The sequence below is a fragment of the Podarcis liolepis genome, assembly GCF_965112155.1.
Source record: "Podarcis liolepis genome assembly, chromosome: 4".
Taxonomy (NCBI): Eukaryota; Metazoa; Chordata; class Lepidosauria; order Squamata; family Lacertidae; genus Podarcis; species Podarcis liolepis.
In genome coordinates, this window is record NC_139558.1 from 62,391,469 (window position 1) to 62,940,818 (window position 549,350).

The following is a 549,350-nucleotide window of genomic DNA, read 5'->3' on the forward strand; positions in this document are numbered from 1 at the left end:
TAATGTGTGTGTGTATCAAACTGCATCAAACACTCTTTTAAAAAATCCCCCCTCTCTCTGTAATTTAAACCTGGGGCCTCTGAACCTTGCTGTGAATCTTGTCCCTCCTTCACATCTGAAATGGCACCCTCAAAGACATTTCCTCAATGAATTGAGGTTTTAAAAATACTGAGTCAGCTACAAGCCAGACGTTTGGCTTGGCCATGAATTTCATGCCCATTAAAACAACCAGCCTTCCAAAGCTAGAAAATTGCTGAGCTATAATTTTCTGGCTGTCTTGTTCATGGTACAACTTTCCTCAAGATTAACAGCCCCTTCCAAGTCAGGGCTAAGTGAAGCTATGCTTCTCACAGGCACCTTAACTAATTTACAAATAATAGATATTGAGCTAGTGAAATACACTTCAGTCAGACATTACCCCAATAAAGAACATGAGGGCGAACACCAAAGCACTCCAGCTTGTGCATAATGGAATTCCTGGTGGGTTGTCTGAGGAATCTATATAAATATCCAATGAAGTGATAATAATGATAATGACAAAGGGGATAAATATGGTGAATGTAGCTAGCAGAAAAAAATGTAATGAAGATTTACTGGCCTTCACATTAGGAAAAGGGAAGCTACTGTAGAGCTATAGATTTCATTCTAAATTTACCATCGTCATTAACTTGTATTAAGCTCATTAACATTAAGTGTATATTACTTGGAACAACATTGTGGGGAATGGAGCAGCAGCAGCATGTGTTATGCACATACTTGGAAGCTGACCCTGCCTTCAGCTAGCCCAGAGAAATACAGGATATGTACTTGATTGTAGTAATCATGGAAACAGAGAATCTACACAATTGCAGTTCTTCTGTAAAGCAAGGGATCTGGCTGCAAAAGTGGAATGTGATTCCTGAAGTTCTCAACCTTTGCTTTATTGCTTCTTTGGAGTGACTATAATGAGAACCAGGAAGAAATAATGAAAAAGCCAAACTGAATCATTCAGTGGAATTCATTGTGTGAACCACAAGTATCAGTTTCCTGAACTTTTTAAAGGTACTGAAATAGCACCTAAAAGATGAAGGTGGATAGTGGTGAAGGAGGGGGGGGGGAAGACCCAGTCTTTCAGTACATCTGTTATTTGGACTTCAAAAGCTGCAATTTCAGAAGGATATAGAAACTCACTTACCCAAGTGAGTTTATGGGCAGTGGCTTCAGTCTAGAATAATGTTGAACTTAGTTCCTATTGAAGTCCTATACATGCCCACTCTGAAGCAAGTCCTAGTGAGGTTAGTGGGGTTTACTGTCAGGTTCGGTGTGTATAGGACTGTAGCATAATATAAAACTGGAATTCATTTAGTTTTGATCTAAGTCAGTTACCTTGTTTGGTATAGCTCCATATGTTTCATGCATCATTGCAGTAAAATTTCAAATTGTGGTGAATAAAATTGGCAAAAACAAAACAAAAACCCTCAACAAATTCTGTAATGTTGAACTTGTGTCAAGTCTGTTACATTCCCTTCTACGTACATTGCCAAATGAAGGGTATAGGAATTTCCCTTCTTTTGGTTTATGGCTGGGATAATCACTAATGCAGCAACATATTTTAGCCAAGGAGTGAATGTATTCTATGTTAATGTCCAATGGTAAGTTCATACATGAGCCATTGCACAATGTGAAAATATATTTCTGGTGACACTGGGGGAAAACTTGTTGCTCAAATAAGCTATAAATGAGACAGGATTTCTTTAATGATGAGAAAACATGGATTAAGATCTCTAGGGATGTAATGGCAGAATCAATGATAACAGTCTCGGATAGAAAAGCCTATTAGGCAGATGGTATCATGCATGAAAAAGTGATCAAGCTGAGAGAAGGAAGGCCAAATCTGCTTATTGTGATAATTAGAGAAGAAAGAGCCCCCAAGGAATAGGAAGACAGTGAAATGCAACATCACAGCTAGAGAGCCAGTGGAGATGATAATATGAATCCAAGAGAAGGTCAGATTACCATAGGATGGATGAAGGCGTATGAAAATGAGTTGTCAGAACTTTGAAAGAGTTTGGTGTCACACTGTGGGACTTCAATTTGCTCTCTGTACGTCTGATCAATAAGATGCTTGATTGGCTGCCTTTTTATTTCCAGTGATAGACTAGTATTCCAATCTGTAGGAAAATGACACACAGGGCAAGATAGCATTTTCAAGGAAAAAATATGTAATTTCATCTGAAGAAATATCAGTTCCCTAGCAGGAACAACAAAATAAATAATGAGTGTGAAAAATAAGCTACTGTAAATAAGCATGGAGTTAGATACCTGCCTGTAAAAAATAATTAAATATATTCTGGGCCTGTTCAACTCCTGGGGTCCCTACTTTCTACCTCTGTGATTCTCTTTCTTCCTGAATACAATGGCAGGAAATCTGTTTTAATTTTAAACCAAACAAAATAACTTAAGAGTGGGGGAAACATACCCTGCAACTCCAGTATAACAGTTGCCAATTTATTGCTCATTCATAAGCAGCCTGTTAGATTAAAAGTTGTGAAAAAACCTAAGGGCATGATCCAGCCAAAGTTAAACAATTTAAATCTCATTACAGTAGAGATTTAAATGTGTGTTTTATTTCCCCACTGAAATCAATGGGGCTTAAAGCAGTTTAAGTCTATTTGGATTGTGCCCCATTTGTTCAAATTCTGCAGATTTATTATCTATAGTTATGTGAAATTAAATGAGCTATTTGTCCCAGAATAGTGTTAAAAAATCACACATTTTCTTACATTTAGCATGCCATTCTACCCCTTGTTATCACACATAAACTAATTTGGCTGTTAGAGTGAAATCCTTCAGATTGCTTTTATAGAAACACAGTGCAACTGTGATATAGGTGAGCTCAGTCATGGCAAAATATCTGTTGTGTGCTGTGTGAAAATGGAAGATTTGAAATATTGGGTTTTACCCAATGCTAATCCTACTCAGAGTTAACACATTGAGATTAATGGCCATGACTAGCGTAAATTTATTAATCTCAGTGTGTTTTCTCTATGGGATGTCCAAAACGTACTGGACTGGAAGGGAAGAAAAAGGTGCTGAAATTTACTTGGAGTCCTGCAGTGATTTCATGCTCTTTATTGCAGCTTGTAAAACAGTGATTGAATCCCCCCCCCCCAAACCTCAGGCTTTTATATACATTATTTACACAATGAGTCCCGTCTGATTGGCTGATTCTGCTTCCGTCCTGGAGCCTGATTGGTCTTCTCCTGCAGGCCAATCAGTTGTTGCATTCTACAATCCTACCAGCCTAATAGGCTGATTAACTTCCTCCTGGAGCCTGATTGGTCTTCTCCAGCAAGCCAATCAGTTGTTGCATTCTACAATCCTACCTGCCTATTGTTCTAGGGTCCAAGCTTAGTACATAACAGGTGCTAACTTGAGCAGGGTACTCAGCTTCCCCACAAGTCCTACAGTCGCTCTACCTGAATGAAACATGTGACTTTCCAATCCTGTTATTCCACCTTTCTCCCAGTCAGTCTGATGGTTTTACATAGACAAATAGGGACCGTGAGTAACCCTTACAGAGCTTCATCAAGAACTAAAGTGTAGACATACACCTATGTTTCCTGACCTCATGTATAAGGTTAGGACCAAACTATATGTGACATTGTAGCTTGCCATGAGTGCAAGGTTTCCCAGCTCCCAAATGCCAGTATGGGGCCCTGATGTGAAATGGGAGCATAGCATGGAGAGTAGGGGACTTTAATCCTTTGCCCTTATGCTAGGGTTTCATTGGAAAAAATAAGCTTTTTATGAAGTAAATGTTACATGTACATTTCAACATGTATGTATAGTTCTACAACATTTATGAAGAGCAGAAATGGTAACATAAGCTATTTGTCCTTATGCGGGACAATAATTATTTTATTGTAAATTACCCTGAAAAAATTATTAAAGGACAGTATACAAATACTGAAAATAAACTAGTGAGTGCTGATAGTTTCATACATATAGCAGCAGTTGAAAGAAGGTTTCTGCTTTGATTTTAGCCAGCTAACAAAGGAAATTAAAAGAAATGTAGCTCCTGATTTCATCAAAGCTGAGTTCAGAGTAATCTGAAACTATTTCTAATTCTCGTCAAAGGTACTGAATACTCATCTCTAGTTTGAGTGAGTTTCCTCTAAATTGTTAAGTGGGATGCCATCAAATTCTGTATTGTACTTAATACATGCAGTGTAATTAATTTCCCCAACATTGTAAATGCCCTGTATAATTAATCATGCAAAAGAATTCATAATCTAATGTAGTTTAAGAGGAACTGTCCTTTCATAATGGAGCTGTACAGCATAAAACAATGATCAGACTGATTAGTTAGAGAAGTCATGACCCAATGTAGGATTACTGTGATTCTTCTTTATGAACCCAGCATTGTAAATAATTTAGTATTCTCTCTAAATCAACTGAATGTGAATGACTACACAAAGGACAGTAAACAAAAAGCTATGTAAACACCATTATTTCCTTATATGTGAGCATAAATCTGAAATGTGTTTTGTTCCTGTTATATAATGTGCATTCATAGGTAAGTAAGAAATGAAAGTCAAATATAAAGACCACAAATTTGGAAGTAGCATAACGTATTAAATGTTAATCTTTTGTTTCAGTCCTACCTTACTGAGGCAGAATTTCCTCTGAAATGTGGATGTATTCAGTGAGATATTTTGCTTTCTCCATGAGACCTCAGATAAAAACATTAGAATGGATCAATTTTTCTGCTACCGACAAAAATACACAACATAGTAACAAACAAAACCAATTGTAATGAACAAAGCCCACTGTTTAAAAGGCCATAGATTGTTTAATTAGCCAAAAGCCCGGGAGAAGTAGGATAAAAATATGGAACTCTTCATGAATTTGTGTGCCATCCTTGTACAGGAGCCATGCTATTCTTCTCTGTATCATTCCAATTTTAGTTTATATGCTGCCGGAGTGAGTTTGCAGCCTTAGCCACTAATAGTACTTGTCTACCCAGAAACAAATGAGATCAGCAAACAACCTATGTTCCTATCCTGATCACACAGGGTAATCACCACTCCATCTATCACAGGAAGAACCACACCTTTCAGACCACTGGGATTACTTACCATGCTTTCTCTGGATTAATTTTCACCTCCTAAACTCATAGCCATCAAAAACTGGTTTAGAAGCACAACAGTAGTTTCTGGATGTTTTGATAATAATATGAGAGCGCTTTTCTTTTTCTTAAGGGAAAATATGCTTATTTTTATTCCTTATCACTTCTTTAAACATTTTAAGAAATTACTCAGAATATGCAACGACTCATACAGCTGTTTTACCTTATGTTGACTTTTCCATCTGTTTTCAATGACTTGTTTTGTGTCTAGATTATAGATGTTCCCTACTTTTGTGTATAATTATGGAACTGTGTTGCCAGATATCTCATATTTAGGCATTCCAGTGCACAATAGCTCTGGCAGTAAAAGATGCAACTCACTTTAGAACAGTACAGCTTGAAAGGAAACAAGAGAACGACATTCACTACTCTGATTAATGTTTTCATATATATTCATATTCATTCACAAGAGATGCTCATGTAAGCTAAAGGGTTTAATACAGTTCTTCAGTTTGCATAATTCAGTTCAGTGTAAGTGAATAAAACTAGGCTTTGATTCTTGAGAATTGTGTTCTTCAGCTTTAGATGAAACTTCTGTTTATAGGCTTCAAATAGACACAATATAACTAGTCAATCATTTCCCTTTGCACTACTGCTCCCATGTAATAATTAGAATTCTCTTTCATGTCAGTATATTTGTACTGTGTGCATTCCTCATGTTTCACCTGGCTGACTCCAACTCCCACATTTCATTTGGGAAGCACTAATATTTTTAATTTATGATGCTTACACCATCGCCTCTTACCCCTTTTATTCCTCATATGTTATTTCCATCATAGGCTTGTCTATTAAAATCTTGTCAAAGTTGTCTTGGTAAATTGAGATATTTGCCTTTTGTCTTTCTGTTAGGTACAATCTATGGATGGCATCTACAACCTTGCCCACAAAATGACACGTGTTTTTATTCTCTGCTCTTTCCCCTCTTCAAATCCATCATCTTCATCTATATTCAATTGTCTTTGCCATCCATTTATTCTCAGGAGACTGATTTTCAAAGTGCTCCTTAGGAAATATGCGCCTCCATACCACTATTTATTAATATGATTTAGACCCGTTCTGCAGAGTACTTTCATGCCATTTTCTGAAAACATTCTTCTCTATGTGCTGCGTGTTTGCATATAGACCTAAAGATTGTTCTCCACTTAATGAAATTTGGCACAGTTCCTTTGAAGTCTTTATGATGAGTGACTGTGCTTTATTCTGTCAACTGAAACTTATTTCTCCTTCATATTATCATTCACATCACCTCCAAATACCTAGATGAGTAATAATTTATTAACATTTTGCTTTTTTGCTTTTGATTAGAATATAAATAAGACTAAAACAAAAGGAATTCAGGACACATTACTTTTGTCATCTCTGACAAATGCAGCCTTCTAACCCTCAGGTAATTAGAATACACTAATTAATTTAATGGGTACCAATTATGAATTTAGTCATTGCTTAGGTTACCAAAAATAGTCCCGTGATAGACAATAAAGCTAGAAAGCCAACTTAGCAAGCTTTATCATCAGTTCTCTGATGTTATTTATATATTTTAATTGACAGTAAAATGCTTTTTTACATTTCTCATAGCGAATGATGAATTTTGGGCTATTCTTTTTATTAATTCTGAATTGCACTTTTAGTGCAACCCCATACATGTCTACTCAGAAGCAAACCTAACTGAGTTCCATGGGATGTATTCTCAGATAAGTGGGGATAGCGATGTGACTTTACTCCTTATCTTATATTTATAATGGAACATACTGTTATAAAAAGCTGTTATGCACCAATGCATTGCTAAAAACCACCATAATACCCCCATTTTCCACATGCTGTTTCTCACAATCTTGGACAGCATAAAGTAAAAAATAAAATAAGATGCACACATGAAGCTTCTTTCTTTCTGACATTTAAAAGGATCTTATGCATAGGTGAAGAATATTTCCACTACTCCAGAACAGGATCCTGCTGCATCTACCACACCTTACTCAAGATATCTAGTGTGGCAGCTTTTATGGTAGACTCCATGAAGGACGCATCAAAGTTTTCAGCATGCTCCATGGCTGCAGGTGTCATAGCAAGCTGAACCTTATGGCTTAAACAGTGAGAAGCAAAGACGGCTTCAAAAATCAACTTTTCTACAGTGTCTTTCTAAGGATTGATGCTCTTTGGGGGAAAAGCACTCAAAGACATTCTTATTGAATCTAAAGACAAAAGAAAAGTTATTGTCACCCAGTGGGACGAACAGGCTTTATACCCTGCATCAGAAAAGAAGTCCTTTTGTCCCTACAGACAGCAAGGCACTCCAAATAAATACAGGCTAAAACAAATCTGGAACAACTGGGATTCTTTTTTCCTCCAAAGGGACATCAGGGAGACAAGTTCAACACCTCCAAGCCCCCACACCAAACTGAAAACCACCAATGACTCCTTCACGTTTCAAGAGGGGGGTCACCTACAAGCATTCATACATACTTGGCGGCACTCAACAATGGATCAATGGGTCCTCTATACCATCTCCTATGGTTACTGCATAGAATTCACCAGTCACCCTCAACATTGGTTCATCGATCTCCACGTCACCCTCCAAACACTAGATTGTGGTGGAATGTGTCCCTCATCTCCTCAACATTGCAGCAATAGAGCCAGTACCCATAGAAGAACACTTATTAGGCATCTACCTGATCTCCATTGTAGTTCCCCCACAAAGCCTGGAGAGTAGTATTCTATCTGAGGTGTGACAGGGGGAGAGGGAATGCTGTTATGGAGGAAATGTGATCTGGGAAGAGTACCATGGGCTATGGTGGTCTGAGAAAACTTCCAAGTGCCATGTGACCATGTTCTTCCTCAGAAGGTTTTCCATAATGCTCTGCACACAACATATTTTCTAAGCATTGCCGTTTCTTCCTTTGCCTGCTGATTTGTCCCATAGCAGTTCTTTACCCTAGATTGAGTCTTCTGAAGAGCATCTAATGTTGCCATGTCATTGTCACAGGCTAAAATAAATAAAATGGTTTGTAAACAGCACCATTTATCTTGGAGTGTTATGCTATATGAAGATTTCAGTGTCTAGCCATCTGCTTGGTAAGTTTGGCCACAATCTGTGTGTAGAATCTTCATGTGTATGTTGCAAAGGTTATAAATTTTATCACCTTGATATGGCTAAGTCATGATAACTGTCATGTAGTAATGGCTCTGTTTCTGGTCTCAGCAAGACTCCAATCTGTTTAGGCCTAATGGTTTAGTGATTACTGCAACGATACATTTATAAGTAGCTCTTCAGCTGCTATGTGGAAATACCTACAACACTTTTCCTAACCAGTATAATATAAAGTTGGTCAACGTTTACAATCCTATAAAGTCCTATAAATTGTTTGTGTCTCTTCAGCAAATGTATCTTGATGTCTTAAAAGTACAGATCATTCTTCACTTTGTTGCTGCTGTTTTCACACAAAGCAATGCCTGGTAATACAACAAAGCATATATAAGCTGTTTAAATTATCTCAGAATTGTCCTTGAGAATCTGAATATGTCCTTAAATTGTATTGTTGTCCCTAATGGACAGTGATACAGCTAAATGCCAAATGTGAGCAGTACATGCAAGAGTGTTTTAATAAATCATGTTATTAGGATAGAGTATACATAACCATGTATTTTTATTGAAAGAAATATAGATTTTATTTACTTTGTATTTTTCAACAGTATTTTTCTAATACTATTAGGCAGCAAAACTTTCAAGTCATTTACAAGGAGACCATTAACCAAGGTGAAATATAAAGTACTCTAGTAGATCTGTTTGGCTTGTCTCCATCTGTGCATTTTTGTCCTTTGTGCTATTTTTATTTAGTTCAGTTTGTCCTTCTATTTTATTCAGCATGTCCTTTTCTCAATGAACACTTGTGAGTGGGTTCAGATGAATAGCTGATATGGGGACTGATGTGGTAAAGCACTATAGGGTGATTTGGGGGAGGATGTATGTTGAGATCATTTGTTTGAATGTTCTAAGGTATCACAGACTTGTAGTGAAATTTCAGCCCTCCATTTTCTGGTGGGGTGGGGGACGGGAATGAAATTTGGATTGATCCAGGAGTTGGTGAGCTACATCATACTACTTCTAGGTTGCATCAACAGAAGTACAGTGGTACCTTGGGTTACATACGCTTCAGGTTACATACGCTTCAGGTTACAGACTCTGCTAACCCGGTAATAGTACCTCAGGTTAAGAACTTTGCTTCAGGATGAAAACAGAAATTGTGCTCCAGCGGTGAGGCGGCAGCAGGAGGCCCCATTAGCTAAAGTGGTGCTTCAGGTTAAGAACATCCAGAACGAATTAAGTACTTAACCCGAGCTGGGCATGTTTAGCCTGGAGAAGAGGAGGTTAAGGGGTGATATGATAGCCATGTTCAAATATATAAAAGGATGTCACATAGAGGAGGGAGAAAGGTTGTTTTCTGCTGCTCCAGAGAAGCGGACACTGAGCAATGGATCCAAACTACAAGAAAGAAGATTCCACCTAAACATTAGGAAGAACTTCCTGACAGTAAGAGCTGTTCGACAGTGGAATTTGCTGCCCAGGAGTGTGGTGGAGTCTCCTTCTTTGGAGGTCTTTAAGCAGAGGCTTGACAACCATATGTCAGGAGTGCTCTGATGGTGTTTCCTGCTTGGCAGGGGGTTGGACTCGATGGCCCTTGTGGTCTCTTCCAACTCTATGATTCTATGATTCTATGATTCTACCACTGTATAGTGTCCATATCAAAGGAAGTAATAGTTTCACTCGATTCTGCCTTGGTCAGACCTGGAGAACTGTGTCGTGCTCTTGGGTCCTTCTAACTATACAGTTCCATGATTCTATTTGGTTGTGCCTTCACATCATTCAAGTGAACTATCACAAAAATATTCTTGCTCAGCTGCCACCACTGCTATTTAGTCTTGTTGGCCGCATGACCCAGAAAGCTGTCTGTGAACAAACACCGGTTCCTTTGGCCTGAATCTAGATGAGCGCCTCACCCCATAGTCGCCTTTGACTGGACTTAACCATCCAGGAGTCCTATACCCCTCCTTTTTTACCACCAAAGAATCCCTAAGAAAGTATCTTAACATCATTTGATGTCTCATGCAGGCCTCCAATGCCTGAAGAAAGACATTGAAAAGCAAATCACTCTTCACTGACACTTTACTAGGGAGGGAGGTAACCTAGAGTGATGATGGCATCCACCCACCCTAAGTGAAACTAGTTCAATGTCAAAATGCTGTGATTACACACTTTACCTTGATGGCCCAACTTAGAGTAGCAACCATTGTCTGACATCATTTTTTATTTTTTCAATTCCCCAAAGTTGGCTTTGCTTTGAAGATATACCAAGCCTGTTTAGCATACCTCTAGACAGCTCCTTCTCAGAACTCGTAATACTGAAGGAAGTATCATATCCCATATCAGCATGGAACATCAGCCGTGGGTCAGTTGAAGACTTCCTGCTTAACAGTACAGTGAGCATGTAAGGGAAATAGGCTGTTGTTGGGATCCTCAGAGAAGATAGAACTGTTATAAAACCTCAAATGCCCTACTTGAGTTGAATCTGTGCTATACATAGGTTAACAATGATGGCAGTACAAGCAAAGGGTGAAAGTGCAACTTTTACTGCAAAAAATGTAACGATTTTAGCTTTCAGCTTAACCCTTTACTGAGTGGGCAAAATGAAGAGGTGCATATGACCAGGAGGAGGAAAAAAGATGAAGAAGTTTGAGTTTTATATATTGATTTGAATCAGCCAAGCAAATTTTTGTTATCAGGCTTCTAGCATTTAAAGTGACATATTCAGTACTGATATTATAGTGCTGAAATGGGTAGAAGGTGGTGGGCGCATCTCTTTCTATGACCTGTTACACATTTCTGCATGCATTGCTTTCTCACGAAAGAAAGACTTAATGTATAGCTTCAGGTTATGTGAAAAATCCCTTGTCTCACTGCTAAATGAGGGTGAACCAAAGAACTGCTATATTTATGCACTTTTATATTATGGATGTCTACAGTGATTCAATTTTCATTTGTGACATTGTGTGCAAGGTTTAATTTTTATTAGCTCCCAAATGCAAAACAAGACATGATTGATATATTTGTGATAAAATCATATTCCCTTTGCTAGAAGTTGCCTTCAGCAATCTTTCTTGTAGTTTTAGATTTTCATAGGTATGTCCAAATGTTACCTTGGTACAGAGGAGAGCATTAATGGGTGTACTTCAGTAGTGATGTACACAAATTTCCTACAACAGTTCAATTCACCCAAAAGATCCTAAAACCCAATAGCACCCGGAATTTGGAATGTTGAAAAAAAATGGTTTCAGAGAATATAATTTTAAAAAGATACATTATTAGGAAATGTATGTTAGAATTTCTTTGAGAATTTCTCTCAAACCAGCTCTAATGTACTCTTTATTGTTATTTAGGCTGCAAGTCCGCTCCACTTCCTCATTGGGGAGGGGGTTGCAGTCAGGCCACATGGCCTCTCGCACCCAGCGGGGGCTGGGCTTAGCCCCCATGTCAATGGAGATACCTTGGCTGTGTCATGGAATCTGGCCAGCCAATCCTGGTGGCCGGGGGGCATGCCTTGGTGGATTTAAGCTGCCTCACGGCTGATCTCCCTTGTAGTCCAGATCCCAGTTGAGGTTATTCCTGAGCAGATGAACAGTATAGGATTGCACTGTTAGTAACAATCATTACTGAACCATGTAATTGTTGAAGACAGGGTTGTATGACTTGTTCAGGCAAATGGGATCCATATATTGTGCAAGAGAATTGGATGTAATTTTTGGTTATTAGTTCTATGCAAATCAACACAGTTTTCATTGACGTTGGATGTTTAACCACAGGATGTATTTTATTTATTGTGTGGTGTGGTTTTGGATTTATGTACCACCAGGGTAAGATTAATTAACTCCTAACATATTTTAAAACCATAATGTATACTTTTAACTTGAGATATTGAAAGTTTTTGGATTTTAAAAAAAATCCTTATGAAATTTACATTTTGAAGCATTATGTTCCACCACAATATTTATAATAAATTTAACAAAATTATATCTAGTTACAAGTACAAGCTAGGATACCATGGGATTTTTTGGGTTCTCTCTGCCTCTGCCATCTACGGTAATTGTTTCTGTGTCACTACACAACATTCAGACATAAAGATAGTGGGATCATTTTGGTTGTGTCAGCCTTCCTAAGTACACTGTTTGAATGTTGAAGAGAATAAAGAGGCTGCCTGAATTCACAGGCTGAGGAAGAATTAATTACTGAGATGGTTTCTCAGAAACACCATAGTTTATTTGGGCAGAAGCTTTTTCTCGTGGCGTAGGAAAGTAGGTCCAGAGATGGATTTCTTGCCTTCTTGGATTCCTTCCATGGTTATATTCTACCTTGCTTTAAGAATGTTCTGAATGGCTTTGGTTGGTTCTCTTATGACCTTGGTTGACGGTTTTTAGTGAGTAATTGTTGGGAATAATTGACCTTATAAGCATGCATGGCAACCATGCAAGCAGTATTGTGTGATTGGTGTAATCGTGAGGGGGGGGGGAGTTAGTGATGATTCTAAATGATCTTTGTCCTTTCTCTTGTTCAGACAACAACTGGATAGGAAAGACCCACATGGTTACTTCAACCTTGAACAGAGACAAATGGAAATGGATTGTTCAGGGGGAAGCATTTCTGTTTCCATTGTGCGTGAATATGAACAGGAACAACTGTACTATATCGATCATGCAACTTCATCGTCTATTTATTTATTTTATTTGACTTTTTAATTATTATTCTTCCTCAGTGTGGCACACAGTACAATTAAAACCATCAACATAAAATATTGCACAGTACCATTGATGGTTTTAATGCCATTGATAGTTACATGTTAATCTTGTGGCAGTGTCTTTTGGCATGTTCATATTCAAGGAGTGTTGGACAAAATGATAACTATTTTTTTCTAAGAACCAAACTTTCTTTAAATATATAATCCCTAAAGTTTCCTTACACATGCATTTTTCTTCATAGGTATAACCACCATGCAGGAGTATACAAGTGGAAAATATGCATGCACTGTGCATGATAAGGCACATGCATTCATCTTGCACATACTGTATATGGCAAAATACCAATGTGAGCAAAATCTATGCATGCAGTAAAGCAGATGTCCAATCTTTGCTCCCGATATTATACACATTTTGTGTCTTTTAATACATCCATGTAGAGAAAGCAATGTGTGAGAAACAGCTCTAAAATTCCCAGGCTTTTCAATGTATGTATTTTATTTTTGTAAATGGCCCTGAAAGCTCTGTTAAATGACATTATATGAATCTTTCAACTAAATATGTGAACTTGACAATGTGGTTGAAACACTGGTGTGCATTCTTCTCACCAGGATCTTCATCTTATTCTGTACCTCATCAACGGAAGAAACAAAACGGTATTTCATCAGGAAGGCAACATCAATCAATTAATTGTTCTTGGAACCATTATGTTCTCTGTAAATTGATTAGAGAGAATTGCCAGATGTGCATCTAACCTGGCATTATAACAAGATCACCCCTCTTTGTATTATGTATTTGTATTTCTTTTGGAAAAGAAAATGTTATTCATGTTTTTAGGGGAAAAGAACAAACAATTTGGAAAGAGTAAGTTAATTAGCCAAAAACAGAAGAGCAAATAGATCCCATTAACTGTAAGAGCTATTCAAGGGACAGATGGATAAACAAAGCATTCCCCCCCCCCCCACCTTGGCTTTAATTTGAAATATATGGGAGAAAATGTGCACCCTCTTCCAACACACCATAATTTAGGGTGATATTCAAAATGGAAGAGTAGCACACAATGATGAAACTTTGGCTCCAGCTCCTGTGTACTTTGCCCCATTCTATATACTTATTACTACTGTTAGTATCAAATGTTTATACATGCCAATAGCATGCTTGGCAGCAGAAGACAGTCTCCTCGTGGAATGTGGTGCTGTTTTTTCATTCCTGAAGGAACACATTTCTAAAATGAATATATATTCGTACATATTTTTTTGGTTGGAGAACAGCATTGCAAATGTTGAAGAAATGCAAATTTCAAAGTATAGCTGCTTTTTGCTTAATGTATTGTTTCAGAAAGTGAAAACCAAACTGAATTTCTGCCTCATCTCTAGCATTCAGTAAATATGTGAGAGGAATCACTATCTTCTCCCACATTATCATCCACAAGTTGGAGGGTGGTGACTGAAGTTGGGTGCGTCCTGTAGCTTTGAGGATCTTCATATTTTAGGGTCCAGGAAAATCAGAGTTCTAAAACATGGAGAGTCTCCACAACTACAGGACTACAGAAGAGCACTGGTAAAGATAACCAGAAGTGGGGCAGGGTTGAAGCTAATGTGCTTGTCTCCACAGCCATCCCTCACATGTTTATTGATTGAAAATACAAAATGTCTGAAAGGGCCTAGAAAGAGAAATTCTTTATGCATAGATGAACACCAAGTCTGTGGAATGCGGGAGAATAAGCTTGAATCGCTATAATTTTCCTTAACGTGAAGTCGCCCTTGTAGTTATCCTGTCTCCCTGTGGAGAGAATCCAATAAATGTCCTTAAAGGGTTGGGAAAATTGGTTGTTCTCATTGTTTGCACAGTGATGTAGAAAAGCCTTATGTGTCTAAGTTGAATTAGTGTGTAATTGCAAATAAGTGCTTTACATATTTGAAATGGCAAAATATACCTTTGATATAAGTGCATAGTTTTATGTAGTGCTTTGTTTATACTTGAATTCTGATTAAAGTTGCATGAAATATTAATGGGTGGAAAGGGAGAGATTAGTTCATTAACTATAAATTAAAAGTTGGCATCCATTATTTAGTATGGCAGTTCAGGCTCCCAGTTGATGTCATTTATGTTGCTTTAATTACTATTCCAGTTTGCTAGTCTTACCACACAGGTCAATCAAAACTACATGCAATTAGAGTAAGTTTTAAAATCTTAGCTTAGATCATCAGGCCTGACCCTGATGCATGCCAGTTTTTTTGGTGTGTGTGTGTAGTGTTTTTTTCAGATGGAAAACTCTGGTGTGGGGACAGAAGGCACAGTAGGGGTATCCATGCATGCTCAGGCCTGGTGGGCACCTTCCTCAACCAGTGCTGGGGCTTGTTTTAAACTTTAAAAAGGAGGGAGGGAGGGAGGGAGGGAGGGAGGGAGGGAGGCATGGACAGGGGTGTGTGCTTCCTTTGCTCCAGAGAAGAGATTTTCTGAATGGAATGGAAATAAATGTCCAAGTAGCATGTGTGTGTGTCAGGGCTGGAGTCAGATGCAGGTCAGCACAAAGAGGAAGAGTCCGTTGTCAGGGAAGTTAACTCTTTATTTAAGGAACCAGCCTACAACTCAGCAACACTTTTTAAATCCTATTGCCAAAAGCAGGCAATAGGAACAGAAGATGTGGAACTGGTTGCATATCAATGAATACATTATAAGAAAAGAATTGTGGAATATTATTTTACTATATGATCACAGTGGAGAAATCCTTGTGTGGTCAAAGATGGAAGGACTTATTGTTTAACATGGAGGAATGATTGTTGAAGTTTTTAGAGACAAAGTTGACATGTTTACTTAAAGAAAAACTATTTCTGAAATTTATTAATAACAATAATTAGAGAACCCCCTTTTGACTTCATGTGTAAAAAGGAAAATTAATTAATCTGAGACATTTGGGTTGGGAGAGTGGGAAAATATTGCCCAACAGAAAGGAGGTTAGTTGGATGTAATTTTAGAGTGAATATATTGAATAATTTCTTTTATGTTATGGATGGACAGAAAATTGGAGGTCCTTGTAATTTTTTCTCTTCTTCTGTTTCTTTTTTGTTTTCTTTTTGGGTCATTGGTTGACAGGGCCAGAAATGATTCCCCCCCAACCTGATTGGCACTTGGTTGGGTTTTTTTTCTGCCTTTCCCTCAGTGAAATCATGGCTTTCCTTTGTTAGGCAGAAGAACATTGTTTTATGAGGGTGGAAATGGCACTGGTCAGGATCAACATAGTATAGAGGGGCCCCCAGAAGGTGCCTGAGGGGAGGATTGACCACAGCAAACCCAAGCCTGGGTTTGATATCTGCCTGGTTGGAATCTGTGCCCTGGTACCCCAGTGCGACCCTGCTTGCTTGGCTTGCACCATGGCAAAGTTCAACACTGGCTGACTCTTGTCATACAGGTTTGGAGCAATCCAAACCCAGCAGATCCATTCCATCAACATGGGGCTTGAGGAATGATGAACTGATCCTTGGACCCAATGCCAACCCTTGCCCTGCCTGCTGCTGCCAATAAAGATTTGGCCTGATTTTATTCCATCACCATTGTACAATCTGCTTATTTTGCTGCTCTCATGGGTCACATAATGCACCTGCCTGGGCAAAATAAGATTAAAGGTGTTCATAGCCAAACCAAGATAATATGGCAAATGGGGGCAGGGGGATTGGCAGTAAACGTACCTCTCTGAAACTGCCCATATTTGCAATCTTGCTCCAGGAGTGGGCAAAGTCACACATACATGAGCTTGGATCTTCGTCTGTTTTAAACTGCCATAGTTTCAGTAAAAAGCAGTCATTTACAACTGGAAATTGACTCTAGATTTCCTCAGAAAGTCACAACAGAAAACCTTTTTTATCTAAAATAAAAGGTCTTTTTTTTTTAGTTCTATCATTTACAGGGATTGCCAAAATGTAATTTGGAACATGCAGCATTTATTGAATCATTCCATGGGCATATGGGGGAAATGTAATATTCTTATACAAAAGGTTAAGATTATTCCTTCTGTGTTCTTTCCTAGTGCCTTAAGTAACACAATATGCTCAGAGTTCAGCCTAAAGTAATCAGATGCAATCATTACATTAAAGAAAAGAAGATCAATAGGTTTGACGACAGCTATTCTTTCTCCAAATGAGAAGGAGGCTTATAGGAGCGCATCATGTGGTGGAATGTTCTTGGACTTTAAAGTATCAACATATCTCTTTTATGTAATGCTAATTATACTTTGTCCAGCTGTACAATGGAAAGCCTATCAATAGAAGCAGCATTGCTCATGCATGACCAGCTAATTCCTCCTGTATCAGTAGGTAGACTTTGAAATATCCTGGGGCACGAAAGGTGAAGACTGTTGTCACTTCATTAGCTGGTGGAAACATACGGCACGTTTCTTGGGTCACACTTTTGGTTCTGCATATTCATCTACTTCATAAATGCAGACGTGTCTTCATCATAAATAATGGGGCAATTGTTTGGATTTCAACAGGCTGTTTGCATAGGAAAATGCAGCAGAGAACACAATTCTTCCATTCACTTTTCCTGACTCTTTTTTTAAAAAGCTTATTGGATTAGTTGTATTGCTCATGTTTTCAGTGCAGCATAAATTTCTGATTACCAATTCCCTACTAGTTACTGAATAACGAAGCTTATTGGACAGCATGTATTGTAGCAAAATGTTTATTCTTTTCTTAACCTTAATTTAAATGTAATATAAATTCCTATCTATTTTTACAATGATCTGATGGAAAATTATGATGACTCTAAATTTCCCAATTAGCTTTACAACCACCCTCAAGTAGTTGCGTAACTCACATCAACAATTAATCAGTGTGCTGTTGTTAAAGCTGCAGGCTCTGAGCTATAAATGGTCCTAACACAATCTAGTTGGCTGATGAGGCTTATCAAGGGGAAATCTTATTCTGGTTAAAGCTGGTTTCATGGATGGCCCTTTCTCAAAAACTGTCAGAATGTGACTCATGCAGAATGCTTGGCCCCATCTTCTGATGGGACACAATGTTTTTGTGAGTCTTGCCACACCAGTTTTCCTTGCAACCTTACAGACATAACCAAATATATTTTTATCAACACAAGTAGATGTCACATGTAGAAAGAAGCAGGATCCAGAAAGCACCTTGCGCATATTCCTAACTGAATGAGAAAATGGGTGCTACACACATGATTCTTCAGATTGGTCTGGCAAGTTGAGCTGCATGTGTGAGGTCCTGGCCTGCAAAATACAAGTTGCAATTGACCAGTCATCTTGTCTAAATAAGCAACAGAAGCTCCTTCCTGAAGTCTCCCTGACAATTCTCCCTGTGGAGGATCATCCCTGACAACAGGCCTGAGAGTGCTCCAATTGGAGAACAGTCTTTACCAAAGGTGTCACGGACTTTGAAGATGCTCAAACTCAGGAAGAAAAGGAGAAATGTGCTAAGAGGAAGGCATGTTTGGCAAATCCTCACCGTGATCCACTCTGCCTGGAAACCTATTTCCCCGCTGTGGAAGGACGTGTTGATCCAAAATTGGCTTCCACAGCTACTTACAGACTCACTGTTCAGACCGTGTTCATGGAAGACAATCTTACTCAGCTACGAGTGATTGCCAAAGTAGACGAAGAGGATTGAAGCTTATTTTACGGGACTGGCTGCTTCACATTTGCATAATTGGATTGCAACTCCTGTTTCTTTCAGGAGTGGCTCCTTACTTGTGGAATGTCCTCCTTAGGAAGGCTTGCCTGGTGCCTACTTTAATGTAGTTTTGATACCTGACAAATAGGTTTCCTCACAGATCTTTTAAATTGCAACATTTTACCTTAAGACTATTTTAGGCTGTGATCATCTGCTGTTGGTTTGTTCCTCTCTCTTTTTTATTGGTCTCCCAGGTCCTAGAGAGCCAGTGTGGTGTAGTGGTTAAGAGCGGTAGTCTCGTAATCTGGGGAACCGGGTTCGCGTCTCCGCTCCTCCACATGCAGCTGCTGGGTGACCTTGGGCCAGTCACACTTCTGTGAAGTCTCTCAGCCCCACTCACCTCACAGAGTGTTTGTTGTGGGGGAGGAAGGGAAAGGAGAATGTTAGCCACTTTGAGACTCCTGAAGGGGAGTGAAAGGCAGGATATCAAATCCAAACTCTTCTTCTTCTTCTTCTAGTACCACTGATTCATTTCAAAACATAATGCAACAATACAAATAATAACATATAATTTCAACAATGCCAACATTATAATATTTTGAATTGTACTACAATGGCTGTCATCCAGACACTAAGTGTATTTCATTAGCTGGTGTATTAGCTGGTCAGTCTTTCTTGAGAGGAAGTTCCTTTTCAACACGAAATAGGCAATGTGTGGACAGTATATGGGTATATCCAATGGGAATCTTTTTCTTGGCATACTGTTCTCCCAATGGTCAAGCAAATGGCTGTGGGAAATCTGCAAGAGCAACAGCACTCTCCTAGCAACTTGGGATTCCCGGTAACTGGTATTCAGAAATGATCCAGATTACAGCTTCTTGTAGTGTCATTCTTAAAACTCCAGAGGAAAAGAGGGCTGAACCAAATAATAGGCCCCCAAAACCTTCATAATACAAATGATACAACTGTTTTTGAAAACAATAGTTTGCATATCTAACCATAATGACGTTTAAGGGCTATTTTACATTATGTAAATAGAAAATCCATTTCTCCATTAAACTAAAAGCTAAAAAAACACATTTTCTATTAAAATCAAAGGAGTTACACTGATATAAAATTCATGTAAAAAATGGAAAAATCCACCAAAACTAACCCTGCTTTACAATAATTCCAGGAAATGACGCTTCAAAATTATATATGTTGTTTTAATACAGGCTGAAGAGTAGGTTTTGTATCCCTTGTTTTTGCCCTACTGAGGATTCATATCAGAACTTTTATTTTATTTTATTTTATTTTATTTATATACTGTCCTACACCCGCAGGTCTCTGGGCAGTTCACAGAATAAATTTATCACACATCTCTTCTTCCCCTGAATGACATTTTGAAATTGTAGTACATTAAAAATTACCAATCAGTATCAATCTGAAATTGCTTCCAGGGTGTGGTAGGAGTCCATTAATATCTTCCATATGGACATAAATCCAAAGGCTTTCATTGCCAGAATCATTTTTGGCACAACTCTTAGGTGTGTGTGTGATAATTAATTATTCTCATCATCCCTTTTCTTTTTTCCTGCTTGTTTCCCATTCCTGATTTTTAATTATTTCTGGTTATGAGGTGAATTTTTTCACTGCCCAGCATATTGGAGGGTACATAATATAAGTAATGTGTGGGGAAGGAATAGTAGTTCACACCCACATCAAGGGCAGACTTTGGTAAATTGACCCCATGAATGAAGACAAAATTTGGTACCCCCCCCAAAAAAATTATTTCTTATTTTCACAATAATTTATTTGGGTATAGTTACTTTTATGGATTTTCTCAGTAGGTAGCCAGATAAATACAGTTGTTGCTGCTGTTATTATTGTTGTAGTAGCAGTGGTAGTTATTTTGTGCCCCCTCAGCTCTGTGCCCAGTTCAGGGGAACCACCTTCATTTCCCTAAATCTGGCACTGCACACACACACACACACACACACACACACACACACACACACACACACACTGTATTCTGTATCCTATATGTGCAAACCTTTCCATTCTAAAGAATTTGTGTGTTCTCTACTCCCACCCTCCATGTTCTACCTTGCATGGTCATAAAAGACACTTGAAAAATACTATTACAGAATATGCAATGTATAGTGATGGGTATCATGGGAAGAATATGGGATTATTATACCCAACTGTACTCACATCTAAACAAAATCAATTTTATTTTATACCAATCTTCAGAACAGTATCCTAATTACTGCAGTGGTAATAGTTCTGCTAATTGCATGAGTGCTGTTATGAACACAACATAACTTAGACAAAAAAACAACTCAGTTTACAACTCAGTAGAGAATCACCATGCACACAATACAAAATTTAATTGGAAATTAATAAACAAATTAGTGGCACCTTTCTTCATAATAAGCCAGCTAGCCTGCAGGCAACCAAACTAAGCACAAAAGTACCCATCCAATTATGCAAATGAGTGCTGTCTAAATAGAGAAATAGTAAATTCAGATATTTAATTCCTGTGAGATTGCAATCCTAAATATATTTACTAGGAAGTAAGCTCCATGGTATTTACTTCTTTACTGTAAGTCTGCTATTTCTCCTGTAATTTATAACATGCAAAATGTATGATATATGCTCTGGATGGTAATTGTTTGCAGTTCCACTTTTTTTTGAGAAACCCTCCTCCAATAATAATGAAACTGTAGTTTTGTATGTAGTAATTCATTTTAAACAAATGAATGAATAAATAAATAAAAGCATAAAACATGCATTCAAATTTTATTGCTATGTGTTAAGCATCAGTGAATCTCTGTAGTGGCTAGGATCAAAATAATACTGGAGAGATTCACAGACAGAGAAAGACAGTCATTCCACAGCTATAGGTATTTGTGCTGGAAGCCTACATTGCTTTACTTAGCTGGTCTGTATGACTTGTATTTTTGGTAAATCTCGTTGCCCATTTGTATGAGTAATTGGCCATGTGTTGTGAAATTTATGGCCAATAATAAAATATAGAGTTGGAAAAGATCTTTTAGGTCCTCTAGTCCAGCCCCTGCCCCATACAGGTTGTGCAAGTCAGGATGCAACTACACTACCCTTGACAAATGATGGACTAGCCTCTGCTTGAATATCTCCAGGAAATGAAGGCCCATCACTTTCTGAAGCAATCAGTTCTATTGTTAGGCAAATTTTCCCTATGGTTACCTCAAAACTGCACCCTTTCAATTATCCAAACATTTTTTCTGCTCCATCTTCTACATGACAACCTTTATAGTATATGTGAAGACTACTGTCTTGTCTTTCGTTAACGTCTCTTCTCCAGGTAAAACATGCCCAGTTCTTCTAACTATGTGCCTTACAGGACTTGGTTTCCACACATCTCACAATCCTGGTTGCCCTCCAGTTGGTCAGTGTCTTTGTTAAAATGTGGTACCTAGAATACATCACAATATTCTAGAACAGTGGTTCTAAATACTGTAAACCATCTGTTTTGCAAAAGCAAAGCTATGGACCACCTACTTTTAGAATTGTTGATATTTCTATGGTAGTTTTGGTTATGTGAATGGTGCCATGGATCCCCTGAGTGGCTTACGAGGAACTCCTGGGGTTCATGGACCACCAACTTGGAACTTCTGCTCTAGAGGCAATCTGACCAGTGCAGAATAAACTGGAACTTTTACTTCTGATGGTCTGGAGACTGTGTTCCTGTTAATGCATTCTGAGATTGCATTGACTTCTTTAGCAACTGCATTGCACTGCTGGCTCATGCTCAATTTATGATCAACTAAGACACCTACATCCTTTTCATATGTCCTGCTGTCAAGCCAGATATCTCCCATCCAGTGCCTTTGATTGTTGGTACCTTAATGGAGGACTTTATACTTATTTCTGTTGAATTTCATCTTGTTGGTTTCAGCTCAGTGTACCAACCTGTCAAGAATATTTTGAATCTTGCTTCTGTGTTGCAGCTCCATTGTATGATAAATGAAAGCTACTAGAGTGTCATGACATAGTTGTTTTTCAACTTGTGATCTCTGTCAATTGCATAAAGCACTGATTGTCATTAGGCTGATGGATAGATACATTTTGGAATTAACAGGTCAATGTCTTTTCTCTATGTATGCTTCTAAAATATTCCTCATCTAATTCCCCCCCCTAGATTTTGCAGTTTCCAAATTCCCTTATCATATTTCATAAAGCCATTGCACTGAGCAGCTTCCATTAAACAAAACATACACACTTGTACCAGGCATACTGCATGCAGAGTTTACCAGCTTTTTCTGTCCCTTCATGTCTTTCCTTAGCCCTCCTAAATTAAATATGTGCATATGTGCATTGATTAAATACTGCCAATGAGCAATCCTTGTGTAATTGCACGTAAGGCTTTATCAAGATATGTGTGTGACATTTCACCAATGAGCAGTAGCAGACATGCACTTCAGTAGAACATCGAACAAAATATAATCTTGATGGAATTATACACATGGAGATTGCTTTTCCTCCCAGGTGTTTTATCAATGCACACATTTGCATTGGTAATGCAGAAGGGGAAAAGATGCAAATGAACTGAAGAAATGGAAGGCAGTGTCTAGCAGCTCATGACCGAACTTCAGAACTAACATTAGAACATCTTAATTAAACTAGAATTCAGAACGCATAGAACACAGTACAGAATGTTTCACAGAATAATTAAGGAATGGAATGGGGAACATATGTTATTCTCAAGCTTTCTCTATACTAATTAGACAAGCCACCTTATTGCTTCTTCTCAAAGCTCTTCTTTTTGTTCTGCTTCCTCCCTCTATCATACAGCCCCGATTGCATCCTTGCCCTCATCTGCTTTACTGACGTGCCTAAGGGCCCATATCCACTGGCTTTGATTTCTAAACATGGCAGCCCATCATGTATCTAAATGTGCTGTTTCTTGATTTGACAGTCTTTGCCATGGCCTATCAAAAGTCCGTATGAAGGCTGACTTGCATTTTTCTCTTGGGGTATTAGATTGGAAGTCATGAATCTGTCATTAGTGGTAGTCACCTGCTGTAGATTGAATATGGGTGACAATTTGCTAAGTAGTAACTTAATATGTTGTGATTAAAATTACTTGCATGCCAAACAGTGAAAAAAACCTCACTACTTTTCTGAAGGTGATGCAAGAGACTAGCAAGAATAAGAACACCCTTACTACTCGGCAGGACAATACAGATGACAAATGATAGTTTATCATGGAATTGCATGCATACTATGGAATGTTACTGCTTAGCAAATTGTTGTTTTGCATTGTCTGGTGTTCACACTATGGTTTATAGAAGCCTTCCACAACCAGGTGCCCTCTAGGTGTTTGGGAATACAACTCATCCAAGTCCAAGCCATCATGATCAAGCCTCCCATGACAATGGGAATTCTAGTCCAAAATATCTGGAGGGCTCCAGGTTGGGGAGGGCTAGTTTACAGGAAAAAGCTGAGGTACGTGTGTGCTACGATGGGGTAAGAAGGTCAGAAATTCCTTTCTTAATAAGTAATTTGCTATTGTGTTAGTATGTCAGATTTCAGAGACCCATGTCTCCCATACACAGAGGTGACATTTAGAATTCAATATATCAGGTATACAAATATGAATGCTAGGTAAAAATGAATACTGCTGGTGATCACTAATGTGAGAGACTTTTCTTATGGCAGATCATTCATAGGGAAATCTAAGAACATTTATTAGATTTAAGAGTAGGTAACTTAATAGACTCAACCAGTCCTGAAATATTTGGTAATCAGTTTTTAAAATTTATAGTTACTTTAATATAACAGATTTTCTAAAAATAGAAAATAGCATGGAGACACAATGTGTGTGTATATAATCAAGTTCCATGCCAACTAACGTGATAGAGCTTATTAAAAATAGTGGCCCCAAACTGCCAGAATTAACTTGGCATTTATTAGATGTCTAGGAATAAGCTAAAATGTAGAGTATAAGAGTGAGATTTTTGACTTCCAAAAGCTCTTGGCATCCATCAAAATGAATGAATGGGAATCTGGCAAAATAATGATATCAAGTGTATTGCTGTTGGAAGGGGGGGAAAGAATTTAAAATGTTTGTGAGAAGAAATTTGACCTTTCATATAAAAGACATGATAGTTTTCTATGGAAAATTGGCCCATGAACCTGAATTTAAGGCACACACAGATCCTCCCTAAAATACACCTTCCCATTCTATTGAGAAACAATTTCAAGTTATGGTGCAGTGAAACGTTTCCTTACCTTACTTAGGTTATAATTTTGTGTGCCTGGAAAAGCACCTGGAATCAATTATGCACATAGACACTTAAGTCCAGGGTTGGTTATCTTCACAATTGTTTTTCTTTCTCTAAAAAGTAGTCTAATATCCTGATCACAGACTGATTTCACTGCCCGTATTGTTATGTACCCTTTCTCCACCTCTTTATCTCCCTGTTGTTGTTTTTTAAAAAAATAGGAGATAGAGAAGTGGAAATGGAATTCTTTTGTTTCTGCATTTCCCAAATATGCTGGGCGTGTGGAAGAAATCCTCATGTAAGAAATAGGGCTGTGCACAGCCTCCAGATCTGAGTCAGGGCCTAATCTATTACTTGGAATTAGCCCTGATCTGACTGGGGCCAACCTGACCTGGATCTGGGCCCCGAAGCAATTCAGGGGCTAGCACTAATGTGTAATTAGAGTTTAGGGTTTAATATGCAGACAGGAAGGCATGGGGGAAAGAAAGACCTCTGTGTTTGGGAGGCAAACACAACTGGGTAGTCCCGGTTTAAATAGGGTTGCCATATAAGACCCCATACTGATTTTAAGCTTTTGGAGCTGTTTCCACTGCTTTTTCCATCGCGTTGTCATACTTCTGGGTTTTCTCTGGCATTTTGCTGATTTGGCAAAATTCCTCCCTGACACCATTTTTGCACCTGAATACCAGGACTGTCAGGAATTTTCCTGATATATGGCAAGCCTAGGTTTAAGGGGGAAGAGAGAAAGCAAGCGGAGCACAGTAGTAGCTGCCCCCCCCCTTGACACCTCCTCCCTTCCTTCCCTACTTTCCGCTCTATTCATTATTAGGCTCCTGCCATCTCTGCCTCCATCTTGTGTTCCCTTGCTCTCTCCATCCTGCAGCCAGAGTTGTGCAAAGCTGGTAATAGGCCCAGGCCAGATGGGAAATGTAGGTCCCATTTTAATAATCTTTACCAAAGGGCCCCTTCTCCTTTGCCTCTAGCAAGGGAACTGTGAGTAGGCCCCCTCAAAATTGTAGGCCCATGCCAATTGGACCCCTGCCCCCCTCTCTGTTCTGTCCTGCAATGGGAACCACAATGGAAGGACTCAAGGCAATGGCAGTGGCGCCAAACAGATTAGGAGCCATGGGTATGAGATGATAGAGCCAAGGAATAAGTTGAGCCAACATATTCTCTGTGGTCAATGGTACAAGCCCATCTGTTGCACAGAGGATCTGCCTCTACCCAGGAGGGGGAGGAGACAGCCTAGGTAACATATGATACTTCCTCTCCCTCTGCCCTGCCTCCTTTTTGACAGCCCCAGATAACTCTTGATACCAGGCAGGTTATTGTACCGTCTTCCAGACTTAATAGCACAAACTGGTGAGGTTGGCATGATGTTTCTTTGCTTAAAACAACAAATCACCCAGGCTTCCAGTTTCCCTGTTTTTGAAACAAGGAGTGAGTGATTCAATCAGGTCACAAATTCATTTCCTGGCATCTCCAGTTAAAAGGATCTGATATAGCAGGGATGGGATAGACCATGGCTCAAAATGTTGGAGAGCCAAGCAGTTCTCTGAAAAGCCACCAAAAGTCATGCAATTGAGAAGGTCCCACCACAACTGAATCCCATATTTGAACAGTCTCTGGCACACTGCTGCTGTGTGTAGGATTATGGCATAAAGCAGAAATTTATTCAGAGCTGAAGGATATTCATATTAAGGTAACCCATGAATAAAAAGACTAGTGCAGGGAATGGAAAAGAAGCATGGTAGACTAATGTAATACAACAATGAAGAAATTGTATAGGGCAAAGTTGGTTGTGTGGGAGTGTATGATGAAGATAAGGAGGTGTGAGAAGTACATGTGAGCTTTCTATAGGAAGACTGGGGTCCAAGTATAAAACCCAAATAATACAAAATATCAGAAGGTGAAGAAAGATATACTGAGTCTGAAAAAGGCAAATGAATTGTGGTGTATAAGTATAAAAGTGTTGAAAGAGCAACCAAGATTTTCATATACTCTGGAAAGTATGTGGGATAAAGATACCTCTCTCTGATCATGTGGTTTTTCTTCTCTTATTTTCTTTCAGAAAGGAGTGCAGTAATTTTCACAGCGCTGTGGTTTATAATAGAAGGGATTTATTAGAGAAGGTGTCCAGGAATAGCCTATTACATTACCATCTAATCTGACTCAATTAAAAGTACCAGGGAAAAATACTTCAGCTTTTCCCTCTCTAAGCCTTTTCTTTCTGATTTGCAAATGAGTTACTAAAAAATCACATCTGCAGGCATTAATGTAAAACTGTCATTTATGCTGTACCTTGCAATTATGTTGAAATTCAATGGAATGAATTTATGTTAATGTTATTTGAAAAATAATGCACACAGGTCTTTCTCTTCTTGTTTTTGTGCCATCTTGACATAGTCTGCCAATCTGGGGTAAATGTGGTCATCTTGAAGTGGTGTAGTAGAGCAGGAATTCAGGGAAACACAGCTCTTACATTTTTCACAGCAGGAGTAATGACATAATCTTCAGGAGCAGTCTTGCCAGTATTGCTGCTGGTTGAAGGAAAGCTCTGGCCTGGCACATAGCCCTTTTGTTAGATAGACTAGGCTGACAAGGTCTACTACTGAGCGTCATGCTTGATCAGAGATGTGAACCCATATCTCCTCAGCTGAGAAGTCCAACATGCTAATTGCTAAGTTGGATCCTCCTAATTGAGGGTCCGTGTTGTGCGTGGGCCTGAGGCACACCCCCATCCATGGGGTGGGGTGGGGATGAGCTCAAGCCTTGTGGTGCCCCATGGTCGCGCCACGGCATATTGGCCAATCAGAGTGTTGTGGAGTGATCGTGTGGGCCATTAAAAGCCAGTGGCGTGTCACTGGGGCTTTACCTGGCTTCACGCTGCCGAACCCCCCCCCCCAGTGTTTTAGGTTTCTGCTTTGGCCTTGCTCTGGACTTCGGCTGGTCGCCTGTTTTGGAACAGGGGCTAGGTAGGGATTTTTCCCATTTGGCAGATTGGCACTGTCCATTTTCACCTACCTCTTAGCAATTGTCATAACTTTGTAAGGTTTGGCAGTTAGGCATTGGCTTAGTGAGCTGTGGGGGAGGGGAGGTGTGGCCATCACCTGCCCCTCCAGGTACAAGGGTATTCTGTTAAAGGAATCTACGGGTCTGAATTTTGTCCAAAGTCTGCTTGTGGGGCTAGGGCTATGCCAGGACCCTGCGGGTGAGCTTCAGTTGGTCGCCATCAATGGAGCTCCCTCTGTTGGTGGTTTGCCCTTCTAGACTTCCTGCAAGGCGGGCAGGAGTCAGATATAGTTATTGCCAATGCGTAAGCCAATACCACTCACATTGCTGTTATCAATAAAGTTGTGACCTAAATTTTGCCCATTAACCTTAAACTAAAATTCTGTGTCAATGTGTTTTTATTATTTTATTAGGGGTGCGTTGGGCCTTGTCGCGCAAATCAGCCTTTGCCAGTTGATGCCTTTTCCAACTCTTTTGGGGACTGCAGTTATGGACTCTCTATTGGTATGTGGCTCTGGAAGCCATTATGATAGGCTCCTGCACTTCAAAATTAAACACAACATCACTGGTGATCAATTAAGTGGTTCAGGTTTTTCCTAACTCTCCAATCAGTTAAGTTGAACGGAATAGCCTTTTTCAATTTCTATAAGATAAGAAACTTAAAAGAAATGGAACTTAAACAATGGCTTTACTCCTTGAAGGGCACAATTCCCCCACATAGTGCATGCCATTTAAATTTATACATTCTTGACATCTTGTTGGATTAATTGAATTGTATTCTATTTAAACAAAGTGGCAGCCCTGTTTCTTGGCCTGATTAAAGTTATTGAGTTTACAGCATCGTATTCTTTGGCTCTGGTGAAGGAAGCATTTCTTTAATTGCTTCCTTAATGCACCCTGCCTGTCTCCTTCCAGAATAAATGGGTGAGATTGTCAGGTTTCACTCTATGTGTGTTTTAGAGAAATTTATATAATAGTCAATTTTGTATTAAAAGTGATTAGATCACAGGATACAGCTGTCCACAGATATTACTGCCATAATTTAAAACACGGAGTATCAGCAGAATTCTAACACTTATATTTTGAGGTGATAACAGTGTGAACTACTATTTCAGGAAGAAAAGAAAAGAAAGAGACTACTAAATGACATTGATATCACATAAAAAATTTTTTAGCTTTTCAACTGAATCCAATAATACAGTTCTACCAAATAGCCCTTTTATTAAATCTAATTATATTCAATTATAATGTTCACATTAACTCTTTTATTTTCTAGATCCTTGACTTTAAAGACAAACCCATATTCCCATTACAATACATCCCCCAAAGAAATGTGTTTACATGGTGTACAATTATTTTATTTTCATAAAAATTGAGTATTGTATTCCTTTACAGCTGTTATTGTAAAAAAAGAAAAGAAAGAAAGCCTCTTTATTTTAACCACAGTTGCCCTTGAAACGTGGTTGTGAAATGTGTCTTTATTAAATCTGTCTGGTCTAAGTGTCAAAGCTATCTTTTATTTAGAGCACTTCATAGCAACATTTGTAACAATCTTTTTTCTTCTTCAATTGGTTAAAAGTGTCAACTTTCTCCTCAGTCAAGGCAGTCTTAAATTTGCACATAATCTTTCAAATGTTAGTGACTGCTTTTGCAACCAGAACTTGTGGCATGGCATGTTGGCAAACTTATAACTCAGATTTGTCATAAAACCACAGCGGTAGACATAAAACGCTATCATGATTCTTACTGCAAAACTTAAAACTGTGCATTTGGAAGAAGCAAATACGCTATTCATAAGAGTGGTAAATGGCTGTACTGTTTTAAGATTCCAAATTAATTTCACAAAGCAGAAAGCATTCTGGTACTCTGGCTGAGCTCCAGTTCCCCAATCTCCTTTGAAGTTTTGATTGGATAAAGTGTTTTTAACTTCCTTTGCCAAAAACGCTTGCAGAATGTTGCTTAGTATTGTTAAGTGCACCACTGTGCTCTGTTCCAAGGATGGCTGCCTTTCACCTGCAGTGGAAGTCACTCTTCTGTATGAATAGTTTATAATTAGCTAAAGTGCTCTTGGCTTTGTGGCTTTATTATATAGTTCTTATGTTTAGTTCATGAGTGATTCAGTTATATTGGAAAAAGAAATATTTTATTCTTTCAGTTAACATAAGTGCTACTATTGTTTCTTTCTCTCGTTATATATTTCTTTATTATGATGAGCAATTTAGCCTGCCCCTCATTTTAGGATCCCAAGTCAGGGTTCAAGATACAAATCACATAAAATTACACAAAACAGCCATAAATCATACAAAATAAGAAGTAAAATCACAGAGCAGGCCCCCTACCACAGTTAATGCTAAAAGGTAAAGGTAAAAAGATAAAGGACCCCTGGATGGTAAAGTCCAGTCAAATTTGACTATGGGGTGCGGTGCTCATCTCCTCTTTCAGGCCAAGGGCGTTTGTCCACAGACAGCTTTCTGGGTCATGTAGCTAGCATGACCAAACTGCTTCTGGCTCAGCAGAACACTGTGACAGAAGCCAGAGTGCACGGAAACGCCGTTTAGCTTCCTGCTGAAGCAGTACCTATTTATCTACTTGCGCTGGTATGCTTTTGAACTGCTAGGTTGGCAGGAGCTGGGACAAAGCGACAGCAGCTCACCCCATTGTGTGGATCTGAACTGCTCAAGAGGCTCAGTAGTTTAGACCACAGTGCCACCTGTGTCCCACTAAAACACTAAATATATCAAGGCAAACACATACACTTGGGATCACAAGGACAAAATAATTGATGACAGGTGGGGACAAATTCCACAGATGGGGCACCATTGCAGGGAAAGCTTAAACATTTTCCAAATTAAGTCAGCAGTAATAGGCAAGTGCTTGCAGATGCATTTTCATTTTCAAATGAACCCCTCACTTCATTAACTGGTAGACAACATCCAAATGCAAATTCTGTTATGTGTCCTTACCTGTAGATATGCTTATTGCAACATGGCTCCCCATGTTGTTGGCCTCCCACTCCCATTAGTCCCAACCAGCATGTTCAATGGTCAGGGATGGTGAGAGATGTAGTTCAGTGGCATCTGGAGGGCCACAGATTTCCCCACCCCAATGCCTAGGCTATACACTGAAACCCGAATTGAGATATTCATTTGTTCTTCATTTTTCTCCACTAAGATATTTTTTTTTTCAAAAAGCAACCGCTTCAGAGATCTCTGGGTGTATCTGTGTCCATTACAGTTGAATCTGGCATCTAGAGTACTAATGGCTGCCATTAAGACATAGCCCTTGCTTCCAGTTTAAGGTAAAGGAATAGATGATGATGATGATGATTTTCCGCCCTTAATCCACAGGTTGCAGGGCAGTTCGCAAGATAAAAATACAGGATAAAAGCACAAAATGAATAGGTTTTTAAAAAAATCAATCCACTCCCACAAAGGATGAAGAGGAACATTTTTGCCTAGTGCCTAAAGATGCATTATGAAGGTGCGAGATGAAACTCCCTGGGGGAGAGCATTCCACAAATGGGGAGCCTGCAGAAAAGGCCTGTTTTCATGTTGCCACTCTCTGGACCTGTTATGGAGGAGGCACGTGAAGAAGGGCCTCAGATGATGATCACAGAGTCCAGGTCAGTTTATATCCGGAGTAGCGGTCCCTGAGGTATTGCAGTCCTGAGCTATTTAGGTACACCCACCCATAGATTTGAAGGCAGAAAAGCAAAAACCTGCTTTTCTCTTTTTGCCCAACAAAAATGAATTAATGCAACTGAAAGCAAGGAAACCATATTCTGTTATACTCCTATGACTTTGATGCATATGCAGTTTGTTGTTTTCACTAGGCTTTGGACAGCTAATGAAGGTTTGGATGATCAGAAATTTAAGAATCTATCTCTGTTTTGTTGACATGGTTGGTAAGACAGCAGGATTATCGGTTATATTCATGAAGATTGTTCTTGTGAATATCAGCCACCAAGCTGTCTCAGAAATGATTACACTTATTATTTGTTTTCAGTTTTGCCCTGACAGTTTTTCACAAAATTACTGATGCTGGAAGGTTTGAAAAACATACTGTATCACTGACAATACATGGAGGAATAGCAACCCACTCCTGCTGTCTTTTTTTTTTTTTAAAAAAAAGGATATTACCACTGTCTGGTAGGCTGTAGGGAAAGGAATAAAGCAGTGTTTGAAAACAAAAGAATAGCACAGAAAGGTAGGTGGAAAAGATGCTAGGGGGAACAAAAACTGCTGCAAGCAAGACTTACCATAATCATTCAAGGAGGGCTTACAAAAGGATATTAAAACTACCTGGGAGACCACAGCCTAGGGCCATTTTTTGGCAAGGAAAGGAGTAAAGAGAGACTGTAATGCAATAATAGTGGAGGATTTGATCACAGACAAACATTTAGAAAGGAAAATGGGAGGGAATAGCTTAAATTCATTGAATCAACCTCACTCTGTTTGGGTTTCCCTGCCTTCTTTTTGCCTATTGTTTGTGCAGGTTTCTTTTGTCAAATGCAGATATTCTCCCCCGCCCCCACCGGAATATCTAAAATTGCTTTAATACTTAGAAACACAATGCATTAAATCTTTTTTAAAAAATATAATTTATATTTTCAATGGAAAAAGGGGCGAGGGGGAGCACCTTTCTCCCATTAATTTTTTTCTGTTTTGCCATATTGACCACAGCCAACATTGACCAGGTGTGTTTCTTGGACCTCACAGGCTTTTAGCAAATCTGTTGTCTTTGTTTTAAGGGAAAACTCCACTGTTCCATACTAAATGTTGCTAGTCCTTGCCTTACAAGCTTCTGTGTATTGTTTTCCCTATGTGTTTTTCATTGTGACTCTTCTAAATATATATAGAGAAAGCAGCTCATCAGACAGTACATTAAATTTGTTATTATGCTGTAAATAACCAGAGGTTACTGAAAGCTCAGTTGCATACATGCACAGTGTGAACAAAGGTTTTCCCCCCATCTATTTCAGTACCAGGGACAGTGAACACAAAAGTGAAGGGAAAGTCTTGATCACATGGGAGCTCTGTGCATATTCAACTGCTTTCTGCTCTAGGAGATACTGATAGAACAAATAAATAAATATGAAGTTGTGTAAGTTCTTTTCACACATAAATTCAGGAATGTCTTCAGTCGAAGTATTGCTATAGGTGAAATGAATAACCACTTTATGTATTTAAGCTATAGAATTTAATATTGTTTCCTTTTATGATTACTTTCAAATATGATATTCCTATACCTGTGCACAGCATATACTCTGGATCAGATAGTAGTCTTGAGTGCAGTTGTGAATATTGTATCTGTTCTGTACTGATGCAGAAAGAAGTACCGGTAGTTTTGGAATATTATTTGCTTTGTCTTAGATGATATCCAGAGGTCACCTTTATGTAAGTTCTAGATTCAAAGGCACTGTAAAAGAATTGTGCCTGCTTGCACTAGGAATGGGAGCCTTATCTATGTTGCCATAAAGGTGCTCCAGTCAGTGGAAATTTGCAATCTTTAAATTTCAAAAACCCTCATACACCTATTGATATTTGTGGTGTGACCAGATTACCTGTGAAGCTACACATGAACCTTGGGCATGTGGAAGTGACCACTGGCCATTTTGACCAACATTAGCATACAGTTCTCAAGAGAGTTAGCCAATATTCAATATTTCCAAAACTTTAGCCACCCCATCTTAATGGTTGATGGAGCATTAGAAAGAAGACAAATCAAATACGTCCATTTTGGGGAGGATTTCATAGGCCATAATTTGAGCCACAGATTCTATCTGAAAGATAATAAGTACCTTGTACAGAGATTGGACGGCTAGCCATCATATTTTGTACCCAGGGTTGTCCCTATGGTCATGGGGGATCCAAGACAAATCATACTGTGAATTTTTCCATCTTTCTAACTTGCACACTGTGTATCACAAAAAAGTTCATTGCAAAACTCGCTAAACACTAGTTGGCTGAATCGGGTGTTTTCAACTTTCCTTCCTTTTGTGGTGCCTTTTTACATTAATTCTAAATTGACCTTGGTTCTTTCAGCTTAGTCTGTATTTAATTCTTTGTTTGAGCTCCACATTTATTCAATCTAATAGTGCTACTATCTTAACATTGCCATGAATGTTCAAATTGAATAAAAGCTCCATCTAGGTTTTTTTATATATATAATGCAGTGTAAAACAAAGGGTATCTTTTTTCAGAACTTCATCTCTGATTTTTTTCTAATTCTGAGCTGAGCTACTGTATTCAGTGTTTTAAATGTCTACACTAATTAACTTTCTAGCTCAGCTTCTATCATAGACTACTCAAAGATTTATAACATTGAGGATCAGAAGGTTGAATCAAGGATTTAATAAAATGTGTTGGACAAAGAACAAGTTGTATAGCTGCACAGAATAATAAGAGTTCATTAAAGCATTGCTGATGTGGACATAATGATAATTGCTATTCATCTATTGAAATTGATTTAGTGCTTAGCCTTACTTAAGCATGTCATTAAGTAATTACTTTAACTAAACAGACTTTGCTGACAAACCTTTGAGTAACATACATTGCTAAATGTTTAAAGAGTAGCTTTGCTGAAACAGATTATAACATGTCAAAATGGAAGCTGATTCTAGAGATTCTGTGTTCCTTTCTCAAAAGAGTATCAGGGGTCCCTAATAAGGGTGTGTGTACATACAGTTTTTTCATGTATTAGATTTAACTCTGCTCAGCGGCGTAGCGTGGGTTGTCAGCACCCGGGGCAAGGCAAGTAATTTGCGCCCCCTAACCCGGGGCAAGGCAAGTAATTTGCGCCCCCTAACCCGGGGCAAGGCAAGTAATTTGCACCCCCTAACCCGGGGCAAGGCAAGTAATTTGCGCCCCTTAACCCCTAAGCTGCCGCCGCTGCCAGCTTCTTCTTGCTGCTGCCTGGTCTGGTGTGGTTCTCTCCCGCGCTCAGCGCTGCGCTGGGTGGCTGCTGCACTGTCCCTCCCCCAGATAGTCCCTCGCTCTCTCTCCGCACCGCACGCCTGGCACCCACCCCCTCCACAGTGGGCAGTGACCTGGCGGCTCGGATCGGATTCGCACAGCCAGCACTGCAGTTAGAGAGAGTGAGCCAGGTAGGGGCAGAGAGCTGAGAGTGCGAGCGCCCCCCCCCAGATGTTGCGCCCGGTGTGGCCGGCCCCCCTGCACCCCCACGCTACGCCACTGCCTATTACGCTGTCAGTGAGCCTGCAAGTAGAGCTTATCGCTAAATCTCTAATTCTAGGAAGACTCCTCTACCCTATAGGGGGAAGACCTGAAAAGGCAGCTAGGCGGGAGGGAGCCACACATCCCCCCACACCTCCCCAGAGCCACTTGCCCCCCTTTCTGCTGTGGGCAAAACCAGTCTGGAAATCACTCACTAAGTGACTTTGGATCACATACGAGTCACATTCATCTTTGATCTGCACCTCAGCATTGGTTTTTCCAGGTGCAAAGGAAGAATCCTGCAATGCACACACCACCCCCACCTCCTGGCATCTCCGGAGCAGGGTGTGGGGTATGGGATGGAGAGAGAGGAGAGCCTGTCTGGACAAGGTGCCACCAGGGTGGGGGCAGGTGCCAGTCCAGATGTCTTCCTACCTTCCCCTGGTCCTCAGGGGGGAAGTCTCTAGGGCTGAAGGTGAAGGAGTCCGGGCTGGTGTTGGACTCGTGGCTTTTGGTACCCCCCCCCAGGTGGTTTTGCTGGTGGGCAGCGGCTGAGTGCTGGGCTCTGGGGCTGAGGTTCGAGAGTTGGGGTGAGTCTGGCTGCTGTTGCTGGCTGGCCAGGTGCTGGATGCCGACTTGGGGCTGCTCGGCGGATGGCGGGGAGTGCCGAGTTCTGGCCTGGTCCCAAGGAATGACTGGATGTCAGCGGTGGTCGGCTGGCGAACTGTGCTGCTTCCTGGAGGAGCACTGGGCGGCGGAGGAGTCGCGGCGGAGGGCTGGGCGCTCAGAGGAGCAGTCGCCGTCGGCTCTTCGGTGAGAATGGGCGTCGCCTCCGTCAGGCCGCACGTCAAATGCTGGCAGGTCGTTCTCTGGGAGACAGGGAGAGAGAGTCACCAGGGCCGGCTGCTCGGTGGTGCGCTGCAGTCAGCCCAGGGGGCGCTGCGCAGCGACGGCGGCCTAGAGAGCCTTCGCCCGTTCCTGTTCGACGGCTGCGCAGGCACCTGCTTTGGCGGGAACTTACCACCCAGGGCGTGGAAGTCTTTGGGGAGCGCAGGGCGCGGCGAGGCCCGGCGGCGCGTCGGGGTGCGGAGGCTGCCCGTGCCGGCCAGGCGTCGGTGGCGGCGTCGGCGCTGCTGCAGCGGCTGCTCCTCCTGCAAGCAGTGAGTGGAGCGCAGCCGCAGCGGCGGCGGGGAGCGCGCGCGCGCTAGGGCGCAAGGCTGGCGGTGGCAGCGGGGAGCCCGTCGGAGGAAGGAACTTGTCCCTTCCCTCTGGACTCGCGCCCCCCGCAGATGTTGCGCCCGGTGCGGCTGGCACCCTGGCACCCCCCACGCTACGCCACTGACTCTGCTTTCCTCACTAGCAACCCCTTGTTGTGGACAGAACAATGGGATCTCGGTTCAAAATGTAGCAGCATGAATAAAGGGGGAGAATGTCAGGGTCTCAAAATAGCACAGTGCTTCCAGTTTACCTGACCACAGGTTTCCTGCAGGATTATTGTTCAAAAGCCAATGGGAAACTTAATAGAATAGGAAAAAAAACCTTGCTTTCCAAAGGGAAAGCAAGAGGAACAACTTAGATAATTATGCACTTTAAAGTAAGTATCTATAGAAAAAAAAGGAAAGCAAAAAATGAATTAGTTTATTCCAATAAAATAATCCAGTCCCTGGCTACACAGTCCCATTCACATTCTAGCTTTGGAGCTTAGGCTCTTTTTCCTCTATCAAATATTCATCTCTCCATTTCTGAATTTCTTCAAACAATTCTTCTTATAATTTTTTCAGAACTCTGCAAAAACTTTCTAAGAAAAACAAAGCCTTTGGTCTCCTATGGACCCATTGCTTCTAATTGCCAAAAAGGGCTTGGTTCCATGTGAATTTGTTCCCCTGATCTTTAACCAAAAGGCTTTCAGAACAGTTTCCACTTAAAACATCAAAATAAATTACTGTATTACATGAGGAGCACCAGCACAATCTCGGATTAAGCAAATAAAGCTGCAGATTAAAATAATTCTACAAATTGAAGCTAAAAGGACTGAGTGAATTAAAAAGGTCTTCATCTGAACTAGAAAGGCATCAGGATCAACAGCAGGCAACATTCCTGGGGAAAGCCTTCTACAGCAGGGCCCCATGAAAAATACATTTTCTTTGGTTACTTTTCACCTTACTTCAGAAGATGGAGGAAGTTTGCGGGTGAAGAGCCCTTAAGGATTATCTTAGTCCTATATCAGTCCACATTCAAGCCTTTCTAATTAGTAATGGGTCCAATTAATTAATCCTATGTGTCATGGAGAGCGAGTTATTATATATGTAAAATTATAATAGGGAGCACCAGAAGTGAGAAGAGGTGTGTGAGAGAGCATGAGAATGAAAGAGAGTGCTGTTATAAGACTGCTGTTATAGTAGCACAGGAAAGTACAGAAGCCAGATTTGCTGGGAATATAAGGAAGAAATCATGCAGGGGCTAGGCTATAGGATCCCTGTAAGTATGTCCAGTGAGCTTTCTGTTTTGGGTGTAGCATAAGATTTAGTAAGAGATGCAACATTGCATTTCCATAGAGTTGTGAAGTTTCAGGAACCCCTGACAGGCCTCTGGCCACTAGAAGTTACTGAGGTACCGTAAATATCCCAGCCTGTCTCCCTTAACTTCTTCCAAAATACACTGTAGCCACCACCTACTGAGTGAGAGAGAGTAGTAATAATCTCTTCTTATAGGTTTGACTGCATAAGCCAAAACAAGCACATGGGATGATAGGTGCTCCTCTCCTATAATGTTCCAGTCTAGAAGATGTTTAAAAACAACAACATTCAGATCAAGTAGTCATTTGAAACAAAATAAGAGATAATGGTTCTTTTCAACACCTTAACACAGATTTCCCTCTTCATCATTTTGTGCCTAGCATGAAAAGTATAAATGGCAAGTGGCTGAAATTTGGGGGAAATTACCTTATATGTATGTGATATGTCCTAGAACAGGTGTGATGAACTCATGACCCTCCAGATGTTGCTGGACTACAAACTGCTTCACTCATGATAATCCCTGATTAGCCTGGGGCTGATGGAACCCAACAAAATTGGAGAGCCATGGGTTCACCATGTATCTCCTAGAAGGAATGTGCTATAGTTTTACACCTGAGTAAATTCTGTGGTGATGTACTGAGGTGTAATTTTGCCCATCAACTTTTGAGAGTGGGCAAAAATTGATCAAAAGGGGAAAGTGAATAAGGCACCACTTGTAGAGGGTGCAAGCAGGGGCGTAGTAACGTGGGGGCGTGGGGAGTGGTGTCATGCCTAAGGAGGGTGACAAAAACCCGGGTGGATTGCAGTTGTGGCGCTTGCACGCCCCCGGCGGGCGTATTTTTGCGATCAGCACAATCGTTGCCGTGAAAATCTGCCTGCAATCGCGCAAATACACCCAGCAGGTGGCACTTTCACCCCCTGGTGGTGGGCGCTTGCATCCCCGGCAGTGTACAGTTGCACCCCTTGTGGGCACTCCCCCAGTGCTGCGCGAGGATTGCGGCGGTAGTCCCTGCGCAAGGATCGTGGCAGCCGCCTTGTGGGCGGGTCGCTCTGCCCCATGGTTGAGTCGCCCAGCCCCCACTGCACCGGGTACCGGAGGAGCTAGCTACGCCCCTTGGTACAAGTGTTTGTATTACCATGTTCATTTATTTGATACCCAGTGTATGGGAGAGGGGGGATTCATTACGGCAATTTAACCAGACAACCCCTCTATCTTTCTGTGTGTATGTAACATAGTCCTTAGGCTTGAGATGGAACAAAAAATGGTTTTTATCTTTTGTAGGAAAATAAAAAAAAATTAAAAATAGATTTGATTTGAAATAATTAAAATAAAGAAAAAATAGAAAAAACCATAATTTGTAAGAAGGCAGAAGGAGAATTATAAATTAACAAATGTACAGTTTTTTCAGATGACAGCTGCATTATAGGAGAAATAATTACTTGAAATATTGCTGCGTGTTCCCTTAAATACGATATTGATTTTTGTTTCTCTTTTTGGTGTATTTTTAATAATGCTAACAGTTATTTCCCCCCCCCTCATGCTCAGAAAATGCAATAATAGTTGCAGTAGCTGGATAAATGACCTCTGTATTATGAGAAAAAGAAAATATTTTTGTATTGTGAGGAGGCTAGTAAAAATGTGACTTGTATGCCTTCCTGCAGCCTGTAGCTGAGGTCAATACAGTCATGCTAACATTGAGGCAGCTGTGTGGAATAGTTCACTTGCTCTATTTAGATTCCATTTAGATAGAGAGTCACTGAAGATGACAGAGATAATTGCTATAGCATACATGGAGACAAATTCATTCTTTTTCTTCCATTCACACTAGATGAACTAATCACAAAAAGGCCACACACTCTGTGTTGAGCAAGTGCTGAGTCTAACCTTGGGATGGACAGATCAGTCTATATCCCATCTGGATCACTTTCACATCTGTTCACTCATTCAAATCTGTTTCCTTACTTATTAGTCAGCTATAATCCACACAGAAATGTGACTTAAAAGATGTGTTTGAATACATAATGTTACACTATTTTCTCTCATAATACACATTTTAAATGCATGTTGACACATATTTTTGAGTCAAGGAGTGTGTCTCAATGTTCAGAGGAGTGAACTATCTAATTGATAGCTGCTTTCAGATCCACACTTGAGCGTGGGATGTGCGGATTAGGTCAGGTCATATCACGAATTCACAGAACTGAATTCCTCAAGCACCCCATACTAATCCATCACAAAACATTAACAAATTACAACAGGTACAAAGTGAAAGCAATTTCCAAAAATTGTTCACACTACAAAACACACTGGGGTCTCTTGCATCCCTTAAAGGAGCCTTGAATCTGAATCACACATTCTAAATCTGACAAAAGTGAAATATTTAATTGAATAATATGTGCATTGGTTGTATTATTTCTACATACTGGCAAACAGTGTGCTCATGTATCAAGTAAAGCCTTTCTTAGAGGCTCACAGTCTTCACAAACTGCCACAGACTATCCGACCCTGAACCCTAGAGAGTCTTATCCCTGCCACAGACAAATGTACAGTACCCAAATAATGACGCCTATGAAGGGGAGGCCCTCTGTCTTCCATATATCAAAAGCAATCCCAGAGAACATGACCAACCATTTCCTTGATCCTACAAAATGCACAACATCCAGAGTCAATCCTTCCAGTCCTAAGAGCAGAATGCCGTGTCAAAACTCTGAACATATTCAGAGTGGAGGTATGGGATATGGCATTAGAATATAGAATTGCAACTAATGGGTCTTTTTGTTTTGTTGGGTTCCAGCTCATGTGCACATTTTGGGGAATGAGATGACTAGGAAGGCTCTAGATCAGAGGGTCATTTATCTTGTGCTGTTGTCTCATTCAGAAGTTAAGCATTTTAGTTTGTGATATGATGCATTTACTGTAACCTATTTTGAGTAAAGCTTTAACCTTATTACAAGATCACCACATGTGAAAAAGGTGCCTTCTTTTTCTTTACATTTCCAGCACTTATTTGACTTTGGTTTATACATTTTTGCCTATCTACTAGGTGTTAGGTACCATTTATATAGCCCATGGGTAGGCAGACTAAGGCCCGGGAGCTGGATCTGGCCCAATCGCCTTCTAAATCCAGCCCGCAGACAGTCCGGGAATCAGTGTGTTTTTACATGAGTAGAATGTGTGCTTTTATTTAAAATGAATCTCTGGGTTATTTGTGGGGCCTGCCTGGTGTTTTTACATTAGTATAATGTGTACTTTTATTTAAAATGCGTCTCTGGGTTATTTGTGGGGCATAGGAATTCATTCATTCCCCCCAAAAAAATATAGTCCAGCCCCCCACAAGGTCTGAGAGACAGTGGACCGCCCCCCTGCTGAAAAAGCTTGCTGACCCCTGATATAGCCTTTTCATATAATTTTCTCTTAAACCATAACATGTTTATATCCATATTCCATAATTGTTCCCATGCTTCCATTCCTATATTATGACTAATGAAGATTTCACTTGTTCATCCTTTGTCTGCCATTCCAATAACATCTTGTACATTTTAGAAATCACTTTAACACCACAATTTAACAGGTCTCTCTCTAAGTGTGATAGTTGTTCCCCAAACCCCTTCTTCATTTTCTTTTTAAATATTTCATTCAAATGATGATATTATAATCATGTTGTTAAGATTCCTGGTACATCCTTAAATTCTTTTAATTTAAATTCTCTGCCCTCCAGTTAATCCACACTTTAATAATAGCCACAAAACCATAAAGTCCAGTCCCATACATGTCTAAAAAAGAGGATAAACAAGCGAAATACATCCACAAGAAAGAAAAAGAAAGGAAAGCTTCAAAAGTTTTATTTGCTTACTGTTAGACCCGATAAAAATAGTTGTTTTCAAGGTTTTTAGAATTAATCCCAGGCAATTCAGGGAAATTAAAACTATAAAGCCCACTCTTTCAATATCTACGTCTTTTAACTCCCAGAGACAAAAGAAAAATAAAAGAGAGAGAAAAAAGAGGAAAAGCATTCACAAGAACCCGATTCGGCTTTCCCTCCTTCTTTCTAGAGTTCAAGTTTAATTTAAATGCTTTTGCAGCTAAGCAAACTTACTGGAAATAATCATAAAGGTGAAAATAAAAATATCACATCCAGATCTCCAATTCATGGTCTTAACTCAGTTCATTTACTGGTGTGCTAATATTTAAACACATTAGTAGTTATTTGTTCTTTTATTTCCCCTGCAGATTACCTTCCATGCAGTTGAGTGCCTGTGTCCAGGGGGGCACCTCCTTTTTTCCTTCCTGGTGTGGATCCAATTAAATCATAAACAGGAATTTAAAAATGTAAGTCCTTTTACCTTTTCCAGATTGGTCCCAAATCCTTTTATTTTAGGGAGGTTGCCGCTTTAATGACGGATCTCAAGGCTTCTTGCCGTGGGGTAGTGATTGTGCCGTGTGTCTGTGCTCAATCTTGGAGCCTCCCCTGGCTCTCCCTGGAGCTTGGGGGACTCCATGAGAACATCTACTAACACCGCTGGACTCTCCAGAACCTGAACTAAAACCCTCAGATTTTTAAAGAGAAGGTGTGTTGCCCTCACTGCCTTCCCATCTCCTCACTGCTCAGTGCTACCTATCTCTGCTGTCCGCCATTGCCCACGGCAGACCCAGAAGCTTGTGGATGTAATCTCACAGCTTCTGTCTATAATCTTTGAGAATTTTTGGAGAACAGGTGAGGGCCCTGTGGACTCTGCTTCCTTGGAGGTTTTTAAGCATAGGTTGTATGTGTTGATTTAAAGCAGAGTCCCGTGCCCAGCGGAAGGATGAGGAGTACGTGCTGCATACTCAAAGTTGCTTTTATTATTTACAGTTCAAAGCTGGTATATTACAGAAAGACATCTTGCCTCTGCCGGAGCAGAAAAATGCATCCACTCTCCTCAACAGCTCGGAGAGAATCACACAGAGAAAAACAGGAAACCAGTGTACGTCACATCCAGCCTCCCTTTCCCGTGAGAAACTCCAACAGTACAGACTGTGGAATGTAAACACCTGTCTCGTGACAAGCCCTTTCGCTGCACAGTGAAGGAAAGCAGAAACCAACATCCTCCCCCTTTCTGTGAACATCACTGGGCAGCGTGTTCGTACAATATCAGTACAAACCCAACTTCTGCACATAGGTACAGTGTTGATCCCTTGATACAATCTTGGACAATACATCAGCAGGAATTTCATTACCTGGCATATAGGACACCGTTACGAGTCCCTTCTGAATACATTCCCTAGCATGCTGCAACTTTAATTGCAAGTGTTTCGTGCTTTGCTTACAACCTTCAGATTTCAGCAAAGCCAAACATGCTTTGTTGTCCTGGTAAACCTGGATTGGACATTTGACAGGAATTTTCATATCTTTGCACAATTGTACTAACCATTCACAATCCTTAAGTGAATAAGACAGTGCATTCAGTTCAGCTTCACAAGTACTTAAGCTAACTGTTGTTTGCTTCTTACATGACCAATCAAACAGACCCTGATTGTACATGTAGCAAACTCCAGATGTACTTTTCCTGTCTGTAGTGTCACTTCCAAAACTTGCATCTGCAAATATCTCAAGACCACCAGACTTCTGATTGTTAAGTCTCAGTCTGTAATGCATAGTGCCTTTCAAATACCGCGCTATGCGTTTCAGAGCTTTCCAATCCTTGACACTAGGATTGTTGACTTGTCTGCTTAGCAAATTACAGCTAACAGCAATGTCTGGTCTTGAACATCTGGCAATGAAGTTTAGCTTGCCTAGCACACTTCTGTACAGTGTAGTGTCAGAAAATGCTTCTTCAGTGTCATCTACCTGATAACCTGTTGTCATCGGTGTGTCTACAGGGTTAGCATCCATCAGGTTTAGTTTGCTTAACACATCAGCAATTTTCCGTGACTGGTGTACTAGAATGTTACCATCTTGATCTTTCTCTATTTCCAGAGATAGGTAGTTGTTTACCTCACCAAGATCTTTCATGTCAAAGTGCTCTTTCAGTTGAGCTAGGGCGTTATTGTACATTGCGACATCTTTCCAAAAGAATAATAAATCATCAACATAAAACAAACAGTACAGTTTCTTTTGCCCCTCCTCTTTGACAAATACACATGGATCAGCTTTCCCTTGCTGAAAACCTAGAGAAAACAATACTTCAGTGAGTTTTGTGTGCCAACACCGTGCACTTTGTTTGAGACCATAAAGGGATTTCTTCAGAGCACAAACAAATCCCTGTTTTACCTGTACGCCATCAGGTGGAAGCATATAAAGTGATTCATCCAGAGATCCGTACAGAAAAGCTGTATTAATATCATGGTGACTTATGTGTAGATTTTCCTCTGCAGCTAGCTTGAGCATAAGCCTAATGCTCTCATATCTCACTGTGGGTGAGTAGGTCTCGTGATAGTCTTCACCTGGTACCTGTGCAAAACCTCTGGCTACCAATCTGGCTTTGTGTCTGACTATCTTGCCATTTTGATCTGTCTTCGCTTTGAAGACCCATTTGCTTCCAAGCAGTTTCATTCCTGGAACTACTGGAACTAGTTCCCATGTTTTGTTCCTTTCTAAGGAATCAAGCTCAGCCTTCATGGCATTTAACCATGGCTCAGCTTCCTTTGAATCCAAACCCTGGATTTCTTGGAAACTTGAAGGTTCAAATACCTTCTTGGAGCTTTTAACAGCTGTTACTGCTATTGTAGCAAACTCATCAGCAAATCTCTTTGGAGGTTTGCCTTTTGTGGCTCTCTGTGACCTACGAATTAGCCTTAAGTCTTCAACACTCTCCTCTTCCTTTTTAGGAGAAAAACGACCTATTGTGAACAATGGTTCCTCCAATTCCTGATCAGAGCTTTCAGAGGGTCGCATAGAGGCTTTCGCACTCTTGAAATCCTCTGAATCACCCGATTTAGTTTCAGATTCAGACTCAGAACCTTCATCAGTGGGTTGTTGTGGTTGCTTTTGATTATCCTCAGTCTCATCACCGTCATCAGGATAACATTGGAAAATTCCCACATTCTCCCCCCACTTTGCATTGTACTCAACACTTCTCGTGAGCTTAATTGTCTTAGAGTCAGTCATCATTATTCTGTAAGACCCTTTCTGATAACCTAGAAAGATACCATGCAATCCACGCTTGTCTAACTTGGAGTTTTGTGGTGAGTGAACCCACATGTCAGAACCAAAAATCTTCATGTGTTTGATGTATGGCTTCTTGCCAAACATCTTCTCATAGGGGGTACAACCAATCGCTGAAGATAACCTGCGATTGTAACTGTAAACAAAACATGAGAGAGCTTCGGCCCAATAACTCTCTGGAAGATTGGCATCATGCAGCAAGGTTTTTAACCCTTGAAGCAATGTCTGATTTGCCCGTTCCGCAAGTCCATTCTGCCATGGCGAGCGAGGACTAGACAAATCGTGTTGAATTCCTTTCTCAGTCAGAAAAGCTTCAAACTGCTGAGAAGTGAATTCTCCCCCGCGATCACTGAAAAGAGTCTTTATCTTCTTACCATGCACATTTTCCAACCAAGCACAGAATTCCTTGAACCTAGGAAAAGCCTCTGATTTCTGCTTGAGATTATACACAAAAATATATCTAGAAAATGCATCAATGAGAACCATGAAGTACCTATTGCCACCCAAAGAGGGCGCTAGTGGTCCAACCAAATCAGCATGAACAACCTGGTATGGTTCCGTAGCTTGCCTACTAGACACCTTACCTTTCGCAGCCATTTTCACCTTGTTTGCTGCGCATGCTTTGCACTTCATGTGGTACCTGCAGGGTTTAATAGTCATACCTTCAACCAAGGCAGGCATTTTAGATACTGCCTCAAAATGCAAATGACCAAATTTTCGGTGAAAATCATGAATACATTCTGCATGCAAACTTTTGTTAGAACCTGCAATGCAACAAGTGTCATCCTGCACAACATCATCATAATACAAAACAAACAAACGATCAATATATTCAGCATGCAATACATAATCATTTTTCTTTGTGATGATGCACTTCTTGTTCTTGAAGGACACGTCAATGTTCCGCTCATTCAGCTGTCCAACACTGAGGAGATTATGTTTGGCGTCTGGCACGTAAAGCACATTCTGTATCGATAAGTCCAAACTGTGAAGAACAACAGTTCCGTAGCCTTTACTGGGAATAGTGTGGTCATCCGCCTGGTGAATCGCACCTTCCTGCGGTGTAAAAGACACAAACAGTCTCTTATCGTTGCACATGTGGTGAGTTGCCGCTGAATCAACAACGAAGAAAGATCTAGACGTCTTCTGGACCTCTGCAACCTTTGGAGTGAAGCGTGAAACCATAGCCTTGTGCTGCGTTGTCCTAGACACCGGACCTTTGCCTTTGCCTCGGCCTTTTCCACGCGATGAGCTTTCGCTGCGCTGCTCTGTCTTGGCCCTGGGATATCTGCATTCCCTCTTCATATGGCCTAGACGTCCACACGAGTAGCATTTCACTGCCTTCAAAGCTTTGGCGCCATCTGGTGGTTCCACTGCACTATGGGATGACGTCTGTGAAGACTCCCCCTTGCCCATGCAGCTAGCACCCCGGCGATCTGCTTCATTCAATATCACGGCAGTTACATAGTCCACTGTCAGCTGAGCGGTTGGCTGCACAGCAATCTGGGTTGCAACAGACTCCCAACCTGAACCCAAAGATTGTAGTATCATGAAAGAATACACAGCCTCTGGAAAGTTGAGTCCTCTCTGTTGCAGCTCATGTCTCAGATTTTGCATCTCCATCAGATGTAAACGCACATCTCCACCTTCAGCAAGAGCCATATTATGCAGCTTGTTAAAGTAAAACATAGTAGATCCAGCTTCTGTCCTTAAGTGAGCCTCTCTCAAAGCGTCCCAAATTTCTCTGGCTGAGGTCTTATCACGCAATAGACAGAGCTCTTCTGGGGATACTATCAATGTAAGAGTTCCCCTTGCTTTGGAATCTTTAGCTTCCCATGCATCTGTTACTGGAACTGGGGGGGTGTCTGTAATCACCTCAAACAAACCCTCTTTCCGCAGAATTGCCTCTGCATACAGAACCCAGTCTGCGTAATTATTCTTGTTGAGCTTAGGAATCCCACAAGCATCCTGAAGGGCCATCATGACTCTGGCATTAGCCTTCAGCGTCATATATGCTGCTTTAAATCTTGCTGCGTCACTGCTGCAGCTGCTTTATTCCAAAAGCGCACTTAAAAGTTACTTTCGATTTCCCCAGCATAGTGACTTGTGCCTGGGAGCCTTTTGCCTGTTCCCGGCAAAACGGCTTTAAAAGTTCAAAGTCCAGCCATAAAGCAATTAACTAGAAGCTGGCAGGCTGCCCGGAGCAGTAGCACATACCTCATCAATCACTTTTACGCGCAGAGCAGATTCCGATCTGATCTGTCCCTCTGCTTTCCGATCCTTTGCCGGCACTCCGATTCGACTTCTGGAGCCCATAACCACATGTTGATTTAAAGCAGAGTCCCGTGCCCAGCGGAAGGATGAGGAGTACGTGCTGCATACTCAAAGTTGCTTTTATTATTTACAGTTCAAAGCTGGTATATTACAGAAAGACATCTTGCCTCTGCCGGAGCAGAAAAATGCATCCACTCTCCTCAACAGCTCGGAGAGAATCACACAGAGAAAAACAGGAAACCAGTGTACGTCACATCCAGCCTCCCTTTCCCGTGAGAAACTCCAACAGTACAGACTGTGGAATGTAAACACCTGTCTCGTGACAAGCCCTTTCGCTGCACAGTGAAGGAAAGCAGAAACCAACAGTATGGCCATCTGTCATATGATCTAGTTGAGATTCTTGCATTGCAGGGGGTTGGACTAGATGACTCTACAATTCAATGATTCTGTTATCATTGTATTTGCTTGCTTCACCTTGCCTCACCCAATCCTTTAGGAATATAAACTGTCATCTTTGTTTTTTCTTCTGTGTGATTCCTTCACTCCAGCAAGGGTGTTCACCCAGAGCCTAGAAACAGGCTTCCATGCATATATTCTGCTTTACGGTATTATCCTGTACATGGGAATGGGTGCTTCATGGCAGTAACAACACATGTATCCTACAGCAAAGTGTTGTGCGGATGCCTGATTATCATCTTCCAAAGCAGCTAATCTATTCTGAACTTAAAAATGGAAAGCGTAATGCTGGTGGTCAACAAAAGAGGTTTAAAGATTGTCTCAAGTCAAATATTAAAAAAATGTAGTATAAACACCAACAACTGGGAAACACTGACCTGCGAGTGCTCCAGTTGGTGAACAGCTTTTACCAAAGGTGTCATGGGCTTTGAAGACACTCAAACTCAGGATGCAAGGGAGAAACGTTCTAAGAGGAAGGCACGTTTAGCAAATGCACACCGTGATCAACTCCCGGCCCAGAAACCAATGTCCCCACTATGGAAGGACATGTGGATCCAGAATTGGCCTCCACAGTCACCTAAGGACTCATTGTTAAAACTGTGTTTATGGAAGACAATCTTGCTCGGCTACGAGTGATCGCCAAAGAAGAAGAGGAAGAATAGAAACACCCACATGTAAAATGATTAATCATAAATACTTAGACATCTCTGATTAGCTTTGTGAAGGAAAAGAATTGATTGTGTTTGTTTCCCAAGAAATAGTAAGCTCAACCAATGAACAATGAACAAGTGCTCACCACCTTTTCAGATGGGATATTTCTCTCATGCAGCACTCTGGTGCACGTGAGGCTCTCTGGATAGGGGACAGTTTTTATATTGAGAATAATGCTCTAAGATATTATGATGCTAACATTGCTACTGCTGGACTCCAGTACTGGTGGGGTCAGAGAGGGATAAAGATGGGTCTTAAAAGCCCCATCACACTCACATTTCCCCCCTCCAAGGTGATGCAGCTTTGAACTGTGTAGGTAAGCCAGAATTGCTTGACTATTCTGTATTTCTCTAAGGCTATTTCTGTTACTGAGTGAGCTATCCCTTCCTACAACACATTCAGTTGGATCATTATGGCCTGTCTGGAACACCATGTGGACCTACTATTGAACAAATATTGGATTATACTATGCTTATAAACCCCAGGCATACCGCAATTTTGTCAGTTATTCACACATAAGCACTCTGGGGGATTGTACTGTAGGTTGATGGGAAAATGCCTTAAAGCATACAACCATGAAGTACTTTTATCTTTCAGTGGTGCTTTTAGACTAGATTTGCTTTGAAGCCACTGAAGTTTAATCCTAAAATATATAGTAAGTTTTGTCTTTTACAAAATTTGCGCCACATCACAAAGTTTATAAACTGCTCAAAAATTGCTAGAAGAGAATTTATGTTTTCCTTAGTGGCTGTATTCCTTCAGGAAACACAAGCAGTCATTTTTTTGACCACAGGAAAGCTCTATCATAAATAATGATGGCTTCAAATTAGATTCCTTAAACTACTAGTATTCTATTACTATTGCTAATAACACCATTTTTGCTTTGAGAAACTGTGGTGTGCCTCTGACAGACTGAAAGATGATCTGAAAGAAACAGAATATGTTGATATACATACTTCTTTTTATGTATGTGATGAACATTTAGTGATTATAGGTATATTAAAAATAAGGATAAAGGAATAGTCTATCATTGTCCAACATGGATGATCTATTTGTTCAATGCAAAGAATTAATGCAGACACAAGTTATAGACATGCTGATTTAATTATGGATACATTTTCCAAATACTCAAATACCTAATACCTAATTATGTATCAGGTGCAGAACCATGTATCAGGTCCAACCCAATTTGGTATAAGGTTCCTCACACTAAAAAAAAGAAAAGAAAAGCCCTCTAACTGGTCTTCTCTAGTTTTCACCAAGATTGCCTCTTAAGCACAACTCAGATAGTGGCTTAAAACCTGGTCCATTTTGTACTGTCATCAATAGGGCTGCAGTACAGACTTTCTGTAATAACTGGTGTTAGCTCACAGAGGAAACAGGACATCTTTGGACACCATTTGGTATTATTTTGGGGTGTTTGTGGTCTCAAGGGTTCCTCTTGATATAATATAGTCTGTGCTAGACCCTAGTTGGTTCTGCTGCTTGTTCCCTCTAACAGTGACCTCAGATGTGAAGTGCCAACAGAATTGTAACCAAAACAAAGTTGTGAAAAGAATAGGAAAATGTTATCATGCTGAGGAGAATCTGAAAGTTTGCAGTACAAAACAAATTTTGAAGGGAAAAGATCAAGGGCTAAACCTTCACCCCAAAAGCCTAATGGGAACTGAGCATGTTCAGGCAATCTGGTGGAGCACATGGCTAGCTGGCTGGAATCCTAAACAGAAAGCACTCTACAGTGCAACATTTTTGGCAGGCCTCACTTGGTGAAAGTTCTGTCCCAGCAGTTACTACAAATATTCAGTTCCAGGAAGGCAACACTCAATTGCCTTTGAAAAAGATGTTCATCGGTAGAAGGAGAAATGCAATGTCATTCTACACTTGCCTGAACTTGCTTTGTCTGTCTTTTGGGGGTCACTGACTGGGTCCTGTGGGCATCAGTAAGGTGACAGACCACCAGCTGCTGTGATGTGGGAGGTGGAGATGACTTCACCCAGGGTTCATAGTAGATGCATAAATATATCCTGTGTCTTGTGAAATGATACGCCTGGATGCAGATGTCATTTGTGTCATATATTCTGCTATTTGAACAGCATATTTGTTTTTTTAACCTGAGATAGAAATGCTAAAGATGATTCTAAATAAAGAATATATGACTTTAGAAGATTTTTAGCCTGATGCTGCAAAAATACACAGCTAAACATACTAAGGGCACAGCCCAATCCCAGAGAATATAATATATAGATATATAGTAGATAAGATAATAGATAATATGAAAATATTAAAACATAAGTTAAAAAAATAATATTAATTAAGACAGGGCTAAAAACCTTCAATGGCGTTAAATAGACATTAAATTTGCAAAGGGCTAGATCCATTTTAAATTAAAAATCCTGACTGACTACAATGCTGCCTTGTGAGCACATTCTACAAGCATTAATAAAAGCATGATGAGTACAGATTTGTGTCAGTAGTTTTGTGAACACATCCACCAAGCCTCAATGGCTGTGTCATCCCATCTCCTAAACCTAGAAATAGCAGATCGTATTTAACTGGACAGCCACAAGTTACATTTTGCTGCCTATCAAAAGAAGTCATGTTGTCCAGAAATAAAAGAGGAGCAAGACAGGTCAAGATAGCTGCCTTTCCCCCAAAAACCCTCAAGCAAGAGAGTAATTCATTGGTGATAAAGGCCATTAAAAGCACTGTGCCCACAATTTTCTTAGGCTGACAAGGTTAAGGGGATGGTTCCAGGCTTGTTGGATTCCATAATTACATTCCAGTATTAAGTTATAAAGCCCCACAGGAAACTGTGAGATCAAAACCATCCAATATCTGCTTAAATGACTTGACACATGGATGCTATGGAGAGCTATGGCATAAATGCCTGGAGAGAATGCTGGACAAATTTAAATATTCAGGCTGCTCTGTGGTAATTCTACACAGACTATTACGGTGACTGCTTGGACAGCTACTTTTAGCCAGTGAAACAAGAGAGCATACAAAATTAGTAAAGCGACTGAGTGGAATACTTTGGCAATGCAGCCCTTTTCATGTTTCTGAGTAAATAATCATCAGTGAGAATGCCAGCCATTGAAGAAATACCTTAATAAATAAATAACTAGATTTAGGCCTTTTCTCTCCCCATTCTCAGAACATATTATTTCCTTTTTGTGTGCAGGGCCGTGTCATAAATGACTTTAAATGTCAAATGTTTTTAAAATAGTGTGTTGTATTTCCTTGGGGGGGGGGGAGACCAAATAAGCATGATAAATAAATTAGAGTTTTGCATAAATTCTTTTGCAAATACTTTGCGAGCCAAAGAGCTAAGAAGACACAAGTCACTTATGTGCAGAAATAAAAAAATAAAATAAGTAAATAAAATAAAATATTAAAACTATTTCTAAGTAGGATTCATTTGTCAAGAAGATCCAGGCAAACATAATGAATGTTTGATCAACATTAGCTGTGCTCTCTCTCTCTCTCTCTCTCTCTCTCTCTCTCTCTCTGTGTGTGTGTGTGTGTCTAATAACGGAAAACCTTTCAATGCAGGGAGCTGAGATAACTGGAGCCAATGTGAATGAATGACCTTGACTTTCTCTACATCCTCATTTTAATTCCAAAGGCACCAAGACCGCTAGAACTTTTGAAGCACAGGTTAATGCTACCATTCACAATCATTTTTGCAGGTTATAAGGGGAGAATAAAAAGTAACTCTTTACCATGCTGGCAAAAGGCTCACTGGTATCTTTCAGCAAAGATTCCATAAGCGAAACTTAAGTGGTGACAAGTCTGGTTTATTTCAGTCATTTACAAGCTTCAAGAATCCTCACACAGTTGCACCATTTAAATAATTAAGTATGACTATTCTAGTTATCGTGTCTTCCTTGTATTACATCAACCACTGTTTTTACACAGAACTATGTGTTATAAATCAGGGTTGGAGAACTTTAGCCCTGCAAATAGAATCATAGAATCATAAAATTTTAGAGTTGCATGGAACCCCAAGGGTCATCTAGTCCAACCCCTTGCAATGTAGGAATCTCATCTAAAGAAACTATGAACCTCTGCTTTAAAATCTCCATTGATGGAGAACCCACCACCTTCTGAGGGATGCTGTTCCACTGTCAATCAGCTCTTACTGTCATAAAGTTTTCCCTGATGCTTAGTCAGAATCTCAGAAAACAAGCTTGCTCCATCTTCCATTTGCCAGCCCTTTAGATATTTGAAGATGGCTATCATATCTCCTCTCAGTCTCCCCCTTTCCAGGTTAAACATACCCAACTCCTTCAACCATTCCTGATAATGAAAGCTAATTTCTGAATAAGCTCCTGAACTGTTGTGAGAAAGGTTAGTTTTATCCTACTGATGATGGGCTGCTGCAATTATAATCCTCTGCACACATTGTAGCTGGTCAATATCCTTCTGAAAATGTGGGGCCTGAAACTGGACACAGTTCTCCAGATGTGGCATGACCCAGGCAAAATAGAGTGGGACTATTACTTCCCATGATTAGGACACAAGATTTTTGTTGTCTTAGAAGAGCATTAGCCCTTTTTTTTGCTGCTGCTTCACACACTGTTGACTCATGTTAAGATTGTGGACCTTTTCACATTTACTACTGGCAAGCTAGGTGTTCCCCATCTTATATTAGTGCAGCTGGTTCTTCCTGCCTAAGTGCAGAACTTTACTTTTGTCCCTATGGAAATTCATTTTGTTAGTTTTAGCCCAGTTCTCCAATCTGTTATGGTCATATTAAATCCTGATTCTGTGGCATTAGCTGCCCCTCCCAGTTTGGTCTCATCTGCAAATTTGAGGAGCATTCCCTCAGTTCCTTCATTCAAATCATTTATGCAGATGTTGAACAACAACGGGCCCAGGACAGGACCCTGCAGCATCGCACTTGTCACTTTTCCCCCAGGATGATGAGGAACTATTAATGAGCACTTTTTGGGTATGGTCAGTCAACCAGCTACAAATTCATCTAACATTTACCTCATGCAGCCTACATTTAAACAGCTTCTCTGCAATAACATTGTGGGGGGCTTTGTGAAAAGCCTTACTGAAATCAAGATCCAGCCTGATCCACCAGGCTTGTCAATATTTCAGAAAAAGATCATCATGCTCAGAAAGGACCCATTGAAATCAGTGGATTTCAATAAATCAAGCCTCTTTGTTTCAATGGGTCCATTCTTTTCCTCAAATGGTGTTGTAATATGTTAGGTCTTGCTTTAAAGTAAAGTTCTGATTAAGCTGAGCAGATTGTTCCTATGAACACTTGCAGAGAAGTATCAGACTTTTTTTACTTGTCCTACAATAAATCTTCTGCCTGTGATGCTTTGAAAGAAAATTACTGCAGCATAGTAATTGAAGACTGTGCTACTATAACTTGTGAACTATACAAGGAATATAATTGCAGTACATGAAGAGCAAAAAGCAAATCTGTTCTAGAAATAATTTTACTACAAAAGAATTAATGCAACGGCCAATTAAAGTGTGCATTTGAGTGTGGTTATTACACTGTTTGTCATGCAGAAGTACATCAGCTTAGGTTAAAGGTGTTATTAAAAACATTAATTTAATTCCTTATACCTAACATAGATAATTGTAATAAAATACTGCAAATGATAATGAGAAGCACTATAATGAAGTCTTGGCTTAATTAGAGAGAGCTATAATGTATCCCCAGTAAAATTGCAGACAATATATTTTATTTTCATTATGGCACATTTAAAATGGTTTATTTAACAATTTCCAGAAAAACATTTGTTGTAATTTGCAGTACTTGCTATGTGCAGATGTGACAAATTACATAAATACATGAGAAAAATTACAGTGGACCACAAACAGAAACCCAATTTAAGTGGTGCATGTACAAACCAAAGGCTACTGATCCTTTTGTAGTCACTGGCAGCTAGTCTCAGGAAGAATCAAAAGGAGTCCTAGTTGTGTGTACATTTTAATGCAAACCTACCAGATTCACACTTCCCAAAGCAATATGCTATCCTTCAAATCACGCACTTCTTTCAATTTTGTGATGTAGTTCTCCAACCAAAAAGCATATTTTAGAGGAAAGTGTGCTAAAAAAATGTGTATACAGTTGTACCTTGGTTTTCAAACAGCTTAGTTCATGAACTTGGAACTTGAACACCACAAAACCAGAAGTGCCATATTGGTCCGAATATAAGCTGCACCCACATATAAGCTGCACCTTTAAAATTCAAGGGAGAAAAAGGGAAAAAATACAACACCCAATATAAGCCACTCCCTTAAAATTCCTCAGGAAATTTTCCACAGGAAAATCCTGTTCCATTTTACCATATGTCTGTTTCAGCAGCGATGTCGTAAAAGCCAATTTTTGTAAGGTCACGAATTTAAGCTACACTTTAACATTTCATGGTCGGAATTTGGGGGAAAAGTGAGGCTTATATTCAGGCAAATACAGTAGGTGCAAACTTTGCCTTGGAAGCCGAATGTCCGGTGTGGCTTCCGCATGCTCCTGCAGCCAATCGGAAGCCACGCTTTGGTTTCTGAATGTTTCAGAAGTCGAATGGACTTCCGGAACGCATTCTGTTCGAAAACCAAGGTATGACTGTAATAGTGAAAATACCACCCCAAAATGCATTAAATACAGAGAAATTGCTTGCAAAAGTGTATATGGTTGAGGAAGTGCACTTTAAAATGTATATGAATTTTCATGCTAAGAGTGGTTTAGAAACTGATAGGGAAATGGGAAACAACTGAACTCCAAGAGGAAAAAGAGAGAAACGGAGAGAAACCAACACTGAGAGATTTGTCCATCCTTGTGCATGTTTATTTCATTTTCATCATATAATGCATGAAGCTAGTTCAGTTAGCATCTCACTGTGGATGGGTAGGTGTGCCAAAATGCACATTATGATTATCCACACATTTCCCTCCCTATTAGGTTGGAACACTTTTAATTAACAACCAAGAAGGTGTTCTCATGAAGGTGTTCAATGCATGAAGCGTAATGTGAATCTGTGTGCATGTAATAATTATAAATAAATAAAAACTGCTGTACACATTCTCTTGGTTGAAAAATGAAGGCATGCTGTTGCATGCTATACTTGATATGTCAAATTTCAAAAAAGAGAGAAGAAAGTAGAATAATATCTAAGAAAGAAGTGCATTGTACCATTCTATTGGTGTCTGTCAACAGTTTAGACGCTTAGTAACAATGAGGTGTTTTGAGAAACATAGCCCTTTACTGAAAAGCCTAATGTATCAGGCTTAATTAATGAATTGCCAAATACATTGCTGAATAAGGAACATAGAGTATTGGCATCTACAATGTATTTTCATTATTAATTCAGATGCATTCTGTGAGTGCTACAGAACAAAGTTAAGTGGGTACACAGATATAGTGAAGTTGAATAACTCTCAATCCTGCTCATTCATGCTTCCTTTAATCTAGATGCTACATATTGTTAAGCCATCCTCGTCTCCTCCTGAACTACCTGCTGATTAATATAAAACCTACTCAGTATTTCCAAATGCCCCATTTTTGCAGACCGTGGAAAATGAGTGATTCCATGGTTCCTAGCAGGAAATGATGCTCCATCTTTCATTTGCAGGCAACAGATGCTTTCAAGAAACACTCAAAATCCTAAATTTGCTTTTAGGATAAGGGAATACGTGAGCCACATTCCTAATTTCAAACCCAGCTACCCATGTTAGTTGTTTAGCACCCACAGGGTAATGCAGCTGGCTTTTTTTTTAAAAAAAAAAAGTACTTACTTAAGGTAATACCCAACTAAATGTCCTATCAGTGCAATAATCTATGCTTGTGCAATGAAACTCACCCTCTACCCCAGGCTTCCTCAACCTCGGCCCTCTAGATGTTTTGAGACTACAGTTCCCATCATCCCTGACCACTGGTCCTGCTCGCTAGGGATCATGGGAGTTGTAGACCAAAAACACCTGGAAGGCCAAGGTTGAGGAAACCTGCCCTACCCCTGCAGGAGCCCCATACCCTTTCCAATCTGCTCTGGAGGGTTCGGGAAATCCCTTGAAGAGATTCAGGGAGCATGTAAGAAAGGAAGGTATGAGAGTTTCATAGTGCAGGTGGAAATCCTTGCACTGATGGGACATATTTGTTGGATAACTCCATATTTCTACCCATATTTCTTCCTTGCAAAGACTTCTAGGCAAAACATTTCTTTTTGTTGTTGTTCAAAGTTTAGTCCCACTTTGGCAGTTGTGGACAATGAAAAAATCTTAAAGGTATTGTTATGAAAGTTAATTCAACCCATCATTACAATTCCAGAGACAAGTAGAGCTGACCCAAAACTTCTTAGAAAAGTTTTTTTATGGTAAAACCTGAGCATTGTTTTCACTGCACCTAAATTGCTGGGAAATTTCAGATCCTCTGGAGAATATTCAATGAAATGCCCCTTCTCCATTTTGTCACTCATTAACAAGGTACAGAATAATATTGTTTAATTTAATTTTAACATTATTTCAGGAAGCAACTGGTTTGAATCCTAGTGCTCCCGGTCCCCTTCTCTTAGTTAATTTCTCCAATTATTCACCAGCAAAAACTTGTGATTCAGTATTAACTGAGTTGACTTTTTTTTCCAGAAAGTTAATTTTTTTGAGAATTGTTCTGTTGATTTTTTTCCTCCATCCTCCCCTTCCCAGAATATATGGCAAATCACTGTCTAAAGTCTATTCAGTAAACTAGACACATATTTCACTGCCCACAAATAGAGTGGACAACCATAGTCTGTGGGGTGGACCTGTGTTACTCAACTGGCTTCCCAACATTGAGATCACTGCTGGTAAGCAAGAGGAGAAGTGGTAAGACAGTGGGTGGAGCCACACACTAGTGGAGCCAATCTGATGCTCTTGCCATTGCACCCACACCATACTGACCTGCCTGCTGCCTCCCACTTTCCCTGTCAGTTGCTGCCAGTGACTTCTGCATTGAACAGCCAGAGAAGCAACCTTTCTGATCTGCCCTGGTAACCATTCCCGGTGGAGAATTTTGAGAGGCTATTTTTTCCTGTAATGTAACAAAAGGTTTGATCCCGGTCAGATTCCTTTATGGGAAAGGAGGCAATTTCTCCATTGACAGAAGCCTTCCTGTGCTGGAGGAAGTGTCTTTCTTTGAAGAACACCTATGAATCTAACTCACAATTCACTAAACCACATACCTCTAAACAAATTAATTTGTATCATCAAGAGCTTACTGTACTGATTATGAGAAAAGTATTTTGTTAATGCTATTTGTGATGTACTTATGTTGCTATATGTGACACATGCTGACTAAACCTCCACTATTATCGCTAGCTGTTTGCGAATCAGGAATTCTGGACTGGAGGGACATACCTGTCTCTGCCAATGAGGCAATTCCTGTGTTCCTGTCAATGTTCCCTTACCAGAGGGTGTGCGTTTTTATATATACTTAGTTTAACAGTTCTCTTCTAAAACATCTCTTGATGTTGACATCCCAGTCAATTACTACCCATTGTCAGATTCAAAGGTGAGACACACAGCAGTGCATATAATACTTTTGTCAGTAAGCAATACGGTATAATTTTTGTGGCACATGGTTTTGAAAACATAGAACATATAAGAACAGGATGCTGACCAGAGATGGAGTGGATAGGCCAGGGAACCTTAATACAAACTATTTTTGTAGGTCAATAAGAAATCATATCTTTGTTTATCTGTGTGATGTTAAGTCAGAAATGAATATGGATTTTTGGGTTATCCCATTGAGTTGGTCATCAACACAAGGCATTATGTGTATCCCTTTCCTAAAACATTATTATTTAAAATATTAATTCTCTGAAAGCATCATAGGCTATTCCTATGGTAGCTGTCATTATATTACGGTGTCTTGAGTTTACTGGGTCAGAGATTTATCATAGATATTTCTGCTGCTTTGATTTTTCTGTGGTCCAGACTCATATTTGGCCTAGACAAGGATGTGGATTCTGCATGCTTATTACTTCCACCTTGTACAGCAGCTCAGTCTCCATCTGTAACAGTGGATCCCTCTGTCACAGCAGATCATGATCTGATTTTTAATTCCGAGATTCACTCCTTGACATATATTTGCTGTTTTAACAACCATCATTGAGTAGGTGTTTTCCTATTGTGTATTTGGAAGATTTACATATATAATTTCCATTATAGCTAATGGGATTTAAATACATTAATGTGATAAGCTAGTTAGAAAAAAAGGACTATTATTTGTAAAGTGGCCATTTAAAAACCTGCATGTAAAATGTAGACATAGAATACTTGCCAATTTGTATATACTTAATAATTTTTGGATTTATTATTTGACCAACAATTACAAGCATGATCTTTTTATTGTATTTTAACAACTAGTCAGTGGGGGGATCTAATAAATTACAGACCACTTATAATTATAGGAAACTGACAGAACCTATGCCTGTTTAAATTAAGATGTCATAAATTATACCTATTCCAAATTCTACTTAGGAGTGGCCTAAATAGGACTTGGAAAGGGGAAAACAAGCATTTAAAATAGAGTTTGATATACATCACTCTTTTTGGTGGCCTAAGATTAGTTGGCTATAATCTCTCACTGCCTCTTTTTGATGACTACCCCCCTACCTGTCTTCTCAGGAGCTTTCCTCTCCATCTCTCTCATGCTGACTTGACATTGTTGCTGCTCTGACAGCAGTGGAAAGGCATTTTCTGATGCTATAGTAGCATGCAAGGTGTCAGATAAGGGAAGGCAGGGAAAGAGCCCCTCCTTCATATTCCCATCACCACTGGAGCAGAAGAAAAGTAAGTGGGTTGGAAGGTTGGCAGCAGGAAGGCTTAAGTACCTCCTCAGGTTTGGATTTTAATTCAACATTGAGGAAAGCTTTCAGGATGTAACTGTTTCTTTGTGTTGAGGGAACCACTATGAACTTGTCAAAATCACTATTTCTCAAGCAAAATATGATTTTTAGTTGTATCGGTAGGCATTGGTCATATTTGACAATATTCTCACAAGAGACACTGGAAACATTCACATGGACATTTATCTGGTGTGTTCTGTTGGATAACTGACTGAACACAAGGGTTAAGATTCTGACTGCAGTTGAGGGATTCAAAGCAGATGAGGGTCTGACTGAAAATGGCAATGATTCAGAGGTACTGATGTGAACATTCCCAGGATTTAGGTTCTTCCCTTTGTGGCCTCTCACATAGATGGTTTATCTTTGTAAACAGTATCCTCAATGCACAGTTAGTGAGACACAGAACTTTCCCCCAATAATTATATTTGAAACATGCAATTTATGTGTGGATGGAAGGGAAATAGGATGCTGACATCTGTGTTAAGAATTGCATCTGCTAGATGTTAGAACTAGATAAACTGTGCAACCTGTTACGTGATATATAATTAACTTAGCAGCTTGACCTGATCTGGAGCACTAGAAAGCAATTTTCTACAGAAAGGCTGAAAAAAATCCATATTGATCAGTGCTAAGTAGTAAAAATTTATTGCAATGTTGTCAGTTGCCTTATTCCAAATCGATATAAACTTCACCCAAAGCTTCTTAAATTCAATAAGAGTCTGACAAGGCATTTTTTGCGTGTCACAGATTAGTGTTAGAACAATGGAAAGCCCCCTCTCAGGAAAACTGCCCATCTGACCAGAATGCTTTTTGTGTTTCTGTTGTTTCACGAGTACCTCATTTTGGAACAGAACATTTTTACTGGCAATTTGGAATTGGGAAGAGAAGCTCTGAAGTTTTATCTGTTATCCGATGCAAATGCCCCAGGAGCGTTTGCCAAGCTAGATAGAAAGCATAAGTAAAGAGATTTAGCTTTACAAAGAAAAATGTCTGTTAGCAATCAAAAGGAAAGAAATGAGAAGCATATATATTCATTTTCCAGTCTGGTGTGCTAATGAATAAAAAAATATGATCACAAAAAACCATGCGAATATAATTCAAGAAACAGAATCCTCTGCCCCATATTTCTATGTATTTGCTTCACACCAGAATGAGAAAATAATTGTCCTCTTTCTTGAGGCATGGGGAATAGATTTCAGTAGTCCGGCTGTGCTGTGTGCTGCATTCGGAATGATTTCAATTCAGCCGCAATCTAAATGTAGATTGTACAACACGAAGCAGCTACCTAAAGTCGTGAAATCTAATTTGAAGCTACAACAGGAGCAAAACAGAAGCCCTTAGACCTTTGAGACAAGTGATGTTTCATGAATCCTGATCCTGCCAAAATTTAATAAACTTGGCAGCTCTGACATGCTAGTTTGCATAAATGTGTCCCAGGGAGACTTCCTGTTCTGATGGTCATTTTAATAGCTTTTTAATTATTAGGGCAGAAAATGAAGACATATGTCTTCATAAAAACTGTACAACTGAAAATATGGCAATGCATTCAGGAAAATCAAATTTTCCCACCAAACATCAACAAAACAAATAGGTGTACAGATTAATTAATCATATAATAGTGTCAATGAGATAATTAACGAACACAAATCTTAATAATTGTCCATGCCAGTTTCTTGTAATATGGACAAAGAATAAGTAAACATATCTGATATTTCTTCTAGAGTAATTGACTATGGAAGCTATTTGTGCTTTTCAAAACTGGCTTCTTAAGGCATTCAGAATGTGCCGAGTGATATGCATGGCAAGTGCAAAAGATAATGCCTAATGAGAAAAACTGCTATCCATGCAGTGGGCAAGTACTGGTTGTAAAACAGAATTAAATGAGGATAATTTTGAATGGATTTCTAATTAGTTATTAAGCATTTATTTATTGATTGCATTATATCCCATGATAAGTATATTTCATACTCAAAACAACCCTGTTAGTTAGGTTGGGCTGAAAAGCAGAGATCTGAGAGAGGATTTGAACGTGGAGCTTCCCAGTACTCTTGCAATACTCTAACCGCTACACCACACTGGCTCTCTGTAGCAAAGTTTGATTTTCAAAAGATTCTTCATACATATCTCTATCATGACATAATAGCTGCAAAATTGAGCTTACACGTTTGAACAAGAATCTCCCTTAAGTTTAAATTACCTTGAATTTTCTGATTACCATATCAAATTTAAAACCTTGTAGCTAGGACAAGAATGATGAGCATAAAGTGTGATGTGAACCTGGCTTTATGTTTGTACCTCCAACAAAGGTGTCCTCATCTGTACATGAAAAGCTATCAGAAATTTGTTTAGCTTGAAAATACATCACATCTCAATTGGGGAAAATAAATTACGTGGAAGGCGCAGTGTATATTCAGTGTACACTGAGTTTCCTACATGACATATAATTGATTTTCATGTCAAACAAATTTCCTAATATTTTCTGTTTGTTTATTTATTTTATAAAATTTATACACCACTTGGTTGTTTTTTTAAAAACCCCTCAAAGTGGTTTACAAAAGGATTAAACGATAAAATGCCATCTCTATAGGAGGCGTAAACTGTCTGGGTTCTCAGAATTCCCACAAAAGTTGTGCTTAGGTTCTGTCTTACTTTAGTGTTTGGGGATTTATACCATAAAGGATTTATTGGCCCAAGCCCTCTTCTTAGTTGTGACTGCTGCTAGTCATATTTCCAAGCATATGAAGCGTATGGCTGTGCCCATTACTTTTAGTCCCTGTAGAAATTTATGCTGGAACAATATGTGTTCTTGCATATTTGCATGAATCTGAAGATGGCACAGGTTGCCCTTGTCCAATCTGCTACCTGAATGTTCCCCATAGTGCAAGTGCACTGCTTTTTGAAGCTCATGGTTCTGCAGAACGTAAGGAAAGGTAACTTGCTTTTGCGTGAAAGAAAAAATGGATGCATGGCTTTGTTATCAGGCATCTGCAAGCCCTTGCCATCTCTTTAGATAGTTTACTTACTTTACACATCAGATTACAGAAACATCCTTATGTTCTGTGAGGAATAAAAGGAAGATTTGCAGCCTTGGACAAAGGGAGTCATGCAGCCCAATACTAAGCAACATCTGCTGTTTACTTTAATGCTCCTTGTACATTGTAAAACACATCTCAGGGATCCATTAGAAAGGAGAAAGATTTCAAGGTCCAGAATGTAAGAACAGATAACAGATGTCCAGGTCAGATGGTTAAGCTAAAATATGTGATTTGTAACAAAGCGTATAAAATATTTATGACAAACTTTTTACTCTGTGCTGGGTTTGGGAAGTTTAGCTGGAGCGGATGCAAAAATACATGTTTATTTTTCCTGCTCAATTTGATTAAGCTACAAATTAATCTCGTGTTTTAGTTTGAGCAATACCAAGATTTTTGGTGCATATTTTGACTTCCAAGGACATCCATATTTGCTTTAGATATCAAGAACATACAAAGCTACAGTATGTTGGATCAACGGCATGCATCTATAGAGTACAGCATCCTATTCTCACAAGATGCCTGTGGGAATCCTGCAAGGAGAACCTGAATTCAACAGCACCCTCCCCATGTGTGAGTTCCATGCAATTTTTTTCTCTGCTTCTCAAACTTCAGGCTAAGATCAAGCATATTTCATCAAATGATATTCAGAGGCATACCACCTCCAACACAGGAGGTAGAACATAATGTACTAGTCATCAGAGCTAGTAGCTGTAGATAGCCTTGTTGTTGTTTAGTCGTTTAGTCGTGTCCGACTCTTCGTGGCCCCATGGACCAGGGCACGCTCCATTAATTTGTCCAATCCTCTTTCAAAGCTGTCCAAATTGATGGTTATCAGTTGGAAGCAAATTCCATAGTTTGCACTATGTAAAGAAGTTTCTCCTTTTGTGATCTAAGTTTTGCAATACTGACCGGTAAGGGCAGGCAGAGTGTATGTTGGGTGGTGGGGAACTGACTGGAAAGTCCAGGTTGGATGGCAATGACTAGAGAACTCTTCTCTTGAGCAGGACAAGAATTTTGGATTTTTAAAAACTTGTGTCTTGCTTGAGTACACTTTAAAGAACTCCTGAAGTTCATTTCTAAGCTCAGCTTAGAAAAACTTTGCTAACCACTCTTAACATATCCACTAGTAGTGTCTGCTTCTCCCAAGCTATTATTTCTCTTCCTTGGCAGTGTAGTTCCCACCATGCTGTTTATCTGTCCTATCAGGCTGGGGCATTAGCAGGCTTTTCCATAGACCCTGCCTAAAGTCTAACAGGACAGTGGATTTTATGAGTGTTTTGCTTCATGCAGCACTTACTTCTGGGGAAAAGTATCTGGTCCAGGTGGGACACAGCTGGGTCCCTTTTCCCGGTGAGTGAAATGTCAAACACATCCACATCTAGGGTCCGATGAAGAGAGTCCAAGTAGGAGTGGAATAAGCAAAGACAGACCTTTTTTTCTTAAAGCTGTCATCTATACAAAAATAATTACATCTAATATTTCAGATTTCATTTGAACTCTGTCAGGGAAGAAGACAGGGTATGAATAAACACATAATAATAATCACAATAATAATATGATGGATTGTGAAGAGGAAGGGAGATATGCATTTGTTAACAGCAAAACCGTAAAACATATTTAAGATACAGTTGAAAATGTTGATGTGTTTTAATCAAAAACCATTCTGACTTTTAAATTTAAATTAAGAAACATTTTTAAGGTTAAAATTAATGACATTCAATTCCTTGTATTGTTGTCTGTCTTTCTGTCTTGCACATCATGCCCTAGTAATAATTCATTTATGTCTGGTGTTAGACAACAACACTCTCTTACCTGGTGACAGCATGCTAACTCAGTGTCCATTATAATGTTAACATTACTGAGAATCTCTCACAAATAGATGAAGTCTTCTCCCTTTATTAGCTTTTTGATCTCACAGACTAAGTGCAGTCAGTAAAGGTGTCATTCTTGTTCTTCAGAAAGAAGTAGATTAGTCCATTTCCTCATGGGGGCTTGCAAAGTCCTTCAGTAGACGTGACTGGAAGAGGAAGAGGCTGGAGATGGTGGCCTAAGGGAATAAACTGCTGACTTGATAAATCTTTAGGTCTTAAGAGGTCATCTCTTGATGTCTGGAAGAAAGATTGACTTACCAGCAAATATGAACAAGAGCTTCTACTACTATGTGCATTTAAAACAGACAGAGTGAGTGAGGTGGGGGAGAGAGGAGTAAGCGAACATCTTTTTTCGAGATGAACAGTAAAAAAAACCCACACAAGTGGAAGTAACTTCATAAAGGAAGGCAGCATTATTGTCTGACTTAATGTTAAATGGCATAATCTATTGGAGGTTTTCCTGAGCCATTGAGATAAATGGGAGAGCACTATTCATTTAAATCAGGCTTGAACTGGAAAGACTTCTAGTGGAACATTTTGCGTTTTGCTTGCTCATCCTTTGGTGGAATAGTGGGAAGGGAAACTCTAGTCCTAAGTTCTGCTCTAGGTTTGAGTCTTAATATGAAGCCAGTGTAGATACTTACCATCAAGTTGCATGTTTTTCTCTTTCTCAACTTGATGTTCAGCTTATTCAAAGTCTAGTTCTGGGTTTTTGCATATTTCACTGGGAACCTTTTCTCTGTGTAATTGAGAAGGCACTCATTTCTTGCCTTATAATGAAATATTGTACCACAGCCATGGCTGGAGTAGAGAAATAGGGATCTAAAGCACATCCCCAGCTTCCAAACTAATACTAATACAACATCCCTGGGTAGCAAGACCAGTGCTTAACTTCCTTATTATGGCTCTTGTTTATATGGATCTCAGCAAGAACCCAGTGTTGCAACTGGACATGCAGCTATGAGTCTGCAGCTCATAGTGTCTTTTACCAACTTTGGATTGTGTGCCAGCTGTGCCTGGAGATGATTGGGCCACAATTATTAATTGGGAACAATTAATGTTCTAGTCATATTACTCTAGTTAAATGTACATACTGCTCTGGTGTTATGTACATAGGGCTGCCTTTGAAAAGTTTTCCAAAACTGCAACTGGTATAGAAAACCAGTGTGAAAACATCTTACCTGGCTGCCAATTTATTTCCTGAGTCAATTCAAAGTGCCAGTTTGTCTTGACCTTGAAAGCCCTAAGTGGCCTGGGAATGAGGTGTCTACACAGCTGTCTTTTCCCACAAGAACCTGCCTGCCAATTAAGGTCTTTGTCAAAGGCTTTTTTCTGGTTGCTCTGATCCTTAGATGTGACATGAGCAGGTATCAGAGAGAGGTCTTGGTGGTGACCAAATTGTGGAACTCCCTTCTAGACATGCTTACCTAATGACTTTCTTGGTATTCTTATCGGAGAAATCCACTATGTTTTCTTGTACTGTAATGGCATTAGAGTTTTTTTAATTGCATGATTTTTTAATCTGAACTTTTATTTGCTAGCTCAGTATATTATCTGCTGTTTTTATCCACTATTCTTATCATTTGTTTTTACTGAATTTGTAAGTTTGTGATCTACCTTGAAATTATCTGTCAAAAAGTGGGCTACAAATGCTATGCACAGAAAACAAATACATTTTTAAAAAGTCTTGCCAATAATCCTTCAAGACAAATGGGACTATTTTGTTCAAAGTTTTGTTCCTTATATATGTGATATGACATCCCCTTGCTTGATGTCATGCCACAGAGAAAGAATTTTACATTTTCCAATGTACAGGTCTTTAAACTGAACTTTGCCTGTAAGCATCAGTCCATCTAGAAAATGTTGGCTTACATCAAAATCTCACCTGCTACAAGATTATTTTCAATAAAGGTAAAGATATAATTTGAGTGATAATGAAATAACATTTTACTGAAAATCTCCAGAGAATCTGTATAATTTTTTTTTGGGGGGGGGGGGGCGAGTGCCATGTGCACCAATCTCCAAACTAACACTCTCAGCTATCAGCTGTATATATGTTTGAAATCCACTAGGAAGAAAATAGTAATATAATCAATAAGAGTAGGAAGCTAGAAGAATACAGTCTGCAGTAGTTGCAATAGGACTACATGAATCCAAATAATGTGTTTGTGCCATGGCTTAGTGGATATCCAATAATTTGTTTGTAGCTTTTGAAGCAAAGTTGTAGGAAAGGAGGGAAAGCTTTCTGAAGAATACTGAATTTATATGAGTTTGGGTTCTTTTTCATTTGGAAGAAACAAAATTATGCTTTATATGCTTTATGTTCAGGACCACAATACCTCAAGGACCACCTCTTTCCATATGAACCTACCCGGACCCTGAGATCATCTTCTGAGGACCTTCTTCATGTCCCCCCTCCTTGAGAGGTCCAGAGGGTGGTTACATGAAAAAGGCTTCCCATTCTCTGTAGCGGCTTCCCATCTGTGGAATGCTCTGCCCAGGGAAGTTCACCTGGTGCTTTCATTATATACCTTTAGTCACCAGGCAAAAATGTTCATTTTTAACCAGGCCTTTGGTTGATCCGATTTACATCCTATGCCCTTTTAAAATGTGATGGGGGGGGGGCTATTGGGTCGTTGTTTCATTTTTATTAGGTATTTTATTTCATGAACTGCCCTGAGACCCCCAGGTATAGGACGGTATATAAGTTCAATAAATATAGGAGTATATATAGGAGTAGTGTAAATTTATTAACAGTTTGCCATTTCTACAAAACTTGTGAAGTTGTTTGAACTACAAAAATTATAACAAAAGCAATGTTCTCAGTTGGTTGAACAGTATGGAAAGAGAGACCCGGTTCTGGGCATCTCTCACACTCTGAAGCAAACGCCTGAAGTAAGGCTGGGAAGGAGAAACTGCTGATCTTCCCCGGGCTGCTCCATCAATTGGATGCGAGAAGGGGAAAAGACATGCAAATCCCCCTTCACTTAGATTTATAAACTATTATATATATATATAGCAATAAAATACAACCCAGAAGCAAAATAACAATTAAGGTTAGTTTAAAATTTAAGTCCAAATTGGGAAATCTCTGAACAGAGGCTGTTGAATCAAATATTATGCTTTACTGAATCTGCAAATGAATGGAGGCTTCCCAGAAACAGGCACTGCTTTACAGATTTCCTCTTCAGTATCCATCTGAGTGTCTTCTAATTTAAAGTGAACTCTGATCTCATTTGCTGAGAAAATAAACATGTAGGATGGCACCTGCATAGTGATTTGCAACGATAACAGCTGTAAAATACTGCAGTTGGTGAGAAAAAGCTTGACAACTAATCGATGTGGACATTAGCAACCAGGAAGGACAAAAGGGACAAAAGGTGGCAAGCAGTTGAGAGTAAAGGGGGCAGTAGAATGTGTTCTGGTAAGCCAGAGATGTGGAAACTATGGCCCTCCAGATACTGCCTAACTTTCATCAGCCCTAGCCAGCATAACCAGTGGTTAAGGAAGATGGGAGTTACAGTTCTGCAGTATCTGGAAGGCCACAGGTTCTGCACCCCTGTGGTAGACCTATTAGACACTAAAAAATTGTTACATTTAACTGTGACATTTGGATACACTCAGGCTGCATTCAGACAGCACTTTATTCTGCTGTCCCAACATTTCCATACCTGATAATTTCCATGTTTTATGTGATCTTTCACACAATGTGAAAGCCATTTCTGGAAAACTAGCAGAATTTAGTGCAAGTTTAGTGCTCATTTCCATGTTATTTGCTTTCAGTAAAAAAAAATAAAATGCAACTTTGTTAAACCTGGAAGATTGTGGCAACATTTAAGGGAGTATTCCAGCATACACTTATTTCCCACAATTGAAAATTTAGTGTGACATGGTGGTACATTGCTCTGAAAGCCCCAGTTCTGTAACACAACCGGTAATGTAATGTAAAAGGAATGTTAGATTATGGGATAGAAGAGCTAGCATTGTAACCAGGAAAGCTAACATAACAATCCCCATATCTGAATGTATCCTAAGTAATACATTATCTCTTAAATGACTGAATGTGTTCTCTTTCATTATGGCTTCAGAAACTGGGAACTCAGGCCAACTATCCTTTCAGGAAAATGGAAATGAGGCAGCACTGTTTCAGTTAATGCCTCCCTAGCTCTAAGAATTATATCCACCCCACCCGATCATGATTAGTCTAGATTACAGGCACCACCATAATAAAGCAAAGTATGGGGGAGTATAATGCTTCATTTCAATTATACCCTACAGTAAGTTTGTCATAAATTGGATTCACTGCTGTGAGCCTATGACTGCAGTTACTATGCATTTTCAGTAAAATATTTTTTGGGCCGTGTGTAGAAAAGGATGTGGTCCAATTTCATTCCTGTAATAATCTCCATAGGAAAAGAATGGTTCTTACACCAGGAAAAGAGCTGGCCCAAGGAACTGACACAGTTGCTTTAAAGAGAGATGACTTTTATAAAAAGCTATTTTCCTCTTTGTTGCTCTAGTACTTACATATGTCTGAATAGAGAACACAGACAAGGACCAGCTGCATCTTAATGGAAATATGATGTGAAGTAATGTTAAATAACTCTGAAGCTTTCAACCCAAATGATTTGTAATGCAAAATATATCCCCCCCCCTTCCCATATGAGTAAGAAAGTGCAGATGCATAGTCTACAGGAAATATGTCAGACTACAGATGTCAATCACCAGGCCTGTATCAAATGCCAAATACACAAGTTGATGCCTTTCCCCTCCAGATTAATGCATATGATAACTATCATTCCTTGGCACACACCAGTGCAAATTAAAACTGCTCCACTCATACTCAAAAGGGTGACACCTATCCTTTTCTTCCCCATTCTGTAATGAGCACTTGACTATAAGTAGTACATGGTTGTTGAAGTGGGTTTAAGGCAACATACCTCTCTTGTCAATATGTGTATGGGGGGGGGGATGTGACTATATGAAGTGATCTTGGGAATGCACATATAAAAAGTGAAATCAATGCACTGCCCCATCTGCATATTTTGCTTTTCACAGGCTGGCTGCAAATTTTGTGCCTTACCTCTAATTACTGCACAAACATAACCAACTGACGGATCTGATCAACGCTCAAGGTTGACGGGGAAATGGGAAATGCCTAATTGTACATTCTTTCCTTTACTTCTACTCTACAAACAAGTTTTGTATTGGAAAGTGCTCATCATGTGTATGGTGTCAGGAAAACACAAAGCGTCACCAGATGCTAAATGCAGGACATTTCATCCTGAAGCCCCCATTGGCATGAATGAAGGATATAACAAACAGGTGATCTATGTACAAAAATCAGTTTTGATTTTGTTGGGTTGGTCGAGTTCATTTAATTTATCTATATGAACAGTGGGGTGTACAGGAATGTATAACGTATAGTACGGGTGTGCTTCAGCTCTGTGTGTTCCCAAAATAAATGAGGTGTATTAGGGTAGTATTTCATGTTGCTGAGGCTAGGGGAAAATGTCCCTTAAGTTAAATGCATAGCTGTCATTATATCCCTCTTCACATTTCTCAGCTCAAACCAATATAGCTATGGAATACTAAGCCGGGATGAGTAGAAAGGTTGGGGTATTTTCTGATTTGATTGACAGGTCTAGCTTTTAATCACAGTGAATCATTCCCTTCCTCTCTGCCAGTGCAGTAAGACTTAGACCATTTTCTGTGATCTTCAGGTATCTGAATAGTTTCTGTAGGATTGCTGCCTAAATAACTTTTGATCAGAATGGGGAATATGTAGCCCTCCAGATGTTATTGGGCTCCAGCTCCCATCAGCCCCTGCCACTATGGGGGGGGGGGCACAGTTTCCCCATTCCTGTCTTACATATATTATTGAGTATTTAGTAACGGGACTTCCTTTTCATTCCAACAAGTTTATCAGATTTTCCTGCATAGATTTAGAATTATACTTGTATGCAGAGTGCATAAATCCTGCAAGAGACCTTTCTAATACCTTTTAATTATGGTCATAAACAATATTATTTCAATCTTGCAGGGTTTTCTCTCTCCACCTATTCATTTTACAAGTTGTGTGTGAAGAATTCACAAAAATTAAAAAGGGGGTAATTATCTCAATCCCAAATTGAAATAAATGGGGCTTAAATCTGGTCTTCATTATACAGTGGTACCTTGGTTTAAGAACAGTCCTGTTTATGAAAGATTTAGTTTATGAACTCTGCAAAACTAGAAGTAGTGTCCCAGTTTGTGAACTATACCTTGGTCTAAGAACGGAATCCGAACGGTGGAAGGGCACTGGCGGTGGGAGGCCTCATTAGGAAAAGCATGCCTTGGTTTAAGAATGGTTTTGGTTTAAGAATGGACTTCCAGAACGGATTAAGTTCGTAAACTGAGGTACTACTGTACAATATGCTAGCCTGAGCCTTGTGAGAGTTTGGACCCTAAGGATGTGGAAATCAGCTGTGGGAATTTGAACTTCAGCTGCTTTAAACTGGGCACATTTTTGTTAGCTGGCCTCTTTGTCACTGTTTTCTATTCATCTTCATTCCTTTCACGCTATTGTCAGCATTGTATCAAGATAAGATTTCTTTATCTCTGATATCAATCATTCACACACTTGGATACTTTCTCCTAGCAGATAGCTCTTTAAGGTTTCTTTCTCAAATTTATCTTCCTCTGTATAGTCCTAGAGTCATGCTGACACAATTGCTTCACACAAGGAACAGGAGGTTTGGCTATTTAAACATCTTACAATTGTGTATCAATATTTACCTAACTAGGAATGTTAATGAAACTGGTTCCAGGTTGTAGAGGCCTTCCTCCTGTGTCCTAAAAAAGCCCAATTGACTATTTTGCATGGAACTAACCCTAGGTCATATGTATTTTGCGATCAGTACCATAGTGAAAAAGAACAGTCTTTTGGCACTTCACATACTAAAAAGAAAAATGTGGGGAGAAAGACTGTAAAAGATCATGGCATAAACTCTTGTGGACTAGAGCCCAATATGGTAATATGCATGGAGTATTATCCTCAGAAGTTGAGAATATATTGTAGACATGTGGATTTAAATCAGCAGGGTGGCAGGGGGAAGATAAAGGAAAGGCTGGAATTAAATGGCAGTGGAATTCAGAAGTGCACTCTGTGATAACAGAACTCACAGCTCCTACTGCTGCACCTTTCTCATTTCCTAGTTTTATCCCAGAATATTTTTCCAGTTTCTTCTGTTGACCTTCATGCATTTTACATTGTCTTTTCTTTTGAACATTTACAGTATAATCCTAATTCTTGGGCGGCAGCCATGGTGTTTGATGAAACTTGCAACAGCCAGGTCAGAAGGTGGGAGGACAAGGGAAAATGTCCACTCACTGTTGCAGTTCCCATGCTGGCACAGTGAAAAGCCTGCACAATATACAGGGTATCCTCTGCCACCGCTGTCAACAACACCCTGTCTGGCTACTGATCTGCCAGCCATTTGTATGGGTACATTCAGACACTCACTGGCAGCACTTACCTGCTGATGATGGAATTCCCAGTAGAACCAGGCAGGGCTAGACAGAGGGACACCTTCATTTAATTCAAACAATCTTCAGCATGTTGGATTGAGGATTTGTATTGTTCTGTTACTTACTTCTTTAAGAGAGCTTCCACAGAGCTTCCAGGGCAGTTTACAAAAACAATATAAAGTTCATGAAGAAAACCTGAACAACATGTTTTTTTTTTAAATAATAAAAAATACATTAAAATATTGAAAACATGGAATAATATGGATTTGCTTGATGCTGAAAGGATAAGGATGTTGGTGCTGGGTGCACCTCTCTTTGGAGGGAATTCCACAAAAGTGGCACTACTTCCTTTAAGGCTCTTCCTCTGGACTCCACCTGCCATATCAAAGATGGCTTAGACACTTGGAGAAGACACTCTGAAGATGACCTCAGTGCTTGGACAGATAGAGGTGGGAACAGACCTTCCTTCAAGTACCTGAATCCTAACCTCGATAAAGCCTTAAATGTGAGCACCAGAAATTGACTGAATGCCTGTGAAGTTATTTCAATACTGATAATTTTCTATCGACCAGTTCCAGTCATCTGCCTAGCAGCTGGATTTTGAATTAGCCGAAGTTTCTGAACATTCTTCATATCTCTTTGCTATGATTAACTTGTCATATCCTGGGGCGGTCCATGCATCATCTTATGTAGGGCCTCTTCCATCAGTCCTCTTACTGATGTGAGAATCTTGTTTTCAGTTGATATTCTGATTGTTCAGTGATGGGTGTTATCAGCAGACACTAGCACAGTTTGTAATCTATTTTAAGTTGCTTCAAAAAAATAATCTCAACTAATGACCTCTTACAAGAGTGAGCCACTCACACATCACAACATCCTCTCCCCTACAATGCATATGTGTATTGTGCAAATGTTTGTAGAGACAGCAATATGCTTTTTGTAGGTGCAAATGCTCCTCCTTGTAGACATCTATGCTCTACTTTCAGGCACCAGGGGCCAGGGCTACTTGGAGTGCACTATGCCAAGGGTGGGGATGGTCTGTGCAGCACCACTTCCTGTTCATCCATTAAATTAATTCATGGATCAGTTCCCCTGAACATGGCAATAACCACTATTTGCATTATTACCTGTTCACTCAAATTACTTATTATTTCTCCTGTCCTTCTCCTTTTCTTCTTTTTCTCAAAGAACATTTGCCCCATAACTGTGGAAGCCTCCCCCACCCACCACCAGCATCTAATATTTATCAAAGTGCAATGTATAGCAGCATGCAAGATTCCATATAACCCAAAGGAGTAATTAAACATTGAGAGATAGGAAGATCAACAAATACTTGAGCATAGGTTCTGATGCTTAAGAGTCTCAGTGCTGTATATTAAACAGACCTTAGGATACTGACCAGCCTTTAGAATAGTAGCCCAACACAGATTTAGTGCTGGCAGATCTCTGCTTATTGTGTACAATCATGCTCCAGTATGCATCATTACACTCTTATTTCATGTTTCCCATTTAGTGACATTCTGTTTCACTCTGTTGCATCACTGTTTATCCCTCCTTTAAATTATAGTATCATCCTAATCTTTCCTATTTGGAAGAAAGTATAAATGATTTCAAATGTGGGAACAAATCAGTATATTTAGGACCGAATCCTAGATATAATATTCTATGCCAAAGAGCTGCTGCAGCAGATTGTATGCCCTGGTATAACCAGAGATGTTCAGGTTAAAAAGCTGCCAAGTTTGGGATGCAAGCATTTGTAATAATCTAGTGTGTAATCTGGTGCTTCAGTAATGCAATTACTGGCTCAGAAAGGTTGACTTGTTCTTTTCTGTGTTGTAGGCCCAATACATAACTGCAACAAGCTGGCCAGAGGGGAATTGTGTCTACCTTCTCTGACCTCAACCCTGACAACCTCCAAATCTCTGAAAACCAGCCTCAATTTATCAGTTATCCTGTTGGGTGGTGAATTTTGCAGAAACACAGTGTGTTGTTCTGTGTTTTGGAGAACTGCCAAGGTAAAAGTAAAATCTAATGCCAGATTTCGGCACAAGGCTACTTTGAATGACAGACTGAAGTGTGCATAAAAATGGGAAAACAGGTGCTTGGGGATGTCTGATATCAGCAGAGCATCTGGTCAATGAAGTGTGACTACATTATACTTTGCCTTGGTTATCCAAACCAGCATTAGGCAGTGAGCGAAATAGCTGCTACTGTCTCAGCCCTTTCATTTTTGAATATATTTTGGATATTAAAAATGGCATATATCACAAAAATATTTCAACCAATAATTTCTCCACATGATGTGGGTTTTTGGGGGTCTTTTTTTTTAAGGTGGTAGAAGCTTTAACATATTTGCATATGCCACACTATCTGACTAACCTGGTTCCAGTTTTATCTGCAAGTGGTACTTGCTGTGTTATTATTCTCTTAATCTATTTGTTCCACTGTGAGTGACAAACATGATTGGCACATCTCAGGCCTGGAGGCCAAACATGCCTCTGCAGTCCTCTCTATCTGCCCACAGGGCTTTCTCCAAGTCAGTCCTTAAGTGAATTGGCTGAAACATGCCCTTGAACTTGCTTCTTGCTTGTGTGCTGGGGGCAGACGTAGAAACCTCAGGTTTTTGACTGGGTAGAATGTAGCCCACAATGCAAATGTAAAAGTCACAATCATGCCCACCCACATTTGCCTCTGGTCCTACTTTGCATCTGGTCCTGCCCACTGCAGGTATATGACTTCCAGAAAGCTGCAGCAAGGAGGTTTGACCCTTGGACTGAAACACAGTCCTATCCCACCCCAAGATAAGGCAAAGTACATTTATTCCAGTTTAATGTTAAATGACTCTGCATTAGAAGATTTTTTTTAAAAAAACCACAACCTTTTTTTTACTTTGCAACTAGTGGTCACAAAAAGCAGAATGAAGTAAGAGCCTAGTAATCATATGTTATGTTTGCTGACAAATGAAATAGTTGTGAAACAGTTCAAAAGGAAGGCAAGTTGTATTTCCCTTAGAATACTTGTACATGCCTGGCATGTTTTGATCCTCTGCAGGAAAAGTAATGAACTTCTGGACATAGAAAAATGCTGATGGCGCATGTATCCTTTGGAAACATCTGTTAGCGCTAATTTTATGTTCAGCAACTTGATCCAACAGACTGGTCCTAGTACAAAGCAGTTTCTTAGCTCCATTGGCAAAAATTATAGAAATATACATGAGCATCACTGACACATTGATATTGAAATTAATGTACTTACACAGTACCTAGACATTGGGTATGTGGAGGAAGAAACCCGCTTAATGTAACATCAGATTAGATTTGTTTGAGAGGTACCTGTAATGAATATGGGTTGCTCGTGCATAAGTTGCCGCCTCTCCTGGCTTTGTTGCCTTGTTAAACCCTTCAGTCTGGATAGCCCTTCACTTCGTGGCTGCCTCAGTTGCTAGCAGAATCCGTCAGTGGGCGTTTCTTAAACCTTTTCCAACATAAAAGTTGTTTGACACCCAGTCTCCTCCTACTCTCTCTGCATGGAAGTCTTCTGCGCAGGGAGGGCGTGGGTAGCGGAGGACCCGTGCTCTCCCCGCTGGTGTCCGGTGATGAGTCTGGGAGCCCTCTCTCCGATTCCCCCATCTGCCCCCCTTTATTCCTGGTGTTGCGCTGAATTGCTTCCCCATCTGCTGAGCTGCCTCTCTCCCTGCTGGGCCCTTCTCCAGCATCATTTGAGAGCCTTCCCTCCGCCTCTAGCTCCGATGTCAGTTCCCTGACAGTACCCAAAGATGAGGAGGAACTTGGAGGAAACTATAGTGTGATAGAGGGCAAAGACTTTACTTCTGTTATCATATATTCCCCAACATGATGAGTCCCAAACTGGGACACACATCTGTCCAGCCGTGCTCCTGCAGGAGTCACGTGACCAGCGCACGCTCATGAAGCACAAAAGACACACTTTGGGAGAGACACACATGCTCTTGAAAGAAAGCGCTGCACTGCAAAATGTGTAATTAAGGACACCGTGTGAGATTGTGGCCCCAAAAAGTGGTTCCACGGGGCTAGATCTTGGTGTGAGATCATGGCATCCAAAATGGCATTTTGTGAAAAAACAGGATGTCCCGTTTTCCCAGCACATTTGCAGGGTATGTTATGGCATGGAGAGAAGAGATGGAGCACAGCACACAGCCAACAACATATAGCACAAGGTTGATGAGTAGATTATAGTCCTGCCATGAATATAAGCAACTAAATTCAGCAGGGATCCACTCAAAGCACCTGTGCTATTTGGCAGCCCACATTTTCACAGAAACTTCCCAGTCTGTATAAACAGCATCAAGAAGGCCTCTTGCCCTTCTGTGGCAACTTCACCTGTCATACTGCCTCATTGGTCACCATAGTAACAGAGTTCACACTACTATATATTTGTCATGGAGGTGCTACAACTAGTAGGCTCGAAAATACAAGCTGGAGAAACAAAAATTGTTACATATTAAGCGCTTGTTCTCCTGAAAAGTAAATGATCCTAGACTCCCCCCCTAATATTAAATGTTCTCTTTTCATAAATAAATTGCCATACTTTTTTCATCTAAGAGCAGCAGATAAAGTTCAACATCAAGATCATGAAGTAAAATTAGCATAAAGTGGTCTCCATTAATTTTGCTAGAACTGGAAAAAAAAGAATTAATCCTTACAAAGAAATTTCACATTGAGAGTAATAAAAGACTGAACCAGAATCTATTTTAGTTTCTAAATGAGATTTTTATAATAAATGCTAAATTGTAATGTCATTACAAAAAGGTTACCATCTTTTATTACACAAAGTTGGGAACTTAAATTTTACTAATGGTGCAATTTTCTCCCTAATTTATCTTCTACTTAATAGTGCATAATTGTTTCAATAATGTTTTAGTCCTTATAAAAAAAGAAGGCATTATTGGCATAGAAAATTCATGTTGCAGATGATGTAAAAAAAGTATAGTTAAAAAAAATGGGTTGCCTTACTGTTTCTGGAAATACTGTATTTTATTTACAGAGCACACCTGGTCTATTTTGATGTTCTATTTTCACATACATAAGTGTGTTGACTCTAAATGTATACTGAAATGTTTTCCACAGTGATTTTCCCCCCATGGACTTTTCCAGTGGAGTCATTGGTGCTAAGGAATGCTCTCCATGCCTACTTTACTCACCAAGGTACTTGTACTGTATGATTCACCCACTCCTATTTTTCACTGATTGTGCTACCTTGAGCTCATTCATGTAATAAATAATTTTATTATTATTTATTTCAGTATTTTATATTTCACCCTGTTGATAGTCCAGGGAGACATATGTAAAACTTTTTTTTGGGGGGGGCAATAAAACACCCCAAAAGGTAGCTGTGTTAACCTATTGGAGCAGAAACAACAAAGAGTCTTGTGGCACCTTAATGTCGGAAATCAAACCTTATCAGAAGAAACTGGCCACTCTCCAGGCACCCGGCTTGATCTCCTGGTTGACCTCCCTGTCTGCATTTCCCGGCAGGATACAGGCTAGGTCATGATCGGCGATCCTCCTCAAGCGTGAGAAGAACACACCACTCTTCCCTGCTCCCTGCTCCCCCCAGGGAGGGGAAAGAGATAGACAGAAATGTATTTACATGCCTTTATTTCTGTCCTTGCAGCATTACAGAGAAACGCGTCTGCACTCTCAAAACACCAACAGCAGAGAGACAAAACTCCACCTCCTGTACTTCCTGTACAGGTCAAATGACACTCTGAGCTAACATCCGGTGCTCAGCACAGTGAATAGACTGTCCCTTTGTTCCCATGGTCCAGTCCCAAACATCAACATCCTGTTTTGCATTCCAGCCAGCTGCAGCTCGTTGCTGCATTGCTCCTTTTCCGTAACACTTAACACCCAACCCATATATGTTTTTGTGGGCCAAAATCTGATTACAGCTGTATCTTGAATCCCAAACTCCTTGGTACTTGGACATTTTGGCTCCTGGACGCCGCAAACCCAGAAGTGAGTGTTCCGGTTTGTGAATGTTCTTTGGAACCTGAACATTCGACAGGGCTTCCATAGCTTCCGATTGGCTGCAGGAGCTTCCTGCAGCCAATCAGAAGCCGTGTTTTGGTTTCCAAATGTTTTGGAAGTCAAACGGACTTCCAGAACGGATTCCATTCGACTTCCAAGGTACGACTGTACTTATATACATGCATCACAACAGTTACACAAGATTCTGAGATACTATGAGGTACGAGGAAATGGTGCTCACTATCAGAATGTGGAAATGTTAAATATATGCACATTTCTTGAATATAACAGCATTTCTACGCCATGTGCCTTTTGCTGGCATAGTTGCTGAGGATCATGGCAATCAAATCTTATGTTGTGCTGGCATAGCTGTTGTTGCATTCCAGCCTAAGTCTGCATGTCATTAGAACAAATCTCGGCACAAGCAATACTAACACAGAAAATGTTGCTTTCTGGATGTTAGAGCTTTACCTTGTGTTCCTTAAAGAGGAGCTGTTAAAATGATTCATCAGAGTGTAGGCTTTCGTGACTGGTGGACTATTTGCTTCATCAGCAGAAGCGCAGATGGAATCAATCACGCTTGTGGTCGAAGAGTACCCTGAGGCTTGTGTTGCTTAATTCCTACAGAATTCCTTAAATCACGTCCTAGATAGAGTGTTGGGGAATAGAGATCATACAGAGTGCCAATTTGTGATGTTTATTTCCCTGTTATTGAGTTTGGATTGCTTGAGAACAAGACATAATTCAAGTGCTTATGCAGAAAGGAAGATGGGAAGTTGCCTTTGATTGAATCAGATCAGGTAATTCAGTGTTTGCACTGACTGGAAGCAGATCTCCAGGTTTCAGACGAGTCTTTCCCAGCTTGACCTGGAGATACCAAGGATTAAACCTGGAAAATTCTACTTTTAAAGCATGCAATAACTCCCCATGTCAATGGTTGGGGTAGATCTGCAGCATATGATAAAAGCTCTACAAAGAGGGTGCCAGGCATACCTCTGTGAAGAGGAAATTCCAGAACTTAGGAATGCCCTCTCTTGTGTCACATTGTCACCAAACCTCTGAAGGCGGTGGAACAACCCAGAGCCCTACCTTCAGATCTTAACACCCAAGCGGGTAGGGAAGAAGACAGCCTTTCAACTAGAAGGGTCTGTATCCACCTTGAATTGTGGCTGCTCTAATTCAAGCAGGGGTTCTCACATTCTTGAGCATTGGCACTTGGAATAATCACAGCATCTTGGTTTCTAGCATGGCTGACACTTCTGTCAATATGGATATGTTGCCAAAGAAATTTGGAAGACATTTGTTTTGGGTCACATATGTTAGGCACGTCCAACAGGTAGATTGTGATCTACCGGTAGACCACTGGACGCCTGTAGTAGATCACTGGTAGATCACTCACTGGCTCCCCTCCCAAAGAAGCTCAACAACTTTGGCTCTCCTAAAAAAATCACAACATCTTTGACCTGAACTCCCTGTGAGTAGATCGCAGTCTCTTGGGAGTTGGCCACCCCTGATAAATATAATCGCTCATATGCAAAATATTTCTAAAGTACACACGTATGAATTGTTTCTTGTTAAGGTTTTTAAAATGTGTCTTTAATTGACTTGAAATGTCTCTGTACCCTAATTTGGTAGAGTGTTCTCTCTCTCTCTGTGTGTGTGTGTGTGTGTGTGTGGTATGAGAGCGAGAGAGCGAGAGCACTCTTCAGCTTTACAGAACTGATGGGGAATTGAGCAGATACAGTGCTGTGTAGCTTCTTTTGTTGTTCAGTTTTGAGGTGGCAAAAGAAAACCTACCCTTACCTGAAAAACTTTTAAGATGCCTCAACTTGGAATGTAGGCAATTAAAGCTGGTCCTACCAACAGGCAGGCTGAGTTGGTCAGCTGAGGCAGTTGATTTTGGGTGCCAGCAAATAGTTAGTTATTTAATTTATTATCATTGTGTTTTTAGTGGCTGGCAGGGGGAGAGGAGCTTGTGGGAGCACTGGCATTCAGTGTTATGCAACTTACTTTTGTGGAAGAGGGGACACAATTTGTTGCCCCACCTCAGGCAGCAAATAATCTTGGACCTGCCCTCTAGGTCATGACCATCTGATAAATCCTGAACAAGAATGTCACAGACAGGATAAGCAGGTAAGTGTCTTCTTAGGGTTTTGAGTGACTGCTTAATATCCAAAGCAAATATTGGATGGTCACTGATCTTGAATATAAAAGCATATTCCTCTTGCTGACTCCCTCAGTTAAACTGCTCAGTTTTCAGCTCCGTCTCCTTCCAAGTCATTTTTCTCACAAGGGTGATAAATCAAAAAGGAAAGACACCTTCTTTGGTTTCATAAGCTCTTAATAATTGTTGCTGGAGGTGCTGCCACTTGAAGGTTCACTTGTTATTTTAAATTTCCTTTAAGTCTTGCCTCTCTATGTGGTATGAAAAGTCAATTCAGTAACTTCCTTCATTTATCGGTAACTGTCTGACACTTTGTCTCTGCCATGCATTCCTTTATTCTACTCTCTACTCAATCACATTGTTGGATGGATGGTGTACTCAAGGCAGACCAGGCAATGGAAATGTATTGAATCAGGCTTGGTAAGTGAAGATAATTAACAAACAAACCGAAAACTTGACCTGAACTCAAGTCACCACTTGTGTAATAAAAGAGATGGTTCATTGCCCTAATATAGTTATTTGCGTTTCAAATTACCTGAGATTATTTGGTATATCACCAATACAGTCTTTATCAGACCTAACACAATGATATTGCTCTGCTTTCAGACATACAGTGGCAACTCCTTAGTGATTACTTCAGCTACTATAGAATCAATGGACCAGTTATTAAACACATATACAATTATGTTTAGAGAATATCAACAGATATTGAATAACTTATTCTCTCATACATTACCCATATCTATTTTTCTCTCGTACATTAATAGCCTTAATATACAATTAAGCTTGCAGATGTAATTCCAGAGCCTCTGTCTTTGAGAATTCTTGGAGAACAAGTGAAGTCCCTGTGGACTGGAGATAGACAAATGTTGTCCCAATCTTCAAGGGGGGGGGGGAGAAGACTACGGGAACCACTGACTGGTGAGCTTGACATCAATACCAGGAAAGGTCCTAGAACAGATAATTCAACAGTTGGTCTGTGAGCACTTAGAAAAGGATGTTGTGATCACTAAGATCTCACACGGCTTTCTGAAAAACAAGTTATGCCAGATGAATCTCATTTTGTTTTGATAAAGTTACAAGCTTGTTGGATCGGAGGATGCTGTGGACATAGTGTATCTTGATTTCAGTAAAGACAAGTTAACTGTTAGGTGGATTTGTAGCTGGCTGACTGACCGAACCTGACAATGTTGGATGGTCATCTGTCATAGATAGTTTAGTTGAGATTTATGCATTGCATGGTGTTGAAGGGGCTTGGGATCCCTTCAAACTCTACAATTCAATGATGTTTCTTTATAGCCATGGCCACACCAATGGGAATATGCAGCTCTTCATTATTATCTTCTAAAAACATAGGAGAAAATATTAGGATGTGATCGGACTCCTCTTGGATATATATGGTTTCCTTGAGTTTATCAGGGAAGCACTTCATAATGTTGGACTGTGTCTCTAGTACACTGACTAGAGAGCAAACCTCATTGAAGAGATGAGACTCTCAGAGGAGAGTAAATATGCATAAGACTGTGCTTCAGATTACTTCTTTTTTTATTCCCAATACTATAGAATAAGCTCACTGTGCAGCACCAACAATTTTTTAAAGAGAGTTAAAAGTAGCTGTGAAGGGAATCCTTTCCCATCACTCACACAGACACTTTTGTCCCAGTGTCACCTCTGGACAAAAAGGATTTTTGTGGGGTTTTGAAACAATTAAAATAACCCCCAGGAAATGCTGTTTATGATAGGTATATAAGTATATGCACCATAGGAAGTAACCTCTTTTTCAACCTGGCATCACCTCTCTGAAATAAAGCTCATCTATCTCCAGCCATAATTAAGGGCTGAAAAGCAGTTAATGATTATTAAAGAATTTGTGTGCATTCATGTGAATAGCAAATAATGATCACAGGAGAAGAGTAAAAGAGAACATTTCAAAGGTGCACCGTCAACTTTATTTCATTAAAGGGGGATGGGGAACAACTTTCCCATTCAGCTAGATTTAAGTCCCTTTCAATAGCATATTGGACCAATTGTATAACTATCCTAACAAGTGCAAAATGACTAGGCTCTACAGCAGACGCTGCCAATTTTTCACTTCCTGTTTGTTACTCCAGTCCCAGAGTTACTAGATACAAAATCTAAATTAGGCTTGAGAAAGAGGATTAACCTTTCCAATCACATTTGAGGTGAAATTGCTTAACTACAATACACAATGTCATGCTGCAGATAATCCATGTCCTTGATTAATGCTTTTATAATCAATTGCTGTCTGGAAGTGACTCCTTCCCATCACCCTCTTCGCAAAAAGAGCAGATGGTATTTAAAAGGTTATGGCAAGAGGGCATCCCAGAGGTCAAATAGAACATCAATCAAGTGGGCAGAAAAATTGCTTTTTTCCTTCCCTTTCCCCTTATCCTCAGATTCCATCTATATACTTCGAGCACTAAAATGTTTTCTTGTTTCAAATTTCTGTGTTGTTTTGGGTAATGAACCTGGAAATTGAATTCCTTTTGTGCCAATAAAAAATGTGCCAATACAAGCATCTCGGCAGAATAATTCTTAGACCAAAAAAGGCTTTCTGGCCTCTATCCTTAAAGTGGCCAGGATACTGAAACTTAACAGATATTTTATATGGGACATAGATTAATTTTAGGAATGACGAGGGCATATTTATGAAAAAGTTGCATGCCATTTTGAAGATCTCTTCTACACACCCATAGAAAGTGCATTTGGAGATATTTTTAATAATCTCTGGTTGCTATTCTGTAATGCAATTCAATAATTTATTTCCATGTATGTATTTGTGAACTTTTACAGACTACTTCTAGGTATCTCAAGTTAGATATACAGTCATACCTCGGGTTACAGACGCTTCAGGTTTCACGATTTTGGGTTGCGCACTATGCCGAACCTGGAAGTACTGGAATGGGTTACTTCCGGGTTTTTGTGCTTGTGCATGCACAGAAGTGCAGGATCGCAACCCGTGTGTGCGCAGACACGGCACTGCGGGTTGCGGACGCTGCGGGTTGCAAACGTGCTTCCCGCACGGATCACGTTTGCAACCCGAACGTCCACTGTAAATCCAAATAGTTGAACTGAGTATGTTAACTAATAAGCAAGGGAGCTTACAAACTGGCCAAAGAAAGATCTACTTGCAAATCTCAGAATTTTACAAACCATTCTGAAAATGCAGTGTCATCTTTCCTTTCTTTCTTTTTGTCTAATTCAGGCTGCAATCCTGGAGACATTTTGTTAGAAGTAACTGGGACTTGCTATAAGCAAATATAAATCAGATCAGGCTGATAGGTAAAAAAAGGAACTGGTGTTGAGTACACAATTAACATGGTTGAAATATCAAAGAATTTCATTATTAACAATTGTATTTATCCTTGCTCTGGTTTTTAAGAGATAAAGTGTTAGACAGATCCCTGAGGCAGTATAACTATTGTAGGCTTTTTATGAGACAACTAAAGCTGGGTGATTGACTCACAACCAAGTCAATAATAGGGTGCAACATAATGACAAGGCATAAAATTATGGCCACTTTTATTGACTAACTTTGGTCAGGATATTTTATGAGCTACAAATTATATATCAGGGTCAAACTTGCCAGACCTAAGCTTATGTAACTCATAAGAAACAACACCAAAGTCTTATCATGATGGGAATGCATAAGTTTCCAAAATTAAGATCTTTTAGCTACTACAGTGATTACCAACTACCCTGTGTCATAATGTTGAAACAGTGAATCACTGACAACAATAAACCCAAGACAATTTCAAGTCCAACAGACTCTAATGATCATGCCAAAGTTATGTTTGAATGATATAAAAAACCTAGAAGACTTTGGAGACTAGAGTTTGGTACATCCTGTTTTTAAACCAATGCTAACTTACAATATAACATTGCACAATTGTGACCTAGGGCTGTTCAGCCTCAAATATTCCTTGGAGACATTATCCCATGCCTATAGCACATAGCTTCATGCAATCTAGACCAAGTGATACAAGATGTAGAGAGAAGGGCTCACCCCAGGAGCCACCTAAATCTGCAATGAGGTACCTATTGCCCAATTCACCTGGACTGGAGCCCACCACATAATTTCTCTAATGTTCTCCTGCCCTGTCCCAGAACAACAATTTTTAATGGTCTTCCCAAAGCACACAAGTATTCCTTTCCACCTCTTTCACACAAAGCCAGGGGCACCATCACCTAGGGGCCCAGCCCTTTTGGATCCCTCCAATATTTGGGGGTGGGCACCCCAATTTTCTGATCAGTGACTGTGGAGCTGAGTGTGGCACAGCTTTAGTGGCTGGCTTTTCCTTGTTCTCCTCCTGCCAAGGAAGAAAAGACGGGTGAAGCCAGTGGCTGCGGCAGGAGGAGGAAGAGGAGACTGATCATGGAGTTGAGCATGGCACAGCTTCAGTGGCTGGCGGCTCCTCCACTATCACTCAGCCTCCTCTTCCTCCTCCTGCTGCTGTCACTGGCCAGGCACTGCTACCCAAGTCTTTCCCGGTACCGGCAACAGGAAGAGGATGAGGAGGCCGAGTGTTATGTACTGAGTTGAATAGGATCCAAACTGCAGCAGTCTGATTGGTCCTAGAACAATAGGATCCAAATTGCAGCAGTCTGATTAGTCCTAGAACAATAGGATTCAGAATGCGGCAGTCTGATTGGTCCTAGAACAATACAGCAGTATGATTGGTTGGCAGGAACCACCCAATCATGCTCCAGATAGAAGTGAATCCACAACCTGATTGGCTTACAGTAGAATTCCGGAATTAGCCAATCATGTGCAGCCCATTGTGTAAATAGTGTATATAAAGCAGATACTGTGAGGGGACTTTTATTCATTCCTCCTCACCACTATGAGCTGAATAAAGAGCATGAAATCACTTTGCGACTCTGAGTATATTTCACTGGCGACGAGGATGGGATCCCGCTGAGCTGACTGCCACACACAGCACCGCAGTACCGCCACCTGCCGCACCGCTGCCTCGCACCGTGTATCCAGGCTTCAGCTCCGGGACACAAGGAACTCAGAATGGCAACCGACAGCAGCTTCTCACCGTTCAACCCAGCATCTGGAGACTGGGAAGCGTACGCCTCCCGTTTCACCTTCCTTCTAGAAGCCAAAGGGGTCACCGATGAAGAAGACGCCAAGAAGAGGGCAATATTCTTCAGCATCTGCGGAGAGGAGACATTTGAAATCGCCCGGGCTCTCCTTGCACCTGAAGACGTCGCTACTGTTCCATACAAAACAATAATGGAACAGCTGAAGGGGCACTTTTCGCCACAGCCCTCAGTGGTGGCTCGTCGAAATGCCTTCTACGCAAAGCGGCAAGCCCCTGGGGAAACCATAACTGGGTTTGTGACCTCTCTCCGCCAAGCTGCCCGGTTCTGCAACTTCTCAGAGGTGGAGAACATGCTTCGTGACCGCCTCGTCGGTGGCCTGAAGGATGAGAAGCTGCAACGACGCCTCTACGCCAAGAAGGACCTAACGTTCCAGGTCGCTCTGGATGAGGCCCTGGCAACGGAAGCTGCCGAGAGGTCGACGCAAGAGGCACGGCCAAGTCTGCCACCCCAACCAAGGGTCCACCATGAAGACCTCACCGACGACTCAGGATCTGACAGGGAGGAGGTGCACCGAGTACAGCAGCACACTCAAGCAGCGCACAGAACACAGCTGCCTCGACGAGAAGGAGGGAACTGCGCAAGCTGCGGGGAAAGTCACGAGAGGAGGACCTGCCGTTTCCGCAACGCAGAGTGCAGGCAGTGCAGAAAATTGGGACACATCGCCCGGGTGTGTCGAGCTCGGCCCACCCGACGCCAGGCATCAGATGACCAATCCAAGAGCCCCAGGTCCCAAGGCCCAACGCACCAAGGCAACTCTATGGAGCTCACGGACTTCCAGGTATACCAGTTGCCCCACCCCAACGTAGAGAAAATTTATGTAGAGGTACAGATAGAGGGGGCCCCATGCCGCATGGAGCTTGACACGGGTTCAACTCTATCCATAATCTCGGCAAGGACCTTAAGGAAACTGTGTCCTACTGGGGGTCCCAAACTCAGGCCGGCTCCATTCACCCTCCGGGACTTCCAGAAACGTAAGGTCCCCACAATGGGGGTGGGGACCTTCAGGGTGCAATACCGAGGGCGGACGCGGCAACTGGACTTGCTCGTGGTCAAGGGCCCCTACATTAGCTTACTGGGATTGGCATGGTTTGGACCACTGGGGCTAGCCATCACCGGGGTGAACCACACCACCTTACAAGTGGACGTGGACGCCATCTGCAAGGAATTTCCAGGGGTTTTCGATGGGAAATTGGGACAGTATACGGGCCCCCCCATTGCTCTACAGCTTGACCCCGCAGTACGACCGGTCAGGCTCAAGGCCCGCCAGGTCCCGTTCGCCCTGAAACCCCGTATAGACGAGGAATTGGACCGGCTCGTGGAGCAAGGAGTGCTGGAGCCGGTGCCTAATGCCCCCTGGGAAACCCCAATCGTCACACCTGTCAAGCCTAATGGTTCGGTCCGCATCTGCGCAGACTACAAATGTACCATAAACAAGGCCCTCACGGCCCATGCATACCCAGTGCCAGTAGTCAGCCATGTCCTTGCCACCCTGGCTGGGTCGAAAATTTTTGGCAAGCTGGACTTGGCAGAAACATATCAACAGCTGCCAGTAGATGAGGCCACAGCAGAGGCACAGACAATTGTGACGCACAGAGGAGCGTTCAGGGTAAAGCGGCTGCAATTCGGTGTCAGTGTGGCACCAGGCATATTCCAGAATCTAATGGACTCGCTCCTTAAAGGGATTCCTGGCGTCACCCCCTTCTTCGATGATGTGCTGATTGCCGGGCCCACACCAGAGGAGTTTGAGGACCGCCTCCGCACCGTTCTGCACCGTTTCCAGACGGCAGGTCTCAAGGTGAAGCGGGAAAAATGTCTACTAGGAGTGCCTCAGGTGGACTTTCTGGGATTTATGGTGGACGCAGAAGGGGTCCACCCGACTGGGGACAAGGTACGGGCCATTTGTGATGCCCCAGCGCCCAAGAGCAAGACTGAACTTCAGGCCTTCTTGGGACTATTGAACTTTTACCATTCCTTCCTTCCCCACAAGGCAGCGGTAGCAGAGCCCCTACACAGACTCCTGGACAAGCGGGCCACTTGGGTGTGGGGCCAGCGCCAGGAGGCTGCATTCCAGGCAGTCAAGGACTTGCTTGTCTCAAACTCAGTCTTGGCACACTTCGACGAGAGGCTGCCGGTGGTGCTAGCATGCGACGCCTCACCCTATGGCATTGGCGCTGTCCTGGGACACCAACTCCCGGATGGAAGAGAGGTACCAGTGGCATACTTTTCCCAGACACTCAATGCAACCGAGCGGAACTACTCGCAAATAGACAAGGAGGGTCTGGCAATCGTGAAGGGAGTAAAAAAATTCCATGATTTCTTGTACGGGCGGCCCTTCACCGTGGTGACTGACCACAAGCCGTTGCTTGGCTTGTTTGCCCCCGAAAAGCAGACCCCCCAAGTGCTGTCTCCTCGCGTCCTCAGGTGGTCAATTTTCCTTGCCAGCTACCAGTATGCACTGATTCACCGCCCAGGGAAGGCAATGGGCCATGCGGACGCCCTCAGCAGGCTACCACTACCGGAAACAGGCCCTGACCCAGCACCTGCACAAGAGGTTATGAGCCTGGAGCTGCTTCCCAATCGCCCCATTCAGGCACAAGAAGTTGCACACCATTCCAAGAAAGATAGGGTCATCTCCCAGGTCCTGGACTGGGTGTGGAGGGGATGGCCCAGCAGCAGCCCTGGGCCAGAATTCGCTGGCTACACAACCCGCAAACATGAACTGTCAGCCCACAAGGGGTGCCTGTTATGGGGAAGCAGGGTCGTTGTTCCCCAGCCCCTCCGCAAAAGGGTCCTCACAGCCCTACACGAGACACACCCAGGGGTAGTAAGAATGAAGGCCCTTGCCAGGAGTTATGTGTGGTGGCCAGGGATCGACGGAGAGATAGAGGCCTGGGTCAAACACTGCCAGGCCTGCCAAGAATCACGCCCAGATCCCCCAAGGGCCCCAGTCCAGTCCTGGGAGTCCGCCCGAGCACCATGGTCACGCCTGCATGTGGACTTCGCTGGCCCCTTTCAGGGGAAAACATTCTTCATAGTGGTGGACTCCTACACCAAATGGCTGGAAGTCGCACTGGTTCCGTCCACTTCTACATCCGCAGCCATCCGGGTACTACGCAGGCTGTTTGCAACCCACGGGCTCCCTGACACTCTCGTCTCAGACAACGGGACTGCATTTACGTCAGGAGAATTCCAAACCTTCACAGCACAGAACGCCATCCGCCACATCCGTTCGGCGCCGTTCCACCCTGCCACCAATGGCCAAGCAGAACGCATGGTGCGGACCACCAAGGACACCCTTCGCCGCATGACGCAAGGGGACTGGGAGTACCGCCTTGCCACATTCCTTCTAGCACAGCACAGCACCCCCAGCTCAATGACTGGCCGGAGCCCCGCTGAACTACTAATGGGTCGGCGCCTTGCAATCAGATTGGACCGCCTTCACCCCGATAGAGCTCAGGATGAGGTAGTGGTGGGGGAAGGCAGGAACCCCCGGACCTTTGAGGCCCAGGACCCAGTGTACGCAAAGAATTTTGGGGCAGGCCCAGCATGGGTACCCGCCACAGTCACCAGGGTCACTGGCCCCGTGTCGTACGAGGTGCTAACGGATGGGGGACAATGCTGGCGCCGCCACTGCGACCAGATACGGCGACGATTCCCGGGAGAAACCCAGGAGGAGGACAGGTCAGAGGAGTCCCAAGGGAACAGCGGGGCAGTGAGGCCCATAGAGCAGGAGGGGCCAGCAGGAGAGGCAGAATCAGTAAATACAGAGAGGACCCGCGAGGCCGAAAGGACACCGGAACCAGAACCATGCCTGAGCGAGCCGGTTGCACCAGACCAAACAGCCCCATCACAGCCAGCATCCTTGGAACACGAGCCAGAACCTGGAGCCCGGACCAGGGAACACCCCAGGCCGCAACGCACACGTAGGCCGCCGGCATACCTTGAGGACTATGAATGTGACCTCCCGGGCAGGACTGGAACTTAGAGGGGAGGGGTGTTATGTACTGAGTTGAATAGGATCCAAACTGCAGCAGTCTGATTGGTCCTAGAACAATAGGATCCAAATTGCAGCAGTCTGATTAGTCCTAGAACAATAGGATTCAGAATGCGGCAGTCTGATTGGTCCTAGAACAATACAGCAGTATGATTGGTTGGCAGGAACCACCCAATCATGCTCCAGATAGAAGTGAATCCACAACCTGATTGGCTTACAGTAGAATTCCGGAATTAGCCAATCATGTGCAGCCCATTGTGTAAATAGTGTATATAAAGCAGATACTGTGAGGGGACTTTTATTCATTCCTCCTCACCACTATGAGCTGAATAAAGAGCATGAAATCACTTTGCGACTCTGAGTATATTTCACCGAGCATGGAGCCAAGTGTGGTACAGCATGGCTTTAGTGGCCTGTGGCTCCGGCTCCTTCTCTCCTGTTGTCACTACCAGGAAAGACAGGGAAAGCAGCCCTGGACTGGCAGCAACAGGAAAAAGAGGCTGAGCGTGCAAGAGGAGGAGCCATTGGCCATTTAAGCTCTACTGCTGCCACATTCGGTTCTGCCTCCTGGCTTCTCCCAATGTTGTGATGTCATGCATACAATGTGACCCCTTCTAATCTTCAGTGCAGGTTGGCACCTATGAACAAAGCCCAATGATACAACAGGTCTTCCTTAGTGGTTTGTTAGGATTCGATGCTTCTGTTTGGTACCTGAAAACATGGTATGCAACATGCCCACCTAGGAAAAAGTAAGAAGGATTTTGGCTCAGATATTCAGTGCATGGCCAGGTGTGCTCTTTCATTTGTTGCTTCAGAGTCATTCGTAAGTACTAAAATGCTGCTGTTGATTTGTATGTGTGTTGCCTTGATTAGAAAAGAGAATAAAAGGGCATGCATTTCAAAGCAAACCTGGGAAGCAACCAGCTTTCCTTTCTGGCTTTTTATTAAGGTAGTGTGTGTGTGTTTGTATGTATGCAGTTTACGGAACTAAAACACAAACACAAACATGGGTGGTTCAGAGGCATACATTGTGAAATATGCTTATAAATGACAACCTTCATTTCTCCTTTACACATTTCAAGGTACCCACCATACAAAAGTAAGTAGATTGTACCTTGCCAGGTGTTTTTTTTTTGTAGTAAAGAAAGATATCTCCGCTTCCTTTCTTAATGTATTAAGTGGCATTTTGACTCCATCCCCCATCCAACTATGTTTTAGATTTTCAATAGAAAGTGTAAATAGCATTTTATAGTGAAGGGAGACAGGGCAAAATAAGAGCATCATTTACCATCAATCAAAAAATGAGAGCAGAAAACACAGAGAACATTAAAGGAGTCTTCCAACTATCGTTTTGCAGCTGAACCTATTACACCCCAGCACTCTCCCTTCTATCACTTTATCTCCACTCTGTCACTTCCCAAGCCATACTTCATTGTTATCTTTCATTACCTTTCATAACCATTCACAATCAGCCCACTCTTATTTCTGCCTCACAGCATAGTGCATGCAGACTTTTCACTCCCAACAGCTTAGGTTCCTGTTGTTCTTAGACACAGTATCAATCATAAGCTCTATTGCATATATCTGCCAGGCGATCATTCTTCTACACCCTGAGAGTATTTTCTTGGCCCAATTATATTCCTGGTTTAGCTGTCTGTCTCTTTCTCAGAAATCTATGACACCCAGTGTCCATTGGGGGGGACGGGACGCCTGAGGCTGCTTTGTTGTTGTTGTATTACAAAGTTTACATTGATACTAACCTCATAAATGTAACACTAAAATGAATCTATAGCACCAATGTATACATGACTATTAAAGTGCACAATGTTCTGGTGCGATCAATAACTTATAAGGAAACAACGCATTATGTTCCAGCTGTATAGAAACGCTTGGCTAATAAAGTTCCATATTTTCAAAGCAGACAGTTACCAGTCTGTGCAAGCAGGCATAGATCTTGCATATGTAAATACCTGACTCTGGAAACCCGAGTCACTTGTACAAAGACAATAAATTTTATACCAATAATATCATTAAACATACAAGTAATTGTTTGCAAGACTATAAGTCCAAACTTCTGCAATAGTAGCCTAGTTTGCACATCACATTAAGCCATAGTGTAAAACAAATGATGGCTTAATTTGAATGAGCAGTGTGCTGGTGCATGCTACTCAGAACTTCCTACAGCACTCTTTCCTTACACCCACCATTCCACAAACAGAACCAGCCAGAGTTTGTTATGTTATTGGAGCTGGTCATGCGTGGTAATCAAGATTTGTTCTTGGCTTGCCACTCATGGGTTGTTTAAGGGAAACCAACCACAGGCCTGCATTGAGGTGACACAAGAAACCAGATTGACTTGTGTCATTCATGGCATGGAAGCAGCAGGAGGAGCACCATGGGAACTTTTGAGTAGTGTGGACCAGCATACTACTCAATCACAATAAACCATAGCTTGTTTTAAAATATGGCTTATGTGATGTGCAAACTGCACCAGTATGCTTGTACACATCTAATATATGGAATTGTCAGAAGTTAACCTGAACTGATTTGGTATTGTTGCTGCTGGCTGAAGAGCAGCAGAGTAAGACAACTTTTTGCCCATTCAAGTTTCTGTGTTTGTGGCCAATAACTGGCAATGTCCAATGTACTGCAAATAAAAAGTGATACAAAATCCTAAAGACCAAATTGAAAATGGGCATGTCATGTCGATGAAGAACAAGAAAACATTACTGCCACTAAGGTTGTCAAGTGGCTGGAAAATTACCGGCTCAATTAGTTCTTAAGATACTTTTCTTGTAGCCTATTGCTTGAAGTGGGAGATAAATTAAGCATTTTCTGCCTTTTAAATTTCTAAATGTAAGAACATAATATGGACAGCATTCCTATTCTTGTAACTTCCAGATCACTCTTCTGTACATGTGCTGAATGACAACTACAAAATATCACATCAAAATATCATGTGATCTTGATGGTTTCAAATAAGTCACAAGCTTCTATAACTTAAGTTTAGGTCATATGCACACAGTTCATGGGAATGTTCATGTGCACTTAGTTCATGGGAATGTAGTGCAGAAAAATACCCAGACTCCTATGGGGAAATTCGTGCTCAGAAGCTTTCCTAATTGGCCTGTGTAGGTAGAGGCAGCTTTTCTGACAGGTTTTCCAACTCAAATACCAGATGTAGCCTACAGATTCAGCTCGGTGATATGAAGCCCTTGACATCTACCTTTTTCTTTTTCTTTTGGTACATACAGTCACTCCTATTAACAGGGGCCTGCAGAGTGCTTATACAAGGTTTGCTGGTCAAGAGTGCGCACTTAGCTTCTTGGTATGGACCTGCACAACAGAGTTGTTCTTTTGCTGCTCCTGAACACAAAGTGCTTACAGCATATCATTTGAGATATACCATCCTTTTCTTACTATTGCTTCAGAATTCCCCCACCTCCAGATACAGCTTTCAGCAATGACATTTGATTCTGATCCAGTTTAAATTAAAAAAGAGAGAATGCAATAACTGCCATGTCGACTGATAGAATATTGGCCGTCATTGCTGGTGGAGTCACTTGTAATGGCATACAAGAGTTTGGTGCTGTTCTCTCAGAAGAGCTTTTGAATGTCACTGATGTATGTTATCTACACAGCATGCTGCTATTTTGCAATTCCGTTTGAAATTGTCTGTCAGCAGTTTAAAAGGCAGCAATGGGATGTGTGGAAATAGTACACTGACAAGCCCCTATTTAGCCTTATTAATACTTTATTGAGCCTACGAAAATATCACAATGATTTCAGTGGCATGTAGCTATTCTTTTCTCTGAGATACCAAACTCCTGATGTGGCCAACATATTCCTCGCACAGCAATGAATGTTTTTCACTGAGAACAGTGACAGTGATACTGAAAAGAAAATGAAATTTTATACGACAATCTAGCCCAGTTTCCTTGCATAGTTGTAGGCAAGCAAATTCCACTCTGGTGACCAACTGGGCTTTGCTTCCAGCAAATGTGTTTTGGATGAATGTGTTAAGATGAGAGCATATTCAATTTCCAGCCATCTTGTAGGATCTCACACCTTCCTCAGTGTTATATAGTGAAACCTTCAAACCCATTCTTGTGTCATCAAAACCACTTCATTATATTGTCGCACCTAACTTTCCACATGGAAAAAAAAAGAAAGACATGTCTGTATTTGCTACTTTGTTATCTGGTCTGTCAATTCACACACTGTTGTTCCTGAAACAAAGCTAACTTTCATCTGTTCTGACTGGTCTTTGCTTTCATTAACATTGTAGATTCATTTTGTATATAGTCAGTGATCTTCTAACCTGCCACAGATTTCTTTTTAAAGTAAGTTATTATATATATGAATGGAAATGTTTGGAATGGGTCTCAGGTGTTGCAATAACTGTTGACCCCCAGGGGTAGTAGCATCTCCCTGCTTCACCTTTATTGCTATTTCCATCACATCATTCTATCAATGCCCATATTGACTGGCCAGTTATATCCCCCAAGGGGTGGGTCTCCTTGTCTACCAACCAATAGTGTGTGACTTATACAACATTCTTAATTAGCCTCAGAACCTTATTGCCACAACAAAATTTGAACTAGAGATGTTAAATGCATCTCAAAGTCCAGCCTGGATAGCTGTTGGACATACGTGACATGAAAACATCGTTGTTAACAAGAGAGGTCACTTCATGTTTATATTGTTTGCAATATACCCCTTTCTTATTAAACATTTTAAAGGCCTTTTAGTGAGCTTGTATAATTTGCACCATAAATCTTCAAAATTAGAGATTGTTTGGACAGCATGCATTTATGAACTAAAGAAATGTTTGGATTTTATACTGGAACATATATATATATATTCCATTGGCTATAAAATTAGTCACATTGTGTAGTTCTATGCTTTGATGATGTGAGATAGTTTAATAAGAACATAGATGTTAACACATCACTTAACTTTGTATACACCATCTGGGCTTATAATGCTGGCTATCTTGAGTAATGCACTTGAGAAGCCAATTGATCCCAATTACTTACTTTCAAGCATATCACCCAAGTTACCCCAGGAACCAGTTCATATGACCTTTACTTTCAGCCAACATACTTTTATCTAAATTTCTTCAATTGGCATAGAAGGGGAGATGGGAAGCATAGCCACTTGATTGAGTCTGCTGCAAGGCTGGCTCTTCCTCTCCCCGAACTGTTTAGATCTCAGCTGGTCATCATCAGAAATTTGTAACTTTAAAAAAATAGCGCTGCCATATGTCCCAGATGCTACTGGGATTTCAAAGGCGGAATTGACATTGGGGGGGGGGCAGGATTTCCGAAAGGTGGTGCTGTCATGGCTAAAAATTGGCCGCAGTTTCTTTAATGCTAAAAGAACTAAGTCAGCATGAGTCAGCGGCCTACAATGACTCATGCAACCTTTCACCAAATTTTACCTGTATATATAGAGTGGTCAATGGTAGTGTGTGGTGTGGGTTGGTTGGATGGTAGAAAGCTGGTTGCGTTTGGTGTGTGTAAAAGCTGTTGGTCGTGGTTGGAGAAGGCTTTTTAAGAATAAAAGCAGCAACACTCTGTGCCAACTAAGGTCTGAGGACAAGGCAAAGAAGTAAAAAGGAGGTCAGAACCTTTTCTTTTTCAAACACTGACAGGTACTTTGTCCTGGAGCTTAGGCACGTCAATCGAAAAATTGTGGGTTTTTTTGGTGTTCAACAATTTTGGCAGTTTCCTTTAAAAAAAAGCTTTTTGAAATATGGCAACCCTTTAAAAAGGGTGTTTGTGTTTGCTTTTGTCCCTCCTTCTGCTGTACTTCTGTGCCCTCTGAGGGCAGAGACTCTCTTTTTTAAAAACAGTAACCTGTAAGCCATCCTGGGAGCCTTTTTTGGTAGAAGAATAGGGGGGAATTATTTTAAATAGTAAATAACAATTAATTGGTAACAAACCTTCAAATAGCATTCTATGGGTAGAACTAGAAAAGTTAGTGTAAATGTTCTTAAAAAGACTTAGACATCCAAAGTATAGAATTTGGTTTCAACATTTGTGGTATGTAAACACAAAATTTCACTAGAATGTTCATTAGAGGCAAAAAATCCCATGTACTTCTGGGTGACTAATGTAAATACTTTCAGGTCAGTGAACAGGTGAACTCTGTTGGTTTAAGTATATGACACCCATCTTGTTTCAATGTAAAATTAATCAAGTTTTTAATTTGCCCATAAGTAGCATGCACGTCCACTGTGCATAACATTGCAAGATGAGCAAAAATTTGAAATTACTTTCTTAAGGGTCAGTTCTCACAAATACCTCTTTATTCATGGGCTCTCCATCCTTCATTCCCAACAGCAATACCATAGTGTGAGTTGCAACTGAACTGACTCTTATGCAGTAGTTCAACAAGCACCAAAGGATATCACACTGAAGTAGATGTTCGGGTCCCATTGGCATAAAGTATAATAAGCTGCTTTGGAAACTAGGCTTTGAAACATTAAACTTTTAAATAAATAAATAAGTGAAACCTCTCCTCCACCATGTTGGAGGGGGTTTGGATAGAATGGAGGTGCTCCTTCACCCAGACTTACTGGCTCTGCCAGCTTCTGATGGCAGGGGAGCTCTTTCCTTGGTGGGGAAGTCCATCCAAATGGTGGGTGACAACTACCACCCGCGACACTCCAGCATTTCAGGAGTGGAGCTGAGCCAGCACAGGATGGGTCTTGTGATGACAATGGGTCCAGTTTGGGCTTATTCACTGTACCAGTCTGGGATCTGGCTAGTGGAGGAGTATTTTTTCAGACCCATTCTTCAGCTCTGGGTGGAGGGAGCGCTGGGGTTGTAGGTGCAGTCCTGGCACCAGCGCCATTCCACTGAGTCCCACTGATGCCAGCCTATGGAATTGGAGTGGGCTGGCTTTCAAAGGGGAAGCAAATGTAGAATAGAGTAAAGTGGCATTATTTATAATGTAACATTGTACCTCTTAACATAAATATTTTCATATGTTGTTCCTTTATTCTATTTTCCCCCTCACATTACATGTATGTGAAGTTCTGGAAAGGTGTCACTTGCACATGCTTTCCCTGTATGCATCAGCATGGAACAGCAAGTCATAAATTGTGATTAAAATTCACAATATGTTCCCACAAATAAAATGAATGGTAGCATATGGTCCTAAGTGATCATTTGGACAGGTTATATAAAGCAGAGGTTCCCATGAGAGCAATGGCTGTAGAGTGTAATAGCATGAATGCTGATCAGGAATGCAGGGCTGGTTGATATGTTTGGACTTATAGCACACAGTGGTGGTTAAGGCAGGAAATTATTATAGATCCCTTTGTAGACTTGCTATTGAGCTTCTGTGTGACTTTCTTTAAATAGCCCCACCAAACTAGTTTGCCAGTTTTCAAAGAGGAAGTAATAGCAATTGATCCCTTCAAGATCAACCGAGGTGTTTTACAGGTGCCACCAAGTTTCACCTAAACTAAAAGTTGACTTTTGAGGGTCTTTCACAGGTAGAACATCTGTAGGGATTCTAAATTTGGAGGGCCTAGTGTGCTCTGGTCCATGGGGTCATGAAGAGTCGGACACGACTAAATGACTAAACAACAACAACAATTTTTGGAAAGGCTAGCAAAAAATTCCCATATCTTTCTCATATCTCTGTGGACTCAGATAAGTGTATTTTAGGCAATCTGGTGTGTGTGTGTGTGTGAGTGAGTGAGTGAGTGAGAGAGAGAGAGAATGCTAGTTACTTTACTGCCTCTGCTCACTATTTTAGGAAAGATGGAAAATATAAATTGTTAAAGGATTAGAGGTTTTGCTGGATGACCTCTCAGAGTCTTTTCCAATGCTTTGCTACTTTGACTGTTAAAAAGAGATGGTTATCATGGGTCAATAGGACAAGTTTAGCTTGGCAGACCCCCCCCCCCTTTGGATAATCATAGACCAGTGTCTTATCAATGACCAGCAAAGATATGTATGGGATTGTTCTTTTCCCCCATTCTCTCAGCAGTGTTTGTGAAGCAGATGGCACAAGAATAGATGGAGAAGAGAGCCAAAGAGCTGAGTTTGAAGAGGGCCATATCTTCCTACTCTACTCTTTTTATCTTTTGGAAGGGGTATGATATGAGAAATAAAATAGCAGTTTCTGCTGTGCTCAGAGTACAACCACCTCTGTAGAATCATAGAATTGTAGACTTAGAAGGGACCGTGAGAGTCATCTAGTCCAACCCTCTGCAATACAGGAATCTAAATTAAAGCAACCATGACAGATGGTCATCCAACCTCTGCTTAAAAACCTGTAAGGAATTAGAGTCCACAACCTCCAGAGGGTGATATAGAATACAAAGGAATTAACCCACCAGAATACAACCTCAAATTTTGCTCAAGCCTAATCCCTGTCTCTCACCCAGTGAGAGCTTTACAGTTGTACCCACATTGTGCTTGACCAAGCTGCAGTGCCAGACTCTTACTCTAGTCCACCTCTATCTTTTCCTGTTAAGACTATCTACCACAACCACATGCCTGGGTTCATGCCCCCGTCTCTATGGCACTCCCAAGCAGTGACCCCCCCCCAACCCATGTCTGGCTATGTTTTTATCCGTCTTACCCTAACTAGCTAGTAGTCACTGGAAACTGGGATTAGATATTCCCAGTAAGTCTCTCTGCCAGGTGCTCCTCCACAACTCTTTCTCTTAGGTTTTTATGTGACATTTTATTTTATTTTCCTGATATTTCCCTAACTGTTAATTTCTACATTATATAACACTTTCGCATGGTGTAAAAGCCACTACCAGAAATCTAGCACAATACAATACAATACAATACAATACAATACAATACAATACAATACAATACAATACAATACAATGCTCACTTCTGTGTTACTTGCATCTAGAAAAAAAATCCATTTGCAACCCCATTAGCCCCTAAAATCACAGGAGTAAAGTGAGGAAATTTGGGGCAGTATACTGGCATTTGGCTTTTTCCTGATGTTTTCATGGGTGAATCATGGGGGAACAGAAGCATGCTTGTGTGGAAAGGGTAGGGTGTAGCAATGTTATCCTATTATGTTCATTGATGTGTTACACCATAGCCAATGGTGTGAATGAAATGACATGCTGGTATATCAGTCAAAAAGCTAAGTTACATAAGGCAACAGGTAGTGTGAAAGGAATGTCAGAAAGCAGGGCAGAAGCATTAACCTTATAATGAGGAAACCTAATGCAGTATTTCCCTTGTCTGATTGCACCCTTTCTCTCAAGTGGACCAGGTGGCAATGACTGTTACTCAGGAGCTCCACAAATGCCACAGGCCCCCTGCCCTGACACTAGAAGAAGAAAAAGAAGAGTTTGGATTTGATATCCCGCCTTTCACTCCCTTTAAGGAGTCTCAGAGCGGCTAACATTCTCCTTTCCCTTCCTCCCCCACCACAAACACTCTGTGAGGTGAGCGAGGCTGAGAGACTTCAAAGAAGTGTGACTGGCCCAAGGTCACCCAGCAGCTGCATGTGGAGGAGCGGAGACACGAACCCAGTTCCTCAGATTACGAGACTACCGCTCTTAACCACTACACCACACTGGCTCTCACCACTACTGACTCCCTTTTGATCTGTCCCACCCCAGCTGGTTTGCAGATCTTGGGTAAGCTACACATGTTTGCCCTCTGCATCCTTGGCATTTATGGAGTAACTGCAGAGCTAGAAAATGCTTGGCAGAATTATACACCATTCATTTCCCCTTGGTTTTTATTAATCCGTGATGGAATTTCAAAACACTTTGAATCAGTGAATAAACACTACGTCTCCTGTGCTCCCTTTCTACCTGAGCTTCTAGTCTTCCACCAATGTTGAAGATAAGATTGAAAACCCTGCCAGTATGCGTTATCTAGCTTGCCTATTATGTGCTATAAAACAAAGTTATCTTTCATATTTCCTTTCCATTAAAATGGAAACAGGTGATGATCAAGTGTGCATGAGCATTGTTTTTCTGCCTGCATTCCCACTTCCCAGTTTCTCCAAGAACAATGGATTTTACTCAGTGAACAGAGACTCAGAATAAAGAAAGAAGAAAAGATTGATGTCTTTGCTCCATGTGTTGGGGCTTTAAAAATGCTCGAGTTTCCTTCTTATTAGTTTGAGATGTTGTCACAAAGTCAGGCACTCATTGCTCTCCATTTCTCACTGTCCTTGGGAAAGGTGGATAGATAACTTATAAACATAATTATGCCCACTCACAGGCCTAATGAAGAGAATTAGAGAAAGTGTATACAATAGCAGGGTGGGGAGGATCCATAATTTGTAACTATTAATCTAAGGGTGAGAGGCAGAGACAGGTAGGATGATTAAAACATGCCACACTTAGTGATCATTTGTGATAAAGATGTTGGAAATGATGGTGACAATACTTAGTTTGTCTCGACAAGAGGCAAATTATACAATTGCAAGAGCAAATAAACTCAGTTATGATTAAAATTAAATACTGGATGTAGCAATATATTAATCTACCTCACAGCCTGAAGAAATACTTTATAGTTTCCGTTATTTCTATTCTTTTCTTTTTGATTTCCAACTCCCACACATATTTTAAATATCATCATCATCATCATTTTATTTGTATGCAACCTTTCCACTCTTAAAAACAATGCTCAAGGTGGCTTACAACATTTTGGAGCACTTTATTAACAGTGTTGGGATACAAAATCTTATTATTTCAACAGTGCTAACTGCTTGGCTTCACTGAGTTTAATAAATTAAAATGTTATACTGATTCAACAGGACACTTGTTGCATCTCTTTCGTGGCAGGGACTTAACTTCTTTCTTGGGGAGCAGCTCTGTAATACTGATATTTTAAGAGCAGGAAGAGCTGAGCAGTGGTTTACATGTGAATAAAGCTTGTGTCTTCCTTTTTGCAGAATCCACAATTTGCAATCTTATAATGAAAATTCTTGCACGGGACAGTAGCAGCACCTGCATCAGCAGGGCCACCACTGATCCAATCCTGCCTGAGTGCCTATCCACTGTCATGGATTAGGGTCACCCTGTAGTCTTATCCGAGAGCATCACAATTGATCCTTTGAAAGCTGAACACTTGCTCAGCATTGATTGGTGCCAATTGACTCTCATCACTTAACATCCCATAATGCAATGCTTTCGAGTGCCTGACACATGAGACGTACATCAGAAGTTCCAGATGAGGCTGTAGGGTAGGGAAGCTGATCATTGGCAGCAGCAAGAGACTTTTTTCTGAGGATGCACTCAAGACTGATGCATGCTATGGATGACCTAGAGCAGACTTTGCCAACCTGCTGCCCTTGAGGAATTTTGGACTACAACTCCCATTAACCTGATGGGACTGTGTACAGCAGTGGCAAAGCTGGACCACAACCATACAAGAAAAATCTACATGTTTGTTCTGTTCTGTTTGTCAGCCTTCCCCCCCCCCAACATTTTCATCTCTCCGCTTTCTGGTATATTCTTCACTAATGCTGTCACTGCCTCCAGTTCTTGTTTGTCATGGTGGGTTTTTAAATAAATATATAAAAACAATTGCAGAATGGAGGAGATACTCAGAAAGGACTTTAGATGGCAACTATCATTACGCAGTGGTGATCACAAAAAAATAATGGAGGAAAAAATCTGTCATGTAAGCCGTTTCTGGTTCTTTGCAGGGAGAATATTTACTCCTGTGAAAATAGGGAGAAAGTCATGAAACAAGAAGTCACATCTGCTGCTTTCAGATCATCAGCACCTTTCAGAATGAGTTGTGTGTATTATTCAGGCCACAGTGGCTGCACCTATATTTAGATAGAGAAATGGCTCTTGGGAATACACCTGTTTCTCTTAATTTTAATGCAAGAAAGCAGTCCATCTCCATGAGCTATACCTACAATGGCAGGTAGCCATCTGTGATCCAGGTGCATAGATCATAGGATAAAATGAAAGAAGCAGCTGAGTCAAGCGATGAAAGCAAAGGCAGCATGCACAAGGTGTAGGCAGGTGCAAGCACCAAACAGTTGCAGTGTAGTAAGATGAGGATATATACCTGCATTGCCAAGTCTCTGTAGAACACTTCCATGTCTTTCTACATTGCGAAGGAAGGCAGGGAAGTGTCCACAGGTTGCCAAGTGTAGTATCTTCCAATACTTTGCTTTATTGAAGCACAGAAAGACAACATAATTTTTTTTAAATGACGCCCCACTCTAGTTTTGTTGTCACTTTGGAAAGAAGCAAGCATAGCCCACATTGCCTAGGTATCTGGGTGACTCTTCTAATCCACCACTGAAGAAAAAAATAAGGTTATTGTGGCTGTGAACTGTGGTCTGCTCAGGTTGCAATTGTACACTCACCTGGGAGTAGATGTGTCTGATCCAGCAGTGCTCTTACATTTTTTAACCAGGAGATTGGTCTGTGCACATCAGGTTGCATTCAACTAAATATTACTCATGGCTAAGTTAGGTCTTTTAATTTCAGAGTCTACTCAAAGTAATACTTAATTTTATACTATCCTTGGTTCTTCTCCCTTCTGCCACTTGACATACCGATAGCTCTTGCTGTCATGAACACAGACTTAGGCTCCCTAAAGTGCAGCCATACATTCCCACAACACTGCCTAGTTGTATGCCTCATGTACAGTTTCCAGAGTAATTCTTTTCAGACTTGACGCTTTTATGTTAAAAGCATCAACCTTAGTATACTGAAGGCTCAAGCTAAATTCAGTTTTGTACAGTTGAAATTACAATGTTGTTATTCCCCACCAACTGGAAAGGAATAGCAGATAGAATGACAAACACAATCCCTTAATCTCTTCTTCCTTCCCAATGGGTTTTTGTATCGAGTTCAGCTTTTAAAACCCATAAAAATAGCTGTGCATGTCCCAGAAATGGACGTGCGATAGCAGTTCTGATGAAGAGAATGCTGCAAAAATTCAAAAATAGCTCCACCAAAAAGAAATCTACAAAGTCTGATGTAAGCTCTAGACATCCAAAAGTACATGCTGTAATAATAATGTTAATAATGATGCTAACACTGTAAGTAATGATCTAATCTCTAGGATAACTCTTGCCATGTATTGTAACATGAATCATGAGGAACCCAAACACTCACAGAATAAATCTATTTGGCTCTTGTATGGATTGCTGATGAGTTTGAAACATAAAACCCATGCTGGGAATGAAATGAGATTGCTAGGTGTTGGAAGGCTGCTGCTCCCCTCCTTCCTTCGACCCAGAGTTGGCTGTCATTTTGAACTCTTCTTTCTTTTCTATTAAATGGCAGGTACAAATAGAAGAATTATTTTTGTCAGTCTTATTCTATTTCCTTGGATCTCTTTGTTGTACAGAAGAGAGCAAAACAGGTGCTAAAGCTCTGGCTAAATGAAAAGTAGACTAATTTAAGTACAGTTTTGTGCTTTTTCTTACAACTGTGCACATAAAAGAACCTGCCTCTAATTAAACACATTCATAACACAGATTTAAAGTACATCCAATGCACCTTTAAAACACATGACTTTCCTCAAAGCTTCTGGGTGGGGGGGGGGATGGCATCTTTGTGAAGGGGAAAGTAAAGTTCCCAGGATTATTTGGGAAAACCATGGACTTTAAATTTTGCCAGAGTAAACAGTGAGCCAAATTCCATAGTTTTGGGCAGAAAATGAACTGCAATAGAAAGGAAACATTGCTGCATGCAAGAAACGTGGCAGAAAGCAAAACATTGCTGTTTACATACCCAGTTGCACCATAGACTTGTATAATACCATTATGATGCTGGCAGCTTTATTATCAATCCCATCCTAATAAATTTCCCTTTTTCAGAGCTGCCCCACACTGGTTCAATATCTTCATCAATTATTATTATTAATAATAAAATTAATAATAATAATAATAATAATAATAATAATAATAATAATAATAATAACAACAACAATAATAATTTATTATTTATACGCCGCCCATCTAGCTGGGTTTCCCCAGCCACTCTGGCAGGCTTCCAGACTTCAAACTCTCAAGGCTCCCATTGCAAATTATCTCCTAATACGTTTCTGATTTTACCAACCAACAAGATCAAGATCGAAACAATATTATTTTGATCCGTTGTCACGGGACCCCTAAAAGGCATGGGTCCCATAGGCCAGTGCCTACTCTGCCCATTTGGACACTGCATTTTACACTTGTGTACCTTGAATAACGGCGTTTCCATGCACTGCGCTAGTGCTGGCTTGCCAGAACAGCTTCGTCACGCTGGCCACATGACCCGGAAGTGTCTGTGGACAGCGCTGGTTCCCGGCCTCTTAAGCGAGATGAGCACGCAACCCCAGAGTTGGACACGACTGGCCCGTACGGGCAGGGGTACCTTTACCTTTACTTACCTTGAATCACACTTGTTTTGTTAATGCCCACTCAGTTTGGAAACATTCTTTTGGAGCTCCTCAAAATCCTCCCCCCGCTTAGCACCCGAATAATTGGATGTGATGCTCCTCAATGGAGAGGCTATGCTTATGAATGCTTTCTTGTAGAGAGAGATTTGTGAATGATCACATGGTTTTCCTCCATTATTATTTAGTGAGGTTTTACCCATTTTAATTATTACTCTTTTATCAACATGCTGTGTTCTTGACATCATGAGCCCAGACCTGTTATCTGTATTTAAATTATGCCAAATAGAGTTATGCATCAGCATGTTTAAGACATTGTTTCCATTGTTTCTACGGTTGGTGCTGAGAATAGTGTAATCCTTTGCAGTTAGACTTTTCATTCAAACCTCTTTTTTATTTTTTAAAAAAACCGCTCACAAAATTAGCTCTCTGCTTAGCCACTGAAAGGTGACAATAATCTCTCCTATAGAAAGTCTCATCTGCATATCTTAACATATAATATACCTCCCTGATTGACATTCCCATTAATCTTGACATTATAAAAGACTGCCTGTTAAACAAGGTAAACAGTGCTTAATGTAACTGCTACTGATACTCGGGCTTTAAAGGACAGAATATTTAATAGCTGCTGTTTGTGGAGATGAATTCTTAAAATGAAATCGCCTCACTATGAAATTGATAGGAAGCCATTGTTAAAGTGTATGAAAGAACAAAAGTAATGATTCAAACTGAGATGAGCTCAGTACAAAGTAGATTCAAATTAAGGAACCATATACTTAAACTGGATCCCTCTAGCCCCACTTCTCCACACAATTCTTGTGGGATCTTGGTGACTTGGGGGCAGGCTAATCCGAAGGATTCTCAGTCAACTCGTTTCTTTTCCTCTTCAACAACAATGAAATACCTGCTGCCACTTCAGGAATTCCTGGGACAATGTCCCATGGAAACTATGTCGGCTGCTAGCCATGATAGCTAAGCTCTGCTCCTACAGTTGGAGGAAGCAATGCTTCTGAATACCATTTGTAAAAACCACAGGAGGGTTTTCCACAGGCATCTGGTTGGTCACTGTGAGAACAGGTTGCTGGATTAGATAAGCAATTGGCCTGATCATCAGGCTTTTCTTATGTTTTTATGCTATGGCAAAATGCATGGCAACCCCTATTGGCCTACTGGTTATTCCCAAGGGGGATTCTGAATCAGGAATGTAGCTGGGCTGCTGAGGATAGCCAAATTACTTCCTGAAGCAGTGACAAGGCTTGTTATAATAGAAAAAGAATGAATCTGTCACCTCATCTTAAAACAGAAGACTGCATCCAGAAAACAATATTAAAATTTGCATGCCCCACAGATAAAATATTAATGCTACTCTTATCACACACTGAAACTTTTAATATACTGATTCAGAAAATGCTATGCTTATTTTTTGTAAGCAGCGCTTCCAAAATTCTCCTCATCCCCAGATTTTGGACTTCCAAAATGCCTAGTATTGTTTCCAAAATGAAACCAATGCCCCAGGAATTGTTTTGTGTTCATTTATATACAAAACATTGTGCATAGTTTGCTGCAGCTTTCTGTTCCTTAGTTCACTGATATCTGTTCACTCTTCTTTTTTCTGGTAGCGTGCCTAAAGTTCTATCAACATTTTTTATCAATATTCTTCATTTGTGATATTTTCTTAATATGCTGCAGCATGACTGAAATGCATGCTTCTTTCACTAATATTTTCATCTTTCTGCACGTTTTCCTAGTTTATGCATTTTCTACACATTACTTGACTGTAGAACTGCATTGCAAATTTCAGGGACGTGCAAATTTCGGGTGTGTTTCATTTTGTATATTGTTACAGAAACTGCAAATTATGTAGGCTCACCTTTAAACAGGAAGTGAACTTTAGTTAAATACAACTGTGGAGAGAACCTTTATTTCTGGATTGCCTGTAGATCTTGTTGTACATAGAAATCCTTCAGTTTATCATTTATTTGTTTTTGAATCTGCACTCAGGAACAGTTCTTAACAGCCTGGGGAATTATATAAAAAACTATCATTTGCTGCTCACAGTTTGCTACCCAAGAAATCTCCCTTAATGGTTTCAGTCATTCCATAAAACATTTTTTTTTATTTCTGCAACCTTCCATATTAAGAGGTTTAATATAGTACATGTAAAACCGTTAAATATGAAACTATACTGACATAGTTTCAGTCTCTGATCAAATACAAGCTGCAGGTGTGGTGGAGAGTAAACCAAGTAGTATTCTGAGGAATTTCTTTTGAGTAATTTGACTTATCTTAGCCAAACCCCAGATTTCTCTCCCATAAATCAACTGTAGCAGTACCTTACTAATATATGTTCTCAGAGAAGGGGCAATCCTATTGCCACTTTAGTTCTGGTAAGACAAAGAATTGCTTGTGTAGGTGTGCTGTGAGGATAAAATGGGGATAGAAGGAGCCATGTATGCCCTGAGGTCCTTGGAGGAAAGATGGAAAACAAATGATAATGATGGTGATGATCATAATGTATACTTGTGAAACTCCTTTCCTATAGCAGTCTTCCAAAAATCAGAACTTGGACCCGTTCCAGAACTGTTGTAAACTGGCATTCAATACCCAAGGATGAGCTGGAAAGGAGTTTAATTTTAATTTCTATATAATTTACATGTTAATTAGGTTTTCTGCTTTTCTTTTAAGCTCAGGAGCTCTTGGGAATGAATGGGATAGACATTGAACTAAGCAAATATACTAAGAACTCTGAATTCATGAGCACAACATTTGCAGTGCCTGATGGTGTTTCTAAGGAGTCTCTGAACTTGGCAGCTGCCAAATCCACAGTGAATGCAAGGGAGAGGGGGGGGGGAATCCAATATGGTAAAGGAAATCCAATATAAGAATACAGAACAAGTCAGAACACCTTAAAGGAAGTGCACTGTTCTCCAAAAATAACTTTTCTCTGAAAAACTTATATAGGTCTACTCAGAAGTATATCATATTGAGTTCAATGGTTAATCCCAGATTAGTGTGTACAGGACTTCATCCCTAATGCCAAAATAATTCAGTTGTGAAGGTAAAAATGAGATTAGCAATCACGCCATGTGTTAATTAAATTAGACCCCAAGCATGGATAGGGGATTGTTATTAATATCAGATGCGGGGGAGGTAGGTTTAAACCTTCCCAGCTACAATCTCCCTACTGCCAGCAATAGGGGGAAAATATTATATTGGCATTGAGAGAATTTCCCGGAGATTGCTGCTAGGAAGAAATGGCTTCAATCTGCCTTCTTCACATGCTGCAATCTTGATAACAATTGTATTTATTTATTTTAAAAAGCAATGGCATGATTCCTGATGACATCATTAACTTCAGTTAGGCCCTTGATCTATTAAAGTACCATTCATTCAAGTCTATGAAAACATGAATCAAAAACTGATACCTCTGAACCATGAATCATGACTTTGGAAGGTCTTGTTTGGGTCTAAAAGTCTTATCTTCAAGCAAGAGGTTGGGGAGTGCCATAGGTGCCAACTCCCTGGGGCCCTGGGTGCCCGAACACCCACAAAATCCACCCTGAAGGGGATGGGCACTCACAAATTTCAGTGCCAGTGCCCTGCATGCTGCATGGCACCCACAGCCCCGGGCACCCACAGTCATGGGACCAGGTTAGCACTCCTGGAGTGTGCTACTGGGGAAGACAGGCAGCACAACTGGAATTTTTGTTTGGCAAGGCCTGCTGCATATGAATCAAGTTACAGTATGAAGGAACTACTCACCCCTTGATGATGTTACAGGTGCTTCCAGACCACCGGTGGTGAATCGACTCAAGCAGGTAAATCTGTGCACAGAATTTAGGGAAGAGTGGTTGCCTGCCACAGCACTCATGTTCAGGCTTCCTATCCCAACCACTATTAAAGCTAGATGAATCGAGGGCACCAGGCATAGCTGTAAACTGTAGCTGGTTGCTCAGTCACAGGACTGAGAAGCAACCTATATAGTGGTACCTCGGGTTAAGTACTTAATTCGTTCTGGAGGTCCGTTCTTAACCTGAAACTGTTCTTAACCTGAAGCACCACTTTAGCTAATGGGGCCTCCTCCTGCCGCTGCGCTGCGCTGCCAGAGCACAATTTCTGTTCTTATCCTGAAGCAAAGTTCTTAACCTGAGGTAATATTTCTGGGTTAGCGGAGTCTGTAACCTGAAGCGTATGTGAGCCGAGGTACCACTGTACCAACAAATGTTGACCTTCTCTTTTTAATTATTTAGTTTGTAAGATTTCTTACCTGCCTTACATCCTAAGAGCCCAGGGTGCATTATAACATATTCAATCACAAGATGGAGGGAGTGAAGGGCTTTGTATTATAGCCAATGAAGTTAATCTGAGGCATGATTATTGCTAATTGGGGAAAAAACAGGTGGTATTTGAGATTTAATAGCTATTTATAGAAGATGCAGCCATGGTCATCAAAGGAGAATTTGTCTCTTTGAGAGGCTTTGGGAGCTAAAGCAACTCAAACTGAAAAGTTTCTGGAGAAAGAACTCCAAACTGCACTTCAAAGGGCTGGTAAAGAACAGGTTCAAAAGGTGTTACGTATCTAAATGCTGCAATCTGCAGGCAAGGCCTTAGCTCCAACATGTCCATCACAGCAACCCTTTCCGCAGAACCTTCCAGCTTCATCTATTATGTGTTGAAGTGTGGAAACAATGGGAGCAAGCTGGAGAATGCAGTTCTGGCTGTAGATTACTGTGTGTTGCGGGTAGTGACAGCTGAGTCCTCATGTCAATAAGAGAGAAGAACTAGTGAAATAGCTATTGATGTTACGCTCCCAGTTATGGCATAACCAGACCAAGCTCCTTCAAGCAATCCCAGAAACTATCCATTCCATTCCATTTTTATTATTGTTAGTATTATTATTACTACTACTACTACTACTATTTTGCTCAATCACCTACTCATCTCAAGCATATTTGTTCATGTATTGAAGTCTTTAGTCATAGGATTAATATAATTTTTAACTGTTTGAAAATTGTATTTATATTAACTCAGCTACATTATAAGCCACTTTATGAAGGCTTTCTTGCCTTGAAAAGCACGGTATAAACCCGTAAACCAGCAACTCAATAACATGTGTTAGGCTTTTCTGACGCATCCCTTGCTTTGGGGAACTAAACAGCATGCAGGCTGCAAGGTAGTTTGCAGCTATGGAAGGTCATGCCACATCCTGTCTTGTGGTTATGAAGCTTTCAACATCTACTGTACATGCTATTTGCAGTAAAATTGTTGATGTGGTTCATCCCACTTTAGTGTGTATCTCTATTTGTGTGCCCCCTCTCTCATCTTCCTCTCTTTTCATTTTTGCTCCAGGCACAATTGACTTTCCCTTGCAAGGGTACTCTTATAAGCAGGGGATGTAACTTTCAAAGGAAAGGAAGAAATTGGATGCCCATGCGTGGGCAATCTCACCTGTACGCTAATAAATGAGCACATATATTTTGTCTGGTGAGTGATTCTAGAGATGGCAAGACAGTGCCAAGTAGCAGCTATTACAGCACGGTACTCATGACATTGGGAGTTCAGGGTCAGTTGTTTCCATTATAAACCCCATTTTTCAGAATTGATAATTTGGCTGCCTTTAAATCATATCCATCTGAAACTGGCAGATCACTTGTCAAGGCAGATGCAAGAGTTCCCTCCCCATTTCATCTAAAAAGTAGCTGCTGCGTTTAAGCAATTTTTCTTGAGTTTTAAGGCAGCCAGGAAGACTGTCAAGAGATTTACAGTTACTTTAGGGAAGACAAAGCAATAGATTTAAAGAAGAATTGATATTCCTGAAATAGTTTCTTCTAAATGCATACAACAGCTGAAATGTATATACACATATCCCAGGCTGGCACATACTCAAGAGGAATCAATGAACTCATGTGAACACTCTTGTTTCAAATATCAGGAAAGTAGGGTTTCAAATCAGCTACGACTGTGCATTAAGTAGCATCTGACCACCTGATCTTATTTGTAAGCAAATGCCTTCAGCTGAATTCAAACTGAGCTCCATATCTGCATATTAGACCTATAGATTCGTTCTGTGTCTTGCACAGACACTAAAGTCAATGTAGCTTGCACAGGAACTGCCTTTCACGGAATGTGCCCGTCATCTAATTCCAGGGTGTTTGCTTCACTCTGATGGGCAGTACACAGGGAAGCTGCTTGATAATCAGATGGTTTTCTACCTACATGAAACCATTCTTTTACAATCACACATATTTGACACGTATGAAAAATAATAAAGTCGAGCTACTTTGGGCAGAAATTCTATGCATACTGATTTGGGAGTCAGCACCATTGAACACAGCAGGACTTACCTTCTGAGGAAACATGCATAGGACTGGGTGAAATGATTGCAATACTGTTAAAGATGATGCTCTCTCCATTTTCACCAGCCCACTCTAGGTAGCAAAACTTGAGTGTTTTTGGGGGGAGGCAGGAGTGGGTGGTGAAAGGGTACAAAAAGTAAGTCTTTCTGCTGGAGTTCTATCATTACAAAGGTAATTATGAGAAAGAGGTTTTCTGTCATCTAGAAGGATTTGCAGCATTTTAAGAGATGTTAAAACAACCCTATACAATTAATGGGTTTTTACTGTCTTTATGAGGATATTGCAAACAGGCAGCAGCTGAAAGTTCTGTAGAATGCTATTAGAGACATACACTCAAGACTTCGGAGCCTGAAGGATATCCTCTGTGAAAATATATTTGGGCCCCTTCAGACAGGTGGTTGTAATCTTGACGTTATAGGTAAGAAATCCCCGGAGATGGCATCCCTAAAGTCTCTCTTTAATATTGTTCAGGTTTATTAGAGAATCGCTGAGCTATGTATAATAAAAGGCCAGAACCCAAGGCAACAAAACAGACCAAATATATGAAGATTAGAGTATATGAAGAAAAGGTGAGAATTTTCTATTTCAATGCCCGTTTTTCTCATTATATGGCAATATCACAGCAATAACGTCTAAGGAAAATCCACTGACTTTTGTCTGACTTCTGTTTTTTGTTTTAATGGCATAACTGGACTCTAGGATGCTTATTCATAGGGATCACTTTCTGGTGAGTTTTGTATATAGATACCTGTCAGAAAACAGACAATATGAAGGTTAGGGCTTGTATTTATTCCAGCATCTCATGTATTTTACTCCATTGTCTCCTACAATGTATTGTTTGTAAATCCTACCGTATCCAAGGTATTAGTTATGTTAACATCTCCTGTGCCTAAGTGGAGAAAAACACTGGCATCTTTCTTCTCACTGTTCTTATTTATATAATTCCTACTCATATAAAATACCAAGGCAGTGCATGACAGCATATACAAATACTATGAGATGCACAAAAACAATATAAAATAATAACCAAAATGACTGGTTATACTAAAAAAATGTAAACAATTGAACAGACCTGCCTGCTGAATCTGCTGGAAGAGGATTCCACAATATGGGACCAGTAACATTAAATGTTCAGCTTGTAGTTGAGGCCAGTTGGACCTCTGTAACAGGGGAGACAAGTAACAGCACTCCTTTGGATGATCTCAGTGATGCAGCCAAGCTATATGGGCTCAGGTGGTCCTTAACATATCCTGAACCACCAAGCCGGGTCAGCCAAAGATACACTGCCATAACTTGTTTACCCCAGTCAGCTGATCCAAAGGTGGCTGAGGTTGGTATAAGTCACAAAAAGGGGCCTTCTTGGGGGTGAGACGGGGGGAAGCTTAGGCCTGTACAGTTTGGTTATATGACCTGGAAATCTGGTATTGAAAACTATATTAAAGGTTTATTTTCCCTGTGCCAGGCTTACACAGAGCTGCAGCATCTGTACCAACTGCTGAATGAGGTTTGGATTTGGTGTAACTTATGCTGACTTAATTTACAGCAGAGACACCACCTTGCTGACAAAGGTCTGTATAGTTAAAGCTATGGTTTCCCCAGTAGTGATCTATGGAAGTGAGAGCTGGACCATAAAGAAGGCTGATTGCCAAAGAAGTGATGCTTTTGAATTATGGTGCTGGAGGAGACTCTTGCGAGTCCCATGGACTGCAAGAAGATCAAATCTATCCATTCTTAAGGAAATTAGCCCTGAGTGCTCACTGGAAGGACAGATCCTGAAGCTGAGGCTCCAATACTTTGGACACCTCATGAAAAGACCCTGGAAAAGACCCTGATGCTGGGAAAGATGGAGGGCACAAGGAGAAGGGGACGACAGAGGACGAGATGGTTGGACAGTGTTCTTGAAGCTACGAACATGAGTTTGACCAAACTTCAAGAGGCAGTGGAAGACAGGTGTGCCTGGTGTGCTCTGGTCCATGGGGTCACAAAGAGTCGGACATGACTAAATGACTAAACAACAACAAAACAACAAAATTTACACCGGCATGCTTTCTGCTAGCTTCCTGTGCACAGGATTAATCCCTAAATATGCAACTGTGGCCGATTTTCATAGTAGACATGTCCTGCTATGGAGCAGAAAGCCAGATAAATGCAATAATTGCTTTGAAGAATCACATTTGGAAGAGAAAGTTTATCTGGAAGGCTTAATTCTAAAAATAGTGCTGTTAAGCACTAGGATTTGGCCTCATTTATGCAGATTTCTGTAGCTATGTATATGTGGAATCACAAACCAAAACCTAAATACCCTCAACATAATGATTTAACCACTACCAAAATAAACATGAATAAATATTTTAACTTTTAATTCCCTCCTTAAAATTATTATGCATCAGAGATTTGCCTGAAATTATTATCTAGGCAAAACAAAATATCTATTGTGAACAAAGGAGCTCCAACCAAACATAGCAATTTCACATATAGTAAAATGAGTGTCAGATATAATTTGCAGTCATATGGGAAACTGGGATCAGTAGGGAATATTTCTCGACCATTTCTTACATTTCAAAGAAACATAGCTGTTAATTGTAAAACTCTACCATTCCAATCTTAATAAAAGTATCCCCAGTGGTCATGTTAATTTTTACTTCACAGTAAAAAATAAAATAAAATAGAGAGGATGAGAGGGAGAAGCAGTACCAAGTTGTAATTTGCTTAGAGAGGCAGCAACGCCATTTTGAAGACTAGGTCATTAAAACTTTGTGTCCAGAAGATCTAGAGATTTCAAATATGTACTATAAAATATTATGTGTGAATACTGGTGACATAAACCCAACAGACCTAATATTGCAACTATGAACTAATGAGGAGCTTACCATAAAATGGCTATGTTTAAGAATCGTGCCCTAAATTAAAATTTGGGATTATCACCACCGTTGAATTCCTTTCTATATGCTACAAACATCTGCACGTATGATCTCGAGAAGATGCAGTTTACTTCAGTGCATGAATTAAATCATTTTTGCACTGCCTGTAGGCTACTAGCAATCCAGTTTACTTCCACACTAAGCATATTAGGGTAGAATGCCCTCTAAAACTGAAGTGACTCTGACAAGAAGCTATTGCTGTGTGAGAGTATAGGCGCAAATGCATCCATTATTTCTCCAACATGATTAGCTATTCATCTCCTACCAAATGCAATCTTTCCAAATGAACAGTGGTATAGCATTGTAACAATCATGTACATAGCAATTTTATGCTGCTTGTGGTGGGGGGACCCTGTTACTCTCCCAAAAGAAACTGTAAGGACTATATTTGAACCCAATTAAGAATCACTGAAATAAGGGTTTTGTGATGGGTCTCTTGGGGGACTTGTCTTTTGCATCTATGATAAATACATGATTATAAGGACAAATTATATGAGCAGCAATAATTCCCCAGTAATGTGATCATTAAAAGCCTTGCAACTGCAATGCATCAATATTAATTGGGAACAGATGATCACTTTAGCAACATGTTGAAGTCATTATCCATATATCACTATGCCATGAATGAAGTGATTATTTTTTCCACTAAGATTCTTTATCCATTGATCCTAATACAATTGTTTATTTATTTCAATAATGATGGTGATGATGATAATAATAATGGCGTACTGGTGCAGCATTTGAGTGCTTATTTTACAAAAGCTTTAGGAAGTATACTTCCAAAACTATACCTGCTGGTAATATTTTAATTGAAATATTTGTTTTGTGACAGGAAATTTTTGTTGCTTCATTTTTAGCATTTTTAGCAAACATATTCATAAAGTTCCTGGCAACTCTAATTCCTATGAAAAGTATCTGTTTTAGTTGTGTTTCATATGCAGAACAACCTTCTCTACTAGATTTCTGTAGTAGGCCAGTTTCTTGATTGAGATTTCCCTATAGGTAACTTGGCCTTTTTTGTGAATCATATTACTGCACATACTAATTCAAAATGCAGGAAGTGCTACTCTTCCAGTTTCTACACCCTAGGGGACTCCTATAGTGAGTTTTCCAGCAAGGCAAAAGGCAATTCTTACATTCATTTATTCATATAAAGGTGCGGAATAAAGCCTACTCTGTAACCAAGATCTGAACTGTGTGGTTCTCTAAAGCAGTTTTATTCTAGCAGGCAACTGCATTTTTATTTTAATATTTATACTGTAACTCAGTATCTTTAATTACACTATTTGGATCATTTTTTTTATTAGATACTTTGTATAATGCTGGTATTTCTCACACATATTTCCTCACTAGTCATTTCAGTATTTACTTTGTAGTGCATAATTCTGTGCTGTTTACTGTTCAGGTAATAATGATTTTTCAGTTATTAATGGCTAAAATTACTTTTATATCCCAGTCTAACTAATCCTTAAGATGCAAGCATAACTAAAGACATGTTACATAACTCCCCAAGACAATTTATAAATAGATTATAGATAGATAATGTTCATTAAAATGAATGTATTCAGGTTCAATCCTCTGTTATGTGACAGGTACATGTAAACAAGCTACTCTTAGGGAGAAGGTAGATTGGGATCTACTAGGAGATCTTTGAATGATTTGTATGAGATCTGCAAGGCTTACTGAGTGTCTAATTGTTTAATAACAATGCTTTTCTCCTTGCTAAATTAGGCTGATAAAATGAAGAAAGCTGGGGGGTAGAGGAGCAGGCATGGTTTTTGTGAAAAGGACTGGGAACTTGGTTCTGAAAATGGAAATAAAATTAGTCTCTGGCCTGTATTCAGAGGCTTCCTGTTCCTTAACTTTAGGTGTAGGTATGCCATCCTGAGCCACTATTTTGCCCCCGGCTCCATTTGGTGGTCCTTGAGGTTCTAGTAATAAGCAAAGTAAATCCCACAAGTCTAAAGACTGCCCAGCCCTGCTCTGTAGGTGTTTTTCACCGAATAACATCACTGCCTCCCTTTTGAGTACATACACAGCTCCAAATCTAGGTTTTCCTCCGCGTAGTGTATAAAATAGCTCATGTTTATTCACGCAGTGGGTCCTAGCAGCATCCCCTAGGACCATCCATCAATCCTTCCTTTGTCATATCTTCCCACCTTGCTGTATGACTTTATAGACTGTCTCTTGCTTGTTCTATTGCAATTACATTTAGGGAAGCTTATATAATTGTTTCCCTAACTTAGGAAGGTTCAAATGGTATAATTCATCCTCTGTAGTTAAGGCATTATCAAATATGAATATACAAACTTTGTGATCAGGAAAATCATGAAGGCTACATAGACCCCATGCATTTAAAGCACCCCCACCTGGAAATCTAGGAAACTGCCATTTTTTAAGAGTGCAGGGAATTCTAGCCGTTAGGGGCAAATTACAGTTTTCAAGATTGTTTGGGTGTGTGTTTTAAATGTGTTTTAATTTATGATCTGTACAGCCATAAAGTGCATGGAAAAGGCTGCAAAGGAGTGTCTAGAGGTGCTGTCCCTTATGCTTCAGCTTCTGTCCCACATTCAGAGTGGACCAAGGCCATGTCTCCATTGCTTGCCCCAACTTAAATGTCACCCATTCCACAGTCTTCAGCCTCTTTGACATTTGGGAGTTCAGCATGTGTTTGCATGGGACACTTCCTCATGTTCAAGAACCAGAGGGAATATGAAACCCATCAGATCTCCTCTAAGGGATCATCCACACTTCCTGTTTATCATCCTGTGGTAGTCTGCTAGTGGTTTGTACCAAATTTAATTCTGAAAATTCAGTTACACTGTTGTGTTCTATGCACACACAATTCTGAATGTGCTAGTAAAATCAAAGCCTCACTTCATTTATCCACTTATTTATAAGGAAGTATCCGTAAGTAATCATTTATTTATCTCCCACTCTTCAGCAATTAGACTCAGAGTGGTTTACATATAAAGAAACAAACAAATGCAACACCATTGAACACTCAGGAAGCCTGCTATATTCTATATTGTAAAATACATTAGATGCCATCTCAGCATGAAACTTACAAGAACAAAATAAAAAAGACTGACCTCCTTGTTGAGTGCTCCTCAAATACCCTCATACTCAATCACTGCTTCAAGCTTCATCTCTGAATAAAAGTTTACATTGAACTTACTAGAAAAAAATTATTTAGTTAGAGTCAGAACTAAAGAAGCCATCACTCTAGTAACAAAAAGAAGTTGATGGTTAAAGTCTATGTGATGTCTCCATATGCTTAATGCTGAACGATTCAGCTTAGCATTGTTGTTGTTGTTGTTGTTAAATTTATATACAGTGGTACCTCGGGTTAAGTACTTAATTCATTCTGGAGGTCCGTTCTTAACCTGAAGCTGTTCTTAACCTGAAGCACCACTTTAGCTAATGGGGCCTCCCGCTGCCGCTGTGCCGGCAGAGCACAATTTCTGTTTTCATCCTGAAGCAAAGTTCTTAACCCGAGGTACTATTTCTGGGTTAGCGGAAACTGTAACCTGAAGCGTATGTAACCCGAGGTAGCACTGTACTGCCCTATACCCAGGGTCTCAAGGCGGTTCACAGAATTACTATCATTTGATAGATTTTATCTGTTTGTGTTTTATATTTTGTTGCATTGAACCTTAACAAAAGGAAACTAAAAATGTGATTAATAGCAATACTTTCTAAATAAATATTTTCTAAATCAACTTTCTGGAACCATCCCCAATGAATGTCTCTGTAGTTTTAAAACAAAGCACCTTTTCTAGGAAGGCTAGAAATTCAGAATAATGGAAATATGAGAGGTGCAACTGGTTGCAAAGAGAAAACATATATACTTCCTGCAGTGAAGAGAGGCCCACATTTTCACACAACTGCTGCGCATTTGCAGTTTATGTAACTGGAATGCAATTTTCAAACTTTCAAAAAGCATGTTTTGCTTTTCAGTTCCAGCTGAGAACATGTTTGTTCATTCCGGCATTTGCAGGATTTTCGTGCCTAGACCATGCATCAAAAGGTGGTCATCTGTGTTTTATAGGCTGTTGTTTTATTGATCTGTTTTATCTGCTTTTGTTTTATTGTATTATTATATCTATTGATGCTGTTGTTATGGTTTTAAATTGTTTATTATAAACCATGGATTGGTTGCAATGAAGAGGCATTTTATAAATAGTTTCAATACATAAATAGAAATAGAAATAAATCACAAAATTAGGCACCTTTCCATTTTTGAAAAGTAATAAGTGAGATGATAAGCTCTTGAGCCCTTTCGTCTAATAAAACAGAACACTTTGCTTCAAAGATAGATGTATATGAAATGTTAACATTTATTATAATCTAAACTATATAACATATAACGTAATATTCTAGAATGAAGGTCAAGGAAACATTGGCCTATGAGAAGAGGAGAGAGTTAAAACATAATATTTGCATACAGAAAGCATAACAATAATATAGACTTCATGGGGGAAAGACAAGTGAATAGCACTATACACATTTTCATAATATTGTCTAATTTAAATAGGGTCCACAGGGTGCTGAATCTTTGCCATTGGTGTCACAGAAGCCTTAGATTAGCTGATGGGCAGGTAGAAGTGTGCAACAAACAGGAGCCCATTTCAACTTCTGACTGTTCCTTGGAAAACATGTCATTACCTGCCCCACAACTGGTGTCAAGGGTAGGAAGTGTGGGCTTGACTTTTCCAAAATGGCTTGATGGGCTAAATGGAGAAGACTGGTGGGCCAAGTTTGACCTATGGGCTGGAGGTTTCCCACACCTGCTTAAAGTCAGAAAGCTAGACAGTAACTTTATTATCACTCTTAACAAGAACAAAATATATGGAGACAGCTCCTGACCAATCAGATACAATTCCACCTAGTGACTAAGTATATAATGACATTGTCCACACAGTTGTTAAGGTGGAGCAAATAATGTGACTTATGTTCATGATTTCTAGCCTTTCATCACTGGTTCTGTTGAAAAGCAGAATATGTTTTGAAAGAACAGCAATAGTCTGATGTATACTGTCCATTTATAGAAATTTACTTTCTACAGTATTCCTTCATTGCTTATTGGAGTTCAAAATTCACATGTAGGAAGGCATTGGTTAACAGAAGAAGAAGAGACCAAAAATGCCACAGAGCCCAACCCCTTGCTTAGGACCATCCGCTTAGCAGCTCCTACAGATTAATGTATGCAAATCTATGCTATGAACGAAGAGCCAGACCACTGCCAAAAAATATCTGCGAATAGGTTCTAGAAAGGATCACTTCTGACAGGTGGGATCAAGTCTCCTAGGAGCACTAACAAGAAGCAAGCCAAACTGCTTCCACCTTCATTTAGAACCTGCACATTCTGCTCTGCTCTGACATACTAACCATCAATGCCAATATATATAAATACTACTGTGCGTGCTATTTAATCAAAGGAGAGTTAAATGTGGCTTTTCATTAAACTTCTTTTATTTCTTCTTTTAAAAACAAAAATCAGATAGGTATTTCTAGCATTTTATTTGTGGGAAATCCATGTATTGCAATATTGTCACCATACTGTGAGATTACTAATGGTTATTCTGGACTGCCTTATTATTAAGGAGGACCAGCAAGAAAGAATTATAAAAGACAAACACTGCTGTTAAATATATGATTCAGCATCACTGACTATTAGAAAATATTGTCCTGTTTTAATTAAACAACATTAAAGCCAGATTAATGCAGAACAATTTTTATCTCGTAACAATATGAACATTGTAAGATCATTGTTCTCTACAGATATCATCAATTTATTTCTATCAAGTTCTCTTTTTGTTGTAAGACTAATACAAGCAGTGATTAAAACAGGGTCCCCTATGCTTTTTGAAGGAGCTAATGGCCCCCTTTGGAGATGCTAATTGGCAAATGCTGTATCTGTAGGCTTTTGAGGTATAGTTGCCATGGAAAATTTGCTTTGAAGTTGTCAGTTGTGAATATTTGACCACAGGTTTTCCTAGTTTTGAGTGTGGATGAAAAGCACAGTGTTCTGTCCCACAGGGCAGGAAAAATCCTGAGAAAGTCTGCAAAATGATAACCCATTATAGTGGGCAGAGCTGAGATGGATAGAAAAAGAAAAAGCAGGACTATCCAGCCTTTTATTATTTTTCAACCATCTTTGATGCACGTATTGGTGCCATGTTAGAAAAATATTAATAGGATCCGTTTAACTAAAAATCTGTGAAGAAAAAGCTGCTGTATTTTATTTTTTGACCCACTGACATTCAATTTAGAATTGTAAATATACAGTGTTATGTGACATTCCATTCCTATGTAATAATAATGCTGAAATAATACTGATCATTCTTATCTATATCTACATCTACACACATACGCATTCACACATTCAGATACACACATGCACACACTGCAAATGCAGGATGATAGGAACAAACTCTGCATTCAAGATGTTATGAAGGAAGAAAACAGCATCACAAAACAAGTATTTTATATGTGGTTCCTTAAACAGAAACTATAAGAAATACTGGTATCATTATCAAATGGAAGCATTTACATGCATCAACAGAGAACATTTTTTTAATTGGGTAGGGATCAACTATCAAAGGCAGCAGGATGATTTGATAGGATTTGCAAGCAAGACCCCCACACTGTGGGGCTGCATGCAAAAGCCCTGTGAGAAGGACTCCATCAGACTGAAACTACAGTGGTAATTCTGAGAATTTAAAAACCCCTGATGTAATATACATGTGAGACCTTCCAATGCATATTTATTTCAGTTCCTGTGTACACCAGCTAATTCTAGAAGATCAGTGTGTTTACCATCTTGAAGATTTCAGTGTGTGTGAGCATGAAATACAGACAAGAGTTGCAAAAATGGCTCCAGTACAAAGAGCAGAATATGTACACATTCTGATGGTTATGAACACTACTACAGTTAAGATTTTTTTATGGTAGAATGATTGTGTTTACGTCTCTTGTTGCTTCAACTGTAATTCAAGGCAAGACATAATGGGTCAGTCTGAAATTAGTGTGCAGGAGGCACAGGGTCGCAAAATAACATAAGCCCTATTGATTTTTCTTAAGTGCTATAGCTTTTAAGTGAATTCAACTAAGATGCATACTTACTGAATGGAAGAGGACTCTGTGCTTTTATCAATTTAGCTCACCGCTGAAAAGCAGAAAGTGACTGGGAAAAGTGAACAAATAGAGGGACCTCTGGGGTTAATAAAAGTGAAGGCGAATTTCTACAGAATCACTTTGCCAGCAATTGGAAAGGCATCACAACTGTTCAGCCTCACTCCAGTGGAGCACCATGTGCTGAGGACATTATCAACTCTCGTCATCAAGGGTAACAAAGAGAGGCTCAGATAGCTTGCAGGTAATGTTACGCTCCAATAATCCACAAACACAGGAGATATGGCCAGCTCACCAATCATGTTCATAACCTCGAGATCCACATCAAACATATGCATGACAAGAATATCACACACGACTGTGTGTTCACAAATACTGTCACGGAGCTAAATGATCAGATGCAGCTTTCCATTACTATTGCTGTTTCCTTCCTGACAGATTACTGTTTACAGCATCCAACACAGCCTAAAACCCATACATTTCCAAAGCTATTAATGGATCTGGATGGCAGGTCCATTAATGATTTCAAAAAAGTACTGTGATCTGATTATTTTTTTATTTACTTTGTTGGTTAAGGGGAAAAAACAATTATTGAATTGATTCAAAATCAATTCATAAAACATAAATTTCAGATGGAAGAGTTGCCTCTAAACTCTGGTAGGAACAGCCTAACAATGAGGAAAGGTTGACTTTCAGCAGCTAATGATAAAACCCCATGAAATGAGAGGTGTCCAGGTTGATATATTCATAAAATATCAATTATGAAAGCTCATTATGCAAAGAAGTACTTTCTTTTATTCTTCTTGAATCTGCTGCCAATCGGTGTCAATAGTTACTGCTAATTCTAATTTATTATTATTATTTGCATTGTTAGTTGTTTTATCTTGCCCAGGGTAACCCAAAGCAATTTACAACCAGCCAACCAAGCAAGCAGACAGACAGACAGACAGACAGACAGACAGACAGACAGACAAAAAGCCCCCCATTTAGACATTAGAACCGGGGGGGGGGGGGAGAGAAATATATTAAAAACATTCAGCCACTTCTAAAAGGCCACAAGTGGTTGAAGGTGAAAGGCTTGGTCATAGAGGAAAATTTTGCCTGGCGCATGAAGATATATAATGATGGTGCCAGGCGATCCCCCCTAGGGAGAGCATTCCACAAGCAGGGAGCCACTACAGAAAAGGCCTGTTCTCCGATTGCCACCCTATGGACCTCATGTGGAGGAGGCACATGGAGAAGGGCCTCAGATGATGATTGTAGGGCCCGCGTCAGTTCATATGGGGAGAGATGGTCTTTGAGGTATTGCGGTTTTGAGCCATTTAAGGCTTTATAGGTCAAAAACAGCACTTTAAATTGGGCATGGTAACTAGAGTAATTGGCAGCCAGTGCAGTCTGGGAAGTATTTAATGACAAAAGGAAAATGTTCTCTTTATTCATTTTTCCATATCATTAACACTATGTTAATAGGTTTATCATGTAGTCCCCTGACCAACTTTTTTCTAAACTACCACGCTGCCTTTCACCATTCATTATGGGATGTTGCTTTATTCCTTTATCAGTTGTGCACTCCCCTTTCTGATCCCCTTTTCTAGCTCTATGACAGGGTTAACCAAATTTTTGCTCACTAGATGTTTTGGACTACAACGGTCATCAATCCTATTGGTCATGCAGGTTGAGAGTGGATGAAGGGCACCAGGTTGGTGACCTCTGCTCCATGGTATAATTCCTCAGTTTGATTGGTTAAACGCCGCACAGGATGATGGTGGGATGTTGGGTCCTATGTATACCCATTATCAAAACGATGATAAACAGATAATGCTTATTAGACGTTGTATCTAATACAGACTACCTTTCTTTCATAAACATCTCTCATATACTGTATGATAAACACTCACGTTGCCATGAAGATGGCAGCAGTTATGGTAATAGTGTTACTATATCTATATATTTTCAAATCCATTTCCTCATATATTTGGATCTGGCTTGGATTTAGTCTTGGTCTCTCACCAAATGTATTTTATTGCTCCTCTCCTTCCTTTGGACATTAATGCTTAACGGAATTCTTCAATATGATATCATTAAAATATGCTAAGTAAGGTAAATGCAGGAGTGGAGGAAGCAATGGCTTTTCTTTACAAAAAGAAAAAGGTTATGATCTGTGATAATGCTTTTTGGCTTTAAGCTGGCTTAACTGAATTAATTGTAGCACTGAAGAAACTAAAGAACAAAGAGCACCCTGACTCTGAATGTTTTAATGGAAGAGTTGTGACCTTTTCAATATGTTAGCTTTTGATTGGCAGACCATGCTATTGGTCTCCCGGAATTGTCATTTTAGGATGATTGGGCTTTTTTTTTTTTCACTCTTGGAAAGAGCAGGGCCAAAATGCTGAACTACAGCTGATATGCTTGAATGTATGAAAGAGTGAGAGAGAAAGAGAGAGCGGACACACTATTCCCAGAAGGTGTTCTTATTCACATCAAAATATTTTTTAAACAGAAACTTTTTTTGAAAAAAAAGACAATTACAATATGTATTCTCAATATTGTTTAAAGCCAGCAGACTTTGCAGGCATCCAACTGGCTCCATACATTTGAAGTGAGTTTACAGTGGTGTTTACACAACTGGGCCAGGGCTCAGTGGTGAAGCATTGTTTGCAAGCAGATGCTGCTTTCGGTCCCTGGCATCTCCAGGTACGTATGTCCCCTGTCTGAAACCCTGGTGAGCCACAACCAGTCAGGGTAGACAAAACTCTCGTTCAGAGTAGATGAACTAAAGGTCTGACTTAATATATGGCTTCTTCCTATTTCCCCCTCTATACCAGTTTTTTTCATCTCCAGTTGTTACCTCTAAGAATTAGAGATTATTCAGAAAATAAGGTTTTTTTAAAAAATTGTATTGGTATCATGCCTTTCATCCAAGGAGTTCAAGACAGTGTGGATGATGTTGTCTGATTTTATCGTACCAAGACCACTGTGTTAAGTTTTGGCTAAAAGGCACAACTTGGCCAAGACTACCAACTGTGCTTCAAGGCTTTTTCCAGTGCAAGTCTAAAATCAATCCTATCCTTCAAGCTCACTTTTCAAACACACACATCTCTTTGTTAAAAGCTATTGAAGTTATATGTTTTATGTGAGCAACTCTTTTCTCATTAATTGATCTTGAATGGTTTTAAATAACCACCACCATCACCCAGGACCACTTTTCTTTTACACATTACTAATTAGTGGAGGGCACCTCATGAGAAGAGAAGACTCCCTGGAAAAGACCCTGATGCTGGGAGAGAGAAGGGGACGGCACAAGGAGAAGGGGGCGGCAGAGGACGAGATGGTTGGATAGTGTTATCAAAGCTACCAGCATGAGTTTGACCAAACTGCAGTGGAAGACAGGAGTGCCTGGCATGCTCTGGTCCAGGGGGTCACGAAGAGTTGGACACAACTAAATGTCTAAACAACAACAACAATTAGTGGAGGCAGGAAAATGCTGGCTTGTTATGATTGTAAGCCACTGCCATCAGTAAGGGTGCTAGTCACTTAGCAATAATGTGCTTGCATGGTGCTAACTGAATTGTCCTCTGCATCCATCAGTTCCTCAAGGTGGCCAGTGAGGATCTGGTTTGCTTAGTCCAGTCAACCAATTCACAGCAGCAATTACTATTGGCAAGGTACTTCACTGGCCGCTATTGTTCACCACTAGATTGTTTGCCTTGCTTATTCAGTTTTTCAACTATATAATCCAGCAATTATATTCAGCAACAGTGTCTAGAGTAAGGCTGATATCTTCTCTTGCCCAGTTTATATTAGGGCAGTCTTCATTTTCGTTATCTAAGTCTGGTGATTTAGAAACTGACTTCAAATATTAAATTAAGCCCCTAGTACAAATTTTACTCCTGAGACACAATGCCAACCGCTCTGCTGCCACCCTGTCCATATCCTTCCTACTAATATAACGTATAATTTCTTTTTGTTTATATGTTTTCTTTCCTAGCACAGAATTTGGTAGTGCACTGGTTAAAAGTGAGATGAATTAGCTCTGGAGAGAAATGCATTATGTCTGAAGACAGGACAGTGAATATAAATGGGGAGAAACCTCACATTCTTCCACTATACTATTTTGGCCTGAAATCATATGAATTGTTGTGTGAGTATAAATAAATTGAATCCAAAGCAGCATCAGTTTATGGCCTTGTGAATGTATGACTTTCTTCAGGAAGAATACATGGCAAAATGAAAGAGTATGAAATATGGATTAGATGGCCTTAAAGGCTCTTTCTTCCCCAAGGATTTACCTGCATACCTTTATTTATATTCTGATGTAACAGACATCTGGGGGAGGATCATCTGATTATTGGACAGAGGGGGTTAAATCAATTTGAGAATTTAATGCTCATTCAGATTTAAATAGAAATCTGTGAGTTTAATGGCTTTTTATTTTGTATGCTACAGTAAACCAATGCAGTTATGTTATCGCTTCATTTTTGCCCATATTGCTTTTCATTCATAATACCCTTAGGGGAGCTCCTGCTGCCCAACATACCATTCAGAGTCCTAGAAATGTGATTTATTTGCTAAGATCTACTGTGATTTATTTACTTTTTTAAGCATAAGAGCATACTCCTAGTGCCTTAGCTAATAAAACCACTTCAAAATGAAATAAGAAAAAAAATAGTCTCAGTAAAGTGTAATCTGTTCAAAATTACAGAACTATGACAACCATTCTGAACAGTTAATTACCAGTTACTTTGAAGAATGAAATATTTAATATTATATTGCGCTCCAAAAGTCTAAACATGCTTACTTAGAGACAAGTTTGATTAATTTGAATGGAATTGATTTGAATGTTGAGGATTTCAAACACAGAGGGATTTAGATCAGGTATGAAATAATTCCATTGCATTCTGCACTGACCTTTGTTAACTCAGTGTTCATGCTAGAAATTAAAACAAAACAATGCCGTTTATCCTTCCCGCCTCATAGGAATTCCTCATCTTCTGTTCTTATAGGTATGAATTCTTCAACCCCTATTTGACCCATGTAAATTCTTCTTCTTCTTTTTACTGCTCCTTTCTCCTTTTATGTTATATCTTTATTCTTACAGCTACAGGCTGTCAAATCCATGTTCAGCTTTGCCTTGAAGCAAGATGCCCTGACACAACCTTGAAGGTGAGAGGCAAGTCGCCGAAGTTATAAAAGTAGCACAAATAAGTGGCGAGAGGTAGGTGACGGAAATGAAGGCTTGATTGATAGCTAGGCAGTGGGAGAATCCAATTGCTAGGAAGTGAGGAGAATCCAAGCTCATTAGGAAAGTAGGAAGACACTTGTAGACAAGCAGATTTTATTAACTGGAACCTCATACATTATGTATACTGTACTGTGCTTATTAATACTACAGTGGCTGTTATCAAAGAGCTACCAGGCAGACCTTCATGGTCTCTTCTCTACCTTCTTGGGTGAAAGGATATTTACAATATCACAGGCAATCTCTGTTCACAACACTATACAGATATTGAGTTATATAATAGATATGTTATGGTGAAAGTCAGAATGGTTTGGAGTACCAAAAGTTATGTGCGAGTGTTGACAATTGCTGGAAAATTTGGGGAATATCAGAATATGTGCACGTAGACCGATAAATGTTTACCATTGTCAAAAAGTGATTTTTCAGCACCCAGTTACAGAAGAACGGAAAGGTAGGTAAGATTGAGTATATTAGCATGAATGCTGATGTGTGTAGAAGGTTGGGTGTATTGAAACCATCTCCAGCATCTGTTGTATGCTGGGAATGCCACCTCTACTCAGCCTTCATGTGTCAAGCATGAAGATCTACATGGGGCTTCTAACCACATAAAGCTGATTTCTGGTAGCCAAGGGTTCTTATTCACCTGGAGGCTTCCCATTTCCTTCCCTCATGTGAATATCATTGCATGGTTATGAACACCTGAAGAGGGCTTTGACTTCAACTCAGGATCTTTGGGAACCTTACATTTTGTGCTTTCCCCATTGCACCATCTCTATGCACAACCGAAGGAACAGATCATAGATAGGTGTGTGATAGCGAATCAGACCATTGCTCCATCTAAGCTCAATATACTGTCTATGATGGCAGACAGTAGCTCTGCAGGTTTTCAGACGGTAGGGTTTCCATCCACCACAGAATATGCAGGATATGCTAGGGTTGGAACCAAGGCCAGATTTAGGTATGATGAGGCCCTAAGTTACTGAAGATAATGGGGCCCTTTATATGTCCAGCTTTGTCAACAATAAATGTCGCTGTTTTTTGTGTTGAATATATGCTATATGGTAATTTATTGACCTAATAGGTATCTAAAGCCATTTGCACATAACAAAATATGTATTTATCAAAGTAATTGTTGAACTGAAATACAATTAAGAAGATGTATATGGGGGGGCAAGAGAGTGGGGGTCTAAGCTATAGCTTGTTTAGCTTATATGTAAATCTGGCACTGGATGGAACCTGAAACCTTTGGAATGAAAAAATGAGCTATTCCATGTAGCTCCAGCACTTTCCTACCAATCATTCCACTTGGCCTCAGGGCTGCTGTGGCAAAAGCAATGCTCATCCATAATAAGTGAAAACAAAACAAAACAAAAAACAGTTTCTGAAGGAATAACTAAAGCAATAAAAGAAAACACAAAGTCAAGATACTGAAAGAAAATGTGTACTGTATACTTTTTTTTAAAAAAAAAGTATTTTGAGATTTCTGCAGTATGTTTGTACAGCCAGGGCCTCAGCTACTCTAAAGCTGTGTACTTTTAAGTGGCTTTGAGGGAAAGAGACTGAGGCACAGATCAATTGAAGACTTACTCTTGGATGTAATTCCAAATAAGATATGAGAGAGATATGGGAAGTACTCATCTCACCACCAGTCTGTCTCTACAAACCAGTTTTTATTCATATGTAATATCTGCAGTGAATCTAGAGTAATCCTCTTGGCTTTAAAAAATTCATTCAGAATGGACACATGGCTCCCAGAAACCCAAGACATTTTTAAAATAAATGATAGGCTCTTCTCCAAACCCTTATAATTGTCACTCCCAGAAACCCAAGACATTTTTAAAATAAATGATAGGCTCTTCTCCAAACCCTTATAATTGTCACTCCAGCAAGACAGGGCAGCATTTGGTAAAAGCTATAAAGCAAGTCTAAGGTAAATAAAACTTAGCAAGTGTTTCACAAGGTGAACTGGTTTTTATTTTAGTGGGATACAAGAACAGTTCCTTCCCTTTTGATGGAACTTTAAATCATAACTTGGATATAATCTGACACAAAATGAAATAAAAAGTACATAAAGAAACTTTTTATCTAGTGATTCTTCTGGGGGAAATGAAGTATTTGGTTCTTGCTATGCCCTGTGAAGACATCAGTAGGAGGCAACAGTGTTTCCAAATTTTAGAATTACATGCAGAAAACCAAGCTATTTTTTAATTATTATTTTTATGCAAATTCTGAATTGAACCAAGGAGAGTTTGCCCATTACTAGAATGCCACTTTTGGTTTGGAAATGTTTAATATACATGGTATGCCAGTATTTTGATGTGGATTGAAACTCCAGTCCAGTAATCGGTTTTGGGTGAAGGAACTTCAGTGTTCAATCGGAGTTCCCCAGCCTATTAACAGCTTCCCCATTCACTGAAACTAAAGAGCTGGTTTATGTTCTCCTTCCTCTGAAATGAATAGGAACCTCAATTCATGAGCCACTAAGCCAAGATGGATATCTGGGTAGGTCTATCAGGATTCAGTCAAAATGTCAATTCCATTTTCCTGTACATATTAGCCAGTATCTGTGAGTTCTTTGTGATTCTTCCTCCTCTTCCATTTCCAAACACAATACTATTGTGAACATCATGGCTTTTTAGGAAACCAAAGCCTATTTTAAAAATAATGGAGTACTTCATCACTCTTATATGTCTCTGCTTGCACTTAGCAACTTCTGAGTCGCGTCACTTGGGGCACACTTGCAATCCAAATACCAGTTAGTGAAACAGAAGTTGATGCAGTTATATCTGAAAGGCTGGCCTGAGAAATTTAAATAGCTCTTTATATTCCAGGTTCATAATATTATGCAGTTTTATGCTCAGTATATTTAAGCACTGAAACCTGAGACATAAGGCATATCTGAAAAATTAACAACATCCTGTAAGGTAATGATCACTGGCAAGGGCTATTAAACTCTAAAATGATCTGTGTGGATATTATTATGGTTAAAATGTTTGAGGATTATTGCATTTCTCCTTACAATTACATTTGGAATAGCATTAGTAGGATTGTTTTAGAAGCCTTCTACTCTCATTCGAGAGAACTCATTCAGAGGCGGCTGGCAGTGTGTACACTGCTTTACATAATATCCTGCCTTGCAAAACACATGGTCAGCACTGTCAGCTTTGATCATTTGCTGTGGAAGGTATGTTGCATATATGGCAACATGTCACAGCAAGTTTTCACAGTATTGCTAGTACAATATTATACAGTAAAACCACCCAACAACCAGACTGGTTGCTGGTGACCACCATGTGGAAAAAAACACAAGCCCATTTGAAGGAAATCTAGGGTTGTAGAAACTAGAGGGTGATGCAGAGGTTCTCTGAACTCTTTTGGGCCTCATATGGTCTAGGAGTGATAAACAATGCATTAATAGCTGTAGGTTAGCAAGTCTCATGCAGGTACTATACACTGATGGAAGAATCTATATCACCTTTAAGTTCTCAAACTACTGAGAGCAAAATGCTCCTGGTTCAATTCTAAATGGGCCCAGTTGAAATGAAGTATTTGAAAGAATATTCATTAGTTTTCCAAAAAACTAATCTTGCAATCTCTCCCTGCTATGGAATTGTGCAATACTAGGATCAAATAACTTGAAGGGATTCCATGGATCATTCGTGGCATATGACTCTTACAATCATCTCACTAAGACAAGATGAAGTCTATGGTTACAGTGCACAGAGTAGACCTAGTGATTTTATCAGCTTTCAGCATGCTTACCTCTGCAAAACCAGCGTAGTGTGTGCAGGGTGTGTGTGCATGCAGTGATGCTATTGAAAGTGGAACTCCTCCTCTGAAATGTCTCCTTTTGCCATTTTTGGCTCTTTTGGTATTATTTGCCTGTAGTGGAGAATCTAAAATGACTGAGCTCAGAAAATAGTGAAGGCATATCTCAGCTTTAGAACAGCTGGTGTTCAAGGGCAAGTAGACTTTAGGTTGTATCCACTAGGGAACGAAGAAAGGAGGGACAATAGGCTTTATCGTAAGAATGGGATGAATCGACAAGCTTTATGTAAGAATCCTTGGAATGAGTTGAGCAACCAGGGAAAAATAAATGCTTGAGACAAAAAATGATCAATAAGGTCAAACACTGGATAACCTTGTGCTTTTGCATATCAATTCTCTGCTTATCCTTCCCATCTCTTAGCATCTCTCTTCTTAAACTGCTTCTCTCTTATTTTGCTTTCACAGGCTTGCAGAGAACGGTGGCACACTGTGAATAAAGGCAGAAGGAATGTGCTCGCAGGGCTAAACTGTCATGATGCATAATCAGGCAATTAAGATATTAAGAGAAAGTAAACAGTCACAGTCCTGATCTCCTGATCATTGCTCTTCAGGCTGTGATGCTGAGTACAGGGAGGAAAAATGAGTTCATCTTTCCCCTTATGTGAAAAATTGTTTGGAGAGAGATGGTGGTGGTGATGGAGTTCTGGTCTGCAAGTTAATCTTACTTCCTGGAGATGTTGTTCAGCTGAAAAAGAAGAACAAGGAATGAAGCACCACAAAGAGTTTATTTCATGAGTCTATCCCACTGTTGAGAGCTGAAGTACAGAGTAAACATTGGCTGTTACTAACAAATAATTTACTAGTGTTAGATGGTGTATCTGGCCCAGACTTTGTTACTAGTTCTCCGGGGTGGGGTGGGGGGATGGACCCCTGATGATTGGCGTAATCTTAACGGGCTTGCCAGTACTGTACACATGTGGGAGAGGGATAGTTCCAACAAGGTGACTGAGGGTTTTTTTCTCCCTCCCATAATTAAAAACCACTTTTGCTGCTGCTTCAGGCAGTGACAGATCAGTGTTATATCTTCATTTTCATTAGAACACACCAATGCTGTTTTTTATTTTAGTAAAGGTAAAGGACCGCCTGGACAGTTAAGTCCAGTCAAAGGTGACTATAGGGTTGTGCCGCTCATCTCGCTTTTCGGGCCAAGGGAACTGGCGTTTGTCCGGGTCATGTGGCCAGCATGACTAAACCGCTACTGGTACAACAGAACACTGTGACAGAAACCAGAGCGCATGGAAACACCGTTTATCTTCCCGTCACAGCAGTACCTATTTATTTACTTGCACTGGTGTGCTTTAGAACTGCTAGATTGGCAGGAGCCGGGACAGAGCAGCGGGAGCTCACCCCGTTGCAGGCATTAGAATCGCCAACCTTCCAGTCAGCAAGCCCAAGAGATTCAGTGGTTCAGACCATAGCACCACCCGCATCCCTTTTTATTTTAGTATTTATAAATGGCTCTACATTTTTTTAAAAAGTAGCCAGACGGTATACAAAAAAAGACTATATAAAGCCTACGTATTACAAATCATAAAACAATGTTAAAAACATGAAGCTAACAAGAATTAAAAGCTGCAGAAACAACATTTGTCATGACATAGCACAGCTTTTGCCAAACAGTTTTGTTGACTACAACTCCCATCAGCATGCTAACATAGCGTCACCCCTGGGAGCATTCTTGGGGGGAAAGATTGCTATCTCATTTAACAGGCAGGAGTTGAAATGTCCTAAACAAACCAATGAATAAATAAAACTTTCTGGAATGTGTAAAATTCTTCCACCTTCAACCATTTGGCTTTTGACATGATCACTTTTGTTCTCATATTTGGACTCACAGAAAAAATGAAACATATATTTGAAATAAACCGAGCATTAATACTAGACACAACATATTTTATAGTCAAAAATGCTTCTGTTCAGCCACATGCAAGGTTATGCCTAGTGGTTCACATAAAAATGTCCTGTGTGTAAATTGTAGTCTTAATTTCTATTCATAGTACAAATAGCATATATTTTACCTAATATATAAAATACCAAACCTTGAAGACATGTTTGAAAGGACGTTAGGGAAAGATAAGCAGCTCCAAATCCCAGCAATTTTATGGAGACTCATAAAGAACAAATGAGTGCATATATTTTTGCATTGATTATTGTTGCTCACTGGCCTTATCTGTAAAAGTTTCATATCAGAAAAGCTGGAACACAGCTCAAAAGGAAAGCCACATTGCTTTATTGTCACAGAAAAGCAACAGAGAACATAATTTTCTGTGTTATCTCTGACTTATAATTAATTTTGCAAATAAATTGAAATTAAATTGTACATTATACTTGGATAAAGGTTTCCTGCAGACTCTGAAAAAAGGTTTTGCTTGTTTTCTGTTTTGCTTTTGAAGGGCATAGATGCACCACTGCATGTGAACAGATCCCAATTTGAAGAAAAGACATGAAATTCCATCTCAATATAACACAATGAGAAAAGGTACAAAAGCAGAAATGGCCGTGGAGACCACCTGCCTTCTTCCACTTTTGCTGCCTTCTGTGCACAAGCATTTCATAATTCACCAATTCATCAAATACAAACAAATCCCTTTTGATTTCTCCACAGGTTCCCAAGCATTTTTGTGATTTTAAGTTGTTTTAAGACGTTTTTAATATTGTGTAATATTGTGTTTTCATATCAATGTATTTTAAGTGTTGTAACCTGCTAACAACAACTACTACTTTGGGACAGTTCATTTCACTGCCTGAGATGAAATGGGAAAGTGCCATTGCTGGTACTCCACCACAGAATCATAGAGTTGGAATCTCAACTAAAGTATTGGTGGCCATGCAACCTCTGCTTAAAACCAGAACCTCACATACTGGGGTTGTATAGTGGTGGCTTCTAATGAGATCTCACTGGAAACTTCTTCTTCTTCTTGCTTTGCTGGCAGGCACTCAACAGGGCATTGCCTCATGTGATCCTGCTACCCGAGGTGACTGCCTCAGTCTGTCTCATGGGTGGGCCAGCCCTGATAGGCATCAACATTAGGCAAAGCTCTCAAAATCGACTCTCACACTTTCAAAATAAAACAAATTCCCAATTCTCCAAACTTCTGCTCACCAAAACATGCACCTCTCTGTTTAATACAGAGCATCATAATCCTAAAGAAAAACATAAATAGGCACCTGCAGTCATAGATCTTCCAGGTGGCTGTATCTCCTAAGTTACAGCTTTGCACCGATGACAGAAACATGGTTTCTAAGAAACAGAATGTATAAAAGCGATCTGCAACAAAACTAAACTGAAATGTTGCAGCCTATTTCTATACCTAAGAGAACTGTCTTTGGTCATGATTCCAGGCATTCTGGTAGAGGCTAGTGGAGTTTAGGAGCTGAAGAGGTTGGGGAAAATACAGGGTTTCCTCCCCTTTCCTGTTCCGGAGGTCTTCTAATGTGCTCTATCATACTAGAGGGTTTAGGTGCGGAGATGGTGCCCAGGCTGCAACTTTAGTGTTTTATTGCTGGTAGAGTATGTGTGAGGGAGTATGTTTCTGGATAAAATGGGGAAATAACACTCAGTGCTCCTACCAGAACTCTCCCTCTTTAGTGCTTGGAGGAGTTTATTTTTTATTTCCTGAGACACATCCCCATGTGCCTAGTTCTCCCCCCAGGATGCTTATAAACTGGATTTTTTTTTGGAAAATTCAGGACAGACCAATGAAAGTGCTTCTTCACACAGCACATAGTTAAACTACAGAATTGCCTCCCAGAGTAGGCAGTGGTGGCCACCAACATGGATACTTTAAAAGAGGATTAGGCAGATTCCTGGAGGTATACCAATAGCTACTGGCCACAATGGCTATGCTCTGCCTTTATGGTAGAAGAAGTATGCTTCTGAATGCCAGTTGCTGGAATTCATGCCCACATCTTGCTTGAGGGTGAGAATAGGACGCTGGACCAGATGGCTCACTGGCCTGATCCAGCAGGCTCTTCTTAATAGCTAAAGGACTGAAGAGAAGAAGAGTTCAGGAGCATTTCCTCCCTTCACTCAAATAATTTCTTTAATAAAGAAAAATTCAAATGCAAAGATATAGCACAGCCATAGTAAAAGTACAAGAAACAAACAAAGCAAAATGAAGGATTTATAAACAACTTACTGTGAAAGAAGAGGGATCAACATTGTTAAAGCAATTCTCAAGTTTGGTTGTTGTATAGAAAATGCAATTTTTGTTTTGTTCTAACTCTGAATAGATTCATGATTTTTTAAGGTCTTTACACAGAATGTCAGGATGTAATGAGACTGTTATAATAAATTATAATAGAGGTATTAGTCTGGAAGTAATATGGATTTTAAAATGCTTGGATTGCTCAAAGCTGTCACCGGTAATTCAGTATTTTGTTAGTTGCCAGCTAGAAGGAACTTGAGAATCTCTTGCATGGCATTGTTTGTGAAATAGCACCATTTTCTTACATTTTCTTTTAGTGTGATATGAAAGCACATCACACCTATTATTAAAACGGATAAATGAAAAGGTATATTTCCTTCTTTAACTATGGATTACAAATGAGGGCTTAGAAGATTCATGGAGCAGAATGGACAATGGTGTTCTAAGTTATTTTCTATAGCTCTGTGTAACTTCCCCACTCTCAGTGCTTTTACTCATTGACTGCAGATACCTTAAATATATTTCCATGTGCATTATGGCTTGGATCTGGCCACATTAGTTTTTTTTAATAGAACTTTGGATCCAAACTATATAGGAAATAATATTCTTTGATTATTTTTATCTGAGCACTTTTACAGGTGGCAGCAAACACACCTGTAATAAAACTGGTTGTTATTTTAAAATAAATCTCTTACCTATACCTCATTCTAGCTGGAAAGGGTATAGGCATTGTATTCAGCCTAGTGGAGAGCCAGGACTCACCAACATATAGCCACCCTGAGCCCGGGTTCGGCTGGGGAGGGCGGGATATAAATAAAATTTATTATTGTTAAATAAATAAATTTATTATAGCACCCTTGGCCAGGCTGCTCACTCCTTTTATGGTACCCACCCACTTGTGCCTGGGTACAATGCAGACTTTGTCTTCTTGCTTACAGGCCAAGTAGGATTTTTTTTGTTTTGCCACGTGAACTGACTGGCTGATATTCTGATATTTGTGGAGTTGCTGTTTCTGTTGGCTATTCTGCATTACAAGCCAGGCAGGTGGTAGGGTATATTCCATATACAGTGGGTTATGTTAGTCAACTTTTGAAGAAAAGTTCAGGAAAAAAGATATACAAGCAGGGTCAGGAAAACACTGAGGCACATTGGGGAGGTGGGATTCTTGACATTTGCAACTCAAGGCTGCAAGACCCAGGATAAGGCCCCTATTTATGTCCAACGTATGTCAGAGGTTTAGGAGCAGGGCGGGAGTAAATCAGCAAGGCTTTACTTAATATCTGACCAGCACCTTAACACCCAGCTAAGTGGAGGGATTAAGGAGTCACACTACCCCCAGGTCAGGCTTGGCCTAATTTTGAAGGAGCATTTGTGTTGCACTGTAGCACCCTGCTTGTGGTTAACGCTTAGCTGGAATGAAATATTCAACGCAGCAATAGAGAAATTAAAATAATTATTTATTTGTCAGACAAATAAATGAGAGGCACAGTGGTATATGGTTACCAAGCTCTGGCCTGGCCTCCTGCCATTATGGCCAGCCCTTATATTCCCTTAATCCAGCCCCCTTTGCTCCTCCTGTGGCTGCCTCTGTCCAATCAGCCTGGTTGGATTTCCTATTGGCTGATTGCTAGAACCAATCACAAAAAGATACACCCATATTCTCCTGTCCTTATATGGAACACAAAGAGCTATATATTGTTACATCTATAAATGACAAATAAGTAGTAATATATCTTACATGTGTCTCAACAAGGAATCTTAATTACCAGCTCACCTCTTGCCCTCCTTGCCCTATTGCCTTCTAAAACAAATGGTTAATCTTAAATTTTTATCTTAAACATATGTCAAGGATCTTGAGTTTCACATCAACATTGAAAGATCTCCTTCATTTGAAGGTTTCCAAACAAATGTCTGACAGCCATATATCAGGACCGCTTGGATGGCGTCTTCCTGTCTGGCAAGAGGGCTGGGCTGGTGGCTGACTTAATTCCAGGATAAATACTCTTACAACTATATGAAATCTAGCATTTCTTAAATCCTTTGCATAATTACATTTAAGCCAATATATTTAATACACAACACAAGTAGCCTCTTAAAAGGAATAAGGTCTTTGTAAAGAAGGAACTCAGTTTAAAACAGTTTCAGAAGAAACCTCTTTAGTTTACATCCCCCCCTTCAGCCAGCTGCTTTCCCCTTAGCTCTTCCCAACATTTATTGCCCTTAAACTCTCTCAGTTTAAGAAAGAAACAGCTTTAAAAAGACTTCCCAAAAATGCTTTAAAAAGACTTCCCAAAAATGCTTTCTCCATTTGGCCTTTAACCTTGGAAAGAAGATATGGCTCATTTTACTGGGAGGCACATTGGCATTATTTTACTATTTACTCATTCCTAATTATATTTATCTCTGCCTTTGTTATCTTCTGTAACATGTAGGGTCAGTGTCCTTACTCAGTCTGTAATTTCAGCTTTTACGACTTTGAGAATTGTTTTCTGCTATCAATCAAAAAGGGGCCCCTTGTCTTGGAGGAAAACACTGTCGGTGTTTTCTTAAGCAGCTGGTCTGCCTGGCATGAAACTTTTGAAAATTAAGCTCTCTCTTTAATATACAAGTCCTGATCAAACATTAATAAAATGCAGGCTTATGCCTGATGCCTCATTCCCCCCTTTCAAGCTCAAGGACCTTCGTCCCAAGTGTCCTTGATAGCTTGACCTTCATCATATTCCTGAGGTAAAGCTCTGTATAGGGCCATGATATGAGGTAGAGTTTCATTTGAAACCATCTTGCTAATTGTACTTCTAAAACATGAAATGATACATGGCATCATACATAAAACCATTACCACTACTGTCAAGAAAAACAAGCAAGACAATAGTATCCCTTTGAGTCCTGTGACATTAGGTAACCAATTGGTGAGCCATCCCATATCCCATCCTTCCCATGTTTGTACTGGGACATGTGCTATATTCTCCATCTTTGTGGCCAACACACGGATTGCCTCACCATTATCTGAAATGTTAAAGCAACAGGCATTCCCTGTCAAGTTCAAGACTCCACATAGGCCTCCCTGCTTGGCAAGTACATAATCCATTCCCATTTTCAGCTGCAAAATGGCGGCTCTACTTTCATCCAACTGTTGTGCAATAAGTCTCAAACTCTGGGCCGTTGCATTGGTTACAAGCTCCACTACTGCTTGCAATCGAATTATTCTGTTTAGATTATAGATAGGATCCCGTGCCCCTTGTATGAGCTCACCAGGATTCCAGGAGGCAGGATCATAATAGGCTATAATGCGCTCTGGTGGCCAATCATCAGTACCGCTCCAACTTTGGGTACTTCCTCCTGCTATATGAGAAATATCAGCGTTTCTTCGTGTACGCTTGGCCAAATTAGTGGGCATAATCCACATTGGTGGTAATACCCATCCCAGGAAACAAGTCCCACTCCATTTGGAGGGGAGTTTCTTGTATGCCCATTCTCCACATATCCACCACAACCATCGGGTCTGAGGTTTTTGGTACGTGGAGTACAGAAGGCGAAATAGCAAAAGCGGTAGAGAGTTCACAGTGCAGTATGTTAGATTGCCTTTTTCTGTCACAGTTATGTTCCATACCACTTTCCATGCATGAATAAAAGGAGGTGCACAGGGCAAGGCATTCCGAGTTCGATAGGTAGTATCGTGTGCCCAGGTATTCTTAATATTATCCCAAGTATAGTGACAATGAGAAGAGCCTATCATGGTAGAATCAGCTGCATCTGATGATTTATGTACACAGAATTCCCCTTGTACAGGTATAACTCATAATGGTTTAGTTGAGTTCCATCCGGGGAAATTCTGTACTTCTGTTTGGTGTGGTATTTCGCTTACCATACCAATGGCATCTAATGGTATCGGTAATAAGGGCATACCTCCCTCTGAATCATCTGGCCCAAGAGAGCAAACAAGGCAATTGGTCCTATTTGCAACATTGGCTACCATTTCAGCTAAACCTACCCACATATTGTGGTCATGGCGGAATCCATATTTAGTCAATTTGGCCAGATTCAAGGACCCTTCCCCTTCCCAAGGGATCAGGATTAATAATAAAATCATGTTGATGTCTAGCATATGCATTCCTTCCACAAAAGATTACCTTATTGTGATAGCAAATAAATATTAGTCCCAATATAATTCCCCCAGTGACAGGAATGGGGAACCACCAAGACCAAAACATATATCCCGAGGATCCCCAATGAGTAATATCTCTGATAATTGTTCCACAAGGGGGGGGCATTCAATTAATTGTATAAGAGAATCTTTCCTTTCACAATCGCTGGTTCAGATGCTCCTCAAGCTTCAGGCGTGCGCAGGTCAGCCAGCTTCCAGGTTGTGGCTGCAGCAGGCTGGTCGTCTAATGTTGCCCGTGACCTAGCCCGTTCCCGGTAGGGCTAGATACAGGGGTTTTTGGAGAGAGTCAGTTTAAGAGGATTAGAGGGGTCACCTTTGCACGTCCAACTGCCTTCGGACTTCTTCAAACGGGAGTGATGAATCCAGGGGGTCACCTCAGCTACCTTCACCGCTGTTGGAGTAGAGAGCAAGACGGTGTAAGGTCCACGCCACTTAGGTGCAAGTGGATCACGTTTCCACTCTTTCACCCATACGCTATCGCCAGCCTGGAACTGATGAATCGGCTCGGCAATGCTGCACGGCGTGCGCTCGAGGGCCCACCTGTTAAGAGAAACAAAAACACGGGAGAGAGATTGCACTTGTCCCTGTGTCACATGGTCTCCTATTTGTTTAAGATCAGCTGGAATATCCTGAACAAAGGAGGGCGGTCTCCCATACAGGAGCTCAAAAGGTGACAACTTAAGTCTTTTTGTGGGTGCACACCGAACACGAAACAGTGTTATGGGTAACACATCACTGCTGTGGCTAGCATCACCATCTTTTCCTTCTGCCACTTCTTCTTCTCTTGTTTCTCAGCCTCATCCCTATTCCGATAAACTCGGCGTGCAATGGCCATAATTTGGCTCATCAGCATCCCTTCCCATCCTTCTGATTTCTGAATTTTCTTACGAATGTCAGAAGCGCACTGGGCCACAAATGTAGCAGTAATCATTCTGCTGTTTTCAGGGGCTTCAGGGTCAAAAGGAGTCCATATACGATAGGCTTCTTGCAGCCTCTCTAAAAAGTCTCCTGGACTCTCATTTGGTTTCTGTTCTACTTCTGAGACTTTAGACATATTAGTGGGCTTCTGGCATGCCCTGCGGATACCTTGCACAAGCGTCTGGCGATAGGTGGTAAGTCTGGCCAGGTGAATTACATTGTTTGGATCCCAATTAGGATCTTCCAAGGGAAAGTTGTCTTGGAGATGACGGTCAATATTATAAATATTTCCCACTCTGGCCTGCTCACGCAAATATATCTGTGCCTTTTCAATTATGTCTCTCCTTTCCTCAGTAGTGAACAGAGTATTCAGGAGCTGGCGGCAATCTGTCCAAGTAGGACTATGAGTATTTATTATTGAAGTCACCAAGTCCATCATAGCCTGAGGTTTTTCTGCAAAAGATGGGGTGTGTGTTTTCCAATTCATCAGATCCGTAGTTGTGAATGGAATGTACTGGAGGGTCGAAGTTCGAGGTGGCCGTGGTCCGAGTTGCCCGTTAACCAGCACAGGCTCCTCAAGTGCATCAAATACTCTTCTGAGAGGGGCTACTACGTGATCTTTCTCTTCGCTTTGCTCTAGGGGCCTCAAATCATAGGGGATGGTATTTGTCCCAAGGCGTTCTTTTAGCAGCTTTATACGCCTGGCTGTATTGCTTGCTGACCGATTAAGGTCTCCCTGTAACTTCTGTAATAATTCTCTAGGACTTGGATGTACAGGAGTTTGGGGTAGGCAATCAGTTGTTCCACTAAAAGAGACTGTAGATGGAGTTCTACTGGGACTCACAGATGGAATAACCGCTTCTGCTTGGGCTTTATTATAGGACTCCAATGCCTCCTGAAGATATTTTTCATAATCTATCAAGGAATCAAGTTCTGTGACTCCAGCCCCATTATTCATTCCACTTTCTTGCCTTGGGGTTACAACTGGTGGAGTGTTTGGATTAGGCTCCCTTCGATGTGGAGCATAGGGTGGAGGTGGAAGCAGCTCTTCCTCTGGTCCCTCAAAAATGGGTTTGAGTTTATTTGGCAAGATTCCTTTCCTAGCTTCGGCTTTTACAGCCAATAATTTGCATCGTTGGACTTTGCATTCCCTTATCCATGGAGGATTTTTATTTAATGTGCTCAGCCAGGAATCTATATATGAAAATTGTTCTGGGCACCCTCCAGTTTCTTTGGCGATGTTAGACCAAAGTTTGCTTACTAAATTTATATCAAAGGTTCCCTGAGATGGCCATTCAGTATTTTGTTTTGGCCATTCTAGTTCACATAACGTTCTCAGGCGCTCTGGCGTCATTTTGACTCCATACGCCCCTGAGAAGGCTTTCTTAAAATTATTTAACATACATTCAAGAGGTGTATTTTCCCCTTTTGAACTCCCAACTCCCATTGTATGGCCCTGTGAAGTATCCACTCAGTCACTCACACACACGCTTCGTGGATTTCCTTGCCTGGTGAAGTCGCCTTACCAGGAACCGAAGTACTGCCCACTCCACACTCAGGTCAGCTACAGATTGCTCTGTACTTTCTCACACATACAATGCGCTAGATACTTCACCACACACTACCTCCCATTCTTCCCTTTTCCCCCACCAGATCACCATCTGATGTATCCAACCACCTAGCGTACTCAGTTCCCACTTACTGAGACGCAGAAGTTTGATCAAGACTTCTCTTCCTCCCAATTAATTGGAGGGCCAAAAATCCCTTTGTGCACTTACCCTTGGTTGGTTCCGTTTCCCCCCGGTCCGTCGCCGCCAGTGAGCAGGGTATCAGACAGACGAGACTGCTGCGTTCCCCTGGAAAAATTTTTTCCCAGTGCGCGCTGGGTAGGCAATCAGTTGTCTTCTCTCTTGTACCCCGCCCAGTGAGGCGAAGGGGCTGCGTTCCAGCAGACCACTTATCCGAGTCACAGGGGCACCATAAAATGTAGCACCCTGCTTGTGGTTAACGCTTAGCTGGAATGAAATATTCAACGCAGCAATAGAGAAATTAAAATAATTATTTATTTGTCAGACAAATAAATGAGAGGCACAGTGGTATATGGTTACCAAGCTCTGGCCTGGCCTCCTGCCATTATGGCCAGCCCTTATATTCCCTTAATCCAGCCCCTTTGCTCCTCCTGTGGCTGCCTCTGTCCAATCAGCCTGGTTGGATTTCCTATTGGCTGATTGCTAGAACCAATCACAAAAAGATACACCCATATTCTCCTGTCCTTATATGGAACACAAAGAGCTATATATTGTTACATCTATAAATGACAAATAAGTAGTAATATATCTTACATGTGTCTCAACAAGGAATCTTAATTACCAGCTCACCTCTTGCCCTCCTTGCCCTATTGCCTTCTAAAACAAATGGTTAATCTTAAATTTTTATCTTAAACATATGTCAAGGATCTTGAGTTTCACATCAACATTGAAAGATCTCCTTCATTTGAAGGTTTCCAAACAAATGTCTGACAGCCATATATCAGGACCGCTTGGATGGCGTCTTCCTGTCTGGCAAGAGGGCTGGGCTGGTGGCTGACTTAATTCCAGGATAAATACTCTTACAACTATATGAAATCTAGCATTTCTTAAATCCTTTGCATAATTACATTTAAGCCAATATATTTAATACACAACACAAGTAGCCTCTTAAAAGGAATAAGGTCTTTGTAAAGAAGGAACTCAGTTTAAAACAGTTTCAGAAGAAACCTCTTTAGTTTACATCCCCCCCTTCAGCCAGCTGCTTTCCCCTTAGCTCTTCCCAACATTTATTGCCCTTAAACTCTCTCAGTTTAAGAAAGAAACAGCTTTAAAAAGACTTCCCAAAAATGCTTTAAAAAGACTTCCCAAAAATGCTTTCTCCATTTGGCCTTTAACCTTGGAAAGAAGATATGGCTCATTTTACTGGGAGGCACATTGGCATTATTTTACTATTTACTCATTCCTAATTATATTTATCTCTGCCTTTGTTATCTTCTGTAACATGTAGGGTCAGTGTCCTTACTCAGTCTGTAATTTCAGCTTTTACGACTTTGAGAATTGTTTTCTGCTATCAATCAAAAAGGGGCCCCTTGTCTAGGAGGAAAACACTGTCAGTGTTTTCTTAAGCAGCTGGTCTGCCTGGCATGAAACTTTTGAAAATTAAGCTCTCTCTTTAATATACAAGTCCTGATCAAACATTAATAAAATGCAGGCTTATGCCTGATGCCTCAGCACCTCTCGTTTGTTGAAATGTTGAACAAAAGGCGAATGAATTGTGGCCATTCAGCCAATCTGCACGTCTCATATCTATTTTAGTTGTTACAGGAAACTGCAAACAAATCATACAGGAAGGTTCAGAAATAGGTGTGGTGTATGTTTAAAATCAGAATCAATTGTTAATTTCATATATGGCTCTGTTGAAGTTAAATAAATTGGAAAAGAATGTCACACACTCTTTTGAATTCCACTTAAAATGCAAGTTGGTCTAGAGTTCAGTTCAGATAATCATCTGCAGTTTGTGGTCTAGAAGGCATGAAGTGTCTAATGTGTTATAACGCTAATGATTAATGAGGCTGGCCATGATTCCAGATTCTTCCAGTGGGTCTGTACAGTGCATAGACTCTTTTATTGTCATTTGGAATTCTGCTACTGAAAACGATGATGATACATTGACATTTATTTTAAGGAAAAGCCAACCGGCCTTCTGAAACAAATTACCGCAGAACATTTGGAACACTACCACTTATGCTTCTAAATGACACAAAGCTTTGCCAATACCATTTAAAATGCAGGGACAATTACAATTCACTGTTATCAGCCACCTCAGTCTCTTCACGTTTTGCATTCACATTAGGGTGAACACCACACATCATCTCTTTATACTTCCAGCAGATACATGTAATGCTGGTTTAAAATATGGGTATTAAATGCACCCAACCCAAGATGATAATCACTTTTCACTGGGTTGGATCCCAGTGAAAGTGTCACTTGTGTGAATAGAAGGGCTACTCTGTTCATAGTAGCGACTGAAATCCAGTAGAAGGAGTGCAAAGGGGTGCAAAGGCAATTTTTGCATATCCCCCCCCCATCTCGTGCCCCCTCTTATGATGTTCTGGAAGGCCCTCAATCTTCCAAGGCAGATTGTGAGGAGGCACAAGTGACTGTAGGGAGAACAAAGAATTAGTAAATATCACCCCCCCCCCCACTTCCTTCAGCATCAGCAGAACTCTGGATCAAACCCATTACCTCTATTCCTGTAAATATGATACCTTTGAATAACTAATGTTCTTTTTTTAAAAAAAATATTTGTAATAATAATGTTCCAGATGCCTTCAAGTGAGTGAGTCCATTCATAACTGTCTCTTGAACTGCCTCACTGCTGAGAGCAACTGAAGCACCATCACAAAACTGAAAGGGTGAAAACAGATATTGCAGCAACCTGTGATTTTTACACAGGGGGAAAAAAACCCAATTGCATCTGTTCCCTATGGACAGCAGCAAGGAAAGGTGTTTTAGCACCAGCAAGCAGTAAACCAATAGCCTTTGTATGACTTGCTCCCTCTTTGCATGCTTGAAAATTCCACTTGAGGGCACATTCCAATGAAGGGTATATACTATATTAGTTTTCCTAATTATAATGCTAGTGCTTCTGTCCTGTTTTCTAAAGTTCCCTTCACACAGCAGAATATATTGTATTAGGGAGCTATGGCTTTTTCACCGATACACCAGCATGTCATACTAAATTTCATTCACACCAGTGAACATCCTTCGACAACGTTGCTACTCTCCCAGCCTTTCTGCACATACATGATTCCCCCATGAAAACACCTGGAAAGAACTATATTCTCCTATGCCACCTCAAATTTTGTCACTTTACTCCCACGATTTCCCAAGTGAATAGGACTAAAGATACCCCCCCCCCCCCGAATCAAATAACATGGAAATGAGTTCTAGATATTTGCTTCTTTCCATTAGTTTTCTGGAAGTGACTTTTACATAATGTGAAAGTTCAAATATAATGTGAAAATTAAGTTTGGGAAACATTGGGGGGGGGTGGAATAAAGGTCCATGTCAATGCTGCTGAACAATATCAATTTGGGCTATACTCAGAATTTGCATAGAGAGGCATCAAAATATAGTTTTTATATAGAGAGAAAGAGTGTGTGTTTTTGGTGCCATAGTTTTCTCTGGCTGCTTTTACTTAGATACATTTCTCTGCTCTATATTTTTTGTGAGTTCTTTATTATTTTTAAAAATTGCATCCTTCCTTTCCACCAAATGATGCTCCTTTCTTCTTTGGATTGATCACATACAGGCAATCTTCTGCAATGGTGCTTTATAGGGCATAATAGGGAGCTGCAGTTTGGTACGCCACCTTCCTCATGCAATCAGGTGCCCTTCCTCTCATAGACTTCCGATGCACGCTCTCCCTGCTTTCTCAGCTGAAGACACTGGATATTGTTATTGTGGCATGAACTTTCATGGAAAAGAAAAGTGTCAATAGTTTTAGGATTCATAGAGCAGTGATGGACCTCCGCGGATAGCACATGCTTTTAAAAAATTTATTTTATACTGAAGTACTCAGGAGAGAAATTCAAGGAGATGATTGGCTACTCTTGGGGATTCAGACTTCTAAAAGCACAGCGGGATAAAATGACAGTATCCCAGCATGTCTCTGATCAGTTTCAGCAGCATCTCAATAGATTCAAAGAGCATTCTTCTTTTGCCAGACCAATTGGCTTTTTGAAGTACTGATAGCAAGTTGGGAATTGCTGGAGTTGAAGGAGAAGGACATATTTAGAGCTTCAGGAAATGAAACAGTATTTTTTATGAGGAATAAATCATCATCGCCCAAAGTAGATGTTTCATTAGTTGTTAGCAAAGGTCAATAAGATAAAATAGCCTTGTAAATATGAACTGTTGAATGTAAAATCTGATCCTACTAGGAGCTTAATTTGGTAATGTGAAATGAATGGCTGCACCTATAGTCATTTATATGAGTGATTTATACATATAGAGTGAGATTTCAGTCTGCTGTTTTAATTAGTATCAGAAATATTTCACCACAGATTCTAAGATTCTATGAGTTGTAGAAATGTAAGAGAAAGGAAGGGTTGTGGAGAAAATTATTAGAATACTTAAAGTTGGTGTGGCAATGCTCTCTTGATGGTAAAAAATGCATGAAGTTCGTGTTAGATCAAACTTGCCACAGGGTTGCTTTGACTGCAACCCTCTAGTATTTTAAAGAGGTAGAAGATCGTAAAGTAATATTACTGAAAGGTTGTAATACTTCAGAAACAGCTCTGTGCTCATTTGCCCTGAATATGCAGAATATACTCCTCTACTGAAGAACATTACTAAATATGCCACATACCCTATGTCCATACATTTGAATGCAGTTTAAAATGATGAGCCTCCTTATTCTTGCCTATTGCTCATTCCAAAAACCTTTAAATTACTGCTGATGGTGTCATTCTTAACCTCATCAGTCTGCATTGTTCCTTAAGAGCATGTGATCGGTCCATTGACATATTTGTCTATATCCAAAACAAGGATGGCTTGGACTGGATAAGGAATTTTAATCTAGTGCAGATAACCATGCAAGTATATTTGCTAGATTTTTTTATTTTTTTATTTTTTGCATAGGATTTGTTTATTCAGTAGGAAAGAGAGAAGCCATATCAGACACCTACTATAAAGTCAGGGGGGGTATCTTTCTGCATTTCTGATTCAGAACCTCTTATTGACTTTTTGAAGGTTAGGGTTTGGAGGCAGGTGTCAGAAAGGTTTACCTGAGAGACTTCATTTCTCCAGATCATGGTTTTGTTTTTTGTTTTTTTCTCCTTGTGCTTTTTTCTATCATCTGTGTAGTGTGTGCATTTTAAATAACAAAAGAGGCATAGTTTAAATGATCCAGAATTGTAAAGGATGACCTCTTACCTACAATGTTGCAAATGGGGATTCCTTTCAGAGTGAAATAAGTTGTTCAAGCCAAAGAATGCCAAGGCATTCTGACCTGCAATACCTCTGCCATTCCAACACTACCTTCCTTTTAATTAAACTGCCACTCATTGCAAATTAGGTACTAAAGTCAGACTAACACAGTCTTTCACTTTTGATCTAATTAGGATTTGAATGTAGATGTCCACTGGTGAAGCACTAATGCATCAACCCATCAGGGGCCCTGTAACCAGTACTCCGATAAAAAGTCTTCATTTCTGCCAGGTTCCTATTGACCTATATAAAATTAGATCTGAGTTATGCATCCGATTCCTAACCTCTATTAACCCATCCTGGGGAAAAATAGACACCAATATGCAGAGAGATGGCTGACATTCATTGAGCCTGACAATGTGAAAAAAAAAAACAACCTATGTTACAGAGATGTTTTCTAAGGGCTTGAACACTTTTATTAGCAATATGCCACCCATCTGTTTCAATAAGGCATGGTGTTGGTGGCAACATACACACGTAGCAGATAAAGATAGTGATGCCATTAGAGAATCCATAAAATGCTGAAGTCATATGCCACTGAGAGTGCAATTTAATAGTTTTCAAGAAAAGTAATTACTTGCTGTAGAAGTGAAAATTAAGAGAAAGGGCATCTTGTAGAAGAATTAATATCTGTGTGTCATGGCTGATCGCTACATGGGATTTTGTTGCTACTGATACTACTTACCTATGGCAGTGTAAAATACCCTTCTAATCTTAAGGGTATTTCTGAAATTCATTAATGGACCAAATATTTGGTTCTTCTTTATCTAAAAATTCACAATAGAAATAAATTGTTGCAAATATGCTTATTCTCATTTCCCATTAGTGCCCAATAAATGGCTTATCATCATCATCATCATCACCACTACTGAGTACTATTTCTGTCTGATTTGAAGGATATTTAGAAAAGCCATCACAGTATTCAGTGTTCATAAAATTAAATGATCCACAATTGTACTTGTAAATGCTGACCTCTTTCCTATAAGGTAGGAAAGACTTAATACATGATAGGTAAAGGTAAAGGTACCCCTGCCCGTACGGGCCAGTCTTGACAGACTCTAGGGTTGTGCGCTCATCTCACTCTATAGGCTGGGAGCCAGCACTGTCCGCAGACACTTCCGGGTCACGTGGCCAGCGTGACAAGCTGCATCTGGCGAGCCAGCGCAGCACACGGAAGGCCGTTTACCTTCCCGCTGGTAAGCGGTCCCTATTTATCTTCTTGCACCCAGGGGGGGGGGTTTAAACTGCTAGGTTGGCAGGCGCTGGGACCGAATGACGGGAGCGCACCCCGCCGCGGGGATTCGAACCACCAACCATGCGATCGGCAAGTCCTAGGCGCTGAGGTTTTACCCACAGCGCCACCTGCGTCCCTTAATACATGATACCCATAGCTAAAAACAATATACAAAAAAATCAGTATGTTGTAAGGATTGATTACAATATGCATTATATAGAATTGAATTGTGGTTACATTATATAACTTGTGCTGTGTCCAAACTAAGAATATTGTGAAAAATATCTAGGGTCAACTACAAGTTTAACATGATTCAACAGCTAATGCTATTCTAGACTGCATCAACAAAAGTATAGAGTCCAGATCAAGTGAAGTGGAAACCAAACCTTATAAGGAATGGTTGATGGGGTTGGGTATGTTTAGCCTGGAAAAGAGGAGGCTGAGAGGAGATATGATAGCCATCTTGAAATATCTAAAGGGTTGTCCCATGGAAGATGAAGCAAGTTTGTTTTCTCCTGCTCCAGAGGCTAGCACCTGAACCAATGGTTTCAAGTTAAAAGAAAAGAGATTCTGACTAAACATTATTCATAACTTTTTGACAGCAAGAGCTGTTCAGCTCTCCTTCCTTGGAGGTTTTTAAGCAGAGGTTAGATAGTCATCTGTCATGGATGTTTTAGTTAAGATTCCTGCATTGCAGGAGATTGAACTAGATGACCCTTGGTATCCCTACCATTCTACTAGTCTATGACCTAATTCAAAAAATGGAATATAAACAGGTAAATCTGCACACTACAATCCACCTCTTTTAGGCAAGATACAATGCTGTTCCCCACACTTATTCTAGGATTTGGGGAAGGCAATGCATTAATACAATTAATGCCATCTCTGTTTTGTCCTTGATTTGAACAGTTTAAGATACAAAAGAAAAAAAAGGTGTTTGCAATGTTTGTATGCATGCTCAAAGAACTGACAATGTGGGACTGAAATGAAACAGACTCATAGATGCCCTTGTTGTTCTTATTTGGATAACATTTATGGACTGTTTTCAAAAGTTCTTTGAACAACATGTTTTCTGAAAAATTGTGTGATTTTTTATTTTTTTGCATTATGGCAGCAGGACTGTGGGTGGTGTAAAGATACCACAGTTTTCACTGGGTGCCCATATGTTTTTTTCATTCTTGCTAAGCCATATTTTGGCTTAGTGGTATGTGCAAACCAGGCCTTATTCATCAGATTACAGTTGCATTTAAAGAAGGTGACCTCAGTAAGTAACCAAGAATGACTGAGATATGCATTTTGTGAATTGACATCATTTTGATGCAACAGTTAAGCCAGAAAAAAAGAAATGTATACCCTTCCTTTACAGGAATATTCCAAACCCATTCTGCTTATGTAATAAGCATAACATACATATTTACTATTAAATAAAACAGGTCTGTTATCCATAAAATTACTTGAATTAGTTCAAAAATTATATTCTTAAACTAGTAAAAACAGCAGAGCATAATATACTGACATAGCAAATGCTTTAAAAAGGATAGACAGTTGCAAAGTGGCTGTCAACTTAATATTTCACTTGGAAGAATTAAATCCTTATGTGTGTGTATCTGCTGAAGGATTATGATTTATTCTCAATTTCAAGAGGGCATTAAGGTTACTCATGGTCTAGAATTGATGTCAGTGGTGATAATATCCAAAATTATATTCAAAGTGTTCTATCATTTCCTATCATAAGCCGATTGAAACTCATTAATGTTCTTCTTTCTCGCAAGACACAGCTGGGCAAGAGGGATGCCCAGAAGACTCTTAACAGCAGAAATATCTGCATCATTAACAGAGGTATGAGTCTTCATAGTTTCTTGGAACATTCTAACTGGAAAATGAGAAAAGGAAAATCACAATATGTTTTCTGTAACTCAGTTGGGATATATTTTGCGGAAAGTTTGGATATGTTCAGTAACATAAACAGAGTTGTAAAGAAATTGTGTTCATTTTAACAAGACAGTCGTATTTATGTGACTGTGTCCCCAGGTTTATCACTATCAAGATTTCATGCAGAGACTAAGGATAAGTTACTGAGTTATATGTAGTTCTCAAGGATATACTTCTCAGAGTGGTTTAACAGTCCATCCCTATTCCAATGGAATTCTGGGAACTGAAGGTCTGTGAGGGTAACAGGTAAAGATAAAGGGACCCCTGACCATTAGGTCCAGTCGTGACCGACTCTGGGGCTGCAGCGCTTATCTCACTTTATTGGCCGAGGGAGCCGGCGTACAGCTTCCGGGTCATGTGGCCAGCATGACTAAGCTGCTTCTGGCAAACCAGAGCAGCGCATGGAAACACCATTTACCTTCCCGCCAGAGCGGTACCTATTTATCTACTTGTACTTTGACATGCTTTCGAACTGCTAGGTTGGCAGGAGCAGGGACCGAGCAACGGGAGCTCACTCCGTCACGGGGATTCGAACCACCGACCTTCTGATCAGCAAGTCCTAGGCTCTGTGGTTTAACCCACAGCGCCACCCGCGTCCCATGAGGGTAACAGGGGTCTCCTAAAACTCTGCACATCTCAAGCCTCCATTGTGCCCACATTACACAGCCTGAATGCAGCCTTTCAAATCATCAATGAATAAAATGACTCAGCTGGTCTGCCTAATGGGTGGCTTGAATGCTGTCCTTGGAAAAAGCACACACCATGCAGCATGGACTTCTGACTTGTCACTTTATAATGCTTATAGCCTTTATCTTGATAAAATTTTATTCATTGCTGACTCCTTATCTCATGTTGCTGTTTGAAACAAGAGGAAGATGGCAGGTTTTCATGGTGTTTTCAGGGATTTGAAAGTTCCAGTGTGTCTCATAAAAATATCCTATACGTAGATGCATTCAAAGGTGCTTCTAACTTGTGACAAGAGATTGTGCCCATGGCATATGCACTAAAACAATTTCAAATATCGATATAATTCAATTTGGTGTTAAACAGGATTGAATTATTGATTAGTTTAGTATAGAATTTCTACAAAGAATGAGATTCCTTAGACAACTGTTATTAAAGCAACATCTATCTTTTCTTTCAATGAATATTTGTTCTGTAGGACTGCCACTGTCCCAGAGGGGGAAATTTTTATGTGCATGGTTCTCATTGATTTAAATATGTTCCATTACAACCTTAAATCAGTTCTGGTATAGAGTTTAAAATAAGTTGAAAAATTGAAATGTCTGGGAAGGTAGGAAATCAGCAAACAGAACTTGTATGGCCAAAAAGGAAAAGAAAAGAAAGTAAACAAAAAGGTTTAGTTAAAAGCAGCATTTTTTCTCTGTTGACAATGAACTGCTAACAGGTGTTACACTTTTTCCAGCTGCAATATACTTCTAAGTTCTAAGCAGTTTGCTATGATTTCTTCATTTTTCCACATGGATATTTACTTCAGAAATTCTAGCCAAAAGGAGTAAAGAGCTGAGTAAATAAGAGAACAGGCAACAATCCTATATGCTTACCTGGAATAGTTCAGTTAGTAGAGTACGAGACACTTAATCTCAGGGTGGTGGGTTTGAATGGCACATTGGGCAAAAAGATTCCTGCACTGCAGGGGGTTGGACTAGATGATTCTTGTGGTTCCTTCCAACTCTACAATTCTATGAATTAAGCCCCATAAAACTCAATAGAACTTACTTCTGAATAAACCTTAGCTAGTGCTACATATGCCTCTCCTGGATTATGCACATCAAATAATAGCTGGTAATCCTAAATTTTACTTCAACCTCCAGCTGTTTTCTTTGGTACTTGTACTGCTAACAGACTTTATAGATACTCAACTGATACATGTTCTAAATCTGATTTTACTCATAAGGGAGCTGAGGATGAAAGCCATTTAAGGGTCAAGGTCAGAGATTATTTGTGGCAAAATGAAGATTAAAATCCAATCAAGGGCAGCTAGAAATAGCTACCTGGTTACAGTGCCTTCCAGGAGCATAGTTTAACCCTTTTATGTATAGCCATTGCTTTGTGCATGTATGAAAATAATATATAACTATGCCTGACCACAGCTTGGCTCTTGAATATTTTCAAAACATTACTTACAGAGCAGATAAAGGTTTGTATACAAAACACCACAATTCTGTCAGATTATCCACCGAGTTAAACATGGTAGTTTCAAAAACATTTAAAACTCAAGAGAAAAAACAATACCTAAAATTCTGGATACTTTAAGAGCTGCCTGTCATATGATATTTCTTGAACAAATGAGAACAAAATCCTCATGTACCACATTTGTTTTGAAGGACAAACTGTGTTTTCACTCCCCTCATGGGAGCAGTATTAGAGGCTACAGGGAAAGAGAACCATTATGGCACCGGGTCTGATCCCTTTGTATATGTCTGATGGACTTGCAGCTTCCCCTCTGGTAGAGGTGCCTAGCTTCAGGTATCCACATGACAGGTGATGTTTTGCTTTGCTTTCAAAAGATGAGCTTCCTAGGGCATCCTGGAACCATTTCTGGAAACACTTTGGGTGTTTGGGACCATCATACAGGTAGTACTGAATTTGGTCACCCCAGCCACCTCCCAATCTTATATCACAGAAATTGAGTCATTTTCCTGTTTTTTGCCAAGACGACATTCACCTCTTACAGTTGAACAATGATATTTGGCTGACTGATATCCAGAATTGCCTGCAGAGGTGGTTGAAGAGGTTAGGCGGTAAGTCAAACAGTGAAGCTGCCTGTTTTTTGTGGCAGGGGAGGTCACTAGCTTACAGGGGTCTTAGGGTGGCACTTCAAGAACTCACCACAGTTCAGGAGCCAGGAGTGGCTGCCACATACCCAGGCTGCTGGCAGGTGTCAGGTGCAACCTGTGCCATATTGGGGCTAAGAGTCTAGTGACTCCCTCCTGGATTCTGAACAGGAAAGCTGGGAGAGGTATAGGCAAGCAGACAGGCTGCCTGATAGGCATATCCTTGCCTGATCCTATGTCAAACATGATACACTGTAATCAATAAAGCTGTATCCATGTTTAACTCCAAGTGTGTCTTCATATATTCATTGTGTTCCTGAGCATCACGCTTAGGTGGTACATGATGAAATATCATTCTAACGAGGACCTGTACTTCATGAATCACATTCATATCTGTTCAGAAATTCAAGGATCAATGTGAATGTTTATTGCTTTAAGTAATACAACATTACACACACAAGAACTGTATATAAAAGAGCAAAGAGTGTGTAACTTTCAACTTAATGATCTGTCAGATCTGTCACTAAGCCATTTGGTTTGAAAGGAAAGCAATACAGCAATCAGAACTGTATCTGACAAGAGCCACGAAGTGTGTGTGTGTGTGTGTGTGTGTGTGTGTGTGTGTGTATAACATACATAGCTCTGAAAACACCAGAATATGAAATAACTAGTTTATGTGGCCTGTGACATTACCATGTGATGAGCTCCTGTCTCAATACCTCCTCATTTTATGACTGGAGGGGTCTTAGCTCTAAAGTATTTATTGTCTGGAAGCAAACTAAAGAATTTAATCTGTCAAAGTGTATATAAGTATCTCTTATCTTTCTCCATAAGTACTTCAAAACATTACAAATCCTATTTGAGATATATGCTACAAATGAAAGTTCAGGTTCAGGCCGAATTTATTCTTTCATAAAACAAAATGTGAGAAAAGCCATTTTTACACAGAGTTGAATCCAAAAGTTACCATCCACATAAGGATGAACAAATCTGTCAATTTTTGTTATCTCAGTTTCTCATATTTCCACTCTGAAATTCAGTTTTCCACATTCCCACAGCAATTTGCTGATTAAAAAAAATCCTCATGAAAATTCACCAGCATTTTTGTGCAGTGGGAAGCAGCCCAAGGTGAGTCGGGGTTAAGAACTATGAATTAGGTCAGTGGTGAGGACCAATGAACAAAACAGGCAATGGGACAAACCAGGAGTTAGGACCATAGAGCAAGGCATGACTAGAGGACAAACCAGGATGCTGGGCCAAAGAGCAACCAGAACTATAGAAACACTGTAGGTGACCTTGTTGCTCAAGCAAGGCTTAGCTAGAACATGAAGTTCTATACTCCTGCCTGTCCAGAAGGATCCAATGATCAGTCTGGGTGGGTAGAGCCAGTCTGAAAGGTTCCCCCATGGAGTTGGGTGCCAGCTGCAGTTCAGTGATCTGCCACACAGGTGAGACAGATCTCACTGCTTGGGGAAGTTGGAACAAAAGTAGCAATATTTTAAGCACTCCTACAAAAAAATTAAACAATTTCTTATCTAGAAAAGATACACTTCCTTTTTCATGGGTTTGCCTAAAAAAAATTCTTCTTTGGTAATTTTATTTCTTCACATAATTCTTTATAGAACACTTTATATATTACACGATCCTTCCCTGAAGACCTTGCAGCCTAAATTTTATCTGTGGAGGAGATGAGAAAGGTAAGGAAAAGGGACAGAGGAACACATCTGTGTTTTCAAAACCTAACATTTCAGAGGGACTTCATTTGCATTTTAGTTAGTGCTATATGTTGTGATCTGAATACGAAGGTAATTTTGAGCATCCATATGTGTTCCACTGCAAGTACAACTGGCGTAAATACTTTTTAAAGCTGCAACACATTGTAGCTTTCCAGTACACAGAATAATATCTAGGTAAGTGATAATCAAACATGATATACTACACATGAGTTACTATGATTTCACACACAAAAATGGCTTTTGTTTCTTAATTTCTGGATATGCTATTGCTCCTGAGTCTGTAGTCATTTTTAAAATATATTCCTAATAAATTAGCACTCCATAATTTTTTTTCTTAATTATACTTTGAACACTGTTTTAAACTAGCTCTCGTGTAGTAAAGCTGCACCATATATGTAAGTGTCCAATTTTCTGCAGTAGCAGAACAAGAGAGCTCAAAAGTCTTCATTCCCTTTGCCATGAAAACTCAAAGGGTGTAGATTTTCATTTCATTATTACCGTGCAACCTTCATATGCCACGGGAGTCCTGAAATGTGAATTTAATACTGGTTGGATGAGTAGTGAAGTCATCATGAATTTTCATGACTAGTTCTTAAGCCCAGTTCCCTAGAGGGCCAGAGGCTAATGTACTGGTAAAGTACTGGAGCAAGGAGTTATGCTAAAAGCTAACTTTCTGCTATAATATTTTGTAGAGTTTATATTCCCACCCCCACGATGGAGCTGAAATGTTTTCTTTGGGTTTCACAAAGGAACACTCGCCATTATTAAAGCATTTTAATGTTTTGAGCCTCCCTTGGCTAGAAGATATATGTGCTGGCAATCTCAGATGCTTATTTTGACATGTTACAAGTTTAACTAGTACCTAGCCATACTGCAATTAGGATGGGAAAATCCACAGAGTAAGAGAAGGATATGTGAAAATAGAAGCAGTTTGTTTTGTTTGGTTGTAATTTACAGCAAATTCATTACATTGTGTGCTTTCTTTGTTATTCTAGGATAACGCCAAATAATAGATACAGTTTTCCTGTCCATTGCTTCTAAGCTGTTCCTTGATTTTGTATACATTGCTGAAGAAGTAATAGGCAACCTTTATGGCATATTGGACGAACTTTTACAGGTACCTCTGCACAATTACCTCCTCTTAGGTAAAGGGACCCCTGACCATTAGGTCCAGTTGTGACCAACTCTGGGGTTGTGGCGCTCATCTCGCTTTATTGGCCGAGGGAGCCAGCATACAGCTTCCGGGTCATGTGGCCAGCATGACTAAGCCGCTTCTGGCGAACCAGAGCAGCGCACGGAAACGCCGTTTACCTTCCCGCTGGAGCGGTACCTATTTATCTACTTGCACTTTGACGTGCTTTCGAACTGCTAGGTTGGCAGGAGCAGGGACCGAGCAACGGGAGCTCACCCCGTCACAGGGATTCGAACCGCTGACCTTCTGATCGACAAGTCCGTGGCTCTGTGGTTTAACCCACAGCGCCACCCGCGTCCCTTACCTCCTCTTATATATATATTTTAAAAATATTTTGATTTATTTAACTGTTTCTGTCTTGACAATTTCTCCAAATAGACTCAAGGCAGCTAATGAACAGCTGTTAGCAGCTGGTGGGACTGTACTGCTCTCCAATGTTGCATATCACTGTTGTTTACTGAGTTGGAGAGCAAGAGGGTCATGTCAGCATGGAGCTCAGACGCGGAGCAAATTTAATGCTTCCAACACTGTGACTATACTGTGCTGAGCTCCCTGCTGCCTTGCTCCTCGCCCGCTCACCCTCTAGGTTTTGCTTCAGCTCCTGACCTTGCTATGGACTTCGGTTGGTCGCCTTAGTTGTCCAAGGGGCCTGGTAGGATTTTTTTTCCACTTGGCAGATTGGCACCAGCCACTTGGTTTTTCACCTACCTCATAGCAAATCATCACAACTTTTTAAGGTTTGGCGGTTAGACATTGGAAAATGTGTTGTGTGTTGGAGGGGAGGTTGTGGCCAACACCTACCCCTTCCCTTGAAGGGTATTCTGTTAAAGGAATCCGGCAGTCATGGTTCTTGTATGATGCCTAGGTGGTGGGAAGGGCCATGGCTTGGTTCCCAGTGACTCTAGGGGAAAGCTTCCATTGATTAGCATCAGCAAGCACCCCCTACAGGTTGTTAACCCTTGTGTGACTCCCTGCAGAGTGGGCAGGAGTCAAGTATAATCTGTTCGGATCCAATGCCTAAGCCAATACCACTCACATTCTGTAACCAATACAGTTGTGGCCTTTTGTAGCCAATTAACCCAAAATGCTTGTGTCCATGTGTCTTATTTCATCATAAAGCAGGGAGCGGGGCCTCGACTCACAACTGGCAGTGACACATGATGATGTCAGAAGAGCAATGCAGCCCTACCTGTACTGCCTCACCCACCACTACTACGAACAATAATAAAAACAGAATAAAACAAAGCTTTAAAAGTTTAATATATGCTCAGCTCAAAAAGCTAACAATATCCAACCAATTTAACAAATTTCAGCTTCACAAGTATAACATAACTGAGTCAGCAAATTTTCCACCACAATCAACCAAGAGTCTTTTTTTTTTTTTAAGTCAGTGTTTGTCAGACATCTGAATCAGTATAGTAATAAGGTGGGTGCCCCAGCAGAAAAGGCCCTACCTTCAACTGACACAAGTATTGCCTCCTAAGGTCAAGGGTTTTGGAGCAGGGCTAAAGAGGATTATCAGAGCGTGTGGAGGAGCACACAGGAAATGGCACTTTAAAAAGTACTGGGGTCCTAGGGTAACAAGGTTCTTTTTCCTTCGAAAATAGTTGTTCCATAATCCTTACTTGTGACCCTCCTTTCTATGCCTTAGGTTTTGTCACTCTTCCCCCTCTCTTTCTCAGGAAAGACTTCCAGAATTGTACTTGGAATACAGATGTGTCATTTGGACATGATAATGGAAAATCCAGAAAATAGCAAGAAATTACACTGAGTTGAGTAATCCAGTTTAATAAATTCATGCATCAAGATCTTTTAAGGCATAACATGGGCATAGCCAGGCTTTTTGTTGGGGGGGGCAGGCCTTTTGTTGGGGGGCAGAACCTCAGTTAGCTATGTATTTTTATTGAATTGGGGGGTAGCTGCGATGCCCATGAGGCCTGACATCATATTTGTGACTATTTTAGATTTGAATCTAAAATATTGTAAAAGACATGCTATTTATAGCAGTGTCAGATGAAATTTAAAATGAATATAGAAATTGGAAAATGGATGTGAAATTCTGAAATTAGCTCACAGTGGCTTTTCAGAACTGTTTTTTAAAATGTCCCAAATAGAATGAAGTGAGAATCGTTTTATAGTAAGAAGTATACTGTAATATGATCATATTCCTACAAAATATGTTAGCTATCTTATCTTTCTCCCCACCCCCCACCCCATGATCCTTGGGAACATCAAGTTATTTAAGGAAGGCATTCAGAGAATTGTCATCACCCTAATAATATTGAAATCTGTTGGGTTTCTTGAATGCAGCCCCATTAATTGTAGTTTCAGGGAGTAGGGCAGGAAGGTTGAGGTTTGCACTGTAGATTCCTCCATATTGCAGGACAAGAAATGACCATTTCATTTCCTTGTTTCCAAGTTAGCAAATAGCTCAGAGTGAGATTAGCAAGTGGCATTAAGCCTTCTAGCCTAGGCTGCTGTGCCTAGTGTAATAGTAGAAAGTCTTGAATCAGCCAGCCCTGTGTGAGTGAGCTCCGTGCCTCAATCATTGGTCTTGTAATGGCAGGAAATGGGACATTGCACACCAGTGTGCTTCATTTGTCTCCTGCATGCTGGGATTGATCTGGCTGTGTGCTTCATTTCCACAAGCATATGAAAAAGCCTTCCATTTCCTAGGACCATAAATCTATCTTGAGGTTCTGTATCTTGTTGCTGATAAGGAAGACCCTGTAGGCAATATTTGAACACAAGCAAGTTATTTGTTTATTCATATCTTACAGCTTTTGTCCTGTCTCTCTTCTCTCTGTTTCCTTTGTTCTACACACACACACACACACACACACACACACACACACACACCCCTTCCCTTTTTCCTACTAGGGCTTCCTAGGGACAAATGCCTGAAAGTAAAACTGGGAAAGAGTTGCAGCTCTAAGGATACAACCAGAGGGTTTCAGTGCTGCTGTGTGAAATAACGTGGTTCCAAACCACCAACTGAGAAGGCAAGCTGAATTTATTTTTAGCAACAGGTTTCCTCTCAATTCCCCAAAGCTTCCATTTCCCTAAGTGATAAAAATGTATAGAGCCAAGTGAGGGGCTGAAATGGGAAAGATACAAAATATAATTACTGCAGCAATGAGGCTGTCAAGTTGCTAACTTCAGGAATGTTTTCTTTTTGTCACTATCACATAACCATTTCAAACCATCATGAGAAATAAGAACAAGTCTTAAATCTTAAACACAGTGGTGCAGAGTCTTCAAAGGTCCATTTTGCAATACCCTCAGAATGACGGGAAGTGCTATTTTTAGTTGGCATATTATCCAGCGGAATTATCCATTCATCAGCTCGAAATAGTTGGGGAGAGGGGAGGAATCACTTTGCGTGTGATGTAAAGAAAATCTTTTTTTCATATTGGTAAAAAGCTTCAGCGAGCCTCCTGAGATGGATTAAATGTCTCAATCTATTAAGTAAAATGGCATTTAAAGTGATGAATACCAAATGAGACCGGGAAAAATCAGACACACACACAAAAAAAGCCCTACAAATCCATCTCTGAGATTACTGACACACCTTCTACAGCTCCAGAGAGTACTGTGAGTTCAACTTAGGCTTTCACCAATGCTTGAGTCATTTGGGATGTCGAACAACATTTGCAATTTAGAATAGCTACAACATTGATCTAACTTTTACTGGATGAAATGGTTCTCAGGAACTGAGCACCAGTCCCTCACAGTGCTCAAAGCCCACTTTTAATTAAACATCAGAGGCTGTAATCTGCCTAGGACTCTGCAGAGGCCTCTGGCCATCACCTCTATGTAGTGGGTCACCAAAGTGCCATCTCCCAGGAGCAGTCCTTTCCCCATGCCTCGCTTCCACGCTGGTTCTTTCACCTCACCCTGCTCAGAGCCCGAGGCCCTGGTACATACAGGTCACCACAGATTACACAAATGGTGTATGCACTGCATTCGGGCTTATTTACCAAGGATCCAGAAAAGCTGTTTAAGTTGGGCTTGGTTTAGTGTGCCTTCCTGGAAAATGTGTTCTATCTTTCCATCTCACTTCTGAAGGAGAATTGCATCCTTAAAGTAATGGGAGTTTTCAATATAGAAGTTGAAAAATTGTCACTTCCTTAGGAACTCGAAAATCTTTTTTAAATGTACATTCAAAATAAAACAGCCTGCCATAAAACCAGGACAGGAAGGCTGTATAAACTGAAAATCCCTATTCCTTGGGATCCCATTTCTGTTTGTGTTTAAAATATAGCCATGTGTGTCAGCCGTGAATAGGATGTAAAATCCAGAGGCTGTCATAGTCATGGGCTGCAAAATCTTGCATGCCCACTGGAAAGTTACAGGAAAGGCATTCTCTTCACATCAAATGCTAGGCGTGAATAGATACTTTCATTCCCATCTATAATGCATTGAATAACAGGAATTCTGATCGAGGGGATGTAGCTAATGCTCACTGTGAAATGTATAGGCCAGCTTCCCCAATGCACAGTGTATTCACAGGCAGAAGAAAGATAATTGAATCTGCCTTTCCTCCCCTGTGCAGGTTTTTGTGTGAGTGAATAAGGCTGTATTGCAAGCAGAAACTCCTACTATGTGAGCAAATGGGTGCAAGCATTGTGCTTAATTCTTCATTACCTTCTGATTGTGGCATTAGCTAGAATCTTAACCTAATCTTCTGGCAGCCTGGCCACAACACTAATAAAGATTGATATTTGACATTTGTGGTGTGCTCTCCCTATTGACTGCTCATTATTCTGGTATGCTAAATAACACAGTCGCTCACACACCATTTCTTAACTGCTTATGCTTTTTTTACCAGCTTGCTTTCCCCCTCCTCTCTTCAGGGCTATGCTCAAGCCTATATACTCCTGAGTGCTGACATTTAAATCTTTCTATAGTTCAGCACATCCTATCTGCCCGATCATTTCTCAGATCCTGCAGTCCCCCTAGACACTATCTCGGCTCTTTTGTTCTCAGTCAGCAGGTCTCTGATGTGTTACTAAAGCTGGAATAAAATATCAGGAGGATAGCGTTTGCTTCTTGATGAACATGTCTGCAGCCATAATAAGTTCAAAATGACTCCCTGCCCTACATTCCATCATGACATCTACAGTCCACTAAGAGCAATACCTTGAAGCTGTGCTGTGCATGACAAGGACACATCTGACAGTACTTGTGGTAACTACTTACTGGTTCAGTAATACCTTTTCACCTGAACCTCAGCCTCAGCTGGTGACAACCAGTGAGCATACTGCTAAACAGTGGACTTCATGGATAGGAAAAGGGTGTGTGCTTAGTGGTTAGAGTTGGACAAAGGAATGTAGAGTCCAAATCTCCACTCAGTGAAGAAGCTCACTGGGTGCTCTAAGGTCTCATGTACACCATCCTAGGCTCATTGGAGAATGGGTGGCCCTAGCTGTGACTTTAACAATGGAAGGTGGGAGCAAGCTCACTTATTAAGAAGCTGTTGGTCAGGACACTTCCAGCACATTTTGTCTCATATATCTGATTCCACTACAGGTAGAGACTTACTTATTTTTAAATTGAAAGCTGGGGATCTAGGTCCAAAGATGCGCTAGGTGATAGGTCCAAAATGCAGACAAAACCTAGAAAACTGGGTCAAATTGCAATTTGAAAAAAGAGAGTCTGGGTTCCCCACTAACCAAATCAAAGTAATGACTATACCACCTTGGTGCTGTGCTGAGAAAGCAAGTGAGCAACTATAATGTAAACTGTTCCGGCTGCTTGAGATAGAAGGGCATAGAATCTCGATAATATGCCTCAAGCCTAGTTTCAAAACCTGGTTTATTACAGCTCTATACAGTTTTTCTGTGCAATCTGTATTATGGTCTCTTTTGGGATGTGAGCCAAGTTAGCAATGCTTGAAACCTTCACTGCATCAGCCTTCTGAAGTGTTGCTGCTGGCTCAAGCAGTAAGACACTTAATTTAATTAGAAGAGTCTGCCATAGTTGAAACTGCTGAATATACTATTTTTCCAGTGGAGCCAAGGTAAATCTAATTTATTAGAAGTTTTAAACTGTGTTGTATCATTGTTACTGTGCTCTTTGGCTCTCAGCAGCTGCATCATTGAATGAAATGTCCAAGTCCCACTGAAAGCAGTATTTCATCTTTCCGACCTGCATGTACTGCTAATGTGCTTGGCAACTTTTCTTCTGCTGAAGTGATGGTGTACATTGCATTATTCTCCTCCTGCATGGTGACGTGATTTTCCACCTGTGGAACCACGCCAGGTTACTGGTTTATGGGACATTTGTAGATGCACTAGGGTCTTTTTGTGATGCGGTTATGAAGAGGCATAGTAGTCCTGCAGTTTGTAGCAGTCCTTATTGGTGCCCTGTACATGGTTGCATGGGGCACCCCATCCCATTCAGGTTGTCATCCCATTGAGAGCTGAGTTGTTGTTTTTGGATTTCAGCCAGTGTGTGAACTGTTTCACATCAGCACCCTGTTCTCACAGTGGCCAATCTGATGCCCATGGGAAACTGGCTAGCAGGACCCAAGCACAATAACACTCCCCTCCTGTGGCTTCCACCAACTGGTATTCAGAAATATCCTGCATAGTCTGCAACACATAGCAAGGGACTGTGAGACACTGGGCAGGGAGCTGAAGAGACTTGGGGCACAGGTAGTCCTTCCTTTTGAAGGTCGTGGCCGAAGAAGAGAGAGGAAAATACTTGAGGTAAATCACTGACTGCGCAGGTGGTGTCGTCAGGAAGAATTTGGATTATTAGATCATGGTCTCCACTTCCTTGAGGTGGGACTTCTGCCAAGACATGGGCTGCACCTCAGCAATGAAATGCTGATTGACAGTTATGGAGGTGGCAGAGAAATCCGAAAATAGAGTGAGGAATGGGAATACAATGTCCCAGAGGAGGTGAGCTGACTTGAGGAGGAACACGGTGGCTCCACACTTCAACATTTTCTTGCAAGTGTCCCAGGACATTCAGGATTAAGATAATTACACCGGTTACACAGATTACGGTAAATTCTGGCTTTCTTTTTTCAGTGGAACTTCCACTATTTTTTAAGGTCCATATTTTGGCTTGCTTTGTGCTATGCACTGTGACTACTTCAGAAATTGTAATGAATGAAGCTAAAACATGATGTTTTGTCCATCACACAAGAATACCTTATTCAAATACTCTACCTGCCATGGGATGCTCATCTTTTCCTGTTATTATCTTACAAAAGTGGCTGGACTTTTTCTCTCAGCACAGCGTGAACTCATCAGTGGATAAGCTTATTACAGATAATCTTATTTACTTTACTGCCTCTCTCCAGAATAATCCTGTTATAGTTCTCTCAAGGGCTTATCACCTTGAATCCATCATGCCACCATCACTGCATAGGTATACAAAAACCTGTATATATACTGCAACGGGCAAGCGGTATTGTTGTTTAACATTCATTCTGTCATTTCTAAAGAGAACTATATAAGGAGGTGGCAACTTGGATAGCTTTAAAAGCAGATTAGGCAAATTCATGGAGGGTAAGGCTATCAATGACTATAGGCTATGCTCCTCCACAGTCAGAGGCTGTATATGTCTGAACACCAGTTGCTGGAAATCCCAGGGTGGGAGACTACTCTTATGTTCAGGTCCTGCTTACAGCTTTCACATGGGCACCTTGTTGGACCCTAGGAGAACAGGAGACTGGACTAGATGGGCCATTGGCCTGAGCCAACCCGCTCGTCTCATGTTCCTTTGTTCTTTATGACATTATTTTACCTGAACTGTTTGCCATGGTACCCGTATGACAAGCATTCTATTAATATGAATTTTCCTTTTCAACTGAGCTCCTATTCAGGTGGGTGTGTTCCATGCCTCCTTAATGCATTTGCAAAAGTTAACTTTAAAAAAGTAGTATCCATAAGATCTTGCTACAGGAATGCAGTATTGCAGTAGAGACATGCATGGTGGGATGGAGCTGCCCTCCTGACACCACCAGCCCTGCAGCTTACCTGGAAAGGACTGGGGTGGGACAGGGTGATAGCGATGTTCTGGCTGCAGGGGCATCCATTGTGGTGTTCCTGCCCGCCTTCCCGTGCAGCCAGGACCTCACTGCTGCCCTGCCTCACCTCACCCATATCTAAGTATCAGGAGAAGCAACAAGGTGTTGCAGGAGCCCTTGAAAGAATTACAGTTCCCATGATCCTATTGGACCTTGAACTCTTGCATGCTGCTATTCAGTGTATCAGGACAATGAAACAGGCAACAGGGAAGGGACAAAACTCACTTCTTACTTCTCTCCTTCCCTAGTGCACTGCTGCAGTTACTGCCACCTGCCAGGTAAGGAAAGCAAAGGCATGGGGTGTTTTGAAAGTGGGGCCTGTCGCAGAAAGCATTGGTGACATGTGGAAATGGAGGAGAAAAGGCATCAAGCCGGTGCAGAATCTGGGGGCTTTAAAAGGTAAGTAGGTGTATAGGGTGGAATCTACACACGTTAAAAACATTGTGAAAATGGGGCACCATTTGCGCCCCCCTCCGACCCGTGAAGGAGCCTTTTTAAAGGCTTCGGAACGGGGGACGGGGTGAGAGGCGCGGTGCTGAGAGTCGACTGCTTCTCCTGCGGAGTGAAGCCGCATGCCATGGTCGGAGAGCACTGACTTCTTCTTGTGAACAATTGGATTTTAAAGCAGCAACCCGTGAGTAGTACGGAAATTGGACTTCTAAAGAATTATTATTTTGTTTAATTAGGCACGATCGGGGAAGGCGCAAACAGGAAGTCCATCTCCCCATCTTATAAATAACCTAAAGCAAGGACTAGCTAACTAAGGTCGAGAGGATTTTTTCTTTCTTATTGGGTAAAAGATATTAATTTCACGAATTGGCAGTTTAAGCAACTTTACTGGAGGATAAGAGCTAATTTTTGGAGCTGAGGTACCACCCTCCCGGACCCAGGAGTGATCCGTGAGAGAGCCTGTTGGAGAGACATTGAGGAGTCTGACAGCTGTCAAATTAGCTGTCAAGACGGAAAAAGCGAACTTTGTTTTTTATTGTCTCTGCTGGTTATATTTGTTACAATTTAGCTATACTTTGTTGAAAACAAGGAAGAACTGACACAAACTAACTTGATTGTTGGATTTGAACTTGAAGGAATACTAAGTAACCAAAATCCCCCTAGAGGGGGTTTTGGGACATTACAAGAATGGCTGAAGGAGGGAAAACTCAAGCTCAATTGGAGAGAGTTTTCTTTCTCTTGGGAAAGTTACAAGGCCAAATTGATGTTTTGGCTATCAACGTTGCAACTCTGGACTTAGCAGTAAATAAGTTCATTGGAATTGATAAGGATTTGACCCAGGAAGCTCCTGCAGCTGGACAAGAGGAGAAATTTGAGAACTTTGAGAGTGTGGAGAAAGAGACACATGTTGTTTTTGAGGAAATGGAAGGAGGAGATGTAATGCTTCAGATGACAAAGGAGAGCCAGAGGCCTGACATGATGGAGATAAAGGAAAATAAGAACTTGATGATGAAAATCTGGTCTGAGAATTGGAGATTGAAGAATGGTGAGATCTCCCTCTGTGGAGATCTGAAGACCCAAGGATTTCAAATTTGATTAAGGTGAAAGTTGGAGCTTTGGGAACATTTGGACTTGAAAGGAGTAAGAAACAAGATCTGGGCTCCACTTTTAACTATGGAGGTCTGGCTGCAAGAAACATTGTTCCCATTGGGCCAGAGCATCTCCGAGATCTGGTGTTTATTATTAAGGACTATCAAAAAAACCGGCAGAGAGGAACTGAGAGACAATTAAGAGCCTCGGACGTGAGATCCCCAGGCTGATAGTAGATTAAGACTGTTGGACATATGTTGGGGATTGCAATCGGGAAAGGGGATGGGGTGGGGTTTGGGGATCCAAAGGGTGTATAACTATAATTCGTCTTTTTATTTCTAATTTGTCTGGTTATTTGTAAGAAAAGTGGGGAATTCGTCGAAGGGAACTTGGGTCGACTTTAGAAAAAGGATTTAAGAGTGAGTATTGAGGTATAAATTTTGATGTTTATAAGGTAAAATCGGATTTTATAATGAATTAAATATAAAAAGGTTAAAAAAATGGGGATAAGAACTTGTTGAATTAACAATTTGAATTGGAATATAAGAAGGGGAGGTGTGGGGAAGTCAGGGAAATATGTTATTGAAAATAAGGATTACAAACTGTATATGTTTTTAACTTTTCTTTTTGTTTCTTCTTTTTGGCTTTTTAATGTAATAAAATGGAAAATCTTTAATAAATATCTATTTAAAAAAAACATTGTGAAAATGCTTTTTAAAAAAACCACCGTTTTGAAAAATGCCTTGAATTTGCTATCGCTTACTGTTGCCCTCTGGTGTCACAATTGTATATTGCACTTTACAAAACATTTCATTTGCAGCTGTATAGTTGAGCGGCTCAACTTGAGCCCCAGGATTGGTTTAGGTTTATTAAACTGATATACTGCTTCCTACTACCCAAGGTCCATTCTCTTATTCCCTTAAAAATCTTGTGAAGGGAGTTGCATAGGCAGTATTTCATGTGATGCTGTTAGATGAAATATGGCCCTACCATTTAAAAGTACTGTTATTTTCTCTTAGATCATGTTTAGTTTGGGACGTGTATTGTAAACCACTACAAACAAACAAACAAACAAGAAAACCCTCTTTTTCTCCAACGCATTTTTATATGGTTTTCTCAAAAAAGTTACATATAAAACTCATTTAAGAGTCAGCATGGGCACATTACTTAAGACACAAATTCTCATTCATATATGGAGTGCATTAACTATATTAAAATAGTCTTTTAAGGTATTGCTCAGTTAAAAAAAAACACCTGACAGCAGGAATAAACAAATCTTCAGCACTTTAATTTAATTAATTGTAGCAAAAATGCTGTATTAACTGCTGATCTATTGAGAAACATTGAGCCAGAAGGAAATGTGGCCATTCAGTAAAAACCTGGGCAGTTTCCCACTAAGTTCTGACACCCAACATATATACATCAAACAACCACTAATTTATTAGGCCATTCATTAAAAACTATAACAACTTAAAGAGAGTGGCAATTGTATGCACTAAAGATTTTTGTGTGTGATGTAATAAATAAAACCACAGAAGGAAATTCATCCAATAAAAATTGGCTCCATATTCCTGCTTCCTGAAGAAGGTGCTCTCTTAAGTATTGCCAACCATTTTTCTTTGTTTCTCTCTAGTCATTAAAAAAACCTGGACATTTACAAGTCAAGCAACATTATGCACTCCATGAAATAAATTACTTCCCCTCCTGACTGCATGCTGTGTTGGCATAAAACTTGCACACTGTACAAACAGGTAAAAGTAAGTCTGGCAAGTGCCTTTCGTGGGCATCTTTTGCAGCGCTGAAAAATGCTTCCCTTGTTTGGATTTTTTTCTGCATTCCGTTCAACATGTCATGTAGATTGCCCTCATTCTCTTTCACTCTTAATTAATTGAATTTGTTCTCTGCAATGTTAATTTGATTATGGGATCATCTTGCTTACTACATGGTCCTGATTTCATGTGATTTCCTTTGTTAACTGATGTACAAAGCATCATTGTGAGTGATATGGTTATATACCCAGCTTTGATTGGCTTTATAACATCATTACACTATCCAATTGACTGTAGGAACCCTTCCTGACTACTCCAGGAAGAGAAAAGGCTACTTCCCCTTTCCCAGTGGGATCTCTCCACTGGATCAAAAGCCTTTTGGGGTCACTAGTCAAAGCCTGAATCCAACTCATATGACCCAAGCAGTCTGAGATTTTGGACACTAACAATTGAGTCTAGTGATAATATTTTGTAGGTAGACCTTCATCTTGGTATTTGTCAAGGCAGGAGCTGGGAGCTGGTGAGCAATAACTCACAAGGTATCAGTTAAGTTAACTCTTTATTCAAGGAAACAAAACAGCTCAGGCCTTGTGAACACAGCAACTATTCCCAGCAAGTCTTGCCCCAGAAAGTGTGAACCGGGTGAGTTTAACAGTAAATGCAGACTTAATCAAATTTATACCCTATGTCTACTTGTGAGGCTATAACTGAAGCAATGGATAGATGAAAGATAAGCAGACTTTGCAGTAAGAAACTAGACTGTAAGGCCTAAGAATCATAGCTCAAATTCTTGAGTACCACTCTTACCTTATGTATAGAATATTTAGATAATAATTTGTAAGTATCATTATGTGAAAGGGTCACATTTAAATGAGAATTCTTATCTTTCTTGTGCTCAAGGGTCAGTTGCTAGCAATTTTGCCACATCTTATGAAATATCTTACTGTATTGATTTAAAGCCTTGATTACAACAACCATATCCTCAAGTAGAAAAATCTTTTTTTTTATTGTGTTTTCCTTAGAGGACAAGTAACAATTATTTTGAAGATTTATATCTTTGGTAAGAGCACCTTGCCAAGAGAATTTTTTAAAGGAAACCTCTCCATTGCTAAATTGATGTTTACAACCTTTCTACTCTTTTCACTTCTAGATTTAAAAAATGGTCTTTGAAAACCATAAATTAGCTGAAGAAAAAGATGCACTTTTCTGTGAGTAGGTCATAATTTTTACTTAAATTTGCATTAATAATTTCTGCAGATCTGTTTCTAATATTGAAGAAACCCTTTTACAGCGTTATTTATGAGTTGGCAAATAAATACCAATGACTTTTACCCACACTGATCTCCAGAATGTGAAAGCAAGGAGGAAACACACAGTTGTGTCCATGAATATGTGCAAGAGTTTCTTCTTCAAAAACCTGACTCCAATCCATTGCCATTTTGAATTTGTCCAGTTGTATTTTATCTCTACAACAAATGTAAACTTATATTCATTACACATTTCATTAAACACTAATAGAAAATGCCTCTCTTCACGTTATATCTTTTCCCCCACAACAACAACACCCCAAAGTAGTTTTGACTGTCCCCCTTCCATTTTTCAAGCTCGGGTGCTCTTCCTCTCTCTCTTTGCTCCTTCCTCCCATTCTCAAATTGCATTGCTTGGCTTGAGCAATCTGTAGTTTGCTGTTAAATCCAAACTGGCAAACTATGGTTTGTGCAAACAGAATATGCCTGTAAAATGAAAACTAATATTTGATGCCACAGTATATTCTTCATGGGTGAATTGCCTTCAATAATAGAACAGGTTGCCCAGAAAGATAATGGAGTTGTCTTTCCAGATGCTTATGAAGGGGTTAGTCATTACCATGAGTGACTTCAGCTTTATGGCGGTGTATCTTATACAGGTTTGGGCTAGATAAAGCACTGGGTTCCTTTCAACTCTTACGGTTTTTACAACACAAGGAGTACCTGAATTATGCATGTATATTCATCATGTGTTTTCTCTCTAGCATGCTTTGAAAAATAGAAGTGGATAGACTTTTTATATCACTTTGCATATAAAGACAGGTTCTGGAATATCGTGTCCTCCCTAAAAGTGGGCACGTGTTGCGGTGAGACCTGGAGACTGACCTTCTGTGTTGTGGGTGGGTAAATTGGACAGCCACAACACCCGATTGGTAGGTCACTCAATGTTGGGTTTAATCTGGCCAATGGGGTGCAGTACAAACAGATCGAGGGACCTATATATACCCATGCACGTGACCCAGAGTTTCCTCTTTCGGCTCGTGCATTCGGAACACCTGCCCACCTATCCCTATTTTTATGACATTTTACGATTGACCGTGCTATGCCGTCGTGTGTCGTCTGTTGTTGCGGCAGGGGCACGGCAGGAATTTCCCCCACTTGGCTGATTGGCTGTTGCCATTTGGGTTTCGCCTGCCGTGTAGTAAATCGTCACAACTTGTAAGGTTGCGGACAGGCACTGGTTCAGGTGATAGGGATGGGATAACGGTCTCACCATCCCTATGTGAAGGGTATTCCGTTAAAGGAATCCAGGGACTAAACTGATTTGGTCAACACCTGTAAGGGGGTTGTGCCCATGCCTGAGTCCAGGTGAGCATCTGGGTGGTGAACAGAGTCTGTTCCCAGCTTTTCACCTTCCCAGGTATTCACCCTTGGCTGACCTATGCTAGTGCCCTGGGTCAGCGCTGCCTGCAAGGGTGCAGGGAGCTAGTCGAACCAGAGCCTATGCAACCACTCACCTTCTGTAATCAATAAATATGTGGCCTAAATTCTGCCAAAAACCAGAACTAAAATTTTAGTCAAATGTGTCTTTATTTAGGGGGGAGGTCTCTGGGTCTGAACACGCAAAATGTGCAACTTGCAGAAATCTATTTTATAGCCCCTGTCTTTAGGTTTACCATGGAAATATCTTCAGAATATGCTTGATGATGATAGATGAGAGAAATTATGTTCTAATGATACTGTTTCTAAATCATAATTTATAAAATTTAGAGGTTACCACAGCAATTGAACCATCCATCTGATGCATACTCATTTGACCTTTCTTCATATTTGCAAAATGTGTGCACCTTTCAGATTTTCATCTTTTCATACACTTCATATCTTATTCTTTGAAAAGTTGCTTACATAAATCATTCTTCTTGGGTTTAGTCATCATACAGAAGACACAAGCAATTTTATGGCAATCTAATCCTATTTTGCAAGAATATGGAAGGCAGGTATCTTTGAAATCTGCCTGACCTCATTTAATTTGCCTCATATCAAATTTGACCTAATCAAACCTCCTTTATGCAACTAAGTATCAAACTGCTGCTCTTAATAGATGTTCACATCATGTGCATATTTGAAGCTGTTGTTTGATCTCGAAAGCTCTGCACTTTCTAATTTTGAGTCTTCCAGTCAAGTAATTGCATTATGAACTGCATAAGTAAATGGGAAATTCCTGCTTAGCACATGAAAAATTATTACCTATGGTCAATCTGTGGCCAATTTTAATTGACATTGTGAAATCAAGGATCCAGGTAGATCGTAACAGATCAACATTAAGGTTAAATGGTGAAGAACCTTGGTTCCTCATCCAATTTCAAGACTCTGCCTACTACCTAATACTTTCAAAACTTCAATAAAACTAAGATAAACATAATACTCACAGCTGTTTTTCTAACAAGTTAAAACTTAGCAAGCATATCATATTATTCAGTCTAAAAATAATTATATACTCTTTCCCCCACTGCTTCTGGCATCTTAATGTTAGGAAAAAACAGCCCCTCAATTTGCAATGAATTATTTTATTTGAGGTTGACAATGATGAAACAGAAGGGCTCACGCTACAAATTCTGTGCCTCCATTTGTCTTTGTTGATAAAGAGAGCACTGTCAGACGCTAGGGAGGTCAGGCTCACAGCAAATTTAATGTGACTGTTTATCTGTGCATTGAATAAGTTTGCACAGAAATGATAAATGCAGACATCACCATGACTTCTCTTAGCATAGTAACTTAAGAAGAAAGAAGGTTACATCCTAGCATTTCTTGATTACACCCCCCCCCCCACTCTGAGCCCGGTTTTGGCAGGGGAGGGCAGGGAATAAATTATCATCATCATCATCATCATTATTAAAAACTTTCAAATATAGTATTTCCAGTTCAACACATTGTCAATAACCTCTCTTCAAAATCCTACAGTGCTGAATTCTGCAAACAACACAGAAGTATTATGTGATTCCATTTTGTCAAATCTTGATGAGCTTGAGGATAATTCTGGTTGAAACAAATTTGCCTGTGGAGATTCAGTGCTACTGGTGCTGACACCACCTCTGCCACTCCCAAATCCATATGCTCTCCCTCCAGCGATTTGCTGCCAGAACCACGTATGTGCTTCATGATTTATGTGCCTACAATTCAAGACTGGGTAGGAGTGTGACTGTATCATTACATACTGCTTTGCTGTTTAGTGAGCACTGAGGCACACACACGATCACTATTGCAACCCAATTACAGACAATAGTGTGTGTGCAGTCCAGTAACAAAAACTTGCCTAGTGCATCTGAGAAATGGGCACACCACAGGTGTGCAGTGACAATAAGAATAGTAATAATCAGGGCTTTTTTTCCAGGTGGAACTCACCAGAACTCAGTTCCAGCACCTCTCAGGTGGGCACCATTGCCATTCTAAGAGAACAAGGGAGTTGTAGCACCTCTTTTTCTAGAAAAATAGCACTGGTAATACAGTGGTACCTCGGGTTACATACGCTTCAGGTTACATACGCTTCAGGTTACAGACTCCCCTAACCCAGCAATAGTACCTCGGGTTAAGAACTTTACTTCAGGATGAGAACAGGAATCATGTGGCAGCAGCGCGGCAGCAGTGGGAGGTCCCATTAGCTAAGGTGGTGCTTCAGGTTAAGAACCGTTTCAGGTTAAGAACGGACCTCCGAAATGAATTAAGTATGTAACCAGAGGTACCACTGTAATAGACTGATGAGGCTGATGACAATAGATTGATGAGAAGTGAAACAAAAATACTCAGCACATACACCAAGCTATAATAATTTACAATGCTAAGTAAAAAATAAATTTAAAACACTCTCTCAAATTAATTTTAAAAGTCTCTCATGCACATCTCTCAGACCTGAAATGATTTCTAAAGGGAAGGAGCTAACACTGAAGTCTAATTTAAGACAAAATGAAAGAGCGGCAAGAAAACAAAATCAAACAGGATGAAAAGAAGGATTACTAGAAACATAGAATCATAGAGTTGGAATAGACCACAAGGGCCATCGAGTCCAACCCCCTGCCAAGCAGGAAATGCCATCAGAGCACTCCTGACATATGGTTGTCAAGCCTCTGCTTAAAGACCTCCAAAGTAGGAGACTCCACCACACTCCTTGGCAGCAAATTCCACTGTCGAACAGCTCTTACTGTCAGGAAGTTCTTCCTAATGTTTAGGTGGAATCTTCTTTCTTGTAGTTTGGATCCATTGCTCCGTGTCCGCTTCTCCGGAGCAGCAGAAAACAACCTTTCTCCCTCCTCTATGTGACATCCTTTTATATATTTGAACATGGCTATCATATCACCCCTTAACCTCCTCTTCTCCAGGCTAAACATGCCCAGCTCCCTTAGCCGTTCCTCATAAGGCATCGTTTCCAGGCCTTTGACCATTTTGGTTGCCCTCCTCTGGACACGTTCCAGTTTGTCAGTGTCCTTCTTGAACTGTGGTGCCCAGAACTGGACACAGTACTCCAGGTGAGGTCTCATCAGAGCAGAATACAGTGGCACTATTACTTCCCTTGATCTAGATGCTATACTCCTATTGATGCAGCCCAGAATTACATTGGCTTTTTTAGCTGCCGCGTCACACTGTTGGCTCATGTCAAGTTTGTGGTCAACCAAGACTCCTAGATCCTTTTCACATGTACTGCTCTCAAGCCAGGTGTCACCCATCTTGTATTTGTGCCTCTCATTTTTTTTGCCCATGTGCAATAGCTTACATTTCTCCCTGTTAAAGTTCATCTTGTGTGTTTTGGCCCAGTTCTCTAATCCGCCAAGGTCGTTTTGAAGTGTGATCCTGTCCTCTGGGGTGTTAGCCACCCCTCCCAGTTTGGTGTCATCTGCAAATTTGATCAGGATGCCCTTGAGTCCATCATCCAAGTCGTTGATAAAGATGTTGAATAAGACCGGGCCCAAGACAGAACCCTGTGGCACCCTGCTAGTCACTCTTCTCCAGGATGAAGAGGAACCATTGATGAGCACCCTTTGGGTTCAGTCAGTTAGCCAGTTACAAATCCACTGAGTGGTAGCATAGTCAAGACCGCATTTTACCAGCTTCTTTACAAGAATATCATGGGGCACCTTGTCGAATGCCTTGCTGAAATCAAGGTAGGCTACATCCACTGCGTTCCCTTCATCTACCAGGCTTGTAATTCTGTCAAAAAACGAGATCAGGTTAGTCTGACATGACTTATTTTTCAGAAATCCATGCTGACTATTGGTGATCACAGCATTCCTTTCTAGGTGCTCACAGACTGTTTGCTTAATGATCTGCTCCAGAATCTTCCCTGGTATTGATGTCAGACTGACTAGGCGATAATTATTTGGGTCCTCTCTTTTCCCCTTTTTGAAAATAGGGACAACATTTGCCCTCCTCCAGTCTGCCGGGACTTCGCCTGTTCTCGAGGAATTCTCATGATGACTGCCAGTGGTTCTGAGATCACATCTGCCAGTTCTTTTAATACTCTTGGATGCAGTTCATCTGGCCCTCGAGACTTGAATACATCTAAACTAGCCAAGTATTCTTGTACTATCTCCTTAGTTATTCTGGGCTGTGTTTTCTCTGCTGAATCATTTGCTCCAAATTCTTCAGGTCGGGCGTTGTTTTCTTTATTGGAGAAGACTGAGGCAAAGAAGGCATTGAGGAGTTCAGCCCTTTCTGTGTCCCCTGTTTGCATTTCACCATCTTCTCCTCTGAGTGACCCCACTGTTTCTTTGTTCTTCCTTTTGCTGCGGACATACCCATAAAAGCCTTTTTTGTTGCTTTTAACCTCTCTAGCAAGCCTGAGTTCATTCTGTGCTTTAGCTTTTCTGACTTTGTGTCTACATGTGCTGGCTATTTGTTTGAATTGCTCTTTGGTGGTTTCCCCCCCTTTTCCATTTTTTGTACACATCCTTTTTAAATCTTAACTCAGTTAAAAGTTATTTAGATAGCCACCCTGGCTTCTTTAGGCACCTTCCATGTTTCCATCTCATTGGTATTGCCTGAAGTTGTGCTTTTACTATCTCCCTCTTAACAAACTCCCAGCCATCATGAACTCCCTTTCCTTTTAGTATTACTGTCCATGGGATCTCACCCAGCACTTCCTTAAGTTTTATGAAGTCGGCTTTCTTAAAGTCAAGAAATTGAGTCCTAGTATGCTTGGCTGCTCCTTTCCGCTGTGTAGTAAACTTCAGAAGAGCATGATCACTCGTGCCTAATGATCCTTCCACTTCTACCCCACTAACCAGGTCATCAACATTGGTTAGGACCAGATCAAAAATGGCTGTTCCTTTTGTTGCTTCTCCCACTTTCTGGACAATGAAGTTGTCTGCAAGGCCAGTGAGGAATCTGTTTGACCTTATGCTCTTGGTTGAGTTTGACATCCAACAAATATCCGGGTAATTGAAGTCCCCCATTACTATCTCCCTTCCTTTTGCAAGCTTGGCCATCTGTTCCAGGAAGGCATCGTCCGTTTGGCTTGGGGATCTATAGTAAACTCCCACAATGAGGTCTCTGTTATTCTTCTCTCCCTTAATTTTGACCCAAATGCTCTCACTTTGGCTTTGAGGTTCTAAATCTTGGATCTCTTCACAGGTATACACATCCCTGACATAACGCCACTCCTCCTCCTTTCTTGTCTGGTCTGTTTCTCTGAAATAGATTGTATCCCTCCATTATTGCATTCCAATCGTGGGACTTATCCCACCAGGTTTCAGTGATGCCTATTATGTCATATTTAGTTTGCTGTACCAAGAGCTCAAGCTCATCTTGTTTATTTCCCATGCTTTGCACATTAGTGTACAGACATTGAAGTTCAATAATCATTCCCCCGTGTCTCTTATTTAAGGATTTTCTCCTCCCACCACTAGATAATGAATGACTGGAAATACTAGATAATGAATGACTGGAAATAAAACACTAAATGGAAAAGAATGACAATAAAAGAGAATGACAGAAAATATGATTGGACAGGAAGTTCATCAGAATTGGTGCTCACCAGAACTCTTTCTATAACATGCTGTTCTGGAGAAGCAACTTGCAAAAGACCAAGGAATATTATTATTTCTATGAACATCCCATCCCCAAAGCACTGGGATTCAACAGCCCTTGTGAAATCATTCACTCTTATTACAAGCTACACCTGTCAATCACAATGATGTTATCCATCCCACCACTCCCATGGGTGCTTTGGGAGGTTCCTGCTTTGACTTAGGTTGCTTTTTTACAACACAGTGGGTGGTGCTGTGGTCTAAATCAATGTTCCCCAACCTTGGGCCTCCAGCTGTTTTTGGACTACAATTCCCATCATCCTTGACCACTGGTCTTGCTAGCAAGGGATGATGGGAGTTGTAGTCCAAAAACAGCGCAAGGTCGGGGAACACTGGTCTAAACCACTGAGCCGCTTGGGCCTGCCACTCAGAAGGTTGGCAGTTTAAATCCCTGCAACAGGGTGAGCTCCCGTTGCTCTGTCCCAGCTCCTGCCAACCTAGCAGTTCAAAAGCATGCCAGTGCAAGTAGATAAATAGGTACTACTGCGGCGGGAAGGTAAATGGCATTTCCGTGTGCTCTGGTTTCCGTCACAGTGTTCTGTTGAGCCAGAAGTGGTATAGTCATGTGGACCACATGACCCAGAAAACTGTCTGTGGACAAAAGCTGGCTCCCTTGGCCTGAAAGTGAGTTGAGCGCCGCAACCCCATAGTCACCTTTGACTTAACCATCCAGGGGTCCTTTAACTTTTACCTTTTTACAGCTCAGCAACCAGGAATCTGTCTGAAACAGCCTACTTCTTCTTTGAAGGATTTGTCTGAGCATACATAATATTTTGAATACATGCTTTTAACTATTTTTATTGAAAATTGCAATGTTTTTGTAAACTACTTCTTTTTCACAATCAAGTGGTATATAAATCTTGTCGAATTAAATTAAATTAAATACTGATTTGCCTCTGAGTCTTTATTTGAGGTTGTTTGGAGACACTTTTTAGAAACACATTTTGGGAATGCTAAGTCACACCTTTTATTTAACAACCTCTGACTACCTCCTTTTTGGGGAATAGCCAGTGAAGTTTCATTACTGTGAACCTCCTACTTCACACAGTTGAGGCACCTCTATTTTATTACTAATACCTCAGATGCTATTACAAGAATGGTTTTGAGAGGTTTCTCATCACTGCTTAGATGGTAGCAATCTCTCACACTCTATTGGCGATAAATCAAAATTATTTCACAGATCAACCCTATTCCACTTTTGATTCTGAAAATGTGCCTCAGATAATACTTTTTGAACAAGCTGAAGAGAATAATCATTTCTGAAATCTATAATATCCTTCTGAAGTGTGTTGAGTGCTTTTCTCCATTGTTCAGTGTTATTCTTTCTAAACAATCAATTTGCTCTATATTGTGGGTGGGGCATATGGGACTGTACAAATTTATATTTACATAAGATAATGACTATGGCAGCTCTGCTGCCACATTTTGATGTTCATTTTTAAACATGTGTGGGCCTTTAATCAATCAATTTGTTTGTTTGTTTCACAACATTTATATAGCACTTGCTTGCAGTAGCACCTCAAAGCAGTTTCCAAAAAGAATAAAACAATAAAATTATAAGTTAAAAACAAGCATTCAAAACATTAAAAAAAGAATTAAAATCAACAATAAGCTAAAGCCAGATTAAAAGACATGACAACTTCTATATATCTGAATATGTTTGCCAATTCAAACATGTTTTAGCAGCCACCAAAAAGAGAATGGAACTGGTGTTAGTAAAAGATTTATTTCTTACAAGTATGGAACAAGTATTATGTGGCATCTCTAATAGGACCAGTTCCTACTCAAGTGGACATATATGAGTAAAAATTATCTCAGAAGTTCCACTTTGTCCTTAATCAAGATGCTTAAATGGTGTTGTTTTTAATGTTGTTCTTTAAATATGGTTCAAGAGAGGCCAGAGGGAAAACCCAAAGTTCATTAATCCCATTAACATTAGGCCGTAAACCACATGTAGCCAACATGGTGTTGTGCAGAGATTGTTGGACCACAACTCCCATCAATCCCAGTCAGTTTGCCCAACCACCAGAGATCATGGGAGATGTGGTCCAACACCTAAAGGGTATCAACATTGCCTGCCCTGCCTTAACCCTTTCACCCAGCAATCTCTTCCAGGTCAATCTAAAGAGAAGCTGAAGGAGGGAGGGGGAAACTCTCTGAGCCACTCTCTGAAGAACTGACCATATTAATGCACTTAATGCAAGCACCAAGGTAGTCCTTCTAACACCTATGAGAAGAAAATCCAGCCCAGTAGCCAACCAGGACTAGCAACCCTAACCAATACACAGTGGTACCTCGGGTTACATATGCTTCAGATTACATACGCTTCAGGTTACAGACTCCGCTAACCCAGAAATAGTGCTTCTGGTTAAGAACTTTGCTTCAGGATGAGAACAGTAATCGTGCTCCGGCGGCACGGCAGCAGCAGGAGGCCCCATTAGCTAAAGTGGTGCTTCAGGTTAAGAACAGTTTCAGGTTAAGTACGGACCTCTGGAACGAATTAAGTACTTAACCCAAGGTGCCACTGTACCTTGGTTCCCATGAATACTGACTAGTCAGAGATGGTGCATGTGCCTCACTCACAGGGGTAGGCTGTGATTCCTGCTTCCCCACGGATAATGCAGAATAGCAAAGAGGGTGATAATTCACTTACTAACATTAGCCTGTAACTGACCTTAATGTGGCCATCCTTGAACAAAGGAATTTTAAACCAGTGAATAACAGTACACCAATAGGTTCGATGTCGTAACCTTTGGATTGTATTAGCACTTTAAAAAAAATAATCATATTTCATGTGCTAAGTGTGCTTTGCAGTCCACAAAAGCTTATGCCATAATAAATGTGTTCATCATTCAGGTGCCATGAGACTGTTGTTGTTTTCTCAGTAAGAACATTTTTGGGGGTGGTGGACTGGTCTCATCTTGGTCTACTTATGAGGCACTCTACGAGGGTACTCTAGTAGAAGAGTTTGGATTTGGATTTGATATCCCGCCTTTCACTCCCTTTAAGGAGTCTCAAAGCGGCTAACATTCTCCTTTCCCTTCCTCCCCCACAACAAACACTCTGTGAGGTGAGTGGGGCTGAGAGACTTCAGAGAAGTGCGACTGGCCCAAGGTCACCCAGCAGCTGCATGTGGAGGAGCGGAGACGCGAACCCGGTTCCCCAGATTACGAGACTTAACCACTACACCACGCCGGGCTTTGATTAAAGGTTATTCCTGCTGCAATCATTTTGCTGTGTACTTTGGCAAACTTGCTACTTTCTGGACCAGTTCTACCTGACAAACAGCTAGCTGCCTTTCTTCTGGCAGAATAGAGTGAGTGTCACAGTAGAAAATAGGTCCCTTAACACATTTGAACTAATTCTTCTCAGGCATTCATATTCTAGAAGAGCTTATTCCCAGAGAGAGTAGTTTGCAGAGGCACACATCTTGCGCAAGTGGGGTTCGAACACTTAAATGCTAGTAAGCACTTGTTGAATCTGATAATCTACCAGCTGGCAGGTTTGAGTCCATCTGAAGTCTTGATTAAGCAACACATAATTGTCCACTCACACACTCTGTTTTGCTTCTTTGTATTCATTTTGTGCCTTAACATCAGTCCAGTTGCTGGACTTCCCAAGTCTCATTGACAGTCATGTCAATTACTATTGGAGTGAACGTGACTCCATGATATTTTTAGGTCAGGCATGGATTCTCTACTGTGCTTCAGCTTAGCTTGTGTCAATTGTTACAAACAGTTAAAATGATGAACTATTCATTGCTATTCCAGACTTCTCCTTTAAGGTACACACAGGATATAAGATCTGTGATTCAGGAAGCGAGACACATGTTAATTCCTGTACAATGGAAAAATCAATATTAAAATCAGAACTTCACTGCTGCAGAGACTGTGCTGTGGTGATAGCAAAATATTGACTTACCACTCTCAGCCTGGAGCACAAAAAGGCAAGCATTTGAACTTTAATTAATATGCGCATAATACGACTGCAGATGAACCTGACTGGCTTTCAAAGATGTTCTAAAAGCTTTGCCAAACAGCAACCTTGATTTGAACTTTAGGGGAATATTAAATTAAGTTGCAAGCTCCTTGTGGCCTGAACCTTGCCTTATCTTCTGTCTATGGAGCATCATGCCGTTTTACGGCAATGTATAAATAACAATCATACTGTAAGCAGAGATGAGCCAGGAGTGCCGGGAACAATATCAAGGGCTTTTAGAGGTGAGAAGTCTAAAAGAGCAGAGTGCTGAATTAGGCTGCTATCTTGTGCGCATTTTCCTGAGAGTAAATTTCACCAAACATAGCAGAGCTTGCTTCTGAGTAAACAATTGGTAACGTAGTTAGATCAAGAGTTCCCAGACTGTGGTCCTTGGACGACTAGTGGCCCATCAATGTCAAGTCACGTGGCCTGTGGCCTGTCTGCATTAAATAGGTTTAATTAATATTGGGTTAATTGTATTTTAATTGCTTCTTTTATTTCTTGTATTGTATTTTAATGCATTGCAATTTGAATTCTATGGAATGAAAACTGCAATACAATACAAGAAGTATAAATATTTCTTATACATGATACAATATTAAGAAGCAATAAAATACAATTTAAAATTTAAAACCATGCAGCATCAAAGGGGGCAATCCTCTTGCAAGATCTGGCAGGATGGACAGCTTAGGCTACAGGAGATCTCTGGCTCAGCTGGCTGATTCCTGGCTTAGTCAGGCTCAGCTGGCATTAAGTCTCCAATCACAGATATGCCAGTGTAACTTTCTCAGCTGGGGTTCAATTGGTTGAGCCAGGGCTAATTTAGAACACTGTTTTAAAGGCTTCTTTTCCCTCTGCTAGATTTGGGCAGAGCAGCAGCAAAGTCTTACTTCTGAGCAGGATTTGGGACTAGTCTAACTTATGCTGGCATAATTTATACTGGTGTGTTTTACACCAGCTTGTTGTGCATAGGACTGCTTCCTGGCACAGTACATTACAGTTGCTACAGCAAGCAGGAAAATCATTAAGAGGTATACCATGACCCTCAGCAATTGTCAGGTGGTCCTTGGGGGGGTGGGATTTAGGGAAACACCAAATTACATAACTGTAGACTCCTTCCTAAGTAGTCCTACTGGGGTGGGTTAGAGCTTTTTAGGTAGTTATACTCATTAGGTAAAGGTAAAGGGACCACTGACCATTAGGTCCAGTCGTGACCGACTCTGGGGTTGCGGTGCTCATCTTGCTTTATTGGCTGAGGGAACCGGTGTACAGCTTCCGGGTCATGTGGCCAGCATGACTAATCCGCTTCTGGCGAACCAGAGCAGCGCACGGAAACGCCATTTACCTTCCCGCCAGAACGGTACCTATTTATCTACTTTGTGCTTTCGTCCCTGCTCCTGCCAATCTAGTTACACTCATTACTTCACTTCAAAATATGGTTACCCAGATCTGTTGTGTTTGGGGCATTTCCTGATCTTCTGCCCCAATACACGTTCTTACCGGGGGGGGGGGGCGGGCTTCTTCTAATAAGATTAAATGTTTATAGTTGTCCTAATCTTTACACTTGATAATGAAAGTAGTTTTCAATGTGTCCCCTTTCACTTTTATTTGTATTTTTTTGTTCTTTCTTAAACCTTTCTTCTACTATCATATTAGGTAGCAGAATTTTTGTAGTCTGATAGCTTGAGTATTATTATTTTAATAAACGATTAACTCAGAAAATATGCCATTGCTAAAGGGTAGCTTCTCCACATACTGCCCCCCTTGCTAGTAACATTTAAAGGCTACCAAGAAATAGAGAAAGAGAGAGACTAAAATATATTGAAATGTAACATTTAAAATAAAATAAAAAGGTGGCCAGAAATAATTGATGAACTCAGTAATTGTGAATAGTGAGGGGGAGGGAATGTTTTCCAATTCAGCAGCTCTGAACTGTGCCTGAGACACTGTACTTCTGGAAAACATTAATGCAGACATTGCATTAAGATGTCTGCTGTCACCAGACCAGATGATTGATAAAAATGATTCTGGGTGCAGACAGCCATTGTACAGTGCAGAAAAAGGGAAAAAAGTGGAGAGGGCAGGACCTCTTTTAGACTGACCTTTAACTGATAAATTGATGATGTCCTCATTAACAGCAACCCTGCTGCTTGCCCTCAATAAAAGATAATGTCCCGCTGTTAACACTATTCCCATTTCTGTGATTTAATACTACTATTACAGTACAGATACTATTTAAATGGATTAAGGTTTAAATTAAGATAAAATATTATTGTGGCCAGCAGTGTTTGTCTCCAAAGCCAACTGTATCCTTCCAATACAAGCATTCAGCAATGGGGAAGATGCAGTGACAGCCATCAGTTGATGGAAATTGTGGAACTCTAACTATGTGCAGTCTGCACAACAACAAAGCTTTTTCACCCTTGATATATAGCAAGAGATGAGGGTTTTTTGTTTCTTAAGGTTTGGGCTGCTTACTGTAGTTTAAAGGGACTCGCAGTGGTGGAAAAATCTCACCATTTAAATGATGAATCTCAGATCTTTAATTCTTTTGTTACAGGTTGTTACACTTAGAAAGACTATGCAAATACGGAACAAGAGCAGATTAGTCAGAGTTGCTTATATAACTTCCTTTTCTAGCTTCCAATGAGTGCTTAGAACAAAAAGGGGGGTTGGCAAATTATCTACCCCGCCCTTCAAATTCAGGAAAATGAAATTTCAAACTTTTTCACATGTGTTCCTTTCTGTATACCAATATACAGATTTGTGTGTTGCATTTATTGCTATTCAAAATTAACCATTTCTTCAACAATATAACTCAAGGCTACACACAAAAGTCTCCCAAGGCAATCTCCCATCCAGGTGTTGACTTGACGCAGACTTTTTTTAAACCTTCAGATCATGTCCTGGTCTATAAAAACTAAGAACTCTGAATTTTGCCTCAGTCTAGCAAAAATTATTGGTAATAAATCAAATGGATTGCATTTCCAATGTCCCATGTAGGTATTGTAAGTAATCTGATGGATAAGAGTTATTTTATTTCTGATATTTGTATCTGGTTCTGTTGGTTATATGAATTGAGACATAATGTTTTATGATTTTAATCCGCCCTGGGATTGTTAATCGATGAAAGGTAGGCTAGAAATTTAATTAACAATGATATTTCCAGATTAAAACTAATAGGATTCATTCATCCACAATAACAGTGTGATTTCCCTACATGAAAACATTGCTAGTATAGCGAGAGAGACATTCCAAAGTTATTTATTTAAAAAATTATATCCTGCTTTTTGAATAACTACCTCCAAAAAGCAGCTTACCATCTCCAATAAAAACAAAGTCTGCCTGAAAATAAAATGTAAGCATGCAGTGCAACTAAACAATAAATGAAAAAGATGTAATTTGGGAAGGCTTGGAGGGAAAGTGTTCAACAAACACAGAAAACCAAGCAATGTTGGAGCTTGCTTCCCTTCTAAGGTAAGAACTTCTGAGAACTGGAGATGATCTACAAGCAGCTAATGTAGTGAGTGGAAGAAAGTGTACTATATATCCTCTATCTGGGTCTGTTGGATGGTGGCATCTCCAAACAGTGGGGAAAATTATATATACCTTGCCTTCTTTTCATCTCTAGCTCTTTTTATCTCTCAACTAGGGTTGCTCACAGGTTCCACTCCCACATCTTTGTTCCCAATGAAGCTGTACCAGCAGAAGAAGGGCAGAGAAGTCATTTGAGTTTTTGAATGTGGGGTAGTGGATGCACTTAGTACCTAAAACTCAAGAGGTGGCTCAATGACTTTTTATCTCTTCCTTCTTCTTTTCAAAGATTACTGAAAGAGGAACACTGATTTAACCCGCTCCATCATTTCCAAAGGGGACTAGAACATGCCTGGAAATCATGCTGCATGATAACATGCTGTTGTTTCCAGGATATTGAACAGAAAAAGATGATTGTCTCCATGATGCAACCCAACCTTATGCTGCTGTTGTAGATGCAGCAGGGAAACCAGGTGGCATGCAGCTCTTTCTCCTTGAACCTATTTCTACTCATGATGTTTCTGAAGTTTATAACTCCGTGGCTTGAAATACAAACTATGGCAGTTCATAATGCTTGCTTTCAATAGTGAAGAATACGTCATGCTTCTGAAGTTTTAATCTGAGCAACAGGTGCCCCTGCTCCAGTTCTTCCTGTCCTTTCCTGCCCTTACTTGGTGGTGGTCACTGCTGGTATGACCGCACCCCTAGCCATAGCAGCAGGGAGGAAATTTGGAGTAAGGGATAAAGACCCCGTCTTCTCTTCCTGCCATGGTAGCTGCTGTAGTCATTGTGGACTAGGCATGCAGGGAAAACCAGCCTACTTGTTTCCTCTCATTTTGTTTTGAAACTATTAATTCTTCTCCATGAAGCAAAAGTGGCTGGAAGCAAATACTGTGCCCAAAGTGTCAAAATCATATTAGATGAAATATAATTACTCATTTCATTATTTTTTTTAGTATCTTTGACTTAATGGAATTAATGGCAAGAGCTCAAATGATCATTTACACACTGATGACTTCCTTCTGATCATATTTAACAGTAGGAGGCTATTTTATGATGTTACTAACTTACCAGGAGGGAGAAAACATGTTTTCTTTATATTAATATTATAATCACCTAATCCATCATATATATTATTTAAACTTCATTTGGTAAGTGAAACCCCTCACAGAATAGATTTGAAATCCATACTTGCTTCGTAATTAAGACTGCAGTCATTTTATTGTTGTTTAAACTTTTTAAATGAATTATCTGATCCAGTTTCCCATATTCGGTCAATATATTTTTAGATCCTCAGCTCTGCAGTGAATCCAGAAAAAGGTAAACACACATCAGTTCCAGCAGTTTCACATTTCTTAACTTTCTCTAGATTATGGCTTGAATATTTTTCATTCCTTGTTCTGTTGCAATGGTTTCACTTGCACGGTTTCTTTTATTTCCATTCATTTGTCAGTCTGGTTTCATATAGTAATTTCCTGGGGTATCCTTGGCAGAAAGTGCTCAAGGCAGCTAGATGACTGGTCTACAGGACAGAAATAATTGTGGCGTGAAATCTGAAAAATTGGGCTAGTTGCTTCCTGGATTTCTAAATGAACTCCAAATGAAAGTTCCCCCAGGAAAATCGCCTGTTGCTTTAAATGTTGGTTAAATCCATTTGGACCCATAACAAGCTTAGCCTCAAATATTAAGCCAAATCAAGATGAGTGTCCTGATATTCTACCTGTCCAGAATGATTATCATAAATTATTCATGGAACAAGGAGTGTATGGACCACAATCTGACATTATGACGAATTGTATGCAGGGAATACCAAAGAGATGCTCAGATCATTTTCATTGTCCATGAGGTATTATTTTGGTAGGAAATGTTGATGTGGAGGTCAAAAGGTTCATATTTTAATAAAACTGCCTTTAATAACATTAAAAAGCCACACACAATTCACATATGCTCATGGAAAACTCCACACCTTATCTAAGAAAAATCTCCTAAGGGAAACTCAGTTATTTCACATTGCTATAATGATAGCTTGCCAGGCTCAAATTAATGACTTCCTTGGGGAAAAAAGTAATAACATTTTCTCTGATTAACCAACTGGCTGGAGGACTCTGCTATAGTTCTGCTCAGATTCATTGGCAAAACCATTTTTTCTTGAATTGGAGATTTTTTGAGTCAGAGAGCCAAGGGGGAAAGATGGCAATAGCTGGTGTTCTGCAGGCTTCTGTAATTAACTATGATCACAAAATGGATTTGCTCTCATAAGATTTAGCAAAGATATAAAAGTCAGTGATATGCAATAAAACCTCAAGCTTCATGATACAGTCTTGACTCTACTAAAACCAGGAAGAGTTTAGCATGTAATGCATTGACTGTAATGCATACAGGAAAGTTCAGACCTAAACTTTGTTTTTTCCTGAGAATTTACACTGTATACCTTTTCATGAAAAGGTGTCCCCTTTATTAGTCTAGTAAAATAATGATAATCCTACATTCTAAGAAATAAATTAATGGGTGTAGAGTGGAGATACATCTCAAGAGCAGCGGGCAAGCTATTTATTCATAGTTGTCTATATCACCTTTACCTTTACCAAAACCCCATCAAAAAGAACTGAACAAAAATCACCTTGAATATTTTGCAGAAAGGCAGCATAGTATTTTCATCTGTGAACAGAATTTTTAACACCAGAATTAAAGGACAGAGCTGAATGTAAAACAGTTCAACTACAGGGCAGAAATCCGGACTGTCAGTTTCCCACACAAGATGAGGGAAAGGTGTGATTTGCCAAGGGAAGTATTGGCAGGTACTGTCCATACCCAGTCTTCCAATATTCCCCTGCAGCTATGCTCCTAGCCACCTCTTCCTCTGAATTCCATACACTGCCCTGTAATTCTTGAGCTGTCGCTCATCTTGTGCTGTCACTCATTACTTAGAAAAGAGAGAACTGGTGTGTGTGTGTGTGTGTGTGTGTGTGTGTGTGTTTGTTGGTGGTGGTTGCACCAAAACATCAATTGTGCTGTGGGCTCAGTTTGCAATCTGGTTTAGAGTGGGGGAATTCACTTTTGAGTCTGCAATCCATTCTGAACCTTGAAAGCATCACTAAACTACACAGCATTATCCTGTCCCCTGACCCCATGGTTAGGCTTCAGACTAGTTTAGAGTTCTGCGTTGTCAAATAGGAAGCAGTGTGAGCAGGCCAAATTCCACTTTCCTCCTTCCAGTGAGCTTACACCATGTTGTTTACACATTAACTCTGCATGCTAGGTTAGGCTTGTTAAGGTCAAATGGACACTCCAAGGCCAAGTATGAGTTTAATGGGTTCTCTCAATTCTGTGTCCTGTGCAAGTAGTATTACGTTTATTTACCATTTATCGGAGTATAGACTGCCCAATGCCAAATTAGGCTTCTTAGTGGTTAAAAGGAGAGGAAACGGAGAGGGAAATTTGTCTAGATAAGCATGAAGCCCTTATTCGTTGCATTTGTCAAAGATTTTGGAGAAAACTCTTTCCCCCCTATTGCTCTCTCTCTCTCTCTCTCTCTCTCTCTCTCTCTCTCTCTCTCTCTCGGCTTCAGTTCATATCCAACTATCCCACAAATGGTGGGAAAAGAGCTGGTGAAAATGTTGGGCACATCTCTATTTGAATTTCACGATAGTATTTCAGACTGTAAAATTCTATCTGTTCAAAATGGAAAATGGCAGTTGTAGAAAAAGCTTGTGATGATTATTTTCCTTGCTCTTTTAATGGAATTACCACACATAGCAAAATACATTATTTTTTCATTACTCTTTTGCTAACATACTTTACCTTCTATTGGCTTTCTTTATAAGCAGGTATTATGGCAATCCAGTAGGATTTGTAAAGTGCAAATACAACCGTAAATCATTTCAAGTATCAAACCATTTACATAACCTGAAAGCAGTCTAGATGGAAATCATTCCAATTCTACCTGCTTAATTTAAAACACTTCATTCTCCTAAACTAATACAAAGGTGAGTTAAAAAATATGAAATTGCTGTCCTTCTAATGGAATCGCCATCGAAATAAGGCTATTTCAGCAAAGAATCATTAAGTTGGGAATCCATGCTGAGGGGGGAAAGTGAATTACATATTTCTTGATAAATCATTCCCTGAGCTGTTATTATACCAGAGTCTTTCTATCCAACAGACTCATCATTTATAGCTCTACTATCACTCCAAGATCATAATCTTACTCCAGTTCAATTCTATAAAGAGTTTTGATTGAGGAAAAATAAAGAAGCATCAATATGAGCAGCCAGTTTCTGAAAAGGAAAAAAAAAGGCAGTGAAACCTAATAGCTTGTATACTCTGCCCAATAGATTTTGTGTAAAATAATAATAATAAACCTTACTGCTATATTCCCTATTTCTAGCACCAAGAGGACAACACTCTGCTAAAACCTCTAAAGGGCTGTGAGTAGAAGAAAAATTACCACTTGCAGAGCTACATGCATGGATGAGCAAGTATTACTGCAAGATGAGGCAATGGAAGGAATAGCCTCTACATTTGATGAGGTAGATTTTGTTAGTGGGAACAAAAATTCTGTATAAGGCTTTATTTTTCTTAGCTTGCAGGAAGTAGGGGAGGGGCCTGCCATAGGAGTGGAGCATGGTATTGCAAGTAGAACGTATGTGGATCATAACCACCCATACACATAAGTTTAATTTTAGTATTAAAATGCCAATGAAAAGTTATTTTAAAATAAATTCAGCATGATACTAAATGGTACTCAGAATGTACACCATGAAATAAACGTAATTAAATAAAATGTACCTACATTAAAAAATCAACAAGATATTAAATGGTACTCACTATGTTTAATTAAATAATTTTCTTCTTCTTTACTATTTTGTTTCATGGCTATCCTGCAATATTTTTCTGTATATCTAAGTAAGAAAAATACAGCTTTGAATTTAGATTATATTTTTAACAAGACTGTTAGTTCTAGCAGCAGCTTCAGTGACAGCGTTATTAGCTATTGATCATTCATTACCTCAGCAAACAAACTAAAGCAGATTGATTTAAGGGTAGGAATGGTAAACAGCTTTATGAGATAAAGGAAAGGAGAGAAAAATAAAGAATCAGACTTTAAATACAGGTTTTCTTGGCTCAAGAGACAATCAATGAATGTATCTCAAAGCATTAAGCCTATGTTGCTTTGTCTGGATTTTGACCACTGGGCAAGCACTGAATCAAAGTTGCAATTAATCTATGCCACTAATGAATATTGTAACAAATAGCTATGATTACATATAGATTCAAACAAGTTTGCTGCTCAAGTCTCAACACAGTCAGAGGTATGGTCAATAAGTAGTTAAGAAAACCGGGTGAAACTGAGCTATTGACTTAATGTACGTATTGTTAGCCTATAGAAAAAATTGCAGCTAGTGATGCTGCCAGGGTTCAGACTGGGATAATTAGCAATACTGAACTCAGAGAGTTCACTCCAAAAGTATTATGAGCTGAGTGCTATATACTGATGACATCCACCTCTATAGCCTTATGTGGGCATTCACTAACCTCCCCAGGATCAGGAACACTGCATGGGAATGCTTTAATAGCATTAAGTTGATTTCGCTTACAGTCCTCTTTCAAACCTTACAATATGGTAGAGGACATGGTCAGCATACATGGACCAATGGTCCCTTCATAGATAAAATTAACCAACACCTCATTTTTACTTTCCATCTGATTCAGTGTAAATGTTGAACTAATGTCTGGAATCTATACTGGGCTGGATGAGCACCAATCAAATTAAGGTCAATATAAACAAGATGAAGCTGCTGTTGGCCAGTGGTTTCCCTGCTTTAGATTATGCTGTTCAACCACTTTGGAATGAGATCACACTCCCATTGAAGTTTGCTGCACTCACTGATCCAGCTTCGTCACTTGACATCCAAATGGTCTCTAGAGCCAGAGGCATGGAAAGCGTTCTATCAGCTTATGCTGGTGCGCCATCTACAATTCTCTTTGTAGAGAGGTAGCCTAGGCATGGTTGCCAGTGTTCTGGGAAACATAGCTGCTACTTGGAACTGGGAACTGGGAGCATATCTTCCCAATCCTTAAACAGCTAAAATAGCTTCCAATTCATTCCCAGGCACAGTTCAAAGTGCTAGTGCTGAGCTTAAATACTTTTGTCCCAGATGAATCCTGTACTGCAAGTAGAATACGTAGAAGGTCCTCTTGGTGGTGGTGCTCCTTTTCTGGAATGATCTTCATTGGGAAGGATACCTACCTTATTATTTTTTCAGCATCAGGCAAATCTCTCACCAAACCCTCACAAGCCAGGCATAAAGAGCCTTTGAAAGAATTTTAATCTCAAAACGGATTGGTTTTATTGTGCTTGAATCTGATTCTTTTAATGTCATTATTATTTTATTATATTTAATCCCATTGCAACTGGGATGTTTTGACAATTGTAGTTTCCTTCTACAAAGGTTACAAAGGCAGGGAGGACTGGCAGGAAGTTTCCATGATTCCAAGCCTCCCTTGGCTGTTTTAAGCTGAAAATAGTTTTCCCACTTCAATAAAATTCTGAAAACCTGAGCTAATTACAAGATGAGCCAAGAACAGTTCTTCCCAAACAAAATATGATGCTAAAAAGAACAATGGCAGTGGAACTTAAAGATAAACTATAGCACATAGCACCAATATTCCATGCCCAGACACTCCTTTCCCAAACTCATCTTTACTTGGTTCATATTAAGTACTGTGTTATATAGTACATACTCATTAGTCACATGTACCTTAATTTCCCCCTTAATTGTGTTATTTGTAACAAAATTAGTGCAGATAAGAAAGTATTCTGCAACTTACCAATGTAAAAAGAGCATTATTATAAAGCAGTTTGCACAAATTGCCACCCCTGAGCTTTCTCTGCAGAAATGTGCTATTGAAGAGCATCAGCTGAACACCCAGACTGTCAAAATGGCTTCAAAATAATAGCGCTTTTGTAACAAGAGTTGTATTAACTGTTGGGATATGAGTACTACGCAGCTGCGAACAAGCAGTTCGATGTTTACATCGCATGATGGGTCTAACCGTGGGACAGGATGTTCCAGGCAATTCTCAGAGATTTGTTCTTTGTGTAATATGAGACCTTCCTGTTGTTTGTGTCAGGGAAGTCTGATGCAGTCGCTCGGTGGAATCTGAGTGAGCAGACATGCTTTTTGTACAGTGCACAGTCACGAATAAAGTAGAGATGAAACAGAATACTTTCTGACTGTTTTCTTTCTCCTGCTGCTATGCAAGGGGGAAGGGGGTGTGCACCTTTCATCAGGGAGGTGTCGCCTATCAAGATCTCCCTGGGCTGCCGGGATGCCAGCCAGGGTAGGTCACCGGAAACAGGCCCCGACAAGCCTGGGAAGAGGAGTCAGCCTTACCCGAGGGGGCCAGTTTCCAACATTAACAACAAGGCAGTTATGGTATTTTCCTAATCTTATACAGTGGAACTTACTCTTATATTATACATGTTTATAGGACTGTAGTTTTGCAGTGTGAGTCTATTTATTCAGAATTACGGTAAGTCCCATTAAGGTCAATTATTCCACAGTAGTAAGCAGTTAGGATAGCACGGTGAGACCTAAATACCGTATTTTTCGCTCTATAACACGCAGATTTTTGCTCCTAAAAAGGAAGGGGAAATGTCTGTGCGTGTTATGGAGCGAATGTGTGCTCCCTGGAGCCGAAAAATGAGGCAAAAATCAAACCGCGCTTCAGGGAGAAGGGAGCTCCGTGAGACAGGAAGCTGCTGCTTTCCTTCATTCTGCCTCAGGCTCTTACTGCCCACCCTGCTCTGTTTGGTTACTGTGTTTGCTCAAACGGAACAAAGAGCAGGGAAAGCCCCTCCCCTCCAGGCAAGTAGAGAGGAGAGCAGAGCGTCGCTCTATCCTGTCCCTGCTCCGGAGGGAACAATGTATGTGAAGGGAAGAGAGATTACAGGTTCGGCTTAAAATTCTGATTTGACTTCCTACTTTTTGTTTTTGGAGACACACAGCATTCAAATATGCTTTCTTCCATTTAAAAGGATGAAATCCTTAAACAGTGTTTTGCCTGTAAATTCATGCGATCTGGAAGATTACAGTGTCTGTACCTCTTAAGGGATGGCAAAGCTTAGGTTTCGCTGCTAAATAGTTCTTAATGCAGTTAAAATGCTTTCTTCTGTCATGCTGGTGGGAGGGAGAGAGAGAGAGAGAGAGCGCACGCTGGCTGGCTTGGGTGGGTGGGTGGGGGGAACTTTTGCCTTCCTTTCCTCACGTTATAGCCCTCTCCTGCATTCTTAGCCTTCTGTGTTTTTCCTTCCCTCCCCACTTAAAATGTGGTTACAAAGCATGGATCCACATGGATCCTCAGGATCTTTGCATTGGGTCACCCCAAATTCACTATCAGAGCACACAGCATGTCCATGGCTACAGCCTGCCCCCCCAAAATCACACACCCATTGTTGCCTGGGGCTGCAATGGTGCAAAAACGTGGTTACAAAGCATGGATCCACATGGATCCTCAGGATCTTTGCATTGGGTCAGCCAAAATTCACCATCAGAGCACATAGCATGTCCATGGCTACAGCCTGTCCCCCCCCCCAAAAAAATCACGCACCCACTGTTGCCTGGGGCTGCAATGGTGCAAAAACGTGGTTACAAAGCATGGATCCACAGGGATTCTCAGGATTTTTGCATTGGGTCACCCCAAATTCACCATCAGATCACATGTCTGTGGCCACAGCATGAAGCACAAAAATGATACGTCCACTGTTTCATTCAGAATATTTTTTCCCTTGTTTTCCTCCTCTAAAAACGATGTGCGTGTTATGGTCAGGTGCGTGTTATAGAGCGAAAAATACGGTACATAACAATCATTATTCAAGAATGGAACCAAACTGCTTTGGTTAAAAAAAAACACAATTATTTGTGGGGGTTTTTAAAAAAGTAATTTAAATACCAAATAGTTAAAAAGCAATTTTTTTCTTATTAATGCAGGCAGCCCCTATTTACACTGGGACTATGTTCCTAGGCACCTCGCCTTTAAATGTAATCAATTTGAAGCACCATTGAAAAAACCTGCAAACATGTTGTTCTGCTCCCTCCACACCTCACCCCTTTCTGGTGACATTTTTGTCACTTTTGGGGTTACTTCCAGGTTTGGCACATATGTGCGGTCGTGCACATATAGAACATGTGTAAATGGGGGAGTTGTCTACATGATCGCTTAATGTTGGATAGCCAAAAAAGAACAAAGGACACAATAAAGTTTTGATTTAAAAGTTGGATCCTCCCACCCAAGGGTCCATGTTGTACACAGCCCCTGGACTCCCCCCAAACCGGCCTGGAGGTGAGGCTTTATCCTGCAACTGGCCAGTAGTGCTGGAACCACGACAGGGGCCTTGGGGCCAATCAGCAGTGCTGACGTGATTGCAAAGTAAGTATATATATGGCAGCATGACATGTGCATGTCTCTTGCTTCGCACTGCCAAACACCCGCCCACCCACCGGTTGTTAGATCAGTGTCTGGCCTTGCTTTGTACTTCGGTTGGTCGCTTGTTTTGGAATAGGGGCTGGGTAGGAATTTTTTCCAGCATGGCAGATTGGCAGTGGCCACTTGGTTTTTGTCTACCTCTTAGCAATCGTCACAACTTTGTAAGATTTGGCAGTTAGGCATTGGTTTAGGGGAATGTGGGGAGGGGAGGTACAGCCATCACCTGCCCCTCCATTTGATCAGGTATTCCTTTAAAGGAATCCAGGGGTCTGGATCTCGTCTGAAGCCCGGGAGGGGCTAGGGCCATGCCAGGACCCCCGGTAACCCCAGGGGTGACACCAGTCAATAGCCATTGTTGGAGCTCCCTCTGCTACTAGTTTACCCTTTGCAGGCTTCCTGCTGGGTGAACAGGAGCCAGTTATAGTCATTAGATACCAATGCCTAAGCCAATACCAGCCACACTTGTGTATTCAATAAAGTTGTGGCCTAAATTTGCCCATTAACCTTTAAACTAATTTCTGTCTCCTTTGTGTCTATTTCCATGGGGGCGGGTTTCGGGGCTTGACGGGCAACTAGCCACAACTTGAACAAGTGAATCTGTTTATGAACTGGAAAATCCCTCCTGTGGCCAGCAAAACAGACACAAAAAACAGATTGGGGGAATACATACAATAACTATGGTGTATGTGTGGTGAAGATGGGCCATTAAATAAGAAGATGGGCCTAAAAATAAAAATAATATTCACATCTAAACCTAGATAAAGGAAGAGATGAAATTTCCTTACAAGGGATTAAATCATATTTCTTCCACAGTCCTTCCTTTGTCTGCAATGAGTGAAACAGGGAAAGGGAGAAAGCCCCTCTCATCAAGGTCTTTCCTCTCACATTGTTAAATGCTCACTCAGGAAAAAGAACGTGTCAAAAATAAAAATCCATGCCATATTGTTCCAGTTTCAGATAAGTATTTTTACTAAGATGGAAACTTGCCCTTGAATCTCTCACATTTTATATACTTCCAGACCTTTATGATTTCATCCACTTGACCTGTTGGCCCCAAGCTCTTCTTGCAATTGAACTTAAGGTGAGATGTAGCTCCTGTTTATAGTTTAACTTCCATTTATAGTGGCAATTCTTCCATTGGCCCTGAAATTTATGAAAGGAGCACTCAAAACAATAAAGTAGTAGGACTCACTATCTAAGAATACTCTATCGAAAGGTCAGAAGAAAGGTGGTGGCTTGATATTATTGGTCTAGACAGAATCAAAATGATTGTGTTTCTTTGTATAAGAGAGAGAATCTTACATTCATCGTGGATCTTCATAGCAAGTTTGCCAAGGGACTTTCCACCAGAAATATTGGCTGCATGAACATAGCATAGGAAGAAAGGCCCCAACCAAACCCTTATTCACACAAACCTTTTGTCTCATTTGATCTTTACTATTTTTTATGACTCATTTGCTATTTTACTTACTGCTGTTTCTGTTTGGGTTTTGTTTTTACTGTAATGGGTAGTGTTTTTTAAGAGAGAGGAGGCGTTCCAGCTTCGCCACTCTACTTCTCCAAAATGTAGCGTTCCCAATTGTGTGAAGGCTTGTAAATGGGTTCAAATGAGCACACTCACAAGCCCCTTCAGATCTTGCTGCTGAAGGCAAGGACTGAAGAGGGCTACAATAATTAACTTAGCATCTGGTGCTGAAAAACATGAGGAGAAACTTTAGCTTTAGAGTTAAGACTTGTGGTATTGCCTCTCTGTAGCTCTGGAAAGTTAACTACAAATACTGTTGTACTAAAAGAGAGAGAGAGAGCATCATATTTTTCAATTAGCCAAAGTTCAAATGTTATAGATTTCACATTAAAACTCAAATAACACTATTTCTCTCCTTAGCAGAAATGCTGAGCTGATTGTAATTCCCTGATGTACAACTTCCAGAAGGGGAGATATTTGAAACTTTCAGTTTAGATGCTGTATATTAAGAAGCACACTGTTGAACAAAATTTATTATTCCTCCTGGTTACCCGCTCAGTGCATGGATGTTGAAGCTATTGCTACACAGAGACATTTCTGTCATCAATAGGCTATATCTGGACACATATACATTAACAGCTTTTTTATCTTGGTTATGAGATAATTTAAAAAGAAATCCTAATTTCCTCAGCATTAGTTTCTTATTGATATAAAGCTGGAGAGTATTTTTGGGAAGTGTTTACACACAATAAAATTCTGCATTAATTACCCACTACTCATCTTCAGTCAATGGACACCTGAGTGGTAGTTCTTTGTTTCATCTCTCTGAACAGATGCTGGAACATTGTAACAGGAAATTTGCTGAGCAGGAAATGATATACAAATGTTAACGAAGCATTCATTTGTGATACAAATTGCAAAGACTCCAGGAACAGCCTGCTTTTTGTGTGAGACGACCATGATATTTTAACATCTTTATTCTTGATTAAAAATGAAACTAGTGTTTGATCTGAAATAACTGTAGATACACTCCCTGCCCCCTGAATAATCTTTTTAAAATTTCATAATTTGATATTTACTCGGATAGGATTTCTGAAAGTATATACTGTACTTTTTTTGACAGGGTGAAGGGAGGAAAAGCAGAAATAGTAACGGAAATCTTAGTTTGATTAAGGAGCTTCCCCCATAAGTTAAGTCCTCCATTCCATGGTATATGGAACCCTGCAGGACACTTGGTAACCTCCAAGCTGGATTACAGCAATGCAGTTTATGTGGGGCTGCCCTTGAAGTTTGTCTGGAAGCTGCAGCTAGTGAAAAATATGGCAGCTTGACTGCTCACTGGGGCAGGATATTGCCAACATAGCTGGCATTGACTGCCAAATCAGAAGAACCAGCTGCAGTCCTCTCCTCATCCTCATGATGATCTCCCTTTTCAAGTAGGAGGGGGTGATTCAAAAGATCCTATGCCTCCTAGGATGTCTTCCCAGAGACCACAGGATTGCAACTTCACCTGTTTTATTCTTTATATAAACTGCTTGGGAATGTGATTCAAGGGTGGTATAGACATACCGTATTTTTCGCTCTATAACACGCACCCGACCATAACACGCACGTAGTTTTTAGAGGAGGAAAATCCGTAGGCATGCCACCCGTAGGCATTTCCTCCATAACATGCACAGACATTTCCCCTTACTTTCTAGGAGGAAAAAAGTGAGTGTTATGGTGCAAAAAATACGGTAGTTTTAGCAAGGAAACAAAGAAGAGAGAAATTCATAGATTCAATCAGCACACTAGAAGAATGAGACACTAATTTTGGTGGACTAAAATACTGCTACATTTTGTCTGAAAAGCCATATAGCACATTGTGTTTTCAAGATGTTCCAAACAGACAGCATGAATAATAAGGAAAAAAATGTACTCCACAAGCTCTGCCTGTTCTTGCAGCCGTTGTAATGAAACTTCAACTCTCATCATAATTATAAAATGTATTACCATGCAAAATTAGTTGATGAATCTTGCACCAGTGATCCATAACAATGCAAAGACGATCTAAATATTTATTTATTCCATGATAAATAAATAATGTTGGTTACCATTATGCATTTATAAAAGATATATTAAATGAACCAAAACAAATTATTGCAAGATCCTGCCAACTTCCAGCTAGGGCACAATTAGCATTTAATTTGTTAGCCATAGAAACAAATATATAATTATTTTGTTAAGAATTGCTAGCTGCCAAACAATATCTGAAAAGTAATTCTAGATTAATTAGCAGCTGATAACATTCAGATCAGCCTGTCTCTGGGGTGGGAAAAAATGCCCTTTTATCATTAAGTTGTTATTTTTTTCTCAACAGTGAATTCATTTTAACCATATTGTGCAGACAATGCAAGGCAGAATATTATGATCAGTATGCACATTTAATCTTTGCAGCACTGAATTTGGTTACATAAATGAAATAAATGCCAGTGGGGGAAAAATAAGCACATTCTTCTTTCCTGTGCTTGGAGTATGTTCATTTCTTTCACATTTAAAAGAAAAACCATATCCATTAATCAAAATAAAGTTCCCCCTGCAAAACATCATATCTAGTTTAGCTTTATTTGGAATATATTCACTTACCCGTCACTTCAATCTTATTGGCTTCCATGGAACTTCTTGCCAGTACAATTTGTCCTAAAGAAAAGGACAACGTTAATATTATCTATAGGTTAAAAGAAAGTGGGATTTCAACGGCAGATACTCAATGAGACCAATGAAATGTCTCAGGGAGCTTCAAGACATTTCTTCAAGACATTTCTCATTTCTTAATCCATAGGTACTTGTTACAGTAAAATTCTATGCATGGGTCCAATGGACTTACTTCCAAATAAGTACATAGAGGATTGCAGCCTGAGGCAGTAGAAAATGGGGCTTCCTTCAAGTGTTAGAAACTGAGAAATGAACACTAGGAGCTAAATGGCACCTTAAACCTAGGTTTGTGGGCACAACAAGTGATGTTAAATTCTCGAGAATAATCTTTTGGAGAATATTCTCAAGAATATTCTCTATTAATGAGAATATTGAATGGCACTGCAAAAACCAGTAAAAGGTCCAGCCGTGACCGACTCTGGGGTTGTGGTGCTATCTCGCTTTATTGGCTGAGGGAGCCGGCGTACTGCTTCCGGGTCATGTGGCCAGCATGACTAAGCCACTTCTGGAGAACCAGAGCAGCGCACGGAAATGCCGTTTACCTTCCCACTGGAGCAGTACCTATTTATCTACTTGCACTTTGACGTGTTTTCGAACTGCGAGGTTGGCAGGAGCTGGGACCGAGCAATGGGAGCTCACCCCGTTGCGGGAATTCGAACTGCCGACCTTTTGATCGGCAAGTCCTAGGCTCTGTTGTTTAACCCACAGCGCCACACTAAATAAAAATATGGAAATGTCAAATGTTTAAATCAAGGCCACCTCACATGCTGTTACACATAATTGTATACGCTTAGGTACTTTAAGTGTATAAAGCATTAAAGCTACTTTCTGGGGGGTAAAATCGCACTGTATGGCCAAGGGTGTAGAATTGCTATGAATAAGATCACACCAAAATAGAAAAAAGGCTATTATATATAGTTGAAATAAATACGATTCAAATGTTCATCAAATTAAATGAATAGCACTTTAAAAACTAAATATACAGTGGTACCTCGGGTTAAGAACTTAATTTGTTCTGGAGGTCTGTTCTTAACCTGAAACTGTTCTTAACCTGAAGCACCACTTTAGCTAATGGGGCCTCCCACTGCTGCCGCGCCACCGAAGCACGATTTCTGTTCTCATCCTGAAGCAAAGTTCTTAACCTGAAGCACTATTTCTGGGTTAGCGGAGTCTGTAACCTGCGGAGTCTGTAACCTGAAGCGTATGTAACCCGAGGTACCACTGTGTATATATATATGTGTGTGTGTGTGTGTTTTCTGAAGCTCACATTTCAGAACTGCCAGTGGTGAATAACACAGTGCTCAGTAATGCAACTAGATCAAAAAAATCATTGTTCATTACTTACACTGGCAAAATCACAGCTTTACTTATTATTTACTAGATTTTTAAAATGTGGGTTGTAAAACTGGTTCTTACATTAGAATTTACTGTTTGTGGAGAATATTCTCCGGAGAATTTTCTAGCAGAGAATATTCTTGAGAATATTCGCATTCTCGAGAATATTCTTGAGAATATTCGCATTCTCGAGAATATTCTTCAGAGAATATTCTCACCTCAAGCACAACAAGCTGAAAATGAATGAACTGCAGCTAAACTATTATGTTCAATTTTAACATGGTCTAGTCCTTCCCCTGCCCACCCCTGTAGAAATGAAAAATCACGGGAGACGAGAGAGGCAGGTGTAACATGAGGCGTCTGTCTGGGCGGACCCTGAGAGCCTCTTTTATTGAATATTACAAGCATTGCCAAAGTGTGCCTGTGGCTGATTGGTTGATACATACACACAGAAACTTGTGATTGGTTAACATAAGTACTAAGGCGGGAATTTACATGTGAAAGGTGGGGATTACATGTGATCATTTATCATTGATGGAGAGAAGGCTGAGAAATGAAGCCTCCTAATTGAATTGTAACTAGGGATTAATTGGCACAAACAATATAACAATCAGGTTCTGTAGATATGGTCAGCTAGGCATGGAGAGCAAGTACAGTTTGTTTTCCATGAGCTTGGGATGTCTGTTACTTAATGATTGATCATAGCATGTTAACAATGTAATCAGGTTCTGTAGTCAGCTAGGTGTGAAGAGCAGGTTCGCACAGTGTATGCAAAAGCAGGGAAAAACCTAGAGCAAGACTTCTCAGAAAGCAAGAGAAAAGGAGGAGCAAAACTTCCCCAAAATGGAGCAGTTTTATGCAGAAAGAGACTAACAGTTATGTGCAGAAAGAAGACTTCCCTTTACACCCCCCCTATTATTCTTAAGAGAGTCTCTTCTCCAGTCTTTAAAGAGTAGTTGGGGAGGCAGAAAAAGGTCCTTCTTTTCTTCCACTCTGCAGTTTTAATCTGAAATCTTAGGTGCAGTACTGTGCCCAGAACTCAGAAACCGCTTGCACTAATGAAATTCCATGTCGCAAAATGCGCCTAGAACAATGCTTCCTCCTGAGTAGACATGCTTAGATTAAACTATAGGATTATTTTACACGCCATAGTAGAGATCGGCAAATCAGTCTATTTCTGGTCCATGTCACTTCTGCATTTATTTTCTTTTTGACATTTATAACCCATCTTTTCCTCCCAGGACCTCAGGGTAGCGCATATGGTCGTCCCCCCCATTTAATCCTCACAACAACCATGTGAGGTGGGTTTGGCTGAGAGGCAGTGACTGGCTCAAGGTTGCCCAGTGTGCTTTTTTTATGGAGATTTGAAGTCTGGTCTTGCAGGTCCTGTTCTGTTTCTGCTTAATCTGTGGCTATTAATCATGCACTAACTAAAGCATCCAACATGTTGCATATCATTGTTCTATTCTCTGTCTCTGTTTCTCACACACATCACTATATACTTTTCATATTTGTTAACTCTAATGGTATTTTCTCGGGTCCATGATATACTTTTCATATTTGTTAACTCTAATGGTATTTTCTCGGGTCCATGTAAATATGCACCGATAGCATCTGCAGGCCATAACACTTGTTGTCCCTTTCCCGTGAGCAGGGGCTATACACAAGGGGTCAGGCGTAACAACACTGAAATGTGCTAAGATTTTAAAATCTCTGGTGCCAGTTTTCTAAGCATGATGGAAGGCGATGGTCTAATGAATTATTTATGCAGTAACCTGTTGCTGTACGCCATGGTGTTGCAGAACAGGTTGCCAACACTTCAGGTTATGCATGCAAAAGTCAATTTTGAAGTTGAGATTTTAAGGGCAGATATTTGGCTAATGCTCAGAGTCTCTCTGTGTGTCTTGACATAACCATTTCAAAAGCTAAGAAATTATTTCTATGCTGATCTTTACCCACCAATCTTCAGAAGGATCTCACATCAAACTCTGATCCGAAAGGAACTGTATTTACATTTTTCAGCCGTATTTTGCAAAACAAGAAATCTACTAAAGATCAGAGAAGGTTAAATTAAATATTGATGATTATTGATATACAATAAAGGAGGTCAGGTTTCATTTCAATAGATTAAAAAAATTAAGAGGGTGGAAAAGTGATTTCCCCAAAGCCAAAACGCATTTAATATTCTCTTCATCTTATTTTCAAATGGATAATAATTCCCTGAAAAATTTCAAACAGCTTATATTCACCCAGAATAGTCTGATTATTCTGCCAGGTCATGAATGCTTAAGGATAATGTTGACAATGTTTGAAGCTTATTTTATTAGATACATATATAAAAAAATCATTAATTATATTTAGTTTAAGATTGTAATCTGAATGCCACAATCTTTTTAAGGTATATTTTCATCTGTTTTACAGAAGCAAGGCAAACAACAAATCACTAGTGAATTGTGAACACAAAGCAATAAACAACTGATGAGTAGAACAATAATGTGTATGCATGAGGCAACTATTGAGCTTTCCCTCATACATATTCATATGGGGAGAGAAAGAGAGAGAGAGAGAGAGAGGTTATTTTCTGTACAGTGTATATTAAGATGGTGTCTCTTTGATGGAAACTTTAAGCTGCAAGTCAAAGCATACCTACTCACAAGTACATCACTCTAAGCTAAGTAAAGCTCAGACCACAGATCAGAGTGCACGTACATCTCATGCACACCGTATATTAAAGTGCTCATGCCACTTTAAAACTCACTGCTTTCCTCAAAGAATCCTGGGAACTGTAGTTTGTTGAGGGTGCAGAGAGTTGTTAGGAGACCCCTCACAGTTCTATGGTCTCCAGCACCTTTAACAAACCATTGTCTCCAGGATTGTTTGTGGGGAGCTATGACTATTAAAGCTGTATAAGAATGTTTTAAACATATGGTATATATGTGTCCATAATCACCTCAGTATAGCTGTTGTTGTTGTTGTTTAGTCGAGCTAAGTTCCAACAACTCCATCTGCACTCTTTTCAATTGGAGCCAAAGAATATCAGGCTGTTCAAAACTCTTTGTTATCCAAACTCTGTAAGTGTCCATATCTGTACTGCTCTATGAAAATAGTGGTTTAAAAGGAAAAAAAGAGAGGAGTATTTCATGTCTGCTCCAGTGCTGAGGTTCTTTTCATTTGAGGTCTAATATAAATGTAACGCCCGGTATGTGTAAAAAGCTAACATGCAAAGCAGAGTACTTGAATTTGGTGCCATGTCTAAACCAAGTCACCTATGCATGTATGCTAGAGATTCATCCTCGGGTGTGTGTGTGTGTGTGTGTGTGTGTGTGTGTGTGTGTTGTGTCAGCATGCTAATGCTGCATGTGTAGTAGGCAGTGTCAACAACACGGCTTAGACATTACATGATACTAGAGGTGTGGGATTTGCATAGGTAGGATTTTTTAAACAGGTTTCAATAAAGCAGAACAACTAATGCATAGGACCATTTAGAAGTAAATTCCACTGGATTAGTCTCAGGGATATGGTGAAGTCTACAGCCTAAATGAATATATTGTGGAGCTGTTTGTACAATGCAGTGGTACCTTGACTAGCTGTGTGTAGGCAATATCAGGCCTTATATCAGCAGAGATGACCCGTAAAGCAACATAAGATTTAAATGTAACTATTAGCACTTTGAATTGGTCCCAGAAGCCAACAGTCAGCCAGTGCAGATTCCATAACACATTTCTCTATCTGTCAGGAGATGAGCTTTGTCTGCTAATTACTACTTCAGAGTCATCTTCAAATGCTGCCCCACATAATGCGCATTGCAGAAGTCAAGCTTGTAGGTTACAAAAGTATTCATAAGTGTGATTCTTTAAAAAAGAGCAGAACATAAACAATAAAAGGCATACCTGGCCACTGCTGCTACAGTACCTAGAATTCTTCTCCCTGAAATATTTGCCGTCATTGGAAAGCTAAATACAGAACTATGCCGAAAGAGAAGACATTCAGAAGCAGTGCAGATTAATATGATTATGGAAAAAGAAGACATGCACAAGTCCACACTTGTTATGCGTTCAGTGCAGAGTTGTTACTAATTTGTTGTAGCAAATCCAGGCACCTATTCTCCAGAAGTACTTCAGTTTTGGGGACTGCACATTTTCTAAAGTATTATTTTGCTGTTGGAAACATGCAATTTTCCTCTCAGTCAAGCACATCAATTGTGACTCTTCATGCTGTGTGGAGTGTGATTGTATGACTGTCATGGGTACCTATTATACTTTGCCTGTGACATTGCAAGTGACCAATGACCTAGTCTTTTTCTTTTGCCAGCATCCTTTAAAAATGTTTTATTTTACTTTTGCTTTAGTTTCCTATAAATTTCAGACAGTGGGTGCTCTCTTGCCAATTAAGTACAAGGGCACTCATGTAAAACACAGCAAAAAGAAGGATAGTAATGCTACTGCCTTCCTTTCTAGAATTCCCCATGAGCCTTTTGTTTTCTCCTATTTTTTGTTTTGTTTTTCCAAAAATGTACATGTTTCTTTTTCCAGTACTAAAATCTAAATATCTCCTGGTTTAAACAACAGCAAACATCAGTACACCTGCCCTTCACAGGAAAATTAAGTCCTGCATTTAGGTATAAACATAAACATAGATCAATGGAACAAGTATAGAATGAGGTTGGCAGCAGTACACACGAAAAGGATCTAAGGCTCTTAGGTGATCATAAAGCAAACATGAACCAGTACTGTGATGTGGCTGCTAAAAGGGCTAATGCTATAGTTCGGCTTAGTGTTACGTGCAAACTGAATTCCTGGAACAATAAAAGCCACGTTTTGTTATTTTTATGTTTATTATTTGATGTGTATAGTTTATATCAGGACATTATTTTTGTGCACATGCAAACACACTTGCACACATACATATATAGCCTCTCATCAAATCTGCATATAGGGAATTCTTCCATTGACCTTAATAAATCCACTATTTTATGTTAAGGATGGGATACGAAGACTGATATGCTCATTTAATACCAAATGAAAGTTTAGCCAGTGGCTTTTATTAAATCAGGCTAATGAATATTCTCAAAGAACTGGAGAGTGAGAGACTTGAAGAGAAATGTTAGAAACTGACTTTAAATAATTCAGCATGAATACATTCCTTGGTAGGGAATGTTTGATTATGAGATACACCTTTTATACAGCAGAATCATTGCAGATGAAAGCAGAATTCAGGCCAGTTTTCCAGAATATGATTCTTTTTAACCAATGGAGCAATAAGGGAACTTCTGTGTAAACAGCGTACAACCCATATTTTCTTTCATGTATATCTGAAATGCTAGATTCAGGAGCCTTCAGTTAAATGGAATCACAATGTCCTGGAACTGCATCACTATACAAGTTAAAGGTGTGTTATGCTCTTCTACTCCTTCTTGGCAAGTTACAGATCTATGAATATGAATAAACATGGTTGCAGAAGCATGCAGATATGCTAACACTAAAACATGAATATTTTAACACCCACTGGTACAAATTATAAGGGGGAGCACCTGCCACTGATGGCATAATACAATATTTTTTTCCCTTTCTCTGGAGCTGTTAAATCCCAAACTAAGTAAAGTACTGTCTGGCAAGTTGTCCCCAAAGAAATCAATTTATATAACTATACAGTTTCTATGAAAGGAACTTGGCTGAAATCCTTAAGCTCACTTTGAAACTATGGCAGTTGACTGCTTGAGCCCTTCCTTGAGGTCATTTTAATCCTTTAGATTAGCTGAGTGCTTCGAAATGCAAGTATGGATTTTGCCTGCGAGACAACTTTTTTAAAAACTGAGTTAGCATCTATCTTTCCCCCCCTTTGTAACTCAGCAGAAGTTAAGGAGATAGCAACGTAACATCTATTAATTAGAAACAATTAGTTTATGTGTGCCATATAATTGCCTAACATAGTTAGAAAGATAGTCAATCCAAAAATATTTCTGTACAGTGCTTTGTACACATCTTTTCAGAGCCTCCAAAGAGATACCCAGTTTTCATAAGGCCTTAGTCCCATTTACCTCCCCACTGCCAGAGTAACTTGCACTGTATAACCTAAAGGCACTATTATTCTGTTGGTGGTGGTGGTGTTGTTGGTGTTCACCGCTCAGAACTAAACGCTTGGCGATATAATGAAAACTTCACATTGTCTACAGGTTTATAATATAAGCCACTGGTTCCCAATCTCCCCACCCCAAAAGACCACTTCAAAATTGCTGAGGATCTTGATGTACCACTGTATTTCTTATATATTGTATTTTCTTGTATTACAAGTTGAATTCTATAGAATTCAGTAGAATTAAAATTGTAGCTTAATAATATAAAATATAAGACATAAAAGAAGCACTACACATATAATTAAAAATAAATATGGATATTAAACAAATGCAGTTTGGTTGTGTGTGTGTGTACATCAAGTCTTGGAACTTCTTATCTACTTCCACATAGTGAAGAATGGAAAAGTTCAGAAGAGACTATAGAAATGCTGAAGTGCAGAACGAAGAACCTTTTTCTGTTTGATGGAATAACAATGTTATTGGAACTGAAAATAAAGTATATTTGTGTGACCAGGTGGAGCCCCCCCCCCAGTCCACAGGGACCACCAGAATGAATAATGATCCATGATAATGCGTTATGGAAATTTTGGGCACAACTTTATTAAACTTTCAAATGTAGGAAGACCTTGGCTTAGGCACTGGGCATGTATCCCTCCCAGCCCCCCAATTGGGGGAACTGGAGCACATCAGGGTAAATGGGATATGGGGGAGCACTGCAAGACGTAAGTGTACACAGGCAGCCCAGCCCATATCTCTGCACGCAGGGTAGTTCACTGACAACCTTTCAGTGTATGGCCAGAGACACCCATTTACAACCCCTTTAAGAGGGGACTCTGGAATCGCCACCGTGGGGGGGGGGGCGATGAGTCACCACTTCATCCCCCCCCCCCATTTTAGGGTAGAAAAGATGCAGGAAAATTTTTTCCCGGCTCTTCAACAGCAACCAGTCAAAAGACCGTAGTAGTGCCCGCTAAACAGGAAGAAAAAGGTTAACCTGCAAAAAGAACATTAAACTAAGGGAGGGTTGGGTGGGTGGAACTCCTGAGCTGACTGCCTGGCTGCTCCCGGCTCCACCTCCTATTTATGCAACTGGCCCCACCTCTAGCAGTGCTAAATGACTAACTGAGGTTTAGTGGGAACCTCCAAAGAATAGCACTGAGAGGCAGGCCAGCCCAATCAGCCAGTAGGTCCTCAGGAGCCCGAGGCGCCGCATGCGATCCCACAAAGGGCGCCCACAGTGTAAGGTGTGAGTGCTCATTTGCAGCATGCCTAATGAATGTTTCCTCAGAAATAAGTCTAACATTCTTCTGTGGAACTTGGGGTCAAACTCGATGTGGCATTAAATGTATCTTTGGAAGTCTGTTTGGGTTTTAGAAAATGAAAATAAAAAGCAGGTACGAATGCAATGCGCAAGTTCCTATTAGCATCAATGATAGCTTTGAATGCAAGGAGGCTAGCAGCAGTACAGGGTAACATTTTCATGAGTACCATGAGTACCATGGCCAGAGAGGAAATAGTTAAACATACATGTGCACACTCCTCCCACCTGTTGTTGTTTTTTTACTGCATGACATTTTTTATTGTGTCGTTTGGCCCTTAGGGTTGTATCTAACTAAAGCTTCAATCCTCCTAATCCTAGTTACCTGGGAGTAAGCTGCATTGAATTCAGTGTGACTTACTTCTGAGTTGACAGGGTTAGAATTGCACATGTAAGTCATATTTAGAGCAGACCCTCTCAAATCAATGGACTTAGGCATGAAAGCGTGTTCTCATTAACAGAGAGCACGTGTTGCGGTTGGGGAAACAAGCCACCTTTCCGTGATTAGGCAGATTTGTGAGAAACCCAAGCCTCCTAAGGGGTTAAGATTGGGTTGCTGGGGAGTTCGGATTGTTGCTAAATTTGGAGGAGGGGTCAGAGGCTTTAAATACAGGGGCCAGACGTTGTACTTCCTCTTGGCCGTTTTGCATCGGATCATGAATAGCAATTTGCTGTTAAACACCTTATTTAACATACAGTGGTACTTCTGGTTAAGAACTTAATTCGTTCTGGAGGTCCGTTCTTAACCTGAAACTGTTCTTAACCTGAGGTACCACTTTAGCTAATTGAGCCTCCTGCTGCTGCCGAACCGCCGGAACACGATTTCTGTTCTCATCCTGAAGCAAAGTTCTTAACCCGAGGTACTGTTTCTGGGTTAGTGGAGTCTGCAACCTGAAGCGTCTGTAACCTGAAGCGTCTGTAACCCGAGGTACCACTGTACTCTAATGCATTAACTCTTACAATTTCTAAAATAATCAACAACAATTAAAACCCACAAAACCCACCAAAGCTGTCAGTTTCATCATATAATTGAGTCTAACAAGTATGATGGATTAATAATAATAATAATATCAATCCAGGGGTTGGAAGGAGGAGGTGTTGGTTGGCTTTTGAAAAGTTGCAAGCCAGACAAAATTATTTTGCCAGGGCCATATTTCAAGGAGGAATCAATTAATCAATATCTACTAGTTTCCATCATATATATTCTTTGATGTCTCTAAAAGCAGATATAAACTTTTGCCAGTTGGAAATTTTAAAATGGATGAAACTTATGCTAATATTAAAGCTACCAAATAGTTTGAAAACTATGCTTGCATGGGAGAAGAAAATGCTATAATGTTTCATAGGTAACTGAGATCATACACACAATTTCTTGATACTTTTTAAAAATAGGTGAATTAAGGATGCTATGAACTGGACATGTACTGCTTGGCTGGCAATATGTCAAGGTGGCAGACTATGCTGTCAAATTTAATGGTTTTGTTATAAGCCAAGGTATTAAGCTCTGATATCCTCTAGTGAGAGAATGGGATTTGAAAGCACTGAACACGTTACAGCATCAAGCACATAATGCCAATGCCTTCAAATATATCTTAATAATTTAGAAGCATGGAAGTCCTTTCCATGCAAGTTTTTGTGAAATTAATTGGCTTTGTACTGGCAGGACAGCTTAACATCAGCCAGATACCCCTTTTAAGATGGCATAAGCATTCAAAGCCAAAGCCATGATCCTACACACTGCTTCTATTGAAAGCAGTGATATTTGCATTTATGCAATGGGTTTCGGAGCCGAGTGCTGCCAGTGGAATTGATGAGCGATACTCAAAAATTCCAATCTGATTTTCATTCAGGTTGTATGGAGCGCACTCCCATGTGCATCAGTTCATGTTACTAACAGGAGAGAGGTCTTGATCTCCCTATCTCCTCACATACTGCCTGTTGGTTTTCAGTTTCCCATTTTTCTAATCTTACATACAGTTCTTCACATTTCCACACCAGTTTTCTCTTTTCCAAAAATCTTAATGAAAATCCATCAGAATTTTAGTCTACATTTCTCCTAATATGCACATCCGTATGCAATTTCCCCCAATATACATGTTTAGCAAAGCATTTCCCCCCTGACATAGTGGAATTTGCTATTTTTGCTAATATACTGGCATCTCCCCACTTACCTGGGGCTACATTCCCGGGTACCATATGTATACCATCTTAAAAGCCTGTGAACATCCTCAACGCCAAACTGCCAAAAATCCGCTAAACTCCACCATAATTGCTCCCTCTAAACCTCCTTTCTCAAACTCCAACTCTCCACAGGAGTCAAAGGTCAGTGCAAAAGCTCATGGGATTGCAGTTGCAAAGGCTTCTGTGATTGCTAGCAGTTTCCCCACTCTTTCCCCATATTTTTTTTGCAGTTTTCCCACTCTTTTCGGGCAGTTTTTGCCCTTTTCGCACCATTTTGCAGTTTAAACTGATTTATTTAATTATTTCCTGGTGTCATGCGTATACACAGCCATGCGCAAAGTGAAAGTGCAGGAGTGCGGAAATGCCAGTATGCATTTTTTACGTAAACATTACCTTAGCGTATGCATTTTTTTGTACACATTTAGGCTGAAGATGTATTGCAATATTTGTAGAAGTGTGAACTTTGAAGGATGGCTGTGTTTCTGTATGTGTACTATTGCGTATCGAGGCCCCATGACCAACTTTTTCCCTAAGGTGCGAATAACTAGACAACACATGGCTTATTGGTTTTGGGATCAAATAAGGCCACAATTTTATTGGTTACAGATGTAAGGTTTGACCATAGGCATTGTGGTAAGCAATGGCACATGTCATTCCTGTCCGCTGGGAGTGTTTCTAAGGGTGAAGCTAGAGGGGATTCCCCATGACCTACGTCAAATCAGGGCATCCCCCGAGCAGTCCCCTTTGGAGGAGTGGTATGGCTCTTTCCCCTGTCTGGCCATTGGACAGGACCCACTCCTTTGGGATCCTTTTAACAGAATACCCTTATCCATGGAGAGGCAGGAAGAGGCTACAACCTCCCCTCCAACCAAGGCTAGGTTTACCCAATGCATATCTGCCTTGCAAAGTTGAGATGACTGCTATGAGGTAGGCAAAAACCCCAATGGCAGTGCCAATTAGCCAAGTGGGAAAAAATTCTGCCCAGCCCATTAAAATTAGGTGACCAATATTGTCCACATTCGTGGAAAAACCCCTGATCTGAGGGAGGGTGGGTGGGAGATCCGACATGGTGAGATAGAGGCCGAAAGGCCCTGCAGGCCAGGCATTTAAAACATCCCCCTGACATGGTGGCAAGGACTACAATGTTTCAGTTGGTCATGTGCCCAGGGGAGTGCCCCCTAACTCCTGCTGCCATTGGCTGATTTGGTGGCAGGAAGATGATCCAGCCTGTGATAGGTTGGCTTACCAGGGAGGCCCGGGCCCACCTGCAAAGGTGCCTGCCCAGTAAGGGGGTGAATGGATTCTGTAAAGTGTGAATTAGGTGTGTTGGCCTATAAAAGTGAACTGAATTAAATTGCCCCCTCCTACACCTTCTGCTTTACAAAAATCTGAGAGTAGCACCTGTGGCTGCTGCCGGCTGCCAATGATTTGAAGGCAGTGTAAAGCAGTGTTCCCCAACCTTGGGCCTCCAGCTGTTTTTGGACTACAATTCCCATCATCCTTGACCACTGGTCTTGCTAGCGAGGGATGATGGGAGTTGTAGTCCAAAAACAGCTGGAGGCCCAAGGTTGGGGAACACTGGTGTAAAGGATGTGCAGCTCTCAGTCTCTGCTCAGCTGGGGAGGCTTTGCCTGGATGCTGTGGCTTCCCCCAGAAAAACACAATCTTCCTGCATACCTCAGTGGTCCTAGAACCTCTGAAAGTCTCCTTGTGCCCTTCATGATGCTCAGAATATCTGCATGAAGGTCTTTGTGCAGAAGTCCTCTTTCTGAAGCAGTGTCCACTTTAAGTCCAGTTTGAAAACAAAGAACCTTAAGAGGGGACGAAAGGGACCCATGGGCAGTAAGCACCTGACCAGCAGACAGAGCAGACTCTTTGATCACCTGTTCACAGTCTTCCCTGCCATGGTGATATATATTGATTAATAAATTTGCATCACATATAAATTGTCTAGGCCCTCTCTTTTGGTAGAATACCTACCCTACAAGCAGCAGAGTGATGGGCTGATTGCACTTACTCATTTGATGAAATGTCATAAGAGGAACAGACTGTTCAGAAGTGTTTCTGAGGCTCGCAGACAAAAGCACACAGGTTGGTGTCTGCATTTTCAGTGGTACATGTGCTTGCGGTGAACACAAAATGAACACAAAAGACTGTCTAGGGTGTTGCTTCATACAGATCTGCCTCTTAAAAAGAAACAGCCCTGATTTTGAGGGAGAGTGCGGTACAGGAATACCTGTATACATAAATAAATAATTTTTACTCTCTTGTAAGAGTTTATAGCAGCCTTAATCCACACTGTGGTGTAATGAATAAAGTATGGATATGAATGAAAAGTCCTACACCAAAGATACATGCACATTGTTTATGTGCACAGAACTGAAGAGAAAGGGGAGAATTAGTCGGGCTAGCATTTTTTTCTTATAGCTTTTCAGAATAAAATGTTAAATACAATTTTAATTATTGCAATGTTGCTTGTATCCACTTTATAGTTGGATGAATGCCTTTACACTCATGCCTATGTCTGGCATTAAATCTATTTGTTAATCCATTCATGTTCTGCAGCTTCATTTTTTTCTGTTACAAAAGTAGTGAACTAACATATGTGCATTTTTCATTCTTTTAAACCTAAAACCTGCAAATACTTTTTTAAAATACAGAATTATTCTTCAGCATTCATGTCCCTGAGACTGAATCCAAATGATGATAATTTTGAAAACAAGAATGAAGCAAAGCAGTAGAGAGAAAAACTAATAGAATTGTTAAAATTCACAACCTGCACTAGTGGACATGGCTTAAATATTCATACATGCTTCCATATGACCTTCAGTTGTAAACAAAGAATATTAAGCATTGTTATTTATCTTCTGGTAATGAATATATATTAGTCTGGAATCTAATGAATAAGTAGAACAACTTTTTCATTAAATATTTATTAAAGTAATATTTTCTAGGCTTACCAATTACAGAGGGCATCATATTAGAACAGCTCACTTTGAGAATTCCTGGAAGTTCAAGCCATGAATGTGCTAAACAATTAAGGAAGGTCTTAGATCAATATACCCTATTGACTCAATATAAATAACAGCAACGAAAGTAAACATAGGGCTATAATAAAGCAACATTTGTGATGGAATAAATAACCAGTCGACGTACTAATTTGGAAGAGTTATTGTCACTTTCTTTCTCTTTGTGTGATTATATTAGTCATTTTCCTAAATATATGCAATGCATGCAGTGGGCTTGATTCAGATACCTGGAAAGCAATAAATATATTATCTTAAGAGCAACAGCTCTGAGTGTAGCCCACCAGAATGTTCTCATATATGATCCCCACCGAAACAAATTGGAAAGGTGCAAGAGCACAAAGGTTCCAGTTTTTTTCACTGGGCTTATGCAGGAGGTAGGGCTATGTCTACAATGAACAGTAGGGTTGCTTGTAAAGATATATATTAGGGGTGAGCTGAAGCATCGCCTACAAATTATTTCAGAATGAAAAATGCACATTTGGTGGTTTGGGTGGTGCAAACATGCCTTTGGAGCATCCACTCCCATGAAAAGAAAAATCCTGTGTCTGTTCATAACCACAGTGTCATGTTTCCCCCCTATAACTTTTGTGCCACCATGTTATCCTTTTCCTTACTGTAAGATCTTGGCTAATCAGGTAGGAAGTGAGATTTCATATTACTTTATAGATAGTACAGCGGCATGAAGATAGGGGGAGTGCTATCCTTCCCTAGTGATGAGGAAGCATAATCCATTTCCCAAGGGTAAGCACCATGGCTCAAAGGTAGAGCATCTAATTTGCATGCAGAAGGTCCTAGGTCCATTCCCCAGCATCTCCAGGTTGGGCTAGCAGAGATCCTTATCTGGAACCTTGACAGAGCAACTGTTGGACTGTGTCAAGACACTACTGAGCTACATGTTCCTCCACTGTCCTGTAAAGGAAAGCAATTAAACTGCCACAGTGTAACTCAGGAAGAGAGGGGACACTTTGTATTTGGGCATTGCACTGAGGTTGTTCTGCACAATGTTCAGTGCCGGAAGAGAAAGAAAATGTTTTCCAGTTTCTAAAATGTTCTTTTCTCCTTTACATGTATGAACTTCATTCTTGTTCACGTAACTCCACCATCAGTGCTTTTTTCTGGGGGTACGCAGGGGTACGCATACCCCTAGACATTTTGTGAATCTAATGGGAGAAGAAACTAAAATTTTAAATAAATTAGTTTCTTCTCTAGCACGGTGAATCTTATTTCCTGTCACAGTGTTTCCTGAGTTGCAGATGGAATGAGAGTACCCCTAAACTTTTTTTTAGCAAAAAAAGCACTGCCCACCAAGTATCACCAACAGATGGATCATTTCACAGGAACTGTAGTGTTATGTGGCTAATGTGGCCCAGCCCTAGTATTTTCCTCCCAGATAGGTCATTGACAATATGAAAGTGAATGCTATTCAGCCAGCACACAGGCATGCAAATGAAGGCAAATCTATCTATTCTTAATGAGAGGGGGGCATTGAAGTTGTGAGACAACATTCACAGAATGCATCTAGAGGAGTGGGGGGGGAGCGCACCGCCCCTGGCAGCGTGATCCTGGTGGGGTGCAATCACGGCTGCCCCCCCGCCCACGCTGGGCGCCATGCCCACACCTGCTCTCTGCCCCCCGGTGCCAGAGCATGAAGCTCCGCCACTGCCCTCAACACCTGGGAACGCTGTTGCATTATGCTCACTTCAAGGGGAAGGTATTAGATCTCTGCCGCATCGTTTGGATTTTCAAGATACTGGTCAGACAGAACTAGAATTGCCTCACTAATTTCAGCTGAGACATTTTTGTTGGCCCTGAAAGATATTGGCCCTGAAAAGTGGCATGGGATAGAATAATTTCAATGATGGGGGCGTTGAATAATAATTAATGCTACATGGTGGTTGAGAGACATGGGTGTTCTTTTTTTTAAGCACACTCTGAGGACGCTTTACAAAGACTCGTCAACCATTTTGCCCAAGCCTGGGTGGAGTTTGGCCTCACCATCAGCCTAATGAAGACCAACATTTTATATCGCCAGCTGAAGAAGGATGTGAGCAATTGATAGGTCTCTTAGCAGTGATTGGCAAAATTGAGCTTCCTGCTCAGATGCAGTGTACCTCTGAATATTATCTGCTGGGGATAACCAGGCAAGGGTTGTTGCCTTCACGCTCTGCTTATGGCCTTCTGAGTCTGTTAGAATAATTATATTGATGAGATTGACTCTCCTTGTGCCCTTCTGAAATCTTTAGAAATTGAAAGAGAAGTTTAAAGGATTTCAATAAGGTTAACTTGGGAAATTTGATTTCTGTAAATTCCAATGTGGCCTGTTCTGCATCTCCCAGACATGTAAGGACTGCAACTAAGATTTCTCCAAGATCTGTGCTATGATCTTTGCCTCAAAAGCATACAAAAATGCAATAAAATGTGTATTTTAGAATAAATTCCATTTAGAAATGCATACACTAGCATAACATACATATGACAATACACATTTTGTGATATTATTGAAATTAAGAGAAATATTTAAATACAAATGTTCATGATCCCCACCCTACCCCCAGGCAGATTAATGCAGAAATGGGATGGAACAAATTTACGAAGGAGCACATGGGAAATTGATACAGATTGGAAACAAATTGATCTCCATTCCAAGATTAACATTATTTCTCAGAAATTATGAGTTCCGGGTAAAAAAAATGCACATTTCTTATTTAAACCTACCTTCTGATTATTACAGACCAAAGGCTTTACAACAGGAGAAACATTTCTGTTCATGTGAACACTACCACTGATATCCTGGGTCTTTCTAAAAAGTTTCCAGAATGTATATGCCACCAATGCCAATAATTGGGCAGCTGCTGTGCTAAACTACTTTTTTAGTCAATTTCAGAGAGATAAGTAATGTTTTAAAGCAAGGCTTCCATGAACATTTTCTTCCGTACTATTAAGTTTGACTTTTTGTAAGTGATTGCTTTCAAATAATAGGTTTTCATTGTTGCTTCAGATCTATGACTCACAAGGGGGATTACTGTATAAAAGATAAGTATAATTTGACAGTGCAGTAATTATATTTCAAAAATAACATGCAACATTAAGTCCTTATCATTAGGGATGTGTGTTTCGTGACTGTATGGCATAGCATGCTAGGAATCCCATTTCCATAAGAAATATGCAGGAGCACTATGCAAAATATTCAGCCTTACAAATATTTTTAAATACCTTTTACTGTAGTATTCTTGCATTATTTCAGGAATCAGAAATGAGGATTTAATGTTACAATTTACACAAAAGCTGCATGCTTGTTCTGCATTGTAGGTTACGGGTGCCCTCTGCTGTCTGGAAAATGCCTTTCAATTCCATTTGCTTTCTAAACTGTGGCAGCTTCCATTGTGCAATGATTTGTTTGATCTGAAATATATTTGTGCTTCTGTTAACAACTGGATAACATGCATATTCATTTATTTGTTTAATTTATATTCATTTGGTCAGTATGTTATTTTTAGGTATGACTTACACAATTTGTGTTGCCATTTGCAAATTGAAGACTATACAAGGTTTATTTTCCAGTTGTTTTTGGAGGATAGGTTTACTGCATTTTCAGCACCAAAGTGACTGCTCTGGGGTTCAAGCCTGGACAGTGTGTATTAAGGTCCCGGGCTACCCAGATGACAAGACTCACTGATGAGGTCGAAAGGGAAGCAGAGCAATACGTTTTGCACCAACTTGGCTACAGGAGTTGCCAAAAGGAGGTGTACAAGGTACCATGCAACTGTCTTAGGGACTTCACTCTTGATTTGTGTAGGGTTTACTCCTTAGCCTTTTCTTCTCTAGAAGATATCCTGCAATGCAGCAGGTACAGATTGTTTCTCAACGCTTTTCTCATGAATGAATGAATGAATGAATGAATGAGTACAGCCACAAGGCAGTGTAGATTTTGGATCAGAGTTTTCCTTCTCCTAGATGGGCTACCTTCCCAGGTTGACAAACCCTATCTACCCCTATCTACCCCTCATTTCCCTCTAAGGCAGGCATCCACAAACTTGGCCCTCCAGATGTTTTGGGACTCCCATCATCCCTGACCACTGGTCCTGTTAGCTAGGGATGATGGGAGTTGTAGTCCCAAAACATCTGGAGGGCTGAGTTTGTGGATGCCTGCTCTAAGGCATATGCAGTAACTGCCTTCCTGACCATTGGACCCACTATTGGTCTTGTCCACTCAGTCTGCCAGAGTCTTGCATCAAGGCTCATCAAGAATTTCAGACTTTACCCTCACCTGATTTTGTCCACCAGTCAAAACCATTGCCTGGGTTGTGGCCACTGTGGTGTGCTGACAGCTTCTAGCAGCCACAGATGAGAGCTGGGTGCAGCGTGGGGGCCATTGGTGGAGGAACTACCCAGAGGGAGCACAATGTCCCAAACCAGAGATACTGCCGCTCCCCTAATACCTCATACACCCGAGAGTAGGGTAGCAGAATGAAAAAAGCACTTGTCAGTTAAACGTTTCAATGCATATTTGTCTATTTATCACACCCTTGCCCAAACAACTTTCTGAAGTCTCTGCAGCTGAACATTTTTACACAAGTGAGGGCACTGAAAAGACTGGCATTTTATACTGTGGATTCTTGCTGAAAACATCAGGAAACATGAATTAGATCTCATATGTAGATCCCTGAAAAGGGATTTTGAGCAGCTTGAGCAAGGAAATCCACTTCAGGAGATCCAGGCAGGTAGGAAACTGGATGCATATTGGAAAAAGCTCTGACAAACAGTCTCTATATACCACTAGGGGCAAAAGCTTCAAAGCAAATTCCAAAATTGATTGGATATAGCCATCAGCTTTACCGTTTTCTATAACCTAGTATAGCCCTGTGAGTACTCAGCAGGATGGGCCAGTTCCCATCCTGATAGGATCTTGTTACTTTTGTGGAGACCGTTTTACACTGTATAATTCTCAGGCCGATATAATTAAATTAGACTCTTGATTAGTGAGCACATCTCTGCAGGGGCACCCTATAGTAGTATTGGATTGATTGGATTACATGCTAAAGCCTGTGACATCACCTCTGTTGAGGTAATCCATTTAACTAGTTTGACATTTTTTTCATGATGTTTCTAGCCTTTCTACTTTCCTTGCAGAGGAAATAATAATGAAGCCATTTAAAAAGTATAAAGGCAATTCTGGAGTGGAGCACCCTCCAGGTTATTGTAACTAGCAGCCCAACAATAGGTTGTGGAATGGATAACCCTTCCCTGATCTTTTCCGGGAAAAGCTATATTATCTTGGCTTCTTGGTTTGAAACATTACGCTAAGAGTTTGTAGCTATCTTTCTTGGTGTTGGGTGATAGAAAAAAGTACAGTGGTATCTTGGTTGTTGAACTTAATCGATTCTGGGAGTCTGTTCAACTCCTGAAATGGTTCAAAAACCAAGGTGCGGCTTCCAATTGTCTGCAGGAGCTTCCTGAATTCAATCGGAAGCCTCGGCTTCTGAAAAATATTAGCAAACCGGAACACTCGCTTCTGGGTTTGTGGCATTGAGGAGGCAAGACGTTCGACTACCAAGGTACCAATGTACTCCACTGTCCCATAGATATCAAGTGCAGCTCCTAGCTTCAGGTGCCAAGAAGTGCCTCCAGAATCTCATTATTTTGCAGGATAGATGCCAGCACATTCCAGAAATTCAGGTTTGTGTGGATTACAGTATTCTGTTATCCTAGGGGAACAAATCCAGTCTTTATTTTTTTAAAAGTAAAGTGACAGAATTGCAGTGAAAAGTTAGGCATGAATAAATGATTAATTGGAAGGGGTATAAACACCCCACAAGCAAATCATTATGAATGTTCATTGTCATCTAACTACCCACAAACAAATCAGAACAAGTGCTCAATTAAGACTAGACATGGTCTAACCTCCATGTAAGCATTGTGCAAGCAAATCAGAATGAATTGCTTAGAGTCAACTGGCCCCTAATCACCATACTCCTCACTCTGTGGTTCACCATTGGGAGATGTAGGTCAGTGCAAGCCAAGTAATGGAAAAGTGTCAAGTTCAAACATACATGTTAGGAATAAAGCATTCTTTCATCAGTCTCCCCTGCTCATAGTTCCCAATGGCATTATGAGAATGTCATTTTAGCAAGGAAAATTGGCAATCCCGTATTCAATTTCTCTGACTACAGGTGCCTGAAGAACTTGCATGAGTTTAAGCATCTGCTTAGAAAAGAAGGGGGGAAGCAGTCCCTCCCCTTATCAAAAAAATATAGCATACCTGTTGCTCCACTTATACTGGAGCTCCTATTTTTGCTATGAAGACCATATCACATTATATATGCAAAGCATGCAGTTACTGATATAAGACAACTGGGAAGTATCTGCTTGCTTATTGATCTCTTTGAGTGCTTAAATGTTGTTAAGGCTGAATCTATTAGCTCCTCATTAAAATATCTGGTATGTGAACAGCTTACTGGTTGTGCTGTTTAAGGTTGATTACTTGCATACAGCTATACATATACTGGTATGGAACTCAGATACCCATTACTTTCACCACCATATCATAGTACCTATTTAAAACAAATACACAAACACTAAGTACTCACATGCAAATATGCTGCCCATGGCAGATACTGGTTAGCAGCTTGAAGCTTTCCAGTGGAACAACAATAGTGGCATACTGTTAATTTTCCTTTATGCTGAAAGAAGAAGAAAAGATAAATAGCCGTGTGTGATTTTCTTGCTATTGAACCATATTTCCCAATATGTCAAATAAAATGTATACACCATGCCTCTTAATATGTTACATCACTGAGTGAGGCAAATAAAAGCTGTAATGAAAATAAAGCTATCTTTTGCTATTGATTCTTTCAGGCCATTTCACTCTGGCTTTTCATTTACAAGCCACAGCATTTGTTAATGCACTATTTGTTTTCATCACTCAGATATTGAATTCCCCAAGACATCCCACCTAAAAGAAGGTCGGTGCCATTTTTTTGTATTTGTACAAGTATCGCAAAGACACTTGTCTTGCTTTGTCCATAATATAAAGTACATTACAATGCCCTGCGCCTATTTCGCTTGAAGATGTACAGAAACAAAAATTATTCTCTGGCTTTTAGACAGAGGCACAATATGTCGTCATCTGCTTCCATTAGAAGGGGAAGAGACTCTGAATTCAAAACACATCTAATGGCTGTGGGAGCCATTCTAACTGTCTTTGTCTATCAGCAAAACTAATTAATGCTTTCTCATATAAAGGCATTTAAGAATCTATTTGGAGACACACATATTCTCTCAAACTATTCAAGAGGCAGAATACACACAAAGAGACATCATGTATTGCTATATTTTGTACCCAGAAATCCATATCAAGTGTCATATTCTTTAGTTTTCATGTTAATTTGAACTGAAAGATATCTAACTCTGAAGGATACCTAGGTATTCCCACTTTCGCCTGAGCAGACCAGGTTTTCCCTTGCTCCTTATTTTGCATAACAACCAAGTGCCAGAAGAATTAAAAGTAGGTATTAATCAGCTGACATATCCTTAAACATTAAAGCTGATCAAACTTGGCACTAAATTATCATCATTTTATCTGTAGAATGTGCTTCAGTGTTTATACTTCCAGTATCTGTTGATAGTTGATCTCGTATGAAGGGATGAAGGCAACAGCAGGTGGTTTAATATGTGGTTTAAATAAAGCAGCAGAAAACTGGATCCTGTCATGGGCCAGGTGTGAAAGGTGAGAATGGAGGCAAAAAAGTGTGTCTGTGCTTCCCAATCAGCATATTATTGGCAAATGGACTTTGCAGGCACTGTCAGTCCACTGAGCTCTGGTGCTGGCAAACCCCCTCTTGTTCAAGCCCCATTATTTACCCTACACCTGTGGAGTATAGCTGTAGAGCACACTTTATCTGCAGGACAGATGCATGTGGTTTGTCCAAAATAACCCCCCACACCAAATGAGGAGAGCTAGTGGGCCTAATTAGGTGAGAGGTACGTCTGGCCCAATTTCAGGTTCCTTCTATAGATGCAAGATGCATACATACTTTTGTTACTGCCCTGATGTTCCTGCTTATGAGCCACACTTACATTTAGCTACTCTTTCCAGGCATGGTCTGCAATTTAAAGCTCCGTGTCCAAGTGTGCTCGCTCTCTCTCTCTCTCTCTCTCTCTCTCTCTCTCTCTCTCTCTCCCTTCCTTGCTCTTGCTCTGGAGCTTTCCCCGGAGAAATCCCAAATTGAGATCTGCTCTGATTTGTTGGGAAAGCTCAGACCAACATGCCCCACCCCAAAAAACACCACTTGGACACAGAGCATTAAAGCATGGAGCTCTGCCTGGAAAGAGCAGAACAAAAAGCAAGTGTGGACAAACCCTTCTATTGTTTGTGCCTCTTGGAAGAAGGAATCAGTTACTAAAAGCTAGATAGTGGTTGAGACTGCCACCTTGTGGACATCTCCACAAACCCCCAAAAGCACTTTATATTCTCATCTTTAAATGAATGAGAATGTGAAGAGATTAGGTAATCCACTTAAAATAATGATTAAGTAGTCATAATTTGTTTGTCTATAGTAAACTGATAATAAATGTACAGTAGATTAATTGTTAACTCTTTCCTGGTATAGGGTTTGTTATTTGATGGTTCTTCCAAATCAAGAAAGGCTGCATCCCTAATACATTTCTCTTGCATTCACAGTCAGAATGCGGAGAAGCAATGAGAGAATTATGCAAGTATAAGAAGTATAATAACTATTGCCTCCCCATTCCCTTATCCTTTTATGCTATATAATTTAGATTGTTTTTCATTGATCTGTAAAACTGCTCTGGGGATCTTTGTGTGTGTGTGTGCGCACGCGCGCGCACGCTAATGTTGGAAAAAACAAACACTATATAAATAAATAAGCTGGTGTACTGTGCATATATTCCTAGTATGACCAAGTCTTCATCTGCTACTTTTAGAAAAGTCACGAATTAAAAACAAAATATTTTTAGCTCTGTCACTAATGGTGAGGTGAGAAAAGGAGTAAGAGAAGGTAGAAATAAGTGATGTAGAAAGAGTAATGCATCCAGTAATATTCTTATAGCTCATGTCCTCATCACGGAGGGCACGTGTTGTGGTGAAATCACCAAGACTGATCTCACCGTTTGTGTAGGTGGGATCATTTGGATAGCCACAACAACCCGATTGGGTCCCTCAGATGCTGGGGTAATTCTGGCCAATGGGGTTGAGAGAATTTGCAGGTGGGGGACCTATTTAGACTGCTGCACGTTTTGCTGAGCTTCCTCTTAGTGCCTCATGCATTGGATCACCCGCCCACCCTCCCTATATTTAGGGTCTTGCTATGACCTTGCTATGCCACCGTGGGTTGTCTGGCTTTTGGGACAGGGGCCCGGTAGGAATTTTCCCATTTGGCTGATTGGCTGGTGCCACTTGGGTTTCGCCTGCCGCGTAGCAAATCATTACAACCGTAAGGTTTGGCGGTTAGACATTGGTTCAAGGTGTGGTGGATCCCAATGTGCGATAGGATATTCTGTTAAAGGAATCCAGGTCCTTGCCATGCTTTTGTCTGATCCCCTTCCAGGGGTTAGGGCCACGCCAGAGCACCTGGGAACTTTGTGGGGTGAGGTTGAGTCTGTGGTAGGACCAATGCTCCCCCAGTATGTTTACCCTTACTGACTTCTGCCAGTGTCCAGTTGTCAGTGCTGCCCTGCCAGAGGTGTAGGTGCAGCTAGTCGAACCAATGCCTAAGCAAACCACTCACATGTCAGGAGCTCAGCCTACTCTTGAGTAGGACCCTGGCAGAGACACATGCCTGACTGGCATGTTCTCTCCCTCCTGGTCGATCGTTCGGGAGCATCAAAAGCTTTCTTCAGCCAGAACATCACAGCGACTGATGCCAACAGACACCGGCACACTTAGGGATCCGCAGAGTCTTTGCAGCTTGCGTAACAGACCTCAGCAACTCAGCATTTTGGCTAATCTACTTTATTTACATATAAACACACACAAAGCACTGCAACATGGCTACCTCTCTCCCTAGCATCAGACAGCAAAGAGAAAAAGAACAAAGGACAATAGTCCCACTTCACGGAACACAGTAACACAAACATCCTGTCTCCATCATGTTCCACTCTGTGGAGTCAAAACATACACCATCATGTGAGAGACAAAAATCCCATGACTGCAATCATGGAGCAGGAATTCTAACATCACATTCTGTAATCAATAGAGTTGTGGCCAAAATTATGACAATAACCTTAAACTAATATTGGTGTCAACTGTGTCTTTCTTTGCGAAGTCTTCCCAGGCAGCAATGGGAAAAATATCCACATCAGCATAGATCCTCTGAAATCAATAATTGTGACTAAGGGGTGGTACAGGGACGCGGGTGGCGCTGTGGGTAAAACCTCAGCGCCTAGGAATTGCCGATCACATGGTCAGTGGTTCGAATCCCCGCGGCGGGGTGCGCTCCCATCATTCGGTCCCAGCGCCTGCCAACCTAGCAGTTCGAAAGGACCCCCGGGTGCAAGTAGATAAATAGGGACCGCTTACCAGCGGGAAGGTAAACAGCGTTCCGCGTGCTGCGCTGGCTCGCCAGATGCAGCTTGTCACGCTGGCCACGTGACCCGGAAGTGTCTGCGGACAGCGCTGGCTCCCGGCCTATAGAGTGAGATGAGCGCACAACCCTAGAGTCTGGCAAGACTGGCCCGTACGGGCAGGGGTACCTTTACCTTTACCTTTAAGGGGTGGTACACCGGCTACAGTACTAGCTCAAAACCCTTCTCAGACATTAAATTCAGGGAATTTAGAAGGTTGCGCCAGAGTGCTGGATTTTCAGCATTTTGGCATAACCTCTGACAAACCAGGAACACCAGTGGCAGATGAGAAGGCGCACTGAGTTCGTCAGCACTCTGGTCCAGCACTCTACTGAAGAGCACAGCATGTCCTCCCATCTGTAGCTGGTACTTTGGGTTCGTTCATGGAGGAGGTCAATGGTTGAAAAGGCTGAGCATCAGAGGCCTCCTCCATCCCCACAACATTGAGAGGGCCGGCCCCTCTTACCCAGAGATTTTGAGGGGGCCAAAGACACCTCGGCTCCCAGGAGTTGGCACTCCTACTTATTGGGGTGTTTGGGGTTTTCACCCCTGTAGGCTAGGAGCTAGAGAGATCCACTCTTGCAGAATTAGTTTACTATTTTTCTGTTTTTAAAAAGTTGCTGTTTATACCAAGTTATTCTGGCACAGTCTGATGTGGAAATTTGATAGTTTGCTCCCAAGGAGAGTGGGAAATCAAAATAATGAGTTCAGGCTGTTTTGTTTTCTCTTTGTAAGGTTCTCCATCTGAACGCAGCTCTCTTTGCCGAGAGCACATGTATGTTAGAGGCTTTATTTAATAAAGCAGTGTGCGCGCGTTCACCAGGCTTTCCCCTGAAGCTTTTCATAGTTCTAAATGCATCTGTTAGAAGGAGGTGACACAGATGGCCTAGTGGGGAACAGCAAGCACATCAATTGCAGAGACAGCTGTTTGCCTCCTTTCGTAGACAGCGGAAAAAAGTTTAATAGCAGCTGTCAAACAAAGATAAAACAAATGAAAGCCAATAGAAGAAACAAACACAGGGTGCAATTATACAAAAAGCCACCAAAGAACAATCTTTTTATCTTGCATAAAGATTCATTTGTTTTCAAAGACTGTAGCTGTTTGATAATACAGTTTTGGTTTCTATTGGCCAATTTAAGTATGCATTCTTGAAACTGCAAAATCTCTCTCTTTTTTAAGGCTATGGAAATGATTGAGCCAAAGTTAAGCATCCTTGTCTTATTGATTGCATTGGAGAGAGTTAAATCCACAAGTAGACTTCTCATTGAAATGCTAACATCTCGCTGCATCATATCTAACAATTAAGGAATATTTGGCATGTGAGCCATCTCATATGAGTTTTGAGTCCTGCCCTGAAGTATAGGTTCCTACATCCCAGGTCAAAGCCCCATTCAGCAGCAAGTGAAAAAACATCAGGGACAGTGAAAGCAGAAGAATAGATTTATTTACACATCCATAATATATGTAGGCACATAGCTCCAGAAGTGGAAGAACTGGGGAGAGGTATAGAATCCCAGTTCTAAGGCAATTAACACATGGCAACCTAGTAAAGTATTAATCCTCAAATACCACTGAATAATGCACCTGATCATTCACAATGCAAATGAATGTTTGAGATCTTATGCACATTCCACATCACCTGACTCCTTGATTAGGATAAAGAAGCAATAATGCTGAATTACTTAACATGTCACTTTTTTTTTTCTTAGAAGGAAGAGCTTTGCCCCTACAGTATTAATAAACACAGGTTCTCACTTATAATAAAGCTCTTTCCGACCCTTTCCCCCAATGTTATTTTTGTTCTAAAGATCAAAACAGGATAAAAATTTCTTGCAGCTCTGGTTAATTTAAGACTAACTTGTTCCATTGATTTCAATGGGATTTAGTCACTGTAGTCTGATTGGCACCTCCGGTCTGCTGTAGATGAAGGATAATGATATCACTATCCTGTTTAACTAAGGATGGGTGAATCTGTCAATCTCAGTTTCTCTTTGCTTCTCATTTTTCCACTCAAGTCCAGTCATCAATTGCAGACCAGTTTGCATTTTTTATAATAAAAAACTCAAAAAAATTCTCCCAGTTTTTGCATGCAATTTTGCCTAATACATACATTTTTGCAAAACACCTTCCCAAATATAATGCATTTTTGTATGTTATTTTCAACAACATATGCATTCAGATACACACCTGCCTCTAATATAGACATTTTTGTACACATTTTTAATTGGGGAACTGTATAGCTAAATTTGGAGATGTGTTAATTTTGAAAAAGAGATATATTTGGGTTCACATATTGTTCAGGTTAGCTTTCATTAAAATGTGAACCAAACCAAATTCTTCTTCCATCCTTGAAAAATAGGCAATCAAGCTTCGATTTGCAATAATGTCACTAATGGCCAATGGACTCAGTTGAGAGTACAGCTACAACAATTAGTCACACGGGTGCCAATTGCACCAAATGGTCAATAAACGTTAGTGGCAGGATATCACTGAGAACAAATGGAGTAGACAGAGAGTGCAACCTTCAGAAGTTGGGGAAATAGACAGGTAAATTAATATTGCTGGGAAATTGTCCAGAATGTGAGGCATACTTTGACACTGCTGTAATGTTGCTGGAAAACAGTGAGTCATTTTGGTTGAGTCCCAATAATGATAAACAGTAGGACAAGCAGTCTACTTCTAGGCATGAAAGCCCCCTTAGATTTAATGGGGTTTGCTCCCAGATAAATGTGCATAGGGATTCATCAGTAACATTTGTTGGGTATTTGCAACAGAAGAACATGTCAGTAAACATGACAGTGTCATCAAATATGTGGTAGACAATGGTGTAGACAGAACGTCCTATTTTGTATTTTAAAAATCTAAATGTTAATCATTCTCTGTAATATGATTAAGGCTGCAGTCCTATGCATACCCCATTGAGCCAAATTACATGTATAGAATTTCACTGTATGTGGTGTTTTAAAATTTTTCTGAGATGCTGGAACTCAAATATTGATAAAACTGCCATGGGTACCAGCACAAAATGGTTGCTATGGGCACCAAAATAACAGACGTGTCAGTATTCCATACTGGTATGTTCTGTCAGAAAAAAGCCCTGGTTTCTGCATGTAATTTTGATTGAAGTTTACAGTTGTTCTCACTTTACAACAGGGAATTCAGTCTGAGGGACTATGAATTGCCTAAGGGTATAAAATGACGTATATGACTGAGCAAGGAGTAAGTAGCATAACCTGATTTATTGCTCCCTTCAGCTGAACAGATTAAGTGAATCATTATATATATATATATATATATATATATATATATATATATACACATACCACAATCTTATAATAAATGATGAGGACTTGTCTCTGCAATCAGCTCTTGGTCCAACATTTTTTCCATCAAAACTTTCATTAAAAAAATGTTACATGTCTGGGATTTAACAATAGGGTGCAAATGCCTTACCTGTAGCCTTCCAGGTGTTACCCCCCCCCCAATAGGCTGCAGAGAACATGGCCAACACTTAGGGATCATGGAAATGGTAGTCCAGCCTTTTGGAGGGCCACCTGTGCAATAGAGGAGGAATTTCACCTTTCAAAAGATCCACCCTGGGGGCTACCCAGCATTAGGGATAAAGTAAAAATCAATTTTAAGGATCCATCCAAGTGTGCACAAAAATTATATGCAAAATATGTATATTTATTTCTGAAGAAATTTTATACTATTTTATTAAAATATTTTATTTTTTAAATAAATGTTATTATATTATTTTATAATATTTAAATATATCTTATACACATATATGCATTTATGTATGTATCTGTTTTTTTACATGTTCAATAAGCCAATAATATATGTGTGTCATATGCATATAATATGTATAATAATGAATTGTTAGCATTTTTATTCAAACCTGAAAAAAGGGGTGATGTTGGGATTAGGGGGAAAAACACATGCAAATAAGTTTGTTACTGAAATATGCAGAAAATTCCATTCCCTATCCATCATATTGCATCATCGTTGGTGGGGTGACACTGAGATTAATATTCATTAGAAATGTAGAGTAACCTTAAACCGAAGCTATATTTTGTTAATCTGCTGGGTTCCCATATTAAACATTTAAAAGCGTATGATTTATTCTTTATTTTCTGCATTAGTAATAGAATTTAAATGAAAAGTGAAAATAAGAGGATAACATGCATATTAATAAAGTACATTTGCATATACATGACAGCTTCTAAACTATAACAACGATAAGCTCTAATAACAATAATAAACACATCTAATTAATGTGGGAAAACACATCTATGTTTGCATCAGGAGCATAATCTAAATGGTTTGTTAGAATCTTTATCTTTTTTTCTCACCTTGTCTTATCCTTCCTTATAAGCTATTTAAGTGGGGAAAATATACATTAATCTGCTATAGCAAGCAATTATCAAGAAGAGGGAAAGTGGAAACCTAATTGTTTCAAACTGCCCAGAACACATTTCTAGTCTTATTTTGTAAATAAAAGTGTTCACATTCTAAAAATATAGACAAAGTGTGATATCCAACATTACCCAGACTTGGAGTAGACCCATGGAAATTAATGAATTTCAGAAATGTGTTCATTGATTTAAATGGGTCTGTTCTGAGTATAATTTAGTTAGACATCACACATAAAATGGACTTCATTAAAATGAATCTAATTGCAAATCAATCACATTCTATTGTTTTTCATTGCATTGTTTGACATATTGTGATGTTACCCTAGCAACAGGAGGTAATTAAAGGTTTTTTGTAAGTGAGAAAATGCTTTTCTTGCAACTTTTATTGAAACTGTGCACTGCTAACCAAAGTCATCAGAAGAGATGGACAAAATAGCAGTTTTAGCACATGAAAATACAATATTTTGCCAATCTTTTCAGATGACTTTTATTGGCTTTCCACATTTAGTTTTGGGGCTTCCTTTGAGAACTACCAAAGCAGGCCCAAACCATGCAGCAAAATAAATGTGTACAACATTCTGTTGTGTCTTTTCTTAACATACTAGGTTGGATAGAGACTAGCACTGGCCAAAGTATTTGGCCCACCCAGATTGCCTTAGTTTGTGATTTGGAGCAAAAGTATCTCCTGACTGGTGTGTGTGTGTCTGTACGCAAATATCAAGAATCAAGTACAGTGGTACCTCGGTTTTCGAACGTCTCCGTTAACGAATGTTTCGGTTTTCAAACACCGAAAACCTGGAAGTAAATGCTTCAGTTTTCAAACGCGCCTTGGAAGTTGAACTTCTGAGGCAGCTTCCGCTGAGTGCAAGATCCTGTCAGCTGTGGAGTCCTGTCGGCTGGAAAATCGCACCTCAGTTTTTGAACGTTTCAGGACTCGAACAGTCTTCCAGAACGGATTACATTCGAAAACCAAGGTACCACAGTATTATTATTTTTGTGGGGAGGTGTCCTGCATTAAGATACAAAGATGGCAAGGGTTTTTTCTTCTTTCTCACACACCTCTCCCATCCAAAAAAACACTTCACCACTGTGTTCCTGGGGGAAAACGTGTTGGGAAGATGAGAGAATAACCAAGCTGCTGCTTAAATAAAAAATAAAAATCTTTTGCCACCTCAGATTTTAACGAAAGACCTGTTGGCTTTTCCTAAGTACTTAAAAGATTTAGGGGATCATGGACTCCTAGTGGAGCCTCATTTTGAGTGAAAGCTATTTCAAAAGTAACTAATTTGAGCCCATTATTTTCTGAACTGGTAAACCCCCTCTCCCAAAAGAATTGAGATGGTTCAGAACCTCTTACTGAGTCATACTGAGAAAATCAGTCACAAAATTTGTAATCTTACTTCTTTGGTTCTGACCCGGTAAGGCAGCTCTATGTGCAAACAAACAGTAGTGTATTCTGCTTCCATCTTTCGTGAGCTGGAAAAGGAAGGAAGGAAGGAAGGTGAGCCAGTAATTCTAACAACCTAAGGCAATTGCATTTGCCAGGAACATAAAGTTGGAATGAGCTTCTGAGGCTTCATGAGAATACTTTAATGCACTACATAATCTTACAGAGCTTACCTAAGTAGGTCTGAAACCATTTTTGCGTATAGCATCACTTCAGAAATAGAGGTTATTCAGTAGATGAAATTATCGTATTTAGTATGGAGCCATTTTTTATTGAAATAAAAAGCATATTCAAACCCCTGGAGTGTGGCATTAAGGGCATTAATGCAGCTGGTTAACATGCATCATATGTCACAGATTAACAGGCATGTACCAGAGGCAATGAGTTGGCCCATGCTTGCTTGGAAGCAAGTTTACTTAGAATCAATAGCCCTTACTTTCAGTTAAAGTAGTTTAGCCCAGTTCTAAGTCATTTGATTTCAATTTGACATAAAAGTGTTCAACTTCCTGTGGGTTGTGTCCTATGGCTTTGCATAATGTTGAAAACAAACAGTTATGACATTTAATAAAACAGTACCCAAATACACCAGAATAAATGCTGAGCATCTACTTTGACAAAGCTGAATTTGAGAGTGTTTTTTTAAAGTGTGCAGTTGGACACAAATTGCACAAATGGGAAAAGGTTTGTGCAATTGGAAAAACGGGAGGAAAACACGATACATTATATGTATACAGTGGTACCTTGGGTTACATACGCTTCAGGTTACATACGCTTCAGGTTACACACTCTGCTAACCCAGAAATAGTGCTTCAGGTTAAGAACTTTGCTTCAGGATAAGAACAGAAATCGTGCTCCGGCAGCGCGGCAGCAGCAGGAGGCCCCATTACCTAAAGTGGTGCTTCAGGTCAAGAACAGTTTCAGGTTAAGTACAGACCTCCAGAACGAATTAAGTACGTAACCAGAGGTACCACTGTATGTTTAAAAATGTCTGAGTTGAAAATGACAGGAAATGTCAGGGACATTATATATACAAATCATATTTAATGTGCCAGGGGTAGCCTGAGGCATTTCGACATCTGAGGTGAAACGCCCCACTGCTGCCCATGCTGGAGTGAGGAGGCATTTCACAGAGCTTTGCCACCAGTCCTTCTCTGCCCCTAGAAGCCAAGGAGACAGGGGGCACAGCTGGGTGGCAGAATGGGTGTGCTGCTGAGGTGACTGTGTCAGACAGCCTCATGGGTGGGCCAGCTCTGTAATGTGCTCAGTTTCCATGGTTAAACTGCCCAAAGCATAATAAGCCACTTTTTTATTTTTGGCCAAGACTTCTACTTTACCTTCACCTTTAGGCAGGTAACACTATGTCGTTATCCTTAAAGTACTCCTTTTTTTTTGCACCTTAGGTCTGTCTTGCACCCTATGACACTTCTTCTGCAGCCAATGCAAAACAGCTGGTCTGCGGCTGCACTCAGCCTAACGTAAATGGAATTAAAAATCTCCCACATCCATAATCAAGCGAAGTGTGATAGGAATTTTGAGGTCTTAGATATATGTTAAATGTTCATAAGTGTACCAACCAAGCACTTACATAGATCAGCACAGGAGGACCAACCTGAAATCATTTTTGATTCCCAAATGTTTTTTCTGCAAGGGAGGGTGTCAGGGAGCCTTCCCATTGTCTCAGGAATTGAGTAATCAGCATTTTAATGGGTGACGGACTATTAGGAAAGGCAATCAGGAAAGGCAGTCAGATAACCTGGCAGACAGAAAAACAACACCTTTTTTGTGATGTAGGTGTGATGTATCTGGGGTGGTGTGGTGGTCTTGAGCTACACCCCTTCTGTGATGTATGTATGATGTATGGAGGGGTGGTCTTGAGCTTCAGGGCAGGGAATTTTAAATGTCTATATAAAGCCTTGTGCGCCATTGTTCTGGGTTCCTCCTCCCTCCTGCGTGTGGTAAGCGAGGACCCTATTGCAACAGATCAATAAAGATCAGGCTTACTAGCTGCTTTGCTTCTCAATATTCTCTGGTTGGCCTCTGTTATTTTCTCCTACCAATAGGGAACCTACGTAAGGACTCTATATGGGCTCTTGGATACCCCATAAGGGAAAAGGGCAGATTTTTGTTTACAACAGAAGGCACTGTGGAGTATCTTTGGATTTTTGCTTCAATTTTCATTTAGGGTTTGTTCAATTCTGGCAGCTGATATCAATGAGAGCAAGGCTGGGATCTTGACAAGGAAGGGAAATCTCTAAATACACTTTCTTTAGACACTGTCAAGAGACCAAGCAGACTCAGCATGACCTGAAAAGGCCTGAGTATGTTTTCTGAATGAGAAAACTCAAGAGCCTCTATTGGGAAAACCTGAGAAGACTTCTAAAAATTTAAGGGAACTAAGTGAGGCATGAATGCTTTGGAAACTGGGACAAATGTGTTTTCCCACAGATAAACCTTTACACTGCTCATTATATTGCTGCAAATGCCTTCATATTCCATCCCCTTTCCCCTCATGATTACCTAGCAGTGAGGCAAACAATCACATTGTTTATTGGATTCCATGAAGGTTTTATTATCCTTTTGTCCCCACCCCCCCAGTTTCTGACCTGCAATTATCTCCAAACTTCAGCCATGGAGGGGAATATTATCCAAAATGAGACTAGGCTAGTACAAGTTAAAAATAGATGGGAATAACATCCACACCAGAGAACGAGAGACAACAAAAGTGCCACCATGTAAATAAATGGAAGCCCATATGCCAAGAGCCCTGTCACTTACAGCAGTAACAAAGGAAGCAGTCAAAGTAGGGAGGAGAGTCAAACTTCCTTGATTGTCTTTTAAAGAAGACGAGAACAAAAGTAGCTTAAAATCTGTCAAGCACATCATAGACAGAAGTAATAGCAGCTTGGTATCAGCCACACCACAGGGAAGCCAACTGGTAAATTGCTCATCAGCGAAGAGTGAGCAGTGGAAGAGAGAATGATAGGGAAGAGTAGACTGAACTAAAAGCATTAACATCCAAATAAAAGTAATGTCATTTAATGAGTGACATTAATGAGTCCTACTGCTAAATGACAGGGGTTATTATGACATATGCATAAGAATGTGCATTACTCTCTGTATTTTAAGGATATGACTGACTAATAAGATGAATGCTAACACACACACAAATGTGCACACACAAAGTTTCTCTTAAATTTATTAAAACTGAAATTTTATCCTAATTATCTTATCAGTTTCAAGGAAGTAGGGGGTGTTTTCCTTTGTTAGAAGTATTTGTATTCCTCCCCTGCTGTGCCTATTAAGTATGTTGATGTTGCCTCAAACCTAATTTGTTGTTGTTGTTGTTGTTGTTGTTGTTGTTGTTGTTGTTGTTGTGTTGTTGTGAGCAGGGAATAAGCTTTTCTTTCCAAACCAGAGATACTGTGCTCATCAGAATTAGCAACATGCAGCTCCCTCTGTCATGCAATCTCTAGAGTCCCATAATGCAAGTCACACCTTTATAGCTATGGGCCCTGTAGCACTTTGGTTTTTAGAGGTTTACCCACTGAGGGCCACAGTAAACAGAACAAAGGGGAAAAGAAGACGAGAGAGGGGCAGGAATGAGAAAACAAGCAAAAAGTTGAAGAAAGGATATGCCTTCCTGATTAGTCTCCTTGCTGTGTGGAGTACATTGTCCTTCCAGCCCAATTTCAGGTGTGCAGAACTGAAGTTCATGATGTGCACTTGAGCCTAAAGTCCTGAAGCAAGTTACCAGTAAGCGTTCTGAGAGGACAAATGTCATGGGAACACAGGAGCTCCCTTATTATTCACCAGGCATATTGTCTATCTAGCCTAGTATTGTCTTCTATGACTGGCAGAAAAACACCGTCGTCTTAGGCAAAGGACTTTCACATTGTTTGCTACCAGATCCTTTTAACTGGGTATGGATTGAACCAGTAACCTTCTGGGTACAATGCATGTATTCCTCAGTGTAAAAGCATTCCTATCCTACCAAGCAGACATAATTCACAATAGGACTAATATCTTGGGTATTGGGTCTGTAGAGGTTTGAGGGTGAGGTTATGTGTTTTTATTTAGTTTCTAGGTGCAATATGTGATGGTATGTGCTTCAGTTCACAATATCATTTCCCATAAGGAGACGGAGCCAGTTTGCAGATATCAAGCCAGGCTTGCTTGTCTAGACCAGGGGTCACCAATGTGGAGCCTGCAAAGGCTTTCCATGATGCCACAAGGTCTCCCCACCCTAAAATTAGGGCTGAAAGAAGCATTCTGTTATAGCCAGTACAATAGTCTGTAGTGTGTAGTTTGCTGCAGTCTCTGTCTGATGCTTACAACCCGTTTCTCTGGCTTGCAAATGTGGCCACAGGCTGCAAAAGGGTGGTAACTCCTGGTCTAGGACATGACTCCTGACTTAGGCTTGATTTCCTGGCAATCCTGAAGGAGAAAGGCTATAGGTTTTAGACTGCCCATTTTGTATGTACCAGGACCCTATCTCAGTCCCTGGAAACCCCAGCAATAGGTCTGGAGACACTTCTGCCATTCAAAGTAAAAAGTATCACACGCCATTGCAAACTGTAGATTAGAGAAAAGGTATTCAGTTTTCCATTATTTGGCTACATGTACTGCATACACTATCTGGAGAGAACTCGCTAGGTTCCCAGGTGGGATGCCATTGCTAAAATCTGCAGGAAAACTGTTAAGAACACTTCCCTCTTCAAGATGGAAAAGCCCTGCTCTGTTTGACCTGGCCATCTATCGTATGCCAGATTGATTTTATTTCGTTGCAAAAAACACAAACTTGTCTTTTCACCACGTTGTTGAGCCTATCCTAGGCACCTGCTGCCATCGTAAAGCAGCAACTGACTGGCTTGAAAGCCATGTTAATGTACAAGTGCTGCAAAACTAGTTTTGCAGCTGTGAAGAGGCAAAGATAACAGCTGAAAAAGGCAGCAAGACACACTAGACTTGGGTTTCATAAAGCACAAAGTGGCAGCAGGTGCCACACTCATGCCGTTAAGGATCACAGATTTAGATTTCTATGCATATAAGAAATACTTAACTGCAAAAGAAAAATCTCACTAGGAGAAAGAAACAAATACTTTGCCTTTGCCTTCATGTTATTTGCTGTCCTGAGAAGCCTCACCCATCAGTAGCGGTGTAGATTTTGCTGTGCAACATGTCTGATGTTGAATTCAGGGTATGTTTATACTGCTGGAGATAAATAAGAAGTGTAGATTCAAAGAAGCAAACTGTTGCAGCTTAAATATCTATCCAGTTTTATAGCCGTTTTCTAGCAGAACTGCAAAATGCAGTGTTTATGATATCCTCCTTTTCCTGAAAGATGTTCAATTTTTTAAAAAAGGCAATAGAGGGCACCAGCAGGCTGCTTTCTGTGTAATTCTCCACAGAGAATGCTTTTCCTGCTGAAATGGCATTTAACATGGCAGGCTTTTTACTATTTTACTTTCAAATTTGAGAGGAAAGGAATGGTGAGGGGCAATCCATAGGAGAAGAATACATCAGTAATGCTTTAGGAGAAATAGGCAAGTAAATCTCAGCTTTAGGGAAATCTGTATTGTTATATAATTCTGGATCATTGAACATGCTTATTCAAAATAAGCACAATTACATTTTATACTTTAGACTCATCCAATGTAGTGTATCACTAGGGTTGATTTTTATCCCCAGTGCTGTTTAACATTTACATGAAATCTCATCCAGAGATTTGGTGTGTCTTGTCATCAATATACTGATGACACACATCTCTGCTTCTCCTTTACATTGGCAGGTGTCGCAGTGGATGTGTTAGACCGGTGTCTGGCTCAGTAATGGACTGGATGAGAGCCAGTAAACAAACTCAATCCAGATAAGGCCGAGGCACTGTTCGTGTATGGTTCCCTAAATTGGGTTGGTGGAGTTCAGGCTGTTTTGGGTGGGGCTGCACTTCCCTTAAAGGAGCAAGTATACAGTCTGGGAGTGCATCTGGATCCACTACTGTCTCTGGAGGCACAAGCTGATGGTGGCATGGAGTGCCTTTCACCAGCTTTGGCTGGTGGCCCAGCTGTGACTCTTATCTGGACAACGGATAGCCTAGCTTCTGTCGTCCACACTCAGCTAACCTCTAGGTTAGATTACTGCAATGCATTTTATCTGGGATATGCCTTGCAATACAGTCCATAAACTGCAGCTGGTGCAGAATTCAGTGGCCAGATTAATAACTGGTACCAGGAGGTCTGAACATATAACACAGATCCTGGCTAGACTGCATTGGCTGACAATTAGTTCAATATACGGATAAAGGTAAAGGGACTCCTGACCATTAGGTCTAGTCGTGGCCAACTCTGGGGTTGCGGCGCTCATATCGCTTTATTGGCCGATGGAGTGGGCGTACAGCTTCCGGGTCATGTGGCCAGCATGACTAAGCCGCTTCTGGTGAACCAGAGCAGCGCATGGAAACGCTGTTTACCTTCCTGCTGGAGTGGTACCTATTTATCTACTTGCACTTTGATGTGCTTTCGAACTGCTAGGTTGGCAGGAGCAGGGACCGAGCAACAGGAGCTCACCCCGTCGCAGGGATCCGAACCGCCAACCTTTTGATCGGCAAGTCCTAGGCTCTGTGGTTTAACCCACAGCGCCACCCGTGTCCCTTAGTCAATATATGGATACCATTACTCTATTATACAATTTTGTCGTGCAACCACATTTGGAATACTAGCTGTGATGGTTGTGCTCTACCTCCATGGTTGGAGGCAGTATGCTTCTGAACATTAGTTGCTGGAAACCGCAAGAAGGGAGCGTGCTCTTATGCCCAGCTCCTGCTTTTGGGTTCCTCACAGGCATCTGGTAGGCCGCCATAGGAACAGGATGCTGCACTAGATATGCAGTTGTTCTGATCCAGCAGCCTCTTCTTATGCTCTTTTGTCTGTTTGTGGCTTTTAGCTATAATTGCTATTATTGGGAGAGTGTGTTTCTGTTTTTAGCTATCACTAGCATACTCTCCTTCTGGGCTTTCCATAGGTGTTTAGTTAGCCCCTGGTGGAGACTGAATGCTGAGCTCAGTTTAACCATTGGTCTTATTGTTAGTATTACAAATATTCATAAACAAGCCTCTCTACTGAGATGCCCTGCTTATTAATGTTAACAGCTGACCTAGCTTTTTGTTTTGTGAATAAATTGTTCAATCAAATTATCTCCGTTTGCAAATTGTCCACTAAAAAAAAGAGCTTACTGGCTTTTGCACATCTGTTTGCTGTTGACATCTCCCCCACCCACCCAATGAATAGCATATGCATATAATCTGAACAATGTTTTTGGTGAACTGAGCATTGAGTAGTAATTGTGTCTGCCGCATAAGAAGCCACATTGTAACCTTTCTGTTTTGTGATTAGGTGAGCAAATGCTGATAATTTTCACACAGAAAAGGGAACCCTGCAGTTTGTCTGTGATAAACAAAATTAGACAAAATGGAATAGACTAGTCTGGACATCCTTTCATTCTGCTATTATACATATATTTGCAGGCGTCTCTCTCTTTTGTTTTTGTTTAAATCCTGATGAATGTTCTTGAAAATAAACCCATTTATCTTAGTATTCATGAATAACAGAATTGGAGAGATAATGAAAACAGACAGAATTGGCAAGTCTATTCAGAAGCGCCATTTTATTGTTAACCACTATGGGAAAGCACTGCCGTGGAAAACACTCAGATTTTACTACCGTTAGTACATTTATGCACCTATATTAGTCTTGCTTTGACTCTCAGTCCTTTATCTAGGATGTTATAGTGTTGTTTAACAGTTTAAACACAGTGGGTGGAACTGGTGCCCTTGCACTCATGGAAGGACCTTTGAGGCACTTGAGGGCTCAAATTATCAGCTAACAGACAAGGAGAGGGTGTGATTCCCTCCCCCTCCCCATTTCCCCTCTTCGTTGTAGCCATCAGAGCCCCCTGACAACCTGTGAGTTGGGGCACCAACCAGAACAAGGTGGGAAATGGTGTGGTGGGCATGCCTGTTAAATTGGCATGAAAAATGCTAAATGGCTCCAGCTGCCAATGCTGGTAAAGGAACTGTCCTGCTTGTTTCTACCACTGTAACAAATTACTTAGATGGGCCTTTGTGATCTTCTTGCAGCAGGGATCTTCTCATGGCCAAAACACTGCTTCTATATCAATTTCAAAGATGTGAGGAAACAGCTTGCTATTGTGTTTGGCTCTGTGCTTTAGCTCTGTTCGAGAAGTGGCTATGCAGGCCTCCCTGGGCAATACATGCCAAAGCTGCAGTTCTGCCAAAGACAGAGCCCTGCACCAGATCATGCAAGTTTTCACTTCAAGTAGGCAAAGGAACCCAAAACAATGCCTCCTTGGCAGGTATCAGTGGGGAACTGCTATGAGAGGCCTTCAAGACTCAGGCATCTCCTGCTGCAGAGGTGCATTGCAGAATTGCTTGTGTAGTTCCACAAAAAATAATGGCGGCTCATATCAGCAACCTCACTGTCAAGTACCAGGGGAGTAGAATCATATACACTGCAGATCCAGCCCAGCTCTCCTATTCCCCACAACACAAGAACTGTTAGACAGAAGAGATGTTGCAGGATATTAACAGGATGAAAAATAAGACCAGGGTTGGACCCATTGTTGAGCAACTCCAAAGCAAAGTGCAACCCTGTGGGCCTCTCCCACCCCTCATGCCTGACCTGAGTTCCCTTTTCAAAAATGTTTATTATTGTCTTGGACTCCAACAGTGCCTGGCTTTTAGCTATGGTGTTGGATTTGCATCCCCATCAATGCCCCAGAAGTTAAGTAAGCCTGGGGGTAGGGTGGAGAGCAGCTGTTGATGGCCACCACTATTACTCAACTCTAGACAGTACTCAGCTAAAGGGATGAACACTTATCTCCAAGAATTAATGGACAGCACAAAGTAGGAAAAGACGGCTGTATAGTTAGAGCATTCCCCCCACCTCTGCATTGATACAAATGCCCAGGGGCAGCTCTTTCCAAGTGCTGCCATAATCCTTTGTATAGTGATGCCTCTTCATTCTATCATTCATGCTGTAGTGGGCAACTACATTTTCATTATATGAGGGCTGGGATTTTGGTCACTGCTTCGTTGTCATACAATGAAATGCAACAAGCTATTTTCCCAAGGACTGTGATAGGTAATTAATCACACGGAAACATTCTCAAATGGAAACATATATTTACTGATAATGAGCTTGGCTGAAGTCTCGGAGGTGATTCACACAAGCAAGCATGTCACTTGGTAATGCATCCTGGAAGGCTTATCATGCAGGGTCAGTTCCAAGGATATGTGAATGGCAAGCTTGCACAAAACCACAGCTCATGTGAACAGATAAAGGCAGGGTAGCAAACCCATGTGAGTTCACCTGCTCAGTTGAAGGACCTGCTCACTGACATGGAAAATGGCAACATGGAAGGGAGGAGAAAATTGTCAAAAGCAACAGTGACCCACAACTTTCAGGACCTTCTGCTCCAGTGTTTGATCTGTGGTGACACATAGATGTTGCCACCTTACATTGCGGTCACCAAGCATGTCTGTTTGACTCCTTTTTATAAGTGGTTAATCAGCCCTCCATTATGAAACACACCCATTTCAATATACAGTGGTACCTCGGTTTTCAAATGCAATCCATTCTGGAAGACTGTTCGAATTCCGAAACCAAAAACTCAATACGGAAGCCTCAATATGGAAAACTCAATACGGAAAATTCAACATGGAAGCTGCGTGGCATGTTCGACTTCCGAGGCATGATTCAAAAACTGAAACATTTACTTCCGGCTTTACAGCATTCGGAAACTGAAATGTTCATCAACGGAGACGTTCGAAAACCAAGGTACCATTGTACGTAGATATAAGGTGCATATTTTTGTACTTAATATATTTCAGCCACTCGATTTCCCCCCTTTCATCTGTTGGAAATTCAAACTAAAATAAAAAACACACTGGTTTGAAGCATGGATCAGACTGACACCCCAAAGTGAAGGGGAAGTAAATTACCTCCTGCACTTATGTTGCAATATATAATTTTTTATATTTACAGTGATAATTCAGAGGGTTTTTTTAAAGATGCTTAAATTATTAATTTATCAGGCATACACAGAGTGTGAGCTGGAGTGTTAAAAGTACCACAACAGTAGGAGGTCAAAGCAATAAAAAAGAGTAGCCTTTTTATACACCTCGGTTAATAGCTTTCCCTTCCTATCTGTTTCACTATGAGACATCACTGCTCTAAGCTGGCTAGGTTTCTTTATTTTTTTATTTTTTTACCCCAAGTCCTACAGCTCCCTATGTCATGCAGTAAGTCCAGGAGATAAAATTTGAGGATTCATTCATTAAGCCCTTTCCTCTGAGGGATATAAGCAATTTTTATAATCTCCAAGGGGAGTTCAGTGATGATATTTTGTCAAACTGTGATAAGGGAGGGTTAAACTGCTTTCCTCTTCAGACTGTATTCATTTGTAGCACACAGCAATAGCTAAAGGGTTATTACTCAAACTTGGGAGAAATGGGGCCAAAAGGAAATCCATCATTCCAAGACCAAAGGCAAAAAAAAAAAAGCAGAGGAAAAAAGAACTCCACACACATGCACACACGCACGTGCGGAAGTCACAGACAATTGTATTAAAATAGGTTGTTTTTAATTACGAAACAAAATACAGTTAGAGAAAACAGAGCCAAAAGCATATATGGTTTTTAAAGGAAGGGCCTAGATGATACATTTGTTAAAAGACAAAAGCAAAGCAACAGAAATTCTAGTGTATCATTTGGGAAAGTAGAAATATTGTAATCACTACAATTCCTCCACTAAATAGAAAGTGCCATGGAAAGTGTGATAAAAAAAAAGAACAAAATACTGTTTGCTGTTTTCCATATTCTAACATAGTTACTGAACATATTCTAACATGGCTTGTTTTGTATTTCTATTACAAAATCTGATTATATGCTAGTACAGAGATACCTTGGTTTACAACCATAATCTGTTCTGGAGGTCTGGTTGTAAACCAAAACAGGTTGTAACCCAAGGCGCTCTTTCACCAATGGGGCCTCCCGTAAAAAATGGGTTGTAATCCAAAAAAAGGGACACACTTCTGGGTTTGATATGGTTGTAATCCAAAGCGGTTGTAATCCAAAGCGGTTGCAAACTAAGGTACCACTGTAGCAGACATTGTTTGAGAGATCTCCCTTCAGATAAAACACTAACAACTTTTACAGTGGTGCCCTGCAAGACGAATGCCTCACAAGACTGAAAACTCGCTAGACGAAAGGGTTTTCCGTTTTTTGAGCTGCTTCGCAAGACGATTTTCCCTATGGGCTTGCTTCGCAAGACGAAAAATGAAAACGTCTTGCAAGTTTGTTTCCTTTTTCTTAACACCGTTAATACAGTTGCGACTTGACTTCGAGGAGCAACTCATAGAACGCGGTGTGGTAGCCTTTTTTGAGGTTTTTGAAGCCTTTGGTGATTTTTGAAGCTTTTCCAAAACTTCTTTTAAACTTTTAAAACTTTTTTGGGGGGTTTTTGGATTTTGGGTTGGGGTGTTTGGAATTCAAGGACTTGGTGTTGGGGAGGGGTTTGCAAGAATCTGGAAGCTTGTGTTTCCCCCCCTGCATTTTTATGATTTTCTGTGACCATTGGGGCACTCTGCTGTTTTTTTAAAAAAATTCTGGATTTGAATTTCTGTGTGGTGGGTGACTGGGGGAACAGTTGAGGAGGGGTTTGCAAGAATCTGGAAGCTTGTGTGTTTTTTTCTGCATTTTTATGATTTTCCGTGACCATTGGGCCACTCTGCTGTTTTTTTAAAGAAAATCTGGATTTGAATTTCTGTGTGGTGGGCGGCTGGGGGAACAGTTGGGGAGGGGGTTCTTCAGCAAGAAGCAAAGAGTGGAAGAGGAACCTTCTTCGAGTTGTCCCCCAGAGTCTTAGAAAATGTACTGTACACTTTGTTGATTTTTAAATGTTTTTCTGTCATGTTTAGAAACTTTATTGTTCCTTCAATTTTTGAAATGCACTTTACAGTATGTGTGACTTTAAAGAGCACTTAATAAACTCTTGTTGTACCAAATTTGGCTTTGTTTGGACTTTTTTTTACCATAGGAACGCATTAATTGAATTTCAATGCATTCCTATGGGATTTCGTGCTTCGCAAGAGGAAAAATTCGCTAGACGAAAAAACTCGCGGAATGAATTAATTTCGTCTTGCGAGGCACCACTGTACACTGAATCTAATAAACATTAAAACATTAATACCTATTTGAGAGGACAATTGCTTGGAAATTTACTGATGAAGGCAGTAAATGGTCTCCAGGAGGGCATCCTCATGGAATCTGACAAGTCTCCCCCTGCAAGAGCAGAGAGGTCATTTTTCAGAAAGGGGTGCCTGGTGTCAGATGCCTCCTCCATAAGACTACAGAAAGATCCGCAGCTCTGAGATCAGAGATGGTGAAGAGGAGGCATTCCATAGGGAAGTTGGGGGCATTCCAGGAGATTCCATCAATCCATAATTCCATAGTTCTCCTGTTTCCCCAATATGCCTCTGGAAAGTATTTCCCTCCAATTGATTCCAATGGGAGCGAACTCATTTTAAGAAAACAACAACCCAGAAGAGAAAACAAACAAAAAACAAAATCCCTACTTGAATAAAATATAGAGGGGGGCAGGCAATCCCCACCCCACATAATAAATCACATGCACACCATTTGAATGCTGATGCCCATCAACTTTGGGGAAGGGCAGCCCCCGCAAATATTTTTTTGGGTGGATGAAGGGACTTTGACTCCTAGGAGTTGACTCCTATGCCACATGGCCATGCTGGGGTGAGCTTGGCAGGGCATAGAATTGGGTGGTTTGTCAGCCTTCACTTCTCTCTTTTCTATTCAAATCCCAAAAGCTTGAGTTAACAACAGATCTTAATCTTAAACACTCACCCATCCACTACAAAACCTCACTGAAAATAAAATCAAGATTAGTCAACTAATTTTTCCCCAAACAAAACACAAAAATCCTCTGTTGTCTTAACCACCTTCTATCCCCAGCCCAATGAAACATTGTACCCACTAATATTTATTGTGTATGGACAATTTTCATGTGCAAAATGAAACAACATGTTCCAAAAATGACAATAATAGGGTTTTCTTTCAATAGAGAAATGTAGGTGCATTTATTTACCCAGTGGAAATTCTTAGAAAAGGATTGCTGGGGATCTGAATACATGTACTGAATCTCATTTTATATATTTTGGGATGCTGAATCCAATGTTTGATAAGAAACAGGTCATCCAAGATGACTTTCATTGGCAATAGGGCCAACCTGGAAAAAATGTGCAAAAAGTAAATAGGACTTTCCATGTGTAAATAAAAAAATTCCTTCCAGTAGCACCTTAAAGACCAACTAAGTTAGTTCTTGGTATGAGCTTTCGTGTGCATGCAATATTTACCATTTATTATGTGGGGTGGGGATTGCCTGCCCCCCTCTATATTTTATTCAAGTAGGGATTTTGTTTTTTGTTTGTTTTCTCTTCTGGGTTGTTGTTTTCTTAAAATGAGTTCGCTCCCATTGGAATCAATTGGAGGGAAATACAATTGGAGGGATACATACATCTGTGTATCTGAAGAAGTGTGCATGCACACGAAAGCTCATACCAAGAACTAACTTAGTTGGTCTTTAAGGTGCTACTGGAAGGAATTTTTTTATTTTGACTATGGCAGACCAACACGGCTACCTATCTACTACTGTTTCCATGTGTAGTTAGTAGTCATCATCATCTGCAATTTATGATTGCAGATGTAGTTATGATTGCTTCGCTGCCATTATAACACACTATAATATCACTGTCATGAATATTGTCACTACTTCTGTAGTCACAAATAAAATCACTTGGGTAAGAATGTGGCGTCTTCTTTTCACAGTCATCAGTATGATATATATTTCCATTGCAAGTAATCTTGTGAAATCATCAAGATATGAATTTTTCACCTTTTAGGTTATCATTCTGAGTCTATAGTATGTGTTTTGTTCTACAGACTCAACAGACCTACTGTTGTAGAAAATGGACAAAGCCTAGCACAGATCTGAACCAAAAGATCCAGGTTTTTGAAGACTTGCCGTAGAGCAGACAAGTCATTTTTTTCTTTTGTAAAAGTTAATCCCAAATTTGTTCTGGTTGTAGTAATCTTTCTAATGCTTTTCTATCTAGAAATGTTGGAGAAATTAAGTTTGGTCTGCATTTCAGGGCATACCTTCCCAACTCACACCACCCAAAATAATAAGTGAACAAAACACAGATTATCCTTTGAAATGAGCATGTGTCCAAATTTTGCAATTTTCCAACAAAAAATAATGAGGGAAAGTGTGTATAAAATTGCATATTTCTGTGCTTGCAAAAATGAGTATGTTTGGCCAAATCACATGCAAATTGTGTGTATTAAGGAAAATGTGCATCAAAATGCTGGTAAATATTTGTCAGGACTTAAAAAATATTGCAAAGTGATGCTGAAGTGTGGTGAATTTAAGATTGTAAAACAAAGAGTAACTGAGCAAAAGCAGAAATTGCCAGATTGATCCAGCCCTGCTTCTATACATACACTGCACGGACAAAGCTTTCTAGGATGTTGCAAGCCATACAGCCTTTTCTCCATGATAATCAACATGGAACAAAAATTCCTTAGCAACATGTAATTCTTTGACATTTGTATCTCTCTCTCATGCAGACTTAACACAGAAATAGATGTCTTCCTGCCTATTCTTGAGTGCACACCCAGGCATACAACTGTTGGTTTCTTAATGCAGGCATTCCCTTTAGCTACCATGTGAGCTAAATCTTCAGAACATTTTGGTTCTTGCTGTTCCTGTTGTTTATTGCTACTATGGCCAAGAGCATGATCATAAAATTATCACACCACATTGGGAGACAGCTTGTCAGGTAAATCAAAGTTATCTGATGTCAGAGGGCATGGTAAAGGTACAGAAACCTTTGACAGCTGTGGGATATCCCTTCTCAAGACATTAGCTGCTCATTTCAAAGAATTTAAATCATAGCAAACCAATTTATTCTAATACAGACCGACTCATTCCCACCTGTGGCTTATATTTTGCCCAACAGTTACAAATGCTTATCACCATATGTTTGAACCAGATGATGTTTGAGTTTACAAATGTCCTCTTGTCCCCCAAGCCTGAACCATATGTTGAATTCAATACGTGCAGTGATAACTATTGTCCTTGAGAGATGATATTTCATCTGCTACTCTGCATTTCAGTAAGTAACTTGTTTATAAATTCTATCATTGTTTATAAATTTGGCACTATATTTAGTATTATATTTCCCACTAAAACTGCCTTTATTTTAATGCTTATTTGGCTTCTGGAAACTCATTTACCATTAAGTAAACTTATATTTGAGTTTTAACTTTAAGTTTCTCCTTCTGCTTCTGCTTCTTCCTCAGTTGGTAGAGCATGAAACTCTTACTCTCAGGGTCATGGATTCAAGTCCCATGTTGGACAAAAAGATTCCTGCATTTCAAGGAGTTGGACTAGATGACCCTTGTTTTCCCTTCCAACTGTACAATTCTATAATTCTTTTATTATATATTTTTTCCTTTGTAACTGTGTTTGCAGCTGTTTCAGTAACAACTGCATTTGGCTTTAAAATTTCCCAGTAATGCTGATAATATACCGTAGTTGCCACAAATGTAATAGCAAGGTTTACAACCAGGGAGATGCTGAGGCCCACTAATGATGGTAAATCTTGCTGGGACCACTACTGACAGTGATACCTGCAAGGGCCTCCATTCTGAGTCATATTCTTGTGGCATTCACCTTTTTTTACCCACAATGCCATAGAACAATAAAAAACCAGGGCAGTGTATTTTTGAAAAACCAGTATGGCCACCACAATTATTGAGAGCCAATTTTATGACAAACACCTTGCTACATGTCCTTATATCCCTGGAATCAGCACATTCTGCATCCTTTGAGTACAGAATCTTCTATTATTATTATTATTATTATTATTATTATTATTTAGTGTCAAGACACCCCTTTTTTAAAAAAACAATCTTTCGTTAAATGCTAACATCACTGTATGTGATATCTATGGATTTTAGTGTAAAACAGAGATATTGGAATAGTCGGACATTGCTTAAAATGTTCATTCCTTCCTGCAGTGAAAAGTCTTTCTATGCCTTCAGCAACTTCTTTGTGTCTTTTTTCATTGAGGAGTTAGTGGTGTTCAGATTCCACATGTCAGTGAACACATATCTGAAACTTTCCTCTTGTTTGCCATTGCTGCACACTTCTCATATTCAAATTTGCATTGAACCCAAAAGGGTGCAAAAGAAAAATAAAACTTTAGAATTGTGCTGCCACTGAAAATATGATCTTATCAAAAATACAGCAAAGTCACAAATATGAACATCTCAAAGTAAATAAAATGATATGATTACTTTATAATACTGACAGTAACACTTCATGGAAACTGGCAAGTTACATTGCATGGCACCCAATAAACCTGATTTTCTCTCTTCAAATATGGCAAGACCAGCTATTTTGACAGCCAATTAACACTGAGAATCATATGTAGCACCAGAAAGTCTATAACTTAAGATGGGTGACTATACCAAAGATGACCCTAGTTTTCACTTGTCATATGTTCAGATTGCTCTTCTGAGGGAGCATAAGTGCGTACATTTTCCAGCTCACTTCACTGAATTCTGAGTGATGGTGAGTGACAGAGCTATCACACCTTCTGCCAGAGCTGAATAAGTATTTACTCAGCCTTCATCTGGCAGCAGCCAGGAGATCTTGTGAATGGCAGGAGGGTCTGCTTTAAGACTTGCCTTTCCTGTCCACTAGTCTTTACAAGATCAAATTAAATGATACACAACAGTATAGAAAGTGTGCGCTGCATCTTGTTTGGCATCAGTTGCGGCTAGTTTAAGTCATAAGGATCCTTCAAGATGATGCTTGAAGTCTCTTACCAATTCTTGGATTCTGCTGGACCATCATTTTGCATAAGGACTTAGAACTTTGCTAGTGTATTGCTTCCCTATTCGCTATAAGCCTCTCATTACCTCAGGGTTTTTTTGTTATAAAAAATAGAAGAAAACAAAATTTGAAACCATGATTTGTTAATTAGGATCTCTCTAAACTAAGTGAACAGGCAATAAAATTGTAAATATAATTCAATCTAAATAAGTGTAAAGTGGTTCAAAATCTTAATTTCACATAAACACTCCAGAGCTCTGAACTAGTCATGACTGACCAGGAATGAGAACTTGGGGTCATAGTGAACAGCTCAATGAAGATGTCAGCCCAGTGTGCAGGAGCTGTGAAAAAGGGCTTGAAAACAAGACTGCCAAAATCATAATGCCATTTTATAAAGCTGTCCACAGTTATGGATGCCTCACATCACAAAGGATATTGTAGAGCTGGAAAGGATCCAGAAAAGGGCAACTAAATGATAAAGGGATGGAGCAACTCCCCTTTGAGAAAATATTTGGGCCTTTTTTATCTTAGGGAAAACATGAGTAAGAAGGAATATCATGCAGGTGTATACATGATGTGGAGAAAGTAGAGAGAGAGGAAGAGCTGTCTCTCCCTCTCTTATAACATTAGAACCTGGTGACCTTCACATGTCTCTGGAAAGCCCACAAATGGGACAAGGAGACAATAGCCCTCTCCTAATGTTTATCTTCTGCAGCTGGAACTTTGAGGTATACTGCCTCTGAACCCTGGATATTGCATGTAGCTAATATGACTAATAGATATGTCTTCCATGAATTGTTCTAATCCCACCAACTTCCTTCAGTGGTCCAAGCTAGTGACCATCAAATGATATTATGACAGCAAATTATTTTCTTTATTTTTCTGTGTCTGTCCTGAATCTTATTCCAATCACACTTAGCAGATGATCTCAAACCACTCTGGGACATTCTTTTTATTGGCTGAGGAGCATGATAAAAAAATTATTTAAATAAAATAAAAGTAAATACTGTATTATGAAAGAGATTAAAACTTTCCCTCTGTTTACGCTCTCCATATCATGCATCATTTTATGAGCCTCTATCACCTTTCTCCCCCTCTGTAATCACCTTTTCTGTAAATAAAGGAACCGCTGTACGCCGGCTCCCTCAGCCAATAAAGCGAGTTGAGCGCCACAACCCCAGAGTCGGCCACGACTGGACCTAATGGTCAGGGGTCCCTTTACCTTTTAATTGTGTAACATTGAAAGTCCCCAGGATTGCTTGCCTTCTTCCACACCTCTTACAGCTCTGTGAGTTTCAGACTTGGTTACAAGATCTGTTCACAGTAGCCCATGGCAGCTCATTCAGCTGTTCCATGGTCCAGAATTCAGACACTCCAAGTGGAAAATTACTTCAAGGAGCCAATTAGCTCTTCTTTTACACCATATATTGTTAACCTGACTTCTAAGTTTCTGTGTGAATTTTCTTTTCCCAAACAGTTGCTCACTTCCATATATTTGCTAGCAGCTGTCAGGATACACTAAAGAATCCCTGTTCCTTTCTCTGAAATTAGATTTACAATCTAATTGAGAGATAACTGAGAGCTTTTGCTGTCCTACATAAATGAGCAGAAGCTGTGACAATCTAACTCATGTCTTTTATAGCTGATGTCTATGATGTCTCAGTACATTCATAGTTTATAGCTTTTGTTTTCAAATATCATCACTATCCTCAAATCATTAACCAAACAGATTTTTTTAATATAAAAAACAGCTCTGAAAATGTGATAGCACCATTAAGTTGGCAATATAGATTAGACGGTTGTTTGTGCTGTATAAACTCCAGTGTTATTTCCTTGCTTCTGTTCTGCTTCACAAAATGTACATAGTGTCAATGCCTTAGAAAATACCTCTGGGGGGAGACAAAGTCCAAAAAGTGTCTGGTGTCTAATGCAAAAGGAGAGTTTTTGCATTTCCCAAAATGCTGCAAAGATTATTTTAACGCTGATATTGACACACAGTAGTGTAACCTAGTTATAATGTGATATTCCTGCAACCCTTCATTTACTCTTCTTACAGTGTGAGACCTGGAAGGAAACATCAGCAAGTCGGAGAAAAACCCCACAAGGTTTCACATTAGCCATTGAAGTGGTTACTTCAACTGCAAAGATAAACCAAGTGATTTGAAAGATCTGTACAGTGGTACCTCGGGTTAAGTACTTAATTCGTTCTGGAGGTTCATTCTTAACCTGAAACTGTTCTTAACCTGAAGCACCACTTTAGCTAATGGGGCCTCCTGCAGCTGTCATGCTGCTGGAGCACGATTTCTGTTCTCATCCTGAAGCAAAGTTCTTAACCAGAGGTACTATTTCTGGGTTAGCGGAGTCTGCAACCTGAAACATATGTAACCTGAAGCGTATGTAACCCGAGGTACCACTGTATTAGTGTCAAATCATTCAAGACTAACCAAAAATTACCAAATACATATTTAATGAGAATACTTAAGTTCTGATAAGAAAACCAGATGGAACTCGATTTCTTAAAAAGAAAAACAAGCAAACTTCTTTTAACCTGCTCTGAATCGCAATAAGCCATAGCAAGACTAAACCCTTTATTACAAACTACTGTACTCAATAGCATATCATGGTACATTTGGGTTTTCATTGCTAAATGTAGAGAGAGCCCTGATCATATTTGCACATAGTTCAGTCTATGATCACCACCCTCAGGACCACATTTAAAACCTGCTTGGACCTCATTCAAATGCTCATTAATATTCTAAAGCTTCCCACAAATCTCTTATGTAACTTTGACATTTTACCAGATTTTATTCTGGTTTTCCAATAAAAATGGATTACATTTATAAAACTCACTGTCCACTACATTGCTGTCTTGCTCCTGATTTTTTTTATATAAAAAATAGCCTATGATTGATCTTCAGATTACTACTACAGTGGTGCCCCGCAAGACGAAATTAATTCTTTCCGCAATTTTTGTTGTCTAGCGAATTTTTCGTCTTGCGAAGCACGAAATCCCATAGGAATGCATTGAAAATCAATTAATGCGTTCCTATGGTCAAAAAAAGTCCAAACAAAGCCAAATTTGGTACAACAACAGTTTATTAACTGCTCTTTAAAGTCACACATACTGTAAAGAGCAGTTCAAAAATTTAAGGGAAAATAAATTAACTTTATAAACAAAACATGTCTTTGTTTTTAGTCAAAGAAAAAAAGTCGCGAGACGTTTTCGTCTTGCGAAGCAAGCCCATAGGGGAAATTCGTCTTGCGAGGCAAATCGTGAACGGAAAAACCTTTCGTCTAGCGAGTTTTTTGTCTTGCGAGGCATTCGTCTTGCGGGGCACCACTGTATATGTTAAGCAAGTAATATATTTATATTTCAGAAGTTTGAAACACACCACATTTCAGTAAATATCTACAACAGCTCCTTCATAAACATCTGTGATTGCGTCAAACCAGGATTCTTGTTTTTTTTGAATGACTTTGTGTAATGCTGTGTGGATTTTTAGAAAAAGAGATACTGATACTTAGAAAATGCATAAATATATCAGGTCATTTGCAATGCTGACTTATTAAATAAAGTATTCCATTAGGAATGTTTCGTAGATTTAAGAGCATTTACATAGAAGATAAAATCATTCTTCTCAGTCTATGCTGTGCCAACTGTATGTTGAGAACAAAAATAAAGTACAGCATTCAACTAGTAAGTTAGAATCTTGTGAACAAAGGTATATTAGCAGACCTTTCTTTTGAAGAGGCCAGTCTTGAGCCAGTGAGAGCTGCAAACTCAAATTTTATAATAACCCAAGCAAATTTTTGATTTTCAAAAGAAAATAGGAAAGTACTTCAAAATGGGAGAAGGTGATGCAGGACATTCCTAACCCAGATGGATGTACTCTTCACATTATAAGATAACAAGACAGAATCCATCTCAGAAGTTATCTTACTTATCCTCAAATAAGAGAGCTCTTATGGCATGTACTTGAAGTAGTTTGTCTCTCCTTTTCTTTTTGTGTCATATTTTTGATAGAAAAGGGGAGAAATATAGAGACATACCAGAAGCCCATTGTCTAACACCACTTACCTATAGTACATGGGACTCTTCAGTACAAAATATGATGAATAAGACTATATGTGTAAAGTCATTTTTTTTTATAAAAAAAACCAACACCACTGCCACCCAAACCTTAGTATTCAGTAGTAGATAGGTAGCCGTGTTGGTCTGCCATAGTCAAAATAAAAAAAATTCCTTCCAGTAGCACCTTAAAGACCAACTAAGTAGGTTCTTGGTATGAGCTTTCGTGTGCATGCACACTTCTTCAGATACACATCTGAAGAAGTGTGCATGCACATGAAAGCTCATACCAAGAACCTACTTAGTTGGTCTTTAAGGTGCTACTGGAAGGAATTTTTCTTAGTATTCAGGAATGGCTGAGTGTGGTTCAGAACATAGAAGAGGTAAGCACTACATGACTAAGTACTGTATCCTGCCCCCGCCCCCCGGAGATACAAGGCAATCGTGCCCTCCCATCTCACCAATATATTCCACTATTTTGTGCATAGTTTCCTTGCACAAGTTTTAGTTGCTTGAGAACTGTGCATTTTCTCTTGAATAATAATAATAATTTTATTATTTGTACTCTGCCCATCTGACTGGGTTGCCTTAGCCACTCATGGCAGCTTCCAGCATATACAAAAATAATAAAACATTAAAAAATTCCCTATACACAGCTGCCTTCAGATGTCTTCTAAAGGTTGACACTTGAGTGTCAGGACTTAGCCTATGTCTGAAGGAAAAGATCGCATCCCTCCCTAGTTCGCAGACAGAAGCCAACTGGACTGACAGTTGAATCCTACTTCAACACTGATGATGGAATAGCATCCTCATCACATGCTGTTTAGGTCCCCAGAAAAGGCTGAGTAACATGTCAGCTCCATCTTCTAACACAACACAATGGCTGGGAGGCTCAGAAGCAACAACAGGTAGCTGCCAGTGCTGTCTGCCCAGCAGCAGGTGTTCCCTTCATTCTACCAAATGGTACGGTGAGTCCTGCTGAGCACTAAGCTCCCCTAATTTCCTGTGAAATATGTGTGGCTATTCCCATATAGGAGACAATCTCTCCACCACCACCATATGGGGATAGAAAAGAAATGTGGCCTTGATTGCAGCTACTTCAGATACATCACTAAGGAACAAAACTTTTTAAAGCCTCTTACATAACCTCAACAACTTCAGATTTTTGCAACAACTTTTTCAGAACTAATGTCCACAAGTAGGGCAACTATAGGGTGTGTGTGTGTGTGTGTGTGTGTGTCCCAACTTGGTGCCTTCCAGTGGTTTTGTAACCACAACTTGTATCATCCCTCATCAAGCTGGCTCCGACTGATGAGAGTTATAGTAAAAAACCACAGGTTGTTTTAAAAGCCAGTTTAAAATATTGTGGTTAAGCTGCTAACATTTAATATACACCACTAGGTTATTTTCTTATCTTTTCAGACCCAGTATTATGAGTGCTTATTTTGCTTTCCATGAAAACATAAAGTAGGTTTGAATTCATATGTGGGGCCATTTGCCTCAGACATGTTGCTCTTCAGTTGCATGAGATCAGAATGAGATCTAGAAAATATTATTACTTCTGATTTGTCACAGGGAAGCAATATTTGCCGGAATTTATTACTAGCACTTAAACCTGACAGGGGATCAGATTCTAGCATTGGTTATACCTGGGAAACCCTATTAACTTCATGTTAATGAATTTTTCATGAACGAATTTTGAAAAATTATCACACACACAGATAGGAGAAAAAAAACTTCTTTGTAAACTTGATCTAGAAACTCAAGAAGATTATTGAAACAAAATTAAGATACATATGCTGGCAAGTGTGTCTAAGGATAGTTAGCACTTAGCTCAGGAATCCATAGTCTTCAGACACAGAAAAGGGTTGCAAAAATGGTTTCTTTGGGATATATAACATTTTGTAGATCACTTAATCAAAAAATGGCCCTAAGAAATAAAATCAGTATTACCAAACTATAGCTAAAATACACTTAAATTACCAAACTATAAATAAAATAAACAGCATCCATAATAAAATGACATGTCTAGGTAGGTTTTCCTAAATTAAATGTTTTAGGAGGTATCAATATTAATAGTCAAGGAGTTCTAGAGTTTAGGTTATGCTGAAGAATATTTTCAGATTCATTGGAAATAACAGCTGGGTGTCTGGGACTTTAGCCTGAAGATTTAGAACATCCTAGTAGAGGGGCTTAGAACAGCGGAATCAAAAAGGTCAGGTAATTTTACATTTATCTGCTACCCTCTAGGTTCTTTATCCACATGCTAACCTAGTTAATAATAATACAATTATCAGTATATTGTGAGGGTGCTGTTTGTAGTGAATGACAAACAGGTGGAACCTGTGGCAGGTGTAGAAATGCAATTAATTCCACCCTATTAAAATATCCCATTAGCAACAGTCACATCAATCCTAGCCTACTGATTTTCACCATGTTGAGTAGGGATGGATAGGCAATATGGTATTCTCTGGATGTTGTGGAATACAACTGCCATCAGCCTTAAACAGTGTGGCCAGGGATGATATATAGCCCATAACACCTGGATAGCAGCACATTGCTGTCCCGATACAGAGTTAAAAATGTTTTCTCTGAAGAAGCCCCGCTCCTTGCCCAATAAGCACGGGACGCCTTTGCCTGTTGGTACTGTGGCCCATAGATTACAGCAAAATACTGGGCAAGGTTTTGGTCTAGTATCTTCTCTGTGTGATAGGCTCATGGGGAAAAGCTGTCCCATGAGCCCTTGCTGCAGAAGGGAGGGGAAAGCCTATATAAGGCTGCTTGCTTGGGAGCTCACAGCCATTCTGCTTTGAGAGCTTCCTGCCCACCTACTATCAGGTTAGAGCTTTCACTGAGCAATTGGGGATCAACTGGGGGCCGGAAGGATTATTTTCTTCTTCTCTTCTCAACCTCATTGGTACTTGGTTGGGTTTTTTCCTGCCTTTCCCTCAGTGAAATGATGGCTTTCCTTTGTTAGGCAGAAGAACATTGTTTTATGAGGGTGGAAATGCCACTGGTCAGGATCAACATAGTATAGAGGGCCCCCCAGAAGGTGCCTGAGGGGAGGATTGGCCATGGCAAACCCAAGCGTGGGTTTGATATCTGCCTGGTTGGAATCTGCACCCTGAGAGACCTTGCTTGCTTGGCATCTACCACGGCAAGGTTCAACACTGGCCAACTCCCGTCATACAGGTTTGGACCAATCCAAACCCAGCGGATCCATTACATCAACATGGGGCTTGGGGAATGATGAACTGATCCTGGGACCTAATGTCATGCCAACCCTTGACCTGCCTGCTGCTGTCAATAAAGATTTGGCCTGATTTTATCCCATCACTGTTTTACAGTCTGGTTATTCTGCTGTTCTCCTAATGCGCCTGCCTGAGCAATGATTCTTCATAAGACGGTAACTTGCTTTCTGTTTTTCTGGTGGATCGATGCTGTCCTTTTGCTCTCATCTGTTAATTTAATCAGCATATTGCCTAGATTTTGAAAGTGGGTGGATGGTGAAGCATGCTTCAGCAACATATGAAATCATGTATGTCTGTTCCTGTATTGGGATATTAATAACATCAATAATTCTCCCTATTTTCTTGTCTCTAATGAACGCCTCTCTGTCCCACCACTCATTTTGATAACAGAATGCTCTTTCATTAAATCTCACCACATGGAACAAAATCCACCAGCGTGGAAGGGAAGCAGCTGCTTTTCAGGGCTGCATCATCACTACTGATCCAACAGTTTCACACCATTTCACACACCAAGCTGAGACTCTCCCTGATGTCCTAAAGAGAAGAGACAGAGAAGAGAAGCAAAAAGCCATCCTTCCCCTGACAGCCTCTGCTATCCAGTGGTAACAGCTAATTGAAATCTCCAGGAACATGTAACACTGCTACTGTTTCTCAAGATGTTCAGTTTGTGGAGAGAGAAAAGTATATATACCACCGGACTGTAACTCCTTCCTTGCCAAAAGTGAAAGAATAACTAAAATACAAAACAAACAGGAAAAAAATAGTCCAAAAGGGAGAAATAATGGAGCAATCAGATCTAAAGAAAAGGGTTACAAGGTATCTGCTCTATGCTTTTCAAGCTCCCAAAGTATCAGGACCTCACCTGTTACATCCACAAGGTCCTTTAGTATCATTGGGTGCAGCACATCAGGCCCTAGAGATTTGAATTCATTTAAAGTAACTAGGTATTCCCACACCATCTATTTTCCTATCTTGGGCTGCAGCTCCCTCCTTGCATCATTTATTCTGTTATTACCAGGTTGGTGATAACCACCTGGAAGTTCTGTGAAGTGATTTCTCCCTGACAATCAAAATGGTGAGACTGCAGGCTTACAAAACCAGGAGGTTCAATTACTCTCAGTCATTAGAATTCTCAGGAGAGGTGGGGTTTGTAGATGCTTGGGAAGATAGTAATGTCTACCGTCCTCTCACTAGCTGCTATTGCCACCTCACTTTCATGTAGGAAATAACACATTCCCTCAACACAGGATGCAAGAGGCGATTTGAAAAGGGTAGCATTGGGGGCATATGTTCCTCAGAGTTCACTTCCTAGTCCTTCAGGTATTCTTGCTGTCAGTGGAGAAAGAAACTGAAACAAATTGGTTTCTGACTCTTGTCCAGGAATATGGGATCATATTATACTGTAACGTTTAATACAAAAATACTAAAAACTCTTTCCATTGCATGAAACACAAATTGTGATTACAAAGCTCAACAGCAAGCAAATATATATTTCAGGGAAGCAGGAGTCATTTTATTACTCAGTGGGATTAAATTACTGTATTTTTCTTACTAATGAACAAATTACTGAACTAATTTGGAATTATGGACAACTCCAGGTTCAATTACATTTGGTCATTAACAATCCCAGGGCACAATTCATGGACAAAAGATTAGTAGCCTTCCTGCTCTTGCCAAATTCCACCTCAAGTGATATTTAAATGTTACTTATTAATATAAATCATATAGTTCAGGCTGTTAGTGTTCTCTGTGTTGCTTTTGTGCCTTGTTAACAACACATTTTAGGGGTGGATTGTTGTTTTCTTCTACTACAGTGTATATTGTCAGACTGCCATAACAGTGTGGCTATTTGAAGTTGTCCACCTATAGGGTTGTATCCAATGCTGCCTTCTATTCATGGAAGACTCTTTGATCCAGAGGAAGCTTCTATAGAAAGATGAGGGAAGGAGGTGGATTTCACAAAACCTCTCAATTTCTGGAGCTCCCAAAACAAAGGGTCTCCCACAGTGTTTCAGAGGTTCCCCAGTCCTCAGGAGCACTCCCATCCCCAGGTATTGAGAACTTCAGAGGGAAGGAGCCAAACAATCACTTCTTCCCATTTTTTTGTTCACAGAATTCTATGCTGCATCAAGAGACCTTCTACAATTCATTATAATTCATTTTACCAGACAGTCATTTGCACTTAGTGTTAACAGCCATGACATATCTACACACTGAAAACAAGGAAGCTAGACTAGAACCCTACCCCAGTTAATTAATTTTATTTGTGGAGGAAATGTGTATGGGGAAACATTCAATCATGTAAACCATTATCTATAATTTGAAATAGTATAGTCCAGACCCAGGTTTACCATCATGATAAGAACTAGCTAAAGGCAAAAGAGTACTCTAGAGATATGTTGATTATGTTTTATGTTCACCAAACAAGATTTTAAGCATCTAATTGTTGCATATGTTTTTCTTACCCAAATCTGTAAACAGTGATGTTGCCTTTACTGGTTGAAGTGCAATGTTTCAGGTCACTGTGGAAAACTTCAGCAGAGTACATTAGCTAGCTGGTATTTAACCAAATGTATTTCAGTTCTAACGCAGGATTACAGAAGGCCACCATCTTACATGTTTCTTGGGGGGGGGGGGAGAGCAAATTAATATTACCCATGTATCAAATACTTCAAACAAAAGAAAAAGGAACAACATTCCATTTTTTAAATGATTCTTGTTTGGTAACTAATTTTTAATCTAGTTTACATTGCAGGTATAAACACCTGAACTATGTGGCTTAATTAAGATTAAACTAATGATCACTTACAGATACTGTTCCCATAGATCTGTGGAGTTGAGATAAATTCTTAGCATCACAGTGTGGAAAATCAATAGCATAAATAAATACCTTTCCTCGCTTCAGTTACAGGCCATACACATTATTGATCAAAGTAAAAAAGATTATATTTGACAAAACAAACTAATTAGTTTTTTTAAAAAACCCTCGGAAGGACAAGAGAGGCCATTTGTCTGCCATGCAACAGTTCCAGTATAGACCATAGAACTCTTATAGAGATATTAATACCTCATATTTTATAGACACCCAGTTATAGATTATTTATTCTAGTAGAAGAGATCTCTTTTCTTTACTGTGTTTATATAATTTCTCTCTTTCCACTGGCAGAAACAAAACATTTTTTAATTTATTTTTTACATTTCACATGTTAAAATTACGTAAATCATAACACCCTCATGACTGGCAGAAAATATGTGGTTTGCTTCAACTGCGCTGATGCTAAACAAATTAGTTTGGATATAAGCCGCTAGTTTCTTGTAGAAAAAGATGATAAGTGATTTTAAAGTAAAAATTATAAAATGAGTATCCGTAGAATACTAATTTTCTCTGTTGATGGATGGCCGCCCTGACTCGGCCCCGGACACACTGACCAGATGCTTGGAAGCTTTGGCTGGATGGCTGCGTGGGAGCCAGTTGAAGTTAAATCCTTTGAAGACAGAGGTCCTCTGGCTGGGACAATTCCCATCTCTTGCAGGGGCTCAACTAGTGCCAGCACCTTCTGTCAAGAGCTTGGTTATAACCTTCAACGCCTCCCGTTCCAAGGAGGCGCAGTTTGCAGCCGCAGCAAAGGTGGCATTTTTCCATCTCCTCTGTATCAAGCAGTTGTTCCTTTACCTTTCTTGCCCTGATCTAGCCACAGTGATCCATGCAACAGTCACCTCCAGGCTTGATTATTGTAACTCGCTCTACGCGGGGCTGCCCTTGAAGCTGACCCAGAAACTCCAGCGGGTGCAGAATGCCGTGGCGAGGCTCCTTAGGGGGTCCTTGCCATGGGACCACATTCATCCAGTGCTTTACCAGCTGCCCTGGCTCCCAGTGGAGTACAGGGTCAAGTTTAAGGTGCTGGGTTTGACCTTTAAAGCCCTATGCGGCCTAGGACTCACGTACCTACGGGACCACCTCTCCTGGTATGCCCCGCGGAGGACCTTAAGGTCCGCAAATAACAATACTTTGGAGGTCCTGAGTCACAAGGTGGTTAGATTGATCTTACCTAGGGCTAGGGCCTTTTCAGTACTGGCCCTGACTTGGTGGAATGCTCTGTCACAAGAGACCAGGGCCCTGCGGGATTTGACATCTTTCCACACGGCCTGCAAGATGGAGCTGTTCCGCCTAGCCTTTGGTTTGGACTCAGTCTGACCCTTATGTTTCCCTCCCCTTATAGTTTTGATTTATAGGCTACTACTAAAATAAGGCTGCATTTTAAATTGTATTTTAACCCGTATTTTAACCCATATTTAAATTAACGGGTTTTTTTTTCTTTTACGTTTTATTGTAATTTTATGGGTGTTAGCCACCCCGAGCCCGGTCCTGGCCGGGAAGGGCGGGGTATAAATAAAAATTATATTGTTATTGTTGTTGTTGTTGAATGTACATGCCCCAGCTACCTGCTGACTATAGAATTGTTTTTAAAGGAGGGGGGCAGAATGGTATAGAGTGTAGTGTCAGCTGTGGTAACTAATGGTGTGTCAGTGCTGGTCCAGGTGATGATGCTGAGACTCTTGGGGGGAGGGTGTCTCTGGGCTGCAGAATTCTGAACTTCAGTCCAAAGATTTGGTGCAATCACATTAATGAAACATTATTCAGGGGGGGGGAGCATTTAAAACAAAACAAGAAAACCTGAACCACAATTTTGCACATAGATGTGTGAAATAAATGCTCCAAATACACAAGAAATTAGATCTGGAACAAAAGTTAAGTGAAATTAACTTTAAATATCACTTAGGGTCCACTTTCTAGATTCTAAGGAGGCTATTTTTAAAAGAAAAATCAGTCATGCATTAGACTACATCCAACACACAGCAGTAAAGATCCTCCTCCTTAATATTTCATATACATAGGACAACTGCTAAATGTTCTGTCCCACTTAATAGTGGCTGAGAAGTCAAGCTTGGCTTGGCACAGTGTGATGCAGGAAGGCTTTGCAAATGCAAAGCAGGAAAATTATTCTGGGGGCAAATTATGGGCTACTGCTATAAATCTGAACCATATAAGTGATTGATTGTAAAGCAACAGAAGTACAGGAAAGAAAATTGTTTTCTCAGAGCTTTCATTAACACCCCCCAAAAGCTTCTTTAAAAAGAGAGAGAGAGAATGAAATCTAGAAATACCTGATAATAACTGTGATGAGAAATTGTCTTACACCAATAAATGCTTTAGCAACTCTCCCAAGAGATATGCCATGAACTAAATGATTAGAAGCATTTCATACATTATACTTATCCTTGCTTGACAAAAATGCACAAAATACCACGTTTGACACAGATGCAAATTATGATCTAAGTTACAAGCTGCAGCCAAATCAAGGAAATTACAAAGTCTAGTTGTGGATCCATCCTATATTGTACTTATTGGGGTGCTAGAATGTGTAGAAAAGAAAACAGCATTATTCAAATACTTCACAGACTTCTTCCATTCCGTTAATAAACTTATTATTAGTGGAGGCCAGAAAGAATTCTCTAAAATGTAATTTATAAAAATGATTTAACTATACCTTCTGCATGTCTGGAAATGTATGTAACTGCCAGGAAACAAAGTGGATAGGGAAAATAATAATAATCCTCTCTTATAATAGCACTCAGCATCATCCAGTGAAGCTGCATGGTGAAAGTTTAAGGGCAGATAAAAGGAAACATACCTTTGCAAAGTGCATCCTTCAACCATCTTGGCTGTCTCTTAGGGTAGACCCAGATCATCATGACTGGGATTCCACAGCTGCCCCCTACCATTTAACCACCATTGGAAGGATTAGAAGCAACAGCAGCAGATATGTTCTGTGCTTATGATTATATTCTCTTGCTAATTATGCTATTTTAAATGCACATTTTCTATTTGGCTTCCTTTAGTAATGTTTTCTTTTGAAATGCTTAATATAATACTTTAGTTTCCTGTTAATTATGTTGCTCGGTAAATATACTTCATATTTAATAACAATAATTTTATTATTTATACGTACCCATATTTGACTTTCTTTATTCTAGATTGCTTTTACTTGATGTTTTAATGCAATGAGATTTTTCTTCCTTAAAAATACAAAGTGGTATAGAAATTAAATGAACAACAACAAAAAAACTATGGAGGAGGTAGTGATGGCCACCAACTTGGCTGGCTTTAAAAAGGGATTATACAAATTCATGGAGAATAAGGCTATCAATGACTACTAGCCATGAAGACAATGTTATCTCCAGTACCATAGACAAAAGTCCTTGAATACCACTTGCTGGGGGGCATGCGAGGAAAAATGCTATTGCCAGAAGCATCTGTCTGACCATTGTGGGAACATAGTTGGCCTTTGGCCTGATGTCACAGGGCTCTTTTTACCTCTTAAAAAAATGATATTACATTGTCCACTTTTCAGTCCTCAGGTATGGAGACCAATAGTAGGGATAAGTTAAATATTCTGCTTAGAAGATCATTAATTTCTCATTCTTTAGGAACTCTTAGGTAGATACTGTCTAGACCTGGTGATCTGTTTTTAATTCACTGACAAGGCCCTCAGATCATGCATTTATTTAACATTTTAATTTACATCCTGCATTTTTACACCTGGCATTCAAGGCAGCTGAGTACAGTAAAATATGCTCTAAAACATTACAAACCTACATAGCAACATAAACATAAAAGAATAGCTAAAAACCATTTAAAGAGTCAGAACAAGAAAAAGAATAAAACACAGAACAGTGGCCAATTAAAATATATTGAGCAGCAGTACTGAGACCATTGGCCTTAATTATTCAAGACCAATGAATCCCTTGCCTTTTCTTTTGCAGAAAGGCTGGATAATCACCACATTCAAAGCCCTTGGCATTACAGTCTCATTTTAGGAGGTTTTTACTACTACATCTGAGTTTTGCCACAAATTCTGCATATAGAATCAGAACAAAATTATAATGAATACATATGCACACTCATTAATACAGATTTTTCCACAAATCACGTCCTCCAAATCATGGAGAGCCACATGTTGCAGTGAGATCACCAAACTGCCTTCTTGTTGTAGGGCGGGCCCGTTTGGATGACCTCCACACCTCATTGGTCGCCCCTTTGTTACTGGGGCAGGTTTTTGTCGGTTGGGGTTTGATTGGCACATAAGGGGCTATTTAAGGGACTGCACATGGCGAAGTACTTCCTCTTTCGCATCGTGTAGCGGATCTCCTGCCCTCCCTCCCTATAATTTTAGGTTGTGTTTTTGACCTTGCTATGCCTGTCTAGGGGTCATCTGTTTTTGGAGCAAGGGCCCGGTAGGAATTTTGCCACTTGGCTGATCGGCTGGTGCCATTTGGTTTTTGCCTACCATGTAGCAAATTGTCACAACTTTGTAAGGTTGGCGATTAGGCATTGGTTCATTCTTTGGTGGAGGAGGTTATGGATTGGCTTTGCCTGCCCCTCAATGTTGTTACTGCTGCTAGGGAATTCCGTTAAAGGAATCCAGGGGCTCAATTTGCTCTGTCCAATCCCCTTTCAGGGGTAGGGCCATGCCAGAGTTCCTGGGAGCATCTGGGGTGAACTAAGAGGCAGAAATCCACCTCTGTGATCTCCCAGTATGTTTTCCCTTACTGACCTCTGGAGGTTCCAGTTGTCAGCCCTGTTGCTGCCGGTGCAGGTTCAGGTAGTCCGAACCAATGCCTAAGCAACCACTCATGTGCTGTAAACAATAAAGTTGTGGCCAAATTAATGCCAAAAATCCTAAACAAATATTCTGTTTCCTGTTTGATTTTTTTTTGGAGGGGGTTTGGGGTTTCTTCACATGCAACAGAAGACCACCATGTCCATTACTGAATTTACTGTGACCTAGTAGCGTGCTCCAAGTAAAGTGTTGTAAAAGAGCAATCCTAAGCATGCTTTCTCAGAAATATACTACTGAGATCAATTGCACCTCCTTCTAGTAAATATACTTATTATTTCAGTCTAAAAAGAGGCTACAGTACATGCTTAATGAAACATATAACGGAAGCCTATCTTTCTAGAGCTGCAGGAAGATCCAATAATATTTCCTTGTCATAGAGGCTGTACTAAGTCAAGTTTGAAAGTCTTTGCAGTTGCTTGGGTAATAGCAAAATTCTGTAATTGACAGTTTCCTTGTGAGGCAATACATTTTTAAAGCTTTAAACTGTTAGCACACTTTCCATCTGAAAGGTGCAAGCACCCATGCTTGGTGGAACACACTGTTAACTGGGAAAATAATTACCTTTTTCTAACTGCCAGTGCTATAATAACAGCCCTAAACTCTTTGCCAAATTTGTTTTCTAGGGATTTAACTTTCTGTTCATTAGTTCTATGCAAATTGATTAAAGCAAATTCTTTGTCAGCTTACAGCTTGTCTGACTAGAAGACAATGTCTTTGTTACATTGTTTTCAAGGAATATTTTCAGTTTAAAAAACATTCCCCCCTAAAAAACTAGGTTTTTAAAAGCCCTATAATTTGTGGTTAGCTGTGGGATATGGGGAGGTTATAATCTCTCTCTCTCTCTCTCTCTCTCTCTCTCTCTCTCTTTTACACACACACACACACACTCACACTCACTCCTGTACCATTCTCAGGGCTGATCCAATACATTTTAGCATCTGAGACAGATCCCAAAATGGCATCCCTCTCCCTGCCAAGGAAGGATGGATGAGGGAAGAGCTACACCAGGAACATCAGACACCATTCTTGGTGTCTTCCAGCTGAAGGAGGGTATCTCTGTGAAGCAGAAAGCCTTGTGACTCCATAAAGTTAGGGGTTAGAATTCAAAGTAAGAGGAGTCTTCAGGAGAAGCAGGAGGCCCCCTGCTTCACAAAGTCACCCTCAATAAGTTGGGGGTGAGGAGGTGTTGTTATTGTTCTTGTCTTCACTTGCATTATAAGTTTACCCTAAGTAATGTAGTAATTTCAGAAAAGAGCTGCTGCCCCAATTCGTGTGATTCTTCCCCTCAGATAAATAGAAGATGCCATGCTATTTGGGGCACAAATATGTACTAATTTATTGTGCAGAACAGGCACCAATGCCACCCTTCCAACATGTAAATTCTGATTTGTCAGAACTGATCGGCACTTCCTGCTGTGACACATGACACAAGCTAGGTGGTTAGAAAGAAACCTTTTTATTAACACTGAGGTCTTTGTGCATTGATTGGCTTTTTCCAGAATGATTGATTACTAAGTGTGTTCAACTGAGGCAATGCCAGTCCTAACATTTCTAGGATAAAAGCTGCATCGTGTGTGTGTGTGTGTGTGTGTGTTTACAGTTCAACTTTATTATGATAATTTCTTAGTAAAACTAATGCACTTCATCTTTAGCATACCATGCAAGCACATATACCCAACCTGCTTGAGGAATAGGAGTTTCCTTCATAATTGGAATTTTAACTTTATAATTATTTAGGGATAGCTTTTAATTTACGATAGTGTTATATTTTCTGAGAATCCTCCGGAAAAACAATCTCTCAAAGGACCTGTTGATGGCATTTTACCATTGCACTGTGGAGAGCGTACTAACATATGGTCTGTGTGTGTGGTTTGGGAGCTTCACGGCCAGGGAAAAAACAATGCTATCCAGGGTTGTAAAGACTGCAGAGAGAATAATTGGGTGCACTCTTCCCATCTTAGATCAAATCTATGCTGCCAGGTGCCATAAGAAAGCGGCAGAGATAGCACAGGATAGTACGCACCCCGGAAATGATCTTTTTAAGCTTCTGCCTTCTGGAAGAAGGTATAGGGTTATAAAGGCCAGGACTAGCCGCCTGAGAAACAGTTTCTATGTAAATGCAATTCTGGTTCTAAATGCAGCATAAGGGGTCTCTATAGTATAGTGTATTTTAAAATGGGGTTTTAGAGTTTTTAGGGGTTTTTGAATGTTTTATGTAGTTTTGTAGTAGTTTTATGTAGTTTTGTAGTAGTTTTATGTAGTTTTGTAGTAGTTTTATGTAGTTTTGTGGTAGTTTTATGTAGTTTTTCAATTTCATTGTTCTGCATGGGACAATGACAATAAAGATATCGTAATCGTAATGTTATATTTAATATCACCGTAACTCTCTATGACTCATAGATATAAAATGCAACAGGAGATGTAAGCTTTCATTTCCTCCCAGAGCCACAACCATTTCCCACATTGAGCCTTGTGCATCATGTGTATTTAATCAAATATTATTGTGACACCACCCTGTCTAATAAATCACATAGATATGTCATCTGGAACCGATTGTGTTTCAAATGTAAATAAGAGTAATAACTGTACATTTTATTATTGTCAAAATAATTAATTCAGAAAACAAATATCAGAATAGAAATCCAATGAAGGCTTTATGAATAATAAACCTTGCAAATATGGTAATGTTATTAACATTGCAAAAGGCAAAGTTGTTATTCCATAGAGGAAGAAATTAGAGGGAATTATATTCAGAATTCAATTAAATAAATATGATTCTTTTTTATTTAGCTCATCTATACATAGATTCATCTAGACCTAGCTATATACATAATTAATCTGTGACCACTAAAGCCTTACGGCCTGATGCTATGCATGTTCCTCAGAAGTAAGCATTTTGTTATTATTATCTGGAAAAAAAGTTGAAAACCAGGCACTAAGAACATACAGTGGACGCTCGGGTTGTGAACGTGATCCGTGTGGGATGCACGTTCACAACCCGCAGTGGTGCATCTGCGCATGCGCAGGCTGTGATTCGTCACTTCTGCGCATGTGCAACCACCAAAACCCAGAAGTAACCCGTTCTGGTGCTTCCGGGTTTTGGCAGTCTGTGACCCGAAGAAACACAACCTGAAGCATCTGTAACCCGAGGTCTGACTGTACTATTAACAGTATAGCATAAATCATCACTTGCTGATCCTAATCATGATTTTCAACATTGATAAAATAGTTTGGAGAAATAAATATTGAGATAAATTAAGTGTTGAGGTTTTAAATGAATGTACTTTTCTCCCACAACAGTAGTTAAGTCTTCTGACATCAGAGGTAAGGTTCACATAGAGTTAATATCAGAATGATTAAGAATTCCCAGCATAAAGTTGGCAATCTTCATTTGTTATCCCTATTTTAGGCATATTGCAGTGAAAGTGTGGTGCATGGTTTCCATGAGTGGGACCAGGGCTTTTTTTACACCTGGAACTCACAGGAACTCTGTTCTGGCACCTCTCGGGTGGGTACCATTGCCATTATAAGAGAAGGCATTCATGGTGAGGTCCAGTACCTCTTTTCTCAGAAAAAATATCACCAAGTGGGATCTAGTCATGAAGTTATTTATACATGTAGGTCCCAGTTGTCCTGACCATCTCTGTCCAACAAACTCGAACTCCGAATACCATTTCTGTGAAAGATCAAATCAGATCAGTATGTAAGGCAAGTTAAAGGTTAGGAGGATAGGCAACTACGTAAGAGGCTAAATGTATGCATAAGCTAAGGAGTTGCTCCATCAAGTGATATCCCCCCCCCCCACCTTCTTATTGAAACATGTGGCAGGAACAGTCCTTAGCGTAGCACACAGCTGGAGTCCCAGGACTTGGCATGCAAATGGGTATTTCTCCTAGTGGGTTGGTTAAATGACATTTGCCTGTGCCAGCATCTCTGTGTATGTGATCATGGAGGTGGAATCAAGGTTGGCTTGGCATTAGAGTCACTTCCATCTACCTCCCACAAAGGGGAAGGCTCCCAAGTGACAGGAGGAAGTGCTGAAGGTGGCTCATCAACAGAAGGCAGTGGACTAGGCATATCTGATGTTAGAAGAGTGCAACAGTCTTCTAATAATTTGCTTGAGCCCTTCTCATCCATCCCCCAGATCACTGGGTCCCTCTCTAGGATCAGACATATGGTGACACTCAGAACCGATAATCAACAGCCCACCAGAACTCTCATGATCTTCCAGCACCAGCTCTCCAAGCTTCTCCTACTTCTCCTGATCCAACCATTCATGACACCTTCACAGAATTGATGACACCAGTTCATTTCCTACACATAGCAGGGAAAGCACATGGGCTAAAGTCTTGTACAGACTAAATTTTATGCCTGAAGTGGCCCATATTCTTAACTGTACTGACCAATACATGGTCACTTCTTCTATTGATCCAGATCACGCTATATTTTTCTAAGAGGAGGTGTTCACTTGTGAGATGAATTAGGAATATGTTTGTTTTGAAGGGTAGTTTCTCAAAGTGGGACAGAGAACAAGCTTACACAAGTCTGCCTTATAACATGGCACAGAGAGAGTGAGAGAAAAATAAAAGAGAAAGAGAAAGAGAAAATACGTACTAAATCTTCACTTCATTTCCAGAGGGAGTCTATCTAGCAATACAACTCTGTGGTGCTTTACCCCTTCAAGCACTAACTAGCCGTCATACAAGGTATGTTTGACTGCAATTTCCCATAAGTCCCAGCCCCAAATGCATGCAGATACAGCACTCAATCACCTCACCCTCTCCCATGTTGAGCAGGGAGTTTTGAAAGTGATTTCTAAGCCATAGCTGTCAGCTTACAGATTTGAAAACAAGGGACCAACAGCCAAAATAAGGGACCTGCAGCCTCACCTGTTCCAGGCACTCCAGTCTTCCTGTCCTCCTGCAGTCTGGTCAAACTCATGCTAGTAGCTTCGAGAACACTGTCCAACCAACTTTGTAACCAGAGGTTCAACTGAATAGAATCTGAATCACATGCACCACAAGGCCTATGCAGCCTCAACTTAAGATGGCTCCCCAGCCTGGCTTTGCACTGCAAAGTTTGCAGCAGCACATGCACCAAAATGGCGTCCAGCATTCAAAACCCCCCTCAGCTTGCATTAACTAGCCACACACAAGTCATGCAAGCTCCACCCCCCAGTCATTCTTAGACTTCTTATTGGGTGAGCAACACAGCCAAGCAACACAGTTGGAGCCTCCCTCCTCCCTGGCCAGCATGGAGGGAGGGAGGGAGAGGAGCTGCTTCCTTTGAAATTTAAGGGATATCATTTAAGGGACATCCATCAATAAGGGACAGCAGTGGGACATGGCGCTGGAATAAGGGACTGTCCCTTCAAATAAGGGACACTTGACAGCTATGTTCTAAGCATGTTGTAGTCAAACTGAAAACAATGTGAGAGCATACAGGACACCACATTGTGTCTTTGAGAAATGCAGGATCAATAATTTTGCTGCTTAGTTGGTCTTTAAGGTGCTACTGGAAGGAATTTTTTTATTTTGACTATGGCAGACCAACACGGCTACCTATCTGTAACTGTTTGCTGCTTTACGTTTAGAAACCTTCCTTTTCTTGATAGGCTCCATTTGTAAAGAAAACAAATACATTGACAGCATAAGTCTGTCTGAAAGGAAACCCAAACTCTCTTGCTAGGCTTTGGACCCTTTGCTTATTGGAGTAAATGAGGAGCTTATCTGATGCTTATATGTCATAGTAGTTAGCTTAAAAAGCAACCATCCTAAGTAGTGCATCTACATTTGTCTCTGTTCTTTTATGATGTTAGATAGTGCGTACTCTAACAATGACACAATTACTGGTAAGTGTATTCTTAACTATCATTTGACAAAGAATCTCATTTTCATAATGCCTTTAGTCCTTTGAGTATTTGAAGATTGTGCACTGAGGGTGGGATGGGGAATCCAAAGCTTAAGAACTAATGACTTGAAATAGTAAAAGATTTAGAGAGGATTTTAGCATGCAAAATAAAAGTGCAGAATTCTAACAAGATTAGTGCTCCAGTTTTTCAATCTGTTCTCTAAATACAGGAAGGAGTTACAAATAAAATTAATCCAGGAATTGAAATATGCCATGTTACCACATGCCACGGCCCTTTAGTAAGCCAAAAGCAATGCGTGCCAGCTCTCATGCTGCCGTAAGCCAGTCCTTTCTACTGTCTAGCAGAATGTAGTATCGTGAAAAAGCCATTTTCTCATTGCGAGCTCAACAGTCAGGCTGTGCACTCTGACCCAATCAACAAAGTGGGTCAGAGCTGACAGACTCATTTATGAGTTAATTGCTCAGCAGCAGCTTTTTAGGGCATCGTAACAGCTTCTGCCTCCTGTCATAAGATTGTCACAAGCCTTGGCTGTAGAAGTTGCTGAGAAAACTGACCATTTGTCTATTCCTTACATGCATACCCAATGAATAGAAAACTATATTCCCCCTTTTGTAGTGTGTGTGTGTTTTGTAGCATATATATGGTACTGTGTATGAAAGTCTTTCCTAGAAATATTTTTGCATATTGATCTAAAGTTGTATACATAAATATTACACTTCTTCCCACATTTATATCTTTAAAAAGGTCATCTGTTCTACTGGAACTGTTTTACCTGTTTTATAATTGTAATGAGGTGTTACACACACACACACACACACACACACACACACACACACACACGAACCCCTGGTTATGTACTTAATTCGTTCCGGAGGTCCGTTCTTAACCTGAAACTGTTCTTAACCTGAAGCACCACTTTAGCTAAAGGGGCCTCCCGCTGCCACCGCCGCGCGATTTCTGTTCTCATCCTGAAGCAAAGTTCTTAACCTGAGGTACTATTTCTGGGTTAGCGGAGTCTGTAACCTGAAGCATATGTAACCTTAAGCGTATGTAACCCGAAGTACCACTGTGTGTGTGTGTGTGTGTAGTATATTCTGTTGTAACTTGCCTTAGACCTTATGGTGAAGGGTGAGTAAAAGATCTTATAAACCTATATGCCAAGGCACTATTCACTAAGAATGACCATTGCTATCCACTTCCCTGGTGTTGCAGATCAGTAAATATTTGTCAAATACTTTAAGAGGCTGTACTAGGGATGGATGAATCAATCAATCAATTCCTGGTCCATATTGATTTCATGTGTTTATGACTGTTCCATCCTGTTTCCACATTAATCTGTTATATCCATATTTTAAAAACATATTTAAATACATACTTTAATACATTTTTAACACAAATACATATTTAAATGCACATTTTATCTCAATGTCTGCATTTCTGAACTATTCTAAAATATTATTTTTATGCATTTTGATACCTTCTTCTCCTTAGCCAAGAATTATATTGCAAAATCTTGAGAAGTACAAAATTCTGAATGGTAATTGTGTCCTGATTCATGTATTTTTCTAGGAGTGTGTATTAGGTCAGTTCCCTTAAAAATGTAAACCAAATAATACTGTCTTATGCCTCCCTAGATGTAACAGGAAGGACTTACAAAAAGCCAATGAGGAACTTTTGCCCAGTAGCAGGTTTGAGATTTCAGATGGGAAGGGGGAGTCCGAAAAAGGAACCCAGAAAATACCCCCAGCAGATTAAGGAGGTGATATATAGCTACCAATTACTGACTGTTACAGATGGAAATGCACAAGAAAGTTGATCACACACATATAGTAGAAAGCAGTTGCTTAAAATAAAGAGGGTTATATTTCAGGTGCAGTTAAGATGACTAAACCAGAGCCCAGCACTTAGCAGAGCCTGTACTATCACTGTGACCTAATTGATAACTGAAAGGACAACTTCTTGCTCTGCTTGAGCAACGAAAGTATGAGAAAGAAAAACTATAAAGAGTGATGGATGAAAACAATAAAGGGAAGAACATTTTTTTAAAGGAACAAGGGGGCTAAAACCACCACACCGAAGATCAAGGAGAGAGATTTAATGAGACAGAACTGACAAGGAAGTTAATTATTTATTTGATGGGCCACTCAGACATGACCTGCTTCATTATCCCTCATTAAGGCTTGTACAGTGCTAAGATCAGCCCTGTTGCTCAGTATATTCCCACACCTCCATCTCTATCCAGCAGGGCCTCCTGATCAAATAGGTAACAAACTAATTAAAAGGAGCTGGGTTTCTCACCCCACCCCCGCCACATTTTACACATATTGGTATTTTGCTGCTTTTTCAACTACACTAAGGTATCCTGCTGTTTTTGGCTTCCTTCCTTCCATAGGTCAGCCCTTCAGCCACAGCCACAACTTTCACCACTTCAACGGAAACAGATGCATAGCATTGGCACATAAAACTGTTAAATGTTCCATGTCTAATCTTCTACCTTGCTGTAGAAATGTACAAATATATTGGCTGAACTACATGGTTCCAGAAATGGATTCCAAATGCTAGGTCCTTTGTATTATGAGACTAAGTTCTTTGAACAGTAGGAAAACATTCATTTTTAAGCTAGAAACAAGCATATCTCACTTGATTATATAGATTTTTCATAAAGGCATTATCCAGTTCTTTGGTTAAACACTCTGAAATGAGTCAAAATAAATCAGTATGTTTGTTGTGTGTTGATTCCCGTCATAATGTGCACAGAATTGAAACCTAGCAGTGCAATTCTATATATTGTCCCATCTGCACTATATTTTTTAAAGCATTATCATACTACTTCAGCTTCCTCCAAAGAATGCTGAGAACTGTAACTTGTGAAGGATACTGAATGATGTTAGGAGACTCCCATTTCCCTCACAGAACTATAGTTTTCAGAGTGGTTTAACAGTAAATTTCTTTTCACGGGCAACTCAGGACTGGGAGGAGGAAAAGGCAATCTTAACAAACTACAGTTCCCAGCATTCTTAGGGGGGGGAGCCGTTATGCTGAAGCAAGTATATGCTTAAAGGCATGTTTCTCTATATGTGGTGGGAGTGTCCTTTGCTTAAGGTTTTCTGGACCAGATCCCTGGTGTCAAAGAAAAACGATATCAATCCATATGCTAAGCATAAAGAGTTGGTCTTCTTATGACAGCAGCAGGAAAAATAGCTGCTTCCAGTTGGGAAAGGATACCACCACAGAAACCCAATATGTGTGGAAAATAGCATTTATGGAATACTTAACTCACCATCAGAGGGTGAGAAGAGGAAAACAAAGAAAGATGGGTTTGACTCTGCATGATATTGATTTATATCATTTATTAACAATACTAATCTCCCTTCCATCTTGGTCACAGCAGCCATGATGCGGAATTTATCTTAACGTTTTAGATTGAAGTTACTCTGTAACGTAAAATATTTCCCAAGTTTATTTTGATGCTATGTGGATGACTGTATACAAAACTTAACATCTGTACATGCATTTCTCTTGGAAGACAACACTTCATATTTGGTAATTGTTTTTAAATTTTCCAACAAAGTTTGTAAATGAATAAATAATAATGTTTTAAACAGTGTTTACATTTGAAAGCGTAGTTCACATGTTGATATAGAAGTTGCAGATCATTTAATTTTCTTTTGCTTCCTAACAACCTAATAAGATGTTGAATCCCATAATTTTCTGGAGTCCAGTAAAAGTCTTATGTAGCAAAACAGAATATGTGAGTGCCTCTGAGCGTGAATGCTGCCACCAGCAATGCTCATGGCCAATGCAGTCACTTAAATAACACCTCAGTGCTGTTGCTGAAATCTAGAAACAATAATGTAACTATTTGCAGGGTTTTATAAATAGCACAATTTATTCTTGAGAATTTGCTGGAACTATTTAGACATACAGATCTTATCACTTCTTTTCCTCTCAGCCAGAGAAGAAACATTACATTGCTTTACTGGTGATCAATCATATCAGTGATACTTTGGGAAAGTCTAATCGCCTTTCTTTGTACAGTTACTATGCTAGGTTTGAAAATGGATTTTTGTGACTGATCTTTTGTCCAGAATTGTCTATGGCTATATACTCCACCCCCCACTGTACGGATAAGATACTTTCCCCTTATGCAGATCCTTTGTATCTAACCCCACAAAGATGTTGCTTTTTTCTGTGCTTTCTTTATAACAGAAAGTTTGTTTCCAGTTTTGCATGATTCTCTCCATTCTCCTGCAATACTTGCATAGTAATTTGACACTGAATGTCTATTTTTCTGGAGGACAGGGATTCCAAATTACAGAGGTTGCATAAATTATGGAACTGGGGCTTAAAAGTCTTCAGCACAAGAAGAGGGATTAATCATGGCTGAGCACTCAAGGCACTGCTGTTGTTTTTGTGGCACAGTGGGCACAAGCAACACCACCAAGCATAGTCTTCAAGAGTTCAACAGAAATATGGAGTAGGTCAATTATATTTGGCTTTTTGTAGAACGTTTTCCATAAAATGGTGAGAAGGCAAAACTAGATCTGAACTTAATACACAGTAGGCTTTTAAGCCAATTTAGAACTCATTTTGGCAAATAAGATACACACCCACCCCTACATATTGTTATAAGTTTGGTCAAGGGGTGGGGGGAGGAAGTAGACTGTATGCAAGATCCTTCTAACTCCTGGATCCAGCAAGTGTTAAAATATAAGGCAGACTAGCTTCCTGTGTTGAGGTGATCACCTAGGTGATGGGCCATTGAAAGTGCAAAGGAAAGGAGGCTCTGTGTGAGATGACACAACTTCAGAGAGCAATGTTTTATTTCTGTTTTAACTTCTTCATTGTAGGCTCAGGTTATATATGTGTGTAAATAAATCACATATCATAAAGACAGTTTATGACCCTGGAATGTTGCCCCCCCAACCTGATGAATTTTAGGTAGACTGTTAACTTTCAACACACAGTTTTAAATTCTTGTCTGCAGTTTCTTATCTACTGTTATTCCAGTAGTAGATAGGTAGCCGTGTTGGTCTGCCTGAAGAAGTGTGCATGCACACGAAAGCTCATACCAAGAACTAACTTAGTTGGTCTTTAAGGTGCTACTGGAAGGAATTTTTTTATTTTATCTACTGTTTATCTAGTTTTTGCATTGTATGATTTTTACACTGTGAGCAACCTCAGGAGGTCTTTCTGTTGGCTGAAAAGCAGGATTCAAATAACCAAATAAAGTTGAGGGCTGCTTCAAGGCATTTTTAGAAGACCAAAAGTGGAAGGAAAGCTTCAGGTGGAAAATAGATTATTTTTCCCTCAGGGGCACTCCTAAGCAGAACTAATTTCAGCCTTAGTCACTTTATACAGTTGCAAAAAACAATAAATAATAAAACAACCAATTATTTCTCAGTCTCATGCAGAATTTATTGCAGCCTCATCTTGTTGTCTCCCACACTATGCCTCTGCTACCATTGGAGGTGGATGGATCAAGACCACATCTTTGCTTAATATAGGACAGTGTATTAAGGGCCAAATTCTGAATTTACTTCATATGAACTAGATAAACATGTGCTATCTCTCCAAGACATATTTCCTGCTTGCAGATACTTCAGAACAGCTTTATAGATGCTTACATTATTTAACTTACTTTGATTAATTGAGAAGAGTTACCGTATTGTCAAACTAAGTGCCACATTGTAGATAGTTTATTGACAGTGATGTTGTCAATGGAATATGTCGTTCTACGCAAGGTTATGCTGCTTAATATTCTGAAAGGAGATACTTCTGCTGTGAGATGTATTCTATTCACATTTTGTAGTTTGAGGAAGATTCCTGTACAAAAACATCCCCCCCAAGTCATACAAACTGTATCTTCAACATTCAATATCCCAGCTATAAAAATCAATTACCTTGCCTGTAAATAAAGTCTCTCAATGGTCTAAATAATTTAAAATACGAACAGTATGCTACACCATGCTAACAGCAGCAAGATTGATTTCACCTGGTAGTATCTCTGCTCTACAGAAATGGCCTCTTTAGTTAAGTTTCCCAAAGTTATCACAATACAGCATGAGTCCAAACTGTGCAATGCAGGAAACATCTGTAATTCTCAAGTCTGATACATGACTCATTAGTCAAAGTAAAAATGGAGAAAACACTGTTTGGCTTCTTTTTATTTTTGTTCTGTTTTTCAGAACAGACCAGGGATGCATTGACAAAATGCAAAATTCCATTTAGACACTGCTGTCTGAAGAAAGAAATACATATTTAAAAAATCTGTTTTAGATATTAATGGAGCAACTTTGAGCAACATGATGGTTAAGGTTGTTTAGTATCTTGAAAATACCTATCTTAAGGTGTAGTGCTCTGAGACAAATTTAAGAAGTACTTTGTGGATTAAAAAACCCCCAACTTATTCATTCCATTTTAGGGAGGGCATTAGAGTATATAGCAGAGTAGTTCAGAGCCTGATACCTGCAGCTTTTGAAATATGGATTGAAGCCTTTCACGCTACAATTTTTCCTGTTCAATATTTTTCCACATTATCTTGGCTTGTTAAAAGGCCAAGAAGTTATTCATTTTATCTGGGAAATTCTCGATGTACTTACTATACATGGGAGTTTAGATTAGACAAATTCATGAACTATAAGTCTGTCAATTTCTTCTAGTGACTATACACTCTAAGATCAGAAGTAGTATGTCTCTGTACACCAGTTGTTGGCGAATCACAGCAGGAGAAGGCTGTTGTGTTCATAACCTGTCCTCCCATGGACATTTAGTTGACCACTGGGAAACGAGATGTTGGATTAGATTGGCCTTTGGTCTCATCCATCAATGCTCTTCTTACATTCTTACATCTTTTTATGTGGAAAGCAATGTCCTTAGACAAAGTCACACATCTGCAAACTCCTGCAAATCACATAATCTAGGCTTTCAGTGCTTTAAAGATTTTATTGTGAGACCTGTTTTTCTGTGCTCAATTAGAAATTGCTCAAAAAAACTATAGAATTTTCTTTCATCTGCTTGAATGCCCAATTCAGATGTGTGATATATATATATATATATATATATATATATATATATATATATGTCATGACATGACTGTGGGAAGACTGCGGGAGGCAGTGGAAGACAGGAGTGCCTGACGTACTCTGGTCCATGGGGTCATGAAGAGTCAGACACGACTAAACAACAACTATACACACACACACACACACACACACACACACACAGATATATATATATAATTGCCTTCAAGTGCATTCTATAAATATTACAAATTTGACACAAATGCTCTGCAACAGCTACATTTATACTATTGGTTGCTGCTGAGAAATTGATCAAAAAGTGATAAGAACAGTTCACTTAGGACATTTGTATCTTGAAACTTGCTTTATTTTCCTACTCTGAAGCCCCAGGTCACAACAGTCATTCTCGCTGCTTGTGGTGCAAAATAAAAGGTTTTGTTTGCTGGTATATTTTTAAATCAATACCTAGCTATTCTTAGCACAAGTGGGATCATTCAGATTCCTTGTGACTGGAATTGTGCCATTTCAGGCCCATTTAAACTTAATATCTCACTATCTAAAATACTTTACTTATTGAACTGGGTTCCATTTAAAGTCATACTTGCCCCTCACTCCCCATCCGCATGTCCTTCAATTTTGAGAGCTACAGCATTGTTAACATTTTCCCTCAAGACTTTCTCTGTTTTAAGGAACAAAGGAAACATCAAAACTAAACAAACATGCATTAAATTCTGATCTGCCACAGCTACAGATGTGCAAATTTGTCTATTTTAGTTTCTCATTTTTGCAGCCTTAAGTTCTCCACAGTTCCACTCAGTTTTCAATTCCCTGCCTCCTGCCTGACCCAAAAAGATCCTAATGAAAATCCATTAATTTCTCATAACATTTTAAAAGTTTGAATGCCATTTTGCCTAATGTACACCTCCCCCCCCTCAAGACTGATATAATGCAATTTTGTATGTTGTTTCCAGCAATATATGCATTTTTATTTTGTATGTAATACTTGGAGAACTGCAACTGCAAAATTCAGAGAAGTGTGGAATTTTGAAGGATGGCCATATTTTGGTTCTTGAATGTTTCAGAAAGTGTGTATTAGGTTGGTTCGCCTTTAAATATGATCTGAATTAGGTTTCTTCCCCCATCCCTAGCCACAGCACAATCACTCAGAAAATGGGTGGAAGGACCTGGTTTCAGAAGCAAAAGCATTGCAAGTGAGGGGACGTGACTCATCTTCCTCCTGCTGCAGCTTGCTTTCTCTAGGCCCTCTTCCCAGCTATGATTCTCTTAGCCAGACCAATTTTCAGTATCACAGCTACAACTGGGAAAAGGTGCTTGAGAAGAAGCCAGAAGAAAGGTAAACTATGGTTCATTTGGAATGTTCAGCAACCCTCACTTTCACATACCCTTTCTTCCTAAACTCAGAGCCCCAGTCCACTCTTTTCTACACGATTGTGGCATATCCAGGTTTTTAAGTAAGGCTGAGCTAAAGTATCATCCATGAAAATAATGGGTGTATATCTTTTTATTTTATCTGGCAGTCTTATGGTATTGCACATGTCTTGGTGCTACCCATTTCCCCTTCACCATTGGTGACATCTTGTGATCTATGTCTCTGCACTGAAAAATTTCAGCAAAAGTATGACTAAAGGGGAGGGGAGCATGCAACACCCCTTCAAAAAGAATAATCCCTCAACCAAACAACTAAATGGGCAATGCACTGCCCTCAATGGCAAATAAAAGAAAAAACAGCAATGCCTCACAAACAGCTGAACAAAACATCAACTGAGCCACACCATTGAATACCCCATTAGACATCATTTTTAATTAGGATGCCTATGTCTTTTGACTCAGCCTTGTGCTGGTCACCCCTCACTTCTTAAATGTCAGTTGCCAGGGATGTGAATTAATGCACAGATGAATAATGATCATTCGTCTTTATCATTATATTAATAAAAAAAGGCTTTGTAGCAGAAAACAGTGGTAAGATCAGAGAAGTGTGAAGCACCCAGAACCTCTACAGCAGGACTTTCCTAAGGGGACAAGTTAATTGCTAGTCCAAGATGAATTAGTGTAACAGAGAGATGATACCACTTGAAGAAGAAAAAAAGAAATTGCGTACTAAGAAAAGTTCTGTTGGCTTTTTAAGGAAAGTCCTGATGATACATCAGAAGCATAAAATAAGAATAAGAATTATAACATTATTATTAAAACAGCATAGATTTTTAAGCGTAAAAGAGGTGTCGAAAATAATATGCACAATGTACTAATATTCCCATATCAACAAATATTTTCCCCCAGATCAGTTCATAAATAAGACACTGCAGAAATAGCTTGGCATTGTTCTGACTGAGTGTTCCCAGGCATCAAATTTGTATCTAAAGCTATAGAAGATCATTTATATTGTAAAATTTTAATGGACTGATTAATGAGCAAAGTTCTGATGAGAACAAATTATTATTATGTATGGCCTTACTGTGGAATTATTCGGTCACTGTGTTCAGGGCCAGGTAGGAATTCACAAGTAATTATTTAGATTTTCCAAATCCAGGAAGGGTTTCTTGAGGAGTGGTTTTACCACTGCCTCCTTCAAGCAGGCAGGAACCACCCCCTCTCATAAGGAGGCATTCATCACCTCCCTGCTGGTTTTTATCAGCCAAGAGGAGCAAGGTTGAATATGCACATGGGATTAGGCCATGAAAGTGGAGTTTATACAGAAAACTTTTCAATTTAAAAATGGCTATTTGTGGATTTTGTGGTGCAAAAATGTCTGTCTTAGGCATCTTTGAGACTCTGATGTGTACCATTTATGAACATCTATTTGAAGGCACCCTCACGAAGCAGTTCATTTGAATATGAATTGATGGGCATTTCAAAAGCTTTCAGCTTTACCTTGTTTCTGATCTCTGCCTATAGGGATTTTTGGGGTGGGTTGTTTTTTTTTTTTTTGCAGATTTCCATTAATTTCACGTCTATTATTAAACTGGGCTTGGGCCTCAGTCTGCTGTGCATTCAGCTGTATAATTGCAAGAAACATCTGGTATCAATCAGAGCTCTTCAGTGTTAAATTCCAATAATGACAATGTCAGCAGTATGAACTTAGTAGAAAATGTATGATACTTGCGGTTCGGTTGATGAGGAGTCCTCTCTGCAGGGTAATCCCCACTTACTGAATCCCATTCTGATGATCTCATAAATTCTTTCAGGCACTCACTTGGCGTTTATTTTTTGATTAATTGGCAATGGCTCTTCATTATTGTTTTATTAGGACTGTAATGTTGTCATATAAAATAGTGTGATATATATGGAACAATAAATTACTTTGCACTTTAGAGGACAAAACACACAAAGCACTATAATTTAAGACACTGAAAATAAAGAAATCTTTCTATTTTGGTTTTTTGTAAGGAAGTAAGACCAATTTGATGTACCTAGGAGGTAATGGGATTCAGCAGCTGGATGGTACTTAAAAAGAACTTCTGAGATGTGAAGAGATTCATGCTCTGTAATAACATACGTCTGTAATGCAGCTAGCAATATAAAATTACATATATAGAAATAATGCAGTAAAGTATTATTAGGGTCATGATTTATTCATATCTGCTTTCCAAATAGACAAAATGTTTTAATTTTCAGTTTACAGTCACCAGAGTCCACTTATATTCAGGAACATGAGACTATGAAAACCTCTCACATAAGCAATGACCCAATAAGGGCTCCCTTGTGATTAAAGTATTATTTCTTCATATTACAACAAATACAGTGGTAATAATAATATCCAGGATGCTTGTAGAAAGAGGCAGAAAGAACACAGAGTAATGAAATACAACACATAAAAGCAGTCTGAGTTCAGGGAATGACAATGAGGTTCCTTTAATGTTCTCAAGGTGTCTTGACTAGCAGAACACTTAATCACATTGTTCTAACATCTTGCCCCCACCTTTGGTAACAAGCGGTGCTCTGTGCCCTCCAGATGTTAAGCAACTGAGCATTATAGCAGCCAATGCTACAAAACAAAGAGAGGGCGCATGTCAAAATGGAAAACAAACAAGAATGAGACACTGTAGGGGAAAAACCATCCTTGAAAAAAAGAAGTTTGTTTTTAAAAACTGAAGTGAGCAATTTTTGTGTGTGTGCACGCACACACACAAGTAGTTAACTTTGCTTAGGGCACAACATAGCCTTGCCCCGGTGCGACTTCTATGTCTTCCAAAATTTTGTTCTGGATTAGTGGAGAACCCTATGGAATTTGGGAGGTGGCACAAAGAACTATAGGGGGGAATGGTAATAATCACCCCTGCTCCTTTCCTGCAGTAGACTCACCCGGAAAGGAACTCCACTTTGGAGCTGCTAGTGGGAAGAAAGTCAGATTCCAACCCAAACATTTCTGCAGAATCTTCATGTCAAGGTGTTTGGATTGTTTCTTTGTCTAATCCTTACAACAATCCTGTGAGGAAGGACATAATTATTTCCATTTTACACATGGAAGAGGACAGGGGCTAAGAAATGCTGAGCCCCCACGTCATTCTACAATTGAAATTACAGTTTCAGTTGAATTGCTGCCCTTGTCCCCCCCCCCTTTCTAACCAGAATGTGCTGAAAGAAAGGGCAAGGTCTAGACCCTGAGGGTTAAGGGAAGAACAAGGCTTTCTTGTGCCTTGTGAGAATCGTCTAAGTATGAGTACTATTGCTTTCAGTAGGCCTGGACTGGGTGCTATTTGGGAAACCAGGCAATCAGCACCTGAGATTTATTAGCTGGGAGAAGACTGAGAGGTGATATGATAGGTAAAGGTAAAGGGGCCCCTGACCGTGAGGTCCAATCGTGGACAACTCTGGGGTTGCGGTGCTCATCTTGCTTTACTGGCCGAAGGAGCGGACATTTGTCTGCAGACAGTTTTTCCAGGTCATGTGGCCAGCATGACTAAGCCGCTTCTGGTAAAACCAGAGCAGCACACAGAAATGCCATTTATCTTCCTGCTGGAGCAGTACCTATTTATCTACTTGCACTTTGACGTGCTTTTGAACTGCTAGGTTGGCAGGAGCAGGGACTGAATAACAGGAGCTCACCCCATCACGGGGATTTGAACTGCCGACCTTCTGATCAGCAAGCCCTAGGCTCTGTGGTTTAGACCACAGTGGCACCCACATTGATATGATAGCCATCTTCAAATATATGAAGATGGAGCAAGCTTGTTTTCTGCTGCTCCAGAGGGTACAACTTGAACCAATGCATTCAAAGGACAAGATTGGGATTCTGATAAAATCTTAGAAAGATCTTTCTGACACTATGAGTTTTTGACAGTGCAATGAACTACCAAGCAGAGGTAGGCTGTGATTCCTGCATTGCGGGGGTTGGACTAGATTACCCTCAGGGTCCCTTCCAACTCTTCGATTCTATGATTCTATGAGTGATGTGTGGTAGAACCAGACTAAATAAATTGAGTCATTAGAAAGCAGTATTACCAGGGGTATATGAAGGTTAGTAGTTGCAGTCAGCATCAACCTCTGTGAGAACAGCTAGACAGCTGGGGTGATTTATTTCAGGGAAAAAGGGAATTTAATATGAGTAGGCAGAGAGTTTTAGGTATCCCTGTAATGCTTTCCTGGACAGGGGATGGCCACTGTGGAATAGAAGTAAATAGGTAAAGGGCTACGAATAGTTCTTTGCCTTTGGAAGCAGACACACATACTCCTGTAATCTCTTCGTTATATTAGCTTCTTCATATAGCCTGGAAGGTGTCATGTTATTTATATGGAAGGTCAACCAGTTCACCCAAATGCTCATATAAATTGGTTATGTTTGATTATTACACATTGCACTTACTGCTCTCATCAGCATTCTGCACCTTACGGTGAATAGAAATGAAGAGAGAAGGGGGGGGGGCGAAGAATAGGGAATAAAAGCAAAATGCTGAGCAGAGCAGATATATGTTGCTTTCTCCATCAGTGCCCTCAGAGGACTCTCATCTTACCTTTAGCAAAGTATCTTTCAAGCTAATTAAAAAAAACACAACAACCATAGATATATTGGCTGGCCCCAAAGTACCTGACGAGTTGGGATATGCACTAGTTAGCAAGCAGTTCAATCATTTTACTATGCTGCTTTCTGAACTCTGAGCTTCTGAAGGGATGCAGGAGAGAGATGGTTCCAATTTTACCTTGCATTGCTTTGTTTGAAACAAATATAGAAGTCCACAAGGCCAGATTGGTTCCCAATCTCCTTTCTTGTGGTTTCTGTGTTTCGTGGGTTCAATACACCTGTCCTACTCTTGCGCTTCTTTAACAGGAAACCTTAAGGCACTGGAAGATGGGTGAAAGAATACAGCCATCACACATGACACATTTCAGGTGTAGCAACAATGCTCCAGCCTCATTTTCCTTTGTGCTTTGGTACTGTATATATCCTGTTTTCGAGCCAAATGATTTTTCAGCTCTGTGACATTTCAGCTCATGCTGGAAATGATGGGAACAGAATTAATTTGAATACGCTTCAATTCACATGATGCATTGCCACCGTATACACACACAACAAAAGATATGTATATAAATTGTCATCTGCAAATGCACTACCTGGACGGTGTTCCCGCACTTTGTCGAGGGTGCGCGCTTCACAAATCATGTTTCACAGTTGGGGTTGATTTCATCTGTTGTGATGGGGCATATCAATGAATCATCTTGATGGCCTGTTTTGATATTGGATGGCAAGTGATGCACTTGCAGGAGAAGCTGGGCTGAAATGGCTAAGCCTGTTTATATCTCAGAGGAAGAACTGGTGTGGCATTGTCTCACCACCCTATCTGCTCAATGAAATATAAATTGAGTCTAATGAGTTAGCAGGCAGTGGGCTAAATCTAAGCCTGGAGCACTGAATTTAGTGTAATGGTTAGTCTGGTAGAGTAGCACTCACAAGGACCAGGTTCAGCTCCCCCTCACACATAAACCAGTTACTATCTCAGTCTCACATACCTCACAGGGTTGTTCTGAGGATAAAATAGGCAGCAGTGTCCTGTGTGGTAGGACAGAGCTGTCATCCCTTCATTGCAACTTAGCTGGATGGAGCAAGACAGTAGCAAAGGTGTGGCCGTATCCTCTGATGTACTCAGCACTCTCCTCAGTGTGCTAACACAGTCCCAGCTATTTTCTACCACAGCCCTGACTAGGTAACCTGCAACAACCTGTGCTCCACCACACAGGCTGTTATTGGACAAGGTCCCAGTCTTCCATTTCTTAAAGAGGGAAGTAGCTGTTGGCAGCAAAAGGAATCAGACTGCAAGCAGGTTGTAGCTTAGTGGTAGAGCACCTGCTTTTCATGTTCGTTTACAGAACATCTCTCATCTGGCTCAAAAGATCATCTGGTTTCTCTCCATTTCATGCACATGTATGTATTACAGCTTTCCTAGCTGGCATGGAGGAAGAAATACACACATGCCCCCTTCCCAGTGTGTCCTGGCCATTTATGAAGCATCCACTGGTTATTAAACTAGCAATTTCCCTAACAAAAGAAAGGTATAGACACACTTGGCAGTCAGTCTAAAACAAGTCTAAATAGCCCTTCTGGTTCCATTAAACCTCTACTGTCCAAATCACCAATCTTATAGCAGGAAAACAGACAGGTGATGCTTATATTCTGGAGCATTTGTGACATCTCTGTGTGAGCACCTCTTCCACTATGACAGCTCTATCTCCAATCTTTCAGGGTGGATTTAGATGACTACACTATGTATATATTATCTTTGCAAAGTGTCCTTCAAACAGCACTGACAGTTGCAATCCTCTCGAGAGGTTTAACGCGCCAATCTTGGACTTCACTATATTCACTAAAGTGGTATATAAAACCAGTTGTGTGTTAATACAACCGTGCATGTTTGCCTCAGTAAGTTCGCTCTCAAACTTCTCTCATTGGAGAATTACTGCTTGTGAATTCTTATTGTCAGAGGGCATAAGTGTCCAACAGGACTGAAGCCTAGCATGCCAGAAAGAAAGAAAGAAAGAAAGAAAGAAAGAAAGAAAGAAAGAAAGAAAGAAAGAAAAGGTTGTTTAGTAATGACTCTCCATTTTAGTCAGAAAATTCATATTGAATCATTTTCCTTCTCCAAATGACTCCTAAGAAGGATCATCATAGCTGCAGAGACTAAGCCAGTGAAACACTTGCAGAACAGCCCTGGCTGAGCTAGAAATGGGATTAACTAATAATAATAATCTGGTCCATGCATGCATTGATGATTACAGCCATGGGAATTGCACAATTGGAGGGTAATCAGTGAGCTCAATTGAATTTAAAGCGCTTTACAGAATTAGAGTTAGCTGCTCACTAAAACAGGCATATATGTTTTCTTTTATTTGTGTTCATAAATGGGGAAAATGATGGCAAGACAAAGAAGGCAAAGCAGCAGGTGGTTATCATTTGGTGGTTATCCTTTTGATCTATCATTTATTACGGTTTTCACATTGTTTCAATAAAACAGTACAGCTTCTTTTTCCCTGCCCCTCCTGATTATTCTCACTCCCTTAGCACTCATGCCCTGTTATTAGTGTTACATTACTTTTCCTTCCTGATGTCCAATTGTTTTGAATATTATACAGGGTTCAGGCTCATGTGCTCAGAGAAGGGTTAGGATACGAGTGTCAATGCTTTGCTTGAGTCTCACATTAAAAGCCATTAAACTGGAGAAGTTCCCATGACTGCAATGAACCTCCCATTTCTTCTAGTTGTGGGTATTATGCAGTGAAGACTTCCAAAAATCCACTCCAAATCTCTTGGAAACTTGTCTTTTAATGTAGTTTATAGAGCAGGATTTGCTCATGGGCTGCTAGCTGCAGGAGGTCTTGTATGCAGTTTTCCATACTTCATGTGGCCTGGGCTTTCCCCCCATTGTGCAGATGTTACATGGGCTTCTAATTCTTGTTTGTAAGTGGCAGAAGACTTACTATCAGATTCTTAGAGAAAGAATTAATTATCTTGGATTAGATGGGTTGGGAAAGTATCCCAATAATCTTGAGTAGTTTTGACTTCTGTTGTAACATTTTATGAGCACAGTTACAGCTTGAATTCATTCTAAATCCTTCTCTTGTATGTGCACACCCACCCACACCCCATGGTTTGTAAATGATTTCCTATCCTCGTTAATGCCTGAAATAATTCTGCAGTTTTCTTCTTAAATGATCACCACAGTGTTGTTTTTTTAAGAGTCTAGATTTTCATAAGCCACAGGGTGGGTTTGTTTGTCCACTAGGAACATATGAAACTGCCTTATACCATTGGGCCATCCATCTCAGTATTGTCTACATCGAATGGCAGCAGCTTTCCAGGGTTTCAGACAGGATTTCTACCCTATCTGGAGATGCTGGTAATTGAACCTGGAAACATCTGCATGCAAAAAAGATGGTCTGCTACTGAGCTATGGTCCAACAGATAAAAAAAAAATTATACAGTGGTACCTTGGGTTACATACACTTCAGGTTACAGACTCTGTTAACCCAGAAATAGTACCTCGGGTTAAGAACTTTGCTTCAGGATGAGAACAGAAAATCGTGCAGCAGCGGCATGGCAGCAGTAGGAGGCCCCATTAGCTAAAATGGTGCTTCAGGTTAAGAACAGTTTCAGGTTAAGAACGGACCTCCGGAACGAATTAAGTACTTAACCCGAGGTACCTGAAATGTTTGAGACCACAAAAAATTCACTAAATGAAAAGGGAAAAACATAACTTCACAAAAACTGCAGAAGCTTTACCCCAAATTAATATTTTTATATGTAATGTGACATCCATTTAGCTTCTGCAGCTTTCCTACAAATAACCTTGAATGATCCACAGTTGCCTAGTGTTCTCTAGGTTGCAACACTTTTATCTCAACAACTGCAGTAGCAGTGCATAGACATTGATTGCCCCATACAGATTTGGGGTGGATTACTGAAATCAACAGGACTATGGTAATTCTGATAACTTTTCTCTCAAGTGATATTGGAAGTAAAATTCTTGTATAGGGTTTATTGTAGCTCTGGTACCTTAGCTTGAAATAAAATACAATTTAAAATCTAATTCAATATAAACCAATTTCCTGTCACTAGCTGGTAGGAAAAGCTACAATGTTTACAACCAAAAAGAGAGGTGATTCTTTCTCTTTTTTGGTCATTTCTACTTACTTGGGGGGGAGGTGAGGGACACAAATAAATTTGCTAACCACTATGGACCCAATTAAGAGTGGATGTTCTAATGATAGCCATAAAATCACCATTATGCAATTGGCAATACATTAGTTGAGTTATGTGGTCTAACTTGCAAAACTGTACTCTCATCATTTATTTTAATGCTAATTGAGGGTCAAAGCCAAATTCATTTGGAGTATTGCAAACCCTTTCTAAAATTGTGAAATTAAACCAGCTATTTAGTTGGCCAACTGCCTGGCTCATACAGAACACAGAATATCTGTAATCTGTCTAGACCAAGCATCTAATTTGATAACTTTACAGATGCAATAGGTTACTATGTAATGTTCTATGAAATCTAAGGGGAAGTTCTAATTTCCTTGTCAGATGAGCTACACCATTAGGGAGGTAAATCTTAGCAATTATATTACCTACAATCTAATATATTACCCATAGCCTAACATCTCCTAGCACAGGGATGCATTGAATTACTGATAAACCTTGTCCAATAAACCCCTACCAGGTTGTACTTTTATTGATCGGTATTATGCCATCCATATCTCTAATAGCCCAAATTAAACAGAGACATTTTTGTCTACTTTCCTCCCTAACCTTCATTAAGTAAGCTAAAACCTATACTTGCCAGGTTGTTTTTCTCATAATTTGCATTGTACTTGTTATGTTAAGCCTGTCCTTCTAAACTGAGTGTTTTGTCATTGAAGAATAAACACTATTCAAGTTCCTTTACAGATGGCTAGATTTCATCTTAGTTTGTAGAATGCAAATAGAGGTTGGTGTTGTAATAGCAGTCAACAAATCATTCTCATACATTTCCTTTTTTTTACCTAGTAAACTTTTATATCATGTGTATAAGCTCTGTGTTGGGATAGCCAATCATTCTGCATTTGGATTTCCTGATTTTTTTCAATCTCATCAACACTAGAACAATGAACAAGAGCTAGAAATGTCCCAAGGCAAACTGTATTACTCCATAATAATAATCTTCTACCACCTGCCAACTCTGTGCCCCTGATTTTGGTGGCATTCGTCTGAAAAGAAGGCATCTTTCTTTTGTTGCTCTTGTGGGTCTTTGAAGTAGCAAATCCATTACGCAGCCTTCACCAACCTAGTGCCCGCCATGTGTTTTTAGATATAACTTCTATCAGGCCCAGTCAGAAAGCTGTAGTTGGAAACACCTGAATAACTTCAGTTTGGGGAAGACTGCAATGATGCCATCTTTTTTCCTTGCCTGTCGGTCCAAAAAATAGGACCTTAGGAGGTCCTCCCATCAATCATATTACATCTCATTGTCTCTAGCTGCAAGTTAATAATGTAATAATCATTAAATAAGATCTTGAAGAGGAGAAAAATGACTTTTACCTCATTATACCTTCCAGGAGATGAACCTTGTGCAAGTGACAAGCAGAGCTCCACTGGTGCAAGATCCTGCAAGCTAATTCAAGCAACCTCCTCCCTCCAACCCCATATGGCACAGCCCACAATGTTAGTGGGTCCCCTTTGTTAAGGATAATTATTTAATTGCACACTAAAATGGATAATGGCTGTATGTATATTGCTGAAAGGGTTTAACATTGAAAAAAATTCCATTGAAGCATACTGAAGCTCTCTCTGAGCTCTAACTGAATTGATAATTACAGTAACTGTTGATGTTTTCTGCTAGCACTCATCTGAATGTTTAACCTTAGATCACATGATGGCATTCAGTTGAAAATCTCCATCTTGAAGGAGATTGGCTGTTAGTCTTACCAGGGGCTGCAATAGGGAGGAGGGAAAGATGTGTGTGCCTGCTTCATCTCATGAAACCATTGGATCCATCCCTCAATACTCCGGGAAGATTCCATCCTGTCTTCTCCCAAAACACATAAGAGTCCTACAACTCTTGTAACTCAGTTTGTGGCAGCAGGCTTTTAAATAAAAGCAAAACCAAATGGGCTGTTTTAAGGTAAGTTTAAGGTGGTGAACTAATGCAACTAAACACCCATTTAGTTCAGTGTGCTACATACATCCAGGGCTAAGGAAAGATAAGAACTCTCTGAAAGACCCAAGGGGTCACAGAGCTGAAACTTTTTTGATAAACAGTATATATATTTTAAAGAAAACAAATAAAAAACAGAAATTCAGCCAGTCCCCCCCTTTCTTTTTTGCTATGCTAGCTCCAGACTGCTGAACAGTAGCTCTTGGAGATCTTAAACCTCCCAATAATTAAGGCATTAAGGCAGTGGCTCCTTCCTCTCAGCCTGCCCTTTGTACAACTCCTCAGAACAACCCCCATTTACCTCTTCTTCTTTTGTTTTACCTCATGAAATACTCCACCCTTTCTAACCAACCCATTAACCTCTTTCACATACCTGTACCCACTCTGTACCCACTCTAAATCCCTTTCATGACATTGCATGAAAGGTGCATTGCAGCATCCACCTGACTGTGTCTCACCCTGCTGCCACTATTTATGGCAAAGCCCAGAAGAAACCAATATACTAATGATACCAACAACAGTAAAATGTCTGGTAAGCAAACATGCTTGGCAAAAACACCCTGTAAAGAACATTGCTGAAATTAGGCCAAGATCATCTTGAATCATCACATTGTTTTAAAGGACAAAGACAAGGAAATCGACAATGTGCTCATTTAGTGCACTGATAGTTACCACCATATTCTTCCTATTATTCAATTTAATTTCATGATGTTTCTACATTAAAAGGAAACTAGTTTGCAAATGCAACATGGTAAATATTGTTTCCAACGTTTAACTGCCAGGGGAGAAAGGGGTTTCATTGTCTTGATCATATTTGTGAATGAAACAATGACCCACATTAGCAAGATAGCATGTTGCTGTTTGTTTTGTTTTTCAAAATCCATGGTCCTCATTTCATAGTAGCAATATGCATTTTAGTATGGATAACAATTCAGGGGTCAGCAAACTTTTTCAGCAGGGGGCTGGTCCACTGTCCCTCAGACCTTGTGGGGGGGCTGGACTATATTTTTTGGGGGGAAATGATGCAAGAGCACCACGAGCCCCGGTGACTGCTTACTTGTGTCTTGCAAGTGGCAGGGGTTGGTGGGACAATGAGTGGCGCGTGAAAGGGCTCCGGAGAGGGGCAGCATAAAATGGCGGCTGCTCAAGCGCTGCTGCTGCTGGCACCAACAAAGCCCAGTCCCCTTCCTCTTCTAGGCAGGGTGGGGAGAAGCCAGGAGGAGGGAGGGAGGAGACGCTGCTGCTGTGTGAGGGAGAGGGAAAGAACGTGAGTGCTGGCAATCCACGCGGCGATTCCTGGACCATCCGCAGGCCAGATGTAGAAGGCAATTGGACCTGATCCGGCCCTTGGGCCTTATTTTGCCGACCCATGGATAACATCATCATGAAACAAAAAGAGATCACAACCTTTTGGAAACAGGTGTGTTCTTTTCTTCCGTCCTGCAACATCCCGTGCCTCAAAATGTCTCCAGAGGATTAGGCTGCTCTTGAATGGTGGAGGTGTTTTGTATCAGGCAGCAGTTTTTAGCAGCTTAAAGCTCTTAACACTTCAGCCTTCTATATCAAGAAGCCACACCCTGTCTAGAGAGGGGTTTTTTTGGGGGGGGGTTGTTGTAAGATAAGTCTAAAGTTAAATTTCAAACCCATCAAGCATTTCACCTAGTGTGGAGATTTTTGAATGCTTCTAAAGAGTTTAGGAAAGAAAATCTCCCTGACGCACAGCATGATTGGTGCTCTTAAATCCCTTAGGCGCTTAAAAAAAAAGTCTTCCTTGTTTCCTAGACATGGAAATGAAAACAATGAAACAGAAAATAAATAAATAACCAGGAGTAAGAAATCATGTTTGTGCTTTTTTTATAATCCAATATCCAGCCAAAGCCATGCAGCAGAAGAGAAGTTAACAAGCCTTGAGGTAACCCAATGAAAGAGCAGGTAAACAATTAATACAACTTGTCAAACAAGGAGCCTGTAGAGACTGCCTAAGAATGGAGCAAGAGAAGTAAACAATTTGCTGTTCATTAAAAGTATAGCCAATTAAGTCCATGGAAATTAGAGACAATTTAGAGAAATAGCAGAAAGACCACTCAAGATGAATTGTACTGTTTCACTCTGGAAGACATGGGGTTGTCTGTGTGCTGACAGGGAGGGTTGGTGTAGTAGTACAGTGATATGTAAGGAGGATTCTTTTATTAATGGTTTGAAGCTGAGATGATAGGCATTAGAATAGCAATTATTAAGTTTTTAATTTTTTTTTACCACATATATTGAACATTAATTTCCAAGAGTACAATTGGGGACGCGGGGGGGGGGGGGGAGGCAACAGATTAATAATTTTCTTAAATAAGGACTCTAAATTAAATTCAAATACTGAAATTGGTTTCTATTCCACTACAACCTTTTTGTTTCAACTGAAGAATTTTGTATTTGCCTCAGAATTCACATGTAGTAATAACCATTTATTTGAAAGTATTTCCTCAGCAAAATCCTGCACTTGGAAATATAGATCTACAGATCTTGCATTTGCAAAGCTAATACTATCTAAGGTGCTAGTTTTCTGATGGGGGGGATGACAGGAACAACCTTAGCATTCCATGTGGCTAAAGTCACACATGGAGATTGTGCCATATCAGACACTTTCTGTTCGAATGGGCTCTTAGGGCCTAAATGATTTACCATGTTCCAACTCCACTACCAGAGTCAATCTGCCTTTAAATACCAGTTGATAGGAATCACAGGTGCGTAGTATCATAGCATTCGGGTCCTATCCTCATGCTGAGCAACAGTCTCCTAGTACTACTTTCTGGTAGCAGCCCTGCTGGTAGCAACTACCATAATACTGTACAATACCTCCAGCTCTCACCCCTCTGAGTTATTCCAGAAGGACAACATGGCCAATGGTGTCAAAAATTGATGAGAAGTCAAAGAAATCAAACAGGGTTGCACTCCCTTTGTCTCCCAATTAGGATCATCTGGGAAGGTGATTAAGGATGTTACTGGGCCTGAAACCAGTCTGGAATGGATCCAAACAGTGTGAATGCTCTAGGCATAGCTGCATATGACTGGCCACCACTCTCTCAATCAAACGCCCTGGAAGGAAATATTAGAGACTGGATAGCATAGCGCTTCTCTCTTATTTCATAAGATTTTGCTGAACATGAGAATATTCATGGTCCTGTCAAGCAGCCGAATTAAAAGTTCATAATTCATTTGCTTAAGAAGACACAAGATTTGAATGGAATGTATTGTCACTTTATACTGATTAACACATAGAGTCATGTGAGCAACTACAAAGTAAGGAATGCTTGGTTTGTGGTCTACTCATGAGCACTGATGGAAATGACAACAATCTGGTTTTTGCTGTGTTCCATGTGTGTATCAGTGCTCATGCAGAGGACATTTGTTGGTCTTTTTCTTCTAAAATGTAATTTAATGAACATCAAACCATTTACTTCTTTTTTATTTATAAAAGATGCATTCAATTGTTTTTTAAAATGTTCTTCAGATATGAAGAACAAAAAATATTGATATTTTGCCATTGGCTTCAATGAGGACAAAATAATCATAATAAATCTTCAAGCCTGTCCAATCCTTCTTTTGTGAATGGAAGCACCGACATAAAGTGTGATATGAAGAAGATTAGCTGTGTCTCAGGTTCCCCTGGCAGGACTTTATGTTCATGTCATGTTTCTGAATTTCATTTACTGATAAGCACTGTTGAGTAATTGTAACATACATCTCAAAATTGTAATCTGCTTTTGATGCATGGAAACAGAGGAAATGAGATTGAGAGCATCTTTCAAGTGACTTTGTATTATGTTTGACTTTAGTTTAGTAAAGCAGAGCTGTTTTCTAAATCATATGTAATTAGCATCATGTGATATCAACATATAATTCTCTTATTTTTAGTTTGTCAGTAGACAGACAAAACAGTGCTGATTTGTTAAATGACCAGGCATATTTCTTTAATTTAAAAAAGAAAACAAAAAATATTAATTATCCTTAATATTAATTTGTTATCTGATAAGCATGATGACTACCAGTACTTCCCCTTAAATGACTGCAATTACACTTTAACTGACAGTCAGCCCAAGAACAACTTTCCTTCCTTCCCCCTTACCAGTGTTGCAAATCAATTCATTCTTCACTAGTTCTTCAAGTAGGTCTGAAGTGTTGAAACTAAATGTAACAACACATGTTAATTTACTATCTCTAAGAGAGGCTGCAGAATAATGATTGACAGAATGCTACAATATGATACACTTTCTGATAGGATGTCATGAACTGGCTGGACGCAGAGGAATGGTGGGATGCCCCAGCTGGGAAACCTGCAAGTGGAGAAGGCTCAGAGCCATGGACTGGTGGTGGGACAACAATCAGTGGTCAGAGGGAAAAGAGGGGATGAACTAGGAAGAGGAAATGTTGGAAGCTGAAGCGGTAACAGGATTTAGTGAGCAGGAAGAGTCTGTGGCAGAGAGCAGTCCAGAACCAGAAGCAGAAGAGGAAGCTGGAAAGGAGAAGGGCCAAGAGGCAGCAATGAGTCAGGCTGGTGAGGAAGCCAAGCTGTTTTCCCCATCTGCAACGACCAGCTCCCCTCCTTCCTGGTCTCCCAGAGTCTGAAGAGCTATGAAGAGGGTGGAGCAAAGACAGACAAGACTAAGGAGCCTCAAATTGTGTGGGAAGGTACCAGGAGAGGAAAAGACTCAGGGAGCTATGTGAAGTTGGGACCATCAATCCTCACAACTGCCTCATAGGGGCAAGTTCTACCGAGAGAGGTTGCTGTGCTCTCTAGCCCTGGCCTCCTGAGTTTTCCTGTTTCTTTGAATAAAGCATTAGCTTCACTGAAGCCATGTGAGTTATCACTGATCTGTTTTGGCACTCACTGCTGTCACAGGCTTAGGTTTGGGTTAGATTTATTACATTTATATATCATTGCCCCACTACAAAAAATAGAAGTACAGCCAGAGGTGCTGACTCACACCCCAGATTGCATTGTGCAACATGACGTCATGATGTCACACACGCACAATGCTGGGCTCCATGCTTGGCCTCCTGCTGATGCATGTGCAACATGGTCTGCTGCCTCTGCCCCCCTATCTGCAAACAACACTCTCCAGACCACCACCGCCCACCCTCTTCCTTACCTCCACTGCTGCTGCTGCAAGTCCTCCATTGAGGCCCGCTGTGGCCACAGACATACTTCTGGAAGCTGGGCCTCACTGAGTGTTATACAACAATATCAGGACTACCGTCTCCGAGAACCCTTGCGGTTTACAAACACCCTTCCACGCTCACTCTGCCCATTATAATGAAGGGCATTAATATATGTTAGTTTTTACAGAGGTTAATGGGAGTGTTCTGCTGCATTCTGAAGTGCTAATTTCCTCCCGTCTCACTGCAGTAGGCAAAGTCTGAGAGCACTCAGTATTGTGCTAGGTAAGACCTCCATAATCAACTAAGCAGGGTAGCATTTTTTCTTGTTGTCAAACACAATTCAAGGTTTAAATTCAAATGGTTCTCCAAGCATTGTGAAACGAATCGCAAGCTGATGTGAACCCTTAATGGCATTAGAAATGATGCTATGCAATGTGCATCTGAAATTCCAAATCTCATGCTGCATAACAAGCAGCATGGATGGTTTTGTTGAACCGGAATAGCAAGGAAATATCTGAGATGCTGCATTTATATAATTTTGTACAGAAATCCAGTAATGACTAGTCTTACACCTTTCTCCTTTTTCAACAGTTGGGTTGTTGATCTCCCAAATTATATTTCTCTTGGTAATGAAAGGTGTCCCACTCCCAGCATTTTCTTAGAAATAATGACACACTTAACTACCTCTAAGTGCTGACTGAGTGCTTCTGTCTTTTCTTCCCAAGGTGACTGTAACACAGATTGATGAAAGATTCCACAGGCCTGCAAAGGTTAAAGAAGCAGGCCCAGAGCAAAGTAGGCAGCCTTGACACTGATGGAATACAGTACAATGAGAGTGCCCACATTATTGTCCTCTCCTCTGATAACGGATGTAATATAAAAACTGACTACAGAAGAAAAGAACAAATTAAATCCATTAATCAAACATATCTGTGCTAAACAGTTGTTGTAAAGAGATGAACAAATGAAAAATTTACTGTTTGTTTTCATGCTGGCCAGGATTCAGGAAGAAAATTAATTATAAGACTGCTGCTACGCTATTAGTTAAATTTTTCTTGAGGAAACTATTTATTGCTTTGTCAAAGAACAAATGAACCTCATTAGTGAGATTAGTTTCCGTCAGTAGTTTTGCATTAGGAGAGACTAATAATATATACTTCAAAAGATATGTTGTGGAAAATAACTTCAAAGAACCCCAAGTCCATTTGTTACTTCTTAATTTATTAGACTGCACTGAAAAAAATCACCACTATACGGTTTGTCAACCAGTTTAAAAAAAGTCTTCCACATATGTAATAGCTCACTAAGCTGTAGAAACATTTGGCGAGGTATAGGAAAAGAGCCTGGACGTCACACAGAACTTCTGCTAAATTCAGATGATTTTGTAAGTTTTGAAGTTGAACCACCATGTTCTTGGTGTGTATCTCTCTGATATCACAAGGGAGATAGATCTCTAAGAATAAATTATGATATAAGACTTATAGTGATTTTACACCATCTGGTGACATTTCCCTCTTTTAAAAATGTAACAGGACAGCCATATGTTTATTTCAATGCAGGCATAATCTATAGAACCCTGGTCATATTCTATACTGTATTCTTTACTTTATAGAATTAGCACATTAGTTTTCTAATGACATATCTTGATTATTATGGTACTTTAAAAAATTTAAACTATCATTGACATTTTTTTTACAATCAGAGGCACTAATACTTTATAAAAATATACAATTTCCTATCTTTACCTTTATAAGAGCTAGGAGTTAAGTATTTATATTGCTTTATAAATCTGATTGCATTTTTTAAAGTGCAAAGTTATACATTCTGAAATAAAGTCTACTGAGTTCAAGTGCGAATGAGACTGCAGTCTTATGCAACAATGTTTAGGAATAATGTTGCTAGGTTTTTTTTTAGTTCATAGCATTCTTTGTGGTAACTCAACAGAACCTTCTGAACAGGAAAAAAGTTGCAAAAAATGACAGCATCCTCCCAATGTACTCATGCTTGTAATGAAGTTATAGTTCATTATTCTCAGTTTAGGCTCAGGTCAAGCATCACTGTGCCCCTAGCTAATATTATTTTCTGCCATTGGCTCAATACTGACTCACAGTCAAAATACCAATTTATTTAAAATTTATTTAATCTCTATCTCCTCCTAAAGTGTTCTTGGCACTTTCCTTTCAAAGTATTATTCCACTCAGACACTGCTTGCCTTTTGAAAGCTAAGAGCAGGGGTCAGCAAACTTTTTCAGCAGGGGACTGGTCCACTGTCCCTCAGACCTTGTGGGGGCCGAGCTATATTTTTTATGGGGGGGGGGGATGAACGAATTCCTATGCCTGCCCCACAAATAACCCAGAGGTGCATTTTAAATAAAAGCACACATTCTACTCATGTAAAAACACACTGATTCCTGGACTGTCTGCAGGCCAGATTTAGAAGGTGATTGGGCCAGATCCGGCCCCCTGGCCTTAGTTTGCCTACCCATGGCTAAGAGGATGAAATATTACATGGCTACTGATTAAAAGACAGCCTTATCCTCTATACCCTCCTCCTGTAATAGCTGTCCCTACTTAAGAAAACATCTCTCCTCAAGCATCTTACGTTCACAGTTCTGGTATCTGAAATTTGTTGTATCCAGTGGTGTCCCTTTGTTGATGGGAGGTACTTTGATTGAGTGGACTTTTATGTCAGTGGGAGGACTGTGTCTCAGTGGTGGAACATCTTATTTGCATTCAGATGGTCCCAGCGTCAATCCCCGGCATCTCCACATAGAGCTGCAAATTGCCTCCTCATAGAATCATAGAATCATAGAGTTGGAATAGACCACAAGGGCCATTGAGTCCAACCCCCTGCCAAGCAGGAAACACCATCAGAGCACTCCTGACATATGGTTGTCAAGCCTCTGCTTAAAGACCTCCAAAGTAGGAGACTCCACTACACTCCTTGGCAGCAAATTCCACTGTCGAACAGCTCTTACTGTCAGGAAGTTCTTCCTAATGTTTAGGTGGAATCTTCTTTCTTGTAGTTTGGATCCATTGCTCCGTGTCCGCTTCTCTGGAGCAGCAGAAAACAACCTTTCTCCCTCCTCTATGTGACATCCTTTTATATATTTGAACATGGCTATCATATCACCCCTTAACCTCCTCTTCTCCAGGCTAAACATGCCCAGCTCCCTTAGCCATTCCTCATAAGGCATCGTTTCCAGGCCTTTGACCATTTTGGTTGCCCTCCTCTGGACACATTCCAGTTTGTCAGTGTCCTTCTTGAATTGTGGTGCCCAGAACTGGACACAGTACTCCAGGTGAGGTCTGACCAGAGCAGAATACAGTGGCACTATTACTTCCCTTGATCTAGATGCTATACTCCTATTGATGAGGCCCAGAATTGCATTGGCTTTTTTAGCTGCCACGTCACACTGTTGGCTCATGTCAAGTTTGTGGTCAACCAAGACTCCTAGATCCTTTTCACATGTACTGCTCTCAAGCCAGGTGTCACCCATCTTGTATTTGTGCCTCTCATTTTTTTTGCCCAAGTGCAATACTTTACATTTCTCCCTGTTAAAATTCATCTTGTTTGTTTTGGCCCAGTTTTCTAATCTGTCAAGGTCGTTTTGAAGTGTGATCCTGTCCTCTGGGGTGTTAGCCACCCCTCCCAGTTTGGTGTCATCTGTAAATTTGATCAGGATGCCCTTGAGTCCATCATCCAAGTCGTTGATAAAGATGTTGAATAAGACCGGGCCCAAGACAGAACCCTGTGGCACCCCACTAGTCACTCTTCTCCAGGATGAAGAGGAACCATTGATGAGCACCCTTTGGGTTCGGTCAGTCAGCCAGTTACAAATCCACTGAGTGGTAGCATAGTCAAGACCGCATTTTACCAGCTTCTTTACAAGAATATCATGGGGCACCTTGTCAAATGCCTTACTGAAATCAAGGTAGGCTATATCCACTGAGTTCCCTTCATCTACCAGGCTTGTAATTCTGTCAAAAAACGAGATCAGGTTAGTCTGACATGACTTATTTTTCAGAAATCCATGCTGACTATTGGTGATCACAGCATTCCTTTCTAGGTGCTCACAGACTGTTTGCTTAATGATCTGCTCCAGAATCTTCCCTGGTATTGATGCCAGACTGACTGGGCGGTAATTATTTGGGTCCTCTCTTTTCCCCTTTTTGAAAATAGGGACAACATTTGCCCTCCTCCAGTCTGCCGGGACTTCGCCTGTTCTCCAGGAATTCTCAAAGATGACTGCCAGTGGTTCTGAGATCACATCTGCCAGTTCTTTTAATACTCTTGGATGCAGTTCATCTGGCCCTGGAGACTTGAATACATCTAAACTAGCCAAGTATTCTTGTACTATCTCCTTAGTTATTCTGGGCTGTGTTTCCTTTGCTGAATCATTTGCTCCAAATTCTTCAGGTCGGGCATTGTTTTCTTTATCGGAGAAGACTGAGGCAAAGAAGGCATTGAGGAGTTCAGCCCTTTCTGTGTCCCCTGTTTGCATTTCACCATCTTCTCCTCTGAGTGACCCCACTGTTTCTTTGTTCTTCCTTTTGCTACGAACATACCCATAAAAGCCCTTTTTGTTGCTTTTAACCTCTCTAGCAAGCCTGAGTTCATTCTGTGCTTTAGCTTTTCTGACTTTGTGTCTACACGTGCTGGCTACTCCTGCTGCTGTCAATCAGATTATGAAGCTAAATGGCATCCCTGCCATCATAAAGGGACTGCACCAGGCTTCATATATGCCACTTTCCTGGGTGTTAGATACCACTTGCAAAAGTCATTTCCTACCACACTACCATTGCTTGAGTTTAAAATCCATCAGTTCCCAATAACATCTGATACAAAGAGGCTATCTTGCCTTTATCCACTCCACCAGCATACTAGTGACACCTTTCTTCAAACTCCATGTTGACTGCTCGCAATGGCTTCAAGTAAATGTTAAAAAGCATTGGGGACAAGAAGGTACCCTAAAGGACTCCATAGTGCAAATGTCAGGAAAGTCACCCAGACACTCTCTATGAACAGTCTTGCAGTTAGAATGGAACCACTAAAGTGCAGTGCCACCAGTTCACATCTCAGAGAAACAGTCTAGGAGGATACCATGGCCAATGGTATTGAATGGTGCTGAAAGGTCAAGTAGCTACAGTAGGGTCATTCTCCCCCTGTCCCCTTCCTGATAAAGGGCATCCATCAGGGTAACTAAGGCTACTTCAGTCCCCAAACCACCCCTGAAGAAATGGGGTATGATAATCAGTATCTTCCAAGAATGCCTGTACTTGCGCTGCTGCTGTTCTCTCAACTGTCACATAATAGCATCTTCTAAAGCCAGATTCATCACCTCCTCTCATAATGAGGCCTTCACTACTGCCTCAACTCACACTGTGAAATCCCTCCAGCTAGCTTTAATCAGTCAAGATGGGCAAAAGTCAAGAACATACACTGTGGACAGACACAATGAGCAAGGACCTTGTCCATGTTCTTAGATCGTATCGACTGAACCTGATCCCATAAAAATCAACTTAGCTGGAGTATTGAACATCTTACCCGAACTTACTGTAACAATAGGGTCAATGCCATTGTGTGGGCAAGCAATTCTACCTTCAACATACCCTGGAAACAGGTTACAGCAGGTGACTGAAGGATCTACTGCTTCACTGATTGAGGTACAATTCAAGATGACCCCGGCTACCTTAAAAAACTCCACTCAAGGATGTGGTGGTGGTGAAGTTTCCCTACTTTCCCCCTGCTTTTTGTTCTTTTAAAAAACCCTTATAAATATTAGTGACTGCTATCTACAATTCACTCTACAACTATGCACCTTTTCAGACCATACTGAAATATCCCCATAATGCTTCCATATAAACTAAAATTCATAGACAAATAGGAAGTTAGATCTCTCTGTTTTTGCCCCCAGGCATTCAATTAACTGAGCTATGCCCTCAGCTTATCAAGGGGTGATAATGAATATTTCCCCAAACACACACACACACTAGTTAGTGAAACCTTCTACAACATAATTTTCACTATTAACTGCCAGAAATATGACTTGAAACACCAGGGTTCATTTTTTCAACACATAAAGATTTTCCGAAATCTGGTTCATTTGTCATGGGAAAGCAGAATATGTAGAAAGCATATTCTCATGCATGTGTCCTCAGAAGTGTGTTCTGTGGAAACAAGACCCTGGGTGAGTGTCAGGAACCCCTGAAACCTTGCTAACACTCGGCAGAGATTGGGGTAGCATGTAGCATTATTAATATTATTATTAATCATTTCATTTCCATACCACCTTATATTTTTAAGAAAATCTCAAAGCAGCTTACATCACATTAAACCAACATCCTACATTAGTGGTTTCATATTCTGCTTTTGATGTAACACCTAGACCAATTTCCCGGTTCAGATTTCATGGGAAACTGTACTTTCAGCATGACATTCAATGTAGTGCTAAGGAGATTGCAACAATTTGCCCTCTCCTTCCCACTATAAGCTATTCTGTGGGTTCATCTGGCCCTACAGAGTAGATTCAGGTGGAGTGTGGGGTGTAAAGGGTTGGCCAGGAGAATACTTGTGCTGGCTTCCTTTAGCAGAATGGGTTAGGACATCTTAGCTGACTGTGTGAGGGAAGGAAGGGAAGAAGGAAAGGGGTAGGTAAGCTGTCTTTTGGTAGCTACAATAAAGCTTTTAATTTATCCAAAATGTCAGGGTGCATCCTTTCTTACTCTGGTTGTATCTTAAGGTGTCATTTTAAAATCCAAGTATATTAATTGTATTGCACTTGCAAAAATACCTGATCAATCAAGTCTTGACTAGATTCTGGAAGATAAATATGTTACAAGATCGGAAGGGGGGGATGACTGCATAAGGAAAGGTAGGGGAAAATAACACTATGATATGTTTAAGAGAGAGGACTTCAGGTGCTGACAAATGGCAATTTCTGGAATAACTGGATCAGTTTCATAATTATGTTCAGAATGTGTAGGTATCATCCAACATATTGACAAGTGTTTTATAGATAAGAGAAGAAAAAATGTGCTTAATATACTCTCTCTCTCTCTCTCTCTCTCTCTCTGTGTGTGTACACACCCATTTTTTTTAAAAAAATAATCAAGTTAAGCCATCCTACAGTATATATTCTGTGCTTCTTTTCCAGTTGCAACACTTAAGCAGCAGCAAGCAGTAGAAAGAAAAGAGGTCTAGTGATGAGACAGCAGACAATATTCTTATATCTTTTTATATTTCCGCTCCACTTCCAAGTATGCTCCGATTTCTAATCTCACTGAATAAAATCTCTGAATTTCAGCATGTAGCCATAAAGCCTTAGGCATCTCAATGGGAATCCAAAGAGCCCTAAGGATTTATTCACACCCACTGATCTCATCTTCATTCACATGCTATACAGACAGCAAGGAAGTCTGCAGTATAAAAATCAAGGAGTTATGATGCATCTTTAGCATTTACCAGTTCTTGTTTACTTCTATCAAGAGGAGAATCTCTTTTCAGGAGACAAAACTAAATGTGAAATCTAACAACAGCTAATATAGGTGGGAATGTGTATGATTAATTGCTTATTTCAAAAGCAATCCATCCAAAAAAAAAGGATTAGATGCAGTCATGTAACTATATGAAACCACACAGAGAAATTGTATTTACATTTACAGTGTAATACAAGAGGTAGTGTGTGCCTAGGTAAACTATACCCTTCCCCACAACTGTTTTTCTACAAATCCCCATCTATATTTGGGAACAGACATAAGTGTATGGTTTATTATTGTAGATTTCCCCAATTAATATAAAGCTATTCCCCCCCCTTTCTTTTCCGCCTGTCATTCAGTTTTATTAAACTGCCTAAAGCAGGATATCCTAACAGCACATGCATTTGACTATTAATGACTTCCCAGTGTGAAAAGTGGTACTGATGCTGTCTCTAACCTGTAAGCAAAGGATTCCCCCCTCCCCAATCATCTTGCTTATGGTTAGAAACAATTTCTTTTAGGACCCATTAATATGGAGATTGTGGGTTTCAATTTCATACTGATAAGTGTTACTATCAGTGGCCAGTGCCAAGATCCAGAGCCTAACAAAGAACCAACTGCACACCCCTGTAGCCCTCAAGGCCTGAATTGTTCCTATGCCTTGGGGCCTGCTCATGTGCCTTCTCTGAGCACTTAGACAGTTGCAAGAGTGAGGGAGAGGGGAAGCAGTAGCCGCCATCTTAGGGCTGCCATATGTCCACATTGCCCCAGACACTACCGGGATTTCAAAGGAATTGATGTCCTGGGGGAATTTTCAAACTTTGGGGTGTCCTGGTTTTTACTTTTTGAAATATGGCAACCCTACTCCACCTGCCTTTCCCTCTCCCTCTGATTGGTTGTGTGGATTTGGCCCAAAGGGCATGTGCAAGTGAATGTGCAAAGGTGGACCCACTCATGGATGAGAACACACTGAGGGCATCTTGCCTAATGGTGCTTGAGCTTTGAAAACGTCCAATAACTCCCAGACTATTGAGCAGACTGGAACTTAGTTATCCACTGCTTTTTAAAATTCCCAAATGTTCTGACACAGTTTCCAGCTTAATAAACATATTGAAACATGGTTAGAAATGCATATTGCCAAATGCATATTGCCAACATACCCAAGAAGATTTGTGACAAGAAAGATGGGTAACAGGCTATATTTATTAAAATATAACAACTATAGAATCTGTGATCAGAATAATTCAACCAAATTGACCAAAACAAATGAGATCCAGGCTATGAGGTGGATTAAATAGAGGCTTTCAACTCTCCCATCTTAGCCAGCTGCCAGCCGCATGCTGTAATCATACTAATGAACCTCCCCCCCCCCATCACTGTGTGTTCCCTGGGTATATGAACCAGACATGCACACCATGGCTGCATAGGCCAATGTTCACCTCCATGTGCCTGACAGGCCCAAAGACCACTCTGGCTCCAATATCAGTCAGATATTTTCCAAAATCCACTCATCCATTTGGAGCAACCAAAAGGCAAAGGACGTGATCAACTTCTCCTAATTCAACTCCACATGCAAACACACAAAAGCTTGAAAAGAGCTCTTTGCAGATCCTCTAGAAAAATAGTGAAACAGGCAGATGAATACCATCATCCTTATATAACGTTGAATGTCAAACTTAATGTGACTGTGTGGAACGTAAGTATTTCCATGCCCCAGAACCAAAGCTTTAATGGTACAGTTGATCTTCCATCATGCCCCATCAACCTTCTTTGGGCCATCCTGCCACCACGAGACCTGCCTCACCAAAAGCCCTGACCACAAAAACATTAATTCTGGGACGTGGAACTGAAGGCAAAAAAAATAATTCTTAAGGATTTGTGCTAGCAGCTCCAAGCCCGTCCACTGAAACAAACCATTCTTTACCAAATGAATTATAAAAATATATGGAAAGGAACCCTTCTCACACAGGCGGTGCATGATGGGCAAAAACTCACCCCATAGCATTCTCCTTCTGGTCAGCCATTGACAGGTAGCACTGTTGGGCAACTGCACCCCAAACACAGACATGGAAGCTTGCTTGTGGGCCCAAACCCAAACTGAATGGGCAAAGAACAGTATACTGGCAGGGTTCATCAGCTGCCACAGATGAGATGAAGAGAAGAAGATTGTTAACAGAAGTAGACCTATAAAAAATGTAACTTGAAGGCTGCTGACTGCCAACGGCCAATAGCCCGAATCCCCTCCAGGCAATACAGAAAGATGTTCAGCCTGATTATCACAACAGAACTTTACAGATCTGTTAATACCTTGACCCAGAGTGTGACTGCCACCAGCAAGGGAGAAAAATCCAAGAACGTGAGAGCCATTTTTCTACAAATCATTGATCTTGGAATATTACCCCAGTACTACATCCACATGCAGTGCCTGTCATAATGTGTAGCTTGGCTTCAAGGAAGAGGTCCTGCCTCCAAAATGGCACGGCATTATAGTCAGAGAGTAATTCAAGCCACATTTGTATGTCACCCCGAATGCCCATGGAGACCCGAACATGATGAAACTTTTTCCTGACTGCTACCATAGCATCACAAAAGTGGCACAAAAATGCCCTGGTTGGAGAGATAACCTTCAATGAAAAAGATTTTTTCCTCCACGAGGCTGGTTCTTCTGACTTCTCAGAGGCCAAAGGCACTCTGTTCGATTATTATACCTTTACAGAAGTACAACTGAAGCAGAACTACATCTTGTCTAATCCAGTATCCTGTTCCCATAGTGGACAATCAGAAGTCCGTGGGAAGCCCACAAACAGGAGAGTGCAAGTGCACCCTCCCAGGTGGTTGGGCTATAGTGCAGCTAGTGCCTGAAGCCTACCAAATATGAAAAGTAGCATAAGGCCTTTTTGACAACTTAAACCCAGGCACAGCCACACTTTTCTTCCAGCCAGCCCTGTATGGAAGAGTCCCCTAGAGTAGGGTTCGGGTATCTGTGACCCTCCGGATGTTGCTGGACTACAGCTCCGTTCATCCCTGACTCTTGCCCATGGGACTAATGGGAATTGGATTCTAAGAACATCTGGAGGGCCACAGGTTTCTCATTGCTGCCTCGTGTTCCCAGTCCTAGTGTGAGCTCCAGTTCACAAAGGCTGAACATGTTTGCAAGCCTCTGTGCAATTGAGCACCATCATAAAGCAAACTAGATTACGTATTCACTTCAGAGCTCCCTGCTTATATTGCTGGCAAGGTCAAGGGTGGAGCAGTTGCAGCGGTGTGAACCCACACCCGTCACCCAGTTTAAGCCCCAACATCTTCTTCTGAAGGATTGCAGTGTTGCTTTGGTTCAATTAGGAATGAAGAAAGCTTGCTCATTAACCATGGCAGGAAGCCCCATGCCACCATATAGAGGTGGAAACACTCCTTTGTCCATTTCAACAAAGGTTCAACAAGAATTTCCAAGTGTATTTTGTCCTAGTTTGATCCATCCTTGGCAGCTTGCCTTTTCAGACAAAATGGAACTTTTGGAGCCAGACGGAGATGAAATATGCCAGTGCCAGGCAAGTTGTGACGCTTCCCTATAGAATTGTCTGCAATGCTGGAAGGACGGACAAATGTTGTCTAGCCTTTTTATACATTTCAGAAATACAACTCATAAAACGGGGTAATAAGATTGCTTCTTAATAGTGCACTTTGTGTGTGTGTGTGTGTGTGTGTGTGTGTGTGTGTGTGTGTGTCCTAGATCCTTCAATGGATAAGTAGAAAGCTTTGAGCTGAGCTTGAAGATAGCAGTCGAATCTGTAGGGCAAGGGTAGCTTAAATTCCCACCTTGCTGGTTTGCACTAAGTGTAATATTTCCTTGGAAAACTACTTTGACTAATGGGCTCATATAAGCCAGCCTCATGTTAGGAAGGCCAGAACTTTAAATCCATCAAGAAAGAGCTAGCAAAAATATTTTATAGAAGTCGAACCATTACCGCAGTACACTATTATTTCATTTTTAAAAGACAGACACTAAGCCAAGGACAGGAGTACTAGAGGGAAGAAAGAAATAATGTGAATGGCTGTTAAATATGGGAGAAAAATAGCAGACAAAAACCTTATCTAAAAGAAACAAGGCATGTGGCATAGCATACATAATGAGCAGGCTATGCTACAAGAAACATATTGATGGCAATGTCAATATTTATTCACTCATTCACCAAAACAAACTAAAAAACATTCTACAAAAGCATAGCCACTGGCAATCTTATATATATTTCCTTGACTGCTTTTGAGATGACCCAGACAGTGCTATTTTGAAGAAAAAAAAGAATTCATTTGCAAATACTGCAGACACAGTTTGCCTATTTGAGGTGTATTAACTACATCATAAAGCTCAGTGGCATCTGAAATCTGATAGACCTGGACTGGAGAGAAAATAAACATATTGGGCTGTATCCAGCCATGTTCTACTCAGAGTAAATCCACTTAAATTAGTAGAACTAAGTTAGCCCTGCTCTTTAATTTCAGTGGGTCCATTGAATAGATTTTATTCTGAATATGACTCAGATATAATTCATTGTTTTCTGAAATAAAGAGACGAACAGCATACATTTTTAAAGAAATAAAAGCATTTTCCCTGATAACAATCAATCTTGGTAATCAGTGAAGCCTAGCTTTATGTAATTTACTGATCTGTTTGTCATTTGGATCACCCGGATACAAGTGTGAAAAGACTGGAGCATTGGAGACAATTTGGAATATTATTTTGACCCTACTAAAATAATCATGGGGAGGGTTGGGGAGCAGGGTGGAAATTAGTCTCCAAAACAAAAGTTAGTTGATGGTGGTATTTGTGTGGTCATGATACTGGATAATCATTTTATTTTATTTTATTTTATTTTATTTTATTTTTTTATTTTATTTTAAACAGATTTAGGGGGATTTGGGGGAAATGAAGAGGGAAGTCCTGTCGCACAAGCAGAAATCCTTGCACTAACAGGACACATTGCTCAGTGCTACTCTGGATACAAGAATGGAATAAATCGTGTTAATTTTTTCATAACAGAGGTGGGGATAGGTGTTATTGGAATACATAATCTCTGACTGTTGGGCAGGCTGGCTGAGACTGACAGGAGTTGGAGTCTGCCTCCACCCCTGCTATATATAATAAACTATCTCTGAACACCTGTGGATATCCTCTCTTCTCTCATTTTTTATTCCAGAAGTGCTCATTCAAGAAAAATTCTGAAGCTATAAGATCTACTACTTGATTAATGAGGTGGATGAATTAGTTTTGTGAACAAAAGCAAAGATTCTAGCACGCTAGGCTAGTGAGTGAGAGAAGGCCTCAAATCTTTTGCTGGTTATTTTCCTGGTTACAGCACCAAATTTTTTTCTTTGTCTTGATTCTCATTTCAAAAATCACTGATGGGGGAAAAAAAAACAAATTAGTTACTGAACACAATCTCTCTCCTTAATAAGAGGAACAAAGCCTTTTCATTGAAATGCACACTTACCCTGTATGGCTTTGAATCTACCTCTAGATATGGTTACTTATAATTTCCATCATTAAACCTAATTTCATCTTCTCCTTTGTATGGAAATCAAATAATGTATTTAAATTCTGAAGAGTTTCTAAAGCCAAAAAGCAGAAGCTGAGACTTTGAGATAAAAATGAAACTCCTAAGACTTTTTAATGACAAAAAGGTTGGGGGTTTTTTTTTCTTAAAGGAAAGCATTCAGTCTAAATGATTCTGAGATCTGCAGCAGTGGAAAAAGAAGGCAAAGGACAGATTTATGGCTTCAAAAGAGACAGTTTTAAAGCACTCCATTCATTTTGAGGGAAGGTAGTTATTAAAAAGTAATCTAAACAAAATTGCAAACAAATGTCGAACAAGTTCATTTGTAGGCTTCAGTGGGGTTTCATGAAGGGGAGAAACAAGTGGTTATTCCAGAACACCCTGGGATATGATCATGGCGTGGGATAGACATGTGATTCCTGCCTTCCCCATTTCAGCATCCTTTCACCTTGCCTTAAGTTCCTGAAGGTGGCTGAGTTAATAATGTGAAAGAAAAGTGCAGGTGTTGAGAGGTTCTAAGTGCTAAGGGTTTTTTGTCATTTGGGATACGGCAAAGGTGCTATCTTGGTGATTTTGTAGTTTCACAGAATGTGTGTTTTGCCTGTTTAGTATTGTCAGTATTCTCTCTCTCTCTCTCTCTCTCTCTCTCTCTCTGTGTGTGTGTGTGTGTGTCTCACACACAAATGGATCCGAAGAAAACCCAGCATTGCTACCAGGATGTAATTAGAATCATAGAATCATAGAGTTGGAATAGACCACAAGGGCCATCGAGTCCAACCCCCTGCCAAGCAGGAAACACCATCAGAGCACTCCTGACATATGGTTGTCAAGCCTCTGCTGAAAGACCTCCAAAGACCAAAGAAGGAGACTCCACCACACTCCTTGGCAGCAAATTCCACTTAAACTCAGGTTAAGGAAGTTAAAAAAGGAACATTGTCATGGACTGGCTGGATGCAGAGGAGTGGTGTTGAAGAATCCAGGGAGTGTCCCCCCCCCCTATAATCAGCTTCCCTCCTCCCTGGTCTCCCAGAACATGCAGAGAGATGAAGGTGGTGGAGCAAAGAGAAACAAGAGGAAGAAGCCTTAGGCTGCTGGGGAAGGAACTGGGGAGGAGCCTTTGAGAGCAGTGGGAAGGTGGGGACTTTCAATCCTTGCAACTGCCTCATTGGGACAAGACCCACTGGGAAGTGTTGCTGTGACCACTAGGACTGAGCTGTTTTGTTTCCTTTAATGAAGTGTTAACTTTGCTGACATTGGGTGCTGTATTTGCTGACTTCAACTCCTGACAAACATATTTAAACAAATGGGAGACTACCTTACACTAAGTCAAACCACTGGTCCTTCTAGCATGGCATTATCTGGGCCAGAGGTAGCCAAGATGATGCTCTCCAGATCTTGTCTGTCTGCAGCTCCAATTAGTCTCTGGCAGCATAGATTTTACAGATATTTGAATCTGCACTCAACTTCGGGAGGGCACAAAGTTGGCTACCCCTCGTGTCCGCTGACTGGCAGAGGCTCTCTAAGGTTTCCATCTTAGCCTTACCTAAAAATGCCAGAGATTGAAACTAGGATTTTCTGCATGTGAAGTATGGCCTCTACTACTGAGCTAGAGTTCTTCCCAAATAAGAAAGAAACAATAGAGATTTTTTCACTGCACAATGGTATGCACAAATGTGATCTTGCAGCAAATCCTAGTGAAGATAAAATGCCTCATCAATGAATAAATGCGCACACACCCTTTGGGGGCTTAGTTTGCAACATTTGCCTTTTTTAGGTTCTCCCTGCTTCTGTATGTGTGGTGGTACTGAAACAGCACAGCAGGGCTTCAATATGTTATCTTATGTCCTGCTGAGTATGCAAAGTGCTGATTACTCTTTCAACATTCCTACTCTGGGTGGGCTAGGAAATCCTACAGGTAATCTGCTAATTTGCGAGGAGTCAAGCAATGATCTCTTTCAGGCTCACTCCTCTGCTTTGATGGTTAGAGCTCTGAAGCAAACTCTGAAGCAGAAAAAGTCAAGTGTCATCAAAGAGCATCCCAAAATTAAGACCGACCATTTCAAAAAGGTTAAAACATCCTGTGCTGATTGAGGTTTTTGTTTTCAAAGGTTGAACTTTAAAAGGAGTAGAACGTTAAATCATGATTATGATATTGAAAAATTCTGAAGCAATGTTAGATCCTTCAATAAAACGTGGGATAGAATGGATAATCACAATCATTTGCAATGTATGTGGTGAGCAAATGTTTCGGCTCTGCTAGCAAATGACTTCACTTGCTCACCCCAGTTGACTGTGAGCAATATTGATTGAACCCTTGTGTGTAGAAATGATTTACATGTAGACACACTCAGAATAAGATTCAGTTCTACATTCATAAGTGTTTTGACTTGAAACAAGCTTATTTGATTGCTAATCAATGGGCTGAACTTTGGGAGAGACCAGGTGTGCTAAGAGATTCTGAAGAACAGTCCCACAGGAGGGGGGAGTGTTGTAAACTACATAAAACTAGAATGTTAAAAGGGACCAGCACAGAATTTCAATTAAGGCGTGCATTCGGAGGTCAAGGTTTAGGTTCAAGTTGGACACGGAACCTAGGAATTCGGGTACATTGTGGGGAGTTGGGGAGCAGTAGCCACCTCTTGTATGTGTCTGCTGTCACTAATTAGAGCATTATCAGATGGCTGACAAAGTTCACACCTAGGTGCCAAGGGTGTGGATGCCTTGAATCAGGCCCTCAAGTAGCTAGATTCTGCCATATGACCTCTTACACCAGCAGACTATACTTAGGTGGAAGGATGCCTTTGAGTTTAGAACTCCAGTTTGAAGAGAGTCATCTAACACATACACCCACACCTTGTATGCATGCATAGCAACAGCAAATTGTTGGGATTCAGCTATATTAGTTAAAATAAAACGTTATGTGTTATAAAACTGTGACACCAGATGGTGCTGAAGACCCAAAATCAGAATTCTATGAAATTGTCCATTGTGAGCTTTAAAACGGTTTCCTCCCGGGAGCGTTTTTTAATAGCTGTGTAGCTGCAGCCCTGGCCTGCTTCATCCAGTTCCTAATCACAGCCTGTCTCTGACTATATCCATTGCTTCTGGTTCTCACTTTCAAACAACCCCTAGTTGGAGCCTGTCTCAGAGCTAGGTCAATTTTATCCAGAGGTTATTTTCTAGGGTAGCCAATACATAGAATAGTAATATATTTGAAGGGCTCACCCATACAAGTTCACTTTAAAGATAAAGAATCAAAAGAAGGGAGAGCAGGCCCTTGAAGTTGTCCATCAATACTGGACAGGAGACTGAGTGGGCACGGAGCTCGCCTGCTAATAGTATTGTTTTCCAGTATGGTTTAATGTATTCTATTTCTATTTAAATCATAATAAGGATTTTTAAATTTGCACTGACACATAAAAATTAGCACATGCAATTTTTTAAGGCAAATCTGGGTGAGATTTTTTTCCATTCTTTGGTAAGGCCATTCTTCCTTTTCAGTGAACTATAAGTGTCCACTCTACTGCTCTCTTTCACCATCTTTTATAGTGCCTTCATCTTTTACAGCAGACACTGAGCAAGGCAGTTTCTGAATGCAGATTTCTGGTGGGCTGTTCAGTAATTTTAAATATGCAGACAGTGTGATTCTAATCTCTGCTCTACCAAGGGGTCTGTATTGCCTCACAGAAAGATTAATTACAGCTCACATCAATTTTGGCCTCTAGATGCCATGTAAAGAACATAGCATAGACAAGGAAGCTGAGGAATTTTGATTTTGTCCATCAGCAAAAAGAGTGAGAGGGAGGGAGTAGAATTTTAAAAGGGTTAGTTTTAATAAGTTGAGCACTTAAAGCAAAATACAGACACAGAGGAGAATAAAAATGGATCCTTGCTGAATAGGCAATCATTTCTATAGGTCAGTTTATAAGATTAAGAGAAAATAGATAGAGAACTAATGTGCTTCCCATCACTAGCCTTCAGCATTAGAAACTATATCAATCATAAAAGAGCAGTGAAGATGGTAACAGCAAAAATGTTTGCATTATTTTTCCATTTGTGCAATATTTTATCCTGCTTTTGCAGAGGATTTCCAACCCACCCCTATTTTCTGGTGCAACATTTTCTGAACACACACACACATTGGAAACATGTATTGAAATAATAGGCTATAAGGGTGGGCTATTGTCTGTGCATGACTTTAGGCCACAGCAGTTCAGGGCAAAGGCTCAGCCTGACCTGGAAATTTTTATAGTCCCTTCCCAGATCAGGTGGGGTGAATGGGGTGAGAGTGGGCAAAATCACAGCAGAGTGTAAGAACACAGAACAGGAAATCTTCTAAAATGGAATCCCAGTGGCTCACTAGAAAGATATGTAGCTCTGAAGGTTCCTAGTTTTTACCTAGGTGCCTCATTACAGCCACAGCTAAGTAGGGGGTCAAGTAGCAACCTTCCTTCCATTTTAACCTTGCACCATCTTTTTCTTTTTCTTTAACATTCCTTCCACCAACTCTGTTTTAAGGATACCCTACTTTGTCTCTATTTTCATTGCTCTTTTCCCCTCTGTTTGCCCAGTCATTTTCATTTTTGAAAGCCCTAAATGATTCAGAAAGGTCTTCCAGTGGTCCATGCACTGATCAAACTGATGCCTACCTGCTCCGTTTAAACAATACTGCAACATCAGGTATTCCCAGAGCATTTGCTGAGCCCATCCTAACCCTTGAAATCTACAAATAGTCGCAAAAGTCTCGTTTCAGTAAAATAAATAGAATTTCTGTAGGGGCCAACATTCTTTTCTGAAGGAACTCAGATAACCCTAAAATGTCTAATATCTTCATTAGTAACTGAGAGGAAGAAATCACCTTATAGCATACAGATATTATAACTCTTCGTGTGTGAGGATACATAGTGAAGTTTCAAAAGGCACATAAATAAACATTACTTTAAAAGTTGTAATTTTTTTTATTTAATCTGAGAGCACTTTTCATTTCAATGTAAACTGAATAATAAATGTAATTCTGAAAACTTTGGTCACCATTTATGTCTGGAAATTAATCAAATTAAAATCGATTTTGGACCTACATGATGCCTTTACACAGTTTAATCATTGGTTAATTTGATACCCCATTTAATTTGATCAAGACCTGAGGAATCAAATCTGTTATATTAAAACAGCAAAACTTTCACCCATTATTTTGATTAACTTTTATCACCTTAGGCAGGTAATATTGGATAATTCAATCACTGGTTATAGAAATTTGCCATTTTAATTAATTACGAAGATGAAAATTTTGAATTATGTGAGAAAGAGAAAGCCCAAGACAGAAAATCCATTTGATAATAGGAGCATGATTGCAGTTTAATATATTCCAAAGACAATGCTTGTAATAATGTTGGCGGACTTCATTTTTCTAATACAATGGACAAGTCTTTTAAAATATCATACCTTTTTATTCTGCAAACTTGGCTGTTAAAACTGTTGCCCCTGCACAGGAGACTGGAAAAACAATGTTACATTATTGTGTAGTTGGTTTTATTCATTTTTCCTGAATTCTCTTGTATCTTTATTATTTTCCTTCCTTCTTTCCATGTTCAAAGTAGATCCACTGAAATAAATCCATTTATTTCAATGGGTCTACTCTGAGTATGACATCACCCTATAATAATCCTGCCCTTCACCGTACTGATTCCCATGGCAGGTTACAATCAAATGCAGCCTGTTCAACCCTGAATAAACATCGGAACATAAAACGAGCCTGCTGGATCACAATGACCCACTAGTCCAGCATCCTGCTCTCTCGGTGCCCAACCAGATGGATGCCTTTGGGAAGCCTGAAAGCTGGACAGGAGCACAACAGCACTCTGCCTGTCATTCCCAGTAACTGGTATTCGTTTTTTCCTTACATGATTTTTTAAATTAAATGTGTGTGGTTCTTTTATACAGCAACTGGTATTCAGAGGCATGATATGTCTGACAATGGAGGCAGAACATAGTCCTTGTGACTAGTAGCTGTTGGTAGCCTTCTCCTCCATGAATTTGTCTTACCATCTTCTAAAGCCATCACAGTTTGCACCTAATACTGCCTTCTATGGGAGTGAGTTCTATAGTTTGTGTGCTGTGTGAATAAATATTTCCTCTTATCTGTCCTGAATCTTCCAACCATCAGCTTTGCTGGATATCCTTGAGTTCTCGTGTGGGGGGGTTTCTCTAGCAACTTTCTCCGTATTAAGCATGTACGAACATAGAAAGCTGCCTTGTATTGAGTCAGACCATTGGCTCATCTCTGTCTGCACTGATTGGCAGTGGCTGCTTGGGATTCCAGAAAGGGAGTCTTTCCCATCCCTAACCAGAGATGCCAAGGATTGGCACCTTCTGTGTGCAAAGGAGATGCTATACCACAGAGCCACAGCCCTCTGCTATCCTGGTTGTGGAGTTCGAAAAGAGAACAGGTTGCTTTCAAAGAAGTGTGAAAGGTTCCCTCTCTATGCTACAGGTAAACCCTGACAACTGGCTGAGCACCGCTGAGCACCAGTGTGCCTGTGGCTAAAGAGTGGGCAAGTTTGGAACAAATAGGAATGATTTTATTTCTTTTCGGCCATCGATGACTGTCGTTTTCCAACACCCAACTTCTAAATGCCTCACACCGTATTGCATGAATTGTACTTCAAGGTCTACCTGCAGAAACTTGTTATGGCAGACTGAACTAGACATTGTGACTTATGCGCATGCAAGTATCTTAACATTTGTCTTACCAACTCAGTGCCTACGGACCAAGTTCATGTATCTCATATAAAGAAATGGTTGTTATAAGAACTTGTGTCTGATTTTCCTGCTTTCCTCCTCCCTTTGTATCCCCCGTTCCTTTTGTGTAGTGCAAGGACTGTCTTCTCTTAGAAGCCCTTCTAGGAACATTTTTGGCTGAAAGGCATAGTATACTATAAATAACAAATAAAAATTGAATAATTACTGTATGATTAAATAGCTAGCATTGTCGTCTTTTTTCTTTCTTTTTTACTGACCTTTACTGGCACTTAGAGTGATGCACCAAACACTTCAGCTGTGAAACGGCATTCATTTCAAGAGCATATCCTTTCAAAATGAATGTTGGATGTGCAGCTGTAGCACTTAATGGATTGTCCCCTAAGCCTCAGCCTTAAATGCACTTACATGTATATAAGTTCCAGTGAACTCAGATAAACAGTCCTGAAATCAATGGGACTTACAAGAAAGTTATTGTCTTTCGAAATAGAGCTTTAAGATCCCTGTTTGTGCAGTGTCTCATTGATCCTAATGAGTCAGGAAGACTGTGCCTTCAGTATACACCAAAATATTTTCAGGACTGTTATTGCTAACATTTGGATTTGGATTTTTTTTTTTAAGGACAATTAAAATTGGTTGCCTGGAAACTATTTTAAGATTTTTCCTTTGAAGCTGTTTTTATGAGCTAAAATGCCACCTAGGTGTAATTTACACCTTCTAAAATATATCTTTATTGCTTTCAAATCTCATTATTCTCAGCACACTATCACTATATTAAGCATAATTACCTTCCAGTCATTTGGATTTCGTGGCAAATGTTTGTTAAAAAAACCCCTTAATATTCATGCAACATGCTACCTCCCCCTCTAATATCATCATATTTCTGGAAAGAAATTGTAATCCTCTTTCCTGGTTCAGGTTAATTCCAATAAAATATTAAATCCATTTTCTAATCTAAATGAGTTCATTAGGAGAGGCCTGGTATGGAGAATACCATACTCTCTATAGAGTTCAGCTTCATTACGTTTCAGCACTGTGCATCTCCAGAGCTGTTGTACTACATTTATGAGGATTTATCTGTACTGTTCCAAAAACATTCATCCTAATTCTGCTCCTTCTGTGTATGCTAATCATGAATATGTTAAGTGGAAACACTAAGCTTGCAGCCAGCCTCATCCCCAGATGGGTTCAAGGTATGATTACAGAAGCAAAATTGCCATAAGCACTCTTAAAGCAGTGCCAGTGAAGAGGAAATGAAGGTTTGAAGCAACACTAAAACAAATCTTCACAAAACAGCACAGGTAGAGAGGAATGGCATGTGATGCTTGAGGGCCTGGAGTCTTCAGTCTGCTTGAAAACAGTTATCGTTGACTAAGGACCAAAAGCACACACCACCACAGCAGCAGCAACGCATACATCAACAACGGGGACAAATAAATCAGAAACTTATCAAAGCCTAGGGTGCTTTCAGCTGACATTCACTGAAAGCACATCCAGAATCTGGCACCAGCTGACTTGGGTTGCTGTCGCCCAGCAGAGACCATTTAGGGGTAGTAAATGAAATTAATTTTAATAAGCATTGGGGCATATCCTTAAGCCCCTTTTGGGCACCTAAAATCATATGAGTAAATCACTTGGAGAATGGGACTGGAAGAATCCTGAGTGGTCTTCACCTCATATTTCAACTGGTGTCAAAGCAGCATGCTCAAGCTCTCTTGGCAGCCCTGATGACGGCCTCCCCCATGTGTATATACTGTAAGCTGAGGGTAAATTTTAAACCCAGGGTGGATAACCTATGGCCCTCTGGTTGTTGTTGGATTCAAGCTCCCATCAGCCCAACCAGCATGTTCAGTGGTCAGGGATGACAGGAGTTGTAGTCTGACAACATCAGAAGAACCAGAGGATAGCCACTTTGAGCATTACTATATCAGTATGTGCTGTGTTAATGTCAGTGCACTCCCTTTTGTGGAGTAAATAATATTTTAATATAATATTATACTTCAAGCAACTTACAATAAGATTCTTAGATGTTTAGCCAGAAATTAGCCTTACTGAGTTCACCGTGATTTCCTACTAAGTATGATTAGGAATGAAGTCAAAGAATCATTACAATTAGCCATACTCAGGTAGCCATTGCTTACAGTAATTGTGCATAGGGTACAAAGGGCTGTAAGATCTTCCACCCCCAATTATACTGTGTAGCTCCTGAATTTGAGATAAGTAAGTAGCTAAGCTATGTAAATGCTGCAGTACTGCTACTCTGTCAAAATGAATGAAGTCTGAGATGACATGTATGTTCTTCATCAAATCCCATTCATCTCAAGGGAGATTAATCAAAAGACCTACAGAGTAAACCAGTTCCATAGAGAGTAATTCATTGTGTAGGGTGGGGTGAAGTAAAAACTAGCCACTGGTTGTCACTGTTGCTTCACAAAATATAGCCATTTAGGTCCCTAGCTAACAGGACCAGTGGTCAGGGATGATGGGAATTGTAGTCCCAAAACAGTTGGAGGGCCAAGTTTGGCCATCACTGCTTTAAAACAGTATACGCTCATAAAAAGTATCATAGTGAGACAAATGTATCAAGAACCGAAGATTAAAACTATCCAATCAATTCATCCCATTAGGTAGAATTCCACCTGCACAACCAGACTTCCTCTCCTTCCCTGTGTCCTGATTGCCTCCTGTGTGCCCCTCAAATAATAATTTATTATTTATACCCCGTCCATCTGCCTGGGTTTCCCCAGCCACTCTGGGTGGCTTCCAACAAAATATTAAAATACAGTGGTCTCTTAAACATTAAAAGCTTCCCTAAACAGGGCTGCCTTCAGATGTCTTCTAAAAGTCTGGTAGTTGTTCTTCTCTTTGACATCTGGTGGGAAGGCGTTCCGCAGGGCGGGTGCCACTACTTAGAAGGCCCTCTGCCTGGTTCCCTGTAACTTGGCTTCTTGCAGTGAGGGAACTGCCAGAAGGCCCTCGGCGCTGGACCTCAGTGTCCAGGCAGAACGATGGGGGTGGAGACATTCCTTCAGGTATACTGGACCCAGGCCATTTAGGGCTTTAAAGGTCAGTACCAACACTTTGAATTGTGCTCGGAAACGTACTGGGAGCTAATGTAGATCTTTCAAGACGGGTGTTATATGGTCTTGGCGGCCACTCCTAGTCACCAGTCTAGCTGCTGCATTCTGGATTAGTTGTAGTTTCTGGGTGACCTTCAAAGGTAGCCCCACATAGAGTGCATTGCAGTAATCGAAGTGAGAGATAACTAGAGCACGCACCACTCTGGTGAGACAGTCCACTGGCAGGTAGGGTCTCAGCCTGTATACCAAGTGTTCCGCATGTCCCTTGGAGCAGATTTGGGGTGGAAGGCATGTGAGGAGAGGAACTCCTTGCACTAACAAGGTTACTTTGTTAGATGAAACCCTATGTGAGAGTTGTGTTCCTGTTGTAGTTGAGATATTCTGCTGCTGTTGCAAGTTAAGGAATAAAAACTGATTAATTGACTGGTGTCCCATGTGCTTTTGACTTATTAACTTCCATTAGCACCAGCCAATGTGACCAGTGGTGAGGGCTGATGGAGATGAAGTTCAGCAACATCTGGGTACCACCTCTGCTCAATAAACCAGGAGCAGCACACCTAGCTGGAGCAAAAGGCTCTCAGAAGCTGAATGAATGGAAAGGGTGAGGTGGTGGCAAAGTCATCCTTTTAGTTAATTCTGTGCAAAAGGATATTGTAGTTTAAATGAAAGTATTACTGTAGAACAAATGCCAGTGATTAATTCATGAATAGGCAACACATCGAGTCTGTTTAATTGTGATCCCTAATCCCAGCCAGTGCTGGGACCTTGTTCACTTATTGCTACATAGCTTTTATTGTAGACTGGGTTCTCTCCTGACTCCATCTTTCTGGTTATTTATTTATTTATTTATTTGCTAAAAAGTCTAGACCACCAGCATGAAGAAGAAAATATATCATGGTGGTAACCAGTATCAAAACAACAATAAAACTGTTTTCTTAAAATAAATTCAGAATACATCACAAATCAGTAGATTGTGTACGCCAAACATTTTTTTCCTGTTCTGATGTAGAGTTTATTTTTCAAGCAGTTTATTCCTTTGTACTATGCTCATTTTTCAAAAGCAATTTAATCAGTAAAACGGGAAATTTGCTCTTGCATTGTATCTCTATGAGCCCAGAGGATCATTTGATTGACACTATTATTTCTGTTTCTATTGAAAAGTGCCAATTAGCCAGATTCCTCAGTGAGAAATTCTCATTCTGAAAACACTGCAGCCTCCTTTCAATAAGCCTACAGGTCACAGAGGTAAGAAATGAATTTATAACATAAAAAACTCAACCAAAATAAATACAACAGGTCTAACAAGATGTTTGGATCCTGAAAATGCCGAGGGACCAGAAGAAAACAAGCATCCCTTTCCATCAAACAGAGTTCTGCCCTAGGACAAAATGTCAGCAGTAGTTTATGGTAGGGATGTAGCTCCCTCCAGAACCCAGACTAAGTAGAAGGGATGGGAGTTGTTGCTTATTAGGAAGCTGTCTAATACATTCTGCAGAAAATGTTCATGCTCATAGGAGACAACAACTCATTATTAGAACTGTCATGAAAATCACCCCAAATAATTTTGCAACTCAGGCTCAAATTTTGATGTGGTGTTTTATCACTTACACAAAGTTTTCATGGAACTGGAAAGTTAGAAGGCAAGAAAATGATTCTGTGGTGCTACACGATCTACATTATTTTGGAACATAATGGAAATAAAACAGTTACACACACAACTGTATCTTCATTCATTTATAGGGAAAGATACAGTAGAAGCTCTACTTACGACCGCCTCTTCTTGGGCCCGATCCAAGTTGCAACCTCGGCAAACCCGGAAGTAAATATTGGGTTTGCCATGATTCACGCAGAAGCAGCTTCTGCTGTTTGTGCATGTGCAGAAGTGGCTGCCGCTGTCTGCACATGCACAGAAGCGGGCTGCCGCCAAATGCACCTGCGCACAACGGCACTTCTACCAGCAACCCAGATCGACTTATGGACGGACCTCCAGAACTGATTATGTCCGTAAGTAGAGGTTCCACTGTACTGGTGTGGGAAGGCACACATGTATCCATGCATAAAGACACAGGGGCAGGTATGCAGCACAATGAGTTATCTCATAGAACTGTTCCCATTCTAGCTGCAATGCAGATAAGCAAGCATTTATTAAAGGGCAGTTGTTGTGTTCTTAGTTCCATCCTGTGTTGACCAAGCCCTACTACTAGATTGCAACCTCAAATCCTACCATTGCCCGTCTGCTAATATATTACAAACAGGGGAACCAGTCATGCTGCCCTAAATCCGTCTCTGGCTATCTTATTCTTCCATCTGGTCACTTATCCATCCTGCAGCTCAGAAGGAGAGAGTAATTAAGTAACAACGCCAGCAAGTACCTGCTCCTACATGTTTGCTCACCAGCTGACAGCAGTGGTTATAATGAGAATGGGGACTATGAAAGGATGAGATCTACCTTGAGGGTGTTGGGCTTGAAAGCTTCTGTGGAGTCAGCATCCAGCGGACAGGTATAAAAATGATACTATTATAACCAGAATGCTATGGTGTGGTTACTAAGCTTTATACAGATAATCACTAACAAAATTTCCTTGAAGTCTATTAGCTGCTGGACAGAGGCATGTGCAGCAACCATAATATTTGCCTAGCATCTTTATCTATAGCATTTGAAAGCAACCAATCTGTTTTAGATAAGCTCAGTTCTGTCCCATTTAATACATTTATTTGGGTATGAATCTGATCTGCTTTGTCCCCTTTGACTATAATGGGGAATCTAAAAACACACATAGCTCCCCCCCCCCGCTTTCTACATAAACAGATGACTCTTGTAGTCAAAGGGGTGGGATGTAATTCACATCTTCTGTTTGCCCTGCCTGCTTCCTGCATGACCTGGACTGGACTGATGGCTGCTAACCAACAGTCTCCCCCAGGTTATCTCCCATATGGAGTAAACCTGTTTGTACATGTTTGTAATTTTAAGCCTAAAGCCTGCCTTCAGGAATCACACTGTGCTCTGCCTGAGTGTGAGTAAAACTACTTTTTGTTACTTATGAATAAGACTGTGATGTCTTTATTCTTTTAGGAGGGATTCAAAGGGGTCTTACCAGGAGTATTAGAACATATCTCAATCTGGGCAAGTCAGATCGAATTGTTTATTGTCTTAAGAAACCCACACAAGTTTGCAAACAGCTTTCTGCCATGTAAGAAGAGGAATGCACTCTGCTAAGTAAAGAAACTTGCTAGTGCAAGTTAGGAAGGATATTAATAATCAATATATCCTCTCCTGCCAACCTCAACATTCCCACAAAAGGATACCCTCTCTTCCAAAGTGGATTAAGCTTGCCAGTGTTTTTGTGCAAATTTCTTTGAAAGTTTTAACTTTTTTATTTTCTGCCACAATTGGATACAAATTGTGGGCATGGCTGCCTCATCAAGCTAGCTAAAGTTTATATAAGTGAAGTTTTCCTACAAGGGCAGGCTTTACCTCTTGGGGTGGAAAAGAAAACTCACATTCTCTAGTTTTTTTGTGGGCAATCAATCTAAAAACTGGAGACATGAGAGAGGTTTCCCTGGCTAAGAAACTTGCCAAAGTTCAGGCAAACAAGTTCAGAGGCTACCATGCATGGTAAGTTTACCTTCAGTTTAAAAACTAGAGAAGTCACCATTGTGGGGGTTTTTCAAGGCCTCTCCCCCTTCTTGGACATATTCTCCATGAAAAAGAAAGAGAGAGCGCTATGATTTTTAATTGTTTGTCAGGAAAAAGAAAAATTCCAATAGTCTAACTCTGCTGCTTACACCCTCAGGGGAGAATGGCACAATATGTGAAGAACAACTCTGTTTATTCCTCAAATCACTGTGATTGGAGTACTCTGGAGAAAGAATTAACTATGATTGAAAGTTAGATATGTCCATCAAACCTCCACCTCTTTGCTTCTTACTTCTCTCCTTTATGCCCCCTCGCCTTGTGAGATCTGTACATTTCTCCAGTTGGGAAGTTGTGAAAAACAAAAACAAGAACTAGCAACATAATATATAATAAAGATCAATAAATCTGATACCTTTTTCAGGACTAAAGTATTCTTCACTTGGCATTTGAAGGACAATAATGTCGTTTGTCTAGGGAGGGTGTTCCATAATGGTGGTGTCACAGGCAGGTAAGATCATTGTAGCTACCTAACTTCTCAAAGTGGGGACACCTCATGTTTGTATTGAAGAAGACAGCCCTTCAGATAAGTTGGCTGCATGTCCTGTATGGTTCAAGATCATCACTATGAATTGTGCCCAGAAAGGAATTAGAGGTCAACAAAGATCTTACACGCATACAAAACCCGGGAAAATTTTAAAAGCATTTAGTAACTGGGACGCTGTTTTCTGAATCAGCTGAAATTCTGAACCCTTTTCATAGCCATATCTACACATGCATTGAATTATTCTATCCTGTACATTACAAAGGCATAGGAAAAAATGTGGGTGTACTGATCCATCCACAGCAGGTACCCACAAAAGTAAGTAAGTTGGTGGTGTCAGCACCACATAAAGCCCCAAATAGTCCTCTGAGCTGTGACAGTGTCAAGGCCATTTTGTCCATGAAAGGTCACAGCAGGCGCACCAACCAAGTTGGTGAAAGGTGCTCTAAGCATCCATCATTAAAGGTATTGCACACACTATGCTATGTCACTCTTCTCCCACAATAATTCAGATGACCTTTTCATTTTAGAGACAGACTTGGTATTTATTTCTTTATGTGCCAATTTCTTTCTTGCTTCAAAAAACAAAATGGGCAAAGATGGACAAGCAGCCAAATATCCTAGGGTGTGCAAAACCTTGAGGAGGAGGAAAGCAACTTTGAAAAAAATCTTTTAGCAAAACAGGCAGTCAACCCCCTGCTGTGCTGCTTATCTACATCAAATCAAACCAACCCAAATTGTCAACGTCCTGATTATGAAATTGTTTCCACTCTGGAAACAGTTTGCCGTAGTCGAGAATGGTTCACTCAAAATTGGGGTTATGTTTCATTTGAGTCTACAGAATGGTATCTGGAGAGCCCAGTCAGCAGAAGCTGAGCTGCAGGATGTGCATGAAAGTACCATTGCAGGTTAACAGGATAGACAGCGGAAATTGAACTAGTGCACACTGGAGCCCATGCTTCATCATTCAGGCAATGATTTGCTAAATAGGACTAGTCATTCTTGCTATCAATTAAAGGAGAAACTAATTTACAGTAGTTAAGAATGAAATCCCAAAGGATTCTTGATAGGGCTGGGGCTTGATTAGCTATAAAACAAAGATTCATTTGATAGGGATGCAGTGCATTATAGTTTTTTGAACATTGTTAAAGATCTTTCCCCCATCAACTCCACTGGGGTTGTCGAGGAAAGGCTTCAAATCTGTGGAAAGAGGCCCAAGACACAGCACACATTAATTGGCAAAGACCCAGGGCTAGTAGTCATTTTAATTGAGTGTTCAACCATAGTCCAGTGTGTATTTTAATATATATTCTCTTTGTGAGTAAATGCTAAAAAGTCATTTATGTCTATATTTTAATTCTTAAAGGCAGTTATTCTCTCTCTCTCTCTCTCTCTCTCTGTGTGTGTGTGTGTGTGTGTGTGTGTCCCCAAAACCTGTTTCTCGTTTCATTGTTCACAAAACAGGCGAGGTACGACTTCAAATATCCTGCTGCCTCTATCTGCCTCGGTAGAGTGTCACCTACCACCAGCACATGTCTCTTCTTCCGGGAAGCAGTAGGAATCATTCTGTACACTGTACCTTCCATAGCCTCCTTGATGTACTCTGAGTTCTGTAACTGCTGCCCTTGCTCCTCTGGCCCATAATCAGTGTCTGTGTGTCATGTTCATCCAGGGGTTCATCTCCTGCAATGGAAGAGCTTCCTCCTCCCTAGGGGCAGCCCAGCTGTGTCACTGTTCCAGGACAGTCCACTCTGCTTAGTCAAGAAATCCCTCATCTTGCTCAATAGCTTGAAGTGTGAATAGGTGGGCCTCAAGTCACTGTACCTTCTTTTCCAGCAAGGCAACCAGCTCACACTTGCTGCAAGTCTAGTTTTGCACATTCTCAGGCAGGAAGACAAACATGGACTAAGTGTTGAAATAAGCAGCTCCCTCACTGTTTATGTCTCTTGGCCCTATGTACACTGTGAAACAGCACTCCAAGCTTCCCCCTCAAAATGTCCTCACAAACCCCCATTTACAAATGCTGGTCACAAGCTCCCAGAGGTTGCAGTCAGCTAAACAGCACCGCTGATATAGCTGCTTATGAAGACTGGTGTTGGGACTGATGGCAGCTTCAAATGGTACACCCACCACAGATGATTTTCTTCCTTAATGTTATAGTTTTTATAACTCAGTGGTCACACTCAGTGGTCCTTGTCTAAGCAACTAAGAGAGATTGCTAGAGGATGGAAATGGGTGAATGTAGCATAGCAATTTAAATCCCTCGTTCCCTGAGCATTTGGAATCACAGCATAAGGCCTGGGCTCTGATTCTGAAATCTTTCTTTGACTTTCAGTAATTCAATGAGTAAAATTCAGAAAGCTTACTCTGCAGCCCATGCAGCTTAATAATAATTGTGAGGAACTAGGGCCAAGGTGAACTAAAATGGAGATATTGCTGGTTTCAATTCACATGCTTCTTTTCTTGAAAAGAAAAAAGAAAAACCCAGAAAGCAACCTTTGTGGGAAGCATCAGGAAACTTGCACAGCTCTGATAAGAAAAGACATATCATAAATATTCATTAAAAATTACCTTTTCTGGATCATGAATTTTTCAAACAGGCACTGATTTGACCTCTGCAGAGAAGAAAATCCAGACTATAAGGTCCAGTTTCAGCTTTTTGAGACATGCAAATGCTCCCCAAATCATGTTATTCTAGTTAAACATCTATTCAAATATTGTGTGGAAACTATTCACTTCAGTTCCGAGATCCAGATTTAGCATTCATTTTAATACAAGCTGTAATTTTACATTCTCAAAGCATTGCCTACTGTGGTTTGTGAACTGCCATTAATAACCATGGTTTGCATACTAAATAGTTTCGTAAACTACTATGCTTGGCCTTCTAAATGTCTTTGTTACTCTAGCCATTTTACTATATCAGTAATGTATTTATTTTCATTTTGTAATTATTTCAACTGTAGGGGTCTGGATTTTGAAAGCTATGGGATTACTTATCTGATTTTTTTGAACATATACCCTTCATTTATGGCATTTCGTCAGAAATTAGAAGAAAGCTTACTTTATTGAACCAAACATTTAAAGAAAAACTTGAGTACTCCTTCCAGCCCTTTCATATAGGTAAATGAGCAGCTAATAAAAAAAAAGATTAATGGTTTATATATTAAGTCTCTATTTGACTCATACAAAATTGATAAAATATGCAGTTTGGGGTTTAAAGTCACTGGTACAGCTGTTATTTCAGAAATTCACATTATTAGCTCTTCCCCAAATTTGTACATGACAACAGGTACCTCTTTTGTTTCATCCCCTCCACATAGGGGAACAGACTCTAATTATATGTGCAAAATGAACTGGCGTCAAGAACTGTCAATAGACTATTTTTAAGAAGTTTTATTGGATATTGCATGTATATAAAAGGGGCAGTAAACCATAGTTTTTCCTCACTGCAGATTATCCAATACACTTCCAAGATCCATCTCTCAAAGAAGAGAAGGGAGAAAACTGAAGGTGTAACAGCTAAGAGCATATGAGACAATTCTTCTGCACGTTCAAGATCTAACCAAAGGCCAAAAGAACTCATATTCCTAGTGGCTGCCTCCCTTATCTTAGACATACTTAGAAAGCTCCATCTGGGTGATAAGGTCTACTTCCAGTGAGAAATCATCTTCAGTTAATGTGTCCCAGCCTGTTTCATTAGCCATTAACTCTGACCATAGCTCAGCTGGGTCTTCTGGAATGGAGCCTGAGGAGAGCAACACTAATTTTTCAGAATGGAGAGCTGCTGGCAAAATGAGATTCTCTTTTTCTGGAGCTTCTGAGTAAATGGGGAGATCTTAGTCCAGCTTTGAGGGCAAATACTTCCCCATTAGCATATTTTCTCCAAATCCCCAATCTAGTCCTCTGAAGACAGGGAGTCAGATCCCAGGGACATGATGTTAACTGGCATCCAATAACGTTCTAATATCTCCAGCCCACAACAAATAAAGGTTTCATGTCAACATTATTCTCTCAATTCGTCTTTTTATGATGGACGATACATGTTATATAGGAAATGGAATTCTACATTTTGTAATGAAACAGGTTCACCAGCAATTCTGGGGCTGGGTTGTAGTCAAACTCTTACTCCCTGCTGTTTTTTGCCCAAGGCATGGAAGATACATGGCTGTAGTAAAAGGGTATTTTTGCTCATTCAAGGTGAGCAAAATTCCACCAGGAATTCTAACTTGACCAGGTCCTCCCCTCCTGTTGCTGCGCCCATCCCAAGCTGTCACAGGGGCTCCCATACTTCATTTTCAGGTGTTCACAACACATATACTAAAGAGCAGGCAGGTTGCTGGGAAAACTCCATTGTATGAGCCTGATAGCTTCTGCACTTTGCTGGCTCGAACAGAGTGTCAACAGCCTGTTCCTTTAGCTTTCTTTGGTTTTCTTTGAAAACTCATTCTTGAAATGCTTGCAATATCTACTCACCTTGCAGTGTTTTGCTTAAGACAACTCTGTACAGGAGATATGAAAAGCTGAGAATATCACTTTGAAAACGACTGTCCAGTTTGATTCCTGCTGGTAGCCTTTGTAAATGGATTTTGAAATGTGAAGCGACTGTGACTAACAGGGAAAAAATGGGATCCGGAATCTCTAGATTTTTGTTATGTATAACACTCTGTTGACCACAGTGGTTTTCAAACCTTGATAATTCACTTAAGCACCTCCATGATTTGTTGGTCAAGATAAACATAAAACCCTTCTAGTGTGGAAATGTAAAAAAGAAATCTTAGCATGATTTAAACCCAGGCAGTGAGACATCTTTAGCATCAGGAATTGCATTAGAAAGCAGCTATCTTAGTTCATGAAGTGTACCCTTCCTAGGTTGTCAGGGGCTTAGGGCTGCTGCAGTCTGCAATGAATGAAGGGCAATAATAGCTACATTTAATCAAACACTAAAGCCAAATGATAAATATTAAATGCGTCCTTTAAAAATGTTAATCTTCCTTTTAGGCTTTGTTTTTACATGACATTTTAAATTACCTTCTGACAGATAAATTCTATATGCCTCAGACACTAAAGTAAGCCCATTTGTTTGGTTGGGAAGGCAGAAATCTGACAGTGACTTTTATTATGTTTTACATTTTAATGCACACATCCAGCACAGAGCTGAAGCAAGCTGCTTTCTGGAGATTTGAGATGTGGCATATAGTGTGCCCTTACCCCCAAAAGCAAGGTATATGCACACATACAAGCCATTCTTTATGAACAACATGATTGCTATTTGCCTATTTCAAATAGAATCCAAACGTGCCAAGCACAGCAAGAATATTGAGAGCAAAGAATGCTTAATATTCTAGCCCAGCTCACTAAAAGAAGAAGAAGGGGGGAAATTGAAGCATTGAAGTGACAGAGCAGTGTTCTGTAGAGCAACATGATGTGTCTGCTTTAAATGGAGAATAATGGATTTAAGTTTAGTGCAGAACTAAAGGGCTCAATTACTATTCATGAATTCTGAAATGTTCTACTTCAGAAACTCTTTTTGCATGAAATGTTCATCAGAATCAATGTGTGAAACTACAAGAAAGTAAACCTTTTCCACCCTTCGCACAATGCAGTTCTTAACTAGACCGGTACATTTACAAAAGAGCATTTCATTGGAATTCCTGAGTCGGTAAAACTAGCTACCTAAAATAAATACAGCGGATTGCAATGGCGGTTGTAGGTGAAGAACCCCTGCTAGCTCCATTTGGAACATGTGCGTTTCCTGTGCTAAATGGACTACCATTTGTCTTGAGGCTTCCGTACTTTGGAGGAGTCGTTGCCATGGGGACAGGAGGTAATCTTTTTGTTAGTGGAGACATTAATTTGTCACTCTTTAAAGGCAGCAGTAATGATTTTACTATTGAAGGAGCCCCAGAGATATTTTGTTTCATGTTCCGGGAACATTATTCACCATGAAACCAACACTGACACTCATCTTCCTACCCTTCAGCATTTCATTTGGACTACACAGTATAATCCTGTAGCTCTGAAGTCCCAGAAAATGCTATCAGGATTTTGCATGACTGAGGCTGCAATCCTAAGCACACTGACTTGGATGTAGGTTCCACTGAAATCAATTGGACTTTGTCAGCTCAATGTGCTTAGGACTGAGGTGCTGGGTCTGAGAGCATTACAGATAAAGCACAGCAGGTTTAAAGAACTCTGTAAGTGCAAGTTGAAAATACTGTGCACTTGCATTTTAGAAGTAGTAAGATGTGTGATGCACACACACACAAATCTGCACACATATATTCTTCAAATATCAAGTACGGCATATGCTTCTTGATAGAAGAGATGGACCAAACTTTGCCAAACTGGTCCTTCCAGATGTTTTGTACTAGCAAGTCCCACCAGCCCCTGATAGTATAAAATGTAGTCTTATTTATTATTTTTTGAGAGTCTTTATATATATATCCCACCCTTTAGTTGAAAAATCTAGGGTGGTTCACAACCCTATAGATACAATCTCCATAAAATCAATACATTAAAAACAATGAATACATCTACTTTCACAGTCGATCCAGTAGCACCTCAGAGACGAAACTAAGTTTGTTCTTGGTATAAGTTTTTGTGTGCATGCACACTTCTTCAGATACACTGAAACAGAAGTCATCAGACCCTTATATAACTTCTGTTTCAGTGTATCTGAAGAAGTGTGCGTGCACACGGAAGCTTATATCGAGAACAAACTTAGTTGTTCTCTAAGGTAAAAGCCTCAGTGCCTAGGACTTGCCAATCGAAAGGTCGGCAGTTCGAATCCCCGCGGCAGGGTGCGCTCCCGTTGGTCGGTCCCAGCGCTTGCCAACCTAGCAGTTCGAAAGCACCCCTGGGTGCAAGTAGATAAATAGGGACCGCTTACTGGCGGGAAGGTAAACGGCGTTTCCGTGTGTTGTGCTGGCTCACCAGATGCAGCTTGTCACACTGGCCACGTGACCCGGAAGTGTCTCCGGACAGCGCTGGCCCCCGGCCTCTTAAGTGAGATGGGCGCACAACCCTAGAGTCGGACACGACTGACTCGTACGGGCAGGGGTACCTTTACCTTTACCTTTAAGGTGCTACTGGACATTTTTTAAAAATGTTTTTATATATTTTGAATGTGCCAGACCAACACGGCTACCTGCCTGAATCTACTTCCACAGTAAGCCAGAGAATAAATACTACAAGGCTGGTATTATTACCAACAAATGCTTGGGCAAACAAAGTCTTTAGCTAGTACCAAAAACACAACGCCATAAATTCCTGCTATTGAGCCTTGCTGTCATTTTAAGTATGCCACTATGTCCAGTTTGCCCAGGAAGGAATGCAGTGTGCCTAAGTATATAATGCAAAAAAGCGTTAGCATGTAATTGATCACCTCCAACCACATTCATTCATAATAAGGAAACCTCTTGCTTGTTATACACGTCAACATGAGAATTCCAGAAAATGCAGACCTCTTCTGCCCCAGCTGACCTACTCAGACCACCCAAGAAACATCCTAATTTGGCTGGCTTAGAGCCCAGACAGAGCAAATACCATGCCTGAGGTGCTGCTACCACTCAGACAAATTAGCATTACATAAAAATTAGGACTCTCCACTGGATATATGCACAAAAGATCCTCTCTTGCTCACCACATACCTTTGAACTTATTACCTTAGGCAGAAAACTGAATCCTCAATGGATTGAGCACTTCAATTCCCAAATATTATAGACCGTTCCACCTTATTTGTTCTAGAAAAACTGTCACTCAGGTTACCAAGTGCTATCATCTTCAAAATGTCATTCTTTTCAGGGGATCTTTCCTAGCCTAAATTGACCCATTGCAGCCTGCAAGTTTGGGGCAGAATCTAGTGGATAACTACAAAGGGAATGTGACCTTGTTGCTTCTCCAGGATATCTCAGAGGCTTTTCTAACCATTGATCACAGTATCCTGTGGGGCACCATTTTATGGTGGTTTAGCTCCTGTTCAGGGTTGGTTTCAGAGGAGAGAACTAGGTAGCTTTGCCTCAGTCCTCTAGCAATGGAACTGTAGAGTACGACAGAGTATGATGTGTCCCCAATTTTATTCCATATCTGTATGAATTTTATTCATATCTATGTGAAGGTGCTGAGAGAAGGCATTAGGAAATTTGGGGCAAGGTGTCACCAGCATAATACTGCATGAACTTTACTCACACTCACACCCACTTATGTTTACTTGGAAACGCAGGGAGCAATTCTCCATACTGTTAAGTAAATCATCCCACCAGCACAAGAATTTCTATGGAATTATCCTCCCCTTCCCTGCTGCACTGATCGGGGGAGGGGGTGTCCACTGACCCCCATGAGCCAATTTGGGGGATGTGGGACATGCAAGGGGTATAGAAGCAACAAAAAGACCTGTTGTGTTAGCAGAAGAGCTTGTGCTGGCTTCCATTAGCAGGACTCAATGGTTGAATCCAGCCCACAATCATGCCATTTCTCAATATAATATTCCAGTTCTCTAAACTCTACAACTTTCTTTTTTCTTTTTTTCTAGTGCATAACTATTAAGTATTCAAGACTTGGAGAGAAGCAAGTAACTCTACTTTCAAACCATAAACTTATACTTTCACATGAATTGAGAAACAGATGCAGAGCCATGCACTGTTATATATGGACATACGAAGTTGTCTTATACTGAGTCAGGGCATTGCTGCATCTAACCCACACTTATCTCCTCTGACTGGCAGAAGGTCTCCAGAGTCTCTGGCAGAGGTTATTTCCATTACCTGCTAGCTGAGCACTTCACTGAAGATGCCGGGGACTGAACTTGGAAACTTCTACATGCAAAGCACTTGATCTTTATATTGAGCTTTGGCCTTTCCTCTGCTGCTGAAACATCAGAAAATGGAGCAGTACAGCTCAACAACCTGAGACACCTTTTGCTACGTTCTCAGGAAATAAAGCAGAACAGATGAGAGAGGAATTACATTTCTTCCTAGCACAATCAAGTCGTCAGGTATGATCTTTCCTTAACTTTGTTGTGGTACCTGCCAGGAGTAGACAAGGAACCGCTGGCTTAAAAAAATAATTAATGTGCTTAATGATATCTATAATTAATAAATATATTTGCATAATGTTCAAATGAGACTTTCTGGATTGGTGGACTGGGTTGTAGTGATGCTGTTTATTTTGGATGTTAGACTTCCGTGTTTAATAGATTAAGCATGTGAACTTGTGTCCCTTTTTCGATATTGCAAATTTAAGCTTGTACTTAGAGTGGTAAATCAGAAATTTTAATGAATCAACAGTGGCCAAGCTGCCCCCCCTTTTTGGTGGGGGGGCAGGTAATAGAGAAATTTGTGAAGGTGATTTCTAAAGCCTCAGAAAACAAAGTTCTTTTGTTTGCATAGCCAATCCCTCAAAACAGCATATGCATAATTTTATCATCAGTGTGTGCCATCTGGAGTGTATTGAATGAACTACAATTTCAAAATGAGGTGAATGGTATCATTTAATTTCATGCCTTTGGAGCAAGAAACAGATATTACTCAAACAGATATTAGGTTTATTTGAAGTGAGGACAATCATTAAAAGATTCATTGTGAAAAATACAGCCATTATTGCTTTACCAGAAAGGAGAAAGATTGCAAAGAGTCCACCGTTATATAATTAAAATAGATATTATATTTAAGTAAACACTCCTCTAAATAGATCTTTAAATAGATAAATAATAAAATAACAAGGAATGTTTTGGGAAAGATTGCACTGGTTTTAATAAAGGGTATTGTTGACAAGGGACCACTTTGCTGTTTTTCACAGAGCTTTTATTTCATAGGGGGAGACAGTAACAAAGAGATGCAGTTAAGACTCCAGTCAAGAGCTCACAAAGTGGGAAATAGCATTATGAGCACCTGGGAATTGTACTGCTGCCAGAACATAGAATTTGTGGTTCACTTCAACTCGAGCGTTGACCAGTGGTGACCAATAAAAGAATCTGTAAGGAAACGTAAATATTGCAGTTCAGTCCTCCAAGCTGCAGAGATGTCATAAATTTCTACTAGACTTCCTGCAGTAGACTTCCAGGAAGAATGCAGGGGGAACATACCAGTATTAAACTGGCCTTTGAAACAGAGAATAATGCAAATGCATTGTCAAAGAAGTAAGAGGCTTCCACAATAGCTTTTCACTCCTTTATATAACTCTCTCCTAAAAATTTTTTTTAAGGAAGTTATAAAAACTGCTTTATCAAAGAGCTATCTAAGCAGGGTACATAATAAAATTGTAGATCAAACACAGCTAAAATCCACAAAACTATTAAAAACAACATATATAAAATACTGATCATTAAAACACAAATAATGATCATTAAAACACATATAAAACCAGTAAAATCTTTGCAAGGATATAGGTAACTATATGTGGGCAGACTGGCTGAAATAAAAACAAAGTTTTCAGCAGGAATCATAAATATAGTGAGGGCACCTGTCTAATGTCATTATTCAGGGAGTCTGAACCCCAGGTGCTGGCACACAAATATACTGACTCCTCGCAAACACAGAACTTACATTGTGTATCACTTGGAAAAGTGCAAGTTCCATAGTATCTGCCAAATACGCACGGATGAGGTACATATATTTCAGCAGACTTGCAGCATATCTATCTTTTTATACAGATTTAGACAACCCACAAAAGAAACCATACTATAAGAAAGGAGTCTCTATACAAAGCATGGAACAGTGTGATGTTACCACGTGGCAAGTTTTTAGTGTGTAGAAGAACTTAGCACAGAATTTCCTGTGGGATTTTCCTCCACACTATTACTGCTTCCTTCCTTCTCTAGAGATTTGTGACAGTGTGGAGATTGCTGTGCATACCCACCCACACCTGGTCAGCAACAGGACACACTTTGCTATAAAGAGACAACTAATTCATGATAACCCTAGAAAAATATAGTGCAACTGTGGTGCACTATTTCATGATGACAATCCCACAGGGACATTTAGGGATAGGCGAATTGTCAATTTTCGTTTCCCTCAGTTTCTCATTTTTCGAATCCTAAATCCAGTCCTCAGTTTGTAACTGTCTTTTTCCCAGAAAAAGTTTTCACGAAAATCCATCGCCATCTTAGTGTAAATTTCCCCTAATATATACATTTTTGCAAAGCAATTTTCACTTATATAATTCATTGCACATATGTATGCAAGTTTATGCACACTTTATCTGGGTATACACATTTTTTTTTAACCCATTACTTGGTAGGAGAACTGCAGTGCAAAATTCATGGGAATGCGAACTTGAAGGGTATGCTTGTATATTGTTTTGGAAATCATGAATCAGCTATGGTCACCTTTAAGTGCAAACTGAATCCAATTTCTGCCCCGTCCCTAGTGGCATGTTACAGCAATTAGTGTCTCTTATTGTGGCAACTGGATTAATTTGTAAGCGCTTACCATGACTTCTAATACCAAAGTTCATTATTAGCTTGGAAGACTTTCCCAACAAGGAAAGGCTAAAGGATTTGAGGTAGGGATACTGTGGTAATCTGACAAATTCAATTTATACAAATTTATACAAATTCAGTATTACATTTCCACTGGTATAGACAATTATAATCATTCATTGCTGAGTCTATCCTATTTACTTTCTATCGGCAAAAAATATCTGCCACTGAATGACCAAATTTTTGTGCAACCTGATAAGAAGCAAAAACAGTGGCTGAGTGTACGAAAAATTCTGGCACAAACTAGATTCTTATTTATTAAGAATGTTCCCACTTCCCTATACAGCAAAGATCAATGAAATGCACTGACGAGTTTTCAGGAATTAATGTTGTTGATGATGATGATGATGTATCAGTCACTTTATACAATAAAAATGGTAAAATACAACACATAAAAGGAATTTTAAACCAGAAAAATTAGAACAATTAACAAACAATCAAAAATACAAAAAAAAGCTCATCCAGCAATATATTAATCAGGACAAGTTCTACCTCCCTACTAAAAGATAAGCACCACCATAGGATACAACATTAAGTAACCAAAGGCCTGCGAAACAAAAAGGTCTTAGTGTAGCATCAAAAGATTGATAAGGTTGGTGCCACCTGCATCTCCCTAAGACGGCATTCCACAGATGGGAGGACACCACTGAAAAGGCCCGTTCTCCTTCATGTTGGTGCACAGAGAAGGGCCTCTGATGAAGACCACAGAGATATCTGAGATGGTGTGGTGAAAAACTAGAAAACTGCAGGAATAAAGAGACAGGTTTTGCTTGGCCTAAATTGGAGATTTAGTGAGGGCTTTGGGGGGGGGCTAAGATTAAAGGGACACATGATAGAAGTTTATAAAATTATGAATGATGTAGAGAGATCGTGCAACATTTTCCTTTGATTTATAATACTGGAACTTACGGTTACTTTCTGCAACTTGGTGCCCTCCAGATTTTTTGGACTCCAGTTTTCATGATCCGTGATGTGGCGATCATACAGGGTCCCCGGACGTTTCACCGTCTATTGATCCCTGTGCCACCACTTTATTTCTCACTGCCACCACCCAGGCCCTACCTGGTACAATACTGAGTCCAGTCAGGGTTAAATTGGAACATAATCTTCTGTTTATTTATTGCAGTTTAACAATCGTGTGGTTTCCTAAACTGTATTGGTCAATTACATTCATGGGGTGCCTATCCAGACCTATAACTTCCGCTACCTGCTCTCACTCACTAAACCACCTCTCAGATATGTATTTGTCTTCCTAGCCCCTAACTGTTCCTGACTCAGCTTATTTCGCTACACTAACTCAACCTGCTCACAGACTCTATCCCAATTCACTCCCACTCCAACCACCCACCCAACTCCCACCCAACTCCCAATGAACTCCTCCCTTCGCCCCTCCCAGAGCTGGTTTTATACTCCCTCTGACTCCACCCCCTGGGTTCTGATTGGGTAACCTGTTTAACTATTTCACCTCCAGCACTCCCCTATGTTAACGTCACACATGACCACTGGAACTCAATCCAAAACAACTCCAGGGCACCTGTTTGTAGAATGCTGACTAGGGCTGCAATCCTAAGCCCACTTCTGTACTAACATTGTTAGGATTGCAGCCTTAGAGCCACCCAAATTATTTGATTGCCTGTAGATTCAAGACAATGAAAATAAAGTTTTCTCTCATGCAATGTTTAATTAAAATATGGAAATCACAACCGCAAGACATGCTGATGATCAATAGCACTTTTTAAAAGAGGTAAACAATTTAACAGAGGAGAAAGCCAACCAACAGCTATTAGCCAATGAAAACTAAATGAAACTGCCACAATCAGAAATTGATACGGGTAGCTAAAGGGCAAAGCAAGGGAAGGCTAAGGGTGTCCTGGAGGCATCTGGCTGGCCATTCTTAAAAAGCAGAATGATGAAACTAAATTGACTTGGGGTGCTCAGGCATAACTGTTTATATTCTAATTTATGCCAAATGTAATGTCTATAATCATGTCCAAGTTGGATATAATTATTTTATACCAAGGTTTTGTCAAAGCTTCTGCAAAGGATCGTTAAAAGAAGAGTCAGCAACATAAAGCATTATCTTTTTCGCATTCTTACTGAAATATTCTGACAAATTATTATTCCCATATGCCAAGCAACATATATAATACTTAAAATATGAAGGAAAACATCATTATTTTTGAAGACACAAGCTGTTTCTGTTAATGCGCTTCTCAGCACAATTGGTAGTCTATAGGAACAATAAAAATAAGTCCTTGGTATCTTATAAAAATAATAATAATAAATAAATAGCACCTCATTTTCTGACAGCTTCTTTGTCCTTGAGAATCTGACTTTAGATAATAGTCTGTGCTATGAAAAATACAAAGATGTAACATATGTAGATTAGTTAAGTTGTTGTTGTTTAAGAAAAACCTCACTCTGTCAGCTTGTCTTTGCTATTGAGTATAGATTTCTGTAATTGTATATCTGTTATACTCAGAAGTTCCAGCTTATGCAGCTTGTCAACTGAGTCATGAAGAATATGTCAGTGTACTACTCACATTGGTTACATTCAAGCTCTAGGTTTCAAGGGCAGCAACCTTCTCAGAACCAGGTATGGAGGAGCAACAAGAGAAGACTGTTGTCTCATGAGCATCTGGTTTCCCATGACTTTCGTGGGAAGCAGGATAGGAGCACCCACTCCTAGGAGCTGAAACCCCTTGGGGCCCCCAATATTTGTTAGTGGGGAGGCTATCAACCTTGATGTTTGTCTGGACATCATGCATGATGTCACGATGCCATGTGTGATGTCACAATGTTGTGTATGACGCCTAGATGCAGCGCTGTCACACAGGATACCTGGATGCGGCACTGTAGCGCAAGCCAGCAACACTGTGGCTTGTTCTCCTCCGCCTTCTCCTGCTGTGGAGAGGAAGCAGCCCCTGGCCCATGGCAGCAGCAGGAGGCAGAGGAACTGCCAGCCATGGAAGCTGAACTGCCACGCAACACCCAGACATTGTGTGCAACAGCACGTCTGGGCATCGCGTCCAACATCCAGGTGTCACGCACGATGTGACATCATGCACAATGCCTGGATGTAATGCTGTGACATCACACACAATCTTAGCCCCCTCAATTGCTTTCCTGAGTTGGCAGACCTGTAGCAGGACCTTTGATCTGATGTAGCAGGCTGTGATCCAGCAATTGGCTCTCATTTCAGTTCTGGTCTATGAATAGAATTGTTGTGCTGGGGCTCCTCTGTATCCTCTGTGGTGAGGACTGCAGGGCCTGCTCCCTTCCAAGGCCTTTTCCAACTGGCCTAGGGGGCGGGGTCCAGGTCCTAACATTCCCAGCTACGAAAGGACTCCTGTGGCAGTGCCTAGAGAATGGGGCTGGACTCATTTGGAACAAACTCTTGGGGAAGTGTGGGGTTGTTCTGCTATTGCTTCCCTGTTTCAAGTGTCTAATGTGTTTTAAAATGTCCTTAAGGAGTTGGTGGCATTTTAAGCTTTTCCTTCTCCCCCCTTTTTGATTTGTTGGGGGGGAGGGGGGATGGATATCTGGTTGGTGATTAATTTTAGTATAACTGTTCTGTTTTTGTTTTTTGTTATTTTATTGGTTATTGTATAGTTTGCATTTTGTTTTTAAGGGGCGGGATCAGGGCTGCCTGGGAGTGGGCCCCAGCCAACAGAATGGCTGGGACAAGTTCCACAGGGGGGGGGATGCACTGGGACATCCGATCTCAGTGATCATGGGCAGGAGGAGGAGTTACGCTAAGACCAGACCATGTCATCACTGAGGAGGCAGGCTTAGTCATTGTTTGAAGACTATCCCTGCCTCCGGGTCTGGTCTTGACTGGATGGATACTGGAATCAACAAGGGAAACCCACATGACCTGAAGGTATTGCTGTGCAATGCCAGGTCAATGATGAATAAAACCACTGCCATCCATGGCTTGATCGTGGATGGAGCATTTGACCTGGCATGTGTAACAGAGACTTGGTTGGATGAAGCAGATGGACCTGTCTTAGCTGCTGCTTGTCCACCAGGTTTCTCTTACGCACAGCAACCCAGGTCATGTGGGAGGGGAGGGGGGTTGCAGTGATTTTTAGGAAGTCACTAGCTTGCATCAGGCATCCTACTGGGAAGACCCAGTTCTCTGAGTGCATGTTCTGGAAGTTGGACAATAGGGGCGGTACAGGATTCCTTTTGGTGTACTGACCTCCCCGCTGCACCAAGGATTCCCTGCCTGAGCTGCTTCAGGTCATGGCGGATGTTCTCCTGGAAACACCTAGTTTGGTTGTCCTAGGGGATTTTAACATCCACGCTAACATGACCTTACAAGGGGCCGCTCGGGACTTCGTGGAAAGCATGGCCTCTATGGAGCTGTCCCTGAATAAGTTTGGCCCAACTCATAGTCACAGACATGCCTTAGACCTGGTGTTCACCTCTAATGATGTGGGTGATCTGACACTAAGTAAAAGCGAAACGAAAGAAGTGCCATGGTCAGATCACTTCCTGGTGCAACAGGACTTCTCCATGACCCTTCCCCTCTGCAGGGAGGTGGGACCAATTCAGATGGTTCGCCCCCACCACTTAATGGATCCAAATGGTTTCCAGAGAGTGGTAGGGGATGCTTTATCCCATGTTGATGGCCTTTCAGCTGATTCCCTGGTGGCTCGCTGGAAGGCGGAGTTAACCAGGGCTTTCGACTGCCTGGCTCCGAAGCGCCCTCTCCGATTGCATGGAGCCCAGACATCCCCGTGGTTTTCTTCGGAGGTGAGGGTGAGGAAACAATCGCTGAGATGGCTAGAGTGCCAGTGGCAGAAAACTCATTCTGAATCAGACTGGACACGGGTTAGAGCTCAACGTCGAGCCTACAAAGTGGCGATAGAGATGGCAAAAAAGACTTTCTTCACCGCTTCTATTGCATCTGCAGAAAATAGTAGCAGGAGATTCTTTCAGGTGGTTTGCTGTTTAACAGAACCACCTTTACCATCGGGGCCTTGTAAAGACCCCAAGATCTCCTGCAACTAGTTCGCCGCCTCCATTGCATCTGCAGAAAACAGCAGCAGGAGACTTTTTCAGGTGGTTCGCAATCTCTCAGAACCACCTGTACTACCGGGGCTTGGTAGGGACCCCAAGATCTCCTGCAATGCTTTTGCAAAGTTTTTTGCAGATAAAGTCGTTCATATTCGGAAGGAGGCAGACACCATCGTGGGAGGAGGGACAGGGCGGGAGAGTGCTAGAGCCCTGTCTGGTCGAGTTGCATGGAATCAATTTCAATCCATTACTCCCGAGGATGTGGACAGGCTGCTTGGACAAGTGAAACCGACCACCTGCCTCCTTGATCCTTGCCCATCCTGGCTGATAAAAGCGAGCTGGGAAGGGCTGGGTGATGGGCTCTGTGGGGTGGTGAATGCTTCCCTCTGTGAGGGAGCCTTCTCAGACCCACTGAAAGAGGCGGTCATTGAACTGCATTTTTTTAAAAAATAATCTTTAGACCCGGCCAGTATGGCCAACTATTGCCCAGTCTCAAATCTTCCATTCTTGGGCAAGGTGATTGAGCGGGTGGTTTCTGAACAACTCCAGGCACGCCTGGAGGATGCGGACCATTTGGATCCCTTCCAATCGGGATTCAGGCCTCATCATGAGACTGAAACTGCCTTGGACGCGCTGGTTGATGATCTCCGGCAGGCTAGGGACAAAGGTGAGAGTTGTTTCCTAGTTCTGCTGGATTGCTCAGTGCCTTTTGATACCATCAACCATAACATCCATCTGGACCGTCTAGAGCAGCTGGGAGCTGGGGGCACTGTTATGCAGTGGTTCTGCTCCTTCCTCCTGGGCCATGTCCAGAAAGTGGTGGTCGGGGATGAGTGTTCAGACCCCTGGGCCCTCTCCCCCATGCTTTTTAACATCTACATGAAGCCGCTTGGAGAGATCATCAGGGGGTTTAAGCTGGGTGTCCATCAATATGTGGATGATACCCACAATTCAAAGCGTTGGGGTTGACCTTTAAAGCCCTAAATGGCCTCGGCTCAGTATACCTGAAGGAGCATCTCCACCCCCATCGTTCAGCCCGGACACTGAGGTCCAGTGCCAAGGGCCATCTGGTAGTTCCCTCACTGTGAGAAGCAAAGCTACAGGGAATCAGGCAGAGGGCCTTCTCGGTAGTGGCGCCCACCCTGTGGAACACCCTCCCATCAGATGTCCAAGAGATAAACAACTATATGGCATTTAGAAGACATCTGAAGGCAGCCCTGTTTAGGGAAGTTTTTAATGTGTGACATTTTAATGTATTTTTAATCTTTATTGGAAGCCACCCAGAATGGTTGGGGAAACCCAGCCAGATGGGCGGGATACAAATAAATTATTATTATTATTATTATTATTATTATTATTATTATTATTATTCTGATTAACAAAGTAGCAAATTCCAAGGGATTCCAAGCAAATTCCAATTTCTGATGTGTTATACGCCTATCAACAGGCTTCTAAATTTTCCCACCAAGTCATGTATTGTTTTCAGATAATGCAATGAACTAGTGGATGTATTAATTTATATACTGTCACAAAAACATGGTTCTGTGAAAAGAGCTATGCATTAAACCAAAAGGCTTCCCTGCATTACAGCTTCCAGAGCTCAAACTTGCATGCTGTTCCTTTGTAAAGTTTCTACTAAGCCACAACACTTTAATATATTGTTAAATAAGTATTTTTATGGGGGGGGCAGTAGGCTATTATTATTACTATCATTGTCATCATTTTGTATAGAAGCTAAAACAAAACAAAACAAGATATAACTGAGTAACAACAAACACCAAAAGAGAAAGAAAAAGATTTCCAGGACTAGAATGGGATTTCTACATTTTTAAGCATTTTTAAGCATTTTATTAGATACCTCAAAATGATTATAACACGATTCACACACAGACATACACTAATATAGAATTATTGGGTATATAATTGTTTTGTGTACCAGCAATCGCTGACAAAAGCAGAAGGGAAAAGCCGAAGGAGAGCTTAAGGATAGAGCAATTCAACCAAAAACTCATCATGTTTCTAGTTTAAAAATATATTCACCACCGAGTCTGTGATAAATTGAACTGTGCTGCTCTATTCCAAAACACAGCATGTTAGTATTAAGAGCCAGAAAATAATACAAAAGCAGTCCTGGATGTGAGTACGGTTTACATGCGAAGAGTTAATAAATTGTTAAATTTCTTACTTAGATTCTGACCTATACTTGCAAAGTATTTTAAAAAGGCACCATAAAAGAAATGCCATAAAATCCATAATGCCACAGAAATCCTAAGTCCACAGTCTGTCTCTTTAGCAGTTTTAGAGGCATTAAGGATGAAGAAGAAAGTCAAAGGGATTGGCCTGCGATATAGAAGTCAAATGAGTGGAAAATTCCCTCAACCATGGCTTTCGTTCAGAAATGGGAGCAGTATCTTGTTCAACCATGAAGTATCATGGGGATTATCTCTTTGAATGTTGTCGACTTTTTTTTTTAAACGGGGTTCTATACTCCAGTGCAGTTTGCCATAATTATTTTTCAGGTAAGCCATGGGGAGATGAGATGTGACTCAGATAATGCTATTGTTTTAGTCCAAAGGGGATTCTTGATTACAAAAGTGGCCTGATAGTGGGTGAAATGGAACATTCACTTATTTATAAAGAAGTTTGTTTGTTTGCTTGCTTGCTTGGTTGGTTGCAAAACCTTTTATGTCCTGAACTTCATATAGTTCTGATCCTCTTGGGTTTCTAACACAGGCAGCAAAGCAAGCATTAAGTTTTCATACTATATTATAAAACTTTGATCATTAAGACTTAACATAGCTTTAAAGGCGTTATCTCAGCTTTAATAACTTACTCACGTCCTTGTCATTTAAGCATTTTTTAGTTTGGGCATGTATATTCTAGCACCAAATTACAACCAATAAACTATGAAAAGAAGTACCAAATTGAAAAAAAAGGGTTTGATTTAACATTCAACAAAGACAACCCACATTATAAGGGTAGTATCACTTTGGTTATTATAATAAAGGCTGAGAAAAATAGAATGAACTGGGATTGCAGGGAAGGAAGCAATAGTCCCTGAGTGAAACTATCCTCTGCTTTTTATCAATGCTAATAGAAAACAGTACATTTTGCCTTTCTTGCCAGGCATAGAATATAGGTCAATCCAGACGATACAGGAAATGTGTTTGCATTTCTTAAGGAAAAATGGCAGCAGCGAGGTGGGGCTCCATTTCAGACAATGCCATGGCATGAAGAAGAGGCTTCTTCCCCATATGCCATTTTTTCTAATGAAAATGTTGTCCCTCAGAACTGCTTCTTTCACCTTCACTGGCATTAAGATTATGGTCTCTCTATGGGTCACCAGTCAGTGTTCAGTGAGCTAGGCACAATGGCAAAATGGTTTCTCTGAATAGAGTCGAGCAATAGACTACATGAATATCCTATATTTTGATAATAAATCCACAGTATCTGAATGTAATGGTGATTTTGAGCAATATGGCAACTCCTCACTTATATTTAAGAAGGATATAAATGTTCAGGAAAAATATGACTGCTCAATCAAATAAGGATATGTATTATACGGATTGTACTGCATTCTGCGCGTCTTAAATATATTGCATCATCAAAATTCATTTGCCTATATGTTATGCAACTAGAAGAATGATATATTCCCTACTGTGAAATATTCCCTACTAGGACTGTATTCCTACTTGGACTACTGCAGCGCACTCTGCATAGGGCTATCTTTGAAGATGACTTAATTAATCCAGAATGTGGCTGCTAGACTGATGACTGGGAGCAGTTGCCAGGACCACATAACACCAGAGCTAAAAGATTTACATGGGCTCCCAGTACATTTCCAAGCACAATTCAAATTGTTGGTGTTGAACTTTAAATCCCTACATGACTTCTGCCCAGTATACCTGAAGGACCATCTCCACCCCCTTGAGGTCCAGCTCCAAGGACCTTCTGGTGCAGGCATCCCCAACCTGCGGCCCTCTAGGTGTTTTGGCCTACAACTCCCATGATCCCTAGCTAACAGGACCAGTGGTCAGGGATGATGGGTATTCTGTCCAAAACATCTGGAGGGCTGAAGGTTGGGGGTGCCTGTTCTGGTGGTTCCCTCACTGTGAGAAGTGAAACTACAGGGAACCAGACAGAAGGTATTTTCAGTAGTTGCACCCACCCTGTGGAAAGCCCACCCAGCAGATATCAACCACTGGTTCTTAACCCCAGTCCTACTAACTCATATTCTTAGATCTGGTTCCCCCTTATGCTGGCAGAATTGTAAGGTATGAGGAACATATTGGCGTATGTGGTGGGGATGTGATTACATAAGTTTTGGAATCAGGTTGTAATAGAGATTGGTTTTATTGCTGGCAAACAGGTCACTTTGGACACTAAGCTATGTCTCATCCATTTTTGATGATACTATTGCTGACTTTACTTCTCAACAATTAATTCTATATCTATTGGTTGCCGCTTGTCTAGAGATCTCTCAAGGGTGGAAGGATACGTATTGTTATTCTATGGATCTATGGTTTAAAAAAGTCATGTTCATACTGTTTCTAAAAAAACCTGATTCATAAAATATCATCCTCTGACTTTGCTTCTGCTTGGGTGCAGTTTATGATTTATATGACCAAACAATCTCATGGTCAAGACATTCCCATTAAATTTGAGTTTATTTCACAACATTCATGAATATTTGGTATGTTTAGTACATATATGAGCCTTGTATTCCATTGCGGAATATATTTTATATGTGGAATATATTTTATATATATTCAGTCTTTTAAAGCTTTCTGTTATTATTGTGATTATTATTTGTTGTCATGACTGTTTTTAAGAATAGATCGTGTAAACCTAAAAAAAAAATCAGCTTGCTGCTGCAATCAAACCTTTGGAACTTTCCATATCACATGCCCATACTAGCATATAATGAAGTCAAGTTAAAATGACATTTGAAAGGATGAATTTGCTGTTTTTATTCTTCAAACCGCAGGCTTTTGAATAACTTTTCCACTATTCTCATGGATATGATATGTTTGAAATTTATTGTAACAGAAGCCTTATAATCAATGTGGAAAGGTTTATGCCTTGAGAAAACTAAGGCTTATTTAAAGAGAGGGCTCATACCAAAATCACAGAGCAGTAATTGGAATTGAACTTTGATGGCCTCAGAATCAGACAGTAGAGGCACTGAGGCAGCTGCATTTTCCCTTGTAAGTAGACCCATAATATAACCAACACCAATTGCTTATTAGTAGATAAAGGTGAGAATAACAAGCCTTTAAGAACACTAAGGAGTCTTTGGAAAGCTAGAACCTCAAGTATGAAGAGGTGGCAGGAAATAAGGTGGGACATAAGAAATCCCTGATGAGTAAAATGGAAAGCCCATCATTACTTTGCTCAATAGTCTCATCATTTGCAGAGCTGCATAGTGAATATTTCGAAAATGTTATAAATTTTACACAACTGCCCTCCCTTCTTAATTCAGAAACAATATATGTAATTTTAGGCTGGATCTAGACACATCAAAGAAGCATTTCAGAAAAATGCATTGTAACCTTTATAATGAGAAATCGTGTGGGCAAAAATGGAACTCCACAATGCCATCTGGTGTCACCGTGTTGTTGTTGTTTAGTCATTTAGTCGTGTCCGACTCTTCGTGACCCCATGGACCAGAGCACGCCAGGCACTTCTGTTTTCCACTGCCTCCCGCAGTTTGGTCAAAGTCACTGTGTTATATCGCATAAAAAACGCTTTTTCTTTACCAGTCTGAGTCCTTAGTTCCCAACCCACACATACAAACACAGTTTTTTATTACTGTTTCCACATTTAAAGTCCAGAATACATACTGAAACTTTGCCCACAAAAAAGAGAGATAAAGTCTACATTTAAAATGCTACTTAATTATTTACCTGTTTTAATGGAAGTTTTTGGTCACTAGATTCTTTTTGGGGGGGGGGGCGGACAAATAACTCATCTTCAAACTTTCTATGCATGAGAATATTGGCTTCCATCCATTTTTAAACAAAAATTGTCTGGGTTGAACAGCATTCCATTTGATCAAAAACATACCTTGGAACTCCTACCTAAATAGTTATGAATGACCATCAAGGGAGTGTGTGCAGGGTGGCATTGGACTCCTGGCTCCCCAATGCTGCTTGTTGCTGTCAGTTAAGGAGAGAGGGAAGCAGTGGGGAGCCTGGCACTGTGCAGAAGCAGTTTCAGGAGCACAGGATTGGTTGCACCTGCACAATGCCAGGTTCCCCACTGCTTTGCCCCTCCCCTTCTCCCTCTTTGTAATCAGTAGCTGGTATAAGATACAGTAGTGTATCTTACAAGTCCCTTACAAAAATGATATAGCAGAGCTTTAGAAGCTTGGATTTCATTCTGCACATTATAATTTTTTTAGGCATTCTAAGGCAGTGTTTCCCAACCTTTTTTGGGCAAAGGCACACTTGTTTCATGAAAAAAATCTTGAGGCACACCACCATTACAGCCCCGTGACGTCAGCGCGCAGCGTCACGCCGGGAGGGACATGAATTGCTAGCAAATTACATAATCACCTCCTTGAGGGCTGGCTAGAACCCCATTAATTAACAGCACAGACTCACACCATAGCCAAGACGAGGGGGGAAAACCTCAGTCATGCACAGTCATGCACATGTGGGGGCTAAATGAGGACGAAGACCGGGCAGAGAGCAGGGTTCAAATCACCCCACCTGGCCAGGACAATCCCTGGGTGCTCCCTTGGGCCACTCGCCTGACCCACCTCGCAGGGCTGTTGTTGCGAGGATAACACGGGGAGAACCACGCGCACCCCCGGGAGCTCCTTGGAGGAGAAAGCGGGCGATGAATGCAATGCACGAAATATATGAGAGGCGACCAGGTTTTGCAGGTGAGGGGCCCCCGCCAGCCTCCGCTTCCAACACCCGGCGCAACGACGCCGAAGTTTCCCCCCGGGCTCGGCTCGGGGAGCAGCACTGCTCCCCCCCGGCTCCCCTTCGCCCTCCCGGCTCTCTCTGCCGCCCACTGGGGACCCCCCTCACCTGCCAAGTCCGGAGCGCCGGTGGAAGTTGCATGCATGCATGCAGGGCGCCGCATTGCCATTGCATTGCACTGCACTCCATGCAACGCCTGCACGCATGCATTGCCTTGCACGCCCGCTAAGGGGTCTCCCCGCGGTCCGATGCGTCCCCTCCGGCGCGGATGCAGCATTGCAAAAATAAACCCCCCCGACGCAGCCCTACCTGGGGGGCAGCCTCCGCCGCTCCGCCTCCGCGGGGATCCCCGGGCTCCATCCTGCCGCCCGATCTCCGCGGGGGCGCAGGCAGGCTGCGCGGGGTCTGCGCGGAAGAGCCCCTGCCCGCCCGGCCGCTGCCGCTGCGCTCATTCCATGGCCGGGAGAAGAGCGCTTCAAACAAAACGCCCGGCCCGCCAGGCCACGCTGGGAAACATAGTTCGCGCACCCCGCGTGGGCGCAGAGCCCAAGGGTGAGGGGACTACGGATCCCGGCAGCCCCCGCGCCGGGGACGGAGGGGGAGAGGCCGGGTGCAGGGATGGAGGGACGGGTGGGCGAGCGAGTGAGTGAGTGGCAGCCGCCAAGCCTTGGCCGAGAGCCAGGAAGGGCCTCCCCGGAGGAGGAGGAGGGAGGCGCAGAGCGGGAGGGAGGGAGGGAACCCCAGGGGTCATCTAGTGACGGCGCCCCAATCGAAAATTTGACTTTTTTTAAAAAAAAATCTTTCGAATTTTTTAATTTTTCCCGCGGCACACCAGGCAACATCTCGCGGCACACTAGTGTGCCGCAGAACAGTGGTTGGGAAACACTGTTCTAAGGGAAAGGGCGGGGCATGGGTGGCACTGTGGTCTAAACCACTGAGCCTAGAGCTTGTAGATCGGAAGGTCGGTGGTTCGAATCCCCGCGACGGGATGAGCTCCTGTTGCTCGGTCCCAGCACCTAGCAGTTCGAAAGCACATCCAAATGCAAGTAGATTAATAAGTACCGCTCCGGCGGGAAGGTAAATGGCGGGAAGGTAAATGGCGTTTCCGTGCGCTGCTCTGGTTTCACCAGAAGCAGCTTAGTTATGCTGGCCTGGAAAAACTGTCTGCGGACAAACGTTGGCTCCCTCGGCCAGTAAAGCGAGATGAGCGCTGCAACCCCAGAGTCGTTCGCGACTGGACTTAATGTCGGGGGTCCTTCACCTTTAAGGGAAAGGAGTGCTTTGTTGACTTTGCAGTTTAGACATAATTGAGGGAAGGATCACTTTAGACCCAGTTTAGTTATAAGCATTCTCTGTCTAGAGCTGGTCCCTCTCTAGAGTTAGTCAAGGCATGGACTTCTTTTGGAAGGAATAGATAAGATCATGTTGACAACAAATTAGGTTTCCTTGGGTAATTTCCAGCTCTGTCACACTCAGAGCAAATCCACTGAAATCAATGAACTTGACCATTGTTTCCAAAGAGTACACTCTGATATGACTGACATTGAAGATCACCTACTGGAAAGTTTATGGGATATGGAGTGAAGTGCCCCAAAACCTTTGGTCATTCTTGTGACATTGGCAAAGGGCAGAAATATCAACCTAGGGAAGGAACAGGAGCCTAGGAAGCTGCCTTATAGCATTGCTCCATACAGTTCAATATTGTACACTAACTGGCAGAAATTCTCAGTGTTTTTGGACTAGTGTCCATCCTGTGTATGCTGGACGTTGCATTTGGGACTTTCTGCATGCAGAGAAGATGCTCTCCCCAATGAGATGGCCCTCCCCTAAATCCCATCACTATTAGTTTCTAGTTTTGTTTTTCATATCAACCTATTACTCAACTGTGGGGGGTTTTTAGAACTAGGGAGTTGAAATGCAATTCTATGGCGTCAAGTGAGTGAAAACATTTAATAGATAACTATACTATCCAGGCAATCTCATATGTGCTAGTCAGACTGCAACTGGGGCGGCTTATGTGATCTATATGTAGCAGTCCTTGTTTGTTTCTTTTTTAAATAGTACAGTATAAGATGCTTTGTATTACCTCTACTTAAGGTATATTATAATGGAGAATAGGTATATTAGATATATAGATGTAAATTCAATTCAAGTTATATGGAAGCAAAGGTCAAATCAGATTAGTGAATGAATATAACAAGTAAAACTGAAATTGCAAACAAGAAGAAAAATTGAAATTTGTTGAACACATTATTATCCTGTGAAGTCACATCCATCTTTGTTTTCTGGAAATCTGATTTGTTGGAGCTCTTACTGAAGATTTTATCAGTCTAAGTGAAATTTGGAGAGGGTTTGCCCATTTGTTTATCTGTCACTGTTACTGTTCCATGCTATCCCTTCTCTAACCCCATATCTCTTAAGATAATCAATCAACCTAGTCATTTGAAGCCTGATGCTGCAAAGACTCTCCTCAAGATGGCAGCAACAGTCTGCAACCAGTATATCAGCTATAGAACCAAGAATTCATGCTGCCTTTTCCTCTTGTGAGCTTGGTGTCTCACCTCATTGGCATGCCCAGCCTTTGCTTGATTACAGAATTATACTAACATCTGGAATATGGCAACTAATTCATACACCAGGCCAAGAAGATGTCCCATATGATCACCACCTTCAAAAATGCCATCCAGAGTGAAGCTTAAATAAATATCCCAGCTGCATCACTTTGTACCCTGATGACTTAATTAATATGAATGATGTGCACAAGGTAATAAAAATTACCCAAAAGGGAATCCACTCCCACAAGCTACACAAACGAATGAGATTTCTGCAGTCCTTGCAGATGCAAAAAAAGGGGGGGATTGTACAAGAAGAAATTATATACTTACAAATTATACACACAGTCCTGCTGACAGCAGTGATTCAGTAGTGCTAGGCAGTAACTCTGCAAAATCATTCTGGATAAGCAGTAGAATCAAGTGAAAACTTCCCATATTTATTGCAGGATCCCCCAAAAATGATAAGACATACTATATAGGCTGGTGGCTCTCAATCTTTTCAGACCTGGGACCTACTTTCAACCCAAATATGGATTTGATTACCGTTTTATTCTTAATTTTTGCCATATATTTGTATGGTGGTAGTGCTGGTCTTACAAACCAACTTAGATCAGGCCCCAAACTGGCAGTGGTTCCAATTTTCAAGTTCTCCATGAGGCAAAAAGTTTGGAAATCACTGGAATAAGAAGTTCTGGTTTAATACAAAAATAGGCATGTCTTATTTTTGTTTTGTTTTTAATAAAAAGAGGTGCCGGAACTCACAATGAACACCTCCCTCATTCTCTTAGAATGCAAATGGCGCCCACCTGAGAGGTGCCAGAACTGAGTTCCAGAGAGTTCTGGCTGAAAAAGAGCCCTGGACATGTCCACTTGATGTTGTAGGATCTTTGTTTGTATAAAAGTACTGAAGTCAAACTAACAAGCTATTCAGAGAATGATACACACAAATCCACTGAATATATGTCTTCTCATAATGGCATAAATACATTAAAGTGTAGGGATGGATGATAAATACCACAGTTAGAAATGTTCACATATTCAGTACCCTTCCATATCTCAACCCTTGTAAGCAAAAAGGAAAACAGCCCAAACAGCTGATTGGAGGTAGAAAATACCGTATTTTTCACCCCATAGTACGCACCGGCCCATAGGATGCACCTAATTTTTTGGGGGGGAAATAAAGAAAAAATTTCCCCCTTTATTTCCTCCCCAAAACCAGGTCAGGGAATCCAAACCAGGTCGGGGAACAGCGGGATGGCGGTGCCCTGCCTCCCTGCTGTCCCCCGAGCTTGTGGGGCTGCCCGATGTCTGCCCGAAGTGTGGGGCACTCTGCTTCAGCGCGCCCCGCGCTCCGGGCAGCAGGCTGCTATCCGCAGCCTAGGGAGCCCTGCGGGAACTCCTGCGGGCTCCCCAGGCTTGCTGATAGCTTCCTGAAGCCTGGAGAGTGAGAGGGGTCATTGCACACTGACCCTTCTCACTCTCCAAGCTTCAGCAAAAGCCTGCATTCGCCCCATAGGACGCACACACATTTCCCCTTCATTTTTGGAGGGGGGAAAGTGCGTCCTATAGGGCGAAAAATACGGTATATGGTCTTAAAGCACAATTCTTCACAGACTCCTTAGTGACTCAGATCACAAGGCCTACATGAGTGTAGTTCTCACACTTGCATGAACAATGAACACCACTGGGCAAATCATCCACTCATCAAGTAGTATCATTAAGTTAGAGACAAGGAAGTCAACATACTAGCAGAGGGATTATTCAGCAAACAATATTCTGGTTCTTGACAAGAGGAAGTCAAGTGATGCAACAAAATACTATGTGTCCAGGGAATAAAAGAAACAACAAAGCATGCAGGAAACCAGATAAAATTCCAGAGGAATGCCTAACATTATAGAATATATGATCAGTCACTTTCCATTGATGCAAGGTTTTGGTGTCCCTAATCAGGCAAATTGCATCTTGGGGTCACATTTTGTCATTGGAAAAAGGCCACATGTCATAAAAGTCATTCAATGAGTCAAGGAAAATTCAGAATGCATTCTGCAAGCTACCATCTGTACTCATACAGAATTGTAACATGAAATTTTGTTTTCTTCATTGAAACGTCTTACCTTTATGGTTTTCAACAGGCAGCCCATGGGTCACATCAAGGCCACAGAACTTCTGTCATTGTTTTCTTTCATGTTCCTGGTGCCAGCTCTTTTGGTTTCCCTCTTCTGGTTCGTAAGAGCGCAGCACAGACATCCGTGTTACCTTCTGAACTTCTCTGTGCGCTGGGCTGTTGTTTCTTAAAGGCTACGCAGTGATGGATATTAATAAATATCCTTCATCACTACCATATTTGTTTATCATGAAGTTTTATGGAAGCTAAGTTACTTTCCCAATGACTAGTTAATTCTAAGTGACCCATGGGCAATAATACTGCAACCAAATCCTTTTGTTTGAACCCTTGATTACTCCCAGTTGAAAAGACTGCTATCAGCTGGGCCCAGGTGGAATGGCTAATTGGGAATGCAAGTTAACTCTGAGAATACCTCCTCCCAGAACATTTACACAAAACAGCAGCTCCACCACATATGAAGCAAAAATCCCTTTTCTCCACAGCGCCTCCAACATTATGGTGAAACATTCTTTGCCATATCTCCTGTGCTATCTCAGAATTAATTTCAGAGTGGCCTCTTGTGTTTTCAGAGATGTATTAACCACTTCAGCTGTATTTTACAGACATTCCTAGGCCTGTTTGTATGTATTTATAAAAAGTGTGTACAATTTCATATTGTTGCACGCCACCCATATGGTTCCAAGGGTCCCAGGCACTTACCCGGAGTTCCTTTTGAAAATGAGACTGTGGTGTCTTTAGGATATATGGTTTATTTACACATATATGCAACCTGAGCCTATGATGGAGGGGTTCACAGCCTTAACACCCAAAGAGGGTATCATTTCTCCCATAGCCACTGCCTTGGATTCAAGCAGAAATCAGCCATGGCTTTTCTTTCTGCCCTTCCAGCCTGCAGCTTTTTGCACCCGCTTTCAGCTCACACAACAACAAAACTCTCTCCTCAAACTCCTGCTTATTCTTGCTAACTATTTGAGAGATAGAGTAGGGACCAAACCCAGCACAGGGCCTCTTTCCTTGGTTCTCTCAATAGTCCATCCCCTTTCATTTTGTTCTCTTAATGGGTCATTGCCCCAGGCGATTACCTCATCAAAATATAAGCCAGGCTAGCTTCTTATAACACTTGCTTGATTTAAAGGTTAAAACATGGGTAGGTAAACTAAGGCCTGGGGGCCGGATCCAGCCCAATCGCCTTCTAAATCTGGCCCACGGACGGTCCAGGAATCAGTGTGTTTTTACATGCATAGAATGTGTCCTTTAATTTAAAATGCATCTGTGGGGCATAGGAATTCACTGATTCCCCCCCCCAAAAAAAATATAGTCCGGCCCCCCACAAGGTCCGAGGGACAGTGGACCAGCCCCCTGCTGAAAAAGTTGGCTGACCCCTGGGTTAAAAGGTCTGGCACCCACAAACTCATAACAGTATAATAAAAATGTCTAAGTGGTTTACGCAATAACAAGTTTAAGACAAATCATTGTGAGGATGAGCACCAAGTCACTCTTGGCCTGCATTAATATTTTCCTCACACACAGATAGAAAAATGCAGATCAGTTCCCAGCTGTGCTCAGTTTTTGTCCTGTAAGCACATACTTAGCTTAGGATCTTGACATACTGGGAATTGATCTTTTTTTGCCATCTATGAGCTGTCAAACTTTTAAAGAGACTGTGGAAGGAAAAAAAAAAGACATGGCAAAGGAGGTGGGGAGAGACCTGACCCAGCAAACAGCTATAAGGCATCATCTGTAACGGATACACAAGAGCCCTCGATGCTGAACTGAAATCCCCAAATCCTCCCTCCCCTTTTTCATCTGCTTCCCACCCGTTTGCTCTCCCCTCTGTTCTCCCATCTGGTGGCAGCTGTGTAGATCTGACAAATGCTTGGAAACTTTCAACTCGGCATTCTGCTTTGCTTTCCAAATTCATTTACTGTTAACTTCTTAAAAGCTTTTCCCCCCAAAAGCAGTCACTTCAGGTGACATGTTTTCAGATTTCCCCGATGTTAAGGAGGCAACGTTGCTACTATTTATGTTACTTGCCCTCCCCTAATGCATATCTTTATTGCTTCCAGATTACACTGATCGGCAGGCACTTTATAGAGTAATATTCATAAATGACCCCATTGTTCAGCATGGTGCAGCCCATGCCTTTACTCATGGCAATAAATTCAATCACATTACTCTGGCCATGGCAGATTTACACTGGCTTCCTATCAGTCAACGCATTGACTTTTAAATTTTGCTCTGAGTTTTTCATTACCTATCTGAAACTTCCCTTTCACACCTATCAGAATTGGTCTCCATTTATAGATGCCCTCAGTTCTTACTTTCTAATAATAAATCTCAAATTCATCAACCCCCTTGTCAGGTCTCTCATCCATGGGCAACAGAGCATTCACCTGTTATGCCCCTGAGCTGTGGAATTCCCTGAACTGAACTCTCATCTCTAAATCCCCTGAGCTTTTTAAATCCTTCTTTGATTCTCACTTATTAAAATTTGCTTTTAATATTTGATCCACTGCTGACATATGCTGGAGGCTTGACTGGTATAAAAATTATTATTATTTTTTACTGTATAGTCAGTGAAATGAAAGTTGCTAGTGCTAAGTGTGTGTGTGTGTGTGTGTGTGTGTGTGTATAATGTATAACCTATATAATATAAAGACCTTTTTACCTCAGTGAAATCAAACTAACAACAAGCTCTGATGTAACATTTTGCTTCCATAGGGTATATGTAATGTGAAAATACTATGTCAAAATAAGATATCCATGCAACTTCAAATATTAGCTCATGAGTTAATACTGCTACAGTAGATTTATCGAGTAAATTGCCTGATTGATTCTCATAGAGCAAAGGCTATCCGGTGGATTCAAAATGTGAGGTCAGAACTAATCCTCAGTGCTTTGAGGTGATCCTGCAAACATGTGTGTGTCTAAAGATTACATACAGATAATATAAAGAAAAAGAATTTTAGTACAACAATATTTCTAAAATAGAATGATAAGTAGAATATTAATATTTAAATAATTACATCAGTGAAAAATATGACTTTACTATTCAAATGAAACATTGATAATTTTATAACATTAAGCTTCCCCCAACAAAAAAGATGGATTTGCAAAATTTTACACTTTATTATTCCAATAAAAGATAAACTCCTTTTTCTTGATAAATTTATTTTCTCATTGCCTATTAGTTGAGTTATTTTTATGATTATCTACATTCATCGTTGTTATTTTTAGCTTTCATTCAGAGCCTCATTTATATACATACATAATATACCGTATTTTTCGCCCTATAGGACGCACTTTTTCCCCTCCAAAAATGAAGGGGAAATGTGTGTGCATCCTATGGGGTGAATGCAGCCTTTCGCTGAAGCCTGGAGAGCGAGAGGGGTCAGTGCACACTTCGCGCAGCTCTCCCATGGCTTGCAGATAGCAGCCTGTTCTGGGGGCTGGGGTCAGGGGAAGCTCAGGCTTCCCCCGCCCCAGCCCCCACCTGAGGGGGAAAATAATTTCTTTATTTCCCCCCCAAAAAACTAGGTGCGCCCTATGGGCCGGTGCGCCCTATGAGGCGAAAAATATGGTATTTCTCTTAAAAGTGAGACACAGAGAACACCATCTACTGACAACCTTGATTTAAGGGCAGGTTGGTACATGAGCATAGCCAGGGGAGCGGGGGGCAGTTGCCCCCCTAATTCAATAAAAATCAATACAACCATGAGGTTCTGTCCCCTAACAAAAGCTTGCCCCCCCAAAAAAAAATCCTGGTTACGCCCATGGGCTGGTATAGGAGAAGACACGCCTACAGCTTAGGGCTTTAAAGGCAAGCATCTTGAACTGGTTCAGTTGTGAACAGGAAGCCACTGCAATTTCTTTAGAAGCAATGTAAAATGGCTTTATACAGGTAAACCAGCCAGAATCCTGGCAGCTGGAGTTTGTATTAGTTGACCATTTTCAAGGGCAGCCCCACATAAAATGCCTTAGAGTAAGCCAACCTAGAGGTTATATTCCTGATAAGGAATCAGCTATGGAAGAGGAGATGAAACCACCTTCTTGTATTTTTCTGGATAAATTTCTACATGAATAGTCTACAGCAGAAGCCCATTTTGAGGAACTGTGTGAGATGGATTCAGGACATAATAGGAAAGTGTCTACCCTTAGGAAGACCAACTGCAGTTTGAGGCTCAAGGTTAATATCAGAGTACAGTGTTCTATGAAATTTAAACAGCAGGTGAAGCACAGCAGAATGCATTTTTAGATAGTAGGGTTTTCCTACTCCCTTAAGCCTGGCTTCTTGAAGGAGCTGCTTTTTAAGATCTCCTTAGAAAATGAGTACAAACTGAAAGTAAGTTTTAGTAATTAAATCAAGAAATGCACAGCTTATTTCAATAAAAAAGAATTCTCATAGAATATATAGGTAAAATTCAAAGCGTTTGAAAAATTCTTAATGTTATCCTCATTTTCAACATAAGAGCAGTAAAATATTTTAAATGGATGACTCCTGATTAATGGAAAGCAAAGTAGGGTTGAAATGTAGTGTCCAGTTGGGAGCTGGCTCTTCTAAATTCCTGAGGTTCAAATCTCAGCTAGACTCAGATGAAATCTCATGTTATCCTTAAAAATAATCCATTTCTCCTAGGAATAGAGCAGAGCTAGGGAAGCATTTTATGCCTGGCAGGCCAGATAGAAAAACAGCTACCCTCTATGGAGGCCACTTTTGATAGATGGGTGGGTCTACTTGATTGGCAAATCACCTGATCAGATTTGAACCCCAGTTCAGCCCCATTTGGAGCTGAATTAAAACATAGAAATATCAGGAACCTACTCTCAGCTGTTGATCCTGATTGTTCCTTGGAAGTGGGGTTTGCATTCAGCCCTGTTTAAATTCAGCACCAAAGGCAAGTCCTGCTGCTTTCAGCAAGAATTGAGAGCTTCCAATCAGAGTTCCTGCGTGGATCCGATCCTGCTCAAACCAGTTGACTTGCATTTGGCACCAAATTTAAACTTCATAAACCAAGTCCTATTGCTAAGGGGCAATTGGAAAGGTACTCTTGCACTCTTGATTGTCCCTTAGCAGTTGTGACTTATTTCTTAGCAGCTCTGGCCTTACCTGTCCTACACCTGCTGTCATGATTTTAGGTGAGTGACATATAGGAGTGGCTTGCCAAAAATAATCACACAGGGCAAATTGGCCAGCCTGGTGGGGATAATTTGGCCCATGAGCTGGAGGTTTCCCAATCCTGGACGAAATGAAGACCATTTTAAATCACTTCCTCTGGTGACTGTCTCTACAGGAGAAGCCATTTGTGTTCAACAACTCACTAAACACATTTGGAAATGTCCTTCACAAGAGCTAAAAATGAAAGTCTGAACTGCTATGCAGAAAACTACTTAACTTGCACGCAGAGGCCGCCTGCACAAACTATTCATTACTAGTAAGCGTATCATTATTTCACAAATAGGATTTCTCAGATATGTTAGTGAATAATGTTATGTAATATGGCTCTGAGAAAAGACAGCATTTGGTTACTCAGTCATTTCTTCTAGATAGTTGTGAAACAGGTGTATTTTGCTGGCACAGACTTCCTTCCTTCCATCTAAACCTGTAACAATCTGGTATTGGCTATGTCTCTCAAAAAAGGAGTATATATTGTGCAATCCAATATTGTATTTATCCAGTACCTCTTACTTTTATTCATAGTTAATTTAAATACTTTAGCCTCAAATCAGCATCAGGAGTCATGTGTGTGTGTGTGTGTGTGTGTGTGTAGACGATTAACCATGACAAGTTTCAGTACTACCACTACTACTGGTGCTGCTAATAACATGCATTTTGATGCCAGCTTTCTATCAACAAGCTAACAAAGACAGCTAATAAAAAGATAGCTATAAAACATCAGATCACAGAATATATTACACCTGGTGAAACTAGGTCAGAAAAGAATATATTAAGAACATCTATATACCAGAAGCATTAAAAGAAGAAAACAAAACAGGAAAATAATTTAAAACAACAAATAGCAGCTGAATCACTAGACCACAGCAAGCAATAAACAGATAAACTATGCTATTTCACAATCTCTTATGGGTTGTTCCCAAAGGTGGCAATAGCCCTCTTCAGGAATTCACATCAAGTGTGAAGTAAACATACAAGGGAGGTTTGGGGAATAGCCTAGTCATTCCATCCAATCACTGTTCTCATCTCCCCCCATAAACTGGGTCTCAAGTTGGAAGACTTGCGTGGAGAGTTTCTCCAAGTACATATCTTAGAAGCCTTGAAAATCGCAATTTGCATGTGGTCAAAACGTAAACTCTAAAACAATGTGTAACATGGTCAAGAAAGCTTTGGAGCAGGGTTTTCTCCACCATTGCTGCAGCCATGGTCTTTTTCATGAAAATAAGTGGTTTTAGTTTGCATGAGAGGAGAAGGAGTATCAAACATCTTCTGGTAAGCTAGTTATGGGCAGACATAAGGTGGAGATTGTAATTGGAAGGATGACATAAGAATACCTCATGAAGGTGAGTGTTCGGTTTGCTGTGTGGTTGATCTGTAATGTAGTTTGCAGCCCTGTGCAGCTGCTTTGAAGTTTCAAAAATCCAAAACCAGAGAAGTTTGGAATCAAAACTCTCTCACACTGTGTTTTGTTTGGGGGCACAGAGTACCCTGACAGATCTGAGAACTGCAGTGAGTTTCCTGTCATGTCATAGATGAGTTTGAGTATGAGTTCATCAGATACCTGGCAACAACAAAAATGCTCTGTCTTACAAAATAAGATAGAAAAGAGGTGAATACAGCCAAAACAAATAAACCAACAGCCAAATAAATCTCTTAGAAATCTTTCGCTGAAGAGTGTTAGACGAATACAAATATTTCACAGGACAGCTTTCCTACTGCATTCCAGCTATAAGAATTTAGCTTCCTACTGTCTTTGGTCTAGACTTCAACAGCAGAAGGAACAGCCTGCAAAATTGCTATGACGTGTTTCTGCATTCATTCTGCTAAACTGCCTACCTGCTGTGGAGGTTTAAAAGTGATTGTACCTTCCTTTATTCCACCCATGTTTAGATTAACCAAAGAATCCTGGAGCCACAGATCATGTTTAAGAAAAATTCAGGGAGGTGGGGTTGCTCAGGTTTTCAGCAAAACCATTTTAAGATTGTTTAGAGTGATTTTTGTTTTGTTTTGTTTTTTAAAAAGCAAATGAACAAACAAAAGGAAACATATTGGAATAAGCTGCGTCGTCTTAACAACACTGTCAGACAAATAAAAAGACAGGCACTTAAATAGCTCTGTTCCACGGACAATACCTGCTTAAAACAATGCAGAAAATACAGACAGTTTTTAACACAATCATTTTCCTTCTTGCCGTGGCTAACAATTCTATGATAATTTGTGTGGCAGGCGGTGGGATGAATTTTTCTCCTGCAAATATCAAAAAGAAAAGAGGGAGCGGGTGCAGGGGTGTATAAGGCAACAGAATTGCAATGCAGTCTTAACCTCCTGATTTATGTTTCTGAAGGGGATGAGGATATGTTGGAGGTAACCCTTTGGGTGTGGGTGGGTGGCTGTTTTCGGGGGCAGGGATGATCCAGCACTGCAGAGAACCCTTGCTGCAGCCAGTTGTTTTCCCACAGTGGTAGCCTGCAGAAACCCCCAAACTGAGACATTTGGGGTGAGGAAACTGCATCAATGGATCTGGATCTACTGGACATTTGTTCCTGTATATAGATTCTAGCCATGTCTGTTGGATCCAAAGTCCCACACTTTGGCCCAAACCTTCAGGTTCCACAGCTGTGCCAGCCTGGAGACAGTGAAGCTATTTAATTATTATTATTATTATTATTATTTAAAAAATTACAGAGCTTCAGATGCTGTGGTTGTTCAACCACCATTCCTCACTGCTCACTAGATGGGGTTAGGAAAGCACTGTTAACAGCTGAAATGGAGACTGAGGAAAAGCTCAATAATTGTCTTGTTGCTTTTTCTAGAACTCTCGCCAGACAATCTCTTGACTATATTGTGCTTTGAATACTGGAAATATACAAGATCTCATGAGCACAAGTGCCACATTGAGAAAGATGTATGGACCTCACACAGCTAACGGGAGTGACAAGTATATACCGTATTTTTTGCACCATAACACTCACTTTTTTCCTCCTAGAAAGTAAGGGGAAATGTCTGTGCGTGTTATGGAGGGCATGCCTACGGGTGGCATGCCTACGGATTTTCCTCCTCTAAAAACTACGTGCGTGTTATGGTATGCTCTAAAACCGATGGTTTCTCCCTTTCACAAGTACTTCTGATGAATCTCTGTGGCTTAACACGTTAGCTCCATGTTAGCTGATACGCTATGCTTAAACATTAGCCTTAACTTGCATTTGGTAAACACATACAATCACTTTGCAGCACACATTCCTGAATTAGGCCATGTTCCCTAAATTGAAAAAGTGAATCTAAACTCTAAGAGTATGAACTTCAATGTCAAGCTGTGAATCTAAACTTTTAAAAAGTAGAAACAATTAGTAGACTCAATTTTAGCCGCCTGGAGGTGATTAGGGAGGGGAAAAACAACTAGAGCAAATAGAAAGAAAATCACCATGAACTCCATTAGGGGCAGATTAAAACACTTTCACATTACGTTTTCTGTCTCTGTCTCTCTCTGCCTGTTGCCATATTAACCATGAGAGACCCAACTCAGTGTGTTGCAGCAAGACCCTATAAGCACCATGCATTTGCAAAGATGAAAGGTGGAAAAGAAACAACCCAATAACCACTAGTATTTTTCCCTTCTAAAGATACTTGGGTCCTTATAGTTAATTTTAGATGAGTCTATACCCCTACCCAAATCAGCCCTTGTTGTTGTATAATCAACTCTAACAAGGACTGCTGTTTTATATTATGATGCTCTGCACAGCCAGGATGGCTTTCATAATTCGGGATTACGCTTGGAAAATTGAGACACTTGGAGGGCATGATATAAGGCTTGAGATGTTTTCTTAGAAATAAGTCCCGCTGAGTTTTATGAATTTACTCTGAAACAAATATGCTTATCCCTGCACAAAGGCAGAGTAATACCATATCAGTAGCAGATACACCAAGATCAATGCCAAAAAAATGTAATCTCAGGTGCCAGCAACTGATCCCACAAGATTAGACAATATTTTAGTTGGGCATATCACCTTGGCTCTGTGGTAATGGTGGCATAGGGGGGAAGTGGTTTTATCCCCAATGTGCCTGGCAAACTTGTCACAGCAGGCCAGAGTTAGCATATGCATAGCCAACTGAGCAGGCAAACAGGCCATCTGGTCACACTCTTCTCCACTATGGCGTGTTATATTTCTATTTTATTACAAAATATACATTTATACATATAAATTAGAATGCAAATTAATATGTTTGTGCTCTGCTTCCCTCCTCCTGCCCGCCGCAATGCATTTCTTCTTTTGGGGTAAACCACATCTAGTCACCCTAATTATACCCTGTCCTGCTCTGCTCCTGGTTCTCTTAATGGCAACAAAGCGAAGCTTAAGTTTCCCATGAGATCACAATCACCTTTTTGTACAAAATCTACTTTTCCTGGGCTTGTTCCAGGTTTGTTAATACATGTAAAAATAATGAGTTGATGGCTACTTCTTGTTCCAGTTGCTTCTCAGAAGCCTGATGAATTTGTAATTCTCAAGGCCTCTGTTGAATAGTTTAATGTGTCAAATGCAATCAATCTATTGTATGTTAGCAGTCATGTATAATTTCATTAGGACCAACTAGAAAACCCAAGGGAACATCATGTACAAACTGATCATCTCCCATAAATAACTTGCCACAGGTTAGTGCATGGACATTAAGGATCTTGACATCTTAGACTGTTCATTACCAGATTTTAAAGTCAGGAGCTATTACTTCTTTTAAGTGCCTTAAAAAACACCCAGTGCCTAAATACATGGCTGTAGCTAAGTCTTCAAAAAATGTATTTTATATATATGTATGTGTGTGTGTGTGTGTGTGTGTGTGTGTGTGTGTATATATATATATATATATATATATATATATATATATATATATGGAAAAATTACAAAAGCTACATTTGAAACTCATTCACCCAAATAAATGATTAAAGGGGAAGGAAAAGAGAGGAGAAACCTCAGCCCAAATGTATTTGTGAAACTTTCATTATTGCCACAAATAATTAGCACACGCAAAACTGGTCAAGGTTAAAAGTAATAGAGAAGCTATTCATTTAGTAAACCAGAGTGGATGGTAAAATGTAATTATCACAACAGCAAACTTTACTAAGGGGATAACTGTCAGAACTGCTACAGTAAAAGGTCTCTGCAATTTTAATCCGACAGGCTAAGAGTTCCCTGGAGAAAACCAGGCTTAATAAAACCACAAATGTAAGAGTTCTTTTCAGCCTCCATTCCCTGCTGTGCCCTCCTATAACAGACTTATAATTATAAAGCAAATTAAACCAACTTGTTTGCCATACTGACCATGTGTAGAAAATGAACAATGGTTTCACTTGGGTATTATTTTACTAAATAATTAGATCATGGGTTTTTAGAGGATGAATTATGTTCTGCTTACAGGGTGAACCACTAAAGCAGATTTTTTGACGGCTTCCTTTTTGTGTTCTTTGAACATGGAAATGCTTCTAAGCTTACTTTCAGTAAATAATTTTAAAAGAGAATCATAACAAAACAATGCATTGCGTAATCAGTTCTCTACCCACAATATATCTACAGTGTCCACAGTAACATGCAAAACGCTGTTAAATCAAAAGTTCGAATTTGTGGGAAGCAACTTTCCTAGTTTAGAGTTCCTGAGCTATGTTCAAAAGCTTGTTGATGTTTAAGGCCAAGAACGTAAGGAGATCCCTCTGGATCAGGCCAGTGGCCCATTTAGTCCAGTATCCTGTTCTCACAGTAGCTAGTCAGATGCCTATTGGGAGCCCACGATTCGTAGCTTATTCACAGACTTGTATATAAAGTTGCCAGACCTCCAGGGTTGACCTGAATTCTCCAGGTTTGCCTGGTTCTCTCCAGGTGGCAGGTGGAGGATTTGAATCTCCAGGTGGGCAAATGTGCCTTTAATTTTATTGATTTATTAAGGAGACTGTGCATATAGCTTGCAACATTAGTCCAGCAGGAGCTGACATCAAATTATACCTAGATTCTCTAGGTAGCCCGCCCCCCTTTATCCCCTCCTCCTCTATTCTCATAAACCTCTGCCTCTACAGCTCTGTGGGTTGGGCTCAAGAGAAGGGTAGGGTTATGAGTTTGCATGCACATCTGGTGTGTGGTGCTGGGCTGCAGAAGCAAGCAGAGCACATGAAGAGCAGCACAGGGGGCTGCCTCCAGCACTCGCAGCAACTCCTGGATAGCCTTTGTTCTTTTCAAAAGTGTTCGAGGAGGTGAGGAGTGGAGACTGGAGGACCTGGACTGCAGGAAGTATTTATTATTTACCTGGAGTGGAGACTAGGTGGATCATTTCGTTGTGGTGGTGTGGGGGCAGCCTCAAAGGCACAGGAAAATAACATAGTCCAATTTGGAATGGGCATAAGAAATCACTTCATGGACATCAGTCTGTGCCTTGACATCCTGACTACGAGTATCTCCATCTAAAATCACCATGCTAGGCTCCTCTCTTCCTACAACAGTCTTCTCAAGAGGTGCCTGGCCTGGTGGCCTTTAAACCCTTCTGGCTAGATACAAGTCAGCCCGATTAAATTTTTCTTGAGAAGGTTCCCTAAGCAGGTGGGAAGAAATGGTCCTCTCAGTTTAGTGGAACATGGGAACACCTGCTTTAGATAACATTTATATATTTTCAGTCAGTGACGTATTTGCTTATTTGTTAGACCAGTTTTTCATTTGAATGACATGCTGTCCATGACTGTGGTTAATGCTTAATGTGTCATGCCTAATGACATCATCTGTGAAGTCACCAGGGGCTCCTCCCATGACGTCACTGGGTCCTACTTCCATGGCATCACCAGGGTCTGACCCTATGTCTCAGGTTTGGCCCCTGACCGGGCAACCCTATTTGTATATTACTCCAGAAAAGGCAGTTAAGAAACATTTAAATAAATAAGTAAAATAACTGCTCATCATTGTAATTGCCCCTCCGCCTTACTACAGTTGGACTACAGCAGAGAGGAGTCTGGAGACGGGATAACCTTAGGCTTGTTCACCCATTTCACTGAACATAGGCATAAGCTGTCTATACACACAACAAGTGTTTGCATGAAAGAGTTTATTTGTACAGCTCAGCTATTATTTATACAGACTGCATATCCATTGAATCTCAGGGTTCTTTGCAAGGAACATTTAGAACTGCTCTGTGATGTGCGAGTATAATTTGCAAACAAAGCGCACACCACTACACTAGACCTGTGCATTTTCTTGCTTTGAGTCACAGTCCATGACATTTAGAAGCCTACATAGAGTTGGAGAAAATCCTCAAAACTGGGAATTTGACAGCACTAAGGCAGAAGAGTGTTAAGCTTCACACAAGAGGCACCAAGAACTCCAAGAAAGCTTTATTTGGAGTATTAGATATTAAAAACTAAGAAGGCATGGTGGGAGGGGGAGAGACAGGAGTATTAACACAGCATAACAGGCCTGCACACCCCAGGAGACACCACAGACCTTTCAAACTCTGCAGCTTTAGGACTGATGCAGTTTTCATTAGTGTAGATTTCCATGTAGAAACTTGCATTATTATTTTTTTTGCTAGGAAGGATGTGCTGTTGAAGAACTAAGCAACTTGCTTGAACATCAAAAGTCAAGGGTGTGCCCCCCCCCCATGCTTAACAACTTCAGAAGAACAAACATGGTCAAACTTGAAGCTTTCACTGTTGGGCCGTATTGCTGTGATTAAAATGAATTGCCTAGAATTCCAGTTACAGATAGGTAGCCGTGTTGGTCTGCCATAGTCAAAACAAAAAAATTCCTTCCAGTAGCACCTTAAAGACCAACTAAGTTAGTTCTTGGTATGAGCTTTCGTGTGCAAGCACACTTCTTCAGATACACACACAGATACATATCTGAAGAAGTGTGCTTGCACACGAAAGCTCATACCAAGAACTAACTTAGTTGGTCTTTAAGGTGCTACTGGAAGGAATTTTTTTGTATTGCCTAGAATGTTATTTTTGTTTCAAACATTGCAAATTGTGGACAAAATGGACTGTTTCAAGAAGTGGCAGAAAGATATTTCGAAATTTGTCTGGCAGGGCAAGAAACCCAGAATAAAATTTAAGATTTTAACTGATACAAAGGAAAGAGGGGGATTTGCCCTGCCAGACTTTAAACTTTACTATGAATCAGCAGCTTTCTGCTGGTTGAAAGACTGGCTGCTTCTGGAAAACACAGACATTTAGGATTTGGAAAGTTTTAACAATATATTTGGGTGGCATGCATATCTGTGGAACGCAAGGTTAAAGCGCATAAAGGTTTCAAAAATCATATTGTCAGGAAAGCATTATGCAATGTTTGGATTAGATATAAAGACCTATTGGAAAATAAAATTCCAAGGTGGCTGTCGCCAATGGAAGCTAAGGCCATGAAAAAACTCAATATGGAGGCCAAATGGCTGAAATATTGGGAAATTTTGGAACAAGAGGGAGATAAACTGAGATTGCAGAGTTTTGAGAAATTAAAAGACAAAGTGAGAGATTGGCTCCATTATTACCAAATAGTGGAGGTTTTTAAGTTGGACAGGAAAATTGGCTTCCAGGTGGAAAAATCAAAATTAGAAACAGAACTGTTAGAACCCAATACTAAGAACTTGTCAAAAATTTATAACTTGCTGTTGAAATGGAATACACAAGATGAAACAGTGAAATCAGCTATGATAAGGTGGGCACAAGATATTGGTCATAACATTATGTTTGCTGACTGGGAACAGTTGTGGACCACCGGTATGAAATTTACGGCATATAATGCCTTAAAGGAAAATATTATGAAAATGATTTATAGGTGGTACATGACCCCAGTCAAGCTTGCAAAAATTTACCACTTACCTGATAATAAATGTTGGAAATGTAAAGAAATTGAAGGTACTTTTTTTCACCTCTGGTGGACATGCTCAAGGATTAAGGCTTTCTGGGAAATGATATATAATGAAATGAAAAAGGTATTTAAATATACCTTTCCTAAGAAACCAGAGGCCTTTCTCCTGGGCATTGTCGGCCAATCGGTGTTAAAGAAAGACAGAACATTCTTTATGTATGCTACAAGAGCAGCAAGAATACTCATCGCAAAGTATTGGAAGACACAAGACCTACCCACCTTGGAAGAATGGCAGATGAAGGTGATAGACTACATGGGATTGGCAGAAATGACCGGCAGAATCCGAGACCAGGGAAAAGAGACGGCGGAGGAAGATTGGAAGAAATTTAAGAACTATCTTAAGAAATATTGTAAAATTAATGAGTCTTAGAATGATGTGGTTTTAAAAATTAAATGGAGTACAGCTGTAAAGATTAAATTAAAAGAAAAGAAAGGATGACAATTAGATAAAACTAAGGGTGAGGATTTGCTGAACCAAATTTTTGAAATGGGAATGCAGAAAGGGGAGGTATGAGGAGGTCGGTGAAATAAGTTTTAAGAAAATAAGGATCTGAAATTATACTTGTATTTTTTCTTTTTCTTTTTGTTTGTGTTTGTGTGTACTGTTATGTCTGTTATAGTTTGTAAAACCTTAATAAATATTTATTTTAAAAAAACAACAACTGCAGAAGAACAGCCAGTGCCTGTTGGCCCTGCCTCCACAATTGCACCCCCAGCCTTGTCATTCAAGTGTTAAGGGGGGGACGGGACATATGCAGAGGGGAACCTGTGCACATAATGTCTGCCCAAGATATGGAACCCTGCATGTGATGTATTTACCCTTCTGCTGCCTGTGGGGAACTATGGACTGAAACTTAAAACGAATCACCTCTGAAATTAAGAAAAGAATTAAATAGCAAACTTCTGACATCCCTATTAAAACCACACACAGGAACCAATAGCAATAATGGAGCAACAGCTCTTCCCAAATTAAGCTGCAGTGTGAGGTGGGATACAAATATATATTCAATTTGTGGTAGTGAAAGTTCTCTTGTATTCAACCTCCAGCACCCCTTCACCCTCCTAAAAAAGAATTGAGAACTACTGCTCTAGACTTTTGATGCTTCTAGACTTCTCTTCATTTATAAAGTTTCAACAAGTGCAAGGAAATGTACAATGGTGGCATTGTGCATCCCCAGAGTTTGCCATGTATCCAGACGGTAATAAGACCAATACCAGAGATGCTCCAAGATGAATATTCTCCAGAGGCATCAGATTCCCACCCCCAACTTTTCCTTTTCAATATTTTATGATCTAAGATTTCACATAAGAGCAGGATTTTGAGAAAGGGAAGGCAGCTAAAAGCTCCTGTTACTTGGATCTCAAGGGAGCTGCTTTACAAATCACTGCATTGCATGCGAAATGCCATCCTGCTTCATATCGGGCCAAAAGGTCTTTTGACAAGGACTCACAATTCAGTTTCATCTGATTAAGCTGTCCTCCTCTGAAGCAAGCACTTCTGAAGCCCTGAACACCACCATTTATATCTAACACTCCTGGTCTCTCAGGATCAGAATTCCTTTGAACTGGAGAATCAATCAATGAATGTTACCTTGGTGGTTTATTTAAAGACAATTTTGTTGCTGGCATGTTATCTTAGTTCTGTGCAAATACTGTGTGATAGGTAACTCCTCTGATCTTACTGCTTCCCATTTTATACCCAGTTCTTCCTTTTCAAACCAAAACTCTCACGGGAACTGATGGTTTTGTTACAACTGCAGAACCACCTCCCTGTGGCCTTATTTATACGTCACTTTAAACCATATTTAAATTAAGCTATGGTTTAATGTGAATGTGCTATGTATTGATAGGTGTTTTGCTCCTCCCCCACTCCTTCCTGCACTATCAGGAAGTAAGCCATGGTCAGCTTGGTGTTCTTCCTGAACCCAGCTTTGTGCTTTATTTTCCCCAAACAAACCATGAGCGGTAAACCAACCAATGAATTTTGTTTTATCACTTGTGAATGTTTGGAGACATATGAACCATGAGTGCAGGTTCAGATGCAAACACTAAGCCAAACCATGGCTTACTTCCCACCAGCAGCAGGAGCAGGGGAGAGGACCGAAGTGATGTGCAAACAAGATCAATGTGTTTTAGCAGCACCCATGTTCTGTGAGTCTCTACAATCAACAGGGGGGAAATTGTGTCCCATGGACTATAACAGTTGTTTTAATATGAAATTTTCTTTCAGCATACAGAATTTTGTTAGAAGTGGGAAACGGAAGGATGGCTAAGATCCTTCTACAATGTTTGCTCAAAGTAAGATCCCTTTAACAAAAGACCCCTTGTAAAGTTCAAATGAGGATTAATTTAAAGCTTGCAACTTTCACCCACTGCATGGCTTCCTGTTCATCCCAGTTGAGGGATTAGTAATTGCCCCCTTGAATATGTTCTCTGAATTGCCTGAATGTCAGTTTCTGTTCCCAGTGAGGTTTTCATTATTGATACAATATTTTTTTAAGTAGTGAAATAGTATGATGAAATAGCTCTTCTGAAGATAAATTGGAAAATAAAACAATGAGAGAGAATCAGTAATTAAAGTCTTCCCCTGCCCACTCACTCATGGGCCCAGAAACAAACATAGGGTAACTGAGGGAGGCTATTGAGGGGGCAGTTAGTCATTCGCCAGCCTGACAGAATTGTCAGGGTGCACAATCCTTGACTTGCCTCAGCTACATTTGCCTTGCAGGCAAAGAGCTGTCAGAGAGCTGTCAGGATGTGTGATCCTCCTTGCCTGCAAATGCAGCTGGCTGAAGCAGGCATGGGAGAAACCTCCTTCTGAGGAGGAGGTATTCCCTAACTCACCTTAGCCACTTAGTTTGTAAGCAAGGAGCATTGCATGGCCTGACAGAACTGTCAGAGTGCACAAACTGCCTTGCCTGAAAACACAGCTAGCTGAGGCAAGCCCAGAAATCCCTCTCTGAGAGTTTCTCCAGGGCTTGCTCCACTTTTCTCTGCAAGCAAGAGAATCATAGCTCTGACAGTTTGCTAAGGCAGAGTTTGGACCACAGGCACATGTCCCAAGCTCAGGCGGCCAGGTGGTGGTGTCTGGTTGCCTATTGTGACTGGTAGGGCAGAAGGCAATGAGACCAACAAGTAGGTGGAGCAAGACCCAATGATAGGCAGAGCCAGCTAACTCTAGTTTTGTCCCCACACTCTTCCCTTCTATGCTCAGGAAGAGGAAGATGACGGGCCGCATGATCCCTTGGACAGATAGTATGTGAGAAGGCAGGCAGACGGGACCTGGCCAAGGGCTAACTCAAGTTGGTGGGGCAGTGCCCCATTTGCCCGAATGTACCACCCTCCACTGCTTATAGGAATGGCCAGTGGATGTCTTTTGCAGATAGCCTTGGGAATGTTTGAACTATGAGTGAATCTTTGACAGGGTTTTGCTGGGCCAAACCTGGAACCTGAAGTTTCCTTGGAGGAGGAGGAGGAGGAACCCGCCACCCAAGCAGATTGTTACACTGTGAGTGACCCCAAAGGACATCTCTGCTCCATGATCGGAGGCCACTGAACCAACTTCCTGGATTCCTGGCTGGTTCCCAGTCATTTTTGTTTCCCTCTAGAACCACAAGAGCAGAAGATATTGTGCACCAAGAGGAGGATCATGGCGACTAGCAAAGTGCTTGGCTAGCAGCAGACAAGGCAACTCAGGAGAAGGGGGAAATACATGGAAGCCCCTACTCAGATCAGGAACTGGCTGAGAACCAGACTGGGAGGGGGGTACTTTCTGATCCTCTATAAACTCCCTGTCTTTGGTCGCATCCACACCACACATTTAAAGCACTCTTGTACCACTTTAACAGTCATGCCTCACCTCACACACCTATAATACCCAATACCCTTAATAAACTACAATTCCTAGGATTCTCCATGGCTGTTGAAGTGATGTAAGTGTTTTCAATATATGATGTGGATGTGACATCATTGCTGAAGCAACGGCTCCAAGCTCCAGCCTGCCTGAACCAGACTGGCCTTTAATCACATCAAAGGGGAAAGGGGAGGGGGAGGATCTTCCATAGCCCTAAATAAATTGTTTCATGTTTCTTAATTTCTTAAGGTCAAGGTGAGTTTCCTTGTAATGAAAGTGTTAGGACAAATATCTCCTTGCTTAGAAATATAGATTGAATATGATAGAATGCAAGTTTGCAATGAAGTATTAGTTCACAGTGGAGGGAAGCAGGTGGCTTAAGGTAATTTCATTCACTCTTGGTTCATTCTTTGTTGGTACCATGTGTACTGATTTTTTAAAAAACTAGATTGACTTTAAGAGTGTTATGCCATTTAGCTTTCAGTTCTCTAAATACCTCTATTGACCTGGGTTTACCACCAGCAGAATCTCCGAGTTCACACAAGCAAAGGCAAAGAACTCTTCTTTTTCTACCAAAACCACCCACAAGGTTTTTAAAGCTGTTTCTGGGCAAAGAAAGGTGTTTGAATAAATTGACAGTGCTTGGAGGTGTGCCCCCCCCAAAAAAAGTCTAAGGGCTTTAAAAAAATAAAAGAATCGCACATGGAGCCTTTGTGCAGGGTTCCCATTCAACCCCCGTACCGATTCCCATAGCATCTGAAGCTTTTACAAACCCTTTGCCATGAGAATGATCATTCTGCTGTTGTGATTTATCTTCAGTTTCTATGACTTGTTTATATGTTGAGGCATTCTCTTGGCATGCTGAGCTCATCCACCATTTTGTTCTTAAGAATTTATTTCCAACAGGCAGGGAGGCACACTGTGAAATCGCTCACAGAGACGTCACGTTTGTTCTCCCTTGTTTTGTTGTTCTCAGTTTGAAGAGAGAGAGAGAGAAATAAAGCCATTCAAACTGAGTGGCTGCTTGCTCTGTGTGCACATGCAAAAAAGCAGCATGGTGGTTTCCACGCTTCCCTCTGTGCTTTCACCTGCTCTGCCTTCTTGCCCAGCAACTGTTGTGCACAATGCAATGCAAAGCTACAGTCCATGTTTATAGTAACCATAGCCACCCACAGCAGGAAGTAGCAGCAGGTTTCTTCTTTCTCTGTGGCTGATGCTGGATGGTGCTCATGTCCAACAAAGGTGAAGGGATGTATTACCCCTAGCAATGGGAAAGAGTAATACCTTCTACTGTTTGAATATCCATGTAGTGCTTACTATCTGACACACAGATTTTCAGGCAACAAACAGCATATGAGGCAAAGATGAGAAAGTGCCTCGGGGGGTACTTTGCCTTCATACCTGAGGGAAGAAGCAGTTTAGCTGGATTCTTTATATTATCCTGACAGCCAGGTCTACTAGGTGTTTGCCATCCACAATTTGTAGTCTGCTACAAAAGTATGCAAAATGGGAAAACTTAATTTTTGGGTTCTTCTCAAAAAGCTCCATCTAGTTCAGTAACCTGCTTTCACAGTGGCCAACCAGGACCTGAGTGCAATTTAATTTATCAAAAAAATATATATCAAGATTTACCACTTAGGATCTCCTGCATTTTATGGGAATTTTTGCATTCAACTTTAATAACAGAATCGCAGAACTGTAGAACTGGAAGAGACCCCAAGGGCCATCGAGTCCTATCTCGTGTTGCAGAAATCACAGCTAAAAAATACTTGACCAATGACCATCCAATATCAGCTTAGAAACCTCCAATGAAGTAGAGTCTACCATCTCCCAAGCTTGGTTAGGAAATGCAGTGGATCAGGAGGCAGAGAAGAAAGTCTGGATGTCTACAAAATGTTTACAAAATGAATTAAATGGCACTCTAGAAATTAATCTATGATCGTGAGCACGACTGTGATTTTTTGTCTTTAAATCAGAGAGTGTGTTACAGCAGAAAGATTTCACAGCAGTATTGTTAGGGAGCCATGCCAATTAGGAAGCAGAGGACTATATGAAGACACCACCTAAGCAGTTCTTCTTGTTAATTTGCTCCACTGGGTTCTTAAAACACATACATTTTGCAATAGGTAACGATGCAGGACTCTACCCCTGCTTGATTACATCAAACCTCAACTCATAATAAGGGAGCCAAATAGAAGTTAATAAAGTACTTTATACAGTGTCTGATCTTCATCAGAAGGGATAAAGCACACTGTGAAGCCAATTCCACAACTACCTTGCGTAGTTGTTGTCTAAGAAGGGATTTTACACCCAGGCAGGTTTTCAGGTATTTCAGCAGGGGAATAGATGAGTAAATTGTTTTGCTCTGGAAAGATGCTCAGAATGCAGCAAACTCTCCAGTAAAACTTTCATGGGGATTTTGATGTGGCAGGCTTAGTGCTCACACATGACAAATGAATAATCCATGGATTTGAAAAATTTGTTCATCTTCATTGACATGCTGCTCTAGTCCTACACAGAAATTTCTGATACAGTCTGTTAGGTCAAATATCAGCATTTGAAGAAGTCTTTAGATATAGATTTACATGACAGATCCAAATAAGATAGTTAATCAGATAACAACATGCAGCCACAGAATGAGAAACAAACAAAGTGGTTCTGCATCTATCTCAGTATTCTTTTTCATAGGCTGTTATTGATTGATTTGAGAATGTTTCAGAAATGAGATATGCAAACTTGGTAGCATCATAAGATACAGGCTTTATAAAACAAAAAGACAGAACCATACAGAATTGAGAATTGCTTTGTGTGTTCCCATGCCACACTGTAACTGCTCTGTTCCACTCTATTCAACCCTCTACACCGCCTATAGAGGTACTCATGCAAAGTGTATTTACCACACATTGCTATAGTATTTACTGAATGCTGCACCAGCAACCAGCACCAGCAGTTACCTGAGAGATCACTTCTCCTCTATCAAGCAGCCCATGACGACTGATCTTCTGGGGAGGCTTTGCTGGTAGTGCCATCTGCCAGGTAAGCTTGAGGAGCTATAATTAGATAGCAGGCTTCCACCCCAGTTATGGAAATCAGGTGGGCAGCAAAACTGGTAAGTTTAAGACGCCAAGTGGAAATGTATATTCTTTGACAGGTCTATGAAACATGTCTGGAGCACAGATTTTAGATACCTGATGGGGGCTTTTTGTAAATTATTTTACTATTTGATTGATAATATTTTACTGTTTTGGCTTATCCTGAGGTCTTTATATCCATTATAAAAAGGAATGGACAACACAATGCCCGTGTACCCATTACTGCTCACTCTGCATCCAGTACATTTCCTCCACTGGCTTTAGAAGTGGTGGACCCAAGATGCTAGCCATAATCCATATCTATACTGCATCTGTCCTGTTTCTTACCATATACTGCCTTTTGACACAGGTGGCGCTGTGGTCTAAACTACAGAGCCTAGGGCTTGCTGATCAGAAGGTCGGTGGTTCGAATCCCCGTGATGGGGTGAGCTCTCATTGCTCGGTCCCAGCTCCTGCCCACCTAGCAGTTCAAAAGCACGTCAAAGTGCAAGTAGATAAATAGCTACCGCTCCAGTGGGAAGGTAGACAGCATTTCCATGCGCTGCTCTGGTTCACCAGAAGCGGTTTAGTCATGCTGGCCACATGACCCGGAAGCTGTCTGTGGACAAACGCCGGCTCCCTCGGCCTATAGAGCGAGATGAGTGTGCAACTCCAGAGTTATCCGCGACTGGACCTAGCAGTCAGAGGTACCTTTACCTTTACCTTTAATGTGTACACAGCTACTGCAGTATCATGCTTTATGTACACATTCACTCCTCTGCACAATTCAATTATACAGAACAGCAGTTGGGAATTTTTCTCATCTCAATGGGACTACATTTCCTAGTGAGCAATCTTCTGGGAGCCACATACCAGTGGTGGGTGGGGACAGAGGCAACATAGGCAGAGCAATAAATATGGCTCTTAACTTTGTGTGGTAGGCTTCACGGTAGTCACACAAAAGCTCAGATGTTTCTATATATGCATATTCTTAGCTCTTGATTTTCCATCCAGGCAAGAAAAAGCCCAGTCTGAAGCTGGAGCTATGGCCTGGGAATGATGTGTGCTGTGGGAAGAGTTTCAGGCATTGGATAATGAGGTCTAGAGGGCTGCATTCAACTCTTAATACTGAATTCCACACTCCAGATACAAACCTGCTTATTCTGAGTCAGACTCAGATATTGAGTCAGTGCTGGTTATGTTAACTGGCAAAGTCTTTCAGTATTTTAATGCAGGAGTCTAGAAATGTCAGGGACTGAAACTAGGGCCAGGAACCCATTTGGAAGAAAGGCAGACAAACAAATAAATAAATAAATAGAGGTGAATGCAAAACATTGCTCTATTACTATCTGCAACCCTTTCCCAAAGTAGGGGATACCCTTTGGGGTACCAACAACATATATGATCTCAGGAAGTGCAAGAAATTGAGATAAACCAGAAAGATTAAGAAGTTCTTTCTCCCATGAAACTGTGCCACTGCAATCAAGGCATCCGCATGACTCAGACTAATTCTACAGCTGCCCTCACGTGAAGAATAAGGAAGAAAGGAAACTGGAATGAGCTAAATTTGTGAGCTCTGTGAGTTCATTGGATATACATCTGTCACTCTTCCAAACTACTAATCAGCTGTGTCCTTGAAAACTAGGCAGAGGATTAATAAAATATCTTTAATCATTTCAAACTATTTCTCAAAAAAAGAAAGAAAAAAGAATTGCACGTGCTTCAAAGTTAGAGGCAAAAGAGAAGGTTAGTAAAATATGATAAGCATAAAACAAACATACATAAAACGGTCATTAAAGGAACTGAACAATCAGAGTACCTGCCACTGAACTAAGGTTATAGAGCAGCAAACAAATTGTCTTTAAATAAACCACCCAGGTAATACCATTGATCCCTCAGTTCAAAGAAATCCCAGTCCCTAGGGACTATCTATAAATACTGCTGTTCAGAGCATCAAAACTGTTTGCTTCAAAGAGGTTAGCTTAAGCGGATGAAACAATTCTGAGTCCTTGTCAAAAGACCTTTTGGCCTTTTAAAAAGTAAGACAGAATTTGGTATGCAATGCAGGGATTTGTAAAGTCCCTTAAGAAGTACAGGCTGAAGCTCTTGGCTCCTTCAAGCTTAGTAGATCTGGGCTTTCTGCTGAAGGTGGAGCTCAGCAAGACAATTTGCAGAAAATACTATACCTTGACACCAAGCACAAATGAATAAGGGGAAAATAAAATAACAGAATACAAGCAGCTCTAGATGAAACAAGTTTTCTTTAGTGACGGACTCATTTTCAGATATGTATAATATCTGAGAGAAGTAGGCGGGACTGATAAAAGTGAGAGTCAATGATAGGAGAACTGCTGGCATATAAAACATGGGGAGTGAAACTGTGAGCCTTTCAGATGCCATTGGGATCCAACTACCATCAACCCTGCTTAGCATGGTTGATGGTCAGGGATGATGGGAGTCATAGTCCAACTCCCCTCCTGTAGAACCAGCGCAAGGTTCAAATATAAAGCAAAGAAAAAAGCTGACGCCGTGGCCTTCATGAGGGCAGCAGGTTGGTTTCTCACTAAGGAGCCCAAAGCCCTGAGGGATAAAATTAGTTGAGGTTCGTTCAGACAGTATTCTGTATCTTTGGTTCTCTGAAAGGAAGGCTAAAAATCTGGACTCTTTACCTGCAAATCTTGTATCTCACGGGCAGGGCTTTTCCCCCCAGCTGGAACTCAGTTCTTGCGTCTCTCAGGTGGGTGCTGAACCAGGCAGACATTGATGCTGAGTTCCGGAACATTCCCTTCTAGAAAAATAGCAGTGTTCATATGAAGCGCTGATACAGCAAAAACTACTAACATAAGAGGGCGTGTGTGTGAACATTTTTGGCAGTACCATAAAGGAAAGGTTTTTCCTTTTCTGCTCGCTTTGCAAAAAATAATAATAATTGCATATGAATTTACATGACTGTCAATTCATCTTAGTGATATAATCACATCACTGAATCTGATTGGTTACACAATTATGACAGCCCCATTCACAACTACTTGCGCCATGCTTTCAGCCCCACCCTGGTGTTTCTTTCAGTAACCACACATGTTGTACATGTTTATGTGAGAAGACCAGTGTATGAGCTGATCTTTATGACCTCAGGCTCTGCCCAGTCAGGAATCTTGATTAGAAAATGACACAATGTCAATGGCATGGCACCACACTCCTTGCTCAACACACTTATGCAGCTTATGCCATTCATACAGTTAAAACAAGAACAGTGTTCTTCTCAACGTCTAATCTCTGTGTGATTTCTGTTCGGGTGGGATCAATAGCTCCCAGGGAAAATGGTACCAAAGCTGTGGTGCCACAGAAGATAATTGTGCCAACCAGGATTTTTAAAATGTTAATATTTACATGATCTAAGCAGTTTTGACTGCCGGAGATTACAGTTTGCCTCTACCACAAAATCAAAACTGCAGAATATTTGATGCAGAACTAGTTAAAATTCACCATTCAAAATTGCAATGTGCCTGATAATGCTGAAGCCCACTTTCCACACACACCATTTCCTTTTAACAGACATTAAAAGGGAGAAAAAATCTTATTAAACTTTATTGTACTCAATAAACATGAGTTCTTAGCCTAACAAACAGATGTGGTTTAAGGCTAAGAGATAGGCTTTGTATGGCTTAAATATTTGCATGTATCAATTGTTTGGGAGAGATAGGGAAGGCTGAATCCCAGTGGAAAGATGTGAGCAGGGAGGATAAGCAGAATGCTAAGTAGCATCATCCCCACATCTCGTCAGTATGTGTATGATCTCTAATTATCACTGTATATATACACAGTGGTGGAAGTAAAGCCAGGTGCTGTAACCAAGGTTTATTTATTTATTTACTTTGGCGGGGGGTGGGGGGAGAGAGATAGCAAGAGAGACTCACTCATTGATATTTTTATTTATAGAAGAACATTTTTCACACAACGCCCAGGACAAATATTATTCACGTTAGAGCCATTAGCAGGCTATGCAATCCCATCACACACACACACACACCCGCTCTTACCTTAAGCTCATTCCTTCAGAGGAAAAAAAATGACCCTTTTCTGTCTAAAAGCAAAGACTTCAATTGAGACAGCAATGTTCTCTGACAGACATGAGTTCTGAATACTAATTCTCAGCTACCATTCAGAGCTCATTAGTGTGGGGCTACATTTTCTAAACAGCACTGTATGTCTTAAAAGTCTACAACCTTGCACTAAAAGCAAAGAAAATTACATAGTTTCGAATGCCAGTGTTTAAAAGATATATATAGAAAGAGAAGAAAAGAAAAGGAACCCTGAAGTGTCATACGTAGAATTCTGCCTTTGGACAGAGCTGCTATGACAAGACTTATAATTTTACAGTATCATGAAAACCCTTCTGGGTGCAGATTCTATTATATTTTATTGCTCCCAAGTTCAGTGAAACTCCTTAGAAAGAACATTTTACTAATCAAGCTAATGGTAAATCTGGGAAACCTCATATTAATTTGTATTGTTTGTTAAGCATATAGATGCTGACTAAACAACTGACTACTGTTTACTTCCACAAGATACCTCCTAGGCAATATTTGCTTTTATATCTCTTATTTAATTTGCCACAGCAAGGAAAAGAGTTCAGGGAATGAACAAAAAATTCACTGTAAAAGCTTAATTGTGCACCACCCACCAGCTGATTGCACCTGCAGAATGGTTGTAAACTTCCAGTCTTTTATTAACAGGGGTGTATATTCAAGTCCATTAGGATGCATTGCATTGCCCCTGCCAAAGCTTTCAACCTTTTCTGACACACAGTATTTGCTCATTTAAAAAATAATTGCTCCCTTTCCTTTTTTTTTTCTTCTTCTAGGGCTGCTTTGGTTTTATACTTCAGGAATATTTTGATTGCTGTTGTTGTCATTGTACTACTACTACTACAAGCAGAATTTGTTTTGAGAAGTACAGCCTTTTCAAGGAATTCAGTGGACATAAGTCAAGGGGCCTGATTTGTTCCTGTCAATATTTGATAAGGAATCTGAGGGCTAAATTAGACATGGCATTAATTTTCTGAATCCAATTCGTGTGCACAGTTTTTGTTATGTAAATGGGACCTATTGGGAAGTCTGGCCATGGAGTGGATGGTGGGGTGGAGAAAGAGAGGGGGGGATGATCTCTTTCCCTTTCTGAAATAGTCCTAGACAAAATAAAATAATAAAACCTGTCCCAAGCTGGTGTTTGCTAGGATTGTCCAAAAACTTCAGACAAAGTCATATCCTCACTTTGATGACCTTCAGGACACCTCAGAATTTGAGGTGACCTGGGTCCAAGGTGGTACACGGCAAAATGGAATTGATCCAAGATTTTGGAACCACATCATAAGAGGGTTTTAAACTCCCCCCCCCTGGCAATCTGATACATTTTTGAACCCCCAACAAACTCTCCATGAGTATAAAATGCCAGGGAGGGTGGATGGGGGCACTGCTGGAGGAAGAGGAGTGCGGGGGGAGCGCACTGCCCCCGGCAGCGCAATCCCGGTGGGGTGCCATCGCGGCTGCCCCCCTGCCCGTGCTGGGCACCCCGCCCCAGGACACATGCCAGCCCTGCCCCTGCCCCAGCCTGCTCTCCGCCTCCCGGTGCCAGACCATGAAGCTCCTCCACTGGATGGGGGTGCGGGTACAGTTCTGTGACTGAAATATCTAGCTCACAGCATTTTCAAGTTTTTGTTTTTTTCATTTTGCTTTCAGCTGTAGCGCTTCTGATGCTGAAGATGGGGCCTGTACAGCGTTTTCACATACTGAAACATGTTCTGTCCTCCGTAGCTGCTCCCCAACACACTTGTTCAGTGTTGGTAGGCAGCCAGGGGAGCCTTGGCTCTAACTCAGGGGTGGGGGATCATTCTCAGGCCAAGGACCACATGTCTAATAGTCAGTATTGTGGGGGCCACATGCCAGTGGTCAGTGCAGTTGAGGCCAAAGGTAGTGCAGCAATTAATGCAAATTTTACATCATTGCTACTTTCTCCACCCATAGGCGCTACCCTCTCCATCCTCCCTCCAGGCAAGCAAGAAGCATTATCAGAGTTCAAGGCTACAGTTCAGCTATGCAAAAACACTCAAGAAGGGCGTGAAATAGGGCCCGTAGGGGAGTTGTATGGAGAGAGGAGAAGAGACTCAAGAATCAGAGAGAGATGCTTGGATCTCAGCCTTTATTCACCGGACCTAATTTTCCCCATTCCTGCTCTAACCCATATTTTTATTTGCCCTAGTTTTCTTTTGCATGCCCCCATGTCTACCCCTACCCCCAGGTTTCGGACACAATCATTCAGCACACTCAAAATCAAGCTTCATGCCAACACTGCACTTTTCTCCCAGTGTTGGCTCAGACTCCACAAATTTAAAGTACATGACTTCCCCCGAAAGAACCCTGGGAAGCATAGTTGGTTAAGCATGCTGAAAATTGTAGCTCTGTGATTTGTAAACGACAGTTTGCAGGATTATTTGGCTGAAGTCATGTGCTTTAAATGCATGGTATGCACACAGCCTCAGTCCTGATTTTGTAAGCTGCTCCAAGAGCCCTTTGTCTAAATAAATAAATAAATAAATATGCCTCAAATAAATGTATATATTTTAGAAGAAAAAAAGCTATTTCACTAGCATTATGGAAGACTTTATATTTATGCCTTTGTGAAGTTTAGGCAAATACTCTGCCAGGATTCGATGGCTATTAGATGGATTGACGGCTACTGTGTTTGAAAATAAATGATAATTCTCCTTTGCATTGCTAAATCTTGATGACCCCTGGATGGAATTCAGAATGTGGGTGTTTCAAAACCTTTTTTTATTATTATTAAATGATAGTTTTATAGCAATTCATTGTCCAAAGAGACCTCTGAAACAACACTTCTATTGCCATCCCTGAATTTAGACCACACATTTTTTATGTTATGATACACTAGTACAGGAGGAGAGATTGCTATGTTTTGCAAAGCAGTGCCTGATGTCTCTCCCTCCATTTCAAATTAATAAACTTGGCACAGCACAGCCATTATGAAGATCATACATTTCCAACTAGAAGCCTGGGGACAGGTGCAATAAGTAGCTAATATCTGTTGCTGGCTAGCGTCAAAGAAATGGAAGAGGGAAAGTCAGAGCAATCATTCTTTTAAAGGCAATCCATTGGCCAGAGACCTCAAAAACAACATTTCTATTGCTGTCTCTGAATTTAGACCACACAATTTTTTAGTTTACAACTGAACCTTTAGACTGCTTTAGAAAATGCTTGAAGCTGTTTCGCTTCAATTGCTATAACATAATGCCGTAAAAAAGAATCATGGAGCATTCCTGAAAGAGCTTGAAACATAGCGGAATGCTCAGTCTGTTTCAAACCTATTAGAAGAGTTTAAGACAACATAAGAGTGTTTTTATTCTAACATACAAGACTCCTTCCCCAACTAGCAAGGTTATTAAAATGTGGGGAAGTTGGAGTAAGGCATGAGTTATCACAGTAAGTTTTTTGGGATGCTCTTGTGCCATTTTTTTAGTTCACAAAACACTCCAAGTATCAACTGATGATTTTCACAACATGAGAGTACAATGATAGGAGAAATTGCTTCTGATGCACTATAAGCTCTGGATATTCTTTAGTTAATTAAAGGTACAGAAGATACGGTTTGTTATCCAGATCACTGGTGTCCATTTTCATACTGATGATAGCTGGTTGGATCTTCCCCTTCGTGTACACCAAGATACATATAACAATCACACCCCATATGTGTGATCAATTAATTAAAGTCAATCTGGAGATGTAGCTGTGCACTATGCATTAAGTGTAAGGTGTAGTTTGGCCCTCAAGCTAGCATTCTGCCGCCTTCTGCAAACAGATAGAAGCTGGAAGTGTGTAATTTCTGGTTCCAAGAATTTAATTCCTCTGTTCTTTGACATTGTTCATTTTTGTCAAAAGTCAGCACATATTATTGTAGCTTGTTGCCTAATTTCTCATCTGAAAATCTTCCCTGACATTATACGGTATGTGACCCAAATAAGCTAAGTGCTTTGCAAAGCACATTTTCCAGCATTGACAGATATATCAGTTACTTGTGTAGATGCTTAAAAACAGAGGACAGGCATTGGGAAAAAGTCATGTGCAAGCGAAGAGCAACTTAAAAGGGGAAATTGTTAGAAAAGTCTACTTCAGGGTTTTTTTAGATGTCACATGAAAGCCAAATTCACCTGCTATCTGACGTTTCCTGGAGTCCCCACATGCATCCCCACTGGCTTTGCTACAAAGTTGAGAAAGCCTGGAAAGTACAGCAGTGTCTGTCAACAACTGGATTAGTAAATGGGATCTGCCTGTTTTCCTGAAGTCGGGGTAGAGCAAGAACACAGAGTGCTTGGGCATTGTTGTTAACTGGGTCATCTCAGCTCTAGGCCATAACTAGACATCAAACCTCCCAAAGAACTCTTCAGTCATTCTGATGTTGTCAAAGTCAGTCTAATAACCCTGTCATTTTTTTATCATTATTATTCTTTTCGGGCGTCAGAATAATTGTGTGTGACCAAGAAGCAGCTAGGTCACTTGGGCATACCATATACCTGTAGCTTTTATTTTTTATTCTTTTGCCTCAGGGGCTTGTTCTATTTTACTGTTCTGCCATGTTCTATTTAATATGGTTCCCTAGAATAGGTTTTAAATAGTTTAGAAGGCAGGCTGATATCACATGTTTGTTTGTGCATAAGAAGAAGAGTGGAACAGGTTCTAAAAGGCAAAGCAGGGGGGTTACACTCGCTTGTTTATTAGATCAGTAATTTCAACTTTTTTGGGACATAGGAACCTCTGTAACACATTGTTCTATCCAGAAAAGCCCCAATCTTCTCATCATGTGCCCCAATTTAAAAAAACCAAATAAAAACCAATTGTAATCTCATAACACTGCTATACAAATTTAAATAAAATAAATCCCGAACACTGAGCCACCCACCTATATATCTTCTGTCTGTTTTGTCACACCATTCACAGATAAAGTCTGGTTTTGAACATTCGCAGTGCTGAAGGGTTGAACATATATCACCAAACTAGACTGATACATGTGTTACTCGGGGACATTCCCACACTTGGAGTAGGGATGACCAGCCAGTGCAAGGGGCAGAAATGAAGTGTCTGAGAGGTTGTAAAAAAACATGGAACCTAGAGGAAGACAACAGAATGAGACCTAGAGGGTGCTACTGAATGATACAACAGTGGTACAGGTTTTCTTTATAAAAAATAATTTGTTTTGACATAACTTTTGCCTAGGTAGCGTGATACATTAGCTAACTGAATGGTAAGGGGAGTCTTTCTGAACATGAACAAAATGTCTGTACAGCTATAGCCAGCACATATATAAGATCTGAGGTAAAATTTCAGGTCAGATGAGATGCCTTTCTTGCAAATGTGACCCCCAACTCTTCACTTTTGAAAACTCAACTGGCCATTTGGTAAATCATGGGCCCATTATGATAGTGATAATGGTACTTCATCTGCATACTAGTGCCAAAATAAAAATTAAAAAATTGCCCTATGTTTGCAAATAGCCACAGGTTTAGGTTTTCAATGATTAGCTGCTCTATCCTCACATCAGGTCTATTTTCTGTATTTCATTTATGCAACATCAATTCTGAAGAAAATGCAGGTCTGAAGGGATTTCAGAAGTAGCTCAGCAGTTCGATCCAGGGCTTCCACAGAGACAGATGCAGGGCTTAACATGAGGTTTGGAAGGCCTTTAGGATTGGGACTGACATGCAGGAGCTCTTTGTTCCACATAAACACAAAATGGCAAACATCCCTCAGAGCAGTAAGTCTTCCTTCCTTGAAGATTAACCTGCAGTTTAAAACATTACCAGGGGCTCTCATTAGCTGCTGTGCCTCCACCATCCTGTGCTGGGATTCTTGTCAAAGCTTCTGCTCTTCCCCACTTTGTTGTGAAGAGCTGCTTGTAAAACAGAAGAGGCAGGGAAGCCTGCTACAAAGTCCCGTAAGAATGTATTTTATCAGTTCCAGGAAGCATGCAAATGGATGTGAACAACATTTTGTAGCACCAAATCTTTGCACATGTTTATCAGTTATTTCTATATCAACAAAGAAGACATTTCAAATCAGGAAAGTCTTTGACCCTTCAACTTCTTTATGGAAAAAAAGAGAGGCCCAAACCATAAAGAACCAAGAAAAGGAAAGCTGATGTGAACAATCTTCATATGAGTTCAATGAAGTCAACTGAGCAAACTTGAGGGACTAAGCACTGGCGGAGCAAGAGGAGTGTGGGGGGAGCGCACCGCCCCTGGCAGCACCATCACAGCAGGGTGCCATCATGGCTGCCCCCCTGCCCATGCTGGGCATCCCGTCCCCACAGGCGACGCGCCCTGCCCCCAGGACGTGCACCAGCCCCACCCCCAACTGCTCTCCGCCCCCTGGTGCCAGAGCATGAAGCTCCGCCACTGGGACTAAGTAGAAGGCTTATCACTTCTGATTTCACTTCTAGCTCCAGTTCACCATACTATATTTTTTCCCAGTGCAGTGGGTTCCATCCAAAGTAGTCCTAAATAACTCCTTGCATGAGCTGAACCATTTCTGCTTGGTCACTGAGTTTTCTCCACTCTCCTCCTCCACACTGTGGGCCCTTCAGATCTGTTCTGAGGTTTTCCCTGACCCTCCAGAGCAGATCTGAGAAGGGCTCTGGGCACATGCAGGTGGAGGAGAGGGTGGGGGAGGAAGTCTCATTGCACAAGCCAATGCTGTTCTGCTTGTGTAATTATTTGGATGGATACCACCCAATGGAAAGAGAAGAGGCAGCTCCTGCAGCCTTTAAACTAACTTGCCATGTATAGGAGGAAAAAGTAGCAAAGTATTGCACTAAAAGCTTGTCACATTTAATGTGCAAAGCAGAACCATGCAATTGAATCATCTGGCCAGTGCTTTTTTCCCTAAAAAAATATGTTTAGGGATACTCTCATTTTGACTCAAGAAAATCACCACTTTATAGTTCAGATTGGGGAAAATAAATGCAGTAAATGGATAAAAGTACAAAGATGTTCACAAAATGTTTAGGGGTATGCGTACCCTTGCGCACCCCCAGGGAAAAAAAGCACTGCATCTCCCTGTTGTGTGTTTTGTAGGCAGTAAGCCATCCTCCTCTCTTGCACACAAGAATGGCATCATTAGAAAGGAACTGCGGAGTCATAATGACTGAGCCCACTCTTGAGATCATGCCGTTTCCCCCTGACCTGTGCAGCTCCTCTGTGTGAGCAAGTGCCTGCATGCTGGCATTTCTCTGCAGAAAATGGCACACAAAATTGTGTTGTTGTGAGTATGAGTTGTGGCACCGGGGTAAAGGTAAAAGCATGGACCGACTCCACCATCAACACAGCTATGATCTGTATGCCTAGAGCGGTCTGTACTCTAGTTAATAAACCCTTTAGAGCAGATTTTAGGGGTGCACAGGGATCTATAGAAAGAAAGAACATGCAGCACTGGATTTAATCATAGGTGACCATGTCATCTGTTCATTTAGCCCACCTTAAGAGAAGTTGGTTAATAAGTTTTATGTCATTTTAATTTTAATGACCCCAATGAATGATAACTTTCCCCATCAAATGGTAAGCCTTCTGTTGTATCACCAAGAGATCCAGCATTTTACACAAAAATGAAGCCCTAGAATATGATTTGTTTTCTTTATTGATTTAGAGCAATAGGAATTGTGTTTTATAAATCCTGTCACAGCATCCTTGTTTTTTTCTGCGTTCATGTATTTTTCCTCTTGACAGATGGAGTTTACTTATAGCATTTCTAATACCGCTACCCTAAACTGATTGTCTCAAAAAGCAACATGATTGCTATGATGCTTGCCATCTTCCAAATGTGTTTTTCCCTCCTTCCCTTTCACATATATGGCTTTTTAAATGCTATACTACCCATTTTCTCCTTGAACAGTTTTGGCAGCCAAACAGTGATGCAAATAATCATCCTTGTTACTCTCGCTTCAGGGATCTGGATACACAGAAATATTTGCTGCTCTTTTTTCAGTGACATGCCCCAAATACGGAACAAAAAAAATGCTTTTTTCCTCCCCATAGTGTGTTACAGTAAAGTAATATGAAAGTCAGACTGGTAAAGATGTTAGCTATAGTTTACTTGGAATTTTGTTTTGCCTCACTCATTGTCTAAAGCGAAGGAAAAGGAAACTTGTTCATATATTTTCCTCAGATAAATTATTTGCATTTATATAAAAGAAAATTATACCACGAGCTCGTATAAAAAATATCTAAGTGCTATACAGCAAATATAAAATCATAGTAAACATCAGAAAAATAAAAAAAATGGAACTTTATAAAGAACTGGCCAATCACATAAAATTAAATGAACTGAAAAGGCTTGTTGATACAAGATCATCTTAAAAGACATCTAAAATTTGAATGGATGGAATCTTTTTTCATCCAAGGAAACTTCTCTGGATCCAAGCAGACTGTGTCCCTTGAAATATAAATACTTCTTGCTTAGATAGATACATAGACCTGTGTGCGTAGAGCTGTGCAATTTTAATAAGTTTATTAATTTCTGCTGTTGTTTTTGTTATATAGAAAACAACCCTTCATTTATTTATTTATTTATTTATTTACTTACTTACTTACTTACTTACTTATCTTTATATCCCACTCTTCTTTATCCAAAAATTAATTTGAAGTTGCTCACAAGATTAAAACAAGCATGAGCATTATAAATAAAACACAATAGGTAAAACTAGCAATCACAAAATGAACAGTCGATGCAGAAAAGCAATTCCATGGCTTCAGGAAACAGCAGTAAGTGGCACTAAGCAACAGCACTACAATGAGGTCAAAGTTGAACCACAAGGCCAAGGAACCCTTAACCTTTACAAAGTCACTGCTGTTTTCATTTCATGTTCTTAGAACTGAAAGGATGAGTGTATCCTGTTGTCTGTTGGAGAGGCATAAATGTTCCTCTGACCTTCAGGGCATCAAAAGTTTGCACTTGGAGATTAAACTGAGGTCACCTGGCCTGTCTTCCCCACTATGGTGAGATGTACTGTATTTCAATTTAACTTATAGGAACAGTTTTATGGATAATAGTATCTATATAAACCTATAATAGACATTTCTAAATGTGCATCTCTCTCTCTATAAATTAGCATACAAAAATTATATGCACAACCATCTTCTCTTTTGTCTTCTTTTTGTGTGTGGCAGCGTTCTGCTTTTCTGGTAATGCATAAGCAGACATCATAGCTTTGCACCAATGAGTAAAATAAAATTCTTACTTATATTTTTTTTTTAATGTTCCTTATGTTCTGCACAGCCCATTCCAGGAAACTTACAGTAGGCCAATGAATCTTCACTTCCACTTTAAAAGTACTTGCTCCAAGACTATTGGGAGGAGAGTAGCTTTAATCTTGGAAAGCTTTAATCAAATAGTTTTAATCTTGATTTATGGAGCCTCTCTATGACACAGTTTATGAACTCTAGAGCTACATAAATTGTATTTATTAATGAAAATAAAAATGGGATCAGGGAGAAACAAGTCACTACAGTGGTTCTTTTAATTGGGATTGAATGTAATTTTTCTACAACTTGTAGGCAAATGGGTTTTTGCGTAACCTGATTGCTTTCAGTGCATTGTTGAAATAATTATCCATTGTCATGGGTTTTTCCATGTAGATATTGGCTTTGTTATGCTACCAAAGCATTTAATTTGCCTTGTTTGTCTGAAAGTGGTGAATGGTGAGTGGCGAGATTACTGCAACTGATATTGTTGGATTGTTAATCAAATCAGACAAGTTCATTATTTCTCAAATGAATCCCACCCACTCAGAGGCATGCAAAATATTACTTTGTATTAAGAAAATTACATTTATCTCAATAATGTCACAAGCTAATAAAAAAAAGCCCTGAAGCTGGCAAACTCTTTGACATTGCTTGCTGCGGAAAGTATTGTCCACTCAGGAATGCATTAGCAGATCAAGAGAGAATAGTTCTTTCATGTTTATATTGAGATGAATGGAGGAAGGCAGGGATAGTTCATACCTCCCTAAAGAGCACTGCTGTTTGATAGTGTGTGTAGGTTGCATCCAGATTTAGGAAGGGTGTGTGTGTGTGTGTGTGTGTGTGTGTGTGTGTATTCCACTTTAGGGAAGTTCCATACCTCAGTGGTAGAGCAACTGCCATTCACATGGTGTGGGCACACCACATATTGTGATCAATTATGTGGGACGAGGCTTACCTTCCCCCAATATTTTATTGGCAACCCTGTTCCATATAAAGGTCACAAAGGTGGTTAACAATCTAAAAACCGAATAAAGGCCAATATAAAAACATAATCCAACCACAATTGATCTAAAAATATACAATGCAAAGGTATGAGGGGTGTTCATTAAAGATTTTCCCTGACGTACTTCCCATGGACAGAGACAAACGAAACTGGGCACAGTTATTAGTCCTTCTGCACATAGCTACCAGCAAGAGTCACACACTTCTCCCATCGCTTTATGCAGCTGTGGAGACCTCGCCTGTAGAAGTAGCAGGTTGCACCAGAAGCCATGACTTAACCTCAGAAATCAGCATTTCATTGTCTGGAAAAAGCTTGCCCTTCAAAAATTTCATGGTTGGAAAGAGGTGGTAGTCCGATGGTGCAAGGTCAGGAGAATAAGGGGGGTGAGGAAAGATTTCTTAGCCACAGGACCGTGCTTCTGACTGAGCAACATGCAAGTTGTGAACCGGGGCGTTATCCTGCAGGATGTTGACAACTTTGGTCAGCATACCATGCCTCTCGATCTTGATGGCCTTCCACAATTTCTGCAGCAATGAAGCAAAGTATGTCCCGGTAATTGTGGTACCCTTTGCCAGGAAATCCATCATCACGACTCCATACTGGTCCCAAAAGACCGTGAGCATAACCTTGCCTACTGACAGTTGGACATGTGCTTTCTTGGAAGGTGTTGAGGCAGAGTGCTTCCATTGTTTGGACTGGGATTTAGTCTCTGGGTCATAATGATGGACCCATGTTTCGTCCAGAGTAATTAGTCTAGCGAAGAAGTCATCATGGCTATTGTGACACATGGCCAAGAGAGCCCATGAGCATGTGACTCATTCCTGCCTCTAGAAAGATATCAGGAGCCAGGGAACCCACCGTGTGGACACCTTTCTCATGTGCAAATTGTCATGGATGATTTTTTTCTACAGAGCCCACACTGATCTTGACATCTGCAGCTAGTTGGCAAACAGTTATGGGGTGATCCTCCAAAATGCCGGCCTCCACTTGCTGGATGGTGTCTTCATCGATGGTGGACTGTGGTCACCCAGGAATGGGAGCCATTTCCACTGAAGTCCGACCACACTTGAACTGCCGATGCCAGTGCTTGGCTACGTCATACGATGGGGCATCCTCCCCATAAGTCCCTTTCATCTCATTGAATGTCTCCCGTGGGGTGCGCCCTTTCAAGTACAGGGGAAATATTTAATGAGCAACCCTTGTAGTTGTGGGGGAAACATGTCCACATCATTAGTTAAATAGGCAACTTGAAAGTGAGTTAACAGAACCCAGCTCTGGGCTGCCGGCATTCTTCCCCATACTTCATGGATGAACAACTTATTGTACACAGGTTTTGTGGTGTTCTTTAATCATATATGAGTGTCATACATTTTTATGGTGCATAAGAAAAGCCTGCTGGATCAGGCCAAAGGATTATCTAGTCCAGCACCCTGATCTCATGGTGGCTAACCAGGTATCTCTCAGAAACCCACAAGACCAGGGCACAAGAGCATTATCTTCTCCTCAGGTTTCCAGAAGTGGTAAAATTTATCTGTATTGTTTTCAAGCTTTTTCTTGTTGAGTATTCCAGGTACTGTGATTTAAATTACTTAATTGTATTATGGAGCTATGTATTTTGAGTAGATAAAATTCCCGAAATGCAGTGACTTTGTTTTCTTGTTTTTATTTTGGTTTGTTTTTATTCAAGAGAGTCTATTCTCTCCAATTCTCTGCTTAGATGCACAGTGGCAGTAATCAACCAAGCATTAATACTAAACAATCACAATTCATTCTAATGTGACTTACTTGAGATCAGCATCTATTCACAAAAGTGTGCTGTGCTCAGGCAGGTGCTTATTTCCTGTCTGGAATGCACATTGCACTTGGCAAATAGACCACACAGACGAAGATGAACACGGTCACGATTTTGCTTACTCATGAATGTCTTCCAATATTGGTAATTTAAAAATATTTCAGCTTTATTGTGCACTGGTTGAATCTAAAATTAAACCTCAGACACATGAATCAAAAAGAAGCACACTAAAGATGAAATGGGAATAACAGTGTGATTGTACACATGACTACTCAGAAGTATGCTGTAATGAATTCAATGGGACTTACTCCCAGACAAGTGTGTATACAATTGCATTCTAAACTATTGATATGAGGATTTTTAAGTACCAAGAAAAAGCGTTCCCTTGATAGCTACAAGAAAAATTAATTTGTTATCTGTTAAATTAGTATACTGACAGTTAAAACTCTTTAGGCATATTTTAAGATGTGATCAAAGTAAGATGAATTCAGAAAAAACCTTTGGAGATGTTATCCTTTCAGCCAGAGAATACAGACAGTTATTGAAGAAATCTAGAATTAAACAGAATCACTGAAGCAATAGCTTGTATATAGGTGGAGAATGCAAATAGATCCACAACAGAATCTTTGTTTGGCTTATTGAGAGGTTTAAAGTAGGTGAGGCCAACTAGATATTTATTCTATGTTCAGGTACTGACCAGAAAAAAACCCTGCTTGAAACTACAACCTAACTTTGAATATGGCCACTGATCTACTGACAGTAACACATGCATTGTGTCAGTTCTTCTTCCACTGCTATAGGATTCACAAGATACAGATACAGATATACAGATAGATATAGATATAATACGCGCGCACACACACACAGACACACACACAACCTGAGATGTTGTCCTGATTGCAGCCTCTTGAAAAAGTTGTTTTGCAATCATGAAAATTTGTGTTGAATACCTTTGTCTTTTTCAACTACTCTTTCATTATATTATCTAATTCTCTCTCATAATGGCCAAGGGTAGAAACAAGACCACAAAGTATTTCAGGTCATAGAATCACAGAGTTGGAAGGGATCCTGAGGGTCATCTACTCCAACACCCCACAATGCAGGAATATGCAGCTGGCCCTTACAGGGATTGAACCCACAACCTGGACATTAGCAACATCACACTCTTATTATTTAATGAAATAAACATGAATTCCTAAACATACTTTCTTAGAATAAAAACATGGCAGCTAAGCAACCATCACAGGGTTTTTGTGTTGTTAATGCAGAGGTGTGGAACATCGGGCTTGTGGGGCAAATGTGGTCCTTCAGGCATCTCTTTGCATCTCTTGGGTTCTCCTCCTTTGCCTACACTCTTCACCAGCCTTGTTTTACCCTCTTCTTGAGTGACTTGCTTGAGAAGCTTTAAGAGGTACAATGTAGCCACAATAGTATTACAGGTGACTGGAAAGTCAGTTTAATTGCCAATTGCATCCTGTCAAAATAAGGATATGAATATTTTTATAGACACAGTGTATGGAAGTTTGGTGAGTTTTCATTGGGCAATACAGAGGACATTCTGCCTCATCCCATTGGACCAGAGTTGTGACCTGGTGAAGGGGTAGAAATTCCTACAATTATTGGCTTGAGGGAGACTCATCTGGAGCATAAAAGACAGGTCTCAGATCACAGTCAGTGTCAGATCTGAGGGTGTAGGACTGGTGAAGAAGACAGTCAACATGGGAGGAAGCAGCTAGAACAAGGAACCCAGGCAAAGGACAATGTGGCCTGAGGAAGCTTGGGGACCCTGAAAGAGCTGAAATCACTGGCTGGAGCTGAAGATGGTCTGTGAAGGGTGGGTGTGTATCCCAAATAAACAGCTATTGAAGGAACTTAGAAGCTAATCAGCAGAGACTGAGTGCCCAAGGTTGCTATACCTGGTGAAGACATTGGCAGAGTCCAGACAGAAGCCTGAGAGCCTGCAGACCACAAGAACAGCACCCTCAATACTCATCCCATGAGGGTACCACCTCAACTGGAACTGCAACAACGGCAGAATCCAAGGCACTAGGAGGGTGAACATATAAAGAGGCCATTTTGTCCCACTTCAATAAGTGCTCCCTTTGCCACTTGCCACACAACCTGCTCTTTCAGCTGATGTTAATGCTCAGGGAATCAATACATATAGTGGGGGCGATCCTGGTAAAAAACAAGAATTCAGAATTTCCTGAATAAAATGTTTCATAATAAAGTAGTAAATTAGACTAACTAACAGAGAAAGCCTGCTAAAGAAAAATCAGGAGATTAATTCTACCCAGAGGCATGGCTAAAGTGAAGAAATATATCATCTGTAATAAATTGTTCATCCATTTCTCCTTTAAGAATTCTGCTGGTAAGTCAGATATACATTTAATTAAAAAAAATACAATAAAACTGCCACAATTTAGTGAAGCGATTAGAGCATTACCAAATATATGGTCAGACAAAGAGGAAGTCAGCTAATTCAATAAAGAGCTGGTGCTGGGTAAGGCTCCAGGCTTAGCTGGATTACTAACAGAACTTCCATTTAGAATGGTAAGCTGTTTAATATACATGTTAACTGACTTGTCTTACTATGTACTCCTTCTTCTTCCTTGTGATGGACTAGCTTGGAGATCAGGGTAGATCAGGCTGTGTGTGTGTGGTCTTCCCTTCCTTGGGATTTGGAACTGATAGCTGCTTCATTTTTTCCAACTCTGGACTGATCCACGCTTACCTTTTGCCCCACTCTTTCTAGGCACAAGTCTATGCTTTCCCAGTCTGTGTCTATGCTTTCCTAGTCTATTTTGCCCCATCACTTTCCCCAGGAAAACCTGCTCTTTAATGTTGACTCAGAATAAACAGCAGTTCAGGTTTTGCTGTTTGTTCTGATTCAGCAGTAAAGAGCAGGTTTTCCTGGGGAAAGCACTGGAACAACAACAACAAAAAGCCAAGCAAAAAAGTGCTCAGACAGGTAAGTTTAAGCCCAGACCTGTGCCTAGAAATGCAAATTGTGATGAACCCTCTGTGTATCTATTGCCAAAAGTGTATAATGCACTTCAGGTAGTGTTTATGCAATGCAGAGAAACTTGATATGAATTACAGTAATTTTCTTGAGCAAGCCCACCAAATGGATTGTAGGAAATACTTCATATGATAAATGACGATAAGAACACAATTTGTACCTGAGTTCTTTAACAGATGTTGAACCAAACAGATGCTAAGGCATAGCTGTTCAAAGGCTTCCTGCTGATAGCGTACTTATCCAAAATGATGGTGACAATAGCTCCACCCTTATCTCCAGGATTTATGAAATCAAAACACTGATCTGTATTTAAAGATTCATGGGCCTGCCATTCATCTTTTGGTAAGCTTAGAAAACGCTCATCTCTTTACAAAAGCATGAGATGTTCCTGGCTGCTAATCTGTGAACAATGCCTATGAATTAATTCAATTGATGAAGGACACAACTTTGTTTCTTAAGAGCTGTTTGTACAGCTTTTGTTGGATCTAGTGTGCAGCATCTGCCAGATGACTTAAAACCCAGAAGCAAAAAACAAAAAACCCCACATCCCCCCACCTCACAATGGAATTGGACAAGGGAATATAAAAGTATCCACTCCAAGAGAAGCTGACGAGGTTTCAATTCTCATTCTGAGAACCTGAATCTCTTACGGTTTCTTCTGTTGCACCTGCTCTCTTCAACTATAATAGGTTGTGGATGTTTGATGTTGTTCTGAACATGGCACTGCTTGATATGGGCACCTGGCAGAGAGTTCTCATGGCTGGAAGCCACCAATGAATGCAGCCAGTTTATTCAGGTGGAATTTCAACAGTAACCAGAACTATTCATCCCATGTTTGAGTGAAAGTAGACTTTTATCCTATTGGGTCCCATAGCATCCCCCCCCCCACTTTGCCAACATCTTCTAAATATGATACTTTCTTTCCTTTGCTTTCTGCTACGGTACTTAACTGATTCCTGATCTATAAAACACCCTCTGATTCTATGACTGCTAAGCTTGCTCACAAGTCTTCAATGACGTACTGTGTTACTAGTGAACTCAGCACTGGGCAGGGTCGGATGAGCTTCGCTAATTGCTTGTGAAAACTGAAGACGAGCAGAAGCTGGTGTAATACATGTGCAAGCCAGCCAGATCGGCGGGGTATAAATAACAAAATTATTGAAATTACTATTATGATTAAACCTAGACAGTATTAATCATGGCAGCAGGGGTGCCAACTCTATGGAGCCAATGTGTCTTCAGCTCCCTCAATATTTGTTGGGCCTGCTCCTCAATGGGTCTCCTCCTCAATGCTGAAGGGGCAACAGGGGCAGAGCCGAGCATGGTGCAGCTTCAGTGGCCAGCCCCTCCAGAGCACTCAGCCTCCTCCAGAAGACATGAGGTCACAGACACACAATACGCAATGGGCACCCTCAATCTTGGGGGCAACTTGGCACCTTCGATAGCCAAGCAGTAAAAAAAATGGTAGTGAAACAACGAAGACTGGGAGAAGAAGCTCCAAATATGTCTTGAAGTATTTCTTCTGGCTCTTAACCTAAGACGATGTTTAAGTTATTATGTATCTTTCCTGCTTTCCTTTCCAGACAAAGGAAAGCCAAGAATTTCATGAGGCTGGCATTATAGTAGGGCTTCATAGATTTCAAAATAAAGTTGTAACATGGTAGCATAATAGAAATTGGCATGGGGGGGGTAGCAGAGGGAGAAATGTGATATTAAAAGAACAAGTTCATGAAGGTGAGCATAAAACTGAAATGTATTTTTCAGAACCTTGGGCAAGTTTATGTTATACAAATACATTATTTGGCACTTTTTCATATTCTTTGTCCTCTTTTAATCTCTCTAGTATCAACTTTTTGGAATACATTTGACCATACCAAAAATGATGTACATAGCAATTTATATGTAGATTCCATAGTATTGAAAACCAGGATAAGATACTAAACTCTGTCATACAAAGGAAGTCCTCAGAATGCAATTATAAACTGAATTGGAAAGTATCTATGACTTCTGCCAGTCTATCTGGCTATATTATTATTGGGGAAAATATTAAGACTGATCAAAAGTGTTGTGCGAGTCAGTCTAGGGGGATATTCTAAAATCTTTCATCTTTATTCTTTTCTGATTTTTTTATTTTTTATTTTTTATTTTTTTACAATGGTTGCTGGGCCTGTTTTACGAGGGATGAATGTCAAAGCCTGTTCTGTGAGGAATGAAATACTGACTTAAAAATGGGGGCAAGAGAAAAGCTTATAGCCTTGCTTGTACTCATTGATACTCCTTGCACATTCTATCTAGAATGCTCTCAAATAGACTGCATGGTAAAAAAGGGGGGAAGCAGACATAATGCATTTCCAGCAGGGCTATGTGAAATTGGGAAACAATCACCTTGCATGGCACTCACTTTATTTTAAAAGTTAGCCAAGGTCACAAGCCTAAGGAAGGCTTAATTAAAGTTGCCAGGGAGTGCAGAAGCAAAGCTGGGGAAAGGCATTGGAGAGGTGGAAAGGAAACATATATATTAAAATTGCATATTAAAGTAGTCCAAGGCCACTGAGGTTTAACACTATCCAATTCAGAAATGGGTTAAATGAGAACTCATCTCTTTTCAAAATGGCAAATCACTTCTGGGTATGCCTCATTTTCAGAAGAGGTGCTGCATTTCCTAAAATCAGAGCAAAACTGGAAACCCATCAGTGCAGTCCGGCTCAAAAGTATGTCTCAATGAATTCACTGGGGCTTAATCTCAAGTAAGTGGGTACTGATTCCAGCCTTAAAGGTAAAGGGACCCTGACCATTAGGTCCAGTCATGGCCGACTCTGGGGTTGCGGTGTTCATCTCGCTTTATTGGCCGAGGGAGCCGGCATACAGCTTCCGGGTCATGTGGCCAGCATGACTAAGCCACTTCTGGTGAACCAGAGCAGCGCACGGAAACGCTGTTTACCTTCCCACCAGAGCAGTACATATTTATCTACTTGCATTTTTATGTGCTTTCAAACTGCTAGGTTGGCAGGAGCAGGGACCGAGCAACAGAAGCTCACCCCGTCGCGGGGATTCAAACCGCCAACCTTCTGATCAGCAAGCCCTAGGCTCTGTGATTTAACCCACAGCACTTAGGCACCACTAATTAAGGATGTCAGTCACAACAACACTTTTTCATTTACCTGCTCATCTTCCATTGTGTCCCATGCAATGATCTGCCAGTGATTCCTTGAATTCTATATATAGGACAAATAGATCAGACTCTACACCAGTGTTCCCCAACCTTGGGCCTCCAGCTGTTTTTGGACTACAACTCCCATAATCCCTAGCTAGCAAGGCCAGTGGTCAGGGATGATGGGACCTGTAGTCCAAAAACAGCTGGAGGCCCAAGATTGGGGAACACTGCTCTACACAACAGAATAAATGGACATGGATCTCACATCAGAAAGGGCATTATCCTGAAACCAACAGGATTGTGGCAGATGCCGTGTTTGGGCTGCACTGCTCACCTGCATAGGTTCCACACACACCTTTGGCTTCCGAGCACCCACAAAATTTCCCATGACGGGCCCGGGCACCCACACATTTCGGTGTCAGGGCCATGCATGCTGCATGGCACCCATGGCCACAGCTGTGGGGCCAAGCTGGCACTCCTGCTCACCTGACCTCCCTCTGACTGAGTTGGTGCTGTAGAGAGGGGAAAGGCCAACATGGCAGTGAGGTTGGAAGGGTGAAAATGCACTGGTGGAGCCATAAATCAGGTGTGCAGCACAGCCTCACCACGCCATCTACGATTGCAATAGGAGGATATTTTTACCTGTCAGGACACTTTTCCTACAAGGACACACTGTAACTGACACTAAAAGTGATCATCAGGGAACAATGAAACTTCAAAGGAAAACTGCTACCAAACATCTTTACTAGGTCTTGCCACCTGATGACTCATCACTGGTGACTATTGTGTCCTTCAGAGAGGGGAGTATGTGGCATGAACAGCCCTTATGGAGGGCCATAGCTCAGTGGTGGAACTCATGTATGCAGGCATAAAATTGCAGATCCAATCCCTCGCATTTCCAGTTAAAATAAGCCAGTAGTGAGTGAAGTGGTATATTTCTGTCTGAGGATCTGGAAGGCCTATTCTAATCAGAGAGTTCACAATCTTGGGCTGGGTTTCATGGACATTTTCTGGCCATACAGCAGCTTCCTATTCCCCTGAATGTATAAATATATCTCGGCTTCACTTTGGACTCCACAGTTGTCCACAATTTCAGTACGGTGTGTAAGCTTCATGATTTCTTTTACTGTTCCGAAAGTCTACTTTAGCTTTCTAGTACTCTCAGAATCCATTGCTAAACGAGTTTAGAAACGTGTGGTTTTCTGCCAAGAGCATTGCAATATTGCCGTGCTTCTAATCCTACACTGTCAGGTTTGGAGAGCTCTCATATCAAAGTATAATGTGAAAATTTGCCACTGGGTACTGGCCTTACATCAGTGTTGATAAAGTGTGTGAGAGACGAGCTTCCTTTTTACTTAGTCAAGCTGTGACAGCCACTGTGTAATCTTCAAATATCTGGAGATGTAAGACACAGTTTGATTCTAGAAGTCAGAGATTAATTGTTTTTGGAATAATGCCCAGTCATCTATACTATCATGCAGTCAAAGAGTTTTGCCCTATTAAATCTAAAACATTAGTTTGGTTAACATTCTGTTAACACTAAACTCACACTGGAAGAGTCACTTTGGCTCATTTCTCTGTTCATTCTGGTGCTTGGTTGGTCCTCTTTCTAGTGAATAATTCCACTGTAAAAATCTGCCTAATCCATTGTGGTTCTTACACTTTTGCATAGCTAAGCACTTTAATAACAGAGCCACAATTGCAACACATATCTTCCCCATATGAAAATAAAGACATGGTTCTCAGTTCTTAGATAACACCATAGCAGACTGCGTAGTGGAGCTGTGCCATTCACCTGACATCCCTCCGGCTGAGTAACTGCTGCATACCGCAATAGAGGGTTGTAGCAGCGAGGTGGTGGTGATGGCAGAACTGTGCAAACATGCCAACAGATTGAATTTGGTGCTCCTGTGTTTGCACCACACTGACCTTGGGTTACTCATCAAACATTAATGTGTATGTCATGAACATTCAGCACAGACACACTTCCACATGCTAAAGTATACTTGAAAAATGAATCACCACCTTCAAACATTGTGGCTTTATAGGACACAAATTTAGAACAATCATTAAATAGTTTACAGAGAAATCATACACATGTTTACTCAGAAGTAAGTCACATTGAGTTAAACAGGGCTTACTCCCAGGTAAGTTGCCAGAGGAATGCATCCTTGTTTCATAAATTCATTTAATGAATACTGATTCTCCCTAAACATACAGAAGAAAATGTGCAAGTGTCATGAGGATGTCTCAAGCTGACATTCTCATGATTTATTTATTTTTTATAAAAATGTGTTCAGTTAATTTTGGGGTGTAAATAACATGCTTATTCATCTCCTCAGTCACTTTAGAGTTCTTTTGGTTTATTTAATTGCTTGTCCTATATGCTCTACATTTTAAATTGCTTTAAACATTTTGTAGCTGCCTGGGACATGTTTTGTCGTTTATCTACAATCACATCATTGTGCAGATTAAGGCAGACGTTTGATTACACCAGTGAACCTGTTGTAGGACTCAGGTCTTAGGCATCAACTTTTTAATCAATTTTACAGAAAGCAAGCAACAAAGACTTTGAAAAGAAAGTTCATGCAGGAGCACTTAAGCTTCTCCCTGCAGATCTCTTCAAACCTTCATTCAAACAATTAATGAATATTATCTGGCCAAACACTTCCCCTCTGACACTTGGTAATTCATTATAGAATAAGCTAATGTGACCATCACGCCACATTAAGAAAGATGTTAAGCCATTCACAAGACTCAGTAATTAGTGATTATTCTTATCAATGAAAATATAGACTACTTACTTCCATCTAGCTGGAACTCCACATAAGCCCGTATAAGCCTCCAGGCTGCATAACTGGTGCATTAGAGCTGAAAATGAGATGGAGGATATATAATACAGCCCAGGTAATCCTGCCTAGCGCTGAAATGGCAGTGAAGGCTTCTAGCATCCTGAAAGGTTATTGCCTTTAAGATTTTAAGGGGAAAATCCCAGCTACGACATGCTTGATAAAATTGCATTTCCACCCCATCCTCAAACATTTTAAATATTAACAAAATAAACTTATAGCTGTGCTTTTCACACATCTGGATGTAGTCCAGGCCTTAATACTATGTGCATTCTTAACAGGAAGGCACTATTTTAATAGCCCTGCCTTTCAAAGTCAGTTATCTTAAGTTGAAACACTGCCATAGCAATTGGAAATGCAATCAGAACTAAGATAGGGAAGGCTTCTGAAATTCTTTTCATCCAAATTTCTTCTCAAATTTTGGCATTCTAAAGTACTTGGTCTCGTTTCCAAAGTGAGAGTGATGCATTAGGAATTCTACATTAAAAATAAAAATAAAATATTGTACATACACTGTGCATGGATCAGAGGCACCAGCTTCTGAGCATGATTGAGGGGCCCCCGCATGACATCACAAGGAGTCAAGCGCCTTGAGCTGAAGGCCCTCTGAACATTGAGAGGGTCCAGCCCCCTCCAAAGAAAAAGCAGGGGAGGAAAGTGCTTCAGCCCCTAAGAACCAGCACTTATGGCATGGATGTTTGTTCCAGTTTTCACTTCCTGCAGTTTATTGGAGTCCTTTCCTTCTCTCAGCAAAAAACAAATGTTGATGCAATTGTGTGTATGGTTGCACTCAAATTCCCATTGTATGGTGTTTTACTAATGTTCAAATGTGCATATGCACATCATTAAATTAACACACATGTGTGTAATTACTTTTTTGCAGTGTTGTACGAATGCACACATATGAAGAAGTGAAAGGCGGGAGAGATGCAAATGAAACTTGAGAAACTCTCCAAGTAAAACTGGAATTCAGAAGACAAGGAATGAAGAACAGAGCAAATCCATGGGACCCAAAGCAGAACACACAAAAAGGCAGATAAACGGGCAAATCCACCCATTCTCAATTGATATGGACATGAATGACATGTTTCATTCCACTACATCCTCTTCTGGGGAAAAATTATTCTGTTCCCTCTATCTGAGCCCTTCCAACTGACCCAGAAAGAGCCAATCACTTCAATGGTACATCGGAAGTTCTGTATGGATGGTTCCTACAGGGCCAGCCCAAGACGTTTTGCTGCCTGAGGTGAAGCACAAGCTGGATCCCCTCACATCCCCTGACTGATGTGAGAAAACATTTTTACAAACTCTGTTGATCCTTTCAGCATCCTTTCCAGCACCTGAGGGCAAAAGCTTAGTTTGACGTGAGAGAGAGGGCAGGAAAAGCCATGAAACACACACCGCTCTCCTCCAACAGCTTGCCTCCACTTGCTCACCACTCTGCTTGGTGTCAACTCAAATAAATGCCTCAACGTAACAGCAATGGCACCAATGTGCCTCACACGAGCAGTGTAACACATGCACACAATTGATGCCTGGTGGAGTGCATGGTTGGTGGCAGGTGCCTCTCTGGCTGTCTGCTTGGCTAGAGTCCTATCCCAATGGCTGTGCCTCTGACACGCTGGATGAAGAGGACTAGTTGAGATAACTACAGGCAGTGCTTTCCCTTTTGTAGACAAAGTGATGCTAGAATGCACCTCCCTCAGAAGACCCACCCCAGAGCCCAAAGAGGATCTCATCGTGCTGGAGGGCGGGTCTCCTCTCCAGCCAGAAGTTTGTTGAGGCTCCTCAGCTGAGGTGAGGAGAGCCTTCCTTGCCTCAACTGAGTGGCTTAATGATTCTCCCTGCCCCATTCCTCTCAGGCTCCTGTGAACGGATCAGCATGGGGGATTGCTCAGCTGAGGCATGGCTTTCCCACATATCAGCTGTCAGTTGGGAGCCTCAGCAAAGCCCCACTGTGCCTCCAGCTCACGAGGAGACCTTCTCTGGAGCCCATAGAGAATGTCTTTCCTCCCACTTCTGGGGCCCACTCGAGAAGTGCAGGAATGCTGGCCTGTTCTGGCTGATAAAATAGTCTCAGCTACAGGCAATAAATGCTTCCATTGGACCACTGGCTAGGGAAGATGAGAACAACCAGCTGGCTTATAGGGCACTGTCAGGTAGGGACTGCTGCTGCTGCCACCTCTCAGCATTTTGCCTAATAGTGTCTGATCCTGGACTCTCTCATTATAAGTAGCAGCAGAGCCAGTTCAAAGATAATTTCTGCTTCCGCTTTCCTATGGCGTGGGGAATAGGGATGTGCATTCATTTTGGGATGACTGGGGAAATGGAAAGAATGCAGCCCTTTCATAGGAACATAGGAAGCTGCCTTTTAACAAGCCAGACCAATAGTCCATCTATATCTGGGGTAGTCAACCATTTTATACCTACCACCCACTAATGCATCTTTCTTGATGGTTAAATTTCCTTACCACGAACTAGTGCTCAATGGCAGGAGGATTCAGCTTGTGCCATAGAACCCCCTACCGCCCACCTAGGATCCTGAAACTCTCACTAGTGGGCGGTAGGGACCAGGTTGACAACCCCTGATCCAGATCACTGTTGTCTATATTGATTACAGCAACCCTCCAGAGTTTCAGGCAGGGATCTCCCTCAGCCTTGCCTCGGGATGCTAGAGATTGGACCCAGGACCTTCTGCATGCAAAGCAAATGCATGCATTGATCTACCACCCTTCCATTCATCACTTCTTTTTCTCCCTGAAACATTCAAACAGCTTTTTGAAAGGAACTTGAGTTACTTTGACTGGGCCACAAAGCCAAGGATCTGAAAGCACTCAGATCATATGATATAGTTTGCTATAAGAGCTTGTTTTTATTTCCATAAATCATGGCTTTGTGTGTTCAGACAATTTGCTGTTCAGCCAGTATGGAAGTTATTGCTATTTTGTTTTTGTTTTGTGTTGTGTGTTTTTTATATATATAAAAAATACCTAGGGTTAAACTAATTCATTTTACCTTCGCTGTCTGGCAGGTGGCTAGAGATCAAATTCTCTTTAATCATAATGGGCTTATAAAGGCTTATGGAATAGGTGGGAAAATGGAAAAGCTTTAAGCAGTGATGACTCTAAGATCAAGAGATAAATTGAGAGCTTGTTAGACAGAGATTGAGGTAATACATTATATGGGGATTTGTTCTTTGGCATATATACTTCAGAAGGTTTTTTTTTCTTTTTAAAAATAAAAGGGAATTGTGATACAGCACCTGCTGTGCACAAATCTGTGTTTCACACTGTCACAAAATGCCAGTGCAGTCTGGTATACTTAATCTGTACAAGCAAACGAAATAGTTGACTTGTACAAATTGAATTATTTCATCTCCAAGAACTGTGATAAGAGAGATTGAACGTTTCTGATAGAGGACATTTCCAGATTGTTCCATTGCAACAGGGGACATAGAGTCATAATGAAGTTATTGAGGGAATCCAGCATATTTGGAGGAGATATAAGTGTAACAACTAGAGTGCCAGTTGCACAGGAATGATCTTCTCCCAGCATTTAACCTGCTAGTTTGCAGACAATGGGAGTTGTAGTCCAGATCCATGGGTTTCCCACCCCTGCTTTAAGGGAAAAGAAATAGGAACATACAATCAAAGTATAATTAAATAATGTTTCTCCCTAACAATCTGACTCCATATAAGAACCCCGTTTTCCTCCAGCTATCTTTATGTAACTTAGATATAGATATAAATAAAATTATAGGTAACTTTTTTCTACCATACCATATATGCACAGAAGATGGAATTCTGTCAGCTAGCTGCTTGATATTAAGGGAGATGGTTCCACAATTATAATCCTTGCAATGAAAGTCATAACTCTGTTGGATTTGCATAAGAGGGTGTAAAACGTCTTTGAAAGGAAGACTGGTATTAGCATTTATTTGTGGAATGTTTTATTTTAAAGAACAGAATTTAATAGAAATAACGAACTCCACAAGAAGTCCCATAACCAATTTCCAACATGATTAAACTCACATTGTTGCAAAAATGAAACAATCTAATCAGCATTCTGTGTTCTAATTATGTCTACCTGATCTTAAAGAGTATTTCAGAGTCTGTTTATATCCCCAGGTCTTTTTTATCTTGACGTACTGTAAAATCATTTCTAAAATGAGTCAGGTAATGTATTTCTCTGACTGTTGCAGGTACAGCATTGTGAGAATAGCAAAGTTCAGAGACATCTGCTAGGAAATGATGATTGAAAATCTCAGGTAAGTGTGAGGGTGGGGGACAAAGGAGGGGAAAATGGAAGTGCTCAAGGGGAAGAAACACACTTAGTGCGGGATACAATGTGGGGCGGGGGGGGTGGAATTCCTATAAGCAAACCTGGATCTGGAAGCCCAGCACAGGGCATACGAACTGAAGGATGCAGAAAATGAAGTCAAGCAAATAATAGAGCAAGAGGCATTTGAAAGGAAGAATGCAGGTTCCAGATAAATTACTGGAGGATTAGGATATGTGGGTTGTTGTTTCCCACAGTCTTATTTTTTTATAACTCCTAAAGGCTGAGGTTTGCCAGTAATAATGTTAAGTATAATTGTTTAATTGCACCCTGAAATGGGCAATGCCTTTATGTTAGTAAGCATTTAACATTGGAAAATTCCAATGCTGTATCTAAGCTAGAAGAGAGCTTTCTAAGCTTCTAGCTGGGTTGAAAATTAAATGTTGATTTTCTCTGCTAGCGCTCGTGAGTGTTTAACCTTAGATCATGTGATTAAGGTATTCAATTGCAAAAAAAAAAAAAAAAAAACATTTTGAAGGGAGTTGCCTTTGGCTTTTATTCCCAGGTACAGTCAGAGAGAAAGGATGTGATAACAAAGTCTCCCAAGGTATAGCTGGAGAAACACAGCTTTGATTTTTGCTCTGATCATAATTTAAGAAGGACCTATGCTTGAATATGCATATGGTTTATACAACTTTCTGAATGTATCATTGATGGTTTTGTACCTGTTTTTGAAGAAGTTCTGGTCAGTAAAGCTTTGAAAAATACTTATCAGTCTGGACAATTTTTTCCCCAAAAGGATACAGTTTTTAACACACCCAATTACTTCAAGCTATGCAATATCAATACCTGCAATAAATACTTATAACAATTCTTCTAAATAATCTGTGGATGCAAGAGGGTGATGGAGAAGTATGTGGATTGAAGATCTTTTGCTGATTTAAAGAGAGTGATGAGTGTATATGAGAATGTGGGGGGGGGGGGAGACAGGGGAGTGGAGATCCATGCATGAAGTCGGTCAGCAAGGAGAAGAGAAAAAGAGGATATGATAAAGGCTGCAGTAAAGGTGTAAGCATTTGGAGTAGTGGACTCGCGCATTGGAGTAGCTTTATACAATAGAGCTATAGACTGCTACTACATTCCTTACACAGCCAGAAAAGTTATTTTGCGTTTTGAGCTTTAGTATCCTTCCTTTTGTTATGATTACAAAAACCTGGCATTTCATGGCCTTTTTCTCCTCTTGTGTTTTGTCAGTTTTTGCATTCTACAGCAGTTCTTCTGTATACATGACAACCAAGTCCAAAACAGCCTAGTTGCTTGTTCAGTTGTGTGAAACAGAATGATGTTCCACACACACAAAAGGTCATCCCAAAGTAAACATTCGGCTGTTATTCAACCAGTGAATTGGGATCATTGAATATCACTATGGTCAATAGCGCAGGACATCAGCTACATTCATTACATTCTCAAAGATATCCAGGCAAGAAGGTGAGGCAAAGTATTCTCTCTACCTTTCCCACATATGTCAGTTCTAATACTGTCATGGAATCGGTTTCATCCAGGGTGGCATGTCAAGGTTCTAGGACACAGGTGGGCAACTTGTGGCCCGCCACCTAATTTAATGTGGGTCTTGGGAGTCTGGAGGGAGAAAAGTGACCTCATTAAAAGAGAAAGAATAGGGAATAAGGTGCCTATGAAATCAACCTCAGCAAAAATTCAAGCATATATTCTTAAAATAATCTGGTGATTTTTTCTCATTTTAATTTTATTTATTTATACCCACCCCACTCATCTGCCTGGGTTTCCCCAGTCACTCTGGGCAGCTTCCAACAGAATATTAAAATACAATAGTCTATTAAACATTAAAAGCTTCCCTAAACAGGGCTGCCTTCAGATGTCTTCTAAAAGTTCTTTATTTCTTTGACCTCTGATGGGAGGGCGTTCCACAGGGCAGGCACCACTACTGAGAAGGCCCTCTGCCTGGTTCCCTGTAACCTCACTTCTCGCAGTGAGGGAACCACCAGAAGGCCCTCAGCGCTGGACCTCAGTGTCCGGGCTAAACAATGGGGGTGGAGATGCTCCTTCAGGTATACTGGGCTGAGGCCGTTTAGGAATTTAAAGGTCAGCACCAAAACTTTGAATTTTGCTCAGAAACGTACTGAGAGCCAATATAGGTCTTTCAGGACCAGTGTTATATGGTCTTGGCAGCCACTCCCAGTCACTCCTAGCCACTCCTAGCTGCCGCATTCTGGATTAGTTGTAGCTTCCGGATCACCTTCAAAGGTAGCCCCACGTAGAGTGCATTGCAGTAGTCCAAGCGGGAGATAACTAGAGCATGCACCACTCTGGCGAGACAGTCTGCAAGCAGGTAGGGTCTCAGCCTGCGTACCAGATGGAGCTGGTAGACAGCTGCCCTAGACACAGAATTGACCTGCGCCTCCATGGACAGCTGCGAGTCCAAAATTACTCCCAGGTTCCGCACCTGGTCGTTCAGGGACACAGTTACCCCATTCAGAACCTGGGAGTCCTCCACACCAACCCGCACCCTGTCCCCCCCAAAACAGTACTTCTGTCTTGTCAGGATTCAACCTCCATCTGCTAACCACCATCCATCCTCCAACCACCTCCAGACACTCACACAGGACCTTCACTGCCTTCACTGGTTCTGATTTAAAAGAGATGTAGAGCTGGGTATAATCCGCATACTGATGAACACCCAGCCCAAACCCCTTGATGATCTCCCCCAGCAGCTTCATATAGATTTTAACCCCGTCTTTTCCCAAAATGCTACTTACGGTGGGAGTGTCATTCAGTAGTAGCTATTGGGGAGATAAGTTCTTAGGAAACAATTTAATAACAAAGCAATAATAAATGCTAACCTCTTTGTTAGCATTACTGGGGATATGGGATAGTCCAAATGAATATGGTTTGAACAAAGAACTCTTGGAACTGTTACTGGGGGCCAATTTGGAAGATTACAAATATTTGCTTGCTTGGTTCGAACTACCTATTTACCCATTTGCTCTTGGAAAGGTGTGTGTTGAGAACCCTCTTTAGGAAGAAAAAAATCATGTGCATTATTAACACTGTGATTAGCAAAGCAACATTAAGTTTCTGAACAGGATAGGGCTGCTATAAATGACAGTGGCATAGTTGTTCCTACAGCACCTCTGACTCAAATCATGCTAGCCCTGGTCTAGTCAGTAAAGGTAAAGGGACCCCTGACTGTTAGGTCCAGTCGTGGCCGACTCTGGGGTTGCGGCACTCATCTTGCTTTACTGGCCGAGGGAGCCGGCGTACAGCTTCCGGGTCATGTGGCCAGCATGACTAAGCCCACTTCTGGCGAACCAGAGCGGCGCACAGAAGAACCGTTTACTTTCCCGTCGTAGTGGTACCTATTTATCTACTTGCACTTTGACATGCTTTCGAACTGCTAGGTAGGCAGGAGCTGGGACCGAGCAACGGGAGCTCACCCCGTCACGGGGATTCGAAGCACCGACCTTCTGATCAGCAAGTCCTAGGCTCTGTGGTTTTACCCACAGCGCCACCCGCGTCCCTGGTCTAGTCAGTAGCCAAGGTCAATAAATCGATTCCAGAAGTGGATTCATGAACAACCATCCATGGTCTAGGCCCAGCTCTCATAGCTATCAGTATGAATGTCTTATTTCTTAGCAACCACAACCTCATTCCCTTTGCTGCTTGCATATCAGTCTCATGTTCATGGGAATTAAGTGGTTGTTGTTTTTTAATTTGTGCTGGCTTCATGACTCAGGAGCTCTTCTGGTTGTCTCAACAAATAATTTAAATGATTCAACATTTAGAGTAAAATAAGAAGCCTCTTCTTTTTCCCCCCTAAAAAAAGTCATGATTAAGAAACCAATTTAGAAAAGTTTTCATTTTTCTGATAGTATACACAGCTGATAGTATTTTTTGAATTTTTGAGGTGGTCAACCTTGAATCAATTTTTATCCTATTCCCTCCATAGGACTAATCTCTCCTTCACTTGGAAGGATTTTTGAGGTATGGAATTTAATTCCCAATATGCTCGTGTGCATAGCAAGTGAATAAGATAATATGATTTCCTTCCTCTCCTGCACAAATGTACTTTGCAGTAACCTTTACTCCCCCTGCCTCCATCAAGGTTTATTTACAACTCTACCACATTCTATGAGATATATCACACACAACTATATTTTAAGGTATTATGTCATATCAGCTTTTTTTAAAAAAAAAACCAAGCACATGGCACTTTGCACTAGAGGAATTTTAGACTCTCTTTTTGTTTTTAACCCCAAAAAATGAAGACCTGAGTGACTTCCTCCTTCTCTGATAATGGCTTTCACTCCAAGATTTTGTCCAGTAAGGAGGTGCAGATGGACAGTTTCGTAAGTTCCTGGCAAAATGGCTCATTAGTACCTTATTAATTCATATGCTACTCAGCAGTAACTGCACAGTCACTGTGAAGGTGCTGTGCAATGGCAGCATTCGGAGATCTGACACTCAGTCGTAGTGTGTGTTAATGATGTGCTAATGAGTGACTTCACTAGGAACGCCTGTGGACATGGCTTTGCTTGAGTGCACTACAGGGGCAATATATTCCCCATTAGCTCCAAATCACTCCAGGGGGAAAGGGCTATCAGTGGATTGCTGGTGAGTTATCTGCTTCTATGTGTTAGTGGAAGGAAACAGCAACTTTGCAACCACAGTTTTGCACATTCTTAAGTTAAGTTACTAAGTTCTGATAAGAACGGATCAAAAGAGGAAAGTGAGAGAGTGAGTCAGTTTCTGTGGAGATACCAAAATCAACGAGAAAGACAGGAAAGGGGCATGTCCTTCCAAAATATGTGTAGAGAAGTACCAGGCAGAGTTGCATTTGCATGAATAATAAAACAGCCTCTGATTTTCAAGGTATTTTGGCCACCCACACCTGGGGGCCTTGGAAATCTGAAGAAGGATATTTAACCTAGTCCCTTAGGCTTGAGAGGTGGGTATTTGTGTTGCTGCAATGGTGAAGCTTCAGCAGCACTGCTCTTTCCTCTGCCCAAGACTCCAAGGAGCATTTGGTCAAGAGCATTATGGTTCCTCCCCACCATGGGCATAGCCAGCATTTATGTTCGGGGACGAGGCAGGACCAAGCTACCTACAACACGATTGGCCAGTTCACAGAAACCACGCCTATCATTCAGTCAGGTTGCCAGTTGTGTTGCCAGAATGCATCACAACTGCATCCGAGTGACCTCAGCGAGCATTTCAATTTCAAATATTCCAATTATTTCTACTTTTAGTTAAGTATTTGAATGTATTTATTTGATGGGGGTGGCAGCTTCCCCTTGCCCCCTGCCTACGTCCATGCTCTCCACAGAAGCATGAAGCCAAAATATCTGAGAACATTAGCATGGCAAGCAGCTTCATTAATTTGCTTCTCCTGTGTGATCGCAGATTTATTTTTAATTTTTATTATTAATTCCTGATGGGAATCAAGACAGCTTACATATAAAAGCGAAAGCCACTAAAAACAGAGAGAAAAAACAGTAATTAAAAAACAATTAAATATTCTTAGTAGTAAAACTGTATACATCTATAAAATCTTTCAAAACCATACAAATAATTACAATAAAACAGTGCAGCACCAGACATTTCATTAAAAACAGTCAATTCCCAAAAGCCTGCTGGAAAAAACAAGTCTTCACCTGCTGTCGGAAGGACAACAAGGAGGGAGAGAGTTTCAAAGTCTGGGAGCAGCCAGCAAGGAGGCCTTCTCCCATATCCCCACTGAGTATGCCTGTGAGGGTTGCAGGACTAAGAGAAAGGTCTCCCGAAAAGATCTCAAAACCTGGGCAGGTTGGTATAAGGGAATACAGACTTTTAGACAGCTTGGGCCCATCCCATGTAGGATTTTAAAGGTCATAACCTGCACTTTCAATTGTGTCTGGAAACAGAATGGTAGCCGAAGGAGCTGTTCTAGCAAGAGAGTTGTATGCTCCCTATAACCAGGAAGATAAGCAAGCAAGACACTAATCAATGGAAGTTACTCCTGAGAACACATGTAAACAACACTCTTATATTTTCTTACCCATATTGATTAAATGTGTGAAATGCTAGCAAGGGGTAAGGCTGGTACAGCATTCACATGACCACTTGACTGTTTGCCAAAATGAAATCACAACCTATCAGTCATAAAAAAAAATATCTTGCATAATTTCTATGTTGAGTGATCAACTATACACTTAGTATAGTGCAATGCTCCATCCAAGTACAGTAGTAACTTAGTTTTCAAACAGAATGCGTCTCGGAAGTCCATTCGACTTCTAAAATGTTTGGAAACCAAGATGAGGCTTCCAATTGGCTGCAGGATGCCATGAAAGTCACGCCAGATGTTCGGCTTCCTAGGCAAAGTTCGCAACCCCGAACACCTGCTTCTGGGTTTGCGACATTCGAGTTCCAAGTTGTTCGTAAACTAAGCTGTTCAAAAAGCAAGGTACGACTGTGAGCTCTTATTCAAAATTAACATCCTGAAGTGTATAACTCCAGAAACTCTCCTTTCCTTGGGAGCTTCTATTTTCAAGCCAGGGCTTTAGTTTATTTAGCATGCTCAACTATGCTTCCTCTCTAGTGAAACACAAGAGCTACTGGGAATACAAATCACCACGAGGTATTCATTCTGAACTCTTTGGCCAATTTTAATCACCTGTATTCAGCTGAAAATGTTTACCTATGACTTTGGAGTCATTTAATTTCACCACTGTGAAGATAGCGGAGAAATGTATAATATGCTGCACCTGAAGTGTCTCTTTATGTGTTGTGCCAAAAAGATTAGGAGAAGAGAAACTGAAAGCCGGGTCTTAAATTGAAGATTAAATTCTAAGATAAAAGACAACAGTTCCGTATGAAGCCGTTTTCCCAGATTAAGAAATGAGCATAGCCTCCTTTTTCTCTCTTTCCTTCACATTCCCTTTACAGTGGTAAAAGGGAAATCAAAACCAGGCGTAATTCATACCGCCTGCAAAGCTCCAGAGAGTGTTTGGCTGAAGCAAGAAGTTATTTCTAAAGTCTCTAAGACCTGTAGGTGGCATGCTTTGGCAAAGTTTTATGATATTTTTGTTATTTTGGTATCCATGCCCATTTAGCTCTGTTACTGCCAATGTTGTTTAATTCACCTGCAGTAATGACTGCCAGTTTAATGGGTTATTGAATGATATTCATGCCTTTACAGAAAGCAGTATAGAAAGAGTAAAATAAAAATACCCCGCGTATAACAAGCTTTCCTGGCATGAAATGTGTTTCCCCTCTGTTAACTGCATTGCAGATTCATGGAGGATAATACAAACAACAATGTTGTTAATTGGAAAGACTATTGGGGCAAAGTACATAATGGGTACTTTGAAGGTAGATGTGTTGTGGGAACTCTTTTAGAGAAGCTTTCAACGTTGTATTCTTTGTTTAAAGGTAGCCAAACTGGAAGGGAAAGACAATTGATACTTTGGGCTATGAAACTGTAAGATGGGGTTTAAATCTTGTGCAGTTTGCCCCTGAAGATGCTGCTAGTCAGTGTGAGTGAAAGTGTAGACACAAGCACAATGGGGGCCCTTATATAGCAGGCTTCCTCAAACTCCAGATGTTTTTGGCCTACAACTCCCATGATCCCTAGCTAGCAGGACCCGTGGTCAGGGATGATGGGAACTGTAGTCTCAAAACATCCGGAGGGCCGAGTTTGAGGAAGCCTGCTATATCGGTACCTCTCCTGCATCCACTGTCAGTAGCTACAGATAATACATTTTGCTGCTTGAAGGGAAAGACAAGAATTGCTGCAAGGAACCTACAGGATTGGGCAAGATGTTGTGTTAGATACCCCACCTGACTCTTTAATAATGGTCATATTCAATATGAAGAAGAGATTTTGTCCTTAAAGCATCTGGCAAACCTGTCACAGCAGAACTCGGATGGTTCCAACACTCCATTCTTGGGGACAGCTGTTCTCTCACCACATGGAAAAGCTGTGCTGGTTGGCTACAAAGGATGCATAGAGGCAGCAAAATAAGACTTATTTTATGCCTTCACCATCATGCAATGTGTTTTAATTGTTGTAGCATATCATTGGACCTTAGATTGAAGGGCAAGTAACAGCAACAGCAGCAGCAGCAACAGCAACAACTGTAGCCTTTACCCATCCTTTTTCATAGCTTGAAGTTTCCTGGCAACACAGGTTACTTTGGGCTCCACATTGCTGAAAGAGCACTCAGGAGACATCATATCCACAGCCCAGTGCACCTTGCCATCCCACAGAAATGGATATGTTAGTGAAAATAACATACAAAAATGTTTGTATGAGGGGAAATGTGCCAAAAATGTCCTGGTAAATTTTTTTTTTTTTTAAATCAGCATGTTGATCTGGACATGTAATGAATTTGAAGACTGGGAAAATGAAAAACTGGGAGAAACTTAAATAATTCATCTATTCTTAACTTTAGAGGGTAGGAAAATGGTTGAAGGTTAAACCTATCTTGCCTACATAACTGTGGTTCTGATCCAGAATAGGGATCTGCTGCTTTTTTCTAAAGAAAGAAACATGGCCTGTTCTAAGAATGTTAGGTAAAAATGCATTTAACATTATATGAATTCTATGATATGTTGATTTAAGGTAACAAAACTCTCTCTATCTGGGTTATTATTACACAGCAGCACCTGCAAACTAACAGTAGTCTATCAGTCATGTTGTGTTGTGCTAGGACAGCAAAGCTGAAATTATGTATGTTTCATTGGCATTTCATTGCACACACTTATATTGCAATTTAACAAGAGGGGTTCTGTGGGTGATGTAGACTGTAATGCTAACTAAGTAGTTATTTTTAAAGCACTTTTGAACCTATCAGAAATACGGATGCATGAATTGTCACATCAGAAGTACATTTCTTTTCAGCAGCAACAAATCAATTAGTATTCTTTTTATTCACTTGATCCAATTTTATACTGTAGTTTAGGTAGTTGGTGTATTTCAAATGGGGGAGGGGGGCACTGAGGGTGGACAGCAGGGAAGCTTTCTGCATCCCATTTTAAGACCAAATCTCTATGTAGCCTTAATTGTGGAGCTGCTACTGCATAACTATAATTACTCCTTATTATCCTCTAGCTTTATTAAACTGTTTCATAAAACAAAAGCAGGCTGAATGTCAATGAACCGGTGTGCCAGTTCTAACACACTGGATTGCTAGGGCAGAGGGAAAGAGATAAGATCCTTCAAGCAAAAAAGCTTGTTTCATATGGAAAGCAGCTGTTGGATAAGGTCCAAATGCTTCTCCTGGTGGATTTGCCAATTTTCAGCTTTGTGCATCTCTAATACAGAGAAGTAGCTCTCGCTGCATCTCCAAGGCGGTTCTTACCTTGATGCCTTCGTTGCTTGACTGATGCACTTAGCATTTGGAGGATTTATAATGGATACCTGACGGCAGGAGTTACACTGTTAAACGCAGATCATCTGTTCAGTTCATAGCTTTGCACTGTGGAGCCACTAGGGTGGCTACCTGGGAGGCTAAATGAATCACCTATTTCATTTTTCTTTTCTAACCAAAGTTAAGGCTTTGGCCCCTTTGGTCTCTTCATTTGGGAAGGGTGTGCTCCTTTTGTTTTGTAAAAAAAATTCTTTGTTCTTCTGCAAATACCTGGGTTTCTTTCAAATGCCTGATACATACCTCTTGTTTCTCAGAGGCCCTGTGATGCCTCTCAACTCTGGTAAGCACAGGGGTATTGAGTTCACTCTCAGCGGAAATGATATTGTGTCATCAATATATATGACAACTTACAGAGTAATGTAAGTCAAAGAAGCAGGTCTGTATTCACTAGGAGCTTACATCTAATATTTAAAGGAGGAGCAGAGGAAGGTAGGGGATGGTAGGATGGGAGGGCTATGTGCTCATCTAATAGAGGTACATTTCAGGAAGGGATCTGCAGTTCTATCTCGCTGTACCTTAAATCTCTTTCTATTGTCACTGGTGCTTGATGTCATGAAGCAACATACTGTATCTGGACCTTACCAACTACCCCTAGTGTTCAAATAGCCACCTGTTTCTTCAAAAAGAGTTTTGCTATCCCATGAAATGAATATGCTTTTTTCAGGTGAGAGACAAATAGGTAAAACTTTTCTGCCAGTTATGTGCTTGAAGAGGGGAAATGATAATTGGTGATGTCTACCATAACAAGGCCAACACTGAGTAGTACCTATTAAGACCACCCAAAAAGTCACAAAGGCTTGGCAAACTTTCACATCATCCATAACTCTTCAGCAGGCAAGATATACACAAACAGCAGGTGTTGGGTCAATTGGGGGGGGGGAGATCAGGCTAGATCAGGCATCCCAAAACTTGGCCCTCCAGATGTTTTGGGACTACAATTCCCATCATCCTTGACCACTGGTCCTGTTAGCTAGGGATGATGGGAGTTGTAGTCCCAAAACATCTGGAGGACCGAGTTTGGGGATGCCTGGGCTAGATGTTGCAGCCCAGAGGCCAGCTTGGAGACTCAGCACCTGGGAGGGGGCTTACTCAGTCTGCCATCTCTGCCTTGGAAGTGAGTCTCCAAGCTGACTTCGCAGCTACAACATCTAGCCTGATTTTTCAACTTTTGGATGGTTTTTTAAATTCTTTACATCACCCACCCCCTGCTTTGTTTAAGATTATGTCTGATGAAGTGTTCTGCAGGACTCAACAACTGCTACATCTTTATGCTTTTGGGGGAGCGGAGAGGGGTTGGTCCTCTGACTCGCCCTCTGACCAAACCAGCTCCCTTTGCTTTTTACATCCCACAAGAAGCTATGTTTCACCTGAGAAAGAAATGCAGTAGATGTAGGTAAAATAGATTTCACTCTCTTATGCATGCAAATTATGCTTTTTATCCCATAATGCATGGGAGTGACTCTCGTTGCATTTAGATCATGCCCCCTGCAGAGGAGATGGTGCTAATTAAATGCAATCTGCTTGCTGCAGAACTTCACCATCAACCTCCTTTGAAGAATTATACAAATGTCCTTATCTTTGTCTCTCTTTTTAGGTAAATATAGAAAATCAAATCTTAGAGCAAATAAGAACAAAACCAGTCAGACATAACCTGAATGAAGGATGTGCCAAGGAAATACTACAATGGTTTGATGAAGTAGAACATTAACTTCTCTGTCAACTGTACTTGACACACAACCCCCTCCCTCCTTGCAGTGTACTTTTAGCTCTGATCCACCTCCTAGCTCTTTAATGCCCGTACAGTTATTTCCTGCTGTTTTCCTGGGAGATCATGGGGGAACAGGAAAGGGTGGAAGAGTAGTGATGTCCAGTGATGTCCATTGTTGCCATGCTACAGCTACTGGTGTGCATGAAATTTAGTGTGACATGCCAGCATATTGGTTAAAAAGACACAGGAAAGAAGCACTAGCCTTATAATCAAGAAATCTAATACAATACTTTCCATGTTCGAATGTACCCTAGCTAGTCCAGCATTCTCTTCACACAGAGGCCTGCCAGATTTCTAATGGAAAGCCCACAAACCAGATAGGAACAAAAGAGCTCTGCCCTTCAACAGTCACCACTTTATCTAGCACCACAAGAATCAATGCATGCATTTCTTTGTTTTCCTGTTCCCTTCTCCATTCCTTTTGCATCCTACCCTTATATAATCTTAGCCAGCTGATGCTGTAAGAAGTATGAAAAACAATAAGTAAAGTTCAAACTGGAAAAATCAGTACTGGAATGTGGAGTAGCATTCAAGTGAAAATGTCCTTTGTATTTTAGCATAAGTATCTGAAAATGCCTTTGTGCAGACATGGGTGACCTATCACGCTTCACTTTCCTCTTTGGTAACCAGGGAGCAGTTCCGGTTTGTGAGCGAATTCAAAATACCTACCTAGCATGAAAAGCAAAGTTACCTTGCTAGCAGTATATTGTGCCTGTGGAGCCTGTGGTGTGGCTCAATATGCTTGACTGATGCAATGAGAACTGGCCAAAGAGACAAACCCTATGAGAGGGAAAGGCCACAGGTCAGTAGTACAGCAACAAAATTTGCATGCAAGAAGTCTCAGGTTCAATCCTGGTGTCTCCAGGTAGGAATGGTGAAGACCCCTAAACCCCTGGAGAACCAGTGTAGTATTTGTCAACATCGCTATGATTGCACTTAATTTGTATGGCTGCCCAGAGGGGGTAGTGCGACCGGTTCTGCCGCACTAGGCACTGACACTAGAGGATGCTGCAGGCCTTTGCAAATATAAAATAGCAGAACAGAAGGAGAGAGGTGGGAGCAAGGGTTGGCCTCACACAGGGCTCTGCTGAAATTTTAAAGACCAAAGTCCACCACCGTAGCTGCCCATTGATAAAATGATCTTGGCAGTTTGCAAAACATATATCATGCAGTATTTATTTTAAAACCATTCTCAGTGATTTGGGCATGCTTTCTCTTAACTGGGCTCAAAGGGCACTTTCCTTGAGGTCTCTAGGTCTGTATCCTGGCACTGAGGCGAGTTCTGGAACAAAGCTCTGCTTCAAAGAAAGCCCCAAATTGAGTTCCAGGTTTTGGTTTATGTTTAACACTTTAAATTCAGTGCCAAGTGTGTTGGCAAATGACTTCCCCCAAACCCTGTACAGTGAAAATTGACTACTACTTTATCCTATAAATGGGACTAAAACGCCTACACTTATTACCTACTACTGTCTAATTAGAAACTGTGGCCTATGAAAAAGAGAAAATCAATTCCTAAAAGCTGTGTGGTATGCAGAATGGCTCAGGACAACTAATTAGTGCAAAACATTTTCAAACTATAATAGGAATCTAAATGGCAGCCCTGAACATTTCCATCATAGCACTAAGAACCAGCAGGCCCCTGTGCCTTGTTTCCAGAGGCCATCGCTAAGAAACATCATAAGGTCAATATTTTAAGGGGTTAAAAGATTTGTGCCTTTTATTGTGACAAGTGGTACTCAAAGCAACTGAAAATCAGGTCAACTTCCCACAGCTGGATAGAAGAACAAAACCTCCAGAGAAATCTGTGGCTGACATTCAGTCAAAATCATGTCATTTGGCTACAAATGGATTACTCTGGGCATTTAGAGGATTATTTAAAAAAAACAAAAAAACGCAACACATTTTGGACAAGAACACAATGGATTAGTGTTTATTACACTCTAGGCAGGAGATGGGGAAAATGGCAGTGGCTCAAAGCGAAAATGCTTTGACAACATCGGCATCCGAAGACATGACATAAACCTTAGCTGATTTAATAGGGTATTGACAGGGCCAGTCCTTCCATACAGTAGAGTGAAGCTACATGCTATAGGTGGCTTCAGGAGGGAAGGATAGATGAAAGCAGGAACTGGTGGCTAAATGGCACAGCAAGACACAGGAAGATACCTTGTACTAAGTCAGGGCATTGGCGCATCAAGCTCAGTATTGTCTACCCTGAATGGCGGCTGCTCTCCAGGAGTTTCGACAGGGTTCTCTTCCAGCTGTACCTGGAGATACTTCTGCAGACAAGGCAGATATTCTGCCACTGAGGTACCATCCCTCTCCTGGCCCTAGCAGAGAGTGGGTGCCATTTGGATTTTGCTTCAGCAGCCAGATGTCTTAGGCCCACGCTGGGTCTTGAGGATCAATACAGGAGCATATTCTAAGATAAATCTCTTCTACATAGGGTTAGGAAACAGAAGATGCAGCTTTGATTTAACTATTCTTTTCAGATTCTTCAGTGGGAATACTTGTTCATTGTGGTGTGGTTTTTTTTTTATTAAGTTCACTTGACTTTATTGTTAATCACAATAGAAAAGATGTATTTGTTTTACAACCCTAATATTTCTCTGATGTAGAAAGTAATTTGTTTTCTACCATTCTAGCGTTAATTATTGCCAGCCTTGCGGTCATTAAGAGCAAGTAACATACTGATGGGGTAACCATTTAAAATGATGAGACAGAATAATTATTAATCAGAAACTTAACATCCTTAGAAATAGTTATTTGGCATAAATACTGTCTGACTTCAAAGCAGAGAGAAGCTGGTTTATGGATTGCTCCCAGTTAAATTAGAAGCATTCTACAGAAACCTTTGCTAGGAAACTTGTCGAAAGAGAGAAGAGAGGGGATGGGGGTTGGAATCTGTGAGATGAGATGAGATGAGATGAGATGAGATGTGAGGGGCATTCAACATAAAATATTGAATGCTGCCCAAGTACTTAATTTCAAATCTATTACTACTGAATTATAATGTTTAATGCTTCACGACATGTATGGCTTTCTATAATTCTAAAGAAGCAAGAGCACAGTGTGCTGGGGGTGGCAAAAGCACCTTTGTTCATCCTGAGAGCCATATTGCCTGATAGGCACCCTCACACAGGGGCTATACCAGAGGTGGGTGGAGCCAGAGGCCAAAGTGGGTGGAGCTACAGATGTGAGCTATGAGTTAAGGTGACAGATGTGCTATTGGCAACCTAATGTATTCCTAGGGCTGTGACACAACCAACTGAAGTAGCATCTGAATCAGAGACTAGATATATTCAGGGAATCCAGTGGGGCCTCTTGCGCTTTTATACATTCATTAATTCATTTGTTTTCTTTATATGCCACTTTTCAACACCCACACACACACACAAAATCATACACAAAGTGGCTTAAAACAAAGAAACAGGGATGCATCTCAAACAAGCATTACAAAAACAATTTCGTAATAACATAGCTAAACAACAGCAATTATAACAACATGCCCCTCAAAACCCCACATTCCAATACTATAAATCATAGAATTACAGCAAGATTACTTAAACAGCATGCAGCATTCAATAGCAAAAATAGCAAGGGTGCTCCACATCCACCTTAGTCCTAGAAATATACCACCCTTGAATATGGTCACAGACCCTCTCTTGCAGCTGCTTGCAAGGCTTCCATAGGCAAGGGGTGAGCTACATGGAAACACCCCTCCCATGAAGTTACTCGGGGATTTTAAACCACCAGATCCTTATACATATCAAATTAAGGGGCTCTAGTTCAGGCTACTCTGGGTGGTTTTCTGCTTGTTTTCCATGTGCAGCATTTCATTTTGTTTTTGTGTAGAAAATCATTCCCGCAGCCCCTGACTGAAGACCCAGACACCCAGGTTCACCGCCTCAGGACAAACAAGGCCAAAGTCTTAGGTTTTCCAGTAATCCATAATAGCAAACATTACTTTGCATTCTTCCTTTTCTTTTTTTAATCTAAAGAGCTTTGTTGGAGTTTGCCACAATGCCGCGAGGCTTGCTCCCTGCTTATTTTTAATAAGTGTGCGGTTATCATGCTGTGAGATAGCACCGCTCGACTTAGAAGGCACAACATTCCCCTTCCGAGAGCATTTCATGAAAATTCTTTGCAATTTGCTATTTTTGGGCGCTGAACCCCCTTCTGCAGTTTGAGGAATTTGTCATTAGAACAGGAAGAAATGGCACCGTAGGTAGCTCAGCTTTATGTCAGTTCTGTACAACAGTTTCTAATTGCTTGGCTTAATTGAGTCTTGAGTATGCACGTTGGGAGACAATTTATTAGGCTCACTGAGATTGCTGCATAATTCTCAGATAAATAGCCCTTTTGCCAGTTAACTTTCTCATATACTATTTCAAGTATCATCAGTGAAACTTCATAATGAATCTGAGAAGCAGATAAACAGAGGTAGGCGGAAACGGATCAGAGCATGCATAAAAGCCTTCAAGTTTCTGTTTTCTCCCCATTCCCTAGTGGTCTGTGCTTTTATATATTGTAGGCCAGTGGAGGTTTTTTTTAAAGACGTTTGTATTATTTTATCACTTGTTGATTGCAAACTTGGACATCTTTGAGAGCTGTTTTGTTGTTTTTTAGTCGTTTAGTTGTAGTTGTGTCCGACGCATCGTGAAAACTTAGAGAGTTGTTAAAAAGGTAAAGGTCCAGTCATGGCCGACTCTAGGGTTGTGGCGCTCATCTCACTTTACTGGCCGAGGGAGCCGGTGTACAGCTCCCGGGTCATGTGGCCAGCATGACTAAGCCACTTCTGGCGAACCAGAGCAGCACATGGAAATGCTGTGTACCTTCCTGCTGGAGCGGTACCTATTTATCTACTTGCACTTTGACGTGATTTCGAACTGATAGGTTGGCAGGAGCAGGGACCGAGCAACTGGAGCTCACCCCGTCATGGGGATTCGAATTGCCGACCTTCTGATCGGCAAGTCCTAGGCTCTGTGGTTTAACCCACAGTACCACCCACGTCCCCGAGAGTTGTTAGGAGACCCCTATTTTCCTCACAGAGCTATAATATTAGAGTGGTTTAATGATTAATCCCTCTTCCCAGAAACCTTGGGGATTGTGGGTCTGGGAGGGGAATAGGGGAACAAAATGTTGCTAACTCTGCTCAGCAGGGCCAGTGGTTAGGGATGGTGCAAGCTGTAGACAACAACATCTGACGCCTGCCTAAATCTTTCCTTTGCATCTGTTCCAACGTACTATAAGGACAGACATTGACTCAAAGTTGCTGGTTTATTTCACTGCCAGGTTTTAAGATGTTATGTATAACAATATTGATCTCTTCCCTGTCCCTCTGACCACCCACCCTGCAAAATTAAATCCTTAGTACTGAAGCTTTGGAATATAAAGTAATACGAAACAAATTACGCCATATGGAAGAATTTGTTAATTGCACAGTGGTGACTAGTAAACATACTAATATGATTGGCCAGTCTGAAACAATTTATTTACGGGCATCTTTAGGAAGATGGAACAAAATAGGATTTTATTCAAGACTCTTCCCCCCCACCCGCCCACTTTACACATTGCCATTGCTACTGTACTACAGTATTTCTCTTTAACAGGTCATTTGCATTTAAATAATGAACATATGATTGCCTCCTCCAATCACCACTTCTCTTGCTGGTCCTTTCCTCATATAATTCATTCAATAATTCATTAATGTTGTTTTTTTCTCATTTAAAAGTTGTTGTTTTTTTTAAAAAAATGCCACAAAAAGAAGGACTGTGTGGGGTGTTTAGGGAGAAGTAGTGGAGGGGTAGTAACTCTTGTGGGGAACACACTGTGCTCCTTTTGGGCCAGTTCATTTACCTTTGGTCCCCACCCTGCCCTCTTACCTGTGGCTCCTAGAAGCTGTCAGGAGGGGGAGACCCCCTGGCTTCTTCAGCAGCCTGCCTCATCTCTGCCTCTTTGACCCCCTCCTCCACTTCTGCATCTGATTCTGAACTGCTCTCTGCCACAGACTCTTCCTGCTCACTAAAACCTGTTACCTCTTCTTGATGAAGAAGAGGATTGATTTTTCAAATCATTGATTAAAAGTAGCTAGAGAGACTTTTATGGCTCTGTGTCTCTAATACTTGGATTGAACTGAGTGGTGGGCAGAGGCTGTGTGCGTTTGCAGCCACGGACTTCTGCCATCTCCTGATTAACATCCTTGAAAACATTCAGCCGAGGCAAACAGCTCGCTTGATAAATGGAGCTTTCGTGCTGAAGGCAAGACAGCAAAGCTTGATAGGTTTCCAAGTGCAAAAGTAAAGGTGTGAAACTGACCTTGGTACAAAGCCCTTCCTGGTCTGACCTGCATTTCTGAGAGACCACCTCCGTCCCATGTGCAATCAGTGGAGTCATTCAAGCAAATACAACTCACTTTGTCAGAGAACGAATTGTTGACTTTGTGTTCTCCATGAATGGCCCTGAACCTTTGGGTTTTGCTGTCCCTTCTTTGTGTCTGAAAGTGGTGAAATGGGAAAGCCAACAAGCCACATGTTAAATGTGTCTCTTCTCCCAAGTCTTGGGATATGATGAAGGCTGGAATATAAACATTTAACAGCTTTCCCCCTCCTCCCATCCCTAGAATAATTTATACATATTTTCATTTACTACATCTAGAAAAGGGGCTGTTTCAGGAAACATAGGAGAGCAGCAATATATACTTCAGAAAACAAATCATTGGACAAAATTTGCCTTGTTTACATGTCGCACAGAAAAACGTACAACAGACTATACTACCCTACACAGAATAGCTTGTCCCCCCCACCCCATATTTGCTCAAACTTTGGACCTCACCATTTCCCACAAATCATAATCTGAAATGTTCTGCCTCATCCCTCTCCCTTCCTAGTTCTTTTCAAGGACTATAATGAAAAAGGTCTGAATGTGAGACCTCTCTCCCAGGCATCAGGAGACGGGGGATTGGAAGGCCTCACCAGTTCCCCTTCTCTTTATCAAAGATCTGTGTTCTTGGCTGAGGAAAGGGGTCAGGCTGATCTGACTGGCAGGGGCAGTGAATGCTTTCCTAGCCCAAATCTAGAGAGACCTGAGTTTGACTCATAATATGGCATGGTATTCTGAACTGGGATCTTTACATGTGAACATTAAAAATCCTATGAAAAGTTGCTCTATTTTGGTGGCTGGCTATATTTCCCAAGGGCTGAATTCCCTTGGGGAAAGTGTTTGGTGCTGATATCCAAAGATCACACATGTACACTCCATTCTCTTTTGCACATACACCCCATTCTCATTGCCCCCCCCCCCCATTAAAGCATGATGGAAGGTGCCTGCTGGGTCAGAGTTCCCTCATGGTTGCGCTGTTGCATGTGTGTCCTGATACACTGCAATGTGCACATTTAGCTCCTGCTTACACTGTTTGTTTACTTCAGTCCAGCAGAAGTAACAGATCCAAGTTAAGCTGCTCCCTGAACTGAAAGGAATGGAATAGTCTTTGTGAACAGGACAGCTTCTCATGTGAATCATAGCTCTGGCTCCTGTAGCAAAATGCTGCAAGTCATTATGCACCAGATGCCAAAAATAGGCATTTTGTTATGAATTTGGTTTGCTACGCTGTGCGCCTGACTCCTCTAATTCCTGGATCCAGCAAGTGTTAAAATCTCATCAATGCTTCGCATTTTTGGAATAGCCAGGCTAGCCTCCTGTTGAGGTGTAAGGCGAACAAAGGAAGGGGCTCTGTGGGAGATGGCAGGTGGGTGGGGCTGCTCCTCCCTCAACTCGCAGATAGTAAGAAGGACAAAAGATGGAGTTTAGAATTCAGAGTGATGTGACTCAGAAGGAAAACAGCAAGCTGGATAGAGAGAGGGAGATCAACGTTTAAGAGCAATGTTTTATTTCTGTTTGACTCTAAGACTGTGGCTATGGGAGAAACAAGACCCTCTTGAGGTGTTGATGCTATGAACCCCTGCATCGCAAGCTCAGGTTGTATATATGTGTAAACAAACCATATATCATAAAGACACCACAGTCTCAGCTGTGCCTCATTTCCAAAAGGAAACACGAATCCTGGGTAAGTGCCTGGAACTGCTGGAATTTCACAGCACTGGGAGATTGTGGTGGCGTGCAATAGTATTTTAAAGAGAAAAGAAAGGTGGGTGTTTAATATTCATGCCATGTTTCCTTAGTGATTGTGGTATAGTGTCATGATGAAAGTGATGGTAGCACAGCATTTGATCCATTTAAAAATATATATAAAGCAAAGCAGTGGAAAATATTCTCTGGGGAACAATACTGCCTTGACATAGCCATGGAGTAAGTGAGCTAATAAATCAATTTCTAACTTGGAGGATATGATCAAAATTACTGGAAAGCTGGAATTCCAATTTGTCAAGGAGAAGATGAATTGCTTGATGGCCCAAGTATTTAAGCTCTTACTCCCATAGGTCAGAAGAATTAGAATATGAAGTTCATCAGATCTCTCTATGTCACAGGTATTACGGAGGCCTGAAAAGCTTAAGAGGTAGCAAAAAATTAATTATATATAACAAAGTAATGTGGGGAGATGAGATAAATTAAGTGCAGACGGCAAGCAAATTATTAAATATATTTTATAAGGATGGAATACATTAGCTTTCTTCCAGAAGAAGCCATTTGTGTTATTTTCCTTGCACCATTTCTTGAATCGTAATAGGGAAGAAGACCATCACTCACTGGTAGAGCACATGTTTTGCATACAGAAAGATTCAGGCTCCATCCCTGTGATCTCCAGGAAGGCTAGAAAAAAAGTCTTCTCTCTGAAGCCCTGGAGATCTGCTGCCAATCAGATGAATCAATGCCCTGATTCAGTCACAGATAGCTTCCTGTATTCCTAAATGCCTTATTAGGGGTTTAAATGTGATTCTTAACCCCCAGGCATTAGTCAACAAAGTAAAAATAAAATAAAACTTAATTCATCTATTATATAAATGGACATAAAGAATGAGAAAGGGGTTTCACTTTTTTTCACTTAACTAAGTAATGTATAATGAGGAGTGAACATTAATATTTACACTAAAATTATTATTTTTATATATATATATATATTAATTTAATGATCCTTACACTATTTCATGAGGATAAAAATAAGACAGCTCACAGCTCTCAATGAGTTTATATTGTAGTCCTAAAAGATATAGAGGGTTGCAGCAGAAAGTGAGGAGGAAGAGACAGAGCTAACTAGGTACTGATGTGAACCAATGCAGTTGAATGTATTTATGTTGAGGTCAGGATCAAGAAGCTAAATCAAAGGCTTAAAATAAGCAAATGTAGATGGATTGACTGACTGGTACCATGCGCATGATTGAGGGGGCTGGGGCTGCATGGTGTCAGTATGCCCTGCGGTGTGTGCTCACACTGTGCACGCACACCCACATAATACCATGAGGCATGCTGATGTGTCATCCCAGCTTGTGCGTGTGATGTGAAAACGCCCCTCGGTGTGCGTGCATGGCCGCTGCAGAACTTTGAGGGGGCCTGGCCCCCTCTTTGAAAATTCCCATAGGGGTGGCCCCCGCCTTCCCAGATGGGGTGCCTGACTATTGTAGTCATTTTTACTGAACACAATGGACCTATCAGTAGAGTTCAAGCCTAAGCTCAAGGTCAATGTGCACAGGACTGCAGTTTAAGAAGAGACTGAAATTAATTTTTTTATTTCCTGTAAAAAGGTTTATACATGACCTAAGACTTATTCTGCAACCATGTCACCACTTTCAAGTGTACCCATTTGCTATGACACAAACAGCCACACAATTGTATTTTCACAGAACCATTGCATCAGACTGTGGTAGAAGCAAACACAGGCAAACTGCTGTCTTGGGGAGCTGGAAACCACTAAAACGAGGCAATTTAAACCTCTCTCTCTCTCTCTCTCTCTCTCTCTCTCTCTCTCTATATATATATATATATATATATATATATGTTTAAATTGCCTAGTTTTCCCCAGGTGCTGCAAAGCAACTAAGTTCACTCATCTTCTAAAACTTAACAGAAATGTGGATTCGAAGAATACCCCACCACATACATTTCCACAGACATTATTTAAAATGTGTCCATGCATAACTTAGAAATCCAACTCATGAATGCCTTTCTAATGATATTGCTTCTTTATTTCCATACGTCTCAAGACAATTTGCAGACATAACATAAAACGGCTGAAAATAGTTTTCCATGCCAAATCAGTAACAAAGCTGGCCCCCTGATATTCCTAGGGCCTGGTGAAACTTGAAGGTGGCATGAGTAAGATCTTTCACTGGAAGAAAAGCAGGAGCCTTCATTGGACTCTTTTTGGTGCTTGCTTAAAACGTTTACACAGATGCTTGAAAAGTTGAGGTAATTCTAATCTGTTTTAGGATTTTAACTTTCGTATGTTTTAAAGTATGGCTGTGCATTTTTCTCAATTTTATTGCTCTATTTCTTTGTAAACCGCTTTGAGGTTTGTTTTTTTACAATCTAGCGACATATAAATTTTATGATATAAACAAACAAACAAATAAGCATACAGACCCCCTTATATCTCTGTGGACTGCACAAGCTACGATACTACCCTTGACAATGTCCAAGCATATATAGGTAAAGGGACCCCTGATCATTAGGTCCAGTTGCGGACAACTCTGGGGTTGCGGCACTTATCTCGCTTTACTGGCCGAGGGAGCCGGCGTACAGTTTCCAGGTCATGTGGTCAGCATGACTAAGCCGCTTCTAGCGAACCAGAGCAGCACACAAAAACACGGTTTACCTTCCCACCAGAGCGGTACCTATTTATCTACTTGCATTTCATGCTTTCGAACTGCTAGGTTGGCAGGAGCTGGGACCGAGCAACAGGAGCTCACCCCGCTGCGGGGATTTGAACCACCGACCTTCTAATCGGCAAGCGCCACCCGCGTATATAGATCTGTCTGATTGCCAAACACTTCAATGTCATTTATGAGGATTCTCAACTTCTTCCGGGCCTGATCCCAGTAATTAAGGCTCTTCTGAAACTAACGGGTCAATTGTTGCACATAAGAACTCACACCACTCACTGGAGCACCCAGGCCTAGTTCCAGGTTTGCATGGTTCCCTTTCTGTCATGCAGCATCCACTGATCTACCTACATTACCACCCTATGAAAGTGCACTATTGGTGGATGGGTGTGAAGGATGCGAGTTACAGTGTGGACAGAAGAAGCAGAAACTTCTTCATGTATGGGAGGAAGGGACAGCATCAAAGAGGAGGCAGTAGTAGGGCTTGGGCATTGCCTGCCCATGCCACCTTGTGCTAAGCAGGCCTGAGACGCACTTGGAGCTCACACCTCACATGGTGCACACACCTTGAAAGCTGCTGAGGCAGATTTTGGGCAAAATAATAAAACACCTATTGATATCCAAGCCAGGCCTGGATGTCTTGACAGGCCTGTTTGTCTTTCTGTGGAAGGAATACACTGTAGAGGGACTGCCTTATGCACAGCTGCTTGGCAGATCTTCTCCAGAGAGAAATGCTGTCTGTTCGGAGAAATTCTCAGTCTTCCTCGATAACAGAACTGACAGCTGGGCAAAGTATACACTCGTAGGCACAGCATGTTCTCAGCAGCTTGAAGTACAACATGCTAAATACGTTTCTTTTCCCCTGTGGCGATATCTTTCCTTATTCTCACGATGTCTGGTTGTCTCGGAGAAACACCAAACATACTTAAGAGAATTGAATGGCTGTGACACAGCAAAACAATTCTCAGGCCTGTAGTTTGTTTAATGCACTTGTAAAATGAATACATCAGAAATGGTGCCGATAAAAATGTCACCAGTGGCAAAATAAGCCCAGCAGATCAGTTTAGCTTTGTCCAAGTCAAACTCCCATGCCAATACAGCAGCATCATGTATGGTTTTGTTGAGATTCCTGCGTTGCAGTGGGTTGGATTAGATGACCCTCTGGGTCCCTTCGAACTCTACAATTCCATGATTCTGTGATCTCAATCTGTCACTGGCAAAGGAAAAGCTGAGCGAGCCTCCCATGGCAAGAAATTCCTGATCCAGTGTGCCACTACTGAAGAGGACCCTTTTCAGTACCTATTCTGTGTACTTCAAATGATATTTGACTATGAAGTAGGGTTCTCCCCAAGGATTTCACTTCTGAAAATTAATGGCCGGAGGTATCAATGCTTCTGGATACATTAGGGGAGGGGTCTAGTGCTCAGATTCTGCTTGTGGGTTTCCCACCAGCATCTAGCCGGCCACTGAGAGTACAGGATGCTGGACAAAATGGGCCATTGGCCTGATCCACCAGTCTCTAATTATATTCTTATGTTTAAAAGAATAATACTATATTGTTAAATATATAACAATAAAATTCTATTAACATACTTTTGATGTTCTGTCCATATTATGTTGTGGCTACCTGTCTTGTTTAGCTGTTTTGGTACATATTTATGTTTGTAATTTGCTGCGTATCACTGTTATCATTGGATCGGATCCAGATTTAGTTATGTTTAGACAAAATCCACTGAAATCAATGGGACTGAAACTAGTTGTGACCAAGACTGGATCCATCCCAATGTTATTGTTGATATTTGTTGCTTTTTTTATATAAAATAACAACAATACCACCCAGATTTTTATTAAGACACCACAACTTTCACTTCTCTCTCAGAAACTGACTGAGAAAGGCTGCCCTTAAGCTTTCTACTCCAGGGAGGAGAAGGAATACAAAACCTCACTAAATTACTGTGCACCTTTTTATAGGAATACTTGATAGGGTCATATTAATGGCACTGAATGTATTCCATATTAGACTGGAAGTGTTAAATCCACCTTCTAGTGTAAAATTAACCCCAAACTGTGTGTATGTGTGTGCATGGGGCTGGAGTGGGGGAGGGGAGGACAAAATGGCAATTTGTTTTTGCAGTCCTATCAGTGCTTTTAAAAAATCATTATAGGATTTAATTTATAGATACAATTTCTTTCATTCTTTTATTAGCTCCATTGCCCATGGGAGAATCAGTGAGGCAGGCATCATGTGTCTTTAATAATGAAGTAAACTCCTGCAGTGCTTGAACATGGGGAAGAATCCCAATTATGTGTACAGAAAATGCCAAATGTAGATCTGCAAATCTGTGGCATTCACAGGTCAGCTCCTATTGAAATGAAAGGAGAAAATGCTGACCAAAGTGATTTCAAGGGGGGAAAAGAGAATATATAATGCAAAATGTTTAGCAAGAGAGTTTGTCCCATAACTTCACAAAACAGATGTTCCAGTCCAGTACATACAGACTAGAACCATCTTTGCGCATCATGCACCTAATGGGCAAATCATAGGGCTTCTTTTGCATTATTCTGTTGTATGGGATGAGAATGTTAATTACATTTCCATCTATGTTTCTGTATAGATAGAATAGTAATATCCTGAACTGTCAGGCCAACAGGGAGGAGGAAGAGGATCCCAGAGATGGGTGTAGCTGGGACTGGGACACACCAGGGCAAGTAAGGGATGGGGAAACAAGTACTCACAGGCTGATGGAGGTTGGCGAGGGGATGGAGGTTAGTGCACAGGAACCAGAGCAGCAGGACCCATCACTAGAGCCACGAACACGACAAGCTCTGAGGCAGAAGGAGCAGCAAAGTGTTGCTTTAGGAGGCAGGCAAGGACCCACAGCCTAGCTCCTTAGCTGCCCAGGTGGGACTCACTAGCTTTGAGAGGAGGTTGTGATTCCTCAGCTGGTGTAGGCTTGGAACAGGTGAGGCTCACATGCCTCATTAAGCCCAGATGCTGCAATCAGCATGTAAAAGGGGTAGCAGAGCTGAAGCGCCGTTTCTGCTCCACTGCCCATGTTGATGGACTTTGATTTGCATGCACCTGGACCTCTATGGGACTGTGCTTTGGGTTTGACTGTATCCTGACTGCTAGACTTCAGACTTGGCTACTTTGATTGACCCTGGACTGTGTTTCCCGACCTTTATATTTTGGACTTTGGACTTTGCTTGTGTTGATTGACCCTCAGACTTTGGACTTGACAAATTGACTGGCTGCCAGGTAGGCCAGGGGTTCAGGAGAAGCACATCCACACACAACCCAAGTCTACTGAGTGTATTATTGTGCATTGGTATATGTAAGGTGGGATAAGAGCTCAGGTCTTCTCACTGCATAGCTGTCAACTTACATATTTGAAAATAAGGGACCAGCAGCCTTGAAAATAAGGGACCAGCAGCCAAAATAAGGGACTTGTAGCCTCACCTGTTCCAGGCACTCCAGTCTTCCTGTCCTCCTGCAATCTGGTCAAACTCATGCTGGTAGCTTCGAGAACACTGTCCAACCAACTTTGTAACCAGAGGTTCAACTGAATAGAATCTGAATCATATGCACCACAAGGCCTATGCAGCCTCAACTTAAGATGGCTCCCCCGCCTGGCTTTGCACTGCAAAGTTTGCAGCAGCATGTGCAACAAAATGGTGTCCAGCATTCAAAAAACCTCTCAGCTTGCATTAACTAGCCACACACACACAGCCTCCCCCCCCCCACGAGATCTCCTTTCCTTTTCCCCTACCATGTGCCCCCGCTCCAGACAGACCTTTTTGCCGGCAAGGGTGAGTGGGTCGTCGATGACGTATCCATCCTATTCCGATCCAAGCACTCAGCACAGGTATGTTCAACTTCTGAGCACCTCTGAGCCAAAGGCAGAAAGCCCAGCCAGCAGCCAAATGAAGCCTCAAGGAAAACCACCATCACCTCTCCACTGGGAAGCACTGAGCAAAGGCGAGTCCCCAGGGAACACAGCCGATTTGATCAGCACAAGGCATGCAAGCTCCACCCCCCCAGTCATTCTTAGACTTCTTATTGGGTGAGCAACACAGCCGGCAGGGAGGGAGGGAGAGGAGCTGCTTCCTTTGAAATTTAAGGGACATCATTAAAGGGACATTTAAGGGACATCCATCAATAAGGGACAGCAGCGGGACATGGCGCTGGAATAAGGGACTGTCCCTTCAAATAAGGGACACTTGACAGCTATGTCTCACTGTTGCTGTTTTGTTTTCTTTGTTTTTAAAAGTGCCAACATTTAAAAAGTTTATTAAAGGAAAATGGTTGGAAGAACTCAGTATGCCTAGGCTGGAGAAGAGCAAGAGGAAACATGACTGTGGTCTTCAAAGTGCTGTCTTGAAGAAGATGGAATACACCAGAACAAATGGGTAAAAATGACAGAAAACACATTCTGGCTGAACATGAGAAGCTTCCTAAAATGCGTATGAGCTCTTATTGAATGAAATAGACTACATGCCTCAGGAGGTGGTGGAGTCTTCTTCACTAGATGTATTGAAACAGAGACTGGTTGGCCATTTGCCAGGGAAGCTGTAGTTCTATCAGTGGTGGCTGGTGTCCACTGGAACTTGTGGGGCAGGAGGCAGAGAAGCTGACGGAAGGTGGAGCCCAAGTAAATGAGAGGCAGAGCCAACTAATTCTAACTTTGATATCATTTACTTCCATGCTGTGCTAAGGAGGAGGAAGCTGGACTGGTAAGGAGGCAGACAGCTGATTGCAGGCTGAAGTTGGCAGGGCAGTATCCTAGTACCCCTGATGGACCCGCTTCTGCTGAGTTGTATCCTGCACTGCAGATCCTGTACTGAGCAGGGATTTAAACTATATGATATCACAGGCCCCTTCCAATTCAACAGTAAGTTCTTATTTCACAAGAAATTAAGAATAACTCCCCATCAAAGATCTAGTGGGTGACACGTGACATCTGTGCCTTACGAAATCTGTCTTTCGAATGGAAAGAGTGCAAAATTAGAGTTAGCAAATTAGATATTATAGATTTTGCTTCAGTCTGCAAATTCTATCACATTAGATAGGGACATTATTTGCCTTAGCAAGCAGAAGAGCAGTGAGTAAGCACAGCTATTAAAACAGAATGCCATTAAGGAAACTGTAAAAATAATTGTAGATTCGCATCAAGTTTATGTAAACATTTTAAGCATCATTGCTATGGATTCATCTCAAGGTTCAATGTCACATCTCAAAGAGAAAAAGGCAAAAATACAGGCTGTGGTACAGTCAAGGAACAGAAGTAGCAATGTAAAGACAGACCTTTCTAGTTAGAAGGTGCATGTCCTATGCATTTGGCTTAGGGCTTGCTGATCAGAAGGTCAGCGGTTCAAATCCCCATGATGGGGTGAGCTCCCGTTGCTCAGTCCCTGCTCCTGCCCACCTAGCAGTTTGAAAGCACATCAAAGTGCAAGTAGATAAATAGGTACCGCTCTGGCAGGAAGGTAAACGGCATTTCCGTGTGCTGCTCTGGTTTGCCAGAAGCGGCTTAGTCATGCTGGCCACATGACCTGGAAGCTGTATGCCGGCTCCCTCGGCCAATAAAGCGAGATGAGCGCTGCAACCCCAGAGTCATCTGCGACTGGACCTAATAGTCAGGGGTCCCTTTACCTTTTAAAGCCAAATGGGGCTTACAGACTTAATAGTCAGCTGCATTTGTTCCACGTGTCTCAATTTAAAAATTCAAGCAAATACCCTTAATAACTTTGGGGGGGGGGGAATATGAAGATGAAAAAACTAAATACCATTTCAAAGCTTTAAATGCTCCCTTTATCATCTTTATAAAAAGCTCATTTCAGAGATTGGAAGGAATTCTTCAGGAGATAGTAATGCTGGCAACATTCATGGAACAACCACATGGGGGTGTCTATAGAACACATGTAAATGCTAATGACATACTGATTTTGTATGCAGACAGCATACTTTTGAGGATTTCAAATGCTGCCTTGTTACAAAACCAGGCTTTCCAGAGAGGAGTATGAAAGCAAAATACGGCAAGATCTCCTGCTCTGACAGGCGAGGCTTGAGTGCTCAAGCCTTCTCTCTTTATGTTCCTATCCATCAGTCTTCACTCTCCTATCAGTATTGCCTGTGTGATGCAAATGTTAGCAGTACATGCTAGGGATGCTACGAAATGCCTCCGACTAGCCAAGGTAAATTTCAGCTGTGCTGCTGAAATCACTGTGTGGCTACAGCCCAACAGTCCAGATACAGGTTGGTGTTCAGCGAGGCCTAAGCGATTTACCCCCACACCCTGTCAAGCTCTGTGTGCTCCTTTTAAAGGAGAAGAAAGGCTGAGAAATATCCTTGCTCAGTTCTCTCGTGAATGGGAACAGATCTTAAACCCTGAACTACTTTATCCTGAATAACTGCTTCCTCCTTTTGTTCCTTTCTGCCTTCATAAACAGAAAATGGGACTGTATTACTTGAGCTTGTACAGTCACAGTGCAGCTTGCCTATCTCTTATTTCTCCTTGAGGTCAATATTCCTCAGGCATGGGAAGCTACCACATTGCAGAAGCCTAACTTCCTTGCCTGCTGTGCTAGCTTTCTAGGGGTAGGGACATATTCACCAGAAAACAAAAACCCAGAGAAATAATTTAAAACATAGCAAAACAGTGTTATAAAAACAGATAGAAACAGGAATTCAGCAATAATAGGGTTCAATCATATTGGCTGGACAATTTTAAAATATAATTTGTTTAATACGAAGCAACAACAACCATACCCTTTTAAAAGATGAAGTAAGTTGGTCAATTGTCTACCCTGCATGCGAAGGAGCATGTTCACAGTTTAAGGGTGCTTCTGGATCCAACTCTGTCAGTGGAAACTTGGGTAGCCTCTGTGGCTAGAAGTGCCTTTTACCAAGTGCAATTGATATGACAGTTATGACCATTCCAACCTAGACTGGGATAGTTTGGCCACAGTAGTTCATTGATATATAGGAGCATGTGTTTAAGCTGACATACCTCATAACACAGCAGACTATTTGAGGTTACCCATCCACCATGCATGGAGTGCTTAAATCACAAGCTACTCTTAAGCCTTGGCTTTTTAGAATCAAATATAAATGATGTTGATAAAGTTGTTGAATTTGGGTGCACCCTAAAACTTTTTTATTCCAGTCTGTTTTGGGGTGATTTTATGGAACCCTGTTTTAATAACTGTTTCATCTACTGCTGTTATACACTTTTACAAAAGGAAGTAAAACAATGCATTTGTAAATACTGTTGAGTCAAGACCTAAACCTATGGGGCTTCAGAAGAATCAAGTCTTTCCATATCTTGCATAGTCCCATCTAGGGTTCTGTTACTTGATTTCACTAGAGAATGATGGGATATTGGAAATGACTTTCATATAAGGGCAATTTGTGCCAGTTTGGACCATCACATGGACCCATACACTGTCCTACATTTGTCATTTCCAGTCAGCTACATCATGCACATTCTGTACACATCCTATGCACATCAATTGTGGAGTCATTTCTCAGATAAAATCTGGAAATCAACTATACAAATGAGTCTATGTACAAAAGCTACATTTGACTGAACCATCCCTGCATGGATGCCCAGGGTTAGTTTGTCAACTTGATAGTATGGCTTATTCAGCACTTCAGCTTATCTAAGCTCTCTTCACTGGTGCAGAAGGGTCCATAGGTCAATGGTGGAGCTTATTTAGATACAGAGGTCCCAGGTATCTTCATTCAAAATGATGAGGTAGCAAGCAATGTGAAAGATGTCTCTTTGATTAAGACTTTGGAGGGCTTCTACCGATCAGAGTGGACAATACAGAGCTCAAAAACAAATAATCTGATCTGTTATAGCAGTTTCCCATCTTCTCCCTATGTTCAAACTGGTCTATAAAGCAAAGTTAAATGTAACTGTAGGTGTTGCATTTTGAACTTTCTGTATGCATCTGGTTGGTCACTAGGAGAACAGAATGCCAGACCAGATAGACTTATGTCTGTTCCAGGAGCTCACTTCTTATGTCAGCCACCAGAAAATTATCACCAGGCTAACCTAGCTTCTGAGCAGTTATGAAAAGGACTGCTTGATATGTTGTAAACATACTTTCTGAAAGTGCATGCAAGTTCTCTTTGTCAATGCGAAATTGCCCCTTGGTTGTTGCTTGCTTCTGTGCAGTGTGTGTTGTCCAGCTTACAGCCATTGTTCAAAGTTTCCATAGTAGCTCACAGCTTCCCATATCTGCTTCAAAAGTGTAGAAAACACAACATACTTTATCTGATGCTTTGCTATCACCACTCACCAGCCCTTCCCAATTGGGCCCAGCATGCTTAACTTGTTTTAAAGTCCTTAATTTATATTAACAAATGATTCCTCTGGGATTATTGAAAAGCAGAAGTCTAGTCTTACATGTTGATTAGTTCAAAGGGTCGCCGTGCATTACCGTTCTACTGCCGTACATTACATCAATTCATGGCAGAATTTTAAGAAGTCCTGGAGGATTTTGGGGGGAAATTAATGTGTACATGCAGTTTTAGAAGTGTTAGCAGAAAATTAATTTTTAATGATAAAATTGCACTCAGTAGAGAGTATTTATTTGTAAAGACTACCAAAGAATTACAAAGGAGTTAAACTGTGCCAGTCTAATTAAAATTAATGGGAGTCCATACAGATAAAGCTCCTTACTCTGCCTTGCATATTTAAGAGGCAGCAATCTAGAAGATTACATCATTAGAATCTGAGCAGAGCCTCACAAATCCATGAGGCACTCAAACCGCTCAAGGTCCCTCCTGATCCTTGTGATACTTGGTTGCCATGAACTCCAAAGGATGGTTTTGCGTGGAGGCTATGGCAAAAGCCACACATAAGGTAGCCAGTGATAATTATGCATACATAAGTCTTATACTAATTCACACATCTAGGGTAGGCATGTGTGTGTTGGCATTTTGCATTGCATGAAGCAGAATAACTCACACTGACTGACATTATTTTTGCCACTTTGCTATTGCGAGCACACATGCTGAACCCTGTCCGTGGAGCCTAATACCCCCCCCCCCCAAGAACGAGACCAGAAACTGAAGTATGGGCTCAAATTGGCCACAACTTTATTTAACTTCAGAATGTGGGGAACTTGGCATAGGCCTTGACATGTAAGCCTCTCAGCCCGTACAAGACTGAGGATGCGCAGGGCAAAGAAGTGCAGTGGGAGGGGACTGTAAAGCACAAACTTACACAGTGTGCCCTCCCACCTTCCCTCGGCCGGGAGTTTGACCTACATGCCGCCGCTCTAGGGCCAGGGACTCCCACAATCAACCCTTTAACGGGCCCTGCAAATGCCGCCACGTGGGGGTGCATGAAATGCCTCCCCCCCCAACTTGAAGATAGACTAAAGGATACCTTGCCAAGGCCCGAAACCACCAAAGTTATGACAAAATGCTACAGGGAAGGCGAAACCTGCCAATGCAGGGAAAATTCCTTCCTGGTTCTGAATACAGCAACCATCTTACGGCCATAGCAGTGCCCGCTAACCTGGAACGCAAGATATTAGACTGCAAGAAAATAAAACAAAGTGAGGTTTGGCCGAAGGGGTCGGCTTCCTTTCCCTGGCCCTCGCCCCACACCCTGTCGGCCATCCATTGTCCTCCCAGGCCAGGGGTGGGACGCTAGCCACCCTAACCCAGGTGGGAGGCACCGGACCAGGTAAGCCTGCTCGGTGTCACAAACTCCGCCCACCTGTTGGGAAGGGAGGGCAGTAATTAAGTGCTACACTGTTGTTTTTCAAGGTAGCGAGTGGCGGGTGGGAATGAAGTGAATCCACGCTTTATTTATTGTCTTTGTTGTAAAGTAGTTCCCATAAAGAAATGTGCATGCATAGGAACCAGCAGGGTAGCTTCCTATGTTATAAGTTGTCTGTGAAAGTTATTCCGAATTATGGACTGTATTTTTATGCAGCATTCTTGTTATAAAGATATGAGTATGGTCAGGTGGTCAAAGATAATTCCCTATGTCTGGCATTCCCACACCTTTTTCACATGTAAATACATCTGTGAAACTGTAAATCCTTTCCACATTATGATTTAAGGGCAGGTTTTCTCAGTAAACATTGTGAATATGAGAGGCCTGCCAGCACCCTAGAAGCACACTGTACTTGCCCCAATGTCATGCGTGGTGATTCCAGTCAATGGCAGAATGGAAACTTCTGGATCCATACTTTAGACTGCATATACACCATATGTTTAAATCACATTTAAAGTATACCTCAGCCCCCAAGGATCCTGGGAACTGCAGTTTGTTAAATATAATGGGAATCGTAGATCTGTGAGGGGTCTGCTATAGCTCCCAGGAATCTTGAGCAGGTATGGTGCCTATGCAGCCTCATTCTTAGTCACTATACTTCACCCAAGCTAAGACGCAAGAGAGCAGCAAGTTGTCTGTCCATCCCCAGTCAAAGTGCATGGTACCCAAATTTTGAGGCAAAAATTTACAGAAATTTCACCACCACTACCCCTGGCAAAAAAAAAAGTATAACACTTAGAGCATGAGATTCTTCATCTCTGGGTCATGAGTTGGAGCCTCACATTGGAAAAAAAGATTTCTGCATTGCAGGGGTTGGACTACATACAAGACCTCCACGGTCCCTTCCAATACTACGACTCTTTGATTCTATAAGTGTGTGCTGCATTTCCATGACATCCTGCCTGAGATGGCTGCCTCACTCTGCCTAATATGGTAGGACCAGCCCTGATTTCACCAGCTCTCAAGTGTGCATAATTTTTATGGATGAGCCAGGGCCTGTTGCCTAAAATGGCCACAGGAAGTAGTATATGGATGTAAACAGAAGCAGAGGGGACACTCCAGCACTCCAGGAGTATTGTGAAGAAGCCCACTCCCTCTTCCCCTCTCTTTTTCAAAGCTCTGGCTGGCAGAAGGAAAGTTTTCCATATTACTCTTAAAAGTAAGCCAGGCTACCCCAAAGCCAGGCTCACATCCAAAAGAAACGAGCTCTGTAATTAACTTGGCAATCTGCTTGGCCGAAAATCATGTTAGTAAGTCATAGCAAAACATGAGAAACATTTTAATTCACTTAAGCCTGGAAAGGGGTGGAAGTGGGAAACAGAGGAAATTATCTTTAAAAAAATGAAAAACACCACAAATCCCCCTAACCTGTTGTCTTTGACACAGGTGGTGGTGATGTACTTCAGGAACAATTAGCAAACAAAGGAAAGGACGGGGTAAGTTCTGATTCTATTATCTCCTTTTACACTGTTAACTTCCTCCCACATCTTTTCTCTCTCTGAGATAGCTGCTGTCAGGCTTGGGAATTTATCTGCAGTGTAGAAGTCTACAGCCCTCATTTTAGAGGGCTGGGAAACTGTTTTCAGCCAGAAGGTCAGATATGGTCTCTTCTAGGCAACCTGAAGCTGAAGCTGAAGCTGAGGCTCCAATACTTTGGCCACCTCATGAAAAGAAAAGACTCCCTGGAAAAGACCCTGATGTTGGGAAAGATGGAGGGCACAAGGAGAAGGGGACGACAGAGGATCAGATGGTTGGATAGTGTTCTCGAAGCTACCAGCATGAGTTTGACCAAACTGCGGGAGGCAGTGGAAGACAGGAGTGCCTGGCATGCTCTGGTCCAGGGGTCTGCAACCTGCGGCTCCGGAGCCGCATGTGGCTCTTTTACACCTTTGCCGCGGCTCCGGAGCGGATACTAGCGAGGGGAGGAGGTGCATTGTGCGCCCCGAAACTCCCCACTGTGGCGGGCGCTGTACTGGCTGTGACGTCGCATGGGGGCGGTGCGTGCAGTAGTCACGCACTGTCCCGACGTCACCTTCCCGGTTTTGCGGCTCCCAGTTTTTTTTTCTTTGGAAAAAGGGTCCAAGTGGCTCTTTTTGTCTTAAAGGTTGCAGACCCCTGCTCTGGTCCATGGGGTCACAAAGAGTCAGACACAACTAAATGACTAAAGAACAACAAGGCAACCTTCTGGGGCTGGACTCCCACATGTCAGTGACAGGAAGGGTTAGAAACAAAAGTGGGCAGGGCAACAGATGTTCCTCTTACCTTTGTACTGTAGGCTTGTTTCTACACAGACTCAGGCAAGCAAGAAGCATAAACAGAGTAACAGTAATGGTAGTGGCACATTCTAGCCAGGCAAAAACACTCAAGAACGATACAATCAGGGGTGCTGAGGGGTATGGCTTCGGGAGAAGAGGTCTGGCTAGGAAGTGGCTGTGGCCTAGAATACACCTGAGATCCAGACAGAAGAGGCTACATTTGACCATCAGGGCCTGAGATGCCCCATCCCAGCTTTAGACAAATCCCTTCAACTTTGTGGCAGCTATTTCTTCCCCATAAGCACATTCTGTAGGTCTGACTGACACAACCACATTTGTAGCACCAGTCACTTGGACTTTTGCATATTGTTTGCACACCACCCCAGGGCGGCAAGAGACTCCAGGGTTTCAAGGTTTGTTTTCCTTGAAATTAAGTGGAGATTGTGCTATCTTTAGGGTATATTGTTTTATTTACACATATACCCAACCTGAGCATAGGATGGAGGGACTCTACCTAGCCTTAGTTTCAACACACTGTTACCACTGATGCAGAGTAAGTTCGAAAGCTGATGGCCACCCCCACCCCCGTGTCCATATTAATTTTGGGAGGTGGGGTTGCCAAAAACTCGTCTAAAACCCTGGAAACGGGCTGCTACTCAGTGAAGACCAGGGGTGGCTAGCTCCCAAGAGATTGTGATCTAGTCACAGAGTTAAAAGCTAGCAGTGATCTACCCCCTTTTTGGGGTTCAGGTCAAAGTTGTTGAGCTTTTTTTTAGGGAGGGTGAGTGCCTGGTGTAGACAATACTGATACTGAGATACTGAGCCAGATGTAGGTCCATGGAGGCCTCACCAGGAACCAGCTGTTTTTTTGTTTGAGTTTATAACTTTATTCCAACAAGACTCCTGCCATGGGCCCCAGTCAAACTCTGCATGGGCCTGGCTAGATGAACCAGTGGTCTGGCTCAGTATAAGGCAACTTCCTGTATCCATGTGTTAGTGTATGAGTAGCATACACCTGGCCAATCAGTGGTATGCACACTTGCGGCCATTTGTCATTTCTCATTTATGAATTGTTCATAGGAGTGTCCATGACAGCGATGCTGACTTCCCTAATATGTGGCCTGGAGGCTTTTCAGTCAGTCTGAGATTGTAGTCTCTACAGGGCTGGTCCAATGTGTTTTGCTGCCTGGATAGCCCAGTTGGATAGAGCATGGTGCTGATAATGCCAGGGTTCAGGTTTGATCCCTGCATGGGGCAGCTGCATATTCCTGCATTGCAGGGGGTTGGACTAGTTGATCCTCAGAGCCCACACATCAAAGATCATAGCATCCAAGATTAGCAATGTTACTTTGGTAGCTGAGGTAGACCATCAGTCAAGTGTTGCTTCTCCTGCCTGGTGGTGAAAATGCAACAAAGTAGGTAAGAATTTGCTTCTGTTTCATGACACTGAAAATCAGTTGCTTGAGGTAGCGGTCTTGCTGTGCCTAATGGTAGGGCCACCCTGACTTTATGAGGTAGAAGAGATGCAGCCTTTCCCTGCTTTGAACTGTGTGCATACATCACTTATGCATTTTAAAAAATATACATAAATCAATGCGTTATCTCCTTATCACCACAATTAGTGGGCTAAAATGGTGAAGCCTGACACAACCGTTAATTTTCTGAATGTTGATTCACTGCCATTAATTCCTAGACATTAACTTGAGAAGAAAAATAAAGAGAGGAAATTTAAATCTGATCATTATTACGTTACAAGCAAAAGAGTTTAATGTATTTCTTGGGAGCAAGGCCTCCAGCAAATGGGCTGCCACAACTGTGAATTAATTTCAAAGGAAGCACAGGCTACAGAGCACACCAGTAATCTATCCTGAATGCGATAGTGTCATGCAATACACTGTGAAGATTTTGGTCACAGCCCAGCCTTATCTGAACAAGTATAATCACTCTCATTTGGAAGGAGGAGTTTTCAGACTGCCTGCATTACATAAAATTGGCTGTGACTCTACCACCAGAGAGGAGTCCTAGTGGTGGTTCCATGCCACAAAGACATTTCTAGCTTTCTGTCTGTAGTATTCCCCTAAACTTTCTCATCACAGAGAAAGTGTGTTCTCATCCTGCCTTCAGTGGGCCTGATTAAGAGATCTGGATAGGTCAGAGGTGTATTCCTCCTGATTCTCTTCTGGAATCATAGGAGTTTGAAGGGACCCCAAGGATCTAGTCCAACCCCCTGCAATGCAAAGCATCCATGACAGATGGCCATCTAACCTCTGCTTAAAATCCTTCAAGGCAGAAAAGTCCACCTACTCCTGAGGGAGTCTGTTCCACTGTTGAACAGCTCTTACTGACAGAAAGTTATTCCTGATGCTTAGGCAGAATCTCCTTTCTTGTAACTTGAATCCATTGGTTTGAGTCTTACTCTCTGGAGCAGTAGAAAACAAACTTGCTCCATCTTCTGTGTGACAGCCCTTAAGATATTCAAGGGTAGCTATCAAATCTCTGTCTCATCTTTTCTAGGCTAAACATACCCAACTCCCTCAACCATTCCCCATGAGGCTTGGTTTCCAGTCCTTTAATAATCTTGTTTGCCCTCCTGTGCACACATTCCAGCTGATCAATATCCTTCTTAAACTGTGGTGCCCAGAACTGGACACAGTACTCCAGGTGTGGTCTGAGGTAAGACAGAGAAGTGCTATTACTTCACTTGAACTGCAACCTAACTCCCATCAGCCCCAGCCGTCTTGACAAATGGTCAGGGATGATGGGACTTGTAGTCCAACAACATCTGGCCACAGGTTTCAGTCTTTGGTATGGGTAGTAATGGACTGTTCATATGACCGTCTTTTCAAAAACTTGCAAGGAGTACTCAGAAGTGGAAAAATGGATTTGAAACAAACATTCACCGCTTGATACCAAATGCAATGATGATGCATTTGAGTTGGCAACCTGCACCCCAATTTCATATGGAAAAAAATTATGCCCTCTTCAGTCAATCAGAAAAGCCCTCTTTAAACAATCAGTTCAGTCCCATAGTGAGAAAAATGTGTCCCATCTACCAGGAGACCACTGGCCAAGGTGGAAGAGGGAGAGGGGTGATTGCCCCACCTAGTTTTGGTTCTGATCCAACCATTATTGGCTCTAGACACTTCTAGCAGGCATGTGTCCCCATGCCAGATTATCCCCAATGGAATGTTTACTCCTGAAGGAATGTTCAGGAAAACAAATGTTGCTCCCCCACCCCCAATTTATAAGCAGCATAAAAGTCCCCATAGGCCAGTTAGGACTTTTGGTCTGTCTGTCCTGACTAGCAGCACATCTCCAGTGTCTCAGGAAGAGAGCCCAGTGCTGTATGCTTGTCAGGAAGGGGAAGAGATGCCAGACTGGGCAAGGAGCCTCTGAAACATGATGCCAGCTTGAAGCTATGGTTCCTCCTCACCATGCCCCATACCTAGTGAGAAGCAGCCCTTATCACTAGCAGACATTATTACAGCTTATATACTGCTGACACAAATAGTCTACTAGTGTGAGGAGAAAAATGTGAGGGAAGGGGAAGATCAGAATTCTTCCTCCATGATTAGACTGCACAGACAAAGGGATGACTCACGTGAATAGTTATATCAGCTGCAGTAATATCTTTGCCAGCTCCCAGTTGCACTCAAGACAGGTTTGGCTTTTCTGAATGTAAGAAATCTCATTATGAGCAACTCTGCTTTAAAGCAAGAATGGATGGCAGACTGTGTTAAACAGAGGGTTCGAAGCCCCATTAATGGCTTCAAGCTTCTGTCAGCCTATGGTTGACAAAGTGAGTAGAAACTAATGCAAAGCTGACTGCCTGGATCTATAGTTGTTCAAAAAATTTGTCTTCCTATTCCAACTGGTAGACCCTTTGGGCTAACATTCAAAACACTTAATAGAACTCCATCTACTTTCTACTGAAGCCTTACTGTAGACTATTTACATCAAAATGCACATCTGAATATGAAATATGTATTTAGGACACCAAGCATAAAAATGTGGTTCTACTTGTAACTCCCATCCCCATTTCAGGGTGGATTTCTTTAGCAGTGGATTTCTAAGCATCTGTGCATGAACTGGCATACTTTGAAAATCTTGATCTTGGCAATACAGCAACTTGACATTAAGTAAGGCTAGAATTGGGATCTAGCAACCTTGCAAATCATGTAAAAGCATTTAATGTTGTTTCATTTCTGCTGTGGTTCTAAGCAGAAAAGATTATAATTATTCTGCAATCTTAACTTGCTTCTGCTGATGCCAACATTTTATTTTGCTTAAAGCTTCTGCATGCTTCGGTAATATCTTGAGTAAATCTATGATACCAAAACACCACAAGCATTATTATTTTTTTAACATCTCTCCATTTATTTGCAAGTAATTTTATAGCTTCTAATCATATTATATATTTATTGCTTTTCTTGCACAAAAGTTTGACATGGACAATTGCCTTGCACTGCATTTACATGCCCAGACGCAGGGCCTGTAAAGTTTTCATTATATATTAATAAATCCATTTAACAAAAAGTATATCACATATTTATAGAGCTGTTTATCTCACCTCCAGATTTAAAGGTTGTAAAACAATTACAGACTCACCACGGACTTAAATATGAGAACAGTAACTTATTTGGCTCTTGTTTAACAAACTGTCAAATGAAAAACAGGTAGGATATTAATCAGCACTTTAGCACTTATTGTTTCCCAGACATGATGAACTAAACACAAACAGAAGCTACAACATTTATGAATGCCTCTGTGATCCAGAGGGACTGAACTGAGATTTGTTTTTCTGTTTTCATGGAAGATATCCTCCCCCCCTACACCCTCAAAGGCCTTAGGAAATGAATGTTGCCTTGCCCCAGTGATGAATCATGCAATCAGGGGCATAGGGAGGGATGGGTGGTGGGGGTGCTCTATCCTGGGTGTCATCCCAGAAGGGGGTGACAAAATCCCCACTGGGTGGATCGCCATCGCACCAATCGCCCCCCCTGGGCGGGTCGCTGACGCACCAACCCCCCCCCCACAGATCACTGACGTGACGACTGCCCCTCAGGCAGATTGCCAACGCACCAACTGCCCCCATGCTGATTTGGTTCCAATATAGAAACATTATTGGAGATGCAGGGGAAGAAATTCTACTTTTATATCTATTGGACCACAGTGGCACAATATAACCTTACTCTCGAACAATTATGGTGAAATGTTAGGAAAGACATTTGTGATACTTACAAGTGTGCTGTGAATACTGGCACAAGTAGTTTGGAGTTTACAAAGTGAGACAAAGATTGTGGATTCAAATCCTACACAGCAGATATTTTTTGGGGAAAACACAGAGGGAAGGAGAAGCCCAATTTCACAAGTGGATTCAGGGTCACACTACGCTGGATCTCACTCAAGATATATAGTGAAGAATCAATTCTATTACGCTAACGTTTTAAATTAACACCTAGCTTGATTGAAATAATGTTCTATACGTGTTCACTCTTGGCTAGCAAGTTAGATAGTTTGATTTATAAAGATGTGAGGTCGCAATTTCCAAGCATGATACTGAAGTTGCATGCTTCGCCTGCCATTTGTACAACTGGATATGATGCGCTTTGATACAATGAAACATAAATAAGAGGAGCAGAGCAATGCAAACTATAGGAAGTTGGCATGATTAATACCAGTGCAATTTATGATGTCCTAAATTACCCCAATTCCAAACCCTACTCACACTGGTAGATCTTTTGTTTGGATTGCTTCCTAAGCAATTTATTGTTTGACTTTGTTTTTAGAAAGTACGTTTGGGAATGAGCCTGTGTCTTTAACTGTATTTGATGTTTTGATTTGTTGGAAGCTGCCCAGAGTGGCTGGGACAATCCAGTCAGATGGGTGGCATATAAATAATAAATTATTATCATTATTATGTCCAAGCTCTGTAGGGTATAATACTCAGTACTTTCAGGTGTATCATTCCCCAAAATATGTATTTTTTCCAATAGGTTTGTTAAATCTAACAACCTGGCTTTTTTAGTGGTTTAACACATGAAAACACTGAAAACGTTTAATAAGCTTGGAACCCACTGTCAAACAAATACATAAGGCCGCCTTTGAAGGCAACAACATCATTATTTATTTATTTCTAACACAAAATGTCATCTAATGAAAAGCCTGCATTCAGTACCAAAATTATAAATGTGATTGAAGCAAATAGCTGAAAACAGTGAAGGCAGTTTTTGAATTATTTCCCATAAAATAGTGGAAGAGTTACTTTGAGGATACCAGATGTTCTGAAATCTAAGTCTGTTAAGAATCCGTCGAGTTGTCAACAATGCACTTTTCTTTCCTCTGCTTTTAAATGCTTATTTCTTTGAATAAGCATTTCACAACGGGAAATTATAAACAAACAGTAGGCGCATATTTAATGCTCTCAGTATTAATATGTATCTTCATATAGAAAAGTTTCCAAACAGTAAACCCTGGATATCTCTCTCCTCAAAATGGTGCCTGGCCTTTGACATCATGGATCTAATTGTAGGATGGATGTCTTCAGTTTTGGATATCCATATTCTGAAGCACTAGAGCCACTCTGCTTGGAATGTACACCTAAAAAAAAGAAAAGGGGAAAACTCACAGATTGTTCACAATATGCCTTTGGGATGGGTCAAGATATAAATCTAAATAACGTACTATAAGTGATCTACTGTTTGAACATGAAATATACATTTAAGAACCGAACTTTCATGAAATGTGCCATCAATATTAATTAAAAGCAGAGTGCAATTATGGATGGGACATGCTGTCTCAATGCCCACAAGGCAATAGAAATTATACACTTCCTTTCCCTTTGCCACTTCCTAAAGTTAGATCTGGCGATAGGTTTAAATGCAATTACCACTAGAGGGCTCCATGTGATTTACAATCACCGATTTCAGACATCTGAGGACATTCGGGTCGATACACTGTACAGTGATAAATGACAAACTCTTACTACTGCATTTGAGCTCTATTGTGTTCTGAATTAAAGCTGCCCCAGGTCCGTGATGTCATTTCATACAGGTAAATGCAAGGTATGACACAGCAAGACACTTGAAAATACAGTGCCGAAGCAGGTTTTATGGTATTGGTTCTTGAGCAGAAAAACAAGCCACTCGTTTGCCTTTGCATGTTGAGACTTAAGTTCTTCCACTGGCATTCTGACGCTGAAACTTTTAATCTCATTTAACCTGATCCACTTTTTGTTTTTCTTCTTCAGAAGTACTTCTCTTAACAAGGGTGGAAAGGAACCTGTGGCAGCATATTCCGCACAATGCTGCTTCCGAGCACAGATTAGATTCACAACTCAAAACATGACAGATATGTTCTGTTTACCAATTACCTTGCTACGTCGTAGTTTACAGACTGCTGAATGCAATTGATCACGTAAACTGAACTCAATAACAATGCAATTAGAAAAGAGTCGGCAGATGAGTGAAGATTGCAGCCTTCCTTTTTGACAATGCCAGTGTTTAAGACTTTCCTCCTCCTGGCATTCCTAATATAATGCTATTTTCAGCCATGTTATCTCCTAGCGAGAGTCTGACTGACGGCATGAAAAGCTTTTATAGTCGGCAACCGGAATGAAAGGTGTAAAGCAAACAGCTTTAGGAAAAAAGGAAAAGAACAGCTGATCTTCATCGAACCAGACTGTAGCATGTCCAATGCATCTCAGCTCTCGCCAGTGAACAGAGTGTTTTTTCCCCTAAGGTTTCTGTGATAAATAACTCCTACAAATCTGCTCAGCAGGGAAGAAAATGTGAAATACACTTGGGATGGCGTCATGTGCCCCCAAATGTACGTGCAAAGGGGGGGTTATAGCTGTAGCTTTTTTGCACTTATTTACTACTGCAGTTTTAAGTGCCAGAGGATTTATTTCCAAATCGCTTTAGATAAACCAAGTCACACAGATCTAAGCAGCTGGCAGCTTGAAACAAAGAAAATTAGCACAATGTAGAAAAGCTGCTGCATTCTAGACCATCTTTCAGGACCTGAAAAAATGTGGAAGATTACTATCAAGGCAACTGGATTGCTGTGAAACAGATACTTCAAGGAAAAGAATAGGTCTGTGTGCCTTAAAATCTGACTAATTTGTGGCTATTAGACACACACACACAACTTTGTTACCAAGAGATCTGCTTCCACAGAATTGCATGGAGATGAATAGGTGCATTAAGCAGGTATGTACTTTAGAAACTGGTATTACACACCCAATTTAGTAATAAAATAAAATCAGATTTTGGGATTATCATTTTTTTAAGAATGGAAATTCCTTTTAAAAACCCCAGCTTTGATTATTTTTAATTGCAGTATCAGGGTACCTGAAAGGCAGTGTCCCCTGCCATCCAAAAATAAGATGACATGTGGAAGGCCAACCTAGCCTCATTGAAGAAGCTTGAGTCTTTCTTCCTGCTTGCCAAAAGAAATATTCATCTCCCGCTGCCAATGCCCTGGGACTGCAGAAGCAGGAGGAAAGGGCACTCTGTCCCCACCCATGGACCAACTATTATATTCACACAAGAACCCCAGCAAGAGAAAATATATATGTCTTTGGCTGGAAGTAAACAGCTACTTCTAGCTCTGCATTCTGGCTTTTAAAAGCCTTTCCTCTCCTCTCCTTTCCCTTGTGTGATTTTGTCAGCCTTCTGACAGTGCCTGACACTTAAAAAAAAAAAAAGATGTAAGCCACTTTGGGAGACAATGTTTTCTTAAAAAAGGATTAAAAATATAGTAACTACATATACAAATGAACTGTATTTAAAAATGGCCTGGTGTAAATAAATTATATATGATTGTTATACAACCAAGCCTACGTTGAGCCTGCTTTTCTGTGTAAAAGATGGCAAACTACAAAGCAAAGATCTCCAACCTGAGGTCAAGCATCAAAAAGTATGACGTAACTGGTCATACAATATTATGACAAATTATGATTATGTGGTTTGCTTGGCCACCTTACACAGGGAATGAAAGAGAAACCCATTACTTCCACAGTTGTCCATTTGTTTTTCAGAAAAGCTGTGCTGGCTGGGACTGATAAGAGACATGGTCCGAAACATCTGGAGGGCACCAAGTTGGTGAAGGCTGTATTAGCAGATGTAGTTCAGTCGTGTGCATTACATGTCTGAAGTTTTTAGAGTGTACTTATAGGCACTATGAAGAGTCTGTTCAGCTGAAAGCTAGAATGTTCTAATTAATTTTTTTAAAAAAACTATCTAGGAAGCCTACTTATTCAAGTGATGTATGAATGGGTTTGGTATATAATCCTTGGAGGTTACAGAGGCATTTATTCTAATGTAGCACATGCAGATTTTGCCAGCACTGTTTTTCGTATCCTGCTCCTGATAAGGACACAGCTGGTACAGCTTGGATGAAGAAGGCTATCTGTTTCTCCTTTCACCGTTTGGTTCTTGCACTTTCTGTCTTATCTCTCTCTTCCTCTCCATTTCCCCCTTTCGTCCCCCTTTCCACTGATGATCTTTAGGGGCAAAAGGCAGACAAAACAAACAGGGGAGGAAGCACAGCTATGAGGATGCAACAATGATACCAAAACATATTTGGCAGATCATCTTTGCCAATCTTTTCCCTGTTTTAAAACAGTGTATCTTCTAGTTACAAACCCTTGGTCTATGCAAATGTCTATTTAAAAAGGCAAACTAAAAAAAGAAGAAGCCTATATTACATCCTCCAAAGTCAATATATAAATCCTTGTCAGAAAACTAATGGGTTGGATCCAAAGGACTCCTCACAGCGATTTGATAATTTTGTCAATGCTCTATTACGAACCAGATCTTTGAATCCCAAATATTGATTCTCTGGAAATATTAGTCTCCAAGGACAAACTCTCTTTCTTCCATTAAGGGATTACACAGCTTAGTCGCTTATATTAAGAAGTGCTGCTGAAGACTCGCATACCATGAATTAGTTGGGCTTCTTTCACATGACAATTTTCCTAAACAGTTTTCACACAAAGGGGAAAAATGTATGTATTACTGTCATGAGGGATGAATTCACATGCAAGAAACACGCATTTTCATAATTTTCCTACTGATTTTTTTTTAACCATTTGTATACTGTATTTCTTTATAGCCATTTGATTTTGGTCAAACAAAGAACTTGTGTGGTGAGGTAGGTTAGATAAGACTTAATGCCTTGCCCAACACCACTCAAATTAACTGGGAAGGAACAGAATCAGAATTGTTAACCCCCAAACTAGCACTTAGTTGCTGTAGCAAATGGGTTCAGTATATCTGTAAAGAGGTCTGTGAGAAAGTATATTTAGACAAGATGCAGGTTAAGGGCCCTATATTTCAATTAGCTTCAATTGTTCTAACCTAGCCCTATTTTTTTAAACAGCACTTATGCTTCTGACAGTATCTGGACATAATATCTGCCCCAGACATTCACTTATCTTTTATTCCTAGGATGGAAAACATTCTATTCAGAAGACTGATGTATCATCCTTCATGACTCCTTGTCAGTTTCCAGTGCACAAAGACAATAAAATACAACAAAGGTTGAAAACTTTCTCCCCAAGCAGAAGAACCACCATCCACAGAACCCTTGCACTGTCAGAAGTGAGCTTTTTGTTGGCTCTTACCCAAACCCTTGCCAATGCCAAGTATCAATTCAGAATATCCACTGTCTCACCTATAACACATGGGTAATAGCATATTGGTGGCAATTCACACCAAATTCCTCTTTCAGTTGGTTCATGTAGACAATGAAAGGTACAGGGCACTAGGTGGACACTTGCAAGACTCTGCAGGGATTGTGCTGTTGTCTCTCAATAACACCTTCTGGAAATGGCACTTCGGGCAGGAGTGGAATTAGCTTACGACTGTGCCTCAAATGCCATGTTCACAAAACTAGTCCAAAAAGATGCCGTGGCTGAAGGCCACTGAAAGGTCCAAGATAACCTTGACCGATTTACCTTGACAGATTAGAGAACTGGGCCAAAAGAAACAAGATGAACTTTAACAGGGAGAAATGTAAAGTATTGCACTTGGGCAAAAAAAAAAATTAAAAAAATGAGAGGCACAAATACAAGATGGGTGACACCTGGCTTGAGAGCAGTACATGTGAAAAGGATCTAGGAGTCTTGGTTGACCACAAACTTGACAGGAGCCAACAGTGTGACACGGCAGCTAAAAAAGCCGCAATTCTGGGCTGCATCAATAGGAGTACAGCATCTAGATCAAGGGAAGTAATAGTGCCACTGTATTCTGCTCTGGTCAGACCTCACCTGGAGTACTGTGTCCAGTTCTGGGCACCACAATTCAAGAAGGGCACTGACAAACTGGAACGTGTCCAGAGGAGGGCAACCAAAATGGTCAAAGGCCTGGAAACGATGCCTTATGAGGAACGGCTAAGGGAGCTGGGCATGTTTAGCCTGGAGAAGAGGAGGTTAAGGGGTGATATGATAGCCATGTTCAAATATATAAAAGGATGTCATATAGAGGAGGGAGAAAGGTTGTTTTCTGCTGCTCCAGAGAAGCGGACACGGAGCAATGGATTCAAACTACAAGAAAGAAGATTCCACCTAAACATTCGGAAGAACTTCCTGACAGTAAGAGCTGTTCGACAGTGGAATTTGCTGCCAAGGAGTGTGGTGGAGTCTCGTTCTTTGGAGGTCTTTAAGCAGAGGCTTGACAACCATATGACAGGAGTGCTCTGATGGTGTTTCCTGCTTGGCAGGGGGTTGGACTCGATGGCCCTTGTGGTCTATTCCAACTCTATGATTCTATAACAACTATCAGGGTTACATTCCACCTGTCTTTCATTAAAGCAGAAAGGCAGCTTCTGTGCCAAAACCAGGCCTAAAACTGGATTGAAACAGGTATAGATAACGTCTTACCCAAAAGGAAGAGCACAGAAAACACTCTCAGGAATACTTTACTCAGGAAGGCGGCATTTGTGACTGACTGGATAACACTCCATGGATAAGTTTCTTCACTACCATCACTGCTCATCTCCCATCCTGCTCCATTCCCCTCAGATGTCTGATAAAACAGGGAGCTAACTGGATCTGCACTCTGGGTGAGGGCACTTAGTTATGATCGTGTCAAGTGCCTGAGTCATCTTAGCATTCCACAGAGAGATTAGAGCTCTGACAGGACAGCTGCGCAAAGTGGAAACTCCCCAAGGGCACTCAAGTATCTTATCAGATTCCATTAGCCTCTGGGAGCAGACCATTCTGATAGATTCAACATGCCATCCTCCAGGAAGACAAAGAAATTAGTGAAAAACACAGCTCCTCCAAACACTTAGCCACTCATTCAAAGTGTGGCCTGCCACATCAAACTAACGGCATGAACATTCCATTGGGTGTGCAATGAAATGTACAAAACAGAAAGCATTTGTTCTGAAAAGTACCTGATTTAATGTAAATAAATGACCACATTAATTTGTGCATTAGAACAGGTGGGGGGAAAAACAGGTGAAAATAAAAATACAGCTAAATGAGTGGCTGCCATAGAATAATGCACAGAAACTATCAACTAATGAATGCATGCCATGAATCCATGGAAAATATGGAAATACAAAATGGTCAGCATTATACTTATCACCTCTGAAAAGTGGATATTTGCTACTTTGTTGTACCGGTCTTTCTCAAAAAAGTCAAGAATGGCTTATATAAATGTTACAAGGTATCTCCTATCCTTGTGCCTTACTTGCCTAGGATTACAAGCACTTACCTGGAGGACTTAATTCTGAGTAGATGTTTAGAGGCTTGCACTGTTGAGCTGTTCAACTTCAGCGGTAGAACTGTGCCATATACTTTCAATACCTACTAAAGACCAGTCCCCACACACTTGCTGACTTCTTATTTATAAAGCACCTCACTGGATTCAAATACATACTTCTTACATCATAATAAGACTCCTTCCATAAAAGGAAAGGAACAGTCTTTGGAGCCAACTCACTGGACTACAAGAAACATGTGCATTATTATTTTTTAAAGGAAAAATCAAGGCAATTGAACAAAACTTGACATTGTATCTGCAGCTCTCTATTTTTTCCAATTTGTTAACATAGTTTGTGGAACATGATTCTTCTTCTGTGGCGATCACTCATAGCTGAGTGATACCTCTGAATGATTACAGGGCTCCACAGTATAGCAGTATAGACAAAGTGCTGTTGTGCTCATGTCCAGTTGTAGTTTCCTACAGGCATCTAGTTGGGCACTGTGAGAACAGGACGTTGGACTAGATGGACTAGATGATCCAGCCACCTCACCTTATGTTCTTATGTAGAAGTACACAATAAACTACCTACAGCACCACCCTCCATTTATATCGCAGGTAACAAAAAGGAAGAAAAGTAGGGTTTATCTTGAGTTAAGGAATTGGCAAATAAAAACACGTTTATCAAAAAGGTCACCCCTTACATAATTAAAAACAGTTAGCAAATGAGTACCATTTGGTTATAAGTACTGAAGTAATGATGAACGACCTTGAAAGAGATAAGTCAGGAAGGAAGCAAAAATAGCAAGGAAAATATTATTTGGATTAGTGATGAGTGGAGAAATGAGGCGTTTGGATAATTAACATGTATCCGAATCCCAGCTAGCCTTGTTGGATTTTAAAACTGTTAATAGCTTTAAAACCTGTTCCTGTATAACAGACTGTGTGTCTGCCCATATGCCATTACCGTAACTGCAGTAAGCAACTTCTCGGTGTAATGAACCTTACAACTTCAATTTATCACTTGCTTTTTCTCACGTATTTTTCACAGGACACTCTCCTCCCGCTTTTCCCTTCTCTTTTCCCTCGGACAGAATTAAAGTAGCCTTATCCCGCCACAGATGCTATTTGTATCACAGATACACTCTTGCAAATTTGTACTTGGCATTTTATGTTGGCTTGTTGATGTTGCTTTTGTTCTAGTGCATGGAAACACCTAAGTGCTTCAAGCGGATGGATCTTGGCAGACTTAGCTAAAGTGCATAGCCATTATAAAATCACTTCTAACAGAATTCCATAAGTTTGGTTCTGTATTGTTCTTTCATCTCCTTGGGGCTACAGGTACTGCACTCAACTAGAGACAGAATGTACTTACTGCTGGAATGATATAAAATATTTGGGATTTGCAGCAGAATCCCCACCATTGCTGATTATACACCATGGGAGCTTCCAATGAAACATGTATTTTAGATCACCTGCATGTCTCAAAATAGGAACTCTGCTTGTATCTTTCTGCTATGCATGTCCTCTCCACTGGTGATGCATGCTGTGTTCTGGATTTTGCAGGTAGTTCCAGGAAATGAAGGCCCATTTTTGGACAGGAACCAGAAACAAGCAAGCTCCCCTGCTCTCTTCAACTTTGATTTTATGAGAATGGAAATGACTCTTTCCCCCATTCATGTATTACTCATCTGTAGATATTGCTTACTTGGGAGTGGGACTGTACTTTTAGTCCAGTCTCTGACATCACCTTCCTCAAACAACTGTCTGTTGCCATAGTTGTCTAAAGCGGAAGTGTGCTTCTATTCACATGTAGGGGCTCTGTGCAACTGGGGCACCCGCATAACTCAATGTCCCAATTACATGGCACCCCTACACGTGACCAGGAGTGTGTTTGAGAAACTGTCCTTGATCCAAAGTAATCACAGTAACACCCAGTACATAAGTAATACGCAAACATGGCTTAAAATATACTAATTGGTTCCTGGGTTCTCTAAAGAACTGTGTAATCCACATTTTCCCCCTTTTTAGTTGCTGCTGATTTGTGAACGGGCAAATTCCAGAAAATGGTGTAGAGCTCTGCTTGCACACCATTTCTGCTGGATGGAATTGTTCTGAATAGCATGAGCTGTGATAAGGCGGGGAGGGGGGGGGATGAACAGAATTTTGAGATCTGCTTGTCAGCTGATCAGGGCTCCTTCAGCTCGGACATGGAACAAAAGTGTTATTTTTAGCAAACCACCGTACAGTCTATAGCTTACAGAAATATCCACATTCGTTTCTGTAAGTTCAGATGCACAATACATGGTGGAAAAACAAGAAGCTCCCATATACTCTGTCAGACCACTGTTCCCTCTGGCTCAGTATTGTCTACCATGATTAGCTGTGGCCTTCCAGGATTTCAGAAAGATAGGGCTTTTTCCAGCATGACCTGGAGATACCAGGGACTAAACCTGGCACCTTCTGTATGCAAAGCAGATGCTCTACAATTGATCTATGGTCCTATGGTGGTGGGGTGGGGATTAAAATAAAATTGGCTCCAGGCACTGAAGAAGAGGATCCTGCCCTTCGGAGAGGGAGGGAAGTGCTACAGTTTGGGCTGGCACACTTTTATCTGCAACTTTACCTCCAGGTAGTATGTGTGCTGTTGTCCTCGGGGCTGGCGATCACTTGCACTCAGTGAATTGGGTTGCTGAAGGATATAAAGGAGAAGTGTGACCCACACTTTTGGGCTTTGTAACTAACATAGTAGTGCACTTGCCATGCCACAACCTGCAGCTACTTCAAAATTATATTAGCTCATTCATTACTTGGCTTCTATCTTCTTGCCCACCCTACATGCTTTATTTCACATGCACTTGCCAAGATCCTTCTCTACCATAGTTTTAGCCTCTGGCCATGTTTATTTTCTACTATGCATCGCCAATATTCATGCCAACTTGGAAGTAAGGTATGGTTAATAAGACACACAATTATTATCTTACACTGTTAGCTGTGTTAATGTTTACTGCTAGAGTAGTGGAAGGGGAAATGGGATAATGGTATTATTGTGTTGTTTCTTGGGATTCAATTTGATTTCTGACCAAAACATAGTATTTTGTTGCTTTGGCTTCTGTTGTGTGTGTGAAATTGATACTTAATTTTCCACTGAATGCAAAATGTAGCAGCAGAATAAATATACATTTCTTCCAGAAATGGTAAACTAACCATTCACAATGTTTTAAAGGTTTAAAGCGGTACAAAACTTGGGTAACCAAAACTTCCTATTTCCTCAAAGAGAAAGAAAAATTAAGTTAGAAGCAATTTAGGGATTTTATTAACAAACGTTATAACGCTTAACATGGTATGGTAATTGTAGGAGAAACAACTTGATATTGGCAGAGTTACACCTTTAGTCCATACAGAATGGGGCTGGGGGACACTAATTAGTGATGCCACAAAGGTTCAAAATACAAATTTGCCTATGTTGAAATGGTTAGATGCAATATGAATCAAATGCAATTTCTCTGAAAAGTTCTAATATAGCTTTAAATGCAAAATAAGAATCTGTACACATTCACTGTTTGCTTGGCTTAACAAAGTCATGCCTTCAAATTTCATCAATGTCTGTCAAACCTCCTCCCTGCAACCACTCCCCCCCCCAAAAAAAAACCCCCCATCCTAGCCATTTAATAGTAGTGTATGGAAATGCATGACAATTTGTTTATTCCAAAAATGGGCAGCCTCTGAATCAGGCATACCCAAACTGAACTATGAGCCAGGAATGTGGTCAGCTATCTTATCCTGTAAGGCCTGCAAGCCTGGAATGGATGCACCCATTATACTAATATTTGTGAGAAGGGCTTCAAATTTCTAGTGATGTAACCATTTTCTTCAGTAAGTTGCTAAGGAAAGTGAAGATGGTAAAAAGCCCATATATAATGTAAATGCGTAAGTAAATTTAGAGATGAGTCCAAGTGTACTGGAAGAACTCGAAAGAATGATCTACAAAAAATGCAAGCATGTACAGAGACTATGCACATACCTCTTTGGATCACAGTATTAGCCAATATAGTGAGCTCATAATTTGTAAGAAATAAAGTGTATCAGGGTAGTGGGATATGGTTATAAATGTAAAATAGAACTGAAACAATGGGTTGTATACAACTCAGAGTAGATGTTCTGAATTTAATGGACCTAAATCAGCTGTCTATTGGGTCTACTCTAAGTAGGACTATCATTGTGTGTAAGCCAATGAATCAAAGGAGCAAAAATATTCTCCCCACATACTATCATGTTTTTAGGTCACCAAGAAAAAAAAAGAGAGGTATGGTTTAGACATTGCTAAGTATAACCGAAAGTGAAAATAATTCACGGAACCCTAAGAAAAAAAAGCATATGTATCTACAGAACTTTGAAGAATTGTCAAACTAGTAATTTGTTACTCCTTGTTTAGGGGGCTCCCTAAGTCACTACTGGAAAAATTAGGATGTTGAGGCCTGTTCATGCAGCGAGACTCAAACACACACAGAGCAAAACTCAAAGTTTATATGTAAAAGGAAATAGGAAAACATGCAAGTTACTGAGACATGAAAATGCGACAATTCAGAATTAAACAGCATGAGAAAGAAAATGCAGACTAAAATGGTTTCATGCTTAGTTATTTCAGATAATTGTTGTATCTTGTTCAGTTATACTTGATATAGGATATTGAGGAACATTATTGTCCAACTATCAGTTGGCCCAAGTCACACTGCATTCACTGATGGCCTTTAGTTTAATCTTAAGATTTTCATGCAAACTTCAATAGTCATATTTCAGAGACAAAAGGCATAATGCAGGTTTTTAATAGGGAATTTAAAATGTTAACTATCACTGCAGACATACCTTTGCAGAAGTGAAGTAGAAAAAAAAATGTACTTACCAAAAGAGAATTAGGCCGACCGTTATGTCCATACTCCTGTGAGAAGAATTCTGTATTATGGTCCAGTCTGTTATGTCCTGCATACTCCGGAGCATCAGAATCCAGTGCAATTTTATACTTAAGGTAACGGTTAAGGAATTTACACTCGGTATAAACTGAAAATAGTTAATAATAAATGGAACCAAAGCAACTTAAAACTACCAAAATGAACTTTTCATGTAATATAACACATAGAGATCCCAACTGTGTTTGCCACACTACTCTAGAGCATCACTCTAAAAGATAAGTGCAGTCTATTCCCCAACTACGTGTAACAGAATACTATCAACTGTAGCAGCAAATGTATCCCTCAGATTTACTAGTCATCTGTTTTACTAAAAGTTTAGCAAGAATATAATCTTGCAAGCACTATATTTTGTACCAATGAAATTGAAAATGGCAGTTCTTCCTCACCTGGAGTCATAGAAAGTTTCGAAATCACCCTCTTTTGTGACAGAGCAGCACTAACATAACTAATAGTCATTCACTGTGGGTGGGACCCAAAATTAAGTCATTATCAGAGTAGACCTATTGAAAATAAATGCACTTCTAAGTATGACTTATATGGATCTCACCCTTTGCATGTAACAACAACAACAACAACAACAACAGCTGCAACAACAACAGGAAAAAAATTCTCAATAGAGAAGTCAAAGACCTAGTTTGCATGACACAGTAAACCAAACTAAGGCTTATCCAGACCAGGCCAATATGTGAGCTCCCAAAAAGAAGCTTCGTCCCAAACCATAGTTTGACTTTCTATCAGGCAAACCAGGCCAATGACGTAATGGCAATTTAAAACTCTCTCAAGAACTGGCTTTGCTTTCAAAAAGTTTTACTGGCAAAAGAAACAAACAAAACTTAAGAGTGAAGAGGAACATGTTTGGAACAATGTTCCAGAACCTTAATTTTGAGCTGGGGAAAAGACTTTCTGATGGAGCCTCCACTAATAGGATTAGAGCAGAATGAAGCCATGCTTGTTCTTTTGATGATTCAAAGTGCTCTAAGGCTTCATTGTTTGTTCAGCCTTTTGATCAAGTCTGAGGATTGCGATGCTAACGGAATTGGTATCATTTATATCTTTTGACACAACTCTCTCAGCTGAATTGGGCTTTAGCAACAAGTTACAATTGTTTTTATTTATGCATCCAACCATCAGGAAGGAAGTCTGAAATACTGCGTAAAGATGCTAAAATTGGAAGTCTGGTTGTTGAGAAAACAAATAAATTTATTGCCATAGGGTTGCATAATTCCATGATTTGTCATAAGAATGTGGCTCACCTCAAACGTCTTCATTTCCAGTACTAATCCAATTTGCTTCTGAATGATGCCACATGATAAATGTTTAGGGGTTTTTTTTGGGGGGGGGATAATAACAATTATATTATTTATGTTATTGACATTCCATAAAATGGTTTATTATCTAGCACTTTGTTCAAAACAAAGAAGAGATTTTAAGTTGAGACAGTTCCAAGTTGTGATGAATCATGAGAGTTTAGGGTATATGGTTCTATTGATAGTACTTCTGTCCTATTTTTAAAATCTACTAGTGTGGTTTTATTTTTATAAAGTTTGGGGAAATTACCAGCCTGGGCTGCCTGTGTAGACTCTTCCTTACCTCTGAACCAGTGGGAGTCCTGCCCCAAGCCTAAGAGTTGCACGAAGAGGGAGAGGGAAATACAGTGGTGCCTTGGTTTGCATACGTTTCGGATTAGAGACACATCAAAGCCGGAAGTGCATGTCCCCGTTTGCAACCTTTTTTTGGATTACAACCCATTATTTTTTTTGGATTACGAACAAACATTTTTTGGAGGCCCCATTGGCGAAAGCGTGCCTTGGATTACAACCTGTTTTGGTTTACAAACGGACCTCCAGAATGGATTATGTTTTGTAAACCAAGGTACCAATGTACTTTCTTTTCTTTTTGAATATTTTTATTACAAATATACACAACATATGTATAACATAATAAACATATTATAAATATTGATGAATAATATCTTATCAGCAAAAGGTGCTAGCTCACTATGAAAACCTTGAACTTTTTTAGCTGTGGGAATATTTGATATTTTTATTTATATTTTGTGTTGCTTTTTTGTAGTTTACCACCCTGAGCTTCTTGGAGAGGAAGGCAGAATTAATCAACAAAAGAAAACAATAATTTGACATTTACATTTTATTAATAAAGATGAATATATGCAAGATGCTTCATCTGATATCTTAGCAACAAGATGATTCTAGTATGGCAAATGCTCTGTAATTAATATCTGTATTAGATTGTTGTTTCATATAATAAATAAAAGGCACCCACAGTTGCTCAAATGTTTGCTTCTTTTGTCTGTCTTCATGTAAATGAGCAAAATCTGTTAACTTGACCTTTGAAGCTATTTACCGCACATAATCCTTTCCTTCTATGTTGGTGCTAGACAGCATCTATTTCGGAGACAAAACTGTTTTTGCTGCCGTTAAAAGATATGTGTGTGTGAATGATTTCTATCATTACGGCATTTCAAATGGAAGGGTTTGCCCTCCACTCCGCCTGTGCTGCAATCCTACAGAAAAAATGGTACCACTGGGTAAAAGGTCTATACAGTGGGACCTCGGGTTAAGAACTTAATTTGTTCTGGAGGTCTGTTCTTAACCTGAAACTGTTCTTAACCTGAGGTACCACTTTAACTAATGGGGCCTCCCGCTGCTGCCGTGCTGTGGCGGCGCAATTTCTGTTCTCATCCTGAAGCAAAGTTCTTAACCCGAGGTACTATTTCTGGGTTAGTGGAATCTGTAACCTGAAGCGTCTATAACCTGAAGCTTCTGTAACTGAGGTACCACTGTAGAAGGAAGTTTGTTGTATGAGTGTGGGCTCTCTTCATAACATGGAACCATGATAATGTGGAGATATTATACACATACAGTAGGCTCTGTATGTGTATTTGCTGCCCCAACGTGTGACCAGAGGCCCACTGAACCTAGCTTCCCTCGTCAGAATATTGCAGCAAGAAGTCAGGTCTCTGCTCTCCTCCTCCACACAATTACAACCACAGATGGTTCATAGTCTACTTTTTGCTCTTGAAGCAGCAGCTTTATGACTTCAACAACCAAAGCCTGCTTCTCAGCTAAATCTTTGTACTCGGTGCTGACTGTTGATGGTTACACCTGGCTCAGCTGCCTAGGAGAAAATGCTGCACTCTACATTTCCATGTTGCTCAAGCAAGCTCTCATCACCACATGGGCATACTTAACTTCCCATACCATGGCCATGAGTGCTAACATGCTTTCTGCTAGAACACAGATTAAAAAAAGCCACACATGCAGAATTAAATGACTTTGAACTTTTCCAGCAATGACAAACCAAACTGCACCATCCCAGTCATGACTCCAACTGATGTAGCAACAGCATATATAACAACTATCAGGACTGATCATTATGCTGTTTGACACCATTTCCTAAGGTTTAAATATGAATTCTTGTTGGGTCTCTCTCTACGAAAAAGTATGTCTCCCATCTTTGTTTTCCAGAGATCGTTGTTAGTATTCATGCTTTGATGCTCTAGCAAACAGAGATGTTTAGATAATATATTCATATTTCACAGCCAAGGGATTGAGATATGCTTTTTGCATTCCTGTTATCTTTAGTTTTCACCTTGTTAACTTGCTTTCCCTTCCATTGTACTTCAACCAATATATGCATATATAAAACACAAACTTGTACCAGTTTCACCATGTGATGAAGCAGGCTTTTGCCTATAGAAACTCATGTCACAATAAGCCAGTTGGCTTTCAAAATCCCACAGCACTTTTGTCTGTTTGAAAGAAGCCACAGAACATATAACCACCCAAACTGCCCAAGACTCCAGTACTGGGGCTTCCCGGTTCATTTTTATTATTATTCTTGGAGAGCATCTCTTGTACCAAAGTGAATAGGGTAACTCTGGCTCCAGTGTGTACATGAGAGCATCTGCGGGCATACTGGAGATATTGGACCATATAAAATTCTAAAAGAGTTAATATTAATATAGTTCATACCTAGTTTTAGGCTATAGTTTTTCCTCAGTTTTTAACTGCTAGCTCTATTGCCTTTCATATAATGCCAAGCTCCGAAAGCCAGAAAATCTAAAACACTGGCACACTCTATTTTATAAATATGCCTAAATGGCTCCTTGTTTTATTGTCACAGACCACACAGAAACCTATAAAGAACAACTTCAGATAGTCTCTCTGGTGCCTTTTAAAACTCAGCACCAGCAAATGCTTCTACTGTGTCATTGTAGTTTATGAATGTGAGCATAATGTTTCCCACCGGCATTTCTACAGTATATGTTACATTTTATAATTCATCATTGTTGCCGAAAGCTCTGACATCTTTAAAGGCTGCTTTAAATTTATTTACCAGCAAATGAAAATGTTTATAGCTTTGTTAATTTTAAGAATAATATATATGGTCACATCTCCCTAAGCAAGGCTATGGAAGTAATTCTAACAATGCTATATTTACCTAATGATATTTTCCTCTTGCTCCACTCTATATCTCTCTCAATTTGCTGTAATAAAATTACTCATAAACATGTTAAGAAATTTTTCACAAATGGAGAAAGGAACGGAAAAACAGTTTTTGTACAAAAAGACCCAAACTGTTCCAAAATAAGTTCACTGTGGGTTCAATTCCTTTAGCATTTGAAAATATCTAAAAGTCTCTGGTGCGGGAATTGAGCCAATTCCCTATTTCCTGCCTAAAGGTCACTGGGAAAGTTTCTGCATAGCATGTGTGTCCATGTCAGTGTCACATGATATGGAGATGATATACCATATTGGCCTGAATATAAGCCACATCCAAATATAAGCCGCACCTTTAAAATTTAAGGGGGGAGGGGAGAAAAAAAAGACAATACCCGAATATAAGCCGCTCCCTTAAAATTCTGTAGGCACTCACACCTGTTCCCGTTTTATTGTATGTCTGTTTCAGCAGCAATATTGTAAATGCCTAATGTTGCAAGGTCGTGAATTTAAGCCGCACTTTAACTTTTCATGGTTGGAATTTGGAAAAAAGGTGAGGCTTATATTCAGGCCAATACGATTCTGTGGAAGCCACGTAACATTTCCTGCACGTTGTATAGGCAGCCCTACCATTGCAGCTACCACAGGAAACTATTAATGCAGGCTGAGGGTATAATATGACTACATACTCCCAAGTCTCTGCCTGTCCTCCCTTCAATCACCCTCCAGTACTATAAACAAGAGGGAGATGGAATGCAACTGGGGTGCATGCATACAACTTCATTCAGCCTGAGGGCTCACAGTTGCAGACACAAACCTTAGATGGAACATGTCAACTACTCTACTGGAGTTTCTTCATAGGCAGTGATGTTATACATACCACACAGATATTGTTTTAATAACCAATAGATTTCTCAGACTAATTCATTTAGGTTCATCCCAATTATACCTCAGACCTGAACAGGTTTTCTTTATAAATATTTCTGTCATTCATACTTGAAATGAGGACTAAGAAGTACTTCCATTGCTTCTTGTATAATACCATTATTTTCATCTTCTACTCTAGCTCAAGTACAGAAGAGAGACCAAAGACAATCCGTCTGAAAACAAAACAAAATGCATTATCCTTACTGTTCTTTATCTATAACCAACGAACAAACCCAATGAACCCATGCATAGAGTGAGCTTAAAATGAGAATCTTGTGATTATCTATTATATGACGTACTTAATTATTATGCTTTTGATGTTTTCAAACTAATTCTTAAAGCAAAGCATTATTTTTCAAAAAAATCTTATGCTGGCTTAATGACACATAAAGCATCATTAGGTAAATTCAAACCACATATAAAGCAGAAAATTAGTATTTCACCCGTAGCATAAACGATAATTGTCATTTATGAAGATTATGATACGGCATAATTAAGACCTTTTGTTTAGAGAAGGCTGATGAGAATTTATGCCCAATTGCTGAAAAATGTGGCATGCCAGCATTGATCAAAGTATTAATGGGGGAACTATTAGCTTCCTTCCTTTCTGATTTCATTTCTGTAGACATTTGTCATGAATCTTAGAAAAGAAACGGTTCTGGTCTGTCACAGATAAAACAGTCCTCTAGGAAAATATTTTAATGGCAAGTTTCAACAGCTGTAATCGTCTCGGAAAGGACTGTAGCTCTGAGAATGGGGTGGAGCACAGCAGCAGAGCACATACTCTGCAGGCAAGATGGCCAAGGTTCAATCTAGAGGTCTGGTTCAATCCTAGGCATCTCCAGTTGGGTTCAGCCAGTGCTACTCAGAGCGCAGGAAACACTGAGCCAAATGGGCTAACAGTCTGATTTGGTGAAAGGCTATATCCCTAATGTGACCCCCTTTCCTAATCCAAAATACTTCAAAAACACCAAAAAACGTGACATAAGGATCATTGGCATTATCATGAGACCTCTAATCATGTAGATGTCTAGATTCAGAAGAACATCTGTGAAGTTGTAAGGATGTGATTCTTTTTGTGACAGCTGATCTGGTTATTTCATTTTAAATAGAGGTCACAACAAAGGCTGAAGCGACTTTTGCATAAACTAAAAGGATAAAATAAACTAAGAACAGCATCTTTTGTATTGTATTGTCGAGCCACTAAAATATTGAAGCCTCTGGTGTAATGAAATAATTACATGTTGTACAGTACTTGGGGGGGGGTGTAGAAAGAGAATCCGCAGCTGCTGATTTATGTCCCTCCCCAACCCATGGGTCACCAAATTAAGCTAAGGCTTAATTCTTCCTTCTCAGCTGTAATGTTGCTATGAAACCACTCTTCCCCACTGTAATTAGGCTTGGAAAGAACTTGGGGTTTTTTCGTGCCTAATTTTTGTGAGAGGGGATTTTTTGTGAATCTCCTTTCTGGAGTTTGCAGCTGGGAGGGAAAGCTTCCTGACTCCCCAACTGCACTCTCCAGGAAGATCACCCCCAACATTAGGTTTAGAAACGCCTAATTGCTGGTGGTGGGGAGTTGGGGAGGGGAGGAAGAGCAAAACATGCACACGTATGAGCTAAATATTATATTATTATAAATTATTATTATATTATATTATTATAAATCATCATAATAAATTTATATGCTGCCCATCTGACAGGGTTACCCCAGGCACTCTGGGCGGTTTCCAACAAATTAAAACACAATATGACACCAAACATTAAAAACTTCTCTATACAGGGCTGCCTTCCAATGTCTTCTAAAAGTCAGATAGTTGTTTATTTCCTTGACATCTAATGGGAGGGCATTCCACAGGGTGGGTGTGACTACCGAGAAGGCCCTCTGCGTGGTTCCCTGAAGTATATACATGTGTGTGTGGCACTATGACAGTTTCTTCAGTTTGCAAATGTGCCCTGCTGCAATAAGCTGTGCCTGAAAAAGGATTTCCTTTTGTTTCATTCCTATGAACCCTATCTTGTGTGGCCAAGAAGAGAAGATTTTTCACCTGGCCTTCATCCATGAAAGGCAACAGGGTTTTTAAATGTTATTTTACCACATTTATCTACTACCTGGATATACACTATTCACAACTGTGTCCTGATACTGACCAGACCGAGGCTCCCTTCAGCAAGGTAGTAGCTGCCTCATGTGCCCAGGGACAAATTGGAAGTTTCAAGTGGGAGTCTTGTTTGTGATAGGCATGAGAGTTCTCTATTAATTGCGTCCAAGCAAAAGAAAATCAGTTTTATAGTGCAACATATATGCAGAAAGGACATTAATGGTTTGTTTTGTGAATACATTTTCCACCAGTTTGAATGTATTGGAGATTATTATAGTCACTTGTCTGTTTTCTATTTTATTTACAATGACCAACAATTATTTTTTTCTTACATAGAATCTGAAACTTTTTCCATTCATCTAAGCTGTCTGAAGCACAAAATGTTGTGAAAACAACTTAAATGCATCAGCAAAACTGAATTTATTTCACTCTGCTTTTAAAAATAAAAATTAAAGTTTTGCTTACCAGGAGTTGTCGCTCTACAAGGTGTCCTCTGAAGCTTTCCAGAACATTCCAGTATCTCACCTTACACATGTGCAGTTCTAGACCTGGGACTGTGCAGATGCCGCAACAAACTAGTAAAAAGCATGCTGCCCGACTACTACGTTACATGAAATCTGAATTTCGTTCTAAAGCCCTCCCCGCCCAGACACCAGTTCAATAGTAGGTGAGAAGTGTTCTCATTCCCTGATATTAACCTTAACAGATGAAGCACCTTGATGGAGCTTGGCATTTGGCTGATCCTAAATTAAATTCTTTGTCTTCATTTTATATAAAGCTTGAATTCTAATAACCAGGGACAGTTACATAACTGCACTTCAAAGCAGCGAGGAAACGAAGCAGCTACAAAGCAACATTTTTGCCTTGGGCAATCACACTCCAGTGACTCATTCAAGTGACCTTATTTGCTCATTAGAAGCTCTAGGTGCAGGTTGCAAATGTCAGGGAGCTTAAATTTACATCTTTAAGAAGTACAGCTACCTGAATCTTAATGCTAATCTTCCTGAGATCTCAGGCCATATCTAACATTATTTACTTAGCTATCCAGTTGACATACTGCTCCATTCCTACTATGAATCTGCATTAGTATGCCCTTCACCCTAGTTATTAAATTGTTTGATGCTTCATGTAGTATGCAAAACTAGAAAGCTTGCAGCTGAGGTAACCCTTTCTCTTTGACCCTTTGCAAAACTTTTTTTTAAAGCATCAGGCACTGCAGTGACATTATCATGCACACTGGAGGTAAAGGAACAACCCATTCTTTAAAAAACAAAATAAGCTGGAAGAAGGAAAATGGAAGTTCACACATCTGAATTTCTTTTTCTATATGTGATGAGACTATATTCTGCTTGCTGGAACAGCTCTTCCGACCAGAAAGCACAAATAAAAATAAAATTACAACATGGGGCAACATCTCCTGAATGTATGGGGAACTGGAAATTTTCTGAACCGTCTGATAGGAAATGTTAGGGGCGTGTGGGTTTGTGTAGTATCCATGTATTTCACAGTATTTATAAACCCACCCTTCATCATGCTGATCTCAGGGAAGGTTAAAAACAAAATGCGGACCTAAACCAAGTAGATTAGCACTACATAGGTCAGCAACACATAAAAATATCATGGGTGAAACCCAACACTGCATGTACCTTGACATGTGCAACAAGACACTTCCCCTCTAAAAAGAACCAAATCTTCTTCCACAGTGTCCTCAGCTTTTTAGGATTTGCACACACACACTTAAAAAATTATAATACATTAAACAGCAGGCAATTGAAAAACAACGGGCTAAAAAGACTGTCCCTGAAAGCCTGAGTAGTGAGAAGAAAGCAAAGTAAAAAAGACTTATGCACAACACGGTTTAAGGCAAAAAGCCTATAGTATATGAAAAGTTAGTTAATAATATAGGAATGCAAATTAAATAGGCACTAAGAGTCATTTAGTAAGCAAATAAGAAAGGACAGCAAAAGCCTTCACATTATTTCTGCAATTCCTTCATTTTTGTGTATACCAAATTTTTGAAAGTTCTGGTAAATTTTCTATCCATAACCTTTTAAAGTCCATAGAATGTGAAACGCCATCATTTCTTGCCAGAGAGTTGAACACACATTTCCAAGACATGACTGAAAGCTTCATCTACTTGGATGAAATTCACAGCCTGGATCAGAAAAAAGCAGGAGTGAGAGGCCTTCTCAGTGTATGCTGACAGTGCTAGCTACAGTTGGTACCTCGCAAGACGAATGCCTCGCAAGACGAAAAACGCGCAAGACGAAAGAGTTTTCCGTTTTTTGAGTCGTTCCGCAAGACGAATTTCCCTATGGGCTTGCTTCGCAAGACGAAACGTCTTGCAAGTTCTTGTGAGTTTGTTTCCTTTTTCTTAAAGCTGCTAAGCCGTTAATAGCCGCTAAGCCGTTAATAGCCGCTAAGCCGGCATGAGCCGCTAATAGCCGTGCTTCGCAAGACGAAAAAAACGCAAGTCGAAGAGACTCGCAGAACGGATTAATTTCGTCTTGCGAGGCACCACTGTATTCTTAAAAGCATGACTTGTGCTATGTGGATGAGTTTCTCCCTATGTTTTTCACGTCCAGTGGCACCATGGTTTGATTAATACCTGTGTAGGCACTCTAGATGTTCCTTTGAATGCATTTTTCATATACTGTATAAAGTTCTCTTGCACTGTAGGCAACACAGTACTTCAGCTAAATGAAATGCTCATGTATGGGTGCATTTGTGAAGTCTCAAGAGGACAGAAGCTCTGAGACACAGAACAGGTGCTTTCTGCCATAAATTTCCTGAGTTTTAACACTGTGGTAGAAGCTGGTTAAATGAAGACACAGGTAACTGTGAGAGTCAATGTCACACACAGAGTCAGAATTGTGCTTGAAGTTTTCATGTCAGTGATTCACACTCTTGGAGGCAAAATCCTGCTGGGAAGCAGTGTGGCAAAAATGGCAACAAAGTTCAGATTATGCATACTATAGTTCTTTAACGCATGTGCGTTACCATGTGTGTGTGTTTCCTGTTGATGGGTTTAGCCCATTTGTGAGTGACACAAGATACACTCTTCTCTGTGGAACTTCTTTCCCCATAGAGTTGCATTTGTCCCACTATCCCCATCAACATTTTGATTTAAATTAAATATGCACTTGTTTGTCTAGACATTTGGAGATAGGCGATTCAGGTTTGATGGCCTAGTATAGTCAATGTCTGTTCTACTGATGTAAATTGTTTTTAGCTGATATTATTTTCTACTATTTTTAAAATTACTTTTATTTTAATAGGCTAGAAAAACATTCTAATTTTGACTATGTCGTACAGTGCCCTAGGCTGCTACAGGAGAAAGGATGGAGTACAAATAAATAAATAAAAATAAAAGATATGTTGTGCATTCGTTTCTCCATTAGGAGATTTATTTTTCCCCCTCTCTTAATATTAAAAAGGCATGTTGAATTTTCTGTAAGCAATTATTTGTGTTGAGAATGTCTGATGTATTTTCACTTCATTAAATCCTAATCTGATTTCCACTGAGTCAAAATAAATGTAGAGAGCACACAAGAAACAGCGGCAAATGCTACCACTGGGTGCATCTCTCAAACAAATTTTCCAATAACATTTGCTTGAATAAGAATTCAGTTTTGCTTTGACTAAGCTTATGTTCAGTTCACAGTGTTGAGACTGCATTGATGCCCTGGACAAACTAGCAATGGACCAAATTGATTGAAAACCACTGAGACCTGTGATTCACAACAGGAAAATGGGAGCTAGGGAATTTGACTCAAAAACTGTACACTATATAGTGGTCTAGCATAATTCAAGGTGAAAAGTACCATTAATTCACAGTGGATTCTATTGGTCTTCATCAATCTCATATGTACAATGGAAAATGCCAAGAGTTTACATGCACACTAAAATACAGATAATGCAGAAATATTTGGGTTCCCTTTCCATACACATATATAAAGTAGGCTAAAATTTAGCTTTCATCTGCAAGCCCTTCTACTAAATACCACCACATGGAAATGATGTCATGGAATAATACATAAACAGTCTACATATTTTGCCTCTCCAAGGACAACAATCTCCATTATGGGAAGAAACAGGGCAGCCAGGGGCTGGCATTTGAATTGGATCGCCCAGAGGGTTAGAGGAGCAAAGAGGCAAGGAATGCAATAGTGCAGCGAAAGGAAAGACAACAGTGGGTTAAGAAAAAGATGCTTAATAAATGGATTGATGCAAGAGGAAGAGGTCTGATGGGCAGACAAGGTACAGGTTTGACAAAGGTAGACTGCAAGGATGAGAGGGAGGTAGCATGCATGTGGGGAAATCTCATGCAGATTCTATGAACAGTTGAGCTATGAGCTGATGGAAAAAAAATGAGAAAACAAGGATGCTTTGGAGACTGGGTCCTGCTGACGAGAAAAGCAAACACAGAGAGAGGCTTAAAGAGACATGCTGGAAGCTGATTATCATCTCAGGAACCTGTATTCATTTAAAGTCAAAGCCTTCACACAACACACACAGAGAAGAGAAGTTATAGATGGGCATTATAAAATACCTGCTGCGGCCCTTTGCCCATGTTGGAAACTCGACTGCTACCGACGCGATGAGGCAGAGCAAGAAATAAGCCTATTTACCAAATAAACTTTGGCAATGCATATAAAGTTACTGAAAGCAAACAACAACAAAACCCAGCAAACATAAAAGGTAAAATTTGCTAAATCCTGGAAGTTACTAATTTTCAAGGTAACTGGCAAAGCTGTCATTAAAAGAGTGAGCCAAGTACAACAAAATTATGCATAATTTCACAATGATAAGAAAATACTGAGAAACAACGTAAGGCCCTCCAACGTTGCTATCCCAATAACAAATAAAGGGTGCAAGGCTCTGAATGCAGATTTGGTTTGAGGAAGGCGGGCATGGAGCAAATTGGTTCCCGTCCCACTGTTGCATGAACACATCCTAGCTAAAGAGCCTGGGGAAGGAGTCCAATTCCCACGCAAACTGACCCAGATTTGAAGTTCCAAATTAAATGGTTTACTTTGCAAGTGAAGGCCTTGTATAAAATGTGGTCACATCCCAAGGCACAAAAAAACTAATAGCAAGAGTCTGAACATTCTTACTCAGACGTAAGTCTCCGTGTGTCATGGGGCTTACTCCCAAACTGATATTAGGACTATAGTATAAAGATTTGTAACTGTCTTTGCTCAGATGCATCTTTTTTTTATCTATGTCACTCTCATCACCCCAGCTCTCTATTCTTTGCCCACTATTGAAATTTTAAACTCTCTTGGGCAGGAATCTTTTCTTTTCTTTTGCTTTGCATATAGAGAAAAGAAACTGCACATTGGTGGTGCTATATAAATTAAAATATCAACTACAACAGGAGCTATGTGAACCCTACGGCTATAAACACATTTCCTACACATTTGTGTCCATCCATATACTCAAGGATGTTTACCTTATGCATTTTTTCACATTGTTCAGCTATTATGCAATTAATAAAATGCAAACATACTGTGCATTTACAAGTGTACATTTTGTTCTAATGAAGAGCCAAAGTAACAGAATTTAAATCAACACTGCAAAAATAAACTACTAAGCAAAACTATATATTGAAGTCAAATTTTAAACAACAGTGAAGACATATCATGCCGTTAGAGGCCCATTATGGCTGTTTTGATTGTTTTCAGATTTTTTATTTTAAAAGCAGTTTTATTATTGATGTTTTTGGTGCCCATGGAACCTTGGGGAGAAAGAGTAGAATATAAATGTAAATGTAAATAATAATAATAGTTTACATTCATAAGGTGTAAGCCTCTGGCTTGTGAGCTCTTCTGTCACTTCTCTGGCATGACCACAAGGAGGAAAACACCTGCTTCCTGCTGTTCAATAACTGAGGTTTACCATTAAATTTAAAAAGAGTGATTAAACTATTGTTTACTGAAACACACCAAGATGACAAATCATAGTTTGAGACGGGCTGAGAAGGAACAACTTGCCCTTTCCGGACATAAAAAGGGGGCAGGTGTTTCTAATCTCCTCCTCATGGTTGTGCTAAATGACACGAGAAGAGGAAAGACCAAGTGAACCTGAGGCTCGTTCACATAGTGCTAAACTAAGGTTTAGTGTTACATCCAAAATGAAGTCATAATGATAAACACAAATAGGAAAGGAAAGGATATTTTCCTGGTTTTTCTATACCCACTCTGTAGTCTGTGTAGCTTTTAGATGGGTGGAAATTGAATATAAACAGAAGATTTGCCCTCTCAAAAGCAATAACTTTGTTTGATTCATGTTTTTCACTCACGTAAGCCTGCAAAAGATAAAAAAGGTAGATTTAGATGCTTACTAAAATGATTTTGAACTTAAACCACATAGAAGTAGGGCAATATGTATGCCATCATATTCAATTCAACCAAGAGTTTGTGGAGATGAAAGAAGTTCATGTAAGTGACAGTCTGTCATGAAGTAAGTAACTTCATATAAGAATTCAGATTTTAAAAAGCTGGGTAAGCTATAACGGGGGGGGGGGGGAGGAATAACGAGCCTGCTATAGTGCTATATATTTCACTTTAGCTATTGAAGGTGGTGGTATGCATATCTGTGGAGAAAATCCACCACAATGACATCTGAGGATGAAATTCTTTCAAAGGCCCTGTCCTTTACTTCACAATTCTTTTAAGTGTTCTCTGTTCCTTCTTGCTTAGGCCAACAGCTGGATTGATGGAGATTTATGGCTCCACAGAATTTTACTTTTGACATGAATCTTATAAGCAGTGTCTTTGAGATGCTGCCTGTGTCACTTTTGAATGCTTAATCAATTTCATGTCAGTTTTGCTCAGGAGAGGGAAATGGAAAGTATGCTGAGTGAAGAACCTCATTGCTTAAGAAGAGGGGTGTTTGTGAGTGTTGGGCGGTGGGAGGAAGGAACCTCTGAAGCAATCCTTCAAGTGGCACACAATACTCTAAACAATTTCAGTTCACTATATATTATACAAACCAGAAAGAAATTTTGTTTTATAAAGTGGTGCTTGCTACATGTGTTATTTCAGAGGGCTATTTTGCTTGAACCATGCATGAATTACAGAGGGCTAATTTCAAGCTGGGAGAAGGCTAAATGGTACCTGCTATGTCACTGGAAGACAAGTGTTTGGCATTCACGTTGAACTGGGGCAGCTATTAGGTATTAATATCAGAGTTGAATACTGGGGTTTTAAATCTGTACTACACCCTGTATTCAGCAAGAAACTCAAATTTAAGCACATACAATGAGAGTGCAATCCGAATCCATTTATATTTGCTGCTGGAAGGGATTAGCATATGAAGGGAGTGGTCATCCCCCAGCCTTTGATGTGGGGGCTCTGTTGCGGCTGCAAAAACCTTTGCTGAAGCGGCAGAAAGAACAGGAGGTAAGAAACTGCTGCTAGCAGTGCTCCTACTGGTGGTATTAGATGTAGGGATGCAAAGCAGGGAATGGGAGCAAAGCAGAGCCACCAGTGGAACCACTGGTTTCAAAGCTGCACCATCACTGTGAAAGAAACCTGATTGCGGCCCTCAGCTACGTACATCAAGCTGGAGATGGCATAGGGGCAAGAAAACTCCACCCCCACCCATCTTCCTCTCTAGCCAGCGTGAGCAGCAGAGTTTGGGATGTGGCAGTGGATCTCCGCTCTGTTGCTTTGTAGCCCAGGTTTGGATTGCTCTGTAAGTTGAGTGATGGTGAAGGTACAGTAAAAAAAAAGTGCAAGAATTAACAACAGTGAAACTAAATACAATTAATGCGGGAAAGACTCAGATTTACTAAAGCAGGAACCATGTGCACTCTTGCCTCTGTTCAAGTCTCACTGATTCAGTGGGACTTGCGATAAGAATGCATAGGATTAGGCTGAACAGGAATGCCGGCTCAGAGATCAGAGGTCTGGTTTAAAAGTTATACAGTAATTGACCTCATGGTGCTATTTTTCCTATACGGGGTTTTAAAATCTCTAAAATAATCCTTATTGACAATGTGCTGCCTGCCTATGTTGTAAGAGAAAAGAAGAACATTTATTAGTACTGTAACAAACAATTGGTAGAGGCACCAGGACAATTTCATACTAGTGCGTGGCCAGATAGGATGTGATGAAAATAAGAACTAACAGAGTCTACTATGACACCATTGGCTATTGCATATCTGCTTTGCATGTTAAATATGAAAAGGTATTAATTTCCAATGCAAAATCTGGTTGAATCAGAAAAACAGCAAACCGTGGATGGCACTTTAGACTAATTGTTTACCTATGAAATTAATTTCCATAAGATGACTCATTCTTTAAAGTTCTATGGTTATTTTACTGCTGCTGCTTCTCTCTTTCTCCCTGAGTTATAGAGCTGCAAAGCTTTCCAAAAAGTCTCCTGTGGCAGCAACTGTGATAATTAAAAGCTGCAATCCTATCTATTGTCAACACAAGAGCTGACACAGTCTGGGAAACGTGCGTAAAATAGCCTGCGAGGTAGAGCAATGAATGCATACAGCTTGTTAGTTATCTTTTGTTCCTTTAGTATCTTCAGCATCCTTTATTTCTTCATACTTACGTAGCGCTCCTTTACTGCTCCAACCAATTCATATATATTAACTCAGTAGCATATGTAAGGAAGGTCAAGAAGGCTAAGGCTGTGAGATATTAAGCAAGTCCCTGAGTTCATGGCAAAGTAGCATTAGAACAGGGACTCAACACCTAACATTCTTAGAACCAAGCTTCACATTATGTTTAATCTATATAGTGCAACTGTGTCTCTCATTTTTCTAAAATTAATTGCAGCTGCCAAGGAGGGACTGTTGTTGTGATTACGGCTGGGAGAAGAATTCCATCCTCAGCCATGTCTCCCTTGAAAATTGTGAGCCACCATGTGGCTCTGAGACTTAGCAAAATAGCTCTCATTGGTGCCAATAAGCATCCTCCAGAGAGGAAGTTGATCTAAGAAAAACCAGAGTGATTGCTGCATGCTTTTCATTACGTGTTACTGTCAGTGTTTGTAGAAAGCAAAAAAAAGAAGGAAAGGGTTCTGACCTCCCTTTATCTTCTCAGCCTCCTTGTCGGCACAAAAAGAGTCCACGGGAATATCCTTGCAGAGTTTTATTAAAAGTCTTTGTGCAAAACACGACCGAACACACACCAGCACCAACCAACCCAAACACCAGCCAACACCCAAACCAACAGTTCTCACCTATATATACAGCCTGCTGCAAGCCGCTGAGTCATGCTGACCCAGCTTTATTCACATTAAAGAAACAGCGGCCATTTTAGCCGTGACACCCCTTCTGTTTCTTAAATGCGAAAAACCCCAACAGAAACAATACATTACAACAATACAACAATACATTATATACATAAACCCAGTTTTGTCATTAATTCATTATGGCATGTTGCTGGCAAAGGCTTGGTAAACAAATCAGCAATATTATCTTGTGATTGACAATACTCCAGTTTGATTACCCCATTCTGTACACAATCTCTCACATTCGCATGACGGATAGCAATATGTTTTGATGCGGATTTCATTATTTCCGAGCCCGCTAATGCAATGCACGATTGGCTATCTTCATACACTTGGATAGGCAAATCTACTTTACAATCTAGATCTTTTAGTATCTGTATAAACCACATGATTTCATTGCATGCTAGCGACAGGCTCCCATATTCTGCCTCACATGATGAGGTCGCAACAAATCCTTGTTTCTTTGACCTCCATCCAATTATGGAATTGGCAAACATCATAACCATTCCACTTGTAGATTTTCTAGTAGCTACACAGCTTCCCCAGTCCGCATCAACAAATACTTCTAGTTTTTCATCTTGTGTACTAGATATCTTTAAACATACATTTAATGTCCCCTTTAGATATCTGATAAGCCTTTTCAAAGCACACCAATCGGCAGTACTGGGTTTAGATACACGTTGGCTCAGAACATTTGTAGCACATGCAATGTCTGGCCTTGACCACTGGCTTAAATACAACAGGGATCCTATTTTTGAGTGATACAACTCAGGCTGGTCAAATTCATCATCACACACTGTCTTTGGGAAATCTGGTGTCATGGGAGTCTGAACTGGCTTGCAGTTTTCCATGCCAAACTGCTCTATTAGATGAAGAATTTTCTCTTTCTGACTCAATAGGAAGCTTCCATCTGCTTCCTGCCTTACTTCTACTCCCAAGTAATTGCTTACAGGCCCTAAGGCTTTAAGCTTAAACCTCTTTTCCAGTTGACTTGTGAGCTTCTGGATCTCATCTGTGGAACTCCCTGCCACAAGCAAATCATCAACAAAGACTAAGAGCATTAGATATTTGTTGCCTGTCCCCTTGGTGTACAAGCATGGATCAGACACACTCCTTTTAAAACCAAGTTTTATAAGGGCTTCATTTAAACACTGGTTCCAACACCTTCCACTTTGTTTGAGACCATAAACAGCCTTTCTCAAACGCCAGACTGCACCATTCTCCTCTTCAAACCCAGGGGGTTGTCTCATTAACACTTCATGGTCTAAATTTGCATGCAGATATGCAGCATCAACATCAAAATGGTGCACTGCTAGTTGTCTTACAGCAGCAATGGAAAGCATTAAACGAAAAGTTTCACTCTTTACCGTGGGAGAAAACACTTCATCATAACTCTCCCCTTTAATTTGAGTGAACCCTCTGGCTACCAATCTGGCTCGAAAACGTGGTTCCCCAGATGCAAGGGTTTTCCTTTTGTAAACCCACTTGCATGACACCACTCTGCCACCAGGTGGCGGCATTATGACCTCAAACACTTTGTTACGTTTAAAAGAGTCCATTCCTTCTTTCATAGCTTGTTCCCACAAAGCACGTTCCCCAGGGGGTAAGTCTAAGACTTCATTATAACTTTGTGGTTCCACACAACTCACATTGCATACTCTCACTCCTCCTAGGGTCAAACGCTGAGGAGGTACACCCTTGTTTGAACACTGGGAGCGCCTAGGCACAACTTCTTCTTCTTCCCCCCTTATCTCTGGCTCTTCTTCCTCTTCCTCTAGAGAAGTATTATCTATTGCCACATCTTTTGGGGAAATCTGTGCCTCCTCCTCATCCTGCTCCTGTGTTGCCAATGGCTGAGAAGAAGCCTCTTCTCTTACTTGCAGGGGCAGTAGGCAATCAGGGTTGGCATGGATCGCAGTCCATCTGTCCTGGTCAGCAAAGTCTGCACTTCGTGACAGAACCACGCGTCCTGGGCGTAAATTGAAACGCCACCCTTTGCCATAGGACTGATATCCCACAAACCGCAGTTTCTGCGCTCTAGCGCCCCCTTTCTGGCGCTGAGCTTTGGGAATGTTTACATGTGCCCAAGAACCCCAATTATGGAGCATTGTCCACTCTGGTTCTTTCCCAAACAACACACGATATGGAATATCTTTTATAGAGCTAGACCAGGTTCTATTAATCAAAAAGTTCGCAGTCAGAAAAGCCTCGCCCCACAGCCTATGGTTGTGGCCCAATCCTGCATCCACTAGCAGGCAGTCCTTTACTGACTGTATCACAGCCCCACGTCTTTCACACAGACCATTTTCAGCAGGGCTATAAGGGTTAGTCAAACGGTGAGTGATCCCCTTACGTCGCAACCATGCCCCAAATTGTTTGTTCAGAAATTCTCCGCCCCTATCTGTTTGCAGCTGCACAACAGGGCGAGCGAAGAGCTTTTCAGCTTGGGCAACCCATTCTCTGAATGTGGGGAAACACTCAGATTTCTGCTTTAACAAAAACAGCCAACTAAAACGTGATTTGTCATCTATTACCAGAAAAGCATATCTGGCGCCCCCTTCAGTCTTCTGTGGAAAAGGGCCTATCACGTCACAATGGACAAGTTCTAAAACCTCTTTAGATACTCTGTCGCTTTTAGAAGCCACAGGCTTCCTCTTAGATTTGGCCATTTTACATACATTGCAATCTAGGAAACAGTTACAGCTATTTACTTTTAGGTTCTTGCACACCTTTTGCATTTCTGAAAGCACACGGAAATTGGCGTGACCCAGTTTTCTGTGCAGTTGATGTACACACCCCTTATGAACTGGCAAATTATCCTGAACCACCTGGGCTGCTTTAACAGGCTTGTCCTGCATTACATATAACCCATTTTCCAACTTTGCATGGCCACATACCTGAGTTCCATTCTTTATCAGACAGCCATCCTGCGTGAACTTAACACTATACCCTGCATTAATCAAACAGCTTACAGACAGTAAACAATAGTCCAAACTGCTGACAAACAGAGTCTCTGGTAGAGTAGTGTTCAAGCACTGCAGGAAACATGTTCCCTGGCCATCAATCTTGCTTCTACGACCATCAGCAAGATAGATTGAGTCTTTTCCATCAGCTGGCTTCTCCAGGGTCTTAAAGTCCTCCCGACTATTGCAGATAATCCTGCTGCTGCCAGAGTCCAGCAACCATGTTCCCCGAGGTATCTTTCTCTCCTCCCGAGAAAATGCAGACACAAACTGAACAGAACGCGTGTTCTTCTTCCCTGAAGAGAACCCCTTCTGCTTACGTTTCTGTGTCGATTGCTGTCTCTGCTCCATGTCGTCTCCTGGAAGTCTTGCCCTGCATTGGCTTTGGAGATGCCCGGGTTGGTTACATCTATAGCACCTCCTCACCGCCATGGCCAAGTCCAAACCTTGGCGCTGCTCCATTGGCAGATTCTGCTGCTGGCCCCCTTTGCTGTAACTCCTTCGCTCTTGGAGTTCAGCCTGTCTATCTGACCTTCTTTCTGCTTCTTCGGTCAATCTGCCAACCACATACTCAAGGGTCAGATCTCGGGGACGCATACTCTCCATGCTGTTAATCACGGGCAACCAGCTTTCAGGCAAACTTGAAAGGATAATGTAGGTTTGGTCAGTCTCATCATAATGCTTACCTCTCTGCTGTAGTTGAAGAAACAGAGATTTCAGCGTTTGAAGATGAGTTGCCAAACTCTCACCTTCTTTCATAACAGTCCTGAACAGCCTTCTGGTCAGAGAAATGATAGTTCCAGCAGTTTCTCTGACATGCATTGCCCTTAATAAATTCCAGCACTCAAACGCTGTGCTGGCATTTGCTACATGCAATAACTGAGAGTTGCTCAAACACAGCATAATTTGGGCACGGGCCCTTTCATCTAGCCGTTTTTTCTCAGCAGAGTCAGTTCTCAAAACCTCAGTTTCAACACAGTCCCATAGTCCATCTCTCCTTAACAACTGCTGCATTTTAATTGACCAACTCAGCCAGTTGCTCTCTGAGAGAAGTTCAAAAGGGATGCCTCCCCCAATATTTACAACTTGGGAAGACTGGAAATCTGCCATCTCTGCTGGTGCTTGCTGAGCCCCTTCTGTGGGGTCTCCAGCAATCTCTCCTGACTCTCTCTTTAGAGTCCAACTAGATGGTCCTGGCTGGCACTCACCGGCTTCTAGCTGCTGCCTCTGTTGACCCTCAGGTCCCGCCTGGCTCTGCAACTGGTGTAGCCGCTCTGTGAGTCACCTACTGTGGTCCTCTAGCAGTTCAAACTGTTCCAGTAGCCGACGCTGAGTGCTTTCCTGATCCTCAGATCCTAGCCGCTCCAGCGTCACTGCAGACAGTTACAGCTTGCCACCAACTGCTCCAACGCACAGCCACTGGCTCCATACACCACCAGGACTCACCAGCTCCTTGCTGAAATGCTGTTAGTCGTTTTGCACTCTGCACATGCTCAGAAACACTGGGCCCATAACCTGTCAGTGTTTGTAGAAAGCAAAAAAAAGAAGGAAAGGGTTCTGACCTCCCTTTATCTTCTCAGCCTCCTTGTCGGCACAAAAAGAGTCCACGGGAATATCCTTGCAGAGTTTTATTAAAAGTCTTTGTGCAAAACACGACCGAACACACACCAGCACCAACCAACCCAAACACCAGCCAACACCCAAACCAACAGTTCTCACCTATATATACAGCCTGCTGCAAGCCGCTGAGTCATGCTGACCCAGCTTTATTCACATTAAAGAAACAGCGGCCATTTTAGCCGTGACAGTTACATGTCGTTTGATCCTGAATGAGCTCCCTTAAAAACATAAGGGGATGTCAGGTCAAAGGCTCAACTAGTCTACCATCCCATTTTCCATAGTGACCCAGCAGATCCCACCAAGGCAGGAAATTAAGGGACTCACCCCAGCACCTGGTATTCAGTGGCAAACTGCCTCTGAACATTTTCCAACCATACCATGCACATAAGGCTGCACCACTGATGGTAACAAATTGCTAATGGGAGCTAAGAATAGTAAGAAAGCAAGAAATGTAGCACAATAACTGAACCTGGCAGTGAGTTTATTTGCAGTCTAGTTCTAAAGTTAAGTGGAATATTGACATTATGATGACAAACATTTAACAATTTATTGAAAGCTAAAAGCATTTTCTAAAAATAAGCAGTTATTATTATCAAACAAATATGTCAAAATAATTTAAACATTAGATGAAATCTAGACAGTTTTATTACTGGGCATAAATAAAATAAAATATATCAAATGTAGGGGAAAGAAAAGATATTTCTTTTCATGGTAAACAGGAGACTGTTTTTCATTGTTATATGAACACAACATCACCACTCATATGTTTTGAAAATATGTTAAAAGAAGAAAGCAGAATATAAGAAATTGCTTTATTTTATTTTCAAATGCAGTTTACCATTAGAATTTCAAACATGCACAATACTTGTGACAAATGCAAAAAACTTAATGTATATACTTTACCGGAGGTGATGAAAGCCAGCCAAATCTTTCTTCCAACTTGTTCATATCTCTGTCGAACTCATTTAGGAATCGATAGCGAAGAAGCTGATCATCAGCTAAATGAAACTGTCTCCTGGCATAATGGTAGCTTTCATTATTGCCTTGTCTGGGAAAGTCTAACCATTCTGGATGCCCAAACTCGTTACCTATATTAAACAAAACAAAGATAAAGAGATACAATATAAATAAGTCTGCGATAGTTAACACCTCTCCAAGACGCATTTAAATGCATAGTTCTTAAAAATATATACTTAAACTATTTTTCATTAAATATTTTTAATGCAAGTTTTCAGGTCTTTGAACCAGGAGTGGGCAACTTTTCAGAGGCCACATGCCAACGGTGGAGGGTCAATACACCACATTTTATTTTAAAGACAGTGCTGACTCTGAGGGTTCTGAAAGCAACAAATGATCCACTAAGAAGACCAGAGACTAGACAAGAGACTACTGGATGGGTGGGTGTTCCATTGTCACCAGAGCTGTGGACACTGTAAAAGTTGCACTTTAATCATACTATGAACAGCTGAGAAGTGAAATCTAAAGTAAAACAATTGGCAGGTGGCTTGTTTGACTTGCTTGCAAAAGTATTCTAAGCAATGTATTCTCTCCCATGCTAGCTGACGATGGTGGGGCTTATAGTCCAACAACATCTGGAGATCCCAACATGGGGAGAACTGTGTTACATGACGTTAGAGGGAGGAATCTTTCCTCCTACATATTTTAATCTGTGTTTTAATCTGAGGATGTTATATAAACCAAATATTAATGTATGATCAGGCCAGCACATTTAACAATGTTTGCTTTTTGAATGCAACAGATGCATTAGATCGGTTGGTTTCTCCTCTTGGCCACAAACCAGGATCAGTCTTTCCCAATTTGGTGGTCTGCAGATGTTGCAGAATTAAATGTCCATCATCCTCAACCACTGACCATGCTGGTTGGAGCTGATGGGAACTGAAGTCCAACCTACATCTGAAGGGTACCAGGTTGTGGAGAAAGTCATCTATTTCATAAACTCAAACAGAAAGACAACTTGGAGAGGAATGCTAAATTCATGCATGGAGTCTTCATTTGAGGCCTTCCCTGAGGTTTTCATAATTAGGAACCATAAAGGAAAAATACAGTCAGTTGTGGGAGAAGCTATGCTTATAAAAATATGTTTCTAAATGCTGTTTATACTTGGAATACTAGCTAGAAATATTAACTGGGCCAAAAAAACAAATCTATCATAAAAGAAAGCAAAAACAAGGCACAAAACGCAAATCGTTTTGAATATTGCCACTTTGTAAATGAACCACCAAGCAGCAAATTAAATTTCATCTTGACATATGCAGCCATTAAGCTCCACATTCAGAAAAAAGCAAACCATCAAAAAACACTAACATAAGTATGAGGTACTGTGCCTGAATCACAGAAAAACAGTGAAAGTGACCTTGGGCTAATAATGGATTGAAAATATGATGAAAATGTTGGGAGAGTATAATAGTGAAATTTGCATCAAATCAAAACAAGAATGCTCAATTTATAAAAATGGTATTATATGATGGTATCCAAATTCAGATGGGTGCTATATACAATGTATGCACACATTCCTATCTCATGTGTGCTAGGTAAGGTTAGGAAAGACTTGAGTGATGTGAATAAAAAACAACATGTATTTTGGAGACAGGTATAAAAGACAAAAGGTAGCTTAAATAATTTTTTTAAAGCCTTGTAGAATTTCAGATCAACATAACATTTTAGCCTTAAAAAGAATGCACTCTCAGGTTTAATCTCTGAAAAGAAGCATGAGAGTCAACAGCCATTCTTGTTCCCCAAAAAATGTAGTACACATGGATTGTCTAGAAAATGATGCTGGGAGAAGCTGTACTTTTCTAGTCTACATTAGGAGGGGAAGAGGAAACAGGAGACAGACAGTGGCAGAGATGGTGATGATGATCATAATAATAAAAATTTCTTATAATTTCTCACCCACCTGACTGGGTTGCCCCCATCACCCAGGGAGGCTTCCAGCAAAAATACGAATAAGGCATACAAAAATACAAATAAAACTTTGCACACGGTTACTCCAGACTAACCATAAGTTGTAACCAAAGTTTGTCTTTGGGTTTATGGCTTAGGGCTTATCCAGGAAAACTAGATGACAAGGCTGGGTTTGAATGATAAACTAACCAAAAACAACAGCTTAGCTTAGTGCAACACAGCAGCCAGAAAGGAGCAAAGTGGCTGTGATCTCTCCCAGATCCTGCACATTTGCACTCAGCCATAGTTTTGCTAAGCATGAAATGTGAACTAGGCTACTGAGTTTAAACATAACTGTGATTCTGGCTGTTTTGAGAAGTAAAGACTTGGCCTTTCATGCCTACACTTTAGCCTGAAATGAACATAATGCTATGTGCATGAACCTTGTGCTTGTCATTGCTCACTCACCTCTCCTCATTCAGCACTGACACAAGGAGATTGGGAATTTTTGTTTCCATTTCCCAATGAAGAATCACACCCAACTGTAATTAATCATAACTATAGTTTATTGACGACTTCATTATACACTTTTAGGCGACAGGCAAAAATGTTCCTTTTAAACCAGGCCTTTGGTTGATCTGATTGACATCCTATGCCCTTTTAAAATGTGGCTCTTTTTTGGGGGGGGGCGTTATTGGCTTGTTGTTTTTATTTTGATTATATATATATTGTGGTTTTTATTATGTTGATCTTGTTCTGTGAACCACCCTGAGACCCTCCGGGTATATAAATTCAATAAATTATTGTTATTGAAAGTAGGCATGACTAAACCACAGTTGCACAGGCTTGGGCATAACAATGAACTATGGTTAATTAAAAATAGAACCCAATGCTTCCACTCTTCCGGTGGCTACTCCTGAAGAGCAGGCCAAAGTGAGCAAGGCTCATTCTGATAAAGCACAGCTTAGCTTTAAGTCTGAACAAAGCATCTGTGGTCTTTCTTCTGTACTTGGCCACTAGAAGATTTAGCAAAACAATGAAAAACAATAAATATCCTTTATAAGAGGGAAGACAGTATAAGACATAATTTTATTTTTATTTTATTAAATTTGCACCCCAGCCTTCCTCCTAAAGGAGCCCAGGGCAGCAATGTGGTGTCAACACTGCTCCCCACCCCACTGCTCAAAAAAGCCCTCACATGTCAGCATTCTGGATGCCCATGTGTTATTTGTAAGATGCAAACACATGGACAAGCTAAACCAGAAGGACGTTTCTTCAAGCCAATGCTACAATCCTCTGGAAAGCATGGGCACCGCAGTAGGTTTTTATCACAGGATCCAGCCAATGGATTGAAGCAATATCTCAGTACTTGAGGAAGTATTTTCAAGCAGAAGGCCCTAGGTTCAATCCCTGGCATCTCATCTTAAAAGAATCAGGTAGCCCACCCCCAACCTCTCTCACCACCTAGGGAATATAACAAGTGAATAGAAAGAGAACCCACACAAGTGACGCTGACACAAAATCTCAGGCGTACAGTGGTACCTCAGGTTACAAACACTTCATGTTACAGACTCCGCTAACTCAGAAGTAGTACCTCGGGTTAAGAACTTTACCTCGGGATGAGAACAAAAATCGCGTGGTGGCAGCAGAAGGCCCCGTTAGCTCAAGTGGTGCCTCAGGTTAAGAATGGTTTCAGGTTAAGAACAGACCCCCAGAACGAATTAAGTTCGTAACCAGAGGTACCACTGTACACTAAGTAGAAGAATATAAGCATTCCCACCCCACCCCACTCCACCTCTTTCCTTGTCTCACAACAAATGAAACTGATCTGTAGAAGACACGTATTTTTGTAAACTAAGAAATCTTTAATAAAAAATATTTTTTTAAAATAATAATAATCAGGTAACAAGTGATGTGAACAATCTCTGCCCACCATTAGTCAGAGCAGGGAATACTGTAACAGATGGACAAACACGCAGCTGCTTATGTGGTTGTCACTTACAAATGGTAGCTTTCAAGAAAAATATCTGCAGGATTCTCCTTTTGTTTTTCATTTCTTGCACAACCAGCAGCTTTAACAAGTGGGTAACTGAAGATTTCTGAGCACTAAAGTACTATTGGGATTTCTTTCTCAGTAATTAATTTCTTTTCCACCCTCCACTTCTATGTAAAGGTCCAAACTATAAATTGACAACGAGCCAGCTGCTACAAGTGATGGAATGTGAGACAACAATACTAATTGGGAGTGGGGGAGAAAACTCCATTAGCTTAACATTTTGATTAGTAGATGCTTTTATTTCACAAAACTATAATGAATATTAATTTCACATAGGAATTAATTGAAGTATACCACTGTGTATATGTGCATTTGTGAATTACGATTTTCTATGCAGACATCAATGAATAAACTGATATATTAAAAACAGCCATGCTGATGCGCAGTTGTAAGGGAATCTGTGTATTAGTGTTGGCAGTACATGGTGCCTGCAATTTACCAGTTATGGATTTAGAAGGTGTACTAAAAATACATTTAAAATTCTTGCATAAAATTACAGTCCTTTGTTAGTGCCTGTTAGGACTGTGGAAACAGATGATCATCTGGCATCTTGGACAAGTAATGCTCTGCAGTTCCTTTCATGCCATGAGCTAAGGGGATCTTTTTAAGGAACACATCTGGGTCCCTGAAATTTTGCTGATTCTATAATGCTTGCATTTGTAGACAACCCTCTTACCCAGGAATATGCCCAGGACTCAAGGCATCCATTATCCTGAAACTTGAAAGTGAGCATTTGGCCCTGTTGACCAGAAAAGTCAGGAAGATTATTAAGGAAGACTATGCTTTGTATGTTTTTGTTATGTTTTTGTCTCAGTGTAGACCTCCATTGTAAGTAAGCTACCAGCATCACAATAAAATTGTAAGTGGTCTATGGATTGATACTAGCCTAAACAGTAGAATTTAGAAATGAATTTACCTAGAGTTGAAGTCAAGGCAGAGGCACCTACAGTGTGGAACATACCAAAGATCTTTGAATCTAGAATGGCCCTCTAGTGCAATTTTCCAATATCAGGTTATGTTTCCCAGAGGCTGCAAATTTAAAGCAGGATGAGGATGGTTCAACTGGCAACACCTTTACAAGTGATTTAGCTCTCCTGAAAGAAGAGGCACTTATTTCTGTGCTTTAGAAAATGATGAGTGTTTATTTAAGCAGCCACAGTGCTGAAAATACAGAAATCGTTACAACTCAAGAGCCAAATGATTTTGCATTGTTCTTTGCTATTATAGTCATATAGTTCTTTAAATATATAGTTAACATGAAAAGCATAAAGCAGCACTGATCTGAGAAAGCAGTTCATCTAGAAATGCCATCAGCATGTCTACATAGCCCGGGGATCCACCAGATACTTAATTATACTACAAAGAGGACTGAAATAGGTGTCAAAATTGACAAGCAACAAAGCTATCTGGGAGCTTCACAACTTGGTGCAAAAAATGTGCAAAACAACCCTGTCAAGATATTCCAGCAAACTCCCCCAGACTAGCTGGCTCTAAAAAGAGCCATTAAACTTGTCATTTTTAAAAATAGAAAACTTTTGAACATCCCAAGTGACAGATGTCAAGCTTCATGAATGTATTAATATTCATGAAGCAACAGACATTCAAAATTACAAGCCAGGATAATTTATATCCTGATTCTTATGCCGTTGCAACCCACCCCAAAACCTCAGACATGAAGCAACTACTAAATCCAAACGTTTTATATAGCGCAATACTTCACACTTATTTCAAAGCTGACACGGAGAACAGATACATTCTTGTTGATAAATAGAGTTTACCACTGTCTAAAAGGACTATGATGACAGAAAATGCGTCAGGGGGAAGAGCACAGAAATGCATCTTGCGCCGGATGCAGGAAGTTTCCCAAACGGAGGGAGCATTCAATCCCCTCAGGGCCTTTAAAGGAAATTAGTTTACTGCATGGAGAATGCATAGACTTTGTGGAGAATCCCAACCACTTTCCCCAAGATAGTATGACAGTTGTGGGGAAATCATATTTCTCCCAAGCACGCCATCTGCTACTTGCTGATAAAGGGAAGACATGATTTCCGTCCCAGCTAGTGCAATCTGTAGGGCTTTATGGATTGTGGTTCTGCGGATGCCAAGGGCATGTTTTGGGTAGTGTCTCGCTATCACTGGAGACCAGAGATACATCCTCTCCCTTCACCACCACCCTGTATCTGAATCGTTTAAAAACCTTTTAAGGAAAATAATTTACTTTATTTATCTTGCCTGCTAGAGGTTAACCTCTCTCCACCACACTACTGTAGCAGGAACACTCATAAAGACTTTTAAAATGTAAAACAAAACTAGGTAGATATTTTGTGGGCATTTTTTCCTTCCGCACAATTCAGCAGCATACCAAAGGTAAGCCAGTTAGTTGCAAAAGGTATTTCATTTCTAATTCCAACTTCGCTAATCAAGATATGGGGAAATCCTTAATAAGTTGCAGTTGGAATGTGTCCCAGATTCTATGAAACCACTGCCTAATCTTTATAAATCGACAAACATTTAAAGCAATATGCCAGTGCTGAACGAAAACATGCTATTTCAATGTGATTACCATTCAAACAAGCATTGAAAACCATATTTCTACAAGTCTAGGGGGCAAGAGAGAAACACTACCACTTAATGTTCATAATGCAAAGCACAACTGATGACTAAGGCTGCAATCCTATATACACTGGCCCTACATTCACATTATTAAAACTTATTCGTCACTTTTTTTCTTTTTCTTTTGCCAACGCAACCCAAAGTGACTTACGATAATGAATGAACAACATACATTAAAGCCACCATAGAATAAAACATAGAAAAATCTAAAGCACATTCTTGTTTTTAAAAGGCAGGATTATTGGTCCATGCTCATCTATACTGAAATGCAATGGCTGTCTAGAGTTTCAAACAGGAATCTTTCACAGCACTATTTAGATGCTGGGGGTTGATTGCACCCAAAAGATCTGCTTACTACTGGGCTACAAGCAGTCCTTCCTCCGAAGATGCTTCAAATGTTTTGAAAATAGCCACCATTGAACACAAACACATTTTGAGCAAACATTCATTGGCTCATACTGCACCAACAGCTCATGAATTAAGCAATGTTTCAACCAGGTATAACTTTCTAAAATAATTACATTTTAAGTTATTATTTTAATTATCTTAGTTAATGATTCCCTTATGGGTTCAGTCAGACAGTTTAAAATTGTGGGCCCCTGTGTGCGGCCCTCACTGGGATCCTGCTGAGTATGGAAAATGGTAAGAGCCACTATTTTGTCTTCTGTACATGAAAATTTGTGTTTGATCACACAGAGTTCAGTAATAGAAGATGCCATAATGTATCTGCAGATCCATTTCTGTGCAAACGGGCATGCAAGAATAGACACAGATAATGCTATGACTGTCTTTTTTTTCTACCATGTTGTTGATTTTAGCAAGGCTGGTAAATATATGTAAGTATCAAGTAATGTGGGTAGTACTAGTCATGGAACCGTCATCTTGCACATACTGGTACCTACTGGAATGAGGCCCATAAATTAAAGAGCCTGGTCGTTTTTTAAAAAAATCCAGTGTGAGCCAGAAAGCATCAATGCAAAAAAACTGCAACCAAGTCAGTACTAACATGCCACTTAAAAATGCCACTCTTTGTCTATGATACAAACTACTCTGTTTAGTAATTAAAAATATAAAAAACTTGCTGGAGAGAGCATTTGTGTATATTCAGTGTTGTCAAATATATTTTCATTAGCCTTGGCAACTGCATGACCCCAAGAATATCTTACAGGTAAAGAGCAGAGAGCAAATTCCCACTCAGTCATGAAGCTCACTGGGTGAGCTTGGGCCAGTCACTTACTCCCAGCCTAACCTAACCTTCCCCACAGGGTTGTTGTGAGGATAAAATGGGGAGGAGGAAGCATGAATACCCCCTTGAGCTCCTTGGAAGAAACTGAGATTTGAATGTAATAAATAAAATAAACACGTGAGTCTGCCTGATACCAGGCCAGACTTTTTGTCCATCTAATTCGGTATAATTCCTCCAGCATTCTCCAACCTACTGCCCTCCAGATATTTTGGACAACTCCTATCATCCCTGTCACCTACCATGAACTGAGGAACAAGGTTCACTAGTGTCTTTCACCTAATCCAGTCCTTTTAACTGGAGATTTCAGGGAGGAAACTTGATACGTTATGCAAGAAAAGAATGCTGTCTACGACCCTTATTCAAGGTCCATAGCTTTGATGCACTCATAAAGCTCTCCTGGCAAAGCAATCTATGCATGGACGTCTTCCTTCATTTAAGTCAACAGTTAGCATCTCTTACTCAGGAGCTTCGGGTATATATTACAATTTGATACACAATAGGCTCTGGACTGAATGCTATGCCTTTTAAAATGTAAAGGGGGAACTCTTTTTCCATTTCTTTTATAAAATTCTTGCATTTGATGAATACATTTATCTTACTGAGCAAATGAAAATTGTCCAAATATAGCTCCCCTACATTTCGGAAGGAGATGCCTTCTTTTTCTAGAACTACATCAATTTCAGCCCTTAGCAGAAAGGCATTTAAATTTTTATTGTATTCTCTTACCTCTCAGCAAAAGAATTTACAAGGCAAACATTAAATAATTCTTCATGGATATTCAAAGTTAGATGACATATCTGTATAGTATAGAGTAGCACAGATAAAAACAAAACAAATGCTTATACTGACAGTAAAGAAAGACATTTGGCCAAAACAATCCTACTGGCTTTAGGATGACTGCTGCAATATGGATGGGCTGCACAATGAGAGTGTGGGAAATGTGCAAAGAACTAAATCCATATTTTGAGTGCATCTTAATTTTATCAAATACAAAGTTCAAAACTACTGCAGAGAAAGAAAATTGTCTATCTGCAATTACACTCCACAGGTATTACTCCATCTGAAAAGACAATAAAAGGAGCCTATAATGAGATTTCTAAATATAAGTGCAACAAAACAATATGTATAACCAAAACAAATGACCCATGTTGCATGGATATCAGATGAAGCTGGACATCCTATTTGATTCCTTTCAATGTGTCATCTTGTCAAGATGTATTTCAGGAAGAAAAACCTAAGCACACAGTGAAAATGTATAATACATCCATTTGCAGGAATTTACATGGCTCAGCAGTAAATACAAAGTACAGGAGAAGCTGAAATATATTTCTTCATCTTTTTTTAAAAAACAACAACAACAACATGAGATTTTTAGGCAAAGCTGTCCCAAAAACGATCGCTATAAATAATAGCAAGGTAGAAGTTAAAAGCGTGAAATGCTTTTTTCCCTTACCAGTGAGGGTTTGAGATAGCTTAAAGAAGTTGAGCAAATTTGTGTGTTTTTAAACATATGTGAACTAAAGCTGCTCCCATTATTAACAAGGGTAAAAGCCTATCAGTTTACAAGATGCCCAATTAGCTTACTGTTTTTAATTCCCATTCCCAACTTCTTCTACATTTTTCCTTCTAATATTTAATATAACAACTATTATAATGTTGCAACACTTTCAAACACTTGTGACATTGCCTAAAATTCCAGGAGACAGTATGAGCAATCCATATAATTATGGCTAGAATTAATCACCAGAAAACCAGGCGAGAAGGCTCATGCATTCAATGAGTTTTGCGACTTATCACAGTTGATGGGCAGTCAAGAAAAAGTAAGCTTTCTTAGTACTAGTTCCTGTTCTCAGAGAGTCCCGGATGATATTTTACTTTCCCAAATTGACAAATGCTCTCAAAGCACCTCAGGAAAAAAGAAATAGGAAACATCTCATAAGGGAAAATCCCACTAGACTTCCAGGCTCTGAGCATGCCTAATGTAACCCCTTGGATCCTAAACTATGAAAGCTTTCAAAACAAAATTGCAACATAGTTTTATGTTTAAAACCAAGCAGTAGCAAAGAGTGCACAATGTTACCTTGGCTATAATTTTTATAACAAAACAATGCGATAAAACACTGTATTTTAACAGGATTGGAGGAACCTTTATCCAAGCGTCTCATGCAATGCATGCTTACTTGGAGAGAGACAAGAGGGAATACAAAACTTAGAAGCAAGTTAGAAGCAGGGAGATAAAAAGGGGCAAAGAAGGGTCGGAAAAGAGGTGAAATGGAAGGTAAATTCATACACTGACAGCCAAGGATATTGAGATACTGTATCAACTATTTTACATAAGGACTAACAGAACGTTATCGCGTTCAGTCTCTGTAGGCAATTCTGGTGGAGTGTATGCTTTTTACATGATGCAAACCCTTTTATCTTCTTTCTTCTATATCTTTGACAAGGAAATGCTTTGAAGAAAGAGCATTAAAGGGTTTTGATGAGTCACACGATGCGGTTCTGTTAAGTGACATTAGTCCATTTGCCACTTTTCATGTAATCAGGTTCGCTACAGAAAGACGAAAGAAAAATCGGGGCCATTTGTTTTCCTAACACAGCTGTTTGATGGAAGGTCCCAAATAGCGAACTCCAATGTCACTTGGGCAAATTGTATATTCAGCCCATGTGTTTCGGAACAGAGTTTTGTGCCTCATCTGCTACACTCACAATATTTACTGAACAATTTCATCTCTAGCATGTGCCAGCTTTTTCTTTTCTTTTCCTATTTTATCATTTTTAGACCATGCTTCAGTACAGATATAGATATATTTCCCCAAGAGGTGGTGATGTAGCAAGTAGAATGCTGGAATAGGACTAGGGAGACACAGATCCTCGCTCCCACTTCAGGCACCCTTGGCCTAGTCACTTACCGTAAAGATAAAATAAGAAGGGGAGAATGATGCATGCGATTTTTGGCTCCTTCAAGTAAAATTGGTATATAGATGTGATAAAATAATAATGAAATAATGAAATGAACAAACAGACAACACATATCCAACAATGTGATCCCACAGCACATTTCCCAGGGTAACTTTGTCCTACTCTACTGCACTTACATGCAGCACACCAAATGCCAGAGAACGGAAGGGGCAGCAAGAGACGCCCCCCTATCTTTCCCTCTCTGTGCAGCCTTGCAAGTGGAGAAGGGACATTGGTAGAAGGGGATGTTTTGGCAAAGGTGTGTTCGGGACACCACCTGGGAGCTCATGGGATTCCACAATGGGAGTAATATGGGATATAAATGTAAAAGGGAAAACAAATGATCTCACACAGTCAGCCCCACAAATAGCCCCTCCTACATTCAGGTGGCAGGTTGTGTCTGAAGGGAGAGGATGAACAAGATAATTGGACAGACACAACCTGCTCAATGCTTCTTTGTGGGCTTCAGGTCAACGCTATCCTGTGCTATTGCTTGAACATGGAACTGTTTACATGGGCCACTCCAAAAGTCAACCTCAGCTACATGCAAATAAAGAAACTATTTAAAAAACAACAACATCTCTCTCTCTCTCTCTCTCTCTCTCTCTCTCTCTCACACACACACACACACACACACACTTAAAAGATGTTCTTACTTTTGGAATTAATGGTTGAATCATAATCATCTACCACATCTCATTTTAGTTCTCTTTTCTTTTGAGTTGCTATTAGTCAGTCCTAAATTTATGCTCTCTCCTTATATTTCCCTATTTCTCAAGTGGGTCAAAATTGCGGTGCTCTAACTTGATAATACATCAAATGCTTTACCAGTGGTCTGCTACAAACCTGAAAGGCTTAATATCTTGTAATTGCCCTGCAACCCATACTTATGGCTCTGTATTAATACAACATGAGTGTGCACAGAACATACAAAGGCAAAACTACTGCCCTATAAATACAGGAACAAAACAAGAGTGGGAGGGAATGAAAAACACAGTCATTTGTAGGAAGGATGGCTCTGATCAGAATTGCTGCTGTGGATAAAATTATCCTTTTTTTGTAAGTTCAAATGGCAATATTTTCTCTTGCAAGCGGGAGCAAAAATTACCAGGTGAACTTCTATTCATGAAAAGAAACTGCGATAAAAAGTTATAGCAATAAAGATGGCAACAAGCCCGATAGTTACTAAGTTTTGCCAAAGCAGCAGATGGCCCAAATATAAAATAAGTTTCCTCACATTAAATTCAGATTCCATTTAAATTAATTTGGCTATAATAATTTCTCTGCTTCCCCCTCCCTGCTTAGAGGGAAAAACAGTTTTGAACATTTGTCTTCTAAAGTTCTAAAAAAGCAAAACATACACTGTCACATCGGCTGCAGTATTTCCTTTAAAACACACAGAGACACACAACTGCGCAGTGGCAAGCATGGAGCAATCAAGTTACTGTGAAAAATGGCCTTCTTTTAAAAAGGTATACTCAGCTGGTGAGGAACAATTCCTAAATATCAAATAGAAAGCAGTTTTGAGGAAGGCGGCTAACCAAGGACAAAATTGCTGACTCCTGATAGACTACTACATCAATAAAGCAAAACTTGATGTAACGGGCCAAATCACAGAATACATTTTTCATTTCCACTTCATCTACCCTATGTTAGGCTTTAAAAGAGCTGCTTAACTCTTTTAACATTTGTTCTTCACTAAGCATTTACCAGGGGTGTGCGGAGGTCGGGTTTACATTCCAGGGATTGCACCTAAAGCCAAACTCATGCAAACTCAAAACACATTGTGTGTATGGCAGCTGGGGTGGCCAAAGTCTTTGTGGGCTCACTGTATTTAATCTTTGGGTTACCTTTGCTTTGTTGCATCATGGTGACTAGTCGGGAAGGAAGGACCAGAACATCTTGCTCTGGCTTCATTCAGCAGTCTGGTATTTGTTTAGTTTATCAGGATTATAGTAAATGGAAGTTATTCTATAAAGATGAATGGCATTTAACTGAGGAGGGCAGGGAAGGAAAGGCAGAGAAACCAGACATCAGGTCACTGGAATGATGACTAGGAAAGTCACTCTGTCACACACACACTGTCAAGCCTACTGGAAATTTCAGAAAGAAGGAAAGAAGGAAAGGCTTAAGGCTTACAAGGAAATGAATCTGGCCTTCAAACTCCAGAGCAACCAATAGAGGATAACTCTTTATGATGCTACCATGGCATACGTTCCAAATATGGCATGTCTCCAGTACATGAGGTCAAAAATGGAGCTGATTATGCAAAGCTGCTCAGGGTGGAACTGATTATAGCATTTTGCCTGAGGCCATTTGTGATGCTACTGAGTAAATATGGGGAGGAGAAATCAATTCACTTCATTGCTTTATCCAGAAGAATTAAGAGTGGCCAATAAATTAATAGATTTGATGTGAAGAGAATGCAACATTGAGTTCTTTAGGATGCAATTCTAAACTCACCTACCTGGGAATAAGCCTGACTGAATTCAATAGGAATTACTTCTGAGTACAGTGGAACCTCGGTTGTCGAACAAAATCCCTTCCAGAAGACTGTTCGACTTCCAAAACATTCAACAACTGAGGCGCAAAGGGCTGCTGGCAATTTCTATTGAGAAAATGGAAAAACGTGCAGTGGAAGCTGTTTGACTTCCAAGGCGCATTCGAAAACAGAAGCAATTACTTTCGGGTTTTCAGCGTTTGGTTTCTGAAATGTTCAGCTTCCAAGACACTCAAAAACCCAGGTTCCACTGTAAATGTGATTAAGATTGAGCTATTACTTAGAATCAAGTCTGAATGGACTTGGTAAGCCTTACTTCTGAGGAAGCATAACTAATATTGTCCTGTTAATCTTGTTGGGATTAGCAAGTGACTGATACTCTTTTTAGAACCTCATTACCTCTTGAACATAGATATATGAATTTTGGCATGGAGTACAGCCTACAAGTTGTTTGGAGCACAACTTTACAATCCCATGCCATTAGCTATACTGGCTGGGTCTGATGGAAGCTTGAGCCAACCTCTGGGGAGCTACAGGTCCCATTCTCACCCCCTCCACAGTAAAACATGAAAGAGATACAGATTATTTAATCCAGAAATGGTGTGATTATTGTCACCTATTCCAAAATCTTCCTTTATGACTCTGACTGGGAATAGTGGTATCCTCACTTTATTTGCACGTATCTACAGCAAGTTCTATCCTTGAATCTCAAGAGATTAGTAAGAGCACTCACAACAGAAATGAAAAGTTAGGCATCCAAAAAATACCGCTTCTGAACAAAAATCTGTGATGGGATCAAAACCTAGGCTGGAAGCCTTCCTTGGAAAGTGCTTTGTGCTTGAAATACAGGAAATAAATTGCTTTCCCCCCTTCAGCGTCCATTATGAGCAAAGTCAGTAATGCATACAAAACCATTTTATAAACTTGTTATAAAGACTCACTTCAGAGCCTCAAAAAGAAAATGCTTATACATAATAAAATGTATTTCATTGCAATCTGCTTTCTCCCTTATGAGATGCTTTAGAATAGCTGATTTATAAAACACAGCTTTTAAAGTACACCATAATTACATAAACTGATAATATTTTGAATAAATTTATAGCAATCAAGTTAACTACAGTAAGAGTGCTTTTATTACATATTCTAGATTGTTACATATTTAATGGCTCATTGAACAAAGAAACAATCATTTTATTTTTTTTACTTTCTTAATACAAACAGTAACTGCAAGCAATAAAAAGGGGAAGAAGTGCTGAAATGATGAAATATCATCTATACAGTGTTAAGTAAGACAAAATTCACCCCTTTAAGATCCGGATACCTCTTAAATTGTACACAGGCTGAAAAAATGATGTTATTTATTTATTTATTTATCTATCTATCTTAAGAAAAGAGAAAAACTAGCTATATGAATCGGAAGCATCAAGAAGTGAGACACAGACAGTGCTGAAACTGCATAAAGCAGTGTCCTCTGCAAGACAACTGAAGAGGAAGAACTTCCCTCAGTTTAATACCAAGTCTCTTACCTTGTGTTCAGCTCTGTTCCACACTCCAGAATGTCACTGTTCCTAGTTGCACAGTGCTATAGGGATAGGTCTAGTCTAGTCTGGTGATAACTGAAAACATTTAATAGGCACTGCCTTCCTCTTTCATTCCCTTCAAGCTCTATCCAGGGCTGGTATAGCTACTGATAGGTTAGTATGGTTGACAGAGGGAGTTCCCAGCATGGGAAGAAAGTGAAGTGCCCCTTTGTGCTGGTCTTTTTGTGCCAAATGGGAATATTCTGGTGATGCTTGCGTAGAAGAGCACACACAGATTGAGGTGGATAAGTGTTCCATCCTAAAATGAAAACTCATTTCTTAGCTCATTTCATAGCTCATGGGTAAGGAGAGAGCTTAACTAGGATGCCCGGTTTGGACCACATGCTAAGCCAAACCTTGGCTGAGCTAATAAACCACACTAAAAAAAACCAGGGAGAAGCAAGGTGGGTTCCAGTAAGCCACCGTCTGTCTTGCCTCATCATGACAACCAGGCCTATGTTAACAGCCTCTACAGCATTAAAACATATTGATTCCCTCAACAATTGACTATCATGCCACCTTAGCAGGCACCCTATAATGCCAATTAAGTTATATAAAGCAGCAGCAGCAGCAACAATGGCAACAAACAGAAAATAAAGGAACACTGGAGTAAAACTACTGGAGTAAAACTACTGATCAAATATGACTTATATCTGTTAAAGTCATCGAAGAACAGGACTTAGTGTAGCACTAAGAAGATAAATGAGAAGGGCCTCAGAAGACAGGAAGATTCCTAAGAGAACAAAATGTCTGTTTAAATGTTTGGTACCCACATGATTCAGGACTTTACAGGCCAAACCAGTGCTTTGAATTATGTCTGGAAACAAATTAGAAGCCAGTGTATATCTTTAAGAACACAGGAAATAAGTTCATCATGGTTTAAAAAGGGGGGAGGATCAGTAATTTATACCGCTTCTTACTGAAGTAATTATTGGGTGGCTTTGATTCCCATTATCACAATCTCAGTTGAGAAAAGCAAACATTTAAGAGTTCAAAATATATATCATACCAAAAAAAGAACAGAAAAAGCTACCAGTAAATAAGGTAAATTGAAGATTAACTAGGTAGTAAGTTAGTATATAAAGCTACCATTTATTTATTTCTGCCCACTGTCATTTGCTAAGTGACCATGGTTTAAAATCTTGCTAAAATTGTGTTGAAATTTCTGGGATAAAAAAAGCTAAGAGAACACATTTAGAGTTAACAACTTCAGCAGTTTCTCTGTGTTCCCTTCTACAAATAACTCTGCCACATGGCAAATACAGTCCGCCTTGTGCAGCATTGTCTGAACAAAGCAACTATCAACCCTACATATGCTAAACAATTTATAAGGACAATGTGGCAGATTCCTACTGGAGTTCTTTACACTATAGAAGGAAACAAATTGTGGGGTGTTCCCAAAGAGCTGCATTGGAACTGGTGTTTTAAAAATTATTTTAGTGAAATTATGGCATAGTTTTCAATGAGGTGGTAAACCTGCATGTAGCTCATAGACTGTAGATGGGAATTCAAATGCCTGATTGCTCTTTCATACCAGAAAAATACGATATAAAGAAAAAAAGGAAGAAAACTAGCAGTTAAGGAAGAGAGGTTCTAGGTTATTTCTTTTCCTTACACAGTAATTTTCTACATCTTGAAATCTGAACACTTGAGTCCCCACCTGCAGTCTGAAGTGGTAGAACCAATTCCCAGTGAGAACTTTGCTCTGGAGTAAACAACAAGTTTTCAGGTGAAATAAAGATGGCAAAATCCTAAACAGAATAAAAAGACCTCCAATCTTTCCAAAATGGATGAATGAGGAATCAAAAGGCAGGTGAGGGTCAATGAAGCGGAGGGCGGTAGTTCCCAACCACATAATACCCAAGGCAAAGGTTTTGGCATCATGGCACACAGATCAATGGGGAAAACAACGACATGTATTGTGATTAATAGGTTAAAAATTCAACATTTGCAGCTGGCTAGAGACTGAAAATAAAACAGTGCATGTACAGATGTACAGTGCATGCGCGCGCACACGCGCACACAAACACACTTCCAACATCCCATCAGATGTCGAATAAATAAACAACTACCTGACATTTAGAAGACATCTGAAGGTAACCCTGTTTAGGGAAGTTTTTAATGACTAATGTTTTCATGCATTTTTAATTTTTTGTTGGAAGCCGTTCAGAGTGGCTGGGGAAACCCATCCAGATGGGCAGGGTATATATAATAAATTATTATATTATATTATATTATATTATATTATATTATATTATATTATATTATATTATATTATATTATATTATATTATATTATATTATATTATATTATATTATATTATATTATGAAAAAACACCTTTCCTCATGGAAAGGCTATAGGGTTTGGTGGTTGGAGGAGGAACAGATAATGATATGTGTGAAGAAAGGAATCTCACTCTCTTTCTAACAGAACTAAAAATAAAAGGGCACCCTTTTGATTTATGAACGGATTCATGGTGGGTTTAAAATTGAGGTATACTGGTTTAAAATACAGAATTAAACAATGAGAATTAATTCTAGGAAATCAGAGCAGATTTTCTGTGGGGTGTCAAATAAGAGAAATGAAAGGGATGGGGGGTGCAGCTCAAGGGGTTAATTCACCTTTGGTCACATGGACAGTGGGTGTGGCTCCCCCCACATTATTGCTTGCATGAACATGCAGGCCATACACTGCCCTGAGTAAAAGGACTATTGATCCTTCCCCACTCTTCAAATGATCAGAGAGATGAGTTGCAATCTTTATCCTCAACATAGTACTGAGCTGTGTGGAGTGTTTTAAACCTTTTTGCCCAACCCAACACTGTGATGGATATCAAAATCATGTCAGGACTCTCTATGCTGTTTTTCAGTGGCGGAAAATTAGGTTGAAGGCAAGCAGGCTGTGGAGAGAAGGCTTGGGGGAAAGCTAGTCTGACCAAAATTCCCTGGCATTCAAAAACAATTTCTTCGGACTGCAACATCAGCAAGCTTCTTTGTGGGTCAAATCACCTTTATCAGATGTTTTAAGTTCATAAGAACATAAGCAGAGCCTGCTGGATCAGGCCAGTGGTCTATCTAGTCTAGCATCCTGGAGAAGCCAGTATAAGTTGCATTTTCAGCTGAATTTGAGGGAACCACTTGAAGCATCTGTTGTGTTGAGCTATCACAATTGCTTTTGTTTGATTTGCTCATTGCAAACAGCTGAAAGTATGAAAATTTTGATAATAAGCTTAATTTGCAATGGAGGTTGAATAATTTCAATCGCAACTGTAATGGAGGACACTGTCCTACACTTAACAAAATATCCTAATGGTAGTCCTGGTTAGTAGTCCTGGTTTTGTTCAAAATGGTCTGCAAATCCTGTAGACAATTGACTGGGCTTACCAGAAAACTGAGTGGGAATCCCTTCCAAGTAAATATGCATATGTTTGCATTATCAGACAACATGGATTAAATATTTTTACTGTATTGCGGAACAGTTAACAATATGCAGATGGTAGTACAAAGCACACATATTTGCTACTACTAAAATTATGCTTCAAGCATTAAATTTAACATGCCTGAGTCAACTCTGCATCATGTTGGACTTTTAAACTCTGAGAATAAGTGTATTTAATTTTGTTAAAATAGCTTAGATAGAACACAAATCTCTAAAGTGATTCTTTTTTTTAACTAAGCTTATTCAGTGATCCAGTCTTCTTTAGAGTAATTTAATCTGAAATAATAAAAACACCAATAAAGTGTGAACGCAATACTAAATCCATCCAAGTGTGGTTCCTACCTTGGCAGAACACTCTTGAGCACTGCAGCTACAAATGCATTTTTCTCCCAATGCATCCCACAGTGAAAAGAATTAAGCAGCTGGGAGACAATTTATTCATAATATTTGACACAAGTCAGCTTTAACTTTCTCTTGTTTTTATTTGAAATCGCTAGCATTTTTGGCAGCATGCCCTTTGTAGACATTCCCTCACATTTGATAACCTTTGTTGTATATATTGCGGCCCAGGCTTTCCAAAACATCACGAGCGACTTGAATTGAATTAGTACCACAGATTTTCCGTGATTTATTTATAAACACCTTCCATTTCTGTCTTTATGAACCCCAATCCTTTAGGTTTGTGCATTCTCTAAACAATGCATCCAGTCCTTCATTTCATGCATAAATGCAGTACACACACACACACACACACACACACACACACACACACACACATCACCAGTGTACTCAATTTCTCTAACTGCTCAAGATGTAAGGAGTTCCTTCAGGCTTCTTGCTTTCCCATATATAAGTAAAAGTTTCAACTATGGTATTTATACTGACAAATTAATTCTAGTGAGCGTTATAAATCTATAATCAAAGTTTCAATTCACTACTTTTTGCCACAGAAAATGGTAGGGGAGGCTATATACTATACTATAATTTTTGTGTTTGTGTGCAGATGCACATGTGCATGTGTGTGTGTGGTTTGCAGCTCCTTAATAACCTGTTCAGACAGCAAAATCCCAGCCCCCTTTTATTTTAAATGTGCCAAGACTAAAAATCTATTGATTTCATGAGAAACGAGTCTCAGCATGAATCCGTCGCATTTTCTGCTATTGCAAGGTACGGAGAGAATGAAATTATTCATTAGGACTCCTATTGCTAAACATTTCTTCCTACAGATCTGTTACCCTGCAAAATATACCATTTATCATACCATTTTAACACTGCACATGTAATAGTAATCCATCACAAGTCAATAGATTTCTCTGAATAAAACTAAGGAAAATGATCTAGCTTCCAGCAGGGGAAGCGCAACAGGGTTGGCCATATCTATTTTGGGCTTAATATGTATGTTTATTTCCTAAGAAGTAGAAGTCCTCGCTAAAATTCATAGTTAACCCTGTGCAGATTGATAGACCTTCAGGGCCTCCTGTCACCGCTTGGAATTGCTTTCGCAAGCAGTTATTTGTTTGAGAAGCCAACTTGTCTCTATCATCCCATCATCTACAAAAGCAAATAAAACAGATCTTCCTTTGGGGGTTCATAGTACTGGATTCCTAGAAAAAGCAAGAAAGGCAATCCACAACTCTGAGGTGCCCCATGCCTGGCACCATTTTCCCACAGTCGGCAGCCATGGCACCTGGGTAGCCCTTCCACCTCCTACCCCCTTGGTAGGTTCTGCTTAGGGTGAGGGAGGGAGGGGAGGGAGGGTCTTGCTGTCAGTGGGAAAGGGGGGAAAGTATGGAAGTGCGGGAAAGGGGGAAAGTATGGAAGTGGGGAAAAGTATGCAGTGGGGAAAAGGGGGAAAGTATGGAAGGAAGAGTATGCTGCCTATCAACCACAGAGTAAGCTGGGAGGAGTTGATGTCAACAGGGCCGTCTTACCCATAGGCGCTAGGGGTGTGGGGCACCTGGGCGCCGGGCTTTCAAGGGCGCCAGACCAAGATTCCGGGGCCCGAGAGTTGAGTCCAGGGAAGAGCCCGCCCATCGCTTTGTCACGAGTTCGGGGGTGACAGAGCCAGCAAGACGCTGAGGTAGGCGGCCAGCTGGCTCCGTCCTCCTGCGTGCCTGGGACTGGGCAACCGGGGTGTGTGTGTGTGTGCCAGGCAGATCTTTGCACCCCGGTGCCGCATATGCTTAAGACAGCCCTAGCTGTCAACATCACCATGTAAAGTGTGAGGTGGCAAAGGCAGGCAAGAGATGAAGGCAATGTGGAGTGACAGTGTTATATGCCCCAGGACCCACATCCCCCTATGCGAAGCCCTGGGTTGGAATGGGGAGGAGCAGGCATGAATTCAAGGGGTCAGGAGAATTTGGCATATTCCTCCACTAATTACGATTTGGTTTACATGTTTGTTTTTCTTATCTAGGTGAAAAGAATAGCTGCAAGCAGGGAAATTAAAGTAACAAGGACAGTCAAAAGCTTGTAGTGTGAAGCTGTCTCAGTTCACTTGTAACACTAAGACCATTTTTGTGTTTGTCTGGTTAATAATCCATGGTTAAGCTGCTGGGCCTTGTCTGCATGAGCGAATAAACCATGGCTTAGTGCTACATGTGAACCAGCTTGCTGTAACAAAGTGCACTTTTGAGGGCCTCCTCAGACGTTGCTTATTGGAACAGTTTCAACATGGCCAAAGTCTCAGGCTTAGCCCCTCACCATGTAAATAAGGACTTTGAGCCCAGCCTGTGCTAAATCAATGTGCAAACTACATGATTCAGATGTGCTATTCAGCATGTCACAATAATTTTAAGGTAATATAAAAATTACTTTGACTGTATAAGCTATGTAACATAATCAAATGATAACAGTGGTGCAATCAAACATGTTGATGTTGGGAAGGGACCAAATGGTCTGTTTGTCTATTGCAGGTCTACTCATTGTAGATTTCATTTGACGATAAAAACTGCAATGATGGGGTTGTGGGAAGAACCCCTTACCTGTCCTCTCTCCTTCTCTCTACCTATCTCCACACAAGCAAACTTGTAGATATGGAACTTCTGCTGTAGTGAGATGCTTCACTCATCCTGTGGCTGAATGTGACCCACTGGATTTACAGGTAGATTTAGATTAGCTTTAATAGATTTCTTACCCAGCCTTCATCATGAGATTCCAACAATGGAATTGTTAACAACAATGAAAATATACAATATTTTTAAAATCAGTTAAAAGACATCTGCATTACATAGCTTTCAACACCAGCTGAAGATGTCTCTCTTCGCCAAGGCTTTTTTTTGGGGGGGAGGTGTGGATTATTATTGCAGCCCATTTGTAATTAGTATTATTAGTTCTTTTACACATACATTTATTCATTAAGAGAAATTAATTGGCCTTATCTGATGGTGGTAGGGGGGCAATGGGAAGGAAGGGAGGAACAGCAGGACATGAAATTCAAACAGTGGGTGGATGATAACTACTTTAATACTGCTTTAAAGCCTAATTTATAGATGTGTTGAGATAAGGGATTTTATTTGGTCCCTATGACAAAGAGATGATGAAGAGAAGACACCTGCTGCAGGTGAGGGACTGCCAGAAACATCATGGGCGGGATGTTTCTAGGACCAAGGTGAATCTGTCAGGCTCCCCTGTTATTTTTGTTGCTGGATGCTGCAAGTTGTTAATGTAATTTTGTTATATTTATAGTACTGAAATGTATGTGGTATTTTGTACTTCACCATTGTTTTATTATGTTATGAAATTGTTTTTCCACTTTGGATTTTGAAACGCATTCCTGTTTTCTTTGTTGTAAGTCACTTTAAGCATGATGTGTGTGTGTGTGTGTGTGTGTGTGTGTGTTAAAGTGGCATATATATATAACATTATGAATGAATGAATGACACTTAAGTAATTCCTATCGTAGTCAAACTTTCTATATAAGGGCATTTCTCCCAAACATCTCCTCTTCGAGTTTGCTAAGTTGTAGCGCAATGGGAATTACTGTATTTTTCGCTCTATAACACGCACCCGACCATAACACGCACGTAGTTTTTAGAGGAGGAAAATCCGTAGGCATGCCACCCGTAGGCATTCCCTCCATTACACGCACAAACATTTCCCCTTACTTTCTAGGAGGAAAAAAGTGAGTGTTATGGTGCAAAAAATACGGTACTTTACTTTGATTTCTGTCTACAAACTAACTGTACATACATTTATTATCTTTATTTTTCTGCAAGGGGGAAACATACATATTTTATTATCAAACAATATTGCTTTGATATTATTTCACCACTTATTTGTCAGTGTTCTAAAAGTACCAATAGAGTATGACTGCAAAAAATATAATCTCCAAGCTATTCATCAAGGTAATCATGCATAAAAGAAAACATCTAGCCCAGGCATAGGCAAACTTGGCCCTCCAGCTGTTTTGGGACTACAGTTCCCATCATCCCTGACCACTAGTCCTGTTAGCTAGGGATGACTGGAGTTGTAGTCCCAAAACATCTGGAGGGCCGAGTTTGCCTATGCCTGATCCAGCACAAAGTAATTAATATATCAATATTCTTACAGTTCCTCAGATAAAATAACGACCACAGAATCCCATCTTTACCACGGCCTCCTGGCTCTTAATACCACAAAAAAATCTACTGGTAAACATGGTAAACATATTTGCAATTGTACTTGCAACACAGTGACAAAATAATGTCAGCATGCGTTGTTGTTAAAATAATTTAGAGCATTCTACAAACTGTATTTCAATAAGGAAGACTGCCTATCTGTGTGCTTTTTCCACAATCTAGACACCACCTCAACATACTTAAGAACATTCACAGGAGCAACAATGATGCTGAAAATAGGTCTACTCCTTCCTCTCCTCTTGCTGCTTAGAGGGCATTGAGTGGGTGGGGACAGCACTGGCAGGGCATCCTGGGAGGTGAGGCGTATGTACAGGCCGAGGGCAAGGCCACTGGTGCAGTTCTGAAATTGCTCCAACAGCAAGACATCATTACAGATGGCAGGTGCTTTGCTAGCCTCAGGAGCCACAGAAGCTGCGAGGGCAGTGGCATCCAGTGCAGTAGAGTGAGGTTCTTGGAAAACAGTTGCACTGTAGCATGCAGCAGTCAATAGACTGGGGAGGCATTTTGGGACCTACCCACTTAAGACTGGGGTGCAAAATTTGATATGTAGGCTGACAGTAATCTGGACACTTATGGAAAGATGACCATCAGTTGGCCAGCCAATGGGATGGGAAATCTGGGAAAGAACTAAAAGGGAAGAGCTCAAAAGTCATTTTATTGCATCTTTGGGGCAATGATTTGTGATTATTTAGGGGACAACTGATTCTCCCTTGCTGACTTTCAGCACCTGAAGAAACAGGTTCGCAGCGTGGAGGAGGGAAAATGATGGTGGGTGATAAAGCCACTTGACAACTTGCATAGATGAGACAAGGAAAACCTACCGAAACAGGGCAAGGATAGACTTCCAGCTTATCTAGAGCAAGACCTAAAACTCTGTGCTCTGAAACTTTCATGCAGTAGCTACAGAAAATAGTAAATCAGCTTTGTTGATCAACAACGAATTAGACTACAGCATAAAACCTTTTTATGGATAACATTTCCACAAGGCAAAAGAGACAAAAGGTTAGACCCAGACATAAAATGCAATCCTACACCCACTTGGATTGGAGTGAGCCCCATTGATATCAAGACTTTTATTTAGTGTGCAATCACACAAATACACCCTTGAAAGTCAATCCTGCTCCAGTCATATTGAAAGCAGTTATTCTTCACTAACTTGTCCTTTTGATTTCAATGAGTCTGGATGCAACCTCTTGAGTTGTATATCACGACAAAACATCTTTTCTTTTTTGGCACGGAGTTACTTACCCATGAAGTTGAGATAACCCTCTCCTCCCATGGCATGAGTTATGAGGCGAATCATTTTATGAAGCTGTATTCCTCGATCAATAACTGGAGTAAAAGGTGAGATGACACTCATGTTCTCATACATCTCTGCATCCATCAGCCGAAACGCCAGGGTCTTGTCGCCAACAAGAGCCTGCGTTGACAAATAAAGGGGTGAGGAAAGAAATCTTCTGCATTTCATTGGTTCCTAAGCTACAGATTCAAGACATGTTCTAGTACAAATAAAGTAACATGCTGCCCAACACAGTTAAACATTATCAACTGTGCTCCTAACAAATGAGCTCTGCTCACCTGTCAACTTTGGCCTGCCAGGGACAGAGGAGATAAAGCCCTTTGGCCAGAAAAGCTTCCTTGCTTTGATCTGGATGTATAACTAGGGAAGGGACTCTCATGCAATACAAAACCCTGAAGAGCAGTGGCTGTTTTCCTTTCCTAGAAAAAAAGCTTCCGGTACGCACCATGACCCTCTTCCCCCCTTTTCTCTCTATCACACTCTCTCCTGCACTGCCCACAATTAATTAATGCTGCACCTCCATTCCCCTTATTCAACCTCTCCCTCTACCTTGCCCCATCTGCTCTTCGTACCCAACCAGCACCCCACCCCTTCCCTTCCCCTTCTCCCAGCCGCAACACCTGCACTCACCTCTACAGCTTGGCCCAGCCACAGAATGGAGGACGGTAGTACTAGCAGCAGAGGCTGCTGCCTCCTTCCCCTTCTCTCCCTCCCTCCCCGCTCACAGACATGCCTGGGTTTCTGTGTTCACCAAGATTTTTTATCCTTCTTCAAAATTTTCCCTAGGTCTTTGAACAGTGTCTCAGAATTTCAATTTTCCTCTCAAGCTTTGTACCTGGTCATGACTCTCTGCATACGCAATGTATTTCTCTCCGTATCTCCTATTTGTTAGCGTGAACACTATATTGCCCATATCCCAGTCTTCATCCTTAAGCTCCTTAATTATCTGCAAAATTAAAAAGGAATCATTCAAAATTACTGTTGTTTGTTACACTGTATCACTTTTTTCCACGCTTCGCCCTCTGAATTGTCAAGCTAACATTCGTATTCTGAGTCTTTCAGAATAACTGAAATGGTAAAAGTCTACTTTTTGATGTCCCAAATGGTATTCTTCTTTCAACTCCGTAATATACTGTAGCATTTTAAAGTCCATATTTTACTTTTCTGCCAAAACAGCTGCCAACGTCTGATTATTAACTATGCATGTCAGTGTTATTTAAATTGATTTTCTCTATACTTCTGTAAAACAATGAGGGCTACTTGCCATCATTTTAATGGTTGACTAAATGTAGCAATTTCACTGCTAAACCTTCCTGTTCCTTATTATGCAATACTGCATAAGCCTCTGATGATTGCTGAACCTTAAAAGAAGAAGAGTTATTTCTGTAGTGTTTCACTGGGTATTTTACTGTCTGGCATGCAGCATAGGAAATGCTTGGAGCAAGTTAAAAATTAATTAATATCAAAACAGGCTAATCTGCTATTAGACCGTGTCAAAATGAAAAGGCGAATTCTTTACTTTCATGTTGTTAATCTATGTGACAAAGTAGCTTGTGTGCAAAAATACAAAAAATGTGCATACCATCTTTTTCTTCTGCTTAATATTGAGCGCCAGGTATACAAACAAATCTTTATTAGGCTACATTTTTATTGGGAAGACGATTCACCTTCAAATCTATGCAGGTAGGTAGGTAAGTATATGATGCACACATAAAAAAACAAGGATGTATAACTGGATTTTTGCTGTTAGCAGTACTTGTTGAATTCATGTAAAGGTAAAGGTAAAGGTAAAGGGACCCCTGACCATTAGGTCCAGTCGTGACTGACTCTGGGATTGAGGCGCTCTTCTCGCTTTATTGGCCGAGGGAGCCGGTGTACAGCTTCCAGGTCATGTGGCCAGCATGACTAAGCCGCTTCTGGCTAACCAGAGCAGCGTATGGAAACGCCGTTTACCTTCCCGCCGGAGCGGTACTGTAATGGGTTTAGGGGTTGTTCGTGCGTAAGTTGCCGCCACTCCTAGCTAGGTTACCTGGTTAACCCTTTCTGACTGAGCAGCCTCCAGCGTTGTGACTGTCTCAGTCGCTGGCAGAATCCGTCAGTGGGCGTTTCCCAAACCTTTTCCAGCATAAAAGTTGTTTGACGCCAAGTCTCCTCCTACTCTCCCTGCGCAGAAGTCTTCTGCGCAGGGAGGGTGTGGGCAGCGGAGTACCCGTACTCTCTCCGCTGGTCTCCAGCGAAGAGTCTTGGAGCCTCCTCCCCGATTCCCCCACCTGCCCCCCTTCTCCACTGGTGTTATGCTGATTTCCTTCCCCAGCAGATGGGCTGCCTCTCTCCCTACTGGGACCCTCTCCTGCATCCCTTTGGAGCCTTCCCTCCGCCTCTAGCTCCGATGGCAGTTCCCTGACAGGTACCTATTTATCTACTTGTACTTTGACGTGCTTTCGAACTGCCAGGTTGGCAGGAGCAGGGACTGAGCAACGGGAGCTCACCCCATCACAGGGATTCGAACCGCTGACCTTCTGATCAGCAAGTCCTAGGCTCTGTGGTTTAACCCACAGCGCCACCTGCGTCCCTTCATGTAACAGTGTTTTATTCAGGACTGTTCACATAAAAGGGAACCAAAAGATACAGTACCTTACTGAACATGCCTGCATTGCAAGGACTTTGCACACTTTCCTTCCTACCCTGTTCAAGCTGGATTAACAAATATCATCATCAGGGAAAAAATGGCTCATGAAGGGACTAAGAAAGATGCTTCTCAGACACACAATTCCAACATGTTCATAGCAATTAGCTTAATAAAGGGTTTGTCTTCAGGAAAGCTGGGTCAAACTGCAAAAATGTTAAATTTGTTCTACCAGACTATTTTTTTTTTGGGGGGGGGGTGGCTGAAAGAGTGAACTATGTTGAAGTAATGGACGTCTCTCAAAGTGCAGAAAAAGGTGATCCTGCTGAACTTTTATTTTTGCAGCTGTCTAATGCACACACTAGTTACTTTTTTCTCTTAGTATTTTCAGTTCACATTAGTCTTGTTGTGTGCCTGTTGTAATAATTGTTATCAACATTTAGGTGTAATTCAAAAAGAGTCCCATTCACTTAGGGATTTGATTGCCGAGAGATATTCTGCTTAGCAACCCTGAAATTTAGCTGTGAGGATATTTGATTGTTTGCAAATGTTTCAAAATTATTTGCATGGTCTTTATTGTTTTGTTGTTTGATGCCTTGAGCTCCTTTAGGAGGAAGAGTGGTATTAAAAACAACAACAGCTAAGTAGCACTCTTTCTATTAGGAAAAGAACCTATAGCAGAGTTTGGATTCATTCAGCATGCCATTATTGGTGGGGGGGAGGGCTGTTACATATTTAAACTGTTATATTTTATTACCAGAATTTGGCAGGCTTTAAAGAGAAGTTTGTCTAACTGTAATTAAGTCACAATATTACTAAATACAAAATTAATGTGTCATCATAGCCTTGTCCTACTGACGTGCATAACACAGATCCAGATATATTTTTAAATCTTCATTTTGTTAGGTTTGCTGTAAGAATGTATCAAAATTCAATCCATAAAACCAAGGACATAATTGTCATGGTATCAAACATTCCTGCAACATGTCGCATGCCACTTTGGTGAAACATAGCAAGAGGAGATAACACTCCCTCTTAGTTATCCTAGCAGGAACAGAGGATTTGCGGGAAGGGAGGACTGAATGATTATCCTAAAATTATGGCAGTTTAGTAAGACAAGACAAGATATGTGAAGCCCTGATTAAACTGACACTGTAAATGCTCTAAAGATTTAATCTTGTTAAAGGAAACAGAGCTAGAGCTGAGAGAGGAAGGGAGAGAGAGAGAGACAAGACAGAAGTACTGTTTTGGGGGGACAGGAGGCGGGCAGGTGTGGAGGATTCCCTGGTCCTGAATGGGGTAACTGTGCCCCTGAAGGACCATGGACGGAGCCTGGGAGTCATTTTGGACTCACAGCTGTCCATGGAGGCACAGGTCAAATCTGTATCCAGGGCAGCTGTTTACCAGCTCCATCTGGTATGTAGGCTGAGACCCTATCTGCCTGCAGACTGTCTCGCCAGAGTGGTGCATGCTCTGGTTATCTCCCGCTTGGACTACTGCAATGCGCTCTACGTGGGGCTACCTTTGAAGGTGACCCGGAAACTACAACTAATCCAGAACACGGCAGCTAGACTGGTGACTGGGAGCGGCCGCCGAGACCATATAACACCAGTCTTGAAAGACCTACATTGGCTCCCAGTACGTTTCCGAGTACAATTCAAAGTGTTGGTGCTGACCTTTAAAGCCCTAAACGGCCTCGGTCCAGTATATCTGAAGGAGCGTCTCCTCCCCCATCGTTCTGCCCGGACACTGAGGTCCAGCTCCGAGGGCCTTCTGGCGGTTCCCTCACTGTGAGAGGCCAAGTTACAGGGAACCAGGCAGAGGGCCTTCTCGGTAGTGGCGCCCACCCTGTGGAACGCCCTCCCATCAGATGTCAAAGCGATAAATAACTACCTGACATTCAGAAGACATCTGAAGGCAGCCCTGTTCAGGGAAGTTTTTAATATGTGACATTTTAGTGTATTTTTCATCTTTGTTGGAAGTCACCCAGAGTGGCTGGGGAAACCCAGCCAGATGGGCAGGGTACAAATAATAAATTATCATTATTATCATTATTATCATTATTATCATTATTATTATTATTATTATTATTATTATTATTATTATTATAGAGAGAGTCTGACCTGAATCCATTTGTCAGGAATTGCCATGGCCAATCGATAATCAAATCCAGTTCCTCCTTCTGTTATTGGACAGCAAAGGGCAGGCATCCCAGACACTTCCTTGAAAAACAATGCAATGTTACAAATCAAAGATCATTGTCCAAACAGCAAAACCTTACCAAAAGTTGAAAAAGCTTTCTGGAAGAGGGGTGAGCTGGAGAAAGAACTACAAAAGCCAGAACCTGTGGTCTGTCAAATGTTTCTGGACCCTAACTTTCAGAATTTATGACTGCTGGCAATGCTGGCTTTGGTTGATGGGAGTTAAAGTTCAAAAACATATGGTTCATAAGTCAGGAATTGGGTTGTGGTATAACTACTGTGTAAATCATGTAAAACTTTAAATCCTACTTATTAAGAACTGCATAGCACCAACCCCGTATCTCCATGAGAAGGGGACCAGGAAATTAAATAAAAGTATCCAACTAGTTCTACCAAGATGTGGAGTTGGGGTAGGGAGAGAAACTGAAATGGATTATTTCATGTGTGTAAGCCTGTCCTTAGATGTTCTCGAAATGCAATGTGAAATACTAATAAAGGACACAATTCAACTGTCTGTTCACTTTCTCTTTCACATTATATCATTTTTACACATTCCATTAATTATATGCTGGCATAACAGAAACAGAATTTGATCACGGGCAACGGTGAGAGATGCATTACCTCTCTAACACATTCCTCGCCCCTATGTGTGTAGGGAAAGCAATGGAAGAACCCATTTTCAGTGACGAATATTCAGAATATTAAAAAGAATTCTGTTACTTAATTTTATCAGACAGGTCCTTACAGAACAAGACTACAAATCGATCCTACTCTAGACGAAAGCGTGCTCCTCTCCTGTGGCGCCAGTCATTCCACTATCATTACATGCAAGCTCAAATTCATGCTAGCCATTTGTAATTTAGAATGATATCAATAGTTCCTCCCTCCCAATTTCGTTCCACCATGAGCATGTGGATCAATTCCACATTTTGTATAGAGGCTCCCACTAGACAGAAAAAATGATGTATTGAAGTTGAAGTAGTTTTCAATTTAAGTAGAATAAATTGAAGGCACATCTTGTTAAAAAAAATCTTAAATCAGGTAATGCAAACAGGCTCTACTTTGCTTCATTGGTAGGAATACTGATAACCATATTGTGGCTCACTAGATGATGGGCTAATTTTACTTGAAATGAACCCCAAAATCAATAAGACAATTTTAAGTTTAATATATCCCATAATTGCTTCATTTCATCAGTTTTTGTTTTAAATACTTGATGTTGTTGAACTTGTGTGTTTGTGTGTAATGGTTTCTTTTGGCGGAATATGAAATTCTTATTTCCCATGCTTACATGGTAGGAGAATACTCTATATTTTTCATTTTAAAATGAAGAAGCTGCTGGTACTGCCCATGTGAAGTATTTAAGTGCTGACATACCAATATTTATGTGTGCCTGTAATTCCCTTTAATTTTGTTTTCCCAGGTTGAATATAAAATAGTTGCATGTAAAACAGTTTCACAATGTTAAATGCTAGCAGGATTCTAGACATAATTCTTTGATCAAAATAACTGCAAATAACTTGTTCGGGCCTTTCAGTCAAAGTTAGTGCTTTGGAGTTTAATCATCTTACTGTGCAAATAATATTCCTTTGCATCTTCTCATTGATTTTGTTGTTTTGTTCATAAATCATGCATACAGACCTAAGCATTCCAAAATATCTTCTTGATAAATCTGAAGTGGGCCAAACATTTAGGGCTCTTAATTTATCACAGATTAGAATTTTCAGTGATACATATATTAGTTCATATTTGCTTTGACAATACTAATTGTAAGCTTTCAACACCTTGAATAAAACATTTGTAAATCATAAAGAAACTCACTTATTAAACAGGCTAAGTTTAAAAATATTTCAGATGATCATACTGTACTTCAGAAATGTCAGTGCTTTCTGAATTTAACATTTAATTTGTGAAATAATGTACCTATGACTAAATGATAGAACTAGTTTATCCAAATATATCACTAGCAATCAGTGAGCATCCTAAAATAAAAAGTTTTCATCTTTTGTCTACCTTTCTGAGACTGTGGAGCACTGGTAAAATGATTCTTTCGTCTCCATTAAGACACTAGCTTCTTTTGCTTTGATATCCTCAAAAGCTTTTCAACTGCTTGTTCTACTATCAGTATATGTTGGGAGGGGGAAGACTTACTTGTTTCTATATTGCTATTTTCTCATGAAAATCAATAATATATATATAGAACAATGAAATAATGGTACATTAAAATTTACTAAATGGCATCTATCAACAAACAGTACATTCCATCGCAAGCTGAGTGAATTCATGTTCCTGTTATTTAAATGAGAGAGATTTAAGCATGTATTTAAATCTCCAATTCCAATCAATTGATTTTAAAAAATACAAAACAAGAAGCTTAACAGCGGCTGGAACTTGCTTTAAAGATAAGTACATGGCTGCTAATGTAACTGTAATTGATTCAATTAAACTGTATTTCAAATAATAAAACAGCTAAAACTAATTATGTCAACATGTATTCTAAGAATTACCTCTGCTATCGTTATACATTCTGGATGCAAGAAATGTATCATGTGGTTTGCCATCATTAGGTACACTAAAGCTTCATCATCAACGTGCATCCCGAAGTATTCATTGTAATCTCCACTAAAAGCTGTGCCTAATAAGACAAAATCATAAAGTCTCAAGAGCAGGAAGTCAAAGCTGTAGGCTTCAGCCAAGATTTTCAAAAGGAAACTATTAACAAATTTGAAATCATTGTATGGCTACACTACTGCATGATAATTTGAACATCACTGGTGTGCAGATTAAACTTACCAATACCATGATGGTGATACAGCATAGATGATATGCCATCAAATCGAAAGCCGTCAAAGGCATACTCTTCTATCCACCACCTTAGGTTGGAGAGAAGAAATCTCAAGACCTCCCAGCTGAAAGCAAACAACAACAAAGTCTAAATATTAAGGCGTACAATCTATCTTAGATATCCTATGGTTTCTATGCTAAATATTTATTTTCTCATGGTGAAATATGAACAATTTTCATTTTTCTTCTTCTCTCCCTGATTTTTACAGTGTGCAATTTTTGGTGATATTTAAACAATTATCCATTCTAGTGGACTTCATGTTTCATAATATCAATTATCCTTTTATCATCTCCAGTTAGGTTAAGGTATGAAAGCAGGAACATCCCAGTCAGCGACTGTGAACAGTTAGGTCTACATAAAGGGCATTAACTCTACTGAAATAAATTGACAGTGCTCTTAACTATGCACCGGATAGTACTCTTTGAGCTTTCTGTGATTTCAGAACTACTTCACTTCAAAAAGAACTACAGTCGAATGGAATCCAATCCAGAAGTCTATTCAACTTCCAAAATGTTAGAAAACATTTAGAAGCTCCTGCAGCCAATCAGAAGCCACGGAAGCCCCATCGGACGTCCAGCTTCCGAAGAACGTTCGAAAACTGGAACAGTCACTTCCGGGTTTCAATCGTTCGGGAGCCAAAACGTTTGAGAACTAGGCTGTTCGAAAACCAAGGTACAACTGTACAGTGTTACCTCGGGTTACATACGCTTCAGGTTACATATGCTTCAGGTTACAGACTCTGCTAACCCAGAAATAGGACCTCGGGTTAAGAACTTTGCTTCAGGATGAGAACAGAAATCCGGTGGCGGCGTAGTAACAGTGGAAGACCCCATTAGCTAAAGTGGTGCTTTAGGTTAAGAACAGTTTCAGGTTAAGAACGGACCTCCGGAACGAATTAAGTACGTAACCCGTAATGCGCAGATGCAGGTTGCGAATGTGCATCCCACACAGATCACGTTCGCAACCTGAGCGTCCACTGAAGGAGAAACAGTGCCTGGGGTTTTATGGATATGCAGTTAAATCATAATCATAAATTAAAATATCTTCTCTTTAAGACAACACAGGCATGCAAAGTATGACTGCCCCTCTACTATAAAACATCATTTTCCCTCGTTATATGCTGCTGCTGCTACTTAGACTTTAGTTTTGGTGTAAGACTCGTTTTTTAAATTTTGGTTGGTTTTTGGTAGCGCCTACAGTGGTGCCTCGCAAGACGAAATTAATCCGTTCCGCGAGTCTCTTCGTCTTGCGGTTTTTTCGTCTTGCGAAGCACGGCTATCAGCGGCTTAGCGGCTATTAACGGCTTAGCAGCTTTAAGAAAAAGGAAACAAACTCGCAAGAACTCGCAAGACGTTTCGTCTTGCGAAGCAAGCCCATAGGGAAATTCGTCTTGCGGAACGACTCAAAAAACGGAAACTCTTTCGTCTTGCGCATTTTTCGTCTTGCAAGGTACCACTGTATATTGATAGGGGTACAGACAGATCATATGAGAAATTAAACTCATAGCCATATATTTATCCTCCCTTTTACAGTAGTAATATCAGGCACTCAAATTTGTTCCTTTACAGCTTACAATACAGTTGTTTGTCCTGTCCCCTTCTTTTAAAAATCCTAATACACACATTTTCTTTGTGTAGCAAAATAAAAGAAGCAGGAATAATAAAGTACACGTGCAAGGAAAAAGAGATAGAACTAATCTTATAGCCTTCAAACAAAAAACATGCTTTTTACTGATAGTTTCACAAGCCCCTCACCCTGAGAGTAACTCTCAGCTTTTCCCAACGCAGTACTGCATCTGTTCAGTTTTGTGAGAAAGCAAAAGTCCAATGCGTTCCCATTATTTCATTGTTAAATTACGTAAATTAGAGAAAACCATAACTAATCTTAGCCAGCCTATGTAAGAGCATGGGTAAGAAATGTTGAATTAGAAAGAAGGATACTAATCTGAGGTCAGTACATATTAACTCCTTCCCACCCACTTTTCTTTATACACAGAGACCAGTGGGAAGCAGAAATCTCAAGGGACTGTATGTTAAAGGACGCAATGGAAAAGCTTTTAAGATGCAACACACAGTTGTAGTATGTGATTAAAAGAAGAAAGTGCTCACTATTATTGCTATTTATATAGCACCAGCAGCGTACAAGGTGCTTTACACAGAAATATAATCAGAAGTGCCCTCTGGAGCTTGCAATCTAAATTTAGATTGCATTGCACTTAGAGTGCATTGGAGGGGAACGACAAGTGGAGGAAGAGACAATGGCAGCCAGTGATGAATCTGAGCACATGCAGTTACTTGTACTTAAGCTTTGTGGGGATGAGGAGTAGGAAATGAAAAGAAAGGGTTCATAGAAGATGGATTTGAAGGGGAAAACAGGAGGGAGGAAGAGGGAGGTGGGATCATGAAGGTCTAAGTATGTAAGAGCAGCTGAAGGTAGTAGAATTGGAGGTGCGGGACAATAATCAGGGGTATATCAGGAGAACAGGGAAGAGACTGAAGTCAAGGGATGCTAAGGACCTGGTGTCATGTGCCAAAGGGAAGCAGAAAAATTATCAGGGAGGAGCAAAGCAGCAGCTATCACCTCTCCAGGAGCTTGGGTGTTTGTCCCAGCTATGGTTTGGCTTACCATGGTGTTGCAAACCAGACCAAACAAAAAACCAACCGTTAATATACAAAATGATAGAAGGTATGTTGATTGAACAAGTTCATCTATCTGTTAAGTTTAACTTAGGGCTCATTATGACATTGTTGAAGACTTGCTGCCCCTGCACAGGTTTATCACATCCTTTTGCAGTGGTAATAGATAGGACATTATACTTTGGGTCCATCCCATGTGGTTACTCCCCACATCATTGTTAACAGTAGTCCTGCAGGTAAACTGCTTTGTATCCAAAGCATTGCCTAGCATTCAACTGAATGAGAAATAAACAGGATTCTGGAGTGCACATGGGGTGGTACAACAAATCACCTCCATAATAGTTTAGTTTAGATTTTTTTTAAAAAAAGAAAGCTTTAAAGTGTGAATTGTTGTGGACTGTGTCATTTTTCAAAATCTTTACTGAAACCCAGGAGCTTGAAATTCCTTTGAAATAGGTATCTTGATCTATCGCAAGGGTCTCGATTCTATTTATTTCATTATTCAGTAATTAAACTATGAAAACATTCCATGCAAAAAGAAATGTGGAAAAGATATATGGGATTATTTGAACATACTTGCAACTGACTTTGTTCCCCTCACCCCAAACAAGTAGCAGCAGCAAAACCTAGTGAACCTAAAATATGGGAATTGGAATCCAAAATGTTACTTGAAATAACTTATTTAAAATAACTTCTTTGAAATACCGGTAACTTATTTCAAAATGCAAGCCATACTCAAAGGAAAAACAAAGCTGTTTCAAAAATCATTAATTCCAAGTTAGATTCTTGATTTATTAGATTCTCCCCTCCCTAAAATTGGAAATCTCCAGATACTAATTTGGATTCAGACACTGTGGTTCAGGCAGTCTTCAAATATAAATGAAGGGTTCTGCTTTTCAAGTAAGGTTTTGTTCTTTTGTGGATATTAAAAATGAAATACATTTAGTGGAAGTTAAAAAGATCTATTGACTTGAGAGACAGTCTTTTGAACAGCTTGGCAAGATGGTATATCTTAATAATGATTTAAGATTGATTCGGAGATACATAGCTAGGTGAACAGAATAAGAAAGTAGCCCAGCCAAAAGGTTTGCCTTCCATAAGAGATTCTTTAGCATTTGAAGCTCAAGTCAGCCAATATTGGCTCAGGCACTGAGACACTGTTAACAAATATAAGTGCTTGTCTAAGTGTTTGCAGCAATAAAACAAAACAAATCCCCTACTGAGCAACATCTATAATTCCTATTTAAATATCCTGCTGGAATAATGAAATATTTTGTCTACAGTCAACTATTAGCATCCAATAAGATTCATTTGCCCATAGCACATCTGGGTGGTACTTATATTTCACAAAGAGTGTTGACATGTTGAAAAAGAAGATCAATAAGGATATTACTGATTAACTAGGGTCAGTCATTATATTCTGAAACAACATATGGGCTGCTAAGTCTGGAACTATTCTTAGGTGCTTTCTTAAAATCTGCAAAACACACAATTCAAATTAGTACCAGGGACCCACTGGGTGTCACTGACGAGGCCTTAAAAATTCCTGTCTGAAACTTTAAAGCAACTACTTTGTACACTATTAAAATACTCAATTGATATCAAAGATATTTCAGCAATGTTTGCATGCACAGCAGTTTGACATGTACTGTCTGCCAATCAACTTGGTTACAGTGGCTTAGAGCATTTCTTGTTATACCAAGTAGTCATATGGCAGGGCCCTCATGGATGGAAGCCATTTCACATGCTGGTGATGAAATGCTTTCAAGCATCTTATACTGGCTGGCGTCTAGGACTACACACTTGACAGGAGGGAAAGATGAGAAACAGGAGCGGCTCACCAGGGGGAGGTGGGTCTCCTGGCAGCAGCATCACTGTCATATATCAGGGCAGGGAGGGGTGACACATGGTTAGAGCTGCATGGAGGAACTGGTGAGAGAGCTGGATTGGCTCTGCCAGATTGTCCACACTGGCCTGACCGCGTTGTTGCCTTGCTTCTGCCCTACTGTTATGGGGAAGAGATTCTACTGCAAGGAGGCTATAATTGCAGCAACACCCCCTGGGCAAGCAACTCTTGACTGCACTGAAGTCTGTGGCAGATAGATGATAGATAGATATAGATAGATAGATAGATAGATAGATAGATAGATAGATGATAGATGATAGATGATAGATGATAGATGATAGATGATAGATGATAGATGATAGATGATAGATGATAGATGATAGATGATAGATAGATAAATATGCTTTATTCAAGATAATTTCTGAACCACTTATAATACGCATAATATATATATTGCAACTTATCAGATGTTGGCTATTGAATACTGATGTTGAGAAAGCATCACTGGTTGCCAGTACATTACTGAGTCCTAAACAACCTAGAAAAGCTTGCCCATTTCTTTATTCCTTTGCCTTATCTTGGCATCTGGTAGGCCACTGTGAGAACAGAGTGCTGTCCTAGATGGGCCCTTGGCTTGATCCAGCAAGGGATCTTCTTATGACATTAGGATCTGCCAGAAAAGCTCATCTGTCCTCAACAAGAAACTGTCCCTTTAGTCTGGTGGAACAGTGGCTATGGTATTTTCTTCTGATATCAGGCTGGCACTATGTGTAATGAGTTTTAGGTACAAACTTAAGACTTTCACAAGCCTTCTCATAAAAAACAATTTACTGTTTTTATAACCTTCTTGTCAGATGATCCATTCTGTGCTTTTGTTTCTCTGAAGTATTTTGCTTTCATTTTATTGTCACGTTACTTGGGTTTCAACTAAGATTTTGTGCACCACATAGGTATATTTTTATACAAGTTTGCAATATAGAAATGCATAACACAGTAAGAACTATAAAATAAAAATTCACATTATGGACCTTCTTGGATAAAAGAAAAAGCCAATCTTTGTATGTGCATAGCACTGTAAATTATTAAACAACAAAACTAAACAAGCAGCAGGAAGTCTGCCTGGGATTATTTTCCCTCCAACAATCTCATATGCAGATTTCCCTTCCTATACAGATCATCTGGGATTTAATTAAAAGAAAGAAGCACATTCTTCTAAAACAGTAGCCCAGAGATTTGAGAGTTATGTATACTTCACAACTGTTTTGAAATTTCAGAAGTTGCTTTAACTTATCAGAATTAAAATATAATATAGATGTTGGAAAACTCCTTTTTCCTTATTCTAGATTTCTTATTCTCCATTCTTGTTTAGAAAACTACCACATATCTCAGTGAGGGAATAAATTAAAGTTAGTAAACAGTCCAATTTCCAGCTGCCTCATTTTATCAGCATGTTTTCTGCATGGTTCTGCACAGGATGCGTTTCATACTAAAGCTGCCGCAAAAAGTACCAATACTATACTGAAGGATAGTGCATTTCTAAATACAGTACTAGATCAGGGATGAGAAAATGTTTTCCTTCTAGATATTGCTGGATCACAACTCCCACAATCCCTGGCCATTGGCTATATGGCTGGGCCTTATGGGAGCTGGAACATGTGGAGGGGGATCACAAGATTCCCCATCCTACCTGTTAAAAAACAACAACATGGTTTCAAAAGCTTGTCAGTTTCTATATTAAATTCTCTCTCTCTCTCTCTCTCTCTGTGTGTGTGTGTGTGTGTGTAAAAACAAGTAAGATGCATTTACATCACTCATCTTTAAATCTTAGCCAGGAATGAGCAATGTGGACCAGATTCTGCTCTTGTATGTTTCTTTAGTTCCATGTATGTGCGTGATAGTGTTAATGAGAGAGAAAGGTGTGTGTTTGTGTAGGACCAAAGCCTTGGTTTCCACTTTTCCATTGACATTTCCTGTTTATGAATGGAAATAGGAGAGTAAAAGAAGACAAAACCATTTTCAGGCATTAAGCCTACTCAATTAAAAACAATGAAGAAGGGGGGTGCAGTTGTGCCTGCTGCGCCCCCCCCCCCAAACTGGCTCTCCTTCTGACCTTTGGTGTGTCCAGCTGAGGGCACTTTGAATGCTTTCCACAATGCGTTCCATATCATGAGGAAGATACCAAGTGTGTGCAGCTGTTGTTGCTTTCTTAAGTTATCTGCTCAGGATGGGTTTGAGATCTGTGTCATGGACTCACCAGTTGCTGGATCTAGCATCTGCTTCTGTGTTATCCATTTACAAAATGGGGTAAATAGTTTCTAAGAGGATGTTGGACTAGATGGGGCTTTGGTCTGATTCAGCAAGCCTCTTCTTATGTTCATACCCCAACCTGCCATTTTGTGACTGGTTCAGGCCTCTTAAAATGTTATAACAACTTATGGAAGCCCTACGTCCATTATAATGATTCATAAAATTTTAAGCAGGTGGAGAGAATCAGTGGAGAAGGATTTCTTTTTCCAACAAATGAGAGAGGAACAAAAATTGGAGTTTGTCGGAGAGAAAGCTGGTCTAGACATTCCATGCTGGACCAAAGATAATTATTCTTTTTTTATGAGTGACCATTTAATGTGTTTTGTAGCATACCAATAAAAATATAAGAAAAATTGTAATTATTTTCCATGTCCCTCACAAATATCTCAGAGCACAACTTAATTACCACACAATCTTGGTTGGGGTTTCCACTCCCCCCCCCTTCCCCTAGCTACATTTTAAAGATTTTGCACACAGCTGTGTTTGATTGTAGATAATAAAGGAAACTGGATCCTTCAAGGGAAATTATATGTTATTGAAACATCTTCTAACTAAAGGAGCATCTGTGGCTTAAAAGTCTCCTATTCTGTAATATCAATTTAAATGTAAAAGCAGGAAAAAAGGTTTCATCTAGCAAGGCTGTTTATTAAAAATTAAAACTATGTCTTCTGTAGCATATCTGGTTTGTGAGCCGTATGTACAGGGCTAGGTTTGGGGGGGAAATTGAAGATGACTGAAGATCACCACTGTCCATTCACAATTCCAAAAGCCAAACAAAAATGCACAACCAAAATTTTAATGTCAGCGGTGATGGTGACCAGTGCAGCTGAGGGTTGTAGGAGAGAAATAGCAGCACAGCCCATGGAGGACATTTTGCCTACAGCCCCCTCAAACCAGGTTATGTTCTGAAGCCACATGACACCACCACCTGGTATGAAGCTCAGCAGGCCTGAGTCTGGTCAATGTCCAGATGGGTGACCACATCTTTGCCACCATAGGTTCCACGACACATGAAAGACAGGATATAAATATAATAAAATAATAGCAACATTAATAACTGTATCCATCATGTCCCACTGTACTATGCAAGCTCAATATGTAAAATTGCAGAGTGGTCAACAAGGATAAGTTTAGAAGGCAGGAGAGTTTAATATATACAGTCTATTGTTGTTTTGCACAGGGATTCCATTCCAGACCTCACATGCGTCGGCAGAGTGCGTGTAAGCCTGCCCTACCCCTTTTCCTGATGTCTTTATGACATTTTGGGACTACTTCTGGGTTTGGCACCTGTACTACTTTGAGGTATGTGGTGATAAGGGATGAATTTAAAATAACAACAACAACAACAACAATACTGCACTACCATTAACAAAAAAAAAAAGCTTCTGTTATTTTCACACAGAAAATATGCTCACTGCTCTTACATATCCCCACAACAGAAATATGAAACTTGTCAAATGAATTGGTTTGCTGATGATGTCATTGTTTAACATACAGTAATCTCAAAATAACATAATTTAATTTGACAGTAATTAAATGCCCACTATATCCCCAGAGAAAACCCACCTGTGATCACTCTGAAAGGCCACAGGATGCCATTCCTGCTTCATGAAAACATTAACTAATTGGCTGAAAATTCCCACTAAATTTGAATAATTTGAAATATGACCAGATAAAAAGGTTAATACTACATTTAACACACATGCGCAAACCTGTCCACATCCTCAAACACACACACACACACACACACATATATATATACAGGGAAGTGTGATATAATTTGTCATATTTTATTTCTTTCTACCAATTCTAGGCTGCTTGCAGACAAAAGTCTGTTGGACATTTTACAAAAATAAAATAAAATATATAAATATGATGCAATCCATAAATATACAAATAGCAGAAAAACAGAGAACCAACATAAAACATTATCTAACAATATAAAAGCAGACGAGCATAAAATTAAAAACCAGTAAAAAAAAAAAGCAAACAGAAAGCAATTTCTGCTGAGATCTGAATGCACTGAATAATACATATTTGTCATATTGGTATTAAAAGTCTTAGGATGATGAGGATGAGGATGATTCTCCAACAAGCACTGAAAAAAGCATAACCTAGGTAACCAGGGAAGTTTCTCTGGGAATGCGATTCAACAATTGAGATAACACTATTGAGAAAGCCCTCTTCCTACTACATGCTTCCTGTCTATGGTGGGTGGAGACACCCTCAGAAAGGCCTCTGATGAAGATCTGAAGGACCAGGCAGGACAAGGAGGGAGTCCTTTAGAAAACAATGAAGCCCTAGATTCCTTGGAACCAGGTGAACACCAGCACTTGGAACTGGAAATGAACAGGGAGCCAGTGCAGTGGACAAAACTCTGGAATAATGTGGTCGTATCTGCCATTCCCCATTGATAATCTTGCTATTTTGGACCTATCTCTCTGGAGCATTTTCAAAGCAGTCCCACGTGTAGTACATTGCAGCAATCCAACCAGCAGCTTATTAGAGTGTGGATAACGGCCACAATGATCTCTCTCTCTCTCTCTCTCTCTCTCTCTCTCTCTCTCTCTCTCTCTCTCTCTCGATAGGGTTTTAAGTATATATCAGCCAAAGCTGATAATTGTACTCCAAGGCACCAAGATCACAGTTACAATGATAGATCCAAGAGAAAGCTACATTCATTAGCTTTCATTATCAACACTACACCTGCAGAAACTAACATGGAGCAGGTATCTGTAAAGTGCTTTGCAATCCTGTCCCAGCAGGCTGAGGATTCTTCAAATTCCACTTGAGGGCCAAGTTGCATAAAGCTCCTCAGAAAAAGTTTATTTATATGGCACTGTGCACATGCAGTGGTAGTGCAAAAGTATAACTTCTTATCACTATCATTACCATATAGTTGTTTTCAAACTTCAGCCAGTGAAAATGCAGTGGCCAGACTGGTTTCTGAAACCAGCATTCATTGTCATATTTTTATTTTGTTTTGTTCCATCTGCCACTGGCTTCCAGTTTATTTCAAAGCGTAATTCAAAGTGTTGGTTCTTACCAACATCCTAAATGGTTTGGAGATCTGAAGTACTCTGAAGCTGATGGGGTTTTCTTTACAATCAAGCAGTATATAAATTTTATGAAATAAATAAACAATAGCAAATAATCTCTCCATTTAACGTGTTGCTTTAAGTGCTTTCCATGATGAAGCAAGCTCCAAAATCCTGGGAAATTACTGCTGTCTTCAGCCAACACATTCTATAAACATGATGAGTGAAGAGACTCTAAATTCAACTTGGCATACTGCATTCAAGACGAAGAATAAATAAACAGGAATTTTTTTGGGGGGGGGGATATTCTGAAGAATTATTTCAGGAAAAAGGAAATAATCCTATTTTTTCAAGAGCCATCTTAATGAAGTGAATAGCATACACAACTATTCTTAAATGCCATGTTTTATAATGGGTATCTCACGCAAGGTATTTACCGTATACTTACTTTGCGTAGTCAAAAAGTCGGCTATCCCACAATGCATGTGTTCCTCTAGGACCAGAGTGGAAAAATGCATCATCTGTGCCATCAAATTTGTTCAGGCCATCCTCAGAATTCTTTGATGCGTGGCTGTGTACAACATCCAGTAAGACAGTAATTCCCATTGAGTGGGCCACATCAATTAGTTCCTTCAAGTCATCTGGAGGTCCATAACGGCTAAAATGTTGAACATTGAACGTTATTGGTTTACTATGCCCTAGAGTCATATATACTTGCTTAGTGGTGGCACATATGCTTTGTGTGTATGAGGTTTTTTAACATTTCTTGTTCAAATGGTCCTAGGTAGCAAGGGCGAGATAAGCTCTTTCAAAGATGGTACCAATCAAAGGAGGCAATCCCAGTGCTTGGAAGACCAACAGCTTGACTCAGTAGAAGGAGGTAGCTTTTTTACTCCCTGCACATGTTGGCACACTGCAAACGCTCGAGACTTAGAACAGAAAAAAGAGGGCAAATCACTTTCCCTTGTTCAGGCTTAAAGAAATGAAAGCCAATTTGTCTTGACATGGGTACTGTGAGCATGTATAAGATAACGACTGTAAAGCACTTCAACACAGTGAAGTACCTTATAAATGGAAAGACTGAAGTTTTAATTCGCATCACTTCTCAGGCATTTCAGGAGGAAATTATGGGAGGAATTCAACTTTGTAGTCTTCTGATCTAGAGGACTGGTTTATTCTGCCCACGTGATATATTCTGTCCAGCTCTAGGCACCACAATTTAAGGAGGAGATTGACAAGCTGTAATGTGTGCAGAGGAGGGCAACCAAAAAGATCGAAGGTCTAGAAAGCAAGCCTTAAGAGGAACAGTTGAGGTAGTTGGGTATGTTTCTCCTAGAAAAGACAAGACTGAGAGGAGATATGATGGCCATCTTCAAATATCTATCCGGCTGTCATGCGAAGGATGGAGCAAGCTTGTTTTCTCCTGTAGACATGCAGCTGGGAAGGGAGCAGGGGAAGAAGACATTGAATCTCCATTCCCCCATCCCAACTGAAAACAGAGGAAGGATCAACTCTGTAGAATGCTCCTTCACATGGGGCTTCTTTGCAGGGAAGCCGCTTGTGAAGGAGCATCCAGCACCCTAAATGATGCCTGCACACAACAGTTGTTGCACCGAGGCATTGATTCTGCAGCATGTTGCTTCAAGGACAGGACAGCAGGCAGGAAGGAAATTCAGGGAGAACCAAGCTCGTACCATCTCCTGGGAAAATATAGCTCTAGGCCACCCACAGCAATCCATAGCTGCCCAAACTCAACTGTGACAATGTCCAAATCACTCTGAAAGGCCCAATATTTGGCTTGGGGCTTGGCTGTATCTGGTACAGAATCCTAGTGTCTATACACACCTCTTTCCTCTTCTCGGACAAGCAAAAGGCATTGTTTGTTTGTTTGTTTGTTTGATTGATTGATTAATTTCTTACCCACCTGGAAGGTCTCAAGGCAGGTTACAAGAATTCAAAATTCTATATTTAAAACAGTTTAAAACAAATTACAATCATGGCAATATGGTGTCTTTGGAAAATGTCTATCTCAGGTGCCAATGGCCAAGGCGTTATCAGTGTTAACAGAGTTAAAGGACAGATTATAGCCAGAAAAAATCCACTCAGCATACCAAGCTGAGAGAGTTAAAATGTATTTTTATGTTCTCTAACCTACATAATTTATGTCATATATGTGTAGTACTTATTTGGTCTGAAATTGTATCAAAATTTAAAACCAAATAAAAACTACACATATACAGCAACAACCATATATTTATTATTTGTGTTATATGATGATGGGTGAGTAATAAAGATAATAAATTATTATGATGATACATCATCATGGGAGCTGCTTTTCCATGGTTTAAAAGCCTTTTAATCAGTTGGACCTTACTGAAAAAAAATGATTCAAAGGAAACTTTCAAGCAATAAAGTAGCCAGATCTATAAAGCCGATTGCTGTATCAAGCAGATTCCAAATATGTGTAATGAGATTATACCAACTCAGGATGTAGGTATTTCACAGCTGAGTGCAGTCACTGAACAACTGAATGCAAAACAATTTCCTACATTTGTGAAGCTAGAATAAAAAAGGCGAAATGCACTTCCAAACACACACACACACACACACACACACACACACACACATATACATATATATATATATATATATATATATATATATATATATATATATATATATATATATATGCAGGTTTTGGTGTCCTCGGGTGTCTTCCCGTGTAAAAGTTGGGGTGTCTAGGCGACGTTTCGACGAGGTCTCACTTGTCATCTTCAGGCTGGTGCTTTCGGCTTCTTGTTACTGGAACAGAGCTCTGTTCCAGTAACAAGAAGCCGAAAGCACCAGCCTGAAGATGACGAGTGAGACCTCGTCGAAACGTCGCCTAGACACCCCAACTTTTACACGGGAAGACACCCGAGGACACCAAAACCTGCATTCCTGTACCCGTGAAAATCTACGAAAACATATATATACAAATGCAAACAACTAGCCGTCTGGAGAGCTGAAACTGAGACCTCACATAAGACAGACACACACACCAACAAACTCCACAAACTAGAGAGACGCCAGAAGCCCAGCCACCCTCCACAACAACCCATGAAACAAACAGTACATAACATATCAGACAGGATCCTCACCTCAACTGAAACCAAAGTACTCTCCAAAGGTTTCAACTTTGCAGTTACCCCGAGACGCATCCCCACGGAAAACATCATATGCGGAGTCGAAGCTAGCCTAACCAAAATCAACCCAGATGAAGCCAATAAAATCAGACTTGAAGTCACCAACATCCTCTGCTCCAGCAAACCACCCAGAAGCAATTTACACAAAGAAGAACAGAAAGCACTCACCAACCTGAGGAAAGACAACAACATAATCATTCTCCCAGCAGACAAAGGTAATGCCACTGTTGTGATGAACACATCGGACTACCAAGCAAAACTATCAAATCTACTCCAAGACCCTACCTACCAACCTATAAAAACAGATCCCACCACCTATCTGGAAAAAACCACCAAATCCAAAATAAAAGCATCTCCTATCAGTGAAGAAATCCAGCTAAGAATCATCCCCAGAGAAAAATCATCCAGATGCCCCAAACTCTACGGCCTCCCCAAGATACACAAAGAAGGAACACCACTCAGACCAATAGTCAGCTCCATAGGCTCACCTCTACAAAACCTCGCTAAATTTCTCGCTAAGCAACTTCAGCCCTATGCAGAATCCATCTCTTCACACGTTACAAACTCCTTCCAGTTCATAGAAACAATAAAGAAGCAAAACCTACATCCCGATGACCTACTTGTGAGCTTCGATGTTGTATCTCTCTTCACACAAGTGCCCATTAATGAAGCCTTGACAGCCATTCAAAACAAATACAATCCCCCCGAATACATCCTGGACCTGACCAACCACTGCCTAACCAACACGTACTTCATCCACAATGGACAAAGATACAAACAGATAGAAGGAGCACCTATGGGATCACCCCTCTCACCGGTCATCGCAAATCTGTACATGGAACACTTTGAAACCAATGCTTTAGACAAGTCAGAACACAAACCCAAACTTTGGCTCAGATATGTTGACGACACCTTTGTAATTTGGCCACACGGGAAAGAAAAACTAGATAGCTTCCTCACACATCTCAACAGCCTACACCCCAAAATACAATTCACTATGGAAATAGAAGCCAACAACCAGCTTCCCTTCCTGGACGTCCTAATCTACAAAAAACCTGATGGCTCCCTAGGACACACTATCTACCGGAAAAAAACACACACCAACCGCTACTTACATGCTCAATCACACCACCACCCTGCACAAATAAACTCCGTAGCCAAGACCCTCATCTCCAGAACCAAACGCCTGGCTGACAAAGACCACTTGACAACTGAGTTACAGAATCTCTCAAATGTGTTAATCGCCAATGGATACCAGCAAAACAGGGTTAAGAAGCTAATCCAAAAAGAAACACCCCCCAAAAACCAAGACACGGAAGAAAACAATGGCATGGCCCTCCTTCCTTATATCAAGGGCACTACAGATAAAATTAGCAAAATCCTCCATAAACACAATATCAAAACAGCCTTTTGCACCAACCAAAAAATAGCCAATATCCTCAGAAACCCCAAAGATAAAATCCAGTTGGAAAACCAAGGGGTCTATGAAATACCCTGCAAAGTCTGCCCAGCCACGTACATTGGACAAACAAACAGACGAATAAATGCACGTATCGCAGAACACAAGAATGCCGTCAAAAAAGAAGAAAAATCTTCCTCTCTTTTCCAACACATGAAAGAAACAGGACACGAAATTAATTTTGCAGATTCCAAATTGCTCTTTAACATGGAACATCACCACAAGAGAATAATCATGGAAGCCATCGAGATAGAGAAACACCCTCACAACATGAACAAGCGTGACGACACGTCCCGCCTGCCAGACATCTGGAAATTAGCCCTCCCCACAAAAACCGACACCAGATCCAGAGGCACACAGAACGCCACCACCAATCAACCACACCAGACCCAAACCCAGACCCTCTCCACAGATAAATTACAGACACCATCCAGTAACCAAACCATAGTGGCACCTCCGGATGCTGCACCCCCCTGCAATCCCTACACAGATCTGGCTGGCACAGGGCACAAAACCACAGCTCGCCCCTATACACGAAGCCAAGCCAAAGCACAACTAAGTACAGTACAGCCATCTTCCCAGAAAAACTCTTCACAAATTCAAGAGGTCAAGACACGAAGGCTTTAGCAACTAATCCACACCTAATGACCCACCTAAGTGGTACTCAGAATATCACTCAAGAAATCACTCAAGATATCCCTCAAGTAATTAAGGAACAAAAGAAGAAAAGAACACTAGCCTGGGAACTTCCCCTCTGCCCAGAACTTTTGAGGCAATACACCACACCCCTCTACAGTATTTATAGGAACTCAAACACTGAGATCCCGCTCTGTTCCAGTAACAAGAAGCCGAAAGCACCAGCCTGAAGATGACGAGTGAGACCTCGTCGAAACGTCGCCTAGACACCCCAACTTTTACACGGGAAGACACCCGAGGACACCAAAACCTGCATTCCTGTACCCGTGAAAATCTACGAAAACAAATATCTCACCTCTACGGGGAGGAAACCTTCCAGCTGACAAGAACCTACGAGAAACTAGAAATCCGAAGAGCCACCATCTTATGTGATCTCTTGTTCCTACGCAACTGCCGAGACAACAACTTAATTCCCACATGCTTCCAACTTAAATTCCACTCTAAAACCCCAGCTACCGAAAGGATCCTGAAACGAACTGAACTATCCCTAATCAGAAACGAACTACATAAGAAAAGATACCTACTAAACCAAACCAACAAAGATCTGCTCACTCTTCACCTCAAACTCTGTAACAAAATCCACCCTGCACTCTGGGACAAATGCAAACAACTAGCCGTCTGGAGAGCTGAAACTGAGACCTCACATAAGACAGACACACACACCAACAAACTCCACAAACTAGAGAGACGCCAGAAGCCCAGCCACCCTCCACAACAACCCATGAAACAAACAGTACATAACATATCAGACAGGATCCTCACCTCAACTGAAACCAAAGTACTCTCCAAAGGTTTCAACTTTGCAGTTACCCCGAGACGCATCCCCACGGAAAACATCATATGCGGAGTCGAAGCTAGCCTAACCAAAATCAACCCAGATGAAGCCAATAAAATCAGACTTGAAGTCACCAACATCCTCTGCTCCAGCAAACCACCCAGAAGCAATTTACACAAAGAAGAACAGAAAGCACTCACCAACCTGAGGAAAGACAACAACATAATCATTCTCCCAGCAGACAAAGGTAATGCCACTGTTGTGATGAACACATCGGACTACCAAGCAAAACTATCAAATCTACTCCAAGACCCTACCTACCAACCTATAAAAACAGATCCCACCACCTATCTGGAAAAAACCACCAAATCCAAAATAAAAGCATCTCCTATCAGTGAAGAAATCCAGCTAAGAATCATCCCCAGAGAAAAATCATCCAGATGCCCCAAACTCTACGGCCTCCCCAAGATACACAAAGAAGGAACACCACTCAGACCAATAGTCAGCTCCATAGGCTCACCTCTACAAAACCTCGCTAAATTTCTCGCTAAGCAACTTCAGCCCTATGCAGAATCCATCTCTTCACACGTTACAAACTCCTTCCAGTTCATAGAAACAATAAAGAAGCAAAACCTACATCCCGATGACCTACTTGTGAGCTTCGATGTTGTATCTCTCTTCACACAAGTGCCCATTAATGAAGCCTTGACAGCCATTCAAAACAAATACAATCCCCCCGAATACATCCTGGACCTGACCAACCACTGCCTAACCAACACGTACTTCATCCACAATGGACAAAGATACAAACAGATAGAAGGAGCACCTATGGGATCACCCCTCTCACCGGTCATCGCAAATCTGTACATGGAACACTTTGAAACCAATGCTTTAGACAAGTCAGAACACAAACCCAAACTTTGGCTCAGATATGTTGACGACACCTTTGTAATTTGGCCACACGGGAAAGAAAAACTAGATAGCTTCCTCACACATCTCAACAGCCTACACCCCAAAATACAATTCACTATGGAAATAGAAGCCAACAACCAGCTTCCCTTCCTGGACGTCCTAATCTACAAAAAACCTGATGGCTCCCTAGGACACACTATCTACCGGAAAAAAACACACACCAACCGCTACTTACATGCTCAATCACACCACCACCCTGCACAAATAAACTCCGTAGCCAAGACCCTCATCTCCAGAACCAAACGCCTGGCTGACAAAGACCACTTGACAACTGAGTTACAGAATCTCTCAAATGTGTTAATCGCCAATGGATACCAGCAAAACAGGGTTAAGAAGCTAATCCAAAAAGAAACACCCCCCAAAAACCAAGACACGGAAGAAAACAATGGCATGGCCCTCCTTCCTTATATCAAGGGCACTACAGATAAAATTAGCAAAATCCTCCATAAACACAATATCAAAACAGCCTTTTGCACCAACCAAAAAATAGCCAATATCCTCAGAAACCCCAAAGATAAAATCCAGTTGGAAAACCAAGGGGTCTATGAAATACCCTGCAAAGTCTGCCCAGCCACGTACATTGGACAAACAAACAGACGAATAAATGCACGTATCGCAGAACACAAGAATGCCGTCAAAAAAGAAGAAAAATCTTCCTCTCTTTTCCAACACATGAAAGAAACAGGACACGAAATTAATTTTGCAGATTCCAAATTGCTCTTTAACATGGAACATCACCACAAGAGAATAATCATGGAAGCCATCGAGATAGAGAAACACCCTCACAACATGAACAAGCGTGACGACACGTCCCGCCTGCCAGACATCTGGAAATTAGCCCTCCCCACAAAAACCGACACCAGATCCAGAGGCACACAGAACGCCACCACCAATCAACCACACCAGACCCAAACCCAGACCCTCTCCACAGATAAATTACAGACACCATCCAGTAACCAAACCATAGTGGCACCTCCGGATGCTGCACCCCCCTGCAATCCCTACACAGATCTGGCTGGCACAGGGCACAAAACCACAGCTCGCCCCTATACACGAAGCCAAGCCAAAGCACAACTAAGTACAGTACAGCCATCTTCCCAGAAAAACTCTTCACAAATTCAAGAGGTCAAGACACGAAGGCTTTAGCAACTAATCCACACCTAATGACCCACCTAAGTGGTACTCAGAATATCACTCAAGAAATCACTCAAGATATCCCTCAAGTAATTAAGGAACAAAAGAAGAAAAGAACACTAGCCTGGGAACTTCCCCTCTGCCCAGAACTTTTGAGGCAATACACCACACCCCTCTACAGTATTTATAGGAACTCAAACACTGAGATCCCGCTCTGTTCCAGTAACAAGAAGCCGAAAGCACCAGCCTGAAGATGACGAGTGAGACCTCGTCGAAACGTCGCCTAGACACCCCAACTTTTACACGGGAAGACACCCGAGGACACCAAAACCTGCATATATATATATAGCCTCCAGAAGATTTGACTCAATTTTGCCTCACTGACTGGTAGGCCTATCTGAAAACTTGCCTTTTGAAAACACCCAAAAATGTTGGAAAACAAAAATAAACTCATGAGACATAAAAACACTTTAGCATACCTGGACGCTGCAAAAAAGCTTGTAATCTGATAACCAAAACTAGCGTAGTAAGCATGTTCCATCACAGCCATCAACTGAATGCAATTATATCCTGTTTTTCCAAAAAGAAGAAAAAGAAGAAGGAAGAAACAAAATTTCAATCATGGTTGTTGTCATTTGTACAAAATGTTTGGCCTACAAGATATTCATTTTAGCTAAAAGACACATTGCATTGAGCCAGAAAAAGATAATTTAGACAATATGTTATGAGCAAACCTACCAAAATAAAGCCTACGGGAGACATGACTTCCCAGCCATACTGGGAAGGTTGATTTCTCAAGCACTGAAAGATTAGCCTTTTAAGTACATAATATGCAAATATAATCATAATTTGACTTTAGAATATTAACTATGCCAATCTGCATGTCCTGAACTTCAACTGCACTTTTGATATTTACACTGTTGATCATAAAAAGAAAAAGAGTAACTGACTATGCACATACAAAACCTTGCGCTTTCCTTAATGTTTCAAACATGCACCATTTCTATCTAATCGTTAACATATTTTTCTCCAAATTCATTTCCCTCAAGGAATCTCTCTAAAAGAACAAACATTAAAGCAATGGAATTTTGCTTTGAAGCTTACTGAAGGAGCTGAGGACCAAAGGAAAAGAAAAACCTTTCTTTTTGTCCCTTATCCAACCCAAAATGTTTTTCTGTGATATTAAGTGAAGGAAATCTGAAGGGAAAAGTACAGTTTAATGATGAAACCGCCAGCACTTAAAACAAATCTTTTACTAAGCTAACTTTTATGTCAGCAAATAAATGCCCCTTCAGCCACCAAGCAAGGATTATAGGCAAAGGATAACCTTCAGATCTGTTTGAAACTCTGTGGAAGCCAGAGTTTCTCTTGTTTCTTAGTTTTCACTAAAATCTTTGACATGTCACTTAACCTGCTCCTCAAAATTTTCATAACGTTTACTTAATTACTTATTTTTTCTTTTGCCCTCAAATCAGATGTGAGAGATGGGTAGTGTCAGCTTAGTTAACTTAGGTTGCAACCCTCAACACCTGAGCTACAGAGAAAGTCACACTGAAGAAAGTGGAGCTTTCTTCAAGAGAAAAAACAGCTAACAAGCCTTCTAAATCAAACTAAAGTTCATCCAGACCAGCAAACCCCAGACACCAGATGTTTATGAAAAGCCTAAAAGCAGGGCATGAGGACAACAGCTCTCATAAATTTATCCCTTTGAAAGCTGGTTGAGATGGTGACCATTATTACATCTTGTGGGAACAAATTTCTAGTTTGACCACATACTTTGTGAAGAAACACTTCCTTCATTGTCTGTCCTGAATCTCACACAGTTCAGCTTCATTGGATGACTCCAGGTTCTGGTACTATGAGTGAGATCTAAAAGCTTATTTACTTTCTCCATGCCGTGAATAAATTTATAGACTATTTATGCACAACTTCTGCATACTGGATTGATGTCATATGGCACACACCGTAAGTGTGGTTCAACTAAGTTGTTGCATGTGTGGGACAAGGCCCACTCTTTACCCATGGTACATACCCCATTTTGCTCTACATTGACTAGAAAAGGGGTCTTCTACCCCATGACTTCAAGACCCCTTTCCTAGTCAATCTCTGATTGCTCAGGTCCTACTAGTATAAATGCAAAGTTTGGATTTTTGTCTAAATGTGCATCACTTGACACATAATTATGCTGAGCCATGCAGATATTGGTAGGAATCATAAGACCACAATGTGACACCAACTTTGCACCAGTTGCACTGATTTTTGGTCGATTTCTGGGTCAAATTCAAAGTGCTAGTGTGAACCTTTAAAGCCCTTAATGTTTAGGTGTGACGTTACCTAAACAAGCATCTGGATAGAGAGGTACATTCTGTCTTGCTGAGGTTGCACTGAACTGTGCACTATCTGTGGCTAGCAGAGTGTTTCCCAGCAGAGGTTGATATGCCAAATATGACCCTAACTAGAGATACTGAACTTTGTCTAGGTCACCTTCAGGATAGTCTAATGCAATCTGTTCTATGTGGGTCTCCCTTTGAAGATGGTCCCAAACTCTAATTAGGGCAGAATGCTGCTTCTCAGTTGCTGGTGGGAACAAGATCAGGACATGTAATGCCAATTTGTACCAGTGGTACCAGATGCTGGTTTTGAACCTTAAAGCCTTAGCAGTCTGGAACCACAATTCCCGAAGAACCACATACACCAATATGAGTCTGGCTGCATATTTAGGTCTGCAGCAGAAGCTCTGCATATTTGGCTGGCTATATGGGAGATTCAGCTGGTGAGTACAAGAAACAAGGCCTTTAAAATCTCTCTTCTTTGGAACACTTTATCCTAAAGGTTATTCTCTCAGAATTGGCCGTTTGAGTAGCAACTATTTTGTTGGTAATTTATACTGATGTCTGTAAACTCTTTTAGCTGGCCTAGGTATTGTTAACATTGCTGCTATGCATTGTTTTATGATGTTCTGAATTGCCCTGGGTGGGCTATGCTCAGAAGGACTGTATACTAATTATTTTGGCATACATATTTTGACATTTCAATCAACAGTGAAAAATCAATTTTCAATATCATTTCCCCTTTATTTTTGCTGGGGCACAGATGTGTTTCTATTTCCTAATATTGAGTATTCACTTGTAAAATTGGGTTTATATTAGTATTTTAAAATGCTTTAAAACTGCCTCTAAAAGAATTATTTTAAAACTTTCTTCACTTCAGTAGTTCTGAATACAGAGTTACGCAAACCTTTTCTGTTCTGTATTACTTAGTTTATTCATGACTATTTTCATTTTATTGTTTTCTTGGCAACTAACCCATGCATCCAGCTATAAAAGAGTTTTAGAAAATAGTTTTAGAAATGCATGTTTAAAATGTCATTTTTTTAATCTAGCTTTTAAGAAAATGCTTGCTCCTTTACAGATGTACTAAAGAAAAATTAGCTACTTTGCGTGCAACAATGCAGTGACGCAGAGATGCAGGATGATACATGCAATTAGATTAATAATTTGAAATACGAGTTTTATTTCTGGTTGTTGTACTCCACAAATAAATGATCTAAACACTATAAAAAGCACTCATCCACATGAGGATTTCAGTCCCTTTTAAAAAAATATAAAACCTTTAGTTCAGTACAAAAGAATGTTCAGCACACTAAAATACATTGCTATGATGCATTAAATATCAATACGGAGACAATCCACAGACTCTCGAAATGAGCTTTTCTAATAAAAGCACAGGGCTCATTAAAAATTTATCTCAGAAGAAGCCTCAGATATTACTTACCAAGATCCTTGACTTTCGGAAGTACATTGTGTGTGAAGTTTTTATATGAAGCTATTTTCCCTTCAGGGGAAGCAATTCCCACATGAGATTCATAGATCCTTAAGCTTTTAGGCTTCTTAGGAACAGGATGTCTCCGCTGCACAATGGAAAAATGATTTGGGAATAAAAATGTGAGAAGCTGTCAGTTATATTAGACAAGAACTGGTAATCTGAACCAGCACATTCACTTTAAGATAAATGCAGCTGTTATATAACAAATCACATAAATTCGTAGGGTGGGGGGCAAGGCAACTTCAGTCTCAAGACTGGTATCATCCGTACAATTTCCCTTCACAAAACTTTCTCTTTGGTCATGATGTTGACCTTTAAAGCCCTAAACGGCTTCGGCCCTGTATACCTGAAGGAGCGTCTCCACCCCCATCGTTCTGCCCGGACACTGAGGTCCAGCGCCGAGGGCCTTCTGGCGGTTCCCTCATTGCGAGAAGCGAAGCTACAGGGAACCAGGCAGAGGGCCTTTTCGGTGGTGGCGCCCGCCCTGTGGAATGCCCTCCCATCGGATGTCAAGGTGATGGACAACTACCTGACATTCAGAAGACATCTTAAGGCGGCCCTATTCAGGGAAGCTTTTAATGTATGATATTTTAGTGTTTTTTGGTTTCTGTGGAAGCCGCCCAGAGTGGCTGGGGAAACCCAGCCAGATGGGCGGGGTACAAATAAATTATTATTATTATTATTATTATTATTATTATTATTATTATTATTATGATAGTCCCTTGCCACCAACCGAATACCAAAATGGCCAGGATTAAGTGAGCTGCTTGGGTTCAGCCTTGAAAAAGCCTTTCCCAGAAGAAAAAAAAAGATCACCAGTTGGAAGGAATGTTTCGTTTCGATTCACCTCTTGTGAATTAAACCACCAGGTTTGTTTGTTCTTCCCAAACCTCTCCTGACAGAAAACCTTTTCCTTGTTGATTTGAGTGCCAAGTACCCTCTCTGTGTTGCACAGCATTATGTGGTGTGATTTAAAGTAGAACCTCAGTTGACACAGGGCATGTTTTAAACTTATTTTTTTACTATTGTTGGCAGGCACATTATCTGCTCAAAGTGTTGTACTACCTCCCTGACTGCTATCCCCACCCCCACAAAAAAAAAAATTCTCATCTGTGCTTCCTATCATTAAATCCAAAGGTTATTTTACTGAGCTTATTAGAAGGAATACTGCAGAAGGAACATCATGAATTAATAACCAATCTTTTGACTGCTGCAAAAATTGTAATTGCAAGGGACTTGCATAACTCTGTAAGGCCTGCCATACCAGAGTGAGTTACAATATTGTGGAGTGTTGCCAAGATTTTCAAAAATCACAAAGTTTGTAGGACTACAACTTTTTATGCAGCTAACAACTTTTTATGTACTTTTGGAAGAGTAAACACAAATAGGTTTGGATATTTATTTTTCAATTCTGTATGTAAATTTCTACTTTGCAAATGTGAGGGTTTGATTAGCTGCTTGTGCGTGAAAACGTGCTCCCTCAGAGTTTGTGCGACCCCACAAACCTCCGTGTGTGACGGAGCTCCTCAGACATGTCTGCTCTAGTCACTAGTAGAGTCCGACAGTGGCTGTCTGCGGAAGCGTTTCCAGCAAAGAAGTTCCTTAACGGAAACGCGTCTCCTGGACTCACGGCGTGACAGTTTCCTGCGAGGTGTGGGTCTGCCTATGGGAGACTCCGATACCTCCCCACTGTTCTCGCTGGAAGCCTCCCTGAGCCCTCCCTCCTGCTCGCATTCCCTCAGAGACCCACTCCTCCCCCTGCTGGTCCCTGCTTCAGCAGTTGAGTCTCTTTCATCCTGCCTGAGTCCCTCCACCACCTGATGCTCTGATGGCAGTTCCCTGACATCCACCTCCCCTCCAGGGCCCCCCTCACCCCCTCCCAATTCCTCCCCCCTGGGAGGTGAAGGGCTAAAACCCCGAAACGAATCTTCCTCATCTTCTGACGTCTCGAACAATTCTCTCCATCGATCGTCGTCCTGGCCAGCTGAATCCTCTTCCTCTTCAGAATCTGGGAACCCCTCCAACTCCTCTTCCTCGTCGGTGGTGGCAAAGTATTCCCTTCGGAACCTCGCTACCGGCTGAGGTTTACGTGGGAACCTCTGATGAAAAGTCTCTATTAAAACCTCGTCATTGACATCCTCTGCCCTAACCCAGGTGTTTTCCGACTCCGGTTCCCCTTCCCACATTACCAAATACTCTACTTGATCTCCCTTCCACCTGGAATCGAGGATCTCCGCTACATGGTAGCTGTGTTCCTTCTCCTCCATTGCTGGTCCCCTAGTGACCCTCCCCTCACTGTCTCCTCTATACGGTGACAGCAACGACCTGTGAAAAACTGGGTGCAGCTTCATGTGGTTCGGTAACCGGAGCCTGAAAGCCACTGGATTGACCTGCTGTATGACTTCAAACGGACCCAGCCTTTTGGGTCTTAATTTCTTACAACCTCCTTTGAATGGCAACCCTTGGGTTGACAGCCACACCTGGTCCCCCACCCTGATGCTTTCACCTTCCCTTCTGTTTTTGTCTGCCTGCCTCTTATATTCCTCCTTAGCCCTGTTTAAATTGAGTTGGAGCTGGCGATGGATCGCTTCCATTTCTTCCACGAACTGTTCTGCAGCTGGAACGCTCCAGTTCTCCCCCTCCCCCCCTGGGAAGGCTCTGGGATGGCACCCGTGATTAGCCAAAAAGGGGCTCATCCCCGTGGACACGTTCTCTGCATTGTTGTAGGCAAATTCTGCCAACGCCAACTTCTCCACCCAATCATTCTCTCTGTCATTAACATAACACCTCAAATATTGTTGGAGAACCCCATTTGCTCTTTCCGCCTGCCCGTTGGTTTCAGGATGACGGGCCGTCGAGAAATTAACCTCTACATGCAGTAAGCTCATGAGCTTCCTCCAGAACCTGGAAGTAAATTGTTTCCCTCGGTCTGAAACCACCCTCAAGGGGGCGCCATGCAACCTAAACACATTCTCTACAAACAATTTGGCGGTTTCTTCTGCTGTAACCGCATGTGAGCAGGCTATGAAGTGGGCCATTTTAGTTAACAGGTCTACTACAACCATGATGGCTGTTTTCCCTCTAGACCTTGGCAGATCAGTCATGAAATCTATTGCCACTGCTTCCCACGGTCTCTCAGGTGTGGGCAGTGGTTCTAATAAACCAGCCGGCGCCTGCCTCTCCCCCTTGGCTCTTTGGCATTGTTCACACCCTCTCACATACTCCCGCACATCTTCCCTGACCTTGGGCCACCAAAATTCCCTGGTAACCAGCCACATGGTTTTGTGTTGCCCAAAGTGCCCTGCTGTGGGGCTATCGTGCAGCTGCTTGAGTACCTTCTCCCTCAATTCCCCTTCAGGTATATATAACGCTCCCTTATAATACAATGCCCCATTTCTCTCCTCAAAACCACCGGATTTGTCTTCCTCCCCTCTGAGATCCCTGAGTTTCCCCTGGGCGTATGCATCCTGCACCGTACCCTCTACCAATTCCCTTTGCCCCACCAAAGTCGCCCCACACACCCAGCGGTCCTCTGGAATGATATGGGTTTCTTCGGGTGCTCCCTCCCCCTCCAAATATTCAGGTTTGCGTGAGAGAGCGTCCGCCCTAACATTCTCTGGGCCTGGCACATAACAAATCTCAAAGTTAAATTTGGAGAACTCTTGGGCCCATCTCAACTGCCTTTGGTTGAGCACTCGCGCCGTTCTCCAGTACTCTAGATTTTTATGGTCCGTGCACACTTGCACTTTATGTTGTGCACCAACTAGCAGATGCCTCCATCTCCGGAACGCCTCATGAATAGCAAGCAGTTCTCGGTCGTACACCGTGTAGTTCCTCTCGGATTTGTTCAGCTTCCGCGAGAAGAAGGCACACGGACGCCACTCTGACTCCTCCTTCCCCGGCTGCAGAAGAAGCACCGCCCCTATGGCTCTGTCAGATGCGTCTGTTTCAACCCTTAGCTTCTTTCGTAAATCCACATGCAGAAGTTGTTCTTCAGAGGCGAAGGCCCTTTTCAGTTCCTCAAACGCTCGCTCCGCCTCCGCCGTCCATACAAACTTCTTTTTACTGCTGAGACAGTCAGTGATGGGCGCCGTCAGATGGGCGAAGTTGCGGATGAACTTACGATAAAAGTTTCCAAACCCTAGGAACCTCTGCACATCCTTCTTGGTTTTGGGTGTTTTCCATTCCAGCACTGCCTGTACCTTGCCGGGATCCATGGCCAATCCCTTGTCTGACAGGCGGTACCCCAGGAATTCCACCTCCTTGGTATGGAACCGACACTTCTCCAGTTTGACCCACAGCCTGTTGGCTTGCAGTCTGCTCAACACTTCTCTGACGTCTCTCACATGTTGCTCCTCATTCTCAGAATACACCAACACATCATCTAGAAAGGCAACGCAATTCTTGTAGAGCAAAGGGCCCAGCACGTGGTTCATAAAAGATTGAAAACACGCGGAGCCTGCTTGTAATCCAAATGGCATAACGAGGTATTCAAACGCCCCCAAAGGGGTAAACATGGTGGTTTTCCATTCATCCCCTTTCCTTATGCGTATCAGGTTGTACGCCCCCCTTAGATCCAGCTTTGTGAAAATCTTTCCCTTCCTCACCCTGGTCAAAATATCATCAATTCTGGGCATAGGGAACGCCACCGGTTCAGTCACTGCATTCAGCCGCCTAAAATCACATACAAGTCTCGGCTTGTCCGCATTTTTTTTGTCCACAAAGAACACTGGGCTCCCCCCTGCTGCTTTGGACTCTCTGATGAAGCCTCTCTTCAGGTTCTTGTCAATGAACCCTCGCAACTCCTGCATTTCCCTGTCTGACATGGCATACAACTTGCCCACGGGAAGCTGTGCTCCTGGGAGTAAATTGATCTGACAATCAAAGGGTCTATGAGGTGGTAGTTGGTCAGCTTCCTTCTCGCTGAACACGTCGCTGAGATCTGCATACTGTGGTGGTACCTTCACCTTCTCCATTACTTCAGTCCCTGCTAGGGTGGCTTGGGCCCCTGCTGAACCCTTCTCCCCTTTGCAGTGTTCTAGGCAATGTGCTGAACCAAAGGACACCACTCTTTGATGCCAGCCAACCAGCGGATCATGTAGAGCTAGCCAGCTCATTCCCAAAATAATGGGAGCGCCTCCCAGGGTGGCCACATTAAACGCTATCAGTTCTGTGTGCCTTGCCACCCTCATTATCATTGGGACAGTCTGCAAGCGGACTCCTCCTCCCAACAACTCCCTGCCATCAATCGTGGTCACCTGCAGGGGGTTGCTTAAAGGGATGGTCTGTATCTGGTGTTCAGCAGCAAACTCCTTGCTCATAAAATTGCAGGAGCTGCCTGAGTCCAATAGCGCCTTTATTTTTAGGGGGTGCCCATTCTGCAGCTCTAGCGACACTTCAATCACTAGAGCAGGTCGAGGAGCTTCTGGCACGGGCACTTTCACTGCTCTTTGGCCTGGCTGCAGTGCCCCAATTGTGGCAACCAGGCGTTGGCTTTTACCTGCTCCGCTCCCCCTTCTTCTCCCCCCTCAACAGCTCCCACCATCCCTTGCCATTCCTTCCTCTGGGGGCAGACTCTGGCAAAGTGGCCTGGCTGTTGGCAGAGATAGCATTTCCGGGGGCCCTTTCCCTCCTTCTTAGCTCCCTCGCTGGTTTTTGAAAATGCGCGCGCGCGCGCTGTTCCGATTTCCATCGGCTCTGCCGGCGGGAAAGCTGGCTCAGGAATGTCTGGAATGCGGAACTCCTTCCAACGTTCCCCTCTCCCTTCCCGCCTCTCCAAGGCTCTTGCCTCCTGCCGCGCTCCTATGGTCAGCGCAGATTTGGTCAGCTGATCCATAGACTCCGCCCTGGGGCTCCGTGCCAGCTCGTCTTTCACCCCCGAAGAAAGACCTTCTTCAAATAGCATTTGAACAGGTGCCGCCGATAAATCCCAACTCAGTCTGTGAATCAGCATGGTAAACTCAGTCCAATATTCACGGACAGATCGACTTCCCTGCTTACAAGCCATTAGCTGTCTGCGCACCACCCCTTCCTCAATATCGCTGGAAAACATGATATCCATTGCACGAAAGAACTTCATTGTGTCCTTTAGTATGTCATTGTGCGTTGCCATTAGGGGTCGAACCCAGTCTCTAGCCCCTTTCTCAAGATGCCCAATTACAAAAGCAACTCGCGATTCCTCATCAGGGAACTCATCGAACTGCACATTAAGGGCATATTGCATCTCTGTCCTAAAAGCATGGTAGTCCTTGGGGTCCCCCCCAAATTTCTGCACCAATCCTGGTACCTTTCTGGGGAATTGCGTGGCTCTCCCCTTCTTGTCTGCATCCTGAGCCCTTCTCTCCTCCAACCTCGCCGTCTGCAGGGCCAGTTGAACCTCCAACGCTCGGTATCTATCTTCCAAGCTTGGACCAGCTCCAGCCCCTGCTCCTCCGGTTCCGGTTGGTTCGCTCATGATGCCTTCTCTTGCACAGGCAGCGTACAAAGACTGTCGGACTGCTGTGAGGGTTTGATTAGCTGCTTGTGCGTGAAAACGTGCTCCCTCAGAGTTTGTGCGACCCCACAAACCTCCGTGTGTGACGGAGCTCCTCAGACATGTCTGCTCTAGTCACTAGTAGAGTCCGACAGTGGCTGTCTGCGGAAGCGTTTCCAGCAAAGAAGTTCCTTAACGGAAACGCGTCTCCTGGACTCACGGCGTGACAGTTTCCTGCGAGGTGTGGGTCTGCCTATGGGAGACTCCGATACCTCCCCACTGTTCTCGCTGGAAGCCTCCCTGAGCCCTCCCTCCTGCTCGCATTCCCTCAGAGACCCACTCCTCCCCCTGCTGGTCCCTGCTTCAGCAGTTGAGTCTCTTTCATCCTGCCTGAGTCCCTCCACCACCTGATGCTCTGATGGCAGTTCCCTGACAGCAAACAAAGCTTTTTCTTTGTTTATCTGTATCACTGGAACTGATACTTGATATATCTTATGCATACCAAATTAAAAATTGAATGCAATTTCCCTGAAAACCTACATACTTCAGAACACCACAAGTCCTTCAATCTCACAATAAGATATTCAATTGCTCTGAGTTTGTTAAATAACTTCTGTAATCATGTTGGGCAGGGGGCAAGGGGATGCCTCAGTGTAGAAATAAAAAAGTAAAACAACCACTATGAAATCATTTTTTCCCAGCTTGTAAAATAGCATCAGATTCCAAATATAGTGGAAAGCACCGTTTTTTATGTAATTTCAACCAAAGTATTACAGCTAACATTAGTCTATTTTCCAGCAGACCTTCCACCAGCTTACCTATTTATACAAATGTACAGGCACAAAAAGTGTACCAAATTCATCTGCAGATATGTGTATGTGGTTTGAATCACTTTCCTAACTATTAAAAGGAAAATGAACACATACTCCCTCCTAATAAGTTTATCTTCTGTGTAAAACATTATCTAAGGCTTTGCAATTATTACGAGTAAATTTGGTATAAAATGGCCCATTTTTAGATGATCAGAAAATGTAAATTTAGAGGAAACATACCACTCACCAATACCCAGCCCATCCTATATTCCTAACATATTTAAAATAGCTTACTCTGTATGGGGTTGGTGGCTCCCAATTTACCCAGTCATAGTTCACATTGGCACCCTGAGTTACATATCTTGCCCAGGGTGAAATACGGTAGAGGACTTCTCCACTTCTGCTTTTGATAACCACCTAGAAAATTAAATATAAAAAGAAATAGACAAGGTTAAACTAAGGCCAGAATTATACATTCTAGGTAAGGGGAGGGTGCTGCTACAAAGTAGTAGCTTCACATTTTCTTCGCTTCCTCTGTTTCTCTGTAACATTTTTCAATTCAAAACATGACTGAAAAATATCATGAAGAGGCAGCCTCACAGAGGGTCCACACAAAAAAAGAACTTTAATACAAAACTGGTTATGGAGGGGAAAACCAAGCAGCAAGCTGCTGCATATAATACAAATTTGAAAATAAAAACACATGGATGTATCTAGCTAAGTATCCCCCCCCCCCTGAGTAAACCCATTGAAATAGATTAGCTTAAATTAGTCATGTCCATTAATTTCAATGGGTCTACTCAGAATGACTAACACTGAATACAACCCACTGTGTCTGAGAGCAGACTGAGGTAACGCCTGGTACGGACAGCCAGGAGGGTCAATATACTACAATGCCATCATCACATTGCAAGCTTCTCCATCCCTCAAAGTTGCAGACAATTCAAAGTGGACTAGAAAAACACTCAACACAGTGTCCTTTAGGTATTTTACACTACTAAATGTTTCTGGGAGAGGTAACTTGAGGCTGATAGCAGCAGCCACATCTAATTCCACTGTACAATTATTAATTTTTACAACGTTTTCATTTGCAAGATATCTAAACTTACTGAACCCAATTTACAGTATTGTAACAAATCACAAAAAAACCCAAATCAAAACAGGAATTCCTGGAGAGAAAAACCTGACATTTAGCCAAAAGCACGTTGGGACTGTATTTAAAAGAAAGCTTGAGGTTCCAAAGCACAAATTCATTCATTCATTTGTTCGTTTTAAAGCAAATTTTATATACTGCTTAATAATAAATAAATAAACCTCTAATCAGTTTACATAAAATAGTATAAAATATTAAATAAAAATAGTGGCAGGTATTAAAAACAGTAGACACACACACAAAAAATAGAGATTAAAATCAGGATCTTGAAAACAAATATATAGAATAAAATTTAGGTTTGCCTAAAGGGAGGTTAGCAGGTGTTGGTTTACACAGGGATCGTCTCTGTGCCAGAGTACATGTTGCCATGGGTAAGCTACCAAAACCTGTCTTAGCAAGTGGATCCCTATCCCTACCTGTAACATATTATAAGTCTCACAACTCTACCATGGTTGCCTGGAGCATGCATTGAGAGTGAGTGACAAGACTCTGAGTGCAATGATTGGTAGGCTCACATTATGGTAGTGCAGTTCTCGCTCATCTCTTCGTTATCAATGCCCAATGTCACCAGAGAACGGAGACTCACACAGTGGGACATCTACATCTTTGGGACCCTTTCTCCAGAATGTAACCAATGCCTAACTTTCGGTGTTTCCACTCCAGATACCAGGCAATAACTTTCTATTTGTTTACGCAAGCCTACCATCAGACAAACAGAATATTAATTTTTCTTTCTCTCTCTTTTAAGTATATGCAGTACTTTTCATCAACTGTGTTTTTAGTGAGTATTCCAACTATCTCTACTGGGTCAACTTGAGAACTTTACAAAAATATAGAAAGAAGGCGGAAAGAATGGCCAAGATACAATTTTTAAAGCAGGTATGGTATGGAGGCAGGCAGAGAGGCAAACTGGTTGTAATTATCTATGCAGTGTTCTGACTGAGGAACCAGGTCAAATCAATTGTGCAAAAGACTATTGGCTCTTCTGATTTTGTGTGTGCAGTTTTATTCGTATCATGCTAAAAAAAACCTATGAGCAACCATTTGTGCCATACCTGTGTCTGCTCCATAGGCAAGCAAATAACAGGGCCATAGTAGGTCATCTACATTAATTATGCCAGACTACACTAAAATACCAGGTGAAAATTATCCCTAGGAGTCTAACATCCATGATTACCTATTATACCACCAAATACAGAATTTCAGGGAAAGGGCGTATGATTCACACATTTAAATAGGATGAGGAACAGCTGGACTCCATGGCACCTTTTTTCCTACAGAAAAAGGCAGTTTTTATTAGAACTTTTGGTTCACTTTATATTCTGTAATAGGAAACAACATACCATGGGAGGCACATTCATTAGGTCAAAAGCCAGAGAAAAGAACTAGGCTAAAGCAGCATGTTCTATTCATTTCCCACCAAGACCAATGGTTGATGGTGTTGGGGATTTTTTTAAGCCTTCATTCTGCAAAAACTAGTGCAAGTGCTGACAATTGTATCCCAGTCCTATATTGCTATAGAGGAAATATCAGACTTTCCCATAAAATGGAAATTCTGTTTGAAGCAGCTGTAATGAGCAGCTCCTCAAAACTGTTCATTTGGGGAGGAGGGATCACTAAGGTAACACAGCAGAATTGAATGCTGAATGTCATTAAGATTTGGAACAAGTTGAAATTATTTTCTCTTTTTTGCAATCTAGAAACAGGTCTTTCTGAAATCTAGTTTAGGGGAGAGTTTAATGTGCTTAAATCCAGATACTGGGCCCTCGGGTTTCTCAGTTTAAAACTCCTGCTAAATCTTTAGGTTGAAATGTATTACGGAAAGAACCCCTGTTTTTCTCCATCCCCCATACGTCAGGTTTTAGAGTTTAAGTAGCACATAAGAGAACCAGTCCTTAATTAAATGATGAAGCCTGTACAGTGAATAATAAAAGGGCTTACTAGCGTGATCCTATACTAGTGCATTTCGAAGTTTTACAGACATACTCGTAAGATAAAAATAAAAAGTCTAGCTTTCAGCAAAGCCTAAAATGAATAACTGGCTGTTGTAAAAATGTAACACACACACTCTCTCTATATATATATGTGCATGTCTGTACATGAACCTTCCTACTGGTAAGGAAATCCATATCATAACCCAGATGGCTTGCTAGTGTTGCCAAGCATTGAGACAACTGACTCAGAAAATTCTCTCCATTTCCAGAGGGTCAGTCCACGTTAGTCTGTTGACAGCAAACACAAGATATAAATTCTTTTCTTTCTCTGCCTCCCCCTTCCACACACGCTTTGCAGCCTGTTTTGAATATTCTGAACAGCCAGTATGACATTTGAATTCTACATCTGTATCACTGTCCTTCCCAGAACAGGAACTAAAAATAATGTACACATTCTTATTTCCTGAAAGATAGAGTCCCAAACCACTAGGCTACGTCAACAGAGTCCGTTATCCTTCCCTTTCTTCCAGCAAATGCAATTTATAACAGCATTTAAATCATGTTTGCTGGTAGTGTTGCGGCCTCAGATTCAATCTGCTGGGGATGAATCTCTTCAAACTAAAAAAACAAAACAACACCCCCCTCAGTCCGTATGGTTACCAACATACAATATTTGTAGAAGTCATAGAACAGAGAGAGAAAGAGAGAGATCCCAAAGTCTGAAACTATTTCAAGAAAAAGAAGCAGCAAGTGAATAATAAAATGGAAATGATTATTCAGGGAACAAGGTTTTATGTTGAGGAAGCACATTTTGTCATTTGGAGGTAATTTGAAAAGGGCAACGTCTTTCTTCAACTGTAAGTGAGAAGAAGCAGAACTAGGTGGCCAGAGGCATTCTAAAAACTTCTGCAATGTGCAATGCCGCTTACTATTCCCAGGCTTAATATCACCTGCAATGTAACTCCTGGATAGATAAAGGCATATGAATGGCTAAACTATATTCCATATACTCAGAATCATTAGAGCACACATTTCAGTGCAACGTACTTTCCATGCCATGTGTCAATCACTTTCATGCGGCAAAGTCAAGGGGTGAATAGCTTGCAGAACATTCTGAGGACATCATCTTTGCGAAGATATTCTAAGGAAACCTCTCTAGTTTACTTATTTTTATCAGAAATAACCAACTGGTCACCGGCAGACTCGTATGCTCTTCACACTGTATTTCCTATATATTTTGCAAAGTTGTGTTTTTTTCCTGTTTATGCTCTCTCAAGATATCATAACCAAATGTTGGTTATTTCCTTAAACAAAGGAGCAGTTTTCAACCGGATGCAATTGCATAGCATTTTGAGAGTCAATATAGCAGACTGAACCTTTCAAACTACAATGACTTTAACCACTGATTTCAAAGCTGCACTGTGTTTTGGGTTGCCTAGAATTCCCCGACAACACTGGGTATGAACCTTCTAGTTAAAAATAATTTGATTAATTGTGTGATCTTTTTATAACATCATTCGGTGACCTTCCAGGTGTTGCAGGACTATTAACTGCCATCAGCTCCCACCAGCCAGGGCAATAGTCATGAGTGATCACAGTTGCAGTCCAACAACAGACTCAGTGGTTAGAGAATTTGAACTAGGACATGGGAGACCAAAGTTCAAAACCCCACTCAGCCATGAACCTCACTGGGTTAGCTTGGGCCAATCACTCACTCTCAGCCTAACCTGCCTCACAGGGTTGTGGGGAGGATTATATGTGGAGCAAGAGAACTATGTACACCACCTTGAGTTCCGAGGAGGAGGAGGAGGAGGAGGGATATAAATGCAATAAATAAATGAATAGCTAGGGGGACACATGCCCCTTATCAATTCCTTAAACATGCAAAAGATTTAACAGAAACTAGAATTTACTCATTTAATCTTTTCCCCTATCTATGCTTTCATTTGAAGTCTATGCTTTCCATTTCCCACCTTTCCTGGTAACTTCAACACGATTCAACAAGATATGCAAAGATATAGCAGATGTCCTAGCAAAAACAAAAACCCAGAAAGGGCATAAAAGATGCTAGTATTTGCTAATACTGAGAGGTATTAGCTCTGTACAAAGGGCAGGTTTTTATTACTGGCCAAGGCAAAATGCTAACCTCCCTACTGAAGAAAGTCCCTACAGTCTATCTCTAAGACTGTTACTTCCAAGCAACAGTCTTAGAGGGAGAACTGAAAGATGCAGAACAGAAGGGGGGGGTAGGGGAACGGCATGAAATTTCCAGAGCTAGATCTTCCAGTTCAAACCCAGTTCTGATATATAACACTCTTCCTGCATGTCTATAACAATGGCTCATTACAGGCTGTCACAGCAGTCCCAGGTGTCACTAAGAATTTATATTTAAGAGACAATATTAAACGTTTCACCTTGCCTGAAGGTTTTAAGTTGAAGATAAAACAAGAGTTACCAACTCAACCTTCACTCCTCCAAAAGAAAAGTCACTGAACACACAATTTTGTAGATTCAAAACATTTACGCCTTTGCACTTGGCACTGATTCAACAACTTTTTCAAGTAAGCATTACAATCTAACTGGTGCATACAGAGATCATGCTCATAATCTATTTGATAAACCCAGAGCATTTGTTTTAAGTTCAAATGTCTGAAATGAATTTTAAAAAGTAGTTGAAGAGGTAAATAAAGGAAGAGTTAATTATAAATGAGGTAATCAGAATAAGGTTGCTTTTATAAGTGTTAATTAGCTAAATCATTTTGTACAAACAGAAGCTTCGCTGAACAAAACAAAACAAAGAAAAAATTACGGTCCCCATATAAAAGAGTGGCTGCCCTGAGAAAAGAGCTCATTGGATAGATAGACTCAGTTCTGGAATCTATGAAAACTAAGAACAAACAGGAAGACACGTTCAAATATATTCTATATCTATCTGCTATTTCATTCCCTCATCACCACCTTCGCAAACTGGTCATCTAATCAGGAGTAGAAATACCACAATGCAAGGACCTGTAGCTCCTAACTCAGAAGGATGCCATGGGCAATAGTATCAAAATCTGCCAAGAAAATCATCAAGAGTGTCACACTTCCACTTGGGCTGGTCATCCCACAGAAAGTCATTTCTGCTCCAAGTCAAGGTCATCCGAGAGAACATGTAGCTAGAGAGCAAGCAACCATCAATTCAAACACTGTGCACAGGAACTGGCGTATAGGTTCTTTTCAGAAGTGGTCTAACCATAGTCCCACCCCCTCTTGCAAATAAGCTCCTAAACATAGAATTCCAAGCACAGTGGGATCTTAGAGTTGTATGATGGCATTATATTTGCAGTTTTGTTTTCAAGCCCTTTCCTAATGACGCCCAGCATGGAATTCACTTTTTCCAATCCCCTCATTTTTGGAACTGTTCTTCTTTTAAAGTCAAATGCTACCAAGTTGGATTTTCTTGGCAATAAGAGGAGGAGGAGGAGAAGGTGAAGAAGAAGAATATTTTACTATTTCCAATCGGTTCAACAACACTTATCTTTTATCAGGTCCCTGGCACTATTTAAGATTAAGCCCAGGGTCACCGCCCCACTGGTGAGTTCCATGACCAACTTATCTAGGACACATTGGTAGCCTGCCAGCTCATGATGGTTAAGCACAGAGGTGCCCCACCTTAAAGTGGACCCATGCCTGGTTGAGGCAAGAGATAGAGCCTTTTTAGTGGACATGCCATTATTATAATAACAGCTTGTCCCAAGGTGGCCCCCTTTGATTAGTGAATGGGTTTCTTTGTCTGTTTTTAGCCTGCCAGGTAGAAAATGTTTCATCTAAGGACTGTGTTATCTGCTGAGCCTGTCTTTGTTGTGTTTTGTTTGTGATCATGCTGTTTTACCATGATGCTGTGATTTTAACCACTGTAAGCCACCTTCAGGAGTGTGTGTCGGCAGAGGGAGGGTCTCTACTACTCTGGATTAATTGATGTGGTTCACAAGTTGGTGCGTATTCAGTACAGTATTTTGTTGTTGGCTGAGGGGCATTGTTCCCAAACTGAAAAAAAATATATGCTCAATACAAAGCAAAAAAGGGAGAGTGGAAGAATTGTTAATACAGTCAACTTCTAGCTTGCAAGAAGCTATTTACGCACCATTTGTATACTACAGAATTCTCAGTCCCACAAAGAGGCTTGCATCAATGTGTACCTGGAGTCTATATACCGGTACATAAATCTCACCTGACCACTGCATTCAGACAGTGATAAAGAGACAGAATTGATCAAAGGAACTGCTAGAAGGCTGCTGCCAGATTACTGCATAGAAAATCCCTCACAATACAAGCTGATAGATAGTTGTAAGGTGTAGCAAGCAAAACACTGGAAACTCTGGAAAGCCTGTGGTTTTTGAACTTCAATAAATAAAAATTCAGGGGCTTATATTTACAAGTTCCATCCAGATTCCTGTAAAGGAAATGCGAAACATGACAATGCAACACTAAATCTCCATTCAACCTTATTACAGATGTTATGATACAGATACTACTGTATCTACCCCCTTAAGCATGTGCTGTCACAATACCCCAGACAATTCAGGCAAGTCACCAACCAAGCACTTTGTGTTCTTCTAACCAGTGAAGCGTGTACCATTCTGTTCTGTTGTGTCAGTCAGGGAACTAATGATATATGGACTATTTTCCTAGCTATTCTTTGAAATTCTTAGACATCGTTGCTTCATACAGAATCAAGTTCTGAGACGTGTTAAGCCAAAAAGCTTTTTCTTTTTCTTCCTTTTCAGAATATCTACTTAAGCATTGATCAGAATTTTTGCCACTAGTACAGTTGTATAGAATATTAATAAGGAGGGAGAAGTCTGTGAAACTTTATGAAATAATTTTGTTGTGGAGCAATGCACACACCTCCTAATGCAGGGGTAGCTAATATGGCACCATCCAGTTGTTGTTGTGACTCTAACACTCATCAAGCCCAGCTGGCATGACCAAGGGTCAACAATGATAGGAGGAGGGGTCCGATAACAGCTTACCACATTGGCTAAAAGGTAAAGGGACCCCTGACCATTAGGTCTGGTCGTGACCGACTCTGGGGTTGCGGCGCTCATCTCGCTTTATTGGCCAAGGGAGCCGGCGTCCAGCTTCCGGGTCATGTGGCCAGCATGACTAAGCCGCTTCTGGCTAACCAGAGCAGCGGATGGAAACGCCGTTTACCTTCCCGACGGAGCGGTGCCTATTTATCTACTTGCACTTTGACGTGCTTTCGAACTGCTAGGTTAGCAGGAGCTGGGACAGAGCAACGGGAGCTCACCCCGTTGCGGGGATTCGAACCGCCGACCTGCTGATCAGCAAGTCCTAGGCTCTGTGGTTTAACCCACAGCGCCACCTGCGTCACTATCCACATTGGCTACCCATGTATTAATCAAGACCATGTGTTTTCACATGGGAATGTTTGTGTGTCTTCATGGGTAATATATATATATTCAAGAGAACCTAAAGAGACTGGGTTTCAAGTAGCTCTGCAGTGCTTTTCAGGTGTTCCTTCGGCCTGCACAGCTTGGTCCAGCCAAAGGGCTCTTGAAGGTATTTTTCTATGTGCTTTGGGCCAGTTTCTACATGCTTGGTATCAGCGCCTGACATTATGAGGCAAATGACAGGGCCCACAAAGGTTGATACCAGCCTCCTTTTAAAATAATAAATTAAAGACCTGGGACGGTAAAGAGAAGTGGGACAGGTGGTTGAAGCTGCCAATATCGTCCTTAACATCAAAGCCTCAGAGCTCTGTGTATATCAGTATGGGCAATAAGCAAGATAATGTGCTTGCCTAGCACCAGGGGCGTAGGAAAGGGGGGGAGGGGGGAGGTTTGCCCCAGGTGCCAATTATCAAGGAATAATTACTGCCCTACTAGGCCGGTTCATAAAAAAACTTTTTTTAAAAATGACTGCTCCAAAGGTCTTATCTTACTACACTAGGGATTATATAGCTATATATGAAATTTCATGCATATCAGTTAATATCTTAACCCTCCTCCACAAAAATAGCTGTTTGCTTGGCTGTTTTCCTATGTGACGAAGGCTGAAATTTCAATTCAGTGGAGAACTTACTGTTCCCAACCCTAGCCCTACGGAAAACCATCTAATTAGACTTTAATTTGATTTTGACATGTTTTTAGGAGGTAATTTAATTATTGTTTGATTTTATACCAATGTTATGTATCTGATGTTAGCCGCCCAGAGCCCAACTTCGGCCGGGGAGGGCAGGACATAAATAAAAGTTTATTATTATTTTATTTTTATTATTATTATTCCTTTGTAAGAAAATATAAAATAATGTAAAACCATTTTTGCAGGCAAACACACACACACACACAAAACGATGGGGGGGGGTGACAAGAAATTTTCTGCACCGGGTACCACCTGATCTTCCTACGCCTCTGCCTAGCACTTCCTTTTTCAGCACTAGCTCAAGAGAGCACTGTGCAGCTGGACTGGTACTGCTTTCACTGACACCATTGTTGCCCTCCACTACTGCAAGCTGTCCCCCTTTGGGGGTGGGGGTCAAACAAAACTGCACTTTCTTCCTCAAGCCCAACACTAGCCCCAAGTGTTTGTCTATAAAAAAAAATACATCTGCAGAAAACCCAGCATTCCTTACATAGCAGTATATCATATATTGCCAGTTAAGCTTCACAATTATTATCCCTTAGGAATGGAGTGCCTTTCATTCAGAAGAAACTTGGGAGCTAGCAATCCCTTGCAAGGCAAGTGAGCCTGAGGAATAGCGGCACGGTCCAAGGCCGCCCAGGAAGATTTATGGCTTGGTGAGGATTTGAATCTGGGTTTCTCACATCCAAAACCAGTCTGTAGCACTATTGTATACTTGAAATAAAGCAACTGAGCTGAACTTATAAATCAAGCAGGCGTGCCCTAGCTGAAACAGCTTATGGTGCAAGACATCCAAAGTAAGTATGCAAATAAATAAAATTTCTGTCACTTTGACAAGTAGACCAAATTCCAGTTGCTGTTCTGCTAGTTTTGACAACACAACATAATATAATCATGGGGTGGAGATGAGATCACTTGCTATTGTCTAAAGCCTACTTCAGATTATACACACACACACACACACACACACACACACACAAGGACATATATAATCGGCTACCCTACAAATCACTCCTTAAACTACCTTGGCATGCAGTCACTTGAAAATAGTTGTTGGCAAATGTAACTTCTGAGCAAGTGACTAAAATACAACCGGACATCAGAGACTATCATCATGCTAAATACTGTTTGAGTGGAACAGCTTTAATATAAATATGCAAATGTCAGAGAGACTGGTTATTTACAAGGACAGTATATAAGAAGCTATTATCTCTATCCTCTGCAATTTATAGCATTCCATTAGCCTGACATTTGTGCGCGACACAAGATTTGATGAATACACAATGCAGAGAAACTGAGCTGAGCATTCAGGGAGCACACACCATATTTGAAATGAGATAATGAAGATAAAATCCTAGGCTGTGGCCTGAAGATTTCTCACCAGTTCCGGAGGTTTGGTACGCTTAGTCCTCTTGGCAACCATATTTCCTGTCTTTCAATCTCTGTACAATGAGGAACCTAACTGCAGAATGAGGCTATCAGCAGAATCACACACAAGCTCCTCTTCATGTGCACATCTGTTGATTTTTCCCCAGAAACTGCTTTGAGCACAAAACATAAATAAAATGACCTAGCAACATACAACAGCAAGAGGCTAGCAAGCCGAAGCATAACTGCAAGGAAAAAGGGAGCTCACCTGGACTATGCATATTAAAACCTTGGTCAACCTTTATCGGGACACAAACGCCTCTATAACAGATATGATGGTGATCATAAACTGGCACACAGTCCCTCTTGGTGCAGCCTATGACCGAGATCCTCAAATGCAAGGGTTAAGCCTGGGAGTGAATGAGTGATGCCTGGCAGATGAGCGGATGGTGCCTGGTAGTTGAGAAGGCAAAGCCTAGCTGTGCCTAATGGAGGTTCAGGGTCGCAGCCTGACAGACAGGAGAGGTGGAGTTAGCAGTGAAAGTTCCCAAGCTGAACAGAAAGCATCATATCCAGATAACAGATCATTGCAGGATCCAATAGAGCAAGTGTCCCCGATCTCATGATACAGTGGTACCTCAGGTTACATACGCTGCGAGTTACATATGCTTCAGGTTACAGACTCCGCTAACCCAGAAATAGTGCTTCAGGTTAAGAACTTTGCTTCAGGATGAGAACAGTAATCATGCTCTGGCGGCGCGGCAGCAGCAGGAGGCCCCATTAGCTAAAGTGGTGCTTCAGGTTAAGAACAGTTTCAGGTTAAGTATGGACCTCCGGAACGAAATAAGTACTTAACCTGAGGTACCACTGTACTTCAGTGTGCAGACAGAAAGGACAGAACCTGCCACTGTCGACATGTTCACTGTGCAAGAAGAAATAATGAGAAAAGGGGGCTACAGCCTGCTTCTAAATCTGTAGGTCTGCCCTGCCTACACTGCTGCACAGGCTGCTACTGCCTACCTCCTGAGCTTCAATACTATTATTATAAAACCCTGATCTGAGGCTTTTGGGGAGGTGACACTAGTTTTGGAATCCCAGCCATGTCCCTCACTTCTGGAAAGGACAAGGGCATGGACAAAACTGTATTTGTCTGTTAAGACCAAGAGAGTTCTTGTTATTATTTTTTAGTGCTGCTGACATTTTAATACTTGACTGATGCTGCTTGATTACTTTTTATTGTGGTTTTAATGTTGTTAAGCCATCCTTTTATATCTACTCTATCTATAAAAAGGAGGGCAATAACTGAGTAAATGAATACTAAGGATCAATAAAATAAAAATAGAAAACCTAAACAAAACACCAAAGAAGCAGAGTGAAAAATTGTTAACATTAATAGTATATCTAGGTGTTGCAGCGATACCCTATGTAAAACAAGCTGGCTGAGGCTGCAGGGCATTCTATAGCCTCTTGCCTGTGTCACTGGTCCTCTGGCCATCAGGATGGGATGCACAGGATCTATGGCAGCCAGTTCTTTCCCATACCACATCCCAACACCAAAGTGGTGCTTTGGGCTTTGTTCTTTCACCCTATTTAGGCTCCTCCCAGCAGCACGAAGAGTAGGAGTAATGGGTTCTGTTGATTTGATGCAAGATACAACTCTCTGTGGCAGAGATGGGGATAGTGTGTCTCACTGAGGTAAATCTAGCAGTAAGCTATGTTCCCATAAGTTCCCCCTTATTGAGCAATTAATAAATAAAGCTAATCATATTAGCAAGCTAGTGCTCTTTAGTAATTATTCATGAATTTTTCAAAAAAGAAAACATACAGGGGGGTGTAAAAGGAAAAGGAAGTTACAAGAACAAATTTAAGCTGTGGTAGGAAAGACAAATAGAACAGCTGAAAGGACAGTAACTTTCTATTTAAAAAGAAGCATGTGGTTACATTTCCATATGGAAATTCCAATGAACCAGATGCTGCTAACACTGTCCCCTGATATTTTAGGGTTAGCTACCTATTTGCATTTGGACTTGTATTAAATATTTAATATAAATGTCAATGGCTGGAAAACAAATTAGTCATCCCGCCGCCGCCGCCCCCCCCCCCCCGCCGTCAAGCAAGTTTATCTGCCTACTTGGTATAAAGAAAATGAAAAAGAGTTTAAATAAAGGAAGCAAAGTCTTATCTCTAAAGCAGGTCATGCCTTGATTTTCCAAAAGAGGGAGATATAACTCCATTCGTAGAAAGACAAAGTCTTTCCATTTCAATAAAGCACCTAAAACACATTCCAGTGAATTATTAAAAACCAGTAACTTCTCTCATTTTACTTTTGCATTAAATGTCACCTTATGTGTCATTACTGCTCTATTCATTAAAAACATGAATCCAACCTTATATTCGCATCTAGCCTGTGTTAAATGAAATGTCTGATCATGATTGCAGAAAGCAAAACATATATAAATACAAATGGACTAAAGTAACAGAGCTCTATCAATAATTGTGGGCAATAATTATCAGCTGTGCTAGTAATCCTACACCTGTTAGTGATGTGGGTGAGTGCGTCAGGCAATCCTCCCCCACCATGGCTTGCTTCATTATTCTTCTCAAGCTCACAGAAAGCTCTCAGGAGACACTTTGTTACCCCTCACCCCCCCCCCAAACATTAAAGAGTTTGTCTCTTCCATCTTCCCTATCACTTTCCCCGAATCAATATATTAGGCCTGGGAGGAAAAGGAATTTGCGAATCTCACACACCTAAACAGGAAATGGTTCTTCTCAGCATATGTTTTAATATGATTTTAGCTTATCATGTGATTATTAGTATTAGAGCTAGTCATAAACATAATGAAATCATAAATATAATCCATTCCAAAATTAAACATTTAAAACTAAATACAGTCATACCTCAGGATAGATACGCTTCGGGTTAGGCAAATTCGGGTTGCGATCCAGCCTCATATAACCAACATGCTTAAGTCTAATTAATGCATGAAAGGGTTAAAACCATAGAGGAAGCTGTGCTGCCAGGCTTGTTGTTGTTGTTGTTTAGTCACGTCTGACTCTTCGGGACCCCATAGACCAGAGCACGCCAGGCACTCCTGTCTTCCACTGCCCTCCCGCAATTTGGTCAAACTCATGTTGGTAGCTTTGAGAACACTGGACAACCATCTCATCCTCTGTCGTCCCCTTCTCCTTGTGCCCTCAATCTTTCCCAACATCAGGGTCTTTTCCAGGGAGTCTTCTCTTCTCATGAGGTGGCCAAAGTATTGGAGCCTCAGCTTCAGGATCTGTCCTTCCAGTGAGCACTCAGGGCTGGTTTCCTTAAGAATGGATAGGTTTGATCTTCTTGCAGTCCATGGGACTCTCAAGAGTCTCCTCCAGCACCACAATTCAAAAGCATCAATTCTTCAGCGACCAGCCTTCTTTATGGTCCAGCTCTCACTTCCATACATCACTACTGGGAAAACCATAGCTTTAACTATACAAACCTTTGTTGGCTTAGCTATGTCCATTTCCCCTCACCTTTGGGAGAAGTCTTTGTTCTCCAGTCTACCTGTGAAGCTCAATGTGTGAAGAGGTTTGGACTGGTTGTTCCAACTCAACCACATGGCTCTCATATGACATTCCTGAGTTCCTATACTAATAATTTAGGAAAGTTCACCACTTTGTAACTATGAAAAGCTTTCCAGCCTATGCAACTGTTCTGAAGTACGTGAACATGACCTTTGGAAACTTTGTAAGTAAATCATTTTTTAACTTAGCAAACATGGTCTTTTCCTGTGCTGGAGGAAGAGGGAAAGAAAGCTTTTAAAGGGATATTTTGGAATTCACTTTAAAAGGCACATTTTAAAGGTTTAACAGCCTATATTCCCATGCTTTACTTTTCTGCATAAATTTTGACTTTAAATGTCTGCTGGGGTTGTCTAACCAAAGAGTACTTCCCCAGACTTGGATCATGGCATTCAAGAATTATCCTCTCTATAGCTTGTTTTTTAAAAATTCACTTTTGTGCCAACAGAAACACAGAGTCATGGAACTATAGAGTTAGAAGGAACCTTGAGGATCACTAGTCCAACCCCCTGCAATGCACTATCATCCCTTTTTGAGCTTGAGCCACCAACCTTTCAGTTAACAGCTGCACTAATATTTCGCAACAAGCTGTTGAATCTCAAACACCGAAGTTTCAAACCTATGGATGAACAAAACTGTCTTCGAAAACTCTGTGACACTTTTAATTGGGTTCCATAGAACACAGGAAGTCGATTCAAGGTTTCAGGGACACATGGTCCTCTCACTAGCTTTCTTTCACACCTTGCTGGCCACATTTTGCACCAACTGAGGATTACTGACCATTTTCAAGAGAGGCCTTGCATAAGCACATTATATTAGTCTGGAAGGTCCCTAAAGTGTGTGTTATTGAGGCAAGGATATTCAGGAATGGCCATAGCAAGTGAACCAGCCAAAGCAAAGCATAGGCACTCCTTGCCACTGACACCTGGGCCACAAATGACATATTTGAATCAAGCAATACCGCCATGCTATGTACCTGTTGCTTCAGGGGGAGTGCAACCCCAACCAGAACAGACCGGCTCCCTAATTCCCAAGCACAGGAAAGTCACCCACAGCACCTTTGTCTTATCAGTATTCAGTCTCATGTTGTTGACTCTTGTCAAGCCTATCCTTTCCTCTGCACACTGGTCTAGCACCTGTGAATATCAATCCACTATACAGGTCATTTATTTCCAACATATAAGTCCTTGAGGATTTGTGCTACAGGATCTTGTTTTAATATTATATTCAATGCTGTCTTACTTAGAGACTACACACATCCCTATGATTATAAATGAACAATATTAATGATTGATTGAGGGTCAAAGTCAAGGTCTCCTTGGGTTCACTCGAAGGATATTGGGTACATCTGGAAAAGGAGTTGGGTAGATTAGCATAACATTTACTGGAGATCCACTTAAAAAAAATATTGTGGCCTTACTTACTCAAACCTTTATCTCCCTCACCTTTATTTCTGGGTCTAGGGGCAAACACAAGATACCCACACACTCTGTACAAGAAGAATAGCAGCACATTGCTAAATAAATACAATATAATCCAGCAATAAGATTTTATAACTATCAACAGTTCTTTTGTTTCCAAAATCCTCAAGATTATAATCAAAATTTTAATTCTAAGAAACTGCACATATAATGTTGACATCCAATCACTTTATGAATACACCACCTCGGAAGCACAACCCGCAACCTAATTAGATTTGCTACCACTTAAATCCACTTACTTCAACTGGGACTAAATTGGCTGAACTCCAAGTACCTTGGCTTAACTGAGCTGCAAGTCAGGCTGTCAATGTGAAAAGAGTGTTCCAATTCTGTACCATTCATTTTCATAACAACCCCCGAAAGAGGTTGGACATTATTATCAACCTCACAATAAATACCCTTGATACTGTTCTTGTGATAGCAGTCCAAGCAAGTAAAAGGCATTATCTGGATCCATTTAGTAAATTACAACCACTGTTTCCCCAATGAGGACAATGAACTAGTGAGAGACTTCCTTTCTGGAACTTTTGGCTGAAGTTCCACCTGTTGCCCAAATGTAGAGCTGAAACTGCTGAAAGATATAAAGCAAGCAGGATTCTGCAAAGTTAATGTGAGATGGCAAATTATTTATATAAGTTTCAAAATTCAACCTTTATTATTATTTGCTGCAGCTTCCTGTTTAAGTAAGCATTTTCACTACAAAGGAACACTTTTCCAGTATAGCACAAAACATAATATATAGCCCTTAAAAAGACTCTATTAGTGGTACTACTTGTAGTGAAAGAATAAATCTGATTTCAACTAGAGTTACTATATTTGAAATAAAAGTTCCCAACAGGAAGTATTTCTTTGATAGAGGAATAATGGCCTAACTACAAAGAATAATAGAACTGTAGAGCTGGAAGGAAGAGGGGAATCTAGTCCAACACAGGAATGCAGGAATCTTTTGCCGAAGGTGGGGCCATAACCCTGAGATTAAGAAGCTCCATGCTCTACCAACTGAGCTATCTGGCACCAATTTTGTTCTTATTAGGTAAGGGTGATGTTTATCAGAAGTGCAGTATGCAGGGTAGGTTTGAGCTCCCGCCCATCATAGCAATAAAGATCCCCACACACCTTGGTGAGAAAAGCACCCAGTGGAACCAGTGAGACCCTTTTTCTTGAGCCAAATTGCACCACATGAATGGGTGGGGTCATTGTGATTATACCAAGGGTTACATCTCCTGTCCTTGCATTCTCAATGAATATCATCCCTGTGTCTATAACTAATTGGGGTGGGGGAAAGGACATGATGTGCTGACAACTGATGCAATTAGGGCCATGTGTAGTTAGACCCCAACAAATTATGGCTTCTTCACAATACAGCTTTTAAAGAAAATGTTGTTAGGTATAGGTATAGCCTACATGCAGAACAAATAAGTCTATACTTTATAAGACTGTGCTTCTTAAAGCAAGAAAGTCTTAAGCTGTGACCAGTATAAGCCAGACAAACTGTTTCTTTTGCATGGCCTATCTTGTTTTCAGTTTAGGAATAAAGAAGCCAGAGTGGAATTCAAATACAGTGGTGCCTCGGGTTACATACGCTTCAGGTTACATACACTTCAGTTTACAGACTCCGCTAACCCAGAAATAGTGCTTCAGGTTAAGAACTTTACTTCAGGATGAGAACAGAAATCGTGCTCCGGCAGCGCGGCAGCAGCAGGAGGCCCCATTAGCTAAAGTGGTTGCTTCAGGTTAAAGAACAGTTTCAGGTTAAAAACGGACCTCCGGAATGAATTAAGTACTTAACCCGAGGTAACACTGTATTAGAAAAAATGGAAATTAAAACGGCTTTCAATCAAGTGTATGTGATTACAATATTGTTAGCTTAACAGCACTGGGATGCATTGGGGAAGACCAAAACATTTAGTTAACCATTAACTTGGACAAACCAGGTTGGTGCTTTATTTTCAGGCAAACCAATTTAGGTTAATGCTGGATTGGGAGAGAAGAGAAGAAAGGCTGGTAGAGGGTAGCTCATACATTTTCTCACAACTATTCACACCTCCCAAATCAATACTACTCATGCTCTAGAGACATAGACTCATAGAACTGTTGCTTTGTTTATAGTGTTTTATAGATTATTATTGTTCTAGTGAAGATTTGTAATTGTTTTACTGATGAGCTGTTAATCATTCTATGACTTACATTGTATTTGATATGTTCTATTATGTTCTAGTATTTTATTGTTCTTATTTATTGTTTGTAAGCCGCTTTGCGATTTGTTTGAATGAAAAGTGGCACAGAAATGTAATCGAATTATGAACCACTGCCCTAAAAAAAGCTTTAGACTGCCCTGCTACATGGCATTTATCTATTTAATATTAATAAGTAATCTATTTTATTTCAAAAGCAAAATTCTTCTCAAGCTGGTTTACAGCATATATCTCAAAATACAAAAAGGTACTAAGTTCAGTAATATGTGGCACAATCTGGATTTTTAAACATTTATTCAGAACATTCCGAAACCACAACTGTGCAGCAATTGAGGTAAATGCAATTCGTATTTAGGAAAATAATACAAAGGGGAAAGAAACAATTTTAAAATTGAGTTGTACGTTTAGACCTCTGGGGACGCTTTGAAACAATGTCAAAGATCTAAAATTGGTTCAGTGAAAACTAAAATTGTCATAATAAACCCACTGAACAAATAAACTTCACTGAGCTGTTGCACTGCTCAGTTAGCTACCCAAATCTCATGGAAACCAATGGGATTTAAGCAGCCCATGTGTAGGACTTCAACCTGGCCTGTTAAGTATGATAGGGGAGAGGGAAGCAGGATTTCCCCATTTGCCTCACCATTTCCCCCAATGCATCAGTGTCCTCAGAGAGTTGTTGCAATCATAAGACAGAAATGACAACAATTCACTTACAAGGAAGGAAGGAAATGCAAGCATCCCAGAATATAACTGGAGGTGCTCAATATGGTCCATTCCCCTCATAATACAGTCATACCTTGGGTATGACTGCGGGTTGTGCATTTTTGGGTTGTGAACCGCGCCGAACCCGGAAGTACTGGAACGGATTACTTCCAGGTTTCGGCGGTTGCGCATGCAGACGCAACACTTCAGGCTACGAACACTGCGGGTTGCGAACATGCCTCCTGCATGGATCAAGTTTGCAACTGGAGGTATGACTGTACCAGATTTTGGGTCTTCAATCTTTGCCTCCTAGTGGCTCAATGGAAACCATAAAGAACCCTATCTGGATAAATCAGCCTTTGTGGCTTGTTTCCTTGCCCATGCCAGAGTGTGACAGAACATTGATAACTGACATTTTAATGGATAACTACTTCAAACATTAGAAAAATGTCCATTGTTAGCTTAGTGTGTGTCTGAAGAGAGACCTTACATGTTTTAAGGTTCAAAGTAATGGGTGCCGGCTCCTTCTTCTCAGGGAATGCTATAACTTTACCCACCCTCCCCCCCCCCAAAAAAAAAAAGAATGGCAACCTTTCAAATACATGGATGAAATACAAGTGGTCCATTCATCACCATTAGGTTGTGGGCTGCCCTGTTTCCTCCCCTTCAAGATCACTAGTGAACTTAGTTATTGAGAGTCAAGCCGATTCCTATCTCCATAGCACCATGATTCTCTTTAAATTCACCCCAGTAGCATTGGTAACTAGAACACCAAAGGAGAAGATGGTACCAAAAAAAGAGAACAGTTAAGAACAGGTATTTTTGAAGGTGACTACAGCAGAGAAATGTTTATGTGATTTGTTCCCTCAGCTATATGGTTAGGTACACACACACGGCCCATTACAGAAAGACAAATTAGAACCGCTTCTGCAGTACCTTTTAAACAAACACAAAATTAATGAAAGAGCCAGCTTCACTTTTTGTTTGATTTTCATCAGAACTCAATTATAAAACCAGATATCAAAAGATAATTTCCCATTAGGAGCTTATCCATGATACCTTCAGAAGACAATTCTGAATCCATGCTTGATATTTAACTGGTAACCTCAGTCATTTAACTATATGAATTCAACAAAGCACTAATCATTTAACATATGTATAAAAACAAACAGGATCTCTGCTTTAAAATCTCCAATGAAGGAGAATCCACCACCTTTTGAGAGAATCCATTCTACTGTTGAACAGCTCTTACCAGAACTATTTTTCTAAGGGGGAAAACTCACTATTAATGCCTCCCTTTTTATCTTATAATGGCAATGACGCTCACCTGAGAGGTGCTGGAACTGAGTCCCAGCGAGTTCTAGCTGAAAAAAGGCCATAGCTCTTACCATTAGAAAGTTCCCTTCTCTATGAGTATTTCTGACCATGGCATCTCACCCTTAAGCTTTTTGAAATCAGCCTTCTTAAAGTCCACTGAGCTTTCCATTGCCTCTGTATTATGAAACCCAAGAGAGCATGTTCACTTCCTCCCAAAGTTCCCAGTACTTCTAATTCATTGATCAGTTCCTCCCTGTTGGAGAAGAACAGATCCAAGATAGATGTTCTCCTTGTTGCTTCTTCCACCTTCTGGGAAATGAAATTGCCAGCAAGGCAATGCAGAAATTTGTTGAACCTTGTGTGACATCAACTACCACTCCTCATTATTTCATTTTACAATTCTATACTACATGTGTGTATGCACACATGTATAGGCATGCATACACACCATGATCAACACATTAGGTCTTCTGCATGCCTTGTCCATTTTTACTGGAATCTCCAGCAGACCAAATAGTTACTGCACATTTCACACATAAAGCAGCTTTCAGAGGCATAAATATCCACATACTTATCTCCAGCAAGTTATTTATATTAAACCACACCATTATGGCCATCTGTTCCAATCTTCATAAATACTAGTATAACCACACAGTCATATAATTTGAAGGTTAAAAAAAATCATAACATATGCATTAATCAGAATAGATTAATAGTGCAATCTAATGCATGCATGCTTCAAAGCCCCACAGAGTTCAATTGCTTTCGCTTAGGTAAGTGAGTATAGGATTGCACCATAAATGGGGGGAAATTTCAATTGAGAAGTTGTTAAAAGGCTAAAAGAGTCCTATTTCTAAAGATGTAACTTTAGTAACACTAATTCTTCTTAAACTAGATGTTCATACAATTAATTTGCTACTAACCAAGAGGAATCTTTTGAACCATCCTGTACTTAAATTGAAAGGGGAAAACAATCCACACCTCATTTACCCAAAATAAGGGAAGCACTATATAAGTGGAGCACTAATGGAAACATATTGGTCATTAACATGTTGAATCTGGAAATAAAGTCTCCTTAGGATAGCCAACGCAACAAATAATCTCAGACTAATAGTCTGGAATGTTTATACTGTGTGCTCTTTACTCAGATTTTTGCTCCTGTTCAGAGCCCAACCGATTTCATTTTCAAAGTGTGGAAAGAGTTGAGATTAGCTGATAGACCTCAGGAGGTTTCAGCCCCCACCCCTACCATCACACACCACTCTCATTTTCTTCTAGCATGTGTCTTGGTTTCTTTAAACCATCTGGAGCCATTTCCTCTATAGGCATCTTTCAAAATACTCCTCCAACTTGTTAAAGATAAACATAGTGAAAGCATATGGACTTCAGTCACAATAACTGGAACTGCAACAAAAAGTTGCTGAGTGGCATGTTTCTGTTCAGGATTGCAGCCAAGCTAGCCTGCACACCCTTTTCCAGGAGATTCAATTCTATGTCCCCTGTCCCCTCTAGTTTCCATAACCCCACTCCCCCCCACAAACATCAACATTTGATGCCCACTGAGCATGTTCAGTCATCACTGAGTGACTTCTGAAATCTTCCCCAAGTCTGTTGGTATCTCTTCTCTAGTGTGCTGATGGTGGTGCCATTTCTGCTACATAATGATTGGCACTTGAAGAACTGAACGTACTATATACAAATGTGTGTGTATAAACACACACACAAACATATTAAGGTAAGGTTTTGTTTGAACCCAAGTGAGAGCTGATT

The 549,350-nt window shown here is 40.7% G+C and overlaps 2 protein-coding genes and 6 long non-coding RNA genes across 11 annotated transcripts in view; 4 read left to right on the forward strand and 4 right to left on the reverse strand.

The window, feature by feature from the left end:
• Positions 1-28,251: 28,251 nt before the first annotated feature.
• LOC310704808 lies at positions 28,252-42,165 on the forward strand. The gene is made up of 3 exons (XR_014525028.1): positions 28,252-28,343; positions 31,031-31,137; positions 41,762-42,165. It is a non-coding gene; the product is annotated as an uncharacterized lncRNA (long non-coding RNA).
• An 81,337-nt stretch (positions 42,166-123,502) lies between these two features.
• Positions 123,503-131,075, forward strand: LOC310704826. The gene is made up of 3 exons (XR_014525052.1): positions 123,503-123,598; positions 124,556-124,672; positions 130,918-131,075. It is a non-coding gene; the product is annotated as an uncharacterized lncRNA (long non-coding RNA).
• LOC310704781 (uncharacterized protein) lies at positions 126,585-367,338 on the reverse strand. 2 transcript variants are annotated; one of them, XM_083498764.1, is made up of 6 exons: positions 342,216-342,315; positions 296,543-296,684; positions 194,436-194,489; positions 187,107-187,170; positions 185,684-185,757; positions 126,585-129,209 (listed from the first exon to the last, which is right to left on the reverse strand). In XM_083498764.1, exons 1-6 carry the CDS (start codon positions 342,240-342,242, stop codon positions 129,016-129,018), a joined length of 555 nt encoding a protein of 184 aa, XP_083354890.1. In that variant the 5' UTR covers positions 342,243-342,315; the 3' UTR covers positions 126,585-129,015. The 2 variants fall into 2 exon arrangements, 1 of the variants encoding a protein (XP_083354890.1); XR_014524983.1 differs by lacking the exons at positions 185,684-185,757; positions 187,107-187,170; positions 296,543-296,684 and adding exons at positions 365,874-365,999; positions 367,252-367,338 and having other exon boundaries at positions 342,216-342,320.
• On the forward strand, positions 150,444-153,589 carry LOC310705504. The gene is made up of 3 exons (XR_014525352.1): positions 150,444-150,541; positions 152,364-152,438; positions 153,473-153,589. It is a non-coding gene; the product is annotated as an uncharacterized lncRNA (long non-coding RNA).
• On the forward strand, positions 155,374-158,399 carry LOC310705505. The gene is made up of 3 exons (XR_014525353.1): positions 155,374-155,440; positions 156,550-156,671; positions 158,225-158,399. It is a non-coding gene; the product is annotated as an uncharacterized lncRNA (long non-coding RNA).
• LOC310704799 lies at positions 323,892-328,342 on the reverse strand. Of its 3 annotated transcripts, XR_014525016.1 has the most exons (4): positions 328,133-328,342; positions 327,885-327,941; positions 326,193-326,332; positions 323,892-324,083 (listed from the first exon to the last, which is right to left on the reverse strand). It is a non-coding gene; the product is annotated as an uncharacterized lncRNA (long non-coding RNA). The 3 variants fall into 3 exon arrangements; XR_014525015.1 differs by lacking the exon at positions 326,193-326,332; XR_014525017.1 differs by lacking the exon at positions 323,892-324,083 and having other exon boundaries at positions 325,281-326,332.
• Positions 367,339-431,012: 63,674 nt separating the features above from the next.
• The window catches only part of GBE1 (1,4-alpha-glucan branching enzyme 1), a 162,157-nt gene continuing 43,819 nt past the window's right edge, over positions 431,013-549,350 (reverse strand). The window contains 14 exon segments of the mRNA XM_083498636.1: positions 431,013-433,256; positions 441,996-442,061; positions 444,273-444,390; positions 458,008-458,138; positions 466,570-466,754; positions 490,833-491,004; positions 491,720-491,830; positions 495,634-495,732; positions 498,219-498,346; positions 498,505-498,620; positions 508,832-509,041; positions 517,084-517,174; positions 520,379-520,514; positions 528,008-528,130. Of these exon segments, the coding sequence (XP_083354762.1) occupies positions 433,200-433,256; positions 441,996-442,061; positions 444,273-444,390; positions 458,008-458,138; positions 466,570-466,754; positions 490,833-491,004; positions 491,720-491,830; positions 495,634-495,732; positions 498,219-498,346; positions 498,505-498,620; positions 508,832-509,041; positions 517,084-517,174; positions 520,379-520,514; positions 528,008-528,130 (1,743 nt within the window). The 3' untranslated portion in view covers positions 431,013-433,199.
• On the reverse strand, positions 433,265-441,984 carry LOC310704809. The gene is made up of 3 exons (XR_014525029.1): positions 438,434-441,984; positions 434,084-437,602; positions 433,265-433,809 (listed from the first exon to the last, which is right to left on the reverse strand). It is a non-coding gene; the product is annotated as an uncharacterized lncRNA (long non-coding RNA).

Bases quoted from the DNA above. Each gene is read 5' to 3' on its own strand.
- LOC310704781 (XM_083498764.1), bottom strand. From the start codon at position 342,242: ATGGGCTGCCTGTTGAAAACCATAAAG. The intron at 296,685-342,215 runs GTAAGACGTTTC...CATCTGTGGCAG, and splicing joins GCCTGTTGAAAACCATAAAG to CTGATGAACCCTGCCAGTAT. The intron at 129,210-185,683 runs GTGAGTACCATT...CTTCTTTTTCAG, and splicing joins AAATTATTTAATTAAACATA to CTGAACAACATCTCCAGGAA.